Source organism: Pezoporus occidentalis, unplaced genomic scaffold (genome assembly GCF_034315485.1).
Source record: "Pezoporus occidentalis ecotype Australia unplaced genomic scaffold, CSIRO_AGI_Poc_V1 ctg46, whole genome shotgun sequence".
Taxonomy (NCBI): Eukaryota; Metazoa; Chordata; class Aves; order Psittaciformes; family Psittacidae; genus Pezoporus; species Pezoporus occidentalis.
In genome coordinates, this window is record NW_026915791.1 from 4,163,733 (window position 1) to 4,640,369 (window position 476,637).

Here is a 476,637-nt window from a genome sequence, read left to right on the forward strand (position 1 = left end):
CTGAATCACTGGATTTCACCTACTGAAGTAGGTATTTGCAAGGCATTTGTTACTGATATTTGACTTGAAGTGCAATTCCTATACCATCCTGATGTCCAGTCCCATATCAAATCAGTCTTCCAAAGAGATGGATGCATTTCATAGGTTGAAATTAGATGATGTTTTTTATGCAGGGATGAAAACTAGAGTGTTAGATCACAGTAGTCCTCTCTTCCCAACCACACCCATTCCTTTGTTAGCATTAGGATTTCTGTGATCTAGAAATAGAAGGGGAACTTCCTACTTGCACAGTAGCAACTAGTTCTGCCAAGTTTTTCAAGGACAGGAAACTAAAAGCCATTCCTAAGAGAAAATAGTTTTAAAACACATTCAGTTATAAAAGTATGTATTTTTTGTGCACAATATATAGTTTAACAATCAAAAGCAGAAAATGTAAACCTTCATTCGTATTAGCATTCAGAAATACAAAGATGTACAAGCATTGAGTCCATCCCACAGAAATGGAAATTAAGCATCTATTCTACAGATAACAGCAAGACAATCCAAGAAGCAGTCTGTGTTGTTTGCTAACAAAGTTACCAAATCCCGCATGGATTTGGCTCTTGCTGCACCAGAAAATAGTGTTGATACTCCACTAATACTCAGCCTTAGAGCCTCAGAATTTACTTTGTGTGGTATTCATTGCTACATTATCGTTCTGATATATTGAACACAGCATTCTCTCAGCCAACATGCCAATTAGTTGTTATTGCTCAGGGTAGACAAGAACATGGACTTTGAATGGCAAGGGAGAAAAACATTCCAACATTTGGAATCCACATGCTACAGAGCAGGTTTGCACTGTTGTAAGTGGAGTAATGTAATTCCTTTAGTCTCCTGTTCCAGGAGGCAACCATAACTCAATAAAATATACTTTGCTTTCACAACCAGCAGCAAATATCTCTTCAGTTAACCTGAAGTTTGTAAGAAGGGGAAAAAAAGGCATACAAATGTCTTGTGTTTTCCCACACAAACAGTGGTTAGAAATTTACTATGCAATGTTCTTAAAAGTACTTTACTACTTGTATTTTTTAAGTGCATAAATCTTCATTTACTAAGGGGGTAGATAATGAGCTTTTAAAATTGATTAGCATTCCAACAATTACTGGAAGCCAGACAGAAGCCAACACATTCACATAAGGGCTACCACTGGCCTATTTATTATAAGCAGCAGCTCTGTCCTTTTGTAATTTTTTGGGGGGGACTGACGTGTATTTTTTGTTACTTTTGTTTTGTTGGGGTTTTTGTGTTTTTTTTCCCTTTAGTTGAACTGAGAATATACCAGTAATGCTGACTGTATTTCAGCAGATTAGTGTCATCTCAACAGCCCTGGGATTCATTATCAATAGTTACAGGATACTTGTGGGCTGAGCTTCTAAACGAATCACCTAATAATGCTATTAATTATTCCTCCAATCAATTTGAAGACTTTTGCCATCCAACATAAAGTATCACAGGTTAGTTCAAAGCCCCATTTTCACCTTTAACGCAGACATTATTGCAATTATACGCATCACTTGCGATTTATCTGCCAAATTTTTAAAGAAAACCCTAGAAATAAATCTGATTAAATTACAGTAAAATCAAACCATTTTTCTTCATTCCCTACGATAGCTTTACCTCACCTGGTCAGAAACTCCTATATACTGCAACAGGAACATTTTGGTTACAAGCAACTTGAACATGTAATATTTCCAACTGCAAGTCTCATGGTCTGCAATAAATCAGTCAGGAATCTATTTAAAACTAGTTTATTTAGAACTAGCATACAGTTCATAAATAGATACTGCTTCCTCCACACTTGTGACAAAGAAGTTTTATGATAAGCTTCTCTGTTTCCAGTACATTTGAGAAGCTCCCCCAAAGTCACTGCTGAGAGCAAGCTCTGCACCAGATCAAAGTCATTATTTTGCACCTGGAGAAAGGCATAAACTGAACTCCAGTGAAAACTGGCCAAAATGGACTCTGATACAGGATAAGACACACACACTTTTCTGCTCAGTTTCTTCCAGTTAACATGCATCATTCAAACACTTAAAAGTTAACTTTTAGATCAGGGACATAACATTTTCCATCAAATACTTCAGGGAGATCATTTTATTTTGTTCTACTCATATGCACGTGGGGTTTAGAGCAGGTATATATATACTCACAACAAATATCATCAGGACAATGCAGCAGGATTTCTAGGCATAGCCTCCAAACCAATGGCAACCTGTATATTCCTCCCGTTGCCTTTACACTAATGTTCATGTGGTTAGGAGTGTTTTTAAGCCTTCAACCCAGAAGTATTTAGTGGGCCTCTTCAATTCTGTAACTGACAAACTCAACCTCAAACCAATCATGTGGTTTAGACTGTAAAAATATCGGTAGCGTGCTAGAGATACAAGTCAGACAATATTTACCAAGTCCCTATTTTAGTGAAGACACTCAACTTATGAGGTATTTTAAACAGTGCAAAGTGCCCCCTCCAACTTCCCACAACTGTAAATTCAGGTTACTCTGCTTGTTCAAGAACATTTTGGGTGCGGGGGAAAAAGGAAAAAGAAACATGCAAGAAGATTCTCAAAGCCGTAACACTCTTAGCCCTGAGCAGTTTAAAGATAGTGAAGGCAGATGGGTAGGAGGAAGTTATGTTGTTGGCTGCTTTCTTGGAGTCAAGGCCACATTTACATGAAGCAATATAAAAAAATAAGACAATCCCTACAGAAAGGGTTCTGCTTCATTTTACCCAGCCCCTCTTATTTCAGAGGAGGAGAAGCTTCACAGATCCATGAATATGGTGGCTTGCAGCTGGAGACAGTGTCATTAACAATGACAGCAGGCTTCAATTGTCAATTAGTTTCTTGGCTCTGATGTTGGCTTGCTCAATGCGTTCCCTGTTTGTATCAGCCTGAAAGAGAAATTCACACGTCATTTGCAGACTCCTTGCAAAAGCATTTCAAAATTCAAACCCACAAACTTCTGCAATGCAGGGTATTATCACTGTGGCAGGCAGAAGGGGAGCCGCTTCAGTTAACTAGATGATCTAAGAAAAACCCAGTAGCATAACCTCTTATTGGGGGCTTCATTCAAACTAGGAGTCCTGTGTTAACATTGCAGGCTACCAGAAGTCACCCAGTCAAGCCTATGTATTCCCCAGGGGAGCTGGAATTTTACTTTCCTTTTTGTTTTTTTTTTTGATAAAAATAACTTCAGAATAGAACTGATGCTTTTAAGCTTAATACTGCTTTGTTTCTTTGAATGATACTGTCCTTTGAAGATTCACCTTTTAACATTTTGATTTGGTTTCCACATTGTGCAATAGATTTCAAAGCACCTTTCAGCAGGAAAGGATAAATACCCTGAGTCAGGTGCCAGTCTGAAAGCCAGGAATAACATTTCCACTTTTATTGCTGCTTTGTACAGCAATTCTAACTCGTTTCTAAAATTTTACTAGTTAAGTTTGATCAGCAAGATTTATTCAAACCACTGAAATGAAAGTGTCAGGCCAAAACAGGTGCTTGAAACTACCAGAAAAACTATTGCTGCAAACAGTAACTCCCACTTGCAGTTAATCTGACCAAGCCAATTTCAGTCCACATGATAAAATGTAATAATTCACACCTCATTTTAAACTGTTATTAAATTTTCTGGTGTTCTTTAAAATACTTGAATTTTACTTGGTAATCCTATCAGATCAGTGGTTTCAGGGAACAGTGAAAGACAATTAAGGCATCCTTCATAAAATCATGTTGATTGCATTATTAATGCCACAACTCAAATTTACTAGACAAACTGAGATACTGACATTGGTACAACCAGCATTTGTGTCAGACTAACTGTATATTTGAGAAAAGTCTATTCCTCTCACTTTTAACCCTACTGGGCATTTAATGGTATCTTTAACTTCCCATTTTGTCTTAATTACATGGTTTTACAGCAATCGGTGCTCACTTCCGCTTTTTTTAAATCCTTAGTATACACTGTTCTTTAAAGCTTTGATTTCCTTTCTTAAACAAGATGCCTGTATTCATTTCATAATGTGGGGATTTCTAAAATATGCCTAACTTCCTCATAAGATGCACACCCCCCTATATATTTATATAGGATTCATCTGTTCTGGGAAGTTTGTCTTTAAAGCAGTAACATTTGAAAAAAAAAATAAGTTACTGGCTATGACTAACTCCATTTGCTGATGACGGCAGACCATGTCCCTGTGCACCTACAAAACCTATTATTCCAAAGTCTCCCCAGTCCCAATATTAACCTGTCCATGAGAATTAGGGCAACGAATCACCTGGTTTTATTTCATGTTCAGTGATTAAAGCAACTTCTTAGGAATTCCAGAATAATCTTGCTTTTGTCAAAAGTACCTATTCCCTACCATGTACAAGATTCCCTGCGAGCAAAAAATCCTCCAGTGTGTTTGCCCTTTCAATCCTATCAAGCCTAGAAGTTCAGTGTTTTCCAGAGCAGACAGTGACTTGTGCTATATATTTAGGTTTCCTGACACTCTGAAGCACTTAAATTCTCAGCTATGCACCCAAACACCCAGATATCCCTTATCCAAATCACTGCAACCTGAACAATGGCATAATCTTGATGCATACTTACTGCAAATACATGTAGATAGAACAGTAAACCCATTCCTTGTAACTTCTCAGTTACAACCTAACCTCTAAGCAGAAGGCAGAGAACACCTTTGGCACTTACCTTTTCATTTATCCGGTCTATTTGTTTATTCTGGGCATCAATCTCATTGCCCATATCCAAAGCCATGTTTTTCAAATTCCCAAGAATGTTTCCCACTTGAGCAAGATTTTCATCCATTTCATCTTCTCTGGCATCATTTGTTATCCTGTTCAAATAATTAAAGACAATGTTTCTAGGAATCTAAAGCTTGCTTTTCCTTACCTAAAATTTACTTTAATACCAATTATTGCACCATTATACCCTGGCTCAAATACACTGCCTGTCAGATGTTTCCCCCCCCTTTTAGAACCCCACATGTTCCAAACAAGCAGCCCACTAAAAAGGTGTAAGCTAGTTAATTATTACAAAATAGCCTTGGAATTTAAAGTAACAGCTACCAGAGGAAGTTTAAGACATGAGGTTGTCTCAAATATACTTTATGACAGTAAAAGTCCTTGATATTTTTAAGTCTCCTCAATAAATGAGCATGAAGCTCTACAATCCTCACAGCCAGAAACAGACTAATACCACCAAGACGAAAAAAATGGAAGTTTAAGATGAGCACTTCAATACTGAAAGCGCAAGTGTCTGCCATCTCCTGTTCAAGCAGGAACAATTCTTCCAAGCAGCAGTAAAACACCTTACTATTTAGCAACTTACCCTAAAATGCATCTGAAAAGCTGACAACTTAGGATTCCTAGTTTTGAGATGAATATAAAGGAGCAAACCTTGTAATATATCCACCACTTGGTCCTCCAGCAGCCTGAAACTGCTGCTGATTTATTCTTCTTGGTTGCATGGATATCACATGATCTGCCGAGTTCTCATTTCCATCTCCCCAGGTTGCTTTATATACCTTGCTAGCCTCGAAGTTCTTTGTCCTGCTCCACAAAAATAAGAGATCTGAACTGTCACACCAGAAATATGGTTTCCTGACTGAACTTCTGAATTAATCTAGAATTTTCAGAAACATTTGTGCCTGAAAGAGATTAGATTTTGTATACACAAAGCCTTGTCTATGCAATGCGATTTCTTATATCATGACAGTAAAAACATAACTGAGTTACTCTGGGTCTGTAATTTTGTTTTAAGATTTAATATAAGCACAGCGATTTCCTTACATTAACATACTTTACCAGAAGAGGGGAAGCTTATGACAGTCACAGGAAAGCTCACACTGTCATAAGATAAAGTTACATTTATGATAGGAGTTAGTCTAGAGTCAGGATTTTCAGGGAAGAAATGGGGATTAGCAGAAGTAGCTACTCTATGCAAGAAAAACATTAATCTCTACTGTTTTTCTGTTGAACATTGTCTGTTGCTAAATCTTTCCTTTCAAAGTTATTGTTCCTCAGGTTAATTTTAATTATGGAATAACAGTAACCATGTTTAACTGGCTCCTTCATTTTGCAATTTGATTGTACTAACCCTATTAAAGCAACAAACCAGCTTACCATTACACTTTTAGCACATAATTCAGAAAAGAAGTAAAAATAAAGCAGCACACTAACATGAAACAGTGTCAAGAATCAGACTCACAAAAGCAAGAGGGGAAGAAAATCTAGTGAAAAAATAACTGATCTAAATTGGGGTCAGTTTTTATGAACCCAAAAAACATATCTTGAGAGAATATTCTAATGTTCACCTTGTTTGCTGGCATTTTCAGGTTTAAACTTGATAATCCAGACTCCACTGACATTTTTCTGCTTCTTTAAAAAGCCTGTGAGGGGAAATCTGTTGTGTCTTTCAGTGCATCTAAGTTTACAATTATTGGTAATCATTTTCCCTGTAGTGCCTTTCAATAGCCCAGACATTCACATTTGAGGAGGTGTCAATGTCATTAACTGCAGCTGCAATTAAAAAATATTCCCCTCATTCTGTTGGCACTTGTGTAATTGAAAAGGGAAATTGTGTTTCATAGGCCAGATGTTATAAAACGTAATCTAATATGAATACATCAAGGAGAAGAAATGGAATAATTTATCAGTTCATAATGAAGTGTTACATCCAGCAGAACTCTAAAGAAACCTAAACTAGTCAATTCTAGGTCCTTGTGCATACACAGGCTTAAACATCTCTTTAGGTAGGAGATTTTTATAGCAGGAGAGCTTTGTGTGCTTGGCTTCTGGATTAGCAAAGTCTTAGGTGCCAGAGGTAACTGAGGAATTTATTGAACAAAGCAAGTGGCCTGAAAGCTACCTGCACAAAAGTAGACAGCTATAAACAAAACTGCTGCTCAAACTAAGCAGTTAAGAAACAAAGCTTCTCACCACCTGATTTAAGAGCTGTTTTACAAATTACTATATATTCACTTTTCTCGTATTTCCATAAACATAAGGCAATTTATACAGCCTGTCAAGCTAGCAAGGCCGCAAGCAGTTGTTCAACATTTCCACAGGTAATGCACTCTGTAGTACTTGACATTTTCTATTCACATGAGTATTAAAAGACACCACAGTCGCACGGAGACGTACATGCAGGCATCATACACATGCAAGCACAAATCCAATAGAAGCATCACTTCAGACAGCTGGTTAAATTACATCTGCGCTAGTAAGACTGACCTTGTCCTAAAATCCGCTTTCACCAGTTAAGTGAATACAGCTTCTTATCCTAGTCTTCATTTTTAGAAAGCAAGCATCAGTGTTAGGGAAGAATGGAAAAGAAAGAATAGTAAAGACCAGCAAACTGGTAAATAGTTATTAGTACATAGATTATATTAGAGTGCTGCCAGTATTTCGTGTTTTCACACAGCTTTTATGCATAGTCTAAGCCTAGAAGAAATAAGCACTATTTAATTCAGCAAGCTTTCTGATTCAGCTTCATACTTTATGAAAACAAATGAAATTCTTTAGAGATAACTGGTTGACAAACAACTCTAACATTGACAGAAAAAACAATGTCCCAGATATATGAAAGGCATTCAAAGTTTCATCTTCTTCTCTGCCCTCTACTTACCTAGTAGATTTTTCTGCACATTATTGCCTGTTTTGGTACACAACATTATTTTTTATTGTTATCTGTGTACACCAAAGGACTGCCGTAAGAATTAATGAACTCTGAGCTTGCTCAGTGTCAATAAGCTGCTTAGCTTCAGTGAAATAAAACTAAATACAGAAAACAAAGACTGAATGTGCCAAAATGCTCAATTCATCAGACTGATACAACTAATCAGTAAACACACCTATCTAGAGGTCAGGACAGAACCATCTGCATTTTCAAAGTACTAAAGCTCTAAGACTTTCAGCCTTAGAAGCCACACGTATCTATCCTCAAAGCATTATTCTGCTGGATAATGCAGACTCAGCTATTCCACGGAATTCTTACCTAGGTTTCTGCTACCTCTCAGTTGAATGATAGCTGGGTTTTGGATTGTTTTTCCCTCATGCTAAAGAGCTAAAAATGACCAAATACACACACACTATTCACTTCAGTGGTCACACTCTTAAAAAGAGCTTTTATCCTCTTCACTTGGAAGAACTATGATCACATTTAATTCACACAACTCAGTCTGATACTTTGCTGCTTAAAGATGTAGCTAGCACACCTCCAAAAATAAACGTTTTCCTTATATGACTGATTTCTGATAATTGTTTAGGCTGATTTGTACTGCTAAACAACTAAACAAGTGCCATACAAAAGACACTCTTAACTGACTTGGCTATGGTAACCAGAACACTGATGTTCTAGAGGCACCGTGAAGCAGGTCTACAAGAATTTATGTAATCAGTAATGAAACATTAAAGCTTTAACACCAATGTCTGTTCTCCTACTCTTCCTCCCTAAAGCATGAACGTTTTTTTTTTAATGCCTCGAGAATCGGTATTACTTTTCTTATTCAAAACAGAAGTTTTCCTACTTTTAAGTTAGTATAAAAGTACTTTTGTAGAGAAGTATTTTCGGAGTCCAATTTCTAACACAGGTAGGCACTTAAATATATAGCTATCTGCAGTCCAATCTGGTCTCGTCCATATGGAGATTGTTAGTATTTCACCAAATAGAAACTTTAGAGGACCTTAGGGCAGAATTGTGCAGGATGTTACACAGCAGCTATATTTACAGTGACAGGGGCACAATATATGCAAGTTAGATGCAAGTAAGCTCTAGCTACCAATCCACAATTTTAAAGGGATGCATCTCTACAAACCAAAACAGCTGATCTTCCTAGAGAGTCAGCATTTTTTAATAAGCTCTTTTATTAGAGACCATCTCCTAGTACAGTAGCTATTGAGCTAGAACTTCAGACCCAATTACCAACTGAACTGACCTGTTGCAAGGACAGACACAGAGCCCACAACATTTGTTGAGCTCTGTCAGCGTCTTCTCAGCTTCTCTCACATCCTTATTTATCTGGTCCATGCCTTCTTCTATGCGATTTAGCTGTTCTGGAAGAGAAACAAGTAACCAGAATAAACATGGATTGGGGGAAATTAACACTCCCTTCAAGCACGAAGCTTCAGTTCTATCTTCACAGTGAGATTAATGTTTTTTGTCTTTCCTGCCTTTTAGGACTCATTTATTTATTATTTATTACTGGAAGATATTCAGTGAAAAGTTTTGTTTACTACATAAAAAATATTTTCCCTATCCTTAAAAAAAGCACTTCAGTTGCTGCTTTTAGAATAAATGTAGTTTTCTGTGGTGGGAAGAAGAGCATCTCTAATAGAGCTGTATTACATTATAACTAATTCAGTCTCTCAATTACTTTAAAACCTCTTTACTACAAACACATCAGAATAACAAATAAGCAAGTCTCATTCTACATATGTAGTGTTTAATAACAGGTTCAGCAACAACTCTCTTGAATGATAATCCTTTTTCTCACAGTCATAAAATTGGGTGTTTTTTTAATGTTAGAGAGGAAGAAGGAAGAACTCACCTCCCTGTTCATCCAGCATAGTGATAGTTCTGATGCCAGCATCATGAGACTGCAGAAATAAATGTTCAGATATAAAATCAGATTTTAATACAGCAATGTGAAATCAGGTCTCTATAGTAAATTTGGTAAGCCAAGCAAGTTCATAATAAAACACTGCTAGGAATAACTTCCATAGTAAAGCTATGCTAAGTTTCAAATGGATCCTATGGTAGGCTGATAACAATCTTGCTTGGTGTGTCGGGTTTTTTTGTTTGGTTGTGGTGGTTTGTATTTGTTTGGTTGTTTTTTTTTAAATTATTTTAACATTACAGTAAGATCACAAAATGGTTTGGGTTGGAAGGGATCTTAAAGCTCTTATAGTTCCAACCTCCCTGCCACAGGCAGGGACACCTTCCACTAGACCAGGTTGATCCAAGCCCTGTCCAACCTGGCCTTGAATACTGCCAGGGACAGGGCAGCCACAGCTTCTCCGGGCAACCTGTGCCAGCGTCCCACCACCCTCACAGGTAAGAATTTCTCCCTAATCTCAATCTACCTTCTTTCAATATTCAGATTGAACTACAATATCAGTATCAAATAAAAAAGTAAATCTAGCTGTGCCTTATTTTGAAATGTGGCACTTCAGTTGATTCTTTATCCCTACACCCTTCAATAGGGCTAACACAGCCTTTAGTCCTTGGAAGGCAGAATAAAAGAAAGCAAAACAAAGCCTGCAAAACTGTTCATGAAAACTCAGCAGAAGAGATCAGGAAGAGGGTAGCCCATCACTAGTTTCAAAACTAAGCAAAAGAAATCAGCAGTGAGGAATATACCACTGCAGAACTCTTTGCTGGATTAAAGACTTGAATCTAGCATGTAAATTGCACCCATGCTTTACTATAAGCTGGCAGCATAGGACTGTCTATTGTAGGAAATATTTTAGTTTATCAATCTCCAAACCATGACACCAAGAGAAATAATGATGGCTCATTACATGCTCTTAATGTTTGTGTTTAAGAAGTATTCATTATGCTGATTCAAATGCCTCACTGATAACATAGCATCTTCAGTTTCTTAGCAAACTGCTACCGCCTGGACAGTGAGTACAGGCTCTAAAGCAGTAGTGACCAAACACTTCAGGGTCCTTATTCACTGGATTATTTTTTTTGTGTTCTTACACCAACAACAAAGGGTCTCAAGTCTTCAGCACTTGAAGCCTGGGCATTAGCTCCGTCTCTGCTTAGTCTCTGGTTTCCATTTGTCTATGGTTTATCCACATACTAGCAAAATCATCTTGCTGAACCAGTTAAGCTTTGTTAAGTCTACCAGAGCTGACTATCAACCTTATCTTACTCCCTACCAACAGGATGCTCTCTATATTTTGAAATTACAGTATTGAAAATAAAATTTGTTATTTTTACAATGGGTTATGCACAACATAGTGTAAAGGAACAGATTCCTCACACAATGTCACATAAACTCAAAATACAAATTTGTTTCAAGTCATGTATAAAGGTGTTAAGAGTTTAGTATTATACCTAGCTACCTTTAAAGTTAAAATTTATCAACAGATTGTAAGGTGTATGTAGAGAAGCCTGTTTACAACTGAAGGCAGCCCTACCCTCCACTACCCCACCCAACTAAGCCCTGCCCTCTTCCTCAAAGCAAGACATTTTCACACTGTTCACAGGCTAAGTGAGCTAAGAGAGAAACCAAAGGTGCTATGAGAAGCAAATGACACAGCAGCCAAAGGTATTACTGACCACTGAAGAAGCCTTATTATAACTAATCTGTAGCATTTGGAGATTAGGCCATTTTGCTTAAGAGGAAAACAGGTAGAAAGGAATTCTGTGATACGACTATACATAATGTAAAAAAACATTAGGTTTAACTCATTCCAACTCTATTGCTGAATTAAAGCAGCAACTTGTAATAATGAAGTGTGTGTCAAAAAGTTTGAGAAAAACAATAAAAGTGATTAAGATCACTTTGTGATAATTAACATGCTGCTTCTTAAATTAATAAATCCCCAGGGAATTCAAAAATGTTTCCTTACCTCAATGGCCAGGCCAAGAATCCTCCTTGTGCTTTCCAAAGACTAAAAACAGAATTTTAACATGAGTGTGTTAAAAGCGCATCAGTGTCCCAAAATCCTCTTCACCAGTTCATTACAGTAAAGCAATTAATATACAAAGGTTCATCCGCCTGCCTATATGTAATACATTCCACATCACAGTCACAGTGCCAGCATACTGGAGATTTTTTCAGTATGCTAGTAAGCCCTTGGTTTTTAGTACTTGTTTTTTAGTACATTAGTACTTTGCTTATCCCACTGGAAAGCCATTATAAAAGAAAATATATTCAAATGAACTTTAGATCATTTGAATAAGCATGAAATATCAACATGGATTAAGAACACTGTAGGTACCCAGCCTGCATGGTCTCAGTAATCGTGGCTGAGTGATCTGTACTCAGTCAGGGAGGTGGCTTTACAATTCAAAGGCTGAAATTCATTCTTACTGCTTGTAGAGGTCTTTACTCCAGTATTCACCAAGTGAGAGTCTGAAACATACAAGTATACCCTTGCAGGGTCACCACTCTGACTTAATACTTAGAAGATACTGTAATCTTGGCAGATAAGTAGTGTAAACCCAGATGGCTTCCTATAACAATTACCTCATCGGTGACCTGGTTGGCCCTCAGCTGGATTTCTTCAGGCGATAGTTCAGCCATGATGAGGAACTATTCCTTGTAAGTAATCAAGTTAAAGAGAATCTTCCCCCTGTGATAAAGAATAAAGGAATTATCAGTTAAGCATCAGAATCTCCTTCTATCAGTATTTTTGAGTTGAAAGCAGAAGTAGGAAGTTCAAAGAATGAAAGCCTACAGAATTAATTCTGCTTAGAACACCACCTGGTTAGGACTAGAAAGTACTAAAAGAATTATTCAGCTGATAAGAGATAATTTAGGAGCTAAGAGAAATGTAGGAACAATCAGTATGTGAAATAGTTTCCTTTACAAAACCTGGCTTGCAAAACATTTTTTGATTAATTCCTCATTTTTACTTAATCTAACAACAGATAGAAATTAAGTCTTAAAATAAAAAGCTTCTCCATGTTGGAAAAGCACACTGGTTTAGCCAGCAATCCAGAAATAAATTAAGGAAAACATTTAAACTACTAGTATAAACTTCAAGTGTTCTTCCTGTTCCCTCTGGGGAATTTCAGCAGTCAGTCAGAAGGGGAAACACTTTCACTGACCAAACACAACCTAAAATGATTCTGGTAACGCTCGAGAAACAGTATGGTGAATCCCTCAAATGCAAGAGGACCTGCAGAAGTTTCAAATGGTATGCTTGCCACTCTAGCAAAGGTTTTCAAATATATCATCTTTCTCTTATTAAGGATAGGATCAAGATGAAGCCCCAACACACTGTTATCAATATTGTAGCCAATTTCGGTTTAAAGTATAAGTTTTATTAAACTGAGTAAGCGATAGCAGCTAAAACAGCGCTGGGCGCGCCGGGAAGTCCTCTGCTCCGCCCAAGACGCGCACACGCGGTCCCTGGGAGGTGGTCCTTTATCTTTTTCGGTTCAAGGCCCCAGCCAATCCTGTCGCCCCTCCTCACTCGGATGTTGACATGGCTCTTCCCCATTGGTTCCCTTTGTTGCAGGGGTCTCATTACCGAGAAGTTTCGAGAAGCTCCCAGAGGCTTCGAGAAGCGTCCACTGGAGCCTCCTCACCGTCGCAGCCCCCTCCCCTCCCCTCCAGCGTTGCACCAAGACACCACTTTGAGCCACCCAGCCCCCTTTTCTCTCTCACAATCCTGTGCAACAATACAACTGACCTCCCCCCCATTACTTACAGAGTACAACAGTTACAGAGTCAAAAAGGAGTATTGTTTCACATAAGGACAGCCACAGAGAGCCTCCCTTCCCCCAAACTTCTTCATGAACAAACCCCACACATTACACACACCGTTTTAACTTTTGCTATTAACAGCAGATACATTTTTCCCTGAAGAAACAAGGGGAAAAAGCAAGCCCATCAATAAATGTATTCTCATTAGGGCCAGGTTTTTCAGAGCTAAGAATATGCATTTTTGTTGGACGAACAGTAATAAAGCTGGCACTCCTAGCAATGGGAAAACTGAGCTCCCAGGCTATACAATAATTTAATGAGATACTACATAAACTGAGCAATAAGGAGCTTTTAAAATAAAATTTCCCCTTAACTTTTGATTAGTCCTTGCTCTTTCACATGAGTAGCTTTTAATTAAGTTCCCATAATCCACTGGAATCATTCCAAACATCCTGCTTGACTAACAGAAGTATGTGCCATTTTTCCCTATTAGATAGATTTTCTAGAAGACATAACATTAGTAACTGCTCTTAGAAGGGCAAATTTATGCAGACTCAGACAGCTGTTAGCTAGAGAAGGGATGCTATTCACAGAAAGTGCACATCTCAGGGTGACTTGAAATCAAGACACCTAATCCCTTATAGCTGAAGTACTTCAGGATTTAGAGAATACTTCAGCAGGTTTGATCTTACGAAGATAAAATACCTCCTCAGCCTATGGCGACGAGTGTGGCTTCAGGAGTCAAGTAGCTATCAACACAATTTCAGTTTTGCCACCATTAAAAAGTAATAAGATTAGACATTTTCACATAAGGCCTCTATTAGCTCAGTTTGCAGTAGTCCAATTTCACTACACAATCAGTGACTTTTCACTCATAGACTTAAGATCCTTTCATGAGGTTTATTAAAGGCAGCTCAGTCCCAACTTTGAATTTGGGAATGTCTCTTCAGATGGTTTGCCCAGCTAAGGTCCAGTAAAGCAGGGCGAGGGAAGAAAGGACATGTTTTCACCAAGTTAGATTAAGCACCAGAAAATGACATCAGGCTGGTTCTTTGGGAGAAGATCTCACATTTATTTAATATTCAGAAACAGGATTAAGAGTCAATTATATAGGGGGACTGAAAAAGCAGTATCTGGATTACTGTAGCTGTTGCGGGCTTGACCAGCTTTCCCTCCTTCAGGTGCCACACAGTCAGGTACCTCTGCAACTTGGAGCCATAAAACACACATCTCATCTTGGACAGCAAAAAGAGAGAACATAACCCCACCCTGTGAATCATCAGCTTGCCAAGAATCCCATTACAACTGCATAACAGGGCCAGAAATACAGCTATGATTGCAAAGTGACTGGAGATTTCTTTTTCAGCAGCCCTGTTCTGCTTCACTTTGCAGCTGTGGGTTCAGGCTGTCCAGTTCACATACCAGTGCAAGCACAACTGCTGGCTGTATGATGTAACCCTAGCTCAGAGGCTCTGTTCGAGTTACCCAATAACCATACTACAGCCAACACTACACAAATCAGTAACAGTTTCTTTGCTTTTGAGGCAGGGACATAACAGTAATATTCTCAAACATGGTTAAGAAGGATTTATAAATTAAATCTAACAGGTAATAAGACCCTTAAGTTTGAATGCATGTTTGCAAATACATTATAATACTAACTGCATGCCAGGAAAGAACCCAGAATCTGAAGAAAGAATGTATACTTTACCAAGCCAGATACTGAGTTTTGTGTTTTACTCAATACTGGCAGAACACCATCCTGTACTACTAGAACCACAAATTCATGGAGAAGCCATTGAAAAACCAACCAGCAGCGATACTGAAGAAGGAGAAGAAAGGAGACAACAGTCAGCACTTCCAATTCCCAAGCCAGTAGTTCTTGATGGTAAAGTTTGGAAGGTAACATATTAGTAGCAAGTGACAGTTGTAAATTAACTTCAGGGCTGAAGCTCACATACACTTGAACTAAATCCACCCTGGGCTTGACAACCATGATGTTAATAAAGTCCTATGAAAGATAATGCCATGCTGAAATCTGATAGTAATTACACGAAGAGACATAGCAGTTACATGAAAAGCTACCTCATGTATTGTTACCTATCAAACTATTCCCCCCAAGCTTTGTCCTATTTATGTTAGCTCATTAAAGAACTGTCAGTTCATTATTTGACACAAATAAGTTAGTAGTAACACACAAAACTAGGTGTCTGTAACTGTATCTGACACCAGACAACATCTTGAAAACATAAGCACTTGCCACTGAATCTACCAGTTCTAAAGGTGGCAAGCAAGCTTTCTGTTCCCCTAGCTTGCTCACATCTTTCTGAACAAATCTGCTACCAGGCAGCGAGAAGTTCCATGGAAACCCACAGCATTCCTCCAACTTTCTCCCTAAATCAATGGTATTTCATCTTGAAGCTGTTTATGACTTACCTAGCACAAGAAATACATCTGCAAAATAGGAAGGAAAAAAAACCCCAACCTTCTTCTACACAGCTGACACCCATAATAAAGAAGAAAAAAAAAATTACATCCAGGATTCTTCAGAGCTGAGGCACGCATGCGCTTATCTTCTGATGCTCATATCTGGCCACTTGTAGCGTTTTGCCTCTTGTGAGGTGAAAACAATCTGAAGTGATAGCTCATATGCCCAATTTACAATTGCTAGAATAACTGACCTATGTGGGAGGATGTTAAACCATTCAGAACACTTGGTTAAGGGACAAATACTCTGACAATCTTTCATCACAGATAATAGGGTACAGTTACTTACTCGTCTTGCAAGATGTCTGTAAACAATAAGTTAGAACATTCAAGATGTGGTCATTTGTATTGAAATAATAGTTTGGCTATTCCAACAGAACATATACATAGCCAAATGAACACATACATAACGAAAGAACGCTCATCCCCCTATCTTTTGCCTAGGAATCATGAAGCACCCACTAAGGTAGCCAGCTCTTAATGTTATATGACAAAACTATTTTATATCCAAGACATGAAGATTCCTCAGGGGCAGAACACTTGATATAGCTAAAGTGTTCCTGGAATGTATTTTTATTGTAATGTAAGATTTGCTAAGGTAAGCATTTATTTTTACATCCATGGACAATGCCCATTAATCCCAGCCACAAAGTAACCAAAGAAATAAGACAGCCTACAAAGAGACTTCATATTTACAACTTTCTGCCATTTCACTTTATTTTCTAAGTGATAAGTTCTAAACAAGAGACCAATGTGCCTAAACACAAAGCAGAAATCCTTTAAAGAAAGGATGAGTAATAAGGTGATGTCACCTTTATTTACTTTCTGTTATTAAAAAGTACTCTGCACTATTTACTCAAGTTATCAGACTGCAAGGATTAAAGTTAAACACATTTCAGTGCAATTCCCCCTCTATCCCTTGCATGGGAGAACCTGGCACCTACAAACTACGCAGAAGTAACCTTGCTCCAAAAAATACATTTTCTTGAAGTAATGGGCCTCATTAAATTTCTCTACCAGGGAACTAAGAAGACTGCACACAACATCATCTTAACTATCACTGTCTTAAAAAAAAAACAAACCAAGATTCATCAAGAACCAAAAGCATCAAGGAAATAAACACAGGGCCTGCAAATCCTATAAACCTCTTTTCTGCCATTCTTTTTATTTTTGAGATTGTGGGACAGAAAGTTCTCCAGAATTCCAATTCCAACCACAAGCTTTAGATTAAAGGTTCTCTCTCCACAAGACTGCTCATAATGTGCTAAGCCTATAAGCTCACTATTGTAACACATATTGAAATCAGAATATTATGGTCTAAGTCAGTTGAGGATGGATTAGATTTAAGTTATTGCCATCTCTTGAACAAGAAGAAACAAAGAAATTAATGTCTCCACATTTTTTTTCCACTTATTAAGCCTTTATTCATGGCTCCAAAAACCCTGAAAGACCTTCAATGTACTCTCCTATTTGGAGCTGTTAGGTTGGAGAATGCTGAGGAAGAGACACAGCAAAGATGATTCTACAGAACTGCTTAAAAGCTCAAGATATTTCCTGCAAAAGAATAAGGGACATGACAAGCACTTTGGGGATGATCTTCGAATGATACCAGACCCATTTGAAGCATCACTGGCTTACAGATCTTCATTTGGTTAACCAACACACCCATATAGCAGCTGAAGCATTTTAGTAGGTTGTCTAGCCCGAAAAAAACTGTAATGTGACAGATACCAATGTGAGATATGGCTGCGTCTGTATTAGCAGCAGGGTGATACTCAGGGACTATAGTGCATATTTTCATTTGGGGAAAAGTGCTGCTCATACTATCACATTTCAGATGGATCAGTTACAAGTATTTATTTAGAGTCCTACACCAACCCCAACTACTTAATCCCAACATCTGCCAAGCTATCTCCTTCATAAGACTGCGTGCAATAAGAGCAAATTCAGTGCTAGTAATACCTACAGTGACCTACTGCCTGCATGTACAAGTCTCCAAGTGTAAATTACCTGCTTGTGAACAGGAAGCTAAGACAGTGTGGCTTTATCCGAGCTCTCTGTCTGGGAGTGTCTGAGAACAGACATTAAAAACTTTGGAAAAAAACCACCCTAAGGCATTTGAATGGACAGAGCCTCAAGATCAAAGTATGCAGCCAGCAACAACAGAGTCATCTTTGCCACCTGTCTTCTCAGTGAAAAAGACCAATATGGAATCTTTGCTGTCTAAGTCATTGATTTGAGATGCTTCTCTGCACCACTACAGGTTTTCCCTACAAGTGTTTTTTCATTCAAAATTGCTTGTACACTGGATGCCAGCTATTTATCCTAACACTCACTTTCCAATGTAAACAAGTTTCAAAAGCCGTAACAGTGAGGTCGCATGGTCTTTTCAAGTGTTTTTCAACCCTAGATCATCTTCTGAGGCTTCCAAAGTCCTGACAGCTATAGTAGGCAATTTACATGCTGTTTGAATGTGCTTTTCTTCAGCACTAGTTGAAAAGCAATTCTAAGGCTTATTAGTGTCAGGAAAAAAAAAGATAATTTACTTCCTTGGTTTACAACAGTTATACTATATTCTGGCTGTGCTACCCAAGGCACTCAAAACCAGTAAGAATTTATTGTCTTACCAATCTTTGTGAGTTAAGCCAAGTGCAGGACACCACAAGGCCTTGAAAAGTGGTTGCTCAACTGCAATTACATAGCCCACATCTGGAAAAGAAATGTAAGGAGGGAGATGCTGTCAGGAGTGACAAGTTTTCTTAAGCCAGACAGGTCAACATACACCAGACCAATCAATTGTTCTTACTGCTTGCACTTTCACAACCCCACCTTGAATGACTGTAAGATTTTTGTCCTGCATCTCTGGCTGACATAGAACACTTGTATGCCTCTGACAGACTCAGTGCCTTTCAGAAATTTGCCATAAGTCCATCACATTTGCTAAATACCATAAATTAATTCCCTACTTGCCATTTAGGGGTCCTCTGTTAGAACCTAAGCCCTTCTCTCTCAAGTTCTATCATGGCTCTAATCAGTATCACTTAACTTTTCTTCCTCTTCACTGATAACCCTAAACTAGAAGTTAAGCACAAATGTTTCTCTTTTTTGTTTTCCTGTTAAATATATTTGTGTATCATCAAAAATACACAGCAGGCTGTGTCTTAGTGCCTGGTTCCATAAATGGAGAATAAGAGGTTCACAATTTTCTCGTGAGTAGGAAGTGAGATGAAGAAACAAGTGTAATATTTTTGGCCACAAAAAGCAATATATGTGAGACCTAAAAGTTGGGATAAGATTATCTCTTTGATACCAAAACCATAAATTTTATTACATTTGCCTTCTAGAATAATTTGTCTTTTAAAAGAGCTATTTCCAAGTTGAGAGTGAAAATCACGTAACTCCCACAAACTGTTCCAGCAAGACCTCATGCTGACATCTTCATGTTGTTTTCCTTTTCAAAATCTAATGGAAGTTTATGGCAGCCAGGAACTAAATGTAGCAAGGTGGAGTGAAAAACTTTCACATGTATTGTGAAGTCATTTTTATGAAGTCATTATATGAAACAATCCTCCTATATTTCTAAATATATTTGACTACTTCATTTCAGATAAAGCAGAAAGTAATACTTGTACTTTATTCTTTTAACAAGATCTACTGGTAAGAATACCAAAGCATTAAGCCTTAAAATCCTGTTATTCCCAGTTCACTAGTTCCTTCTTTGAATGTTTCATATACATACTGGAGAAGAAACTTTAAATAATAGCTTCTAATACATCTAAAAGCATGATTGAGAAATGCAGCCTATACCTCCTTTTGAGTAATCTTAGCAGAAAGGTAGGAACTAGATGATACAACTCTGCTGTTGCAAAACTTGACTGAAAGCCATTATCTTATGAGCTGTACTTTAGGCATCAATGAATTGGTGCAGCTTCAGGTGAACATGTACGCTCTCTCAGTTCCTTCTCTTATAAAGCAAGATGTTGCCTTGCCCAAAATACAGAAAAATTCATGAAATAATATTCCTAGAAAAAAAGAAATTTCCATGCATTCTTGCAAAAAAGTAAAATTTAAATAGTTTACAAACTGGATGATTTTATGGTGAGGGTTTTTCTTTTAATCTTGCCAATTCTTCATATCACTAACACATAAGGAGTTGTTTTTATTAAACCCTTCCTTAACACAAATAGCTATCCTACTTGTTAGTCAGCTGAAATTCACCCCAGCTAATACAGGGTGGTACAAGGTGTCAACACCAAGATGTACTCCTCCACACGATTAGGCATACAAGATAAATGAATAAAGCATCTGTGACCCTGGGGAAAAGGCCAGAGCCCAGAACAAGACACTACTCTGCATGCTTCCTGCTTTCTCTTATCAGCTTCCTGACCACACTGCACAGAGGCGATAGCGCAAAGAATAGGCGCTAGGAATGCCACCTCCTCTGTGCAGTCCCATACTTGTCTCAACAATTCATTTTTGTCTGGCTGGAAAAGCCTCGTGATACCTTCTTTAAATTAGTCACTCACCAATACCAAGTAACAATTAACCCTAGATCCGTATGCAGACATGGACTGATTCCTTTTCTTCTAATCACACAAACCGTGCTATGTAATATGCTACATCAAAAAATGTAGAGCAGGGGAGGTCAGACGTATAGATTAGTTACTAAAGTGTCAATAAGCAATTAATTGTGCAAGTCACTGAATCAAGCAATTGACATCACAGGATGCTTTCCCTTTATCCCTAAATACCTTCCTACATAGCTGTTTTCTCTGTTTATGGAGAAGCAAAGCAACACCCAGCTGCTTACTTCTGACCACTGGAGACCCAGTGCCCTTATTAAGAGGGTGAAAAAGGGGAAGGTAAATAGCTAGAGAAGTTGCATAAAGAAATTTCCAAAGTTTCTTCAGCTTGTTTACTTAGGTTGTTGAATCATGTGTGGTAATTTGGCAACCTTCATTGCATAAAACAGAAAGAAAAAAATAAAGGAAAAAGTGAAAAATAAAGTTGACTCTACATTAGCTTCCCAGAACTGCCAAGGGCTTCAAGAGGTACAATTAGGAAACGCACAGTTTACTTCTGACGATTATTGTTTACTATGTACCACAACAGCATCTTGCTGGTTAGTCCAAAGCAGTGGGGCACACCAGTTCAAGGGCTCTCGACAAGCAAGAAACAAACACCCGAACATAGCACCTATGCTCCTCGCAGGGAGAGCCGGCCGAGGCCTTCCACCACTCGACAGGGCGAGCGCAGCCCACGGCTCAGCCCGGGTTCGGAGGTCCCTCCCGAGCCGCCCGTACCCCGCCGCGGCCCGGCCGCCCCGTTACCCCGCGCCAGCTCTCAGGCCCGGCAGCCGAGGCAGGGCGGCACTCACAGGGACAGCGAGGCCAAGACCGCCCCGACCCGCGAAGGCCCCCACCACAGCCAAGCCGAGCCTGCCCCGCGCGGGGCGCTACGCGGCAGAGAGGCGGCCACAGACCGGATCCACCGGCAGCCGCCCCGCCCGAGGCGCAGAGAGCCGGCAAGCCCCAGCCGCCAGCCACCTACCGGCACCACCGCCGACCGCAGCTCCCTCACACGCACCGCTCTCAAACGGAGCCGTAGCGAACCGCGCCACCCTTTACACGCCCATGTCCCTCCCGACCGCCCGGCCCCGGTGCCGACCGCCAGAGCGCAGCTCCACGCGCCCGGAAGCGGGAACCGGCACCGCCCACAGGAGGGGCAGCACACGCCACACCCGGCATGGCGGGACGCCCCCGTACGTGGGTGACGTCAGGCTGCGTACACCCAAGATGGCGCCCAGCTCCGCCCCTGAGCTGTGGGTGTGCGGTGTCGGTGCTGTCGCCGCGCCGCTGGCGTCGTGGGGCTGGTGCGGTCCACGTGTATGGGGGTGTTTCTCCGGCCACCGTGCTGCACATGAGGAGGACGTATGTCAGCCCCTCGCCCGTTACCAGAGAGAATGAGGGCGGAGTGAGAACATGGCTGTTTGGAATCACAGATCTCGCTTTGCAGAGCTGAGGCGGGCAGCCCTTCCGAGGTGTGCTCCTTCTCGGGCCTGGGTGACTTCTTCCCTGTTCAGCTGCCCTCAGGACCCCACCGCAGGGCTGCTCCCTCGGAGCGCCGCACGGAGGTCTCACACCATTGAGGCCTGCAGCAGCTTTACGTGGCTCTTGGAGCCAGTGTGGTGTGGGACAACATCAAACACTTTGCACAAGTCCAGGTAGACATCAACTGCTTTGCCCCTGTCCATCAGTTCTGTAGCCCCATCATAGAAGGCCACCAAATTGGTCAGGTGGGACTTGGCCTTGTTGAAACCATGTTGAATGTCACAAACCACCTTGCTGTTTTTCACATGCCCTAGCATGGTTTTCATGAGAATGCGCTCTATCCTGTTTCTCACCCATGTTTTATAATGTCATGCATTAATGTTGCCCAGGTTGGGAGATCTCTGTGCATTAGAACTTTGTCTTGATCATAATCAGCCATACCTCTTATGGCCAATAAAGCATTAGTCTTGAATTTCTCATAATTTCATCCCGCAGTAAGGTAAGGTAAGGTTTGAGAGCAGCAGGAGCTCCCTTAATTAATGGCCTTAACAGGTCATAATCTATAGTTGTTCATATGGGAACATCAGTGGGTTCATACTCTTGCATGGCCTGAATACAGGCAGCTTTTGTAACAGCTGTGGGAAGCTCATTTGGGAATATAATAGGTATTAGTAGAGGTTCTTCTCTTTCCAAAATACCTATTCTGCTAACCCAGTATGCCACTCTGCTAGTTCTCAAGTGGGGATTGTTTGAGGGTTCAGGACCAGCATTTAAAAAGACTCCAGGACCCCAAATTCCATTGGTGTCATTGCCAGCAAGTAAAATTCTGTCTCCCCCAGTTAAACATACTTGCCACAAGTATTCAGTTTCCGTTTCACTCAGCTTACGGCTGTAGTGTACTTGTAAATTAGCCATTTGAATGGGCTCATGTGGGGTCTTTTTTTGAGTCTTCTGCTCCACCCCAAGGCCCAGTAGTTTCTTCTGTTTTTATTAGAGGTCTGACCTGATATATAGGAGGATGTGAATTTAAAAGGGATGAGGAATCATTTACTCTCATGTCATTATCACTGGAGTCACCCCAGATGTTTCCCTCCTAGTCTACAAGGAGTACAATTTCTATTCTGTACAGTATCAGGGGGCTTGAAAGGTTGCATAAGCATCATTTCAACCTTTTCTCCTAATTTTGCCCTTTCTCTCTTTCTGAAGTTGATTTTGTAACTCTTCAATTTTCAAAGATAGTGTATGTTCTGTTTTCTTTCCTTTTCCAGTTTCTTCTGTTAGGTCCTGTATCTTTTTGCTGTCATCTGATCTATGCTGATAAGGAGTTTCTACACAGAAGCCTAATATTTTGCAAATAATTCCTTTTTCATCTTACGGCATCTGTTCACAATTAGTTGCTATTTTACAGCTTCCCAATTATGCCAATTATCACAAGTCCATTCTTCTGGACATGTGAGACTCTGGCTTATTCCATGTTTTTGTAAGTAACCAGTGGTACCATTTGCCATCCTGCCGACTTCACCGCAAGTCCCACTGCTTCCACAACGCCGCGCGCCCGTCACTGCTCAGCCGCCATGCCGGCGGGACTACATTTCCCGGCATGCACCGCGGAGGACCAAGTGTGCCTTCCGGCGTGCAGCGCGGCCACTTTCCTGGCGGCTCATTGGCTGTGTTGGGCAGTGGCTCCGCCCCGCCGTGCGCCGCGGGTCTCTGTGGGGTCGACCCGGCCCGCCCCGGCGCGGAGTGGGTTTGGTGAGGGTGGTGGGTTTGGGGACGTGCGGTGGCTGGGTCTGCTCGGGCCTGGCACGGGGATGGACTTTCGGGCCGCTGCCTTGGTGAAGGGTGTGATGTGTGAGTACCGAGGCCGCGGGGAGCAGAGGCTGCGGGGAGCTCCCTGGGGGACAGCTGGGATGATGGGGGGTTGCACCGCATCTGGTGGAGGTGAGCGGGGCAGGCCTGGCCTAGGTGGGCTGCACCGGACATCTTGCCTTGGGGCGGGCATGCGTTTTGCTTTGTGTTGTGAGCATCCTTTGTTGCTGCAGTAAATCCTGAACGTTGTTGCCCTGTTTTAATACAAGCTTTGCTAGAGCAGGTTCTCTGTTACAGATGTGTAGCTATCATCAGGTCTCTTCATACCAGCCAGAAGCGTTTCCTGGGTTGAAACGTGGCTCTGGGGGCAGAGTTGCTCACTTACCCTTCTTGTAATGCATTGCTAAAGGTGTGTCTTAGTGGAAGCATATATGAATGTGGTGATAAATATCTGCTAATTTAAAAAAGTGGGGCTGATAGTGTGAAATACTAAGGGTACAATGAAGTAAAAGGTATTTAAAAGTGGAGTAGTTTGCATGTAGGCTTAAATTATATTAAGAACTGTTCAGGGGTGCTTATGAGATTCAACTTGGAAAAGTTTATGAGCATTGTATAATAGTGTCATTGGTGACTGAAGTTTATACTTTGTTGTCCTTTATTGATAGCGTTTTGATAACAACGGCCTTCTGCAAGTAACAGATTTCCTTCTCATGTTCCCTGTTGGGCTTTCTGAAGTGCAGCTTTAAAGAGCTTTGTAGATCAGGTGAGTTCTGAGGTGTGACCTGAGCGAGAAAAGGATTGAGGCTTCTTGGACTTTGTTTTCAGCATCAGTTCCTGGGACTGCTTTTCCTATATTTCTGCTGATTTTTTCTGTTCATTTGTTATTTGTTACTTTTTTTCAGTCAAGCCTCAATTACTATATTAAACTAACAGCCTGAACTAATAGATCCTACAAACCCCCTCCCCTCAAAACGAACAAAAAACCCAAAAAACGACCAACAAACAAAAAAAACCCCATCAACCCCCCCAAAAAAACTAACCTGAAAAACACTTAAGCCTCCCAAAAATTTAATAAGTCTTCCTGAAGATTGAAATTATCTCCCTGTTAGCACTGCAATATTTATGATGAATATTGCAGGTTCTAAGAGCCAATGCAGAATGGCTTCATAACTGGTTACCTTGGAAAATAGCTTCCTATTCTGAGGTCTGTTCAGGTGAAGGCAACTGTATTGTCTTTTGTTTCTGTTCTTGCTTGGCTGCAACTGGAGTGGCAGTACAAGCCAACTGTATTTGCATCATAATAGTAGGTGCTATGTTCTGGTGTTTTCAGTGTGAAACAAGTCATTGGTTTTAGGCAAACTATGTAGGTCTGTTATCTGAGCCAGTGTGGTTTCTATGACCGAACTTAGTGTAACTTCTAGCTGAAATGTCCAGAAATGTTTGAAGAAGTGTCAGCTAAATGCATCTTAATTTATGCAGGGCTGTGATATCCAGTACAAAGAATAACAGCAATCACTATTCTATGAATACATGTCCAAATTGCGTACAGAGATACAAAGACGTGTAGATGACTTGATCTAGGTGAAATTAAGGTATTTTTCCATTGATTCCCACCCCCCCCTTTATTGTAGAGAAAAAATTCATACGATATCTGGAATAAAAATTAAATTTGATTGAAATCAGATTTATATTGATAACATTTTTAACACTGGTACTCATCTTCTGTAAACTCTGCCACCAGGTGGTGTCCTAAGATTTGAGATGTTACCTGACTCAAACCAGTGACAGGAAAATAAGCAGGTACTATGCATTACAAAAAAACTAATTTGTTTTTATGAAAATATTATTCATATTTGTAGTGCAAGATTTTTTTTTCCTCATCTAGCCCTAGGCTATCTTGCATTTTGATTGTACATCCTGAGTTGATAGAGCTGCTGATATTCAGTCCTGGGGCAAACTGCATTACAGAGATATAAGAATTCAGACAGACTCCTGTATTTCATCTGCATGGCCATTAATGACTGGTGTCCTAATGTTTGGATCCTTAACTTGAATTTACTTGACACCAGAGCTCCATATACTGAAGAGTGACCTGACTACCTTGGTCTGAGCATCTCATGTCACTCTACAGCTGTTTTTCATACTCCATAGTGACTGTATAAATAGAAGGAGCCCAAGGGAGAGAAGTATCAGCACCGGTGGATCCAACAACATCTTATTGGTCCTCTTCACTCAGGATATTGTTCGTGTTGGGAACTCACCCTGATCTGAGCCCTGCGCTTTTGTGTTCAGTTCTTTGGGCTGTTATCCCTAATTTGCATATGAAGAACAGAGAGGCATTGCTACGATAATGATGGACATAGTTTAGTGAGCACTTGCCCAGTTCCAGAGGGGGGTTCTGAGGGGGTGGGCTGGTCTGTGCCCCATTCTTAGATTTACTTGAAATAAAAATAGACATCAGTGAAAACTCTGTGCTAGGTGTTGCCCTGCCTGTGCTGGTCTTTCGAAGGTATTTCTCTACACTCTCCTGATCTTCAGTTGCCTTCCCAGTATATTGCATAAAGGCAGTCACACTCCTGGGATAGCTTGCAGTTTCTGATCGGTGTGTTCTAGGCTAGATAGTTGAGTTGACTACTGCTTTTAACAGGAACTTAAAGAACTTGGATCTGTGAAATAACTCTTCGCTCCTTGTAGCTCAATGTCAAAACAGTTGAGCACTTGGATGCTCAGTTCTAACATTTGCTGTGCAGTGGTGCTGCTTCAGTGCTGGGAGAGTCTAGAATACCCTCAGTCTGTCATGAGGATGAAATTTAAGTCTTGGAAACCAGGGAGGCATTTACCTTAAAAACTGCTTCTGGTACAAGTAGTTTAATTCTGTACAGTGCATGATAGTGTGATAGAGGAGAATAATGCTGTGAGTCCTGACTTAACTTTAGTAAATCCTTAAGTTTCTCTCTGTTGGTTGGATAAATTGCACAGATTAGCATTTCCAGAAGGAAGGTTAAAATGCCTCCCACATATGCCCAGAAGGAATGTTAACGTAATTGGTAAAAGTTACTGTTGAGGAAGGGGAGAATCACTTCAGGTAGATCTTGAGATAGTGAATTCAGATGCCTCAGGGGAAAGGAAAGTTAGCCTTGGAACCTTGGTGCTTTATTCCGCATAAATCCTGCTCGAGGTGATGAAATTTGAGCATAGGCCTCTGTTATGATGAATTACTTGGTTTTGTACAGCATTCTCGCAGCAGTGCAGGGCTTTGATGTTTGGAGCAGTGTGTAATACAGGGAAGTAGTTTTCTAGTTATATTTTTTATCCTTAAGAAAATCTCTTACTAGGCTGTAGTGAAGCATTACTTAGTTAAATTAGCAATCATTATTGCTTTGGACTGCTTGTATATCGTAATTGCTGGTTGAATACAGCTATCAAAGGCCTATGTGGGGTTCTCCCAGTTTTCCTGTAAAATTCTTGGCAAAGTAAATTGTGCTGATAATCAAACTATATATGGTCTATCCTAGCAGTGGTTGTTTAAGTGCTTTCCAGGGCCTAAATGCATTTCCATTCCTAATTTTTTTCAGCAAGAGGCTTGTCTCAAAGTCAAAATGACTTTGCATCTGCCACTTCTTCCCATCAACTGACTAAAGATTTCCTGAATGCACATTGTGGTGAATTGCTTCTTTCCGCTCTGCTTTCCTCTCCTTTCCCATGTGTGTGGTAGTTGTATTACTGTTCTACAGCTCCAACTAGGACGTATGCAATCTGTTGCTGCAGGAGAGAAGGATCTGAAACAAAAGGAATGAGATTGCTGTGAGGAGCTGAGGAGCATGTCGCTGCAGAGCGTTCTGTCACAGTTGAGCTTCTAGACTTCCATTCTTGTCAAGTGTAGAGTTTCCAGTGCTGTCGGTAGGGACATGCAGCACTTAGGCAGGCCTTTAGACAGGCCAGTACTGCTGATCTCTTTGAGGCCTCCTGAGGATTTCTAGGCAGCTGGAATGCTGGGCTGCCTGCCTCACTGCATGGCACTTGTGGCTTTATATAGTCAGAGTGTTCAGCCACTGATCTGTAGCAGATTTAATCTTGAAGTACATTTTTAATGTATGTTACCCGGTAAGGTTGAATTACTGTGGACAAATGAATGTTGTAGCAGGAAGTAGTCTAATGCCTGATTTTCTTTGTAGACTATTTTTACTTGTGAGAAGTGTGCTCCAACAACTCTCTAGCAGACTTGCTTAAGTTAATTAAATCTGTGTGTGTGCTGTTTCCAAGCTCTGAGCAGGTGCAGGCTCTGGGCAAGTTGCATTTCCATCACATAGCTGTGGAATGCATCTCTTTGAAACAAACAAATAAATATCACTCACTGTTCAGTTACATTCCTGTAAAATAGAAAGTTGTGACATCTCATTTGAAAGCTTTACATTTTGCAGTTTCTCTTTTATATGGTGATGGTATCTTTTTGGCAAAACCTCATGTTTGTTCGCTGTTTACTTATTTTTGAGTAGTTCATTTTCCTGTTAATGTTCCATAAAAAAGTAATTTCCTGTTCTGTGCAGCAAGTTGGTAATTTCAAAAGTACAAAATATTAAATCTAATAAAAGCTTGAACGTTGCTCGGTGTTTCAGGCTTGGGGGTTTTGTTGTTAAGCATTGAAATATGCCTGCATTTTTGTAGGGAAAGTTCGTTTTTAAGTTGTGAGTATTACAGTTTTGTGATAGAAGAGACTAATGTACGATGAGATGAAATGTAATCACTGACTATATGGTTCAAAAGCTGTCTGGTTCTTGTCACTGTTGCATAGTGAGTGAGGGAATACGTTGAATTTATAATGCTTTTCAAAGTACTTAATGAAAGTTCTTTTGCAGTGAAATTGAAGCAGCTCATTAAAGTGAGCCACGGGTTTTCTAGCAGGATTTGGGAGAAAGCTAAGTGTCGCAGGAAGTGGTTTATCTCTATGTAGACAGTAAGTCAAGAGGCATCTGGAAATAGAACATGGGTGTGTCTTCTCCCAGTCTCTGTAGCATCTACTGAATCTCTTTACTTCTGGGTTCTTGCCTCTAAGGGCTTCTCTCTGGAGGCTAAAGCTTTGCTTTTCATAGTGACATCCAATAGCATTTGAATTCCATTAGTATTTTTAGTGCTCTGTCATAAGTAATGAACAGTTGGTTGGGCAGTTATCTTAAAACTCTTCCTGTAATCCTCTATCATTACAATATGTTTTAATTAGCTAAAACAGGTGTAATGTTAGTTCTGCTTACATGCTCACTTGTGTCAGCAAGTCACCACACTCCACTGCCCTGCTTTTCCTGATAAGTCCCATGCTGCTGGTTTGCCCTTGTGCAGAATAAATTCTGTAGATACTTGAGTAATCTTGATGAGATCCTTAACACATGTGTAGGGTATTACTCCACTAAACTAGAAATTAGAGCTAGTGAAGAATGTTGGGGGGAGTACAGACTATTTTAATCCAAAAAGGAAGTATCTGAAATTGATGCAAAGATTAGCACCCTTTCTTTTCAGGGGTAACTACATATTAAAACATCTCTTCTGTATTAGGTAGGTGTTGAAACCTTTGTCATTTGTGTGTGATAATACTTCTCTTAGATCTGTTGTAGCTGTATAGATCTGTGGATAAACAGTGTATTGATGATGTCCTTCTATACTCACCTAATAACCTACTGGATAATCATGAGGCTAAAATATCTCATTTTCTGTCTCTGCTCACATTAGCTTAAACTTTCCTTAACTACTGTCTCAGTTAAAATGTTTCAAAACAAGTAAGACTTTTTGTGTGGGGTGTAACATTTTTTGTTCCAAAACTGCATTTCTGTGTTCTGATCTTCTGTGAAGGGAGGAGCTTCTGCATGCACATCACTGATATCATCTGAATTTATGTGTGCTCTATATGACTTAGGGTGGTGCAAAGTACTGAATTATATTGTACCTTTGTTGGGGGTGATTTGTCAAAAAAAAACCCAGACTGTTACTAACGTTTCAGGTACATCAGGTGCCCATGAGATGAATCTAGAGAATGGACGTTTAAACACTATCAGATATTTTAGTGAGATCAAGAATGACAACCTAGGAATGCTGGTTATGATGGTTGAATCTCCTTGTGTGTTTTAAGTGTGTTTTGTTTTGTATGGTGATGTGGATGTTTGCAGGGAGAAGACTGCTTTATCTGTTGTCTAAAGGTGAAAGGACTACTGCAACTCTTGCCCTTTAAACGGCACAGATGCTGGTGCACATGTTAACTGTAAATGGACATGCATATCTGGAGGAAAAGAGTTACTTGCCAAAGAACCACATTTTGGAATCAGAATGGATGTAGTTTTACTGGCTGATTTTTGTTTGTTTATGGTTGAAGAGGACCACAGAATGCCAGAGCTGCTTTAACTCTGGGTAATCTGGATTCTGTAAAAATTCAGTTCTTGCCCTGTGCTTGCAGCTTCTATTCAGTATCTGATTCAGAGGGTTTTACATCCCTGATATAGAAGGTTCATGGTAAATAGTTAGAATTAACTTTGTAGGGTAAGATGAGGAGGTGAGCCATTAAAGAAGGTTAAGGTTGAAGGTAGTAGCTAAGTTATCTCTGAAGTTGATTAATGTAAGGTAACAAAGCTTGGAAGGATTTATCTTTTTATGTGGAGATGTGAAAATGCCTAGTAGTAAAAAGATACATTTATTTCCACTTTAGGGTGAGAAACTGCCTCTGCCAAGTCAGTTAAAAAATTACCATAATTCTTGATCATTATGCATTTTAGTGTCTTGTAAGAGAGGGAAAAGGCAAAAATTATACCCTGTTTCTTACACAGACTTTGTACTGTCTTTGTATTATAACCTAGACTATTATGTACCTCTTTAATTTAATTGCCATCCTTATGAATTAAACATTATGATAAAATGTGTATACCGTTTAATTTGATCTGCTGCTGCTTTCATTTGCATATATGCAAGTCTTAAGGTGATAAGTATTGAAATGTTTACTATTCTGGTGCAAAGTTTTAAATAATCTCATACTGTTGGGAGTAATTAATGAAAAACAATAGTTTTTATGAATTACTCTAATACATAAGGTGCCCATGTACAGCATGGTGTTAAAGAATGTGTCTTAAAATGCTGTCTAAATTGAATATTGTGTATGTGTAGTTCTTAGGGAGGTTAATGAGGGAAATACTGAATTTAAGTCACTTCAGGTTTTATTTTATGGTGAACAAATTGCCTCATAAATGGTGAAGACTGCTGGTCTTTGATGTCATGAATGCCCTTAGTTTAATTTTGCTGGGGCCTTAAATATCTTGAGCTGTCCTGTGTACCAAAGTAAAGATCTGAATTTGCCCTTCTTGGTTTCCCCAGTTCCTTACCTCTCAATCAGAGTTGAAAAGTGTTTTGCTAATCTGAGTAGATGAGAGGATGCCTACAGACCTCTATTTGCTTTTAGAATGAGTGCCATGTGTTGGAGGACAAGGAGCAAAATGAAAGAATGGGAAGGCTACTTTTTATTATAACTGGTTTAGGTAACTGTTCAAAGCTACCTTATTTTTCTTTACAGAATATTGATTAGAATCACACACTAGTTACGGTTGGAAAGGACCTTAAGATCATCTGGTTCTGACCCCCCTGCCATGGGCAGGGACACCTCCCACTAAACCATGTCACCCAGGGCTCTGTCCAACCTGGCCTTGAACACCACCAGGGATGGAGCATTCACAGCTTCCCTGGGGAACAGTAATGGCAGTGACTGTGTTCACTTGAAAGGTGCCTAATGAAGCCTAAACCAGCTGTGTCAGTTGCTCTAATAGGGGTCTGGATCTTGCTGTATCAAAGGTTTTGTTTCTGTTCTCCCCTTTACCCCACCTTTAAGGTTTTTTTAGTTCATCTAGTTCAAAACATATCTTTCCTAAAAGGAATTGAAAGCAGATTTTTGGTATGACAGTGGTTGTATGCACACAACATCCAGTCTGAAACAGTTCTGAAATCATAGAATCATAGAGTAGTTAGGGTTGGAAAGGACCTCAAAATCATCTAGTTCCAACCCTTCTGCCATGGGCAGGGACACCTCGCACTAAACCATGCCACCCAAGGCTTCGTCCGACCTGGTCTTGAGCACTGCCATGAATGGAGCATTCACAACCTCCCTGGGCAGCCTATTCCAGTGTCTCACCACCCTAACAGGAAAGAATTTCTTCCTTATATCCAATCTAAACTTCCCTGTTTAGGTTTTAACCCATTACCCCTTGTCCTATCACTACCGTCCCTAACGAAGAGTCCCTCCCCAGCATCCCTATAGGCCCTCTTCAGATACTGGAAGGCTGCTATGAGGTCTTCATGCAGCCTTCTCTTCTCCAGGCTGAACAGCCCCAACTTTCTCAGCCTGTCTTCATACGGGAGGTGCTCCAGTCCCTTGATCATCCTCATGGCCCTTCTCTGGACTTGTTCCAACAGTTCCATGGCCTTTTTATGTTGAGGACACCAGAACTGCACACAGTAGTCCAGGTGAGGTCTCACGAGAGCAGAGTAGAGGGGCAGGATCCCCTCCTTTGACCTGCTGGTCACGCTGCTTTTGATGGAGCCCAGGATACAGTTGGCTTTCTGGGCTGCGAGCGCACACTGCTAGCTCATGATCGTTTTCCCATCAACCAGCACACCCAAGTCCTTCTCTGCAGGGCTGCTTTGAATCTCATCTCTGCCCACCTGTAGCTGTGCCTGGGATTGCTACCACCCAGGTATAGGACCTTGTAGGGTGGTTGAAGTGAAATTATGTACAAGAGGTATGAATTCTCTAAAGGAAATTCAGCACAAGTGTTTTCATGAATAGTAGTTTACCTTAACTTACTAAAACAGAATAATGGGGAAAAAAATCCTGAATGTTGGTTCTTTATTTTTAATTGCAGGTATGGGATAAGATCTTTCCAGCGTACTAAGCATGGTTCGAGAACAAAAATGCATATTATGTCACGTTGTGTACAACTCAAGAAAGGTAAGGAATTAATGCCTTACCTCCTCCAGTAGTTACTAATCTTAGGATATGAATATGAACTGTGTGTAAGAAATGCTTCAATTTTAAAATTGTGCTAGGTGTGAGAGTTTTCCCCTTTACCAGGAATATATTGATCAAGATCTATCACAAATTGTATATTTGCATGTGCCTCTAGAGTTTCTTTCTTGAAATGAGCTGTGCAGTATGCTTGCTTCTGAACGCTAAAAATATTGAGGTCTCCGAGTTGCTTATGTTGTTGTGTAAAGCTACTAAAGTGAAAAGCACTCAAGGTTATTTAGCTGTAAATTGTGATGAGAATACTGTAATACACAAATTTTTTGTTCCTTTAGGGATATGTGTGTTTGCATATGGAAGATGTGTATCTGCTGTGTGCTACATATCGTGTAAAGTCTGCTTGGAAACTGAGTGTTTCTTAGTGCACCTTCATATATTGCTTAGAAGTGCACCTTCATATATTGCTCAGTACATGGATATATTGCAAGTTCCAGTGTATTAATTAACACAACTTTTCAAGGTTGAAGATGTTGCTTACCCTTTGTGGGTAGGATTTCAAGGACTAGAGAGAACAGTAATTAGTATGTGTTCTGAAGCTTTCCAAACGCTTTGGCTCAAATGCCAAGAGAAAGTTAAATCTTCTGAGCTGCTTCCTTTTGCTGAATTATGACCGTTCTTTCTCTTCAGCAGCTCTCTTTCAATAGCAGTAAGTTATAACAGCACTGGAGCTCATGGATCAAGGTTGCTGTAGACAACAAATTGACATGTTAGATACATCTCAGTTTCTGAAGTACATCTAGCAGTAAAATTGTATGTGATGATGAAATTTCAGCTGTGTCATAATATAAATACAGAGAGACTGCTTGAATCGCATGGGAAAACAGCGGTTTAAGGACTGTGATTCTGGAGGATGATATTGATGAGACTTGTGGTTTAAGCCCAGCCATGCAGCCTCTCTCTCACTCTCCCCCTTCTTTCCCCCATCCCGGAGGGATGGGGAGGAGAATTGAAAGAATATAACTCCCATGGGCTGAGATAAGAACAGTCCAGTAACTAAGGTATAGCACAAAACCGCTACTGCTACCACCAATAATAATAAGGGAAATAACAAGGGAAGAAAACACAAATGCTCACCACCTGCTGACCGATACCCAGCCCGACAGAGCAGTGATGTAGCCCTTCCCAGTAACTGCCCCCAGTTCTACACCCTGGGCATGACGTGCTGTGGTATGGAATACCTCTTTGGCTAATTTGGGTCAGGTGTCCTGTCTGCTTCGTCCCGGCTTCCCCTCCTCCCTGGCAGAGCATGAGGCTCACAAAGTCCTTGGTCAGACTAAACATTACTTAGCAACAACTAAAAACGTCGGTGTTATCAGCGCAGTTCCCAGGCCGAAAGTCTAAAACACAGCACTGCACCAGCTACTGAGAAGGAGAAAAATGACTGCTACTGCTGAACCCAGGACAGACTTCAGAAAAAATGAACAACAGTAACTTGTCAAAAATCAGTCTTATGAGCTTTGCTTCATGCACTCTTGTTTGTCTTTCTCCTGGAGTTCTGCTCCCCTTCTGCTGAATTCTTATGACTCCACTGTGTCCTTCCTCAGGAGAGGTAACATTATAAAACTTCCTGAGAGTGTGACTACTCATGCATTCACAGTCATAATGGCAATTGCTAGAGCCCTATGGGAGTAGAGTACACCTTCCTGCGAGTCAAGGGGTTCTCAAAAGTGGGCTTTTCAAATATGATACTCTGCTTTGTTTTGACTGATTTTACTTTTTTTCCCTATGTTGAAGGAGATGGAAGAGCACGTAAGAAGCATGCTCCACCACAGAGAACTTGAAAACCTGAAGGGAAGGTATGAGAACAATCTTGAATCCTTCCTCTCAATACATTGTATCCATAACTCTGGAAGAACTCATGTCCTGTTTCCCATACAAGCTGAATTGCACAGTTTATTTTTATGTATCACTTGGTTGCATGCCTTGTGATAAAGCTGCCAATGAGCATGTTCTCTTAAAGTCAAAAACTCGGGGTTGATTCAGAGAAAACTCCAAGAACAAACTTGCCAACAAAGTTTCAAGTTGACAGGTATTCTTTATTGCAGTGCCAGGAGGCACGGGGGATAGCTCCTCCTAAGGGTTATCACTGTATTGCTACACTGGCCATCCTGATATAGTCACTGGGCATACACACATATTTATGAGGCTACACATGAATTACATCATTTTCCAGAAAGTTTCCTGCATGCATACGAAGATGTGGTGGTGGTCTTTGAGAGTCGCTTACTTCTCCCAACAATCTTCATAACTTCTGGCAGCCTTTGAAGCACCAGCTTAATTAACATTACGGACATAGCAATAATCCTGTCCTTCGACTCATCACTTAGTTTAACTACTCCCATCCTGGACTTCTAGTTCCAGATACTCCCCATCCCCAGGTCCTGGGTTTTTATTCTATATTTCTTACACTGTTTGTACTGAGGTCGTTAAGAACCTAGAACTACATCAACTACCTTCAAGCATCTCGGTTATTTTTCATTACAAAGCCATCAAACTTAATGTTACTTAGAACTGAGTACATTTTATGCTTTTGTGCCTCCTTGTCTCAGGGTAAGCAGTGGTGTGGAAGAAGGTTCTCCCGTATTTCTTGGACTGTAGTGACATAAGATTAAAGAATGCGTTTTTAAACCCGCCAGTTTCATGCCTTATTTCTTGGAAGCTCTAGAGCTCTGCCTTTGGCAGAATCATGAACACTGGTGGTTTTATTTTTATTTTTATTTTTTAAGTTTTTAATGATGTAGAAACAATTGTTGATCTTTTAAATGACTTTGAGAAGGCTGGTATCTTGGGTGTAAAGTCTACATCTGCTTGAGTGACTGCCTTGTCCTCTGTTATCTTAGTCTAGTTGTTTAGTTAAGGGACCTTACCACAGTGGATGTTGTTTTCCTTCTGTTTTCCTTCATTTTATTTGCAACCTTTGGAAAGCAGGAGGGAGAGACTTGAGGGGTGTTCGAATATCATCCCGATAGTTTGGAATCAGGGTGTAACCAGAGTGCACTTAAAAGTGCTTTCAGGTGCATGGGTTTTGAGGTAACTAGAGAGATCAGATAGTCTGCACTGCAGTATTTGACCTACAAACTAATTGTTAACCATCTTGCAGCACAAACTTTATGTACAAATAATAATTCTCTTTTAAACAGCTTTTAAAAGACTCAGAAGTGATGCTCTTTCAACTGTTAGGAGTGTGGGAGATCTATTTTTGTTAGGACATCTATCTTACATCCAAGAAGGAAAAATTGTAGACTACTTCTGTTCACATGCTAGCTTTTTGTTCATGTAGCTTTTATTCTGTTTTGTGTAAGGTGAGAGTAGCTGTTAGGACTCCAGGCCCCTGTTTTAAAGAGCCTAAGTATCAAAAAAAGTCTGAGTGAAATTAAGACTCTGATCTATACTATGATAAGTACTAATGCCAATATAGATCAGTTGTGCCAGGTTGAATTCTAGTAAAATTTTTGAACTGTTTTGATCTGTAATTTTTCAAAAGTAGAGGAAGTTAGAAACTTATTTCTCTTCAGTAACTGTGTATATGCAGAGCATATGTATAGCTGCACAAAAGTGCCTGCGTTTGGAGTAGAAGATCCTGTTACAACCATGGCACAGATTAAGACATTTGTTTGAGCCAGCTGTATAATACTGTATACTGCTATTTTGTGTAGTTGCTAAGTGTTGCTGTAGTTTGTCTGAATCAGCACCTTAAAATGTCTTTAGGTTAAGACTTGCAGAAAATCTGTGGCATATGTGTATGCCTGCTTATATCTGCTAATATTCCAAATTCTCTAAAACAAAAAAGTAACTTACTGCAGGGCAATAAATAAAAAGATACTGCTTACCTTGATATGCATGTTAACTGTCAGTAAATATCCTCTGTTGTCCAGTTTCAACTTCTATTTATTATTTGTCTGTGGCTTCACAGCAGGTTAGTAAGCTGGGAAAGAATTTGCATCTTCAGAATCTCCATCATCAGCTTGTCTTTAGGCAGCAGTTATGTGGACTCTCAAAGTGCTGAAATAGAAAGAAAGTTAAATAGAAAGAAAATTAAATACTCTTTCCCCCTTGAAATTAGATTTGGTTTAGTGGGATTCACAAAATCTTCAAGTTGTTTGGATTAACAAAGTTGTTGTGTCACATTGAGAGAATTTATGAAAGCAGCTTTTTGGAAGCCATTTCTTTTTATTTGTTTGTTTGTTTTCCAGGTAAAAATTGCTTTGTAGTGAAGATGGAGGGCATAAAAATTATAATAAATTCCTCACGTTCCCCCCCCCCCCTTTTTTTTTTTTCCCCTCCCTGCTATTGCCATCCCTACATTCTTGATTGGTTGGGGTTTTTTTGTTCTGAATTCAATTAGTTGAAAACAAAACCAAAAAATCCTGAATAATTTTGGTTTTGTCTCTGCTGTGCTCCACACAGCTGGGTATTGGGAGCTAGGAACACTCTGAAATTGCCCTGGGATTGAGTGCATGGGGGTATTCAATATCGTTCTTGTTGAGTGTGAAAAGGATTTGTTCTGTTGCTGAGCAGCTGGGAAGGAGTGGCTCAGAAACCAAAATGTCCTCAGCACTAGAAACTGACTTAGGGCTTCTGGTCAGCTAACTTGTAGAACATTTCTGTTCTGGAATTTCTGATAATGACTCTGAGATCAGCTTAAAATTTCACGTATTTCAGCATCTTTTTTCTGGCCTTCTAAGTTCCTATTTTACTATATTTTATTATTTTTTTAGTTTGTGACTCCTGAAGGTAATAGTGATTTCTAGAAGTTATATACTGTGTCCGCAGTGGCTTACTTGCAAGTGATCTGACAATGCCTGGTTTTCCATTTCTGTAAGACTGAAATTTGTTTCAGCATCATTACCTTTTCTATTAGTAAGGTAACTGTCTTCACTAATTCTTTCAGAAGAATGCATGGAAGATGTTTGTTCCCAAAATGAATAATGATTTTCATTTTTCACTGTGCAGCAGCAGGCTTCTGTGCCTCTTCTCTTTCGTCCCATTTAATTTTAGTCTTACAGTCTTGTAAAGCAAAAGCAATTCCAACTAGCAACAGCTGCCTGAGTGTGGTTGAATTGTGTAACAGAGGATAATGCCATCTTACCACCTTCAAATTTAATACCCAACTAGAAGTCACTTTTTAGACTTCCTGTGAGGAAGAGGTAAAGGAAATGCACATATCAGTTCACACTTTTCTCCTTTTAAAGTTAAGTTAGTAAGAGCTAGAGTAGTTTTCTGAAACATTTTAAGGATCTTCTGTTTTTGCAGTCTTACACCATGTGATTTATAAGGAGAATTGGATGTCAAGTACAAAGCTTTAGCGTTTTTTGTTGTGATTTGGGTATTTTTGAGGATTTGGAGGGGTTTTTTAATTGAAAGCGAAGTAACCCTTTTGTACAAGGGACATTGAGTCTGCCATCAATTACAGTGAATAAAGCTTTTGGATGTTTTTATACTGAGAATACTACTGTCATGTTTATTTCCAACTGCTTTTAGCCTTATTGTTGAACAGATAAGGTTGTGTGGTGTTCCTGTATGGTAGGGAAATAACGAAGACATGATCAGTGTATATCATGGAGTGTGCCCAGTTCTGGTTGCTATTAATGGAGGTAGGGGAAGGAAAGAACTGAAGGAAGTGCAAATTCCTTTAAGTATAACTATCTGAACTCCTACCAGTTGATCTACAATTTCAGCAGTTTTTCACACAGGAAAACAAATAGTGTCAGTTTTTAGGTTCATATAGATTAAAAACAGGACAGACAAGCCTAGTCACTACCCACTTGAGGCTTTTCTGTCCAGACTGTCAGTTGGCACAAGAGCCACAGCTTTGTAATTAGAAACTTGCACATTAGCAGTGATAGAGTTCTTCATCCTTAGGCCAGTTGTTAACTCACTGCCTTTGTCCAAAGCAAGTAAAACTTTACATTTATTTATTTAGTTTATAAATGAGGATGATGAAAATTTCATGACAGAATTGAAATATGGGCCTTGGATTTGGATTGTTCTCTAAAGCCTAATTAGTACCACTGAGATGTTTCTTGTTGAAGAGTCCTTATGACTGAAGTGGAATGTTATGTAAAAAGAGCACCTTTTTCAGCAGGAAGACAAATTTCTGTTGGCGGTTTGCCTTGTGTGGTGACCTAAGTTTAAAACAAGTCCTATTGACAGTGCATAGATGTGCCATCTATGAGCGTGCAGAGGATTCTTCTGATGGCATTAGTAAAATTTATTACTGTATTTGGTTATCTTTATTGGGATTAATGAGATAGCCCAAGTACAATATATATGTAGTATGAGCTTTGGATATTTATTAGTAAGTGTGAAGTGTGCAAAATGAAGTACACCCCTGTCTGGGAAGTACATACTAAATTTGTAAGCTGCTGACTTTGTAAATGAAATTTATCCAAATGTTTAATCTGAAATTAATTAGGCTGCAACATACAAAATAATAAAATGTAAAACGAGTAATTTTTAATAACCAGTCTGTTTAAAATAGAACCCTCTCTAGCTGTGTCTGAATGGCTGCATCGGTTAAATCTTAACTATGTTAGTAGGAAACCCACAGATTTCCAGGATACATGAAACATAGAATCATACAATCGTTAGGGTTGGAAAGAACCTTAAGATCATCTAGTTCCAACCCCCCTGCTGTGGGCAGGGACACCTTACGCTAAATCATATCACCCAAGGCCTAGCTGCTGACACTTCATAAACCACTGCGATAAGGATATTGGCTTAATATCTTGAGTGAAAGTACATCTCTTGATCCTTTTATCATTTAATTTTTAACTTTTCTCTGAAAACCCCCAAGGATTCATGTTGGTCTTTTGCCTTTATGGGTCCTACTTTTTTATTTTGACCCCAGTCATGAACTGTGTGGTGCTATTCTAAAGGTACTGTTATCAGACTTTGGTCACAAGAGCATCATGGGGATATGCATAACTGCTTTTATGATTTAAATGGCAGAATTGAGGAAGATATTCTGGAGGCAGGCAGAGAGTCCTAACTTGATTCAGCTGAGTTGTTTGCAGTGGATTATGCTTTTGTTTTTTCCTTTTTTTAACTGGTGAACACATTTGCCTTGTTTAGCTTTATTATGAGCCACGTATTTCCCTAACAGTGGAGTATTGAAAGGACTTGTCTGGAGAACAGATAAGGTATTTTTAGAACTCTGAATATCTTTTTTAAAATAATAATAATAAAAAAGTTGTAACCATAATCCAATATTCACTGAAACATGAGTAAAGCCATTTGTCTGACACAGCTGTCAACTTCCTACAGCTGAAATAATTTCAGTATTTTTTAAGATAAGTCCTCTAAAGTGGAAAGCAGACCTCATGCACGCTTGAACCAAATAAAGTACAGTGAACTGAAGAAACCCTCTCATCACTCGCTGTGCTGTGGAGTCTTTGGATTCCAGGCAGCAGTCTCAGCTGTCCCAGTTTAGGCTGTGTTGTATCAGGATTGGTTGTATCCATGTACTGCCTCCTCCCTTTTCTAAATTTCACTGGGGGAAGGCTCAAGGCAAGGATTAAATGTAGAAGCTGTCACCAGGCTTCCCCAGTGCAGCTGGCACCATGGATAGGCTTCAGAGCAGCTCCTGCTAGCTCTGTAAGCCTTCCACTCTGCCTCCTCGCTCACTATGTTTCCTCTGAAAAGATTTTGAGTACAACAATTCAAGAAGAATTCCTCTTCCCTGTTAATGCAGCTTTATTACCAAGTCTTTACCTCTTGATTGTTGGAAAAAAATCTTGTAAAAAAACTGACCATCGAAAAACTAGACCTTGAAAGAAAAAGCCAAAGAAGTCAAGTAACTGAAATATACAGAACAAAACCTAGTTGCCTTGAATTCAAGCACATTCAGAGGAAACAAAGTAAGACCAGAGATACCTGCCATGCCTGTTGGCAGTGTTGAAAGTCCACCCTCTGCCTCTCTTCCTAGGGACAGCAATCATGAATGCCGGGTGTGCAGAGTGACACTGGTGGGTTTGTCAGCATATGCCAAGCACATCTCCAGCAAGCTGCACAAAGATAATGTTTATGACCATGACAGAAATCAGGAAGAGAAAGAAGAGGCAGAAGAAGAATATCTTGACAAAGAAGTCATTCAACTAATCAAACAAAGGAAGGAACGGAACCGGTGAGTTTCCTCTTGGGTCATAGAACTGCTATTAACACAGGATATGTTCTTAAGACTTAGGTGCTTGTGAGATCTAAACTGCTTTTAGCTAGTGTACTTGTTATGACAATAGTCCAGGAGCCCCAGGTGGATATTGTACATTCAGCATGTAAATGTGTTTCTGCTGAATGTTCTTGTTCTGTGGATCTACTAGTGAGGAAGTACAGCTATTCTCCATTATGGATAAAACCAGTCCCCAGTGTGGAATCCTGTGTTTGGAGAGCAGTAACGTTTTTATTTTAGTGTTTGATACCCATTTAACTCAAAGGCTTAATAAATGTGACAGTAGTGCTAATATTGTTGGGGTGGGAGGTGGTTTTAGGAACCTGGCCTTTATTGAGAACTGTTGCTGACCATGCTTTGTTATAAAACTTTAATCTGTTTGTTTTTACGAGTTAGATTGTTCTGCTGATGTTGCACTAAAATCCCATAGTTTTTCAATGAAATTTCATACCTGTTTCATCTTAACTAAGCTAAACATAATTCTAGTGGCTCACTATGAAATAGAAGTATTGCCTTTTATCTTCCATGTGATTCCGCAAGTGTGTGTTGCAGTTGAGAATATATTGTTTGAATAGTCTTACGGCATGGTGATGGTATGGAAGGGGCATATAATTTTTGAAGGGAACTCTTGCTTGCTGTGGCTAAAAGTTTCAATTGGCATCTCCCAACTGCAAAATCTGTGGAGTTTATTTGGTTTTGACACCATTCTGTCATATTAGGGTGTCCCTGTACTGCAGGTTGGTAATGTTTTCATGTTGGTAGCAATGTCACCACAGGTTTTGTGGTAAAGGAGTAATGTTGCCAGTACAGTGGTATTCTGAGGCAGCTGAAATCTTAGAAAATCTGTCTCTACTGGATGCCAGTTTGAAAGGGGAAAAAACCAAAAGTACATGGATTAAGTTACTAATAACAGCAAAATTGTTTCCATTAGATCATAATCTAGTTGAGTCAGCTCCTAGAACTAATGGTATCACTTAGACACTGTTTTTTTTTTATTCCTTCTCTTCCAACTCACTTTATCTTATGCAGGAGGCCATTTCCCATTAGAGAGCAATTATTTGTGAATCTTTTAGCAAAACTGGAGCGGTTTAAAAGCTTAGGAGGTGCACAATATGAATATTCAGTTTATTCAAAAGTGACTCAATTGGTTTTGAGTAATAGTGTGAAATTTTCCTGTCATGCTTGTCCAGGGATCTAGGATGAGTATATTTCTATAGTGTCAGAAAGAAGCATTTCTGTAATCAGTTTTTGGAAAAACTTTTTAAAAAACCTCCTAATTGGTTGAATAAATACTTAGAACATTTAGACTGCTGACCCTGGGAATAGCTCTTGGTGTTAAGGTAGCATTTAGCTTTAAATGTACATGTGATAACTTACCACGTGTTCATGGTAAGTTGCCAAGATAAGTACTATCCAAAGGGCAGTAGGTAGTGCTTCTGGGAGGCTCATACAGACTCAGCATTGCATGCTGTAGGCTATTCAAGTCTTTTAGTTAAAACAAGACAAAATATTTTTGTATCTGAGGTGCAACTTGTGTGGATATTTTACATCTTGTGTTTAACCTCAGCTTTATGAACTGAGACATGATCTCAGTTGTTTTTTCCGGTAAGTAGGATAACTGCTTTTCTCAGCCTAACCTTCATTCTATTCTGTATCAGTTCATTCAAGTTACTCCATCTAATACCAATGAAATAGTCTTAAGAAAAATAATTATCTCCCTATGAATGAGTTTTATCAAGATTACTCAAATTACAAAGATTATATGACAGAAAGAAGCTTTCTTTTTGTTTGTTTCTTAGTAGTCCAATAACTGGTAAATAAAAAGGTATACTATCTTCTGAGTTAAACAGAAGTATTTAAGAATTAGTCTGTTGAACTGTCCCTGCACCAAATCAGTTTCTCCTGTAAGAGCAGTTTTGAAATATCATATTTAAGTAAAGGTACAACATCAGTTTTGAAAGTCAGGCACTACAGAAGCCTGAATAGCAAAGCAGCTAAAGAAGTTATCTCTGTTTTCTCTTTATTAAAAGAAATTTTCTTCCCAGTGCAAATAAAAAATAAAATGTGTGGTTTGTGTGCTCTTGGATTTCAGTGAATGGCATCAGAATTTAGGTTTTTCTCAATTGTTTTGTAGGCAAACTGAGCCAAGCTGTGCAAACCAAGAATTAGAATGTGATGATAGGAGATCACAGAGAAGGCGAGAAGAAAGAACTACTTACAAAGGAAGAGATGCTTATGATCAGCCATCATGGCATCATCATAATGCACCACAGAGGGACAGGAAGTGGGAAAATTATGATTATATTAGTCCTAGACAAGGCAATTTTTCACACTCTCAGTGGAACCTTAACAGACATTCAGGTGGCTCAAAGGAACGCTTTGGAAGGCATCAAAATGTTTCGGGAAGCTCTTCAAATTGGCATAAGTATGGGAATTCTGGAAGTGCTTGGCATCCAAGCAGGTGGGGAGGAGGAGCATCAAATTGGCATCACAGTGCTAGGGAGAGAAATTCTGCTTGGCACTTGGAAGGAGCAGGTAATTTTTCTATTTGGAATTCTAAGTGTTACGGAGGAAACTGGAAATCTGGTTCTCGTGGTTCAAATGGCTGGAATTTTGGAGGCTCAGGAGATACGTATTCAGTAGAACCTGTTAAATATAATAAGGAAAGATATGCATGGCAGGAGAAAGACACTGATGTTCCGCCATACAGAGATCGAAAAAATAGGAAGGACTCAGTTGATTTTACTAGTGATAAATTTCCTTTTGAGGGGGCTTTGGATTTTGGTACGTTAAAGCAACCAGAAAGCAAAACTTCAAGAGCCAGTGGAAAAAGTGGCAGTCCTTCCAGAGATAAAATGCATCGCTGGACTCCTTACCCATCCCAGAAAGCTGCAGAGCAGCAACCATGGGCTGAAGATAATGTATCTAAAACTCCAGATAAACTGGAGTCTGTAATTATGCCTCTTACTGATTCACCAATGAAAGGAAAAACTTGTGAAGTCAGTGTTAGCCTTTCAAAACCTAAAAACTGGGAAGCATTTTCCCCTTCTAATGTGACCTTGGATCACATTGAGGCTTGCAAAGTAATGAAAGACTGTTCCAGTGGTGAAAAGCCTGACAAAACTGATGGCACAAGTAATAAGATGCCATCATTGAAGGTTCCTCTTCTGAATATCACAGATACTATGTTATCTTCTCCAAAGCAAGACAAAAACAGTGTCTTGAAAAATTTCAAGGTTTTGTTATCCTCAGCTAGTGGTGAAGAGCAGAATCATTTGAATGCACTGAACTTGGAAACAAACAGTTTCTCCTCTTATTCGTCGAAGCTGCATGGTGCATGTGCGGATAACTTACAAAACAACAAAGATGTCCTTGGTAGCCATCTTGGAGAGACTGTTAATAACTTGTGTGAAACAGAACAAAGCCCCAAAAATATTCAGTCCACCCATTCCTTGCAAAATGTTCCCTTAAGCTCTTGCAAGGATGCAAGTGACCAGAATAGGGGAGAAATTGGGAAAACGCCACCAAAGGACAACTTCAGACTAGATTCATTAGAAGATGTGAGCGATGATGATTTAACAAGAGGTGAAAAGTTAGAATCAAGAGCTGAAAAGTTGTGTTCTTCTGTTAGTTCTTGTTTACCCTGTGACACTTCAGAAGGTAAACCTGCTACCCCTGAAAAGGGTGATGATGAAAAGCTGACTGCTTCAAGTATTGCTCCTGCTGATCTAAAAGATTCTGTGTTTCAGATGGACTCCACAGTTTCTCCATCAAGCGGTCAGAACCATGAGCATGTAGATTTGAAAACCCCCTTGCAGGATCGAGAAGGGGATGAAGAGCAGGTCAAGTCACACGATCACTTTGAAATGGAAGGTTTTGAAAATCCATCAGATCATGAACTGCAAAAAGGAGGAGGCCAGTCAATGGGCCTGCTTCCTGATTTAAGCAAACTTGGCCTCCCTGCATCTCTGCAACGAGACTTGACACGACATATTAGTTTGAAGAGCAAAGTTGGAACACATCTTCCAGAGCCCAATCTCAATAACGCACGGCGCATTCGGAATGTGAGCGGGCATCGAAGAAGTGAGACTGAAAAGGAGTCAGGACTTAAACCCACCCTCAGGCAGATTCTTAGTGCTTCCCGGCGAAATGTAAACTGGGATCAGGTCATCCAGCAGGTAACCAAGAAGAAGCAGGAACTTGGCAAAGGCTTACCAAGGTTGGTAGCTTTTGGAACTAACCATGCCTCTCTGTGAGCATGTTGAGGGGGAGGGTTGTTTCTTTCCAAATCTGAAATGAATTACAGAAACCTAACACTAAGACTTGAGAATGAAGCGTGCTATACCACCATCTTTTGCATATACAGATAATACAGAGTTTTTGTCATTGCTTCCTGCTGTAGATGTCTATCTATAGATAAGTAATAGTAGTCTGCTGCTTAGGAAAGATTCTGATCCAGTTCATAATTGTTGCTTAATATCTGAATATGGACTCCAGCAGTATATTTGCTTTTCAAGTTATAGTAAGTGGAAGAATATAATAATGCAATTGGGATGTGAACATTCCTGTGTCAGTTTCTTATTTCTTCATTTATTCAAGATTACAAAAATGCTTGCATTGCTGCAGGCAGAATAAATGCTTCCTCTTCATTTGTTAATCTTTTCATCTGATGCGCAGCTTGGTTTTGTGCTTAAAGAAAGCTATTTTATAATACTTCACTTCTGAAATTTTCTTTAAACCTGAAGTTTTTGAAGTGTCTTGAGAAGATGTCATATTTGCTTATTCCAAACTTGGTTTGGAATAATTACAACATGATTTCAGACTTGGAAATCATGCTGTCAGTTCATAGCTGCTGGATCTAATTTTGTGACACATGAAACATATTCCATTGCCAGGTGAGACACAAAGGACAGAATACCAATGTAATTGAGTTGCTAGATCTCTTAAATGCAGTAATATGCTCTTGGGGAAGGGGGAGGCTTTTTTCTAGATTTAGCTGCCTTGTTACATGTATATTTATTTTTCTTTCTGTCTTGTTAAAGGTTTGGCATCGAAATGGTGCCTCTTGTTCAAAATGAGCAAGAGGGTCTAGAACCTGGTGAAGAATCTGATCTGTCTTCCCTAGAAGGATTCCAGTGGGAAGAGATTTCCTTAGCAGTGCCTGGCTCAGCCAGAAAACGTAGCTTTTCTGAAAGTAGTGTTGTTGCAGACAGAACTCCTTCTGCTTATAGCTTCTTCAGTGAACAAGCCAAAATAAAAGAAACTGGGCAAATAACTGCAGACAGCCCCTCGCATCATATAACATCTGGGTATGAGGCAAGTGCCGACACTGAGGCTGACTTGAAACAGGAGATATCTTCTCTGCCTTTGTCACCAGTTATGTCTGAAAAAACTGAGACTAGTGGAAGGAGTCAAAGTCTACCAGCCACTTCTGAGGTCGCAGGCCTCACAAAACAAGAGCAGGAGAGCCCAGAGAAGAGAACACCTCTTCTTGAAAAACAAAATGTGCTAGAAATCTCAGAAGAAAACCATCCAGCTTCAAATAATGCTTTACTTCTTACATTGTCTAATAACATAGATGCAGCTACAGACAGCAGCTGCACATCTGGTACTGAGCAGAATGACAGCCAAGGAATTGGGAAGAAAAGAAGAGCAACTGGAGTAAGTGTGCAGCTTTGTCCAGCTTTGGTGCAATAAGAAATGTTTTTTTCCCAGTCAGTGATCATTCAACCTTGGAATGATCTCTGCAAGGAGGAATTTATTTGATTGTCTTGTACACCAGATAGCCTCAAACTAATTTGCGTTTTTGACTGCATTTTTTAAAGATTTTTTTTTCATTTCTGCCTTCCTAGTGCAGGACTTTTGCTTATTCTTTTTTAATTAATAGGAATGGTAAATGCTCTTTAATTTTGATTTGTAATTGACGTGCTATGCTGGTAAATGAGAGCTATTAAAATAGTTCTGTGGAAGAAGTTGCTGTTGTAGGAAGGATTTGGTGTTCCAAAATTTAAATGGAAGATAGGCTGTAGCAGAAATTTGTTTTCCTTAAATGTTTCTGGTTTTATGGTCAAGAAAGGAAGGACAAACATGTCTACAAAATTATATACTTAAAATTATAGCCTTAACTCTGAATTTGTTTCACTGTCCTGTCTTGGACTTACCCAGAGGGGAAGAAAATGTTTCTGGTCAAAATCCTCAGAATGGTTTTGTTAACTGCAGAAAGGGATAATTTTAATTCCTCACTGATTTAATCCTCTAGACTTCCAACTAAAAACATAGAGCAGAAAATCTGACCCAAGTGTGGTCTTAACATCTGAGCAAGTAGAAGGCTGTTAGCTTGGTTAATATTTTTTCCTCGTTGAGATGAAAATGTGGCACTCACTTTGTTGCCCTCCCTTGTATGAGAATATACAATTAATTTTGTGAATTCTTCTCTATGGGTACAAGTAGTAGTTGAAAAGACAGTGGATGTTTAACTTTCTGATTTAGGCAAAATTGCTCCTGTAACTTTTGTTAATAAATTATTTTACTTGCAGGAGGGATCCTCTCCTGAGATCCCTAGTCTAGAAAGAAAGAATAAGAGAAGAAAAATCAAAGGTAAAAAAGGTGAGTGACTGTCATACGTATGTGCATCTGGTATAGAGGTTATAACTAGTAGTTGCGCTATTAATACTGCTGACTAAATACTAGTAGTATTTTGACTTGGTTAATATGTTAGTTCCTTGATGTTACTTTGGTGCTGCTTGGGCTCTTCCTGAAGATCATGGAGTAGACTGCTGTCAAGTCTGCAACACTTTCTTTGAAGCTTCCTATCTTAATTTGTCAGGCGTTATTTCCAACAGAAAACTTTGTGCCTCCTTTCTGCCTGCAGTGGACTTCAGAAAGTAATATAGGAGCATCTTTTACAGAGTACTGTGCTCAAGAGATTGCAGATATGAGTCTTGTGGCTTTAAGTCATCTGGGACTTCAAGAATGATCTTTCATCACTGGGTTTTCTCTTAAGCTGCCCTTCCTCGGCTTCTACATTAACTGAATAATTTAAATCTTGTTTAGCTTAAGTTTGCCTCTGTCTTTTTAATGACATTAATGGAAAGCATGTATTTGTACTTCCTGTACATGTGTGCCTCAAAAAAAGATCCTTGTGGAAGAGAATGACTTTGTTCAACTAAACTAAATCAGTGCTGGCAAAACTATGATGGAAATAGTTATTAGAGTCAAGGTTGAGAATCTGTAGAGAGGAATACTGGACTTTGCTCTTCTTTCATGTATATGTGGCTATTCCTGTGCAGTTATTCCTTTTCAGTCTCTTGTGTGACTAGTGATACTTAACCTAATATATGTGATTTCTACAGTCAGAGGTGATAGTATTTATTGAAAAAACATAGCTAATGTATTTTAATGTATTGTCAAATACAGTTATGCACTGCATTTTGTTTCTTTTTCAGAACGTTCTCAGGTAGACCAGTTGTTGGCTATTTCGCTGAGGGAAGAAGAGTTAAGCAAGTCCTTGCATAGTGTGGACAGCAGTCTCTTGCAGGCCAGGGCTGCCCTGCAGGCTGCGTATGTTGAAGTTCAACGGCTCCTTGTGTTAAAGCAACAGGTAACAGTGGGCTTTTGAGACCATCTGAACTTTTGAGTTAGCAGCCTGAAAAACTGCCTTTAAACCAAAATTGTTTTGCAGATAACCATGGAAATGAGTACACTGAGAAGCCAGCGAATCCAGGTCTTGCAGGGGCTACAAGGTATGAGATACCACAAAACTATACCAGTGGAATTCTAACTTGTGCATTCCTTAAAGTCACAGTCTTGTAAAAATTGTATTTAACTTGAGTTCACTTATTTAAAATATACGACGAAATCTAAGGCTTTCCACTAAAGTCTTTGTGCGATCTGTCATTTTTGGTAGTGCCATCTAGTGGTCTTCACAAATTTTTCTCTTCCTTGGTGGTGTGTTCACAAGAAATGAGCTTCTGGCACCACTAAATTTTATTGTAAAATACGAACACTTTTGGTTTATATTTTTTTCCCCTCTCTCCTTTTGCTATTAGAAACATATGAACCTTCTGAGCTGTCAGAGCAACTTCCCTGCAGTGTCTCAAGTGAAAGAAGAAATAGCAAATCTCACGTGGCAGCTGACTTAGTTCCTACAGGCGCCTTCCTGCCCCTGTTGGACACTTTGTCGTCTTCTGTAGCTCCATTTGGAGCTACTGTTCATGTTCCCGTACCATCACCATTCCAGTCTTCTGGCATTGCACCCGCTGCTCCTGCTGACTCCTCAGTACAAGTTAAACGAGAACCTGTGTCTCCAAAAGGCTCAGAAGAAAATGTGAATTCTGTACTCCAGAGCTCTCCATATGCTTCACGAGCAGAAGAGGGGGAGCAAAAGGATGGTATGTTTGGCTTGCCTTTGTTTTAGAAGAGTTAGTTTTAAGGAAATAAAAAAACATTACTTCCCCAGAAGAACGTAAGATGGTTCTCAAACCTGCAGCCTTTTGTGCAGGGGTGAATCCCATTAATTTGTTGTAGGACCTCTATGTATAATGTACATATAATCCTCTATATAAAGGATTTTCTAACAGGTTGCAGCTGTGTGTGACAGTTACAGAATGGGTGAGACAGCTTTCCATTGATTTATTTTAAATATGTTATACGTTACGCCTTCAGCAAATTCTAGTTTTATCTTGGAACTTTCCATCTGAGGAGGGTGTGGGGGGAGATGTTCACATTTAAGCTGTCTCTAGTTGGATGCATAATTCCAGAGCATCCAGTCTGTACTGTGATGTCTGTAACGGTCGAACAGCTTTGCCTAAGCATTGCTGTAGGTTTGATTTTCTGGTTTCTAAGAGACAGAAGCAGCGAAGTATTTCAAAGGCTGGCAGCTTCCTGTTCACGTTGAGGGGTTCCACCTGCTAAATGCAGTGAACTTGAAACATCCTGTTCTGGACTGTAGTTATTGCAAATGCAACTGGGAAATTTTAGGGTGGGAAACACAGCTGTGAGATGCTGCCTGTGCTCTTAGTCTGTCTCAGTTGAGAGGTTGGATTGGTTTGTTCGTATTGGCTTCAAATTAGAATGACAAGGAGAGCATGTTTGCTCTGTCATTTAGTGCACCATAGATAAACAGGCAAAGCTTACTCTGTCCTACAGTGCTGCCATTTCCTGGATAGAAAGTATGATACTGCAGAGTGGGTTGTGCATGACTCATCTACCTTGAGTTAGGTTCAAGTAAATTGGTAGAAATAACTAATGCAATGAGTTAAGTAGAAGTGTCATGGAGCAGCTGAGGCGTATTAAGCATGCACTGGTTAATATCGGACCTACAGCAGTGGTGAACCGCTGGTAAGGGAGCACACGGTGACGGGTGGTAGCATCTTAAGCTGACTGCGTAGGATTCACTAAAGGTTGTTTGTCAGAAGTCCTATAGTTAGCCAGCAACTTGAATGATGTGCCCTGTTCCTCTGCTTCTGGATACACAGTTTTATTCCCCAGGTATGTTTTTTTAAAAGCCTGGATAGCTGCCTGAAATAGCAGATCTGCATGTGCATGTGTAGCTTTCAACATCTAGAAATACATACTTAACATGCACAATTAAGAATAAACAGAAAAAATCAGGGAAAACAATTTTGCATAAATATTTATTGCTGTACAGATTGACTATAACACTTTTCTGTTTTCTTCAGAAGAGACCAACCAGAAAACTTCAGTGTATCCAGTTATCTCTGCAACCATATCCCTATCAGAGCTGGCAGCTTGTTTCCAACAATCTAATCAAGATGTACACAAGCCTACTGTGGACAGCGGAGAAGCTGGACTTCCTGAAAACCCTTCTTATTCACTGTCTGATTTCAGCAAGAGAGAAGCAAATGATACAGTGACTGAAAGCTTTTTACTGGATCAGTGTAGCACTTCTCTTCCAAAGCATTCGGCCCTTCTAGAAATGCCAGTGGATAAACCCCCCAAATTGTCAGCAGAACCATCCGAACAACAGATGGCAACTGGTGTAGTCTCAGCAGAAAAAGGGAGCAGGAGGCGGAGAAAGTTAAGGAAGAAGAAAACTCTGAGGGCAGCCCATGTGCCAGAGAACAGTGATACAGAGCAGGATATCATTGACTCTAAGCCTGTCCGGAAAGTCAAGGGTGGAAAGGTTCCTAAAGGAGATAAAGTTACTACATCCACTCCTCCAAGACAGGAGGATGGAGTTACTGCTCACACGGCAAGAAACAAAGATGAGAATGACAGTGATGCTTCTTTGGAACTAGTGGAATTTCCAACACCCCAATATGAGGTGGTTGATGTTGTTTCATCAGAGTCTGGAGATGAGAAACCAGACAGTCCCTCAAAGATGCAGTCACGTGGCTCTGTGGATCAAGCAGTCCTACATGTGTCTTGCTCGGGTTATGATGAAGTGACCTCTACCAGTGAGATTGGCACAAATTATAGGGATGATGGGAAAAGGTGAGATTACCGCAGGTCTCTCAAAAGTAAAAGCATTATACAATAGTCACAAGAGGCCCATCTTCTTTTCTTTAGGTTTTTTTTTTTAAAAACTTTCTATTCAGAAACTCTGACAACATCAGTAACTTAATTTGGTAGTGAAATGAGCGAAAATGGAAAATGAGTCTGCTTTTTTGGTCCGACAAATAAATATGTTTTGTTACCTACTAATTAATATAAGAACAAGGCTGCCCTCCCTGGAAAGTTTGGTTTTGAGCTTATCTGTTAGAGCCTGTTTTCTACTAAGTGCAGAGTCTTGTATTCTGGGGTGTCATTTGCACCAAAATTTTGTCTGCAAATGAACATGCAAAGTCTGATCTCTCTGCTCTTTATTTCTGTGTTGCAGTATGTCTGAGATGCAGACTTCCGTAGGATCGCTAAAAGGATCAAAGAACTCATCAGGTATATCTTTTAACCTTTTCTTGTGATACTTTGTGTATAGTATCTTGCAAGACTTTGAGTTAAGTCTTGGTGAAACTGCTTCCAGTGGGAAATTTTGTCCTGAAGATAAAAAACAGTGCTAAAAACTGAAGTGGGAAGTGATGCATACTCACTAGGTCTTATTGAATTGCTTTGTGCCTTGACTCCTCTGCATTGCCCTGTGTCCTCCCACACAAACACTTCTATTCCACAATCTCTGTAGAGCTGTAGGACAAATAATAATATAATCCTTTTGCTATTTTTAAAGAGCTTTCTGCATTTAACATCATGTAAATGGTCCTTCTGGCATTTTATATTGCCTTTTGCCACTTACAGGCTCCACCAGAAACCCACAGGTGCTAAGCCCATGCAATAGTTCTACTGTTTGTTAATACAAACAGCAGCAGTGTGTTTGCATGTGTTCCCATAATCAGAGTACATGTGTGTCTGCCCTACAGAAGTGTCTTCAGAGCCAGGTGAAGATGAAGAGCCCACAGAGGGAAGCTTTGAGGGACACCTGGCTGCAGTGAATGCTATTCAGATTTTTGGGAATTTGTTGTATACTTGCTCAGCAGACAAAACTGTTTGTGCCTACAATCTGGTTGTAAGTAAGGTGGTGGGAATGTTTTGGTGTGGTGAATGTTTTGAATGGTGGATGTTATGTTGATTGCAGTCACAAGGTTGCAGTTCTGTTTTTGTAAAGCCTTACTATGTAGTTAAGGAAGCAGCTGCTTTTTCACGTACCTAATTTTGTTATGCTATTCTTCAAACTTCTCCCCCTCCCCAACCCCCTCTCCCTGTGAGAGGAGTAAGGGGAGATAGATTGCTGCACGTGTCCTGCTTTTGTTAGCTGTCCTACCCCACTCAGTCAGGCGCAGATCCTGAGAGGTATAATGGGCTTTTATGTTGATAGACCCTCTGCTTGCCTTTTCAGAGCAGGAAGTGTGTGGCCATCTTTGAAGGACATACTTCAAAAGTGAACTGCCTCCTAGTCACTCAGACAAATGGAAAGAATGCTGCACTCTACACTGGCTCAAGCGACCACACTATCAACTGTTACAATATCAAGGTAGTCAAACTCTGTGTTGGTTAACATGCAGTGTAATGTGCATTTTTATTTAAGTGTTTCTCTGCAAATATAAATGAAAAAAACCTTTAAAACCCGTATGAGCTGTAGGTGAAAATTATCATTCACTTCAGGCTTTTTTCCCCGAATTGTTTTCAGTTAATAGCTTTAAATACTTCTTTTTATTGTCAGACCAAGAAGTGCATGGAACAGTTTAAGTTGGAAGATCGAGTGCTCTGTTTACACAGTAGATGGCGGATCCTTTTTGCAGGCCTTGCAAATGGCAATGTGGTTACTTTCAGCATAAAGGTTAGTATCTTTAAATATTGGCAGTTAAAAGCCTCTTGCAGTGCTGTTTCTCTTCACTCTGTGTTTCTTTCTGTTCTTTTTCTTGAGTAGCAAATGTATTTGATTAAACTATTTTGGTATAAATGGTCACTGTTGACCCCTTTTGGTCCTTTATTTTGTCAGTGCACAAAGCTGTCCCATCTCCCCTTCAGGTACCTTTCTCTTAACTGCTGTACTGTTGTCATGTTATCCCTTAAGGTGCCACCTGGCCTACCAGTCATGTATCATGACAGTTTTCTGACACAGATTATTTGCGAATCCTCCTTTCTTGACCATCAAAGTTATTTCCTTGATTTGGAAAGTTAGTTGTTCAGTTGCAACTCTTCTGCTGCTGAAATGGTGTGTTACTAAACTGAAGTCAGATGCTATAACAAGTACAACACAGAAAGAACTCGGTGGTCTAGTCAATGCCATAGAAAAGTTTTAATTCTTAAATAACAATCTTTTCCTCACCCAACAGAACAACAAGCAGGTTGATACCTTTGAATGCCATGGCCCTAGAGCAGTGAGCTGCCTAGCCACAGCTCAGGAAGGAGCACGCAAGTTGTTGGTGGTGGGCTCCTATGACTGCACCATCAGTGTGCGAGATGCGCGGAACGGGCTGCTTCTCAGAACCCTGGAAGGTCACAGCAAGACTATCCTCTGTATGAAGGTAAGTGTCTCTGAAAATACATTTTTGATAATGACAGCTTAAAATGTTATGTTTGGTTTTTTTAGTTCCTCATCTAATAGTGAGCAGATTGTGGTAGGAAATAAAGGATTTTAATGGTAAAAGCTAAGTAAATTGGAAGAGAAATTGTCTCTGGCTCCCTGCCTATCTCACATTTCCTACAAAACTGTTGGGGCTGTGTCTGTAGGAAGCATGTTTATTTCAAGTTGTTAAAAGATTCAGGGAATCCTGAAGGTGAATTTGGCAGTAGAAGGAAAGTTGTGGAAAAGGTGAAGCTAGTTTTCAGGTACCCTAAGGCAAACATCAGAGGAAGCTGGAAAAAATGTAACTCTAGAGAAGTATTCTCTTTTAATAGAAGAAGCACTAACAGTTATATACAGGTTTCTGGCTCCTGAGATTATAAGCTGGAACTGAAATGCTTTCCTGACTGCTTTGCTGTGACTGCTATCATGTCACAGATAGGGGATGACTTCCATAAATTGTAGAGATATTACAGTGCAGTGGCACAACCTTTTTACCCTGTGAATTATCCTAGTCCTGCTCACATGGCAGCAGACTGTGGTCCCTTTTTGATCCATGATGGGTCTATTAAACTTCTTTTCTGGATTAGTACTTTCCAGGAGCACTTTCTTATGTGACCAGTGTATAAGCACACAGCACATCCAAAATTACTAGGAAACAATGGGCTTTACTGTGCATGCGCAAAGCAGCATTCTGCATTCAGTTTATTTGGTCGCTGATCTGCTGTTGTGCTGGCACTAAGACTAGCCTATAAGAAGGATGAGTTAGCCTGGTAGGCTGCAAATTTAACAACTTCTGCTGTCAATTGTGAAATGCCACAAATCATCATTAGGATACTACAGTACATTTTCGAGCTCTTATATAAGGAACTCAGTGTGTGCTTTGTTCTGTTTCCATATTCGCCACTGATTTTAAGTTTGTCAAATTTAGGAAATACTGCAGTGCAACTTTAAACTGAACAGCATCTTAATGCTTTACTTGCCCATTTCTGTGTCTGTTACAGAAATAATAATATTTTTTTTGTAAGGTTGTGAATGATCTGGTATTCAGTGGTTCCAGTGATCAGTCGGTACATGCCCACAATATTCATGTAAGTATCTCCTATAAAGCTGGAATGACTTTCTGTTAAGGCAGTGAATTCCTGTGCTATGCAGTCAGTGTTTCCAGAATTTTTGACTGACTGGTGGAGCTTCCAGAAAAGTAAAGACATAAGATTTTGTTAATGTGACTGCATTATAGCTAACTAAAGAGGCATGAAAAGGATACATAAACATGCTGAGTCTTACAGTACGATATGCAGTGCTTTTTTATCTGGGGATATTTGTCTTGCAAATATCACGACATACAGACATGCTGATAATGTAGGAAGGTTTCAGAGCAAAGACATGTGAGATATCCTGGTGGGGGAAGAGTTTTGTTATTACAGGAAAAAACTTGAGCACAGTGTTCCAAACTAGTTGTTTCAAAAGCTGTTATACTATCCTGAATGCTTTGTAGCTCACCTGCTCTCTCTTCCTCAATTGCACTATCTTTCCCCTGTGCTAGCAGAAGCATTCATGTAGCTATACAATAAGTTAGATTAAGAAACTTATCAGAGGTAAATTTTAATTGAAAAATAATAATAAAAAAGTGTATTTCTATGTATTTAGCTAAATTTGCTCACTGATCCTTGTGGCTAAATACTGTTAGTATCACCGCTAGAACAGTACTAGTTGCAGGGTAGGTGGGAACATGTGGCTAATGATGGAAAGAAAAGTAGATAGTTTTCATAGTGGCATGCATTTCTATGGTACTGGAATGGCTCCGAGTTAACATGGGCAAAGAAAAGGTTAAGTCATATTTGATCATAATCCGAAAGTACTGTCACAGCAAATGAAAGTCTAATAGTGTTTCCATTTTTTGAGTAGTGAACACTGAAGCTAGCTACTCTATGTAGGCTAGGTTAAAATGTTTTTAATTGTTAAAAAATCCAACAACAAACCACAAACCAACCCAAACAAAAACCCTCAAAGCAATAAACACCTATTTGCTTTTTGCTTTTCCTTGATGCAGACTGGAGAGCTAGTACGGATCTATAAAGGCCATAACCATGCAGTAACGGTTGTCAACATTCTTGGGAAAGTGATGGTGACAGCATGTCTGGATAAATTCGTTCGTGTTTATGAACTGCAGGTAAGAAAATAGATGCTTACGATGACATATACCTAATATGCATTAATTATTTTGAAGTCACATAGGTTTAATCTTTATGCTTGCTGATCTCGGGCCCATCCCTCTCTTTCCTGTTACTAAGAGTATATAATTGTCTCACCAGCCAAAATACATAGATTTTAAAGATTATAACCTAAACCATTATTTTTGGAACCTGGGTTATCTTCAGACAATGACAAATCAGAACAGTGGGGAAATGTTAGTTTTGTCTGCTGGAAAATCAAGTGCTTAGTTGGACAAAAAGAGTTGAAGCAATGTAAGCAAAAGCGAACTTTCGTGGTGGCCGGAAACTTTGGAATCCACCAGAGGAGTTTACTTGCTACCCAGAAAACTGCTCTCAGAAGCACTGTCATTTTCATGTCTCTGAAAATGCTTAACTGTCAAGTGATTAAAGTATGTTTCTGTTTTTTTTTCAAGTCACACGACCGCTTGCAAGTCTATGGAGGCCACACAGATATGATTATGTGTATGACCATCCATAAGAGCATGGTAACTTCCTTCTTTTCACTGGTCTCAAATAGGAGGTTGTAATTTTCACATGCATATACAGGACAGTGTAATTTTTTCAGATAATGAAATCAATCTGCTGTCTCACTAAGAAGAACTTAAAAATGTCAGGCAAAAATCAGTTTGCTGTTACAGCTCTGTAACTATGTAATATAATTGTCTTGGGGAAAAATTACTTCTAGCTTGATGTAGTCTTAAAACAATAATTCTGTTTATAGTGATGATTGCAGTGAAGAGTTCAGAAACAGTAAAATATTCCCTCTTCTCAAGCATCAGTCCTGTTTGACTTTTGCTCAAGAGAGTCACATACATGTTAGAGAAGAACTTCCCCCACAGTCAAACCTTTGGTAGAACCTAAACAAAGGTATGAGACTGGTTTGGGTGCACAGGTTTCTTCATGCATCTGCCCTGCAAGATAGGTTTCAGAAGCACTTCTGGATAAATAACTTGCTTAAAATAGTCATTAAATACGTTTATTAGTAACATTGTATTTTGAAGTTTTTCTGAACTGTTATGACACTATAAACAACAGAAGTTATGGAAATATTTCTTATTCATTAGTAAGTTTTTGTAAACAATGACTGCAAATCTCCGTTAGATTAGATCCATTTTTAAATTTAGAAGCCTTGCATGTTGAGATTTTATTGTTGTTTACCTCATGTACTCTACACTGAAGCCTCCTTCCAAATTTGACTTTTTTCCCTATTATTCCCAGCTTCCTTATCCATAGATGTTTCTTTTACAGATCTACACTGGATGCTATGATGGCAGTGTCAGAGCTGTGAGGCTTAATCTGATGCAGAATTATCGTTGTTGGGTAATAAGCGATATGTTTTTAGCCTTCTTTTGTTACAGTTTTTAGACTAATTTTCTGGGGAAGGTCACTACTCGGTCCTGCAAAGCTTGACCTTTATTATAGCTCAGTAATATTTTTAAATGCATATATACTTTTAAAATATAAGTATGTATCTCTAGTTCCACTTTTCATGATCTTTAGTATAGGTTTGTGCTTTGGGGCAGACTGATAGTAGCATCTTAAATTATTTTTCTTTCTGGAAACTTTAAAGATAGTGACCTGTAACTGTTTAAAACCAAAAACTTCAGCTGAATGACATAGAAAAGCTGATTTACTCTGTTAAATAAGTTTAATTAAATTCCCAATGTCTCTGTCTCAGGTAAGCTTAAATCTTGTAAAAGTTTAGTTCCTTTGTTCCTCCTGCCGTTCTTGCTGATGATCTGGGCTTGGCTAGAGGCAGGAAGAATCTCTGTAAAGGTGCAATTAAAGCAATAGAGACTATTCATGGAAGTAGAGAATGGAAATGAAATAAGAAGACTAAAAAAGAGGTGGCATGTGTGTGAACAGTTTTGGTAGAATATTGCGAGGCAGCAAGAAGAAAATAATTAGCTAATTTTTTTTTTCCCTGGCTTATTCTGTTGTGTTTTTTTTCTACCAGTGGCATGGATGCTCACTGATCTTTGGAGTTGTGGACCATCTGAAACAACACTTGCTAACTGACCACACCAACCCAAATTTTCAGACCCTAAAATGTCGTTGGAAGAACTGTGATGCTTTCTTTACTTCCAAGAAAAGTTCCAAGCAGGTATGTGGTTGAATTACCGTGGTTGTATTTGGCAGCACAAAGTACTTTACATCACCACAGCCATGGGACTTGATCCTATTTCTCTTAAAAAGAGTTAAGTTTTTCTAGTCTTGATAGGCTTAACTACATATAGCTAGAGTCACACAGATGAATAGGGTTCAATTCAACCTGTGACAGATAAGTGCAACTAAGTACAGTAACTTGAGGTATGGTTAATATAAAACAGCTTGATCATAAAATAGTATATGGAAGGGGTAAAATTCTGAAATATTAAAAGAAATTCTGATAAATGTATGTTTAAATTAAGTTCTTGCAGGAAGATTTTATTTTTAAGTTGAATAAACATTAGTCTTGAAACAGTTTTTTTATTCTCTTAGTTTTTATCCATCACTACCCCCTTTCATTGTTGTGGATACTGATGCTGTTTGTTTATTGGCATGGGATTGGTTTTGCTACTGATCTTTAAGTAGTGCCTAAATTTCTGAGTAAATGCTGGCACAGATGGGAGAAAAATGAAGACTTAAGAGCTGGATGAAGTGATGTGGAAGGATTGGGTGGAAGAAAGGTTGTTACCTATAGTCTGATAGGCAAAATCCTCATTTTAGTCCTTGGCAATATAAACTACCTTCCTCTTAATGTGTTTCAATACATGCAGTGGAAGGAGGGTTTGGAGAACTCAGAAACAGAGTGGAGTCCTTAATTTCTCTTTAAGCACTGGCTTTGGATATGATGTGTTTATTTGATACGCTTTTATAGTCAGAAAAGAAGATGGTTTTTATTTGCCTAAAATCATGTGGTATGTGAGATACTTTATAGATGTAATTTATTAGCTTGGCACCGATATTTTACTTTTTTTTTTTCAGACAAAAGAATTTTTTAGAAGCTTTAAGCCAAAAAATGTATCATCCAGCATGTAACTTTCCCTGACACTTCAAGAATCTTTTGCAAAGCTTTTTTTGATGGTTACTACTTTTAACTGACTTCTGGTTCTTTCCTAGGATGCTGTAGGACACATTGAAAGACATGCTGAGGATGACAGCAGGGTTGACTCGTGAAGTTGTTCACCTCCCACATTGGGAAGTAATTTTATATGCCAGAATTATTCCAAAAAACATCCATTTCTTACTCCAGTCTTTCCTCTTTCTTTTCCCGTTTGGAATGCAAAAATGGAGTGGGGCTGAAATGCCTTGTTATGGAGGCTGCAGGTCATATTGCACTCTGTAGAAATAAGGCTGGTCGATTAAGACTTGGCCCAAATGGAAGATTCTTGCAAGTTTTTAATTCACTGACAGATAAGAATATTCCCTCCTCTTGTCTGCTTTGGGTTTCTGTTGTTTGTTTTTCCTTTTTGTTTTTGTGTTTGCTTTTGTGTTTGGTTTTTTTTAAGCAGCATAGTCTGAGTGTCCTTGGGAAGACCAGAGGGGTGTTGAGAACTTAGATTACAATAGGTTCTCATGTTTGCAAAATCAGCTTGAAGCCTGTTATGTGTCTCAAACATGTCTGGTTTTATGTTGTATCCAATTTTTTTACGTTATTTTAACAAAAACTCTGCAAACCAGAGTATGACAGATTGTAACAGTGTAACTTGAATACCCAGTGTACATTTTTACTTCATAAAAAAGGTATTTTATGGAGAACTGGAATAAGTATTTTTTTTAATGTTAATTGTAACTTATTTTTTATTCCTTGTGTAAAAATTGCTATAACTGGCATAATATATACAGTGACAAACTGCCCAAAATACTGTACCTCCTTTTGTTTATTTGGAGGAAAACACTTTATTTCTGGAGAGGTATGCCAGTAGCAGGAAAACAGCCAGAACGGTGGCTCTGCTCATGTGGTTTGCAGTCTTAGTCTTTTTAAATATAGGTCCTTATGTACAGGAAAGAAGTAAGCGATGTCAGCTTTTGTTTTAGTTAAATACCAGAATAACCACTGCTACCTTGATACAACACCATAATTAGATTCCTGATTTTATTTGATATCTTAGTGACTGAACTTTGCAGTTCCATTTCTTCATGGCATAGCAAACTTCAGAGAAATGCAAAGGCACTGCCTGTCTAAATGCATCCACTTAGGTTGTGTTTTGTTTCTGTTGTGAACTGGCTTAATTGGCTTGGGCCATATCAGGTTCACAAAACCTCAACTGGAAAGAGTGGAACAGGATTTTAAAGGATTTAAAAGTACAGTTCTCAAGCAGAAGCTGAGGATAACAAATGCATACCACATGGTAAAGTCTTGTTTCTACTAATACGGAGAAGCCAGTGCAGAGGTGAAGACTTTCTACTTGTTAGGATTCCTCTGCAGGCATGCCTTGGGATGGAAAACTTTACCCAGTTAGTTCAGTGAAATGTACTTCTTGCATTTGCAACCCTCTCTCTCCTAACGACACTAATTTAGCAGAGGGCTCTTTTAAACAATGAGGCTAAATGTAGCAATAATCTTTGTCTCTGCTTTTGCCTAACTTGCTGCTCAGGATAAAAAAGAAGCAAGGTTGCATTAAACTGTAACAGAAGGTAAAAACATCCCAGTGTCAAAACTGAGCTGCTCACAAATGATGCGTTTCAAACAAATTAAACTTACTATTTTTACTAGGCAACTTTTTGACCACTACTTTGATGCTTGGTATGCTAAAACAGACCGTGTAAGTTTTATAGCCTCATTCTTTGCCTATGAAGAAGCCTTTTTAGGCCAAGAAACTGATTGAGGAAAGCCCATGCACGTTCCACTGGAACTTCAGGGCCTTCTCTGAAGCACACTATTTTTTTCTTTGTAGTGGATAGTGGAGTGTCATTTCTCTTTAATTGCTTGACATTGATGATTTTTTTTTCTGAGAGACAAGAATTAGATAGGAATGAGGTGCAGGAGCATCCTACTTCAAAGACATAGGAGTCTCTGAGGTCCCAATGCTTTTGTAGTGATATGTTTGGGGTTTTTATTAGCTGTTTGTGGCCAGGCAAAATCCCAGATAATGTGGGTCAGACCCCAGGCTGTTTCGAGGGTGGTTTGGTTTTGGGTTTTGGGGTGTGTTTTATTTGTGCTTTGGGTTTATTTTTATTATTTTTCTTTCTGTGGTGTGTGGATGAAGCAGTTCAAGAGAGAATCAGGTTCGGGGAAATCTGAACAGTGTCAGTGTTTTCTGATGCAGGCTTCATTGCTCTAAAGTCTTGAGAGTATTTGTTTTTTTTTTCCATGACCTAAGAGCAGAAGACTGCATAAGACTTAAACCATTTTCAAAATTACTGATACTCAAGAGTAGTTTGGGGAGTTTTTTTGAACCTCACTTAAAGGAGCATGTAAAAGCGTGGCATAAATCAATGTGAACGTCTGAAGCTGTCCTTCACGGACCGTGCTTGAAGTGAAGGTGTGGAGGTGTGTGTCCTGAGGACAAGCATTCTGAAAACTAGTATGTGAGAGTAGGTTTTGTTACTTCTTCCTTGTGATTCTTCACGTTCTTTCATCTGTTTTGAGGAACATGTGAAGATCTTTCTCACTAGGTGTTGCAGTGAACAGTTACTACACTGTATTTGCATTCCTGATTGCTTGTTGGGTTTCTCTTTTCTAATTGGTAGAAGCAGACTTCCTTTTCATGTAGTTTATGATACTTCTTTATCTGCCTTGAAAACAGTCCTTCTGAAAAGTCTGGACTTACGAAATCCAGCTTTAGCAGTGATGCCTTTTGCTGCTTTGTAGGTCATTTCAGATATATGGTAAGAATCTTAAAGTGGGTAAGAGGCAGGAAAATAGCAGAGCTGCATGAGTGTTTATAGAATTTTGTTTCCTGAATTATGAACAATTTTTAAAATGGCCCAGGGGAGCCAGAGGAAAATGCTGTGCTGCTTTCTCCTGAGGATATCATTTGCAGTGAAGTTGTACAGCTGTGGAAATCCACAGCCTTCTCTGGAGTTCTGTGGGGAGGTTTCCTATTTGTTCAGCTGGAATTCAGTGCAGCTTTTTTTATCGGCCATTCACTTCTTCTGGAGGCAGTTGCAGAAGAGAGATGCCAAACTAATATACTGGCTTGGTAGCCATTACTGGCATTCTCTCCAGTCTTGGAACTTAGGGTTTTGACTGCTGATATACCTCTGGTTGAAGAGTTCTGTGTGAAAAGCAGTGCTGCACCTCTGAAGCCTGTTTCAGGACTATTTTTGTTTTCAGTTTGTTTTTTATGCAAGTAAAAAGTTGTGAGTGGAAGAGTGAGTAGAGTGAAGGTTTATTTTGTGGTTAGCTGTGTTTCTCTTATTAGTCAAATGTTAAATAAGGAGCTCTGGACTTGCTATATGGCTGACTCCATAAGGCAGACCCTTCTTGGGGGGAAGGCACCATTTTCCTCTTAGCAGGATTGACATTGTGTCTGTTAAGCTGTGAGCCTCCCCAGCAGACAGAAATTGCTCAGAGGCATTGCATGATTTTATGATACAAAGATTGGGCCAGGCACTACTGAAACCAGTTATATCATTCTCTTCAAAAGCTTGAGAACTTGTGTCATAGCATACCAAGCCTTGCCTGAGCTCCAAAAGGAGGGTGTGAGTAGCATAAAATGATCATTTGGAAGTTCACATGTTCTGCAAAGCTTAACCTTCCCCAGCCCAACAGACTCATGTATTGAATAAGACAATGGTAGGATTGGTCAATAGTTGTTTCTCCTTTATCCTTCAAATGATAGGGGAAAATTTACAGCTAATTGGCAGTGCAAAACACTCTGTGGCCTATTGCTGCTGTTTCTGTATGTGGAAGGGGACAAAAGGAAAACTGCTGCATCCGTTGGTATGAAGATGCATTAAATATCCCAGCTTCTGCTTGCCTTGTGTCACTTACATGTGGATTACAGACTTTAACATACTGGCACATGAGCCGCCTTCTGCAAAATAGCAGGAGTTTGGCTGTGCAGTATGTTTGAAGTAGTGCAGTTCTTAGTGCACATTTCAAACTGTACAACATGGGTAAATGATAACTGAAAACTCACAATAAACTGGAGGTTCCCAGAAACAAAATGTGTTGTTGAGAAAATGTTTTCCCCTTCTTTTGAATTAAAACGGGGTACAGATGAATCTTGGTTTTCAGGCTTGTAGGATACTATCATGCAAGCAGTCTGAGTTGTCCAGAGTTGCAGAGTATGTGAGGGAGGATAAGGAAAAGGTTTCAGCTGCTGTTTGTAATAGTTGTGAAGGAGTGAACTGTGTAGGTATATATTCTGTTATCAACACCTGGCACCTTCTCAAATTTCATTTTGCTGTAATAGTTGAACAGTCTCCTTGGAGAATGGAAGTGGAATAAAGCCACATGATTGTGTATGTAATAGTTTAAGCTGTGTAGAACACGTGCACAGATTGACCATGGGTTTCTTTTCTCACTTTGGTACAGAGCTGTGAGCATAATGATGATATTTTACACAGCAAAAGAAGAAAAAAAGAAGATAAAAAATAAAAAAAAATAAAAGTTCTCTATATTGTTACAGTTTGTCAGTCTGACTCTTCTTTGTTTTGAATAGGATGATTCACAGCATTCAGTAGAGATTTACTTTGTTCTGGGCTTTTTTCCTTTTTTAAGAGGGCTGGATGAAATCGGACAGGCCACTTGGAAGCTCCAGCAGGAGTGTTGCAAGTTTTTGCTCTCAGCGTGCCAGAACCTCACACCTTGTTGTTTGGCAAGTAAATTGGAGGCACCAACGGGTGCCTTGAAGATGATGTACTCACTCTCTTGCTTCACGGCCCTTACGAAGAGAAGTTCTCTAGAGCTGCTGGTAGTTCACTCACCACAACTTTAAGGACCAGTTTTGAGTTGCCAGTAAAAAATACCAATTTTGATCTTTTGACTGGTAGATTTTGGTTTTTCTCTGAGCATCCCAAATAAGCACATCTCTGCCATTTTCTTTTTTGTATGGAAAATAATAGCTTAGTGGAGATAACGCATGGCTTGAAGCCAGGGCTCCCAGAGTTCCAGTCATCTTAGAAATGTGATTTGGGTTAATACAAAACTTAAAGGAGAAGAACTCTTCTTTAGATAACCTATAGGATTTTCTTACTCTTTTAGAGTAAGTTACAGTGCAGGACTTTTTAGTCAAAACGTTTTCTTTTTCTTAGTGACCTTTCAGTTAAATGTACTACTTACCAGAACAACTTCAAATGGATGCTACAATCTGTTTTTACGATTTTGCTTTACAATAGTGGATTGCACTGTTCCTTTTCCCTACTAGCGAGCCAAGTCGAAGGTTCTTTTGACAAAGTCTTGGTCTCTTCACACCTTTTCTTGCCCATTTCATTTTTCCTTCCATTTTCACATTCATCAATGATTGGCCAGTTCTGAAGGCCTGTCTTCCTTAAAGCTGATACCTATGGAGCCTTTCAACTGTTTAATGATTTCCAGTGGTTGAGATATTAAGCAGATTTCACGCTGGACATAAAACTCCAAAAGCTGCTATATATTCAGGAGAATGATGGAAGAGTGCTCAGTGTTTTGTCCTCTTGTCTTCTTTCAAACCAAAACAACCACCCTGAAAATTAGGCCAAAATCCGGCTGATTTTATTTTGGGGTCAATTAAATTGACTGTACTTATAGATTCTAATACTCTTCCCAAAGTGGTCATGCTTACATAGTATCTGATTCCTCTTACCATAAAGAAATACATAATGCTGTTGGGAAATAGGATTTTGAGGGGATACAGAGGATGTGTGTCTGTATAGATGCATAAATTCACATCTATAAGAGTTTGTCTTGGATGTATATCAGCTTCCATAATGTTACAGAGACTGCAGTTACAATAAAAACCGTTTAAAATCTCTACTATGAGATACTAAAAATGAGAGTAAAGTGCTCAGTCCTGGTACTTTCACAAAGGCAATAGACCAAGCTGTACCTGGATAGTGCAGTCCCACGTTTCTGGCACGGCAGAGAACCAACCTGTGCAGCCACATCTGTAACAACCAACATCAGTGCTTGGGATTCATAATATTAATAACGTAATCTTGCGTAATCACATGTGAATTGTTCAGTCACCATTATGAAGATGCTGACATGGTAGTATCAAAAGCAGGACCAAGAGTTAATGACTAATTACAAGGTGGCAGTAAACACTTCTGACTTCCACAATTCATCTGCAGTCCCAGTTTTGCCTGATTTGAGGGAAGACTTCCAGTTGTCAGCATAAGCAGAGTAAGGATGCACGCTGCATGACTTTACCATGCAGCAAAAGCTTGATTGTCATCAATCAGTCAAAAGTCATCAGTTAAACTAATCCTCATTGCCCAAAGGAAAATATTGGGAAGTTCTCAAAGTAGTTACAGAATATGTGCACTGGTCTGCCTACTGGAGTGTGGTTGTCCCTTTTTCCAGGCCTTCTTTCCATACGCTGTTTATGTCAATGAGTGAAGCACATGCTGTAGGAAATGCTGTTGTTCGTACTTGGGGATGAATGGAGCAAGTTACTCAAAATAGAAGTCTTGAGTGTGATCTTGAAGATGGCCTCTGGCTCCAGTGTTACGCGTACATCGTGAGCTGCAGCCACTGAAAAGGAGAATTGGAATTAAAGATAGAAGATGTGCTGGCATCCTCCAGGAGATTCTGGAAGGCAGCTGCTTGCTGACAGTCTGGAGCACAGTAGCAGTGGGGAAGTTTCTCTTAAGCTTCTTTCTCCTGTTTCTCTTTCCCTTGGAAAACTGGAAGGGTTTATGATCTCCCTAGCAGAAGATGTCCTTTTAAGCTTAAACTTCTTAAGTCTTCTTAATTAGGTTTTAGAAGTAAAGAACTACTTTAAACCCCATTATCAGTTAGTGCCATATCAGTATGTTTGATTTAAATTGCCTCGTAAAATAAAAAGATCTGAGAAATTTCTTGAAGCCCTTTAAAGGTGGTTTGAAGAGCCATGCCCTTCAGCACCAACTGGAGTCCTACAGAGCAGCCATTGCTGGCACATCATGGATGTTTTCCATGTAAAATTGGTAGTAAAATTTTGGAGAGGTTTTATAACCTCTTACCAATTGGATGGCAATTTCAGACCAACTCTCATAGGCTGTCTTGAGAACACATGCAATGAATAATAACATTAGAATTCAGTATTGTGACATTGTGTTAGAAATACTGGTGTAAAGTAGTTTACCTCCAGGACATTGAGCTTAATGATGCCATCTCCATCTTTATCAAAGGCGTGGAATGCTCCTAAAGCAAGGAAGCAAAAATATATGGAGTAGGTTAAATAACTGTGTGCATAAAGATGATCCCAGATAGCAAATCAAAGAGCTTGTGTTGTGCAAGCCTGTGCAGGTATTTACTTAGCTAACACAAGGAGAGACACAGTGGTTTCCTTTGTGTGTGAATGAGATGGGTGTCCTATTTAGATTCCCTAAGCACATATCTTTAACTATTAATTCTATATCCTGGCCGCAGTGCTCTGAACAAGCTTTGCCTTGAGTGTGACTGCGTTCTGGGGGTGAGGAGGGGAGGCAGCCACTCACTGAACATGGCGTCCAGGCGCACGAAGCAGCAGATGAAGCTGTCAAAGTCGATGTTCATGTTCTTGTCAGCATAGCGCATGGTGATGATGTCGTAGAGCTGGTTGTTCAGCCGAAACCCTGCAGAGGAACAGGGACGGGGTGCAGCTGGGACAGGGGAAGCACTGGTGCCTGTCAGGCCTCCACAGTGGTTTGGCCATAGGCAGGTCCCAGGCTCAGATGAGGCTCAGGCTGTATCCACTCCATAAAATGAAGTACAGTTAAAAGGAGCTTACTTGGAAATAACAGTCTGGGAGGGCTGATAGGGCAGGAGTTATCTCATGCTATGAATATGAAGAGGAGAGACCTACACCAAAGAGCTTGCAGCTTAGCTGGGCCTGGTAAAAGCAAAGCTACAAAAACTGGTGACAGAAATATAGGAGGAAGCTGCTATGAAAACATAATTACACAATAGTCAAAAAATAGATGAGGAGGTAGCTCTTGTAACTGAGCCATGGCACTGCTGCAGCTTCATAAGGGGCTGTCATGATTTGGGTACTGCTGGTTGTTGGCTATATGCAAGGTCATGCATACCCTACAGGCTGTAAGACTGAGATAATTGCTGTTGTAAAATGTGTTTTAAATCCAGGACAGGAGGCATTTAAATTTCTTTTTTTTTGACATTGGCAACTTTCCTGGAGAGAATGGAAACCTGGAAAATAAAAATGCCCTGAATTTCTACTGTGGCAAGAGGTCAAATCCGTGTGTAGTTCTGTCCTTAACAGAGGGTCAAATCACTCATGTTTTGTAAAGTACAAAATGGCTGTTTGTTTCTGTGCCTTGATGAACTGGTAACTGGTGTGCCAGAATAGTACTGAAGATGAAATGTCACTGAATCATTACATCTAGGTTTATAGTGATACTACAGATTTTACAAACAAAACAAAATACGGTTTCTTCAGCTGTTGGGCACTGGGGGAAGTACCTGCATCATTCACTGCATTGCGCATCTCGTAGCTGTTAATGGTGCCTGAGTGATCCGTGTCGTAACGCTTGAAAATTTTCTGGAAGAAGGAAAAGCAATAAATACACAACAGAAAGAAGCTTGTACTTGAAGTACAACAGGAAAACTTCAACATCCTGTTGAGTGCATCCACTGGCTGGATATGGGATGTGTGCCTTGGGCACTTGCAGCTTTGCCATTTGCCTTACACTGCTGCAGCTGGGCAGCCTCAGTTTATAGCTCAGAGCTCCTCAGTCAGAAAGCAAAATAACTTAGATCCTTGCTGTGGGAAGCAGAAAGCTCTCCCCTAGAGATTCTCCTTGTTTGACTTGAGTTTAGTCTGTTAATACTCTCTCTTGATTGTCCTAATTAAGCTATCTGTGAGGCCTGATTCTAGTTCCCATCATCCTCTTTCTCCAATTTGTATGCCTCCAAGCTAGTCTCGTGAGGGTAGTTCTTAAATAAGTACTGGAGCTTCAAGCTATTTGCTTAGGTTGTGAGTAGCACGAGAAGTGACTTTTCTTTTTATAAGCAATTTTTTCTTTTTATTGCAGCTTTTAAGCTTTTCTTTTTGCTGTAATATATGTAGGGAGTTCTGTTTTTCCTACACAACTTTTTACGCTGTAGAAGCTGTGAAGAACAGCACTGAGGATCCCAACAATACCTGCCAGCTTTTAATCTTGTCCCAGAGATGTCGAAACTCATCGAAGTTTATCCTCCCTGAGCCGTCTGTCTGCGATGCAAACATTCAGGTAAAAAACCCTCACAATATTTTAAAGAGAAAATTACTTAAGTCTGTAACTGCTGGTGAAGGGATGGATGTGAAATTGAGTTCAAGATCTCCTTAGCACTCACAGCTGCCTGAGCTAATATTTGCCTTGGTTATTGTGTGTATTATTTGTTTCAGGGGTGTGAAGTGCTGTTTGAGTAGCAGCAAACATCTGGTACAGGAGCGAGGCTTTCTCCTGGTGCCCTTACGAAGCACATGAGCAGGATGTTCTAGTGGGAGCTTTCCAAATACCTCCAAATCTGAAGCTTACCGGATGTTTTTTGAGACAACTGAGGTTTATCCTAGAGTGAAGCTTTTTCTGCCTTGCTTAAAATGAATTGGAAACTAAGCAAAATGTTGACTAAAGCCACTCGCAAAAATGTGTTTAGGCTCCAACCATTATGGCTCTGGATTGTAGTTACAATTTTGCTCTGGTTATGTTTGAATGCACTTTTGTTCTTTCAAAATTATGCATTATGTCAAATAGGAAAACTGAGTGATGCTGTAGTAGAGGTAACCCCATGTGGCATTTTGTTGTGTGTTTTATTATACTTGCTTTCAGACAATTTCTGTATGCCCTGCATGCTAAGCATGCAGTGGAATGTACAATACATTATAAAATTAAGAGAAATGTAGTGAGTTTGTTGGCAAGAAATATGTTGATTTAGTTTAAAAAAAAATCTTTAAAAATTATGCTTGAGTACCTGGGCTGTCCAGTCCCTGATACCCAAGGAAGGGTATCATATAGACTGACTGATTCTGTAGTTTTCTGGTTTGGGATCGTTTCATCTGCCAGCTACACTCATGTTGAGATGACTGGAGTTGAAATGTGTCAAAGAGGAATGCTGTGTGGTCTCACTACAAGCTATAATGTACTGTTCTGCTTCCCTGGTTTAGTAAGTTTTGTGTGTGTGTGTAGTGGTGGAAAATAGAACCTAACTGGACTAGTGTCGTATCAAGCACTCCTCTTTCACCAGAAAAGGATACATCCATTAAAGCAATCATGCTGCGGCAGGATTCCAGTTCAAATCCTTCTGTCCGTAGGTCCTTATCTGAAATAAATGATCCTAGGTGAAGATCATGCAAGTCATCAAGCGCTTCTTCCTTGTAGGTGTAACTCTACTCAAGGTAGAAGCCAAACTTACTTCCTTTATCCAGTGAGACATGAGTGGTAGAGAAATTTGAAAAGACTTCTAATTAACATTATTCATTGTGAATTACAGATTACTTTTTTGACCTCTTATATACAATAAAAATCTCTGTAAAACTCTACTAACCTCCAGCACACTCAGCAAGCACAGAGTGTGTAGGCTGAAGTTTGCTAAACAGGGAGAAAGTCTGACTAGACATTAAATTTGCTAGAAATGCTGCATTATCCTGTGTTGTGCTTCCAATCAACGTTTGCTCATTTCTGCATTATCAGTATTGGACCACTCATACAGAGGATCTCTACGAAAAGCTCAGCTTGCTAAAGTCTCACATGCAAAGTCCATGGAAGTCTAACTAGGAAATTTGGGAGTTTGAAATCATGAATAGTTTTTAGAGTGCAGCTGCAGGGTGGAGGGTTCCATTATAGCACAGATTTCTTTGTCCGGGGTTACTGAAAACCAGGCTTAAACTCACGTTTTTTTACAACGTTATTGAGAACATTCCTGAGCTCTTCAGCATTGATCTCCATGTCCTGGTGGGAAGTGAGGTGAGAATATCATTAATTATAACATTCCTTGTTAAGCAAATAGTTTTATGAACAGATATGCTAAAAGGATGAAGTCTTCGGTCACTTTTCAGTATGGCATACACATTCTCTAAACTAGAGAGTATTCTAGTTCATATAAACATTAGTCCAAATCTTTCTTGAGGCCGCAGTAAAAGGCAGGTCTGAATTTACCATATAGTGTTTGTTAAACTGCAACTAGAAGAATCACCTTTGATTTCAAGCCACTGTATGAGCCCAAAACCAAAATGCAAAAGTCTCTGTAACCCATTTGCAGCCTCTTGATTTGTACAGTTCTTTGATGTCTCTTTACTTTTAATTTCCCTTGTGAAGCATATACTGAAGGGCACTGCATTTTTAACTTGTTTATGCATCTTAAAGTAGTGATAGAAGTAAAAGCATGAATTTAAATAAGGTTCCCTTGTACACAATGGGAATAGCTTTTATGTACATGTGAGGATAGCTGTATACTTAATTGGATTTGGATTTGATTTTGCTTAGCTCCAGATCTCAAAGGAGATTTGATTTAAGCAGTTGACTTAGGTGCCGTTGTGGCTCAGCTGCCTCGGTGGCAGAGACAAGGATCATTTCCGTACTCACATCCCCTGCAATCTGTCGGAAAATATTCCTGAACTGGTTTTCTTCTTCACTTCCCTCTCGAGTTCTTGTTGAAGGATGCTGAAAAAAGACAAGTGAAGAGAGACATCCTTAGGCCAGCAGGGAATGGAAGGGAAGGGGCCTGTACAGCTCCCTCACCCTCAAGCTAGGGAACCTGTTAGTGAATCTGGAGGCCTTCAGAGGAAAGGGTTGTCCTCATTTTCCTTTTCCTTGTTTTTGGTTTAATGTGTTCTCTGGCAAAACTGCTGAGTATTTAACTTCATCCCATTGCTCTCCTTTCTCTTGAAGGAGCCTAAATAGTTACTTTTACTGACAGATTTTTGTTTCAAAACATTGTGAAGGAGAAGTTTGGGGCAGAAGCAGCGTATCTGCTCCATAGCTGCTCTGTAGGATATGAATTGACCAGAGGGACTTGGGCTTGAGAGCTCTTTTTAATGGGGGGGGAGGAGGGGTCTAGCTGGAGCCAAGCAGTACATAAACAGAGGAAAAAGATGAAAGTGAAGCTTTCTCAGACTCGTGCAAAGAGCAAGCCTGAACTCTGAGGCTGGAAAAGGAAACTGTTCTATTCCTTCTTCCCCCAGTATTATATTACAGGAATTCTGTAATGAAGTAGAGTGAATTTGTTGACTCAGTTCTTATTTTTGTTTGCCTAAGTGCAGAACAAAGTTAATACTGGTTTCCATTTTCCCACCTGTATGCTCTGGCAGCCACACAGCAGAACAGCACGCTCCCTGTAAGCAGGCATCCCTCATGCCTCCAGATGCCACATCTTGCTGTTGCATCTCACATCCCTCACCTATCTGCAGGCAGAAACTCTGAATTTGCTATTCTGTGTTCCTCTTTGGTAGTCAGAGAATGGAGGAGATGCAGGAGTTTCTGGGTTTACTCATCCTTTTCACCTCTGGCCAATGGGGACTGGTTTAGGGATGTGTAATTTGTGATGAGGAGAGGCTGTGATAATTTCCAGGTGCTCTCAAAGCCGCTCAGGTGCAGTTCATGGATATACCCCATGTAAAGAGGGTACCAGTTCAGGAGGCTGAGCAAGTGTGGATTGAATTGTGCTGCCTGTGGGGAAGGGATCTCTCACAGTTGGGATCCTTGTATGAGAGAGCAACCAGGATATGTTTTCAGCTAAACCTTCCAGCACAGCTGGTTAAATAACTGCAGAGATAGTCTCTTGTTTGCTCAGGCTTATTAGATCCACATAAGCCAGATGCAAACTATGCTAAGACTTGAAAAGCTGTTAAGTATTTTAGGACACTTCTTTGCCCCATTCCTGCCCTCTCCCCAGCCATTCTCTTATGCTAGCCAGACCAACCCCTATTTCCCCCTTTGCCAGTTGCTGCAGAAACCTTTTTCTCATCTACGTGGGGTTTTTCACCATCTTTGCCAGCATCTTCATCTGCATTCAGTTCCTTATTGCTGTTGGCTCTGTCAGAAACAAATATGATAGGCTAGAAGAAGAACAAAGAGAGCAAAAGAGAAATGGAAATTACACAAAAAATAGTAGAAGGAAAAATATTTGGCGACAGCCATTTTGTAGTAAAGCACATGCAGCAACAGCTCCTGCCCCTGGCAGTGTGACTGGAGAAGCCAGAGCTGGGAATGAAAGAAAAGAAACCAAAAAAGAAAAAAATATTGAGGAATTTCCAAAGTTACTGCTCTCCTCATGATAAAAATACCCTGTAAAAGTCTTTGCAAACTAGTGCAGTCTCTGGCTTCTAGCTTTCCTTTTCAGAAAGCCAGTCACCATTTAAATGTGGCTGGGTTTTTGTTTGTTTTAAGCAAAATAAGCTTCTCAATTTCTCAGTTAAATGATGAACTTGCACCTCCATATGAAGGACAGTAGCACTGTATGAAGACAAACAGAATCTGAATCCTGCACAGAAAGGTAGTATTTGTGTGGGAGCTTGTTAGTTATGTGAAGCAGATGTTCTTTCTTTGCATTAATTCTTGAAGCATTCAGCTGAAAGCAGCTCATGCAATGGTTTTGGTTTAGTGCATTACAATCAAGGAAAGCGGCTACAAGATGCAAATGTGTTACCCTAAAGTATTAATTGCAATCAGCCTGTCTTGAGATTAAAATGTCTGATTGCATTTTCAAGGTCCTAAATGTGTTGTGTAGAATTGAAAGCAGAATCCTGGACTGCAGGAAAGAGAAGTAGCTGCCCTAGGCAACAGAAAGCATGGGTCTGACAAAGGGATGCTTTGCACTAGGAGGGGGTGTCAGGGTGCCTGTGACGAGCAGTTTGAGCAACCCAGAGAATCAGGCTTATAAAACTGAAACGTGTTACCCTTTTGCCACCCCCTTAAGTGATGGGGTAGGGGGTGTATGATGCTAATGCTATTTCATTAGACTTCAGTGTAGGAAGGCAAAATCTTTGCCACCTACAAATGTCCTCTTATCCAGTGTCTTTCATTAACTACATCAGTTTCCAGATGCAGAGAAATCGTGATAGCAAGGGACTCTGCTCCTGCCACATGCATTGCACATGCTCTTTGCCTTGCTGGCACTCAGCACATTGCACAAATACCCACCTTGCCCTTTTTCTTTTTCTGTACAAAAAGAAACGAAATATGAAATAAAGGTGTTTTAAAACAACAGAATTATACATTTTACCCAGATTATGCAGAGCAGATGGTAAAGTTTTTTTCTTCCTCTTTCTTTCCCCTTCCTGCATTTCTTTTTCTTATTTCCTGTATTCATACAGTTTTGAAATCTTCAAAAAAAATGAGAGAAAATGCACCCACCAAAAATTTGACAGAAATTGCAGAAACCATAGCAAACGGTGTCGTCTTATCTGGGCCGTTGTCTGCTTGAATAAAGTCCCTATTGTACCTTTAGCTATGACTATTCCTTTTCTTTTTCCCAACCTGTCAGAATAGTGGAAATTGGACTTGTGTGCCTGCAAATCAATGATATCTGCAGTGGCAATTAAATCCCACCTGATCTGGACAGACATTTTGTTATCATAACTGCAAATGAAAGATTAACACTTCTGAGCAAGGTTTGATGGAGCTCAATTCTGTGCAAGAGCATTACCTCTGATTTTTTTCCCCAGACTAATTGTATTGCTAGCTCTAGTATATTCCCACAAAGATGTGTAAAACCCCAGGGTGAAGAGGTAGAGCTTGTCATGGATGATAGTATGAATCAGATTATCATTAGGATCTCATTCCAGAAAGCATATACCTCAAAATAAAATACTTCTTTCTTTGTTAGATGAGGTGCCAATCTCACAAACAAAATATCTTGAGGCACAGTTACAGTACAGGCCTCCCTGGTAAATGAATAAGCCTCATTGATGGAGGTAAAAGCAATGCTTAGCATCCAGCTCCTTTGTGCCAGGAGCAGATTCCAAATCTGTCAAAAAGGTTTTGTTCTGACAAAGTCAGAACATAGTGTATATAAAGCAAGTATTAATATAAGTATCTTGATGAAGAAAAAATGTGGGGATTTATGCTAAAGGAGCTGTCATCGGGCTCCAACTAGTTTCCTGCTGTAGGTTTCTCTAGATGTCATACTCCTCTCCCTTCCCTGATTTGTGTACAAAAGAGGCCCAGGACACTACTTACCGATGGACGATCTGCCTCAATCATATTTTCAACCTCCCTAGAAGAAAGCAAAAAGTAAATAAATAGCAAAGTGACTGTTCCCAGTGTTGCTTGTTTCTGTAGCTGGAGTATAAGCAGCCGCTTGAACTTTCCAAACAGCCAGTGGTGAGGGCTGGTTTCCAAGCATTACAACTGCAGGCTGTAGATGGAGCTTTTTCCCAGTTTGAGCTGAGCATCACAAATAGCACTTCCAGGAGGCTGCTGCATGGTTTACTTCTCTAAAGAGCCTTGATAACACTGAATTTGGATTCCTGGGAGTCAAATAGAAGCTGTTTGGCCTAATTAGAGTGGCTGCAATTTGCTGAGCTCTGGGGAACTAGTTGAAGAGCAGCATGGACAAGAAATAGCTACCTACTTCTGTGTTTCATTTGTGACTGAAATTAGATCTGGTTCAATGATCTATCTGGCCAAAAACTTCAGCCAGTGGCATATAGCAAAAAACCAAACAGGTTCACTTCCGTTATTAAAAAATCACTAATGGTATGTTTACAAAGGATATCCTGCAAGTAGTAGGCTTCTCCAAAGACAATTCAAAGCAGGCTCTCTCCTTCTTTCTATAAGGGAAGCTTGGGGAAATTAGTTTGTAGCTTGGAGTTCCTAATGAGGTTAAGAAAATTAAAATCAGGGTATAGCAAATGGGGAACGTGACTATCGCAGACTAGTGAGCTCTCCTCCATCTTTATGAGCAGTTAAATGAATCTGTAACTTACTCTGAAAGACTTCTTTTTTCTGAGAAGACCCTCAGGATGAATTCTCCCTCCTGGTGGGGTTCGTATGTTGATGGGATGATGACGTACTCGCTGGGAGGTAACCGGAAGCGCTCAGAGATTTCTCGCATGTTTATATAGGTCTTACTTCTAGCTTTGGAGGCATTGTAGAGGAAAAAGTCCTTTTGCAAGTGGTGCTTAGTACCGTGCATCTGCAGAACAAATGAGTCCATTTGTCTTCAGGGAAGTCTCATCCATTGCCCAGGTGGTTTGTCATGTGGGCAGTACATGGTTGAGACAGAAAACACCAATGGAGCAGCAGTCTAACAAGCAAGGGGCTGACAAGGGATGCTAGCTGATAACAGATACCAAGTCTGTCACCTTTAAGTTGCTACTGGCTGGGTCTAGTTGGCTTCTCAGGGCTTCTGTGTACCTTTAATACGCTTTCTTCAATGGCTGAAAATGCCATGTTTTTTCCAAACAAATTCTAAGACTATAGAGAAATTTCTGTGGCTGCAGTATATATATAGGTCATTGGCATTATTTGCAGGAGGAAATGGAAATGGTTTAGGGTGGTTTTGCATGGAGTGCGAAGGCCAAGTGCTTGCTGATGCTGCTTCCTGCAGCCCAGGCTCACTGACTGACATGCAAGTCATGGCCAGGTCTAACATGGAATAGATAAAGCAGGACTGAGGAAAAGGTGCAAATGAGAAGGAGCTAAAAATTACTCACAAAATGTTACTAATAAACACTCAAAGCAGAAAGGTTAGCAGTTTCACTTCTGTTACATCCCTGAAAACAGACTTCACTGGACAGTTTCCTGCTGACTTACAGACAGGCACAATAGTAACACTAGCTGTGAGTATACACCAAGATGTCAATCTGCCTCCGTTCTGCTCATACCTCTTTGGGCACCTTAGGGAGAAACAAAGAGAAGAAACAGTCAGAGCTGCTAGTGAGTCCCCTTGTTTATAGATCCTACAGAAGGGTGTTCACATAGATTTTTGTGGATGCAGGCAGTGATTAAAATGCCCCAAATTAGATAAATACGCTAAGCAATTTCTCTCTTCCTTTCTAGATTTCTTGGGATCTACATGAGATCCACTAAGATCTGAACTAAATATGTTTGCGCAAAGGACTGAATAAATTGGCTTCCTCATGAAGTCAGTAGCAGGGACAGAGAGGTTAATCGCTACCCGTGTCTTGGATGTCTGTTTCCTTTTTTACACTATTTTGCCAATGAAGTATTCAGTTTCAGCAAGATGAAAGAGAGATGGAAGAATTTATGGGAAAGAGTATGTTCAGATCTGTCAGCAACTCACTACAGAAGCTTAAAAAGTGTCTTATTTATAGATAGGGTAAAACCTGAGGTTACTATGGTCTGAATGGTTACATAGCCTTTACTGGTCAAGTAAAGATTGCAATTCAGGTTATCAGGCTGAATGATTCGGTGACTCTCTTGGTAAGGGCACAGTGTCAGGATTTGTGACTGTGGTGCAAAGAATAGTCTAGAGCTAGTACCTCATAGATGGCAAAGCCAATGGTATACAAGTTGGCTCCCAGCTTGCGTTCTTTCCTCCTATTTTTCTGCATCAGTGCGACAAGGAAGCTGCAGATCACCTGTTCATCCTCGGGATCATCGTCTTCCTCCAGGAGCTTCAAGCGATACTGGGGATTGGTCCAAAATGTGTCTGTGAAATCCCAGCAACAACCCAAAGCAAACATGTAATCCTTCAGTTTTCTGATGATACTCATGATCAAAGAGAACTTTTAAGTTCCCTGCATGTGGCTCCTGAGGGGAAGGTTAAAAGTCGGCTAACATGTACCTCTTTTTTTTATATGTTATGTGGTTCACATAGTTCTAACAAAACTGCACACCAAAGGAGGATGTAAAATGAAGAACTGAAATCTCACAAACTTCAAAGCACCTAAAACTATAAAAAAAAGTGGCTCCTGGGTGAAATCTGTTAGTGAAATTGATCTCTTTTATCTTACTTGGGGCAGTGTGAAGTATTGGAACAATGATTTCTATTTGCCTGGCCTGCCTTTCGGGCTTACAAGGTGCTGTCACAAACACAGTGACAGAAGTTTTCCAGGTACGAATCATGTGCCTCATCCACTGAGGAAGCAAGGCTTTTGCTTGGCTGAGCACTGACCAGGCTGTGGTATGACTTACCCTGTGGTATCTAATTCAGTCCCCACCAAAGAGGCTGTATCTCCTACCTGTTGCTTACCTGGATAATTGCGGCAGCCTCCAGCTGAGCAGCCTCTCACCCAGCGCCCTTCGTTGACCGACACAGTCCAGGTCTGGAGTTTATCGGCTTCCAGAGTATCAGGTGTGAGGTTACAGATCTCAAGCTTTGTGAAGTGCCTCATGAAATCTTCAAATGATATCCTGGAGGAATTGAGGGGAAACTGAACTCAAATGGATTTACATGGTGGGCAGCTGTCTGAAGGACCTTGGTGAGGTGGAGGAGGGTGACCAATGATACTGCCACTATAAGGTTTGCCATGACAGTGCCATGATTTCCTAATGCATTTGGGCTGCTCTTTGGTCAGTTAGCACAATTACATTTCCAAACTGGGGAGAAAGTGAGCTGAGAGGATGGTACGTAGGAAGAGTGATGGACAGCTTCTGGAAGTGTAGCATAATTAGGACTGTGCTTGTGGCACTCAATAAACCCTGGTGGTAGACTGAGGGGATCACAGAGTAATGCTTACTGGGAATATGAAGGGGAACAGGGGTTACCACAATGGTTATAGCAGATTTAGGTAGTGCAGTGTGATTAATTTTTGCTATGGTTGCAGATCTAGAGAAACACGGGGTTTTGACTGATGTCAAACAGCAGCCCAGAAAGCCTGGGCTGCATCAAAAGCAGCGTGACCAGCAGGTCCAAGGAGGTGATCCTGCCCCTCTACTCTGCTCTCGTGAGACCTCACCTGGAGTATTGTGTGCAGTTCTGGTGTCCTCAACATAAAAAGGACATGGAACTGTTGGAACAAGTCCAGAGAAGGGCCACGAGGATGATCAGGGGACTGGAGCACCTCTCGTATGAAGACAGGCTGAGTAAGTTGGGGCTGTTCAGCCTGGAGAAGAGAAGGCTGTGTGGAGACCTCATAGCAGCCTTCCAGTACCTGAAGGGGGCTTATAGGGATGCTGGGGAGGGGCTCTTCATTAGGGACTGTAGTGACAGGACAAGGGGTAACAGGTTAAAACTTAAACAGGGGAAGTTTAGATTGGATATAAGGAGGAAATTCTTTACTGTAAGGGTGGTGAGACACTGGAATGGGTTGCCCAAAGAAGTTCTGAGTGCTCTATCCCTGGCAGTGTTCAAGGCCAGGCTGGACAGAGCCTTGGGTGACATGGTTTAGTGTGAGGTGTCCCTGCCCATGGCAGGGGTTGGAACTGGATGATCTTAAGGTCCTTTCCAACCCTAACTATTCTATGATTCTATGTTCTCACCAGAACTCCCCATCCTCTGCAATCTTGTGCTGCAGGCGGATTTTCTCTTCTTCATTAATAAAGGTCCATTCCTCTGACCTTCAAAGGAGTAAATACAATATTATAATACAGTTTTCATTAAAATTTCTACTCTTTACTGTAAGCCTTGTAGAGTGGGAAGTCAAGAGTCATCTTGCTGCATCCATTTATTTTTTTCCTTGAGAGCCTTGCAACCATTTGTTTTCAGCGCTACCCTCCTGTCCACATGCCCAAATAAAAAAACAGTTGTCCTACTTCTCCCTGCCTTCCCTTCAGGCTTCCTCTTAACAGCTCTCAAAAATCCAGTGAACTGTGTTCATTTTGTTTAGCTTGAAGAAAAAAGACTCTTATTGCTGAAGCAGCTGTTGAAATTCCTTTTGGTAAAACCTAATGACCAGGTTTATCCAAACCTATTTGTGTACTGACATCTTGCTTCATCCAACTTTGTCATAACTTAAAAGATTTTTCTACTGTCTCATTTCTTTCTGAAAATGGACATTGCTGGACTTGTTAGGTGGTAAAATCAGATTGTGCCATTAGACTGGATTCTCTATTCATTTCCATTGATTAAAGCCTCTCAGCATCTTTTTTAGGTACTTTTCTTTTTCACAGCTTCAGCTAAGCACAAGAATGACCAAATTCAAAGTGCAGGTGTCAAAGTGACCTCAAAGACGGTTCACATACTTCAGTAAATGGTAGGGTCACACACAAGCCACAGTCAGGCAAATAAACCTTCAATTTTTTTCTTTCCAAATCATGTGAAGCTGTTTACTCACTTGTCACTCCAAGGTCCATTCCATTCCACCTGTCCCCAGGGGTTTCTCAGCCGTACCAGACGTATTTTTTCCCCTTTAAATGTTGTCTAATTGAAAAAGAATGCAGCAAGAATAGACTGAGAGTACGGTCAAAAGGAACGTTTTGCCTGTCAAACTGCTCATACCAGCTCCTCCATTACCCAGCCTGACCTGCCTGGGGTGAGTGTGAGGGCTGTAAGACCAGGAGGTGACTGGCTGTGGCCACCTCTGCACAAGTAGTTGAATATCCAGTTCCCCAGAAAGCCAAAACTTGGACAGGTGACATGTCAGTTCTCAGTAGACCATGCCACTGCCTATCAGGAGAGGGCTCTTCTGCATGTGTTCTGCAGTGAAGGGCAGGAAAGGACTTGTACGTACCTCTTCCACAGCCGTGACTGAGTAGGCGTGACCTTTGACGAGCCCACAAGACATCCGTGTCTCATACTGCATTGGCACTATGGTCTGTTGGAAGATAAGAGTCATGAAAAGCTCTGCTGACTGCCCTAAGGCAGGTAGTGCCACCCAGGGCTTTTGGGGTAAGGCACCAGCCAGATGAAAGGGTTTTTTGTCTTGTTCTCTTTGTGTTTGCCAAGGTGGCCAAGGTTAGTGCCCACAGGTTAATGTTAGTGGTTACAAAGAAGTGGAGCAAAAACTGGAAAAGCAAAAAGTTAACATTATGAATTGGAAAGGACATTCTGTGATTTACTTTTTCCCTTTGTGCAGGTTAGTGCTTAGCTAGCATTTAGAATATTTAATCAAAACACTTAGATTTTGTATTAGTAGAACTACTCTGCCTTTCTGGGATAGTATGTTTTTGTATGGCTCAGTAAGTTTATTGCATATTAACTGGAAACATCAGAGCAGATCAACACCTAGAATCAGAATGGTTTGGGTTGCAAAGGACCTTAAGATCATCTAGTTCCAAGCCCCCTGCCATGGGCAGGGACACCTTCAACTACACCAGGAACACTTTCATCTTTACACACAGCTGCTATCTTATCACAATGACATTAAAACATCCTATTTAATAAACTGTTCCTACTAATTTACACTATTTTTTAATTAATTTTCTGTGGAATAAAATGTACATTTTCACAGGAAATTAATCCTCATTATTGAAATTTTTCTTTCTTCAGCAATGTGTTGCTCAGGGGTAAATACATTTTCTGTCTTGGTAATCAAGTGTTAGTGTGTCTCATAGATTACTTCACCTTCTTCATCACGTCTGTCTCTAAGAGATGCCTGTACAGCTCTGCCAGTAACTCTGCTATCCCTTCCTGACATATCTGTGAGCATAAGAAAGGCAGGGCTGGAAATGGAGAATTAGTAAAGTCAAGTCACACAGATACATTTGCAGCTTGCCCAGGGAGGATCTCATGCACATACTTCCTTGCTGTCACAATTATTTTCCATTATTTCCCTTTTCGTCCTGTTTCTTTTTCTTTCTTGCTCCTGTTTCCATACTTTTAATGCCTATAACCTCATATCTGTTTCCTTTTTTCTTCATCTCTACTCATATTGTTGCCATCATTACTTACCAGAACCCTTTTCTCACACTTTTCTTTTTAAGAATACTAACTTCTGCTGGTGCTCTGGCCACTTCTCTGAAGTGCAACTGCAGCCTGCACTGTCTACACACATCATCATCAGGAGTCATGATTTCGTTTCTGGTGATGGCTCAGGAATGTGTAATAACCAGCAGCACAACAGATGCTGAGCAGCAAGTATAGAAAGAGTTTTGCAACCTTCCTTCAGTCACTGGGGAGGAAATTCCCCTCAAAACATGGGTGATTTGGGCAGCCGTGCTTGCAACACAAGGCAGTTATACTGGGCTTTCCTGAAGAATTACACCATTTCAGTCTTCTGGGAAGACTAAATATGGATGTCAAAAGAGGAAAAGTCAGCTATTTCCACTGCAAATACACAACAGAGTTTGCACAACCAAAAGTTTTATGTATTATTATGTAATTGTGGAGGTTTTGTTTGGTTTGGTTTTTCCTTGGTTGTTAGCCTGTTTTCTGGGTTATTTTCTTTTCCTTTTTTATTTCTCTGTAAAGCAAGCAACGTAATTTCATTGTCATGGAAATGCTCCTAAAGTATTACAGCTGCCTGACAGAGAGAAGGAAGAGGCAATGTGCCCCTCCACAGATTTGAAAGCTTTTGAGTTTACCAATATAGGATTTTTCTTCATTTTCTCTTTATTTTGCTAGATACTTGGGAATGTTGGAGTTACTTCGTATTTTATTGCACATGTAAAACTCAACATGTTTTTCTTTCCCTTGTTATGCTTTTTAAATGAGGGAATTAATGGCAGTAATCTAAAAGGAGCATCCTGAGAACAGCCCCCTCCATTTGTGGGCAGAGCCCCATAACACTCTCAAAATAAGTTCACCAAGTGCTTTTGTGTCTCGAGTGAGCCCCGTGCAGAGCTTGCTTTTTCTTCCATTCACATCCCCACACACCCTAGGGGATCTTTTTCTAGCCTAGTATTTTAATTGTCTTGTTCTCACAACCTTTTGCAAGTAAGGGATTTGATAACATCCACTAATCATTTCCTGTTCGGAAAATTATAAGCCTGTGCCGCAAGCCAGCAGTACAAGCAAAGCTCTCTCATATCAGTCACTGTGTTTTAAAGCACTGAAGTCTTTTAACACATATGTCAAATAGCATCCATAAGAACAGGTCTTTAGTGTTGGAATAATTCAGTGCAGCCAAATATGGATTGAAAAGCATAGGTGACATGTTTCTCTAACTGTCTGTAAATGAAAGCACTGTGAAGTCAATCACTTCTGGAGACATACGAACCCAGGCTGGCCTCTCATCCGTCGCCTGGTAGTTTACAGTGGGGTAACTCATCTGTGAGTTTTCCAGATTCTTCACCATTCGAGCAATCAGTTCCCCGATGTCGCTCCGAGGAGCTGATCCATAAGAAAAGCCTAGCTGATCCTGGAACAGAGAATGGGAGAAAAGTAGTGTGCAAAAAGATGAGGCAGGGAGAGAGGGGAGAAATCCTGCAAGAAAGATGAGTGGTAAAAGACAGCCTAGATAATTTCTTCCTCATTATGCCCATACTTATCTGCAGTGGTTGATAGCACCAGCTGTTTTCCTGCCTTTACTGTAACTTCATAATCCATAATGGTTGTTGAAACTATTTTTTTTTAATCTTAAATTTACCACAATAAATTAAGACAATCTGAGGCTACGTTGGCAATTGAAGGGTTAAATTCCTATGTGTTGGCACACTTAGCATCTTTGACATGAAGATTTGTGTCTTACAGAGCTGCAGCACCCCCATACTAACCTCATTTTACTGGGCAAGGCAATGGAGGGTGGAGTGTTGGTTTTGCTGATCGCACCCTTTCTCTCCACCTCCATGTTCTGCTTCTATTCATTCCCCTTTTGATTCTTGTTATTTACCAATGGGTGGTGTTTAGTGGAGATCACTCCATCACCTAAAAATGGCTGTTTGCTATGTGGACTAAACCAAGCAGCTCCAAGAGGGGGCATATATTTGATTATGGATTGAGAGGTTCCTCTGCTCTGCCATTTCTTATGGCTCATTAAAAACTTCAGATGGACTCACATCAATGGAGCTGGCCATAAGGGATCCTCTGTCAATGGCATGTTTCATGATTTTATAGATATCTTTAGGGGCATCCTTTATATCATAGAACTCTGTGACTCCTCCAGTGAAATCCTCCATGGCTTCGGTGGTGTTGCCTCCTTTCAAAGCTTCGTATGACCCATGGAGTCTTGGAAAGAGAAAAGAAAAGGATTCCCTTTTACACAGATAAAAATAACCCACGTATGTATTTTTACCTATCTTGTATATGTATGAATATAGATCTGTAAATACACACACAAAGAAAACCCGCAAACCATCTGCTTGGTAGCCCGCAAGTTAAAAGTTTTAAAACATGCCACCTGCACACATTAAAATAAAAAAAAACAGATATGTTGAGAATTAAATGAAGACCTCTGAAGGAGCAGCAAAACCTATAGAAAATACGCTTTACCCCATCCCCAGTTCTGAGGCATAAGAATCTAAGGGAAAAGGCACGGGTGTGTTCAGAGACTGTCTCCGTGCTCATTGTAAGTCCTGTACTCAGTGGTTTAACCACCTCCCCAGCCAAAGCCTTGGTGGGGATCCCCAGCATAGTCCGGTGGGTCTTTTACTTTGCATAGGCCTTTTCCAGAAGGGCGCTCCAGAACTCGTTGCGCTGGGAGGACTTGGTAAAGACCAGCTGGTTGTTGTACGTGGGTAAGCAGTCATCGATGACGACGTCCACCCAGTCTCCATAGCGCCAGAACTGAGTGAAGACAGAGAAGGCATATGGGTTGGCTTGGTGCAGGGAGCAGGAGCCTGGCTGGAAAGCTGGGCTGAGATAGCAGATATCATAGAGCCATAGAATGGTTTGGGTTGGAAGGGACTTTAAAGCCTATCCAGTTCCAACCCCCTGTCACGGGCAGGGACACCTTCCACTAGAGCAGCTTGCTCCAAGCCCTGTCCAACCTGGCCTTGAACACTGCCAGGGATGGGGCATCCACAGCTTCTCTGGGCAACCTGTGCCAGTGTCTCACAACCCTCATAGTAAAGAGTTTCTGCCTTATATCTAACCTAAATCTCCTCTGTTTAAGTTTGAAGCCATTGCCCCTTGTCCTATCACAGAAGTCTCTGATGAGGAATCCTTCTCGGGGAAAATGTGGAAATTAACTGCTTTGCAATGTGGCTCCTGGGAGGGAGGCAGCCGTACCGAATTCCCCTGGGCAACACGTGCAGGACAGTGAGAAGTCTGTTAGGAGAGCCAAGGGAAATGTGGAAAGCCGTCAATCTTTTCTGAATAAGCAGTTCTTCAGTAACTTGTTTTTGACAGACCACCTGCTAGTGGGCCTAAAAATAGATGCTCTGGCATGTCTGTGCTGGCTGTAGTGCTCCATCTGAGGAGGGAGACAGGACTGGGCACCTGTTCCTATCCCTTATGTACAGGACACAGCAATTTGCAAATGCTTCCTGAGCAGGTTGATGATCCCTAATTGCTTGTATGGGCTGGCTCTTCTGTGACTGCCCTGTTGGAAGAGTTTGGGGTGAGGCAATTCAATGCCTTTTCCTTCCCCTCTGTGGCTCACGCTTCCAAGGGATGGAGAAGTGAGAGGAAAGAGCGTGCCGAGAGCTGAGCTCTCTCTTGGTTTAATCACAGTTACAACCGCTTTCCATTAGATGAAGAGACTCACCTGGAAGTGGAAGATGCCAGCATAGTTTTGTATAAAGGACTGGTCATGAGGTATGACTTTACAGAGTAGTTTCTTATTCAGCGTCAGGCAAGCAATGGCAGCCAGGAACCAGCAGTCACCTGTAAAGGAGCAGAAGCAGAAGACAAACTGAAGGCACAGAGCAGCTAGAAACAAAGGGAGAACCTGAGATATTGCAGTGACATGTTAATTGTCAGTAGGGCATGCTGTCACCTTTCAGGAAAGGGCTCTTCTCCATGTGTTCTGCAGTACTTTAATACTTTACTTATTTGTGCTCTGGAAATGCTCGTTGGCATCATTCATGGCTAGGTACATGCCTATTTAATAGATGATGTTCCTGTAATTTAGAAAAAGCCCCAAACCTGGCGAGTGCTGTAACTGTGCCAAGATTTCCCTGTCCCGTGTGAATGTGTATCTGACCTTCCATGTTAGCCCTTCCAAGCTTAGCACAGAGGCCGGCTGAGAGGTAACTCTCACAGGTGGAGCTCTGCACAGCTGAGGTTCAGTTTCACGTGTTCATTTTCTGCTCAGAGGATAACCCACTGCCCCGCTCACAGTTCTGTGGGGCCTCTTTCCTACTTCATTGCTCTGATGTGTTTTCCTCTTTTTGAATCCATGTCTGCACTCTTGTAAACACTCTCCTCTTTGCAGTTCCTGCTTCAGACTCTTGCATAAGTTTGCTGCCTCTGAGGGAACTCTGAGAAAGTGACTTTCTCCCATAGTACTTCCCATAGTTCTTCTGTGTTCAGCAAAGAATGCCTCAAGCCATAATTAAAACCTTTCAGCTGCTACTGCAAGAGAGGTTATAGGGTAAGCTTGCCTGAGCAGTGTGAATTAGAGGGCTGAGAGAATTACACGAGGTGGTGAAACTAAATCTGATTACAGGGTATTGGAAAAGAAATTTATGAGACTGGTGGAGCAATAAAACATCTAGAAATACATATATGTATTTTTGAAAGCTAACTCTATACATATAGCAGCATGTTTTAAGTTACCTATTTCCCCTTGGGAAGGATGTGGGGTCCCCTATGACCAGAAGTTTTCTAAATTATGCAAAGTTCAGCAGAAGTCAGAAAGTTAAACAATGCTATGTGTAGTTGGGGAAGGAATGGAAGACAAAAAGAGAGAACATATTAGGCATGTGAATTCATTTGTGGCCACAACTTAGCAAATGAGGAGTTCTGGGCACCTCAAAAGGAAAGGCAGATTTAAGTACTAGGAAGGTGATGAGGACAGTCAGGAGCACATAACACTTAATGAAAAGATTAAGACAATTAGGATGTATTAGCTCAGGAGAAAGACCACAGGAGAATGTGGAGAATAACTTCACAAAGCAGTGCAGGTGAGCGTTGCAGGGGCATCACTTGTGCCTAAGTAGTGGCTTTATCTATCAAAGTATCTTTAAGCATCTGAGCTTATGGTCTTCAATATAGTCTTTGAGTAGAAGACACTCTTAGCTGGAGGCCCTCAGAAGCTCCTGTAGGGAAATAACAGACTAAATACCTGAAAAAATGCAGTAGCTGATTAAATCTTTTTCTCAATCAACTCCTCCTCTTTATCTCTTCCTCCTTTTCCCCTCCTCCAAGACTGAAAGAAAGGCTAGATGGTGTTTTGTAACCCACTCATGATAGTAGTTCATGAAAAGCAAAATACCCTGCAAAGCTTCTTTCACTTCAAGTTCTTCCCTACATTGTTACTAGGCAGATACCAATGATTTGCTAAGAGAGAAGGGATCAGTAGATGTGTAGTGATTTCAAATAACACCTTGGAAGCAAAAGAAAATAAAGTGAGAGCTAAACTATGGTGCACACTGCAAAAAGTACAGAGTTTAAGTAACAATCTCGTACCTAATTCTCCTTGGCAGATATCTGTTCTGTTGGCTCCACCAATAATAAACCGTGGATTCTCGCAGATTTCCTGCAAAATAGAACCAGATGAATGAGCAGAAAGCTGTTTCATTATGATGTGTTTGCCACAGAAATAAAGGCTGGGTTAGGACAATGTTTTCCTGTAAGATAGTTTGTGGATATCAAAATCTCTTGCAGAGTTGTCTCCTGCAGAGTTTCACTATGAGAATGTTTTGGAATCTGGATGTTGCAGACTTCAGCCAGAGTTCTATCCATGTATCTACAAGGTCTAATAGCTAGTCTGGGGGAATTCTCAGGAATAATCAGTTGCTGGTTAAGAGATTTTCTTCTTTTCCTCATGTTGCAGTACTATGTTGCCAATGCTGCATTCAGACATGCATATCATCTATCCTCTGAGGAAGGTCATATTTTGTCCTGCACTTAGGACAATGCATTGGGTTTGTCAGTATTTATACTAGTGCAGAATGGACACAAGATGCTATACAGGCATAAATAATTAAGGAATTGCTGTAGGGAGGGAAGGACTATGTAGGAACTACTAGCAAATGAGGTTGGGACTATTGCAGGGTTACACAGCCTTTTTCTATATGGACAGAGAACCATGGGGTGTAGGAAAACCAAGGGAAGAAGTAGGTACAACCTGTCCTATAGAGGAAAAAAAAAAGTCCCTGCTTTGTCCCATCTCTCAGAATACTTGGTATGGGAAAGAAAAAGAAGACACTGGGTAAGGGAACTGCTTCCCTGAGCAGCTGCAAGTGTGGAAGAAGACAAAGTGTAGTCCAAGAACCCCATCTGTTGGAAGATGGCAAGGCTGGAAAGGAGAGGAACAACCAACTGACAGTTGCTTGTGTGGCAGTACAGGCAGCTGATGCTACCTCTGAGGTCTAGAACTTTTTTCCCCACATCATCAGAGTAGCCCTGGATTTCCCAGACACATTTCACATCTTTTAGTTTCATTTGGCTTGCTCCTTCACAATAATCATCAGAGTTGCTTTGATGTAAGTATCTGGATTAGTCATATAGCCAGATAGAGAGACCAGCTGCCCGCAGTCACCTTATTCTCCTTGAGGAAGGAAGTGGAGGGATTGTCCTGTTATTCTGGGCCTTGGTCAGCTGTCCTGGGGTGCAGTGGTGTCAAGGCAGCTGTTTGAGATGCCTTCATGCTTTTCTCCACCCACTTGCTTTGTTGAAAATACTCTTCCTCACATTGCTGTGGTGCTCTCCTGAAAACTAGCTGTCAGATGCCAGGTTTATGGATTGCTTTTTTTCAACTATTACTGTATTTTGGCTTGATCCTGCTCTTACGGAAGTTACAAGCTCTGAAATCCAGCATGCTGTGTTTCAGATGAAGGTAGTTAGATGGTGACTAAGTGTTTCCAAGTATTAAGTGTACAGCAATGATTGTTCCTCAGAGCCATTTATTACATCCTGAGCTTGTTTGCTTTGGAGGATGGTGGTAAAAGAATGCAAAGGAGGGAATACTGGACTTGCCATATGGGCTGATTTAATGATGACAGAATGCTTTTCTTGCATTTCTTTGTGGTGGCCAGGTGTGCTTAGTGCACTATGGGTATGCTTTGAATGTTGTATTACTCTACACCAGCTGTGCTAGTGGTGCTGAGTACAGCTGAAGTTACAGTGAGAAGTTTCAAGGTCTTCCAAGGCTGATGAAAAGTACTCAGCAGCGTGAGACAACCTGTTCTTCAAGATGCAAGTGGCAGGTCTGTCCTTCCGGTCCTCCTGGCTGAGCAAGGGATTGCTCTTCATCTCTTAGGTCAAGTTATCATTGAGGAATCCCAATAGGCTGTGCTTCACTGATGCAATGATTCATCTAGAAATAGCCTCCTTTGATCGGAGTGTCTCAGACTGCCTTGGTGCTATCCAAAGGACCTTTTTGTTCACTGGGTTGATTTGGTTGGGGTTGTGATTTCATTACAAAAGATCAAAGTTATAGTACGGGAGACAGAGAATCGTGGAGAAAAATGCATTGGAAGTGCACGCATTTCTGGGAAGAGAGTATTTATGAGTCAGTTGGAAGGGAGCACTGGAAAATGCAGAGACAGCACACAACTAAAAATGGCATTTGACCTTTGTTATATTTTCATTAGGTTTTCCTCTGTGTCAGGAAAAATCCTTCAGTCAGCTTACACTGTTGCAGCAAAAGGCATTTATTCCTTAAAAACTGCTGTTACTGAACTATGGCATTCTAAGAAAATTCCCCAAACTGATCCTGTCAAGTAGATGAAGCACCTTCTTTGGCCTGCCTGAGACAATCTGTAGCCTCATGCTTCTCCCTTGGCCTCTGATGGTCTAGACCATGCTATTAAATGGCTGTGGTGCACACTTCAAGGCAGAGCTCGACATTGTCAGACATCAAGCTGATTTTAGAGTCTGAGCTGGACGCCCTCATCTGATAGACCTGCCTTGGTGGCACTAAATGCCATTTTTGCTGTGTGATACTGCCTGCAGAGGCACACATTTGTGATTACTACACTCAAACAGCTTCACACCTGTGCAGCAGATGGTGTAAGTAATTTTCCTTCTAAGCAAAATCGGCTAGTCTACTGACTTGATTTTATTTGTGTTTGTTATGCTAAGATAGCCCCTTCTGCTGGTTTTCTTGGCTACATTGAAAATCACCATAGAGAAATCATTGAATCTGGCAGTTAATGCTGTGACCTCCTGGCTGTGATCAAGGAGAATGACTGTGGTGCATTTGAAAGCACAGTGTCACAGCAGAACCTTCCTATTTATGTCCTAGTGTCATTAGATCCAAACAGGACTCAGCAGGACCTCTCCATACTCTGCATTATGTTATAACACAGGCTTTTTCTCAAAGATTGGTGACCCTGTCACTGCTCTCAGCTGAGAGGAGCTCCCACAGGCAGCGTAGGTGCAGGAGGCTGAGCCTGCTGGGAAAACTGAGCACAGCCCATCACTGAGCTGGATATAACCTGGTGCAGGTGAGAATTGCTCTTTGGGGTTGTCTAACCTTCCATAGTTGAATGAATGGTTCGATATTATTTAATATAATATTAATATTTAATATTTAATATTATAATTAATATTATTAACTCCCACCTACTTACCCAAGTCATGCTCATGCATGTTTTTGTTCATAGCCTGAACAGAAATGCTGGAAGGATCCTGCAGTCTTTACCCAGGGCTGTCTCTTGGCTTTTGCCTGACTAGAGCATTAAGAGGTCTGCTCCATGCATTCATGGAATGGCATGGCAGTCACTAGCTGGGTAGAATTACAGGGGCCTTCTCGCTGCCCACATGCCAGGGCTCAGAGCTGCGTTGCATGGCAGCCATCTCTCTGTTGGCAAGGCACAAGAACAGTCCTTGTGCCCTCACAGCAGCAGAGGCCAGTCATTCTGGGAGGTGGCTGAGGAGGACCTGACCTCTGGGTAGCAGAGACTGCAAAGAGAAGAGCATGTAGAGCCAGATGCAAGAGCTCTGGGGCTGGATGCTGGACACGTCTCACCACCTCAGTAATGAATTACAGGAGCCCCAGGGATAAGGTCAGGTCACAGCATGGCCACTGGCAGGGGAAGCGGAGAGAGCCCTGATCCTGTCAGCGCACACGTGGACTGGGAGCTGAGGGGATCTCGGGGGACCATCCATGTGGCTGACGTGCTGTGGAGTCCTTGTAAATCCCAGGTGCATGAGCAGACTCACAGACTTCAGTGTGCCAGCACAGAATGCCGAAAGCTACAGCAAAGAACATCTATTCAGCTGAGCAATGGCACTGTCATCAGTGCTTGGTTATAGTGTTCGTAACCAGCAAACACATGCCTTTTAGACTGACTTTTTGATTCTTCAAATAATACTTGGAGCTTCTGGAAAAACTGGTACTCAACAATGCCATGTGGATTCATGTCATTGCAAATAATGCTCATTTAAGGCCATCATTAATCTTTCATTAATACTATATTCTCATACATTAGTCTCGTGGTAGGGTGGAGCTTGGGTACAAATCGATTAGGTGGCATGACTAAAGTGACTCAGGAGGCCAGAAGCAGTCAGGATCAGGTTGCCTATTTCCCAGCTCCCTTGTTGTAAATGAGATCTCAGAGCACACCGATGACATTTATTTGATATTTCTGGGGGTATGTGGCACATACAATATGTGACAGAAATCAGGGAAAGGATCTAGAGTGAAGCCAGTATTAGGATATTCTCTCAGGACTTCTGCGCTGTCTGATAGTTTGTTTTCTTTTAGAACACATTATCAAGTTTGAGTAAATTCAAGTTTCACCTGAATTTCAAAGTGATTAAAAATTACCACTTTATAAGAGTACAGTTTATGAGCTAGTTGCTTTCCTTACCCAAGAAATGCCATTGCAATTTAGTAACAGAAGTTGTCTGTCTTCACAGACTATTACAAAATGTGGCCATGCAGTTGAATCTTTACATTTGGTTATTGAATGATTGCCTTAATCTCTTAGCAAAATACTTTTTAGCCCAGTATTACTACTTCATATTCATTTGACTTTATGATGTTCTGTTAATGTGTCTATTATTATATTATTGGTGTATATAGTGTTGTCAGACAAGCCCTCCTACCAGTGCTATAGAACATACAGTTTCAAAGTCCAGTGAAGCAAAGTCCTGGGTCAGTCTGACATCAGTGGTATAGATGACAAGGTAGGGGACACCTTATAAAAAGAGAAGGTGTTATTTATGAGTCTCTTCCCTGTAGGGACCTGCTGGGTACAGCAGTGACCCAAATTACAGGGTTTATTTTAAACCAGACACATTTGCAGAAGGCAGAGGCGTCCCTATGGATCAGGTCCGCTGTGTCCCCAGCAGGTCAGCCATCGCTATCAGGGTCTGGGCTGAGTGGATCCATGATCCTATAGCATGCCACTCTTTGGTAGGTACAAATTTCAGTGCTCTGGATGTCCTGCTCTACCTGCAGCCGGCACCACAGATACATCAGGTGACTGAATACTCATATCAAAAGAACATAGATAGCTTTAGGTTTGTTGTTTAGGTGGTGTTTTGAGCCTTACGATCCCCAGCTTGTTGTTGCTACATGAGTAAGTATAGAACTTCCAAACTTGTTTGTTACCAAGTGGCTTCAAGTCTTTGCAATAGGGATCCTGAAGCCTGAACCTTCCCAAAACCAAACTCTTGATCTGTGCATGCTCATTTATAATAGTGTGAGGTTACATGGTGCTTTTTTTAATGTTTTGATGCTTTCTCATATGCATGCCTATAGCGTGTCTCCCCGTCTGGCACTCTTCCACTGTACTGCTACCTCACTTCACTTTGTAGAGAAAGGGGAAGTCTCATCCCTTTGAGATGATTCACTTGTGGCTGCATTTAACTCATTCACACACATTTCCAGGGGTTGATGCAGCAATTGTGATGATGAAGGAGTTACAAAGCACACAGACACAGGACATGGCAGATGGGGGACTCATGTTGCTCCCTCCACATTGCACAGTTTGTGACAGCAGCACGTGGCCTTCCTCTGCATCTGTAACGGGTACCCACGGGAGGTCTGGATATTCAGTTACACTCCTGTGGTTAGTTTTATCTATCAGGTTTACCAGCACTGTCTTTGCCATTGAAGCACAGATTTGGGTGTTGGGAAGCACGGTATAGCTAGAAGAGGTAGCCGAAAATTGCCAGACAGAGGGAGCTGGGGAAGCTCCTCAGAACTATATCCTTGCTGCTGGAAGGAGAGGGCAGTGTACTGGGGGCTGCCGCACTGGAGGGGAGCAGCTGCCCAGCACAAGTGACAGGGATAAGAGGATGCATAGGACAGGGAATCAATTGGGAATTGGGGAGTTATTCCTCTGCCTGTGAGAGTCACTCAGGGTGGGAAAGAAGAGGAAGGCTGGCTGTGAAATACCCATGAGATAGGAAAGAGAGATGGCATTATTTAGGCAGAGTGGCTATTTGTAGTGATTACAACACCCACATCCCTGATAAGTGGATAATACGCAAAACAACCTTTGCAAGTCAGCTAAGCAATGTTGACAGCAAACAACTGAATAAAACCGCTTTTCAGACCATAACCTGTCCTTTTGTTTTCACAGATTAGGAAAAGTACAGTTGCAAGAGAAATAAGGTAGTGTTTAAAAATCAAGCTTCAGCAAACCAAATAACTTGTTGCACAATGATGAGAGCTTTTCTTGGGCAGTTTCAGACAAGAAAATCCCTAGGAAATCATGCAAGAAGAAAATTATATTTCATATTTCCTTTTCTACGTATTTCATTCCATCTCTTACTTCACTTCAGTTTATTGTATTTTAGTCATTGTACACACACTCTTTGAGCCTCCGCAGGCCTAGCTAGTTATCTTCCAGGAAAGCCCCAAGGAAATACATTTCCAGCTTATTGTCCCTGTCCCCCTGACACACACCTTTTTGCCAAAATGTAAGCTCAAGGTGAGCACTGAAATTTAACAAAAGTAAAAGGCAACATGTTACTTACACGTGGTCTTTTCCATTCAAACTTGATGGGGACTTTCTGGCTATAGAAGAGGGAGGATTCATTTGGTGGGAAATCAGGATCTTCGTAGAGAATGTTTTTCTCCAGGCACTTCTTGTGAAGCTCTTCATAGGTCTTCTCCTTTACTCTGATAATGGGCTGGTTGCGACTTATAATTGCAGAATAAATCCCTCCTGTGCCCCCACCCGCACCTTCAGTTGTAGCAGTGCTAATAGCACTGGGAACTGACCCAGTAGCTGTCTGCTGAGCCACCGCTGCATTGATGGCGGACGGCATGGGAACCAGGCTTAAAGCAAGTGTTGAAAGAAAGCAAGATCTTGCAAACTGGAAGGAAATCTGAGAAAGAAGGAAGTTGCTTTTTCTATCTGTTGAAAGTCTCCAAGTCAAATTTGCAAGCAGCGAAATTCCATGTGGTTGAGCATGTTGTGCCTCCTCTTGAAGGGCAGGATTTTGTCATCAGAAATCAGAATTTATTCCTTGATGTGGAATGAGATAATCTGTTGGCTAACTCCTGTGCCTGGGTTGTCGTATCTACAGCATGTGTGTGTGAGTGTCAAGAAGGGACAAGCTTTAACCCGTGCGATCTAAATATAACTAGAGGCAAAGAGTGAGAGGGAGGGCAAGCAAGAGGGAGGGGGTTAGTGAGATGGTGTCACTCTTCTGTGTAGCTTGTGCCAAGCCCAGGCACATCCTGGGACAGGCTCTGTGTGCAGGCTGACTCCTGGTTCAAGCAATTCATCTTCTTCTTATGCAGAGAAAACAGTGAAACTGGAAGCTGAACTGCTGCTTTGGGAGCATGATGATGAAGTACTGCCAGCCAATAAACTAGTCCTGACCCTCCTGAAGGAACTGTTGTATTTGACTTGTTTCTACCCTTCGCTGCAGAAAACAATAACATAGTAATTATATCTTGTCAGATATATAGAAATTTTTACTAGCAGAGAATTTGTGGCTGCCCCATCCCTGGAAGTGTTCATGGCCAGGTTGGATGGGGCTTTGAGCAACCCGGTCTAGTGGGAGGTATCCCTGCCTGTGGCAGGTGTTTTGGAACTGGATGATCTTTATGGTCCCTTCCAACTGAAACCATTCTAGGATTATCTGAAGATAAACACCTAATTGTGAAAAACGTAAATATTCGATGCTACTTAAGGCAGGTCAGTGCCTGGCTTCTCTAGAGAGCAGCTCACCAGCACTAAGATTCACTTAGTGATAGCTACCTCCCATGTAAAAGGCATCTTTTCATACAGGGGCAGAAAAGTTTAGACAGGGCCCAGTGTGGAAACGGGCCATTTTCTGTGTGCTAGGATATCCCAATCTTAGAAGAGATGTCTGACTGCACATTTAATGTCACGCAACAGTGGGATGAGTGACAAATTCAGAGTCTCAGTGAAAGAAAAATTAAACACATGTTGCTGTTCTCTGTAACCCAGTTCTTTAAAAGGTGACGTTGTTTGTGTCAAGAAAAGCCTCCTAACAGCTTGATTTCACTTTGATTGGGAAGTTCTTAAATCATGCGATGACATCAGTATTATTTTTGCCTGATGCCACTAGTCTCTGGCTCATGTACACATTGCTGACATTCTGCCCTAGTACTATGGTGTTTTCAAAACCAGTGATTCTCTTTTCTTTCTCAGCTATTTGCTTGGCTTAGGCATTTAAAATCAAGAGCACAACGGAAAATCTCTACAGCTCATTAAAAAAGCTCCACTAGGGGAACTTCTAACAATGACAATATAGTTGGCAAGCTTGACTAACCTCTAGGAATACTAATCCTCAATCTTCTAACAATGGCCTAAATCCTTTTCTTTTTATCATGAATACAAGCCTTCGTGCACCAACAGGGCTATCAGAAGGGATGAATTCAACTGTTCGTGGAAATAGGAATTCAATCACTTCAGGGTGGGTTGCCCCATGCAGAATTGATGACTTCCTCAGTACATTTAGATGCAAGGATTGAAGGTTTCATATTTGACATTACTTTGCAGGACAGCTTGGCAGAGCCATGTGTCAGACTTTCCAGGATATCTCAGGAGCAATGCAAGAAGTGAGATCCAAGGACCTCTTGCTGCACAGCTTCAGAAAAAATACTCATTTTGGAGCCTGCACATATGTTCTTTCTTTCATATTCTTCCTTCTTGCCCAATAAAAAAGAATCATCTATTACTCCTTGTACACAGAGCTCTGTTTTGGGAAGAACAGCAAAACACACCTTTGCCCTTATGAATTAAACCACCTTTTTCAGCTAAATTTGTTTAAAGCAGAAGTATCCCAATAGCTGACCTGTTCAGACAGAGCAAAAGTGAGCAACATGGATGATAATATTTCTATTACATTTTTTTTAAGTTTTATCTCTAGTTGTTTTCACCAATTGAATTATTATTTTTTTTAAAGATATTCTATACATTTCTTTCTTGATTCACAGTATAAATATGTGGAAAAGGATATGAGTTGCTACAAATATCAATACAAATTGTATTCTTTGGAATTTATTTCCTTGGATCTAAAGACACAACTACTTAAAATTTTCAGAACCAATTCCTATTGAAATCCATAGAAATTAGGCACTTCATACCACTGAAAATTTGACCCACTACTTACTGTACTGCAGTTATCATAGTGAAAGCCAGAGTATAAAAGAAGAGTCATTCACTTCAATCAGATATGCTTAGAAGAATACTTAGTAGTTATTCTCAACAGTAGAGAGACATCGGGAAGGAATAACGCATGTAACTCACTTCATTACTTTATTTCACTTTCCAATTTCAGAAATACCAGTTAAAACATTTCACTAAAATGCTAAACATAAGAAGCAACTGTCAATTAATGCTTAGAAGCAGATGATAGAAAAATAGGATCTGTCACAAAAATAGGGTCTGTCTCTCTTGTTACAGATGTAAAAGATCTATTTGCTACTGTTCTACCTGGATTATCTTGTCTGCATTAAGCACAGCAGCATTTAGGCTGCCAGTTCCTGGAGCGGAGGCTCACATGGTCTGCTAGAAGGGGCTGAAAAATAGAGGAACTCTGCAGCAGAACCTAAGGGTCTGGTGGGGAACAAACTGTGCCTGATAGTCAAAGCAGAGTACTCACAGTTTGCTCTCACGCTTGCTATTCCCAGAAATCTGCCCTGCAGAGGACAAACAGCAGCAGGTGGGAATGACTGACCAAGCACAGGGAGAACTCAGTAAGAAGAGTAGGGAACAATGTACAAATGGACTGTTACAATACCTTTAGTTGGTAAAAATGGTGACAATCCTTTGTTTCCTAAGAGTTCATCTACTGATGTTTCCAGAAAATACTTCCTTACCTTGTTAAAAGAATTTAGGTAAATTTTCCCTTTTATATCCCAAAAACTCAACAGATGCCATGTTCAGGTTTGACTCAAAGCAGAAATGGTTTTAAAATAAAATAGGTGACAAGTGTAGCAAATGGAAAGGGCAAACAACTTGAGCTGTGGAGCAATTGTAGCCTGCAAAAAGAGATGTCTGATATGGAAAGGGCTGTGGCAATAAGCAGGACATAGGGGATGTGGCACGTGGGATGCCTCCTAGTTTTGAAGAGAAGAAAGCATCAGGACACACTGGTTCTGTTTGCAGAGATGGTGTGAAAAGGAGGCAAGGGAACATTAGGGTGAATAGGCATGAGGTCGGATGGCTAAATGCAGAACTAATCCCATTAAAAATTTGCTTTATAAATACCAAGCTCAATTCTCAGCCAGATAATAAAAGCTGACCAAGAAATTACTAAAGTAAGTGCAAAGAAAGCCAAAATTTGGCAAGAGTTGGAAGATGTGGAGAAGAGCTCTCTATAAGCACAGTTGCTTCACTGGACTGTATGTAATCAAAGACATTAAATCATCCAAAAATGCCAATTCTTTCCTAAGAAAAGGCTTTTTTAAAGTAGTACTTGCAGAGAATGGGGAGCAATAACATGGAAAATGTTTCTGCCCGAGTCTAACTGCTACCTTAAGCCAGTATTGCACATACTCGTGCCTTTTCAAACTCCAAATGCCAGTTTCAAAGCCAGCTGTTGGAGAGAACTCCCTGCACTCCCACATCACTGTCTTTTACTATCATCCAACTGACTGGTACAACCTACTCAAACCTTACCTTCAGTGACTAAACTGTTTAACTAGCCTGTTGTTTACTTTCTTGCAGACTACCTAATTTTGCATTGTCATAAGGACTGGAAAGGGGAAGTGTCTGTAATAACAGTGGGTGGCTCCTTCTGTGCTTGTTTTCACAAGGCAGCTTGCAGGCAGAACTCTGCTGGTAAACCTCTGTATCTGGTATATCTACTGATGCTGCCTGTCAAACTGGCCCAGATCTGCTCAAACACTCCACTGAACAGTGGGATGTCTAAATATTTACATTAAACCCCATGCCAATGAGCCACAATCTCACCCCATCTATTTATGAATTTTTTGGTGCAAGTGAAGGCAGAACTCAGTCTTAATGCCTAACCGAAGCTAGCCTGGAGCAGACAGTAGTTAGCTTTTTTCCCCAAAGATACAATCCTAGTGCTGTAACTTTTGCTTGAATAGAAGAGCTATCCAAGTTTAAATCAGTGCTTTAAAGGAAAATTGTAGGAAATGTTAATTTGGGGGTGTTGGTGGGAAATATGCTCCTTGATTCGACTGGATTCAACTTCACATTTTAAGTCGTACTGACTTCCTCTCAACTTCTCAATGAATTCTCTGCAGAAGTTGTGTCCTCTTTCAGTTGATGCAAATCTTCCAGTCAGCAGCAACACTCAGGGCTAAATTTTCCAGTGTCAGCGCACAGGTCTTCGTATCATATGTGAAAACCACTTCTTTTTGTTTCCCATCTGAACAGGACAACAGAATTTACTACATGATTTAAGAAGAACCCTTCTGAAACACAGTTAGGCATGACCCCCTCCAGTTTTTAATTCAGCCTGTCCCTGTCACTGGTGAACTCCCTGCCACTGGTGAAAAGGATTGAGTAAAAAAGAAATACTATCTGCCCAGTATTCACATAAGAATGCAACAGACCTAGGAAAAAAGACTTTTTTTCTCACTGTTCAAACTATGGCACTATTAAGGATTTTTCTGGAAAAAAAATATAGTCCTTGTTTCAGCATAGATTTTCCTCCAAGTATCCTAAAAGTCCTCTCGAGATTGGCAACTGGGGGAATAAAGTCCACGTCCACATAATTCCTAAAGTGAAGGCACATGCTTGGAATGCATCCAGAAATAAGCTGTTTCTGTAGATGCTTGCCTATAGACAGGGGATCCCTCACACCTTCTAGAGATTCCCACATAGTCAGGAACTCCAGGCACTTTTGAATGAGCAAGAGAACAGAAAAGTAATTCTGGTTTTGCCTGCAGTTCCCTTTTCTAGACTAGGCAGGCTTACGCATCAGAGCATCCTTCATTTGAAATGCTATCTCTGCTCATATTCTGTGCAGGATAAATTTATCTGAACTTGTGAATTCTGAACCACTTTTACTGATGTATCTATTGCCTTACAAAGCAACTGTTCTTCAGTTCTGCATGTGTTATTAGTGGTGTGTAGCTGATGGCTCCTGTTACTAAATTCTGTCCTTGATATCAAAAATGTAGCAATCAGAACTAACCAAAAATGCTCCCCATGCTGTAACATGTCAGTTTTGCCACCTCTAGTAAATGGCAGCAGAGCAACAGTATTTGAAAATATTGTAGTAAAACAGAAGTCAGGTCATTACCTTTGGAACAGGCTGTCACAAAAGTGGGTTGCTGTCCAAATCCCAGAACTATGACCCGCTCAACCACACACGTAGTTTGGTATTGTCCACTTTCATCTCTGCAACTGGAAAATTATTTCATACATTATTTCAAACATTAGTTACCATAAATCAGTAGAAGTTCAACATCATATAATCAAAGTACTACTTCAGTCTCACTCTGAAAGTTCCCTTACTAGTTTCCTTTCTTCTATTTACTTTTCTCCTGGAACAAGTAAAACCTGTTTAGCATCTCTTTCCTTACAAGCAGATATGATATTTTTGGCTTTTAGGTTGTTTCACTCAACCTTTGTAGGTTATGTCCTCCTGTGCTTCCTTTCAAGTACTTTTCTTGCATATTTTACCATGCTAACACATATGGTGCATTTGTTGGTGACTTTTGGAGACTACGTGTAATGGTGTCTGTGGTTCCCAGACAGAGTATCTCAAGTTGGAAGAGACCAACGCTTCATGTGTTGCTGCCCTTAGACTTACGCAGAGCATGGTTTACCTCTGCAGTTTTATGACAGATTCTGCATGCGCTGGGACTTTACTAAGCAATTTATGAGACCGGTATATTTGTAAGAAGGTCTCATAGACTTGAAGAGGCATTTCCAATGACAGTGTGTTGGTGGCTTTTGTCCATAATTGCTGTTACCTGGAAGAAAGAATGTTCTTGTGGAAAGTGAATTTTCGATACAGGAACTGCTTCTTGTGGAGATACTGAAATGAATGCCCGTCATCTATGTAGAGCTCACCTATTGCACAAGCCTGTGAAACACACCAGATGGATTACAAATCAACAGCAGCTTCTAGTGCTGGGCAACAAGACTAAAACTGTTTCAGTATGTTATGCTTCATATTGAAGCATGTGTGTTTATTTTTCTTTAGCTACTTGTATTCCCATAAGGCTCAGGGAGTCCAGCTCTGAGAGTGCTTGAAGACTTGGACATCCTGGTTTTGTAAATTGAGGTGGGTGCCAGGTGTCACCTCATTTATTAGAAGAGACAGTTGTGGGAAGTTCTGTCTGTGTCTGAGGGGAAGTCTGTGGCCTGCTCATTCTCTGCTCCTTCCTCCAAGGGACTAGAGGAGGGGTGAGAAAGGTCAGAAATATGCCCTGCTTCTGCTATACTCAGATAGTCTCACTTTGAGGGAATGGTGGTGGGGAGGTGGGACGCCTCCAAGCAGAAGTGGAGGAGAACCATTTGTCATACAGAGGTATATATCACTGTGCTGATGAAACAGGCAGCAAGGACCTAAAAAGGTCACATGGAGTAAAAGAGAACTTTGTAAAAGGAACATCATCTCCAAGTACCTCTGTGTCCAGAGCCACGTGGAGTTTGTAAGAAGTATCTATCATCCATTCAGTAGATTTTCCAGCTGTGGTCTTCAGAGGTATCACAGTACCCCCCCGCTGGAATACAGGAATCTGCAAGAAACAAAGCCAGGGTAGAATGATTCTTATTCTCTGATCATAAAATTTTAGCTTGGAACAAGGGTAACTGAAGCTGGCTCTTATCAAGGCTCAGAAATGAACTTTTACCACAAGTACATAAAGAAAACTATTCAACTAACAATGGGAATAGTAGTAATCTTCCTGTATGTGTGCAAGTAAAATATCTTTGCTTGGAGAAGTCAACCTTGTATCATCTCAATTTTCTATACCACCAGGACACATAAGTGTTCCATCTAACAACAAAGGAGATGGGACTTTTCTTCTCAACAAAAGCTATTTTAGATTACATTCCTACAAGGAAACTGAAAAGGCTTTTCTGATTTTGAATGTTGACAAAACAAAAGCCTATATGTTTGTTTTGGGTTTTTTTCTGCTCAGTGAAAGTAGTATTTTAAAAATACAAACATACATTCTCCAGTGTTACTGGGATCTTCAGAGTGCCTGGATCTTCCATTTGTTTAAATTTCCTGAAATCATACCAAATCTAGGAAAAATGAAAAAAGAATGAGCATGACATACATGGCAAGATCTGTTCCCTCTACAGATGCAGTTACTCATCTGCTTAACCTTACTGTCACTATTCCTAACAACTAGAATAAGCATATGTATATTGAAGAGAAAATTAACAATAAAGTTGCTGATAACAGGTCACAAAAAAGAGCTACATCTGATATTTCCTATGCACCACATCTGCTAGCATGTTCAACTGCTTCAAGTGTGCCAGGCAGTCAATTCCAACAGAGATCTTGATAAAAATACTTGTCTTGGTTTAGAGGGCCTAGGCTGTTCTTCTTACACTGAGAAGAATTCTAAGCATTCTCTGGTGCATCAGTGGAGGCACAAGGCTCTGCACTGCTACCATCTTTCCTCTCATTCCTCCCTAGTGTCAGGCTTTCCCTTAGGAACTATTTTCCCAAATTCTTTCCCTTCCACCTCTCAGCTGCTGCAGCCAAACTGCTCTTTGTAGCAGTGGATCACAGTGCCATCCTGTGGATGATATCTCTATGTGTCAAAGTCTTTGCTGTGCATGTCCCAGGATACTGCGGTTTGTATTTCCTTGTTACAGTTTTCCTTGGTACACCTTTCCTCTGATTTCCTTATGACCTTTTTCCAAAGACCCCTTTTCTTGCACATAAAAGAGAAGTTTAACCCAAGGAAAAACATGTGAAAAAAGGGGAATTGACAGTTTATTGAAGCTGTTTTTTGATGTTCCATGAGAAGTAGCAAGCCTTGAGGGGAGATTTAAATTATAGGAGACATAAGATTTGTGCACCAGCTCTTAGAAAAGCAAGAAAGTAAATTCACTATGAGCCAAGCATGCAAGGTATTGAGATGGAAGGTACTGAAATAGAAAGTACTGAGATGGAAATTGCATTGAGATGCAAGGTATTGAGATGCAAGGAAGGTGCAGAGTGATAAAGAATGCCCGTCTGGCACTTGGCACAGCAGCAGTGCTCAGGAGTTATCTGATGGGGAGCTGGAAGGTTACTATACCCGTATTCATCCTCACCTCCTGTGATCCTGGAAGCAGAACACTCACTGCTTTGGCCTCTTTCTCTGTGACTGGATGCACCAACAAAGCATTTCCTGGAGCAAAACATAAACATGCTGTGATTCTCAAGGCTGCATCTCATCAGAGCAGAAGCTGGGGGCCCTGTGGTTGTCAGCCTCCCATAGCCATTTTAGGATCTTACTTGGGCACACCATATGCTTAGGTTCCCTTTCTACTGGAAAAAAAGTCCTGTAGTGAGCTGATGGCTGCTTGGGTCTTGCTCTGTCATGGCACTACGATGGAGCTGCACTGTATGCCTCCAGTTTGGGGCACTTCTGAGTCCCTCATAGTCTGAGAGATGGCTGCCTGTTTGCTCTTTGGTTGAACAAAAAAAATACACTTTTTTAACCAAAAGAGCAGAACACAGGAATGTCTTTGTAAAAAGCCAAAAATAATTCTGTCTAAGCTTACAGAGCTGGGGATGGTGGTTCTCTACTCCTTAACAAAATACATTAATAGACTGTACAGTTTGATGAACTTCTTCCCTCCTTGCCCACTGGCAATGCAAGTTGAACTCCCAGAGTCCTCTGAAATGCTCTGCTTCACCACACTTAGCTTTGCTGCCTACCTTGGTCAGACTTTTGCTTAAGAAGTGAATGTCCCTTAATTTGAAAGCCATTAGAAGGCACTCTTTAGCCCAGAGGTAACAAAGGAAATTGAAATGCACCATTTTCTGAGAGAAAACTGACTTCAGCAGCCAGCCATATCAGAGTAAAAACCAACCAGCTCTGGGTGGTAGTTGTTTACTACTACTGTCATTTCTGAAGCAGACTGTGGTATAGCTGCTAAAGGGGACTTCCATGTTTTAGGTCAAAAACGACCGTGTTTTTTTAAAGTCACTAGTGACACTGAACTCAGGTTTTGGATCTCATATTTTTCTCACTATTTTCAAAGTGCTGTTAAAACTAGGTCCCTTAAAGAGGTCTCAACTTCTATATTCAGTTACAATATAAAAGCACTGGGTGAAGTTTTCAAGTCTTCTTTTCATCCTGCCACACTCACTCTGCTCAAAACTTAACTCAGATTCCAGAGAATGAGAAGACACCTGCTTACCCAGCATGTACTCATTTTCCACACCAAAAGTTTCTGTGTTCCCTGGAAACTCTACCCAAAGGGGCCTGTAGAAAGAAAGATAGTGGGATTCAGTTAGTTTCTTCTCTCCTGCCAGACTGTTCAAGGCCTTCTGGCATTTTCAGGCTCCATTTTCTCCCTCTCTTTACAAGGTGCAACTATCAAGAACTGAAGATAGGGCAAGATCCTCTTTGGTGCCTTAAAGTATCCCTTTTGGGTCCCTAATGAGAGTTCCCAGTACAACATGGGTTAAGACACTCCAATGTACCTATGGTTTGGTTTCCTGTAGCCTCACTTCCTTCCTTCCTACCTTCTTCGTTCCAAACTTGCACTGCACATACCTTCCCTTCTAGCAAAGGAGAGACTAATGAGCCTTTCTGTCAGTGTATCAGCAAAGCTGACACCTGATGAGCTAGTCTCCGCAGCCCTTCCTCTTCTCAGCAACTCACTGCTGCTTTGATAGCATGTTTCCTCTTGGTCACAACTGAACAACCTGCACCAGAAGTTTGTTTTCAGTCTTTCTCAATAAAAGGTAGCGTAATAACCATCTGCTTACAGAACAGGAGTTGTATATTTAAAGTCTGAGAGATTTAACAATAACAGCTCATTCAGAGACAGGGTCTGGGTTTCTTTACACAAAAAGCCTGGCTTACTTGCTCAGTCATAAGCATCCACATGTTCACTGCAGCTCTGCTGTTCATGTGCTTGCTAATGTGACACATTTTCCATTCTGCTTGTCTCAGTGCTTCCTCTCTAATTCTGTACCTACTGCAGCAAATTTAACATAACTGAAGCTTTATTTAACTTTGTGGGCAGTGCAGATATCATCATATGCTTAATTTCAAGACAGAAACCCACTGTCTTATGTCAGTACATACAGCAGGGGCATCTATGCCTATATAATATGCAGACAGATGCTCACATTATGCCTGTAATGCAAATCATCTTCAAAACTCCAACCACTCAATCCTTATTAAAAGACCTTTATGATTTTAAAAATTAGGAGATGTATTGTATTTGCATAATGACACATAAAGGTAAACGAGTGCAAAAAGACAGTTCTAGGGCAACCTCAAAGACACAGTGACACAAAAGAGATAACTGAAGTTCATTTCTTGCTGAAAAGATTGTTGCATTCAGTTCCACTGAGGCACTACTTTCTTAGAGGTTAGAGAGCAGCAGAACAAAAACTTACTTTCTGATTTAATTTCTGTTCTAAATTATTAGATTCTCTACTAAAAGAAAAATTCTAAGAAATACTGCAAAGATAAACAATCAAATTATCAATATGGAATAAGCTTATGTAACAGCTGTAACAAATATTTTCATAAGGCGTAAAATGGTCTTTATGTTTTTAGGTCAGGAAGTTATGACTCCATTAAACACTTTTTAAAGTGGGGGTTGTAATACTGTATAATGTTCTGTATCATGTCAAGATGTTTGGAGTCCACAGTACTTTAAAATATGTTTAAAGACTGTACAGTGTTTACTGAAGTAATGTATTCCAAGCATCATTTGGAAAAAAACCCAAGCCACATCATTTCCCGAGAACCTACCAGAGCTTGCAGAATGCATGAAAATAGAATTTAGTAATTTTTATGTGTTTCTTCAGTAGTTAATTAAGTAAATACACAAGTAAGAGACAGTCATTTAACTTCCCTCCTCCAAGCAACTTCTCGAAGATAATCACTAAACCTCCTGACTTATGTTCTTACCTCATAACTGGTTCAGCCGCAGTGTGTGCCCGATAGAACAGTGTGTATAAGTATGGCAGAAGGACGTAGCGCTCTCTAATGGCTTCCCTGATGATCTGGGTGTTCTTCTCCCCAAAGAGCCACGGTTCTCGCCGTTTGCTCTCCATGTTAGAATGACCTCTGAAGAAGGGCTGGTAGGCTCCAGCCTGATACCAGCGAACAAGTAATTCTGGTTCTGGATCTCCAATAAACCCTCCCACATCAGCTAGATATTGCGCAGACAAATAGAAATACACAGTTTGGGAAATGATTCTATTAAATTTGAAGTTCTCCTCTAACAAACATTCCAAGTGTATAAATCCATGCATTTCACAGGCTGCTTTGCAGTTCTGCTGTTGGGCAGCTGCTTGTCCACATAAAAGTGAAAAATTGGCATAAGAAGTTATCCTTTAATGAAAATATCAAGAGAGCTTTTGGAGGCTGAGTGCCTTCCCCAGTGACAGAGGACTGTCACAGTGATGCTATGGAACACCACCTGAAGAATGCTGCTCCAGATGGAATGCAAACACTACATAAAAGGTAGTGGAGAAATGTTGGTGAGTGCCAGGTTATTGGCTTCCAAAACCAGACTGATCTGTAAAACTGCTTGAAAATGCACTGGCTTGTTGAACTTTCCACCATCCGTGTTGATGTCTGTCTTGGGATACAAGCTGGGTGGCACCAGTGATTTATGCATAGTGAGCAGCTCCAGCTAAATGCCTTACCTCCACAGAATGAAATCCCTGCCATGCTGATGGTGAGAAGCATTGGAATGGATATTTTTAAGTAACTCCAATCTGCTGTGTTGTCTCCAGTCCAAACTGCCCCTGGAAATATCCAATTTCAGGAAAGTTTGGTGTATGCAGTTAAGGAAAGAAGACAGGAATGGTCACGAACTGCTGGTTAACTGCTGTTGATTGCAACTTTTTTTTCTTTATACATGCATGCTCCTGGAATATGCACTAAAAGCAGGTAGTGGTTTGTCACAGGACACAGGTTGTTATTCTGCCTTTAACTTGTACATAATTTGAGAGCCTGTCCCGATTTTTTTGATTGCTTGAACTTTCATGAGCTCACCATGTCAGTATCTCTTAGACATTTTTTGTCCTCTCTAGACTTAACTACTGCACACCAAAATTCATAGAACAAAGCAGCATGGAAAGGGTCCAACTAATTCTTACTTACCATACTTCTGTGATCCAGCAAAGAAAGATCGTGTGAGGACAAATGGTCTCTCTTTCCCTGAAGACCGTTTGATGAGTCCTTCTGCAGTTGCCATTTGCTGAAAATTATGAATATAAAAGTCAGGAAGACAAAGTCTACAATTAGCATATTTGTTACCCTGCCTTGTTAGCCTTTCCAAGGTGGGAAAATTAAGAAGTCTGTACCCAGAAATTATACCTATTATTAAAGCAACACTTTCATATTAGAATGTACTTGAAAAAGAATAAATCTTGGGCAGTCACAGCCAGTGTAATTTACATTTTTATGGCAGAAAGGCACAGATGTTGTCACATTTTCCTGTGACCAATCACAGAGTTTACTTTAAATATAGCAGTATCCAATATGACTGAGTTTCAGTCCTTTGTGGAGGTTACAGAACACCTACCACTGTGTAAATTACCACATTAGACATACTCCATGAAAATAACTGCTGTTTTTTGTTTCCAGATACTCTACCTGGTAGAATCCATAGAGGTTGTGTACTTCGCGATGCTCCCAGTTGTTGTAGTGCACAGCATCTTTCTGCATGGTTAGTTCTGCCCCTTTGAAGACTGAAGGCTCATTCATGTCATTCCATACAAAGAGAATATTAGTGGATCCCTATGACACAGGGTTACAATTAGTTCATAAAAGAGTCATTGCTGTAACTTAGTATGTTTGTCTTTAGGGGATGTCAGACCAGTCTGGGTTATGAGTAGAAACAGCAGCAGCAAAGCAAGACATGGTATTTATATTCCTGTGGTCACATGAAAGCTGCCAGTCATTCATCTCATCTCTCTTGGTGGCCCTTCTGGTCAGGGTGGCAGCCTATAAGCCCGCTTGATTTCTGCAATTCTGAGAAAACTCAGTAGATGCTTGCTATTCCTGCCTTCTGGCGAGGGAAAAGAGGCAGCAAAAAGAGAAGTATTAAATAGCCATGAGGAAAAAATCAAAAGCCTGAAAAGAAAAACTGAAGAGGAAAAGTAGCAAGGGAAATGTCTACTGTGCATGTCCACTAAGGGAATAGTTTCAACAACCCTACTGCAAAGCAGAACTTCAGGGCAGGACAGGTAGAACTGGAGGTGTTCAGCAGTGTTCACCCAGACACTTTCAGCACTAGGCAGGAGTGCTGGAAGGAAGGTCAGGGTGAAGTGACCATGAGCTATGAAAGAGCACTCCCACATCACTCCTCCTGTGCTATCATGATAGCAAAAGCTGGAAATGCAGCACCTGTATTAGATTATGAGTTGCTAAAATGCCTGCAGTTTGTCCATCCTGCTGCTGCAACTAAGCTAGCAGGTTCACTGGAGGCATATGGGTTCCAACTTTCTTAGGGTAGGCAAGTCCATGGAGAAAATCCTTCTATGGTACTTCAGTGTATCAAGATATTTATATGATATATAGCTATATGGTAATAGAGCTACAAAAGCCATCAACTTGTTTAGCCAGCAGTTTATCTTCTCTCTTTCCCCCATTTTCAGGCGTCTTAGGATATGTAGATCATAGCAAATAAATACAAACCTTGTATGTTTTGAAGGCAAATTGATCTGCGTACCATTTTCGCACTTCAGGATTGGTGAAATCCAGGTAACAAGAGGAACCTGTGGACATGGGAGATCTCAATTATTTACCTGACTTTCAGAGCAAGCATGAATTGTCTTTGCACCTAAATACAGCAGCCCAAGGCTAGTATGCTTTCAGTAGGCAGCGATAATGTTGCTATTGTTTCTGAGACAAAAGCTCAAGAGCAAATTCCAGGCTGATTTGGAACTCAGTACAGCCCTTGCCATGTTCTGCAGACCAACACACAAATTCTGGAGGTCTGAAGCTCAGCACCATGTAAGGGTGACTGACAGCAGTTTGAAATATGTTCAGATATGAACAAGACAGCATCCCTGGTATTTTAACCTCAAACAGGAAAGTGTTGCTGAGAAGCTGAATAACTATATCCTCCCATGCTGCTAGAAGTTGTAATATGTCCTTGATTTTTCCCATATTCATTCCTTTGTCAGGACTGTGGGGTTTCTGACTGTAAAGAAGGACAACCTCCTTTGCCTCCCCACAATGAGATCTCCTCATGAAAATAACACCTCAAATCACTGTATTATGACTGAATCAAAATCTTCAGTATCAGGGTTCACTTAATTTCATCCAGACTGCTTGAGCTGTGCTCACTACAGCAGGCTGTGACTGAATTTCTGTTACCCAAAACAAGTGGGGAAGATAGACGGCTCCTCTGATTGACAAATGCAACTGTTTTAGTGCTAGGCACTAGGACTATCTGCAGATCCAACAGATATAATGAAGTTGTACAGCTGAGGCAATCAAAACACATGACAGTACCAAAGAAACCACAAAGTAGATGAAATTATGAACATTTATAAAAAATGAATGGAATGTATGAATTTAATTCCACTTCCATGGGTTCCAATTACATTACTCCTCAGTATTTTTCAAATAAACAGCTTGAAATGTTGAGACAGTGTTTTTTTACCTGGCCAACAGATGCCCTCAAAATCTTTCCCATTTCTGTCTTTCACAAAATATCCCTTGTCTTTCGCCTGTGAATACAGGGTATACATGGGATCAACTTTAATGTGGGGATCTACAATGACGACAAGCTGCCAGAATAAGAAAATAAAATGCATGATTAGCATCAACTGTACTGAACAAACCAGCAAGAGCTCACTTTTGATAAAAGGCAGATACTGATTTCATTTCAGATAAAGAAGGTAGCTGTATCACTAATTTTAGAAAGCATTTACCAGTTCTTGTATATTCTGTGCTAGACTTATGTACAATAGCTGAATTTACAATGAGGGCATGAACTCCTCTTGCCCTTCTGAAATAAGATCCCAAAATAAAATAGTTTGTATAGCATACAGCAGCATGATTTAAACATCAATCCATTGTATTTTGCAGTTACTTTCTGCTGCCATTAACTGCCTTGCTGTAAAGCTGGGACAGTACTCTAGCTCCAACTGAGGGACTATGAAGCTTGAATGCTATTTCAACAGTACCCTGTTCATTGATTTTGGGCAATCAATTCTACAGTTTTTAGATGTTAGCTGTCTACATTTTAATACCTCTATAATTCCAAGGAAAATATAATTCCAAGGAATAAACTTAAGCTGTAAAAGCAGAAATAAAGACTAACTAAGCTATCAGACTGCACATCAGGACTACACCAGAAGGAAAAATATTTAGTTTATGGTATCAACATAAAGGCCAAATCCCAGTTACTATAAGCAGAAAGTAAAAGTATTATCAATACAAAGAAAAGCTGAAGCAAGGGTAGCAGCTACCAATGGTGAAAGCTCACATTAAGTGGAAAAAATTTCTGCTGTGCCCATTAAGAACAGCAGTAGGCTGCTTCTGTAGATGGAGCTTCATTTAGGTCAGGACTTAGCCTGATGGTCAGGGTAGAGAATAAACTATGAAATAATAAAACAGCATGAGAAGCTGAATTAAACAAGACAAAAGAACTATTTTCTTTCTTCCTGCTATATTATTTACCTTGCGTTTTTTCTTCCTGAGATGTTCCTGCATCTTTCTGGGGTTCTGAAATTTCTTTTTGTCCCAAGTAAAATACCTCTTGCCATCTGTGTGCTCTATGTCCAGCCATATCACATCATAAGGAATGTCATGTTCATCAAAGCCAGCATCTACTGCCTTGACATCCTGCTCATCATCATAATTCCACCGGCACTGATGGTAGCCCAGAGAAAAAAGAGGGGGCAGGGCTTGAGTGCCTGGAAGAGTATGTGAATGAAGATAACACTGTTAACACCCTTCAGGATTTTAACTAGAGACTCTGAAAAAGTTAACATGATTAAAATGTATCTGTCTGGAGTTACAGGACACTGGCCTAGCTGAGTCTAGAGCACGTTCTCCATACCAAAGTGACCGAACCTGTGAAATAACAAACATGATGAACTCAAAAGCCAGAAAGAGCAGAGGGCTGTAATGATAATACAAGAGTGAGACAGAACTTGCTGTTCTAGGACACTGAAGTGTTACCCAACATAGTTCTATTCTTTTTTTTTCCATGCAAAAATGTTCTAGATTAGATTAACTGTCATTAATGCAAATAATTAAATAGATTTTAATCAGTAAGAATGTAACTCCTGTGACTGCTTGGACTTGAGTAGTGTAAACAGGCCTGCAGGTGCTCCAGTACAAGGAAAACCACGGGACTGTAATTGTTGGGATTTTTTTAAATTAGGAAACACGTAGGAATGTACACATACAGCAAAAGGGAGCTGGGAAACTCCCCCGAGCATGCACATCTGCTTAGCTAGATCCTCTTGCCATCTGGCTACCTTCCTACTTCTGTGCAGCTGAACCACGTTCCATAACGTCTGCGCAGCAGACAGTCGTTGCTAATAGACTAAGGAACTACCAGGGATGTTTCTGTGCTTTTAAATCTCTTTAGTTTGTAAAGAATTCTGCTTTCATAAAATGTTAGTCCTCTTGCCTCCATTGTTTAGTCTATTACTGTGCCTTTTGGTTCTTTCCTAGATCTGCATGCCATCTCTGCTCCCCTCCCTAATGGACACACTGGACAGTTACCTGTCTTCTTTGCTCTCCTGGATACACTACTTTTTAACTTCTGCCTTTCCTCATTATAAGCTGGCTGTCTTGATAGTGACTGGCAGTTCTAGCCCCCTGTGTCTCCTCTCTTCATCTAAAGGAACAGTTTCTGATAGCAGTGATTATGCTGACTTCTCCCTTAGGGCCAAGTTTGACCAGCTGCAAATGCTAGGGAAAACAAGGATGAAAGTCTGTCTTCACAAAGCACCAGCCTTTGCTCTACCAACCACAATTTGGGAACAATTTACCTCCTGCACACAATGGGCTAGGTGAATATTAACCCACTCTTGGGTACAGCATGTTCCTCAGAGAATCTCCCAGGTAAGCATGCCTTACGGACTCCAATTATGTGAGTACCTGTCAGTTGTGCAAACTGCTTGAAGATATCAAATGCAGTGGGTCCCATCAGAAGGAAAACATCAATGATCCCGCTTTCTGACATCCAGCGCACATCAGTTAGAGGCACTGCTCTCTGCTTAGCTGTCTCTGCAGCAGATCCAGACAGCCCATGCTTTGAAGGAAACCATGGTAAAAGTGAGTATCTTTGTATCAAAATTTTGTTCAATGAAGGAGTGAAGATGGAAACCCACAAAGTTCATTAACATATCCTTGGCAGATATTAGGAATACACACAGAATGTTTTTTACATATCCTTCACAAATTCTTTACCTTGCATACTGCTTATACAAAATAGAGTAATAGTTAGCCATAGGAGGACGTGAGGAAGATACTGACAATTACTCATTAGGGAGCAGAAGATAAATCTCCAATAACAGTGTTACGTTCCTGTTGGCCCTGCCCTGGAGTGCTTTCTTTCATTATTAAATCCTGAGGAAAGTGAGCAACTCTCACCTCAGCTACTGCCTTTGTACTAATATCCACCAGCGTTTCTGAAGAGTTCAGCCAGAAGATCCCTGTAGTTCTGTTAGGCTTGTGTGCTAAGAGAAGTGGCACAGAACCATAAATGCCTATTTTGTCATGTATCTTGTGGCCGAAGATATCCAAATTATAAAGCCGGTAGGCATCACCATCACTAGGACAAACAAAGATGTGTTTGTTATATGTAAGCATCCTGCACCAGGCCAATTTTAGCTCTATTGCTGTTCCACTAAACTGAGTGAACACACTGTACTAAGGTCCTTAGTTTAGCACACAGAGCTGAAATGTGGACAGCCTAGATTACTGCTTCTTTGCTTTAGCTATCTGAATCAAACATTTTTGCTGCCCGTGAGACTACTGTTCATTTGCTCCAAGTCCTAAAATATGAATACTGAACTCCTCTGTAGAGCTTCTAAGTTATGCTTAAACATGACCAATCCTGCAATTCAGAAAAAAAGAAAAAAAGCATGAAAGATGGAGAGAGAACAGAAAGGGTCATTCATGAAATTGCAGAGTGGGAAGGGAAACCAGAACAACTTACTTCACATGGACAGGGGCTATGATTCAGTTTGCTGTATCATTAAACTAAAATATACACTATATACTATATATATCTCAAGCTGTTGCCTGCATTAAATTATTAAGACAAAGTTACAGCTCTCCTCTATGAAAATGATACTGCTTTCAGTAGCAATCCACTACCTTTACCTGGTGTTTTTGAGAAGAAGTCCTTCTGTGCGTTGTGGTATTCCATAGATGTGGTCATATGCATGTAAAGAGAAGTCCATCCCTACAGAACTAGGACCTGTGGGAATAACATTAAAAGAGAAGACCACAGAGTTCCATTCTCAGGAAGCAACAGAGCAGAACAACCTATCTAAAAAAAAAAAACCATCAAAAAGCAAGTTTTAATAATTAGCTCTTTCATACTTGCTTTCAACTTCACCTTCATTATTACTTCTGTAGTATAGAGGTAAAGTTTTGAACAGATTTTACTGTATTTATTCTGATTTTGATTTGCTTAAGAAGGTAAAATGGATCACTTTAACAGGAAAAAAAAACAACTTGTAATAGGGGGTCACATCTTTATTCTGTAGTGAAACTGCTTGAAATTATCTCCTGTTTCTATCCCAGTACCTACAAGCCAAAATTTGCAGCATGATGGTACAGCAGATTGGGCTTTAGACTCAGAGTTGCCTGTTTTCTACTGCTCTTCTCTTCAGCCCCAGCCAGGGGAGAAGCATGCACAAGAGCCTCTTCCAGTGATAACATCTTGTCACATTAGTGAATCCAGATCAACTTTTGGCAGGTGACCAGAGATCCTGTAGACTGAGAAGCAGTGGCTTCAGGATCCAAACTTGACCATGTAGACTTTATTCCTCCAACACAGAAAAACACGATGCTGGCCTAATATATCAGATACAGTAAGAACAATAAGGGCATCAACTTCCTGCCCCTCTGTGTCTTGACTGTCAACTGAAGAAGCTCTTGTCACCAGAAGGAAGCTCTTTCAGACTTCCCTCTCACTACTACAGCTGCTGGGTAGTGCTGGTTACTATAAAATTCTGCATAATAGTGGTAATGGACAAAGCTAATGAACTTGATTCATGTAGAATACAACTGGACAGACAGCAGATCATCATAAATTTTGGTAATTAATAATTTAAATTGTATTTGAGCTACTGACCTACACATTTCTACAACCTTCTTATTCCTTAAGACTGTTCAGTGTTTCGGTTTTGTAGTCACCACTTACAAAAGATTTTCTCTGTGACAATTACTAATGCTTAGATATCATGATTTCTGATATGTCATGAGAATAAACTACAAGAAAAACCTGATATCACACATTATATACCAGTCAGCCAATGCAGATAGGGTTATCCTGTGTCAAAAATGGTGCACAGTGAGCTGACTAAATGGGTCACATTTAATGTGTTCTTTCCTAAACAAATATCTAATGAATATTTCCAGTATTTTTGTCAGATTTGTTACCCATCACTGATATCTGAGAGGCAAAGCAAAAGGAGTGAGCAAGACGTTTATAAACATTAAGCTGCTAAACAGAAAGCAGACAGAAATACAAATGAACACAGGTATATACAAAGTTGTAAAGCAGTTTTCAGAACTAGACTGATTCTTACCGTGAGCTTTGATATCTAAGAAACTGCCAAATTTCTCTTGCCAGAGACCCAGATCCTCTTGTTTCTCCTGCATAAACAGAAATAGCGAAGCTTTGCAAATGCAAATGCTCACACCATGTACTTCTAAGAAGAATATTTACTCACATGAGATTTGTACACTGTTAACTCTTTTATTTTCCAAACATGTTTAATATAAAGAAATCCAAAACACAATTCAGATCCTGCTGCAGGAATTTACACTGAAAAACTGATATGCTAGTGGAGCACAAATGCACTCTCCTAGAGTATAGGAGTAACACCTGAGGTCTTGGATAGAACCATAGAACCCCAAAAGATCACCTGGTCCAACCTTTCATGGGAAAGGGAGCCCAGATGAGATCGTTTAGCACCCTGTCCAATTGCATCTTGAAAACTGCAAGTGACGGGGACTCTACCACGTCCCTGGGGAGATTGTTCCAGTGAATGATTGTTCTCACTATAAAAAATTTCTTTCTTCTGGATGCTGAACACAATTGTGAAATGCAAAGATTGCATGGATGGAACCAAACAGGAAAACCTATACAAACAGAAACCAACCCAATCCCTAAACAGTAAGGGTCAGATAACAAAAAAAACCTCTCCAGACTCTCCAGAGTCCTGCATGTGTAACCAATACTTCCAATCTCCTTCAAATTTTCAGCTTTTTGCCCTGCCATTCATTGTCCTAGAATTTCCACATTTTGCAGTGTCTTTCCTGGTTTTCTTTTCTACATTCATGCCAGAATAAGCAGACTTGGCCTCTTGCAGCTGTGTGACTTCCCTAGAGCACGCACGCTCCGTGTCAGAACTCAGAGTTCAGACACAAGTATGCTGAAGGCAACATAGCCCCTGCCATTTATAACAGGATAGTGGAGTAAGCAGCCATCTGTTCTACAGGAGGCTAAAATTATATCACGGACATAACTCAGCCTCCTGAGAATACTCATATGTGCCCATATGTACTGCCAGGACCTGGTCTTTTTTTCAGACAGAATATTACTTCTGTATTAAGCATGAATGTATGTGAAGGCATGTCTTTTGGACTGTTGAAAGGACAAAAGAGAAAGACATTCTAAATAAGAAGGCCAGGGAAAAAAACATTTTTGGGCTAGATCTACTTGACTGATGCCTTCTATAGCCCTGGTAAAACACATAAATCTTTACTCAACTGTGAATTTGCAAAATATTTCTATATGAAATACCAGATCCTTTTTTAATTTCACTGGAAAGTGGTTAGACTATATCTGTAAACACAGCAGCAGAAGAAATGAACATATGATCCTCCTTTCTACAAAATGTTCATGCTGGAATTGAAATAAGCATGAGTTACCTTAGAGGAATCACTTGCTGCCTCCTCATTTTCTGCTGTAATTTTTCTAGTGAAAACAATTACAAACAATCAGGTCATTGTTAATGTAAGTAAGGATTTCAATCAGAAAATTCATTTATCATTATGCATTGCCTTAAACATTATATTAGAGTTTTGGTGCTTGACTATTCTGAATATTGATGTCATAGTTGAGAGCTCTAACCCTCAAATCATTTTAATATGCAATGTCTTAAAATAACCTTTACTCCATATTTGAGTTAGATTGACTTCTTAGCCTTTCACATTTATTTCTATCATCTGCATCAGCATTTCATCTACACAGATCTCCACTTCTTTGTCATTCTCTGTTATGGGTTCTCTGTTAATTACAATTTTTGAAATAATGCTCTCTAGGAGAGATGCTTGCTATGCTCTTTTTCTAGTCACGACATGTCCTGCACTGTGTTTTCTCACCTTTCTAGTGCTTTGCAGTGAGACTGACCTGTAAAATCTTCCCGCTTGTATGGCACATTATAAGTTGAACAAAACTTAATTTAAGAGCTTATATGGTGAATAAAACTTACCTGAAGAGTAAGTTTAGTCATAAAAGGAGATGAAACTAATAACTCATCATGCTACCATCACTTATTCCCAAGAAAGACAAGGGGTACCAGGATACTTTAGCATTTTACAGAATTGGCCATTAAATTAGGTTAACATTTTGCACATGGCTGCTGCAAGGGATTAGAACAGTCTGGAGTGAATTGATTTGAAGTGAGGAAGTTAAAACTTCACCATATTACTTAGCAGTATGAAGTAGAAGGAAAGACAGACTTCAGTGCATAAGAGCTTCTATCACAGAAATTGCAGTTCCAAAATTGTCTTAGCTACAGCACAATCAGTATATATTACGATGTGACAGACAGATACTATACCTGTCACTGGGAGGTGGTTGTAGATGCTCAAAGTATAACAACCCATTGGAATTCATGCTCAGAACAGCCTCACCCTTGGACTGTAGCTCAATCTGGAAGGGGTTTGCTGTGACTTGAAGTTTGCAGTCCTCATTAACACTTGACAGCACCAAAATACCTGCCTCATTCTGGGATATGAAGAGTCTGGCAAATGAAAAGCAATGTCAGTTTTATAAGAATTATCAGCATTTGAAATCCAATGTAACTAATAATTACTTGAAACAAAATATGGGCTGAGAATATCTACATGCATTAGAAAAAAAAAACCAAAGCTAATTTTGAGGCAAAGAACTCCAGAAATACATGCTGTGTTCAGGGTTCACTGCACAGTGCAACAGGTGGCTAGAGAAGTGCAGTGAAAACTATCCAGTTTGAATTCCTTTCATATTAACAGGTAATGTTTTAGGTAAAAATGATGCATCATAACAAGTAGGCTATTTTCAAGTAGTTTTGTCACATATGTAAGAAACTTGAGGCTTTCTCCTGTGTATTTAACATGAATTTTTGAAAATTTAACTACATACTCTTCCCATAATAACTTTGTATTATATAGAGACAACTGTAGTGTAGCACAGATGAAGGAGAAGCAAAACAGTCTTGCAAATGAAGCTGTGTAAGTTACTTAGGTGCTAAATCATCTTCCCATCACTTACCTTTGGGTGGTAGGTTCCTTTATAAGAACATCACGAACTTTGTATCTTGCTCTGAGAGGAGATGCCTCATCAATTTTAAGCCTGAAAATATTGCCTTCTATTTCACAAATTTCTACTTGTAGAAGAACCTGGAAGCAAACAAACAGATAAACTGGCAGGGATAAAAATTACTGACTTGCTTTTCAACTCAACATCACCAAACGTTTACTGTCTGGGGAAAAAGAAAAACATGCCAACTTTCTGATTTAGTGTTCTTTAGCACTACTGAGCAACAATCATCCATATGAATTTACACCAGCTAACTCTACTTCTCCCCATTGAAGAAACAATTATTTTTCAACAGACTCTTTATCTTCAGGTCTCTCTTGTCTAGCATTTTGCAGGTCTCTCCACAAGCAGCACGGAAATCAGGGGTAGTATACATGAATCTTGAAGTCCAGACAATTTCACTACTGTGCAGCCAATGGAAGAGTGAGATACTACCGAGACGTGGGCTTTTCGCAAAATGTCAGTGCTGTGTGTTCTCTAGTAATTCACAGTGGTGCTGACACTGATGTACTATGTCAGAATCATAGAATCATAGAATCGTTAGAGTTGGAAAGGACCTTAAGATCATCTAGTTCCAACCCCCCTGCCATGGGCAGGGACACCTTATGGTAAATCATATCACCCAAGGCCTCGTCCAACCTGGTCTTGAACACTACCAGGGATGGAGCATTCACAACCTCCCTGGGCAACCTATTCAAGTGCCTCACCACCCTAACAGGAAAGAATTTCCTTCTTATATCCAACCTAAACTTCCCCTGTTTAAGTTTTAACCTGTTACCCCTTGTTCTATCACTACTGTCCCTAATGAAGAGCCCCTCCCCAGCATCCCTATAGGCCCCCTTCAGATACTGGAAGGCTGCTATGAGGTCTCCACACAGCCTTCTCTTCCCCAGGCTGAACAGCCCCAACTTCCTCCGCCTGTCTTGACATGGGAGGTGCTCCAGTCCCCTGATCATCCTCGTGGCCTCCTCTGGACTTGTTCCAACAGTTCCATGTCCTTTTTATGTTGAGGACACCAGAACTGTACACAATACTCCAGGTGAGGTCTACCTGAAGTACACCTAAAGAAAATGCATTATACTGCCCTACCCACTGTAATTTGCTATTTAGAGTGGGAAGTCACTCTGTTCTAGCTCATACAAAATGACTCATTTTTCTTCCATGGAAGATCCCTATACCACAAATCTATTTTTTTCCGCTGTTTTTTTTCTTTCTTAATCTCTCCTTCTGTGATACACAAATGTCCCTGAGGAATTCTGGCATATGTTTTCCCCACAGAGGCTTCAGCCTTTCATCTACCCTAAAATCTAGAAAAAAAAATAAATAGACTCCTTTTTCTGTGCTGACTGCAGAGAAGGTCAGGATTAACAAGAGAGGCAGAAAATATATTTATGCAGAGTGTCTATATAGTATAGTGCTTCAAGCATGGAAGAGAGCTGTAGTTCCAAACTCCTGCAGTCTGAGCACAGGTTAGGTTGCCTGTTCTCTGAGTGAATGTGCTAGCTGCTACCCTGTTCAATTAGAGAAACAGGAGACATCCCTCTTCCTGGCTGTCTTCTTAAATGCAAAGACTTCTTTTTCCCCAAAAACTGCCTTTGTGCAAACACAAGAATACAAAGGCATGGTTAGGAGGTGCTGGTCTTCTTATTCCTTTACAGAAAAATAATTAATTATTATGGAATAGTGGAGAAAACACTGAATTAAAGACATTTATTTTTGTTTTTCAGATAGAGTTCTATTCAGATTTTTCATTAAGTTGTTAATGATTCCTTAAAATACCTGTTCTCCCTGACCAGTCCCAAGCTGTCAAATAAATACTGACCAGTAAGGTCATCTTTAGACTGATATTTTGCCTCATATCTTAAATACCTATCACTGCAGAACCTCAAAACCCGCAAATATTACCAGAATTGTTGATAATATTCACTGCTCTTTCTGTAAGCACCTTCTTATGCTGGGTGGGATCTCACCTTATTCTCCTCATGAATAATTTGGAATTTGACATTCTCATCACTCAATGTGACTGAATCCAACAATGCTCGATAAGAGGATTTTCCAGGGTGCAGAAGTTTCTGACGCCTGTCAAGACAGAAAATTATTCTGGGTCACCCTAATTGTTGTAGCTTATATAACACAGTGGGACACAATGTTTTTCAAAATGTTTACATAATAATTTTATCTTGAAATTTTTCAAATGCAATTATTATCAGGGCTTCAAGTCAATGGAAAATAGAAGTAACATAGTTCTGAGCACACATACATGTTTATGAATGAGGTGTTAGAGGGGTTTGCTCACTCATCACTGCTTTATATGGGTTTGTTTTAAACAGTAGTAGTCTTAATTCAAGTGTCCAACAAGATTCTCAGCTGTCCAGCTACATTCTTCTTCTTCTCATTACCCCAGAACTTTCAGCTGAATAACTTGCTTTTCATTTTCTGTCATAAAACCCTGCTTCACCTGCAAGCCCCTGGTGAACAGCTTCTACATTCTGTGGTGATGAAGCAGTTTATGTTTGTAATTTGTAACCTCCTGAATACACCCTGAGGAAACTTTTTCAATAAGCTTGCCGATTACTGAGCTTTGACCACAGCTTTTGGCCCTCATGATGTTTTTAGGACAGAGATCCTAAACAGAGGTTCTTTTAACCATTTGTAGAATGCTCCTTGCTAAGCCCAGGTCTTAGGAACTATTTGAAGAAAAGTATCTTGGAGGCTACCTTGAAGGGAGCCTTCTTCATTAGTAAACTGACTTTGTTTCCTTGCAAACATGTTGCACAAATGCAAGCAATTAGACAAAGGATTTCTTTTAAAAGCAGAGCAAAGATCAGACCTGATGCTTGTCAATTCGGAGCAACCTCCTGCTGAGAAATTAGATGTGTTAAGTTAAAATGGTGACAGGCTAGAAAGGGCTAGTATGAAAAGAGGAAGGAGTCCTGCTCCCTATGGCAAAATGTTATTGGGTTTCTGAACCTAATTTCCTGCAGAACAGAAATTAGTATCTGAAACTGTAACCAATTATGTCAACGACTGATTAGCAATCATTCCTTTCACTTACATAGCAATAGTTAAAATATTGCTGGGGCTTTGTCAGATGAGAGGACTGACCTTTGAATTTTAACAGAACATGTCTTATATGTAAGCTTCCACCTTTTAAAATATGCTGATTATTACATGCTGAGAGGTGAGTGGAACACTCACTTTGAAAGATAAATCCTGAAAAGTAGCAGACTTATGTGCAACTACTTCCTGCATCTTTTAATACTACTGGTTTAAAAACCAAAACCAAAACCAAACGAAACCTACACTACAATTCTTCTCCTTACCTGTAAAAAGCAATCTGGTTGCATTTCTTAAAGGTGCTTTTGTCCACAGCCTCATCTTGGACACTGGAAAGAACAGATAAAGAAAATGTTTAAACCTGTTCACTAGATACCTGCTGAATAATCAGATGATGTGGGTCCTCCTCAAGTGGAGTAAGGATTCAAGAGGGTGCAGACAACTCTGGTGACATAAAATGTCTTGGACTTTGAAGTACTGTGTGTAGATACAGGAAGAATGTCTTACACATTTAGTTCTATGTTAAAACATTTCTTTTTAAACTGATAATTTTGGCAAACAATTTTATTTGTTTGCTTGAACTGACTTTCAGCACTAGTGAATTCTTGGGGCTTTGCATTTTCAGGCCAGATCTCACTCTGCAGTCCTTACAGTTAAATATTACATTGCAGTAATGGGAATGGAGAAAGAGGCAGGATTGATAAAACAGGAGAAACCCTGCACCCTTCTCTTCTACCTGCGGTGGTACTTCTACTGTCCCTGCCGACAGCTCTATGTTATTGCTAGGCTTGAAGTAGCTTTTAGATCCATCAGGTAACTGTTTTGGCTTGCCTGAAAAAATGTACTGCCAGTCATGTCTACCATGAGAATACTTCCCAGAACATGCTGAGTTCAGACACGCATTGAAGAGAGTAAGTTGTTAGCACTGGCAAAGAGATGATACTTATTAATTATGTACATTCAACATAAAATGCAGGTGGCAGCCATGAAGACATAGTCTCATGAATTAAATATTAACAGACCTGGATTATTATTAGAAACCCCATAGTAACCATACATTTAGGCAATTAACACTTCCTATTTTTGCCTGAAGATACACATGCACTTTGGGTTTCAGCACCAGGTCTGTGGGACTCTGTTGCCGTATTTGACACCCTGGAACCTGACCACCCTTCAGCGGTGCAGCCTGTGCCCCAGCTATCCTGCGCATTATGAAACCTGCTCCGTGCTCCCCCTCCGCGGCACCAGCACGCCGGCCCCGCACTCCCCCGACTCTGGGACCTTGCGGGGCCCGGGCCCGCCACCCCGGCAACACCGGGAGCGAGGAGAGGGCCGGCCACCAGACAGCGGTACCTGACTTCCAGCGGCGGGACCACCTCCATGGCGTAACTGCCCTGGCGGGGAGAAGGGGTGACCGCCCGCCGGGGACGGCGGCAGGGCCCAGGAGGTCCCAGAGGAAGGGACGGCCGCCGGGATAGCGGCGGCGCTCCTCCTGAGGCGGCCTCTCCTCTCAGGCAAGACGACCTGTCACCGCGGCAGCCGGCGGACCCAGAGCGCGGCCGGGCCGGCGGCTGGCACCCAGGGGCGGTGACAGCCCGTGCTCAGCCGTGGAGCGGCTCCGCCCTCCGAACCGCTTCTGCCGGCCCTCGGCAGCCGCGTACCCCTGCGGGGAGCGGAAGAGGCGCGGCTAGCACGGTGGCGGCCTCCGTGCGGCAGGGATGGCGGCGCCGCGTTCCGGGGGGCGGCGGTGGCGGTGGCGGTCTGAGGCCATCCTGATGCGGCTGCTGGCGGTGCTGCTGTTGGCGGGCGCGGCGGGCGCCGGGCAGCGTTCCAAATGGCGGCTGCCGGTGCTCATGGTGAGTGGCGGTAGAGCCGCCGGGCCAGCGCGCTGTGGCGGCTGTGGGAGCGTGCGTGTGCGTGGCGGGGGTAGGAGGCCGCTGGTTCTCCCCGCAGGGAGAGCAGGCGGAACGGGCCCGTGCCGTCCACTCTGCTGCGGCCCTGCCGGCGGCGTCCCTGCCCGGGCCGCCTCTGTGTAGAGCCTGACCGATCCCGGGGTTGATGCGAGGGCGCCCGGCCGGGGCCCTCTGCCCGGCCTGAGCCCCTTTGGTGGTGCGGTGCTGGTAACAGGCAGGGGAGGCTTCTGGGGGAAACAGGCTCCATGGCCGGCGGAGGGAGCGTGGCGCCTGAGGGTCACTGAGGAGGGAGGTGGCGTCCCCGACTGGGGCCTGTGCAGGGAGAGCCTGGGCTAGCGGCCGCCGCCGTCGGGTTGCGCTGTGGCCTTGCTTCGGGCGAGCTGGGCCCCTGGAGCGCTGAACCGAGGGAGATGCGGGGCTCTGGGGAGGGATTTCCTGCCCTTCTGTTACACCGTCTGTGTTTGAAGTTGCGTGGAGAAAAGTTACTTTACCTCTCGGTAAGCCTGCCTTTACCAGGCTGCGAAGGGGAGTAGTGAACGCTCTTGAGCTTCTGGAACAAAATTAAAGATCGTGGTGAACACTCCTGTTGATTCTTAGAATAAGATTTAGGTTTTGTTGTTGTTGGGTAGTCCAGACCTTTTCATTAGCAAGAAAATGCTAATCGTTTCAGTGTTGACGAAATTGATTCAGTTTTGCAGAACAAAAAGCCCCAGGCCTCTCAAGAGATGGCTTGATTCTATCTTGAGTGTAGATTGAAGGGGTAGTGAAGCATGACTGGGAAGTCTAGTAGGGCTGGCTCCCAATTTGGCATTCATTTTCATTGCTATATTGACTTACAATGTCAGAGTGAAGATGTTTGCTTAAAATCGGTGATGTTAAGCCCACTGATATGTCTTCCTTTTGGTTCCCTTACAGGGGAAGAAGTTTAACTTTGGAAAGATTCTCTTCAGCAATACCACCATCTTCCTGAGATGTAAGTGGCTACAAGAGATTAACCTGCTCTGTCTGCTGTTTGACACCCCCCAGCTTTAACATTTGGGACTCAAAACACTGTGAACGGTTTAACTGCTCTGGTTGCACTGCCAGCTAATCTAGCACTGGATGGAAGCCATAGACCTGGTGTGGTCGGGTGTGTGATCTGTTTAGGCTGTAGCAGGAATGAATGGTTCTGTTCAGGCCCTCTGTGGAGGGGGCAAGATAGGCAATGGGAGCACCACTTCATTTCAGGTAGTGGATAATCCGGAAGGGAATGCAGGAGGGAGCCCTGCTGTGAGATGTGCTTTCACTGTTTTAGATGTGCTCAACTCCTCCAGCTGGGAGATCTGGTGCTGACTGAACAGACTGGGCAGTCTGTATTGAGGGGTGACTAATGCCAGTATGCAGGATGCAGTGCTTTTTGGAGCCCTGATCCTTTTTATCAGGGTGCTTCTGGGAATGGTAAGGGAATGTCATTGCACACTACAGTAGAGCTGTTTTGAGAGCTGTTGTGTTTTCCTGGTCAGTGTGTGTGCTAAAGAGCGAACATGTTTGCAGTCTTCCTGTTTGTGCTTTATCTCTATTGCTCTTTGCTCATCTGGCCAGGGATATAGATTTTAGGTAACTGCCCAAAGGAGAGTTTCTATAAAATACGCTCTTATCTGTAAACATGAGAACAATATTGAGATGGCAGCAAAGTGATCCACGTGATTTGTGGAAGTAAATAGCTGATTTAGAATCTTTTCCATGCACTTTGAGAATTTTAAGGGGTTGTTTGCACCTGTTCTTTCCATGTGGGGGGAAACTATTTTATCTCCAGCTCCTAATTGGGTGGTTATACAGGTACAGTATCTGTGAATGCCCTTCTGCACTTGCATCAAATGCAGAAATAAAAGTCACCTTAGAGACAATTAGTGATACCTGTGTCTTTGTCTCTTCAAGAGGTAGTTGTTGCTGTGATAGCACTTTTTTTAACTGACAAAATTAGTGTATCATGAGGATTAGCTAATGCTTCTTGATGAAACTGCTTATGTTGCTATGCTCTGTTATGTTTAGTAGCTACCTTATTGATTTTCAGGTTTAATTTCAGATACTTGCCCTTCCTGGGACAGTTTGGGGAGTTTGTTAAAGTGCCTCCATTAAGAACACATGAATCTGAAATAGGAGGCTGGTATGACAGCGGTTGTTAGTGAAGGCCCATCATGTCAGGGTTAAGGTTTTCCTGCTTCTCAAGTGTAGTTCAGATGCTGGCTTTCACATCTTGCAGCAAGACAATTGCAAGCATGCAGCTGCAGAATCAAAATGTGAAATCTGATGCTTGGAGAAAAGGAGGGGGGTTTGAAAGGGCTTTTTGAGCTTTGGAAGGTGTTAGGCTATCTTGTCTAAAGTTTAATAGAAATAGTGTACTTGTACTAATGTGGCACCTAAGATGTGAGTCCCCACAGTGAACTGTGGTATATCCGATGAGAAGTACAAATAACCAAGAGAAAATGGGAAATAAGGCATGCTGAAAACAAAATTTATTTGCTACAGGACAGGTTTGTGGCAGATCTGGCACTAAGAATTCAGTCCCCTGGCTCCTGACTACACTGTGCTGTCAGCCTTTGTACAGGCGTTAAGCCTTCAAAATTTTCACTGAAGACACCTGCTTTGCATACCAGTGTGATTAAAAGATTTACATGAATTTAGATAAGGTATTACTGAATGAGGAAGGAACAAAGGCTGGAAACTTAATTTCGGCTTCTCAGCCTAGATGATACTTAAACTGCATATGATACTAGGAAGCTTCAACTTCACATATGGTTTCTTTTCTGCCCGTGTCTGTGGAAACTGGTGTCTCTTGTTTGCTCTCTGTTTCCTCTTCCATCTGCTCTGTGATGTCTGTGTGGATGATATGACCCTTCTGGCCAAACATGATTGCTCATGGGTTTTTTCTGGTTTTGGTGAGCACCTGCACCTCCTCCTCCTTTTTATTTCCCTTTCTTGATTTCTGATTGTGTGTGTGTGTGTGGTGTACTGGTGTCCGATGCTTTTTGTTTCTGACTGGGAAGACTGCCACTGGTATTTAGTGTTGTCAATAATGAATTTATTTTTATCTACAACTGAAGTGCTATTATGGAGGCATCTGGTTTCCTCTGTAGGATCATGGTAGAAATCCTGCTGTGAGTACAGAGACTGCATTTGAGTTGAATGATGCTGGATTTTTGAAGACTAAGGAACTTAGATTCCCATGTAGCTGAGTTCAGTAAGTGCTATGGATCCCTCCTTTTTTTTCGGTAGCACTTTTTTCAGATGTTCTTCATTTGATCAATTTTATCAGAAGAGCCTTTCTCTTCTAAGAATTTGCCATCTACCCATGTCACTGCAGTACTTGTGTTGCCTTTTAGTTTTTGTTGTGCCCCCTGCAACATCTAGGGCTGCATGGAAAATATATGCCTTGTTTTCATCTGTAAGGTGTCATAAGGAAACTAATTTTCAGTGACTGCATTCCACTCCCTTGTGGTTTTTGTTTTTTCTTTTTTATTAATCTTTAGTATTAGAGACTCAGTTGTTGAGTTTTTAGCTCTACAAATATACTTGCTTTAGTAGTCATGTGGTTTCTAATGGGATTACTTAGGTAAGACTCCATGGCAGGGTCTTTCTTCTAATTGTGTTTTTTACCTGCAGTGGTCAATATGGAAGCATTCATTAAAAGTTCTGTACATGTAATACATTTGTGGATATGTGGTCTGAGATAATTGTTGCCTGTAAAAGTGTGGGGGCTTCTTAGCTACTAGAAACATGCTGTCAATTGGAAAGAGTTTTTCCGTATGTTAACTAGCAGAACCTGAACATAATCATTTAAATGTGTCTTCCAAGTCCCTGAATAATCACTGCTCATTTTGTTTACGGATGAAGCTTACCTTCTTTACATCAAATTCTCTTCATCATGCTTTGATGATTTGAAACACAAAAATCGCACAGCCTTTTCTGGGAAGAAGTTTTGTGTTTCACTTTTTGTGCATGTTTTTAATAAAGTGGAAAGTTGTCTTACTGTTATTTTAGGTAACATTGCAGCTTTGACAGTGAGCTAATGCATAGATGGCTTGTTTATCTTTTGGGAGTGAGTTTCGTCTTTTGTGTTGACTTGCAAAATCTTTTTTATTTATTTTCTTGGTGACAGCATTGGTATATTTAAATAATCTGTGCGAATTTCCCTTAGTATTAACCTGTTCTTGCTTTCTCTGCCTGCTGTGTGCCCCACACCTCTTGAAAAGGAAAGTCCTTTTACGTATTGTGATCACTTGGAGTGACTGCTCTTCTCTCTTTGCTATTTCTAGTTGCTGAAAAATCCCTGATTGTCTTTGAGAACAAAAAGTTTCCAAGTGATCTTTATCTCTTTAATACAACTGTGTAACATTATAATGGAAGTTTGTTTTCTACATACTTCCTTCTGTCACTGAACAATAACAGATTACTTGAAGAAAATGTTTTTCTATTGTTTTGCTTTCAGTTTGAAATAAATATAGTTATGGTAGTTTGGCACTGAATGGGAGGAAAAGCAATGGCAGGTAGAGGGTGTTACATGTTCTTATCTATTTTATTTTTGTTTTTTTTTTTAGTTGAAGGGGATGAAAAAGCTTGTGATCCCTCACAGAGTTACAATGTTACTTGGTACTTAAGATATTCTGATTGCTACAATGAAGTCTTCAACTTTGGGGTAAGAATTGTGTGGAAAAACATGGTTTATGTTTTCTTCATCTGTCTTGATGACCTTTATCCTATTAAATTGTGTTCAAGAGTGCTTGTAGAGGGAAGCTACAGTGCTCTCAAGGTCTCGCAGTTGCCTACTGATAGAAACCATTTGATATATTGGACGCTAACCTAAGTTCTATGTTTGGCAGGATGAACAGGCAGAGTACTATTTTGGGGCTACATCTGAAGAGCATCCGGGTTGGTCAGGATACTATGCCACTTCTTCTCTCCTCTTTCCAAATTGCTCTGAGCTGTTCAGACCTCAGGTATGGATAGAAACTGTTTGCTCTGATCTCTACTAGCTGTGTTAGACTCCTATATAAATATCACTGTAGGTTGGGAAGTGCTCGTTTTTATCTATTTATGGCAACCAAACTGCAGTGATGATTTCTTATTTTGCTTTATCCCTGGCTTGCTATTCAACATCTGGCCCACCATTGCAGGGGGAAACAAACCACTGTAAAGTTCAGTGGTTCTTTGTGTTTGTATTTCTGTATTCCAAATTTGTTTCCCTTACAGAAAGCTACTGCTAGTTGAGTAGAAGTGTGGGTGAAGCTCCCACTAAATTTGGGTCGATAAAGGACTAGCATTTTTTGCTTATAATGATGGAAATCAAAGAGTGTTAAGAAATGGGTTACTTAAACATTGACAGCAGGTTAAAAATTGAAAAATAAGTAGTGCAAAGACATGTTTGAAACAAATCAAATGGAAGAGAGAAGACAATACAAAACAGCATAGGGAAGTAATACGCAAACATAAGCTCTACACCAGCTGTACATCACCTGGCCAAGCTATGTGATCATACTAACGACAGTAACAATATAACACGCAGTCTTTCTTTTAATGGTCTACTTACTTAAGAATTCAAGGCAAATTGTGCAGTATTGCATCTGTGTTCAACCATTCCTGATTTAGACAGAATTGTAGATAGAGAATACTGGAAAATGTCTCATAACTATTTACCCTAGTGTGGTTTGCTTGGGGTTTTTTTGAGACATGCCTAAAGGTGACGTGAAAAGGGTTTTTAATATAAAAAAATACTTCTAATCCCATTGATATGTGAAGATGGCTTGAAAAGTTTTTTAAAAAATATCTGTATGCTGCCTGCTTTTTATGTTCAATAATATGAGAAGTTCTACTTGGTTTAAAGAAGAGATCTTGTGGGTTTAGCTGTGTAATGTGAACTTGGGCATCTTAACAGTGTCCAGGTTGGTGAAATGGGAGTTTTCAAAGTCTTCAGGTGACTTTCCCTCCAATTCCTTTAAAAAAAAATCTTAGCTATTAATTTCTGAAGTTTCATAGACATTTTTGCTTTTAGTATTTCAGCTCTTTTCTTGGGGTATAGCAGTTTCACTAGATTTCAAGTCACCATTGTTTGGGAGAGTTGGCAAAATCTGCATCTGTAATAGGCATCCACCCATCTAGGGACTTTTTTCGCATAGACTAAGGCAGAAATCTCCATATCCTGTTTCTCTGTAGACTTCATCTAGTAATAGAGATACACAACAGATTCATATTTGGAAAATAAAATTAGCTTCACTGCTGTGCTGTCTGTGGGTCCAGATCTAAAAATAGGCACCTGTTGTCTGAGGAGAGGAAAAGCAGCTCTCAAATGACAAAATATTAATCTAAGTATTCAAGACTCTCTCCACAAATGGACAGTTGTTGATTGAATAAAATGAAAGCTCTTTAATACAGCTGTTCAGAGAATCCTTCCTTATAATCAGCTTTATTGGAAGCTGTTCTGATAATGTCATGTTAACATGAAGGGGCTGTAAGTGCTGTAACTTCCTTATCTTTTGCAGATTTTCTACAAAGAATTTGTTCATCCAGAGCCTCTCTCACCTGAGAAACAAGAGGTAAGTTTTGGTTTTTCTCCTTCTAATGAGAGAGTGTAGGCATGGAAGAGAGAGTTTTGGCATATTGATTTATCCATTTTTCCATGTTTTTTTTCTTGAAGGGCTTAAAAGATAAGAAGGAGAGTGGAGGAAATCACACAATGGTGGCAGATAAAACTGTATGTATATTGAATACAAACATGGCTCCTAGCTGAGCAGTGTTAATTTGCTGTGTTTTGTGTGGTGTTTTTTTTGTTTGCTTTTTCCTGTGTGTATGTGTTTATTTCTGTGTTTAAGAAATTACTGATGGCATTTGCAGGGATGGGGCAATTCTGTGTTTTTTTTTTTTTTTTGACACCGAATTTTTATAGCTTGAAATTAGGAAGCACTGTGTGGAAAAACAGTAACAGAAACAGTAACTGCTGCTTCTACATGTGAAATATAGAACTCGTACCATTTGAACTGATGGCATAGATTAAAGAATAAATGTATCTTTTTCATAGTAACTTAAAGTAATTATTGGTATGATCTTTTAAATGGTGACTAATACTTAGGGATTACATTTGGTTTCATCTTTAATCAGTCTCTTAAAACATCGTACCTAACCAGTTGAGTGATTACTTTTGAATTTCAAATCTGTTAGTTTTTTTCATTATGTATTCTATTCAAGCCTTAACCAGGAACAATTGTCAGAGTAATCAAATTGAATGTCCTGTATGCCAATAAAGAAAATACATGTAACTCCCTGTGTACTTAACAGGGCCGTTTACCTTAAAGCTAACACATAAATAGCTGTGTGTGCAATTGTGAAATCAGGGGATGGAGATATTTTAAAGGCAAAATTGGTGTATGAAAAATATATCAATTTTCTTTTATGTTTACTGTCTTGTTTTTGGTTGTTTTTTTTTTTTTTTGTAACTAAGTCCTTTAATTTCAGTCAATATTAGCATAAGCTTTTCCTTTAATATATAAAATTCTGTTTGCTTTAGGTCTTGTAGACAGGAGGTTTTTTAAAAGAAATTCATGCTCCTAATACTGAAATTCTCTTGGGGAGGCTGTTATAAAAGGAGGCTTTGTGGTAGTTCTGCAGTAGTCATGTGAGTGGCATACATGTAGACAGTCTTAGTTTTAACCATAAAGCTGTTGGTAAATGTAGCAGTTTCTGAAATGTCTAGAATGTCTTCATTGTGGAATTAAGTTTTGTATGCTGGAGCTCAAGTGAATCTCTGATTTGTTTTATGGTGCAAATATTTATCTGGGCAAGCTTCCTCTGTTTGTTCTTTGGCAGGCTTTGAATCTTAGAGGTGTGAGAACTGCGTCAGGGCCAGTAGTAGTTTCCACACGAAAAGACAACTTTGGCAATTGTTTTACTTCTCATCTACGTTTTCTATCTTACCCTGTAAAATTCAGCTTTCATTGGGGAGCTGACATATATAGTTATGCTGTTGCCAAACAATTCATTCTGGGAGGAAGGAAGTGTCTCTGTGACAGTCCTAATGTTTCTAGATGAAAAGCAAGGAATAGGATGCTTTGCTGTTTTCTTTGGGGCTTTTGCAGTACCTTTGAGATGACTCTTGTAGTAAGCCAGTATTAAATTTGCAAATAAGACCCGATCACCTCCCAGGTCTTTGTGCATTCTTTTGGATTCAAGAAACTAAATTTTTGAGAATTTAGGGTCTAATGTCTAATAAATAAATTTAAAAATTACATACCATATACATATGAAAAAGTTTTAGGCCTGAGAAAGGATGAACTTTATTTTTATGTGGAAGAGACCAAAGATAGTAGGGTGCTATGGAGCTCAGAAGTTTTTTATTGATCCTCCAGGTCAAAGGAGAGGGCCTTGAAATGGCTAGTTGAATCCAGTAGGTTAACAAAACGGGGTGTTGCTGTTCCATGGGACTTCCTTTGGGAAGCCAGGTCTACTGGCGGCTGATGGAGTCTTGCCTGACAAGGGGAGCGGCAGAAGATCAGAGGCTTGCCAGGCTGGTAAAGGTGGCTTTAAACTAGATTTGGGGGAGTGGGACCAATCCATCCCAGCCCTACCAGCTGGATACCAGCACCTGCAGTGAATGCTTGGCGCAATACAAAGCTGCTTCAGCTTGTTCGGAGCTTGGCTCAGATGTCTCTACACAAATGCACGTAATATAGGGAATAAACACGAGGACTTAGAGATGTGCATGCACCTACAGAGGTTGGGTATCATTAGCATCAGGGAAACATGGTGGGATGGTTTCTATGGCTGGAGTGTTGGAACGGAAGGTTCTAGACTTTTTAGGAAATACAGGCCAGGCAGATGGGGAGGGGGTATAGCCCTTTATGTCACTGACCAGCTGGAGTGTATGGAACTCTGCCTGGGGATGGATGATGAATCAACTGAAAGCTTGTGGATCAAGATTAAAGGAAGAGCAGTGATAGAGGATGCTACTCTGGGGGTCTGCTACAGGCCACCCAGTCAGGAAGACTGTGTGGATGAAGCCGTCTATAAGCAGATAGGAGCAGCTGTTTAGTCTGGAGAAGAGGTGGCTGCATGGAGACCTCAGAGCAGCCTTCTAATATCAGAAGGGGACTTATAAGGATCACAGAGAGGAACTATTCATCAGGAACTGTAGCAATAGGACAAAGGTTAATGGCTTGAAACTTAAACAGGGGAGATTTAGGTTGGATATAAGGAAGAAATTCTTTACTGTGAGACTGGTGAGGCACTGGAACAAGCTGCCCAAGGAAGTTATGAATATGCCTTGCCTGGAAGTGTTCAAACCCAGGTTGGACAGGACCTTGAGCAACCTGGTCTAGTGGGAGGTGTCCCTGGCCAGGGCAAGGGTGTTGGAACCAGATGATCTTAAAGTCCTTTCCGACCTTAACCATTCTATGGTATCACACATGTATGGTGAGTCTACTTCTGTCTTTCTCGTGTTTTCTTGATTATGCACTGTCTACATGTAGACATTTTATTTTCAGGCAATGAATGCTGTTATCAAAACTTGGCGAGATGGGCCATATATATTTATTGTGCAAATTGGAATTACAAATGCAAAGTATTCTACTACCAGAAATAATAAAGCAGAGAAGACAACGCCTTCCTCGTATCAAAATAAACCTTTTACAAGTAAGATAGCTATTTATATAGTAAGATAAAAATACAGTGCCTTTTTTAATGTATGCCAGTCTGAGTGTATTCTGAGGTACTGTTAATATCTACTGTATGGTTCAATTTCATAAGACACTATCCTTGATTTTGCATAGGTGATTGTTATTGCCTTAAAGATCCTAAGGCTGTTTGTTTAGTTTAAAAATGGAAGTAAAGAATCCCAAGCAGTTCAATTTTGAGGCTTGGTGGTGTGTTTTCAAAAATGTGCAGACCAACCCAGTGATTCATATGTCATGTAGCATACAAAGATCTTAAGTGTCAACTTGAAATGATAGTATATCTAACAGTGCATTGATAACCTGTCCAGACTTCAAAGAAATTTGGAAATCCCCTTAAAAAGTTAACTTACTTGTGTTTCTGAACTTCCCTGTTACACATGGATCTTCAGCACAAACTACTTTAAGTATTGCTATGAGTTACTTGGTAATGGAGCATGTCACTTTAATTGCATGCTTTTAGCTGAGTGTGTTATGAGTCTTAACTTTCTTTGATTAAAGTGCAAGTTAGATTTAAAAGCTATGTGAAGATTTGTAACTTCTTTGTGCTTGAGTAAAAATCAGTTAAGTACGTTATCCTGGCTTCCTCCTTTTGCATCCTGTAATTTGGTTTTTGAATTGTCTTTTGATAGTGACAGTAGAACTGAAGGGACCATATGAGTACCTCTCACTTGCAGATTATCCTCTGATGATTGTAAGTAAAACAGATTTTCTTTGACCTATTAGGGTGTCAGTTGATTCGAATCTCAGTTAAATACTCTCCTTATACTACTACTTTAGGAAACACAAAGCAAGTGTCTCAGAAAAATAACTTAGTAGTGGCTTATGGTTTGTTTTTTTGTTTGTTTTTTTCTTGTTTTTTTTTCATTTATTTTGTTTGGGCTTTTTTTTGTTCAGGTTTTTTTTTTTTTTGTGGTGGGCTTTTTTTTGGTGTTTTACACTAAATACAGGACAGGAAAAATAGACATAGATTTCAGATGTTTGCATATGCCACTAATGTCTTCCTCTGGATTGTTTGACTTAAAGCCTGTCAATTTGTAGTTCCAGAAGTTACCAGTATCACTAGCTAAACTGAGCAGCTTTACTTACTGTTTTTCTCCTTAGCTCATAGCTTGGAAAATCTGCTATTCTTTATGCTTTTGCTTACAGCTACCTTTTCATTTGTCACTGCTTTCTTTGTTCTTCTACAGCTTAATCTTCCTTCCTCCACCCCCATGAGGTCCTTAATACTGCCTAACAGTGAAAGCATAATTGAGCTACAAAGAACTAATCCCCTTTCTATTCAGAGGACTTTTTGACTTGGTTGCTAGTTGGTTCTGTGGAGGCTTAGAAAAGGAAAGAACTTAAATATTTATGTAGTGCTATTGATCCCCAGCTAAAGCTAAAGTCTGTCTACAAGTAAGGTCTCTAGCCTGACAGTATTGGCAAGAGTGGCCTGTAAACAGGGAGAGCCTGACTGCATTTCTGATGTGTATGTTTTACTTCCTGCAGAAGTAAAAAGCCTCCAGCAGCAATATTGACATGAAATTCATTAATGTGAATATCCTCACATGGCAGGTCCAGAAAAAGGTCTCTTCTAAATGTTTCTGTAGTGGAGCATCTGAATATGAATTAGCATGCCTAGATTCTTACCACGGGAAACTGTGATTATTATTAGCGTTTGTTGTGGTTTAAGTGCAGTCAGTAACTCAGACTCACGCAGCCCGCTCACTCACTCCCCCCCTCCTCCCCCCCTCCCCCTGCTCCTGGAGGGACAGGGAGGAGAATCAAAAGAATGTAACTCCCATGGGTTGAGATGAGAACAGTTCAGTAACTAAGGTATAACACAAGTCACTGCTGCTACCACCAATAATAATAATGATAAAGGAAATAACAAGGGAAGAGAATACAATACCACCAGCCGATACCCAGCCCGATTGAGCAGTGAACTAGCCCTTCTGGGTAACTCTCAGTTTACATCCTCGGCATGACGTGATGTGGTGTGGAATACCCTTTTGTCTAGTTTGGGTCAGGTGTCCTGTCTCTCCTTCCTCCTGGCTTCCCCTCCTCCTTGGCAGAGCCTGAGACTCAGAATGTCCTTGGTCATACTAAACATTACTGAGGTGTTATCAGCGCTGTTCCCCGGCTGAAAGTCAAAAACACAGCGCTGCACCAGCTACTAAGAAAGAGAAAAAAATGACTGCTACTGCTGAACCCAGGACAGTGTCCTATACTTTGGTATATCAAGTACTTCTTGATATTCATTTAATGTCTTCTTATCTCTCTTCTTAATCTCAGTGTCCTTTTTGAAAACTTAACTTGATCTAGTATGGTGCTGTCATTTAGAAAATTCAGTACTGAGTAGTGTTGTTAAGCTTATTATTCGCTGTAGGAGACATACCTTGAAAGTTCTTCTGGAGCAACTAACACTGGACTGGAGAAAAAATAATTGCAAAATTACAATATTTAAACGAATACCTGGGTTTCTTTTTCAATTCCAGATTATGGCTGACCTAAAGCTTGGTAAAAACCTCTCAAAAGTTAATTTCCAGCAAACTCGGAAGTTGTCAAATTATTTGAACAGAGGGTTTACAACCATCATCAGTTGCTTATCTCTGTTCTGTGGAATGTAAAGGTGACTTGCAAGCTTATTTGCAGAGCACCTTAAATGTAGGATGAAGTTTGTAGTAAAAAAATGTGTGAGAAGGAGCAGAGTTCCTGGTACTTGATTTGCCTGAGCTCTTATATGAGTTTTTGAAAGCTAGTAGCACTTGATATCTTCCTGAGAAAAATTGCCTGTGGATAAATAGGCTGCTCTTCAAGAGAGAAATTGCTCAGAAATTCAATTACTTTGATTCTGTTTGTTGGCAGTGAGATATTAGACTGTCCACGTAAAGAATCCAGAGAAGACAAAGGGCAGTGCTTGTTTCTGGTCACTTTTGTATATAGAACCACTATACTCAGGGATAAAATAGACCTGTCTTACAGTTGTGGAATGGAAACAAGGAAATTATTTTTCTGGATCTGAGGCTCCTATTTCTTGTTTATTTTTGTGTAATAGTTTTTCATGGTGATGTGTATTGTGTACGTATTCTTCGGGGTTCTATGGCTTGCATGGTCAGCCTGCTATTGGCGGGATCTCCTGAGGATCCAGTTCTGGATTGGTGCTGTTATATTCCTGGGAATGCTGGAGAAAGCAGTGTTCTATGCAGAGTTCCAGAATATCCGCTACACAGGAGAATCTGGTAGGTAGCAGTTGCAGCTTGCAGTTTAATTGCTGGGGCATAGCACTATTGGCCTATACTAAATTGGGGTGACTGATGATATAATTACTTGAGGAAGGCAATTGGAGTTTCTGCATTTTTAATATACTTGTAGATATGATGATCTGTGTATTTCTAAAGCTAAAATGCTGTTGCTTTCACTGACTCCTGAGTGTCCTGTATTAAGGATGTAAAATGGTAGATTCTGAGGAGTATTCGCTATAATGCTGGCTTGAAGTTTAAAATTGGACTTCCTAAGTGTGGCTTATAATTAACTTCTGACAACTGGTATTGACTTTGGAAAGAGACTTTGAAACTCTTTGCTCAATGTGACAGCATTGCAGGTGACTTTTGGTATTCAGCCTATAGGCTGACAATCCATCTTAAGCACTTCTTTCCACATAAAACTTTGGGACTCTGTTTTTTTAAGTTTTTAGGATGATGCATATAAATGAAACTCTGCAAGTCAAACTTCATTATAACTTTGTTAATTGGCCACACCCATGGCACAGGAGGTTTTGTTGGTTGACTTGTCTGGAAGGTCATCCAAGCTGATCTTATGGATAAACATTTTTACAGATCATTTGCTCTCCACTTTCTATGGGTGTAAAATTTTTCAGCAGCTTTTTTATGCTAAGTGACCTATCTTTTCTGAAAGCTTATACCAGATATAGGTAATGAAAAGATACATGCTTTAGTAGCCTACTTTCTGAAATAATTGTCTGCTCTCGTACTATAATTGCATGCAATAGTTAATAAAACAGAAATTATATTTTAATAACCTAGCTTCCTCCTCTTTGCTTTTGGTAGTACAAGGAGCAGTAATACTGGCAGAACTGCTTTCTGCTGTGAAGCGCTCATTGGCTCGAACTCTGGTCATCATAGTCAGTCTGGGATATGGGATAGTCAAGTGAGTAGTTCTGTTGCAGGTTTGTTGTGTTCTATTAAGAGGCTTTTCACTGTTGGGTTTTAATAACTTAAGGGAGTATTTATCTCCCCGTACTCTGCTACATAAAAGGTAGATCTACAGTGCCTTATTGCAGAGGCTTTTTATTCACATGCTTCATGTCTTATGTTAGACTCAAGTTGATGTGACTTCACTTCCCCCCCCCCTCACTTAATCTAAATTTCACTTTGTTTTCCTACAGGCCTCGCCTTGGAGTTACTCTTCACAAAGTAGTTATGGCTGGAGCCCTTTATCTATTATTTTCTGGAATGGAAGGTGTTCTCAGAGTCACAGGGGTCAGTAATAACTGCTTGAATTTTCTGATATGCAACAGATGCTTACTGAGTTTTACTTACATGATAAGGGAGGATACCAGGGCTGATAGAAGGGAACAGAGACAGTGCAGTGGTTAAACTCAGACTGTGGGTATGGATTGTTGATAATTATTTGATGTTTTCTCTATCAGGATATAATTCTGTGTATTTTGAAATAATTCTAATAGTTTTCTGATTTGTCAGGTTTCAGACACTTTATTCTGCCAGGACCCTTGCGTCTAATGCTTGGGATTAGGTAGGACTAGTTGCAGACACAGCTTGGGTCACCTGGCCATGAGTCTGAAAAAAAAAATACCAGTAACAACCACCACTCCAATTTTGGAGGCCGTACCTGGGGAAGTGCATGGGGGAGGTGCTGCTATTTGCTTCATGAAGAAGTGCATCTCAGGATATGAATTTCTGTTGTTCTGTTGGTTGGTATTTTCGGATAAGGTATTTAACATGTCATATATTTGGTACTTTTTCAGTTTTTCTATGACACTGTGGCTCTGATAGCAAACTTGGCCCTGTCCATGATTGATGCCTGTATTATTTTGTGGATATCCTTTTATAAACTGCAGAATGCTGCAAGCTTATTCACAGCTTATTATTTCTGTTTTACACTTAAAAGGAATAAAAGGCGATTTGCTTGTTTCACTTGGGGCTTCAGTAGCTTTTGATGTACACAAAACGGCAATTTTTGCCACTTTCAGTCAAACTTGTGCATGCTGGTGGAGCATTCGGTTTATCCCTGGATAGTGTAAAAGATTTAATTACTACCTCTCTAACAAGCTGATGGCTATTTTACTGTAATGGAAGTGGCACGTTATTGCAGCAATCGCCGGAGCAGAAGGCTCCTTTTAAGGGTGCTAGATTGACTTAATCTGGAAAACTATTTCTTGCCTTGCTGGTAGAAAACTGAGAACTGACAATGTGGTATTGTCAGTTCCCTCTGTACACTGGGCTGAACTCTTGGTTCAAACCCTCTGCTTCTGTAGTAAAACTCAGAAGCTTTGTGGTGCAGTATTTGTGGTTTCTCATAAAATAGACCTCGCCCCCCCCCCCCCCCCTTCTGTACTTTGTTTCCTTTTCGGTTTGTTCTTACTGGCTCTCTCTTTGTCTCTAGGCCCAGAATGATCTTGCCTCCTTGGCTTTTATTCCCCTGGCTTTCCTAGATACTGCCCTGTGCTGGTGGATATCCTTCACTATTTTACTTGGTGGGGTGTTTTTTCTTTCAGATTTGTTTTTTTCTTTTTTGAATCTTTTTGGCTGCACTTTTTTATTTCTTTTATTATTTTTTCTTTTTTTAATCGGCTTCAGGTATATGTTCTTTCTACTTTGGTAAAGTTAATAGAACCTCTAAATTGAGTGTTCAGTGTTTAGGTAAGCTCTGCTACAGCCAGTGCAAGGAAAACTAGGTAACCGCTAGATATTTGTGTTAGAGCAGCTCCTGAACATAGACTAGTTACATCTGTCAGTTATCTGTCTCTGATTATTGAAGCATGAAATTAATTTGTTCTAGTGTAGCACTGTAATGTAGCCTTTGGAGAACAGGCTCAGTTTGTATTTTGGGGAGAAGGTTACTTGGCAACATCAAACATAAACTTCTTTCTTTAAAATTTGAACTCAAAGTAGGTGATAAAATGGGGCAGTTCTAACTTTTTGTTCTCATGACATATTGCATCCAAACAACCATAATCTTGTGTGACTTTAGCAACAGCTGTCATATGCTGAAGTCAAAGCCATGTGTAGCAAAATCCCTATAAAGTGTTTTTAATCCAAGTCAATCACAAAACTCTATTTAAAATAGAAATAGCTTGCTGCCCAGCCATGACAACCACAGTTCTTTCCTACCAGGGTGTCTCCTGTAAGCGCTTCTCTTGTCACTATGGAAATAAAGTTGTGGGCAAAAGGGTGAAGGCAGTTGTATGCACTAATTGGATTTTAACTCACTTCTAGTTCAGACTTGATTTTCCATTTATCAAAAGTACATCTGACGCTTTCCTGGAGGAATGGGCCATAGTCCAAAACAGATACTTGGATACTATCTTATTGTGACAAGTCCAGGTGTGGATGACTAAATAGCATAAAAGGTATGAATCCTGCTCATTGGCACCTTTGCCATAGGATGAACTTTTCTCTTACGGAGTCTGGTCTACCTCTTCAGAGGGCAAACTGTGTGGGTGGGAGAGCTGTTCATCATAAGATCTGTGTAGTCCTGAGTCTGTGGCTTTTACCTTCAGAGGCTTTCCTTGACTTTCCATACATATTCATCAGCTTAACGCAAACAATGAAACTGCTAAAACTTAGAAGGAATGTGGTGAAACTCTCTTTGTATCGGCACTTCACCAACACACTCATTTTGGCAGTAGCAGGTAAGCATAAAATTATGTTAATCAAATAAGAGCACTTGCCATTTCTGTATGTTATTTGACCACTAAAGCAGATTTTTGTGTTTTGTGATGTTTCTGTAAATGCAGTCAAAATACTTGGTATTTCTAGCACTTGGCATAGACCTACTATTAGACACAGGTCAAGTGCTATGTTGATACTTCATAGGCAGTGGATTACTAGTACTGGTGTTAATAAGATCAGTAGTTCTGTGCAGCTCCTGTAATGGAGCACTGTCATCCCTTTTAAAGCTGCCAGGGGCAAAAGATTATTATCGCATGCTGTTAACTTCACAAAGGTAGTTTTTGCTAAAATCAGAGCATCACTGTGTACTATGGGATTTTTAAGATACTTTAGAGATTGGATAGCTGAAAATTAGAGTGAATCTTGGAAAAACAGTATTCCTACTATTGTGACATAATGCCCTCTGTATTCTGGAAGAATACAGATTCAGATTCTCTTTCCATTTCCAGTAGTGATAAATTCAACTTCAAGATTAAATCTGTTAGTGCTTCCAGGTGCTCAGCTCCACATCTGTTTGGAAACACTATTCATACAATGAGCAGAAAACTTCCAAGGATTGTGCTTTTTTACTTAAACAAAAAAAGCATTTCTTTTGATCAACAGCTCTGATTAAATTCCTTTCAGCATCTGGTTCAATTTGGTGGCCTTCTATGATGGGGCTACAGAACTGATGGACAGGGGTAGTGCAGTTGATGTAATCTACCTGGCCTTGTGCAGAGTGTTTGACACTGTCCCACACGACATCCTTGTCTCTAAATTGGAGAGACATCAATTTGATAGGTGGACCCCTCAGTGGATAAAGAACTGGCTGGATGGACGTACGCAAAGAGTTGTGGTCAAAGGCTCAATGTCCAGCTGGAGATGACTAATGAGTGGTGTCGCTCAGGGATCGGGGTTGGGACCGGTCTTGTTTAACATCTTCATCGCTGACACGGACAGTGGGATTGAGTGCGCCCTCAACAAGTTTGCCGATGACACCAAGCTGTGTGGTTCGGTTGATACCCTGGAGGGAAGGAATGCCATCCAGAGGGACCTTGACACACTTGTGAGGTGGGCTGATGCCAACCTCGTGAAGTTTAACCATGCCAAGGTCGTACAGCTGGGTCGGAGCAATCCCAGGCACAGCTTCAGGTTGGGCAGAGAAGAGATTCAGAGCAGCCCTGTGGAGAAGGACTTGGGGATGTTGGTCGATGAGAAAATGAACATGAGCCAGCAGTGTGTGCTCGCAGCCCAGAAAGCCAACCGTATCCTGGGCTGCATCAAAAGGAGCGTGACCGGCAGGTCCAAGGAGGTGATCCTGCCCCTCTACTCTGCTCTTGTGAGACCTCACTTGGAGTATTGTGTGCAGTTCTGGTGACCTCAACATAAAAAGGACATGGAACTGTTGGAACAAATCCAGAGGAGGGCCACAAGGATGATCAGGGGGCTGGAGCACCTCTCGTATGAAGATAGGCTGAGAAAGTTGGGGCTGTTCAGCCTGGAGAAGGCTGCGTGGAGACCTCATAGCAGCCTTCTAGTGTCTGAAGGAGCCCTGTAAGGATGCTGGGAGGGACTCTTCATTAGAGACTGTAGTGACAGGACAAGGGGTAATGGATTAACACTTAAACAGGGGAAGTTTAGATTGGATATAAGGAGGAAATTATTTACTGTAAGGGTGGCGAGGCACTGGAATGGGTTGCCCAAGGAAGTTGTGAATGCTCCATCCCTGGTGGTGTTCCAGGCCAGGCTGGAGAGAGCCTTGGGTGATATGGTTTAGTGTGAGTTGTCCCTGCCCATAACAGTGGGGTTGGAACTAGATGATCTGATGGTTCATTTACTTCATGCTATGCTTTATTTGTCAGATGATAATGAAACCATGGTTTCGAGGCTAGTTGAAAGTAATTTAAGAATTGTGAATAGGGATGAGGAGTTGGCTAAATACTTCATAGTTAATTTATGCCTTGATTCTCTGAAGAGCCAAGAGCAAAATATATCGGTCTGTGCCTGAATTACCATGTAAGGTCAATGCATTAAATCAATCTGTGGTTTTCCAGAACTAACAGATTGGATTCCAAGAATTCCCTATTTGGGTCTTTGCCCTTTGTTTAGGAAACAGTCCTGTCAGTAGTGTATTTGGATTAGCATATTTTATACTAATAAGCAGCTTGTTTGTTTTAATATTGCAGCATCTATTGTATTTATCATCTGGACCACCATGAAGTTCAGGCTGGTGGACTGTCAGTCGGTGAGTTCATATTGAATGCTTTCTGCAATTGCTGCCTCTTGATACATTTACATTCGGCAGTTTAAGAGGTGAGATTGGGCATTCTGGAACAGATTTTTCTGTGGATTATGTCTGGAGTAATGTATCACGTGGTAAAACTCTCACTGTTGTGGGTAATGAGCCCCTTTGTTCGATACCTATAGTTCACCCTTAGAGCTAAGGACATGGAGCCTCTTTCTTCACAACTTTTTCTGTTTGTGCTGCTGTTTTCCTTGACAGGACTGGCAGGAGCTATGGGTGGATGATGCCATCTGGCGTTTATTGTTTTCAATGATCCTTTTTGTCATCATGATTCTGTGGAGACCATCTGCTAACAACCAAAGGTTCGGCTTTTCTTAACCTCTAAAAATACTACGTTTTCTGGGAATTCTTGTTTATCTGAAGTTTTGCTGATGGGTAATTTTAGCTGCTGTATACTGATCCATAAGTATACCAAGAAGCGTGTGTAGGGGCTTGAGGAAAAGTAAGTGTAGGAAGTCACACACAGATAAAATTCAATCTATTCTGGTGATGAATTTACATAAAGAAGTGACTGAAACTTTTGATTGTGTAGTTTAGCATAGGTCTTAAAAACTACGAATTATACAGAATAATCAAGTCATGTGAATGTTGGGGTGATGCATCTCTTGGGTGGCCAGAGATACTGTTCTAAGATAACTCTCACTCTTTCCCTCATAAAGGTTTGCTTTCTCACCCCTGTCTGAAGAGGAGGAGGATGATGAGCAGAAAGAGCCAATGTTGAAAGAAAGCTTTGGTAAGAGAAATTTTTTTCTTCCCCCACTGAATTTCAATGTTGAAAATGCACTTCTGTGACAGAGGTCTCTGTTCTCTTGCAAAAAGTTCACCACTACTGTGAAAGTGGAGTCAGTGCCTCCCTGTTGCCATTGATGTATTCAGTTGTAGAGCAACTGTTGGCTTTATGTTTACTGTTTATATTGCCTTTATATTGTTTAATTCTGGGGTTTTTAGATGACACTGAGCACACCGCTACTGTTGCGGTTGCTCTACCATGTCCACTGGACTTTGTGTTATTAAATATGTTGAATCATATGTTTGGGTCTGCTCATGATGACAAGGATCTCTTAGATATTGTTGCTAGGCAGTGGTTTAGTTTGCAGTTCTCTTAAAATCCAGTTTAAGGATCTTCATTTATTAACTGTTCTCTGAACTCTGCAATCTTCTTCATAGGGCCTACTACAGGAACATCCAGTGTAAGCATATGAAAGAATATGTTTACATATTTATGAAGTTACATATAAGTGAAAGAGTCCTGCTCTATAACCCTGGATTGCATCTTTCTCTCTACTCACCCTGCTCATACTATAAAACCCTCCTTTCCCTGCCTCCCATCTCCCAACTATGGCTACTGTAACACTACTATTTATAAGTTGTGTAAAACGTAGGGTGATGCTGTCTGTCCGTAGATCAGTTCTGCTGGAGATTGCACAGCCACTCTGGGCAACTGTGTCTTTGAGTTTTGTGCTGCTGCTGTCTGGCTTAAATAAAAGGACTAGAAACTGATTTTTCAAAATTTGGATTTGAAGAAACATTCTGATTCAACACTCAACATTCTCAGTCTATAAACTGTTCTAGGTCACTTAACCCTATTTTTTTTCCTTCTTTTGTCTTTAGAGGGCATGAAAATGAGGAGTACAAAGCAAGAACCAAATGGGAATGTAAAAGCAAATAAAGCTGTGAGTATGCCCTCTACCTCCAAGGATGTATATCAACTTCTGTCTTGTTTGGCTGCCCTCCAGTAGTATCTTACAAATAGGCAAAGTTTTCAGCGTATAAATGTGAGTTTCCTAGTTTGCTTCAGAGTGGGAGTGAGTCAAACTATCATATGTTCACAGTACTTGTGAAAGTAAAGTAAATACAGGTTTTTCATCTAATTTTCTGTGAGTACAATGGCAGCTTTAGAATAATTCAGTTTGTTCTTCTTCAGGAATGCTTGCACAATCCAATATAGATAGAACTGTATACTACTGTGTTCTGATAATAAATAATACAATATTTTAACAAGTTTGTCAGGTGAAGAGGGATGCTAAGCCATATCTTAAATAAATGCCTTTTAATTTTGAGATTTGTGATTAATTATTCAAATTGGGCGATGTGTATATTATGTAGGTACCTAAACAGTTTGGGTGGAACATTTTTAATATATCTGTATTTTTTTCCTGTGTGGCTTCTATGCAGAGGTTTCACATTCAGCTAGGAGATAGAAAGTGGAATTCATGCATAAATTTAAAAGTGGAAAGAACCTGAATTCACAATAATAGCAGTAATATTTGTGTTATTAACAGTGTTTTTTCTTAAATGTTGGTTGCAATGTATACTATTTATAACATGAAAATCAAGCTTGAAACAACTGTGTTGTGAATTAGTGTTCATCAGATCAAGACTATTGACAGGATTTCTCATGTCTAACTTACCTTTTCAAAATCTAACTTGTGCTTTTTATAACAGTTTTTCATCTCTAACACCTTCTACAGATAATGTTCTTTTGTGAGAGACTAAACTGGATTATGTAAATAACCAAAGTATCCTGAGGGCCTGCTTTTTTTAATCACTATTAGAATAGTACAGAGTTGAAAGCAAGTTATCGGAGGTGGGCTTTTTGGTTTGGTTGGTTTTTTTTTTTTTTCCCCATGGAATGTGTTTTCTGTAATCCAGAAATCAAGTTAAAGGTATGCTTGGTTTTTCTGTGTGTGTGGTTATTTTTGTTGTATGTTTCATTTGTTTAACTGACGTTATAAATACGTTAGTTTTCAAGTAGGCTGAGAAGAAAAAGGCTTGCATGTGACAGCTTTTTGGGAAAACTGACTTTTGCTTTCCATTTAATTTCTCCTCTTGTAGCAGGAGGATGACCTGAAGTGGGTAGAGGAGAACGTTCCTTCGTCAGTGACAGATGTGTGAGTATTTTTGTAGTCACAATAAAATCAAGTTCCTTGCACACAGGAACACAAATACAACACATTGTAATGTAACTTGTATGCTGCGCTTACATAAGCAGATACTTAGTTCAGCCTGGAATTTGCCTCTGATTTCTTAGCATGCTTCCACTTGGCTTTATCAGCCTGTCAAAGCTCATGCCACTTTGAACACATGTAGACTTAAGGAACATCATCTCAGATTGTGAAACCACAGACTGGTCTGTTTACGCTTCACTGAAGTTAAAACTAAATAAATAAGTCCAGAAAACAAAGAACAAACCCTCTCTGTTTAGTGCTCTGAAAAGTCCTTTGAGTATTTTGCCGAATGTAAACCACTGAATAATGTTACTTAGTTCTCACCTTTACGTGGAACATCTGTTGGAGTCATTTTTATGCTTCTGGCAATAGGCAGTCCATATCTATTCTGCTTTTAATAACTTTTGCATCTTAAAAATGTCTGTGTCTAAATTTTTCATACCAAAGCATACCAAATTATATTAACAGATCTGAACAGGTAATTCTGGCAGAGGATCTGGATTTAAATATACAACTCTGCTTGAATTTAAGGACCAGAAATGAAATAGAAGCTTCAAGAGGATGAAAAAGTGTATTTTCTCAATTAAATTAGTTTTTCCTAGATCTGTACTTAATAGTAGGATTCCCTAAGAAAAAAAGCACTAGACTGGTATAATCTAGGAAAGGACACTTTGAGATAGTCTGCTGCAGGGTTTTCTGTTCCTGAAAGTATGATCAGGGCTGAGAAGAGATGAGATCCCAACAGGTGGGAGGTCTGTTGTGGTTGAAAAGGCTACGGTACCAGTGTAACTCATTTGATTTCTAGGATGTTTTCACAATATGGTCCCATATTGTAAATATCTTCAGTGTAGTTCAGCAGTGCTCCTGTATGAATGTTGTGACTTATGTCACGGTGACTTGGAAATTGTTCAGTTGGTAATGAGAAGCTTAGGAAAAAAAAAAAACAAACTGTGAAGGTCACTGAGGGTACTTGTTCGACTCTGCCTCTTTTGTGTGTCTTCTATAATTTCTCTCTGTTTAATTGAAAGGTCTATCTTTATTATTGTTCTCCTGTGCTCTAAAAACCTTAAGGTGCAACGTAAGGCTGAAGCCAGTTGTCAGTAATAGGCTCACAGTAGGTGCTCTAATTCACTTGATTATTTATTTCTTTTTATCCCCACTGCAGCGCTCTCCCAGCTCTTCTGGATTCAGATGAGGTCAGTAAACAAATCTTCAGTTCAAATTAGTCTTCTGACATGCCAAAGGAGTCATGAGTCAGCTATTAAGGACTTGGCTTATTAGAACTGGACTCTGATCTTGCCAGTGCAGCAGTAAAATACTGCAAGGGGGGGAGAAGGATAATGGGAACAACAAGGATAGCACTTCTTATAATGCATTCTGAAGGAAGAGATTCATCTGCTATATAAGTCGAACTCCTGACTTAAAACGCATACGAGTGTGCATTTTTTGTGAATGTAAAGCATTCCATCTTATTTCTGAATAATGTAAACCTATTGGGATAAATAACAACATTGTGTATTTTATTTTTCAGGAAAGAATGATTACACACTTTGAAAGGTCCAAGATGGAATGAAGGAGTAGCTTATTGCTACTGGAAGTGGAGATGCCTCTTTTAAAGATGCTTGGTGGAGCAAGTGCATCCTGCTGATTTTGTTTCTTGATCTCAGCCTTGGAAGTTTGATGCTTTATTGTCATGAGGGCATCTTGCTGTGGAAGAAGTTCACAAGGACATTATAAGCCTTTTGGAAATTTGAATTTACAAAGTTGCTGCAAGTTTGGATTTTTAAGCAATTTAAATGTGTACTATTCCAGCACCTTCTGTAACTTTTTTCAAATATTTAATCTGTGAACTAAAATTCCTAATGTCTGCTTGAGGAGTTTATATTTCAGTGTTACTGTTGACACTTAGAGATGAACTGCCTGTACCTTTTCAGGGGGAGGGTGGGGACAGATAGAAATAAGCACTGAAGAAACAACAGACCCATTTTCTGATAGATAATGGCTTCCTGCTGTTGTATGTCATGTGTCCAACACGAATAAGAGGTTTTTAGAAAAAAAGCTCCTGATAATGAAGAAAATTAAGATGCCAGAAAGGAAATATTTGGAAAAGTTACAGTGATACGTGTTTTTAACAAAAGCAAGTGCAATTTTATTCATAACACTGTGTAAGAAAGATTTTTCTATTTTAAATGCCATTGACCTATAGGTAAGAGCTGCATAAAGCTAACACTTGCTGTTGTGGCACATCTCATTGCCGGCAATGTGGTGAATGCCTGGAAAAATGATTTGCCCCTACATTCTGCGTGTTGCATGGTTTAAAAAGAAAAAAAGCAACAACCAACAAAACCATCACCAAACCCACTCCTGCAGTGCTTAACAACTGCTTGACTACTCATGTTAAGCAGGTACCGACTAGGCGTTGTAAGCAGAACTCTTCTGTCTGTGCATGTAACGTCTCCCACCAAGTCAGCACTCTTCTGTGAGAAGATGGTGTTGCTTTCTAGAGGGTGTAAGCAGTGCTCACCTTACTTGAAAGAGGCTTTAATGGGAGTCCACAGTGGTGGGATAGTTCTGTTCCCAGTGTCTGTTTAGAACTGCCTCCCATGTAAGTGATTTAATGATGGGGTTTCCCATCCCAGTTGGTCCCTGTGGCCAAGAGGTACTCTGAGATCACTGTGTTTCAAAGTTGCAGATTTCTATTCTATGTAAGTGCTTTTTTGTTTTTCCTTTTCAAATGAAAAAGAGCTTTTGGACAATGTTCTGTTTTTATTCTATGCTTGGCTGTAGAGGCTTTACTTGCAATGACTTACTCATGGAAACCCATTGTGGACTGTATGACAAAAGCTCTAGTTTGGGTTCATAACTGTTACCACTTATAATTACCAGGGAAGCAGCAGCACAGCTGGGCTTGAGGGGAGCTGATGAGGCTGCTGCTGGAACCGCATAGGGACTCAGTTTTTCTGGTTCTTCACTCATAGCGGTGTCAGCAGAAGTGAACACATGCCTGTACTTCATTCATTCCACTGTAAGGTCTGGTAGCTTAGTTCTAGTTCCATCTTTATCAGCAATTTATGCTGAAACACTACACTTTACAGTAGAGTAGCTGAGGCACAAGTGTATAGTCTCTTCTGCTAGCTGTGCTGTGAGGCAGTAACCCCTCAGCAGATGGGCAGAGAAATAAAGCTGTGGCTATAACACCTCAGTCTTGACAGTTGCTGGAGCTCTTCTGCCATCCCCATTAGGCCACGGGTAGAATCTTGAATTAGAAAACACTTATAATTTGCTATGCTTAATTGATACAGATTAAAAAAAGTTACCTCCATGTCCTTCTGGGGAGAGGAAATTTTGTGAAATAAAGCTACATGAAACTCACTATTTAATGTTTTTTCTATTTTTCTTCAGGTCTTACTGTTTTGGGTTGTTTGGGTTTCTCTGAGACAAATAGGGAAAAATGTTCCCTACTGGAAGCACAAAAGAAGTTTGTATGTACTATTTAATAAAAGCTAGGCAAAGAGTAGAAAGGCTTACATTGTGTCCTTCCACATTCTTACTACGTGTTGTCTCACATGAGAAAGCGTTAACGCCTTCACAAAGCTCCCTGACTTTACCTCTTTACTGCATCATATTTATAATGCAGTTATTCCCAGTAGCTCTCCTTTTTTCTTGTTAAGCTTGACAATTGAGTGGAAGTCTGTCACTTGAAAAGCCAATATAGATGGGGCAAATGATACATTTGTGAACAAAAGTGAAAGATCTAAACAAAGTTCCTAATTGCATTTAAATAGTAGCAGTGTGGTGCTTTAAGCCTACAATGACAGTGGTCTTGAGCAGTTCTGTTTGCCTTCTACCCTTCCATTCCTATAGTAACTTTATCAGTGTTTGAAGTTGTCCTGAACTCCCCAGGGAGCTTGTTGCTCCCTTAGTTAGCTATTCTTGTTCTGCTCATTTGGCAAAGTTTCTATATCCTTGGATGATGCATTTGCTCTTTAGCACGCAGCAGGTGTGTGCTGTGACTTTTGTCTCTGCAGTCTTACAGAGAGCTTGCATCAGAGCCCAGCTGCCACAGCATCATGCAGGCTATAGCACAACTACCACCGCGGAAGAGGTGGCTAAAAGCAGTGGGTGATGAGTGAAGTGTATCTGTGCAAAGGAGTTGCAGCAATGTGGTCTCTCCCCTGATGGCAGCATGGTCAGTCAGATGTGTTGGTTCTGCTAATGAGATCTTTGCCTGTCCTCATGCCTGGTTTTGCTCCTGAAGATGTGTGAGCTCCATGACTTGTCAGGAAAGCATCAGCAAGCTGTCCTGCTAGATGTGTGAAACCATGAATCCTGGAGGGTTGTTACCTTTAATTATGTGGATAGATTAATTTAGATTTATACTCATTCTTTCAAAATAGGTATTGTAATTTTAAAACAAATCATACCAACTACTCTGAAGAGTTGGTGAGCAGGAGGCACAGCCACATTTAAGTCTGAGATCTGCGGTTTTCGGTGACTAGAATGGTGTGTAGAAGCTGAATTTTCTACAAGAAAATTTGGCTGCTGACTTCAGATATTTTCAACAACCTGTTTCTAACTGAGAAAATGCTCTATGTGCAGGGAGAAAAATGCCAGAAATTCAAATACAGAGGGAGCATTGTAGAGTTGCTGTGTCTGATCAGTTCTGTGGATTTGTTTGTTAGTTTGCAAGAAGTAGCTGTGATTTTACTCATGCAATGGTGTGTGCCACGCAGAAACTCAAATTGTGAAGAAGCTGGTGGTGTTGACGGGCTTTTCATTAGGGTGACAAGATGTTCCTGCTGGGAGCTTGGGAGGAGGGACTGAGTAGTAAGAGATCACACGGCATAGTAAAGAAATGCAACAGGCCTGACAGGCACAGTGTGAGTCAGGATCACAAGACCTAGGGTAGAGAAGGGTGTTTGTTTCACTCCACAGATGTAGGAGTCTATGAGTTTGTGGGCTTTTTTTTTTAACCTCCTGTTCACTTTACATGGCATTTTATGTTGTATGCTAAAGTATGCTACCTTTTAAAACCTAAAGAGGCTTCATTAGTACCTGGTGATACTGAAACTTGCATTTCCTTTCGATAAATTGGTGCTATGTCCCTCCTCCTTCCATAGGAGTCCTGTGGCAAGGAGACCAGATACAGGCTGTAACTCCTTTGGCAATTCGCAGCTCCGGTTCTGTGAAGGGGGTGTGACTGCATGGTTTTGTGCTTTGGGAAGGTTTCATTCCTGAGCAGGAAAGAAGCTGGATGGAAGAGTACTGTGCTTGTTCTGCCAGTCTTGTGCTCCATCTCCCAGCACAGCGCGTCCTCACTCCCAGTTCTCTACAACAGTGGTCTCTTTTGGAGATGGAGAGCTTGGCACCACGTTCATTTTTAGTTTGGTTTAGGTAGTTTAGCTTCTAGGCTAGCGGTGGTCAATGTCGCGGGAAGACGAAAGGAGCGTCTTGCACCCTGTCACCTTCTAGGACTGTACCAAGGTGCTTCAGGGCGGGAAGAGGCCCGTCGGGAACAGAGAGCGCACCCCGCGGCCCTCGCCGTTCATCCTTAGTGCTCAAGCCCCCAGGAGCCGGCAGGCTGCTACTGCCGGGGGGGGGCAGCGTGTGATGTGGTGTGGTGTGCTGTGCTGTGCTGTGCTGTGCTGTGCTGTGCTGTGCTGTGCTGCCGAGGGCACTGCGGGGTGAGCTGTGCAGCCACCCCCGCCAGCGACTGCTCCCTCACTGTGCACTGAGGCGCACTGAGAGGACGAGGCGGGGCGGGGCCCAGCGCGGGGGGCGAGGCCTGGGTGCGGAAGCGGCTGCCGGAAGAGGCGGGGAGTTGCGGGGCGGTGGCAGCGGCAGCGTCGCTTCCGCGGGGCCGTCAGCCGCGCAGACCTAGCCGCGCAGACCCAGCCCCGCTGTCGCCGCCGCGGTCAGCGGGCGCTGTGGTAGCCGGGCCTGGAGGAGCCGCCGCCATGCACGACGCCTTTGAGCATGTGCCGATCCTGGAGAAGCTGCCCCTGCAGATCGACTGCCTGGCGGCCTGGGGTGAGCCGGGGCCTCTCTCCGACGCCGAGCTGCCGGGACGCCCTGTCAGCCGTTCGTGGGGTTGCGCCGTGAGGCGGCTGTGGGGACCCTGTGGGTAGCGCCGGAGTGTCTCCCTGTACCTGGGCTCGTTGCGGTGGCGCCGGTGGCGGCAGCAGGTGCCGGGCCGAGACCCGCTGGTGGGGCTCTGCCCGCCCAGCGGCAGCCCTGTGGTGCGAGAGCTGCCGTGATTCCAGCGCTGTAACCGTGGGTCGGAGCCTTTCTCGCTGGAAAGCGTTTCCTATGTTTTGGCTAAGACTTGTCTTGGAAAGCGAGTGGTTGTGTTCAGGTATTGGGTTTAGAATCTGTTTGAGTGTCTTAGTGGTGTATAAACGCGTGTGATGTTTTTGGTCATACTTGACAGTCAGGATTTTAGTCTGGTCAGGTGTGGCTGTGGTAGTGATAAGGCTCGATAAGACTGCCTGAGCAGTTCCCTTCAGATGTGCTATCATGCACAAAATTGGCAATTAAAAAAATCTCCAGACACTGTGAAATTGTGACCTTTCTGTCTTGGAACAACACTGTAACCTGAACAGTAGCGCCATGTTTAAACATGAGTTCTTTATACTATAATTGTAGAGAAGATATGAAGATAGTTATTCCTGTGTTGAGGCTTTTATCCTATATATTTTTGAAAGCATTTATGTTGCTGAAGTAGGAAAAAGTCTAAACTCATAGGTCTGTGGCAGCATGGTTGTGTAAAAAGAGGTGTAATTCTGTCTCTACAACCTTTCTTCCAAATAATGGAAGAAAGGTCTTGCAGGAGACAAGGCTTTATTGAAATACAAGTATCTTTGGTAGTGAGGGAGTAGTAGATGTAGAAAGGAGTATTTGTGTATGTTTATTTCCTTTGTGATTTTCAACAAGGTATAAGAATTTCGGTCATGTTTCATGACCCAGTAAAGATTCCGTGCATTTTTCTATGCTAGAAATGCTGTAAATAGGAAGAGTCTGAAACTCTGCTGCAGAGTTTGTATATAAAAAGGTTCTCTCTTGTAAATCTTGAATGGCTGTTGGTTGTCTATACAATTCAGATGCCACTTAAGCATAGCTGCTACTGCCCTTCCAGGCATAGCTGACTATTTCAGAGAGCTCTTTGAAAGACTTAACTATTGGAAAAAAAACCCAAACCCAAACATTGAACTCTGTTTTTTTTTTCCTAACAGTTTTTCACATTATTGCTGTCTAGTAGATGGTAGTTTGCCTCTTATGATTTCACAAAAGATGCAGTGGTTTGCTGCTTTACCTTTGTATCAACAAGCAGGATGCGATGTCTAGGCTCTAATCTCTGTTTAACTCCTTGATCTTTGGCCATCCTTTCCTGAGAATGAAAGCTATTTCCACCAGAGAGATGAAAGGAGACATGCTTGTAATCACCGCAGGAAGTCTTCTTTGGTATTTGAAATGAGTTTCCAAGTGTTCTGATAAATCTAAGTTGGCTGGGAAGGGCAGTCTTTGTGGAAAATAATTAGGCTCTTTTTCTCCCGTTTTTGTAGAGGAATGGCTCCTTGTTGGTACCAAACAAGGGCATCTTCTGCTTTACAGGATCAAGAAAGACATAGGTAAGTTGATTTTAAGAACGGCACAAAAAGTTGTTATTTTTATTTCCTGCACTTTAAGAGGTTGTAGTGATGTTAACGAAAGTATGTTTATTTGCTGATTTTATTTCCTACATAGTTTAATGAATATTTATGTGGTATCTTTCAAAGTGTACATACCATTTATCAGATGTGCAAGAAGTATCAGCTTTTTTTTTTTTCTGTTTTAATGTATGTTTTATCAGGTCTCCATATGTTTGAATTTATAGTAAGTCAGTGTAATTTTTGTGAATACAGTGCACAAGCATGAGCAAAAGCAGTGCAGTGTGCTAGTTGCCAGATATTTGATGTTTGTCTTATGTTAATGAAGGGCTGGATTAGTGAAAGAGCAACTTTCTTCAGTGGGTCCATAAACATCAAGGCATGGGGAAGAGGGATCCCTCCTTACTGGTCCTGTCATGTGTTTACTCTTCTCCCTGTATCTTTGACAGTCATAAGTGTTCAGTCTATTTTAGAGCTGCCACAAATAGAACTATGCTATTTTTGGTCTAGTTAAAATTGATTTTCACTGAACACATTTATATTTTGCATTATCTGCTATTATGTAGAAACTGATGTTACTTAACACTGTTATGTTGTGTATTGTGGGACAGGAGAGAAAGACCCAAACATCTGTTTCCGAGTTCATTTGCTCTTGGACAGATATTTGTAGCTGCTTAGGTTCTAGACACTGAATTCAGCTTGCTTTTTCTGAAACTTGTAGCCCATCTACTCCAATCAGAACATACTAGTCTTGAGTTGTAGTGTCTTATCTCACATGGTAAATTTCTCCCCCTTTTTTGCATCAATGCCAGGAGAGGTTATGTCATCAGAAAGTGTCTGTAAGTCTTTATCCCTAAAACTCCTTCTAAACCCTTGTGGTATTGCTTATTCCTTGTCTACTTTGCAGTGATGTGCTCCCTAGCAATTTAAATTGTTGGTATTTGATGGGTGTGGATAAAGTCTTTATGGGTATCTTTGTATTTCTGGGCTTCAAAATACTTAAATGTAATTCTTGTAATCTAAAATTCCAGCTGGTCAAAAATGTAAATATTGATGGGGCCCTTGGATGGATACAAGAAATGTAACTTAAGTTTTCACTTGGCTATGTAGAAGATAGCGCAGATATTTTAGAAGAGCCATTCTTCTAGGGTTAAGTGCCCAAGTTTGCTTTCATAGTTTTTTGTAATCTATTTAGTATAAGATATAGTAATGAACTGAAGGACAACTTCAGTTACATACTCTTTCAAATCTTTCTGGTAGGTTGCAATAGATTTGAAGTGACGCTAGAGAAATCCAACAAGAACTTCTCAAAAAAGATTCAGCAGGTAGGAAATACCATCTTCTTGACACGGGGACCATTTTCCAGTGTTTTCAGCCAAGAAATGAAATATCAAATGTACTTCTGGAATCTCTGCTAAGCTTAACAATGAGTTTCCCCAAAACTATAGACTCTTCTGAGGTGGCATGGCCTGTTACTTTTGCCCACTCTTCCCGTAACAGGAATAAACTTGGTTTGGTTCCTAAAGCAGAAAGCATAGAATTGGAGGTTACACTGTTATTTTTGGCTTATGGAAATGCTGTTTGCAGTAAATCTTCAGCTGCTCTGACTGAGACTGTTTTTTAAAATGATGTTAATACACCAACAGACTGTAATATATAATTTGGTTCCTAGATACAATGCTATAGACATGAATGTAATTCCTCTTAACTGGTGTTTAGAAATGAATTAGCTGATTATCTACTGCCAGTGTTCCTACAATATTTTTCTTTTTGAGAATTTCACTTATTGCTTATATTGATACTCAGGAAAGCATCCCAAAGGTTATGCAGCCTCTTTCAGTAATACTCTCCATATCCTTTAGAAGTACTTTTGTACTAGTAACATGCCACATATAATTTTTTACCAGCTTAAGTTGCAAGCTCTAAGTACTAGCTTGTAAAAACTGTGTTTAAGTGAAAGAGGTTGCAATAGCTGGAGGAAGGTTGTGCATAGCTAGCTGTCTTGCTGCTGTCATTATTTTTGAGAGTATCTAAGATGCATTTTTATAGGCTATTACTGAACTTTTTTCAGAAGTTTTGTTTATGAGTGGAGTCACTAATAGCATTCTTTATTTCAGATTCATGTTGTTTCTCAGTTTAAAATTCTGGTCAGTCTATTAGGTGAGTGAAGAAAACATTTGAATATTTAATGAACTCTTCTCAATGCAGTTACTTGGCTGAATGTGGCACTCTTTCCATACACCTGCACAGTAGTCTACTTGTTAAAAAGTCATTGTGTAGGATTTAGGCTTTTTCACTTTGTAGAGGAAGCATTATGCAGCATAGATTGAGAAGCAGCCTTGCTTGTTGTAAGCCAGCTTGGAGAACTAAGAATGAGCACTGAGTTTTGTGATTAAAAATGAAAAAATACATTGCACTACAATGTGTGTGCATGTATGTATGTGTATATATATATATATATAGTTTGTATTGGCATGTGTGTATAAACATATTTACATAGGTGCATGTGTATGTATGTGCGCAGTATGATTGCAGCTAAAATGTATGCCCAGACTTGTTTGATGGATGAAACTTCCTGCTGATGTGTTACACCAAATTCAGTTTATATGCAGATGGTGATCTTGTACCCTCTTGTGGAAGATCTCAGTTTGCTTGTCCCTGCCTGTGTTTGTTTCACCTTATGGTCTTCCTATGTCTTTTTTTTTTTTTTCTTATGTTGCTACTCCCTTCTTTATGATCTCCCATGTCCCAGTTCTTCCACCTCCAGCATGCATAGATCTCTGCTGCCTGCGTCCTTGTGTATACAAAACTTGACCACGGTAGCATCCATTTGCAGTTGCGCACTTTCCACTAATTTCAGGAGCCAGTTCAAAATGGTCTTTGTTCATACAATTTTCCATTATGAACTTGCTCTACTCTGGCCTGCTTGATGTTCATTCCACTCCCACTTCCTCTGCTTGGTTAGCACTTGTTTTCAGTTCCTTCATGTTATTTTACCAAAGCTGCTGTTAGTCATCTTTTCTGTATTTATTGTCTTGTATTTGAATGTACTTTAGCACTTTTCAACTTTTGGGAAAACATTCCTTTTCCTTCTGTGCACCTGTTAGTTTCACAAGTTCTTTTTCTTATGGAACATAAAATATGGTAACTTAACTTGAATTAGCAGTGAGCTCTACATGTATCAAATATTGAATAATAATAATAGGATTTTTGTTTAAACCAGAAAATAACATTTATGTCCATGACCTGTTGACATTTCAACAAATCACCACTGTTTCCAAGGCAAAAGGTGCGTCTCTCTTCACTTGTGATCTTCAGGTAAGGGGAGGAGCACAATAGCACATATACTGTTTGTAATAAAGATAACTTTTTTATGTTTCTTTGTAGATTGTTTATTAATTTTGTGTTACATGCAAGTTGCTTGGGTGCTAGTGTTTTTTAAAATTAGTACCTACTGGATGATGCTTTGCTTAAGGCAACAATTTTTAATGTAATCACCTTAATTTTTTTCCTGTGCTTCATAAGGTATCTTCCTTTTCCTGTTGTGATTATAGCATTTAACCTCCAGATACAAAACTTAAAGATATTTTTACCCTGTAGTAAGTTTAACTGACTAATTTTTTTGAAAGATCCTCTTCAATATAAAAGCCATTCCCTTCTCTTAAACCACCAGTGTACTAACTCTTACCGGTTCCATTGGGCAGGCATCTCCAAACAATGTTTTTATTACATTTCCATTTCTGTTAAACTGTATTGGCCCAAGGAGTCCCAGGGCAGTTGTGTTGGATTCGGGCCATAGAATGATTCCATGAGGTATAGCAATTCTCGGTTCATATGCTGTGGTTTATTAAGTACCTAATTTCTGTCCAAGTGAGTTTCTCGGCCTGTCCATGCTATAATCAGAAGCGATGCCTTATTGCTCTTCATCAGTTTTTATCTCTTTGTCCCATGGGAGCTTAGTTTTTAAGTATTTTCTAATAAGTACTTAAGGTTTTCTAAGTGTTAAAATTAATGATGTCTTTGTGATGTCTAGTCACTAGGACAGGCACCTATCTTTGCCAATATCCCTTGTCAGGAAACTTTTCCAATAGGCTAGACTATTAAACAGTTATTAATATTTTTATTTGTCAGTATAACACATTCTTTGCATTGTTGCAAATCCCTTCTCTTATACTTCATAGAGTTCAAGCTATTTATCCTAGTTTTCAGGGCTGGGCTGATAGGTCTTTTCTTCTGGTTTGTGTGTGTGTGTCTTTGGTGCTCTTTTGTTTTTTGTTACTTGGTGTCATAATCCCTGTCAAAGTTCATTTTTAATTATCCCATCCCCATTCTTACTGTGTGTCCTTGTTTAGGGGATGCCCATCTCATATGGATGAACAAAGCTGCTCTTCAGCTGACAGCTTTACTTCAGGCTGAGGATTCTTTTGGCCTTGTTTTATCTTACTTGCCTCTTAGTTTATGAGTGATTATGACTTAGGCCTGTCTGTTTTCACAGCAGTCAGATACAGGGGAAGAGGTGCTGAGAATGTGTGTGGCAGTGCGGAAGAAACTACAGCTTTATTTTTGGAAGGACAGAGAGTTCCATGAACTACAGGTGAGTTGTGTTGTTTCTGTAGTCATAACATGCCTCAACTGGGAGTGGAGTTGCTCTTTACTGCTTGCTGTGCAGTCCTTTCTACTCAGAGGCACTGCTGACTATCAGAGCATTGACTCCGGGTGGTTCTGCAGTGATTTAGTAGTGAAGCAGCAAATAAAAATGAAAATAATGTGGTTGAAATAACAACAGCATTAATACAGTTTCATAAATTAAATCAAAGGCTGTGCTCTATATTTTCACATTCTGGTTGTAGTACACTTGTAGGTCAGTGAAATGTATTAGTGTGCAGTCTCTATAAATGTATACCTGACAGTAACACTATGGAACTGGGTCTGCTTCTACTCAAAGTCTTATATGTATGTTGTCAAGTCAGAAGGTTGATGACAAGCATAGGGAACTGAAATTCTGAATACCAGAATGGTAAAAATAACCAGTAGAAACAGGTAGAGAATTTTTCAGCTGTGCTGCTTTTCTAGGAAGTTAACAGAGTATGCTTCTTTACTATGCACAAATCTAGCCTTTTAGTTGAATGCTGCTATTTCTTGACCAGCAGAAAGCAGGCATTTGTGATAGGGAATACACTATCAGCAGCAGTACTGCCTGTTACACTCTCTGTTGCCAGATTTGACTTTTGCTTTTCTGTTGTAACAACAATTTTAACCCATTTTCTATGTTTTCCTCAGGGGGACTTCAGTGTACCTGATGTACCCAAGTCCATGGCCTGGTGTGAAAACTCCATCTGTGTAGGCTTTAAGAGGGACTATTACCTAATACGGGTAAGACTGGGATTTGGAATACAATATCTAAGAAGATCTGGAGAGCAGTAGACACTATCACAGCTGCTCTTGTGCTCAGGGTTTTAGCTAACAGGCATTTACGAAAAACAGCATCTGGTACATTTGCTGTATGTAGTTTTGGAAAGGCTGTATTTTTAAACTGATGTTTTGTCAGAAAGTGATATTCTGTTTATTGCTGTTGAAACAAGTGTTTGAAGCTGTTGCAGAAAAACGGCATTTTTGTTTGGCAGTGGTCTGCTTAATGTATTAAGAAAGAAGATCTCTAAAAGGGAAAAAAGATACAATAATATTACCTGGCGAACAGTGGAGCTGAACAGTTTTTTATTTTTTCATTCTCTTTTTGAACTGTAGTTGTTTCAGTTTGAAAGTCTCTAAACTTACTGTCATTAATTTAGTGTTACAGTTTCCACTTATGCTTCGTTTGACAGCTATATTTGATTCTTTTTTTTCTTCCTTTACAATTGGCTTCTGCTGATATTATAGAAAAATGGGATGAAGTGCACCACCCATGTGCAGATGTACGTATATGGGTAGAAACACTGATCTATAGTCAGCAGGAAAACTGCACAGTAATTTCTACAGTCAGTTCAAACTGACACTGCTCACAAAAGTGATGCCTTTCTGCAGTGTGCTCCTAGATGTTGATGCCCACCATTCTAGTGATATGAGTTGTTGTGCAGCTGCTCAAGCAACCACAGTGGAGACTTGCTGTCCAAGTGTTGGCTTTGGTGCTTGACTTGACCCATCTTTGAATGGCTTTGTTTCACTAAATAGGGACACCCTCCCTCCCCATGTTTTTATGGTATTGTTTGCTGCTGCCTAGCTGTTGATTTATAATGATTTAGACACTTTTAACTGATGTTGGTGCTGTGCTATGCATTTTATAACCGTGTATGATATATGTTCTGAACAAGACTGGGTCCATCTCAAGCGACCAGTGTCGCAACAGTGCAACATCAGTAGGGTAAAACGTCTAGGTGGGATTCTGACTTAGAGGCGTTCAGTCATCATAAGCGTGGTTAAAGACCTTCCCATATCTTTGTTCGCGAAGCCAAGCCATCTTCACACTAGCCTTCGGGCAACCATCCTAGGAGAAGGAAAACCCTAACTTCAAACCCAGGCAGATGGAGCTCGTCTAGCCTTGTAAGGCCTTCCATCTAAGAGAAGGGCACTCTAACTAAACCTGCATCCTGAGGACTTTGCTGTCACCGTCCTAGCTAGCTAGGCCCTGGCAGATAAACCTCAGGTGTAAAGGGTGGGACCAGTTTGGTATATGCTGTGCCTCACCTAAAAAATCCACTGTGCAGGCTCGAAGGGTTTACTCACACTTGAAAAGCCCTGTAGCGACAGGCATGGGATGAAATGGCAGGTGACAAGGGGCACTGGAAGCTGCAGACCCAACCCTGCATGCAGGCGGTTCACAGCATTGGTTGCTCAAGATTGACCCAGGAGATGACAGTCTTGTTCAGAAACATCCTGAATGACCAAGCAGCCTTTTTTCCAACTGGATTTGTCTATCCCACATTGCCCTTTTAGTCATCATTGCACTTGTAGTAAGCGTGGGTAAAGCCCTTCCCAAATCTTTGTTTGCAAAGCCAAGCCATCAATCAATCAGTGATACATGTGCTCACCTATGCTTATAGTAAAAGGAATATATCATCTCAGACACAAAAGTAGTAATTCTTTATTTCCAAATGATGTATAAGCCAGGTAAGTGATAATATGCTGAAAATTTTATTGCTACTCTTTAAAATTGCACTTATTCTGTTAGTGAGTTCTCTGGGTTGTAAATTCCTTTTGGGGGTTTTTGGCTTTGGTCTTATACTTCTTTGAAATAAAGGTTATTTTGAAGCACAGCCTTTTTGTTTTCTTTATCATCCTAGGTGGATGGAAAAGGATCCATCAAAGAACTGTTTCCCACAGGGAAGCAGCTGGAACCATTGGTAGCTCCTGTAGCAGATGGAAAAGTTGCGGTTGGCCAAGATGATCTAACAGTTGTGCTCAATGAAGAAGGGGTCTGTACTCAGAAATGTGCCTTGAATTGGACAGATATTCCTATAGCCATGGGTGAGAATTAGCAGAGAATTTTGATATTAGAGAATTTTGCTTCTTTACTCTTTTGTATATGACAAAATTGTTATATCCCCAGTATTTAGGAACTATCTGGTTTTGGAGTCAGAGTTTCTAAAGTATTTCAAGTTGTACTCTACAGAGGGTCTCGTGTTGTTTTTGTTTTTTCCCCTTCTTTGCTTTTAGTCTGTATGCCCATCTCCTCAGAAAACAAGCATATTGCATGTCTTTTATAAAGGGCCAAGATATGAAATGAAAGGTAACGTGTTAAAGCATTGTAGTTCTCCTGGGCACTTGAGTGCCACAGAAATTCCTGATGTTGAAAGATGAGTAAAAAGCATGGTAGTATTCTGTTAGCAAATTGTTGTCAGTGTTGGGCACTGATTTTTTTTTCTTAATAAGCAAAAAGGGATACCTTTCTCTTTAAGGCATGACTTATTTCGAGGAATGGTTGAGAGCACAACTTACATTTTTCATTCTTTTCATTAACAGAGCACCAGCCTCCCTACATCATTGCTGTTTTGCCGAGGTATGTGGAGATCCGTACTTTTGAGCCCCGGCTGCTGGTACAGAGTATTGAGCTGCAGAGACCACGCTTCATCACCTCTGGAGGGTATTGAGTGTAACTGATTATTACTTTTGTTGTGCTGTTTGAGTGTTTCGTAGGACTCTGAAAAACTGAGAGAGGAAGAGCTTTTCTAACTCCCTTAGCTCCTCAAGTGGAGGCCATACTTTGAGGAGTGAAGGACAGAGTTGAGTGTCTTTGGGAATTTCTGATCACTGGAGATACATTCTTCTTTCTGCTTTGCAATATTGCTCAAGTTAACCTTGTAACTTGATTGTGTGTAGCCATGTGTGTATTGACCAGGATTGTTTTTTCCAGATAGGGTATTGCTTCTTTCTTAGTAACCAACCTTTTTGTTTTGTTTACAGCACAAATATTATATATGTGGCAAGTAATCACTTCGTTTGGCGGCTTATTCCAGTGTCCATAGCCACACAGATCCAGCAGCTTCTGCAGGACAAGCAATTTGAGTTGGCTTTGCAGTTAGCAGTGAGTACTTGCACTTGTGCAAAAGCACACAGAAGGATGTTTGCCTTCTGCTTTACTGTAGCTAGTCCAGACAGTTTAATCTTCTTACTGTCCACTTTGCACAAACTGGTAAACTCTAATCTTTTTTTGACTGAAGTTTTGGTTTTGTGCTGCCATTCTCCATGTTCATCTACTATGGTTTAGATTTTGAGATAACCTTCCACATACAAGACTATCTCTCATATCTATTTAGTTGGTTACCTTCTTTTAGACTTTGAAGTGTAGCTGACTTTGGGCTGCTCGTAAGCAGTTTTGCTTGGAGTTGTCTGTTTTGTTTTGTCAAATGATCATTGTTCTGTAATGGCCCTCCATATTACTCCTTGAAAATAACAATTTCTTAGAGATGCTGAAGCAGGTTTAATTATATTGCTCTTGCTATTTTAAGTTTTTCTGGTTTCTGGAAACTTTCCTGGAACTACATAAAATGAAAGAAGATTTGCTAACTTGAAAAACAATTTGAAAAAGCAAATGGGTGAAGAGGTAATTGCTGTGGTAGAGTGAGCGTAGAAGATAACCAGAAGTAGCTTTCAGACCTTCAAGGTTATCATTGTGACGCAGTAAGCATAAGATCTGAGAATCACCATCAGAGGTGTTCACTTTGGAAGTTTATCTTTTTTCTTACTCTGTCCAAAGGATAATACTCATGTTATTTCTACTGAGTTCCTTCTCATTTACGAGGCTCAAGAGTTTTTAATGTTTGTTAATTTGTATGTGTGTAGGAAATGAAGGATGATTCAGATAGTGAGAAGCGACAACAAATTCACCACATAAAGAACCTCTTTGCCTTCAACCTTTTCTGCCAGAAGCGCTTTGATGAATCCATGCAAGTTTTTGCCAAGCTTGGTACAGGTAAATATTTGGGTTGGCATTGAGATACCTAGGTTTGAAAAGAAATGAAGCTTACAGACTATTGCGTTGGTGGGGTTTTTTTATTTGTTTTCTGTTTTGCTTTAAAGCAGTGGTGTCTTGTGCATACCAGTCCCCTGTGAATGGCAAATAGCCTAGGCAACTATTCAGCTTTTGATTTTTGGGAATCTGGTTATAGTACTTAATCAACTTCAGTCAATGAGTTAAATCACGAATTTTCCCTTTGTGTAGAATGTATTTGTATTGTAGGCTATTATTACACTGTGCACAGCATGTACACAGACCCTTGAAGTTGAGAGCTTCAGCAGCTGCCAAAAGCCTGCTTGTAGCTTGGAATGAAAAATAAGGAACATTTGAATATTTGATATTCAAATTGGACTTGACCAAACTGAGGACCCTTAACTCTATTTACTGTTTAATGGACCAATTTCTGAAGCCAAGAAACTTTTCTGTGATTTTGGAAGTCAAAATAGTCTCTGTTGCTATTGCTTTGGTTCAGGCATTCATCTGATAATGAAGTATGAAGGCTGGAATATGCCACAGCATAGTGCTTTAGACTGAGATTCTTTTATTGGTGACAGCACATCCCTTGTGCATTTAAACCTAGAACTTTTAGTTGGTTTGATGACACTTAATTTCATATTTACTTTGGGAAGCTACAGTGAAGGAAAAGGACTGAGAATTCAAAATACTTTGAACTTAAGATAGACGGCAGTAATTTTGAATTGGTTTAAACTATGAAAATGGTTGCTCATTAGTTAAAGATGGTGCTATTCAATTCCTGTTTCAAAAGCACAGTCAATCTTAAACATTACTGGTTCCTAGAAATCCTGTCCTACTGTCAGAGCTGGTAATGTTGAGATTCTGCAAGGTTTTTGCCAGCACACAACTTGGAACTTGTGCTTGGACATTGAATCAGTCCTCTTCCTGGATTTACTTTGTTTTAACTTCTTTTCTGTAATAAGCCAATTTTGTTAGGTGGACAAACAGCACTGTTAAAAAGCTAAGCTTGCGCAAAGGTTACATACATTTAAGGAGTTTGCAAAAATAATGTCATGAATGGTTACTAATGCTAGTTATTTTTTTGCTTAGATCCCACTCATGTGATGGGTCTGTATCCTGACCTCCTGCCCACAGATTACAGGAAACAGCTACAGTATCCCAACCCGCTGCCAGGGCTCTCAGGGGCAGAGCTGGAGAAGGCACATTTAGCTCTGATAGACTACCTAACTCAAGTGAGTACTCCTGTATCTGTTTTAAGAGCAGGGTTATTTAGTTTTAGCAAACTTTGTGCAGGAGGCAGTATGCCTACTCCAGCTCTGTCATGCTAGCCTTAATGGGCTGTCTTCATGGTTGGAGACAATGGCAGAAGCTCCTGGGAAAGCAGGGAAACTGGAAGACATGAGGTACCCCACAGATATGTGGGAGACATCATGACTTATGGACCAGATGTGAACGAGTCCAGTAGTTTATTTCCAGTACTCTTCTGAAGAGGACTTGAGATCTTGATCTTCAGGTTTCCTGGAGACAGGTCAAAAGCATGCATTAAAAGGTGAAACAGGAGGGTAGTGGGTACTGTAATTTCCTATACCCTTTATTTTGTTGAAACTGGAATCTGAGTTGTTCTGTTGTCATTCTTACTAGACTGAAAGGAAGCTTGTGGCTGAAGGAAGATAGTTTTTTGTGCCTAGTAGTTCAAAACCTCAAGTGTTTTCCAAATGTTTTAAATGTCTCTTGACTTCTCTAAAATGTGTCTGTTTAGGTTAAGTTTCCTTCTGACTGTTTTGTCAAGACTCTGAACATCTTGCAGAACTACAGATTTGCAAAACAAATTTATACACTTGAATGTGATTGGAAAGGTGATGTGTTGAATATTCAGTAGCAATAAAAATTCTTTAGGAAACAGTTGATTAAACCAAGTTATTAAATTGGTTTAATTTAGCATTTTTACTTGGTGGGTTGTATTTGCTGAGGTGGGATGGAAAAATCTTGTGGCTTTTTCCTGTTAAAATTTCATTTGATCTCCTGCAGAAGAGAAGTCAGCTGGTAAAGAAGCTAAATGATTCTGACCATCAGTCTAGTACCTCACCCCTTATGGAAGGAACACCCACTATCAAATCCAAAAAGAAGCTGTTACAAATCATTGATACCACCTTGTTAAAGTGTTACCTCCATGTAAGTTTCTGACTGACCTAGAGGCCTTTCCTTTACCGTGCAAAGTCTGATGGAATTTCAGGTCAAAACACTTAAGAATAAGGATAGTGAGCTACTTCAGAAATTCTCACACAACCACCTGTCTTTGGTCTAAAAATGATCTGTGAAACTTTGGTGTCAGGTTGCTTACTGGTCAGGAAGTAGTTTCATGGAATAAAGTACATGTGTCTGTTTCTGGTCACTGCCTCTGTCAAAAGAATATGGCCAGGCCTGAGTATTTTGAAGTTCTCATGAATACTTCTCGTGTTGCCTTGTACTGTTAAATGCAGGAAAGGACAGTCTTTGCTGTTAGCTTTATTTAAGGCTGATCTCTGTTCTTGAAGGGGAATAGCTCTGATATATATATTTTATTTTTTTTTTCTGTCCCAACAAATTATGGAAATGAAGATGGCCTTGCTCTGAGACTCAGGATGGTTGGTGGGGACCTTAAAGATCATCTAGTTCTAACTTCCCTGCTATGGGCAGGGACACCTTCCAGTAGACCAGGTTGATCAAAGCCCCATCCAGCCTGACCCTGAAATATGTTAAACTCATTTCTTATGCTATGAGGCTGCTGCTTTTCTATTTTTCTCTTCACCCCTGCCTGCCACTTACAACTCATGTTTTGTACTTTTAAGCATAGGAAGTGTGTTTACTTTAAAAGTATGTTTAAGCACTCGCTTTTTGCTTGCAGACAAATGTAGCACTGGTGGCACCACTGCTGCGTCTGGAAAACAATCACTGCCATATTGAAGAGAGTGAGCATGTACTAAAGAAGGCACACAAATATAGTGAGCTGATAATACTGTATGAGAAGAAAGGTCTGCATGAGAAAGGTAGGTATGAGGTTGGGGTGGGGAGAAAAAAAGGGATAGGAGCATGTATTCCTAGTGTTGGGTTTTGTCTTCAGTGAGCTGGCAATATTCTGAAGAGACTTTGTTTCTGTGTCTGTCCTGTGATTAAATCACTCTTTGTTCCTATTACCTGTTTGGTATGTGTGATTAAAACAGAAGTTTGTTTTGTCTCTGGTAGCAGAACAGGAAGAATGGTCTTGTTTCATGTTTCAGGTTGGAATAATACTTACAGCTGCAAAGGAATTAATGTGTTGTTTTTTTTTTTTTGTTCTAAAAGCATTACAGGTACTGGTGGATCAATCAAAGAAAGCCAACTCACCTTTGAAGGGTCATGAGAGGACAGTGCAGTATCTGCAGCATTTGGGTGAGTATGAAGGAGAGCATTGTTTTTGTGAAGGTGTTACACTCTTGTTGAGCTCAGCGGTTATGTTACTGTTCAGCAGCTTTCTAGAGGCTGTTAAGCTAAAGGGTATCATTGTCATCTTGTCTGGTTTCTTGCATAATGCAGCTTCAAGAATAAGTTTATGAGCATCTTGTTAAAACTTGATTATCTTATTTGAAAACATTCCGTATTTCTGATAAAAAATTTCCATTTCTAGAAGATGTGCTGCAGTATTTTCAGTTTTCTTCCAGTGTTACCATCACTGACAAAAGGAAAGTCTAACTTCTGGGTCTTAACTCCCAGTTGCTGGGGCTTGTAGTATCTTTCCGGAGATGAAGAATCCCATATGAAGTTTTTGTTTTCTGTGTTTAGATTGATCTAAATAATGATCTAGTATTTCAGACTATAGGGTTTCTTCAGGCTTTTCACTCTCCCCTGTCCTTTAGTGAGGCTTCTGTTGGTATGAACTTCTAATCTAAGTAATAATTGATTTTTAGAAAAATTATCGTTTAAATTTAGTTATGCGAGATGTATTTTGAGTTGCTTTCTCAGTCTGAATGAAGTAGAAAGTCTCCTTTAGTCATGTCTTGCCTTTAGGTTTATAGGCATTTAATGAAATGTTCTTAAATAGTTCCCAGGTGATTAGAAGAAAATTCCTCCAGGCTTGTAGCTGTGGTCTGTTAAGTCATCAAGTATGTATTACTGATTTGGATTTGATACTTGCCATGTGTCAGCAGAGTAAGCACTTACTGTTTATTGCATCAAAGCAAATATTAATTGTTAATTCTGTGATTGGCCATGTCCAACAAAAATACACTTTATCTGGGCACAGCAGAATTATGTATTTGATTGGGTAGTGGATAATTTTGTGTATTATACCATTCTTTATCTGTTAAAATATGCAGAACTTTTGCCTCTTATAACTCAAATTAAGGATTTGTTGCTAGGAATGTTTAGAAATTCAGTGTCGTCTTTAATTCTAGCAGCACAAAACATCTTTGCCTCTGACCTTCAGTGTGGTGCCCGTGCAGCTGAATGTTACGTGCTGAGAGAGCCTGTTTTGTTTTGTGTGGGATGCAGTGTTGGTCTTTTAGTATTCTGATCTCTAAGCTTTGGTAGGTACTTGAGGAGTTCCTCTTCTCCTGCCATCCTGAGTGTTTTAAGTAGGTTGTAACTTCGTGTTTGATTTGGTTATGATTTTAGCAAAGACAATTTGATCAGTGCTTTGGAAAGGAGGTATTCTAATTAATCTCACACTTGTTTATAAGGAGTTAGGCTTTCTGTCTGTTGTTCTACGTAAGAATTTACTCCCATGACTTGTCCTGTCCTGTATTTAAATTTTCTCAGGCTAGCAAATCCCTTACCATATAATTCCTTATTAATTCAAAAAGTTAATTAAAGTTTAGCAAAATTCAGGCCCATGACCTTGGTACCATTTGCGAAGTCACTGTTTTGTTTCTGAAACTTTGCAGTTGGCTTTTCTGGGGGCTAGTTTAGTTGTTTTTACTTCATAGTGCTCATCTTCTGGTTTTTAAAATACTGCTACTATGAAGATGTTGCTTGTTTTAAACATTTAAAAATAACTTACTCCTGATGATATTGTGGGATGAAGGAAGGCAAACAATGGCTGCCTTTTTAGAGGGTTGGTGTAACTTTCCGTTTCTTGCATAGTTGTGTTGCTGCATTGTTCAGGCAGTGTTTCAGTATTTCTGATCAGGAGGGTAAGGAGAAACTCATGTTTTCCTCATATGTTTTATAAACTTTGTGAAGCAAATGGTCCAAATGAAAGTTCTTTTAAAGAAGCAGGTCCTAAGTTTTCTTAAAAGCTGAAGAGTTTTTACCTAACAAGTGCTTTCTGTGCTAGTTACTTCAGAACTAGGATGCTTCTTTACTACTGGTATGAAGTATTTGGCCATTTGCTATAGAAGTCATTAGGCTGGCAGGCTGGAAATGGACTGAAGGAAATTACAGAAGTGAAAAGAACAGTGCTTTTTCTACCCTAATAAAAATATTGTAAGGGAAGACTTTTGAAATGTAATTAAGACAACTGAGCTTGGTTTTGGTCTGAATTGTTTATATTTGGTGGTGCTCAGTATATTAGCTAATTCTTGTTTCTGCTTGAAATCATGTTTGCAAAGTAATGAAATTGTGGCTATAGGCTGGAATGTGTGATTTGCCAGACTTGAGTGGGGATTCTGTAAATTATATTCTGCTGGCTCTGAAAGCATCTGCTTGTGTTGTGAATAGAATCATAGAATAGTTAGGGTTGGAAAGGACCTTAAGATCATCGAGTTCCAACCCCCCTCCCATGGCAGGGACACGTCACCCTAAACCGTGTCACCCAAGGCTCTGTCCAACCTGGCCTTGAACACTGCCAGGGAAGGAGCATTCACAACTTTCTTGGACAACCCATTCCAGTGCATTGCCACCCTATTCCAGTGCCTCACCACCCTTACAGTAAATAACTTCTTCCTTATATCCAATCTAAACTTCCTCTGTTTAAGTTTTAACCTGTTACCTCTTGTCCTGTCACTACAGTCCCTAATGAAGAGTCCCTCCCCAGCATCCTTATAGGCTTCCTTCAGACACTGGAAGGCTGCTCTGAGGTGTCTATGCAGCCTTCTCTTCTCCAGGCTGAACAGCCCCAACTTCCTCAGCCTGTTTTCATATGGGAGGTGCTCCAGTCCCCTGATCATCCTTGTGGCCCTCCTCTGGACTAGGTAGATCTTTAGGATTTTAACATTCAGCACTGCTGCTTTTTATATTCCAGGCACAGAGAATTTGCACTTGGTATTTTCCTACTCTGTCTGGGTGCTAAGAGATTTTCCTGAAGATGGACTGAAAGTAAGTGTGGTTGAAACAGGCACCTTGCCATTAAGATACTTAATCCATTGTATGGAATTGGAGTACCCAGTGTAAGAAGCCATGTATTAATGCTAAATCCAATCATAGAATCACTGAATGGTTTGGGTTGGAGAGGCCCTTAAGGTCATCTAGTTCCAACCCCCCTGCCATGAGCAGGGGTGCCTTGCACTAGGCCGTGTTGCCCAAGGCTCTGTTCACCCTGGCCTTGAGCACTGCCAGGGATGGAGCATTTACCACTTCTTTGGGCAACCTGTTTCAGTGCCTTACCACCCCCAAAGCAAAGAACTTCTTCCTTATATCTAACCTGAACTTCTGTTTAAGTTTAAACCCATTCTCCCATGTCCTATCACTACAGTCACTGATGAAGAGTCTCTCTCTGGCATAAGTATATATGAGTATATAATTTATATTTTCTATGTTCAGTAATGTGGTAGGATTAGCAGTAGATAGAGCTGGACAGCCTTTCAATTTTTCTTAGGCTTTTCTGGTTTTGGAATACTGTTTTGTAGTAAGTGGCTATTTTGCTACAACATTTAATGTTCTTTATGTCATGCTTTTTGCACAAATGCCTGATTGAATGTTTAGAAGTCAAATGTTAATTTCCCTTTCTTATTTTCCTTTTCCTCTTTGGCACAGAATTGACTCCTTGTATTTGGGAGGTATTGGGCACTGTAAAAGGAGTGTTAACTGAGGCAGAAGGGGGGATGTTTGTTAATTCTTTTAGATGTGAGATAGCTTCTGAGTGCCTGAACTTCTTGTACTTCCTGTGCTTGCTCTTTGGACATGGATGATGATATGCTGGGCTTCAGTGCCTCAGAGAAAATACACTGTGGTACTTAATTTAAAACAAACAAACAAAAAATCACCCTTCCATGAATGAAATTTTGTTTAACAGATATTTACAGAAGACCTCCCTGAAGTGGAAGCTTTGCCACGAGACAAAGTGCTCAGTTTCTTGATAGAAAATTTCAAAAGCTTGACTATTCCTTATCTGGTAAGAACTCAATCTCTACTAGTGCACTTCATTCAGTAGAATATGTTACATGTAAGGCTTTAGCTCTCCAGGTGTTGGAGGCTGATGCATTTCTCAGGGAATGCTAGCTTTGCCATAAGTTGTACCAGGAGAAAATACTTAAAGTATATGAAATCCTGAAGTCAAGCTTGGTAGAGGCAAGCATGGAACTGTTACTTGCTTATAATAAGTTACTTCCCATAGGAAGCAACTATAACTGAACCTGAACATGCATTTACAGGAGCACATCATTCATGTCTGGGAAGAAACCGGTGCAGACTTCCATAACTGTCTGATCCAGCTGTACTGTGAAAAAGTGCAGGCCTTGATGAAAGAATATCTAAATTCTTTCCCTCCAGGTATGTTTAGATTTTTCTGGTGGGAAGACCAGGGGCATGGGACAGCACAGGGGAGCCTTCACAGTGTTTTGCTGTAAGCCTTCCCTGTTAACACCCAGAAGATATTTTAAGTGATGAGGGAAATGGAACAACAAAATTTGTGGGTTTATAGGGAAGTCTAATTTACTGCCTCCCTAGAGGGAGCAAGTGACACTTGGTTCATGATTTAGTGGAATGGCAGCTAATGCTCCCTGAATTTTGCATATTAAGGGTAGGGAAGGGTCTTGAATAAGTGAGTCTATTGTTTAACTGGCCATTCGATGTGTTATAAGGAGCCAAAGTAATTTGGCAGGTGCACTGGAATCCCAGCCCATCTAACAGCTTCATCAGCTTTTGGTTGCTTGTAATGATTTGTTTGTCATCTTCTGTGTGCTAGTGTTGTGAAACAGTTGTAATACTGTAGCTTATGTTGCTTTCTTCCATATAGATAAAACGCCGGTGCCTGCTGGGGAGGAAGGAGGAGACTTGGGGGATTACCGGAAAAAGCTTCTACTTTTTCTGGAGAAGTCTAGCTGGTATGAGCCAAGCAGACTAATCAGTGACTTCCCCTTTGATGGTGAGTTCAGTTTCCATAGGTTAAATAAACCCTATTTGCATTGTACAATGAAACCTCCTCACTTACTGTAGAATCATGGTAACTAGAAACAGAGATGGCTGTATCTGTAGTTGTAGGCTGCTAGTATGGATATTAACTCTTTTTGCTGGCAAAGTTGGGTTTGCCAGTCTCTGCAGGGTTCCTGTAACAGTTGGCCTAAGACCTTGTGGCATCTTCCATCACTTAAATATTTAGCTTAACCTTTTGATAAGCGTGAATTACTCAACAAATGTGAAGTCTGATGTTTCTTAAGCTTGCGTGAAAATTCATAAAATGTTACTGAGACTGGTGTGAAATACAAATACAGTCTTGCTGTAACTTTAACCTGTGCTCAGACTACAGTTTTGTAGTTCTTGATGTTAGTCTGGTCACTAGTAGAGTTTATGTTATCACTTCTCCGTGTAGGTATTGACTAATCCTTTGTGTTTATCACTAGGTCTCCTAGAAGAGCGTGCTCTGCTCTTGGGTCGTATGGGGAAGCATGAGCAAGCTCTGTTTATTTATGTTCATATTTTGAAGGACACCAACATGGCTGAAAAGTAAGGGTTTCCTGTTTTGTTTGTTTCTTTGTCCTTAGATTGTGAACTTGTGTGTGGTGTTTTGCTTCCTTTCTGTTTGAAGAGGCATTAAATTTAGATTCTGGATTAAAGCTTTTTAAGCTGATAGGAGTGGGAGACTTGCACAAAACCTCCCTTTTCTCAGCATTGTAATTCAGAGTAAATGGCATCATTTTGTTGTGCAGCCTGATTAATTAGTCAGAATTGCATATACAGTCACCTAAATTGGATGGCTTTAGTAATCAAACCAAATAAATGTTAATTTCTGTGGACTGATTCTCTGGCTTCCAAAACTCCCTGCATTTCATTTGATTCTTCTCTGTTCTAGCTACTGCCATAAACATTATGACAGAAACAAAGATGGCAACAAAGATGTAAGTAGCTGCATCTTTGCAGTCTTCCTTTTTATTAAGAATACATTAGACCATTCCTACCATGTTTAGGGACTTTTAATTTTTTGCTCTGTATTGACTTTTTTCAGGGTTTATGAGGGTGAATGGGAAACTGTGTATAACGTCTTGGAATTCAGGAATTGTTAGATGATTCTGTTTGCTTAGTTTCTTTTGTTCGTTTTTTTTTTTAATTTGTTGAGAATGTTGCTGTATCACTGGAGCGTGCACTAGCTAAAGTTCTGATGGAATTCAGAAGACAAAATGCTGTGTGCATATTCCACATGCATCTACAGAAAAGTTAATGATAAAGAGCAATGAAGTGTCGGTTTCTGAAAGCTGTAAATGAATTGGGCAAGATAAATGAGGAAGGTGTAATTAAAACTGCTTTTGTAGAAAATCTTTACTGAAGAATGCAATTAAAAGGCCTTGAACATCATTGGGACTTTTCAGTTTTTGTTGTTTCAAGAATTTTGAATAGCATGAGTACAACTTACTAGTATCATTGCTGGGTTCCACCAGCACTGTCACTTTTGGTGCAGTGGTCTCAGAACTCTCCTTTCATATTCAACAGGTCTACCTGTCATTGCTCCGGATGTATCTTTCCCCACCTAGTGTTCACTGCCTGGGACCAATCAAGATGGAAGTGCTAGAACCTCAAGCCAATCTGCAGGCTGCTCTGCAGGTTTTGGAACTGCATCACAGCAAACTGGATACCACCAAGGTAAGAAACACTTGTTAGTACTCAGTTTGTCCTGTTAGCAAAAGGTGAAAGTACTTGAGTAAGCAAGTGAACAGAATGTAGCAGTGTGAACCTAAATGTGTCGATTTCTGTTCTATTTTGTTCTCTATTCCTCTTAATTTTTCCTAACTAAGTATATTTTGCTCCAGGCAATAAACCTGCTCCCAGCAAATACACAGATAAGTGAGATTCGAATCTTCTTAGAGAAAGTCCTTGAAGAAAATGCTCAGAAGAAAAGATTTAATCAAGTACTCAAGAATCTTCTCCATTCAGAGTTTCTGAGGGTACGTACCCACCACCTATCATGTTCAGTATGAAGTCTTCCTTATGCAGCGTATCGTCCTGTAGATGGCGCTGTAGTGCACCTGAAATGCATAGATGTGCATCAAGTAGGTTGAATGTCCCTTTCCAACAGTGGAGAGAGCTTTGGTTTTAGTTTGGATGGTGTGTGTGTCTTTGCTGTGAGTTTTTGGGCTCGTTGTGCTCTGGTGTGTGTGTATGTGTATATATACATATATATATATTTTACTTGTTTCAAATAAACTAAAGCAGGTGATGCAGTTCTGTAGTTCATCTGAACACTCCTTAGTGGTTAGAATGCCTTGGTTTGTGAACCAGGCTAGTTGAAAGTAAAATCCTACAATTCATATAGCTTGGGTGTTGGTTAATACCATCTGCTCTTCTCTACAGACCTGCTGCTTTTGTGCTATACAGCTTATTAATGTAGACATAGCCACTGGCATTTAAACCTTATGATAGTTTTCAGTTTAACCAGACTAGAAGGGAGCTGTGGTGTGGCATTGTTTTTTGAGGAATGTCTTTTAATTTGTTAGTTATTTTTCTGTAGGTCCAGGAGGAGAGGATCTTGCATCAGCAAGTGAAGTGCATTATTACCGAGGAGAAGGTGTGCACTGTATGTAAAAAGAAGATAGGTAACAGGTGAGAGAGTGTATACCTTAAAGCTTGGGAAACTGAGTCAGATGTGAATCTGGTACACTTAAACTTGTTGCAGAACTCAGAATGCGTATATACATGGAGAAAACAGCAGTATGAGGGAGACACTTCAGAAGTGTTTGAATTACAAATTACATAGCTCAGCTGAGTCGCTGGGAAAACACCAGAGCTTTAGTCAATGAAGCTTACTGCAAGAGTTTAATACTGTTTTCAGTAAAGGAGAAAAAATTCACTTTAGAAACTCGTAAGACTTCTTACTTCACAACTCTACAAGGTGGAAAATCACTTTTATTCTCCACTGAATTTGGAAAATTTTCTACAAACACTGCCTACTACCTGCTTCTTAACTAGAATTAAAAGGATGATATAAAGAATCTCGAACGAAGAAATATGTGTAACAGTTTTCTATATCTGATGGCTCTGTGGTTGCCTGGCTGATTTACAAATTGTAGCCTAATTGTCTTAGACATCTATTAGTAGAACTAATTCACTTGATACCTACTACTTCTAGTAGGTAATTATGGGTTAGTATAGAAAGCAGATTTTATATGCCCTTTTTCCTGTTTGAACTCCAGTGAAATGCTACACGACTTATTTATTGTTTATCTATTTGGTGTGAACCCTCTGTCATATCAGTAGCATTCACAATGATAGGGAAAGATTCTTTTTCCAGGACATTTTAATGAACATAAGCCTGATTATATTTATTGCTGTGTATATTCATTTTTTTTGCTGTTAGTATATAGCATGTAGCATTGGATTTTAAATTTGCGTATGCAATATGCAATAATAATGAAATTATTAATTTTATATTAATTTATTAATGAAAATATTTATTATTAATGCATATAATTAAATATGCATATATGTCCATATAAATATTTTGTCTGGGTTTCTCAGGAGTGTATTTGGGCTGTAATTCAAACAAGAAAGTGTCACTTCCATGTAAGCATCTCGTTCTGATTCTGTATAACTTGGATGCTTTTGTTTGAACAAGGAAAACTTTGTCTTTATTGACAATTAATTTTTGTGTTCTGTCTCTTTACAGTGCATTTGCTCGATACCCTAATGCAAAAGTTGTGCATTATTTCTGCTCCAAAGAAGTCAACACATTGGATACCTGACTTTGTTATGGTCCCAACATTCATATGAAACTCGGAACTGACGACTTCAGAAGTTGATGCCTCTTGAGATTTTTTTTTTTGTTTTTGAGGCTTGTTGCTAGGCTCTTTTACACTGGGTAGAAGTCATTTGTATCTGTGAACTGACTGTACCAGCTGGCAATATTGATTTACTAGAAAATGACTTTACCCATGTTATTATAGCGCTGACAACTACAGTGAACCTCTCAGTACTCAGATGAAGAATAGAAACTGATTTTTGTAGTGAGTTTTGTATTGCACTCCAACCTTGTGGATGAATTGTTAGACAACTGTTGGGCATTCAGCACAAGTCAAGTTTTACTGCAAAACTTATTTCCTTAGGGTGACAGTGTTTGTGATTTGGCCTTGAATGTAAATAGTTCTTCAAAAAAAGGAAATTCCTTTAAAGTCTTCGCAGCTGTATCAGTGTTGCATGGAGATCACAAGGAGTTTGGCATAGAGGAGACTTCTTTGCCTATATCAAGACCTAGAAAATAAAATTTTACTTTCATCTCAGTAATGGGAATGTTGAATTGCTTGCCAAAGGAATCTTTTTATTGATATTCAGTGTTACCACCTGACCTTCTGATAAGATGTTTCACAGGTACCACTAGTAAGTGTTTTTTTCCTTTTTATTTCAATTTGAGAGCTGTAAATGGAATTAACTTCTGTGTTGTTTGCACTAAATTTGTTTACTCTTAGCATGAGTGAAAGTTCAGAGACTGTTCTAAGTAGGTCATATCTGCACTCACAGCAAAAATCAAAGAACACCCTGTAAAGCAACTTCTGAGGGAGTGAACTATAGTTATTACTTGAGCTTCTAGACTACACGTGAGATGTGTGTATATAAGTTCTTTATTCTCTGGTTCACTTTCCATCCTTGAAGTAAACTCAAAAGACTATTTCAACATCTCTCTATTATAAATGCTCTAGAACTGTGTTCTGCTCAGGCTGGTACTATTCCTAAGTTACTCTTGGGCCAGAAGTCTGAACTACAAGAGCTAGATTGTACCATACTCCTTGTAGGCTGTAATATTTTTGTCGAACTTATTTTTCCACAAACTTTAATCTATAGCAGATTGGTTATGAGGGATATTAAAATGTTTGGTGCAGAAAGAATCTGTATAGTGATAATGAAAAGGCAGCAGTAGCAAATAGTCTAATAGAGTGACTGTTTGACTCCCAACGTCCGTGGTCTAGCAATACTTGTAATTATTAAATAGTATGGAGCATGGCATGTCACTACCAGATACCACTTCTTAATGAATAAGCAGATAAATCCTGTCTGCCTTAAAGTGTAATTGGATCTCAGTTAACATTACAGGTTTACTTATGTGAGTGCTTTCTAGGAACAGATCTGCTGTAGGCTGGCAAGAGTCCTAATTCATTTTCATTTGCCAGTGTTGATAGTTTCCCATGGTAACTGTTGTTTTTTGCCTTTCCAGATGTGTTTGCATTTATTGTACATATGCCATGCATTCTTGTGGATTTCTTGGTCCAGTGTTTTGCTACTTCTGTCCTTGGATGTCTTGGGCGGTATTGCTGCTGCTGTCTTTCTGCAGAGGCTGGGTAGAGGGAATTCGTGCTGTTAATGTTTTTAACCTTGTATTTCTTCTATTTGAAGAAGAGAACCTAAAAATACTTACACTGGATTTGCACATTCTGTATAGATCTTTATATAGTAGTTCAGGTACAGAAGGAAGATGGTTTGGGAGAGTTGTGTTTACAGGTCATTGAGAATGCAAGAAGGGTATTTAAAAACACCCTGTATTCTTTGTATACAGATATAACAATATTGCTCCAATTTTTACCTAGCTTATGTTTAATACTGTGAGTCTGATTTACCTTCATTGTCTGCTATCAGGGGAGCTGTGTTCACATCAGTGGATCTTCATTGTGCTCTTACGTATGCGGTTAAGGTTGTGCCTCTGTTCACTGCTTACCTTTTTCAGACATGTGGTCTGTGCTGTAATTTCTTTTTTGTTGGTTCTCACCACATGGTTGGGGTTTACTAACCATACAGCAGGTTTATCTAAAGCAATAGATTGTAATAAATGTTGTGAACCGGTGTGCGTTTCAGTCATTGCGCAGTTAAGCTTCTCTGGGCTGCTGTAGATTTCTTTTTATCTATTAGTCCTCCATTTCTCCTGGAATTCAGACCCAGTGCAGGGCATACCAGTATCACTCCTGCTTTAATATTTGTCAATCAAATGAGGCCATGTCATATGAAGACTGTCATCACTTCTCAGCTTTGGTTTTAAAATCTGCAAGTTTATAGTATGCTTGTGAATACTCTCAAAATCCTACTAAAACCACTTTTGTATTCTTGCTTTGAATAATGTTTTTGAAAATCTTATGCCATTAAATATGTACTTATTGGAGAACACTGTAATTACTGATAATTTTTTTGAGTGGTGGTGTGCTGTTTTGGGGTGGGAGGGATGCTGAGCTCTGTGATTAAATCGAGAAGTGTTTTGATTCACAGGTCTTTCAGTTGCTTGAATTGTAGGTTGTAGAATAGCGTTGGTAGTATAATATAGATCTTCAGTTTTCCTATTTATAGAAGCATGAGATTCCAGTACTGAAGAAGAATCTTTTGTCTTCATGTTGAACAGTCAAGTATATTGGTATTTATGGAGAAAACCAATCCACCAACTCCCCTCTGCTGCCCAGTTGAAACCTTGATAGCATCCTTCCGAAACTTAATATCATCTAATTTTGCACTGCATCTTGTCTCTCCTCTTAGTGCTGCTAATGGGAGCAAAAGGGGTCCCTTGTGATATCTGTGCCCATTTTAAGTACTGTATAGTATAGTTAGTGATGGTGTCATTTGTTTATGATGCTGACAAAAAAAAAATGAAATACAGATGTACATCTACCTTTACCACTGTGGGGTTGCTAATCCAAGTGGAAGTAAAGTTACCAGGAATGAAGCCATCTTTGTTACCTCACAAACAGGTCATGTTTTGATGCCAATCTGCTTGCTTGTTTTCTTAGTCTGATGGAAAATGACAAAACCAAGTAGCTTCTCTAGTTATTAAGTTGTCTGTTGACAGTGTCTAGGTGGATAACACTGCACACAAACACTGTTTGCTAACAGATGATACGTTGACTATGAAACAATTCTTAAGCATATGTTCTAAAGAGCTTTCAGTTTTTCTTGAGAGAGAAATTCAAGAGCAATTCTGTAAACATGAGATCTCTGTGCTGAGATTTAAGTGGGAGAAAACAGGAAAAGGCAGGTAAGTCTGATTTTAAATGCAATTGGACATACACTGTATAAAATGCAGACTTTCTATGCTGCCTATAATAAACTGTTCAGAATAGGTGTGATTTCTCCATGTTAGCTTGCTGTGTGAAGCTGTCTCAATTTTCCTGTGCTATGTATCAAGCTATATATTAGATTAAATAAATCCAGTTTACGGTTCTGGAAGTTTTCAAGGATAAATAAAACCTAATACGACAGTCCTTCACTTCCAATGCTGGGTATGTAGAAATGCAAAGGACTTGTCTTTTCAGTCCATTGTCTACTATACTGCTTACTCTTACATAAGAGCTTTACAGCAGTTGCTGGCTGTTTTGCAATGGTATTGTGTGCTTTTTGCCTGCGCATTGGCTCTCAAGTCTGTGAATTGACTAACTAGTACTGACTTGTTTGTGTTGCAAATGCAGGTGCCTGTGCTTTTACTAATTTTCTTAAATCCTGATCTAGTGACTGACACTAATGACAGGAAATGATTAATGAATGGGACCTTGCTGAGAATGTGTCACGTTCTAATGCTTGCGTGGGGCTGGTGACGTGCTGCATCACTGGCTTTTGTACATTCTCTGCCACTTTATAATTGTTGAAAAACCTGAGTTTGTTTTTCAGTCTGCTCCCTCAGTTTAAGCTCTTTAATGAAAAGCTTCAGACAAGACAACTGTGAGCAGCTGTTAATAAACTGATCACTTCCAATAAAACAAATTCCTTTACTACTTATTTTTAAGGCCCAGGAAGACTCATAAAGAATCTTCCCTCTCTGTTGTACAGTTTTTCAAGACCTGTGTTGGAAGAATCACGACTGTGCTACATGGAAATGAGAATAAAGGGGGGACTTGTGCAGGCTGCTCACATAGCGAGAAGTTAAACATGGTGGTGAATCAATATTCTCTGAGGCATCCTAATACAGCCCAAATTGTTTTATCTCCCCTCAGGCCTTTCTGAAACTTGTCTGAATAGCTACAGTCGATGAGGAGTTTGGCTTTGCTTCAGGATTGTAAGATGGGAATTTCTTTCTGTTTGAAAGTACTCTTTTTAGGGTATGCTAAAACTCTGAAAGGGTTTAAAATGGCCAAAGTCTAAGATGAGGTTGCTGCTACTCTTAAACTAAATTTGGACTGGGGGTTTTGAGGTTGTGGCTTGATCATGGAGCAGTGCTTCCTCCTGCCGAGGGCTCCCCAGTTGGGTGCTGCTTTGCTGCCCTTATCTTTTACCTGTGTTTGGAAACCCTGGCAGCGAGGTTTTGAAGTGTGTTGTCAAGTGCAGGCCACACCTCTGCTTCCCACAGCTGGAGCACAGCCTAGTCCTGCCCAAGACTTCAGACCGAGCCTGTTGCGGGCAGCCCTTCGCAGCTGCGTGTCGGGGGACTCTTCATTCCCTATCACTTCCCTGTCTCAGGTTTTCTGTGGCGACGACGGGACACATTCCCCATGTTCCATGAGGTGCTGCGGGGCACGATTCCACCCAGAGTCCTGCCTTTTCTGGCAGCTGTGCTTTTCCAAAGGAAGGAGAGGAAGGAGACTGGGTTTTACCACAGGCGGGTAAGACAGCATTCCTCAGCTGATGTGTCCAGCAGTGACTTCTGCTACTGCACGTGTGGAAAACTGATCCTGCATTTCTGCAGGACTTGATCAAAAAGTTTAGGGGAGAATTTTGAGTGAGAATAATGCTAATGGAGATCTCATTTTTGATTAAATTCAGAATCTGTGTGAGGCAGAGCAGGTCTCTGTTTCCTTGACTTTTTGGGGAATAGATTTAAGCTGATGCCAACTATTATTTTTTTTGTGTGGGGGGTGAGTCCAAAATACTGCACTTTTTATCAGCAGAGACAAAACAGTGTTTGTGTTTCCTTGGAAGATATCCTTGATTACCATTCCCCTTCCTTTCTGCTTTCTACCTTATCCCATGGAGCTTAATGATCTAAAATAGGCAAAGATTAATGATGATGTCACCCCCTGTTCATAATGCTGACCAACCACATTAGATAAAGGGGTTTCGCTGTGTTTGCCTTTTAATTGGTAATCATTCCACTGTATAAAATGGTATGGCCAATAACCTTGGGTTTGAATTACACCAAGTGTTTGTGAAGGAGTCTCTGCCTAGGAGATCAGATCTGTTATCTGATGACCTGTTCTCTCCCACCCCCCCCAAAATCTACAACTTCAAATTGGGGTGACCATTAAATGTCACAGATAAATGTCCTCTCTACAGTTCTTGCTGTGTGATAAAGATCGTCTTACTGACTTTCTTTTAAATGTTGTTTAGTAGTTGGGAAATTGGGCTGCAAGAGACTAATGTTAGTCTGATGTGATTTCCATTAACCCGTAAACCACTGAATGTGATATTTCCCCTTAGGTGCTCACTATGGAAATAAATAGAAATTCAATATGGCTTAGCCTAGTTGTGCTGCCTGGTAGGGAGAGATTTTGTATTGAGTGAGGCATGGGGCAGCAGATCACCCTTTCGTCTTTGTAGGTGAATTGAATGTAATCGGATCTCTTTAATTTCTGAAGTTCAGTCTTAGTTTCACACACTAAAGACAAACAACAATAAACCAGGAACAAGCTCAGTGTTTGCCACTGCTGTTGTGATACTGAGCTGTTAGCACTGTGCAGATCACCTGACTGATTCTAAACCTAGCCCTCCCTAAGATCATGGTTCTTAGGGCTGGGTCTGTGGTCTCCTCTCATGTCTATGGGTGCACACTTCTGGGGAAGAAGGGGAATTGCAAGTGGTGCCAAAGAAAGCCAGGAGTTTGCTTTTGGGTTTAAAAGCAAACTTGCAAGACTTTAGCCACAAGGAAGGGAATTATGGGTAGCAGTGTTTACTTGGGAGCAGGAACAAGCTGGGAAGAAAGTGCTCCCTTGGTAAACCGGACATTTCTTTGAGCTACCCGGTTTGCTTGGTAGCTGTGAACATGAAGGAAAATATGGCTTAGAAGTTACATTTTTATTTGCTGTTGACAGCGTTTCTGTAATGAAACAGACATGCTTATGGTGAGTCCTCTGCATCCACTGAGAGATGTGGAGTGGATCCTATAGCACTTGCATCCCACTCTAAGGGCAGGTATTCTGGGCTATCTGAGGGTACAGGGTAGAGACTACTGGGATAGCCTGTTCTGCAGTTGCTTGCTGCTGTGTTAACACCTTCAGTTTAGATGAAAGATACAGTTAGCAGGGTTGAGTATGTGAACATTCACTCTTGTACCCTCATTTAAAGACCTTGAGGTTTTGGGGTTTGTTTTTTTGCCTCAAATGCCCTCTCCTGAGCTCTGGAAAAGGGGCAATTCTGAAAAATCATTAAACGACAAAGTAGGAATTGGTTGCTTGCACTGTTGCATGCATTGGTATGTTGTCATGTGCACTGGTATAGGCAGATCTGTTATTATTTATTGCTTATTTCCCGTACAGATTTGCCTGCCTTTTCCTTGATGGGTTTGTATAGAGCATATCTGATACTTTCTTGCTTCATTAGTCTGCAAGGTTCACCTTGGAACATGTTATGACCTTGCTGTGCCTTGGCTAAAAGAAAATAGGAGAGGCACGTAAGAAGGTTCTGGCATGACTGATTGCACAGACTTGGGAGCACAGTGCAATGTCTGTTGTGTTACATGCCTTTACATTTTCCACACCCTGATCATAATTTGTCCTCAGCTGTGTAATGACTGACTGCAAATCAAAGGTTGTTAGAGACCTTTGGAAAAGACTTTCTTTTGAACATGTGACTATATGTTGACAGATGCTGTATTGTAAAAGGATATGCTATCTTCAGGGTGTTCTGTGTTTCCTCTGCTAATAGTGTCTGAGTTCCAGGTGATAGTCGGGCTCCATGAGTGAAGATTGCTTTGACAGCAGTGGGGGTGTGATGTGGCTCATTTCTCAACGATCTGAAGAGTTGCAGCACCTTTAGGAAGTTGCCAAGATTAATATATGCAATCTTGAATTTCTGTCTGTAGGCCATTGCCCAACTCAATGAGGTAGAAAGGAGGTCAGGCATTGCCTGAGAAACTAGTATCAGTGACTGAACAAAATACGGGTGATTAGGAATGATTAAAAAAAAAGAAAAACTAGAATCTGAAGGATAGAGCTAATGGTGCAACATCTTATTCCTAGAAGCAAGTGGGGGGAAAATGTATGTTCAATATGTTGATGTTGCCCTTTAAGAGTAATAGTAGTATAATTGGAGTTTATTTGCACAAATTTAATTTGGCACCCATGTGTGAGGTATCTGACAATGAATGTAATTTTTACCCTTTGCTTGTTGGTTAGGGTGGGTGGTACTCAGTGCACAGATGTTTAGTGTACTATGTATGTCATGGTTTTATTTTGTTGCTCAAACCCTGTTTTGCAAAAGGTGGCAAGTATGCTTAAGTGATAGGGAAAATTCCACAAGTATATGACTGCTTAACAAACATAGTATGCTTCCGCTTATCAGATAAAGAATACTGAAAAGAGTTTGACAGTCCAGGGTTCATTTGTTTCATTGAGATCCTAGCTAGTGATATGTAGGGCCTGTGTTTTTATGTAATGTTTGGCAGTCTGCCCCATTTTGTTGTAAGTGAAAATCCTGCTGAATTCAGCTGCAGGTGAATATTGACTGTATCTTGAAATCAGACTCTGGTCTCAAGCCAATCATTTAGAAAATAATGAAAGTGAAGTAGCAACCACTTACAAAAAGCATTTTGAAATGGGAGTTAAGAATACAAGAAATTTTTAGCTGGCCAGGATTGTGTCATAGCCGATGGAAATGAGGCAGAATCCCATTCAGGTCATAAGCTTTAGACAATTACTTCTGTGCAGTCTCAGCACTACATCCCTTCAAGCTGTTTTCTCTTGGCTTCCGCTGCCCTCCCCCAGCTTGTCCTTCATGATATTCTAGGATTCTCTCAGACTATTTTTCTTTCCTCTTCACATCTGGGCATCTAGATACTAATATTGCTTTCCAAAAATATCTTCCTGGAAGCTTTCAAGAGCAAGGATTGCATTTTGGTCTCTGCTGGTAAAGTGATGTGCACATTTAGAGTGCTGATACCAGCAACATTCCAGAATGAAAAGCAATTTAAGGTCTGCCTTTTGCTCAAACTGCCAGGAAGTATGTGTTTTTACAAGAAAGTGGGTTTTTCCTCCTTGTAAACAGCATGTGCTTTCTATGTCTTTAGACCATGCTGTTAATATTCTTGCCATGTCTGCTATTACTCAAGCATGCATGTGCCCTTGGCAAGTAGTCTTAAACTAGCCAAGGCATGATTAAAATTATTTGAGCAGCTTCAGTATCTGTTTATACTTCAGCAGGAATGAATTAGTGAAGCCAAATTAATCTATAATTAGAGGAAACCCTAAATAAGGACTTATTTTCTGATGTCTGTGAGGAGTTACCCTAAGACATCACTCATGCTGAAAGGGAGTTGAATTTCCTTCTGGACTCCTTTTAGTCTTCCTCCAGGATGCCAGAATTGCTGCCTATGTTCCCATATTGACTCTGGAGACCAGTAACGAGTGGTGTCCCTCAGAGATCAGTGTTGGGACCGGTCTTGTTTAACACCTTCATCACTGACATGGACAGTGGGATTGAGTGCGCCCGCAGCAAATTTGCCGATGACACCAAGCTGTGTGGTTCGGTTGATACACTGGAGGGAAGGAATGCCATCCAGAGGGACCTTGACATGCTTGTGAGGTGGGCTGATGCCAACCTCATGAAGTTTAACCATGCCAAGTGCAAGGTCCTACACTTGGGTTGGAGCAATCCCAGGCACAGCTACAGGTTGGGCAGAGAAGAGATTCAGAGCAGCCCTGCAGAGAAGGACTTGGGGGTGTTGGTCAATGAGAAAATGAACATGAGCCGGCTTCAGTGTGCGCTTGCAGCCCAGAAAGCCAACCGTATCCTGGGCTGCATCAAAAGTAGCGTGACCAGCAGGTCCAAGGAGGTGATCCTGCCCCTCTACTCTGCTCTTGTGAGACCTCACCTGGAGCATTGTGTGCAGTTCTGGTGTCCCCAACATAAAAAGGACATGGAGCTGTTGGAACAAGTCCAGAGGAGGGCCACAAGGATGATCAGGGGACTGGAGCACCTCCCGTATGAAGACAGGCTGAGGAAGTTGGGGCTGTTGAGCCTGGAGAAGAGAAGGCTGCGTGGAGACCTCATAGCAGCCTTCCAGTATCTGAAGGGGGCCTATAGGGATGCTGGGGAGGGACTCTTCATTAGGGACTGTAGTGATAGGACAAGGGGTAACAGGTTCAAACTTAAACAGGGGAAGTTTAGATTGGATATAAGGAGAAAATTCTTTACTGTGGGGGTGGTGAGGCACTGGAATGGGTTGCCCAGGGAGGTTGTGAATGCTCCATGCCTGGCGGTGTTCAAGGCCAGGTTGGACGAGGCCTTGGGTGATATGGTTTAGTGTGAGGTGTCCCTGCCCATGGCAGTGGGGGCTGGAACTAGATGATCTTAAGGTCCTTTCTAACCCTAACTATTCTGTGATTCTATGAATAGCTTATTTTTGGTTGGCTGATGTGATCTATTTCTCTGCACTGATCCTAGTGTAGTTACAGAGCAGGTATTGCTGAGCTTGTTTTTATTTTTGTTTTTTTTTTCAGTGGGAGAAGCACCCTTACTACAACCTAACGGTAAAAGTTCTCCGAGCCAGAAACATCAGGGGTACAGATCTGTGTAAGTATTTAGTAAAGATATTAAGAAAACAGCTGGTTTGTTCAATGTATACAAGTGACACAGGTAGCATTGTTACAGGAACTTCTTATGTATATATAGTGTACTTCTTTTATGTCTGAATAAAGGCTTCTCTTGTAAAGCATTATATATATATTAATAGTTTGATGTGAGGCCAAGCTACAGATTAACTCTGCTACTTTGCAGAACAGTATCAGGTAAGTCCTGCTGATGTTTTCCTTCCTTCTCCTTTACATGTCCTACTATGGCCTGTTCTATATTCCCTTGTCTGGATTCAGCCCTCCAGTCATGGCACATTTCACCCTTGCTCCCACTGAACAGTCTTCTTGCACCTGGAAGTAGCAGTCTTCAGTTCTAGCTTCCAAATGCTTATTTTCTCAGTTGAATTAGCTCTTTCTTTCATGTGCTTGCTATTCTGTTTATGTCATTGAAGCTTTTCAGGAGGTACATGGTTGATTGATTCAAAGGGAAACTGCTTTTGTTCCTGGTTTTGGTAGCATGGTATATACTCCTTTCCTCTTGGTCATCTGTGTTGAGTAAGCCTCCAGGGCATTTGGATCTTTAAAACTCATTTGAGTTTTAATGCCTTCAGATTTAATATAGTACGGTAGTCTGCCTGCCTAAACTTTATATCTGGATTCCAACACTAAACTACAAGAATACCAAATGACTGTTCAAAGAATGGAAAACCCTCTTGAAAGGTTGAGGGCTAGAATCACACTGTAAAGAGAAATTCTTTTTATGGCCTTTCTCTTCAGCTGAAATAACGGATGGTTCCCATACTTGCATTGTTAAGGAGCCTTAACTGGAAGGACAGACCCTGAGGTGATCTGTTGTTTTCAGGAAATGGAAACAGAAAGCTCAGCTCTTGGCCAGACTGGAGGAGGGTATCGCAGTGGTGGATATTGTGTATTTGGATTTTTGTAAGGTTTTTGACACTGTCTTCAATAAGATTCTCATAGAGAAGCTGATGAAGTATGGACTGGAGGAGCAGACAGGGAGAAAAACTGTCTGAATGACAGAGTTCTGAGAGTGGTGATCAGCTGGAAGCCAATAACTAGTGGCATCATCTAAGGGTCAATTCTGTGTCCCCTATTGTTCAATGTCTTCATTAATGATCTGGATGATGGAGCAAAAAGTGTACCACAGTTTTGCAGAAAAGGACCTGGGCGTCTTGTTGGACAGCAAGCTTACCATAAGCAGCAATGTGCCCTTCCTGGAACGAAGGCTAACAGTATCCTGGGTGCATTAGAAGCAGCATTGCCAACAGGACAAGCAAAGTGATCCTCTTTACTCAGCACCCGTGCAGCACTGGTGAGGTTGCATCTGGAGTAGGGTGTCTACTCCAGTAGTTCAGGGCTTTCCACTAGTGAGAGGTACTGAAGCTACTGAAGAGAGTCTTACGAAGGACCAGTAAGGTTGTAAACAGGCTGGAGCATCTCTCATGAGGAAAGGCTGCAGAACAGAAGGCTCAGGGAATCTTACTGATCAAGTATCTGAAAGGAAAGTGTTAAGAAGATGAAGCCAGACTTTTCAGTGGTGCCTGGTGACAGAGCTTTACAAGTCCAGCCTTAAATTTGTACATTTCTATAATGCAGTGAGATCTAGAAAATGAGGAGCTTATAGGAAAGAGTATGTTTGATTGCAGTTGTTCTGATGTCTGTCTCCACACTCTCTGCTCAAGTGTCCAAAGCAGACTGCTATGTGGAACTAAAGCTGCCCACTGCATGTCCTACAGTCTTCCGAACTCGGGTTGTTGACAACTCTGATAACCCAGTATGGAATGAAACTTTCCAGTATCGAATCCATACAGCTGTCAAGGTAAGAAGTGAGCTTTGTGGAGCTGTTTGGTCTATCTGCTCTTGTGCACTGGCTTATATACTTCATTCAAAACCAAGGGATCTTTATTGACCTCAAACCCAGTGTTGCTTGTAAGGTGTCAATCGTCTTCAGTGGTACAAAAAGCTGCTCTATGCATGTCCAGTGATAACCACAGGAGTTTGTTACTGCCCTCTCATGTAAATTGTAGCTAGAATTTTCACAAATGTCCTTGTGATGCAACTCAGGAAAGGGAGGTTATGACACTACCTGGTAGTTTAAGGAAATACCTTGATAAAGCAAGATTCTATCTCAAGTGTAAGCCAAGCCTCAGAAAATCTTTTAGCTGAACACTGTCAACTAGGAGCTTTTTGCTTAACTATGCTGCAAGCCCTGCTGGAAATAGCAAATACTCTTCAGGAGTGGAAAAGGGGAAAGGTATTGATTAATGCTTGTAGTGACAGGACAAGGGGGAATGAGGTTTAAACTTAAACAGGGGAAGTTTAGGTTAGATATAAGGAAGAAGTTTTTTACTGTGAGGGTGGTGAGGCACTGGAATGGGTTGCCCAAGGAAATTCTGAATGCTCCATCCCTGGTAGTGTTCAAGGCCAAGTTGGATGGAGTCTTGGGTGACATGGTTTAGTGTGAGGTGTCCCTGCCCATGGCAGGGGGTTGGAACCAGTTGATCTTAAGGTCCTTTCCAACCCTGACTATTCTATGATTCCATGATTCTAATGCAGAAAATGTCTTTTTCATGCAGCTGCTCAGGGTTGGAGAAGTGTTTCCGTCTTTTCATCTGAGGCTGTTTGGTTCTCTTTGGTTTTAGAACATTCTGGAATTGACACTTTACGATAAGGATGTCCTTGTCAGCGATGAGCTTACATCTATCGTCTTCGATGTAGCGGGCATGAAGTTGGGTCAGCCCCTGCTGCGCACTTTCAAGTTGAACCCTGAGGTTAGTCCCTGGCTTCTTCCCAGGTCAGCTGTGAATAGCTGCAGCTCATCATTACAGAAATCCTGCAGTACATGCTGATGAATTTATCTGTGTTGTAGAAGCCAGAAGGGGAGAAAGCATCAGGAGGTGATGACTCCTGATGCATTTCTGTTTTGTATGGTTTTACTTTTGCCTGAGATGTTTCTAAAATCCCTGGTGATTTGTGTGTGTGTTCCACAGTCTTTGGGATACCCAGCTAAATGAAACTGCTGTCTTTCAGAAGATATTAAAAAACCTTTAAAGGGAATTGATCTTTCAAGAGACTATGGGGGCATAAACTGGGCTTAAAATGAAAGGCACCTTCAGTCAGCAGTAATTGTGTGGACTGCAGGCTGGCTTATATAGTTGGTCGTCAATTTGCAATGAAGAAGATTGTTGCTGTGAATGTTACCTCAATATTTAACAAGTGCAATGCCTAAGAAAAGCTTATTTTCCCTGAGTTATGTTCAGTTACCTTCAACTTCTGCTTCATGTATGTTACACTGGTGCATGAGCTGCTGTCAGTCCTTGTGCACTTGTTTATGGACTTGAGACAAGACAGCTTGGTTTACATAGCTAAAGCCGCATCACTGGTCTGATCTTTTGTAACTCCCTCAAACACATTGCTGCAATAGGTGTGGGGTAAAGGTGAGCTAATGACGTGTTTTCTTGAGAAACTGGGCTTCAGTGCTGTTGGTGTTGGTCAGAAGCAGACTAACTGGTATGCAGTTAGCAGGAAGGTGTTGATCAGTGCCACAGGCACTGTGATTCGTGTTTATGGAAAGAGGCTTAGTAACTCACCTGTTCCCAGTAACTCTATCTTGATTGCCGAATGCTTAAGCCATCTTGATCAGTAATTAAGGAACTGTAAACTTCAGTAAATAGAATCACCCAAATTGGCTTCTACTTCATTATTTTAAGAGCTGCATCAGGTGTGGTATCAGGAATTTACTGTAAGCTATGGTAGGGGATAAGATGGGTGGATCAGTGTCTGTACAAGACAAAGACAGCAATGAGCTAAGAGCAATCTGCTGAAATAAATGGGAGGCAGCACAAAGCCTCATGTAGAAGCTCTTTGCAGAGTTGCTGCTGCAGTAGTACTTAAGTCAGAGGAGACTAATTTTTTTCTCATTAGCAGAGCAATGGATCTGAGACCCAGCTCTCACTGTGTGCACTTGCGTCCTCAAACATAGATGTTGTCTGGTCATATAGGGTATATCTGGGAGGAGAGGAATCTTTAAAGAACAACAGCAAAAGGCATAAATTTTAACCTTCCAAAATTTAACTGGAGCTTTTGTCAAAGCAATAAAAATAATTACTGTAGTTTATTATGGGAAGAAAGCTTAATCTATTGGAAAAACTTCTTATATTCAAAATCAAGGGTCACCTGTATTCAACTTTTATTTTCAAAGGCTAATGAAGAGCTGGATGTAGAGTTTTACTTGGAGAAATGGTGAGTCTTACCTGAAGGGCTGAATGAACCTGTGCTCTGCAGATTTCTTGTTTTAGTTGCTCTTTCTCTGCAGGGACAGTCTTGCCTATAAAAAGGCAAGACAGTTCTTTGTGGTGCTCAGCCATTGGTGAATCAACTCGATCACAAATATCCTTAAAGATCCAGTTACCCAAATTTTTGGGGTGTCAATAAAGAAATAAAATTTTGCTGGATATCGTGGGAATGACAGCACTGCAAAGGAAATTAAGATTTTGCGGATGGGTTACTTAAGAGCGGAAAGCTTTCACAGTTAACCTTGCAGTGTAAACAAATGAATGCTTCATCTTTCTGATAGTCTGTCTAAGCTCAGCTTCTCTCTAGGTTACCCAGATAACTGAGGTGTGGAGACCTTATAGCACACACTTATAGTTGTGGACAAATTTTCTTCAGTATTTTCCCCCCATTGTTCTGTGTAGGGAAATATTCTTGTTAGTGGTCTCACATGCTGAGGGCCTTTCTTCCCCATGCTTATCCTGAAGTAGGATGAAACAAATTTTAAACAATCCTAATGCACATTAAATCTCTTCCTTTCACAGCTCAGATGCCCCTGCAAAGGTACTGACCAATGGAGTCCTTGTGGTGAGTACATGGAAGTCAATTACGTATGTATTGGGATTGACTCCTTCAGAAAGTTTTCAGTACTGAGAGGACAAGAATTGTTGAAATTTCTACTCCTGCTTCCAAATTGTGCCTTTTCTCTCCAGCTGCTGCCTCTCTGGCAGGTTCTGAAGAGGTACTCAAACATGCATGAGAAAAGGTAAACCGACAGAAAAACCCCAGTTGTTGAGACCTTGTAGCTGTGAAGAGCTGGTTGTAAAATACCACAGTTACTGGAATGGGAATGGTGGTTTTGGTTTTGGAACAAGAGCAAACAGTGAAAGAAAACTTGTTCTTTATTTGAAAGATCAAAATAACCCTTGATGTGTTTTTGGCAGCTGTATGCCTACACCTAGTATGGTAGGTGGATTAAGCTTCAACAAAGAAGTGAACTAAAATGTCATAATTGGAGTTAGTTTCTTTTTTTTGTAGGTTCATCCTTGCTTGTCTCTGCAAGGCACTGTCAAGGAAGAGGAAGAACAGCAAGGTAAAGCTACCTGCAGGGTTTGTCAGATCTACTTTTCAGCGGATTTATTCCTTGGGCGAGAAGGGAGACTTGATTCTTTATTTATACACTGCATTTTTATTTACTGACTACAAAACTTATTTCTTAAGTTAATTTTGCATTTATTTTGGTACTAAATGATGCTGGGTCACTTCCAGTGGGTACCAGTCAGGAGAGTTTTTGCTTGTGTTTTTATAGTCTCAGCTGCACTTAACATGTATCTGATTCTCCACATTTATTTAAATGTCTCTTGGAGTCTAAACTTCTTATTCTAATGCACAGGGAGCTGTGAGGTCAAGGTGTCTGTTCCAGGGGCATATCAGAAGCATTTGCGTATTCCTCTGGGACCAGACAACGAGGATTATGGAACCTCATTTGTCTTTCATGTGGATAAAGAAATTTGTCCAGAACTGCAAGTAGAGCTGGAGCAAACCATATCTGTCCTACAGGTAAGCATCTGTGCTGACTGTACAAAGTTTACAGCCCACTTTTGAATAAATCCAGCCTGAATCCAGTGCCTTTTGTTCCATGAAGATGTTGTTAACCATAAATTGGACAGCCTTAATTGGATTACAAGAAGCCCAGGGGCTTCTTCAGATGTTCAGGGATGTCGGTATATTGTACAGGTACCTGTGGATGTCAAAAGCTTGCATTGGAAGCAAGTTTCCTGTGGAATGCCACATGTATGTGGTGCTACGGACCATCTATTCTGAAGGTTACTAATCACTTCCAGATATGCCTCTTTGTTCCAACTTAACACATTGATGTTGTAACTGCTCAGATCAGAATTTCCTAGGCTGAAGGAATGTGTTGTTTTTCTGGCTATGCGTTAGGAATGTAAGAGCAGAGATATTTTTTTTCACTATCACTGCTTTTTACACATTACTGTTTTCTTATTTAAAAAATGAATAAAAATGTCAGACTTTGCATTGGATGTTTGATGTTGGGTAAAGAAGTAAGCTCTTTTTATAAGCATACCCTCCCCACCACTTAAAAATCTGTTCAAATTTGGGATTTAAAAAAACCCTGAATATGCACATGCTTGCTACATGAACACATCTTTACTTTCACTGTTGAGATACTGTATATCAGGTCTTTTCTATTAGGAACTTGTAAAGGACTTGTCACAAAGATTTCTTTAGCTTTCTGTCACTTCAGTTTCTACCTGTACTCATGCAGTGTGTGTCTCATAGGAGCAATTGAATATTCATTGTGATGACTGCTTCCAGTATGGCCTCTGAGATTTTTTGCTTGTGGCAGACAACTATATTAAAGAAACCAAACCACCACCAACAAAATGAAGCTATCTGAGTGACAGAAATAATCCCAATAAAGATCTGCCAAGAAGGGAGCAGGATGATCTTGAGAAGTCTTAGACTTTTGGGAAAGGTTTAGTTATAATACTTTTAAAGATTGTTTGCTGTTTTAATGTATGAAATACAGGTCTTTGATTTTTATCTGGAGAGCTCAAATAACATTTTGTTTTTTAATAGGATGGTATGAATGATATTGAAAAGCATACTACAGTTCTGGGACTGGGGACGGTACCAGTTAATTCACTTCCTATTGGACAAAAAGTTGATAGAATCGTTTCTCTGGGAGAGGTAATGTCAACATTTCAAAACTGTTTTAACATGCTTGGGATAACTTTTCCCCCCTTTGCCTTCAGGCATTTGAAAAGTTAAGCTTCACAAGATTATTAGGAGTCCTGTTTCCTTGGATATCTAGAATGAAACACTGAGATTACTCCGTGCAATTCTTCTAAAAATGTCTTGCAGAATAAGTGATGAAGAGTTCAGCATTTTCCAAAGCAAAAGTCTGTTAGGGTGTGAAAGAAAAATATTGGAAGAGGAAAAACCCAAGAAGATTGCAGAAGACATAATTTTTTTCACTCTGCTCTTTCACTTTCTGTGAAGACTATTGACTATGTCTGAAATGGGTGCAGCAGGAAGTGTTCTAGAGATGTAGTTTTGTGGGTGAAACTGCTGTTTTGGTTAGTATCAAGTGACCCTGCTCATGTCATAACCTCTAGTTAGTAATTCCACCTATGTAGTTACTGTCAATTACAAGATGTGTTCTCTTTTCACAGGGACAAAGTTTGAATATGAGTTTTAAAGCGGAAGAGAGGTGAGTGGGAACCTCCGACCTCTAAAAACAAGGAAAGGGTTTTATTCTCATAGCAAAGGAGCAGAGTAATTCTCCCACTGTTCTGGGGAGTTCTGTTGCCTGCGCTGTTCTCTTGGGATAGATTCAGGAAAAATACATGGTTATTTTTCTTCTGAAGGCTGTGGCTCTTCACTAGGCAGATGTCAACTGGATTGGTGTCAGCCTTGCTGAAATCTGAACAAATGTTGTGTTCCTAATGTAGAACAGCTGATGTTGTAAATATTGAGTAGCTTTATTAGGTTCAGATTGTTTTGAGAGTATGTGCAGTGCTGTAGGAAAGGACATATCAGTGTGTGAAGAGTTGGACCTGTGAAATAGAGGAAGTTATAAGGAAAGAATAAGGCACAAAACCAAGCAGTTGGCTAGTAAATTGACAGGGTCCTTTGGTACTTAGTCATTAACTGAAGATCCTGCTTCCCTCTTACATACTCATAGCATGTTTATTGGCATTCAGTTGTCCCCTTCTGCCTCTTAAGTTCAGAAACCCTAATCACTTCCTCTCATTTCTCCATTCATGTCAATACAGTGATCTCAGTTGCGCTTCATGCAATTTTCTTCACCCACTAAGAATCTTTTCTTTTTTTGTGAAGTTCTTTGAAGCTTAATTGGAATACTGTTTGACACAAACCTTGCATTTCGACATTAAGGGAGAAATACAACAGGGAGAAGTTTCATTTTGAATTCTAAAATCTGTTGTTACAAAATAGCTGGTCTACACTAACATTTGCATGAAGACTTGGATCCAATGATTCAGATCAGCACCTAGATTGTGTGTTCATGGAAATTGTTTTTCCCTGGTAATTACAAATGCTCCAAAACTTCAGGTTTTTTTGGTCTTTATTTCTATTTCAGCAGTTGGGATCTTGATATACGCCTGGGTTTTGACCTCTGTAAAGAGGAGAGAGAATTTTTGGAAAAAAGGAAGGCAATAGTTTCTGAAGCACTGAGGAAGACTCTTCACTTAAAAGAATCCCCTTCAAAAGATGAGGTATTAGTTGCTTATTTGAGGACACTGTTACATCTGCTTAGCCTGGTACTTTGCTCTGTGATTTTCTTGGATGCTCTTGTAAGGGTGATTGCCTTTTTTGTTCTGATGTGTCTATTGTATGGCATACGAGTAAATGCATAGTAACAGATATGCATAACAGTTTCAGGAGGTGACTGTCCCTGAGATGACACTGTTATGGTTTATATTTTTATATTTTTATTTCAATTACAAGGTAGAGAAAGGAGCTCTGAAATGACTTGAAATGTAAATAGGAATAGATATTTTTATCTCTTATTTTTGTAAGAGTGAGACTTAAATGGGATTATTTCTGTTATTTGTTGGCAATTCAAAAGTCTGTGGTTGTGACTACTGTCTGCAGGTTCCAGTTGTAGCAGTGGTGGGGTCTGGAGGTGGCATGAGAGCACTGACATCGTTCTATGGCAGTCTTGCTGGGCTTCAGCAGCTGGGCCTTTTGGATGCTGCAATATATCTGTGTGGGATTTCTGGCTCTACTTGGTAAGTGTTGATTCCAGAAGATTATAAGTGAATATGGTAGTATTGATATAAAATAAGGCCAAAATTGCATTTGTGCCTTCCATAAACAGAGAACGCAGTCAAGTATTTTATTAGTTCTCACCTGTGAGTTCTAACAGGGATCCTAAAGAGTCTAAGAGATTCATTATCAGTCCTAACCCATACAACTACTGACTGAATTTATGAATCTGCTGCTTTTGTAAGCCTGGAAATTGAGTATTAAAATGTATTGCCTGAATAAAACTGCTGTGTGTTCCTCCAGAGCCCTGGCTTCAAAAATTTCCCCCATTTTCCTGCTCTTGCCAAGAAGACAGCTGAGGTGGTGCAAATCAGTGAAAGCATGTCCACATGGACCACTGTGTCACCACCTTCCAAAATGTTGTATATGGCTGAATAGAGGAATAGTACTGGCTTGCCTTTGGTGGATTGGAGTAATGTGCTGAAGACTTAGACATGGCTAGAATTTTTCAGTAGCTCAGTTTCTGGGTTTTGAGATGAAATCATCCCTCATAATAAGCACACATTGTTTTCATGAAATGATTTAACTGAGGAGTTGTGCAACCTGATAGTGTAATCCTCCCTTCCAGAGCTTTGTGTGTTAAATTAACTCCTGTGCACTTAGCATTCTTCCACTAACTTTGTGATTTGGCCAGCCCCTTTTGATTCAGGCACACTTCCAAACAAACGCAAGCATCTGTTTATGTGGATAGCCAATAGTCCAAACTAGTTTCTCCTTTAATTAGACCTGTGTTCTATTGCTGTATGTAGTAGCACCCTTGCTGCCAGCCAGTCTCTCAGGCTTGCTAGAGCTTGGAGTTAACTCACATTTATGAACTGCTAACATGTGTGCTAGCATATGATGCTTGGAACATCCTATAAAGGTAGGTAAGCAATCGGGATGAAGTTGTTCTAAAGATGTCGGGGTTTTCAGCAGCTTTTAGAGTTCCAAGATCCATTATTATAGTCTTGTCTTTTTTAATGATGTTTTACCTTTTAGCTAGACTTCATCTTTTTGTTCAATCACTTCAGCGCTAATTATAACTAGCTAAAACTGTTGTTTACATTAGGGTCATTATTACTGACAACACGAATATATGCATTTTCAGGTGTTTATCGACACTGTATCAAGACCCTGAATGGTCACAGAAAAACCTTCAAGATGCAATCAGGAGAGCCCAGGCTATGGTGTCCAGCAGCAAAGCAGGGGCATTTTCCCCAGATCGACTGAAATACTATTTCCAGGAGCTGAAAGCAATGGAGATCAGTGGACGGAAAGTTTCCTTTACAGATTTGTGGGGCCTTATTGTGGAGTACTTCCTACAACAGAAGGTAAAAGAGTTCAGGCTTGGATGTGTATTGCTGTTTGTTTTCCAGGTGGCCCAATCATAGAAGGCCACCAAATCTGTCAGGCACAGTTTGCCCTTAGTGAAGCCATGTAAGCAACAGCTTCAAATTAATCAAAGTATGGGTACAAATTTATCTGACTAAAGTCTGCTTCTCCATCCTTGCTTGTGACCAGGAAGATCCATCAAAGCTCTCTGATCAGCAAGAAGCAGTGAAATGGGCCCAGAACCCCTATCCTATCTATGCAGCTGTCAATGTGAGACCCAGTATTAGTAGTGTTGACTTTGCAGGTACGAACATGGTAAATTTACTTCTGTTGGTTAATATCCATAAATTCCTTTCATCTATCCGGTTCCTTGGCCAGTGAGTAGCTGGCAACAGGAAATGTGCCTCAAGCAGAGTTGGTAGTGCAAGAGGCAACAGGATTCTGCTTGGCAGGGAGTTACCATCCTGATCACAAATGGCTTCATCATGGCTTTAACAGAGAAATGAGATTCTGGCTGCTCCAGCAGAGTTTGCCTAGACAGTGCCTGAGATTTTCAGGAGCTGAGAGTGGAGATTCTGAAAATACATAAGTCTGTGTCTGAATCAGTGAATTCAAATAATTAGGTGACCTACTTTCTTTTGTAGTCTCAGTCAGTTTGTGTAGGATTCATGTAAAATGATGGATTTGCCACCTTGTACCACGCATCATTAAAATTGGTGTTTAGCAGCTTTCATTCTTACTGGTTACACAGTTATGGTAAAAAATGAGAGTGAGTTCTGGTCCAGGTCACTTGAAACTTTAAATATGATGCAAGAAGTAAAGATAGATATAGTGAGACAGGAACACAAACACTTGTGTTCATCTGTGTACCATTGTGGGACTTTTTTGTTTTGTTCTGGAGGAGTCCGTGTTTATGATGATGAATTTGATTTGTAAGTATTTGTGGAAAGCTTTCAAGCATGAGGGGACACTTTGATAAGCAGACAATGAAGTTTGACACAGTGGGCCAATCGGGTTTTCAAGGCAGTATTGTAGTAGTTTCTGAGAGATGGAAAGTAGTTTGAAGAAGGGCTAAGGAAAGCGGAGTAGCTTCCATCTGTGGTGGAATAGGGAATGATCAGAATGGTTTGAAGTGGAAGTAAAATAGGTTATTTCTGCAGTAACAAAGCTAAGATGGAGCAAGATGCAACATCCTTCCACTCCCTGAGGCCAGAAAGAAAGGAGGTTGTATTTAGTCAGTGATAGCCTGTACAAGAGTGTTTATTAATCCTGTGTAAGATAGAGTTTCACTGAGAGGAGTGGCAGGGAAATCCACAGTGAAGGTGAAAAGTGGAGGGAAAGTCCTTTCTGTCTGTCTTCTCTGAACAGAAATCAAATGAGTATTTTTACCTACGTTTACTCTGAGATGGGTAAATACCTGGTTGGCTTGTTCTTAGAATGGTGTGAGTTCACTCCCTATGAAGTTGGGTTTCGCAAATATGGAGCTTTTGTCCGAACAGAGGACTTTGACAGTGAGTTCTTCATGGGACGGCTCATCCAGAAACGTCCAGAACCTAGGATTTGCTTTCTACAAGGTATGATCTTACAATAATGAATAAAATGGGGAGATGGAAAGGAGCTACTCTGCTTTTGGGACTCATCAACTTAAACACATGCATTTTCATCCTTTCCTAAAGAATTTGAAGAAGGGAAAAATGTCAGATCTTTCTCCAAAGGTTTAGGTGTAGGTTCATAGTTTTGCAGTCTGATGCCCTGAGTCTGCAAGCTGTGTGGTTCAGTTGATACACTGGAGGGAAGGAATGCCATCCAGAGGGACCTCAACACACTTGTGGGGTGGGCTGATGCCAACCTCATGAAGTTTAACCATGCCAAGGTCCTACAGCTGGGTCAGAGCAATCCCAGGCACAGCTACAGGTTGGGCAGAGAAGAGATTCAGAGCAGCCCTGTGGAGAAGGACTTGGGGGTGTTGGTCAATGAGAAAATGAACATGAGCTGGCTTCAGTGTGTGCTTGCAGCCCAGAAAGCCAACCTTATCCTGGGCTGCATCAAAAGGAGCGTGATCAGCAGGTCGAAGGAGGTGATCCTGCCCCTCTACTCTGCTCTCGTGAGACCTCACCTGGAGTATTGTGTGCAGTTCTGGTGTCCTCAACATAAGAAAGGACATGGAACTGTTGGAACAAGTCCAGAGGAGGCCACGAGGATGATCAGGGGACTGGAGCACCTCCCATATGAAGATAGGCTGAGAAAGTTGGGGCTGTTGAGCCTGGAGAAGAGAAGGCTGCGTGGAGACCTCATAGCAGCCTTCCGGTATCTGAAGGAGCCCTGTAAGAATACTGAGAAGAGACTCTTCATTAGGGACTGTAGTGATAGGACAAGGGGTAACGGGTTAAAACTTAAACAGGGGAAGTTTAGATTGGATATAAGGAGGAAGTTCTTTACTGTAAGGGTGGTGAGGCACTGGAATGGGTTGCCCAGGGAGGTTGTGAATGCTCCATGCCTGGCAGTGTTCAAGGCCAGGTTGGACGAGGCCTTGGGTGATATGGTTTAATGTGAGGTGTCCCTGCCCATGTCAGGGGGGTTGGAACTTGATGATCTTAAGGTCCTTTCCAACCCTAAGTATTCTATGATTCTATGATTCATTGATGAACTGCCTGTCAAGAACTTCTGCTTTAGGTCTTCTGATTTTCTTGCCACTTTTACCCTGCTAGTAGAAGAGCTTTCCTCTTGGAGAAATTTTTGCATTATACTATTACATCAGAATTTGTCACATGATTAACTCAAAGGTTTAAACTCAAACATCGCATCTTAAAATAGCGGGGGTTAAATGAGAAGTCTCTTCTGTACAAATGGCAGGCGAATTACAGGTCTTTAGGTTACACTATGAAAAGTGTTTTGAATATTAAATTCTTCTATATTTTTCCTGCAGGAATGTGGGGCAGTGCCTTTGCTGCAAGCCTAGATGATATCTGCCTGAAGGTGGTTGGTATAGGACTGGGCTTTCTAGATTCTTTCAAAGATGTTATCAAAGTTGTAGGTAAGAACATACATTAAAATAGTAGGGTTTTTCAAATGATTCCTAGTTTTAGAATGATGACTTAAATGGTATGACTCAAAAATGTGCTGTGTGGTTTTCAAGATTAGCGTAAGCATGGTTTTGGGCAAATCTCCTGTGTATCCTTCCTTTTCACATATAGCAAAGAGAGTAGTTCCAGTTTTTCAGTACACTTTCTCTTCCTCCTTTTTTAAATTCTGTATCTGACTTCGACTGTAAGTTTGGGCTAGTTCTGGAAGCTGTCTTAAGCACAGTCATGAGGAGAGGAAGACTAAAGGCTGGACTGCTAAGCAGAAGGTGGAAAATAAGTTTTCAGTGCCCTCCTTGGCCTGATTTTTGTAATCTTGGTTAAGATGGTTGTATGTTTATGCGTTGTTCTCCATTGTTTCTCCATTCTCCTAGCAGTGAAAAAGAAGTTTATTAAAAGCTAAGATGTTCAGGTGCATGTTATAGCCTTATAGTAAGTAGTAGGGGGAGAGTTTTTTTCTTCTCTGCTTTTGCAGCCCTAGTTTTGCCCCCCCCCCCGTTTTTGTTGTTGCTACTGTAAATACTACTGTGGGTATATGGCTGTCATCTTATGAGATGGAAGTGGTTGTCACTTGGTAACAAGGGTTTCTTTGTGGGTGTCTGAAATTAGCATGAGCAATGAGTTGTGAGCAATCCTATTCCCTTTAAAAAGGGAAGGTAAATTATCCATCTATAGGGCATGCAGCTCATTTAAATTTCATTACAATACTTTTATTAGAGGACAAATTCAGCCTTAGGACACCTGGTTAAATATTGTAGAGAAAAGTATAACTGAAATGTTGGAGCTGGGCAAGTATTTTGTATGTCTTCTGCATCCTTCTGTGGCTTCTGCAGATGACTGCCGAAGGTTCCATTTCCGTGATCCAACACGATTGAAGACTCGCTTGGTTATACCTGGGGGCCCCTTGTTACAAATCTTAGAGGATTTCTTCAAGTCCCGGGTCACATGTGGAGAAACCTTCAACTTCATGCAGGGACTGTATCTTCATAAGGATTATGTTAACGTCAAGAAATTTGTGGCTTGGAGAGGTAAACGAGTCTGCATGTATCTGGGGTATAAAATAGTGTGTTATGATTCTGGAACAGTTGATGTTACAGAACAGAAGTGAGCTTTGTTCCACTGAAGTCAGGGAATTTACCTCTTCTTACAGCGTAGCAAAAAAATTGATCCACTATGTATGTTCTCTCATATAAGGCAAGCTCATCAACAGCCTTTACAGGTTGGATTCAAATGAACATGCATGTAGGAATGTCTTTTTTTCTTCTTACAGCCCCAGCATAAGCTTTTTTTGTTGCTTGTACCTAGGGGTGTGTAATGAATCATTATAGTTACTTGTGTTACTTGGAGTGTCTTTCAGGCACTCATCTGGATGCATTTCCGAACCAGCTGACCCCAATGGAAGAGAGCTTGTATTTAGTAGATGGTGGCTTTTCTATCAACTCTCCCTTTCCTTTGGTACTTCAGCCAGAGAGGGATGTGGATGTTATCTTATCATTCAATTATTCCTGGGAAGCTCCATTTGAGGTGAGAGATGAGCATTATTACATGAAAATGAAAGCACAGAATCATATTCACAGTGGCAGCAGATGAGTTGATGCTGAATACAAATAGTAACGAAAGAATGTATTAAAATAAATCTATGTTTTTGACTGTGAATGTCATGAGGAGATGGAAAGCAACAACTGTAGTAAGATTCAAAGCTTTTCAGAAGTCTAAATAAATTGTTACCTAAAATAGAGTAATTATTTAGCTCATATAATCTCTGTTACTTAGATGTATACTTCTAATGGAAAAGTAGCTATCTTTGTTTTTCTTCATGCAAACAATTTCCTGTATGTACAAGTGTTTAAGTGCAGAAAAGTCAAGGTGAGTATATTCAGAGTAATAAAACAGAAAAAGTTTTGTTTGAAAACTGCTGTTTGGTAGCAGTTCTCAGTTCTGTCCATTATTTTATTTATTTATATTTTTACATCAAAAGGCTCTTTTCCTTTGGAAATTGCTGGTATTGCATCAAAATCATTTCAGTTCTTTGACAACAGGTTTTAGAATTGACTCAGAAATACTGTGAGGAGCGGGAAATTCCTTTTCCAAAAATCAAATGGAGTGAGGAAGACGAAAAGCAGCCAAAAGAGTGTTACATGTTTGTGGATGATGATAATCCAAAGGCTCCAATTGTGCTCCATTTCCCACTGGTGAATGACACCTTCCAGAAATACAAAGCTCCAGGTAAGGGAGCTGTACATTAAAGAGTTTTTTTACAGTCCTTCGGGCTTTCTGATGGGGACAATTCAGTGGGCTCAGTGTCTCTCCTTTCTTTCTTGTTAGTATTACCCTGTATTGACTGAATTATTACTTTAAGGCAGGATCACCCAGTGCTGGGCTTGACCATGGCTCAAGACTACTGTTCCTATAATAGCAACAAGCAAAAGTGTTTTTAGCAATTTACTTTCATGTTCATCTTTCAAGACTGGTATTTAAATGTAAGTGGCAGGGTGCTGAAAACAGGAGTTATATTTTGAAGGGTATATACCATCCTCCACAGGTCACTCATAAACTCACAATGTTTAGTGTCTTGTATTTTAGTGTAGAACGGCACTTCCAGGAAGAATTGAGTTTTGTATTTCCTGTTTTGAGCGTGACTTTCATGAATGCACTAAACCATTTATCACAATGAAAATATATTTTAGACCTGTGTTTTGTAGTCTGGTGGAAGTAGAAAGTATCATAATACTTTACCTTCAGCTTCCAAGCATTTTGGGTCCTGAAGGAACAGGAATCTCTGAGGAGGAGCTTTGGGAAAAAGTTAAGGTTCACCAGAGTTATCTGTGCTATTCTCCTTGCAGAATCCAAGTAAAATGAGTCTACCAGTTCTGGCTTTTTGGGGGTTTGTTTTTTTTGTTTGTTTTTGTTTTTTTTGTTTGTTTTTTTTTTGTGTGTGTGGTTTGTTTGTTTGTTTTTAAATTATTATTAGTTTATTTATTTTCTTGCTGCAGGAGTTGAGCGTGAGTCAGAAGAGGAGAAATCCTTTGGTGACTTCGTTATTGAGTCAAAAGATTCTCCTTACCGTACCCTAAATTTCACCTTTGAGCCACATCATTTCAACAGGTTGGTGGAAGTGAATCGCTACAATGTTCTGAACAGTAAGGACACTCTCTTCAAAGCCCTAAACCTGGCTCTGCAAAGGAGAAAGTTGAAGTAAGTCATCAATACATCAAACACGTGAGCAGCTTCCATAGCTGAGGATACAGATGGGCTGCAGTGTATGAAAGCTGTGTGGCTCAAGACAGAATATGGAAAACTAATAGCTGGAAACTGTCTTCTTGTGAATGGAATGGCACATGCGACACTGAAAATTCACTCCAGATAACAGATGCTTCTATGAAAACCTGAAGGGATGTACAATACAATGTGGATGTAGCTTCATTATGTGGTGAAGAGCAGGGAATTGCCTAGTCCAGTACCTCATCTTACAGTGCCTTATGTCAAATGACTGGAGATATCTATTCCGATAGTTCAAGCATAAGGATAATGATCTTCCAAACTCCACTGAGTGGAGCACCTCTTTCTGTCAAAGTTGTGGCAGTGTTTGAGGAAACACTGATTTCTTCTGTATCTTTATCTCACTTGCTCTTTCAACCTTACTCCATGAATGTTTACAATTTACATCATCTGGCAAGGAACTCCACAGATTGTATCTATGTACTGGGAGATGAAATGTGTCCTTTTGCTTCCAACTTGCTACTGGCTGATGCCCATGTACTTTCAAGACTGCGCAGTCATTAACTGCTTTCCGTTTTTGCTGTTCATGCTTTCAAAGAGCTCTGTGGTATTTCCTTTATACCTTTCTCAAGGATTACAATGGTTTTTAGGCTCCCAGAAGTTCAGTATAGAGTACCTTACTTCAGTAACTGTTTTGAGGAATTAATAGTTCCCTTTTATATATTTAACCATTAAAGACACATCATGGGATTGTGTTGCTTCTTCCTACAGTTTGATCATCACATTTAATGAAACTTGCTGTCTCATCTCTTTCTAAGAGGAACTGAGGCTTTTTTGAAGAGTCTGAATTAGATATTTTTTCCTTATACTAGGCATGCAATTCAGCCAGACCTTTCTTCAAGGAATCTCTCTGTGTGTATATATTTTAGAAACATCAATGTTCAAGGTAAACACACCTCGTGAATGTGAATAATGTCAGATGCTGCTGTGCTGTGGGATGGAATTCACCTCACTTGGCATAAAGCACAGAGAAAAATACCGAATTATGCAGTTGAAAAATATCCAGTATCTAAAAGGGAAGCAAACAAACACTTCATTTTTGTGGCTTTTACATTGAGCTGAAAGTATTGATTCTGTATTTGAAAACCGGAGATGGGAAATTTGTCTTTTCTGGAATGATGTAAAGGCTTAAAAATAGGCATGATTCTTGATCTTTTTTATATGTTTCTCTTTCAATAAATAGCAGTTTTGCTAACGTGCTTGTCAAGATTCTTCTTATGGACACTTGTCTTGATGTGTTTTTCCTTCTTATAATAAAAAGTAAGCAGGAAAGTCAGCGTAATACTATATCGCATAGTTTCTTTCATACCATCAGGGTACTTGACAGTGGGACTTTCCAATTACCATCTCAGACTGGTGTTGCACAGCAGTAGATAGTCACCTCTTCATTGAGAAATCTATCTTTGAGAAAGCATGTGTCAAAACTGATTTTTAGATGCATTTCAAACACTGATTTCATCTTGGTGATTAAACTTGGTATCTGGGGAGGATGTAATCTCTATGTCCTTAGCACTTATTTACTTAAGCTGAAATAAGGAATAACAACTTAATGTTATCCATTTTCTTTGTAATTGGTGCCACGCATCTACCTGCTTCATAGGATTTGGCCATCTGTCATATTTACTGAGTGACTTTAGTATATTTTTCCACATGAGACATTCAGGTGTTCTTGTCTCAGCCGCCCTTCACCCTGACACCATGCCAAGCCTTTGACTGTTTGTAACATGATGGGAGTTTCCTTTGTCCCTCCTGAGTGGTTCCTTTTTATTTTCTCTGATGTGAATGAGTTGAATTGCATTCAATTTTGGTTTTATGATTGTTTTACTTATTTCTTGATTTTGAGGTCCTCTCCTAATTGGTGATGCTTGGGCACTGTGGAGATACAGGTATGTGGATACCAGCATATAGGTGGGAGGTTGGAATATTTTTTGCCAAAAACTCTATCTATTCAGATTTGCTAGACATGTACAATAGAATCTTTAAAGGCACAGCTTCTCCCTAAGCTCTTCCATGTTTGTAGGGCTTCTTTATTAGAACAAGACATGGGGCCTTAATACTTAATTTTTATTTCCTAAACTGGTGTGTAAGCAGCTACCTCATTTGAAACTCTTTGTTATGGCAGTAGAGTTGTCCACAAGTCTATACTGTCACTGTATGGCATAGGTCCTTCAGACTTGTTAAATGCTTTTTGACAAGTGGGAGGAATGTGTCTCTTGTCCTGGCATTTAAATTCAAGCCTAGTTATTAAGGAGAAATCAGCCTGACATCCCAAGTCAAAGGAACATTCAGGAGAAGTGGGAAGCAGATAAGGGAGCAGGATCCTGTGAAAAGGGATAGCAGAGAGGGCAGACTGCTGGTGGCCTGCCATTGTGTGTGTTCAAGCTCTGTGAAGCAGAAGTGTTAGTAAAGAGCTCACTGTCCTAGGTAAACTTTACTAGAAAATGCTGAAATGGGGAAGGAAGAGTGTTGTTCTCTGAAGGGTGCTGTGTTTTGTGGTAGTATGGTTGAAGATGTTTTTGTGTTTTCCTGGAGAATATATTTGCAAGCCAAATGATGTTTATGTTGAATTTTACCTCTTTAAAGTGCTGTGCAAAATCTTTGCAGTATTATTAACTCTAGTAGATGAAAAATGTGTCTGGAATCACACCCAATAATCTTAAACTGAGGCAGAAGTGGTACTATCTTTATTGCTTTTGACATGGCAAATATTACATCAGAGCAGACTTCTAATCACTCCTCTGTGCTCAGTTGCAAGGTGAGACACTTTACTCAACATCTCAAAAGGAACAAAGACAAATACAGGAAGTGATGCCTAATCAGAGCGTGATATTGCTGTGACATGGTTTTGAAAAAGGCAATGAGATCAAGAGGTGCTGGAGGTTGAAACATTTCCAGTGGGAAGAGGGAAATACTAGTAATGTTGAGCAAAGTTCTGGTAAAGCCTCATGTAGAACAGTGCGTGCTGACTGGCCACCATTTGAGGAAAATGAACTCATAACAGATGCATGGATGAGGAAGTATGGGAAAGGGAAAACCTGCCATTTGAGAGGACTCCAGATGGCTCTAGGTTAATTTGCTTGTCAAAGCAACAATTGAGAATGGACCTGTGCTGCTTATGAAAGCAATCTAGAGCAGGGAGGTAAAGCTTGAAGGTGAGTGTTGGTGTGAAAACAAGTAAGTGAAGGAACAAGCTTAGGCTGAGCATGAAAAGAATGTTTCAGAGTTTTGTGGCATCTATGAAAGACTTGACAACAGTAGGCTAACTTACTGGTGGGCATCTAAAGCAGAAGTTGATAAAATTATAAATGATTTAAACAAAGGTATGGCAACGTTATTAAGCTGTGTTCTGTTGTTGCACATAGTCTGTATTTGTGATGAGAGCTCAACGGCTGGTGGGAAGAGAAATGCTGTTATCTCCCAAGACTATATGTAAGAAAAGGTAGCCTTTATTTTCTCCCTAAAATAAAAACTTCTACAGGAACTGAAGTAAGAAACAATTGCCCAACAAGAATTTTCAGGGAAAAATTACTTCTATTGCTGTAAAAATGAAATGAAATACCATGTTCAGTAGCTACAGATGTTCAAGCTCTTAACAGGATGAGATATTACCCAGATCAGTAAGGGAGATGTTTAACCACAGCAGTTTCTTTGTAGGCTTCCCTCTCAGCAGTGTATATATTTGGGGTTTTGGCTTCCACTGGGAGAGGTGGGATATGAAATGAAATTAGTGGGAGCCTGAGCATTGACTCAGGCATCTGCAGCTACTAGTGGCCTTTAGACACAAATCCCTCACACTGGGTGTGATAATAATGTTTTACTTTAGGGCAAGTCTCTGCTTACTGCAAGGTTTGATCAGGGATTCAGATAAGCATTTATTTCACTACTTCAGCTGTGCTGTAACAGTTCAGCAACCTTGTTGTTCATCCTTCATTTGGCTGCATGCTGCTATGGCAAGCAGGACACTACAGCCCTTCTGGCAGTATTTGCTCTGCCTTCAGTCTCCTTCAGCTTAGTCCTATTTAAGAATCATAGCCATGATCATTTAGTATGCATACTTGTCCTGCAGCACGGGACTAGTATATATACTTCTCACGGCCCTGAGAGAACCCATGCTGCATGTGAAACATTAGGTGATGGTAACCTCGGGAGTTCTGTCTTTACAGATGGCTGGGTGTGGTTTTTTGGTGAAACCATTATGTTCTAAATGAAGGTGAGGAAACAGACTGCAACTATTTCACCTAGTAATACTCTAGGGCAGCTCCATTTGCCTTCCTACTCCTTCTCTTGGAGATAAGGTACTGTCGATGGCAGCAGGTCGAGACGTGATGGGAGCCAAGACACAAATGTAAGTCAGATGGCATCTGTGTCAGAAGTGTTCACCAACAGATGGCTAGACCCAATATAGAGATGTGTTTGAACACTTACTGTCAGTCCCTGAGGTTATGAACTATGTGTTGAGGTGACCTATGCTTGTCTCTGAAGGGAAGAAGAAATATAAGGGTGGAATGTGGATTTTGTTCTTGGGAGAAAGGTGAGGAGCGTGCCAAGTGCTGTTATTGTAGATTTATTTATCCCCTAATTTTTTGCAATTCATGTTGGTGCTGCTAAGCTTGCTTGCTATCCAAAGGAATGTGATCATGCATATCCCTATGTTGCACCCTCCTGAGCCTAGAGATATAATTAAAGCACTGCTATTAAGAATTCTGGTTTTTGCTGTCTAACGAGCAGGTTAGCACACCTCAAATATCTCTTTACCTATTCCAATATTTATATAGAACGTATTTAGTTATTCTTCCTCCACTTCTGACTCTCCTGGGTTGAAACTGTGGCAGAGCTCAGTGAAGTTACACAAAAGCATGAGATTACTCCTCTCAAAAGAATGAAAACATTCTTTTATTGCATGAAGGAATATTGATCACTCTTTTCTCTGTGAGGCTATAGTTCTTGACTGCAGACTTCCCAAGTATCAAACTGTGAGGATGGGAAAAACTACATCAATGGTATCAAACCTCACTTCTATTGACCCTTCGTTTTCACATTACAGGTGGCCCTTACTCAGGCCATCACCACCGGTGTTTGGGTGGTGATGAGTGATACTGTGCTGAAACTGGATGCACTGTGCTGTCGTGCTTTTTTTGGGAGTTGTTTTGGGTTTTTTTTTTGTATGTGTGTGAGAACTGGCTATTGGGTGGCTGCCCATCACAGTTAAGTTGGCTCAGGTCTGCTAAGAGTTCTATAATGTCCTACAAACCAGGAATTGTGATGGGAATTCCACAGAGACCGTGATTCATGCCAAGGGTGTTGATGTAAATATCTGGCTTGAGTTTACCTTAAGGGTAAACATGTAGAGCTGCAAAGCTTGATTACCTAGGTGTGATAACTTGGAGGAGAATAAAAGCTGCCCAGAAAATTACAGAGTAAAATTCAAATCCTTCTTTTCTCTTTGAGAGAAATGTCCTGCAAAACTGTGGGTAACTCAATTTTACCTGTGACCTACAGCTTTAAAACAAACAGAAAATATATCATTGCTTATATCAAATGGTGGGGAAAAAATACCTTTATAAAAGGCTAATTATGGTTACTGGCGCTCCCAAACCTGACCACCACTGCTTTGTAGCAAGTGGAAATTAAAGTAGGTTTCTGCACCGTTGCTGTTAGCTTAACCAGTCTCTACCTTTGCAATACATCCTTTTCCATCTTCGATGCTAAGTGTTCCTATTGCAAAGTGGCTGTATGCATCTGAGCTTAAATTGCAATCCACCCATTGTACGACCCTAGTATTGTTATGCCCTCATCAGAGTTAGTTTCATTGCAAGCACCCATGATTTAAATGTAGGGTGTGGGGATATTTTTCCTTTAGCATTCCACCACCCGGGCAGTCACTAACACCATGGAGCAATAGAACTCCCCTGCTCTTATTTTCCAGCTCACCAGGGATTTATTTATTTTTTCATTGTTTTGCTGCTGGCAAATCAGGGCAGTTGAAAAGCAGAGCTGGAAATGGCAGAGCTTGGCAGGGGTGTAGCTTCAGAGTGGATGGGACTGTACTTCAAAGTGCTTTGTCTGCAGAAAGTAGTCTGTGTTTTGTAATAAGGTGTTCTAGAAAATGACATCTGGACAGCTGCGTTCATTGCTCCATTGTGAAACACGGCAAGTTTAAGCATGTTTTATCTGTGAATTTCACCTTGGCTTTTACTGTAGATCCATTACTGGAATCTGCATAATGAGGCATATTATGCTTGAAGGAAAATATTGCACCACAGGTTCATTTAAATTTTGTCAATAGCATTAGGGCAGTGTGTTGGGAAGAAATGAGGAAAAACAAATAAAAGAAAATGTACTCTGTTTGAACCGATGCCAGATAGCGCATGCCTGGGGTTACATGCAGAGGTCCCTGTCCTGTACAGCTCACAGCACACATCAGGAAGCAGAAGTCAGCTACACTCGGTTAGCAGCTAATTCAGGTTTTTTCTGCTTGCTGTCCATTTTCTATGTGTCTGTCATTGGCCGTTTATTCTTTGGTTAGGTGTTTGGGGCAAAATCCCCTACCCCTATACTTAGCTGTCAGAGAACCAAGTGTCTGCTGCTGTTTGAAATGTAATTATTCTGGAGGCATAATTGTGTTTTGCTTTCATAGATGTATTGACTTCAAGGGGTGTGTTTTTAATGACAGGAGGACTGCTTTGGTGTTTTGATTTTTGTATCTGCTTGAATCAGTACTCATTTGGCAGTGGGAAGTTCAAGTAACCTTTAAAAGATGCATTCTTTAGCAAGCCATGCAATTTTTAACATATTTTGTATGATGTTGGAGAGACAATGCCAGGGTCAATGACTGTAGAAAAAGCAATAACAGCTGCAGTTTTTGTTTCCTACATTACTGTCTTACTGGAAATATGCACAAGCAGAGTAAGAAGTCAAAAATATGTATGGATGCTGATGTTTTCTGAGTGTACACCTGCCCTCTGCCTTTAACCTTACTATCTCTTTTTTTGCCCCTTGCATTACTGGCTGGGCAGAGAATAGATTGAAAGCAGCCCTGAAGAAAGGACATATGGGGTGCTGGTTGATGGGAGGCTCAACGTGAGCCGGCAGTGTGCACTTGAGCCCAGAAAGCCAAACATGTCCTCACTGCATCAAAAGAAGCGTGACCAGCAGGATGAAGGAGGTGATTCTTCCCCTCTACTCCACTCTCGTGAGACCACCCCGCTGTCCTTCTTTCAGCTCTGGGGTCCCCAACGCAAGGAGGGGTGTGGACCTGTTGGAGCAAGTCCCGAGGAAGCCACAAAGGTGCTCAGAGGGCTGGAGCACCTCTCCTGTGAAGACAAGCTCGGTTTGTTCAGTCTGGAAGAGAAGGCTCAGGGGTGAGCTTAGGGCGGCTTCCAGTACCTAAAGGGGACTTACAAGAAATCTGGAGAGGGACTTCTTACAAGGGCAAACTTGTGATACCAACTGAATTTGACTTATTATTATCAAAGACAAGCCCTTTGAAGTCTGTGGAAATAGATAGCTCTCTAGCATATCTTTGCAGTGCTCTGAAGTACTGGTGAATCCACTGATTTTGATTTTTTTCAGTCCAGTGTTCATGAAATCGCTTCATGAGGTAAGTAATTCTAAGGCCCAAGCAAATGCTTGTTTCTTTTCTTACGGTCACCCCTTAGGTGGCACTATTTCAGAGGAGGTTACAGCATTTGTGCGTCTACACCTGAGCTTCACTCTCAACACCATCCCGGAGATTCTGCTTTCTGTTTGGAGGTCTGACACTTCCCCTTGTCCAGAGCATCCAATTCAGGTGCTCCTCCTGTGAGCACTTGTTCTGCTTCAGTTCGGTAAAGCTGAAGCGTTTGGGGACCAAAAAGTGGAGGTTTACATCTCCCCAGAATTCTTTTAAATGAAAGAATTGGTGAGATCTTGCACTGTGAGTTCATTAAGCAAATTCTGGTTGAGCTGGGGCTGAAGTGTGATGATCCTTTAATAAATGAAGAAAACAGGCACTTTTGAAATTGGAGGAGTTTATCAGTCTAACTTACCGCTCTAAATTACACAGAAAAGGCGAAATGTCGTTATCTGTTATACCTGAGTTCAGCTGCTGTCTGCAGTCAACTCGCCACATGTTATTGCAGCTATGCATCCTTTACTTCATTTATGTTTTGAGGTCTTTGCTGCTCTTGTTTAGGAGCAGGATAAACTCCATTGCCCAGAGGCTATTAACCCACTTGCACAATTGCATGCTTGACTGGTGGTGTAGATCCCATTTTATAGCATCTAGTATGGGACCCCCTTGTGTCCTATGTGTTAGTGATAAATAGGTGATATCTTCTGGTCTGAGCTGAAGGGGCACCTGGATCCTGCCTGCTGTGACTTATCCTTTCTTTAGCATTAAATGGGGTGACTCCAGTAAGTGCTGTTTGAGAGGAAGGTGCTCTTGAGTAATTCAGCCCTTGGGAGCTGTCTACTCAGCAATAACACAAAGCAGCTTGTGCATTGGTTGTCATTGTCACTTGCGTCAACTCACCTCAGGCTGTGTTGAAGTTCTTATGGAAAGAACCTGAGAAAATTAACACAACTAATTTGTAAATAAGACTGAGATTGGCAATGTGAGTATTTTTGTTTCTGGCCATACTGAATAACATATTAGAACAATACTTTAATTCTAACAGGCTGTGAACACAATTGTGCAACTTACATGCAACAAACAATACTAAGTCAAACAGGTTATTTGTTATTGTCTCATAAGCCACATGTTTGCTGTGGTCTTCTGTGTACTATCAAAGCATGAAGTACAGCTTAATGTCTTGTTCTTCATCTTACCCAAATCCTTTGAAGAGATGCTCTGAAACTTGCATGAAGACTTTTAATTTCTTATGGATTTCACCATCACTTCAGATTTTGTCACAATGTTGAGTCAAAAAGGGATTATGAACGATTAAGTTTTGGGATGTTTTGCTGGGTCATGTAAATGAAGTCTGATATTTAGAAGTGATATTAGAAGCTTTTGCTTAGGGGGTTATGAAGAACAAAACCACTAGTAATTTCAGAAATAAAGTTGGACCCTGTGGATGGGCTAGTTGATCAGAGCTCAGATCAAAAGGTGCCTTTGGCTCTTTATCCCAGCACATTAGAAGCTGGCAGTCTTGCCATGCTTTTCAAGCAGATTCTGAGGGCCTTTTCCCCCTTTGCTTTATATTCAATGATTGTAGAAACCCTATGAGAATCTGGAGATATCACTAATTATAAATCTCAGCTTTCTGTAAGATGAAAGTGACCGAGTCTGTTAAAAATTAATCTGGAATTTTGGTGACAAATAGAATTCTCCTGCTGTCAATGGAGAATTCACCTTTCCAAGGGGTTGCAGAACCTGTGCTGATGCTGCTGCAAGCAGTCTGCTCCTCTGCCACCCCAGGAAGCTGTGTTCCAAGTTACATGGATAAATTTCAGTGTCTGTGTGACTCCAGACCTCACATCGCCATGCAGCCAGTACTGCCAAAGGTTTCTGTTGTTATAAGGGTATTGGTGAAATATTATCTTGGCTTCTGGTCTGTGGCTTCCTGACTTCTGACTCACTGCTCATGATGCACAATATCACATTATCAAGTAGCTTCCTACCATTGTTGTGCCATGCCCACTTTTGCATGGGAGAGCTTTTAGCTGGATTTCTTTTGTCTTACGATGCACAGATCCACAAAACCCTCAAATGTGGATGTTGTGGAAAGGGTGGGAGTTAAGTGGGGAGCATGGCATACTGTCTAACTGGATGGGTAACCTGTGGTTTTGAAGAGCTGGAGAGAATCCACTATCATCAAACCAAGCCATAAAATGACTTCAGAGCCTGAGCTAAGTGATGCAATGGCTGTTGTGCTCAGTCTCTTGTAACCACACAAGCTGAACCTCTTCTTTCAAATCGCTTCTTTCAAAAGCGTTAACATATAATCAAGCTGAAGTAGATTTCTATTGTAAAAAGACTGCTCCACACCATAAAAAAGCAAACTAACAAAACCCCATAGCTGGGAACTCATCCCACTTTTCTGCATAAAGGGTAGTACAACCTACAGCAAGAACTTCTATGTATACAATGTCCGGATCTATGGAAGAGCAGACTAATTATGATGATAATTTGAAACTTTATTTAAGGCAATTTTCTTCTACAGGGCAGTTTGAATAGTCAGATATTTTCATTAGGAATGAACACCAGATTTATCAACTTCTTTATTTTCCATAAGAAGTCCTGTTCCTTCAAAAAGGGGTTTTCTGCCTGACACAGAAACTTGGGGAATCTAAACTGTAAAAAAATCAATTTTAAAAGAACTTCAGCTGAAATTTCTTGCTGTTCAATAACAGTTGGGTTTAGTGATTTTTAAAGTGTTTAATGCAATATCTGGCTTCTGTCACATTTTGTTTCTTTTTTTAATGGCACTAGGTACCTTTGTTATTGTGTGTGGAGTGCTATTACAGAAAAATAACGTGAAACTGTTCTAAAATGAAAAAGAAATTGGACTTGATGATTTTAATATGAATTTTAAGGTATTTTGGAAAAAGAAATCATATATTTTAAAGTTTATATGAGTTTCTAATTTAATTGAAAGCAACCCTTTTACTAAAAAGCATTTCAGTACAGATAACTCCTCTTACCCCTTAACATCCCTATGTTACAGAAAGAAGAGAGAAGAAAAACTACAAACTGTTTTCCTTAACTATTTGCCACTGTCCACGAGAGCCAACCTCCACACCGCAGCTGTAATTCATAGTGAACTTGGTGAAAACCCTTGCAGTTGTGCATCTGGCTGGAGGAGCTGGTGGGAGCTGGAAGGCCATTGTTTGGATGTTCAGATCCCTCCCCTTGATGCTGCCAAAATGCAGGAATGGATTTTAGGAGTAGAGAAAGTCATAGTAGATGTCGGTAGTTACAACGTTTTGTTGGGTCTCCTGTAGTTTGTGAGGGATGTAACTTCCCCAGGATATCCCTCTGAGTGTGGTTATTTGAAACTTACTACTAGTGGATAACTGCTTTACTTTGGGAATAGCTTGTGCTAAAATGTTTGACCCATCTCCTGCTTTTGCCTAAATCATTGTGGTGTTAAAAAAACCCACCTTTGTGGTACAGGGTGAGCACATAATTTGTACTTTTGACATCAGTGGGAGGTGGAGCTATGAGTCAAACTATACAACTCTTATTCCCTACCTCAGCTGGTTGGAAAATAGTGTAGTCCAGGAGCAACTGCCAGCTGTAAGACATACAGACTGGACCAGTATAAGTGCTGCCTTTTATGAAACAGAGATACTAATGGGATCACCAGCCTATTCACCTTCGGTAAGAGAAAATCAGTGGTGGGCAGGAGGATCTGTTTGACTTTTTTGGTTGAGATTCATCAAAAAGCAAATGCTTGGGGAATTTTGATCCTTAAATGACAAACAGGTCTGCAGTGTACAGATTATCAGTAAGAGCAGCTGACTGGTAGATGCTCTTGGCGAGATGGACATTTATTCCATCACGAGGAGGAGAAATGGTAGGGCCCCTCACTATTGCCATAGCAAACCTGAGTATAAACTGAAAACTAGGAACTGTCGACTGCTGGATTTCATCACTGGTGTCTCTCTTGGTTCCTTGTCCCCAGGACTGCTTCATCCGAGCAAACCCACACAGGAAAACTGAAATCAAGAGGAGGAATCATCAAAGTCTGCCCAGCACTGAAGATGAGGTACTGTATAGAGAGCAGCTTCTGGATTGCAGGGAGAGGGCTATGGGGTATGAACAATAGCTGTGCTACCTGCGGGCTTCCACCAGCCTTTCCTATCTCTTCCTAAGCTCAACTGTTATTATCAGAGGTGATATGTTTTAACAGTTAAAGAAATATTTGTTTCTTCTGTTAGTGTGCATTTCAGAGCAGAAAACATTCACTATGACTTAGGGGCTGGGAAGGTGAGGAAGGTGATGACACTGTGGTTTAGATGCTAGGCAAGGAAATGGGAGAGCTGGATTTTAATCTTGATTTTACTGTGACATCACTGTATGATGGTAGTTGTACCTTGTAACACCCAAGGCTCAGTCTTCAAAATTTTTTCCTTTGCCTTTTGGATTGTTCAGTTTGTGCCACTTAAAAGGATTCCGAACACTAATTTTTATAAAACTGATCTGGTAAAAGGTGTTGGAAGGAAGAATAATTGGGTTTATGCCTTCGTATTTTCTTAGTACTTCAGCCATCTCATGAATAAGTTTTCTCTAAATTCCTGGATGGGAGATATGGATGAGACTGAAGCTGTATCTGGGATGAAAAATTGAGCTTTCAGCAATTTGAACCATCTACTCCTGTCATTCTCTCTATCACCAGGAACAGTGCGGCCAGAAATTCTGCTGAGGTTGATGGGTTTCTTCCAAACCTGCCGGTTTTGGTCAAATGACACTTTCTAGGAGAAAACTGTTGCGTTGAGAATTTTTCCAGTGGGCTGTAAATACCATCTGGTCTGGTGAAGTACTGCTTTTGAGATGATTAATCTGCTCCTGTCAGGACACCGGTGTAGCAAAATTAGAGGCACACAAGGAGGTCCTAAGGACAAAGTTTTTCAGAAATCATGGTGCTGTGAAGATGTAATTGCTCCTTTCATTTTAATTAATGGAAATACTGCTTCTGTATGTAGTATTTTACTTCTGGTGTTCATCAAGATTGTCTTGTTTTTCCTGTAACCAAGTATAGGGTTGTGTGTAGGTGTGATGGGGAGTGGAAGGAGAAAACAAAAAATGGAGAGGGTTGTGGAGCCTTCAAGCTATTCCCTTACAGAGCCCTACATTATGGAATGTCAATTTATTGCTGTACTTCAGTGCTTCTCCTTAGTAACTCAATCAGGTCAGCCTAGGTTTTTTCCATGTGAACGCACTTTCATTTATTATGCAAAAGTCCTGCATAAGCCAGAGCATTCTGAACCTGATTTTGCATACGTGCATTCATATGCAATTATAACTTTTATTAGTGCTCTTTTGTGTTGCATAATCTAACACACTGGCAATTTCACTCTCATCCTAGCAAATGTTTAATTTGATTTGTGTTTGCAGCTTCTCATCTTATGAGAAATTTTTGAGATTTTTGTGATTTGTGCTGTCTTCAATTCTGTTTTTCCTCCAGCTCTTGTGTTATGTACATCTATCAGTTCTGTATGTTGTGGTAACGTGGTTTCCTTGTGATTCATGTAGACCTTACCTATGGATGAAGAATGCTTACCCCGAGTCTCTGATTTCAGCCTTCTTGCTGGTGAAAAGCTCTGGTGTCCCACAATGGGATGCTCACTTCATGAACCATTATCTCCCTGTCTTAGTTATTTATTTCTTTTTAAGGGTCAGGCGTTTCGGTATAGTGCAAGATGTTATGGCATTACATATCCCACAGCCAGACTGGCCAGTAACAGTGGTATCTTGATTGGGGCACTATAAAATGCTGGGTATCTGCCCTGTTCTGCAGTAATCATCTCCTTCGACCTGTTGGTCATGCTACTTGTGATGCAGCCCAGGGTACGGTTGGCTTTCTGGGCTGTGAGCACACACTGAAGCCAGCTCATGTTCAGCTTCTCATCAACCAACACCCCCAAGTCGTTTTCTTAGGGCCTCTCTCAATCCAATTTCTGCCCAGCCAGTAGTTGTGCTTGGCATTGCTCCTACCCAGATGAAGGAACTTGCCCTTGCCCTTATTGAGCTTTATGAGGTTCACACAGGCCCACTTCTCTCCAGCCTGTCTGGGTCACTCTGGATTCCATCCCTTCCCTCCAGTGTGTCGACTGCACCACACACTTTGGTGTCATTGGCAAACTTGCTGAGGGTGCACTTGATCCCACTGTCCGTGCCACTGACAGATGTTAAACAGTGCTGGTCCCAGTGCCAACCCCTGATAAAACACCACTTGTCGCTGGCCTCCGCTTGGACATTGAGCCGTTGATTGCAACTACCTAGCCATTTCCCTACCCACCCAGTGGTCTGTTGATCACATCCATGCCTCTCCAGTTTAGAGACAAGGATGTCATGTGGGACAGTGTCAAACACCTTGCAGAAGTCCAGGTAGATGATGTCAGTAGCTCTTCCCTTACCCACCAACACTGTACCCCCATTGCAGAAAGCTACCAGATTTGTCAGGCACAATTTGCCCTTAGTGAAGCCATGTTTGCTGTCACTAAACACCTCCTTATTTCCTATGTGCCTTAGCATAGTTTCCACAGGAGGATCTGCTCCATGATCTTGCTGGGCACTGGGGTGTGACTGACTGGCCTGTAGCTCCCTGGGTCTGCCTTTGTTTCCTTTTTAAATATGGGAGCTGGGTTTTTCCCTTTTCCAGTCAGCAGGAACCTCACCAGACTGCCATCAGTTCTCAAATATGATGGAAGCTGACTTAGCAACTTCATCCCCCACTTCCCTCAGGAACTGTAAATACATCTCATTGGGTCCCATGGACTTGTGCACCTGCAGGTACACCAATGTACCTAAAGAAGCTTTTCTATTTGCCCTTGGCATCCCTGACAGATTCTATCAGAGCTTTAGCTTTCCTAACCTGACCCCTGGCTGCTTGGACAATCTCTGTGTATTCCTCCCAGGCCGCCTGTCCTTGCCTCCACCCTCTGTAGGCTTCCTTTTGGGGTCTGAGCTTGTCCAGGAACATCTTGTGTCAAATAACAAGATAGAATTTATCTCCAGAAATTGTCTCGAATAATGGATAGAATGTATTCACTGCATTAAGAAGAGAACTGCCTTTGCTATAGGATACGCTTTGTTAGTTATGTATTTGTTAATAATGAAGGTATTTTTCTCACTGTTCTGCAGCCAGAAGTGCCTCAGTTGTGCTGGCTTACTGTAAAAATTATAGGCATGAGAAACCTCCGCAAAGCAGATGTGTGTAAGTATCATTCATGGCATGTTTCTAGGCTAGCAAGAAAATCGCTGTCACCCTAATTTAATACTGTTGTACACCTGTTGATTGGATGATAGTAATGTCTCAGGTTTTTTGGCAGAAGAAGTTGTGTCTGTATTCATTTTCATTTAGACTCAATTAGAATAATTTAGAAAACATGTAACACTAGAAATTAAATAGAACTGAAATTCTGTGTCAGAAAGGAAGCATTCCTTCCTTCACAGCTGCTCCATGATATTTCTGTTTTCCTTAACTCTGTAGTCACCCTTTACCCAGAGGCTGCCCATTTCCCATCTGAAAGGTGCACCTCAGGAGAAATCAGTAGCTGTGTTGGGTGCTGCTGTGTTTGTCTCTTCATTGCTATATCACTGTGGATGACTTGTGCACCACAACTAAACCCAGGTCACAAAATCCTCAAAACTAAATTCTTCAGTGCTTGAAAAAGTAAAGCTTCAGGAACTGAAGTTGTATGTGAATTTTTCTGGAGCCTGGCAAATACATCAGAATAGAAGTAAATGTCTGAAGAGCTGGAATGTTTCATATCAGTACTGTTGAAATTAAATATTTTGGCTTTTATTTTTTGTTAAATACAGTTAGTGGTTCAAAATTGGCTTTTCTTTGGACTGAATATAAATGTAGATGTAAAAGTTAAATAACTCTAAACCCAGAATGTTTTCCTATGGGTCTAATGAAATATTCAGGACTCCTCAGAGGTTAATCTTTTTCTCTCTGGCTGGGCAAAAGAAACAATAAGTAAATAGTGCTGTACTAATTGTGTATCTTTTTGTTAACACAGTGAGCCAGACTGACTGCTATGTCAAGCTGTGGCTGCCAACAGCTTCGTGCCAGGAAGCCCGAACGAGAACTGTGTGCAACAGCAGAAACCCTGTCTGGAATGAAACTTTCTTCTTCATGATACAGAGTGAAGTAAAGGTAGGACCCGCACTTGTGATAGTGAGCAGATGCTTTCTAAAGGGCGCATCTTCATTTGCTGCATTCAGGGTTTTTAAGAGAGCCTTGAGGCTCACACAGAGGCTTGAACTCAATTATACTGAGGAAATGATAACAGAAAGATACAGAAAGCATCTGAGACAGCATGAGATGCTGTTTCCTATCAGCAAGTAAATATGCAAGCCTTGGTATGGATTCTCAGTTGCCCTGACTGTACTCTGTCATCTTCTGAACATAGAACCCCATGAATTGAATGGGAGGTTTTATAAACTCTTTAGAGGATTAGGTGTATTTTCTTGTATGCACTGTGAAGGCGTTTTTGCTGTGCTTCGCAATTAGTCTGTAGTACTCGCTTTATGCAGTAATAGTGGTGCTGTTTGTAAATTGTAAGAGGTACCATAACTTAATGCTGTGTTTTTCCAAAATTAAAAATATCTTTAAATACTAACTATTCCCACATTAAACAGGCATATTTTCAAAAGCCTGATAAGATATAAGAAATCAAACTGTACATCTGATTTACAAACTTAGAAGAAAACCATGCCTATCCCATGCTTTGAATGACTGTAAACCCAGAGATTATGGATCATTTGGAATAAGGTTGAATGCTTCCTTTTGTCTCAGAGTAGATGTAAAAAACCTGTTAAAATGTTTGTGGAGTTAATAGAAATAGATTGGCAGTCAGAGTGAGATTGAAACAAGCTCTAGACATGGGGCCAGCTTCCTATGGCTTAATAGTGCCGCATCTTCTCGTGCTGCTAGGGGTAATGTAAGCCCTTAGGAATCGCAAGGGGAGTCACTACAATTTAAATCTTGTTAGAAGAGTTTGCTAATGTGTTTTACCTTTTGTTTTAAAGGGCTGAGAGTTTCCTTTCTATTATGGCCTCCTGCTGATCTGCCAGAATTTCTCAAAATACCGATATGAATTCACAAAGGGTCTGATGAACAAAGAGCATGTGTAATCTCTACTCTGTCCAGTGCATCTCACCAGCATGAATGTCATTTATGCTGCCTTTCTTTCGAGCTCTTATTCATTACAAAGTCAGGGCCTAACCTAGAACAGGTAAATCATCAGATTTGGCAGTCTGAGCCAAGGGGCTCTGAAATCCTTGCTGTCACAGCCGCCTGTTTGCATTGAGCAATACTGCATGCTGACTCTCGCTAGATCTTCCTTTTAGGATCAGTAGGCCTGGAATGTGGCATTTACATCCTCCTCTGCCTCTCTCCTCAGAACATCCTGGAGCTGTCAGTCTGTGATGAGGATTCTTTAACACCTGATGACCAGCTTTTGACTGTTTGCTTTGATGTAGCTAAAGTCCAACCTGGAGAAAAAGTCCACCTGAATTTTGAGTTGGATCCAGAGGTGAGAAACAAAAAGATCAGTGAAATTAAGTAGATAGATAAAATAATACTCTTGATAAGAATTTGTCCTAAGTTACTACCTATATTAAACATTAGAGCTGTTCTCACACACAAAGGCTTTGTTAAAAGGATGTTATTAAAACACAAAGTTAAATGCTCAGGGTTTAGGAGGGATCAGAAACAGTCACCCCTCTCTTGTTATTGCAATTAGATGCAAAATGTCTTTTTTTTTCTTTTGAGATTTCAAAAATGTCTTTTGAATAAAACAGAGAGATCAAGATCCAAAAGTGAAGCAGCTGATGGTCAGGGATCTCAATGCTGTTATAGGACACTGACAGAGCAGGGATCTGAGCAAACCTGGCCTCCTTTCCGTGCCGCTGCCCTGACCCTTTGGCTGGTAGCTCCCTAGGGTAGCTCCTCTCAGCTTCACCAGGGCTTTTGTCCAGTGCTTTCAGACAATATGCTTGGTAAATGATTACATATTGTCATGAAAATCTCTCATTTCTTTCCTCCTTCTGACATCCAACAATTTGGTTTTTTTATTTTTAAACTCTCAGCAATTGTGATCTTGCTATAGGGTTGCAGGTTTCTTTTAGGGGGCCTGAGCCAGCACAGAATAGATATGGCTTGGTAAATCAGTATCTCCTCAGTATTTTATTCTTTTCTTCTGAATCAGATGGTGTGACCTAACAGTTTTATTTAGTCCATATGTCTCAAAGGATACTGTGTTTGCTTGTATTAAGGTGAGAAAAAAAGAGTTTCTTATGAAATGCTTGGTGGGTGAAGTTGAGAAGGCAGGTGGAGAAGTCACCCCCATCTTTTAAGGCAGCAGAATATGTACTACGATTACTTTCTGCAAATATAACACCTCCTCTGCTTGGAGGCTGTGTAGTAACAAGACTTTAGGGCTTTTTCAAGCTTCTGCAAGGGCTTGAGTTTACAGTTCTCAGGAATTGTGTGTGCTCTGTTCATTTCTAAACCACTGCATGAGGTAGAGTCAAGGGAACACTCCTGCCTGTTTTTTATGTTACTGTTGCTTTGGAAAGAGTTTATTAACTACTCTTCCAGAAAGCTTAATCTTCCTAAGGATTGCAATATACCTGCCACAGCTGGGCATGGCCTTCCTTAGAAAAAGGCTCATGTGACTTTTGAAATCATTTGGGGTGTGATTCAAGCCGTGAGTTAGCTCTGAGGCTTGTGCAGAGTTGGCTTAACCCATTGGTTTGGCAAGGTGGAAGTTGGGGAGATAAGACAAGGTGAGCTGGGTCTCAGGAATGCCTTGGTCAAGCTGTCCTTACTCAGATCATGACTTCTGCTCAGGCGCCCATGAGGCATCACATATTGTGGTCTGTACATGGATTTTTTAAACCATGTAGGCTTGCCTTTTTTTTTTTAGTGGCTTAGTAATGGACTATGCAGGGCAACCTTAATAATTGGTGTAATTGTAATTGCCACCTCTGCCCAAATGACTTCTTTATTCTGCCAAGGTATCTCAAAAGAAGGGCTGAGGCGGCTGGATGGGTAATGTCAGAGCATCAGGATTGCCTCCTGCTGTGCCTCTTGCTTATTGTGTCATCCAGCAAGTCTTTCTATTGCGATTCTCCAGGATTTTCACCCACAAAAACATGGAAGGGACTTTATAGAAATACAATTTGTGTGTGTGTACAACAGCATAGAAAGGATGGAAACATAAGGCAGGCACAATTAGATGTTAGGAGCCAGGATCTCATGAACATTGTTCATTCTGTTCTTTGGACACAGCTGGAATAGACTGTCAGTGAGTTTGGATAGTACAAACTGGTCACAACCTGATGCTTGATAAAGTTCGTCTTGCATCTCTGTAAGGTGATTGCTTTCTGAAATCCATCCCTTATCCTTCCATTATGAACTGCTGGAACTGCCCTAATTTTTATGAAATGCAGACTTTGAGAGAAATAAGCAAATGGAACCAAGCACTGCTGGGTTACATGCCAGAGATCCAGCTCTCAGAGAAGCCACCTGAGATGTCCCATTTACTGACACAAACTACTAAACACAAAAATACTCGCTTTTCACCTCTAGTGTAGTGATAATTTTACCTTGGCAGCTACATTATCAGACTTGGCACAGTTTTCACAGTCTCTTCACAAAGCTGAAGTATGCTGTGCAACCAGACAAAGGGGATATTTGGCAGTGAAGTTTAGTTTGTATGAATATGAATGAAAAAAATTACCATCTCTTGTCCAAAAGAGATTTGTATTTTCCACCAATCAGTGTTTTCCTCCATGTGGGTGATAAAGACCTTTGATATATGTTTGTGTGGTATGTCCTGGATTGGCTGTCCACCATACAAGCTGACTCAGCAAACGGCTGCAGTAAAGTAACGCAGGTACTCAGTTGCTCTCATGTTGTTGATGTGTTACTCTTCTATTGCTGTTCCCTGCTCTTATACTTCCCGTTTTTCACCTTGATTTGGCCCTGTGAGCTCTTTTCCTCCTTCCCCTTCACAGCTTCAGTCTTCCCTCTTCTCTCTTCTTCCCTTCACCCTGGCAATTTTAATTTTCCAAGCTGGGCTCTTCTTCCACCTTTCTTTGTTTAGTCACTCTACAAATTCTTCTGTTTTAACCCAGACATACTCACCACATATGTCTATTCATCCTCAAGTATGTTCTCTTACACCATTCACCTGTTATACCTCCCTTCCTCAGCATTGACTGAACATGTCTCATCCCACTAATAAATGAATAATGGGATCTTTCAACCCCTATTCCATGATAATCTCCTCTTTTCCTTGGGGGACAGTTGGTTTGTAAGCAGTAGAGCAGTGGAGAGACATGAAATGAAAGGGTGGCTAAAGAAAACTCCATCCAATTACATTATGATATAGAGGGTGTGGAAATAGCAAAACCTTGCAAGGGAAGTTTGTACAAAACCATCAGAGCTCTAGCAAAGGAAAAAGTTTGTTCTTTCATTTTCCTTAAAGGAAAAATCTTATTTTCAGAATCAGGAAGAACTGGAAGTGGAATTTCTACTGGATAACATGTGAGTAAAGCCTAAATGTTACCGAATTTGTCATCAGAAGACTATGCTTTAGAGGGAGTAGCAATGCAGCATTAGGAAATTGGCTCCATGTACCTGTGCTCAGATATTCCATCTCGGCGTCTTTCTCATGGTTGCTTTTATCTCCTGAATGTGGTGAAATCCCTTCTTGAGTGATAGTCTCACTTCACTTACTATTTATAGCTGAGGATGAGTGTTTATTCTGTAATTCAGCCCAAGGAAAGATGATGCTGACTGGGGGAGATAGGGGAGAGCAGTGTCCCTAGGAGCTATGGGACTGACCCAGGAGAGAACATGAGACGGACCTGAAAGACAGAAGTGTTAGAAGGCAGCTAGAAAAACTGAGCTCAAAGAACAACTTGTATTGAAGAGATCATTGCTCATATACCCACTCTTAAATAAAACTTTCCCTTTCTGCTTTTCAGTCCAGGTGTATCTGAAAACATCATCACTAATGGCGTACTAGTGGTAATAGTTTTATTTATTTTTATTCTTACGTTCTTATGATAGGGCAGAACTGAAGGATGTAGTTGGAAGAGCTATGCCTTTAGGCCTGAACTGTTTCTGTGACCAGTGATTTTATTACTTATCTCTTCTAGTCTCGTGAAGTTTCCTGCTTGGGAGTCCATGTGAATGAAATGAAAATTAAGAGCCCTTACACAAGTGAGGTTATTGATTTAAATTGCTTGTCACTACTTTTTGTGCTATGGGAGATGCAGCTGAATCTAGACAAATATTTGACCTGTTTCAGTCTCTGGGCTGCATGGGGATTGAGGTGTTTCCCATATTACCTACTTGCTAACAGTAAGAATCTTCTGGAGATGGTGTGACTGTGTAGCTTAAGGGAAACTGGAGGTGTCTGGGGAACTCAGAAACATCACTGCATTGTGGTGGAACAGAAATATTGTGATGAGAACAAAAAGTAAAAGAGGGGAGAAATAACTGTGAGGAGTGGAAATTCAGGGGTATGAATACTGCAAGTGGCATCCACTGGTCTAACCCATGCTCTCTATTGCTTGTCAGGGGAGAAGTTGCAATGCTGCACTGACCTTTCGCTACTTATTCAATCTGGCCCTTGTTCACACTGATTGTGAAGGAGGAAAAAGTTTGTGGCCCAAATTAATGTTGACCTCATGAAGGCTGAAACTTTACTTGGGACATTTTTATTTGACATTTTTCAGGGCTAGATGCAATTAACATTTCTCTGCTGTTTGCTGCTTGTTTTTAGGGAGAGATTTCACTTTTACGATGAAAGGATCCTATGAAGAAACCCAGGATGTTTCCATTGGTCCTCGCTGCAGGTGGGGAACCAGTGAAACCACCATGTTCCACTACATGAAGCACAGCCAACCCAGACTGCACATGAAGCCGCCAAAGGAGCATTTTTTCTGTGGTGTATGTTTTGCTTGTGGATGGTAATAACAGCTAAAGTAACTTTTGGGAGAAGCATGGTAAATTAGACCTTCTCTGGTAGAATTATACCTACGGGTTATAAACAATTTTCTCTTTATAACAATTCTTTTCCCCAACTTTAATTCAGTGTAGCTCAGCGGGGAAGGAAATCAATGCAAATCATTCCCTGGCTGTGCCTCTCCATTCTCTGGACTTGGGAAAGAAAGTGACAGTGATGAAAGTGAGTAAACTTCAACAGCATTTGGAATTATTTAAATGGGTGTAAGCTATAACTGTGTGATACCTGGTCCATTATTAATTTTGTTATTACAAAAGTACTATCTGAGTTGTACAGTCTCAGCTCTGCATGTACTTGAAAGTGTAATTCAGGGAAAAAGTAGCACGTTCAGAACTGCTGATTGCTTTAGAAGTATTTTAAAAGCAGGATCCAAGTGATGATTGTATGCAGAAGGCCTGAAGAGACTTCAGAAGAGCCTGAAGCCTTACTGTTAGACTATATATTGGAATAAATACTAATACTGTAAAACTTGCTTTTGCAAACTTTCAATTCAATTTAAAATTTATGGTGTTTTCATTCTTTATTCTCAGAGTGAATCTTATGAGGTGTCTGTGAAGGAAGAAGAGAGGTAAGTCATTTCTTTCAAATGATTACCTAGGCCACCTCCTATCCTTTCATAGTATCATCCTTAGATGAAAGGAAGTCACAGCTTAAACTAGCTCATTTAGAAGCAAGGAAAGAAGATTGTAATTAGTTAAAGACTAAAGTATAGGAAAGGGTTAATAAAATGATACATATTTTTAAATTGGTTGGTAGGTAGTCATGGGGTATAACCATTTGCAATGCTTTTCTTAGCGCTGATGCTTCCCAATTTTGATGTTTAAGAATCCTTCTGTCTTGAAACCTTTATCTATAATGTATACACATTTATGCATAACACATTTCTAACATGTTTCTAACACTGTTATGCGTTCACTGGTCCTCTGCAGGTCATTTTTCAGCGGAAAAATAGGGCAGTAATTAATTTATTGACTGATTTGCAGTGATTTTCTGAAGGGCAATATTACCCCCTAGTGACTTGTTTCCTACATTGCAAGCACTCATGGCAGACATGATCAGAGGTTTATACTGCATATTAATTATAAGTAACAGAAGGGAAAAAAAATTGCCTTTTGGCTGAAACCCAAATATGAAATAGCTGAAGACATGATTCTGGTCTAAAATCTCCACACGAAGGAAGAAATACAAGTTCTGTGATATCTATATACCCACTTTCATTTGCAAAGGAGAACCCTTACGTATATGGAAGTAGCCTTTCTTTAAACTGGTTCATTGTTGCTGTTTTTGCTTGATTTCTTGAGCAGTAGCTCTAAAAATGGCTTACAGGTAATGTGTCTTGTTCCGTTCTTATGCTCTAGTTGCAAGAATTTAGATTTGCGGTTGGGGTTTGACCTATGTGCAGAGGAGCAGGATTTCATTTGTAAAAGAAAGAAAGTGGTCGCTGCTGCTCTGAAAAATGTTCTTCATCTAGATGAAGACCTGCAGGAGGACGAGGTATGTGGAGGCAGCATCTTAGGAACTTACAGTCCCACTTTGAATGAATTAGATGTGATGTACCTCCATGACTACTGTCAGGAGGTCAGTTACAGCTCCTTTGATCTCCGCCAACCTCTATCCTCACTCAGGACCACCTAAAGAATGTATTTGTTGAGATTAATGTATATATAAACAGGCTTGGTGAAATGTTATTGCTTGGACTGAGACCATTTCTCCTTAGTTTGGCTCATCCCTCTTTTCCTGCTGTTGCACAGCAGAGAAGCTTACAGGGGAAGCTGCAGCTCTCCCTTAGCACACTGGTAGGAATGGTTTTGGTTTTGGTTTTCTCTGCTGCTCTATTATAGTCAGGATCTTAGAATGTGTTTTGAGGGAAAAACATGAGGAGAAATGAAAAACATCAGAAGAGACTCTACAAATCTGAAAATAGATTGTGCCATACAAAAGCCATGCTTACAGCTTCTGGTTTACCAAGGCATTGCTGATCAGGAAGCTTTCAGTATATGCTATGTCCCACCAAAGTTTGCAGAACTCAAACACACTTAAGGGTCATTGTGAAGAGGGTGAATTGAATCCAAACCTACCTGAATCAGGGAGTTGATATTACTTTTTCTGCATGTCCATCACTGCTCTATTTCATCTGTTGATGAATGACTCTATGACTTTGTGCGTTGAGCAGGTGCCGGTGGTCGCAGTCATGACCACAGCAGGGGGAGTGCGGTCCATGACGGCTATGTTTGGCAGTCTTCTGGCTCTCCAGGACTTGGGTGTTTTGGACTGTGTTTCATACATCAGTGGTTTATCTGCCACCACGTGGTAAGAAGAGTGAGGCTTCTGCTGCTGTTTGTATTAGCAGAGTGATAACACGGCGAAGTGTATTGCCTTGCAGATGAATTTTACTCAGTCATGTTGGGACTTCCATGACATTCATGGCACCGCTCAGTGCTGTAGCTCTTATGCTTCAAGCTACAAGAAGCAAACTGAGTGAGAACTACCGTACTTCTATAATGGTACTGATGAGTGAACAAAAACTAGAAGAAAAGATCTCGAGCCAGGATGGTTTACCTGTATCTCCCTGAAGTTCAGTGTTGGTGACAAACCAGCCCACAGCTGTCCTGTGACTTGGATATGTGCCTTTCTGCCACGTCATACATTATGACTTCTCCTGGGGGCTGGACTTGCTCCTGTCCTAAACTTGGTGGCTGATGCAGAGAATGTGTGGGAAACATGATCATTTTTTGATATCCATTTCTCATTTCCTAGTTACCTGGCAGAAAAGGCTCCTATGCTAAGATGGGGAGTAGAGGTGTCTTGGTGTTCCACTTTAAATGAAAAGTGGTTATTAATGGCCATCAACAATGGACTGAATAGGAACTGGTAGACCAAAGAGCTGGCATTTTCTTGGGAATGAAAGAAATGGTGTCACTTCCTGGGGGAGGAATAAACCTTTTGATTGCCAGTGAAGGCAAATCAGATGTGCATCATGAGCCAGAGAAGATGCTGCAGATGTGCAAGAGAAGCAATGCAGCTGAAATCACAGGGATTTGAATCTCTGAAAGGGCACAAACCCAGTTCCCAAGCATGCTTGAGAGCAATGAGAAAATGAAAGTAGGGAAATGCTGTTTTTCTTCTCTTTGTGTAAGCCTTGGTTTATCTGGTTGCATTTAACACTTCAGGAATCTTGTTATATTTGTCTGGCACAGCACTTACACAGCTCTGAAAAGGAGAAGTTAAAAGAAAAGCCCCGAGAAACTTTGAGTGTCATGCACATGATGTTGACTGCCTTTCACAACTCACAGGGTTCTAGGGCTTTAAAACATTTGCCTCTGGAGAGGTGCTCTAAAAAGATATGTGAGGCAGAACTAGAACAAGTGGGGTGGGGATGAGAAGAGATGGCCAGAATCTGCCCAAACTGGGAGCTGAAACTTCAAGCAGACTGGCCCTGTGTGTGCCAGGAGTCTGAAATGACCTGCTGCTGCATGGCCAAGGAAGGGGAACTCCTGCAATTCTCTAGGGCAATGTTTGCTGCTAAAATCCTGCTTAACATTTCACACGGTGTCTGGGACAGCTGAGGGACTGGCCTCAGACAGAAGTTGCAGCTTGAACCTAGACAATCAAAGGGTAAATCTAGTGAAAGTTTGTGTGAAGTTATGGGTGTTGCTTTATTACTCTTGATTCTGAGAAGAAACAAGCTAGGATGATTTTTAATGCATGCTTGCAGCATAAATATTGTTGTATAGTCTAAATGCTGCCTGAGCTTTGAACTGTTCTTCCAAGGTAAAAGTTGGAGGGTAAGAGCATTTTGTATGTTGTGAAACAAAACACCGTTGTGTGGTATAAACCCATGAATTGTCAGGTACTCCATGATGAATCCCAGCATGTTTCTTTTTACCAGGACCATGGCAAAGTTGTATGAAGATGCAAATTGGTCACAGAAGGATCTCAGAGGGCCAATTGGTGATATCAAGGAACATGTGATCAAGAACAAGATGCACTGTTTCTCACTGGGTCATATGAAATACTATGAAAAGGAGCTTTGTGAAAGAAAGCAAGAGGGGCACAAGCTATCCTTTACAGATTTATGGGGACTCTTCATTGATTGTATGCTGCATCATCAGGTATTATATATCCATCACTTATTCCAGAGGATTTCTAACTTTTCATGTTTAAAGTTCTGTATTCAGTAATAGGAAAAGCTCTCAAAATCTCTGAGGGGTCTTTCTTTGGCTTTTTAGAAGAAAAATAACACAGTAAGCCTAAAGTGTAAGCATCTAGGGTAAACGTCTGAGCATGTAGAAAGCCAAGGTCTTAATGAAACTGATTTTCCATCTTTAATTTCAGATCAAGTGAGCACTCTATTAACATACAGGGGAGAGGTGGCTCTGACAGAGCTAAGTTCAGGCATAACAATATATAGCCATACCAGCAAAAAAAGCTTCATTGAAAGAAATGGGCTCTGGTTGACTTGTCTGCAGCACCTCCAAGGTAGCTAAATAGCTTTACCTTTCCTTAAAGCAAATCAGACAACTTTCTCACGTTTTCATGCTGTCACCTATACCAAAATTTCAGGAAGCATCAGTGATAAAGGCTAATGACGGATAATGCATGAACACATTTGTGTGGTCAAACAACTGAAGTACACAGAACAAAACCTGCTGGGATTTAGGAGACGTTTCATTGGTAGTCCATGCTTAGATACCATCCATATGTCATATTTATCTTTTACAACAACTTCTGTTCTTTATAAACAGGGAAGTACTCAGAAACTCTCTGATCAGCAGCTGGCAGTAAATCAGGGACAGAATCCACTGCCCATATACCTGTCCCTCAATGTCAAGGATGACTATAGCACTTTGGATTTTAAAGGTAATGATTATTATACACACTTCTATAAATCTGAGGAGTTTCCTCTTACTGTAAGTCCAATCTAATAAATCTTTTAAATAATTTCTTTTACCCCTGTCTTCATGTCTGGGTTCTGACTTGGGTGAAAAACATGTCTGCTGATACTGTGGTATGGAGACACCTGTGAGGGGCAGAGATGCCATTTGCTGGGAGCCTTGAGAGCCACCACTGTTGCTCTTTCTCTCTTGTCCCCACCTCACACCATCTTTCAGCTGCTGGTGCTCCTCAAAGGCAGCAGTGTCCAAGAGAGATGTGAGGACCTGGGGGAGGAGGGCAAGGAAGGGATGAGAAAAGATGTGGAAGGGGTGAGAGTGGGAGGCAGCTTCAAGAAGCCAGAGAAGGATCTGAGGAGGGGCAGCACTCTGTGCACTGAGCAGTGATGCTGTTCACTAGCCATTTCCACAGCATTTTCTGGCCCAAACAAAGCAGGTGGTCCTGAAACTGAACCTGATCATTTCCTTCTGTGTGCAGTCTGCAGTCCCGGCATGTTCAGCCAAGGTTTGGGTGGGTTTTAGTCAGTGTTGTTTTAGCTTCACAAGCTGGTGACTACGGGAGTCTAAGGATGGATGGTAGCTTATGTCATTGCTGACTCAATAACACCTTGTGCAAGACCTTAGCAATTGGTTGACTCAGCCCCAATTTTTGCTCCTATTACAAAAATGGACCTGAACCCCCAAGCTGAATGGATTGTCACAGTGTTAGTGGAAGAGGTGAATTTAGCTTTTGCATTCACCAATCTAACATGCAATATATTGAAGGGCACCTGTTTGTTTCAAAACACAGTGGTTTGAACTGTCCATCACCAACACACTGAAGCTACAGGCCTTGTTCCAGCTTTTGATTCTCTATGCTGTTGTTTTTACGTGTGTTCAGTGGCTATAATGAGTCCTTCTTGATGCCTTATTTGCAGAGTGGGTGGAGTTCACACCGTACGAGGTGGGTTTCCTAAAATACGGGGCCTTTGTTCGTTCGGAGGATTTTGGTAGTGAATTCTATATGGGTCACCTCATGAAGAAGATCCCTGAGTCCCGCATCTGCTTCTTGGAAGGTGATTTACTACCTGGGAAAAACATCACCTTTATAAACCACATAGTTGGCTATACAGAGCTGTCATCTCATAACTGCTGGTCTGCAAGTAGCAATAGTAGTACACTAGATAGTGTACCTGATGTGATTTAAATCTTGTATGAACCAGCCAAAAGTGACAAAAGATGAAACAAATTCTTGAGGCAGATACAATTAATATCCTCAACTTAAGCTAGACCAAACCAGAACACATGCATTGGAACTGATCTTTAAAAATATTTTTAATCACAGTGACTTTTATAAACAGCCAAGTCTCTAAAATGGCCTAGCTATAAGCCAGATGTTATGTGCAATGGCATGGCATTTGATAGTGCTGCTAAAATTAATAATCTTTCACAACTAAAACAATGCTAATTTAAACAGCCACAGAGACTGAATCCAAGTAGGTTGTCATAGCTGTGCTCTAAAAATTCAAAGCAGTATTAAGTATGGCTTTTTCCTTTTTTTTATAACTTTCAAGGCACATGGAGTAATATATTTTCCCAGAATTTCATGGATGCTGTCTACCTCTCGGGTCATTCAGAGGACTTCTGGCATAGGTGGACCAGAGATACTGAGTATGACATTGGTTGGTTATTTGGATTACTTTTCACTTGCATCTGCATTGTCTTCATGCCTCTCCAAAAATTTAAACCCTGACATTTGGTAAAGGGTTTGGTTTTGTGTCCTATTTCTGGCATAGCAAACACCACACCTTTAGGAATGAAGGAAAAATAGGAAAGAAACAGTTGCGATGGAAAACAGGAAAAAACATTGCACTGCTCTGTGCAACATCCCTGGGGAGTTTTGTTAGTCATGGGAAGGTTACCAAGAGTCCTTTGGGGCAGGAGAGGCCGTACAGGGAAACAACAAGGTGATGCTGTGACACTGAAACCCATCTCTGCCCCGAACAGTCTGTATGTCGATGCATGCACTTCATCACAGATGGGGCTGTAGTGGTTTGACTGCCCAGTTCCTCTTTCTTTGTTGTTATTAGTATCAGAGAAACACACTAAACAAATGCAAATATATACCCTCTTCTCATTCTTCCTACAGAGGAAGACCCTTCTCTGCCCAAGAAGCCTCATGAACAGGCGACTTGCTTATCTGTTCCCAGAGGTTACCTTTCCGGTACACTTCGAGAAATGATGACTGGACGGCCAGTGGTTTCCACTTACCATAATTTCCTCAAGGGCTTGCAGCTACATAACAAGTATTTAGAGAATGAGAGGTTTTGCATGTGGAAAGGTAATAGTAAATTTTTCAAGATGGATCTTTGAAGATGAATTGAGTGCTGATACTTGCTGAGGACAAATATTTGATGAGTTTTAGCATAAAGGCAAATTTTGATGAATATTATTTCATTAATATGTCTGTGGAATTGTTTTTTGCTGAGCCCCAGATGATTTAGTGCTGGTCTTAGAAAAATCACAGGAGGCTTGCTTGTATGTTGTTCTTCCTAGGGAAAGCTGCAAAAGAATTTACTTCTACTGAAGCTAAATAGCCACAAAACGAGTTGAAAAAGCAGCTTAAATATAACACTCTGGATGAAACCAAGACTCGGGCCTGTTTCCTATCAATGTACTCAGAGTTAAGCTATAGATGCTAAAATTGTGTGAAGAAAAATATTTAGCTGTGGTTGCTTTGCGTGAAAGGGCTGTCTTTTCATTCTTTCATTGTTATGCTGATTTTGGAGGAAAAAAAATGGACTTGGTCTTGCAGTAATTAATTGATAAGTTTTTGACTTTCAGACACAGTGCTGGATTCTTCTCCCAACCAGCTGAACGAAAGGGATGACTACCTCAAGCTGGTAGATACAGCTTTCTTCATCAACACCAGCTGCCCACCCATTCTGAGGCCAGAGAGGAAAGCGGATGTCATTTTACACTTAAATTACAGCGGAGGATCACAGACTCTGGTGAGGTTTTGTAGTAGTGAACCTTTACCTCAATCACTCCAACACCTGAATTTACAATTTTTCAGTTCTCAATTATCTCCCCTTTTTTTTTCTTTTTTCTTCTTTCCAGAAAGTGGTCTGTTTTTTATTAAATTAAACGATCATATCAGTGGTACTACTCAACACTGTAACCATAATGTCTCTGTCGTTATCAGGACTATTTTCAGTAGCTTTCTGGGACTCACTTATGGATACAAACAAGTAGAAAAATACCTATTCTGAGTATCTGTGCAGATTTGTCATTGTGTCACTAAGTTCCTCAATAGTTAGTTAAGTAACTTTAAAAATACAATTAGCTAATACATAATCTTGCTGGTTTTGAATGAAAGGTTGGAATTTTTCTTTTATGTTTGATTCTTGGTGTTCCCGTAAATTTCAGTCAGGTTTTTGATTGGTTTTTTTTTTTTTGGTGTGTCTGAAGAAACACTGAGGGCCATAGATGATGGAATAATGTAATTTATTTGTAGGAGCACATGAAGACACTGATTGTTAGAAGCAGTGAATGCAAGCAGTCAAGAGCCTGTGATCTCAGATACCATGTGTGATCAAAATTTCCTGACCCAAATCCTCTACTAAATCAATAAATCACAAAAATGAATGTCATATGAATTTCAGAAAACAGTAATATTCCTTAAAAAATGTCCGGTGTTAGCAAATCAAACAAATTTCTATTACTGAGGATATATTAAAATCAGGAGTGTATATTTGCTCCAGAGCATAGTTAGTCCTATATGTAATCATATAAATCAATCACAGATGATTGCCTAATGCAGAAATATATCAGTTATGGGGCTTAGTAACCTTACTTCAATCTCTCTTTGTGTTGCAACTCTCTTCCGTTGAACCAGCCACTGGACCTATTCTCAGAGTACTGTTTAGAGCATGAGATCCCATTCCCCAGCACAGAGCTGAGCCAGGAAGACCGGGAACACCTGAAGGAGTGCTATGTGTTTGAGGACAGCTTAGAGGCACCAGTCTTGGCCTATTTCCCACTGGTGTGTGACACCTTCCAAAAATACAAGGCACCGAGTAAGTTAACAGCATTAATCAACCATTTTTTTTAGCTTGTCACATCCATTTTATCCATTGAATTTGTTCCTCTTCCAAGAGGCTGGTAAGCTTCTTACTTGGCTCAGTTATCACATTCCCAGTCCCGTTGTGATGAACTACTAATCCATCACAACAGGCCAGTTAATCAGGGATTGGACTGAAGAGTTCCAGAATCAAAAACCATGAATAGCTGTAGCTTGAGGCAAACCTCCTCATCTGGCATCTGGAACAGTTTGCATTCCCTTAATGATAAAGGGCAGAGACAGCTACTAAGTTACACCCACTGGTAGCTAACACTGTTCCTTGTAAGGAGATGTTATGTTTACTCTGCTAACAAAGCTAGAATCTTCTCCTTTTATTATGTGAAAAGAAATTGATAATACAAAGTGCTGGAAAGAGCCAATGAGGCAAAGGATTTGCCAGGGTAGCAACCACTTTAATATCTGTCATTTTTTAAAAGTTATCAGATTATATTCTTTATTTTAGCAATAAAATAAATGGTGATTTTTTTTGTTTCATCAGAGAAACTACTCAGCAAATTCAGTTTCAGTTTACAGATACTTTTGCATGCATCAACTCAAATTTCCTTGTTGCTAATTTGGTATGATCCAGGAAACTTTCATCAAAAACTGAACAGAAATCCATATACCACTTTATTGGAAAAGAAGTCATGTAATTCGTCATCTTATTTGTCCTGCTGTATGTGCTTAATATGTCAGCTTCCTGAGAGGGAGAACCAGTTGGTAGTCGAGGAGCTGTCATATCACTACTCAATGGAAAAGTTAAAAATACAAAATTCCAAATCTGCAATAGTGAAATATTCTGATGAAAACTTCAATTTAGAGAGGAAAGTATTTCACATGGAAAGGTTGTACTGCCAGTCAATTCTGGATCAGCTGTGTAGTCAAGCTGTGAAGCAGCGGATTTCATGAGTGCAGCAGATGTAGTCTCTATGCAGTAAGTAAATACTGAATAGTTTCCCGAGACAATTCAGTTTCTTGAGGCTGTTACTGTGTATTTTGCATTGCCTGGTAAGAGTCTTCCTCAGTGACACTGCTGTGTTGAGCTTTGCTGTATTCTTGCTTCAGATGTGGAGCGCAGTCCTTCAGAGATGGAGGAAGGAAGAGTAGATGTGTCCAACTGCATTGCTCCCTATGGCACTGGTCTGCTGACATATAGTGAAGAGAATTTCAACAAGTTGCTGAACCTGTGCAGCTACAATATCCTGAATAATAAACATTTAATTCTTCAGGCTTTGCGAACTGCAGTGGAACGAAAGAAACATTTAAAAAACTGTTTGTCACCTCAGTCGTCTAAACTCTCTTAAAGTACATTCTGACTAATTTCATCAGAAAGAGATAGATACACATATTTTGGTAGAAAGAGATATATACAAATATTTTGGTAATGGACTAATAAATATTCAGGAGATATAAATCCATGCAGCATGACCATCCAAGTTAGCTTGCTAAAAGGAATTATCATGTATTTTACTTAGTACTGTGTGTGAGGACTGATGTTGATTCTGCCAAGTCATTGACAAATCATGATTACTTTAAAAAAAAAGTTCTTGACTGTTTTAGGGAATGGAAAGGCAGTTGTAGAGCTATGGGGTCCTATTTGGATATACAGCCATATATGAATGAGGTTTCCACCTCATAAAAATCTGTGCCAGGTTTGGATGCAAATCTTGGTGGTGTGTGGCCTATGAACACATAGCAAAGATCAAGCAAAGCTTGCCTTGCGCACAGATCCCTGCATGTGACGCTAAGGAGTAAACCTGATTCCAGGAAAAGGAAGGCTGAGAACTGAAGAATGGAACTGCACATGATGTTTTCTGTTTTCTCAGTATCCATCTGTCAGGCAGTAGCCTAACCTTCGGTGAATTTACCTGCTTGGCTGTCATTGCAATGACTCTTCATTTCTGAGGGACTACTCTGGAGTGATCAACATGTAACAGCCTGATTTTTCTGCCAACTGCCTGACAAGAATCATCTGACTGCATCCATTTTTGCTGAACTTCTCTCTATTGCCCACCAAGTAGATTTTGAAGCTGAGGGTAGCAGTTCAGCTCAAAACCTACACCCAGTGGGTTTGATAAAAACAGTTTTAACAGACTTTGGCCATAAACATGTCTTCATTTTTAATCTGCTGCTGGCTAGCAGATGTTTTTGATTGCTTGTGATACTCCTTGACTTCTGCAATCTTATGGTGGCCAGTGTTATTCCTACTACTATTTAAAACATCAGGAGAGTGTTCATGAGATTTTTCATACTTATTTTAGATAATTGTTTATTTAAGAAAATATATTTAACTGTCATTCTTAAATCTTATTTTGTCTTGTATATATCAATATACATAGCGTGTAATACTAAGTACCCATGTGTAATCTTATTAAAAATAAGAATCTTTTAGATGCAATCATTGAAGTACATTGTTGTTTTTCTTTTATTAAATTCTATGGACTTGGTTGAGCTAGTAAGTTGACCTGATGAAAAATGCTTCTTGCTTCTGATACCAAGAAATCAATTACTGAAGGAACAAAGGCCTCCATGAGATTTGCTAATGACCTTTGAGGAAGAATGAAAGAAAAGGTCCCACTTTAGCAGTGGAAGATGGAAAATGGAAGGAAACTCTGCTTTTAAGAGTGCAGATGACTGGGATGATAATGAGAGGTTTACAAATCCAAATTCTGTTCTTTGCAAACATTAAGGTATTTATTCAGTAACACAGAGTGCAGCACTTGGCAGTGGGTTGGAACTAGATGATCTTAAGGTCCTTTCCAACCCTAACTATTCTATGATTCTATGTTTCCATGTTTTTATTGGTCTTTTCTGTTCCCCTTTGCAGTCATATCATTCATGACACTGGTGTGACTATAAAAAAAAGGAAGTGCATCAACCTCTATGCTGGCCTGCATCACCTAGCAGCTATCCCATCAGCCTTTCCTGCAATATGAATCAAATCAATAAAGTTTCCCTCCATGAGAGAAACTATTGACAGTAACCTTTGCATCTCCTTTTCACAGATCTAAGGTGGTGAAGTCCAACAAGTCTTTTTCTCAGTTACTGGTAAACCTTTCATTTTCTCTGCCCTCTTAACCAGGAAGCCAGTTTTCCACCTTATTTTCTTGTCCTTGATTAGGTTAATCTGGTGTTATGTCTCACCAGTAAAACAGCAGTAGTCTTCTGTGAGCAAAGAGGAACAGGAAGATGTCATTGTGACAGCTCAGATGTGTTCATAAGTTTATTTTTAAAGAATAATTATAGAACAGTTTCTGTTGGAAGAGACCTTAATGCTCATCCAGTTCCAACCTCCTGCCATGGGCAGGGACCCCTTTCACTAGAGCATGTTGCTCAAAGCCCTGTCCAGCCTGGCCTTGAACACTGCCAGGGATAGGTCATTCACAACTTCTCTGGGCACCCTGTGCTAGGGCCTCACCACCCTCACAATAAAGAACTTCTTCCTAATGTCTAATCTGAATCTAACCTCTTTTAGTTTAAAACATTATCCCCTGCCTTATTGCTACAGACCCTGATTGAAAAGTCTGTCCCCATCTTTCTTACAAGTTCCCTTTAGGTACTTGAAGGCTACAATAAAGTCTCTCTGGAATCTTCTCTTCTCCAGGCTGAACATCCCCAACTCAGCTTGTCTTCATAGCAGAGGTGCTCCAGCCCTCTGATATCTTTGTGGCCTCCACATCTCTCTTTGTACTGGGGGCCCCAGAGCTGAATGCAGGACTGCAAGTGGGGTCTCATGAAGGTGGAGTAGAGGTGGAGAATCACATCCCTCAACCTGCCAGAGATGCTTCTTCTGATACAATGAAATGGGGTTTTAAAAATGTGATTAAATATCTTTATTAAGTATCTTTTAAGTATTTTCAGGATTTTTCAAGATTCATTTTAACAGGTCCAGAAAGATGTAATAGATGTAGAGCACTTCATGCCTCATGTATTCCACTGCCTGTTTTTTGGTGGTTGCAACACTTGTCACTGGGCTTTCAGCTTTACTGGCCCAAGGTGTGGTGCTGATGTGTGTTTTTGGCAGCAGATCCAGAAAATTAAGATGGCTTAGAGTGAACTGAGGAAGGGGAGTCCATTTTAAGAACTCTGGACTTGTTGAGCAAGCCACTAAAACATTTTAGTCTGCCCAAAGTTTCTGGATTAGCACCTTGATATTCTGACTTGAAGGAAAGTCAAGATGTTGAGTGTGATGCTGGAGTTGCCACCTGGCTCCGAGGCTCTAATACTGAATGGGGCTAACACTTTCCCTGTGCTGGCCAAGCTCGGTGGTTATATTTTATTGACTTGTGAGTTTGCTCCACAATGGATTCATTTAGTTTCTTGTCTGGGGGAGAAAAGGCTGCTTCTTCTGCTCTATTTAGATTTGATCATGTTCAGATTGCAGCAATACCTCCGAATCCCGCCTTTGATGTGGCAGTGAAATGCAGTGTGAAAGGACAGGGGAGGAGATGTTTGTTCAAGTGGCTCACCAGCTATTAACCAAAATAACAAAGGACAGATGTTCAGTATTACTGATGCTACTTTTTAAGAAAGCAGCTGAGGCTCAGTGACATATCAGATGGATTTTTCACAGTGATTCAGCGTTGGCATAATTGTTCTATTACATTCTATTATGTTCTAAAATTCAGGTAGGTCAACAATAATTTTTCATCTTGCAAACACCCATCTGTGACCTGTCACACAAGCTCTGCTAAAGGTAATGGAATGATCCTGTAAGCAATTAGCTGTGAAACTTTGTAGTCTCTGCTAGGACTCAAACATCTCCCAGGGTGACTGTAGATGAAGTTGTCTCTTTAATTAGCTGGTGACATAAGGTGACTTCCTGATATTCTGAGAATTGGTTCAGTTTCAAACTGGCTTTAGATTTCCCTGTAAAGCTCCTGGGCTATGTGTCTGCCTACATTTATGCTCAAGGAATTACTGGCTAATTAGCTGACACAGTTTGGTGCTGGTATTCCTCATGTCTGAGGTCTGGTTCAGGTTAGGGAAGAGGAAAAGCTGCTTAAACGGTGTCTGAAGTGCTGAACAAACCTGGAAAGGTGAGGCGACCTCAGACTGTTCCTGCAAAGGTAGAGGGAGATGCTGCTGGATGCTCAGATGCACAGAGCACAGGGAGGGGCAGAGGCAAAGGTTTTGAGCTACTGAATTTTGAGACAGGGATTGGATTTGAAATTCTGTTGCAACAAAACTGAAGGCGGCAGGATTGCGTATATTGGGAACACATGGGCCAGTTCTGTACTGATGATTTTTGGATAGCAAAACTGCCCAACTGCTTCAGGTGAGTGACTGGGAGGAGCAAGATTTTATCTCTCAAAAATGTATGAAAGGCATGTGGAATCATTTTAATCAAGTTTCTCAATAAGCCTTTTGAAGGCAGAAGTCTTCCTTCATGTATGTCTTAACCAGAATAGTACCTTAAGTAAAAATGATCCCCCCTCCCCTGATCAGCCATTGTGATCTCTCTCTTTCTTGACCAATTTGATGTTTTTAATTCTCAGGAATTTAGATTCAGATTCAGATTGAAGGTCTCTGTGGCTTACAAATGGATAATACAAAATTTTCAGACTATGTCAACAAATTAATGTGAACATTTATATATATATATGCATAAATATATATATAATGCCAGAAATTTTCTTTAAATTAATGGTAGGCCAAAAAGTATCTATCAAAGCCGAATTTTTCAGGGACTGAAAGTGATGCCATGGGGAAGGAAATGTCATTTTTCATCCATGGTAAATCCTGTGTGTTGAGTTTACGTTTATCATGTAATTTCATGTAAATGAACTTGGAGCTGGGCTGCTTGCTCTCTTGTTTGACTGGCAGGATGAGGTCTGTGTAGGTTTGGTAACTTATGGAATCATTTGAAAAATAAAGAAAAGAGAAAACACTGTGAAAACTGGAGTCAGGGCAAATCCCCAGCTATAGATCTGACACTATATTTGTTTATTTGTTAATTTACTCTAGTTGTTAATTCTGGGTATTTTTTTTTTCAATGTGACAAATAGCTACCATTTTGTATCACCTTTGGCATGTTCCTGTGTATTTACCTTTGTTGTTACGTTCAACATATTTAAATGATGACCCATTCCTATTGTCATCACAAAGGTGGCATAAGGATACTTTTCTCTTGCAACAATACGAAATTCTCCAGTAGTGATACATTTTTGTAGTCCTGGATTATCAGAAGGTGACAAATTTATGTATAAGGTAATTGTGGGATATTGGATGCAGCTGTCATTGCATCTGCAACCTATTGCAATTAGATACACAATGATCTGAGTATCATGCTGGGGGAACTAGTGCTTACAACAGGGTAGTTTAGGTGAGTTTTGACTGCTTCAGACCAACAAGATATTTATGTTTGCTCCACTTTGCCTTAATTAAGACATGGATACAAGATCATGTGTATATAAATGAGCATTACAAAGTAGATGGAGAGCAAAGGAAAATGATAGCTTCCTTTTTACTTTCTTTGTTATTGCTCAGAGCTTTAAAGAGACTGCTGTGTGTTCCCTGATCAGTGACACAGTCTCTCTAGTCTTTAAAAATCAAGGTAAGAGTTTAAGCAGCATGTATATCAAGATCGCTAGTGATTTTAAATTATTTACTCCGGAAATGTAGTTGCTAAATGAGCCGGTCTATGGCTGTTTAGACTTTGGGCAACTTCACCCATGAATTTCCTTACTGCCTGTTTGATGGTTGTCTTTGAAAGTCTCCTTGAATTGTGAAGGAACTAAGAAAAAATGAAAAAACCCAACATGATACTTAACCTTTGAAATAGTGATCTTCTTGAAATCATAATCCTAGAGATACATTTCTACCTTTAAAATGTCAGTGGGACGAGCAATCAGTAGATTAAGGAGTCCTTACAGGCACCAGCGAATAAGCCATCACCAGTTAAAATTTTCTCAGTGATGACAAGGACCTATTGTTAGGGGCGTTTTGAGCATTCAGCACTTAGGTCTATCATGAACTTATTGCATGAATGAAAAAGTGTTGAGATCATAATTTTTGATTTGCACAAAGCTGTTAAAGATACTGTATTCCAAAGGCTTCCTGTGTGGCTTGGACAAGCAGTGTTTAAGGGAAGACAGCGCCAGCTACAGAACCCGGTGGTGGTCATGAGCAGGAAAGGAACAATTATTTAGGAACATGTTTTGGGTATGGCAACAGTGACATTTTGAGAAAGGGAAAACATAATCTGAACATCAGGAAACCATTCAGCTGGTAAGATGCACTGACTCCAGAATAATTAGATGGTATCTCACTTATGCATCTTAAAAGCAATGTGGGTAAGAGACTGTAATGTCAGGGAGTCAGCTGGGATGGTAGAAATGTGTATAGGTATATATATCTGCTGGGACAACTCAGAGAAGTTGAGTTGGATAATCTACCCTCTTTCCTTTGACTGAGGATATTTTGCAGACATTTTTAATGAAAGTAGATTCCCACTTCAATACTGGAATTCCCTGGAATTTTTCCAGAGAAGCATTCTTCTTTCCAAAGCTGGGAAGACTAGTTTTGCAAGAGTGCAAGTGATCCTCAGCTGTGACTGCTCCGCCTAAGTTTGTTCATCAGTATTTAACAGAGATATGTTGTAATGAAGATAAAAGTTAAGAGAGGTATTTTGTCTTTGGCGTTAGAGATGCTTGTGTCCATGGGAAATATCTTTTGGTCATTCTTTCAAGAGCATTTCAGATGGTAGAAGTTCATATTTATAAGTAATTTTCCTTTCATGCCGTATCTATAGAGAACACTGTGCAAAGTGTGACTATGGAATTATCATCAGGTTATTAAATGCTTTAGATGGAAACCACCAAGATAGTACCGATGCACATTTTGGATAAGACCTTCTGAAAAGTCATCAGGAGTTTATCACACAGGCATCAATATTGAAGGAAGCGACTTGTTGTCCAAGGAACATCACTAGAGTAAAATCCTCTTTTAACACACAACTCCTCTCTTCCTCTGTGCAGAACTGTTTTGCACTGGCCTCTGTGGCACTGGGGAGCACATTTAGGCAGCATCCGCTGCAGTTTGCAAGGTTACTTTCTTTACCAGCATGATGTGACTTATTATGAATGAGATTGATTTCAAAATAATCACTTGGATCTTATGATGCAAGAGTGAGTAGTAGCTGCTGCCTGTCATCAAGCAGAGAGGCGGAAAGAGTGTGGCAGAGCTGGAGTCTGGTCTTGCATGCTCCACAATATACCAGTCTGCACATATATGCTAATTTACTGCTATTATTACAGGCGGTGAGTCACTGCACACCAGAGTGAAGAGGAATCAAGGAGCGTTTTGTGCCTCAGTGTTTCCCACAGGGTGCTTCTGGGGTCACTGTGAGAGCAAGCACATACAAGATCCCTTTGAAATCAGCTCTGAGGACGGGTGAACTGCTGCTGGATCCCTGGGCCCACGCAGGAGAGCACAACCCTCTCTTCTACCTCACCCTTCCACTCCCAAGTTTCACCTACTGTTTATAGCTCCTCCCTTCCTTCCCATTGCATTTAAAATCAAACTGTGAGACTTCTTGATGCAGATTCATCTATTTTCTAGATACACACTAAATATCCAGGCAAAGAATATGGAGAGGTCACTGAGTGTAGCACAGAGGTGTAGATTCAGGGGAGCATGCGTCCTGCAATTACTTAGTTGTGATACTGCGATGGGGTCACTGCATGCTGCTATGGGAAGACTGCTACATGGATTTTTGTTCATAGTTTGGAAAGAAGCTGTTGAGATCTCTCTCTCCACCACCCTGCTGCATGATGGTGGCAGTGTAGTTATTCTGGGAGCTGTGATTTAATTAGTCACAATTGCTTTGCTTGGGGGCTAGAGGCGTTGCATGAGTTGTGTAGACCTTTTTATTAGCTGTAGTATCTTCAGGAAAGAAAGCCCTGGGCAGAAAGGGGCTTCAGTGCTGTCGTGTTCCTCCCCCTCCTCCAAACATATCACAGTAGGTAGAAAAGAAATTTCTCTTTGTTCTGCTGACTCAGTTGAGGTGCTCTAATAGGCTGCAGGAAGCAGGGAGGGGACTGCCTAATGACTGGAACTAATGAAGGGGTGGGGCAGGAGAACCTTGTCATAAAATCCCTATTCCTCCACCCCTAATCTGCATGAGGAGTTCCTGCCTGCTGTACGACTCGGTATCTTTTCACATTGGACTTACATGCAACTGAGGCTGCAATGGGATCAAATTTAAGTTCCAATGAGGTAAGCAAAAGAAGCTGATAACAAGGATAAAGTAGGTAAAATTGTTTGACATTCCAGTGAAGTTGATCACAGAGGAGAGCAAGCTGTTTGAGGTGTACGGGCAATCCAAGGAAAGAGAGTTTGCTGCTCCTCAGATCTCATGGTTGCAAGGATGGTTTTCCTAGTCTAGCCTTTTGCAGAATCTCGTGGCTTGTCTCCATTTTCAAGCTATGTTTTAGGACTAACAATGTTACTTATCGTGCTTCCTTAAAGAAAAGCTGCATGTGAAGGAAGTAAGAAGCTGGCACAGAGTTGTGATGGGTTTGGTGGTCGGTAAAGCACCTAATGAGTGTTGTCAATGAGCATAGCACTAAGTGTGGCTTTGAATGTGAGATGTTGAATGTCAGCCTAGTTTAACATGTAGCTTAGTTTTCTTAACTTTGCCTTGTGTTGTTTTTCCTAGACTATTACGGGCACCTCAGCACCAGCGGTGAGAACGGTAGGTAGTAATTAGCTGGCCCTTCATTAAATGCTGTCCAGTGCTGAATGTAGAGCACCAGAAAAAATGTTAGGAATTCAATGGCTCGGGGGAAAACTGCACTGCAGTGTTTACTGAACACTGAAAAGCCAAGCTGCAACTTCAACTTTGTAGAGGAAATACTGCCTTGGCTTTCAGTAAAGTTTAAATACTCTGGCTCTATTGGTGTCTGATGCTTGTGATGCTGTGAGCAGGTGTTGCACTTTATCTGGTTTGGTTTGTGCTTAGCCTAGGTTACTTTTTAATCCTCCCTTTCTTTGAGTTTTGATTTCTTTTGCCTAAGCACCCACTTATTTTCTATGTTATTCCTTCATAAGAAGACTCCATTTAAATGGGTCTTTCAGTTGTTCTTAGTGTTCTAGTATTCTTTGTAGTCTTTGCGTTGTAACAGCCTGATGTAGAGCTTGCAGTCCTCTGTGTAACGTGGTGTTTAAACTGCAATGTTGGAACAGGTGAAACTATGGGAGAAATGTGTTGTGTTCAGTCTCCTGACAAACCCAATCTCATCAGGCTGGTAGGAGTGGGAGCAGTGCCCAAACGTCTCTGAATGTGAAAAAAGAGCAACCAAGTGTCTCGTAAAGGCTGAACTGAGGATGAATCCTTTGCACAGGCAAATGAAAACTCCCTGTGTGATTAGCACATTTTCACGTTAACAGGTATTAGCATAAAGGAAAATATAGCAGTTAAACTGCTGTGAACCAGTGAATGGGAATAACAGCAGTTGCCACAGGATGGGGCTGTCTTCGGACGTTTGCAGTGGGCTTGGGGCTGCCCATATCAGTTGCAACTCTCTGGACATCAGTATTTGGAAAGATAGGCTATTGTCCCTGCTGCAGTGATGAGGGGTTTCCTAGCCTGGCTTGTTCTGGGCTTCGGTTTCATGTGGAGGGTTGCAGTGATACAGAGATTCTCCCAAATGGTGGCAAATCTGATCTGCTTCAGGGTTGTTTGTTGTTATTGGTAACATCTAATACCTGATTGTGCCTGAGAATCATTTTGTGTTCAAAGTGAAATACTGTGGCAAAGCTAAGCCTTTGCTGCTTTCAAAAGGTAGCTTTTAAAATTATGTTTAGGCCTCTGTCTATAGTTTCACAGTCCTAAGGAAGTATGCTAGTATCATTGAGATTGTTACTTTTTAGACCTATAAATCTAGCCTGTCTTTAGAGGATCAAAAGGGTTCTTTTTATCCTTAGTGCTTTTTACATTCTTAGTAGGTCCCTAGGTGTGAGACATGTATGGTTCAGTGGCTTTAGACTGTGCTTCTTGTCTTTAGGGTGTTTAGAGTGGCAGAACTGACCTGAATATAGTATGTATAATTTAGAGTAGGATCCAGAGCTCCTTCTTTCTGCCCTGGCTTTTCAAAATTCACCGAGGCTAAACCTGGGAAGGACCTGAGGTTTTTTTTTTCCCAACCATGGAAGTTGTTATTTATTACGTTAAATAAATAAGCATAGTATATCTGAGTTGTTTTTTGTTGCTCTGGCTCACTTAAGGAAAACAGCTTTCATTATCAGAGTCAGTTTCAGTGCAACCCTTGGGATGTGTGACTTCAACTTGAGTGGTGATTTAAATTAAAGGGAATATGTAAAATATTTGGGGAGAATATATTGGTAGGGCCCTTAAGATGACAGGCAAAAAAGCAACACTTTTTAGGTGATTCATGTTACTGTATTGTATCAAAATAATATAGATTAGCACGGTCTTGAGAAAAAGCCATGTTGAGCTGTGGAAATGCTTGACTTGATTTCTCTTCTAAGATGTGGATTTATTCTAACATGCAAATCCAGCTGTGGAGCTGAAAACAGGAAGAGAAGAAAAATGACATGAAAATTGCAGTCTGGAGTCACACAAGTTTTACATAGCTCTTGGAAAGAAACAGGCCTTGAGTCACTGCTGCTCCATTTGGTTTTATTCTGGCACAACCCCAGTGACTTCCACTGACCTAACAAGACCCAACTATGGAACATTTTAAAATGGCTGAAATAAATACAAAACATGCAGTACAAGCAAAAAGTGTTTCTTATGCGTTTGACCTTGCCTGAGGTGGCAGACATAGTAACCTAATGAAATACTGCCGGTCCTTGAGGCTCCAAGACTCGTTGAAGTTTAAAGGTGGCACATACCTGACCTAGGTAAGAAGCAACACAATGATCTGTGCTTTAAAGCCCTGCCATGCTTTCTGACAGGGCAAAGCGTTTTATTTGTTGGGTTTCATAGTACTTAAAGTAGTAGTGAGATTTCTATTCCTTTTTGAAGAGAAAGTTAAGGGAAGAGTGAATGGCTCCAAATAGATCCGGCACACTGTTTTACTTTGATAACTGGCTTTTCTCTAGATGTACCTTGGGAATGTTGTATGTATTTCACTCTAGTCTCCTCAAGAAAAAAAAATGAATCTATAAAAGACCTTTAAGCTTGAAACTGAGCAGTTTTAGAACTCAGTTATGTAAGTCTTATTCACAGGGATGAGCACCCATGTATGTGAACACTCCTATTGACTTCCCTGGAACTAGACATGTAAAGATTGCACAAGTTTGCCACAAGACTTAATTGAACTTTTATCTGACGTAGGATAGGGTGACCAAGTCCTGTGTTTGCAATCTGATGTGTTTAGGAGGTTTTGACAGTGATTATTAAAATGCCTGGCTTGTGTTTCCGGCTCATGAGGTAACAATCATGTCTCAGACAAAATAAATACAGAAGCTGAAAGTCAAAGGGCTCATAATAACTGACCTAGGAGGCTGCTGGCCTCAGAACTTACCCAGACTGATATGGTCATCATCACATTAAAGGGAAAGATGTGGAAGTCGCTGTCTGTTACCAGCAGATTATCCAGTTTAAGATACACCCCTCAATAGTTTTTCTGTGTGACTAAGAGGCTGACAGCTAGATTTGACAAAGCATTCTAACACCTAAAAGTTAGGAACTAAAAGGTCTGACTTCCAAGTCTCTGGTAAGGGAACAGACTCTACAACCCTGAGTAAAGCACTGAAGATTGGCTCAATATGCTTGGAGAGTTAGATAACAGGAGAATGGGAATTGTAACAGCTGAGCAGGGAACTGCATAAATAAGTACATCTAACTAACAGAGACAACTGTGCACAGAAACACTCTCCTTAAATCCTATGTCTGTGTGCCACTCAAGAAGGCAGAGAGATACCACTGTCCACTTGAGATGCACAAAATGAAAGTCTAGATGCTTGTTTTCAAAGAGCTGAGCAAAGGTTCTTCCTTTCAAATGGCGTCATGCCTAGTCATTATAGCACTTCTCTGGAATGGAGAACTTAATGTTCAAGTCCATTTCATATTCAAGGGATACAAGCTACATCCTTCCTGGGTAAAGATATGCTCCACTTCTGATGAAACAGCACTGCTAAGGACAAAAGCATTTAGGATTTATTGGGTGGGAAAGCAGGGGCCAAGCATAAATGTAGCAAACATGTCAGTAGATTTGGCAGGTTTAGACAAGCCTTAGCAGTTGGTCCCTATGCCTAGGAGTGCTTCTGTGTTTTACCCAGTTCTGTTTAATGCATAGAGAAAAGTAGCTCTGGCAGTTCAGCTATACAGTCTGGGTGTGATTTCTTTTGGATGCTTTTAATAGAAACTGTGATTTTTAATTTTTGTTCAAAACCACTACTTTTTCTTTCAAGGTGTGCCTGTCCAAGTTTTTGTTTGTGGCCATGTTTGATATAAGGGAGCAGGTAGAGGTGTGATGTACTCTTTAAGACAGCTGAAATGTCCCACAGCTGAGAATTCAAGTGCTTGCAATCTGTGCACCCTAAACTGTGCCCTGTGCTAGAGTCTGGGCAGGTTAAGAACAAATGTGCCTATATCAGTGACTGCTCCAACCCTCCTGCTGCTATCTCAATGACCTTGATCTTCAGGCCCTTTGCCAGCCCGAAAGGCAGTGCAAGAGGATATGCCAGGGATTACCCAGCCTGTTTCTTGGAGGCTGTTCTTCATCTTTGGTGATTTTTTGGACATGTTAAGGTTTTCGTGGGTGAGGACAAGGACTGCTTCATTGTACTGTGTTAGTGTTCAATGTCACGCCATCGCCCCAGTTGCTTAACACTTTGTCAAAGCATTGTGAAACACTTCAGGATACGTGCTACAGCTGGAAAGACAAATGGTTTGGGAAAATGCATAGCATGTATGAGGGTACATTTTAAAGTTATTATCAGTGCATCGTTTTTAACTTTTGCTGCTTATTACTAATATAGGCACTTCAAATGCATAAAGTAATAAAACCAATGTTGTTTTTTTAGGAGACTATTAGATTGGAAAAGTTTTGAGAGGCAAAACACCTGTTTCTGTTCTAAAACAGAATTAGTAGACTGAAAGCTAAATACTGTTCTTAAGCAAGTGTACATACGTTGGTTTTAAAAGGAAAGATGGTACGTATGAAACAGAGGAGGTGTTAGTGTGGGAGAGGAAAGATGTCAACTAGTTACTCCAGGTGAAACGGGGAAAGAGTCAATTTATAGCTTGAGGAATATGAAGGTATATTAGTATGAACCATGGAAGTTATGAAGCTTCATGGAAATAATATCTCTGAGCTCAAGGTGTCTGATACCTTGTCAAGTTGTGAGTTAATTCACAAGATCACCTCTGGAAAGAGTTTTGTAGCTTTCTGCTGGGGATCAGGGCTGAAGATAAGAGATGGATCAGAGTCTTCATGCAAAGCATCTCGTCTCTGTCACCTGCCTTTTATGATGTGTGTGTGAGCTGGTGCTGGTGCAGGAGCTTGAGCTGGTGCTGGTGCAGGAGCCTTTGCTGGTATGTGGTAGTTGCTCAGCTCTATTTGCTTACTCTGAGTTTTTGGTGTCCAGGAGTCTGTTCTGTTGCGGGCAGTGGCGTGTAAGAGATGAGGACACCCATACATGTGCTGTAGGGGTGTTCATTGTGATAATGATGGGGTGGTGTTAGAAATAAGCTATCTTTATCAAATCAAATTCTCAGCACCTACTCTCAACTCATATGTGGTTTTGAAATCTGTTGCTTCTATTTCAGACCTGAACAGAGTTCTGTGCCAAAAATCTGTATATTTTTCCAACTTCTACAGTTGATTTGATAAATGATATTGGCTCAACCTTAAAAACCTTGTTTTATCTCCATCCTTAGAATTTTGAGGTTCCAGTAGTCTGTTACTATAGACCATAATATTAATCTCAATGTTGTATTTTTTTATTTTTGTTTTTATTTCTTTGAATTTTCATGCAGAGACCAGTATCTCCTTTCAACTTGCTCACTGTAAAAATACTAAGAGTGAGGAATGCCCGGAAGGCAGACTTGTGTGAGTATTTCTACTATGGTTGGATGTTTCCTATAATTCTTTCAAGTAAAGAAAATATTGGGTCAATATTATTGTTCTTAAATTGTGTGGGAATAAAAAGGTAAGTTGCTGCTGCAAGTCTGCAAGAATTATTCTATGGTTATACTGTAAAGAGACTAACTCCAGCAAGGTGGTGCATTTGATCTCTTTCATATCACACTCCAAGAGGTATTTCCTACCTTTGTGGCCTCAGACTTGGCTGCTCTTTAAATGATGAACATTCTTGTACTTTTGAGTAGGAAACCTGAGTATTCCCTAAAAAATTTCTGTATAGAAGAAAGGAGAGCACTGGTGATGCAAAGGTAAAATCAGCAGTAATAAGAAATCCTATAAGAGCAGAAGTACAAGGAACACGTTCTATTACTTCCACAAAATTTATAAATGTGTAAGAGGAGATGAGAAAATCCAGTGTGTCGGGGAATTTAACCTAGAGAACAGAGCAATTTAAGTCAGAGAAAATTAAACAGAGCATTACTGTGAGAGTTTTGAAGTACTTTAAGTGAGGGACAGTAAGGGAAAGCAAGAAAAGGATATCCAGAATAGAGGCTACAAGAGAAAAATCTCAAAGCCAGATCACAGAACCAATAGTAAACAGTGAAAGAGCTCAAGACAGAAGACATCTCTGCACTAAGGAAGTCTACAGCATCTGATGATATCCAACTGTGGAAGCTCTGTACCGATCCACTTTGTCTCTGCAAACTAGAGGCATCGGCTTATTGAACGAGAGTATGAACGCAGATTTGAAAGTAAAATCCACGCTGAGAGAATGAGACTTGCAATAGGTTGAAAGAATGGTCTTTTCACTGTCCAGATGTGGCACTGACATGGGGGACTGGTTTAATTCCTCGTACAGGGGAGGCACTGGTTTAATTCTGAATTTTCCAGTTCATTGAGGAGCTTCTGTTTCACACATGCGGATCCTCAATAACCCACCTTCTGGGGGCACTGAGGCTTCTTCAGGTGCCTTACAAAACACAGTTGTGCCACTGAGTCACTCCTATGGGGAAATCTGAATGGTTTAAAGAGGCCGGAAAGGAATGAAAGAAAAGTGTGAAATACAGGCAAAGAGAATAAGAAAACTTAAATCTAAAGACCACTAGAATAAAATGGAAATATGTAAGACAAAGAGGAAAAGTCTACAATATATTGCCCAAAATCTTGCTGAACATTGCTTAAAATATTTTTTTTTAATAATTTTTTTTTGTACACATAAAATTTCATACATCACATCACAGTTTCTAAGGAAACCACCTGTAAATTTTAGTTAATCTGCTACGTATATTGAGTTTTTTTCTTAGTGTGATCGGTTAAGAGTAGAGGGAAAACTTATCTGTGGTTGGATTTGATGGTTTCTGGCAACAGGGATGTGGTTGGAACATGTGGAAGTTGTGATTAACAACAGTATTTATGAATGAATGACTAGTATCAGTGAATAAATCTCTGCTGCACTTACTTGTGGCACTCTGGGTTACTTCTGCATCTTCTGTAATGTAGTACTATGGTGCTTAATTTTTTTTTTCCTTTTATTTTCCAGCTTTAAAAATTCTGCTATGATTTACTGAATGCCTTATTAACTGCTTATGTCTTCATATTTTTTACTCTAGAAATGACAGATGATCAAACTGCTTTGCTTTATGATATGTGTCATTTTGAAAAAGGCATTTGATGCATTAGAGAAAGAGAGCACTTTGTAAGATATAAAGTTGTGGGTTTCTTAGAGATTACAGACTTATTTTTATGTACAGAAGCACACATTTTGTTGCTCATAGTTGCTTGCATGACTTTTTATTTAACAAAATCCAAATGTTCAAATGCCTGAGTGGTGATTTGTACCAACCAAACATGTGATCTGACCAGGCAGTCACTGCAATTGCATCTGCAAACCTGCATGCACAATTGTGTCTACGTTTGTGTATTCCAGCACATTGCCTGTTTATGCTTCAACTCATTATGGCTGCTCTTCTCAGGAATATCTTGCTCTCAGTCATTCCTTAGCAGAGTGAATCATATGGTCTGTCTTCATGAAGCCTCTTGGCACATCGTAGTGCTATATTACCTTGTGTTCTGGTCTCAGGAACAGATAGATATCGTATCTTTAGCCCCTTGAGATACCCCAATTCAGAATCTGGGCATCCCAAGGATTCGTTTAAAGTGTATCTGGCAGAGAGATTTGAAAAGTTTTCAGCAGTAGTGTTTTCTGTCTTGTCAGCAGAAAATTTGTTTTCTGAAGAAACCCAAATTAATGTGGAAAACCTGTTTATTTTTTGTCTGCAGTTGGAAGGATATTTCAGGCAGTCTTTACCTTTTCTGAGTCATTGAAAGGAAAAATGTTTTGGTTAGTTTTCCTTGAAAACTCAGTATTTTTAACTATGCACAAATATCCTTTTTCTACCTGTTTGTAATGTTAACAGTATGCTACTTTTTACAATTCTGAGTTAGCATTTATTTCCCCCACTTTAAGTTTGCTGCTTTTCGGACTAAACCTTGGTGTTTTCTTTGTCAATGTTTGGGTTATTTTTTTTTGTATTTTCTCATTAGTGAAGTGTTTGTGCTTAGTTTATTGAAGTGAATCTTTCCTCTTTGATCTCATGTTCCTATTTACTTCTCTAGTGAAAAATGAGAGATTTTCCCTAAGGTTGTTCCAGAACAAGGTGATTTTAAATAATGTTAATAGATTTGGGTATGGGCTGGAAATCCAGACTGTGTTTTGGACCCTGACTTCATTATGGAATCTTGGGCAAGTCAGTCAAGTTTTCTCAGTGTGTTTAATTGCTTAATCCTTACCTTACCACTGTGAAGTAATTCATCAGTGTGTCTCAAGATCTTTGAAAACGGAAGCTGTAGCATTAATTGCCATTAACCATTTACATTTTCATTTGCCTTCACTTGTGCATCTGCTGAATATCTGATCCATCATGCTCTTCTGATCAGGTTTGGCCAAGGCCACTTTCTGGAAATGCTTTCCTTCCACACCCATTATCAAAGTTTTGCTGACTCTTAACCCCACAATATGGCACAGCTTGGGGAAAATATGGCTGATAGAAAACCCTAAATTTGTAGTTCTTACTGAAAGAGAAAGAGGAAATACATGAAGAAAATTGTATTTAATGTGATGTAATAACATTATTACAGGTTTTTAGCACAATGCAGGGTTGACTATGGCTTGAATTATTTGACCTCTTCTGACTCACAAGGTTGCTGTAAGAACCAGATGACTGGTTGTGCATTGCAAATGTGAAATAGGGAGATTACATTATAGGTAAGAAAGAAAGGACATCGGTGCCTGTATCAAGCTTCTGCAAGTCTCATGCCCTGGTGGTTCTCCCTCCAAACCCAAAATTGGGGGTCAGAATATGGAAGCAGCTTATGTCTTTGGTGGCACTCACAGCTTCCTTATTCAGACAAGAGTCAGGGCAGGATTTTTTCAGTCCACAGATAGAGCAGTAGGAAGGAAAAGGATGAATAGCAATTCCACTGCGGTGCTGAAACTGATTTTGTTTCCCAAAAGGACTGCTGAGAGAGGCAGAACTTCTAAAACTGTCAAATGTATGAATGAATATGAAATTGATGCATTCTGATCTTTAAGCATTTCAGCTTTGATGGGGGAACACTTTGATAAAGGCTTTCTGTAAGTTGAGGTATGAAATCTGTGGTAGAAATGCTGGAAAATAAGTCACTCTACAGCCCCTGCTGTGTTACCTTTGTTTTATTAGGGTTAAACGTGCACAGTGCAATCATTCTTTTTATGGATGTATTATCACTCTGCTCATCTTTTCGTTATACAGTCACCCTTTCAGACTGCTATGTGACACTGTGGCTGCCTACTGCCTCAACTGAGAAGGTTCGGACCAGAACCATCAGGAACAGCAAAAACCCTGTTTGGAATGAAGCTTTCTGCTATAAGATAGATCGCAGAATCAAGGTTGTGAAAGTCAATGGTTTTCATAATTTTCTGTGTGCAGATATTCAATAGATAAAGCAAAACTACAATAAACTAATAAGTATACAGCTAGTTTCCAAACTCTGGAGGTGTTAAAGATTCCTCAGAAAAAAAAATATGTTGCTTACATCTTTCTTGGTATTGTTCTGTTCCAGCTCTTTGTTACTTAAAAATCCATTATACTGAAGCAGTGAGAATCAATTAAATGCCCTGCAGAATACGGCCTTATTGTCCTATTCCCTATCTTGATATATAAAAGTGAAATCCAATTTAAAGGTCACATAAAAATAGCAGTAAGATCAATTAGTTCTAGGTATGGTGGGAAAGAAATCCTTTAAACATTCTTTATGTTCTACAATAGAGGTAGAAACGTGACCTTGAGGTCCTTTCCAACCCTAACCATTTTATGATTCTGTGATTTAGCACACTTATTTATCACAAATTCACGAATGTTCTTCATTTCCTGCTTGTCTTGTTTAATTTCCCCAGGCAGGCAAGCCTGCTTTGTGTATGTACAGTTACCAGTAATGTGAAGTCTAATACTCTCAAACCTCTTTCCCTTTTCTGCTTCTCTTTCTGCTTCTTCCTTCTTCTCCCAAAACTAGAGGATGCAGAAAGACCTAGGCCTGAGATTTTCCTGCTTTATGGAACTCTAGTTATAGAAATAACTCCATGATATTCTTAACCTCTTTGTGCAGAATGTGCTGGAGCTGAAGGTCTGTGATGAAGACACGGTCACCAGGGATGATGAACTCTGCACAATTCTCTTCGATATAGATAAACTCACCGTAGGACGTACGGTTCGAGTGAAGTTTCAGCTGAATCCACAGGTGAGCAATGGAATTGATGAGAACAAAGCAAATTCTTTCCTTTCATCTAAATATATCCTTTTACAGTGATTTGTATTAGGAAAAATCTACTTAAATGGATTTTGCTGAAATTACAAGAAAAAATATAAATCCTTGTATAAGGGCTCCCTCCTGGTTTTTGTTATGAAAAATCTCCACTCTAAAAATCTAGGATGGAAGCAGCTAGAAATAAATACCTGGTGCCTTAATTCTGAGTATTTCTGGCTCATTTGTTGGCTCTTGGTATAAGTTCCTAATTTTCAGTCTCTTTCAACTGTAATAACATTAAAGCAGCTAGTTCTTTTTGTGTTGCGAATTTTAATCTGAATATGGCTGTTTTAGCAGAATAGCTAAAGTTCCTATTTTTCCATGCTCATATGGCATTTAGACCTCAAAAAACTAGTTTTAGCAACTGCTTTTTCAGCATCTTAAAATTCGGTATCTTTGGTTGGCATAGTTGTTTGGGGTTTTATTGATGTTGTGGTTTTGTTGATTATTTTTTTCCCAATTATTCTTATGCTCTGGGAATTCTCTTAAGTGCTATTCTAAATAAATATTTTACAAATTATATGTAATTGGTACAATTAAAGCTATGAAGAAAAATGAGTAATATAAATTTCTTTCATTTTTCCCTCTCTTCAGGCACGTGAGGAGCTGGAGGTGGAGTTCACATTGCAGAACACGTGAGTAGAGTCCTAAATTCTAAATAAACTATTGTATTGAATATAGAAATAGTCTGAGAACCTGGCTGATATGTGACAGTGCTTCTCAAATCTATGGTCTCTGAAAGGAGTATCTAGGTGTTTTTATTTATGTCTAGTAAGCTGGGATTTCAGGATACACATTTTGAAGATTTTGAATATCTGAGAATGTCATCTTTGCCCTCTTTGACTGCTACCTCCTGGCCACCAACTTCATCCTGTTCTCTTTTTGTCATTGAATCAATACACAAGGAAGTATGATGACAATTACAATATTCAAGAGGTTTTGACACATAAAAGAAGGAGTGCCAAGCCTAGATGTCAATAGACAAGACAAAGAGTGCCTATCACAATGAGGTCACAACACCAATAATTTCACTGGGGAAGGCAGCTCCAGTAGACATCCCAAATGGCCTAAGATCTTCATTTGTTTGCAAATTAGAGGATGGCTTATGGAATTGGTACATAGAATCACACTCTTGATAATCTTATCTCTTGATGAGGGAGGTCTAGGTAGGTTGTCTGGCTTGGATGTTGTGCTAGAGTGGGTTTGCATAGGGGGACAGAGGCTGGAATTTGTCTTGGGGCATGTGTGTGCCGGCTCTGTCCAACTCTTCTATCGGACCCTGTAGCCAATTTCTTTTCCTGGAGACACAGATTAAGTCAGAAGTGTTAACAAGAAGTAAAACTAACCATGGAGTACAGTTTCTACAAAACTGATATTGTGATGGGAGCAAAGAAAATATACTTTCTTGGAGGTAAATATGGCCGTTTGTCTCTGAAATTAGTAATCATTCCCATCAGCACATTTTGTCTGACACTATCTGAAGTAGCTTTTCACTCCTTTTCCGTCTTCATTCCAGACTTTATCAACTGCAAAATTTACTGTATTAGCCTGTTCTTTCTTTGCAGCATTTCAGATAAACAATATCACACATGAAGTGTGACCCCAGCCAAGAAAATTTTCTGGGTTGCACCTACAGTAGTGATTTTATGACTCCTATTTTTGTCTGCCCATTGATGTCATTGCAAGAATTGGGTTTTGTGTTACTTTTACCAAAGAACATTGTGAAAATTCCCTCACGATACCCTGGTGGGCTGTATGAAATTGGTTCGTGCATTCATTCCCATTATCTTTTATTTAAAATGGAAGAAAGCCTTCGTTTTGGTAGTTTGGTTTCCACAACTGCAAAAACCCCTCTCATTTTGCCTCAGTCTTGCACCACTCCTGCAGTACCTGCAAATGCTCATCTTTCTGCCACTACACATGGCAGGTATTGAAAGCCAGATGTTTGATCCTAACCACACAGAGAGGAAGGCATGCTCCTTCCTCCAAGTGCTTTTTCACCAGCAACCAAGCCAAGTGATTGCAAACGCCTGCCCAATGTTTTATGGGCCCATAACATGAGCCCAGCTGGCATGAGAGCTGCTGCCCTCGAGCAGCAGTGACAGAAAAGGTAAGGTCGTTGTACACAGGTTGCTGATTTGAGTACTTTAGTGCTTTCTGTGTAATTTTCTGGTGATTATCGATGGTAATGTGGGCTTTCTCTCTTGTGTTTCCATTGGTAGGGTCCAGAACCAGCATGAGCCTCCACGAGTTGCTACAGAGACAGGATCCCGCTTCACCAGATGGCTTCGCTCACTCAACATCCCCCTCCCCTCTGACTTCTACTGAAGCCCACATCTGATGTTGAGGGGCCCCAAAGAGACTTCTACTGAACTGAAAGGTACTTTGAGTTTCCAAGGAGAGGTCTGAGGACCCCAGGGTATTTGCTGGGTCTGCTGATCTTCTTTTTGGCCTCTTTCTATCTTTCAGATGTTCCAAGTTGAGGAATTGCATCTAAAACATCTCTTAGAAGAATGAAGGACTACTCTAACGCAACTTTTCATCTCGCCTCCCCCTCCCTTTTCTTGTATTTCAAATGTGAAAGACGATGCTTAAAACAAAGCCCACTTATTACAAATAAATGTAAATAGGTGTACAAAAAGTTGTATAGAAGTTAAATATTATTAAAATATGCCAAAAGCATAATTTTTAGAAAATAAAAGTCTTTTTTTCTTTCTATAGTTCTGCTGCGTTATTTTGAGAAATTTCCTGACCAGCAGATCACACTAGCCATTTGGTTTAGGCATTGCTGAGTCTCCACCCACTGGGGGCCAAATGTACTCTTCACATTTGTGTTTGTGTCAAGAAGCCACAGGGCCTCAAACAGTACTGAAGGCAAAAGTTTTGTGTTGAGAAAGATGATCCCTCATGCAGAGTAGTCCACTGTAAATGTGACCTGTAATCTAAGAATCCATGTAACTGTAACGTCCCCTACAATATTGCCCATATTGTTGTAAGTGAAGCACGATCAGACAAAAGAGGAGGTAACAGTTTAATGAATACCAGGTGATGAGAAGTGATCCCCTGATTCACAAAGTCTGCTGCAGTCTTAAGCTCCCCTTCAATAGACTTTTAGGGAAGAAAGACGCCCAGGGTCTCTGTTCCTGGCTTCCCTGGCCACAGGCTGTAATATGCTCCCAATTCTCACAGTAAAACTGAGGTCTGCATTAAAAAAGGCCACAAATCACAAACTGTGATGGAAGATAGGACAGGAATGTTAGCATGTGTGATAAGGGCTGTCTAATAACAGGTTGGTTGTTAGGGAAATTACCAGCCAAGTCTTGAGAAGTGGATGTTCTGGGTGCCAGAGATAGGCAAAATACAAAGGTCCTTGCCAACCTGGATAGTGGGGGCTCTTCTGCACCCAGCTTAGTTGGGTTTCTAGCCATAGCTAATCTGATAGCTTCAGAACAAGGTCAGCGCTTTTGCTGTTCTTAAAACATCCTCTTTATGCTGTAACCAGCAGAAGCCTTGAAATTCAAGATATAAATGTTGCAAGTGCCATGTGGAGAGTAACCAAAAAGGGACAGCATCTGGGCTTCCTTACAGCAGTGACCACAGATGGCTAAAAGGAACATCTCAGCCATTGGTTCTTAATGCCTCTCTTGTCCTGGTTCTTCCCAGGAGCCTTCCAAGCCATTGTGTCCAACTGTGTCAGTTCCTCCAGTTTGAAGGTCATGCCCTGGACCTCCTAAGTATCAGAACTTTATATTTTGCGGATGCTAATACATCAAATAATAACGCACTCTACTGGGTATTTACCTCCATCAAGAGACATTTCCTGTCTTTCCATCTTCATTTTACCAGGCTATGCAGGCTGCTATCTTTTAATATCCACCATGCATTTTCTGTGCTTTCCTTAATGAAGTATTTGAGGACAGTGACACCATATGTCTGTATCATTACAACTATTTGACTACAAAATAGCAATGAAGTGCAGTATTTTTTGTCTGAAAAAAACCCTTGAATAGTATTTAAGCACATTTCTTTGCGTGTTTGTTTTGTTTGTTTGCTTTCTTTGCTTGAAAGCTTTTTCTGAGTGTTTTGCACTGTATTTAACCAATCTATATCTTCTTCTTACAGGAAAATATTGATTTGGAAATGAAAATTTAAATTGTTTGTGAGCTTTGTCATTTTTGGAGAATTCTTTGTCATGAGAAATTTTTTAAAGCTATTTTCATTTGTATTTGTACTGAAATCTAACAGAGGTGACAAACCTTCCCTTAAAATGGATAACAGTGTCATTCATCTGATTTTAAAGGAAGGGTATTGCCTCACTTCAGCTGAGATGAAACACATATCTCAACTATATATGTGGCTACAGAGTCTATAATCCATAGCTTGTAAGGTCTGAACAAACAGCTCATACTCTCTGCAGCAGGTTGAGGAGTTGCTGCTCAACCCTTATAATTTTATGTATGTATGTATTGCCTTTGGACTAATCTGTTTTGGTTTTTTTTTGGAGGTACTGAATGAATTTGCACCTGCGTTTCAATAAAATAGTATGGTATAAGATATCCTTAATGAGAGATTGCCTGATTTTTCTGAGGGGAAAAATACTTAAGAATATAAAAATTGGTGTCTGCAGTGTATGAACCCACATCTGTCCCTAGATGGATAAGTGGAAAAACTTTTATGCATACATGTGTAAAACTATGTAATGATCGAAACAATCAAGATGGACGTAACAGCCTCCAGCTCTCCTCAAACTCAGTATGCCACATATCAGAACATACTATATGGTTTACTAAAGCAGAAAAACCCCATTGGAGTTAAAGCCCAGCTGCATATTTTGCCATGGGTGGATGGAAAAACTTTCAGCTTGTCATCAAAACTATGCTTGCTAAAAGTCTTAAAGTATTTTTGAGTGAGAATGTTAGTCAGAAATGTCAAAGTTGATGGGGAAAATGAGTAATATATTAACTCACAGACTTAAATACTTATCTGAATTGTCCAACCCATGACATTATATTTCCCATTTTGTTTTTCAGTCCAGACTATCCTGATTCCATTATTACTAATGGAGTACTAGTGGTAATGTATATTTTTTACAATCTTTTTCTTGCCTGCATAAAAACTGTTCATATTTTTAACTCTGGAAACTGTGCTGTGTCTCAAAGCCAGTACTAGCAGCCACAGACCTACTGAGAAAAAGGATCTGTTGTTAGCATGTTGTAAGGCTGCTGTCAGCATACATGTGCCACCTACTTTCTTCTATAAACTTGAATTTTCCACGCATTATTTTCTCATTAAACCCATAACTATCAGGGATTTAATGAAGAAATGATAACATGCTCACAAGAATAGTCCCATATATCAATACGCCTGTTATTTTGAATAGGTCTCATCTTTTTTAATCTGTATTTCCAACTTCAAGCAGCTCATGAGTTGTTTGTTCCTCTTTACTTTCAGACTTCGCAAAATGTCTTGTCACTATTGCCTTTGTTATCTGAACACACAGTAATAGATAACAATTATGTTGCTCATTGATGAACTAGAGGGTTTGGTTAAGAACAGTATGAATCACTTGCAATCACATTTGCTCTTCTCTCAATCATCATTTATCTTTTGTTCCAGGCACGCGAGGTTTCCTGTTTGGAGGTTAGAGTGGATACAGGGAAGCTGAACCAGCAATCCACAAGTGAGGTTATTGCTTCATTAACCTATTGTTTTTGTTTTGTGATTCAGTTCTTACAACAGATGTTGAAAAATTAATAATCTATTACTTTAGCTGTGTCACATAACACTTAGTTTCACCATGCCCCACCTTGCAGAGAGATTGTATCTGTTGAAATCCATATATGTCAAGTATTTCGTTCCAAGCCAGATCTTAACTTGATGCAAAAATAGAGCCATTTATACTAGAATTGAACACTTGGAAAAAATCCTCATTTCTCTCTGTTAATTGCTCATTCAAAATGAAAATTTTTAGCAAAGTCAGATCTTTAATATTATGTTACAATTAATATGTGGAAATCTTATCCTGTATGTTTAATTTGGGTTTGTATATGTACAAAGTTTCTGCACATTCAGGGTTATGAAAGAGATTTTGTTGCTGCTGTTGCTTGAGCAAAAAATGGTAAACTTAAGTGCTTAAATTGGGTGTAAAAATGTATCAAAGGGGTTTGCCCAAAATAGAAGCCACTATCAAATCAGGACTTTGCTTTAAAATGTATCTCTAAGAAATATATTAGGACTCTTCACTAGTCTTCAAGTTAAGTAATTCAAATAAACAGTAACTTGTGTGAAGCAGCTTATGAAGCAAATCTCAAAAAATCATGGCTGTTTTGAGATAGTTGATGAAACGAAAATTGACCTTTATAGAGAAAATGCAGCAATGGCTGAGTTGCATTAAAGGAAGTTTCAGACTGAAATGTAACATGGGGAGGAAAGGCTAGTGACCTAAAATTATATGCCTCTTGGCCTGATCTTGCAAGAGAACAGCATACAATCTCTCTGTAAATGTAAAGCCTTTTCTGCGCCAGGAACACAGCCTTTGGATTGACAGATGGTTTCAGTTTTAGCAATGAGGGTACATGTCAGGTAGACTGCTTGATTTTGGGGTTTGAATCACTTGACTAGATCCTAAAGTCCTTTCCAACCCTAACGATTCTATGATTCTATGACTACTGTAACTTATAATGAAATGTACATAACGAACCAGAACAGACTGACATCAACTAAATGACTGTCTTGCTCAACATGAATAAACCAAAATGCCTTTAAACTGATGTTCTATTTCTGTTTCGGCCACTGAATTCTACTTAATTACCATGGTGTCAGGAAAATCAGACAGAAAGTGTTCAGAATAGAAGTGGATTTTATTACTTATGTCTGTTTTCTTGGAATAGTAAAAATTCTCTCTCTCCCTCCTTCCCCACCCTCCCCTATTACTGTGTTTAGACCAAGAGCTTACATTTATAGTGAAAGGATCCCATGAAGGAAGCCAAAAGATTTTGCTGGACTCTGAACTCAGCCTTAACTTCATCATATTTCACTGCATCATAAATGACCAGACGAGACTGGAAATTGTATTACCAGAAGAGGTAAATGTTCCCCTCCTGTAAGTTATCATTAACCTTAAAGAAATCAGAAGAAAAAGTTAAGTAGCCCTCTTAATAGAATAAGTTATAGAGGTGACAAACCTTTCATGTGTGCATCCCTACCACTTTTTACACTGTTTCAGCTGGCAGATAAAAATGAAAAGGAGAAATCTGGGGTCCTTTCTTTCCCTCTGAATTCACTCCCTTTGCAGAAAGAAATAACAGTAGAAGAGGTGAGTGCTGTGAACCTTTTGAAATAAATATTTTGTTGTTTCAATATTTTATTATCCTAGAAATAAGTCACCAGATGATTAACAAAATCACTGTGTAAAGTATTAGCAGCTATTTATTGATAGTGTTAAAAATATTAACACTGTCCTATTTACTTTATAGAAAGGAGGTGTTAACAATAATTAGAATAATATGAAAATCATTACAAACCTGCATCCCAAGATTAAAATCAAGTGGTTTCAAGGAACAGAAATGACCATTATTCACATGTATTCAGAAATGTCTTTTGGGATATTGGGGTAATTCCAGAATGGCTAGTAGTAGTAGTATTAGAAGTAGTAACAATAATAATAATATCCAGAATATAAACTTAATTCCAATCATAACTTCAAAATTATTGAGAGTTTTTGTTTGTAACTATACGTATTTCTTTTTTAATACTGTAACTTGTCTCATTCTTGTTGCTGCTTTTAAGTGTGAACATTATAAGCTGGTGTAACACGCAAGCTTGTGGTATGCTAAATGCCCCAGAGGGTCTTGTTAGATAAGAAAGAATTTGATTCCAGAGCAGGGAGTGGGACTTTGGTGAATTGTACCAAAATAACGTCTGCAGCCATATGAATTAGTATTTGAGAACTTCCTCTCTTACTGAATGAACATTGCCTGAATGTAAGGAAAGAAACGTTTTAAAACTTGGTAGTAATTAGCTTTATTTTCTGGACTTCTAGGACCATTCTTTTCACTTGTGCTTGACAGCAAGAAAATGGTAAGATAGCTTCTTTTTTCTTATCATCCAGGATTACTGTAAACTAGTTATCTAGGTTTTTTTCTATGATAGGTGGAGAGGAGAACACATGCCCCGTGAGTGCTTTGCCCTGTGCTCATGTGGTGCCTGAGGTAAGTGCAAGTCTACTGCAGTTACAGGATCATGCAGTTCAATATGAGTTTATGAGAGTTGGTAGGTTTCTTCAGAGTAAATTACTCTATTTTATGACTACTCTTCTCAGACACGAGTAAAACTGTACTACTCACATATTAGTTTTGTTGCCCATTTATGCCAATAGCTAAATCTGTATTATGACTGAAATAAACTCTACCCTAACTTTGCAAAGTCACAAACCAAATGTAGGGCAGCCTGGCTTCTGCCCCTCTCTCCTGCTTCACTGAGCAGAATGGGAGCTCAGACCTGGGTTGGCATTTTTGCCAACTCACTCACAAGGACAGACTTGCAGAAGTGATAGGTAAAATCAAAGACAATGAAGTTTTATAGTGCAGCTAAAAACGGTCCATAGCATCCCTACTACTAGGTGATATACAGAAGGGAAGCAAGGTGGATTTTCAGAGCATGGAAGCAGTTTGTATAGATGAAATTCAGAGCGTAAGAAGAGCTACCTGTTCAATCCCAGCCCATAACAAAATACTCAGATGTAAATCTGATGGACAGATTTGCAGAAGGACAGAGAGAAATTTTGGTCTGTAGCTAAAAAAAGGTGTTTGTTTTTATAAGGTCAATCAGTTGACATTATTCTGTTTTCAAAATTACACTATGATTACCAAATTTGCCGGAAAACAGAGGTTACTAACATTAACCCTTGAAACATTCAGGTTTGTAAAATATTGATGAAAGTAATGTTCAGGATAGAGTCTGCAGCCACCAGAGGGTGATGTGACTCAGACGATTTGGTCAATATTGAGTGCTCTTTTCAGTAACGTGCATTTATGTTGAAGGCACAAAGCATTAGCTGCCATTTTATTGCTTTTGTAGCTTGTTTTTCTGCATATTTTTTGGATTCTGCTTCACATTTCTAAAGGGAAAAAATTCAGTGTGGCTGCTTACGTGGAAAAAATGATGAATATTCTTATATATTTGCAGGATGAAGCTTACAAATGCTTATCTAGAAATCTGTTCAGCACACAGGTGAAAGGCTTTCACAGGACAGAGGCTGAGCAGGGAGTGATGCCTGCTCTGCAGTTCAAGCTCCATCACACAACTCATTATACCTTCACTTTAAATACTGATATTACTTGAGTTTTCCAGAATGTCACAGTGACATGGAATGGATACAGAAAAAGTAATCACTGCAATTACCCATTTTGGTGATCTTTCCATGGCTTGCGTGTCTTGTATTTGTGCATATGTTGGCAAAAATCTAAAGCACCTTGGAAACTCCTCTTCATCCTCACTATTGCTCCCTGCTGGCAATAGAAATGCTTTTTTTTCTTTGTTCATTGATCAATATATAGTATGTTTTACAGATGATTTGTGAAATTCACCTGCCCTACAGGTCTTGAAAGCACCTATAAATGATGTGCATTGACTTGTCCCATTGTCTATTCCAGCTCAGGAGACCTGGATGTGCGCTTGGGGTTTGGCCTGTGCGTGGAAGAGCAGGACTTCCTGCGGAAGAGGAAGAAATATGTTGCTGCTGCTCTGAAAAAGATTCTTCATTTAGAGGAGGACCTGAAGGAGCATGAGGCAAGGCTATACAGTCCCTGGTAGCAACTCCTCTACAGGATGGGGGCCTGGCCTATAAATCAAAACCACAAATAAAACCAGCTTAATTAATCCTGATGTTCTTGGGGCAGGCCTGGCCACCTAGGGCAAGAGATGAACAAGAGAAGCTGGTTCATGCAGCAGAGCTGGGAAGGCAGGATAAATGCCTTTGTAGCCCCAAAACTTCTGAACAGGCCCTTAATTCAATCCATTCCTGAAATTGCCCATGGGTCTCAGGAGGAAAATTTATAGTGAGCAAGTATGGAACAACTAGGATTGTTGCCTGGGAAATAGTGTGCCTAAGCTCAGTGACAAGGTGCTAGTCTTGGCATTTGTAAAGCATTTGCAGGGGAGAAAACAAAAATTTTCACCCAGACATCTGAGTAAAAATACTTTCAGTGGTTTCTGCAGCAGAAAAGGTGTTTTGTTGGGAAAACTGACTAGAATAAAACTGTTAAGATGAGAAAGAAGAGTGAATCTCACAGCATTGTTGAATTGTATAGATGAAATAGCTGACTCAAAGTGTAGCTTTATCACTGTAGCCATTGCTTCTGCCTCCATAATTCAGCCATAAGCTTTGCAAGTGCTTATGCATAGCTGGGTTGTTGAAAATTGTTGAAGTACAGACATCCCAACAGCAAAAAATCTGTAGCTGAAAATGAAAAGAAACAGTGCTGTGGATAGGATACACATTTTAAAATAATCTTATTTTGGATTTCATACCAGAGAATAATATAGGAAATCAGATTTTCAAGAACGCTGGAAATAATATTTTCACATAGCTCTCTGAGTTTTTTGACCCATAGAAAGTGGTTTAGGTGGTGATAGTAAAATGGCAAGACTAAAACTGTTTTTTCAAAAGGTTTGTTTAGTCTGGATCTCTTATTCAAGTGTTTAACTTCAAAATTGTGAAGAAAAAAAAAATGCCCTCTTTCTTTTTGGCTTCTATTTGAACTGAAAAAAAAAAGGATAAACTAACATCAGAATTTCAATTCATAACGAAAAAGGTTAGAAAATATAAAACCAAAATGTAACTTTTTGAAATTATTCTAGTTTATTATTCTAATCGATAAAATTAGAACCTAATACTTGATAGGTATAAATAGCCATTTTCCATAGGGCATGTAAACATCCACACAACTCAAGATGCTAACGGAAGAAAAGATTGTACTAGATTGGGAAAAGATTAAAAGAAGAATTGTCTGTCTCTTCAATCACACTTGGACCTTGGAATGGGGGAAGCCCTGTTGATGGTTGTGCTTCAGGACATAAAGTAATTGGTGGCCTGAGGCCAGGAAGGCTTTGGCTACTGTGGGGTCTGGCTGATTACAGGGTGCTGTGCATTCTTTCGAGACACTGGTCATTGTTAGAGGCAGAATCACGGATCCCTAATCTGCTCGGGCATGGTAAATCCTGTATTTTCTATGACAGCTTCTAATAACACACTTCGAGAAGAATTCCAGGGTGATGAGGTTGATTTCCAATTATATATTAAGCAAACAGCCTCCCACCCACCCGACCTGAGTGGTAAGACACAAGACATCCCTCTCCCATCAGTCAGGTGGTGGCAACAGAACCTTTTGCAACAATCACATCCTTTTTGCATGAAGTAACGTCACTATTTGTACCAATGCCTGTAACTTGTTACCTGATTTCTGCAGTAAGAAGGGTTGCTTGTCACTAATACATGCAACCCTTCGCTTCTTCTGCCTTGCTGTATTGTACAGGTGCCAGTTGTGGCCATCACGACTACTGGTGGAGGGACCAGATCCCTGACGGCAATGTATGGCAGCCTGCTGGGTCTCCAGAAACTCAATCTGTTAGACTGCATTTCGTACATTGGTGGTTTATCAGGTACCACATGGTAAGAATGACCCAAACAAGGTTTATGTTTGTACTTCTGCTCAATACCTTTGGCTATTTGTACAGCATCATCAGCTTATACGGCACTTAGTAAAGCAACAGTATTTCCATGTTCCCTACAATCTCCACTGTTTCCACCTAGAGCAAAGAAACTAAACACACTGAATAAGAGATCAATCATCACATTCATCAGCTGCCTTTTTTACCACATTGACACAGTTTTTGCCTGATATTTTCATGTAAATGCTCTATTCCCTGTTCATATTTTATCAGCTATATCTTAGACTAAACGCAACAAATTCATCTATAGACTGGAAATTGAAGAAAAATGAGAAGAAGAATTTATGCCTGCCATTTGCTGCTTATTCTCATTTCCATTTTGGATTTAGAGTGTAACTCCCTCTGGTAAAGATATATTTGGGGCTAGTGGAATTACTGCTGTCACAGACAGTCCAACAAGTGATGCCAAGTTACTGACCCTGGAGAGACTGCAGCTGTGGTTGGTCAGTATAAAGTGCTCTCTTCTCCCAGTGGGCATACAGCAGATGATATAAAGTATTTAATCAAGTGGGTTCTAGGTAGGTCCACTCCTCTGCACCTGGTTGGAAGTGGGGAGGTTTTTTGCACTGAATTCTGTGCCAGTCCTTTTAAGTAATTCCAAACCTTTATGGCAGGTTTGTCTAAATATTTGCCAAAATTCTTTTAACTTCTCTGTATGCATGTGGAAATCTGAGTGTGCCTGTTTATGTAACGATTTCAAGGAGACACTAAAAATGGCCATACTCAGATGTGTCCAGTTCTCTCGCTGGCAGAAGCCATTAGAAGGTACTTCGGAACAAACATTGGATGAGAGCAAACTGGTAATGACTGCTCCCCAGAATACTTACCCCTTCAAAGATGGGTTTTCTGAGGACTTGTGGAGTCTTTGTATTTAATAGCCTCAGGCGCTATTTTTTTTTAAATCCCTTGAATATCTCAGATCATTTTTGAGTCCATGTAAACTTTTATTATCAAACCCAGGAGTGCTTGGAGGTTTTGTTTGCTCTTGACGTAAGTATTTTAGGTGTGCTTAAATTTTTGTTGCGAACCCCATAAGAACTAAGAAACAGGCAAACAGGTTGCACAAAGGTTCTCTGAAGCCAAACCACAGCATTACTACTCTTTCATTATTTTCTTCTAATGCTTCTTCAGGACAATGGCAAATTTATATGAAGATGCTAATTGGTCACAAAAATATCTGGAGGATGCAATCAAGGAAGCTCGCAAGCAAGTGACCAAATCCAAGATCTGCTGTTTTAGTTTGGATTGTCTGAAGTACTATTATAATGACCTAATGGAAAGGGCTAAAGAAGGACATAACACTTCTTTCATAGACCTTTGGGGGCTTGTCATTGAATCCATGCTACATGACAAGGTATTACTCTTTTTTTTTTTTTCTTCCAGAAACCTGGAGGACTTCTATAGCTATAAAGGAAAATAAATCCTGGGATGCCATTCAGTACCATTAATGCAAATATAGTTTAGTGGCTGATTAAGTTCTGTGTACTCAGATCATTACTAAAATACTTCTCTTGCTGTAAAGTGAGGCTGACTTTGAACTGAAAGAGTTATGGCACTGCAGGCAAAGATGCTCTGTCTTCTTCAAGAAACTAAAATCCTGAGAAAAAATATATTTTGATATGTAAACTAATTACTTTGGACATTAAATATTCTGACTAGAAGAGACACTTAAAAATTTGAAATAACTAACTTCACTAGCATAAGTGAAGATATGCATTTGTAAAGTAACTTACTTATAGATTGCATATGGAAAAGATTCAAACAGCAGAAAAAGCACTCTCTAAATATGTTACCTAATTTTTAGAAAGTGTGATGTAAATTTTAATACTTTAAAAATAGTGTAACTCAAGTAGTTTGTTTCTGGTTTATGTTTATTGAAGGAAATTTGAAATTGTCATGTGCAATAGAGTGTATTTTTGCATCTGCTTGTGAGCATCTTAAAATATGATCTATTCTGTTCACTGAAGTTCAGCCAAGGAAATTCCCTTACCTTTCACTTAGACACGTATTTCTCCTTGGGAATGTTTTTTTTTCCTTGGCTCAATTTACAGTCAACCTCTCTGCATATGTCAAAATCCAAGAATCCATATAGGGTGTAGCTTCCTTTGGGATACTTGCCAAGTTTGGAATATCATGGGGCAGATATTTCTGAACAATCCAGCGAGCTGAGAAGGGGCAGGAAAACCTAGATAAACCTGACAGTTCACACTATATTATTTCAAGTGCAAATTGTTTTTCACCTCATTCCATTAACCATTTTTAATCAAAACCAGAAAGATGAGCATAGACTATCAGACCAACGGCAGGCAGTGGATAATGGCCAGAACCCGTTGCCCGTCTACGTGGCCATCAACCTCAAGTCCAACTATAGTGCTCAGGCATTCAGAGGTAATGGTTGTGATTTAGATTTCTTAACAACTTTATAATTTAAGGAATCTTAACTAAGACTGAATGTAATCTCATGTAATCAACTTTAATAATATAATAGACCTTTCATTCTAACTGAAAAAAAAAACCTTTAAAAATGTCAGATAATAGTGACTAACACTTAAAAATGAAAAGTCCAAACATGTTAAGTCTTTAGAATGTGAGTTCTCTACACTATCAGAAGTGAAAATATAGTTATACTGTGGAAGATGCCAAAGTCACAATTTATCCTCGTCACAAAAAGCTTGTAATGAAACTAATTTGTATGATGGTTCCATGTGGTCTTATTTTGAAAAATTGAATGGGAAAACTTAGAATTTTTGGGTCCACTGTCAGGAAAATTGCTTTTCTATAATATTAATTTTCACAGCATTTGCTTAATATGAGCCACACCAAGCCTGGTGCCCTGGAAAGAACAAGTTATACATGAGCAGGAACTTGATGAAATTCAACAAGGGCAAGTGTAGAGTCTTGCATCTGGGGAAGAACAACCCCATGTACCAGTACAGGTTGGGGGCTGACCTGCTGGAGAGCAGTGAAGGGGAAAGGGACCTGGGGGTCCCGGTGGATAGGAGGATGACCATGAGCCAGCAATGTGCCCTTGTGGCCAAGAAGGCCAATGGCATCCTAGGGTGCATTAGAAAGATGTGGTTAGTAGGTCAAGAGAGGCTCTCCTCCCCCTCTACCCTGCCTTGGTGAGGCCGCATCTGGAATATTGTGTCCAGTTCTGGGCCCCTCAGTTCAAGAAGGACAGGGAATTGCTTGAAAGAGTCCAGCGCAGAGCCACAAAGATAATTAAGGGAATGGAACATCTCTCTTATGAGGAGAGGCTGAGGGAGCTGGGTCTCTTTAGCTTGGAGAAGAGGAGACTGAGGGGTGACCTCATCAATGTTTACAAATATGTAAAGGGTGAATGTCAGGATGATGGAGCTAGGTTTTTTTCAGTGATGTCCAGTGATAGGACAAGGGGCAGTGGGTGTAAACTGGAGCATAGGAGGTTCCATGTGAACATCAGGAAAAATTTCTTTACTGTGAGAGTGACAGAGCACTGGAACAGGTTCACAGCCCAGGGGGGTTGTGGAGTCTCCTACGTTGGAAACATTCAGGGCCCTCCTGGACAAGTTCCTGTGTGATGTACTCTGGGTTACCCGGCTCTTGCAGGAGGGTTGGACTAGATGATCTTTTGAGGTCCCTTCCAACCCTTAGGATTCTGTGATTCTGTGAGCAATACACACTTTTGCATAAGATTAACTGCAGGGAATACTTATGGTTTCATTCAAACCAGGGCTCTTCTGCTGGAGATTGCTGTATCACAGTCTGGGACCACCCTGCCTTGATGTGAAAGGATCTTATGGCATTAGTACTGCAGGCAATATAGATATACCTATAGCTGATAAACTAGCCATGAACTACCCAATGTCTGTCTCATTATTTGTTTCTACTCTCTAATACTCTTCTGTTTAGCAACAGTTAACATATTATTGCCTTTTCATGATCTGGCTGTTTGTTGCCGTAGAGTGGCTGGAGTTCACTCCTTATGAAGTCAGTCTCCTGAAATATGGAGCATCTATTCCTGCAGAACACTTTGGAAGTGAGTTTTTTATGGGAAGGATGGTGAAGAGGCTCCCAGAGACTCGGATCTGCTATATGCAAGGTGACTACTGCCTAGAGGGAAAGGTGGCCTACTTGAGTGGTAGCTGGTGTGAGTGATCACATGGTTTGTGTATTAGCAAGGACATATTTAGGCAATATGCATACAAAGATGTCCAGACGGACAGAAAGGAAGTATCCAAGGGGAAAGACTCAAGGTACATATCAATTTAAATCCATCCAAGACTACTCCACCAATCAGTTTCTATTTTCTCTTTCACATTACAGGCATGTGGAGTAGTATATTTTCCATAGATGTGATGTATGTCTGGAATTTGGCTACTGATTCAGAGGACTTCTGGTCTAGATGGACCAGAGACAGAGTAAAAGATATTGGTGAGATTATGAATGTTTTTTTTTAACTACCAGTATATATTGCATGCTAAATGTATTGCACCTCCTGTGCAGAGGTCTAATGCCTGGAGATATGCTGTTGAAGTCAGAGAAAGAAATGAGGAAAGAAAAGCAGAGATGTCAGCTAAGAAAACTTTCTGCCTGATTTAGAACTAAACTGTGCAACTTTGGCAAAGCTGTGCCTTTTTCTGAAGGACAAACAGGCACAAAAAGAGTCTCCAGAAGACATGTAAAAATCATGTTGTGCTGAGAACACATCTTAAGATTGTTAAGTTAGAATATTGTCCTCCTTGGCCACTAACGCTGCCAGCAGAGAAAATGGCTCTTGTGCAGGGCTTTTTTTCTCCCCTAAACTGCCTTTGGAGAAAGCTTACTCTTGCTGTTAACTGCACAGGGAGCCTGGAGTGGCTGGCCTCCTAACTTAGCTAATATTTGCAGCTGGGTGATACTCACATGCATTCTGAAGGTGTCCTGCTCAACGGCCAGTGTTATCCTGTATGTTTGGGACTTGGCTCTCCCCTCCACCACACACTGCAATAGAGGTGGGCATCATTGGAGGAAGCCTGCAGTGAGAGGTGGTATTTACTTCCTGGCAGCTTGCTGCCTGCAGGTAGCTGTCACTTAATTCACTGCATAATGCTGAGTTTTATTTGGTGGCATAGACCTTGAAGGCTTATAGCAATGTTTGATTAACCTGTGGGGTGGGGGATGGTGAGAACTGTGGTTATTAGTTACTCCATTTTTAAAAATACTGATAATTTCTGAAAACTGTCCTAACTCAGAGCTACTTTTTTCCTTCTTGCAGAGGAGGAACCCTTTCTGTCCATGAATCCCTATGAGGTAGACACATGTCTATTCACTCCCTCAAGCGCCCTCTCCTCGGCTTTGCGAGATGTCTTGACAGGACGCCCAACCATTGCACAGTATCCCAATTTTATCAGAGGCTTACAGATGCATAGCAAGTACCTGGAGAGTGAAGGATTTTCTACATGGAAAGGCACAGTAATACAGTCTGGGTTTTAGTAAAATTTTGGAGAGGTTTAGATTTGGGAATTCCTTTAGGATTTCCAACAAGAAGGAAGAGACAAGACTGGCTTCTGAAATCCTGCTTCTCCCTTCTACAAATGGAAAACATGGAAGCCAGATTTGAACAGCATTTTATTTTTGGGGTTGGGTTTGAGGAGTGAAATTGAATTTGTCTGTCTGGACATTGTGTTCCAGTGGGCAGGGTGAGCTCAGCCAAAGCTGCTTGGAGTGTCCAGGAGAGAATGACAGAAAAAGCTGCAGTGTGTCCCTTCTGTAAATCAGTGCTGCTAGTCAGTCAAAGGAAGGCAGGGAAAATGGGGAGAAGAAATTCTCCATTCTTCCTTCAGTACCTTTCTGCAGAGCAGTCAGTTGTGGTTTTTTATTTGTTATAATGACAAATGTTTGTGTTGCAGACACAGTGATAGACTCCTTCCCAAATAAACTGATGGAAACAGCAGATGATGAGCTCTCCCTTGTTGATACTGGGTTTTTCATCAACACAAGCTACCCACCGCTTTTGAGATCGAAGAGGGAGGTGGATGTCCTCCTGCATTTAAATTACAGTGGAGGGTCCCAGACACTGGTAAGATAAGCCATGGCATCTGGGATGTTTTTCCTTCATGGTCTTTTGGTCTCTAGCACTCATCAGCTAAACCAACTAGCTTTTTGTTCTGCAGTAGGAATTATATGATTATTATCTGCTTTGTTATTTAGATTATTAGGTGACGTATTTCTCAGTAACTAAGGAGATTATTAGAAGACTGTACTGGATACAGACATTTCAAAATCATCAAGATCTTCACTGCAGTGGATCCAAGAGTTTTTAAAGAGCTAACTGAGCTCCGATACTGATTTTGGTTATCCTTTAACTGAGCAAGTTGTAGAGGCAATGCAAAGTCTTCACAGTATTTCAACATAATACATGGGAAAACCTATGTGTCTCTGAGCCTCTTTCTCTCATCAGTTTTAGGGAAATGTACAGGCTGATGCTTGACCTGATTCATAAAGAAAAATAATATTAGTGTTGCATATATAATGAGAATAATATAAAATAAACATAGGCTTAAAGTAAATATAGTTGTTAAAAATGCTTTTCTTTGATGAGTTCATAAGGTACGTTGATAAACATATTTGCTAATAGGGAGTCATTGTCAAACATCACAAACTGCAGAGGACAGAAAGATTGGGAAAGTGGTAAATAAGAACTCAAGACGATACAGAATAATCTGAACTGCTGTCTTCCTTCTCCATTCTTGCAGTTTCTTTGCCTTCTCCCTCTAAACCTGTTTCATTAGAATAATAAGATCAGTCCTGTGGCTTTTGGCTCCACTTGCAAGCTCAAAAAAAGTGATTGTTTTTTTGTTTTGCCTAAATCAATGGAGAAAATGAGATGAATAGCAATGTCTAGTATAACTATGGCTGTTTCCATGTGAAAATTGATACCTTCCTAAAGGAAGATTTAAACCTAGCAATATTCATGTTAGCTGCTGGAGTTTAAAAAATCCAGGTCTCTTGATATTTTTGAGTTTTGATTCTTTGTGCTAAACTTATTTTTTTTTATTCATTCATCCAGCCTCTGGATCAGATTGCAAAGTACATCTCAGGGCAAGGAATTCCATTTCCCAAAATTGAGATAAGTGAAGAAGACAGGGAAAACTTGAAGGAATGCTATGTGTTTGAAGATGCTGACAGTCCACAAGCTCCAACAGTGCTTTTCTTCCCCCTAGTGAATGACACCTTCAAGAAATATAAAGCTCCTGGTGAGTCATCTCTGGCTAGTAGTTTTAATTTAAAGTCACTTGCCTAGTGTATCCATTTCCTAGCTAACATCTCACTGTCATCTCTGACCTTCTTTCTAATGCTGGTATTATGAGTCTCATCGGTGACAAAAACACCTCCGAACTGTGTGAGTGCATCTGAACTGTGAGAATTCCAGAAGCTCTCCTAATACATTTGAGATGAAAGTAGGCATATACTCCACAGGACTTACTAGAGATAGTATGAAAGTAAAACTCCCAAAATAGAAGCGACATGAGTGGTAATTCTTCAGCACAAGCTCTTCTACTCTACAGACATGGACTTGTTATGCACCAGTGCTTGCAAAGAAAGATGAAGGCAAAACCTTCTGGACGTTTTGGTGGTTGTGCATTCATCTGGGTTTTGTTGACATATTTAAAAGTAAACTCCCAAACTGAGGACTGAGTGAACAGCTCTTTGGTTTTAATATGAACTACATCCTCTGAATGCCATAATTTCTCCTGAACTTTCAGTGAGATGGTTGTTATTTCATCCAGTACAAGACTATCTTTCTTTCCTTTTGCTTGTACTTTTCAAGTTTGGGTAACCAAGACTTTATGTTGTCCAAGGAGTGGTCTACAAGCACTGCTGCTGATAATAAATGTTGTTGTCATTCCCAGCTGTTTGGGTTCACATCATTTTCGGACAGAGGCTTGATCCAGAGGCTGGAGAATATGGTGGTACAGATGTCCCTTTGGCAAATTGTCTCTTTCCCTTCAAATCTCCCTTTTCTGTCTGTAATGACTTAAATGACTATTATGAGCCATTTACTGCAATAAAACCTTATGGGTGCGTCTCCTTCTGTTTGTCCCTCAGGTGTGGAAAGGAGTCCTGAAGAGATGGCTGAAGGCAAAGTTGATGTTTCCACCATCCTTTCCCCATTTACTACAAGGGAGGTGTGCTTCAGTGAAGAGAATTTTGACAAACTAGTGAAACTGACTGATTACAATGTCCTGAATAATGAGCAGTTGATTATTGAAGCCTTGCGTTTGGCAGTGGCACGAAGGAAACAACGGAATTATTAGTCACTGCCCACTAGCTTCAAATCTCCATGTGATATTTCTTGGGTTTTCTGTTGTCTGGTAAGATCGAGGTGTTTGATGCTTGCCAGTGATACCTGCAGTAGATATCACATCATCCTGAGGATGTACTGGACTCCATTTTATTTACATGACTGTTCAGATGAGCAGATTGGAATTTACCAGTGCTTTAATCCAAAACAAACTTCAAGGCAACAGATTCATGTTTTGTTTTGCTACCTTGCTACATTACCAGTTGACAAATATGTATTCCTTATAAATTCAAACAGCATTGTGTAAGACAATGAAATATGTAGAACATATAAATGCTGCTTTGATTCACATTTTAATGTTATATTTCTGTCTGGCAGAACAGCAATCCATTGAACTGGAATTTTGCTGGTAGATAGCTAATTCATTGTGCTGGTCTTGCCTGTCCTAATTATTGAAGGTTATTATTGCTGACTACAGTGTCTGTCCACTTACGAGGTTTTTATTTAACTGGCTTTCTTCATGAAACTTCAAAAATACGTTTGTTAAGTTACTATCAGTGTTGTAAAAGTCTATACTGTTTTCACCATCAATAAAAAATACCTCTGAATTTAGTCATGTTTGTTTCAGACGGTCAAATGAGTCCTCTGAGCTGCTACTCACAGAACCACCTATACTCAGCCTAAGTAGTTGCCATGTTGCCATGTTGGAGCTGTTGCTGATTCTCCTTTCCCACTCATCTTCCCCTGCTTTGACTGTCCCTGGAAGATGACCTTGCAATTTCTCCCAGCATTTCATAAGATGTGAAGTAGTACATGATATATGAGGAGACTGGTCACAGCAGCTCAGAAAATGCTTAGGATTATTTTCCTTTTGATAATAAAAAGCTCTGACTGACGCAATGAACTTCAGAATGAGTCACCAGGAAAGAACTGGTGTTAAGATCAGGGGTATCTTGATTATGCACAAAGGTGACAAGTTTGTTTCTATGGAATAAAGTTCTAGGAAATGGATTGGAGTAAAAGAGTCTCTCCTATGGAAAAAACAGCTGGTGGTGCATCTTAGAGCAATTCAGATGGTGGAAGAAGAAGAGTGGGCCATATTTTTCACCTATAAGCATGTTCATTTTGTTCATACACCTGAAACACTTGAAAGGGCACATGTAACCCTTTTTTCAGGTACAGTATTGCATGTTTAAAGCTAGATTGTTAGCCCTCCGTATGTGACGCAGCTGTAACTGTGGTTTAGGACATCTGCTCACGGGATCCCTCCGGGTCTTTTCCAGAGAGATCTCTGTTGTTACACGCATGGCTCCTAAGACTTTTTTGCTGCAAATGAAACAGGGTGGGATGGAAGAAGTTTTGGTCTGTTTTACAGGGGAAACTTACTCAACAACTGGAGAGAAAAAAGCCAGATAGGTACGTGACACAGCCTAAGCCTGATTAACCCTGGTTTTCATCGGGGCTAATTAGCCCATCTTCTACCCATGACTAATTACTCTACTGACATACGTGTGCTGCATCCCAAGTCAGCCTTGGGTTATCTCTGCATTGTGTCCTGTTGGTTGATGCAAAATCTGCCTTTCCCTCTCAGAGGGAGTTCTTCCTATTCTCAAGATGGTTCTGCAGCTGTTTGCTGTAGCATCCCCAATATTTCAATTTCCTTTTTTTTTTTGAATCAGGGCACCAATAGTAGTTTTTAGTTTTTCTTTTTTTTTTTTTTTTTAAGACTTTCAAGATCATTGATAAAACCATGCAATATGCTTATAACTGAGCTGTTTGCAGTCTTTAGTGTGGGGTGTCCCTGCCCATGGCAGGGGGATTGGAACCAAATGATCTTAAGGTCCTTTCCAACCCTAACTAGTCTATGATTCTATATTTTTCTTTGGAGTTATCTTCCTTTGACTACTGCTTTTTGTGATCTTTTATCCATCCTTAATGTGTTTAAAGTTTGTCTGGGTGACTTTTATTGCATCTAGTTCTTACATTAGAGTGTCTTGAAATGCCAGACGTTTTATGCAATTTGAAATATGTCTGTGAAACCTTTACCAATCATGTCATTACTCATTACAAAGTGAAATGAGATTATTTTGAATTTGTTTTTTTCTGTTAAATTTCCTAATAGCAAGGATTTTTTTTTTTTTACCAGAAAAACCCCTCCAATTTTTTCCTTGTGTACTCAGTTCAGGTACTCCCTCACTGAAACACTGACCGCCTCACACGATGTGCAGTCCTCTGCACAGTGAAGCCTTATAAACGTGAGGACATGAAGAATACGTGAGAACATAAAGAATAATTAGTGTGAATTTCAACATAAATTTCACCCTCCCAAATGTATCTTCTTGGAGATCATTCATTGAAGCGCCTTAATTCAGATGCAAAAAGTGACAAATCTGTTTAAGAAGTGAGTGAGCCTTTAAACCTTTGCCTTTACAAGGGAAACTCATAGTTTCAACAGGAGATTTGAGTATTGTTTCATGCATTATATGTCACTGCAATAGCTTCTTGGCTGAAAGCTTACTGCCTGTATTGAGCAAAATGAAGGTGAGATGGGGATTAAGAAACAATCTTTCAGATGTGCCTTTAAACAAAGATCCATCTGTTTCCTGTGGTCAAGAATAGGCTACAGAAAGTCTTTTGTATGCACATCAGTTTGTTTGGATGTCCTTCACCAAAGAAATCCTTGTTGCTCACTCCTGGGCAGCCAGCTGGACCCTGGCTGGCATCAGCCACCTCCATACAGGGAGCTGAAGTTTGACAGCCCTCCACTGTGCAATGGCACTGTGGCCTCCTCCAGAAGTGTTGGGGATGCTAAAAGTATAAAGTATTTTCTCAGTGCCCATAACTGTGAAGGGAAATCCCTTTCAGGTCTTGATGTCCTCCCCACTGCAGCTGCAAAGACCATGCTTCTGCAGCGCTGGAGCCTGGGTGTCTGTGCCTCGGTGCAGGTGCGCAGCACACACTCACCTCCAGGGCAGGAGGAGGGGTTGGGATTGCTCAAGCAGTGGTGTTGGGGTGAGGCGGCACTGAGTCAGGCACTAACACATCTGCCTGCTGCTCCTGGCAGCTTAAAGCACAAGAAGCTGCCTGGCCGAGAGTCCTCTGAACCCATCCACTGCACGTTTCACACCTGGTTCAGACGCGGGAAAGATCACCATGGGGTTGTTCTTCAGTAAAAGCCAGGTAAGGAAAGAAAAAGGAGGTTCTGTGATGAGTTGTGTAGACAGCCCCTTGATGGCAGGGGGTACCTGCTGTAGGATGTGGGGTTCTGCCTCCTGTACTTTCAGCTCTGAGATTTCTTCTTCAGCAGCAAGGCTGAGAGCAAGTGGGGCTTCTGCCTGGGTTTTGTGCCTGCTTTGTGTTTTGGCCTTGAGGAATGAAAGGATTTTAATGCTGCAGTAATCTAACTACTTTGAAAATTCCTAATTAAAAAAAAATATATATATCTTTTTATACGTTACTGTTGTCCTTCACTTCCATCCAACTGAGCTAGGCAAAACAACCTGCTGAGGGAATATAAGGACATGTCAGAAATATCAGTGAGTTCATTGGGAAAGCCAGGAAACTAATATTACGTGATGTATTAAATACAGCTCTTTTAAAATTTGTGGGTGGTTTGGGCCGTAAGGGAACAAATGGTAGCACATTGTTATATACTGACCTATGGGCTTGTTGCAGTGATATTCCCTGCCCTATAGGCAGAGTGCTTGAACTGTTGTATCACTGCGTAGTTTTGCTCTTTTTCTTTTGCTCCTCTTGGCTGTTGGTGGGGTGGTTTGTTCTTCTTTGTAATTTTTTGTTTGGTTGTTGTTTTTGTTGGTTTGGATATTGGTTTAGTTTTGTTTTGTTTTGTTTTTAATTTAAAGCATTAAATGTGCAAATTTCCCTCCTTTTATTCCTTTAAAAAAGACAATTATCTAGGGAACAAAGTACCTCAGCTTCAGACCCCGTACTTTTGATTAAACACCATGTGTGTCTGATCCTTGCATAGGATGGGAGAAAATGACAAAATCGAGCCAGTTTCCTGGCAGGTTTGGTAACCACTTATGGCTAGGTGGTTTCCCAAGATTTCCATTGGTATTTCCCTGTGACTTTTGCGAAAGGGGAGATTGGATGGGCTGAATTACTCAGAGAGAAATAATTACAGAGTTCTTGCTTTCACTTCCCCCTACTGAGAAGTTTGGGATAGGTCTCTGGAAGACACTTTTCAGGTCCTCATTGTCTGGGAACCAGCACGGCTCTACGTCAAACATAACAATGTAGTGATATAGCTGTAAACCAGCTGACAAGCAGCATCATTACACCATGATATCGTTACTAATTCCTGCCCTGCTAGATTGTCTGCTATTTATTGTGAAATACAGTGAATATATTTAACATCCTTTGAATTCACGCAGACGGAGATGTGTGTGTGTCAGCTGTATTAATAGCACTGCAAGGCTCACTATCATACATTTCTTGTTGGGTTGCAAGAGTCAGACACCTCAGGTCAAGGGTTACCACAAGTTTCTTCAGAATGGAAAATGGAGGACATCAGATGTTTGGTTTGTGGTGGAACGTACATTTTGGCTCTCTGGCCACACCTGGCTGAAACCTAGGATGAAGGAGAAGAAAACGCAAAAGAAAGAACTTTAGTTGAGAAATGCCTTGGATTGTTGGAACTGTAACACTTAATTCAATGCTATCTCTGACTGCGCTTCTGTTCTTTCTCTCTTCATGCTCATTCCACAACTTTTGCATGCTGTTCAACAGACAGAGCCCTCTCCATGCAACTTGCTCACTGTAAAAATCATACGGATGAAAAATGCCAGGAAAGCAGATTTGTGTGAGTATCTTTGATATAACCTTGGAGCATCAAGATGCTTGTAAAACTATTTGGAATATAACCAGGTGTCACACCGACAAGTATTTATAAAAGAAGAGAGACAAGATGCATAACTGCAATATGCTGAAGATGAGATAGCATAGATGGAAGTTATTATTTATTCTTTTATCTTTGCCAGTGAAAGTTTTAAGTCTAGCCATGAGTTATAGTTCAGATGTTTGCACAGAATGCATGAAATATTTCACGTATGAATCTTCAAAGAAAGGTATTTTTATCCACAGAGAAGGCTATAACAAGTTTAGATGGGGCACTTCTTTCTATGGTTCCTTCTTACAGTAATGTCCACCCTGTGCATCCCTGGGCCTGTTGCAGAATAGTTTATGTGAGCTCAGGACTGCATACTTGACATCGCTCATGGACTGTCAAATTTGATTCAGCCATGGGAACAGCCATGGTTCAAAACTTGGCTGGGGGCTTACAGTGTCAGCTTTTTCTGTTCTTTATTGCTTTTAGAAAATGTCCAGGAATGAGAGTTACGTACAAGTTTATTAATGCGCTATAAATATCTGAACTGCAAAGCACTAGAAAAAAATCTGTGAATGACAGTCACCTCCACTCTAAGGAGATGTCTGATTGTCTTACATTCATTCATTTATACAAATAAGAAGGTCTGGATCTAGCAATTTTTTCTAGGAACCAGACCAAAATGAATTTCTTCAGTTAAAATGATGTAAAGTGATTTGTTTCGAGTTCTGTTATAGTTTCTTTAGATAACAAAGGTATATAAGGAGTGTCTTACTCCAGTTTTTATTGGAGGGAAGTAAGATGCTTTGTTGTTGCTGAATGTATGGGGAAGAAGGATCTGTATGAACCTTCCTACTGGACTACGTTTAAAGTGCAGAAAGGAGATTTGAAGCGCAGTTATAGGCTGGGGAGAAATCCCTTGCTACAGCTAAGGCCTAATTGAAGGTACAAAAGTGCACTCTGAACTGAAAGAAAAAGGTGTGGCAAACCATATCCTTTAGATACCTCCCCACAAAACTGTGTTTTATTAAACCATTGGCCTGATAATGAGCTTACCAAACTTCCTCTCCAGCTTTTTCTTATCTAGATTAATGCTTTCTATTTATATCATGTCTTGAAACTGCTTATATTCTGAAGGGTGTTTCCTATGTTTTGATGCTGTTCTTCTCTACACTAGAAAGTTTCTATGGCAGGGGACACATATTGAAATGCTCAGGCATTTCTGCTTCGTAGTCCAAGACACATCCCACCAGCCTGTAAAACTGCTTAAAGGAGCAGTTTGCATAACAAAGGTGCTTTCGGAGCATGGCAGAGGGTCCAGAGCAATAGTAAAGCCACAGCACTGGCTTTCAAGACTGAGGCTCTTTTGTCTTACACTGTAAAGCATATTCTGGATGTTGACTTGAAAACAGAAGAGCAGACAGTCACTGCCAATATTGCCAAGCTATCATCTATTTGAAATGGCAGTATCAGTCCCAATATTGAGGGGAAAAAAATTTTCACAAACAAACCAAAACTAACAGTTGCAAAAAGTGAATGCTTTGCTTGTTAGGTACTTTCATCATGGAGGAAAAGAAAATCACAGAATCATAGAATCACACTGCCTTGCTTATGCTTGATTGCTGGATCTGTTTTTGAATGACAGCTTCTTAATTCCAGTAACATTTGATTTTGCTGAGTTGAAAATCTGCCATTACATTTATCAGAAAGATCTGCTTTTACACCATTTCAGGACTTAGTTTTCTTTGCAGCCAGACTTGTAAAAGTTGCGTATTTCAATGAGACACTCTTGATCACAAAAAATCCTATATTTCAAATGGTTTAATAAATAAATTTAACCTCTGGTTAAACTCACCGGCAATATGAAAGTCCAAATTACATGTTGGTAACTGTATGAGACTTTCACTGAGAGGCAGAAAAATGGGAAACTTACAATAAAAAGTGTACCACTTGTACAAAATTTTGCTGGCTTGTGTGTAAAGCTGGGAGAATATTTTTGTTTCAGTCATATTAACAGTTCCCTAGAGGTTAGCTTGACACAGCCTTAGGAAACCCAGGAGCATGTGTACTTCGATCACCAGTGATGTAGACTTCTTTAGAGTACCATTTTCTTAACACTGATAATTTTTTTCTTCATTCTTCCTTTACACAGCTGTTTTTGTCATTTTTTTTCTCCTGCAAACTTTTCTAGATAGAACAAGCTGGGAGTTGTAACATATTTCTCATGCATCTTACAGATGTTTAACCATTTAAATCAGCTCATTCCGTCTGTCGCCAATTGTGCCCATCCTTTTCTTTCAGAAGTCAACCTCATTTTGCCATTTTCTGTCATAATCACTTCTTGCACTAGGTTTCTATTGAGTTTTTGTTTCACTTTGTTTAATATTTACCTACTGTTTAGATTTCTCAACCTGCTGCTGCAAGTTAACTTCATTATTGGTCTACCTGCTTAATTTTTCAGGTAATGGAGATGGGAAAATTGATCCCTAACAATAGACTCTCAAAGCTTCACTAACATCTCCCATGGAACACATAATACAGCACCTTGAATGGAAATTCAGTGCATAAGATAGTATTTTTATCTAAGGAAATTTTCATTCTGCTTTTCAAATCCTGAATCTTTTTAGTTCGCCCTTGCACTGTGCCATCTCTTCTTCCCACCGACCCATCGGTGTGTAAATTATAACACTAATTTCCATTTGTGCACTGATGCATAGCTGATAGCATTGATACCACCTTTGAAACCAGGGCCCTGTTTGTGTTCTTCACATTCCCCCTTCCCACTGAGCACACCTACGTCCCCCTCAGGCTCAGTGGGGCTCTTGATATTCTGGACCTCTGAACACTTGCCAGTTCCCAGATTTGGGCGTGTATCCCATCTGCATCCTGACTCCCTGACGGGGTGAGACTTGGATGTGCACCAATACAATCCACCCTAAAGAACATGGCTTTCTCTGAAGAATATTGCAGATTTCAAGCTCAGCCTCTCACAGTCCTTGAGCAATCACTATAGCTCTAGAACAGAAGGACATGTCTTTTTGCAGCACGTGGTTCAGCTTGGGCTATTCCCATGGCAGGAGACCCCTGATGCCAAAAGTTTGTGAGCTCCAGGCAGAGACTGAACAAGTTCATAGAAGAAAAATCCAGTGAAGTCTGGCTTAGGAAGTGTCTGAATCTTAAACTGTGAAGGCTGAGAGAGCATTATATGTTGCCTGCCCTCTTTTACTCTTCCTTAGACACCCACCACTAAATGTGGGGAGTATTCTCCTCTGGCACTGGTTTTCACCTCTAAGAGGACCAAGGGCCTTTCCCCAAAAAAGATAAAGGAGCTAAAGAACAAGATACTGGAGAAAAATTAAATCATTAAGTGAAGTTAACAAATGGCAAAGAAAGCAAAACAGGCTGTGAAGGTTTAAACAAAAAGGTCAGAACAGGCAACTGCACGAGGGCGCTGAGCTGAGGAATTTTAAGCCATCAGTCACTGCTTCCTGAAAACATCCAAGAGAACCACTGCCTGTGGGTCCTGGGCTAAATAGACCTTTGACTGATGTAGAGTTAAAAATATTTTTCAGCATTTTATTAATAAGAAAATGACATTTTTTAAAGCTTTTTTTTTTAAAAAAAATAGGCTTGTTAATTTTGGAAAATTCCAAGTTTGGTCTTTTTTTAATATAAGGCTTATTTTATTTTGGGTACAATATGCTATAAAATTATTAAGTATGTTTCAAATTTTTATTGAAACCCATATTTTGCAACATTGCATTAACAGTTCATCATTAGGCTTCTGAGATCCTCAAAAGAAGCAGTCAGTGAAATACATTATTGTTTGAGGAACTATGGTCCAATGTGATGCTTACTGCAGGAACCCGCAGGCTTCCCCTGGTGTTCTGTTCTTGCACTGTTGTTATTGTTTCATCATTATTTATTGCTTACTTCACCATTTAAGCAGTGGCAGTTACTCACCAACAACCTATTGTTCTAGGTGCTGCTTGAGATCTCATTACAAAATAAGAGGATGTGGACTGATAAAAGGAGAAAAGGGGGGGGGGGGGGAGGAGGAAGTAAGGATTTAGCTAGATCTCAGCAAACAGAAGTTTTAAGCAGGGATGTAAACGAGACTGCTGATGCTGTTGCAGAGTTACTTGGAGGGTGCTCTACCCAATGTGAAGGGCAGGGTGGGAGAGTGTGAAAGGTTTTTACTGCTGTTTAGCTGTTTTAGGAGGTAAATGTTGAATGTTTCCTGGAAGCAAGAACTGATCTCCCAGGACTGAATGAATTCTGACAGTCTGTGAAGGGCCTTGAGAAGGGAGATGTTTAATTTTAAAGAAATTAAATTATTTGAATAAAAAAATTAAATAGGTTGGGTTTTTTTAATTTTAAAAAAGAACATTAAAAGTTCCAGTGATCAAAATTATCTAATATTCACCACTCTAGAAAAGAGCAATGCCTGGCTGTCCACCCACCCTCAGCCAGATCTCTGCTCAGCTCCAGTGTGGGAGGAAGATGCAAAACGCTTTTCTCAGCTGGTGGTGACAGTTTATGATTTATGACATGGATGGGTCCGAGTGCAGGGAGACATGATGAAGGAAATGATCTGGGGAAACGATGTTTGAGACCATATTCTTGGTTCAGATCCTTTCAGCACCTAGAAATAATCTCAATGTGAGCACTTAAAGGCAGTCCGAGAGGAGACAGACATCCAGCTTTCTGGCCAGGTTACCAGTGGTCTGGTGGTTGCTTCTGTTAGCATCAAAAAGGCGTAGAATTAAAATGAAACCATTTTCATTTAGTCCTGTTTGAATTTGAGCTATCTATGAGGCAGGTGAGATGTTAGCTTGAGCCAAGAACAAGATTTTTAGCTTGTACAAGAACAAGATGTTAACTTGAGCCCTGCATTTTGGGATGCAGCATGGTGTTTTTTTCAGCATGGGTCACATTACTGTAATGCTTTCTAATGGTACAACACAATTACAATCCAGTCCTGCTATTATCCTGGAAGATAATTAGAAACTTAGTGTAATAACTGGACGAAGAGACCGTGCTTTCATAAACACCTGCTGCCACACCTGCTTTTGGCAGGATATTGCCCCACAGTGATACCATGGCTGCCACCCTGAGCATGTTTGACGGCTGCTCACGTGTTGTGGTGGAGGGGAGGGACACGACAGGTCCCTGCTGCGAAGCTCTGCGGTGTGTTTGAGCGTAATTGCTGTAGTTAGGTGGTGGTTAGGCTTACGTACCAGGGTAATGATGATTTGCTTGCATGTGGCTGACAATGGGAACCTTGTATGTGTATGTGAAAAGGCACTTGATACAAGGCAATGGGATACTGTGGTGTGACCAACCTGCTTGGGCACAGGATGTGCTGTGGAGCGCCAGTTCTCACATCTGCTTGTACGTGGAGCTGGTTGGGCAGAGTGTGGTCCTGAGGTACCTGAGATATGTAAAAAAGGTTCCTGGGTGTTCTAAGTGCCTTCCTCACAACACCTGGAAAATACGTCACGAACAAGGGGTAATTAGGTTTCGAAGTACAAAAGGCATCACCAAACACATTTTGCACAAGGGAAGAGGGAACCATGCTTGTTTAGTGGTGGTGTCAGAAGTCTCACAGCGAAAGTCAGAGATCTAAATGAGGTCAGGGCTCTGCTGTCCAAGTGGTTATTTCTTCAAGGCATATGATACAGTGCAAAAGCAGAGAGTGATCACCTACGGAAACAAAATTGATGCAGTTTTGAAATAATACATTGTTCTTTGCAACAGACAAAGTCAGTACATGTATTGATGTATGGGAAAGGTCAGTGACATATAATTTGGATCACTCACAGGCATGCATTTGGCCATTTCTGGCTTTCTTCCTAGTGGGGACAAGAGCTGCCAGCAGTCTGTGCTAATATCAATCTGCACTTCCCAAGAGCCAAAAAAAAAATTTATATATGGATGTTTCCTGTATGCACACAGAAGTTTGGGAGCTATTAGGACTGTTAGAAGCTCAGGTCATTTCCATATGTTTTGATATTTTTTTAGAATTTATTTATCTTTGTATAAACCACAACTACCTTCATCAAAGTTACTCTTTTTTCATTCAGTTACGAAGAAAAATGACTTATGTCTCAGGGGAGTCAGGGGAAAAAATAAAGTCTGGCTTTGTTAATCCTTCAGTTACACAGGAGTGCGATAAAGGGCCAAGTTGATTATTCTGTTTCCCAAAGCTAAGTTTACCAGTAAAACTGAGTGGGACAAGACACAAGTCTATGCAGATGAAGGTGTGTCTGCTATGCAATGGCAAGAATGCTTGAGTAGGTGGCGTTACAAATAGAGGAACTACAATGCTAATGATGGGATTGGCATTTATGAGCAATACTCCCCCATGCTGTCTTTGGCACTAGAGTAGGCTGTCATCTCTAACTAACAGATCTTGTTCTGTAGGGTGATCATCCCTGATCTTTTGAGTGTGGGTCCACAGGATTCTTAATCTCCTGATTCACATTTGTCTTTTATTTCCTAATAATGATGACAGAACATATTTGGAGCAGATTGCTATGACCTCAGAATGAAAGTGCTTGTTGATGATGTAGACCTGCAGACTGCTGCTAACCACAGTTTCACATCACAGCTTTGGCCCTGAACATCCATAACCTATGATGGAGCTCAGCTGGGAAGACAAACTATGCAACTGGTCTCTTCAGCTGAGAAAGGAAAATAAAAACATTAAAGCTGCCCTCCCTACATCTGGAAACATTAAAATTAATAGATGAATGTTATGACCTGCCTCTAATTGAAACAGCAAACCAGTGCTTGTGCAAAGAACTCACTCTGTGCTGGGAAGCATGGGCAAGCTTTCACCTGCACATAAAGTGTTGCAAAAACCTTTACCACTCTGGCTGAGGCACTGAGATGAAGGTGAAAATAGTGACATTAAGCAACATTTTTTTGTACAGCTTTACGGGTGAAAAATTTGCCTCGGGACTTTCTCAAAGTACATGTTGCACCATAAAACTTTTCAGCATTTCGATGCTTTTCTCATATGTGCTTATTTTAACCCATTTCACAGAGGTTTAAGTGCAATTTACCTCCACAGAGAATCAGTTTTTTATTTTCTATTGATTTTCTTTTTCTTGAAAAGCTCTGTTGTTGAGCTTTATGTTGTGCATGTGTTCCCTTATTTAACTTCACAAAATAGAAGAAAGCAGACTGAGATCAGTCTTCTGGAAGACCTGGTTTCTGTGACAGCAATGAAGCTTCATGGGAACCTTCAGTGCAATGAGCTCCTTCCTGCCCTGCACTGGCAGCCAGATGTGCTAGAGAAAGAAAGGGTGCTCCAGAAAGTAGACAAGACAGAAGTTACAGCCAGAGCTACCCCACAAACATTAAGGCATGTTTATGCCTACCTTTGGAAGCCCTTTGAAGTCTGATATAAATAGACAATGCCTATGTATCTTTTTGAAAAGGAATGCAATGTAACTGTGTATTTTGAATGTTTATTGTTTTTTCCAGCAATTAGAAGTAGTTCTCAATCAGAACAAACTGCTGGGCTTATACAAATTAAAAGAATCTGGTTGTTTAGCACTGGCTTTAAGATACCTTAGCTGGCATCTTTGCCTGCGTTCTGCGTATTGTCCTATGTTCTATGCTTCAAAATTCAATGCCTTGTAGGGTACTAGGTATGTTTTACTGGTCCATTGCTTTCACACTTTCCCCCTCCTCAACAGTTACCCAGTCTGATTGCTATGTGAGCCTGAGCCTGCCAACAGCTTCTGTTCAGCATTTCCGCACCAAGACAGTGCAGAACAGCAAGAACCCAACATGGAATGAAACCTTCCACTTCACAATTCAGAGTCAAGTTAAGGTAGGTTCATGGCTATCCATAACAGGTATTCTTACCAGATATCAAACTACCATATAGCCCTTCCACTCTGCAGGTCTTTCTGAGTTCCCTTATGAAGTATTCACACTGTAGATATTTAGCTCTTCATGGTTGGGTAAGTCTGTACCTGTCTGCATAGCCAATAGAGTCTGTAGAGAGCAACTGCAGAAATTCTATTTTTTCATTTTTGAACTTCTTTCCCAAGTTCCTTCAGCTAAAATATCTGTAGCATGTTTATTCAACCTTATAATCTGTTTGCTTGTTTGTTTTCTTGATCCCAGAACATTCTGGAGCTTAAAGTTTGTGATGAGGACAACACAACTGAAGATGACCATCTCCTCACTGTTTTCTTTGATGTCTCCAAAATCCAGCTTGGAGAAAACATTCAGCTATCTTTCCAGCTGAATCCACAGGTATGGATAAAATTCAAGGGCAAAGCTAAGGGGATGTGGTCAGGTGAGAACGTGGCTATCTCAGCTTTTCTTTCATGTGTCCCATATACAAGCTTTTCTTAATATTCATTTACCCACCTGAGTATGTCCGTATGTTTCGGTGTTGATGTCAAGTTACTTCTGTAATTACAGCAGGTTTTGGGCTCTGCTTCTACAGACAGAGTTGGCCAGTGTTATTAGACTTGATGGGTTGCTATCCTTGATACCAAAATATCAAGAGTTTACCCCAATAATTTTGCAGTTGGGGCTGGTGTTTCTGAGCTATGTGCTTTGTTCTGCAGTCGTAAACCCCAAACCCAATGTGACATTGAGCTTATTTGGAAAACGAAGAGAACACAGCTTACATAGCTGAACTATTAAAATAGTTGAACTTTCAGCAGGTCTTGATTTCATATGGTTGAGACAACTTTATAATGAAGTTTTAAGGACAGTGTTTAGGCCTAGAAATATGAGACTGAGTGTTGAATTAATACCTCTTTTAGAAAGGCTGCTCCTTCATGATGTATTTTTGTAGTGTCATAGAGTGGTTAGACTTGGAAAGAAACATAACCTCATCTAGTTCCAATGCTCTCCTATGGGCAGGAATACCTCACACTAGACCAGATTGCTCAAGGCCCTGTCCAGCCTAGCCTTGGAACTTTTCCTTAGTGCTCAAACTAGGAGGACAATAAGATAAGGCACAAAACCTACAAAGGAGGGAGAAAATCTCAAGGGGAGGCAATTACAAAAGATGAAGTCTGAGCATGCAAGGAGTCTATGTGCACAGACCTCATCAAACCAAAGCACACCCTCCAGAACATCCTGGGCTTCATACGGTCAGGTGTGCCACTATGTTCATGTGTTGCCAGGCACACCTGAGCACGCTGTGGTTGAGGGCTGGGAGAGGGGCAGGATGATTTGGATGTATCAGAGAAATCCAGCCTTACTCTTGATGAGGATTAGTGGGGACTGTGAGAGCTTGTGGGAGGAGAAGGGAAAGGGGAATTGTGGCTCTCCTGTGAAACAGTGAGGGGTCAGCCTGTGCCTACAGAAAGGGGAGCAACTCCCAAGAGGCCCTGGATTATGTATTGCATTCGTCCTGCAAGGTCTAAACTAATGGATACGATGTTAGAAGCATGAAACACTAGAAATACAACATATACAATGTGAAGAAAATTAAATCTGCTGCATGTGCAGTAACAAAAGGTGGACAATAGTTTATAGAGAGACCCCTGAAGAGCACAGATTCCCTTGGGGTATCTCTGATCACAAGAGGACTAACCTGCAGTGACAGCCTTCATTTTCTTTTGCAGGGAAAAGAGGAGCTGGAGGTTGAATTCACAATGGAGAGCAGGTACGTAAGGTCAAATAGATGATCTACAGAAATGTAAGCCAGAGAAAATATGTTGCTGACACAAAAGATCAGTTTATACTCGTTGCCCCCTGACACCATCACTGGGTGAATAGAACAGAGGTGGACTTTGTGTGTTCAGGAGATGCTTGTGCAAGGCATTTAATGAAGAAGGGGTGCATGACAGTGCATGATGTGTGTGTGTACACAGCGGGCATCCAGACACATGGAGAATGTAGCACAGATGTTGATGGGAGCGTAGAGTTGTCCCTGATGGCTGCCGCTCACCAGGCTACAAGGGGCATCCTGCAGAGGAGGTTGTTTTGAGTTTCAAACCCATCTTGCTCCTGACTGAGAGATCCCAGGTGCTTGCTTTGTCATAACAATGTGGGGAAAATGATACTTGGAATTTGGATTAGTTGTGGGAATAGACTAAATTTTATTTTTACTGTGTTTCTGTGCTGGCTGCACAGTTAATGGAGAGAATGGGCATGCAAATCAGTCCTTGGGCTGCTGTTGATTTTTAAGGTAATAGTTTTTCTTTTTTTTTTTGTTACGGGGTTGGATGAATTCACCAGCTTTTCAGCTCTGTTTCCCAGGTTTAAATTGAGAAATATGGGGCAATAGTGTAATTATGTCATCCCTGTGCTAACTTGTTTCAGTGTGTCAGAAAATGATCCTGTCTGATAAGTAAGGAGCTCTTCCATTCAGCAGATCTTCATAAACAGTTTAAATTTCAGACCGAAGGCTGTAAAAGGCAAATTGGATTGAACGGCCAGCTACAATTTCTGATGCTGTTTGCCCATGAAGCATGTTCAAAGATGGATTTTTAAAGATAATGAGTTTATGATAGAAGCAGGGTCAAAAAACTCAACCAGACAGGTAAAAGAGAGTGCTGGTTTTGAACTGATTGCTTTCCATTTTGTCTTTTAGTCCGGATCCTCCTGAAAACATCGTTACTAACGGAGTTTTAGTGGTACGTTTTATTTCATAATCCTTTCCCTGCCATATAGCAATGCTTATTGCAAAGCTAGTATTAAAGATTCCAGCTAGTTGCTCCACACAGTGACATGAAGGCATTGGCCAAGAGGCAGACTAAAGCTGGTGTCAGTACTGGCTTTCCCAGATGATCCCTGCAAGTGACTCACGCTGGGAGAGGCTGCAGCTGCCAAAGCTGTGGCTGCCACCAGTGCTCATCTCTGCCCAATCTGAGCTGGGCTCAGACAACCCTCTGGGATCTGCCAGGGAGAGCCTGGCTGAGCACCCTGCCCAGGGAGCCTTCCCCTGCTGCCAGTCCTCCCGCAGGCCCTCTGGGGCTGCTTCTCAAGCTGGGATTGAGCAGATCCCTCCTCTTTCCTCATCTCTACATGAGCTGTGATTTCCCATGTGGAAGCCCAATGCCACTTCCCTAGATCTAGTAGAGGGGTTATAAGGCACCATCTCTCCCCTGAGGTGTACGCCCCAAGCCCTGTGTACTGCACATGACTGAGGGACCAGCCAAGGCAGAGCTCTGCTAACAGCAAGCACCTTTTTCTCTTGCCCTGGTTGTCTTTTACAGTCCCGTGAAGTTTCCTGTTTGGATGTGCAGGTGAATGGTGGGAGGCTGAGGAAGGACAGTACAGGTGAGCCTTTCACTGACTTACAGGGGAAATCTGAACGTCACTTTATAGCAAAATGCTCAGTGTTTCACACTTGAACACCGGGGTTTGAAGTTATTTAGGATGCAAGACAATCTCACTGATGCCAGTGGCCTGTGGAGGAGGCTGTAGTTGGTAAAAAGTAGATTATTATAGAACATGGTGTGATGAGCGTGTGGTCTGTTTTCCCCAAAAAATACTTTGCTCTACAATTGTGTCAGATGCTTGTAATATTGTGAAGTATTTGTGCAGGAATTGATTATTTTATTTTTTGAGCCTTAAACTGGAGCTAACTCTTGTTACTTCTTGATTCAGAGACATAGAAAATAGAATGAGGATTTGTAAACATTTATAATTTTAACTTCTTAAAATTTCTTTCAGTATAACAATGTAAAACATGACACTCAATATATTTCCAAAGACATCAGTTGCACATTTTAAGCAGTGCATTGATACCATGTTGAGTCTGTTCTTGTGGACGTGTGTTATCTCCTATGCAATATTTAAACTCACTCTGACTTTTCCTGATGGCCCCAATCCAGCAAACTGCTTAAGCACATGGATGGTCCAGTTGAACTCAAGTTGAGCTCAGTGAAGAAGTCTGCTAGATGTGGCTGCAAATGCTTGAGTGGGATAAATCTTTTGAAGGATGATTATATACTTTTGAGTGTGTGGATTTGCAGAGTATTTTTCACCTTGAACCTGTGTTGATTTCATTCTATATAAAGACTGTTTTTCAGTTACTTGAAAACACATACCTGAGGTTTATTGTGTGAAAGCCAGTGCAACTATAGCAGTAGGTGCTATATGGCATGTTCTGGACATAAGCTCTAAAGCTGAAACCTAAAGGCTAAGTGTGTATTTATTTAACCAATAATTTGGGTATCAAAATAATTACTTAGGAAAAACATGTATTACATTACTGTGCAGAAAAATTATCCACCTTTTTTTGAAGAACTTGAACTTGAAACTCCTTTGCTTCAGAGAGAAAGTTTGCGTTAACTGTGGATGGGTCATATGAAGGAACCCAGATCCACACGCTGAGCTCCTGCCTCTGCCCGACCTCCCCGGCCAGGTTCCACTACATCAAGTATAATCACTCGGCGCTCACCGTGGCTCTACCACGGCGGAGGAGGCTCAGCCGGGTATGTTATCATCACTAATGTGTAGCTGGCTCTTTGCTGTGTATTTCTTTTGGGGCCTCTGAGACCTGAGTATGTGTGCAGATGTGTATATGTATGGAATTGGTAATTCCATGTATGAAAGATGTGGGAAAGACTGCTTTTACCCTCTTTTCCCCCTTTTTTTGTGTAGTAGTTGACTGTCATTACTTTTTTTTTTACCCTTTTTTCCAGTCTATCTCAAGTCAAAATGAAAGGGATATGAACGAATCTGTGACTCTAGCTCTGAACTCACTTCCTATACAAGAGAAAATAACAGTAGCAGAGGTGAGAACAAGTCTTTCTTACTAAAAACCAGCCCAGCATATGGACTGGCTGATGTTTGACATATTCAGGCTGGTGGGTGACAAGTCTTATAGTTCAGTGATTCAATTCCTGTCAGAAATGACAAATGCTACAGTCTAAGGTGTGAATGACAATCACTTTGCAACTATGCAATATTTATTCTGCATGTAGTTCTAGGCATGCTGCTCAACCCTGTTCTGAGTTTAAACTAATTTCCTCAGGACATATCTAACATGTTCATCGACATAGTATGCAAGCTAACAGTAATGGATATGACAATTAAGACATATTTGTGAAGGGAGAGCCTGAAGCGGAGGATAGAGAACATCCATATGCCTGTGGTTTAGGTGTCCAGATTTCAACAACCTTCCCAGAAAGTGATGGGTGAATTAGGTGTCCAGCTATGAAAACATGAGGGGCTTTAAGCCCACCTGCTTGGGAGAATGGCCCACTTCTATTCAGCCCAGACTGTACTGGAACTTATTATGTCTCTCACAGCCCAGACCATGGCTGGCCAGATTCTGCAGCTGCATTGCTAACTGCAAAGACAGTGAAACTCAGCTCATAGATGAAGTGGGGGAGGAAGGTGCAGGATTAATGACCTGAGCATGCTTACACTGTTTGTATTGCGATTTTCAGGACAGGACAATTGACTTGTACACACAGGCAAGTGAATGGTAAGTGTGTCTCCAGCAAGACCTGATCCTGTAACTGGGAGACATTTGCGCCTACACAGATCTCGTTTGAAATCAGCAGGGGTCCGTGCAAGCTCAGTTGTAAGCAGAGGTGTGTTTGGGTTGCTGGCTTTTGTTTGCCAGGCTCACCTTTATTCAGTGATGGAGAATTAAATCATGGGTACCCTTTCCTCCAAGTTTCCAAGCTGTTAGTGCAGCTCAATAAGTAGATCTCAATTTGTATGCACTTACTATGGCTACAGGTGGAGAGAGCAGCTCCACAAAATCAGATTTCTGTATTATAAAACCAAAATAATACAAAGGCATGGTAGCTGTTGCCCTAAACTGCAGTGCTTGTTGACTGGTTATCTACTTATAAGCATATATGGCAGCAAAAATTAATTACATGAGCAAATAAAACCAGAAATGTGTTGTAGGTACCTTGTTACCATACCAGGACAGTATGTCATGTTCTGCTCTGCCTTCCCTTTTGCATTCTTGTTAGTAGCTGCAGCAATTAGCAGAGGCCTGTCTGTGTTATTTCTCATTTACGCAGGCTGGTCTGTAAACAGACATAAGCATAGATAGAGTTGGCCATGGTGAATAATAATATAACAATATTTGTGCCCTGGTCTCAGGACTCAGGGTCTGTTTTACAGAGCAAGAAACCTAGATGCCCGCCTGGGGTTTGACCTGTGCACTGATGAACAGAATTTCCTGCAAAACCGGAGGAAGGTGGTTGCTGATGCACTGAAAAGTATTCTTCATCTGCAGGAAGATCTACAAGAGCATGAGGTAAGTAGGAAAGGCACTGCTGGAGTACTTTACTCTCTCCTTTCCCTCAAGCCTGGAGATGAGGAGTGATTTCTCACCTCCACTGGATGGCACATGAGAACCTCTGTCAGCAGCTCTAGGGCACTGTTTGCAGCCAGGGTGATCTCAGCTGGAGAGCTCAACAGTCTGTCTGGATGAGCAAAGTCTCTATTTCCACTTGGCTTTCAAGTAGATCATTTGAAGGAACTTCAAACCAAGGGGTTTGGTCCATGTTTCTTAAAAAATCCTTCCTGAGGTGCCAACATCTTCTACTATACCCCACAGGGATATCCAGCAACCTGCATTATTTATAACTTACAGAGCAGTTGTTTGATCTCTAGTTTATGTGTTACCAGAGTTTGAATGTTGCTTTTGCACATCTGTCATCTTTTGACATGGATGTGCTTTAATGCCATTTCTCAGCCTTTTCTTTTTGCCCTTTTCTGTGTTGAACAGGTGCCTATAGTGGCTGTGACCACAGCAGGATGTGGGATAAGAGCACTTACTGGCATGTACGGCAGCATCTTGGGTCTTCAAAAGTTGCGTGTTCTGGATTGTGTTTCATACATCAGTGGCTCCTCTGGCACAACATGGTGAGGAGTCATTTTGATACTGCTATTTGGGTCTTGTGGTGTTAAGCAAAACCCAGGCTTTGTCTAGGGTTTTAAATTTCGACCATGGTAAAAGGGATCTCCTGAGTTATTACTTCCAGCTTTGTCTGTGAATGTCAAGGTTGCCCATGAAAGGCCTATTATGCATCATGCATTTGGTGTAATTGAAGTGACTTATCTCTCACCAGAAGAGGAGACTTTATTGCAAGTGCAACCGTTCTTAATCCTGTGCAAAATGTCCTTTATGGTTACTTACTGTTGGACAGAAACAGCACAGATGGCTGTTTGTGTTGGATTCCAGACATGATTGACTTTAGCTTTCTGTTTCTGCTCAAAGTAAGCTCAAAGAGTAACCTAAAGATAAAACAGTAAGTGGTCAAAGGTCTGTAAAGTGTATCCTCTGAGTTTCAAAAGCTTCTTCTTCATTTCTGTCAACTCTCCATTGTATTTTCTGCCTGCAGGACAATGACAAAACTGTATGAAGATGCTGATTGGTCACGTAAGGATCTTGGAGAAATAATTATTGAAGCTCGGAAGCAAGCAGCCAAGTGTAAGATGGGAGCTTTTTGCTTGAGAAGTCTGAGGAATTATTACAGAGAGCTGAGCCAAAGGACCCAAGCAGGACATAAAACATCTTTTATTGATCTGTGGGGGCTCATGATTGAAGCCATGCTAAATGATGGGGTAATGTCTATACATCTTTCTTCTCATAAAGTTTGTGACTTTATGATCTTTATAAGAAATTAAAACCCTAGGAAAAGACACTTGGTGTATAGGCAGAACACCACTTATTTACATTAATAACTTGGAGACGTAGCATATGTCTACACTGGAGCCTAAAGTGTGGTTGAATGTAACATAGAAATGCTCAGACTAGCTCTAAAATAACCAGCATGCTAATTAACACTGTAGCTGTCCAAGAAGTTTTTTAGGTTCTTGGGTGGTTTTTATGGCCCGATGCTTTAATGTCTCCATTGCTGCAGTACTTACACTAGCTGCAGTCACACCTTGAATGTACTGAAGATGTACCACATATGTAGTTACTGCAATTTGTGTTACAGTGATGAGAAAGTGTACAGATCCAGAGTTCCTGAGACATTTTAGGTATAGAAACTTTGATTTTGCAGGTACCTTTCAGCTACTTTGGATTTGATCTCGTAGGACCTCTGGTTCCTAATTGTTGTAATGGCACAAGCAAAACCTCCCGTATTAGCCAGCAGACTGATGATAGCTGGAGAAATAGCTATTTTATTTTAAAATCCTGTACGTGGTTTCTATTTTGTCCACGTGAAACAGGTGAAATGATATAATGTAATTTCATAGTGTATTTCACATTGTATTTCTGGCCTCAATGTCACATAGCAAAATCTGGTAGAATTTAATTTGTCTGAAGTGCACTTGAAATCTCCATTTCATATAGAAGATAAGTTGTTAGTATTGGACAGCTCACAGATTTTTCCTCTGTGGATCTTAACTTTCAATATGGTTTTAAAAAAACATCTGGACAAAGAAGGGCCATTAACACGATGCCTCGAAGAACTCATAACAGATGAAGTACGTGATAACAGCTGAATTATCCAGACCTGCCATAGTTTTTCATTTATATTTAGCAAAGCAAAGTTAGAATAGCATGAGAAGCAGCCCATTACTGTCATTGTAATCTGAACGTAAAACATGGCTGCTTATCTTAACAGCAATTATTCTCCTTTCCATGATTTTCTTGCCCTCTGTTATTCAAACGTGGAAAAAGATTTAGGAGGAAATTCAGGAAAATTATATCCCATATTCAGATTTACAAGCTGATGTCTTCAAGGAGCTGATTATCAGATAATGTGTTGGGTTTTTTTTTCCAAATCCAGAAATGCCACCACAGACTTTCTGATCAACGTCAGGCAGTGAATCAGGGTCAGAACCCACTGCCCATCTACCTTGCCCTCAATGTCAAGGATAAAGTTGCCACCAAAGATTTTAGAGGTAAGGTTTCCATTCTGGAAAAGAGCTATGTTTTTCCCTGGGCAGATACAGCATGGGGATGCTGTAAATAATGACAAATGGTTTTAAATTCTCACTCCAAGTCCTGTTCAGAGGTATAAAGAGTGACCGATCAGCCACAGGATAGACAGCAGCAGTTCAGTATTTTATAGATTTTCTGGCATGTAAGTGTGCATGTTCAGACATTGACTTCAGACTAATAACACAATACAGATCCATGATAATGTCTCAGAAACATTACGAATTCTTATAGAAAGTGTTTCACTGGAGCTTTAGTTTTGCTTAATGTGTGTTTTTCGTGGTTGGCTAAAGGCAGTAATCAATAGAAGTCAACCTTTGTTTTAGAACACAGATTGCTGTGTAAAGAATTTAAATTTTCCCTTAGCCCTGGCTTTGTTCTTTCATAAACCCATAGACTGTGTGACAGCTGGTTCAGTGGTGGCTTTCAGCAGGATTTGCTCAGGGCACGTGCTAAGCCAGTTTGCCTGCTAGGGCTGGCACCTGAAAGGCTTATTCCATGTCTAGCAGCTGGACTGCTTTTAGTAGCAGAGCTAACGTTGCTGGTGCTTGTGTTGGCAGAGTGGGTAGAGTTCACACCGTATGAGGTGGGCTTCCTGAAGTATGGTGCCTTCATTCGCGCAGAGGATTTCGGCAGCGAGTTCTTCATGGGTCGCCTGATGAAGAAGCTGCCTGAGTCGCGGATCTGCTTCATGCAAGGTGACTCACCAGCCTGGGAGAGTGACAACATTTTCATGCAAACACTAATGATGCTAGAAATTAGTCCCCAGAAACCTGTTGTTCTGCTTGTGGCAGCAGAAGTACTGGGTCAGTCAGCTGAAATTCAGCATGTCTCCTGAAACTCAGTCACCTACAAAGGTGGTTTTATCATTTGGACTAAGATAATATGACACTAAAATGACAAACAAAGTTGTTATATGCCTTTGTGAGTGCTTGTGAAGCACCATCATTTCCTATAGCTTACAAAACCTTTGAAAATTGGAGATCTACACTTTGTGGAAGCTGATGGAAATGGTAAGACAAAATAAATATGGCAAGAAAGAGGGGAATCAGAGAAGGAGATGGCTGAAAATCATGGAATCATAGAATAGTTAGGGTTAGAAAGGACCTTAAGTTCATCAAGTTCCAATGCCCCTGACATGCACAGGGACACCCCACACTAAACCATATCACCCAAGGACTCGTCCAACTTGGTCTTGAACACTGCCAGGGATGGAGCATTCACAACCTCCCTGGGCAACCCATTCCAGTGCCTCACCACCCTACCAGGAAAGAATTTCCACCTTATATCCAATCTAAACTTCCCCTGTTTAAGTTTTAAGCCATTACTCCTTGCCCTGTCACTACAGTCCCTAATGAAGAGTCCCTCCCCAGCACCCTTATAGGCCCCCTTCAGATACTGGAAGGCTGCTATGAGGTCTCCACGCAGCCTTCTCTTCTCCAGGCTGAACAGCCCCAACTTTCTCAGCCTGTCTTCATACGGGAGGTGCTCCAGTTTATGAAATGAAAAGGGAAATAAAAATAGGAAAATGACAATGTAAAATTAATGAAAAAATTTTCAGGTAAAATATGTCAGAAGGAAAATCCTTTGAAATTTCTTCTGAAACAATTCTGCCTTCTGAGTCAGCTCTGCTGCTGAGACTGATCTCTGGGAAAATTGGATAGAAACAGAAAAAAGTGAAAGAGCAGCTGTGGAAGGAGCAGAGGCAATTTTTTTGAAAAGAACTTCCTTGTGTTTACCTCAGCACTACTTATTATACCTCTCCCACTTCCTAGGAATGTGGAGTAGTATCTTCTCCAAAAACCTCTTGGATGCCTGGCACGCAGCTGACAATTCAGAGGACTTCTGGCACAGATGGACCCACGACAAAGTGGCTGAAATAGGTAAATCTCAGGTTTTTGGAAAAAACACCCAAACTCTTATGTTTGGGTTTATATAAGAAATTTTCAGGTTTCTGTTGAATTCAGCTGTCCACAGCCAAATTGAATTGAATAAACTTTTTTTAAAAGTAAAAGTATTTAATCTAAAAATAAAATATTCAACTTTTTCTATTCTTTTCAAAGTAAGCTTTGAGTTTCATATTTAACCTACATGGAATCTAAAGGCAGTAATTCCTTTAAATGTATAAATAAAACGATTTTTCCTGTTTTTTTATTTGCGTGGGAAAGTGAATTACTTTAATGTGTACTGAGAAAAAAACAGAAAAATATGAAGAAAATGAGAAAAATGATCCTTTAGTCAGTACAGAATCGTAGTATAGAATCATAGACTAGTTTGGGTTGGAAGTGACCTTAAAGCTCATCTAGTTCTAATCCCCTTCCATGGGCAGGGACACCTTCCAGTAGATCAGGTAGCTCAAAGCTCCATCCAACCTGGCCTTAGCTTGGACAAGGCTCTGGAGTTTACAAAATGAAAGTAAGTTTGTATTTTCACCAAGAAATTAACCAGGACTCACAGCAGACTGTAGGGAAAAAGAACACAATGCTGAGAGCTGTCCCTTTCTTCTCTTTGCACCTAGACTCCTCTTAACTGTGGTTGTAATTCAATTGCATGTCATTTATACTGTGTGTCTTTAGAGGAACAACCTGACTTGCCTGAGAAGCCATATGAGATGGCTACATGCATGTTCACTCCTACAAGTGGCCTCTCCACGACTCTTCGGGATATCCTGACGGACCGTCCTGCTGTGTCCAAGTACCACAACTTCCTGAAGGGCTTCCAGATGCACAACGAGTACATCCAGCAGGAGCATTTTGCAAAGTGGAAAGGTGTGGACAGCACTCCTGCTTATGTGCCTCGGTGGTCATTGGGGCAGGCGCAGGGCTGTGAATTAGTGAGGGCCATTTAAACATCTTGAGGAGAGCTGAGTGAGTGGTGTCCATGGGTTTGGAAACACCAATGAAGCTTGAGCGGAGAGGCTAAAGGAAGCATTAGGATTGCTGCATTCTACCCCAAAGCAAAGGGAAAATCCTGGATGGGAGGGAGATTTGCCTTCCTTTTGCTTTCCAGATGTATTTTTTGCAAATTTGCTAATAACTCTGAATCTTTTACTCTTTAGACACATTGCTAGACGCTTCTCCTAATGACCTGAGAGGCAACTCAGAGCACCTGGAGCTGGTAGATGCAGCTTTCTTCTTTGAAACCAGCTGCCCACCCCTTTTGAGACCAGAGCGGAAAGTGGACCTCATCATACACTTAAATTACACTGGTGGATCACAGACCTTGGTGAGAAGTCTGAAAACTGTCTTGGTTTAGTAATGGTTTTCCCTCTGCTTTCCACAGCTTTTAGACAGTTGTCCGTAAAACATGGAACTTAGCAAAAATTAGCAACAGGGTGTTTCCAAACCATAGAAGAAGAATGAAAATTCCCAGAGGGGAAAATATCTTTAGTTTTCTCTAACTACTTTTAAAATAGCCCTAAACACTTCACCAATGAAATACAGTGTGGCATAGTAAAGTCATGCTTGTTGAGCTGCAACTTCTACTGCAATTATACTTAAGATTGAATAGATTGTGATTCAGGTGCTGAATTTAATCTGCATTTTCCTTTAATATATATTTTATATGTGATTTTCTAGCTGTTCAAGAACAACCTAATGAGTGAAGAATTTCTTCATCTTTATTTTTATCTTTTTTAATAAATAGAATTTTTCTCCTTAAATAGTGAGCTTGAAGCAAGATATTAAAGGCATTTGTTATGTTCACAGAAATCTGATTTAGTTAAAATGGTTATATAGATTTTGAAAGTGGTATTCACCACATAAAAAGGTGGATTTAGTCTTCCAAACATAGACTTGGAATTGTAAACCTGTCCTTGAACAGCACCACAGAAAACATGGAGTTGTGTCATTTTTTCAAATGGAAGATACTTCAATGCTCTTACATTGTGCTGCCACATGACACATGTTTGTCTCTGTACTGCAGCTGAAAAACTCGCATTACATTTCTTTCTTGTACTCATAAGTCTTCTGGAAATATATAATTCAAACAAATTGAGGTGGTAATTCAGTGTTTTGTTAGATAATTCAACAATGTTGATCATCACAAATAGGCTTTTTGATGAATGCTTTTACTGTTTTGAGAAGTACTATTTTGAGATCTAACATATTTTACTTTGAAATCTCATATTATTTCTAAAATTCTAAGTTATAGGTTGGTCTCAAAACCTTGCTGAAATCTATTGAGGTCAACTCACAAGTTATACCACTATATAGACAGATGTGATTATGAATCTTACTGTCTTGGACTGAAAATTTAGTTTTGTTTATATCTACAATCTTCTGACTTAGTTCTCACTTAATTAATGATGCTCTATAACATGCTTTCAATTAACCTGTTCTGTTCCTAAATCATATTCCCATTTTAGAAATGTGCCTTAATATGTATTTAAACCCTCATTACCATCTTGACATTAGGTGTTTTCCTGTAAGACTATTTCCAAATAGCTCCTCAGGGAAGAGGAAAACATATCTGTAGCTGCTGGTGCTCACACTATTGCTGGCTGTCCAGTACTACCACTCTATTTCGTATAACTTGGCTTGAACTACTGGGCTTCAGCAGCAGCCTGATCTTGGGTATCTATCTTTTCCATTCTTTATGCTGCTGCTGTTGGGCCATGACCAGCCCCTGAAGCAGGCTTGCAGATACTTCTCGGAGCAGGGAATTCCATTTCCCAGCATTGGCCTGAAGGATGATGAGAAGAATCTGAAGGAGTGCTACATGTTCGATGGTGCAGATACCCCAGGAGCTCCTCTGCTGCTTTATTTTCCACTGGTGAATGACACCTTCCAAAAATACGTAGCACCTGGTAAGTTAACAGTGCCCATTTAATTTTATTGACCCAACAAATGTTCTCACTCCCTGGACACTTTTTTCCCCTGCTCGAATACAAAAATCCTTTGTTCACTTGTTCCTACTAGAGAATATATTGCAAAAGGGGTTGACACAAACCATTTTTGTAATCAGGTCAAATCTTGGTCATAACTTTAAGTCTGAGTCTTGATGCAATTCAGTGAAAGAAGAAACAAGTTCTGCAAGTAGAGGGATGGGAACTAATTTCTTCTTGTGATTTGATTTCCAGATTTAGTGGAAAATTACCTGTCCAGTACATGATCACTCTGTGGAGGGCCACTGTGCTTTCTATTTTTGCTGTTTAATGTATCAGTTGTGTATTTTGGAAAATGAAAGCACGAACTAACACAGTCACTGTGCAATTTTGGGGCTAGTATTTGAGGTGCAGGCTTTGTTGTCACAATTTCCAAGGCTATTAACATTCTGCTTCTTCCTGTCCTATATATCTTTATTGCTTTTACCTTTAGTATGTATTTTACTTGACAGCCTGTAGGTTGACTGGAGCATGTGACCATATAAAATGTGGTGCCATGAGCTGGGCAGTAGGAGGTGCTGTTTGCAATAGAATGATATTTAGTGAAACAATTTCGATAGAATTTGTTCAGACATCATAGCACTGCTCTTGTCTTCATGGCAATTGCATTTGTGATCTCTCTAAATTATTCTTGCCATAATCTATCAGAGTACTGTAATTTGCTGAGATAATACAAGCACCCTTTTTGGTTCCCCTTGACAGGCATGACACGTAGCGCTGCTGAAATGGAATTGGGCAAGGTTGATATCTCCAGTTTCTGCTCTCCATACTCAACGAGGGAGGTCTCACTGAAAGCAGAAGATTTCAACAAGCTCCTGAAGCTGACTGATTACAACATCATGAACAACGAGAACATGATTCTTCAGGCCTTGCGCATGGCTGTGGCACGGAAGAAACAAGCTCTGAGCCAGCCAGCATCGCAAGCACAGTCCTCTGCTTGAACAGCATTTTCCTCTCCCTTACTAAGTATTTACCATGACAGCACATATGCAATATCTACTTCATTGTTCTTGGCAGCCACCATCTATTTCTAAGATTAACTAACCTTCTCAAAAAAGAAAACTTGAAGTATCTCTTTCAAATCCACACAGTTCAATTCACTAAGTAGGAGCTGCTTTTTTTGGTCTTGAGTTGTGATACCAAACACAGCTGTCTGTGTCGTTAGCACCATCTCACTGTGATGCTCTAGTGGCAAACATCCAGCTGTATGTGACAGGGACAGCTTTCTATCCCTGCAAACTGTTATTGTCTTGGTGGCTAGTCACTAGTATTTTCTCATCTGTAAAATATTCCAACATTTCATTGAGACCAGTGGTTATAAATCCATAAAGCCCTCTTCACACACAAAAGGTGGTGACCATGCACTATCTATTTACTATTTGATTTTAGTAACTGGAATTAAATGGTGTTCTACCTTTCAAGAGTTTTGTTTCCCAACAGCTTTTTTTTGTCATAAACTGTGGTGAAATATATATATATCTTATGAAGGATATTTGATTTTTCAAAGTTGTATTGGATAATGGATGTATGGATGATGGCCATTTAGGTCTTTGATGACATCTCTTCTTATCAATTAAATCAAACTGTATTTGTCAGAGTAATCCTGTTACTGTAAAGATCTGAGCATTGCATCACTTTGCAAAGTCTGTGGGCTTTCTGAAGTACTCTGGTTCATTTTCACTTTTCAGTTGTTGGATTTGGGAATATTTTGTCAGCATTAGATACCCTGCTTGACTTTACCTATGACCTTTTGATAGTAAATGGTGAGCATCTGTTCCTTCCTGATTTTACCAGCCTCAGACTGCTCAGAAAACACACATTCCTGAGACAAGGGAAATTGTTCTCCAAAGAACCCTCCTGCAGCATGCTCCACCTTCTCTATATCCCTTGTCAGAATTTGTGGTGCACCCTAAAATCTCAGATAATCTGAAACAAACCAGAAATAGTAGTTTCTCAGATACTGGCATGGTGGTTTGGGTTACCGAGTTCTCCATTTGTCATACATTCACACTAGATGTCATGTCCCAGGTCCCTGTCCTAGGACTATTACTAGGTTCCCTTGTGGGAGAGGCACTTGACAGCCAGTGTGTCAAGGCACTGCACCAGCTACTAAGAAGGAGAAAAATTACTGCTACTGCTGAACCCAGCACCCAATGTCAAGTGAGCTCCCTGCAGCTCCATTCCCTGCAGCACTTACTGTGGAGGAAACTCCTGCAGAGTGTACCCCTTGGGAAGGAGAGGTGATAGATGCCTAGAGGTTGGTCCTCCCTTTCTCTTTCATTGAGTTATTCGAGAATTAGTTGGGGGGATGTCTAAAGGAGACTGTGACCCCATGGGAACCTCACACTGGAGCAGGCTTCTGTCAGGACCTGTGGCCCATGCAGAGAGGAGCCCACGCTGGAGCAGTATGTTCCTGAAGAGCTGCACCCATGGAAGGGACCCATGCCGGAGCAGTCTGTTCCTGAAGGATGCACCCCATGGAAGGGACCTATGCTGGAGCAGTTTGTGAAGAACTGCAGCCTGTGGAAAGGACCCATGCAGGAGAAGTTTATGGAGGACTCTCTCACATAGGAGGACCCCTTGCTGGAGCAGGGGAAGAGTGTGAGGAGTCCTTCCCTGAGGAGGAAGGAGCAGCAGAAATATGTGGTGAACTGGCCAAAGCCCCCATTCCTGATACCCCTGTGCTGCTGGAGGGGAGGAGATACAAAATTCAGGAGTAAAGTGAAGACTGAAAAGAAGAGGGGATGGTGGGGAGAAGGTGTTTTTCAGATTTTGGTTTTATTTCTCATTACCGTACTCTGGTAATATATTAAACTGATTTCCCCAAGTTGAGTCTGTTTTGCTTGTGACAGTAACTGGTGAATGATCTCTCCCTGTCCTTATCTCAACCCATGAGCCTTTCACCATGTGTACTATCTGCTGTTCAGCTGAGGAGATGGAGTGATAAGAGGGGCTTTGGTGAGCAACTGGCATCCAGCCAAGGTCAAACAACCCTTACAGTAAAGAACTTCCTCCTTATATCCAATCTAAACTTCCCCTGTTTAAGTTTGAACCCGTTACCCCTTCTCCTGTCACTACAGTCTCTAATGAAGAGTCCCTCCCCAGCATCCCTATAGGCCCCCTTCAGATACTGGAAGGCTGCTATGAGGTCTCCATGCAGCCTTCTCTTCTCCAGGCTCAACAGCCCCACCTTTCTCAGCCTGTCTTCACACAGGAGGTGCCCCAGTCCCCTGATCATCCTCATGGTCCTCCTCTGGACTTGTTCCAACAGTTCCATGTCCTTTTGATGTTGAGGACACCAGAACTGCACACAATACTTCAGGTGAGGTCTCACAAGAACAGAGCAGAGGGGCAGGATCACCTCCTTGGACCTGCTGGTCACGCTCCTTTTGATGCAGCCCAGGATACGGTTGGCTTTCTGGGCTGCAAGCTCACACTGAAGCCGGCTCATGTTCATTTTCTCATCAACCAACACCTCCAAGTCCTTCTCTGCAGGGCTGCTCTGAATCTCTTCTCTGCCCAACCTGTAGCTGTGCCTGGGATTGCTCCGACCCAGCACTTGGCATGGTTAAACTTCATGAGGTTGGCATCAGCCCACCTCACAAGCGTGTCAAGGTCCCTCTGGATGGCATTCCTTCCCTCCAGGGTATCAACCGAACCACACAGCTTGGTGTCATCAGCAAATTTGCTGAGGGCGCACTCAATCCCACTGTCCATGTCACCGACAAAGATGTTGAACAAGACCGGTCCCAACCCTGATCCCTGAGGGACACCACTCGTTACTCATCTCCAGCTGGACATTGAGTCATTGACCACAACTCTTTGTGTGCAGCCATCCAGCCAGTTCTTTATCCACCGAGTGGTCCATCCATCAAATTGATGTCTTTCCAATTTAGAGACAAGGATGCCATGCAGGACAGTGTTGAACGCTTCCATAGTATTAGCACTACCATAGCTCTTCACCCGCAGACTGTTTCCCAGGGACAGAACACAAAAACATCAGTTCAGCTGCTGTAGGATCTAACAAAACTGCCAACAGTTAGCCACTTTCAGATCAGTTTTGGGATAAATGACTAAGTTTTTGGATAAATTGGCCGCTTCTCTGGTTGAAGGTCTTTTTTTGCTGAACTCAATGTTAATGGGAATATTATCTTGTGTCATTTTGCATATCTTTAATCAGAAGTGTAGATACCTCATCTTAAAATGGTTGATGACTAAAGTAATTTTCATTCAGTGATAAGCTGTAGGGTCAGAATTGACTCTCTTTATTTTGTGTTTTCCTGATGTGTGTTTGTAAAAAGGAAGACAGACTGTGGGTACTGTGAGTGTAGAGTATCACCTGCAGTTCTCAAGTGGTCATTCACCTGTGTATCTGCTGCTGCACAATTTTCTCTCAGAAAATGGAGAATTTGGTGTTATTTGTATATAATAGTTTGGTGATACTGCATTGTGTTTAAAATATCTAACTGTTAACATTTAAGATGAATCAATATATGCCCTAATTTGGAGGAGAAACTGTTCGTTTTGATTTAGCTAACTTAGAAGTTTTGTGTGGAAAGGTTTTAAAAGCAAGAACACTTGTATCCACCTCAAAATATATGAATGAATTCGGGGGAACATCCACCAGCAAGCAACTAAACCCCCTCTGCCTCAAAGAAGAGCAAAATAAATGCTTTTTTTTTTTGCTAAAATATAAGTTCTTTTAAAGTTATTTTGTCCACAGAACTTTTCGTTGCTGATTGGGGTGCTGTAGAGCTCTGTTTTCCTCCAGCCTACACATTGCTGCTGTTATCTTTTCTGATTTGTGGATTGCTTTGGCTGCTACGTCATAGGTATACATGCATAAGTGCTGTGCATTATCACTCTCTTATCTTGAATTGCTAATAACTCTTGGCACCCTGGTGTGTACGGCCTTCCCCTAACACACACCTTTATCAAATAAACTCAGCAAATGCCCTCCCCTTCTCTCTTTGTACTTTCCCTTTCAGGCAACAAGGAAGGTGGGGCATGTCTAAGCCACTTGCTCCTCAGTAGGTGCCTCCTTAAAGTTTGCAGAGGTACCTCGTGAGTCACTTCCAGCTGTTGCCTCTAACACTGAAGTGTCACCTATATCCAACTTGTATGCAGCTGGGAGAACAATGGGCTCATACTGGAGTGCTCGTGAGGTAAGAGCGCATAAATTCAGACCATAATGCATTAGAAGCTGAGGATCTCTGACATGGGTTTGTAATTGGGATTCTGGTGCCTACAAGGGGACTTGGGAGCTGTTAGTCCAAATTTATGTATGTATTTACTCATTTATGTCAGAATGACTTACAGCTTTGCTGGGATTCCCTGCCCTGTGGAGATACTTTTGGTCGTGGAGGGAAGCTCAGCTGCAGTGGGTTATTCACATGGAGGCTGGGAAGCAGTCTGAGGTACTTCGCAGCAGCTTGCTATGGATTTGAGCTGAATCTGTGGTTTGATGCAAGCATTATGCAAGTTGGGCTATTCCATAGCACAGCATCTCCTAGCTATGAGTACAGTCACATGCTGTGCTCAGGTAGCTGTGCTAGCAGCCACCTGCTAGTGGTGTATACAGGAGCGTCACTGACTAAAGCCAGTGTCTAACCATGGACACAAAGATGGTCCTAGTTTGCTATCTGTGCATGACTGACACCCAAGAAAATTTTGATCTGCCTTTGTCCATAATCTCTCTGAATATTGGTTTTTATTATTTCTTTTTTGTGGAATATAACTAGGAAGGAAAGACCTAAATCTGCCTGTTGGGCCCCAGGGAGTCAGCATAGTCTGTCCACTTCTCAGCTTAGACATTAGTCTGCTGTTTGACTGTGAGCAAGTTATTTAATCATTCTGTGCCCTGCTTTCCATGTTGTAAAATGGAGATTATAGAGCGTCTCTCCATAACACAGGTGTGTGTTAGCTTAAGTGTGCATTGATGCTTGGAGACCTCAAATGTGGGATCCCCATGGCTTAAGAAAGTGTGAATGCCTAACCATACTGGTTAAAGAAACACTCAGGACCTATAGGGTCATCCTTTTTAAAGGAGGGGAGAGTAATGAACAGTCTGGCAATGGTCTTTGTGTGGAAAGTACACGTACAAAGCAAGGAATGGGACTGTCCTCCCAGCTCTTCCCCTTGCTCTTAACCACTGAAGCAGCCTCATGAGAAAGAGCAAAAGTAGAGGCTTCCATCCAGAACCTGAATTCAGACAGAAGACATTAAAACATACCCTTCTGTTTTGGAAAGAGACATAAAATACAGACCAAGGTCAGTTTATCGCAATTCAAGAGTGGCAGGGGAGCTTATATCCAACTCAACTGGATCAATTCCTAACTGGAAAAAGCAGAGGAGTGACATAATCCCCTTAAAGAGATTTAATTGAGTCATTTTGCTAGCAGGGAGTGAGAGAGGCATTAGGTAATGACTTCCAGTGAAGCAATGGCTAAAGTTTCAGGTACTAAAATGTGCAAGGATTAATAATTTGTTTGTGTTGTGTCTAGTTATTTCTTTCCTCCTGTGCATGACATTTCAGCGAATGATCTTTTTGCAAATGTCCAGCATCTAGTTTGGGTAGGGAGGTTTCATTAACATCTCTTCCTAAGCTGTTTTCTTTCATGTAGGTTTTGTTGCATTTGTGCTGATGGTGCCTCACTTGCTGAACAGTTTAATTTTCCTCTTGGGACATGATGCTGTTGAACAATGCTAAGATACTGAAAACTACAGTGTTGTGATTAAACATTTTACTATGGATTGCTTCTGTTTCCTAGCAGTCCTTTGTATTCTCTCATTCTCCTCTTCCTGACCGCAATAGCTGAACACCTCACTACTTTTCATGTATTTGCTCTTCACTGTTTCTGGGAAAAGTTTCTGCTATAGATTTTAAATGGAAAGTTGGAATTTTTTACTAAATAAGATTATTTGAAGAAAATATATGCTTCCGTGTGGAATTTCAACAGTTCAAGATAATTAAACTTATCTTTGTCTGCAGACGTTTAGCAGAGGTGCTTCTCATGCACACTCACTTTTTCTAGCTTATATTTACTGCTTAATTGTTGATAAAGATTTACTTTATATTAAAAGGTCCTGTCATGCAATTCCAACATTAATTTTATTTACTACATTATCAGTTTTACTGTTATTTCTTCTATTAATGACATATATAAACAGAGGAATATCTCCTTTTTTTCAAACTCTTTTTTTTTTTTTTTAATAGACATGGTTTTAACTTCCAAAGCAGGGCAAGTTCATCTTCCAATTTTGCTGCACGGCTTCAAAAATTGCAACACGCAGTGGGAAGGAATGTTTTATGAGGCATAAAAGATTTAATATTAATGCAGATAATAACTTTGCCATTTTTCTGCAGATTGAAGAATGCCCTTGCTGCTCACTCTCAGTGAAAATCATAAGAATGAGAAATCTGAGAAAGGTAGACCTGCGTGAGTATGACACCCTTTCCTTGTGTTTCTCAGTAGTTCAGTTCTGAAAGCAGAGAATATAAGCAAGCACTGTAACTTGTATCTGTGTATGAAGTGTTGCCATGGTTTCAAATATTGATACATATTTGAATTTGAACTATTGTTAGAATGCAGTTTTGTATGAACAGTGTCTTTCAGTTTTTAGAGTGTTATTATTAGCGGAAATATCAAAGGTCTACTGTGGTGTACTGTAAAGTGTCTTAGCTGCTGACAAGCTTTAGAGCCATTTTTGCTAAATAAATTCAGCTGTTAATTCTCAGTTGCAGTTTTTGATGCACTGAGATGCAGGCTGCACCTTTGTTTCTCGACAAAAATGCCAGCACTGATGTCGAGGGGCCTCCAGAGCCTGTGGGGTAACATGGGAGCTTTGGTACCATCTTCTGTACCTGCCTGTTTTTTTTACAGACAGCAGAAATATGTACAGACACTTCTGAATTCCTTTTTGCTTTAAATCCTAAGCTATGCATTTCATGGCACATGAATAGAGTCACTTGAATGTAGTATGTAGAATGATTTAAGAAAGTAAAGATAACTAGTTAGGCCTACATATATGTATTTCTGTAGATATTTGCTTTCTCATGATTAGACTTTGCTCAAAAGTGTTTTTTTAATGCTATTTTTTTGTGGGAATGTATTAGTTACACAATTAATGTGTTTAACTATTTGTAAATATTTGAAATATATTTGTCTCAAAGTATATTTTAGGAAAAGATTATACTTCCTACTCCCATTTCTGTGCAGTTTGAAGTTGTTAAGTGAGTCAGAGGTGAGGACACAGATTTGAAAGATGGCACAGAAATAATTCAAACTGAAAAAAGCCATCAGTGCTTTGTTGGGGCTGGAGCTCAATTAGACCAAGCTGTGGTTTCTGGACGCCTGCCTGTCAAAAATAAGTATGCTTTGCTCTTCTTCAGCTGTGGCACTGCACAGCTAAAATGTTGTGCTTGTGCAGAGGGGCTGCGACTGACAACCCGCAGTGTCCATGCCTCCTTAGGTCTTGCACATGTCATATAATATAGAACTTGTTATTTCATTATAGGATGACTGTGGCAATCACCTATAATCACGATTTCCTGACCCTTACCCTTTGTGTCAGACAAAAGGTTGTATTTATACATGGTGTGAACATCATAACAAGAATTAGACTACTAATGTGTGTTGAAATCTCATAGGAATAAGGCTTACTCACGAGTAAGGAGAATTTGCTCCTATGTTATTTAGGTTATAAGGCAACTATAATCTGAGTAGTACACATCATTCCCAAGACACAGTTGCAATTTCTGGGCATGTTTGAATTTGGCTAAATCTTCCAGGTCAGAAATTGCAAGAACAGTGATGGCAGACCAGTCCAAAGTTTCATTAGGACCAACAGTATGCCCTCAGAACAGGCCTTCAATAAAAACTTTTGGGCAAGACAAACACCAAAGCATGCTTTTCTCTGCCCCACTCTCCCAAGAGATCTGTGGTTCATGAAGTCTGTGGCTCAGAGACCTGGCTCCTGAGTCAAAAGCAGTGTTTGTATTTAATTACCATGGCCAAAATACTTGGTACTCGGAGGCCACCAAGGGATTTTACTTTGGTATCTTCCAGCTCACTTTGCACTGGACCCAGATGCTCAGTGTCATAGAAAAACATCAGGCCCAGTTCATATATACTGATCTATATACTGATGTTGTTAATGAAATAGTTACAATTTTCTCTTCTTTTCCTTGCATGGGCAGCAGAAATGTCTAATTGACAAAAGCTTGTCCTCTTCAGGGCAGCCTTAAAAGGCCTTTTTTGCTATTAGTTAGGGTTAGTACTTACACAAAGACAACTGCCCCTTGTATTTCTTCCAAAGAACAGAAAACCTATCATTATCAGCTGCTTAACTGCAGCAGTCTCATGCTTTAAAAAAGCTTTGTGGCTATCACAAACCTTCATAAACCCATTCACCGTTTCTGCAAAATCTGGATTCACTGCCTGGATGGTGTTGTTTCTCTGCAACTGTATAGGATGGTATGTGGAGATTTTGGAGAGAAATGTTTAATTGCCCATAGTCTGAAGATTGATTACCCAACAGTGCCAGCTTGAGGCACTGACAAAATAGTGAGTGAGCCATTGACAGCATCAGAAGGAAGAGTCATATCTTGGGCTAGGGATCTCCACGTTCCTGCACCCCATTACAGTGCACAGTGACACACAAACGAGTGTGGTGGGTGAGACCAAAGGTTTCTCCTGTCCCATGTTTGAGAGTGGTCAAAGACAGGTGTCTGGAGGGGAGTATGGAACAACATCCCCAGTCTGTTCTTGAACCTACATGAACTGTACACAGCAACAACAGTCTTTGTGCCATCTATGGTTTCCAGGTCAGAAAAACCTTTGCTGCAACCTCAACGCCTCACACTTGTAGTGGCAAAACTCAGTTTTGCCTTCACTGCTGAAAGGCCTTGATCTTTTTCTGCCATCCAGTGACTTCCCGTGATCTTCCCTTACTTTCCCTGCCAGCTGACATAGTGGAGACTGAGTTTCAGAAGGCTTCCCACATGTGGGAAGGGATTGGTTGTTGCAAAACCCTAGTTTTCCAAGGGTTGGCTGACCAGCCCAGATGGCTGGAAGAGGGCATAGCTTTCATCCTCAAGTTCCCCTGCCTGTTTCTTCATAGAAGCCTTTGAAGGCCCTTTGAAGCCACTTTTATGCAGGGATCTGCATTTCTACCTTTTAAACATGGGAGAGTTTCTTTCCGGAGACACTTCTCTGCTGGCCAGGTACCAGTGCATTTCATCTCATGTGCTGACGATAACAAGAACCAGATCTACGTTGTGTGAATTCCTCAGCACAGATCTTGTTTTCAGCATCACTGCCCAGGCCTTCCTTGCTGTCCATTTACCTACCAGAGCACACCCGGCGCTCACTGTTCCCAGAGGCTGCCACTGCAGTCAGCAGGGCACAAGCTGCCTTGTGCAGCTGGTGGATCTGGGTTAACACGGCCCTTTACTAGGTGACAAGGTTCCCTGACCTTCTGGGTGGGAAATAAGATCTACAGAAAGAGAAACTTGTTTGTTTCATGGACTACATATGAAATATAAAGTAACATCTTCTACAGACATTTATTTCACAGAAATATTCCTTTCAGGAGACAAAAAATGTCTTTAAAAGTACTGGGCTGCCCTACTTTTTATTAGCAAGATCCAAGGCTCCAGAAAGCTTTTCCTGTAATGGCCTACAGCTACTTTCTTTCTTTTTTCCTTTAATACGACAGGGTGATCTCAATCAGTATTATCATCAAGCCTTAGGCCTGTCTTTAACTACAGTATTAAATCTTGGTCTTGTTAAATCTGAGCTTTGTTGTTATGAAGTTTCATAGAAAACTCCCAATACTACACTGCCCATTGATTTTAAAAGCTGGAAGGCGCTATTACTAATGTTTTTCCTTATGTCACCTAAATCCTGTGTAACACCATTCTAATAACAAAATCCCTTTCATTGCCATGTTCTCCAAAGGAAACTGTTGTGTGCAGAAAGAAATGACTGAAGATGTGCACACAACATGCTGTGTATACCTCTTACCTTTATCTCCGACTGTATCACAACTGTGAGGGGGCAGCAGCAGTCTGTTTGCTTTAAGGTGAAATCTCTTCCCTGTCAAAACAAGTGTGGTTGCTGACTTTTTCCATGGCTGAGCGAAATCCTGGGACATGGTCCTCTGAATAAGAGCTTTCATGTCTTCTCAGGCTGTCTCAGCTAAGCTTCTGATGCCACTGGATGCTTGAACAGGCTGCCTTTACACTAATGGAGAGAAACCCTAAAAGCAGCCCAGGGTAAATGCTTGACAATAGGAATCTGCACAAGGACAGAGAAGTAGATACATGAATAGTTGCCAAGTTGCAATGTGGCCTGTAAACAAGGATTTCCTAACTGGTTAAGAAACTGAAACAAACAGCTATAAAAGCAACAGTTAATCACTAGAAGCTCCTCCCTGTGATGTCATATCCTGAAGCAGAGCTTTTCTTACTGTAATTGTAAGCTGTTTTGATCAAGATCTAATTGCATAACTACCAAGATACCTGTCAAAATGGAGCCCTGGTTCTGATTGGTGTTTATAATAACAAAGTCATAACCACAGTTAATAATAGGAGTAATAAATAAATGGATAATCTCAGTGAATATTATGTGAATCAAGTTCACAGCTGCAGCTCTTAACCTCTGTTCCTTTCTATTCAATCTTCTTTTTGGCTTCATCTACACGTTACCCTAGTCTGCTCCCACACTTTCTCAGTTGATTGCTACCATCTAAACACATGCAAAAACCTGGTTTCCCCCAGGTTACCCATCGTGTGTTTGGTAGTCTAAGATATTTTTTCTATTTTTTTCTCTTTCTCAAATCTTTGATGGTCATGAGGGAATGTAGTGTATAGAACATACTGTGTATTGTATTGTATTGTATTGTATGCAGTTCTATTGATTGTACACATGGCAAGAAGTGTGGAGACAAAAAACCTGCTCTGTGCCTTGATAGCATAATAAGCTGCCACTGAAAAGGACAATGTTATGTATAACAAGGAGTTCATCAATATGTTATTTTTTGGGGTGTTCTTGCTCAGGGCACTTCCTTACAGCTATGGAAATAACTACATTTCTACTGCTAGGAATCAGTGGATTTTATGTAGGTACATATGCATTTTTTGCAGCCATGCTGGCTTCTGTGCATGCAGGACAGAAAGCTGTTCTGGTAGTTAAAAGTATTATGTGCAATTTCCCCCCATGACTTCCTTCAGATTCTTGGTGTAACCTTGGGGAAGATGAGTTTCCTGAAAACCTTAGTTCCTCATCTCTAAAGCAAGAGCATTAGGAGTCTCACAGGAGCATTAGGAGGATGAACTGATTAACATGTAAAGGACTGGTAAAAGGAGTAAAGAACCTTAGGTAAATGTTAGGCTCATCTCTGCCTCAAAGGCAAAGGTGAGAGCAACTACCATGTTCTAATACTGTACCAGCACAGGTGGTATTGCAGCTGTTGTCTTTCATGGAACAGGGCTGATCTTTAAACACTTTTGTGATGGTAATACACGTTCCTTTTAGACTTCATTATCCTCTTGTTTAGTGGAAGCTTCTAGTTGAAAAAGCTTCTGAAATGTTTTATATTTTTTAAAAAATGCCAAAACCTGTTTTAAAACAGGTTTGAAAAGGGTGGAGACAATGGAAATAAGCAAGGGAGAAGCTTGGGTGGAGAAGAGAGGCCGGAATGACTAGGTGACGATGGCAGCAATGTAGAACAACACAGTGCTTTGAGAGGATGCAGATCCAGGCAATGTATCATGATGCTTCACTCTTCCTCTTCTTGCAGTTAAAGGCAGTGGCAGACTGCTCAGGATGTGATTTTCTAGTTTGCACTTTGAAAGTTCCAGAAAACCTGGATGGTTGTTTCTGCTGTGTTAATATATTACACAGATATCACAAGTCTAGGATGATTCCAAATGTACAGAAGCAACTTCCGCTGTTGTCAACCGATAAGTATGTGCTTTGATTTCTGAATAGGATTTCTGTATTTACAAATTTGCTTGGGCTGATCTGTGTAACAGCTTCTCACCACTTAGGAAAGTAGCCTGAGCATTGCCTTTTCCCATTCTTACAGCCTCCCACATCTTCTTAAAAGTTATTGTGCCTTGGTGGTTTTGATCATCCTTGATAAGAACCATACTTTACTCTATATCCTCCTTACAGTTGCACAATGATGTCCTGAGTTTAGGACCAAAGTATAATTTGCTTGACCCTGAACAGTAACCACAAATTGAATGTCAGCAGATCTTTGTTTACAGTACTGGACACAAAAAGGAATTCTTAAATAATATGAAGATTGATAACACATTTACTTATTGCAAGAATTTCTTCATTGTTTATTTTTGAGGTATTACTTTGATTGGGCAAAAAAGACATAACTTGTCATCTTCAGTATTTTATCATGGAAAAACATAATTTTAAACACATTTTTGTTGATTATTTCCCAATAGATTTTTCTTATACACTGTTAAAGAACCTGCAGTATCTGTTCTAGTTCTGTCCTGGTTGTTCCGGTTTCATCAAGCCAGCAGTATCTGCAACTCATCCAGTTATGCATTAAGCAATGGGACTGATATTGTAAGCAGTGATTCATTCTTTCCTGTACTCTCTGAGGATAGACCTGTTTTGTTTTATGTATTTGTGCTCTCTTAGTGTTCTCTCACAAGCATCTAGATGAGTACTGCTGAGGTGAGCTGCATGCTAAAAGAACAATGTAATAAGGCCTGTGGTATGTCTTAGTCCCAACAGAGGTTTATTCAGAAGACTCAGAGCAGTGCCAGGGACAGCCATGCCCACTGGCGAGATTCACAGAGCTTGAGGACCTTTATCAGTGGTCGTCTCCGGAGAGGAGCTTCAGGCAACCTTTTTGCTGAACCAAAGACATTTATTACCTTGTAGATAAGGACCAAGAACTCAGATGTGATTTGCTATTACGTGGGAGGCCAATGTAAAGTAGAGAAGCTAAATTAACATGGCTGCAATATTCCACATTGCTGAGAAGACACATGAGAGTGTCCATGTGAGACTATGGCTTCTCTCTTGGGCACTTGGTATGACTGTGTCCTCAGCAGGAGCTGATAACGTAGTGCTGCAGTAGCAGCCAGTGAAGGTTAACTAAGATTCACTCAAAAATGTTGGTGCTGCTGCTTGCATTGTGTTCTGCCATTAAATTGGCAATCTTTCTGAATGTCTGCCTGGCAAAGGTATTCACCTTTCCTACTTGTTCAGCTCCAATCTTGACTACCCTCTTTAGAGTGCACTTTCTGTTCAAGAACAAAAAATAGACAAAAGGGATCTTGCATATAAATGTTCCCTGACAGTCAGATGTACCTATTCTTAATACTTTGATTCTTTCTTAATTGCAAGAAAGATGCTGTGAATTGTTATATCAGTTGGGAGTCCTGAAGGACTCCAGCCAGAATATGAGTTTATTTAATTTCACTGTGAAAATAGGATTAGTTGTAGTCTTGTGACAAAAGGCAGTCTGGAGGCTGTGTTTATCTGTGACATACTTTGATGGGAAGGAAACTTACAGTAGAAAAGACATATAAAATGTAAAGGCTTCACTGCCAAATGTTGGCAAAGCATCCAAATCATAGTATTTATGTCAGGATGAACCATTGCTGCGATGTAAGCTTTTAATCCAGGCTGAATGAGTAATGACCTTAACAAATAAGCCAAATAATCAAACTGTAATCTTCACCCGTGTGTTATGCCCCGTAGGTCCAAAATTTAATTCATAGGGATATTTCTATGGAAATAACCTGATTTCTAGTTCCACTTTGCCAAAAGAACTCATCTGTAAGGATGATCCAATGACACCTGCACCTCTGTTAGCATGTACAAATCTTGCAAGAACATCTACATATACCCAAACTGCCACTTAGGTGATATAATTTACCCTTGTTGCCCCTGTTGCCTTACGGAGGAGTTGGGGTGGATGGGAGAAGTTGTAGCATAGCTGTTGTGGGCTTCCCTGCATTACATTGTGTTGCTTTATGTACTGTTTCTTTTGACAGTTATATTGGATAGCACACAGAGGCTCTAGGTATGGGTTGTTGCCTTATTACTTGGACACTGTATGTGTTTGGGAAGGAAAGGTAGCAAAATGTTCAATGAACATACATTCTTACTTTATGTGTCCAAGAAGGAGGTTTGGAGACAGTGCCCAGGTATCTCGGAATTGGTGTCTTGGGCTGATGTACAATATGAAGATGATCGGTTAATTGGTTTCCCTGCAATATAATTGACATGACATGTTTATCTTGTTTATTGCCTTCCAGCATAAACATGAGCATCGCATGACAGCAATTCCATATGACACCATGTAGGTTCATCTGGGCTGGTCCTTTTCTGAAGCAGGATCAAGTTTACCTTGTCAGTCACTCTTTGATATGTATCTGGGGATCAATACCATCTGAAATGAGTTGCCTAGAAAAGTTATAGAATCTCTTGCTAGAACTAACTCTCTTTGAGCTGGGGCAGTTTTCCTAATGTTTATATTTATTTCCCTCTAGCCACGGACAGACACAGATCTTTGTCCTCTTTGTATCAATCATTTGGACATTACAGATGACTATTATGTTACTTGATAATCTTTGTTGTTGTTGAATTAGCAAACTCAATTCTTTCAGCTCTTTCTCATGTGTCAGCCTTAGTCAATCCTCTTCAACCTGGATATATTTGATTTTAGTAGCTGGTAACAATTAAAGCCTTTTATTGTGAAGGAAGGAAAAAAGAGAAAGAGAACTGCAACACAGAACACTGAGCATGTGCTTGTTCCTGCCCAGTGCTGGGAGTTTATGCAAAGCAATCTCCTCCCTAAATCTCAACATCTGTACCATGTTTAACATTCTGTATTTGGGATCTAGTCCAAAGTTTATCTAAATCTGTGTTATCAGATAAGTTCTTCAACATTATGGTTCTGGGACATAATTTGTTATTCTTCATGCAATGACTTGGCTGTAATTGTCTGGTTTTAGATTCAAATATCTTTGTCTATCTGCATTCTTGTGTTGGGCTATGTTGAAACTGAAGCTTCACTACCTGCTAACTGAGCTGGTGTTACACGTGGATTATCAGGTTGTGGGACTTTGTTTTTGCTCTTATTAAGGGTGAACAGCTTTGCTAAAAATTAGACTAACTTCTGAAGTCAGCTGTAGTTCTGTTGTGTTCAGAGAGGGTAAAAGACTCAACAGAGATCCCACCATGTCTTTATCTAGATACAAGATTGTAAGTCACAAGTTTAGGGTTTCTTTGATACTCTGAAAATATCAAATGCCAGTCTTTTAAATCGGTATTCAAAGCTAGTATGTACAACAAAACAGACGATAAATTAACAGATTCTCCAAAACACACATATCAGTAGTCCGCAATTTACTGACACAGCTGCTGAAGAAACAGATATGCTTACTTCTATGTGCTTCTCTGACACCATCTGGGGAAGTAACTACGCAAAGTTGATACTAATTTTTGCAAATGTTAAAAACCAATGGAAGAGAGAGGTAAATAATTATTTTACCACCTTCTTTAATAATAAATTGTTATCTAAAGGTACATTGCACATATTCTGCATTTTAAAATTGTAATACTAAGTCTAAAAGTATCCTACTGTTACTTATAAGAACTATAGACATCTGCATTTGCAATGTTAATTTCTTCCCTGCTATGGACAATAAGGGGGAAACTATCAGATGCGTGCTGAAAAACTGTAAGATGTTTCATGTTCAGATGGTATCAGAAGACTGACAGATAGATCATACATAATAACCTGATTTCACAGATTGCTTTAAGCAACTCCTATTCATTACCACATGGGTTATACCACAAGTTTAAAGAAAGTGTGGAATGCCAAGCAAGAGACTGGTAGAGAAAAAACAATATAATTACTAGTAAGGCACACTCTTCTTGTGGGTCATGTGGAAATACTAATAACTAGTTATTTTTTGCATAGTGCTTTTAGTCATGGGATGTCAAAGCAGAATGCAAAAGAGTAAAGGACAGTTATCGCTGTTTTATTGATGAGGAAATGCAGACAGATAAGCAGGCTATATTTTAATGGAAGCAATTGCCCAAAGTGACTTAGCCTGGAGCAGAGCTGGGAGTGGAGCCAACATGTCATGATAGATTTTCCAGCAGGATACCCACTTGTTCATAAGGCTTCTCAGCATGTTTCACACAGTACCAAACTGCCTGCTATTATATATGAATCTAACCTGTTACTGTGATTGGAAAGCAAGTTCTTAGAACTGGAGACATTAGAGACAGTTGTAGTTGCCCAGCAGACAAAAGAAATGCCTGCTAAAAATGAGTGCAAACAGTGTACAGAGCCAAAGGACAGCAGATTTGCTCCAAATGGGAGGGTTGGAAGGGGTGAATGACAGTGTAGAGAGAGTCGCATCACTCTTCACTGTTCAGGGTCTCAGTTTGTTATCACAGGTTCACAAGACATCAACTCCTTTATGCACTTAGGAGAAATTGCCCAGCAGTGCTCCCTGCTAAAAACCCATTACCATCTTAGCAGTATTGGAGAGAATCCTAAACACCAAATACTCTACATACATGAGGTTATACACACAAAAGGAAAGTTAATTGCACAGTCATAGATGTACCAAGCCTGCCTCTCACCCAAGACCTCCGACAATCCCCAACAGACATGTTAGCACCCTGAGGCAGTGTCCAGCAAGGCTGTGCCTTCCTGGCTGAGGGGCTGTTTGCCCCAGCTTGAGGTGGGGGACTGCTCTTGGGAGCCCACCCCAAAGCAGCCCCATGTATTATGAAGATTTAATGGCATACTTGTAGCTAATTGTGCAGCCCTGTGCTACATGCACACCTTTCTCAGAAGTTAGAAGTTTCTTCAGTATCAGTGCTCGGAGCTTAAATCAGTAAGATAAAAGTGCATTGCTACTTTTGCATATCTGTTGATGGTGAAGGGATGTGATCACATGTTGGGTGGGACAATTGACTTATTGCATGGAATGGACTACAAATACATGAGTGCAGCAGACCAGAGGAGGAAAATTCTTTATATCCAGACCCTCTTTAGCTCTTCTGTTCCCCTCTCAAGAGAGCAGGACAATGTTAAACCCCTGTCTAAATGCTCAATTAGTTAAATAAGTATTTTATCCTTTAAAAAGCTTCTCTTAAAATGTAAACCTTTTTCTTCCCTGTCACAGAAATCTGTTGATTTGCAACAAACAGGGGACATCCCAATGCTGGATTTTGTTCAGTAGAACTAGCTCTGCATATTTTTTTCTTACCAGTTGTCTTTATTTCAGTAACTTCTTTGAATCTTCACTAATGACCAAAGATCCCATAACAAACAGCAGTGAATGTTTTTGAATAAGGACCTGTCAGAAAAGCAGTAGAAACAATACCTCCTTCTTGCAGCTTGCTGTCTATATGGTGTTATAAGGCTATGCTCTAAGATATTTATAGCAATTTGTAAGTTACAATGTGCCTTTCCAAATGCAGTTAGTCAAACTGATTGCTACGTAAGCCTGTCCTTGCCCACTGCTTCCCCTGAGACCGTCCGGACCAAAACTGTCAAGAACTGCAAAAATCCAGTGTGGAATGAAACATTTTGCTTCAGGATCCAGAGCCAAGTAAAAGTAAGATGCACAGTGCCTTTGTTTTTCTTTTGGGTCAGAGATCTCATTGTGTGATTAATACATATAGCACCCTAAAAATAAGTATGTGTGAGGGACTACAAGGACATGGGTAAGAGGATGTGGAGTAGCATGCAGCAGCAAAATTATTTTCTACTATAGAAAAGGAAAACAACTGTTCATGTAATCTCCTGTCACTTTTCACTTTTTCCTTTTTTCTTTTTGAAGTTCCTGCTTTTCAACAGTAAAGGTGAGAATTTCGGAGTAAATCGAACAGCATAAAAGACATTCATGGGCTTAGTAGTGGAAGCATCACAGTGATGTTCAACTCTTCCTTTAGAACAACAAGCTTGTAATACAACTATCACATAATAAAGTTTGCAAAAGACCAGCTGAGTTTTTACCGTGATGATGAATGTAGAGCTTCAGAAGATTTGCTAGTCCCACTGTCCACTTCCGCCAAAAGACAACATCAGCATCAGAGCCTAGAAATCCACAAAGATCAGTGATTCTAGGAATCCAAAAAGATCAGCGATCCTAGGAATCCACAAAGATCAGCTTACTTCACACCTGGGGAATCAAATACTGCTTTACAGCTTGCGCCCTTCATTTCCTAGCACTGGTGGCAGAGCAGGACAAGAACTTTTCTGCCAAGCGCCAAATCAGTAGGCCAGTCCCCTGGCTCTCTTGAGTGTCAATAAACTCCTCCAAAAGGGTATTCAGAACAGCTCAAAGTGTTGCTACACCACAGGGTCTCCAATGGACGATCACTCTTGCCTTTGTCTGCAGGAGTTGCCCATGATACTTCTCAGGCTTCCTTCCACAGTTAGGTGGTACTGGTCCTGTTTAGTACAGCTTTCAGCTTTAACACACCTGCCCATCTACAGCCTACATCCAATGCTTCCCCTGCAACCTAAAAAATTCTGATGTCTTTCAAAATAGCAGTGAGACACAATTCCACTGAGCCCTGCAGGTTTGTCATGGAGGTGAAAGGCAAGGGACAAGTGTTGCAGCATGGGAACAAACACCCACTGCTCAAGAGCTGTTGCGCCAGAACACCCCTTCCTTGCAATGGTTTGTGGCTGACAGGTCTTTCAAAACTGCAATAACACATGTTAACAGCTGGAAAAAATATCTTGGCTACAGGAAGCTGCTGGAACTAGTCCCTCACAGAGTAGTATTTGGGAGGACCTTGCATTTACTTTGCAGTAACTTTGCAGCAGGAGACAAGACATGTGGCATTAGACCCTATAATTTTCGGTGTGTAGTGACAGCAGCATGGCAGCTGTTGCTGTGGGCTGCACAAAATGTGTTCTGGGGATCTGGGACAACCAAAGCTCTCTGGCGTGTCTGTCACTGTTGCCTTGCTCCTGTCTGGACTCAGCAGACTTAAGTTAAAGCTCTCACAGGTTTCTTTCCAAATACTTCAATTGCTCTGTTCATTACCCACTGACCAGAGCCAGTGTGCTGGTTATTTTCTCCTTGCCTGTCTGGTGCATCATTGAGGTATTGATTTTCCTAAATCCTAGGAGCCAGAGCTCAGTAAATTCGTATAGTACACTGTCACTGTGGGAGAGAAAAACTTGTTTGGGTATGTCAGGCTGGTTCCCATCAGGAGCAGGAGTGTTTACCGAAAATCATCGGTTTAGATGAATGCCTGACAAAGCGCAGATGGTGAGGAAGCGCTTCCCGGCTGGTGCTGTGGGCAGCACTCCCCTGGCTCCAGGAGGGCCACCCTACCTGGAGCTGGTAGCATGCAGCCACACCGAGAGCTGGCTCTGCCCACTGCTCTCCCAGTGATGCTGCCCTCATATCCTCCCTCAGGAGTGGATAGAAACAGTGAGCTGCACAGATAACCCCAGCTGCTTCCCGCACAGCATCCCAGCAGTGCAGCTGAGGTCTCCCTTAGCCAGCCAGCATGCTGTGTGTGCCCCTTCTGGCTAGCTGGGAGTAACCAAGGGACTTCAAATCAGTTGGTCAGTAAGAAAATAAGTCAGCTTTTCCAGCCAGAAGTGGACAGTCTGTTGCAGAACCACAGCTGGGAAAACCTATCTTCTCTTCAATGTACACCTGCCTTCTACAGACTTCAGACTGCTCCTTTTAAGCACACCACCTCCATCACCTTCCATAATCTTTACAGGCTATTTAGAGTTGGCCTGTAAACCAAGTTGCTGTGGCTGCTTCTCTCTGCCTTTAGTCTCTTTGTTTCCCTTAGCAAGCATGATGGGCAGGAGCCCAGTGCTGTCCTGTCAGACACAAGCAGAATTGTTTTGCTGTCTGAAGCACAGTGTGATGCATTTACATATATGTCCATGAAGGGCAGCAACCTTTCTGCCTTCTGATAGCAAACTGCAAACCCAGATTCACTACAGCTTGCCATCTCTCACTTGCTAGTTTCTTACAGAAATGATAGATGTCAGCATCGAGTGTTTGGATTCTGGATCATCTTCCTTTCCGTACATTTCAGTTAAATCAGTTCCTCTCAGTTAAATCTGATGGATAAGTAAGAATCTCTGAGATAAGAGATTCCTGCGGTTCACATGAAAATGAGCTCCTGAATATATGGAGAGGCCTGAATTATTTCCCCACTGAGAAAACAGGCATTTATGGTAATTTGCTCAGTGCTCTGGAAGGTGTCTCTGAGCCAGCCCATATGCAGCTACCAACCAGGCACAGCAGGGGCCTTTACCACTGCTGTCCATCCAAACAGGCAGGTGACACAGGAGGGAGAGGAGATTGGTGCAATGGGAGGAAGGAAGAGGAGACTGAGAGGTGTAGCCTATAATCCCATGAAAACAGGCTTTTGTTCTGCTGCTTTCTGTGCGTCTTGTCACCAATTTAACAAAATTGTAGCATTTTCTGTAGATTCTGTGGTAACTATCTGGATGTGATCTGTTTAATAATAATTTACAGGATATAATTATGCAACATGCAGCAGTTATATGGTGCTTCCTTAATGTATTTTAATCCCTGCTTAAATCCAAGGATTTATGTAGCTAGCTATTTATTTATTTACTTATCACCAATAGCAGTAAAATCCTGGCCACCAGATGGTTTCCTACAATTCAGGGGAAAGTGGTGACCTCAAATCAAATTAGAGGTCAAATGTGGTTTTCAATATGGGAGCTATGTGTTCAACAATTCTGCTAGCCTTTGTCGTTTAAATTAGGGGAACGTCTACAACAAATCCAACTAGGTTAGGTGGAGAATATGTATCTTCAGTTCTGGGTGGATGAAAGGTTGTGCATGCTCTCTCATTTCTCCCCATCCTTTCTCTGTCTTAGCATCCTGAGAATATCATCTTGTGCCTCCATAAGGTCTCAAAATAGAGATGTTCCTAATCCTGTAGTTCTGTTCACAGAATATTCTTGAGCTGAAAATCTATGATGAAAATGCAATCACTAAAGATGACCTTCTCTTCACTGTCCTCTTTGATGTTGCTAAAATCCAGCTTGGAGAAACTGTTCACTTGACTTTTCAGCTAAATCCAAAGGTAAGGAATAAAACTGCCTTGGCCACAGGAAGGAAATTTTGGTATTATCTCCTAAATAACTTACTGTAAAGCGATTGTAGGTGGGAGGGTTTACGTGGTCAGCACTTCATGTATCTTGTAAATTGCCCTCCAAGCCTTATTCAGCAAGGTGGACAAGGTTTACTTCCCTACCTCAGACATAATACTGAAAGTTTTTACTACCTCCTCAAACCTCTTAGCAGAGTTTTCTCATTTTTCTTGTTCTTGGCTGTGTTGCTCAAATAGGTTTTGTTGGAGATGAAAGACTTCATCACCATTGCACAAAGTTTCTCTGTTAGAATTTCCATTCCTGTGACCAGCATTTGTGAGTTTGGGCATACTCTGGTACAGATGTTGGAGTATTCACTTAAAACCAGATACCCTGCCCTGTAAGTCCTTTGTGTATACCTGAATATAGTGCAAAGATGAATGCAGAAGTGCTAAAATGAATTGTCAATTACCATAACTGTCTCATTACTTTAGTGCATCTGAACCCATACATGATGATTTAAGCATGGGATTTACACTTTTATAGATTTGCTGATTCACTGACTTTTCGTGTAGGGTATGTACTGGTATTCAGCTCTATGCTGATATTGGCAAGCAGCTGTCTATCATAACTTGTCTGGTGACTGGTCAATGTATTGTCTGTGCTATAGGAGTTCTTTCGATCAGAAGAATGAGAATGCCCTCTGCTATTCAACAGTACCAGTCTTCTGATAATATTACCCAGAAAAAGCAAGGCTTTAGACAGTTTTAAGCCAACAGTTATTGCAGGCAGAGGATTGCCTGTGTGGCCATTTTACTCTGCCTTACCACTGTATGGACAAGTGCAGTCAGTCTGGGAACTGATGGTTAATGAAGGAGGGAGAATAGTTTCCAAATCACTCTAACTGGATTGCTTTAATTCACCTGCGCATAACCTAGAGCAGGAATAAAATTTGATTTTAAGAGCTGTTTCAGAAGCCAGAATAATCACTGGCAACCATAGCTAGTGAGAAAGAAAATGAATTCTGAATGTTCATAATGAAATGACCTTTTACAGACACAAGAGACGCTGGAGGTTGAATTTGCGTCAGAGAGCATGTAAGTGAAACCCATATGGGAACAAAGAACTGTCCTTTGCAAAAGCAAGCAGTCAAGCATATGCTAGCATTTAGTATAATACAGTTCAAGATGCTCAGCACGACAGCAACAGCTGGTGTTCATCAAATTAGTTGCATATTGGCTAAAACTTCATGTTTCTTACCTACCAAAAATTGTTCTGGTCACAAATTCATCCCATTATTTCCTGGAAGAGGGAGAAGGATAGTAAGAACTGCAGCCCCTGTGCTTATTACTACAATTATTTACCATTATCATTAAAAAAAAAAAAGGAAGAAACTTTCAGATGTCTGTCAAAATTAAAAATCAGTGACATTATTTGAGATGATGCTGGACAAGGCAACCTTTAAGGAAAGTATTCTATGATTCTACTCTATAATCATAGAATCATAGAATAGTTAGGGTTGGAAAGGACCTAAAGATCATCTAATTCGAAGCCCCCTGCCATGGGCAGGGACACCTCACACTAAACCATGTCACCCAAGGCTCTCTCCAACTAGGCCTTGAACACCACCAGGGATGGAGCATTCACAAATTCCTTGGGCAACCCATTCCAGTGCCTCATCGCCTTTACAGTAAAGAATTTCCTCCTTATATCCAATCTAAACTTCCCCTGTTTAAGTTTTAACCCGTTACCCCTTGTCCTATCTACAGTCCCTACAGTCCCTAATGAAGAGTCCCTATGCAGCATCCCTATAGGCCCCCTTCAGATACTGGAAGGCTGCTATGAGGTCTCCACGCAGCCTTCTCTTCTCCAGGCTGAACAGCCCCAACTTTCTCAGCCTGTATTCCTAAGGGAGGTGCTCCAGTCCCCTGATCATCCTCGTGGCCTCCTCTGGACTTGTTCCAACAGTTCCATGTCCTTTTATGTTGAGGACACCAGAACTGTACACAATACTCCAGGTGAGGTCTCACGAGAGCAGAGTATTATTCCTTGATGTTTGTTTAAGAATGTATTTATATAATATTAGTTCTGACTGTGTATTTTTTTCCTCTCTTTCAGTCCAGTTCCTCCTGAAAAGCTTATCACTAATGGTGTATTAGTGGTAATTTTAAACTATTTCTCTTGTATGTTTGTTTTAATGCTAATGATGGGAGTGGTGAATCTTGCAGGTGACCCAACACCTCACTACAAGCATGGCTGAATGGGAGGGAAAAGGAGGGTCAGGCACTCCAGCCATCCTCTTGTGTTGCTCTCAGTGGGAAGATGCATTAGGAAAGAGAGAACACAATCACTGGGGATACCCAGAGAACTGTCCACCACCACCAGCTGATAACAAGCCTTTTGATGAAGCCTGAAGTGCTCTTTCACTGACTTAATGCCTCTGTGTCATTCCCTCTTGGGATTTCCCTTGGACAGCACTCATGGCCATCCAGTTTTCCACACCTCCATGGGATAATATGGAAGTTGCTTTCTCCACTGCCCCTAACTCACTACTTAGAGGAGGTAGCCCTTGGCTGTCCAACTTTGCCAAAGCAGGCTGCAGGGATAGACCTGTGGCTTGGTTGACCCATCAGTCTAGCTTTGGGAAGCCTCAGCACACCCACATTCCTCCCCCTGTTATTTCCTCTCCCTTTCCAGGCCCATCACCATGGATGGGCCGCCACAGCCATTTTAATTTCAGCTGAAACCTGGCATATCTTCCAGAGTGCCAAGGTATTTCTCTTATCAGCCTAATAAACTCAGGGTAGACAGGTGACCAGAGACAGATAGCAGTGAAGTAACTCAGATGTGGAATGTTTTGTACACTTAATTCTCTCATTCATCCATGCTACAGTCTCGTGAAATTTCCTGCTTGGAAGTCCTAGTGGACAATAGACAGATGAAGAAAGATCCTTCAGGTTAGACTTTAAACTTAGAAACTAAAAAAATCTTATTTTATGGTAAATTGTAGATTTCTAATTTTTTTATAGTTTTCTTATTTGGCAATTTTCCTATTTGGTTCTTACAATTAGAGCAAAGGAACTGTATGTTTATGAGTATTTACAGGATCATAGATTCAACAATTGTAGTGTATCTATGCTAAATATAAAACCTAGATTTTGCCATTCAAATGAATTACTAGAGTGATGAAAAAAATCTTACTAGTGCTGTAGAACTAAGCATATATTCCTCTATTAATAATCTATATTTTCCCCAAATTCCCAGTATGTCTGAGTTTTTCAAACAGCTACTGCTGTTTTATGAGCTCTTTGGGATTTTTTTAATTTTCTTTTTCTTTTTTCTTGTTAACTTCTTCTTCTTGTGATGTTCCCTAGTTCAATAAATAGTCTTGCAGCTTTTAAGCATTGTTGAATGTTTTATATGTAAAAATGACAACTTCTGAATGACTATTTCATGTTCTGTTTCTGAGATCATTGTAGTTAGCTTCTCTCTGTGTTTTTAATCTCTTTTCTTCTTAGAAAAAGACTTCTTGTTCTCAGTGAAGGGATCCTATGAAGAGAGCCAGGCCCTGTCACTGGGCTCTTCCCGGCAACTTGTGAAGCCCCTGGACTTCCATTACATCAAGTACAGCCTGTCAGAGCTGTGCGTAGCTCTAGCACAGAAGAAACCTCATTTCCCTTTGGTATGTGATTGTTAGCTTCAGTAAGCACAGTAAACTCACAGTTTTCCATACTTAACTGAGGTAAAAGGAAAGAATTCAATTAAATCCTATCAATTATTTTCAATTAAATCACATCTTTCATTATCTTTTGCTCTGGAGGAATATTGTACCCCCTAAGACACCTAAATATTAGATGCCAACCTGGAAACTGCTAAATGGTGACCCCATTTGGTAGGGTAAGTTGGACACAGTACTTTTTTGTGGTGTATACATTGAATAGTTTTCTACATTGTAATTTCTTTCTCAGTGTACTTCAGATGAAAAGAAAAAAGACTGCCATGCATCCCTCACTATTCCTCTGGATTCACTTCCCTTCAAGGAGAAAGTAGCAGTAGCAAAGGTGATTGATAAATCTCTCTTTAGAATAAATGTGAAGATCAATGGGCATGACTTAATTAAATCAGTGTGAAGTAGAGGGTTAGATATGTAACTGCTGGTGCCCTTACATTCCTAACATAATGGGTTATGGACCTGTCTGTTTTCATATGAACAAAGTAGAACCAAAACCTAGAGCCAAATGTTTGACAGAGGGATTTCTGTGACCTGCTGGGTGACTAATTCACACCAGAGCCAATGCAAACCATGCAGCAAGATAGGGCACACAGGCAGAGATGGTTTTGTTTTTTTATTCTGTAATGCTGTTTCTATTTTTAGTAAGAAAGAATTTAAAGAAAATAAAGAGGACTTGGAGAAGTTTTAAAAATTGGATGGATTTTCTGATTGTTATGGCTTTGTGATTCCTACATGGCTCCCAGAAAAAGTGTAGGGCTTCATAGCTGCCTGAATGGAAAGAAAAGGACAATAAAATCATCTCCAGTTATTACAGTGTGTTTTTTTTTCCCTAGGATGAAACAATCAATTTAGATGTGAAGTCAAAGGACTGGTAAGTAATTCCACCTTTGGGTTCTGTGGTTGTGGGAAAAAAAAAGATGCTGCCCAGCCTTTTTGCCTTCTTACTTTTCTTCTGTAACTAAGGGAGAATGTATTATATTCACCCCTATTTATCCCATGTTAATTACCCATATCCAGAAAGTGAACATTGTCAGCTGAGCTGGGTAAAATTTCCTGTTATGCCACTATGCAGGAGTTCAATTTGGATAGAGGGAATAATCTTTTTCAGCTGCAAAGTCCATGGAGCTGCAAGTTTAGAAAGAGACGTGATTGTACCTCACTTCCTTTACTTGTAAAGAATCCACAGTATTTGTATTTATAAAATCTGGAGGGGTTTAGGCAACAAATCTTAAATATTCCACTGTTTGTAGTATCTGTAGATGGATTGCAGTATTTACGTTAGACACTTCTTGAAAATCAGTGTAGCAATAAACAATATTTCTGGTTTTGTTTTTATAAGATTTTACAACTTTTTGACTTTACCTTTTCTCCACCACGTCTATACCGTCTGTGATGTGCTTTTTGTGGTGTCACAATAGCAGCTTTTCTAAGCCTAACAGTAGAGCTTGTGACTCATACGGATGAGTCCAGACATTAATTGTAAGTGATCATGCCCATCCTATTTAACTCTGAGCTTTCTTTGAGGTCACAAAACTTAGATGTTCGCTTGGAGTTTGATCTGTGTACGGAGGAGAAAAATTTCATGCAGAAACGGAGGAAGCTTGTGGCTTCTGCTCTGAAAAAAGCTCTTCATTTAGAGCGAGACCTACAAGACCATGAGGTATGGGGAAAACCATAGAGAATAGACTGTGCTGTGGAACAGCAATATGTTATGCTTGCAGCTGTTTGCATATTGTTCCTTAACCAGCCCCAATGTATTTAGTGTCCCATGCAAAGCACTGAGGAATGTTTAGATGAAACAATGCGAGAGCATGGGTAGTATCAAACCCACTTGCTACGTGCTTGCTCAGAAAACAAAACACCATAAATCAACATTTTTTTCCCTGTCTTTTTTCTTTTTCATCTGTGATTGCCTTACTCTCTTAAGCTGAGCATTCAGTCACCAAGGCCCCATAAAGTACTCTTTATTATCAGATTTCGGAGCGGACAAACAATTAAACAGTTAAAGTGACACACAGCACTGACTGATGAGAATGTTTCATATCACAGACTCCTCTGTTGTTCAACATCTTACTTGTATCATCACTCTTAACAGCACAATGACATTCAACATTTTTCTCTTGTCTATCTGACTGAGTTAGGGTTGTATTTGTTCATGTCCATGGTGTTATGGGGAGAGCTGGTGCTTTAGGGAGGGGACACAGTCTGTGATCAGGCACTTTGGAAATGAAGCTTTCATTTGAAGAGTTCTTGTCACCTTTGATTTTCCCTTTGTTCAGGACAGCTGCACCAAAGGCCTATTAAACATTGATTTTGGATGCTATAAACAATGTTCCCGTTCACAAACTGATCACATCAATATATTGTTTCTCATTAGAACACTAGTTTTTGTGGAAAAAAAGTAGTTTCTTAAGTATAAGTATTTTTTAATACTAATTTCAGATTTTCCAACAAAGAATGTTTTTTTCACAGTCAAGTAAACTCAAATCAGAAAATTTTGCTCTAACCTGAAGTTCTTGATTTGAATCAGGTCATTACTGAGTATTTCCTTGGTGCAATTGCCTGGAAATTTGTATGAGAAATGTCATTTGGCTCCGCTCAGTGGGTTTCTTGGAGGAATTTGCTTTCCTGTAAAACAATTTAGGTTTCCATGCAGTTAGCCTTTGTGGTTCGTCACTGCAATTATACACTCTAGGTACTTTATAGGAAATGTAATATAGTCATTATACTTGACTTACAAGAGAGGATGCGCTCTGATTGTTCTCAAAATAGAGCTCTCATGAGGTGATGTTCCATTAGGGAAAATGCACTGTAATACAGAAATGCCTTGAAACAACAACTTTTGAGCTGTTTTGGTAAACCAACATGTAGCAACTTAGAATCAAAAATGATTGATCAAAAAAGGTAAAAATTAGCTAATTACCAAATTCCATTTTTTTTTTTTCCTTCTCTGCAAAATACCAGATTTTCATTTTTTTTCTCTCCTGCTTGGGAAATGGTGAAATGTTGGAATTTCTTGTGAGATAGAAATGATGCAATTAACTCAGCTCTGATCATATGTGCTGGTAAACTAAGTTATTTAACACTGCCATGTCAATGTTTAAACAGGTACCAGTTGTAGCAGTCATGACAACAGGAGGTGGCACCCGGGCACTGACATCTTTGTTAGGCAACCTGTTGGGTCTTCAGAAGCTGGGTCTCTTAGATGCTATTTCATACATCACTGGGTCATCTGGTTCAACATGGTAAGGAGAATGAAGAACGTCCTTCGTCACCTCAATAGTCTGCTGTGTGAGAGAATTTTCTTCTTTATTTTAGCAAAGGAAGGTGTACTACTTTAGTCTCTGGTGTTTTTCTTCCTGCATTAGGAACACATTGCTTGAGACAGCATATGAACTAAGCACTGGCTGGTGGGGAGCAACGTTCTCCTTGACCCATTGTTTCACCTCTAGGATCTTTCCTAGTGAGTGATCCTGGTGCAAGTCATAGAACCATAGAATAATTAGAGTTGGAAAAGACCTTAAGATCATCCAGTTCCAACCCCCCTGCCACGGGCAGGGACACCTCACACTAAACCATGTCACCCAAGGCTCTGTTCAACCTGGCCTTGAACACCACCAGGGATGGAGCATTCACAACTTCCTTGGGAAACCCATTCCAGTGCACCACCACCCTTACAGTAAAGAACTTCCTCCTTATACCAATCTAAACTTCCCCTGTTTTGTACAAGATTGTCACAGACTTGTACATAAATCAACATAACACAGAGGGGCTTTTTGCAAGTCCTTAGGTTTCACTAGTGGGGCGGGTGTGAGTGTGTCCCTAAATCAAAAGATCTTTTCTCTTCAATAATAGAGCCCAGAAAATGTGTTTAATGAACCTCAGATAGTTCATTTGATGTGGTCCTTAAATCCAAGCCTAACAAGCGGAAGTGTCTTAGGCATATGATAACATATATTTCCTTTCTTTTCTCCAGGACCTTGTCACACTTGTATCAGAGCACTGACTGGTCACACAAGGATCTGTCCAGGCAGATTGGTGAAGTCCGCAGACATATGACCAAGTGCAAACTAAGCTGCTTTTCCGTGGAGAGCTTGAAGTACTATGACAAGGAGCTAAAACTGAGGAAGCAAGAGGGATACCAGATCTCTAGCATTGATTTATGGGGGCTTCTGCTGGAAAAAGCATTAAGTGATGGGGTAGTGTGTCCATGCTTTCTGTAATAGCTACTGAGTTCTCTTGTATGGAAAATTAAGTTCAAGGGGCAGATGCTAGTCTGAGAGTGTGCCAGCATTACCCAGCAGATGATTTCTGCTGACTAACAAAGGGGTTTTGTCCCCACGTATCTCTCAGCATGTAATTAGCAGCCCAAAGGGTAATACGTAGAGAAAACATCTGTCTTCTACCAGTATGAGTATCTGATCACCTAACAGCAAAGTCCTGCTTTTGGTTTCTTGTGCTCTGTTCCTCTCTGTAAGAACTTGTAAAGTGGATGCATTTACTGGAAAGAATGAGAGACCATTGTACCACAAAGTGTACCACCTGTAATTAAATAAGCTTATGTGGATGTGTAAACATTTAGATCACTCCTTGGTTTAAAAAATGTGTGGACACAAAATGAGTGGAGATACCAAGAAAAAGAAGATGGGAACAGGTATTTATTTTGCTGCAGTCTTGCAAGCCCATGCACCATGCCAAGAAGGTCCCTTGGTTTTGCTCTTTCTCTGTTTCTGGTCAATTCACAGAAAAACAACCACAAACTCTCAGATGAGCGACAGGCATTGAGTCAGGGTCAGAATCCCTTACCTATCTACATGATCCTCAACATCAAAGAAGATTACAGCCTTCCCGAGTTCAAAGGTGATGGCAAACCTGAGCTGTATCTGGACTTGGTTGGTGTTCAAATAACCTGCATTATCAGTTACTGCATGTCCTACAACTCTATGCACTGCTGAACCATAACATTGATATACAGTTCCTTTTCCTTCTTAAATTCCTCTTCCATTTCTAGATATTATGCCTAGGGTCTGGTAAGAACCCCTCATCTATGGGGCAGGAGAAATCTGGGGGAGGTACTTAAGGAGAGCTGAGATACTCACAAGTCAAAGGCTTAGCCCTGTATGTGGGCTAACTTAGGCTGATGGCTTTGCTATAAACTTCACTCATGTCCTGTCGGGAGAGGCCTGTTTGGAAGTTCTGAATGAATGAGTTTGGGAAACATTACTGAGTGAGCAGGTGAAACCAGCTGAATGATAGCCTCTTATCCTGAGGAAGATCAGCCTGTGATCACCCTGCTGAAATGGTTTGTGCTGCAGCTGCTTCTTTGTCATTTCAGAGCCCTTCCTGCAGGGAAGTAGGGACTGAGATTTAAAAGTTAATTTTTTGAACTGAAAAAGTTCTTTTTGTGCCTTTGCAGAATGGGTAGAGTTCACCCCTTATGAAGTCGGGTTCTTAAAATATGGTGCCTTCATTCGGGCAGAGGATTTTGGCAGTGAGTTCTTCATGGGTCGCCTGATGAAGAAGCTCCCCGAAAGCCGCATCTGTTTCATGAAAGGTGATGTGCTCCACTGTGAATATTTGAATTGCATATGTATGTACTGTGTTTTTAATATAATACAGACCCTACATTGTACAACTGGTGCTCTGCAACATGCAGGACTGAAGCAAAGTGTGCAACATGCTGCTCTCACATCTAGGTGAATTTTATAGACACTGGAAATGAGCTAAAAAATAACTAGAGGAAATTTCAAATGGCACTATTTGCTGCTGCTTTTGCCTTGAATGGTGGCTCTCATGTCTGAAGTATCAGGGCTGCTTAAAGAGGTTAGACTTGTTTTGAAATGAGCAGCAGAGCTCCACATGGAAAACATTTATATTTTGAAACTGGAAACTTAAAACCAAATGTATCAATGAATGGTATAATTTTACAGCAAAAAAAAAAAACAATGTTGTGACTGGGTTTGTTTTGAAAGATGGAAATTTTAAGTAATTTTCTGAACTGTTACTTGTATTTTTGCAAGTTTAATAGTATTATATTTGTGATTTTGTTAGCATGATTAATTCAGTGATTTTTGTCATCCTTATTTCAGTAGAGTAGCTCTCAGTAACGCCTGAAAGACAGCTTAGCAGTTTTTATGCAATTCTTTTTTCATTTTGTGTAATGCTAGAACTCTCTACCACCCCACTTTGTACTTTAGTTCTCTGGATTCATATTGTCTGCAGGAGAGTCCATCTGCTTTTAAACCCCAAATAATAGATGTATTGCATGTAAAGCACAACACACAACGGGACAGCAAGGTTATCACAGAATCATAGAATCAGTAAGAAAAGGTTTACTTACGAGCTAAAAAAATCCATAAAACCAGCAACACCATTCTTTATCTGGTACTATTCTTTATCTGGTGTGCAGAGAAGTTGTGCACCTCTCTGTATGATGCAGGAGGAGGCCAGAGTCATATTGGTACAATCATGAGAAAATAGTTGGGCATAAGGAGAAGAAGACAGTGCTTACCCACACGGACACTAAATCTCAGAGCTTTAATGACTATGCTTAGAGCTTTTACTGATGTAATGAGTTAAGAAAAGAGGTGGCTGAGGGAAAAGACTCAGAAGATAACACAGGAACCAAGAATAGAAATAGGTCTGTAAAGCAGAGGACAAATTCATGGTGGCTGGTGGCTCTGAAATGCAGTAGTTCAGATGCAGCTACAAGCACTAGAAGTGCCAAATCCAGAAACTTTAGATGCTGAAGAGTACACTGGAGAAGAGATCTTGTCTTCTTTCATTAAACACTCCGTGCTGACTGCCAGAGGTAGGAGGTAGATTATAGAACTAGGTAGGACTACAGAGCCTTATGAGAACATCGTGCCCCTGTTGCTGTTTCCCAGTGTCAGTGGTGTAGTGTGTTCATACCCGAGGTGGCCAGGTAGGAAGCATACCCAACACACCCAGATTAGGCTGAGCTCTGTGTTCTCAGCCTCAGCACCTGAATTCAGCTGGCGACCACACAGCCATGGATGTGTATTTAGGAAGGATAGAGCGGAGAGTTAAAGCAATGTTGCCATCTAGTGATACAACATGTAATGCCCTCTTAGGTTGTGATTAAATTGTACAATTAGTTACAATGTGATAGTTCAAGGATAAAAGCAAGGTGTAATTTTCAGGGAGAGGCAAGTCTTTTTATAATAGCAACGGCTAGAGCTGGAAAGGTTGGATGAGCTCATGGAGATACCAGATCCTCAGGTTTCCAGAAGAAAGACTAGGGTGCATGAAAGCTTGTCTGCTATTTTCAACTCTGTCAGCCCAGTAAAAGATACTGTCTCTCTTCATAGTTCTCACTTCAGCAAATATAGGTACCATGAAAATCGAGTGCAAGATGTTAGGAAAACATGCCTATGCAATTGCGACCAAATGTCATGCGGACAACAGTGTCTGGAAGATATTAAAATGCACAATATGTAACTCCCAAGGTTCGGGGAGGTGAAAGAGTTATGGGTATAGAAGGCACAAAGTAAAGACAAGAGAAATGAGAGGAGTTGCCTTCTCACTGTGGACCTGGACAGAAGCTTCTCAAGCTGCAGGAAGATGGGGTTGTGTTGATGAAACTGCTCAATAATTATCTGCAAATGAAGTCTGTTTCCTGGCTAAGTGTAGAACCAGTAAACACCTATCTGATTTCTTAATTACATATTTCTAATGTTTCTCAAGAAAGTGCTATTCTTATTGGGACCTCCTGGAAGCAGAAGACACTTGGCTTCTTGTTCCACTCCACAAACAAGCCAGGCGTACAAGAGAATTGTATTTCTGTCACCAATTAATGGAAGGCGTAACTATTGTATTGTGCAATTCAAATCACTGCATCCTTTGCAACGTATGGCTTTTGCAAAGCTTTCACTGGTAGAGATTTTCAAGGCAAAGCTCAGCACTTCTCTGGCAGAGCTCCTCTCAGGGCCCTTGGCAGAGCTGTGGAGGAAGAAGTGCTTTCCAAGATCCAAGGGGCTTTGGAGATTTCTGCACCACTGAGACATTTTTAGATCTTCTTTTAAGTGTGAGAACAAAAGTAGAAGAAGGACTACAGGGATGAGAATAACAGGGATCAGAATAACCACTTGAGTCTTGGCTGTTCAGGAGCAGCCCCTCAAACCTTTAACTGTGTGTATGGTTGTATATGACATACCTTGTAGACCAAACATTTTATAGGAAATGTTGTGGTTTTATTCTCTGATGGCTGTTGCTTATAGGACAGAAAAAGCTGGTTTGCAGTGTGTGCAATGTACATGACAACGAACTACAGTGTCTGGCACAATGTTTAAAACTATTCAGGCTCCTCTTTGAGGACAGAGTGTGAGTTGCCACAAAAGAACTTCCTGCAGTTTCTCATGAGAGTTTGAAAATCTTTCAGCTTTCTGATACCCCTCACAAAGCTGAAAAATTATTTTTTAAAAGGGGTGTTTTTCCATTAACACGTTTTCAAAACATGTTTTCCCTGTTCTTTACCATTGCACAGGCCTGTGGAGCAATGTTTTTTCCTACAACCTCTTGGATGCCTGGCATTCATCAGATCCTACAGAAAGGTGCTCACTGAGATGTGCACAACACAGGACTATTGATGTTGGTTGGTTACAGTTATGTTTCTAATTTACCTGTTGTCTTATGAATCTTTAACTGAACGTTACATTCAGATGCATGTAGTGTGAAATATATGTGAAGGCTTTTTAAATCTTAAAACTGAGGCCAATGCTGCACTACTCTTTCCCCGCTCCCCAAGGGAGAGCCAGCAATATCTAATTAGATTTCCTTTCTGAATTTCCTCATAACAACATTATTTCTATTAGCCTCCCTTGGACTGAATTTATGCAAGTGAGGATTTGTCACTGAATATAAAACTACTGAAGTTCTTTAATGAATCATCTGCCTGGGGCCTTTCAGTGACCCTACATGTTGTAACAAACATCTCAGTGCTGTGTTCTCTGTTTGCCTTGGCAGATGGTACCTTTCATATGTTGTTGTTGAAGACTTGGATGTGTCAATTATGTGGAACTCCATTTCCACTTTCTTTGATCCTGTTGTAAACCTGTGTTTTCCTTAGAGGTGTTGGCTGTCCCTCCTGTGTTAAAATGTGGTTAGCAGGTTTGGTTTATGGGCTTTTCATCACTTTCTCTATGGAAATGTTGCAGAACCCTGAGCTCAATAAATACTTGTGCTAGAAAGTCAATGGCCCTCTTTCCCAATCTCATGAGGTGCCATTTAGTGCAAATCATTTTCTCTGCTCTTTTCTGGGTGTCCAAGTCTCCTGACAGCATTTTTTCTTATTTTTCCCTCTTTTCTTTTTTCTTTTCTTTTCTTTTCTTTTCTTTTCTTTTCTTTTCTTTTCTTTTCTTTTCTTTTCTTTTCTTTTCTTTTCTTTTCTCTTTTCTTTTCTCTTTTCTTTTCTTTTTCTCTTCTCTTCTCTTCTCTTCTCTTCTCTTCTCTTCTCTTCTCTTCTCTTCTCTTCTCTTCTCTTCTTTTTTCCAAATCTGATTTTATCTAATTTTGAAAGAAATTGGTGCAGATTCTCAGCCTACCCTGACCTGCACACAGGGTGTCCACCTAAGACTTCAATCAAGCAGTAGATAATCTTTACAGCTTTAAGAGGTTTGTTGCCACTCTGACTGTTGTTCATTTCCTCTACCCTTCAGAAGGAGATGAGCCTTCCTCATCAGCATGTGGCCATGAGCTGGAGACTTACTTAGTCGACCCTGAATGTGGCATTATGGGCATCATTCGGCAGGTCCTGTCTGAGCGGGTGATGGTTTCAAAGTTCTACAACTTCCTGAAGGGGTTCCAGGTGCACAATGAATACCTTCAGAGCAAAAGCTTCTGTGTATGGAAAGGTAAATGTTGCTGAATACTTATTTTATCTGCTATATGGTTGGTGTTTTCATCAGCAAAGAAAAGGCAGATGATGAACAGGCTTTATTTTTCACTTTGGCAACAAAAATTTCAAGATAATTAGTTAAATTTCATCCAGTCAAATCAGCTCCAAGATGCTCCTTGATTGCAGGGAAAGGCAACTACTGCTCACTGGGGACAGAAGAAAAGCAACATGAGAAGTGAGTGACTGCTGTCTATTTACCTAGGACAGGTCTTTCTTTTCTCTGTCAAGGCTGAGCTTCCACAGTGCAGCAGGGTCTTGGAAAGCAAAAGTAATGGGGAGACAAGAGGCATTTTTCCAGCCTTACAAGCCAAAGAGTGTAGAAATTGCTTCTTCAGTGAATCACTCATCATAACAAGTATTTCTTTTTAGATACTATACTAGAGAATTTCCCCAACCAGCTGACAGAAACAGCGAAGTTCATATGCCTGGCAGACACAGCAGGATACATTGATATCAGCTACCCACCACTCATGAGGCCAGAGAGGAAAGTGGATGTTGTCCTGCACCTAAACTATTCTTCTGGATCACAGACATCGGTGCGATAGCTGCTGTATTTTCTTCGATAACGACCACTGTCTTTTAGCTCTTTTAGCCCTCTTTAACTGTGGTTATCAAGGCTACTCTCTGTACAGAGTGTTTCTCTGGAACTAGTACCGCCACTGAAGAACTTGTTTCTTTTGTCTTGTGATATCCATTTAAAGGTACCCACATGCAGTTAAATTAGAAGTAATTTATCCAGGTGTCTTTAGAACAGCAGCTGGATTTTTTTGTTGTTGTTACTCTAAATTGTGGAGAAAAGTTGTCTTTTGACACCATATGTGCTGTTTCAAATGCCAGCTGATAACCTGGTCTATAATTCCTGTTATTAGATATGGACAGGGCAGAAGCTCTTGAAGACTTCCTGTCCATTCTGCTCATTTCAGGATCTTCTCCAGTAAAAGGGGCATGTTTCTGTGTCCTAAGCAGCCAGGTCACCCTTGCTTTCAGCCATGAACATCTTATTTGTCTTGCAGATAAAAGCTGATGAAGAGGAGGAGGTAGAACAACAATTAGTAGTGCAAGTTGGAGGCTGGGTCTGGAACTATTGTTCTGTTAATAATTGAGTACTTAATATCTCATGCAAAAGACAAAGGCCAGAAGGAATACTGACAGCGACTGCTGCTCATGGATCTTTGTGAAAGGCTTTTGGTGGATATGTTGTACATTAGGAAGTATAGAGGGGGTGGCAGAATTTCTGATCTTCTCTTCCTTTTTCTCTCTGAATGCAGCCTTTGGAAGAAGCCTCCAAGTACTTCCTAAAGCAGGGAATCCCATTTCCCAAAATCCACATGAGTGAAGAAGAAAAGAAAAATCTAAAGGAGTGCTACATCTTTGAAGACACAGAGAACCCAGAAGCACCGATAGTGGTGTTCTTCCCGCTGGTGAATGACACCTTCAGAAAATACAAAGAACCTGGTAAGCCATGGGGCAGAGATAGTCCTCCCACCCTTTAGCTGTGTCAGGATGGGAAACATGGTCTAGCATGGTTCCCTCCTTCCCCTGGTGTGGCTACCATGGCTGAGAAATGCAGGTGTCTGGATAGCAAGCAAGATGTACCATTGTGCTCACATGGGAAGCAGAACTTGGGACCACATCTATACCCCATCAATGCTCTTTCTTTATTTGCCAGGTGTGGAGCGCAGCCTTGCTGAGATGGCACAGGGCAAGGTGGATGTTTCCAGCATTTTTTCCCCGTACTGCATAAGCAGTTTTACATACACAGAGGACGAGTTCGACAAACTGGTAGAACTGACCAGCTACAACATTCAGAACAACAAAAATCTGATCCTTCAGGCTCTGAATTCAGCCGTAGAGCAGAAACGACAGCACAAAAGATAAATGCCAATCTGAGTCTCGGAAAGATGCCTGTATAACTTTGTTTTTTCCCTGCAGAAGAATCAAGCACTGCTTGTGAATGAGCACAACAGACTTGTGAAACTACAAAGACTTGTCTCAGCCTGTGGCTCTTCTCCACCACGTGGCAATGATAGATAAACTGATTGAACAAAATAATGATTAGTCTCTTGCTTTATTTATGTTGGATTTAACTGTTGGTGACTGTTTTTTTTTTTCACGTACATGCATGTATATGCAGTAAACCAACCATTAGAGAATAAGTGGCTTATTGATGAGTTTTTTAAATGCATGAATGTGAGGCAGCAATATGAATTCTTTCAAAATTCACAGCATTAATAGAAGTGATACGTGAAGACAAATGAGCTACAGATATTTAATTTAGTCCAAATCTAGTGCAACAGAAAAATACATAATAAATGTGGGCAACTTCAAAGAAAAAGAGAAAACTGTATTTTCCTATGGTATCAGCAAGAAATTTTGTTTAAAAGAACATGAAAACCTGAATGTAAAAGACACAGAAAAGCTGAGATTTCACATGGAAAACACAAATGGTTTATACTTCAGGGTTTCCAAGTTCTATTAACCCAGAAATATTTATATTTGGAAAATGCCTTGAAAGTGACTGTTTCAAACTCTGTTGTGAGTCAGAATCAGCTCATCTGGTGCATGTGTAAGTACTTAACCTGAGGTTGTGCTTTTTACTGAATGCTCATGGTATTTAGAGGATCCAGCTCAGCATCCACATCCCATTAATCTCAATAGGATTAATAGCATTTCTTGTTATTATAGGATGGGATGCTGTGAGAATAAAAACATCAAAAACTGAAAGACATTCAGATTCTGTGGTAAGAAGGCAAGCTGAGTGCTTTACACTGATACCCATGGGTAATTCATGGGTAATTGCATAACTTTGTCAGTCGCTGACTGTATACAAACAACACAGGCTCTATGCAGCTACTATAAATAGCACAAGGCAACTTGTCGACACTGCTTATTTTTGAAATGAAGACCAAAATAATGATTTGCTTTATGAAGGATTTGAATAATGCAAATACTCCGTAAACCTGTTTTATTCCAACAAAGATACTAATATATATATATAAAAGATACAATGCTTCAGTCAGTTTCAGCTGATTACTTCAAATTTAAATGAAACACAGTAACTTGTCTGTGCTGAAGTAACGTGTTGGCAAACCCAGAGCTATAAATAATGAATCAGAGCCAAAATATGAAATAAATCCTTAATTAAAAATGAAATTTGAACCTCTAAAAGGCTGAAAATTTCTCTTCCCTTTTGCTATCATCATCTGTCTCTCCCAGTGCCTTCAAGCATTCCTTTATGTCTTCTCTTCCTCTAGTCTTTGTTGTCTTTAATCTCCCACACTCACCTCCCATGACCTCAGCACCCTTAGGGCTGGTGTGTCCTTGCCCCAGCTGCTTTTCCAGGCTCTCACACCTCCATCCAATTTGCAGCCCTGGTTCAAACCTTCAGTGCACTGAAATGGCTGTTTACTTGCTGGGTCTCATCAAGGGATCCTCTCTTTGTAATCTCTGCTGCTGAGTCATGCAGTCCCTTTTGGCATTGCCTCTCTTCTGTCCCAGCTCTGCATCCCTCTTAGGCTTCCCTGTTTATCATTATGACAAACCTACTTGGGGTGACACATGCATTTGCTACTTCTCCCACCCGCCCATCTTCCAGCTGGGGGTTTTGGGCATCTTCAAGAGCTGCAAATAGATTTCCCACCGTGGTCCTTTGGTGACATCAAGTTTCTCTGTCCTCCCATCCCTGTCTTTAACTATACCCCTTGGTTTCCATGGCTGTCTTTCTGTTTGTTGGTTTAATAGAGGAAAGCCCCATTTATCCTCAGTGTGCCACTAAGGCATGCTCTGATGTACCTGTCAGGGGCTGATCCCACCCCACCTCCTGGCATTCTGGCCAGTCCTACACAAGTGGTGGGTTCGGCATGGCTAAAGCTTTTGGACAACAACTGGATCTCCTTGTCAATTCTCTGCTTTCAGTCCTCAAACATCAATGACTTTCTTCTTTCCGATACACCCACAACCACCTGAGTCCCATAGCAAGGTCCTTGCTGTTACCATGAAAATACTTAAAGATCCTGCATTGCTGTAGACCCTGAAAAAGGTCTGGCTTAATCCTCCATCCAGCCATCCTTTGCCTGGGACAATGGGTGCCTTCACCTAGAGATATGTAGCAACCCCTAAGTAATGCTCTTAAGCAGAGGGGAAGGATACCAGTGCCATCATGCCATCTGCAGTTGGTTTATTCCTCTCTGAGATAAAGTTTTCTCCAGGTGACTGCTCTGCAGCAGTGGCCTGTTCTCCAGAATCTCATCTAGTCAGCTCTCCTGATCCATGTTTAGCAGAGGTGCTTTGTCTGTTAATTAGGGAGTTGGTTAATTTGTTGGGTTCAGCTTGCTTTTTATCATTAAATTTATTAATTAATTGCAGAAGGTCTTGGTTGCCAGTCCTTCTAGGCCAGTGTGGAGGCTTTCCCTTCTGGCATCTTTTGCTCTGGTTCAGTTGCTAAGGGGATATGTTTCCCATTCTTAGCCTCTGGGCTGTACTGAGGTATGGAAAGAATGCAGGTAACAGCTTCAGATGCAGGTTTTTAAAATCTTTTTTAGCTTTGCAGGTTGGGAGTGTCCTTTTTTACAGGAAATAGGAGTAATTTAATCAAATTATCACTCCAAGGAAGGAAATAAACAGGAGGGGTTGGAGTGGGGAAAGCACTGCAAAAATCCAGGCCTACTCTGTATCACAGTGTTAGCACCAACAAGAGTTAGCATGATATTTCTTGTTTTAAAAGGCAGAACTCTTGGTGGCTGTAATAACAGGAACTACAAACACTATTACGCTGACCTCCTTAATTGTAAATAATATGTTCTGCATCTTTTCTGTGTCTGGCTTTTCCTTCTTACCTATTCATTATCTGTAGGTAAGTGAAGGATTAGCATGCAATTGCACCTTTGCCCCAGCCCTTCTGATTATCACAAAGGTGCATGGAGAGCTGGGCAGCTCAGTGAGGTGAATCAGCCCATAGGAACCTAAGGAAAGCAGCAGTGGGGTTTTTTAACCACTCACGAGGCATGTGTGTACTCAGACAGTTGTTCTGACAGTCCTGTCAGGTAAGTGCTGCTGAGGAAACAAGCTAATGGGGATGGCTGACAGCCCCATTTTACGTTGTTCTGGAGCACAAAGAATAATCAGACAAAAGATTATTGCAAACAATCTGAGTTATTCATTTGTGAGGCTACAGGTTGCACCATGTGTCTGCCCAGAAGGTACAGGAGAACATGGGTGGTAGAGCAGGACTCCCTTCTGAGAAACCCTGTGCCAAACCCCTGTTCAAATGTAAAGCTCTGCTCTGTGCGTGCAATATCCCACCACCTTACAAGGGTGATAATGCTGCAGAGGAAGCCATCAGGGCCTCATTTCCAGCAAGGCAGGTTTCCTCATGCCTTGATCGTAGTGTGCTGGCCAACAGGTAGCAGTGGGTGAAAGCTGTGTCTTTCATGCCACTGAACTTCTGTGCCTTTGAGCTCCTCCTGAAGACCTATCCATTGCAGGGTTCCCACTGAAGCCTAGCACACCTGCAGCATCCAAAAAGCACTTCCAAGTGCAAAGTAAGGAAATGGATATTTTGGAAACTCATTGTCAAGTCATTGGGAAAGAAAAGATGGCAGGGAAAGGAAAAAAGAAAGGAAATCAGGAACAAAAAGGCAGTGGTGACAAACACTGAGAATGGAAATAAAGGTATATCTCTCCTCCAGTTTCTTCAAAGCATTCTTGATAGGCTGGTCCATTAAAATGAACAGCAACTAACCTGGAAAATGTGATGGCATTAAATCCTACTGCTGAGATTCTGACTGCTCAGGGCTTGCAGATGTCTGAAACGCATACTGCAAGTGCTTTCTAGATTCTGTCTTCTCTGCTCTTAAATACCGATGGTCCCCCAGTCTCCAGAAGTATGACTTTTCCTGCCACCTACTTATTGCACCCTTCCCTCTCTCAGCCAATAATCTGTAAATTACTTGTAAATATATGAAATGTTTGCTCCACTCCTATTTCCTTTCTTCCACCAAGATAATGGAGTGTGCTTGGGGGCTGATAACTATCAGGTAAGGAGCTGCAAGTTACTACATATATTAATATGCACTTTTAAATCTTGAGCAATTGATAGTTGTTTCCTTTATTTAACGTAGGGTGTCCCTGCCCACGGCAGGATGTTGGAACTAGATGATCTTAAGGTCCTTTCCAACCCTAACAGTTCTATGATTCTATGATTTTGCAATTTCTGCTACTCAGATGGCTGACATCCAAAACTGTTCCAACCAAGCTTGAAAGCAACCTGTGCTCCAAATTCCTCGAGTTGGATCTGTAAACATATGCAGTAATTTATCTTTGAGATTTAATAAATTATATGATATCCTAGAATTTGTTGCAGATTAAATGTTTCTGTCTCATGTGCAGAAGATTATTCAGAAAATCCTTTGTAGACCCTTAATACATAACTTTTCACTCTTAAGCTGTGGTCCAGGATCTTTGCTTACGTGGGAGCTGATGGCCTATAACCCGCAGCTGGTTTGGGGCACAGAAGAGAGCACTGCAATGGTCACACTGCCCTCATACTGGTTTCTGGATCATGAGGAGATGATAAACTTACATGTAATCTGGAAATGTGGAGAGTGAACAGTGATTCAGAAAACTTTGGCAACTGCTCTTCTAGTTTACTGCACTCCTGGGAAACCTCCTCCGAGTACAGAGAACATCCCATAGCAGAGGGCCTTTTCTCACTGTGCAGGTAACCACTGGGAACTGCACATTTGCAACATACACAGAATCTCATAGAGATAAAATGGAGCATGAATTTCAATTTTAATAGGCTATACAGAGACTGTTACAGTGAGTGCTGGAACTTATCCAATGCCTTAGTAACTGTAACATGACAGAAACATAGACAAACATCTAACTGTGAGTGCAGTGGTATAAAAAGTTACAGTGATGCCAGTCTCTCTACCGGGAAAGTAATACTTTCCATTTTCAGAGCCATATACCAGTTATGTGCTAAATGCATACCCAGAGAGGTGGTAGATGCGCTATTCTGGAGATACTCAAGGCAAGGCTGGATGGGGTTCTGAGCAACCTGGTACAGTTGAAGATGTCCCTGCTCATTGCAGGGTGGTTAGACTAGGTCCAGCTAGGACCTCTGAAGGTCCCTTCCAACCCCAATTATTCTATAACTTGATGATTCTATGAAACGCTGGTGTATATATGCAATGGATATAAAGTGCTGTACTTTCCTCAGTTCCTAACAGGAATATATTCTAGTAGTTTAAAACTCTCTAGTTAAAGACTTGCTTTAAAATTAATTTCCCAGAAGATTCCTTCTTACCTGTGACAGGAGTAAAGCAACAGACAACAGAAGCACTCCTGCCTCCCATGAGTTTCCTCTCCTGCTCCACATCTTCTTCCTTCAGTAACTGTACAATTGATGGTCTAAGACACTTCCTGTGGGAAGAGGATGTATCTGAGTCATAAAGTCCATTCGGCTCTGCTCTCCAATGTGTTTTTTTTGTACAGAAGTAGCATCTATACGTCCTAAAGGTGGTCACAGCCAGTCCTAGTTGTGTTTCCAGCTTGCCAGAATAAACCCAGGCTCATTTTGCCTGGCCTGTTTGAATGCTAGGCAAGCGTACGCTGTTGTAAGGTGTTTGGAGGACACTGGCTATCAGCAGATTCATTCTTACCAGATATTGTGATAAAAGAAATCACTAATGTATTTGAACACATTTAATAGCATTTCTTGTTATTATAGGATGGGACAAACTTTAAGTTTGTCATGGAGCTCCATTCCTCCACAGCGTGTCTCTACAGTCAGAAGTAACGGAGGTAACTTTGTCAGATGATTGATGCTTTTACAAACTGGGTTGTAGTGTGAATAAGAAATGTAAAGATTAAAGAGACGATGAGATTTCGCAAGCACTGAAAGATGAGAGTAGTGTGCTCTTTGCTGCCAGGACAACTACGGTTAGATCTTTGAAGCAGATATTTTGCTTCATCTATACTTATATTACTGAAACATAAAATGTAAAGAAATAAAATCATTCCACTTGGAGCATCTGATTTTTATTCTACAGTGACCATCTGGATTTGTACATACAGATTTTAAATTAGGCAACATTAGTTCAGATTTTAATGACAGCCTCAGAGCTTTCTTAATGGAGTTCCGTGTGGAGTCACTCAGGTGGCATCGGAATACCCTGATTTAACTGAAGGCCACACAGATCATCCCAGATGGTGAAGTATGCATATAATGAAGAATTAACTCTGCAGATGTGAAAATCTGTACATAGAACCCATCTGCTGTTCTCCATGGGTTTCTTTGAGGACAGGGAATCTCAGCTTTCTTAAGATTTGTCACTTTTAGAGGGGTTTCTAAATGGCTATCACCATTTATGCCAATGGTTCTCTGAACTAATCAGCCCTGGGAAAACTGGCCTACTCCAACAACAAGTATGCTGCTATTTTTAGTGTCCCATGGCAGGTCTTCCAAGGTCAATCAGGTCTTCTTTTCTAATGAGGCTAAAAAAAAAAAAAAGATGAATGATTGTTCTCTAAATAAAGCTGCAAGAGGAGTTCTCCAGGATGCAGCTCTGTGTGACCATGACCTAAGGCCAAAAGATGCTCTTGTACTTGAAGAGTGTGCAGAACTACTTTTCATGCTGGAAATGCAGATGCTATGACACAGCCTACTGTTACTAGGTCTGCTAGTTTGTTATTCATTTGTTTTTATGTGTTTGAAGATGGTAATTTCCTCCGGGTATGCCTGGAGATGTTCATGTGCTCTTTTGTTCAGGCTCTTTGGTTGAACAAAATCTCTGTAAAATAAAACGAACAAAACTAAACTATTGGATACCATATTGCATTCATCTTGACATGAATTTCCTGCAGTTGCCTTGTAAAGTTCAATTGCCTTGCTTTGGAAAATGCTGAAAGCGTAATTCTTATCTTCTTTGCACAGATATTCTATATTTCTTTGCTTTTTTGTTGAATTTAAGCCCACTCCTTGCCCTTTCTTCCCTGGGAAGAAGAAATGGGAGCAGTCCAGAAGGAGCTGGGAGCTGCAGGTCCATGTAGTAACCTGTCAGGTGGTGGAGGTAGCCCTTTCCGAGGGGGTTACTGTGCGGCCCAGGGCAGTGCCTCTTTGCAAGTAGTGAGTTTGAGTCCCCTCACCTATGTGGAGGCTTTGATCAAAGTGGACATGGACACAGAGGCTTTTTCCAGGGCCCAATCTATCCTACGTAGGAGCTGCTGTTACTCTCTGCTCAGGCCATTCCCCACACAGCAGGATGGCATATCCAGCCAGAGGAAGGTACTGCATCGCTTTCAGATACTGTGCTTGTGCTGTAAGATCCTTCCCTGGAGCAGTCATTCTTGGTGCTCCATCGTCTTCAGCAATGGGAGGGGAGTCCTTTACCTATAGAGATGAGATGGGTGGAGCCTCAGCTCATTTTATAAAATAACTTGTCATTGACTCCTACACGAGTCAATCCTGCCTCAACCATGTCTCAGGAACTGCTTCCCGTGGAGGTGCCGGAATCACTGTACTACATGGATCCAGGGAAGGCCAGGATGTTATATAATGCAAAAGGTCTACAGGTAAGAAAATGGCTTTGAAAGTTTACTTAAGGTCCACTGCATTTGGTGGAAAACAAAATCCCGCTTTGTGAGAGTGTTTCTATACAAGCTACTGTACAAACCTACTGTCTGATGGGACTGAGCAGCAATATTTCTGCCTGAAGGAGTTTAAAGTGACATGTTCTCTTTGTTGCTATCAGTGGCAAAAGTCCTCCTGACTCCACCAGAGCCAAAGTTCTTAGCTTCACAGGCAAAATAAGAGAAGTTAGCATAGCAAGGAGACAGAAAAAGAAGAGAAAGTGATAAAGATCAACAGGGAAGAAAATAATGTTTAAGGGACTGAATTGTCAGCCTGAATCCACATGTACAGTTAAAAAAAAAGAGATCTGTTTCTTTCCATAATTAAATGTTACTTTTATTAAAAACTTAATGCTTTTGTATCAATAGCAAAATGACATGTATTAATGTGGCAACCCTATTTTTGTTATTGAAAAAGGGATAAGGACAGGGTAAAGAATAGGGACAGAAAACTTAGTTTTATTTACATATTCCCATTTTTGTTCTGAATTTTACATTTGGCTTTGTGTTCCCTGTGTTATTTCCAGATTTACATGTAATTTTAATTGCAGTATGTTATACGTTGTTCTGTGTGCTTTTTCACTGGACAAAGGCGCATTGCTTTAGGAAGTACTCTAGAAACAGAACACTTTCAACATGTCTTTTAGGAACCGTTCTTTAATGGTGTTTTCCTATGAAGTGTTTCGAAAGGGGGCACCCTACATTGTAGAAGTATTTTGGAACTTCAGTTTCCTGAAAAAATTGAAAAGTTAGATTTAAAATTTCGCAATTGCAATGCGTTTCATGCTCTGGGTTCAACCGCGGATAAGAGATTCTGGGACTTTTTCTATTGAGATTTAATATTCCTGAGAGCAGGAGCAAGTTGCCAAAAGATCCCATTCAAAACAAAAAGCAAACTTTTATTCACAGAATAAATGCAGGGGCACCTTTTGGTTATCTCACAGCTGACATGGCTCTTCCTTCACTGCATCATTGAAAGGGTACCCGTGATATGGGTTGTGAACCTGCATGTGCCAAACCACGCAGTGGTTTGTTCATCATGCCGAGCACAGTAACAGAGCTGGGTGTAACCATCAGCTGTTCTATTTAGGGTTTCAGCATAATTTACTGCAAGTAGGAATTAATTATCTACCCTGATAATGATGCTGTTGTTGTTTTAATGTTAGCATTTATTATTTCTTTCTTTCTTCAGGATGAAGACTCAGACATCAATTCTTTGAGAGATGGTGGACAGCAAGGAGATGAAGGAAGTACTGCACAGGACAATGGAGATTTCAAGGTATTATGAACAAGAGAATTTTGAACTTGATGTAGTTTAACCCTAGTCAGAAACCAAGCACCATGCAGCTGCTCACTTTCTCCCCCCAGTGAGGTAGTAAAGTAAAAGTGCAAAAACTCATGAGTTGAGACAAAGACAGTGTAATAGGTAAAGCAAAAGCCACCCATGCAAGCAAATGGTCATTTGGGGTCAGCTGTCCAGGCTATCGCCTCCCAGCTCTCATGCACCCCCAGCCTACTTGCTGCAGGGTGGTGTGAGAGGCAGAAAAGGCCTTGACTCTGTGTGGTCACTGCTCAACAGTAAAACATCCCTGTGTTAACAACACTGTTTTCAGCACAAATCAAAAACTTTGCCCCATCCTACCTACTATGAAGAAAATTAACTCTATCCCAGCCAAAATCAGCACACATTCAAAGAGGGAGTGATGGTTTTGCTTTGCTCAAGAGAGGAGAAGGCTCAGGTAGATAAGTAATGATGGCAGCAGTTAAAGTGCTACACCCTTAAGTTTATTTTTAGGATCATTTTATTCCACCTTTATGAATTTCAGAATTGTTTGTTGTATTTCTCTGTTACCTTTTATTTGGAGCATGCAGAATACCTACTGGTTTAATCCCTTACTTACTTGTAAGAGAAATTCCTTGGTGAGCTTTCTGTTCCACAGTATTTTTTTTGACTGAAAGGCCGAAAGTAATAGCAATGCTTGTCCTGCTGTAATGGCTTTGGCAGTACAACATCTATTCTAACAATTTAGGGTGTGCGTGTGTCCTGGATTACTAAACCCTGATTTTTCACCACTTTCGTGTTCCATCAGAAAGTACACCTGTAATGATGTATTTTGTGAACAGAGTGATGCTCGAATATTCTAAAGCTATTTCTTGTGTTTGAAGATCAGTCATGGGCTTATTTTTGTTAGAAATTACTGATTTTGGTAGGGGTTGTCAGTTGGCTGTTTTGCTATCTGTGCAGTAAGTACAGGCATTGCTTCCTACCTGTCATGATTAGAGAAGTTTAAATGTGACTCATATAACAGTGTTGTCCCAGGAAGTATCTGCTGCTGAGGCAGATAATTGTATGAATATTTCCATTATTTGCATTATCTACACAGACATATTGAACAAAATGAAAAGGAGCTTTGTCTGCAAGTTCAAGTAATACTATAAACAGGGAGACAGGTGAGCTTTGTGATAACCTAGTTACCAGGTATTCCTGGTACAATTTAGGCACTGAGTAATTGAAAGAAATTTTCATTCACATTTACAGTATTTTTACTTTTTCACATACACTTTTTGAAGTTTATCTTTTGTGTTTGCACAGTATTAGAATTTTTATATTGAAAAAATATCATTGGCATTATAAGATTATGTTGTATTTTCTCAGGATATATTCTATCAGGCTTTGGTCTTTGTGACATTTCCTCTTGCAAATATTTAGCTTAACATGTCTGGTATCTCCAGCCTGTGGTGGTACAAAAATTCTGGACTGTGTATAGGATGAAAGATTTTGTGAAAATTTTGGTAAAAACAGGCCAAAACCCAGTGAACTGATCAGTCTTTGGTATCCTGTCTGCTCCTTACAAGGGGTAAGGAACACCAAATCATGACGAGAGAAAGTAAAAAGATTCAAACCCCTGAGTTTTTCTTGCATCTGGTTGCATAGGCACTGTTCTAATTTCTGTGATCAGAACAGCATTCTAGCCCATGCACTTGCATGATTATGACTTGATTACTGCAGCATATCATGTGTTTATGTGAAGGATGCATAGATGCTTTCATCTTCTGCTCAGTTTTTCTCAAGCGTAAATATTTCACCACTGAAACTACCAGAAGCCTTAAATATGGGGGTCTTTGTCTGCTAAGAGGGATCATCTCTTAGAAAGATACCACAGTATATCCCAGGTACTACCTGTGCCTTTACACCAACATGCTGATTTTTATCTGCATTAAGAAATCTGTGTTATTCAGGACTTGGCTGGTATTTTTCCCCATGTTAAAGTATTAGGCAGAGCCAGCTCTGGTATTTCAGACCTCAGTGCTTATATTAAAATATTTAAGGACTGCAGCAAGTCTCATACAATAATTACTGTGAGGGAAGGGGAGGGGAAAAATGGATGCATAGTTCTGAATTCAGCATTAGCCATTTCTTAACAAGCATAAGATACCTCATACCTCAGGTCAAGTGGTTTCTCATTTCCCTGCCTGGCAAGGGCTCCTTGTTCTTGCAGGGCTTGTGCAGCTAGGAAAACAGCGGCCCTTTAACAGAAGAGGCGCAGGCAAGTTAAATTCTCACCCTTGTGTAAATCAGGAGTCCTGGGTTCTGCTGGGTTTTGGGAGCTGGAAGCAGCTCCTGAGATCATGGGAAGAGTGGGGTGCTGCCACACTGCATGGAGAGATTAGGAAGAGGTTGCAGCTGCTGCCTCTGGCTCAGATTGGACTCCATCACGTGGACCAAGAGCAGAGACAAGCAGGAGGGCTGGGTCCGCACTGGTGCCAGTTATGGGGTCCCTGTATCTCATAAGGGCCCGATGCGGGAGCAGCTCCAGCCCAGGCTGCAACAGCAGCAACTGGAAAGGCAGGAGGAAACCACTCCTGAGCTACATCCAGCCTCATGGTGTTTGCAGGAGCATGGCACCAGAAGCAGCTCTGCTCGCTGCAGAAGCTGTTCTGAGCCCAGGTCTTCCCCTGTCACCCTGTGAGTGGTGGTACGGGGATGCCCAAAAAGCAGACTGCTGAAATAACACACTCCAGCGTGCCTCCCACTTCAAAATGAAACTTGCTGTCCTCTGTTCAAAAGACGCTGCTTCCCATAAGCTCAAAGCTTTGAAACATGGTTTGTCTTATCCATATTTGGCATCAAAATGTAAAACTGAGGTAGACCTTTAGATTTCCTTGAGAATCAGTATCTGGACATAGGGATTTTTCAGAGGATGATGCATGTCCTGCGGTAATGTCTAGCTTAGGATGAGACTCCAGAAAGGCCTAGCAGCTGTCAGATGAAAACACCTATTTTACAGCTATCTGAAATTAGGTATGATGGATCTCAACCCTCAGATGGTTAATGATCAGCTTCTTTCTCTCAGATCTGCTCTGTTGTTTTAGGGCAAAGCAGTATAAAAGGGCTCTGTCTTCTCATGCATAGACTATCCAATTCCCCTAGCTGCAGTTCTGCATATGCAAATTATTTTGAACATGAAATTGGATGTTTTGTGTTTTCAAATGGACTTACTTTTCAAAATCAGAAAAATTCCCGTTGTTAAACATCTGGAAACATTAAAAGATGGAGTACAGTGTTAACAGTACCAAAAAGGCCATGCAATTAGCCTGAGTTATCAGTCAGATAATACACCTCTGCAAAAGCCGGGATCCTTGTGTACTGAGAGTATCTATGTTGTGTTGATTAATGCTTGAAATTCTGCTTTTTGTAAACATGTTTCAAGCACAGTGTCATGTACAGCCTTATTCCTCAAAAGTGTTCAGAGTGCCAAAATGGACATATGTATGACAAGGTAATGATCTGAAGGACACAACTCTTGTGGCCTTTGCACATAGCTGTCAGGCTCCTGTGGACACAGTTATATTTTCCCTGCTGAAACCAGGGTTACTGTGGCCATATGCTTGAAAGGAATGTTTCCATCCAGCTGTGGAGTTTTGAATTTACTGATACTCAACCAAGACTTCTGCTAATTCTGGTGAAAAAGCGGTCTGATTAGAAGTTATGTTGCTAATAAAACCTGTGAAACACATGGCTTGTGAAAAGCAGCCCATGGCAGCAGTGGTCCTCAGCACCCACCATGCCCCGTGTAGCTCCTCAGCCCTTGATGGAGGTGCCACAGCCCCAAGGGCCTGGAGAAGAGAGAGGAAGAAAGCAATTAGAGTGGCTGCTTTTCCAGTGTGGAAAAGCATCTGTCAAGAATGAGGAAGAGCTTCAGGAACATGGGTAAATGCCGCAGCCAACTGTGCTCAGCCCAAGCAGTGTGCCACAGTGGGGTTCACTGGCCCATCCCACAGCAGTGGGAGATAGGCTTTACTAGGCTGGGACAGGACTTGGCTGAGTGATGTTCACAGCCTGAAGCATCTCAATTACAAGTGTAGAAATCCCGCGGATGCATTCTGCGAGGAATCCTGACTCTCAGACAGCTCAAGAAGGGCACGTCTTCAGACACCACTAGTTCTGGATACACTGTCAGCAGCAAAGCATTTTAGTTTGATTTGGTCCCTGGCTACCATCTAGTTAAATTGGCACCTGGAGATGAAGGAAGGAGTGCCCTGGTAATATCCTGTGAGTGATTTCATCACAGCAGAATGCTTCTCCAGGCCAGGAATGCTGGGAGACCTTAGTCAAGGCAGAGAAGCTGTCTTTGCCAGGAAAGGCTGCTGTGCCAGTAGATGACATAGAAATGGATAGAGGCATTATTGTTGGGTGACTGCAGAAAAAATGTGCAGGTGGAGAGGAAGCTCTTTTCGTGGTTTTCAGAGATACCACAAATATTTTCAGGTTGGTCTGCAGAAATGGCCTTTTTCAACAGCTGAAAAAGCAAATTGGTTGTACTCAAGGTGTTTTTAAACCTCTACTGGTCTTTGCAGGATGGCTTGTGGGATAGCATGCAGTGTGGTTGCCCTGAAATAGGTGATAGTACCAGCACACTGTGGCACAACATTTTCTCTGCTTCCAAATCAAACTTTTTCATGCAGCATGACAAAGGCCACCTCCTCACAAGACCACACGGAAGGCATTCTGCATTTCAGGTAGAGAAGCAACAGCCAAGCATGTGCTTGGATGACAACTGGGTTTTGGTGGTGATACAGTTTTCGTCACATACACTGAAGATGAATTTCAGGATCTCTGAATTACTTGTCTATTAGTTTATGATTTCTTTGAATAAATAGCAATCTAAAAAGAGCAGCAATTGGGACCTGGAATGTATTGGCTGCCCTTGGAGATTCAAGTGTAAATTCTCTCTGAATCAGTGCTGTTGGATGACTGCTCTCTGTTTTGGGAAGGCAGCTACAACATTCTGCTACCTGATTGAAAATCTATGGTAAAACAAAGAGCTTTCACTGAAAAACAAAATATGCATTGACCCAGCACTCGTTTGACTGTACTGTTGTGGAATTACAAAACTGGATTGGTCTTCAGTAGACATGGTGGAGTGGTGAATGTCCGTACCATTGATATCACAGTCTGGGAAGATGATGCTAGCAGTAGCTCATAGTGGAAGAGTCTGTTAGATAAAGAAGCCTAGAGACTGAAGAGAGGTATTGAGAGAAAGGCAAGTAAAAAAAGGTTATGAAGAATATCCATCTTCTGGTCTCATGGGTTTTTGTCTCATTAAGGAGAACTGTCGTTCTGGAGCTCCACAGCCACTTGTTATGTGACAGGATGTATTATACAGCTAAACTAGTGAAGTAATTTACAGCAGTGCTTCTCAATGTAGATGCATTCCATGCATACCTACATCTGAATACAAGTGTGACTTTAAAAAGAGTTGGGATAGACCTATGGAGGCACAAATCTGCCAGGAATGCAGCCAGCCTGCATCACCAGAGTGCTCACAACAGAGAAATTTCTTGTTTTGAATTCTTACTCATCCAGCTGGGAGAAAGTTGGAATCATTCACGTGACAGAGGAATCCTTTACTTCCACCAACACAGGAACTTGGTGCCAAGTATCATACCATGTTATTCTTTTTTATGGAATTGGTGCAAACATGGAATAAGAGAATATGACGTCTGCTCTGTGTTTTATGGAGCTCTTTGGAAAATCTCAGTAAAGCTTCATCTCCCTGGGAGTACGGAGACACTAGCAGAATACACCCTTTTCATGCTCTGGCATCACAGTGTGCTATGTTGCATGCAGCTGTCCTACACGCATGTGTGCAGGAAGCACACATCAATACAATTTGGGAAACACCGAGCTGAAGGCAAGCTGACAGATTGACAATCAGTGAAACAGTCACAGAGTGACTACATCAGACTTGATTTCATCAGAAGCAAAGCTACGATGTGACGGTGCTGAACGGTTGTAGTATGTCCTTGTTAGCCCCAGGGCACAATACTGCTTGGGGTCTTCCACCACTCAAGGTTATGATGGGAATCCCTCCATATATGGAATATCATGACATAACAGCAGCCCTTTTTCTGTTAAAGACATCATAGCAGTTTTTAAGTAATCAGAGTAACAGAACTTCTACCCTTTGTTTTATGCATGAATAGCTGCCAGTTTCTTTGTATAACTAGACCCTAGTACATCACGTTACGGTTGTCACAGTTGCTATTTAAATACATTTCTTTTGTTTAACATGTTACTGGAGATAACTAAAATAGCAAATCCTCCTGGGAGCAGTAGAACTAGCAAGGCCTGATTACCGGGTGATTTCTGCTTTCTCTATTGTCTTTTCTACTCCCACCAGCAGGTACCAGGGCTGCCAGGACAAGTAATGCCTGAATGCTGCCTCTTTCTCAGGTAACTGGCTGGTGGCATCTGCCTCTCCCCCATTGCAAGCACTGGTCCTGATATCTGTAGCTTCTGTGAAGCTACTGATATATTTTTTATTGTGACACTTCAGTAAGGCTTTTCATGAAACCTGCATCTCTGAGAATTGATTTCCCTATGCCAGATGGAGAAATTTGGCTAACATTAGAAAGTCATTACATGGCAACCAGGAGACAGGGGATCAGATGCCAGAAACTGTGTAATAATCATTAAAAAATCCCAACCTGCTCTATTTCCTTAATGTCTCCTATTTAAGAACCTCAAACTGCTTTGCAAATACAGAATCCTTCGTTCTAACTCAAGCAATGCCATTTGCCTGAGGAAGCTTAGCTGGAGCTGATCCAGGAGCTGGCAGTGCCTTGCACAATCTCTAGAGATAAATGGCGGCAAGGATTGCCCCATGTTTATGGAGATCCTATTGAACAATGAGTTTCTGCCTTCTAGGGCATATGCTGAGGTGCCCAAGCTCATTCCTAACATGTGAATGTGGTGACCCACCTTTGTTAATTACCTGACAAGAAGGGTTAATTAACTGGGTGGAGAACTTCATTAATATGGCTATACTGTTTCTGAAATGTGAACCAGTGTCCTTGTGCGGGGTAGCTCTGAGGGCATACCCTCCATCACTTGCTGTTTGCAAATTTTGCAGCTTCTCTTAGGCTTTTTCTCCTTTAAGAATACTTGAAATAAAAGGTGGGTGGATTGCTGAGGATTAATTTCATGAAGAAATACTAAATCAATGAAGAAACCAAGGGATTCTTGATGCACGCACAGGAGGGGTGAAAGCACTAACCCTGTTTAAGATCTCAGCAAAAACATTTTAACATAACACTATGTCCTAGCAGAGAGAAAAGGGGATTTTAAATGTACATTGAAAAAGTAATTTGTTGTGACAAAGGAGGCCTAATTGGCTTCCCATCTGAAAGTAAGATCTTTTTGCTCTGTTATCTTAAAATAATTGGCAGCATTGCACATATTGTTTTAAGTGATGTTCCTCCAGCTTCTTTTTATCTGCCTTAACATCTATTTTGTCTACTTGTTTATAGACGTTCTAGGAAGTCTCTGAAGTACTATAGAAATAGAAGGATGCTCCTAAATGAGAGGAAATCAGTTGATAAAAATAGCAGTTGTCAAAAAACAATGATTTGGAGGGCTCTGCTCTAACCACTTATGCAGGTGGAAATGTTTCTAGGAGTGTGAGGAAATGACCGTGTGTCACAGCCACAGGAAATGCTGATTTGTTTATTGGCTTTGGCAGAGCAGTTTTTTGCAGTTAGGTCTGAGCTGGAGACAGCTTTATGGAACGTGCCAGCAGGAAATCACCTTCCTTAGAAGAAGGAAATCACCTTATCCTCTAATGAAAACCAAGAAGAGGTCCTCATAGTCATGAAGCCTGGGGAGACTTGTTTCACAGAAGTTTATGGCTGAGGTATTCAAAGGGACCAAAAGAAGTTAAGCACTTTCAATCTTAAGGGGGTTTTGGAGGAGGTTATTGAACTTCATTTTTCCCCAGAGGCAATCCATACCTAATTCTTTACCCCTTAAACCCTCTGGAAACAGTTTTCAGCCATTGGTTTATCTCATCATTGTGATTTACAAAACCTCAGATTATTGCTACTGTTTTTCCTGTGCAACTGTAAAGAGAAAACCAGAGAAATCTATGGTTTTGAAGCAGAAGGCAAAACCACCTCTCAGAGAGCAGTACTTCAGGTTTATCCCATGAGAGTCAGTGACAACAGGTATTCTCCATAGCGCTCTTCTCAATGTGATGGGACCTCATGGTTGGTTGCTGAGGTGATTAACTGTAACTTTTAGTAAGACTGCTGGTATTTTGACAACTCCATCATGGAGTTCACCAGTGCATTTACTTTATCCAAGGGACTTACTGTAGCTATACTGTAGAGTAGAGCTGAACTCTGCAATTCCAGAGCAAAGGGTTTTGCAAGGGTCTCACAGGCAGCGTCAGCTGACAAGGATTTATCCCTTTCTTTTCTCCTATGATGAGCAATCTCAGAGTGGCACTGCAATTAGAGAGTGAAATTTGTGAAATGTTAAAACAAAACTTCCTTGATTGCAGAAGCTCATGTTGCAGGTTTTCATTGCAGAAATAGTGTGAGATGCCTGACACAATTTTTACCAACTGTATTATTGGTTTGTAGCACTCTGTTAATTTGCACATTTGATACTTTTACCCACTGAAGGTTTATCCATACTCTGTTTTGTACCATTCTCCAGATAGAATCCTCTCCCTGCTACCTGCTGACTGTAAGGATCATACGGATGAGAAATGTCCAGCGAGTGGACACCTGTAAGTATCTCCATTCTTAGTGGTATCTCAGGGTACAGACAACAAGTTTTCTTCTATAATTGTATAGCAAACTTTTCCAGGTGTTTCTGAATTAACCCAGTGTTTATGTAAACTAACTGATACAAACCAGGTCAGTCCTTGCTGCTTGCTGGGAGGAGCAAACTTTCATCTCCCCCCAAAATTTTATCCTGACATGGTTGAAATGGACAAGAAAAAGCTTTCTAAAATCATTGTGATTGGTAATGTCATTCTTAACTACCCTGAAAATACTGTCAAAAATGTGCTGACTGAGAGCTGGATGTCTTCTCCCTTCTAATGGTCATGCAGCAGCCTTGCAGTTGTGCAGAAATGTGAGTCACACAGCAGGGAAGTGGTGGGAAGTGAGTGAGCAGGAAAGGAAAATGCCACTGTTTTGTTAAAGGACATGGACTTTCCACATGTGCAAAAAGCTGACACATGTCACACAAGATAGACAAGTTAACTGTTTAGTTTGAATCAATATAGCTCTGTGACCATCTGTGAAAAGATGCTGAAAGTAGCTCTAGGATGAATGTGGAATGGAAATGGTGTAACCCTGCTGACTCTCTTGATTCTCTGTCACTGTGAGTGGCAGCAATAGTCAGTATGGTCTCTTGCACAGGAACAGCCAGGGAATATGTTCTGAAAGGGGACAGTTCTGGATTTACCATGCAGTACCATTCCCATCTTACCCTGTGGTTGTCTCACGTTTTCCTGGAAGGTGTATCAGAGGACTTTGCAGCGTCACAGCTCTGAGTGGAGGATATACTGACCATATCTTGGGTACTATCATTGTGTTGCACTCTCTGCATCCACACTTCCCTCCCGGACCATGGCTGTGGCATGCATGTGATGATGCAATCACACAGAAAGGTTTCATCAAGGACTCATCACAGATCTCTGTGTCAGGCAGCAAGGCAAAATCACAAATAACTAGGTTGTAGAAAGAGATTGTGCAAGCAGAACTGAGGCAATATTTTGCATTAAATACACAGCTGACTAGTTTTCCTACATCTATTCATATAATTAAGGATTGGTTGATATGTTTTGTATCTCAAAGTACAGTCAAGATACAAGATTGGTGAATCACATCAGTACAATAGAGTACTTTGCCAGCCAAAGAGCCAACATTCATTGATCTCCAATGATAAACCTGAAGTCATGCAGTCTCCATAATTTCGTACAGTTACATTTGAAACATTTTAAAATGAGTATCATTAGTTCTAAGATCACCAAACATGTTTGAATACCTATTTTTGCAGCTTCAAAATACTTCAAAGTGTTCTTATCTGCATAGAATTTCCCAGACTAAGAAAAAAATAAACAAAAACAAAAACCCCCAAACCAAAAAGATCCCCACAACAAACAATAAACAAAACAAATGTCACACAAAATCAAATGGATGCTTGTACAGTTCTCTGAGGGGGAGATATTCATTAGATCCTCTGCAAAAGTCTCTGACACTTGAAAGAGTAACAAAATAAGCTGTAGAAAGGCACAAACTATGATGACAGATCTGGAACAGAGACCTCAGCCAGTTTGCATAGAACATGCTCTCCAGCCCTTTCACCAGCTTTGTTCCCCTCCTCTGGATGAATCCAAGGACCTTCACATCCTTCTTAAACTGTGGAGTTTTGATGCTGCTTATTGTTGATATGTACCCACGAGAATGTTAAAGACCCAGGTATGTCTTCCAAACCTTAATGCAAAGTGGGCATGGGTGTCAAGAGGGCGGGAGGCAAAGGGCTGTAGTATAGATACAGCAGCTCAAATGCCTGAAGTGAAGAGACATCCCTGAGAATCATGATTCTCAGAGTCCTGTCATGCCCTCTATTTGGGAGAAATGGATGGTACTGGGGTAATTTCTGTTGTTGCCACCTGTGAGCTTGAAGACAGAACAGCTCTTTTCCTTCCCTTTGGGGAAAGGAAAGCAAAGGAGAAAGAAAAGGAAAGAGGAAAGAAAAGAGGAAAGTGAAAAGAAAATGGAGAAAGAAAGGAAAGGAGAAAGGAAAAGGAAAGGTACGGGAAAAGGAAAAGAAAAAGGAAAAGGGTGAAATATCCTCTCAACTAACACAGCAAGAAAGTTTGGGGAAGGAAGATAAGAAATAAAAAGATAAGAGTGGTGAGAAGGTAGAAGTGAATTAAAACAGAAGATATGTTTCCAGACAAGGACAGTTAAATGTGGGCTAATGGGGCCTGCTGAATATTTTCCAGACAAATTTTTTCCATCAGAGGAATATGGGATTTTGACTCTGCAGGAATGTGTTGATTTCTCCACATTTAGTTTTAGGATAAATTTGACAGAATTAAAAATGTTTTTCTGTTCTGTATTGTAATGTTGAAAGTTATAAACCCAATAATTAGGGTGTCAGTTGATGTATTTCAATGCCCTGTGCAATTTCTCAAGCAGTTCTTCATTCTGACTTGGACAGAAAAGCAGCAAGCATTTTTTGAGCAAATACAGTTTCAACATCATAAAATACAGCCTCCACCCAGTTTGAGACAGAGCCAGTGGCTGTAGGGAGACACCTGGCAAAGCCAGGTGGAGAAGGAGAGAAAAGGAGAAGACAAAAACAAGCTCCTGTTACAGGCAGGCGAGTTTTTGCCTTTCCCCACAAGTCAATGTGCAAGCTCTTCTTCCCCCGACCTAACTGCAGAGTCCTTACCTGCTGCTGAAGGGCCCTTTGCATTTACTGCTGCCATCTCTTGTCTCTCTTAAAAGTCTCATAACATCATTCTCAAAGTTAGTTACCTTTAGCACTGTGTGACAGTGGATCATTTTATTGTTAAGAACTAAGAGAGAGTTTCAAGTTGATGAAGCATATTGCATAACCTGCATGAAGAAATACTGCATTCCCCTGGCACAAAGTTCATCCCATTTTCAGCCATAGCCAGTTGAGATACACTTTAATTTCAGTGCCTTTGAGAAATGGGATGGAATATCCTTCACTAACCTTCTCCTGGTGGACTTACAGAGAAAGACTCGGTCCCTCTCTTTCTGGAGGTGGCAATCAGTTAAGATACAATATCTGATTCAAAGAGGTCCTTCTGGAGGAAGCCTCTGTTGTCTCCTACAACAGGGGGAGTTCTGCAGCTGCTGTCACAAACCCTCACTTTCACAATCCTCACTAAGAAAATCACTGAAAGCAAGAAGATGAAGGGAAGAGCTAGGCACCTTTTGCAGGTGTTCTCAGAAGGTGGAGGAGGCTCTCAGGTTCTTATCATACTGCTGAGGGTTAATATGTGTGTGTGCATGCACACATGAGAGCAGGAAAGTGTGTTTCTTGGGGAAACTGCAGAAATTGGCTCATTAGAAGAGGAAATTCTTATCCTCTTCTTTTACGTGCAACATCACAGTTGTCTGTAACGCATGCAAGGAAGAACAGAACCACCTCGTTTTCCAAGTCATCTTGTGGTCTTTTTCCTTCTTGGAAGGCTATCTTGAAAAAAGGTACACCACCTCAGGCATTTCTGTCTTTAAATGACTATACTTGCTGTTGGTATCATGCAGTAACCTTTCCAGTGTCACGCAGCACCACTGATTTTGCCACATAAACAACTGTTTGGCTTCTTTCCCTACCCAGTAACCCAGGCTGATTGCTACGTATCGCTGTGGCTGCCAACTGCAACATGTGAAAAGTCTCGTACTAAAACTGTGAGAAACTCCAACAACCCAGTGTGGAACGAAACCTTCTACTTCAGGATCCAGAGTCAGGTCAAGGTAAGGAGCCGAAGTTGTCTGCTTGAAGCAGCCTGAAGATTTTGTGTATGGTGGGTCCTATCTATGACCTGAACTGTGCCCAGGAGCTGTTTCAGAGATGGCCTGTGATAAGGGACTGTTCAAACTGTTTAACAGTAGAGACAACTGGGCTCCCATGCCTGTTCAATTGAGCTCTTTAGAAGGGCCAGAAACTGAGCTCAGTATTGGAGTTTTAGGGTAGCTAGAGACTCATATAAGTCAGTGTAAGATGGATACAGAATTTGGGAGTTAACTAAGCTATCATGAAGTATAGCCAATGTACTACTCACATTGCAGCAATTAAAATGAACTAGGGAAGAATGAATATTCAATTTACAATATGTTTGTCCAAAGGGGGATGATTCTTAATTTCTCCACTTTTCTTATCAAGCACATCCCCAATACCCCGTCTTCCCTAGACTTACTGATATCCAGAATGTAAGCACTATAAAAAGCACTTCTCTCTCTTTTCCCAGAACGTGCTGGAGCTGACAGTGTATGATGAGGATTTTGTTACTCCAGATGACCATCTCCTCTGTGCCCTCTTTGATACTGCTAAACTTCCAATAGAAAGAACAGTGCTCCTGTATTTTAAGGCCAGCCCACAGGTGAGAGCAAAAAATAAAGCAACTAAGAAGCTAGTGGAGAGTTATACAACATATTCAAAATCTTGGGGTTAGCTTTCTGAATCTGCCATGGATGACTTATCCCAGTAAGGAATTTCTGTTCAAAATATAAACACAAAAAATGTGGTAAAAATCTGCATTTGACAGCCTAAGTGCCTCCTCCTAGTTTTTTTATAAATTATTATAATAAAGCATATGACTGAAACAGTGCAGGAGGTAGGGGAGGGATCTGACTGTGAGCTACCTCTGTGCAACACCAAGGCTGCATAGCTGCTGCAGGGTGAATAATCTGTAAATATTTTTTCCATGTGAATTACATTCCACGTGATTACATCTACTTTCATTTCATTATATCTGCTTTCATCCCAGAGGCAAAGCTGTATGTATCCCAGGGCTGTCCTCTGCATTGACACCTCAGCTAGGACTGAGCCTGCTGACTTGTCTATGGGAATTAGTGCGGTTTTGGAGCTCTGGATGACTGATTTACTCTGTTTCTCAGTTTCCTATCTATAAAATAAGAAGAAGAGTTTTGACTCCCTTTGAGATCTGCCTATGAGATCAGTGAAATATCTTCCATGTACCTTCTTGATACCATAGGTCGATTGTTTTTGATACCCAAACTAGTTCACTCACTAGCTCATATATATCAGCACTGGCTTACAGGTTGCAAAACTATAACTGAGTCACTAAATAATGCCAATCTCTGTTTATTATGTTACAGTTATGGCTGGAAAGTACCTTTAGCTTCCAAACTAATAGCAATGACAGTAAGCTAAAGCAAGATACTGTCAGGAATAGTTGGGAGAAGAAGGTAGGATTCAGAAGACAAAGCAAGTTCCAGCAAGTTCAGCAGCACCTTCACACTAAGAGATAAAAATACAGGTTGTTTTGATGATATCTTAGAGAAATGAACTGCTGAGGAAGGAATCATTAAACTATTTGGTTTGAGATGTTGTTTCAGACCTTCCAGTCTAAAATATTTATCACAGCCTGAGCGCTGCAATTACTTCAGTATTGTGTATCAGGGTTAAGAGAAGGGAGAAAGCATCATGTAGCTACTTCATCTAATTTCTTGGTTTTGCTTTCAGGCTACGGAGGAGCTAGAGGTTGAATTCAAATTGGAGGCTGCGTAAGTGATACACACATTATTTTTAAAAATGCAAAAAAATCATTAAGTGCTAAACCAAAGAAACAGCATTAGAAGTCACGCTTTGTGGGGTTTCTGTAAAAAAGTGTCAGGCTTCTCTTACACCACTACTGCATTCAAAGACACCCAGCTGATCTCTCCAGTCAGCTTGTTCTGCAGTTTAGTTGTTTCCGAAGGTGCACCTCCCAGCATTGTCTCTTCTATCCACAATGTCAAGTTTGTCAACTTGTAGACATTTCAGAAGAATTCCTGCGTGTGAGTGCATGCATGTCTATCAATTTTTCCATGCCTCTTTCAGCTTACGCACTGGACAGACTCCTGATGTTGAGCCATCTTGGTTAGGTTTGCAGTGTATCTGTGACTCTTCAATTTTCCCTTACAGCACTGTTTTGGTTCTAGTAATTCTGTTTTCTTTATGCCCAACACACTGACAATGTGCAGAACTTTTTGTCCAGCATTGTCATCTTGCCATCCACATGAATTAGTATTTTTGTCTCTGCTGCCATATGGTAACCAAAGCATGGCAGAAATAAAGTGACCAGCCCAAGGTCAGCCCTAATTCTAGCCAAGAGCCAAGACCAAAATTCAGGTCACTCCACATCACCTCCTGGCTTCACCTGAAAGATCTGGAAAGCTTTCCTTTTTCCCCTATGATTGGTACCCACTGTCCTGTGCCGCCTTAATTGTATTTGCATACCAACATATAAATAGAACTGGGCTTCCCAACATGGTCATGCTGGCCTATGGCACGTTACAGCTAAATTACAGGTACTTACATGTTCTAGTAAGGAGAAGAACTTGACTGCCTAACCACAGATTCCAGTTTAGATGATCATGAGATTGTGCTGCAGAAAGTAGCTATGATGCACATAGCTCAGCTTTGTAACAGAGGGAAGTCCCGTCAGAGCAGTGTTCAGTTCAAGCAAGCATGGAAAGGAGCTTGTTGCATACTTGCTGGGGTCTCTCTGGCTGTCATTCTTCTAATAGGGGACAAAGGGAAACACCCTGGGCAAGGACGTGTGGGCATTTGTTTCATCTAAAAAACCCCATGTTTTTCATTTTGTTTCCCAGTTCTGGTCCTCATGAAACCATTGCTACCAACGGAGTGCTGGTGGTATGTGTCTTTTTCCCAAGAAATTCTCTCTAAGCATCCCCTTAATATAAAGGGGAAGGAAGGTGGGGGTTACAGAAGCCAGTAGATCAGTTCTTTATCTTTTGTCCCTCTTTCGTCCCTCTTTCCTCTGTATATGCTTTGAAAATGGGATATTTTATTGCCCTATTTGTTGATGACATCCTGTTATTTCCCATTTGTCCAAATTGTGTATCATTGTAGCTGGAGGGTGCTCTACAACTTCCAAAGCTTTTCCTTTTTATTAGTCAGTGGTTACTGGGCAAAAGCCCAAAAGTGCCAGGGGATTACGCACTTTGGGTAATTAGACATGTCCAAAAGCTGAGTTATTGACAGTTCTCAGTAACGAAGTTGGGCTGTGATGATCTTTCTCACAGATTCCTGCTCTCTGCCTTTTACAGTGTCGTGAACTTTGTTGCTTGGAAGTTGAAGTGGCAGAGAAGATGCAGCAAAAATCAAGTAAGGTTATTGCTTTGTTATCTATTTACCAATAACTGCATGATTACAGATGAGGTGATGCCTTTTTTATATAATGTATTAGTGGAATAAAAAGTGTTTACAGCATTAAGTGCAGTTAACACCAGGTAAATAAATAAGATTATTACAGACTTCAATGACTGCATCTCATACTCCCTTAGGTGTATGTAAATATACATGCATTAAAGATGAAATCCTAGATCTATATAACAGCGAGAATACTGAGTCCCCATTTTATGAAAATAGCATCTCCTTTGCTCTTTTCCCTTTGCTGCCAGTGCTCCCTTCAGAGCCTTTTCCACTAGACAAAGCTGTGACCCAAAATCTACAGCTCTGCTACCTGCACCCCACTTTTAATCAAGCCAACACACATTTCTCACTACTTTTTTTTCTGCCTTTTTAGAGAAAGAGCTTTCTCTCACTGTGAAGGGCTCCTTTGAGGGAACGCAGGATATCACACTGGGCCCTGATGGAGCAGCCAGCCCGTCGGGTCCCACCAAGTTCCACTATATCAAGTATTCAGAGCCAACACTAGATGTCATGTTGCCAAAGAAGAGGCGCTACCACCCTGTATGTTGGCCTTAATAATGAACTGACCATGAGTACCAGTCTAGAATGTGGGAGGAGGGGGAGAGGGTAAAGCCATTACTGTTTTTCTCCTAAAGCATGTTGTTTTCCCAGTGGACCTGTCAGTATACTACAGAGACGGGCTCCCCAGCCCTGATGCTGAATTCATTGCCCATGGGAAGGCAAACAACCATTGCAGAGGTGAGCATCACTTCTAGATGTTAGGAATAAAAGGTCACTCAAGTGGTAAGCATTCCCCATAATATTGTCCCAGATAGATGCTAAGAGAGTCAGAAATGTTAGAATTTTTTTCTTCAGACCTTTAACAAATAGGAGCTTTGTTTATCCACCTGTTTTATCCCAGAAGCAGGTTGTCCTTCCATTAGTCTTGCCCTGGGTTCAGCCAGGACAAGACTAATGTGCCAGTAGTGAATACAGAGACCAACTAGCATGTCAGAACATATGACAATTCCTTCACTCCACCTCTCCCTGTTTACCCAAAGACTCACTGACCTTTTCTTAGGGTCCAAATGGAAAGTTGCTCCTTGGACAGAAGATAGGAAAAAGCCAGTAAACCTTCCCTTAGCAAACCATGTGCTTAAAAGGACAATAAAGTACATTGAAAATACTAGGCATAGCATGTGGATTTTAGAGAATGTAATAAGAATATTGCTTGAAATACATGTATGTACTTTACAATTTTGAATGAAATTAATAGAAGAAAAAGATCCTTACTATATAAAAAAATATTTCTGTTACAGATATCCAGATTATTAGGGCTGATCTTGTCCAAATATTAGTTAGGAGTAGGAGAACACTGGATTTCAGGGTCAGTAAAACATACCTCAGACCAGAGAGCTTTTTGTCAGTTAATATGAAGGTTGCAATAAAAATATTAAGACAGGATGAAGTCTTGGCAGAAGCAAATGCAGACTTGCAGTCTCTTCACTGTGAGACTGTGTCCAGGATGTCAAAGATCTGCTCTGTATTAGAACATAAAGAACGGGAAATGTATAAAAAATGTTATTTCAGGATGCTGCAGAAAGCTTGTGAATAACACGGGAAATGGGACTTACTGCATGAATCTCAGGAACCTCCTTTACCAAGATTGTGAATGGTTTCTACAGCCTGGAAGCATTTTGAGGTCTGTTAGTAGGGATGTTCCACTGAGGATAAGTGAGTGCTTTTGGAAATACAGGTCATGATCTCAGACATTTAAGTCTGGGGTTGCCAGACTTTGCTGGGATCTAAATCAAGCTCTGACCCCGAGACAGAAAGGGAAGAAAGATATTTTAAAATTAAAACTAAAAAACCCAACAAAACCACAACTAAAAAAAAATTAAAAAACTGTGGTACATGTTCTTGTTTTCCAGGAGAAAAGATTTGACTTGAATGTGACAGCACAAAGCTGGTAAGAGATTTTCTAGTCCTAAAGACTTGGGTTACAGATTTTGATACTGTTTTAGCCACATGGAAATGACACGAGTAGACTGTATCAGAGAACTAGAACCTACTTTTAATAAAACATCAAATGCATGCATAGTATATTACAGATTTCACTTTAATCAATAAATGTTGACAAACATACATTTACTTTAGCATTATTGCTTCCCTTCTGACCACAGAATATTATTTTTGATAAATGTCAGTCTCTGAAATTCACAAGAAGACAGAAGCTAACTAAAAAAGAGGAGACAGTAGTAAACATTAATCTTGATCAGAAATTGTGAACATGTATTTTTTCTTAACTGTCAATATTCAGTAGTGACACACCTTGTATTCTGTTAAGTCCAGTTATACTGTACATTGCGTAGTAACCAAGGTAGACAATGCGGCTAGTGATTCGATATCTGTAGACATGCTGATTGACACACATCAATGAATATCAGATTACCCGTAGCCATACGTAACACACAGAACTGAGCAAGATTTTCTTTTTTCTTTTTTTTTTAAATGCCCCCCAAAATAAAAGGGGGAAATAGCTTCATTTTGAATTCAATGTTTTCTATTATCCATTTCAGAAAGGCAAGGGATCTACGACAACGGGAAAAACAGTATTTTTCCAGGACAGGAAAAATGCTTCCCGCTTATTTATTTTACTTCCAGAGAACTTTAAAAGCAGTTTGTTTGTGTCTTTATTTACAGTGGAAACTGGCATTTCCTGCTCCACCTAACTTAATTCTCCTTGCATGTCTTCATTTACAAGTATCTTGTAACCATTTGGCTGATTTTATCCAAATCTCATGGTGGAGAAATCTCATAACAATGTTTTCTGGTTTCAATGAAATTATGACCTCAGTAGTAGACAGAAGTTCTGTTGCTGAAAGAAAAGGCAACCCGCTGCCATTTACAATGCCTGTTCAGGGCTAGCTGGCCAGCCAGGATGTCCATGGGTAGCTCTGGCCTGAAGACATCAATGGCAGACCTCTTGCCCGTTGTCACATGCGCACAAGGGAGGAAGAGGAGAGAGGTTAGTGAGTGGAAGAGCACAAATGCTACAGGAATAAGCTACAACAGTGAAGTTTTAAGGAATGATGTTAAATTATGAAATTGATATAAATGAACTATTTTTCTGATGATTATTATGCTTTACAATTTTTGAGTCGGGGGTGATGTGCAGTGCAACTTCTAGTGTGGACCCATGAGACAACTTGTGCAAGTGCAGACAGACCAGAGCAGTGGAGGTGAAATCCTGCCTCACTAACCTCAGTGACCCATTTCCATCCATCCATCCAGGGGCTGGATCCACCCAGGTTATCCCTCCAGCGAGTAGGATTATGGGGCCCCCCGCGCCTGGCTGGCGGGTGGATGGGTTTCCTCCGCAGGGACGATCACCGCTAGAGGGGGATGTGTTCCCACTGGAGCAGCTCAAAACGAGACCACGTTGGAAATGCCAACATTTGAAAACTGGGTTTTGGTTTAGATTTAGAACGCGAATATACCCCTGAAATGGGAATCAATGCACTCAGTTCTGACTATTTGCACAGATTTTCTAGATTTGTAATTCTTTAGCTTTTAGAATATTAATTTCAATTTTTTTTTTTTTTTTTCATTTGTGAATACATTGTTTCTTCATCCATGAGTAATAACAGGGTATAACACCCCTGGCTAAGCTTACTAACTGAAATAACTTTTCTTACTCTTAAAAATAGCTACAATATTTTCTCTTGCTCTTATCGCATTGCATCACCCTGTTTGAAGGGAAGGGCGCTGTAGATTACCTTTGATCAAAGTTGTAAAATTGATATGGGTGTGTTAATACGTAAAACACGTGCCTGTTTTTATCTTAGTAATTGTTCATGCCACCGAGACCTGGACATGCGCTTTGGGTTTGACTTATGTTCAGAGGAGATGACTTTCCTGAGAAAAAGGAAGAGATATGTAGCAAGTGCTCTGAAAAATGTCTTCCACCTACAACAGGATCTGGAGGATTGTGAAGTAAGTGTGAAGTGGAAGGACTTTGTAGATCTTGAATTTCTAGTGCCTTCATGTATTCTTCTAGATGAGCCATCAGCAAAATGGACCACGTGTCTGTTGTGCGGGTACAAGCTTGTCCATTTGTCTTAAGTACATTTGCTTCAGCTGACAAGATTTGTTATTGCAAGAAACGCTAGCTGCAGAAATTGCATTCTTCATGACTGTCAAATTGGAATATGTCAGATTTGAGGTGTGTTCATCCCTGCCACCCTATTCTATAGCTAGCTTAGTTTAGAAATACCTTGTATTAAATACATTGCGTGACAAAGATTTCTTTCCTTGTTCGAATTTCATCATTTTGTGAGAGTTTAGGATAAATGTCAGTGCTTAGAGTATCTTCCTTTTCTTGCAATTTCAAAATTCCTTCAAATCAATATAATTTATTTTAAAGTAACTTCATTATACTGAAGAATAACAGCATTGATGAAGGTGGCTTAACAACAATGGCTGTGGACTGAAGGTGTTTCGTTGTGGAGTTGATGTAGATTTTCATACAGTAGTAGTAGATGTGTGAAATAAGGAAAAAGTGGCAAAGGAGTGGGAAATGTAGAGAAAATGTATTGTTGCCTCCACAGAAGGGTTTCTTCTCATACATCTGTACCCCTATTTGTCATAGAGATAGGCAAAAACCCAGGTTTGGGTTAATCTCGGAAATCATGTTTATCCAAAGGGAAGCAGCAGTAGCAGTCACTGCTTGGTTTTGGAGCCTTTCTTTCTGAAAAGGGACCCATGCTCTGAGTCAGGACCTGGGCTGGGTGTGGTGGTCAGTCTCCGTTGCAGTCCAGGATGCAATGTTGAACACTGTGTGAATGTCCTATCCTCCTATGCCCATCAGGTCCCCGTTGTGGCTATCATCACGACAGGTGGAGGACTGAAGTCGATGACAGGACTATATGGCGGCCTCATGGGACTCAAGAAATTAAATCTCCTTGACTGCATAACATACATCAGCGGGCTGTCTGGCACCACATGGTAAGACAGCTTGTGCAGGGGGCTTGACCAGGTCTTTTGAGAGTGACACTGCTGCAGAGAGGAGCTTCTGAAAACAGACAAGATCAGATTTTCTTCAAACATTGTAGAAACAGGCTGTTGAATATTAACTTGATCTGAAGCACCAACCTTTTCTTAGCAATTCTTAACAGTGCTTTTCAACTCCACATTTGCAGCAGTTAAGTATGTATATGACAATTACACTTGTCAAATAGGTAGGTACTGTGGATGTATCTGTGGATGCCCATAGCATCATGCATCTTCCTCTCTCCACCAATGTCCTAGTTGTTCCCAGTAACTTCTGAGGCTGGGTCTGCTTTCTGACTAGTTACACAGAGAAAACTGCAGGACAATGAACATTTACCCCTGTAACCAGTCAGTTTGGGAAAAGATTGCATTCCCCTGAGCAGAATTATTCCCTGCTTACAGGACCTACAATGGCCCATCTGACGGTCCTATGTAAGAAAGGTTGGTAAAATAGAGGATGGTATTAAAATAAAGCATAGTGATACCATAAGATTAACACTAAATGACAAAAAGCCAAGAGGCAGCAGCTGGTCTGAACTGATTTATGGTTCTAGAAAATAAACAAATTAAAAATTAATAATAATTTTCTGCCTAGTTTGTGCTTCAGAAATGTACCTATGTTCACACCGGGCAATTTTATCCCTTATGCTGCTGCCAGTTCTCTTTAGAAAAAAGAATTCAAGCACATAAAAAAAAATATCCTTCTGGGCCATGTGTAAAACACTCATAGAAACTCTGGAGTGTTCATTCTGCTGGATGGAACAGCAAAAGCAGGGGATGTAAGAGCAGAAGTGAATCCCTAAATGTAAATCTCTGTCCCAAAAGGCACAAAATATCAAGTCACTTTTTGCTCGTTTTGACCTTTGCTGTCTGTATTATCTTTCTCCAGGACCATGGCCAACTTATACAGAGATGCTTACTGGTCACAGAAGGATCTAGACTCACATATTGGTGAAGCCCAGAAACAAGCAACCAAATGCAAGATGGGCTGTTTCTCTATGGATCGTATGAAATACTACAACAAGCAGCTTTGTCAGCGTAGAGAAGAGGGATACAGGACATCATTTATAGATCTTTGGGGGCTCATGATTGAGTACTTGCTGAATGATGGGGTATGATGTATATTTCATTTCTTAGAGAACCATGGATTTTTCTCTTGGTTAGTGGAGAGGAGACCAGCCTATCATTTCAGAGAACATACCTCAAAACGGAGTGGAGTTGTTCATGACAACAAACTCAGATTTTTTGATTGGTGTTAATAGTCTGCCTAGGGAGAAATGCATCCTGTATGCTAACACGTTTGATTGTGGATGCAGCTGTTTGAACTCTGGCTGGTATTTAACTAGCAGTGGAGGCAATCTTGGGCCATCTGCCCAAGATGCAGATTACACATTCAAAAAGAGCTCATGATGAACTGCAGGGTAAACTCAACAATGTGAAAACCACCTGAAGCAAGCATAAAACAGCTAGAATGCTTGGTGATTTGCATCTACTGCCAGGTAACTTGATCTGCAGGTACACTGGAAGCAAGAGCATATTTTACTTGTGCTGGCAAGGACTGTGGCTGGTTTGAGTGACTTAATTTTATAAGCAATTACAAATTTGCTTTTTCTGTTATTTGAAGTGGTTTCTGCCCTTGCAGTACAGCAGTCCTCTCCCTCTTCTCTCCAGATGGAGCACAGTTCAAGGATGTGTGCTTTGGCTGTTGGGAAGTGGGAAGGGACAAGCTGTTGAGGATTGAAGAGAAGTGTCCTTCAGTGGGGGCAGAAATGCTGCAGTCATTCAGCCATTCATTTGGGGATTTATTTAATTATTTTTATGTAATCACTTATATAGTATAATATATATATAAACAGAAAATAAATACATACAGAGAATACTATATATTAAAAAAAGGTCGAAGCTGAATAGAGGAGAAGCCTCTCTTAATATCAGCTAGATGAGGTCTCCCTCCCAATCTAGCCAAACATCTTTCCCTTTGAGCAGTGCTATTGTTATATAACCATTAACCTCTCCCTAAGCTGTCAGAACAAGCTGCTTTTAAATGTATCAGTAGTTCATGAGATTTTATGTTTTTTACAACCCTCTTCAGTAAGAATATGTTTTTCCGGAAAAGCTGGGTGGGATGCAAATAATTTGCTGGCCAATTCCAGTCCCTTTGCAAGGCAGGACTGTGATAGCTGTTGTGTGCTATCAAAGGAAACTCATTGCCGACATACTCGAGGGCTTCCTTCAGGCCCTGGAGAGCAAGGACTGCTCACTACATCCCTCATTCTATTGGACATCTTGCCCCTTCTCCTGCTTTCCAAGGCAGTTCATTGTAGTACATATAGTCATGTACACAGAAGTAGTTTTTCCTCCCCTTGTCTCTTTGTGAACCCTTACCCAGCCAGGACAGACCCTGGGAAACTGGTCTCCCACAGGCTGATAGGTGGCTGCAGTGCTCTGTGCAATGCAGCTGCTATGGCATGCCCTGTGTGCTGGGGGCAGAGACCCACTTGGCTCCCCCAGCACCATCGAATTCACCATGTAGTTTCCATCTCTTCTCACATAACTGTTTTTCGTCAAAACCAGAAAGACCCCCACAAACTTTCAGAACAGCAAGAAGCACTGTGTGATGGCCAGAACCCACTGCCCATCTATGTGTCAGTCAATGTCAGGAACAGCTACAGCACCAATGATTTCAAAGGTAAGAATGATGTTTCAGATCCTGTGGGGTTAAAACTGGCAAATGGATTCCTGTGATTCACTGTTCTCTGCTTGGCAGCACCTGGAGAAAACAGTCCTGGTGTGTTAGTTGCCTTTTTGAGAGAGAACCACCATTTCTATGCCTTATAATTTTAACAAGAGCTTTTTGAGATCAGCATTTCACTGTCTAGACATACACAGTAGAAATCCTGCCAGAAAGGCCATTTTTGAAATATTATCTGATGCATCTAAAATAAAAAGTATTGGAATTGTCTGAGAATCAAATACCACTTTTGTCAATGTCCAGTTATATTTTCAATATGAAGAAAGACCACAGTTATGGTAAAGTTTGGGAAAGCATCCAGCCTTCCAACTGAATCCTTTTCTTTTCTCATTGTTCTGGTAATTTCTTTTTTTTGCATGAGGAGAAGTAACTGGAGGAGGAGAAGAGGCAAAGAAGAAATTCAGTTCAGATTTTTTCTGATTGAGGAGAAAAAATGAACCACTTCCGAACAAAAAGGATATTATGCCCCATGACCTTTCTGTCCCAGTCTTTGCTCACACTGCAGTTATATCATAGAATCATAGAGGGTTGGAAAGGACCTTAAGATTAGACAACTGCACTTCACTTGAGGAGGGTATCCAAGGAAGACAAGAACAAGTTCTGTCTTCCTTAGTACTACACATTAAGAGTATAATTGGCCTCCTTACAAACTGATTTCTGAATAGCTGAGTTTTTGTCTGCACATAACCAAATTATTCAAGGGAAGTTGAATTAACTGTACTGATAACAGTGGCATAACCTTGTGCATGCTGGTGAACCTTGGACTGGTGCATACACAAAAAGTGTGTAAGAACTGGAGCCTTTCTGTGCTCCTGGCACAGAGCATGAGCAGCATAACTTATCATGAGCAGCATAACTTACCATGAGCAGCATAACTTACCATGAGCAGCATAACTGTTCCTGCCCCCCCCTTTGTCACAGTGTCTCAGCTCAGCTGCCTGGCCCCGCAGGCTGCTGTTTATAAGCAAGGCTTGGCAAATGCAGCAGAGAGAACAGAAATCAGACCAATGTATGCCTTAGCTGCCCCTCTTTCCACACCCACCTGAGAGCCTTCTAAGTGTTCCGTTGTGGCTGTATTGCAGAGTGGGTGGAATTCACTCCCTACGAGGTGGGACTTCCCAAGTATGGCGCATTCGTCCGCACAGAGCATTTCGGAAGTGAGTTCTTCATGGGACGCTTGTTGAAAAAGCTCCCTGAGTCCCGGATATGCTACTTGCAAGGTGATGTATTGCACTGTCCTGGTACAGAGGTGCTTTGGAGGGGTGTAACAATGTCAACGAGAGGGTGGATATTTCTGGTCTAAGGTACTGAACGCTGCAATGATAGCACCTGCCAGCAAATGGGGGTGTGCTGCAGTTTGTCCAAAATAATACAGTAAAAAACCCTACATCTTTTGTTTTTTTTTTCAGTTTCTTGTCACTGTTTTGGTATATACATTTGTTGGGGTTTTTTTAATGTTAGAGATGGAATATTCCACTGTTTCCTCTCTGAATTCTTTCCAACATATTTTGAGAAAGCAGGAAACCTGCAGCTATGCCTTCACTATGAGGTTTAACTTCAACTCCACACACAGAACCCCATCCACTAAAGATGTAGGCTGCCCAGGACAAAAGATGAGGCCAGAAGCGAAGGGTCTCTGAACCTCTCGGGTCAGTCCCTGACTTGTACTTATGGGTTGTGTATGAAAGTAATAATATCCCTTTACCAAGGAGTCAATCACTGGGAAGTGAACACAGAGCAGTGTGAGTTTGGTTTCAGTCATCTCATCTTACACTTGTGCTGCTTAGAAGCTCCTTGGTTTCAGCTGTGCTGAATAGTCCATAATTCCAAGGAGTATCTTTAAGATACTACCTCTTAGGATGGCCTTTCTTACCTGGCCCATTAGTGGGAAATTCATTTTTTATATACTTTGTATGCTGTACTAGCTTCTGTGCCCTTGAAAATTAAGAAGTCTAATTGTGTTGGACTGATCAGAACAGATATTTATATTTACAATGGTAAATGAAATGGTGGCATTATGTTTTATGAACAAAGGCACCAGTTCCCCTTGTGAGGAGGCAGAGAGGGGCAATCCTGAAAGTAGAAAAGAGTGCACAGTGGAGCATCTGTACATCTGTGAGCACCACTCGTTGTGGTGTGAGATCTTCTCTTACAACCCAAATGGTTCAAGAGCCAGTTCATTCTGCTGTGGAAGAGTTCAGGGTGCGTGAAAGCTGACCAGAGATGTGCAGATAAAGAAGCTGGAGTAAGGAAGACAGGGATAGAGGCGATATTTTTGTGATGTCTGCATTATCTGAGCTCTTACTTTGCTTCTCAAAGGAGTGTTTTTTTTCTCATTTACTTCTCTCCCATTCTTCTCTCTCTACTATGCAGCAGAGCCATGCAGTAGGTTAGGTGCAGAACTTACAGCAGCATGACCTGAACCAATGCCATAGAAAGTTAAGAGGAATTTCATAGCTCAAAAGTTTAGAAATGTTTCAATTAGGCTCATTCAAAAATTCATCCAGGAGGTGAGAATAGAAGGGAGAAAAACAGCTTCTTGTTAGAACGTGTCCTTGTGTTCACTAATCCTTTTACAGGTATGTGGAGCAGTATATTTTCTGTGAACCTATTACAAATATGGGGATTGTCCCACAGTTCGGAGGACTTCTGGAAGAGATGGACACAAGACAGAATAGAAGAAGTTGGTGAGATATTATTAAGCCTTTCATTTGTGGTCACTTATTCTGATGCCTTTTGGTATCACCCTGTTAACTACGATGAAGCCAGCATCATAGGATCCTCCTAAGAGATAGTGACTTCCCCTCCCACTGTAAAGACTAAGAGGAAGAGGGTAATCAGGGAAATGCTGGTCTAATTACTAGACTTATTAAAACCCTACTGATTAAAAAGCTCTGTCCTTAAGAGGACACTTTAGTGGGGTCACACATTTCTCAGGAAGTGTTTTGGCATTGCACATTCTCACTCAGCCATACAGAAACTAGAAGCAGTGGCAGAGAATAAAGCTATTTTTACTGCCTGTGCAGAGAAGAAACCAGAATATCAATCAGTTAATCGATATTTCCTGGGTTTTTATTTTATTACTGAATACATGAATTAGTTATTTGGATTCATCTTGGTGAAAAGATAAAGGAGGCCCAGAGGGTATTTTCTGAAGCAATACAGAAACCATGGGTTTATTGCTAAATCATTTAATATGATAGTAACTGCAATTACAGACATCCTGAAAATAAAGACATACATCTGCGTAATCACAGAAACCACCAACTCTTTCCTGCTGCATTGTCAGCCAGCCACTTGTTCTGGCAAAGCAGGTTGTGATTTCAAGAAACCACACCTTGGGCCATTTCTACTTTTCACCCACATATGCTGTCATGTAGCCACCCTGTAGTTTTTAAATATGAATGCATGCCCCAGGTTTTCCTGGGATGCTGACATTCTACTGATTAAACATACACTCATGTAGCCATGGGTGATTATCAGATAGAAGCTGTCACTCTTGAAATAAACCCTGTGGTGCCCTCTTGTTGCCCATCTGACTAAGTGGGAGCATGTGCTTCACCCCCCATTTTCTCCATGCTTTCCTCTGTTTCCTAATATCTTCTTGTGAGGATGTGTAACTTTCTGACAGGACACTCTCTGAATCCCTTAATTTCCTTAGAGGTGTCCCTTTAAAGACTGCTTCTGATGAACTGTTTTGAGGCCAAAACTTAAGACCATCAGCAGACCTCTGTCCAGCAGCCACACATCTCCTTCAGAGCAGTTTTTGTGTATTAAATTCATCATCCCAGAACAACCTCTGAGATCTCCTATGCACCAGGACAACCAGAAATGCACATCAGTTAACAACAGGTTCACCAGTTTTTCTCCCCTCCTCTAGATGAAGACCCAGTGTTGCCTACAAGACCCCACGAGCTGAGGACTCGCATGTACACTCCTCCTGGCCCCCTGTCCAGCGCCCTTCGGGGAGCATTGACCGACCGCTTCTCCGTGGCCCAGCACCACAACTTCCTGAAGGGCTACCAGCTGCATAACAACTACATGGAGAATGAGCACTTCTGTCGATGGAAAGGTGATGGGGACTTACATTTAACGGGCATCATTTTCAGGTGATTTTGGGGAGGGGAATTTAGGAAGGAACCTCGTCAGGCTTTGCAGGGAAATAAAAGTCTCTGAAAGAACATTTATTTTCTGAATGGAAAGATGAGATTAAGACTTCATTCTTACTAGGTATTTAAGACTTTTTAGGTATAAGCATGTGTTTATGTGCTTTAGCTGAGATCTCTGTGGTCCAGACTGAGAGGGTAGGCTTGCAGCTGGCAGAGCCAAGTTTAAAGTAACAAACAGTAGAGTGAACATGGAAGAAAGCTTTATTTGGAAAGACTATGCCTCTAACTTCAGTTGCAACTGGGATATCCCAGAAAATATGACCTAAGAGAGAAAGCTGGAAAGGGATGGGGCTTTGTAGTCCAAAAAAGAGGGGGAGGCATAAATCCAAACATAAAAAGGGATGGGATATTGTGTTCTACAAATCAGTAATGGATAAAAGGTGAAACAATGATTGAAATGAAGAAAGGCAGGTTTAAGTTATGTATTAGTAGTAGTTTACTGGCCCTAATGAATATGACATATTACTGGAATTTCTTGCCTGGAAACTCAACATAGAGGATTTTTCAGAACAGGAATTTAGGTGGCATTTTGCAGTCCCTCCCATGTCTATTTCACAACGCAATAGTATGGCAATTAACAGGCCACTGGGACAGTCAGTTCCACCTTGCATTTCTTTTTCCAGTCAAAATGCCTCCAGATCATTTCTTATTCCAAGAAATATTTTCCTTTTAGACACTGTGTTAGACTCACGTCCCAACCAGCTGATGGAAAACTCTGATCTCCTGGGCATGATAGATGCTGGATTTTTCATCAATACCAGCAGTCCACCACTTTTAAGGCCACAGAGGGAAGTGGATGTCATCATATATTTAAGTTATACTACTGGATCACATACATCGGTGAGGAGGATTTTGTTATTACCCTGTCTTGTTTCTCCTTGTCTAGCCTGTAGTGCCTAGAACTGCTAGTTATTTTGACTGTTCAGTTTTTAACTGCTGCATTCCCCTACATTTTTCTACTGCAGTGATTAACACTGTTCCTAGTTCTTCCTGCCATTCCTGCAGTCTCTCTTGCTGGTTTATGAACATGTTGAATGTTCATTATTCAAGAGGATATCAGGGTGGTCATTTCCAGATTGATGGGAAGAGCCTTTCCTGTTTTATGCTGAATTAAACAGGTTTTCAGACCATGCATAGGAGTATGAATAAGGATGAGGAAATAATTTATCCTGACTTTTCATTTCAGCCTCATACATTGTCTAGATTAATCTTATGAAGGAAAGCTGCTGCAATTTTAAGAGCTTTAGTAGATATTGTTTCCTATTTGATAGTGTCCACTATGACATAATTGAGAGTGAATAATAACACAGTACATAGTAGGGCATGATATTGTATTAAACATTGCAGGGAGAAGGTACAGTATAGCCCAGCATTTCAGACTTTCTCAATAAAATATCAATCTCAATTAACACTGTTAATGCCTGCACAGGCAGTGACATGATTGCACATTCAAGCTTACCTTTCTTATCTCCTGGCTTCCAAGCACATAATAAGGTACCTTGAACATTTTCTTACTGTAGTTTTCTTTTCTAATAAATTCTATACCATATATTTAAGCACAGGTTCATTCCTTTACTAAAAGTACATGGTAAACTTCTGCAAATTGTTCCCATTTTTTTTTAAATGGCAGTGTCTTGGATGAATTCTGTAACTGAAATCATGTTTACAGCTTGTGATTAGCATTCTGGTTACTATCTGTGGTAATTATGTGTAGAGTAACCCTTGATAAGAAAGAACTCATCCTATGGATCTGAGTCACTAAGCCTTAATATTAGATAACAAGTTGGGGGCTTTAACACAACGAAATTGAATTCCAGTGCTGACCATTTCTGTGATCCTCCAGTCTCTAGATAAGGCGTACAAATACTACTCAGAGCAGAAAATCCCATTCCCCAAAATTTCTTTGACTGATGAAGATAAGAAAAATCTGAAAGAGTGCTACATCTTCCAAGATTCAGATTTGCCAGGATGTCCGATTGTGATTTTTCTTCCCCTTGTGAATGATACCTTCCGAGAGTACAAAGCACCTGGTAAGTTACAAGTAGTGGCAAAGTACTGAACAAAAGACACCTCTTCCTGCTTTCCTGACTCAGAGCCTTTTTATCTGCCGCTGGCTGTCTTTGATGGCTGGGTTCATGGGGCAGCACCTTAAGTAAACTTCTTTTCCCTATCCCTGCCAAAGCTACTGTTTTCACTAATGTCAGTCTTGTGGTCCTATAAGGACAGACACAGCCCTTCTGGATGGCGTTTACCTTCACCTCTTTCTCATTTGTAGCATAAAGTGTTACCAGCTAATTGTAAAAGTTTCCTGGGAAAAAGTATAGCTATCTCAGATTATTTTCCCCTGCATATATTGTCTGCTGTTCAGGGATTTTCATTCTACACTTGAGGAGGCATAGTGTCACGTATGAATGGTGGGGGAGCAAGAACCTGGCTTTCAGGCTGAAGTCCTGTGGTGTCAAGATCAGTGTGTCTCCTTTCTGTACAGCATTGGTGCAGGGGTCATTTTCCTCACTGTGCCGTGCTCAGGGCTTGTCATTCTTTTTCTGCCAGGCCACTTGCTTTGTATTCCTCTCCTTTACTATAAGTTACTAGGATGTATTTGCTTTTCTCCTTGGCAGCAGGGAGGTAAAGGCTAAAATTCTGCTTTTGATGAATTTGGGAGACAAAGGAAATAGAAATGGATCTGGTGGCAGCCCCCTGGGACTGCATTCAGGATGGAAGGAACTTTAAGTTTCTGTATGTTTCTTCCTTCTTTCTCATAAATTCTATTCTGTTACTAGCAACTCACCTCCCTCAGCCAGAAAACATAGAGGTCACAGCTGCTCAGGAAAAAGCCTGCAGTACACTGGCTATTGGAGTACGCTTTCAGGTTGATATCCTTTACTGATCCACGGGTTAATGAGGCAGGTGTTTGAGTAAGCTGTAGATGACCATTACAATGCCATCCCTCACTTCCTTCTTCCCTCATCACGTCAGACACAGAGTGTTCTCTTGACCAGGGGTGGGAATATGTGACCTGTGTTATTTGTGCATTTAAACCCTATAAACTTCCTTCCAGAGAAAAGTGCCCCTCTTTGGGCTGCTCTGGACAGTTTGTCACTGACTGAGGTAAACACCAGCAGCAAATTCTCTTTCCCTGCAGGTGTCAAGCGCTGTTGCTCAGAGATGGAGGAAGGACAACTTGATTTGGACAGTCGTTTTTCCCCTTACTGCATGTTCTCGGTCAGGTACACGGATGAGAATTACCGCAGGCTGCTGAACCTCAGTGAATACAACATCCTGAACAACTCACAGATGATTAAGCAGGCCTTGCAGATAGCAATGGAAAGGAGAAGACAAAATACGTGCTAATCACCCCTCCAACTGCCCCTATCTTCTCAGAGGAGCTTTTCATGCTCTAGGACACAGATGGGACAGACAGTTTTGAACACTGGCCATTCTGCACTACAGAAAGAAACTACCCCAGGTGGCTCCGTGGTTTGTTGGGGTTTTTTTTTCCATTCCCAAGAAGTGGCCTCTATAGGCAAAGACATTGCCTGGGACATTCTTACATATGCTTTGTTCGCTAAATTAAGGTTGTCTGTAGAACACTCTTTAACCTAAAATCCTTGTTAGATTTTTTAAATAGTGTTACTTTAAGACTAACTTATATTGTATGATATATAGGAAAATAATTTTTTAGCACCATAGTGCCACAGTGGTACAACTCAATCAACACACCTAGAAGCCGTAAGTAGAGAGTATAAACTTCTGCTCCCTACAATTCTTCTTTGTGGAACACAAGGTGCATCCAACCCTGGAAAAGGAAGAAAACCTGAGACACAACTAGAAGATGGCATTGGATCCCTGGGTCAACTCTGTTTCGCAAGTGTCCTAAAGAGCAGCTGCAGAGGCTGGAAGTGTAAGAGGGACAGTGTGTGCACACAGCCAGCCCCATGAATCATGTCCACCTCCTGGCCTCTCTTAGGCTATACATAGATGGGAAGGAGCTACTTAGGAGGAAGTGGTGTAAGTTTTTTTAAAGCGAAAGGTGTAATTTGGGCACATCAAAATTTCCTGTGAATTTATATCACAGGTTTGATTGTTTTGTGTTGAGCCAGTATATAAAAGAGTCAACAGTTTATTTTGCAGCTTTCAAAATAAAACACCCTGGATTTTTCTTCCCCAGTTGAGTTACTTCTCATATTAAATTTCCTTTCTTAAATGAAAAAGAAAAAGTGCTTGAAATGAAAATATTTTACTGCCAGTAGACAATGAAAACTTTGCTGATTTACTCAATACAATTTGTTTAAATAGTTTAGGATGCATACTTGCCAACAAAAATGCTTATTTGTTTCGTCCTGCCTGTTTAAAGTGTAGATAAACAGGAGTGAGTAGTCTGCAACAACTAAGACCATCTTAAAACAGTCTGGACAGATGCTCCATGAGATCTAGCACAAACCCACCATTAACATTTGTTGTGGGTTTGCATTTTTAAACTTTCTTCATTTTCCCTTTTATGGAAAATGTCTTTTTTGAATTGTTGAAAGTGTTGCAGGTGACCTGTAAAAATTATGAGTCCATAACAACCTTTGCATTGCAGGATCAAGTCAAATTGCAAACACACTTTTTTTGTGAATGAGTTGTGTGTCCTAATGACAGCTGGTAAAATTCTGCACAGAGAGTCTATTCAGTGAAAAAGGAAAATCTATCAACTAGATGTCATAGTCCAGGATTAAAATAAAGCAGGGAAAATGCCTGGGTAAGTTGAAACATTTCATGCTAATGTTCTATGAGACACCATTTTTTTTTTTTTTGAAACATAGCTTCTTTTTAATAGATTGCCTACCTCGTCAGCCCAGGGAAGCCAACCTGAAAATAACAGGTTTCATTTACAGTCAAATAACATGTTTGGCTTGGCGCAAAATGGCATTGTGAGGATCTTCATTTTGTCAAGAAGCAATGACAAATTATCTCTGCAAATTGGTTCACAATGACTTTTGCCAGCACTTTTGTCATTTATGATGTCAGACCAAACCTTACTTTTTTGTGCAACTCCAGCCTAATGTCGCAAGCTTAAAGATCAGGGCATAAATATTAACATTTGAAACTCTTTAGGTTTTGAATAAATACACACTTTTGGTGGGATTTTTTTGTTTGGTAGTTTCACTAGTCATAATCAGAAATATGATGCTGTGTGCTCTGCATATAACCCTGGGAATTGCCTCCATTTGAACCTGAAATCCCTGGTGTGAAAAAATAAACAGAGTTCGTAGCCATAAACTTGTACCACCTCCAGCTCTGAAGAAATGTTATTTACATGCAAATATTTTGTGTATACAATACTGGACAATAAAGGCTTGTTTGCGAAATGGTAATTCTGCCTTGCTCCACATATTCAGGCATTTCATAATACGCTCCAGGTCCACAGTCTGTTCCTTGTTCCAGGAAAACAAAACTGTTGTTATCTCTGCAAAGAGCATAGAAAATATTTGCTGTGAGCGTCATGGGTAAAGGAATGTCTCAGAAACAGATTCAAGGGTACAAAGTGAGCCACAGTGCCTTCCTGCCATAAGGGCTCTCTCTGGTGTGGATTGCCAATGTTATTCATGAAAACGAGAGCTTTCTGGCCACTGGTGCTGTGTGAGCAGCAGTCTCAGAGCTCCAGTCCTGGTGGACAGTCTGGTTTATAGCTTAGCCCTCCAAGGAGTTGTCGTAATAAAGCATTGCCTTTAACTATGACTGAAAGATGCCAAAGTTGCCAAGAGTTCTCTGTGACCTAATGAAAAATGCATTTCATTAAGCTACATAATTGCAGCTGGCACATGGGGGAACCATGCCATATATGTAGACACAATTCCTCATGGTGTTGTGAAGTAACATACCCTATGGCAAAAACTTATTCTACCAAGTTGACTGTGATGACTGTTGATGCTATTTTGCATGGGAATGAGCGAAGGGGGGCTGTGCTGTCTGGTAGCAACATTTAACCAGTAAATTCCAGAATGCTTAGGGATTAGGTAACTTTTTGCTCATAGACAACCTACCAGGAGAGCAGGGAAGCCAAAGTTTTCCATTCCCTCAGAGATTTTGGTCTGTTATGACCTGCTAAAGATACAACAGTCTTTGGCTGTCCTTTTTAACCCTACTCCAGTGAGTTGGGAGCTGTGCTGGCTTCAGTGGTATAGGAGGCATTTTGGTGCTCACAGGGCAGGCACAAGTGTCCTGTAGCAGCTTCACAGGGGTGCTGAGGATGGTTCAGAGGATGGAGTGCATTCGGTGCTTAGTTTTGTCTCTGGCTGGCAGAGTTCATTGGGTCAGACATAGGCTCTTAAATGCATCTAGATAACAGCCAGAGTCTGAGCTGGAAAGTGGTGCAGTGGAGCTAAGCTAAGGAAAATCATTGCTTTAGGACTCTTCATCTAAACAAAAATAATTGTAAGTCATAGGAAAGAAGGGCGAAAGAATACTACTCGAGGAGAGACCCCGCCCTGCTGGACCAAGGGTGAGACATATAAACCATAACATGTGTGTGTCTGCTCTGCACATGTAGACTTGGGATTGGAGAGACATGTGGTACAGAAAGCCTTAAACTGGCTTTTGCAAGAACCAGTTTAGTCTGAGAGCAATAGTGTTGCCTCCTTTTGTTTTTTCTTTAGTTGTTTTATCCTACCAGCTTACTGTCATGGATAATCTACACCCAATTAATATACTGTTGCCGTATTTTATTGCAGAGTATTTCTGTAGGTTTTGAGGTCTCACGAAGTGGAAATTTCGGTGCTCAGATAAAAGGGCATCCTTCTCTTACCATTAGTTATAAACTTGCTATTGGCCAGCATTGGGCAAATGACTCAAACTGCATACTTCCTCCTGCTCTATACGTAAAGGTATTCCTACTTACTTGACCACAGAGTTCAGCTTCCTAGAATAAGAAAATGGGAGGGGAATAAGTGGGTTTAAGAAATCAGGCAGAGGTGGGGCTCTGAGTCAGTTTATAAAATAGTTGCTCACCTGCATATGAGACGCTTAAACTATTGGCGTCTGTGGAAGCTGGGAGATGTGAAATTGCAGTGTCAGAGATAACACTGGACGTGTACATGACAATGACCACAATGGAGCAAGATGGCATTTTGTCCCAGGTAAGAAGGGTGCAGAGCAAAGAAAAGCAGCTGATATCTCAGCTGTTTATGCTGCACATAGTGCAAAGTTGGGACTACAGTTTTGACTTACCATTGACTACAAATAACTGCACAGGATGGAGAAAGTGCTTCAGGAACTCATTATCAAAATTTTAAAAATCATAGTAAATCATAGGAAGGAAGTGAAAACTACTTGAGCAGTACGAGTTTCTTTACTAAGGGAACATTTTGTTTATTAGAGGTTTTCTTAATTTTAGAGATGTGATGTATGCAGCCTTAGAGTAAGTATTAAATAGAAATGTGCTTCAAGGTAAAAGATTAACAATAGGGTGTGTGTATGGGAGACGGTTCCTTTAACAGTCAGGGCCAGGAGCCTTCCCTCCCCATGTGTCATGCAAAGGGTGGACCTTACCTGGCTGCTACGCCTCTGCCCAGGCTTACTGGGGCAAGCACGGAGCAAGCAGTGGCACCGGGCACAGCAGGAATCATTTGTACAGGCTTTACAGCCAGCACTGCCTATAGGCTCCTCTTCACTGCTGTTCTGCAGTTCTTGGTTCCTGATGAAGATTGCTTTTAAGAAACAAGATGTTTTTTCCAGGGGTAATGTTGTCCCTTCTTGTTGCAGGAGGTGATCACTCAAACCTCTCAGCTAGAAGAAGGAACTATGTGGATGAATCCTGCTGGGGAACAGCAAACTCCTGTTACAAAGGTACCACAAAGGAGAATTTAAAATCAAAACTTGTAGAAGAGACTTTCCTGCTGGGTGGAGCCTGGATGAGAACAGACAGGGTTCAGAATCTGCCAGTCTGATTAGCTCAGTAACCCACAGCTCCCTCTGTGAAGCACTATCTCGCTTATCGTTTTAATCACTTCACTTACACAGTCTTGCTTCATGTTAAAGTCCTAGTGTTGTTTTCCTTGTTACATGGGAAATGAACCACATTTTAACAGGACTTTTCTTCAAAAGGATGGGTTTGAATAGGCTTTCTGCTACATATGTCTTGCTAAATTTACTGCCAGCCTAAGTAATAAGAGGTGTGAAACTGTGGCACTTAAACCCACAAGGTATGTGGGACAATCTAGAAGTGGATTTTCAACACCTGGTTTCCTGGGTTAATCCTTCTTCTGGCCTTTACAAAAACCTAATTGTTTTCCAGGAGATTTCAGACAAATTATGTGAAATATGTCCTCTAAGAAATGAGAAGACCACATCTGCTGAAAAAGGCTTTTTGACCTTGTTCTCTCTAGTTTGAGGCCATTTAGTAACAATTAGGAACTCTCCCTTGTTCTGTTTCTAGCTGACTTAAGCTGCTGAGAAACAGGTTTTGTGCTTACAGTTTAGGGAATAGCCAGCCCTTTCTGCTGATTAGTTGAATGGAAAACCCAAAGATGAGAAAATAGGCCCTAAAACTCAACACTCTACACTCCACAATCGTGGCAGGTTCAGAAGAACAAACCAAACCTCTCAAATTTTTTTAGGCAAAACTCTCCACTGACAGAATTTTGGCCAGCTGTAATTTACACCTCTGCGATGTCTAAGCCAAGGCTCCCTGGTTATGACAGAGCACATTCGCATGCCTGAGTACTTTGTTCAATCTGTACTCCTTCCCTGGCACTGTGAGATCACCACAGTCCACAAAGGTAGCTCCGAGAGACCTCATCCATGAAACTGCCTTAAGACCTTCCAGGAAAGTGTCTTCTCTGCAGCCAGCCACTGGCAGTTACTGGCTCTGTAATTACTGAACACTTTCCATCTGTACCTGCCTCCAAACTCCAAGACATATATTTATTGCTGTGTGCATTAATACACTCAATAAACAATATGAGAGACATCACACAGACATATTCCATTGAGCCTATGAACACTGATGTACCTTTTTACGGATGGTAAGCACAGCACATTATTAACTCAGTACATACCAAATTGCTTTACTCAGACAGGCCAAGTAGAGCAAAAGTCCTGCTCTCCTTTCCCACAGTACCTGTGTCACACATGCTTCTCAGTGGGATTAATGAATCAGTGTCATGCTAATGCCACTTCAGGACTGGAAATGGTCTTTTTGTAGTCATTTTGCAGTATATGTAGAGTGAGCAGGTTGTGTCCTACCTGCCCATGGCCCTGTAGTTGCACTAAATGCCTTTTGCACTTCAGAACTCTTGGAGTAACATTTTTCTGTTGATTTATATTCCATCATATTGTGTCTTTTCCCCATTTCCATGACTGGAGATTAATGGTACTTATTTGTTTATTTTATGGTAAAAGGACAAGGAATATGGGCTTATGTTTGGGCTCCAATATGAGAGGCTAAGAAGCCAAGCATGAAGCCTTAATGTCAGAGACATGAGCTAATTAGCAAAGAGAAGCCAAAGGGAACAAACAAGTTTCTTATCAGTTGTAAAACACTGTGTTTACACTTCCTATGCAAAACAGTGCAAAGAAACTTCAGACATGAAGAGTTTACATGGTTCAGAACTAGAGAAATAGTTCTCACAAGACAAAATCATAGGTGAGCTCACTTCAAGAGGGGCAGTTATGTCCCTGTCAACTAAAAATGTATACATAGTGAATAGCATGGTGGAAGTGCAAAGCAGTGATGTCTTCCTCTGACATTGACAGCAGCACGGATATCAGAGGTCACGTTTACCTGTGGGGACTCCTGTACGTTTAAAAGGGCAGGAATATGAGAAAACCATATTCTGTAGCCCAAGACACTGAACGTGTGCAATCACTGGGTGACAGGTGATTTCCACAACAATAATTTTATCACTTGCAAAAAGCCTAAGGCAGCTTTTCATTTTCTGCCTTGGAAATTTAACAAGTAAATCTTCTCCCAGTCTGAGTCTTAATCTTACCACTTTGTGCAGCTAGATTTTCACCAGAAAGCAAATAAATTGTCCGTAATAATAGAAGTCCACATTTCATGCTATAAAGGTAGAGAAGACTTTCAGTCTAGTACTTGATATAGATATCGGTAGAAAAATAAATATATTGGCTATTTCATAGTCACATAGCAAAATTAGACTAAGTTTTTCACAATTTGGGTATTTCTCTCTCTTGACCATTTCTAAATGTGCTGCGTGCAAGTGGGATTTGCTCTTGTCTTTTGTATGTTGTTCGTTTTGGTTTTTTCCCTGCAGACAGAATTATCTCTGTGTTACTTACTGACTGTAAGAGTCATAAGAGCAAGAAATATCCTCCAGGCAGATGTCTGTAAGTATCTGTAGTTCTCTGTTTAGTTCCCTTAACCTTCATGAGGTACTAGCTTATCCTGGTCCAAGAAAAAGTGCTTTCTAGATATTTTCCATGCTGGAGAAAGTCCTTTCACTGGCATGCTGCTTCCAGCAATTAGCATAGTGAGTTACTTTTCTTTGCATCAGCCCTATTCTGTGCAGACGTAACTTTGTACAGTCAGGTCACTTATGCACCTATTGCACATATTTCTCTGCATCCCTAAAGCAAGCAGGGAAAGCTCTGCAGTCTGTTGAAAGCAAGAGGTGTGGAAAGATCTCTTGTGGTTTCTTCTGGAATATTTTTATGTGAAAAAAGAACTCAAACTGATTGGGATAATGGAGCAAATACTGAAAAGGGAGCAGCCTTATCTCAAAAGTAGCTGGCAGTCAAGCTCAAGGCTAAGTAATCCAAATTAACATACCCCAATTCCCTATGATCAGCTTTCACAGATAAAATCCTGTTAGGTTTTGTTACATTTTGTACGTTCATTTCTGATGGCCTGCAACTGAAATATAATAGAAAATGATAGCTTTACTTATGCAGAAAACAAGAAGCATCTTTTTTTCCTCTGTTCTGGACTTTTTTTTAAGGTTCTGTCTGACTAAAATAGAAGCTGTCACTCTATTTCCTTAATCCTTCCAGATAGAGGGTGCTATGGCTGTCCTGTATTAGTCTATCCTGAGACATATTGATTACTTGATGACACAGAAGGAAAAGAAAATCCTTTGTTTTTAATGCATGTATTATACATCTAATTACATTTATTCAGAGAAAAATCATGTCTCTCTTCTTTTTTCTCTATTCCTATTACCTAAACTGTAATGTTTATGTTGGAGAAATATATCATCATGTATCACAGTGTCTCTCTTTGAAGAAAAGCTTCATGCTGTTCAATTCATGCTTTCTTCCAGAACAAATCCTTATTTTAGATGTGTTTGTGTTTTTAACATGCAGTAAGCCAGACTGATTGCTATGTGAGTTTGTGGCTGCCAACTGCTTCAACTGACAAATTTAAGACTAAGACCATCACGAACTGTAAAGATCCAGCCTGGAATGAAACCTTCTACTTCAGGATCCAAAGTCAGGTCAAGGTACTGAACTGGAACTTCCCTGTTAACCATGACCTACGGAGGAACTGCCAGGTTTTATCCTTTGCTAAGGGGACATAAGTAATTTTGACAGGAGGCAAGGAAAGACGCAGAAAGATGTGAGAATAACGCATATCCTTATGATGGTTTTCCATGCTATGAAAGACAGGCATCTCTCAGCCATGGGTGGAATATGACCCTTGAGATGTCTGTGATTTCCTCACATTCCTTTTCATCGGTTTTGCCTCTTTATGTCCTGTTGCTCCTGACTAAACCAGCTGTATCCAGGGTCTCCTGCTTTGAATGAGACATGAGACATAATAAAGTCCTTTTCTTTCCAGAATGTGCTGGAGCTGGCACTCTATGATAAGGATGTGATTACTCAAGATGACCACCTCTTCACGGTGTACTTTGATATAGCCAAACTTTCCCTGGGAGAGGAAGTCTTCATGCACTTCAAGTGCGATTCACAGGTGAGGTCTGAAATAAGGAATGGTATTGGTTGGCAAGAGCATGTTTGCTTTTCTGTCTAAAATGTTATTTGCAAAATACTTCTTCTTTTTTCCTTCTTGTGTGTGGACTGCCCAGGCACATAAAAGGGAGTTCTTTTCATTCTGATGTGGGAAAGCCTCTTCACACCTGGATCTGAAAGTGCACTGATGGGTTTGGTGCTGGCCACAGTGGCTCACAAACCAGGTGTCTTTGTAAAATTGTCACTTTGCTGAATCTGCTCCCGTAGAGGATCAAGGAGTGTGTCCATGCTAATACATTATGCTTTTGTCATAACTTGTTACTTAACCTATTAATTAGGAAGTAATAACTGTGATCAGAAGAAGGTGTCAAACCAGACTAGTTTCTAATTATGGACTGTGGCATGGGTGTTTAAATAAGGTGTCTAAGTCAGCTTGGCAACAAGATATATTCTTAATTTGAATGTCCAGGGAGGCTCTGAAAGTCACCCATCCCACCCCTGGTATGTTTTGTCTGTCCCTTTCCTTTTCCACTTCTCTCACAGTGTCTTGTGCATTTGTCATGTACCATTCAGCTGATCAATTACCCACTCAAACTCCACTCTGCAGTTCATTATCTTGAAACGTCTTATTTGACCGTTTATTTTTCTCCAAAATACGAGAGGAGCAATGTGTGGAATTCTACTAGCCCTTGGTAAAATAGAAACTTCTGGCTAGCTGTAACCCAGCTCATTACTGTCTGGGTGGTTACAGGTGCTATATCCAAGCCTCTCATTATTGCATTTGCACAGCTACAGTAGTTAGAGCTCATACTCTTCAGGCCTTTATAACATTTTTTTCCTATATTAATAACTTTTTCATTTCTTTAATGCAATAGGTAATTTCAGCAACTAAGTAACCTACAGCCTGGTCTCACTTCTCTGTTCATCATCCCTTCTGTCCCCACCTTTGTTTTCCTCTCTCCTGCGTTTTCTTCCTCCCTCCTAGGGATTACACTCTTCTTCACCACCCACAGACCAGGCCTTAATGTCAGATTTACCTCTGCACCAATGTTCTCAACACATTTCTGAGTAAAGTGGTTGTCATTTTCCACAGCTGCTTTGCATGTCAACATTTCCCCTCCTTACACTAGAAGGCTTCAGCTGTGCCCCCCAGCCCACCCTTTCTCTCTGCTGGCAGATAGCATCTCTGCCTTTGTCTGTCCCTTTTGTCGCAGCAGAAGCAGGTAGCCAACTACTTTGTTTGTTAAAAATGGCTATCACAGCCATCCAGACACTTCCAATCAATAAAGAATTGTGTGGCTCAAGACACACAAATGTGAGGTGGAAGATGCCTCTATTTTAAATCTCTGCCAATCACAAATGATGCATGTGTAACTATATTGTGAGAGTGAGAACTTGCATTATGAGAACTGCCAGTAGACCAGTGCCTTCTTTTATTTTCCAGAAACAACAGGAGCTAGAAGTGGGATTTGCATTGGATAATATGTGAGTAAACATTGAATAAAATATAATCTGCAGCAAAAAGAAACAGCAATTCAAATGCATGAAATAATCTAGTCTAATTGTCCAGAGTGCATCATTCCTTGATGATGCTGATGATGAATACGGTTTCCTGAGGAATGTGTGCTATGAGCTGTGTGACGACTTGGTGTATGCCAGGATAATCTTAGACAGACAGGGAGAACACCCTAAACCCTTTTCTTTGCATAATGCAATAAATACTATTTAGGACCAGAAAACTGGGACTGCTGTTTTGTTATGTATTTGTCTTTGAATCAACAAGAGGCTTCACCTCTGTTCAAAGCACAACATGAAATAATACACTGAATTTCTGGTCTAGAGCCTTTTCTGTCCCATCCTCCAACAAACTAAAATTTGTAAAAAAACTAGAATCTGTGAAAATATCTGCAGCCTCAGTGTAAAGTCACTACATGGTTTGGTCCTGTTGTACCTTTTTTCTTCCTGAGCTCCAGGAGTGGATGAGCTGGAAGGATGACTATTGTGCCTTGACAGTAGGGTGAAGAAAATTGTACTGCAAGACTCCTGGGACTTTTCTTCCAAATCCAATATGCAGCTAAAAATAAGCAAAAGGAAAATCAGAAGGGTGTGAACATGAATTATACTGTAATTACACTGAGTTATTAAAAATGTGTTTTTCTTTCTGTTTCCTAGTTCAGGCCCTCCTGAAACCATCATTACTAATGGAGTACTAGTGGTGAGTGTTATATTTTGTCATCTTTCTTGTCCTGTTGCCACACTTGCATCATTTGACTCACAGTCATGAGGCCAACATACCCTCTGACTGAGCAAAGCCAGCACTGAAACACTGTGATTTTCCAGTTCATCTGCCTCAGGACACATCCTCATGGATGGCACTTGTGAAGAGGCTGAAGGCAGAACAGTGGGCAGATCCCCCATGCTAGCATTCCTCTCATATTGCGAAGGCAACACATGGAAGTGGTTTAGGTCTGAGACATTGGTGCAGCAGTGAACTCTCCCTTGAACAGAACTCCCCCTGAGTTCCCATATTGCCCAAAAGACAGGGTTTGTTCCATCCCAGGCACATGTCATTTCCTGCATGCCTAACTGCTCTTTTTACACATGGAATTTCTGACCACATCGTTTGTTCATGTTATTAGCTTTGTTTCCTCATTATTTTTGTTTAAATCATTCCTCTGTATCTTTGTTGGGATCCCAGGAGGGCTGTTTTTCCCTTTGCCTTTACTTTCTCCCATCTTCATCCATGCTGCACCCCCACCCTCGCTCTGGCTGCATCCAGTTTCTCAGAGACTCTTCCTGTTCCATCCAGCATCTGATATTGAGATTGTGGTTGAGAGAAAATGTTTTCCTCCAGACAAAATGCACTGACTCTATGGCATTTGTATCATCGTCAGTATGAGCTTAGGCTAGTAAACAACCTTAGATGGAAAATTCCCTCCCATGGGGTATTTTATTGTTCATATCTCTTACAGTCTCGCAAAATCTGCCGCTTGGAAGTTCAGGTGATTGAGAAGAAGAAGAAAAAGGGGAAGAAATCTGTATCAAGTGAGCTATCCATCAGCTATTTTTAAATCATGATGTGCTCATATAATGAACGCAATTGTTTTAATGTAAGAATCCAAAAACAAGCCAACAACAAATCTGAAACATGGGAACAGCCTATGATCTGTAAGAATCTTTGTTTCCAATTCTGATGAGAAAATGTCTTTCTGCATATTTCTTTGTGTCTCTTTCTTAGAGAAAGAATTCTCCTTTAAAGTGCAAGGTTCTTATGAGGGCACCCAAGACATTACACTGGGATCTGACCTGCTCTTCAGCTGCTCCTCTCCTGCCAAATTCCACTATGCCAGATACAAGCAGCCAACACTGGATGTTACACTACCAGGGAAGAAACCACCTCCCGCCATCGTATGTTATAAGTGGACTTTATAATAAACACAGTCATGTCACGTAAAGTGACATGCACCATAAATAGTAACAATAATTTGCATTGTGTAAAGGGAGTGACATTCCTTACAATATGACCGTGGATATATTTGTATTTTTTCAGTGCTCTTGTGCACATGATACCGGCTCTCCAAATGTGGAACTTCATTCCATTCCAAGTGGAAAAAACATGATCTTAGCAGAGGTGAGTGCCTGCTCTTTTGTGGGGTGGTTGTTTTTCCCCTTCTCACCCACCAGTGGGGCACCTGAACTAATTGGTGCAGCACTAATTTCTTGCTGATGCTGACCATGCTTTGCAAAGCACTTTTAGATTCATGGTTAAAAAAAAAAATCTATATAGGATGAAAGGATCATGGATGTTATGGGATATAAGGCAGAAAGTGAGGAGCAAATGCTGCTGTGTAGAATAGTAGTGTGGCTGCAGCCTGGCTGGCTAATGTTGGTAGCTATGGGTAAAGTGTACATTATTACTTTCCTCTGTACACAGCAGTTGTCTTCAGACATTGCATTCACCAGAAAACACTGGGAACTACTGAACAACTTCCCTGACAAAAAAACAACAAACCACTACATCTGTTCACATGTGCTCTTGGATTTTTCGGAGCTCCCAATATGTAATTGCAATGCTAGAACAGCACAAGTTAAATTCCTCGTGGGGCTGCAAGGGAGGAATACTCATGCTTATCCTGTTTTCATTCTTGCTTTTCAGGATAAAGGATTTGATTTATATGCAAAGGCAGAAGACTGGTGAGAGACTTGGTCAATCTTGGAGACTAACTTGTCCTTAACTGAACTCATTTCCCCCTGGCTTTTTACTGGGAGGAGGCACTCACAGTAGAACAGTAGGTTGTGTGACTAGGTGATGTGGATTCACATGCGCTGAAAGCTAACTATAGGTACAAAATTCACAATAAGTGTATATAATCCATACTGAGATATGAGTAATGAAGAAGATGCATAAAATAGAAGAAATAATATTACAAGCCAATTATGCTAGTCAGTGTTATGCTCAGCACAGTTTTTAACCTTTTCTTTAACACTGTGCAAGAGTGCAACTGATAGCCTGTTACTGTTCATCAGAAATAGATAAACTTTGCTATCTAATTGAAGACAAATATGAGTTTTTTCCTACAGTTCTCAGTGCAGGCTAAAATATGACAGAATCCAGACAGCAGACATCTCAGAAATTATCTGCAGGAATGTCCTTCCTTAAGTTTCCTTTAGATAGCTGCTTAGACATTTAGCAGTCCCTTTTTCTACCATTCTTTCATGCAGTATGTTATACCTGCTTGCGAGTATTGGAAAGGCTCCTTCTGTAAATGTAGTACTTTGTGCATCTGATTTATTTTCTTCTACTGGAAACTCTTGAGCTTGTCTATGAATAATAACCCAGGATATTCTTATTTCCTGATCTCTGCTCCAGCCCAGACAACCTTGATGTGCGTTTGGGGTTCGACCTCTGCACGCAGGAACAAGACTTTCTACGCAAAAGGCAGCATTATGTTGCTCCTGCTCTGAAGAAAGTCCTGCAGCTGGAGCATGATTTGCTGGACCATGAGGTCTGTAGGGCAAACATTAAAAACATCTAAGAGATCCTTAGCAGTGGGAGCATAATCGCAGGATTTTTCTTCCCAGTTAATTTTTTTTTCTGATGTTTCCTCATCTTTTAAATTATGTACACTCGCAGTACTGCTCCATACCTCTCATTTCACCCTGCTATTTTTAGTTTAAAAGACAGTTTAAAAGACAGTTTAAAAACTGTCTTTTGCAGTTGCTATCTGGAGTTCAACTCCTGATACACCTTCATTGCAATCTTGGGTAGATATTCCTTATAGAGAAATAGCTTCTTCCAGTCTTTACCCTATGATTGTCATCCTTTTATGTGTAATCTTTCCTTCTGTCATTGACTTGTGAGATTTCTTTTTAATTCTTGCCTTTACGACTTTTGTTACCACCCGTTTCGTTTGTGCTAATGCATTTTCATTTGGGTTTTACCAAATACCTGTATTGAGCACTTTGGAGACAAGCTACCTAAACAGAAATTGTCATTACTTTCATCTTTATTCTCCTTTATAAAATAAGTTGTAGCTTATTTTTCAGTAGAAATCATTTGAAAAAAGGGTCTGTGTCTGGGCATGTGTGGTGGTGTCAGGCTGTGTATCTCTGCTGAGAGCCCCAGTCAGCTGCAGTCCACTGTGTGATGCCAGCCCTTTCTGCTCTTGTGTTGCACAGACCCCGGTGGTGGCCATCATGACTACGGGAGGAGGGATGAGATCTTTGACTGCACTGTATGGCAGTCTGCGGGGGCTCAAGAAACTCAATATCTTGGACTGTGCCACATACCTGACTGGCTTGTCTGGTACTACGTGGTAAGTAGGTCTGGGCAGCTCTTGGCTGGCATCTTCCTGGTAAAACCAATGCACTGAAGTAATCTGGGACTGACATGCAATAGTCTACCAATAATACCATCAGCAGCCCTGTTTTTTTTATCTTCTTCCAAAATTGACAGATTACATTTTTTTCATGGGGGAAAGTGACAGAGTTTGCAACAACATGAAAGCAAGTGTTTTTTTGAGAATGGCTTATGGAAAATGGCTCAAGGCATTTTGACAGCTATCTTGACTATGACTTTAAAGGGAACATGATAGTTTCTTAGGGAACCAAAGGCAGGAAATCTTTATTTAATTTCAAACCAAAAACTTAAATTCAAAATCTAAAATACAGCCATTGCCTACTTCAAAAAGTGGTGTTTTTTTCCCCTCTTCAATATATATTTCCTCTTCTAGGACCATGTCAAACTTGTACAGAGATGCCGACTGGTCACAAAAGGATCTCGACAAGCAAATCAGTGAGGCTCGAAAACATATGACAAAATGCAAAATAAATTCCCTTTCCTTGGAGTACTTGAAGTATTACAAAAAGCAGCTGTCTCAAAGGAAAAAAGAGGGCCACAAAACATCTTTTATAGATCTCTGGAGCCTTGTCCTGGAATCTTTTTTGCATGATGGGGTACAGTATGTCATAAAGCAACGTTTACAGTGGCTTACTATTTTCTGAAAACTAATTTCTGGAGAAGATCTTTTCCTTTTAGTTCTGACAGAAGTAGTTTGTTACAAAACCGTGTGATTGTGCGTGTGCAAATGCACAGCCATTTCCAAAACATTTGGTGGCCGTCGTTTAGATGTCCAACCATGGTGGAAATCAACATCCTTGCTCGTGAGATTTTGGATATGTTTTTCTAAGAAAACTCCGAGATTAACATTTAAAAAAAAAAATTATATTTTAATATTTTTGTCTTTTTCTGCAAGTATTTTATTTCAAAATAACAAATTTACAGACATTATCTTAATGCCCATGAGAATTATTAACAAACAGACCTTCAGACTTTTGAAAGAGCTGAGAGGCCTTACATAAACTTGCAGCATAATGCATTAAACTGGTTTAGTCCAAATGTATTGCTTTCTGCTCTTCATCATTTCCTTCTATTTTCATTCTAATGAGTCATCAAATAATCTGGCATCAGATTAAATGCCTGCAGATATTTTAATAACAGAATACTTACAAGAATTTTGAAAAATATGGAACATGTCATAATTTAATCTCAGCACACACTATACTTTAGAAGCAGAATTTTTTCTGCCCTTCAAGCTTAGGCACAGAAAATACATTGTTGTGCTAATTTTCATCTCAGTGTAACCATATTTCTGGAATCACAGAAAGACAACCATAGACTCTCCGATCAGCAACGGGCCATTGATCGTGGCCAGAACCCATTGCCCATCTATACTGCAGTCAATGTCAAGAGCAACTATAGTACTCTGGATTTCAAAGGTAATTACAAGACTTTTGAGAGTCATTTGTCTTTATATTTAAGGTGGTAAATTCCTGGACAGTCTTTTTAGATAGTGTAAAAAAAAGCCCTCTCATTTAAAGACGAGATCTTCAGCTGATCTGTATTCATACAATGTCCTTGCTGTCAAGTAAAAGTTTGCCTATGCAACAGACTGAAATATATTCCAACGCCTTTTCATGTTCATGAGTTTTCATCTGTACTTCGACTTAACTGCAGAAATTATTTGAATTTTTAACTCTTTTCCTTCCCATAACAACGCCAGCATTTTTATCTACAAGGGTAGTAAAACACTGTTCTCTTCTTCACATTCCTTGTCACAGAATGGGTGGAGTTCACCCCTTATGAGGTTGGATTGCAAAAATATGGAGCTTTTGTTCGCACTGAGGATTTTGGCAGTGAGTTCTTCATGGGTCGGTTGATGAAGAAGATCCCTGAATCCCGGATCTGCTTCTTAGAAGGTAAGATCTTAAAACCATCCAAATGATTTATTTTCATATTTATATGTGAGCTATATAAACTAAGAACTAATAAAGCCCTGGCGTACGCCTGATAGGGCATTTTCACCAGAGAGGATAAACATTTCATTGATGAATTAATAACTGCTATAATGGGTTCAGTTTACTGTAAGAAAAAGAAAATTCAAAGTGGCAAATAGTTATTTTCCTTTTTAAAGCTAATTTTGAATAAAAATATAGTATCACTTCCAGTGCAACAATAAAATTCAGGTCCCTGAGAATCCATGGCTCTGCTCATGCTACTCCAAAAGGGTGAACTCCAGATCCCCTTGCCTGTCTCACAGGTAGTCAGTAATTTGTGTGCTTCCTATAGACAGTTTACATGAGCCTTCTTGCTGATTCATCCATGTATCAGGATACATTTGAACACGCCAGGTCCCCGTGCTCCAGAGAGTCACACATCGCTGCCTCCAGTTTCCACATTGCCTGAGCAAGCCTGGGGGGAAAATGGTGCAGTCGTACCTAGAAACATTTTTATTATTGGCCGAAGTGGAGCATGGATACATGTTTTCCAGACGAAGACCGAAGTTGTCAACTTGTGACTGATTGCAAACTTCTGTTTGTTCAGCTGACCACTGCACTTTAGAGAGGGAGACGCTGCTCTATTTTAGCCTAAGCCTATGTTGGATGTACATACATTTGCACTTCCTGAGCCAGAAAACTGTGAGAAGTTTTGCCCTAAGGGATAACCAAAGAAACTGTTTCTCAAGGTCAAAAATGCATGGTGAAAACTGATCTCTGTGTGTTAACAGGCTTGTTCTCAAAAAGGGAAGCCTACAAATGCAGAGGCTGTAAGATCACTTTGAAGTTAGGTCCTTTCAATATAATTTCCCATCAAATCTCTCGGATTGCAAACTTTCATCCCTAAGAACCATTAGCCGAATAAGAATGAAATATCATCCATTTAAAACAAACTAAGGAAAAGAACAAGACTCACAAATTTCTTCTCATGATAACAGTTTTTCAATTCATGATGTGTGAATGTTATGAGTGAACAAGTTAGAAATCTCTTTCCTTTTTACAGGCATGTGGAGTAGTTTATTCTCATTTAATGTATTATATATCTGGAATTTGTCCCATTCATCAGAAGATTTCTGGCATAGATGGACCCAGGACAAAATTGACAATATAGGTAAATTATCCTACTTCTTCCTTACTATTTGTTGCTAGGTGGAGTTAATGTTAGATAAACTATTATACCCATCTGCTACATGAGATGTGCACAGTAGATTGGGCATTTTTTGGAGGGTTTCTTCAAAGGCCATGTTGCCTTTCTGGAAGGAATTGGATTCAAAATCTCATACTGCAAAGCATAACTGGATAGTTTAAAAATCTCCAGTCCTGTGAACTGTGTGCTCACTGGGGGCACAACACTGATGTTGGCAGATGGGTAATATGTTCAAGAATAATAAGATTTATCTGTAATTATTAATAAAGCAGATTTTTACTACAGCAAGTAAGAGCTACTGTAATACAAAGAAGTACAACAGTTATCCTTTTCCAAAGCCTCCATTCACTCTGTTCCACAAGTTTGCATATGTCCAGAGTAGATTTTTATTCCTGCCTGATATTGTGTCTTGTTTTTTATCCAAGCCTGGACTGCATAAGGAATGGTATTTGGCTAGTAATAGTAGTACTGTATTTTCTTTTGACTTTTGTCACTTGTGCTCATTGAGTTTTTTCAACCTAGGCCTTTTAAATAAAAAATCCACTGATTTTTACTACTTACGCTGACACCTTTGGGATGACCTTGTTCTAGGCAGGTAGGATTTAACACGTTTTCCCTGTGCAGAGGAGGAGCCCCTCCTACCTCTGAAGCCACACGAGCTGAGGACTCGCTTGTTCACCCCTCCTGGCCCTCTCGGCAGCACTCTCCGCAGTGCTCTCACTGACCGCGTCTGCATCGCCCAGGACCACAACTTCCTAAAGGGCTTCCAGATGCATAATGACTACCTGGAGAACAAGCACTTCTGCCGATGGAAAGGTAACAGAAGACCTGTGTGCCTGGGGAGAGAAAACCCAAATCTGATCTTAAACCCATTCTCCAAGGTTAGAGGCAATGTTTGGGTGGAAACACTATTAGATATATCAGTTGTAGCACACTGGGATGTAGCATAGTGTAGTGTTGAGCTCTATGCCAATGGTTTGGTGGTGGCACACACCTCCTGAGGCAGGGGCACCAGCTCCTGGTGATGGTTCTCCCTTTCTCTGTTTGAAGACACACTCAGTGGGGAGGCACAAGAAACTCCCTTCATGAATGTTGCCACTACAACATACAATTGCATGTGGCTGGAGCTGGGAGAGCAGAAGACAAGGGATGTGGAGAATCTTCCTTTCCCAAAGATGGTAACCAGTTAGGACTCTGTGGTCATGGTGTAAAAGGGAAAAAGAGGCTAACCAGTTTTACTCTATTGCACTTACAGCAAGAGAAATCTTTCTTTTTAGGTACTGTGTTAGATACATTTCCCAACCAGCTGACACAATCTGAGGAATTCCTGTCTCTGGTAGATACGGGATTTTTCATCAATACAAGCATCATGCCACTTTTAAAACCAGAAAGAAAGGTGGACATCATCCTGCATTTAAATTACAGTGCGGGATCCCAGACACAGGTGAGAGGAATTGAAGCAGTCTCTATTTCTTCTTCAACAGCTGAATACCTGGAAGTTTGTAACACTTAGGTATTTTCTATACTGTTCCTACTAAAAAACTTGATCACTAGCATTTGTAGCTTAATTCTGCAGATACTTCATTTATAGGCAGTGCATATTCTCATTTGTTTTTCTTGCATGATACAATTGTTTTGTGCTAAAACTCACAGAAAAGAAAAAATGTTCTCTCCAATGATGCAGTGTTTTCCAATAGGGGTTTCAGAGTTTTCAAGCAGCTAGCTTGGAAAATGGCCCTCTTGTTACTGGACTTCAAGAAATCCTGATCCTCAAAATCCTCTTTAAGTCTTCGTACTGTTCTGTTAATTGAATCAGGCTCTGGACCAGACCTGCAAGTACTGCTCAGAGCAGGGGATCCCTTTTCCCAAGGTGGACTTGAGTGAAGAAGACAACAAAAACCTGAAGGAGTGTTACCTCTTTGATGGTGCTGAGACACCAGGAGCTCCAGTACTGCTGTTTTTCCCACTAATTAATGATACCTTCCAAAAATACAAAGCACCAGGTAAGTAACCAAATATGTGAAAAAAAGGTTTACATCATGGGCAGCCTTAAAAGGATGCTCCTTATTAAAGGAGTGTATCTAATACTCTACTCCCTGAGGTTCCTGTTGGCTCATTTCAATACATCAAGCCTTGCTGCTGCATAAAGTTACTTTTTTTTCCCATGTCAGATTTGATGCTGTGGCTGTGCTGTTTTGATCCCTAAGATAGGCAGTTTGCAGATAACTTTGATGTATCTTCCTGAGCCACAGGTAGAGCTCAAAATTGCAATGCAGACCGGTGTAAGAGGACTAATCACCATTTTTCTCTTCTCATCATGTAAAGCATCTGATATCCACTTGAAGCAGGGACTGAGCTGTCAGTTTGAAAACAGAATTATTTGTTTAATAAAAAAATTTAAACCACAAGAGTAGTTTAGACCATGAACTCTCTCTGTGAAGACACATCTCTTTTCCCTGCCCTGTTAAGAATTTGCTTGCTCATGACCAGAGTAGCTTGCATTGCTCAGCAGTGATTTGTCACCCCTTTCTCCTAGGTCAGAAGCGCTCAGAGTCAGAGATGGATGATGGCAAAGTTGATCTCTATAGCTCCTGTTCCCCTTATTCAACATACTCAGTTCAATACACTGAGAAGGTATATGACCGTCTGGTTCAGCTGGGTGAATACAATGTCCTGAATAACAAAGACCTCATTATGAAGGCCTTGGACACAGCAGTGGCACGGAAGAGGCAGAAAAAGAAATAATGTCAAAGAAAGATATTATTTGGTCTCAACCTACTGAGAGACTGAAGCTTCCTTACAGGGAACCAGCAGGCTTCCAAGGAATCCTGCTCAACCTCACTAAATGGCAATCTCAGACAAACAAAAGACTGAAAAGAAACTTTTTCTCCAAAGAATTTCACTGCAGCAATTCACTGCAATTCAGCTGCAACAGTGGAGTCCAAGTCACTGTACGGTGCAGAAAATGGGCAGCCATGAAGAAGAAGGTGCTAGCCTTGAGAAAGTGTTTGAAATGTTTGTCTAACATGTTCAAGGCAGACCACATTAAAAGCATATTTTATTATCTCTGCTGGTGTTTTGCATTTGTGAAGTGGCAATGAGGCAAGCGGCAGCCTGTGGAATGGATTTGTGACTGGGACCATGACATATCATAGGCAAGTGTTTAGAGAAAGAAGGGCATACATCATATGGAATCCTGTGGGCACAGATCACCTCCAAGGGAGGCTTTGGACAGAGGCAAAAGAGACACAGGCCATGGGTACCAGATAACCGAGAAAGCAAAAGTGTTGATGAAGTCCTACACTGCTTGACTGCCAAGCTCCTCTGTGCACTTCCTTACTGCTTCTTGGCTATCCATCCCTCCTCCCGCTCCCGGTGTGAGTGGTAGTAATATAGTAACTAGAAATACAAGCTAAACAAAGCAACACTGATGGCTTTAAAACCCACCCCCAAAACAAGAGCAAGGATATGCAGGCCCTAGATCTCACCAGCTCTCCCTGCCTTTGCTGTTGGCTGGGTCTTGCATGAGCTCGACACTGGCAGAATTAGGAGGCAACCACATGGGGGATAAAGGGTTTTACACGATCTTGGTGCAAGAAGGATGATTTTGTGTTTTGCGGTAGGGTATCTAAAGAGGATCTTCTGCTCTAAAAATCTTATTCTTCCCTCTTGAGATAAGAAAAATTTATTTTAACTATGGTGCTCCCTTTAGCTATCTGTGCAGAAGACAAGAAAGGTGCAGACCTACAGAGATCCCTGAAAGCTCCAGGAATGCTTGCTATAGCAAGTATATCCTTTTGCATGAGCAGCTTCTGCAGGAGGATCTGTGCCTCCTGAGCAGTGATTTCTCCTAGTCTGGCCCTGCATCAAACCCAGCACCCACATGCACATACATGGCATAATTTGCCCATTTGGGCCGAATGTGCCATGGTGAGAGGTTGTCTAACCTAGGCTTCTGTCATTGCTCCCAGGAGGGAGGAGACAGGAGAGCTTTGTTTGCACTCAGCTCCTCTTGCATGCCTCTCACTGCCTGATTTGTTCCCTAGGGTTAAGATACCGGCTCATCGAAAAAAACCAACTAATTCCAAACCCAACCAGCAATAATCCCCTCTCCCCCCAAAACAGTAGAGAAATAACCTCGTGAGATTAAACCCCGTGCGAACCTGGATCACACATTCATAGCAATATGCAAAAATATTTCTTTCCAAACACACAGATAAGCTTATTTTGATTAAGTTCATTGCAGATAACCCATGGTCACAGCATTGACCACCTCTCTAGGAAGCCTGTTCCAGTGTTTGACTAAAGAAGTGTTCCTAATGCCCAGTCTAAGCCTCCTCTGTTGCAGCTTTGAACCATTCCCATGTGTCCTATCCCAGGATACCAGGAAGAAGAGCTCAGCACCTCCCTCTCCATTTCTCCTCCTCAGGAAGCTGCAGATAACAACAAGGTTGTCCCTCAGCCTCCTTTTCTCCAAAGTAGACAAACCCAAAGTCCTCAGCTACTCCTCCATAGGACATCATTTCCAGCCTATTCACCAGATTTGCTGCCTTCCTCTGGACACGTTCAAGGACCCTCACGTCCTTTTTATATTGCACACAGCACTCCAGGTGAGGCTGCACCAACACTGAATACAGCAGATAATCCCCTCTCTTGACCAGCTGGTTGTGCTGTGTTTGATGCACAAGGGTGCAGTTTGCCCTCTGGGCTGCCAGGGCAGACTGCTGACTCCTATTGAGCCTGATGCTGACCAGCACCCCCAGGTCCCTGTCTGCAGGGCTGATCCCCAGCCACTCCTCTCCCAGTTTATACTTGTGCCTGGTGTACAGGATTCTGTATTGGGTTTACATGGTGAGGTTTTGGTAGCAGGGAAGGGTGCTGCTGGGGTGGCCTCTCTGGCTTTCAGCCATATTTCAAGGCTCAAGTAGAGATTTTCTCTCTATTTTCCAAATGAGTAGCTAAAGGTATTCAGTGTGCTTAGCTGAGTCATGTCACTCTGAAGCTTTAAATAGCATCATCAGAGCCTGGTAGAGGGATCAGAACACAGTGTTTCTGTAATGACATGCCAGCCAAGGGCAAAAGTGCTTTGCGCAGCTCCCTATTTCAAAATGCTGTGAAGAAAGAGTGTCAGCGGCTGGAAGGGGTGTCTGTGAAATGCCTGCCTTGTTCCTGTAAAGGAGCTCTCCTGATATAGTCAACCTTTATTTCTGTGCTGCTGAGAAGTTGTAGCTTTAACAGTGTGGTTTGTCCAGGTTAGTTTTGGTTTTGGTTTTTTTTTTGTGTGGATTATGGACAGCTTCTGGCTCTCAGCTCTCCTTCACTTGGAATTAATCCTTCCAGAATGAAAATCTGAGAGTTAGTCTTCTTGTAGTCAGCCTGGATGGGTTTTCTCAGTTCACTTTGAACCAGTTCACTTTGAACAGTCAGCATGAACCTCTAAAAGGATGGTTCTTACAGCTAGAACAGGTCAGATTTCCTTACAGTGTATCACTAGTTCTTCCAGCCTCAGTTGTTGGAGCTGCGTATCTCCCATGTGGTTTTGTGTTTGCCTTTTCTTCTAGGATGCCACCAAATGGGTCTTTTAAATGACTGTGATAATCTGCATAGCATCTCATTTTTAACATTTTCTAGTGCATGGTTTTGCTCAGTCAGGCTTAAGTCAAGATTCAGTAAGCCTGAAGGAGGCTTTTTATACCTTTCAGATGCAAAACCAAACCAAGAAGTGTAGCAAGGAGCAGCAGTAGGATGCAGTAAATAAGACTGGAAGCTCTTGGGAGAGGTGAGAAAGGCAACTGAATACATTGAATAAGGGGAACAGGAGCTATAGAGATCAACTTTGTATTGGAGCCTGGAGCTAAGCCTGGAGGAATATTTAGGTGTTTGCATCTTTTGCCTTTGCAGTCCTTATTTGCAAGTACATAATGATAAGCCTTTAGGAAAACACTGAGGGACAGTTTTCTGGGGCATTGTTTTTCCACTGCTGCTTGCTGGTCCTACCAGCTTGAATTTGTTTAACAAGTCAACCCTATAAGACTGTACACAGCTCTTGAACTGGTTAGCTCTGTTTAGCTCCTATTAGGCTGTGAAAGAACAAAACAGTGAATGCAGCTTTGTATTTGTACTAGATTATTCTTCTTATTTCTTTACATAGACTTAGAAAAAAAAAATGGAAGTACCATCAGGATCTTGTTAGACTTCTTAGATGTCAGACCTGTTCTTTAAGGACATCAGGAATGGTGAAATCACCACATTTCATGGAAGAATGTTCTAGTGGGTGATCGTCTTCCAGCAATAAGTATGCAGTTTGTTTCCAGCCTCAGTTTGGCCAGAGCCCAGGCGTTAGTTCTTGTTAAATCTTTTCCCAGTACCTTAAAAGCCATTGCATAATCACTGTTTCTTCACTAGGGTCGTTTTTAGAAAATGTACCAAGGTTACATCACAGTCTTCTTTTTGTCAAACCAGTATATTCAGTCCTCTAAGTTCTCATTATAAACGAAAGAAAACCAAACCCAACCTTTATTTGCTATATGGAGCTATATCTCTGTTCTTGCACTGTCTCCAACTCTTTATTGTTCCTTCATCAAATGCAGACTCCAGTACACTTCCTACTATAGCTATACACTGAAATGAGCATTGATTTGTTATTCTTCTGTTCTTACATATAAATGACATCCCGGTTTCTATATACGGAATCCATTGTCCTCATTTGCCATTACTGACTTCTGCTGAGTTGTTTGTCCTCCATGAGCTCATGACTTAGTGTTTTCGACACTAGTCTTCCCTTTTGTAAGGGGTAGTAATTCGTAACGTACATTTGTCATTCCTTTAATCATAACTTCATGCCTCAGCACGTTAGAATTATCTGTAGTTAATCAGACCAGTCTATCAAGCAGGTCAGATCATTCTGCAATATGATTGCCCTATCCTCAGTATTACTCAGCATTCCATCAATCTTTGTTCTACTGCAGATCTAGCCAGTCAGGATGCTGTGTTTATTTCCAAATCACTCATGAAAATGTTCAATAGGGTTTCAGACTGGTAAAGTCTTAGATATTCCTCATAAGAAAACTTTTTTCAGTGATGTTTTCCACTGAGGACTAATTCTGAACTTAGTTAGCTAACAAGTTCTTAGCCTTAGTAACATACACTTTTACTCAATCCTTGCATTACAAAATCTTACTATCTTTGCACAACAGACTACAAGTAAAAAAAATCTTCAGCTGTAGGATAGAACAAAATCAGTTTCTTATTAAAAAACCCACTATTCATTTCACACTTGGCTTCCAGAAGGTAGCTTAGGGCTTACCAAAACTGCTCATCACCTTAAAGGGAACTTTTGGCTAATGCTAACCCCAGAAAGACTTTCTTTCCATTCAGTCATCTTGCATTGCCAGTTTACTATCCCATGCACCTTACTTGTGGAACACCCTATAATTGCTTTGGGATCCCTTAAAGCTTTACTGCACTCTGGTCTCTGAAAGGCAGCTCCAGTACCCTGGTTTGCAAGATCAATGCATCCATAGGAAGAGCACACTTCAGTTTTGGCAGTACCCCAGTATTACCTCCAGGGCATGCTGAAGATGAGGAAATTAAAGAAGAATTTCTGTGTATAATCCAAATATAAGTATGAGTTTTGCAAAGCTTAATAGAAAACTAAAAAAAAAAAAGAAAGGAAAAAAAATCAGAACCATATCTACCTTTATTAAGATCAGCTTCCATAAGTTTTCCTGTCCCTTTTTCCTGCCCTGTTTTTTTCCTGGCTATAGGGTTCTTAAGCTGTTTACCAAACCATATGGCTGAACATTCAGCTCATAAGCAAGTCATGTAGGCCCCTCACTTCTGCCTCCATGGAAAGGGTTTCAGCCACCATTTTTACGCCAAATCTCCCTGGAGTTTTTACACACACACTTATATGCACACACAATTTGGCTAGGTGGAATTATCTGCTGTCCAGACAGAAAATTGTATTAGTTAATGACTGTTCTAAGCCTAACTAATTAGACAACATCAATCATTTTCAGGGAAAACACTCCCTTGTGTGGTAGAGTGCAATTTTCAGTGCATAATTGCTTCATATGCTGAAACTTGTATTTAATATAAACAGATGTATGCTAACAAATGCTGTACAAAGTATATGAAATATTAATGAGAAGAATGTATGTAACTTGAAACTAACTCTTGACTTAAAATAGGTATTGCAATCAACCACTTAAGGGATGATGGAGCATTTAGTGTGTATGACTACCAGCCCACATTTTGAGGAATATCAAGAGAACCAAGAGTGGTAATATATGATAATGGATTTTTAATTAATTATGCCCACTATTGCAATGACAGCTAAGGTAAACAATCTACTGGCACCTTGTCACATCACTCTTGCTACTTCTGAAAATTGGCACAATATTCACTCTCCTTTTCTGCAGTTCAATAGTATCCCAAGAATTAAATAGCTGAACCATAGACAGTCAAGAATCTTCCTAGACTATGCTTTTTGAAACTAATTGGTAAGAATGATCTTGATTCTGTCTTAATATGTGTTGTAAAGCAATTCACAAAATGCAACCATGAAACATCTTTCTTCTTTCCCAACACTGAACACAAGTGTTTTATTAGCATTCTCACTTTCACTGCATCATTAGTAATTATTTTGCTATCTCTGTGAAGTAGTAAGTATAGACCTTTTGCAGGATTTTGCTTTCTCTTCACACACATTTCCTTCATATTTGCACATATTTATATGTATGTATATATATGTTTCCTGTTGTCACCCTTGGACATAGTATGTTTCTTCTATATTTTGTAAGTAAAAGAGTTGATATCTTTGGTTTTCAGCCAAAATTATGCAATTGGGATAGCTGATATACCGCTGAGATTTCCTCAGCTGCAGCAGAATAAGCAGTTACGTGTCCAGAGACATCTTTTAGCCCACCCTGACATTTCCCACTGTTTTTTAGCATGAAGCTGCAATGCTAAGCCTCCAAAGCAATAGGAATTTCTCTTTGTCTATCACAGCATTTTTTTTACCAATGGCTAGACTGACCTTATCATTGTCTTAGATTTGTGGAAATACAGGGAATAGCTAATTTTCCTTTCACGTCATATTTGTATTATGTGATCTAATGAAGTAGATTTCAGTTGTTACACCACATAGGGTCAAAATATTGAAACCATGTGAAGGTAGCATGCAATAGGTGTTTCGACAGGTTTCCACATGCTGTAGTAACATGTGGCTGCCTTACATTTATTATAATGGATATTCAGCAACGTTTGCCACTACAAATCTGCCTTTCTTTAATCTGTGTTTTCTTGACCTGACCTAACAGTCACGCTTGTCTTTGATGTCTGAAGGTTTTAACACAGGATCATGTTGAAATGAGTATGTAATAGGATGTACTTGCATAGTTGCCCATCTCGATCTCCTGGAGAATGTCTTTCCTTACGCATTTCTGAAACACTTCCTTCAGATGTTTTGCAATTGCTTCTTTAAAGTCCTTCCACATGGAGCTGTTAGCATGGTTTAATCTTTGTGATCAGCCATTTGTGAGTAAGTGGCCACACTAGATTCCTGCACAGGTTTGTATTTTGTTCAGCAGGAACATGTGGAAAGATAGTTGGACTCTTTTGCCTACCAGCCCCAAATCCTCCTACACTTGGCTTCCCAGACAACTGTGAAGCCTTTTGGGATTCCCTGAGAAACGCTTTGATTTGTTAGCGGCCATGTGGAGTCACTCATATAGCATCACTGACAGCACATCCCATGAGCAGCTGATATGAGGCATGGATGATAGTTCAGCCTCAGATAGCACAAAATGCAGGTTAGTGGGGTGTCTGTGTGGCTCCCAACAGAGTCTGTCAAGCACTGCTTACCTGACCTAACAGATGCCCTGTAAAGGCTGTCACTCCGTCCTTCCAGTGACAACACTCTGTATGTAGGTCAGGATACACTGCCATGCACACCTCTTCAGATTGCACAATGTGTCACAAAGATTTATGTCAACATGGCAATGGGAACATGGCTTCTGCACACGTGGAGAGATACTGGATGCAAGAGCTCCTGCAACAGCCAGGCCTTCCTCACACAAGAAAGAGGCACCAGGAATTTCAGCACTGCAAGATTAGCTGGAGTGAGTGCATCACCTAACCCTATGCTTCCTTTTCAGCCTAAAAGTAGGACGGGAAATGCCCACAGTGCCTGGCAGCCTTTCCTTGGTTGGGTAAGCCTTCCCTAAGGATGTTCCTTTCCCATAGCTTGTGTTTTATCACCAGGGCTCTCACAGTGGAGGCAACCACCTGCGCTGGGCTGTGGATGAGAAGAGAGCTGCATCTTTTAGGGCAAATCTCTTGGCTGTTTCTGTCCTTCCCAGTTAATTAGGAGGGAGAGCCTTTATTCTGTTACAGTGCTTATCAGATGTGGGCTCTGGTCTCACAGTGGACTGTCCTGTCCTCTTCTGTAACACAGAAAATGTCAGATAAGTCAGGAATTTTGCTGTACCAAAACCTGAGCCGTGTTGAGAAAACCCGTCTGTTGATGTCTGCTGAAACACTGGCTGTGGCACTCTTAGCTGAAAGGATAATGAGTGCAGAAAGGTGACTTGCTCGCCTTTGCACTGAGGAAGTAAAAGGGATCCTGCTTAGCAATGGAGAAGGCTTTGAGGAACTGCCAGAATCGATAGCAAACCTGTCACCTACATTGGGGTCCCCTGATCCTGCCTGGGACTCTCAGTAAGACATGTTTCTCTCTCTAATAGTCAGCAAATGCACTTTGGTGACCAACAGTTTCATGCATGGATGAGATTCTTGTAAGGTACTTTATCCCTTGGAGCTAACTGCAATGAACACTGGGAATTTAAACTTGACAATAACATATCACGTCCCATATGTCAAAGAAGAAAAGGAAACTCAAAGGCATATCCCACCAGCCCTTGCTGTTTTTATTCAGATTCCAAGATACCGTTAACTTTCTACAGATGGAAATAGTTATTACAGGATAAGTTGGTGTAGTAATCCCAGTGTTTTTGAGTGTTTGATGGAAGACTACAGTGATGCTGGTAATAACTAGGATCCTATGCAGGGCATGCCTTTCACAAAGAAAGACTAATTTAAGAACTTTATATATGCTCAGTATTGCACTTACGCTCAAGCACAGGTCTCCAATGAGGCAGAGCTATCAGAAGCAAGATTATGTTTTATGTAAGAATAACCAGACCAAATAACCTTGCAAACTTGAGCTACTGTCAGTATTTGTCTGGGATGTTGATTACTTCTTGAACTGCTTCTGAAATATTTTCTTAATATAAGTTTACTGTGAGTTTGGGTAGTGTTAGTATGTATGCAACGACAAGTTTCTATACTCCATATTTGTCATGGGGAAGAGCATACAGAGCCTTCCTAAAGCAATATAATATTCCTGGGGGACAGAAACGTCTCCTTTTCTGCTTATCTAACTTCAATGTCCAAATTTTCTCAAGCCATTTCACTTTTTATGTCCTAATGTGTTTATATTTGAATTACAGATAAATACATAGATACATTTCTTACGAAAGTCAATGTATTTATCTTATTAAAATAAAGGGCATATGGGTCACCAGCAGCAATGATGTGGATCAGGCAAAGTTGCACAGCCATTGCAATGCTAAAGCTTGATTCTTGTTAATGATATTTGGCATTGCTGCAATGGAGGTTGCTATGATCTCTCAATTTCTGACATCAACTTGAACATTTTTGCTTTTATTCAGATAGGCCACCATGTATTATTATTTGTAAGGTTCCTGAAGCATCATTCTGCCATGGGTCACATTAGCTGCATCTTCTTTTATCCCTGGGGAGTAGAGATGGCTGTTTCTAGTAAAGGTACTGACCAGGAGTAAATCAGAAAGGCTTTGGTGGAATCTGTACCCTCCATTTCTCCAATGTTCAGAAAGGTGGTCTGGGAAATCTGAGGGCTAGAAGTGCTGAAGCATTGCTAGGGCATGATATGAAAAAGCCTGCGTTACAGGGATGAGACACAAATGAGAGTCTGTAGGCTTCAGAAGAGCTAGAAAGGATGGGAAAGAGGCTGAAGGGGCTTATCATCAAGAATGATTGAGAAAAGTCAAAAGAAAACGCACAGTCTAGCTGATCTTTCATTTGTCCTTATCTGCCTTTTTAAGAAATCTTTGAATAATCAACTATGATGTAACCCATGTCTTTGAGCATCAATGTTAAGATTGGCCTAGTTCAATCACTGGTTGTGCTTTCAGATCACGTTAATCGTAGTCTTACACACCATCAGATTAGTCAGGAAAACCAAAACAATCCCAGAAAAATGCCTCAAATGATGAACAGTTCAAGGCAGAGCAACCTTGGGTGATCTGCCTCTCTCCAGTAACTCCCCAGTTTACAGACAGACCCCAACATTTCCGTAAGTGTGGGTATCTAAAAGTGTTCCAGCACAGTTTTTCTGTTCCTTGAGCTGCGCTGAATGTATCATTTCCTGGGTCTCTGCCCCACAGGTCAGGAGTGCATTGCCTTCAGGTAGCTGTAGAAGTCCTCTCCTCTCTGTTCTTCCCTCTGACATTCCCCATTTGTCCCAGACATATCTTGGATGCTTATGAAGCAGCTGCTGAACTTCCACAGATTGCAGCCTGGAATTTCACAGAAAACCCAACTCCATATTTCTCCTTTAATATGCCTGGGCATGAGCTATTACTGCACAGCCTGTACTGCTGTTCGTTAGAGCAGCAGTCCCAAGTCAAGTGGTCCCATTCATGATCACAAACTGAAATGTGGTAGGAAGTTTGTACTCATTCTGGTACTTGCAGCATTGCATTTTGCATTCTTTTCCACCTTGGTTATCCCCAAACCTCTTCTTTGTTGTTTCATTTGAATGAATCCATGAGAGGATTTTTCATTTATATGCTAATAGAGCTTTTGCCCAAGGGTGTTTTTCAGCTTCACATTCCAACAGGGTGAATCACCTGTTAACAACAAAACCAAGTTCCTCAATATCAGGTTCCCTCAGCATAAGGAACTTTGGAAACAAGTGATTAAAGAGGGTATACTGATCACTCAGGGTGGGATTCACCTCACCTACCTTCAGCCATTCAGAACTTAGGTGTCAAGTATGACCTGGACATTTAGGCTTCTCCAGAAGAATCCAATATAGAGGGGCTTAGTCACTACCTGCAGTTGCCACCCTTACTTTTTCCTCCATTCAGTAACAGGGGATGCAGGCAACTGGCTTCGACTAGAAGTCCAACTTTTAGATGGCTTAATTTAGGTGAGGTTAAGCCTATCCAAGTGCATGCCTTGTGAAAATGCCATGTTTGCCTCAAAAGGAATAATGCTTCATTGCAAAAAGCAATTTGAACTATTTAGGAAATTCAGTGCTAGTGTCAGCTTTGAATCAAAGTTTACCTTTGGCTGCCTCTGACTTGAGATTAAAGAACAGGTATTTCATATCAGGAAGGCTTGAGTCAGGAAAGAAGAGTTAGTTGTTAGGCAACAAGCACCTCTTAGTCACTGTCCTAAGGGATCTGGAGACTTCTTCCCCCACTTCATTTCCATTTGTTTTAAAACCAAAGGTGCATTATAACATGGGTAAATGAAAATCGGCTTGCATGCAAAAACCTCACTCCCATTAGCTTCCATACACCACAGAAACAAGACCTGGAGCTGATACTCTTTGTGGGGCTCAATTACAAAGAAATTGTAGCTAGCGTTCTCATTCTCCTGTTGTGGTATTACACCTCTTCTAGGCGCTTCAATCAAGGATACCAATAGGCTGTAGCAGAAGAAATAGAAAATGTCTGTGGTTTTGTCTTTACAGTTACGTTTTCCTAAACTGTTTCTGGTCACCATTTTTACAGAAGTGCGAGGGCTCATATCAAGCAAAGCATTGCCCAAAGTGTGGGAGAGGTTTGTGACTATCCTTTTCCTATTGCTATAGTTTATCGAATTCTGGTTTCAGTCAAAACAGTTCCTGTTCCATCAAAAAGTTTTGATAAGATCAAGGTGGGAAAGGAAGTTCATAACAACGTTCAAATCAAATGTTTTCAGAGATGGAAAAGTGTATGTAAAGACCTGTTTTCCTTGTAACACCAGCTTTTCATATTGATTCTTTTGTGTATATAAGAAAAGTATGTAATGAGACTGCTAGAAGTGATCAGATTTGTGCCTAGTTTCTGTCAGTCAAGGTCCTCATACAACACTTATTGCCACAGGTGAGTGGCTGTGATTTCATACTTATGCAGGTCTCTAATAGGAAGCATCATGCTTTGTCATCCTATTAATCAGAAGTCCTTTCATAAGCACCACTTTTAATCATTTGGGAGGACTTTCAAGACAAATGTGTGTGTGCCTAACACTGCTTGCATAATGTATTAGAAAATTTAATCACTGAGCTTCCTAGAGGTGTGCTGAATATATGCAGATCCTCATTAGATGAAAAAGTCATAAAATGTACAGGATCAGTCCATTAAATTCCATTAATCTATTAGTAATGCCCAGATGGCTGGTGATATGAATAAGATTGCTCAGAAATCTGAATGTTTTTTGCATCAGAAAATGTCAGTTTTGAGTTGGGGAGGAATGAAGAATTAAAATCCTTAAAATGTGAAATCAGTTTGTTTAAATATTTCATAATTTTTCAAAGTGAAATGTTTGAACATCATTTGAATTTGTTAAGATGCATAATGTATTAAATGTAAATCCCAGAAATAAGTAAAACATTTCAAATGGAAAAGTGATACATTGTGTTCTAAGGAGCACAGAAACGTTGCTTATCAAATTTCTCCTTTCCTTCATTTCTTTTGAAGCAGAACACTACAATAAAAACAAACACATATGCACAAATCATGATGAACAGCACTTTTCAGAGAAGAATATTCCTTCACAAAGAATTCTTAGTATCTTCATACATAAATGTCTTCCTTCTAATGATCATCCCCATGATTTTATTTTATTTTTTAGTCTGGAGGCAATAGCATGTGGAATTCAAGGTCTTTGTATGGAGACAACAGGTAGCTGTTAGGCTATTGTTATCATCATTTTTAGACTATCTCTGTCAGGTTACCTCTCACAGGCAATCTCTATCAGATCATCAGTCAGGTTATGGCTGTTACCACATTTTCATGAACCCCCAGGTGGGAATGATTTGGTCTCTCTCTCAGCACTCTCTGCTCAGCCACAAGACCTGCAGATAGGAAGGTTCACACCTTACAACAGACGTGCTCTTTGAACAAGTAATGTGGGTGGGAAATTTTCCTGCTTCAGAAATCATGGAGGGGTGGAGCTCTGACTCAATGCAATAAAGCACCTGCTCAGCAGCTTCTGACACTCTTCAAGGCTGTAAATTTCTTTTAGGAGGCACTGGCTGCTGTGGAGCCTGATACTCAGGTGCCATTCGCAGCACCTGCTTTTAATGCAGACACGACCACGATGGCATCAAACTCTGTCTTTCCTCAGGTAAGTGGAAAACAGAACAAGCCTGGCAGCAGTCTCTTGGTATTTGACTCAGATTTGTCCCTGGCCTATAAATAGGTCAAATCCACTGTTACCTGTTTAACATAACTATCAAGAAAAATTGTCATTCTGTTTTCCCTGCTATTTACATCTACAAGAACCTGGAGTCGATATCTTTCCATGTAGCACACAAACAGCTGCCACTTTCCTGGCACATTTGTTTTATCCACCACAAACAACGAGGAGGTGTGGATTGCCCATTCCACATTGCAATTCTACACTGAGGAATTGAAATAAGTAGAAAAATTGGTCTTTGCTCTCTTTTTCATCCCTTGTTCTCCTTTCCCCTACAGCATTCAAGCAGCAAATCGAGCCTCTTGGGAAAGGAAGAAAGAAAATGGATGATGCACTACATAGCTCCAAGCAACGTTGATGCTAAGGTACCAACTTCATCAAACTAAATATAGGTGGGACTAAACCAATATTTCATTGAGAAGGGTAGGAACTCATTTTATTTCCCTCCCAAGTATGGTTATTAAAGATTCACATGCATATTTAGAAATAGGAGCATTTAATGAAAGAAAATTTTCTTTAGGTGAAACATCAGCATTCCATAATTTTTTTTTATGCCATTCCTTCATCTATTTAAATAAATTGTGTTATTTTTATGGTTTTATTCCTTAGAGAAATTCCTTAGTGAAAATGTTTTCAATTTATTGTTAAAATGGGACTGACTTTGGCTTTCTTCTAATGCTATCTGCCTTACTAACTTACATGGAGTTTTAGCCCAGCATGAATGGAGAATGTTGCCAGTGCTGGAAAGTCAGAGCATGGCACTCAGCAATCATAGAATAGTTAGGGTTGGAAAGGACCTTAAGATCATCTGGTTCCAGCCCTCCTGCCATGGCCAGGGACACCTCACACTAAACCATGTCACCCAAGGCTCAGTCCAACCTGGCCTTGAACACTGCCAGGGATGGAGCATTCACAACCTCCCTGGGCAACCCATTCCAGTGCCTCACCACCCTCACAGGAAAGAATTTCCTCCTTATGTCCAATTTAATCCTTTGGGATTGGATTATTAATGCCAGTTTCCAGAACAAATGCTTACTTTGATCACTGTGTTCCTGGTTTTGAGCATGTCCTCTCTCCTCTTTAATCATGCTTGGCAGAAAATTGGCATTGAAGGCACAGACTTGTGCAAGCTGGCCAATTTCTGCCTCTTATTGGCATTGGGTTTCCTGGGCAGCTCTCATTAATTTCCTTGAGTTTTGCATGCTGTAGCTTGCCATCTGCAGCAGGAGGATAATCATTAGTAGAAAGGTGTTGTAAAGGATAACATGCTTATAGCAGATCTTTGAGTCCTAGAACAAGTAAAGTGCAAAGCTTTCTGTAATGCTAATGCTCAAATACTTGCTCAAGTACTTGCTTCAGTTTGAGAGGACTTTGTGCAGCTGTGTGATAAACTGAATAGTCACTGGACTGGGTTTAGAGAAACATGCCCAGGTCTGCACATAGGATTTAGTTGTGTTGCCTACCTACAGTGCAAAGCCAAATTTGCTTCACAGCTGTATTTTCAGGTATATGCAACAAACTTGTGAAACCTCCTTCATATTTTAAAATGGAGAGGAGAATCAAGAGAGCCTCTCTTTATCTGTTTCAGGGAGTCTAGAGTTCACAGTTTGCCTTCTAGCACCTTACACGTAAATACAAGAAAGATGAAGCATACTAAAGGAAGATCGTAAACAGCTGTAAGGTAGCCCATAATTACAGTAAATCTAGAAAATTTATCACCAGATATTATTTATTAGTCTGTCCTATACAGAATAATGAATTATTTACAAAAATGGGGGAAAAAATGTTATTTTCCTTGGCAAATTATCAGTTTAAAAATAGTTGTTGTCTCACCATCTGTGAATGTGCTGAAAATATCTATACAGTACTGCAAAGAGCAAGAAACTAGAAGCATAATCTCAGCTCAAGATTAGTAGTATTAACATAGCTGGGAAGGCTCACCAAAATATTGTGGTATGCATGAAATCAGAAACCAGAGAGTTTCACTTAGTTTTTGATTTACGTAAGAGATACACATGAAGTGATGCACATTCCTTAATGGTTTGCTGCAAAACTAGAAAAAAGCCATGACTTTACCGGGGCCCTGCCCCTCTTAAAAGAAGTATCTGTGATTGAATTGTGTCATGTAAGGTCACCTTTGATAGGGGTAACAATAAGACTTTTTAAAGGATGCTGCTCAGTCTGACTATCGCTATCATTACAGGGATAAGTTCAGAAGTTTTGCATACACAGGTATCTCTTTGCTAGAGAGGACTGCAAGAGGAGTCACTCATGGATAGCTGATTACATTGTCAACTCCCTGAACTAAAATTTTTTTAATGTAACACAAATTATAATCAGCAGCAGCAAGCTTTCTAGTTTATTAGCTGTTGTTCAATGTATTAATACAATGAAATTATGACTGCAGGGAAAAGACAATTAGTTGCATGACTTTCCTTGATGGCACCAGGAATGTGAGCTTCAGTTACGTTATTTTGCTCCTTGAATTTTCATATCTGGTATTTGGCCACCAGAAAAGTACTATATGAGGTAGTTTTTCATTAACCATCTCCTCCAAGGAGAAGTCTTCATTATCTCAAAAATCTGCTTTATAGTCCATGATTTGCTTTATAGTTAGCAGTTCTTTTCCAAAGCATTGGTGTCTCAAATTATGATGATGGTACTCACTAAATTTTGTTCCTCCTTTGATGCCTTAAAGAGGGGATGAAAATATTTTCTATATTGGGATTGGGATTTTTCTGAAGGGCTTTGATTTTGGTGACATGACCATTTGAGTGTTATACTGAGAGAAAGTGAGAGGAGGTTTAAAGTGCAGACTGGTTTGAGTGCTGTGGAAACCCTTTTCTAACTGGTAAAAATGTCAAGAATATGAAGATAAAACTAGCATTTTCATTATTCCTTCAAATTTGGAGTAATCGTGGTTCTTGGCGGCAGGCTAATACCAGAAGAGGTTTTGCTAATAAACCATGCTGACCCAATGAATAGACACAGGGAACAAGGCTCAGGCTGAGGGAAGCTCAGCCTGGCTGCATGTTCTCTGCCACCAAATAACACCTACTGAATGCCTCTCTGAGGTACACATCACCAGCTCTTTCCTTTGTTAATTCCTTGAGTTTCTTTTTCCATTCTCTCTCTTCTGGTCTTTGTTCTATATCTGAATGCTGGATATGCCCTGGCTGACATAGCCAGCATCTTGCTGTCTCACAGGATTCAGATTTCTCGGGCAATAGGGGGATATTTTTCTCCTTGTATGCAGAGTTTCCATGCACAGCTCACTGGCTTTTCCCTTACACAGCCCCTACTTCAGAGCTCTCCTCCTCAAAGTGAAAGTTACTTCTTGCTTCTCATTCAATCAAATTTCTAATCTGTATATTATGGCTGTTCAAGTACTCTGCCCTATTGTTACCTTGCCAAGCTCTTCAAATTTAAATTTAAATTGTATTCCTGTGACACCAAATATCCCCATGCACTTCCTCACCGTGATTCCACATGAGATTAGTTGTTTGATCCTTTGCATGATCTTTGACACTATCTAATCCAGGTAGAATCTTACTGTTGTTCATGGTAACATATTCTATTGTTTTGTTGGTTGATTGTTGGTTTTTTTTTCCTTCCTGATACAGCCTTCCCATACTCTCTTATCAGTTTGTCTTAATTTGCATGCAAAGTATGAGGTTCTTGTGTTGCATTCTTCACATAGCCTCTGCTCTAGCCTGTTGCAATGGCACTCCGGAACAAGCACACAGCCAGTGCTTGGTGTAAATGTGTCTTCGCAGAACCCACGCTTCTTTCTGTTTCTGTCACTGTATTTAAAAAGTACATACACACCTCTGACAGTCTTTAAAAGCACATGTTCCAAAATGCTGTCTGAAGGACCTGTGATGTCATTGAAGAGGGCTAAGAAAGCACCAATGCCATTCCTTTAACTCTTTCCTTTATTTCTCCTGAAATATGTCTGCTGAAGTTTTTCTGTAGTTCTATAATTTGAGTACTATTTTTGCAAAAGGTATGGAAAGAAATGGCCAAACCCAGTGAGTGTTTGTTCTTTAAGAACAAAACTGGTTGAGGTTATTCTTTGCTGGTGAAAAAGGAATGGCCTAGCAGTAATGCTTGAAACACTAATGTGGAGCTGGCTCAGCCCAGATTCTGATGATGCTGAGATCTCCCCTCCCCTGTTCAGAACAAACAGCCCTGTAAAATATCCTGTGCCCTACATATGACTTCAAGCAACTGTGATTAAATTCCTATTTAGTTTTGAAATACACCCACCCAGAAGTCACCATCATCTACTTCCTGTAGACTGATAGGAAGAATGAATTTGTTCAGCCCTCTTGTTAAAAAAGGCCTTAAAAGCCCTCTTGTTTTGGGTGTGGTGTTTCTATATCTTATAGCAAAAACTATTAGCATTTTAACTAGTCAACTTATTGAAAACATTCTGACATCACATTTCCTGGTTATAAGCCTGAGCTTGTGGGCAAAGCCTTATGTTTATTTTAGGCACTGGTTAACTTATATTTAATTTAACTTTAATTTTAACTTTTTTTATTTTCCCCAAAATTCATTCTTGCCATTTCATTGGGCAAGTTCATAGCTTGAGAACTACAGCAATTTTTTGCAAATTCCTTTTATGACCTTCATGTATTTCATCTTCATAGGGATCAGAATTATTTAGAAGTTAAGCTATATTTTGTCATGATAAATTCCCCATGGTCCAATGCTTTATGCCCTTCAGCTGATGTACTGTGCTCTCTCACTGATTTCTTATACTTTGACCTTTTTAGCAGTCTTTGACTTTGGTCGCAGTAGCAGCACCTGTGAATGTGCTTTCTCTTGTTTCACTTGATAGTTTCTCCTGTTATTTTAATTAAAGTTTCTCAGGAAATAGATAACATTTCCTAACTATTTAATCATCTACCAGTGTTCCTTCATTTTTACTTCAGATAATCTTTTCAGACTGCTTTTCATTGGCTTTCATAACAGCTTCTTACTTTGGCTGCCTTTTGTTATTGTTTCATGAGATGATTTTACTCTATTTTTTAGATTTACTCTGATTACTAATCTGTTTGCCTTCTGCCATTATCCTAACTCCTCCACAAGTTCTTCCTGGATATCCACGACTACCATACGTACTGTGCCTTCAGTATTGGCTGAGTATCTTTCTGCAAATCTGCAACTGTCATCATAGTTAGTTTGGACATTTTATAACTTCCATAGACCCATGTTATTAGAACTGCAAACAATTCCTATTCCCAAATCTACCTCATTTTAGTGCCATAAGAGCCTTGGGTGGCATGGTTTAGTGGGAGGTGTCCCTGTCCATGGCAGGGCAGTTGGAAATAGATGCTCTTCAGGTCCTTTCCAACCCTAACTATTCTATGATTCTATGCTTTGATCAGAAGTCCTTAAAAAAAAAAAAAACCTTATTCCATTACCTGACTATTTCAAAGTAACTTTGTATTATATGCTACGCCATCTTCCCCTCTTACAGGAGATACCCAATTCAGAATCTGCTGGTAGCATATTTGTATGCAGATTAATGCTCTTTATGTAGAAGTAACAGTCAAGCCTCAAGATTCGATAGAGTTTGCAGGAGTATTTTCTTTCCAGTGTAAAGCCTTGACATTTACTGCAGTCTTATTGTGTTACCCTATCTAATGAGACCTATTCCCATTATGATCATACATCAACTTGGAAATTTATTACTTGGCACAGTCTGAAATTTCTCATTTTCTTCTGCTTCTGTTCATTTGACTATGACAAGTGTAGCATCCCCAGTGCTCATTCACCCTTTTCGCTCAGTATCTTGTGTACAACCATGGTGCAACTCTTTCCTTTCTATAAGCTTCAGATATTTGGTAAGTTTTCCAGAACTGTTCCTGCAGTCAGGGAATTAAAGTAGCCATTTGTGCTGTAGCCACAGTAAGTATTGCCTGTTTCCTGCATCTTTTGCTGATATCCTAGTTGCTCTATCTGCTGCTAATGGACATGCTGGACATGTTCTCTGAAGATGTGAAATCCCTAAAACACATGTGATTGGCCCAACTTTTACAGACCCAGCTGTTCAGGCCTGACATCTTCAACAAGGAATTGGGGATAGCCTTCTTTGAGATGGAATGTAATCAAAACCACGTACTTGGTTGTCTGACTGATAGGCATGGAGTAGTATAACTATATTTGTTAAGGAAAAGTTCTGTTTCCACAAAGCAAGGTAGGAGCGTTTGTCTAAAGCTGTGTATCACCTTGGTGGCCTGAGACATCCCCTAAGGTGCTAACACATCCTTAGACACATCTGCATTATGAAAATGAATCCTTTAAAGACTAGCGAAAAAATATTAAAAGATTTTTCTTCTTTCTTAATCCCTTTCTCTTCACTTATTCAAAAATTGTTAAAAGTAGAAACTTTAGTATAGGTTTTAATTCTACCTATAGCAAAACACAGGCTCTTGGACAATAGTCAACCAAAATTGGAGCATCTCCGATTTGTGGATTCATTGAATTTTGTGTTGACATATTGGATGCTGGTGACCACATGTATGATTTAAGGTAGCTGGCTAACTGAACTTCCTCTGCTTATTTACACCACCTCCACTTTCTTATTCACCCTCTTACTCCACGCCTTCTGTTTGTATGCTCAGATAACGGCAGACTTTAGAGGTTGATGAAGTCTGTGGAAAAGTTACTTTGCATTTTGCTGTGAGGCCAACTGGAAGAGAAGACTGCAGTAAAACCGGGTGTTTTTCAGTGTTCAGTTGTCATTAACACTAAATACATGTATCCCAAACTTTAAAGCACATCTCCTTTGTTATTTTTTTCAGCAGGAAGAAATGTCACCTTACTCCCTGCTCACTGTAAGAATCATAAAGTTGACAAATGCTCATCAGGCAGATTTTTGTAAGTACCAGATTTTCTTACTGATGTTACACAGTTCTCAGATTACTGTATCAGCCCCTGCTTTTGCTAGCCACTGCACAAATGCAAAACTTCAATGTCACACTAGCTAAGAAATCACTATCAAAGCCAATTTCTGCCATGGTGTGTGTGTATATATATATATATATATTTACAATTTCAGAGATTTCTTGGTTGGTTGGTTTATTTGTTTTTAAGCATTCAGCAACAGGTCAATGCCAGATAGGGTACTGACTAAATCTTCAAGACTTTGATCAGCCAGCAATGTACAGAATTATACATTACTTATCTGACAAGTTGGCTTAGACCTGTAAAAGTATCTTAACACCAATCTTAATACCCAAGTGTTTATATCCCATATCTATAACAAATACATAGAATATAGATCTGAAATCCTTACACATCAGTTGGTCTTAATTCTTTGCTCTAAAGAGCCCTACCACAACTCAGAAATTTGGTGAGGTGTATAGTGTACCTGTTCTGAGCATCAAGACATCAGCTGCATTGTTATGTTTGTCACTTTTGCTTTATAACAAATCTTTTGGGGACTGGAGTATGGAGCACAGCTTACATGCAATGCGTTCTGAGAATGTGTGATATGTTAGCCAACCCTTACCTGGTGCTCCACTTTCACAGAGATTTTTCTATGGACCGTTTTCTCATGCTCTTCCTAGATGTGCCTCTTGAACCTGGCATGTCACTAGTAACTAGAGTTTTACTTATTTTTACAATACTCTTCTTCTTTCTCTTGCTGCGCATTTTCTTACCTCTTTGGGAGATCATGCTGAAGTTTGTTAGTTTTCACAAACACCACAGCCTCTCCACTGCCCAACATCTCACATAATGTGTTACCTCACTCCTCTGTCTTCCCACTGGTTAATATTTTTAGAGCAGCCAAAGGATCCCTCAAACTGAAAAGTCATCTGCAGTTGCTGTTTGCACAGTGCAAGCATCAATTCTTTACCTGTGGTACTCCAAAATGTGTCAGTTTTACCAAAGCTGTCAGGAAATGGCTGCACATCACATGCCAAGGACTCTCTTGAATTGTCTTGATACACTCCTTGAAATTAGAAAATCGGACAATATCTATGAGACAACATGTCCAAAGAAATAAGATGAGGCACCCCATGCTGCTGGTACACTGACAGCTCTGCTCAGGGTTACTTTGGCCTGGAAACCTTTCACTTCAGAGGACTGGTTTGGACTGGACTCCTCACTAGGGGACCGGCAGAATGGATCCTGATTACATCCCATCTCTAAAGGTCCATCTTTCCATGAAGAAGAAATTCACCAGACAGACTTCAAGGAAGGCTAAGGACATGGCAGGGTACCCTCTTGTTTTCTCAAGTGAGCACTACTTGACTTCTACAGGGTAATTTGGAGATGGCAACATTTTCACCCCAACCACTGACATTTGGTTTTGTCTTCATCTTCTAATTGAACAATATTCTAGTAATGAATTTTCTCACCATCTCTTTGTATTCTGCTCACTTTGGTGTTTCAAGAACATAGACACCACCGTTGTCAGTTTTCCAACCAAATGGAGAGAAATGTTCAGTTCACATGGTCCGTAATACTGGGTTGCAGAGAGTAGAAGTATCATAGGATAGCGAAGGAAGTCAAATAAATTTCTATTTATTTTGACAGCTGTGAAACACTGCATATATGTGCAAGGCCTCACCTTCCTTTGAAGTGCTTATTTAATTGATTTTAGTATCACCTTTGATCTAGAATGGAAATGGAATGACAAGATAAGAGCCATGATTCATTGGCTTATGCAAAGGGATTGCACAAAGTAAAATTACACTGCATTCTCAGAAAACAGTGTTACTGTTGTGACCTTGTCCTCCATCCTGAGGGCAGTGGGGTTTCAGAGAAGTTTGCACAATGAGATGCAGACATTGAGAAAATTCCCATTATCACCAAAATGTACATCACTGGAGTAGGGATCAAGATGTGTGGGCTCTGTCAACAGGCTTAAGTTTAGGCAAGTCAACCAAGCACTCTGTACCTCTGTTGCCCTGTCTATAAAACATGGGTAGCAGAATATCTCATGCACATTTTTCATCTTTTGTCTATTTAGATGTTATGCTTGTTTTGAAAAGGGTTTTCTCTTATTATATGTAGAGGGATCCTAATATAAGATGTGAGGCAAGTCCTATAAAGAGTGAGAAGATCTTCAGATTCCTTTATTAGTTACCAGTAAACAAGATTTGGGGTCCAGCAGGTGAAGAGAAGGAGCTTGGCAATGATTGCATCTGTTTTCACACAAAGAAAAACATTAAACCAAAAAGAAGCCACCCCACTTCTCCTCAATAGATCAGTTAATCCTTTTCATGCACCTACTGTTGCTCCACCACTTTTGTGGGCTCCTCTTCACTTACGTAATGCTCAATTCTGACATTTGCTTTGCACTTCATATAACTGGTTTCTACATTGCCTTAGCATGCAAATGCTCTTGATAGACCTGAGCTAATTAGTTTCCACTGTATTCCTAACTGACCTTTATGCCAGTTTGCAATCACAGGTCAGACTCAAACATACACTTCTGTCACTCTCTGATCTCACTGTGGTCATTAGAGAAAAGGACACCCCGATAAGATCACTTATCCTGCTGCCTTGCAGATGCTGAGTGTCATCACCAGACTCCAACACTCATACAAATTTAAGCTGGGGACATAGTGAGCATTTAGAAAGGAAGTAATTCCATTGAAGTGTATGGGACTCTTACAGTCTAGCTTCTGCTTCGCAGTGGTATTCCTCTCCTCAATCCCAGATCACAGACAGCCTTGGGCAAAAGAGTGACTCCACTGGTGTGTTCACATTTCCTGACTCTATTAATGGCATCACTTCTAGAGAATTCCCCTTGTGTAGGAGGAATATCTGGCCAGGAGGAGGTGGTGGAAGAAACGATGTATTAGTTCCTTAATGCATTGCTAATATCCCTTCCAGTGACTCTTGTTTTCCAAAAGGATGAGAAGGGAGCCAGGCAATGGGAGAGGACTGTGGTGGCACAGGCTCTCCAACACCTTCCAGCTGCTCTCATTAAACAAGTGAGTTATTGGGTGGCCATACAGAGCTGCACCAAGCTCCCAGCCCACCTTCACCATCATCAGCATTTGCTTCCTGTTTTATGGCAGCCCCTAAAGCCTACAGCTGGACCTGACATTCTTACCCTGATCCCATGGACAAATGGACAACTAGTGAGGAGGGCTGCCTCATGGCAAGCTTGAAGCCCAAGCACCAAGAGAGGGAAATTGCCCTGAGTCACCGTGATTGGAAGTAGACCTCTCCCAGGTCCTCAAGCAATGCTGGTGACACAGACCTACAGTGATGTGGCCCTCCCTGATGCAGTTCAGTATAATGTGACAGAATAAAACTCTCTTGGATTCTGCTGGCTCTCGCATAAGCCTGAAAACCTGAGTATAGAGGTCTCTGTGACAGACTGCTCTTTGAAACCATGGCAGCCCATGTGTGTACTAGCTGATACCATATACCAAGAGCTGGCCTTCGCTGTGGACATCATGTTTGGGCTCATTAACACAGCAGGAGTGAAGAGGGTGGATGTCACATCTGGCTTGATACTCAGCCTCAGTAGTGCTGGGTGTTTGCAACACTGCCTGGGCTGCAGAAGTGAATTTGAGCTGTGTGTCCAGTGAGAAATTACTTGGAGTGAGTTTTAGGCTGACAGCTGCTTTTCTTCCCAGAGATAACTTCTCTGATAGGTGTTGTCCTGCCAGTTCAAGAGGTTGTGGGTAGGGAGATCCCTGTGATGCAGCTGTCAGAGCTCAGGCAGGACAAGGTAAAACTTGGGATAGGTTGAAATGTGACTATGCTTATCAGGTGTATTTTCTAACTATAGAGATCAGGTGCATATGGAAGCTGTCTCAGGATACCTGTTGTTTTTTAGCTGGGAGGGTCAGAACACTCACAATGTTCCATTTGGTTTTGGATCTTCCTTTTGTTTTTAAGCTTTGCACGAGGAAAGACCTTGCATATTCATAAAAGAGGATCTCAAAGCCTTTCTTCTCTCCCAGCTTCTGAAATTATCTTGTGGAAACTCTTATTTTGTTCATTTGGAAGAAATGAGTCAGTTCTAGCGTGATACACTTGGAGTTGTTGCAAATCAAAGTAGTTCTCCAGAGACAACATGTGTTATTTTTGCTATGGAAAGTAAATGCAAGCAGATTAGGAAGAATAGATGTAGTGCAGATGTCCCTATCTCAAGAATGCAAGCATTGCCATAGTGCACGAGGTAGACGGGACCCAGGGTGTAAAAATATGTCTCTAACTGCAGTAGCAGGTACTGCACCCACTGAATCTGTGCTCTAGGGAGTAAATCCTACTTTGCCACTTGACTTAAATGGCTTGACAGGGTGGTTAGGCATGGTAGGTCTATGAGCTTTTGTTTCCACGAGCAAGCTACAGAGCTTATTATGAAGCTTACAGATGATGCTGCATCTGAATGTTCCTAGAGAACCGAGTTCAGTTCACATCAGCTCTTGGATAGGCAGCAGTTGGAGGTAACTTAGTATTGTTTGCATCATACTATGCAAAGAATATGATGAGGGAAAAACGTCCCTTAAGACCATGTCTGATGATTGAGAAATGGGAGTGGCGCTCCTCCTCCTCCTTTTAGGTGAACTTTAGTAAACTGGGATTCAAAGGGAACCTGTCTGTGCAGGTGGAGAGGAATTCACTAGGAGAAAATTCTTCTGTTTTTGGTATTATGAAATGCAGTAACAGGACAGGTGGGATTTTATGGTTCACATTCATTGTTCTTATGAGACTAGTTTTGCTTATATGCTTTGGTTTTCAGCACTGTAATTCTCTTTGTATTGTGGTGGAGATGAATGATTTTAGCACGGGATGGCTCACTTCAGGAACATGTCACAGGTCTGTACTCTCAAAGAACACCAAACAGCTGGCTGCAGATCTGAACTCCTTGGTTCCATTCTGAATTTTTAGCCTATAGTTAGCTTGAAGATAGAGACAAGAAACAGCCCCATCAACACACAAATGAAATTGAATCAAAAGAAAAACTGGGAACGAATGTCAGGGTCACTCAGTGCTGACTTCCAAATAGATTGTGAGTTCAGATGTCTCAGCATCCACATGGGGCGACACTATGTCATCAGGACACGAAGTTGCAACACATGCAATTGAAGTAAGGGCATGGCATGGCATGGCATGAAATTGTTAATAATGCTCAGCAACTGCATTAAAATTAAAGCATGAAGAAAATGCAAATATAATTTTTTGTATTAGCTCCCAGGTAGCAATAAATAAACTGGGAAATTTTCAGTAGCCCTCTTGTATGATTTTTTTCAGGGATAAGAGGGAGTAAAAATAAAGAGGATACCATAGCCTTCATAGTACTCATCTGACATCCAGCTAAATTGTTATTTTTCATTTGTCCCGTTGTTCATCTCATGGCTTAGTCTGGCGGAAATGCATAAGCTCAGTTAGACTCACAACATGGGGAATAGCTGATACTGCCTGTAAAATTCTAGGAAATCATAAAAAAAGTCACATTAATTTCATGGGAAGCAATAACCTCTCCCTACCAGCAGGGACTTTAGATGGATTGTGGCAAAAATAAGTATGGCATAGTCCCCTTTCTCCATGGGAAGAGGACATGCTTTGCCCTAGTGTTTTCAGCTCGCCTCATCTTCAAGGTCAAATTTGCACTCAGCAGTTACTGACAATTATATGTAATCTGTCTGTGACCAACTAGCCTTGATATTGCAATCACATGGAGTGGCTGATGACGTGAAGGCACCTCTGGAGAACACCTAGGACAGCCCCTTGCTTAAAGCAGTCAGCTTCAACAGGTTGCTAGAGCTATGTCCAGCTGGATTTTGAACATCTCCAAGGATAGAGGCTTCATAACCTTTCTGGGAAACCTCTATCAGCATTTGACCACCCTCACAGAGAAAAAGTTTTTCCTTATGTTTAAATGGGTTTTCCATATATTTTGGATTTTGTCAATTGCCTCTTACCTTTTGAGAAGAGTGATTTCTTTATTTCCCTCTCCTATGCTACCAATGAGGTATTTACATACACTAATAACTTACCCCTGAGCCTTCTCTGCTTCAGGCTGAAGAGTCACAGCTCTCTCAGATTCTCCCCATATGGCAGATGCTTCACTCCCCATATCTTCTTTGTGGACTTCTGTTAGACTCGCTCCAGTACATCCTTACCTCTTTTGTACTGGGCAACCATTGGCCTTGCCAGTGCTGAGTAGAGGGAAAGAATCGCCTCCACTTGCTGGCACCACTCTTTCCTGTGCAGCCCATGTTGGCTTCCCTATGTTGTCCTTGTTTGCCACGAGGGCACATTGGTGGCTCATGTTCAGCCTGCTGTCCACCAGACTGTACAGGTCTTTCTCTGTGGGGCTGTTTTCCAGCCTGTCTTGGTGCATGGGGTTATCCACTCAAAGATGTCCAGATCTTTGCATTTCACCTGCTGAATTGCATAAAGCTTATGTTGGCCCAGTTCTCCAGTCTGTCCAGGTCCCTCTGAATGGCAGCAGAGCCATCTGGTGTGTCAACCACTTCTCCCAGTTCTGTTCTGCACCACCCGCACTTAGGATGCTGAAGGTACACGCTGTCCCATCACCCACATTGCTAATAAAGATGTTAAACAGCATTGGCCTCAGTATCAGCACCCAGGGTACACCACTAGTAACTGGTCTCCAGCTGGGCTTAGTGCTGCTGCTCACAGTGCTTTGAGCCTGGCAGTTCTGCCAGTTTTTAACCCACCTCACTGTCTGTTTAGCCTGTGCTTCATCAGTTTGACAAAGAATTGTCAATGCCTTATTTTAAGTAAATATTTATGAAAGCAATACATGTGGAAAATATTTTTAGGAAGTAGACTCATGAAAATGTGTTATCAAAAAAAGCATTCCAGCATATCAGCAAATTCCAGATAAAGCAGTAACAAAAGACATTCATAAATGCTCCCGCACTTCATTCATTTCTGGCTCTGAGTTTTAGCAGTGCCAGGTTCGTCAGGTCTAGCACAAGTCTTGTTTTCCACACTGTGGTTCAAAGCTGGAATTTAAAAAAGGATAGAGCATTTCAGTTTTCATTCAGAAGAATAAAGGGAAATAACTGGCTTTTGCAACTACAGCAAAAATATAGAAATGTGTCCTTCCTGCACCTTACAACGGCCAGATATCAAATAGAAGAGAAATTATGTCTCAAATCAGTTTAACATTTCTGAAGTATACCCCGTATCAGCCACTTTGGCAATTTTGGGAGCATTGTACTCATGTTTTTGGAACACTCGAGATCAGCAGTGATAAGTTCTTTAATGAGAGGAGGGATGGTCTAGATGGCCTGAAGTCATGTTTGGTTCTTGGCTTTTGTACAGGCTTCCTATGTGCTCTCGAGAAACTCTGTAGATCAGAGCCAGTGATACCACTTATCAGGATGTCACAGCTCGGCAGGCCATCAGCACAGTGAGGAGAGGTATTTCAGTTATGTATGTGGTAATCAGCACTCCAGCGCATTGTAAATTGCATATTCCTCTGGTAATTGCCAAAGTCAATATATTATCCTGTCACTTTGACTATGTAAAAATCTGTGGAACTAATTTCAAAGACAGAAACTCAACCTGCATCCTTCGTGAGAGAAAACTCTGAGCAGTGTCAAGACCCAAATTCTTTCTGCCATTTCATTTTTCCTGGGAAGAGATGTGGAGTGGGAAATAGCTTCCAGGTCTTTCAAGCATCAGCGAACACCAGGAAAAGGCTCCAGCTACCTAATGACCTTCTGCAGAAGCAATTGTACTGCTACTAGGCTTCTCCCTTCCTGCCCCACCTAAGGAGACAATGCTCTAGGTAGCTGAAATGATTAATTTTTCCTTGTGAAGGATTAATAACCAGGTATGCCAGGCATCTATTATCTAAATCAGACTTAAGCTCAGTTCTTTAAATATTTCTCACAAATCTAAATTGCCACAGATACAATTTACACCCAGTCCTCAGGGTCTGAGGTTCACTCTCTCCCTGCACTGGTCACAGTTTCTCCTCCTCCCAAACTTACAGAGAGTTGAAATGGTGTTGAGAAAGAGCAATTTAAGACTCCTGGCTAAACATGCTGTTCTATCCACTGGCTAAGACTCTAATTAAAAAAAAAAGTATAGTATTTTGCATAGTTACTTGAATACACTCCTTATTAAAAATAGCATTGTGATAAACAATACATTAATTTTATCCAGCTCTGTGATTTCCATCTTCCTGGTTTGGCCAATGCAGATCAGAAAAAACTGGCCATCCTTCATCCATTTTCAGGCTACAGAGCATTTCAATGCCTTCACTTCTTGTGTTTTCCACTGCCTATGTTTCCTGTAGTAAGCCAGCCTGATTGCTACGTGAGCCTCTGGTTGCCAACTGCTTCAGATGAAAAATTCCACACCAAACCCATCAAAGACTGCAGAAATCCTGTGTGGAATGAAACTTTCTGCTTCCGGATACAGAGACAGGTCAAGGTACACAAACATAAAACTCTTTTCTTTATATCATCTCTACGCAGCTTCTTTCAGTTTAGCCCAAAACAGGATGTCATGTATTTTAATGCCTTTCTGAGTTCTCTTAAAATTCCCCTAGCAAGATGGAGGAAAAAAATTAAAGAATTCTGGCTTTTTCTGGAATCCACTTCTCTCCTAACAGAGTTATTATTTATATATCAGTAATGTGACTGACCTCCTTGGAGAAGGCCGACGGGGCCAATGACAGAGTGACAACACAGAGAAACTATGATATGAAAATATAAAGAAGTATGACAAGAGAAAAACACCTATTTCCCTGAAAAGGACATGAAATAACGGTATATTAATGCCAGGAAGCTGCTACATTCCAGTATGATTAAGATCTTTACTCAGTTTGCTACTGATAATTACTCTACACTCAAATGCCTATGAACTGAAAGCAGAAAGCCCAAGGACATAGAAAAGTGGTTATTGACATGCAGTGACCTTTATTGCCCCTGTTGATAAGGGGTGATATAGGACTTGCAGCTATCCATATCCCTTCCTCAAAGACTGTATTTTTGGTGAGAGCTACTTAAAAGTGTAAGGACAAGTCTCAGTCTGGACTTCATTGATGGGTCTAGAAGCTGTTTCTTATAAGGCAGACTAAACCCATTTTCATACTCTTTCTTGTGATATTTGGTCATCATTACTTTCTATTTCCTCTCTGTAAAGCAGGCACTGAACCTTGAGGAGCTACAGAATGTCATACTCTTGAGTACATGTTAACGAATTGGACATTTCTGATTTCTTTCCCCAGAATATTCTGGAAATTACTGTTTCTGATGATGACGCTGTTCATGATGATGATGAGGCAATTGTGCTTTTTGATGTAGCTAAAATCCCTCTTGGGGGAAGAGAGTTTATGACATTCCCACTAAATCCACAGGTGAGAGCTCAGTCAGACATGTAGTTAATCTTGACATCTATTTTCTTCTTTCTTGTTAAAGAGGTGTGCTGCCTCTTCTGTCTTTTACCCCTGGGTGGTAAAAATATAACAAAATTTATTACAATATTGGAAATCGCACACCAGTGACAGAATAGATGACCTTCTCAAATTCCTGCCATTTTCCTCTGGCACAGACCCCTGCCAAATTCCCAAGCCCTAGGACAGATGCAATTTTAGGGAAGCTTTGCGCTTTTAATACCGTGGCAGAAAATGACAGAGTTTATCTAATCCTCACAAAGATTATTCAAAGAAAAGCAATACAAGGACAGGAAAATGGCCTGTTTCCACACTGTTTTAAACATAAGTCTTAGCATATAAGTTTAGCACATAGAAGCTGGCAGGGAAGAAAGTGTGAAAAATAAAGGCTCACTCTGGGGATTTGTAAGCACCAGACACCCTTAGTTCTGCTGGTACTGAAACTCAAATCTTTTTTTTTTTCTGTGGGGAAGAAAAAGCTGCCTCTGTCTTCTGATGCTGACAATAGCAAGCATGGAACAGAATATTGTTACTTACTACAGCATAAAGGAAATTGTGCTTGCAAAAAATGAAGATCACTTTGCAAACCTCTGCACACGCTAACTGAGACTGTTTCTTATTTTTTTTCCTTCATTTTCAGAGGAGGGAGGAGCTGGAAGTTGAGTTTGCATTGGAGAGCATGTGAGTAAAACCCCATTATTATGAGAGCAGCAGCTTGGAGTGGTGCGTCAGTGCAGGGAAACTTTCTGTACATCCAGCATCATCTTAATAGCCAGATTCACCCTTTTCCCAAACTTAATGTGTGCGTCAGCAAATCATTGTAACAAAGGAAAATTCCCTGATGTGGAGAATGAGTTCAGAATTTCTAATTCTGCGACTTTTTCCTTAAAATTTATATATTGCTTAACTAGTTCAGAGTTGTTTGTCTGGGGCTGGTAAATCCCACTGCAGTAAGAATACGAATAGCATCCCTGTGTTGTTAAGGCTGTTACAAGCACTTTCCCGGTACCTTATTGCATTGAATCATTTATTCTGGGTAGTTATGTGGTATCTAGTGAAAAAGAAGCATATATCTACAAACAGTAGAAAGAAGCAAATAAATAAAAACAAAATTAGGAGAGAAAAATGTGTCCTGTTCAGAACAGTTTCCAGAGTAATATTGTTTATAAAATACATAATATTTGCTCTTGTTTTCTAGATGCGATCCTCCTGAAGCCATCATCACAAATGGAGCAATAGTGGTAAAATATTATTTGCTTTGTTCTCTTCTTCTCTTTCCCACATGATTTCTTACCTTCAGCTGATTATGATGCCAGTAAAGGGAGCATTGCAAGCCTTCATTCTTTAGTGATAGTTTTTCTTTTAGTAGCTTTATCTCTGTGGAGGCCAGCATGATCTTAAAGGAGCCCTCAAACTGCTAATATTTTCCCTTGTTTTGTCTGCATCCATTGACAATTACAAAGGGTTTAGCATAGCACTCTCTTCCCACATAATGATGAAATCAATTCTCCCTTTCACTGGGTCTGGCAGAAGTCTCCAGCACAGCTGGCCCCCACATTCAAGCAATGACCCTCTCTACAATGACCCTTCAGTGTCTGCCAGCACTGGTGGTGACATGGCTGGATGAATAATCTCTCTCCTGATCACGTCTATCCTAGTGTCGTGAAGTAGCCTGTTTGGAAGTTCACTTGGACTGCAGGATGAAAAATAAGCATATTTCAGGTAAATTTATAAATCCTTTAAATGAATATTAGTGATTTTACCCTATCTAACAATGCCTAGAAATTGTACCATCCAAATATTAAGGCTTTAATCGACCATATCTATGGCGATCTGTAAAAAATTTGCAATAAGGGAATGCCACCAGTTCTGCAGTTGTTGTAGGTTCAGGATTCTTCAAAACAAACCTTGTTCAAGACTAGAAACACCATCATATGCTTATACATAAATCCAGGCTAAGATCCTGAAAACCTATACTGTAGTACTGCCAAACCCTAAAGGAGCATGCTTCCTTATGCACGATAGTCCATGGTTTTAAAGTTCCTCAGGATCTCTGACAATTTGACTTCTGCATATGCACAGAAACCCCTCATTTTTTGCAGGGGTTAGCCGCTCAGCAGCTGGGTCCCGCCTGACCCTGGTCAAGATCCAGAATCTAGAAGTTCCTCTGCCCACATTCCCTCAAAGGCTGGATCTGGTAGGCAATCTCAGAGCATGCCTAACACACACTGGCAAGATTAGCTGATTTCTTCATACAACTAGGGTATCTGCTGCTGAGTCAGATCTTATTTTGAGGGACTAAGAACTTCTCTTGCTTATTATTTAGCCTGGGGTGAGGATGATTTGCAATGCAAAGTTCCTGATTTCATTCACTGTGTCACAATGCAACTGCAATAGACATGCAGCAGTCTAAAATTCAGTGCCATTCACATCACACTCCTCCGGTTTTTTGCTCAGCCCATTATAGGTGCAATCATCTATTATGTTTGGGTCTTCGATCACTTTCCAAATACAAAGGAAGAGGAGAAGGGGTTTGTTCAAAGCTACCTTTTGCTTCTTTTTATTTCCCTTTCTCTCTTTTTTGCCATTAGAAGTAACTTTTTGTATGTATTTTATCTCATTGTTCAGGGAATGAGCTAACGTTCACAGTGAGAGGATCCTTTGAAGAAACCCAGAGAATTTCAGCAAGCTGTGACTCCTGCTCTCCTCTCCCAGATCCAGCTTTCTTCCACTATGCCAAATACAAGCAACCCTCTCTGGAAGTTGCACTCACAAAGAAGAGGAGCCTTTCCACCTTTGTACGTGACTGCAGAACATGGTAGAAAACACAGACAGTCTTATGATCCGACCTTTACATTTGTATAGGCAGAAAGAGGAGGAGATTTCTGTCTTAACCAAAAAGCATTCTGTGCTCCTTTCCAGTGTGCTTGCATGTCATGCGGATCAACAAGGAGAAGCATCCCACTCACTCTCCCGCTGAAGTCAGTCCCCTCCGAGCAGGAAGTAGTTGGCGAGGTAAGTGTGCTGGCCATGGGGAATCCTTTGCAAGCTTTTGAAATTGTTACTTGTTCCCAAGAAGCAGAAACCAAAGGCCACCTCTCTTTACAGAGAGATGGTGTTTTCTAACCTACCTCAAATCTGGGGTGATGCATAACAAATTTGGAGGAAAATAAAATGGGAAATTCAGGAGAGAAGTAGGAAGAAAAGAAATATCTAAGCTGCTGCTCATGCTCTTTCTACTGTCCACGTCCTTAGCCAGGCTGGAAGTCACTGTATGCTTGGGGGGACAGGGGTGAGGCTGCAGCCCAGCGTATTGCCACAGGACGTAAAGCCGTGCCACTCTTTTGGGGTGCTCAGTCTCTTTGGCTTCCCCTTGTATCACACATTGTGTGCGAGGCTTTAGTTTCAAGAGCCATGTCTAATGCTGGGCCATTCCAGGGAGGTGAGGTGTAGCATTGCAGCTATCTATTTTTGTACTGAGTAGTCTCCGTGCAAGGTAGATACACCACAGTGGCACAGCAAAGAGAAGATGCAGACTATAGGTGCAAATACCAAAGTCTTAATTTATTAAATCAATGCACGTATCTGGGGACTAATGAAACATTATAGGAGAGTCTCTCTCTCAGTCTCAGTTGACTGGAGTTCAGAGCTTTGTAGAGGTAATGATGACCCAAAACAGCTATGCCTCATTCTGAGTGGGGGAAAAGAGCTATTTTTAACAAAATATCAGTATTCCTAATTTTATCTTTCTGATTTTCAGCACAGAAAATTTGATTTGCATTTCAAGGTGAAAAAATGGTGAGATATTCATCTTCCTCTGTGTTTTTCCCCTTGGTTCTTTGAATTCGGATAATTGTCAGTCGAGTTCTTACTGCCTGAATCGTGCGTGCTGGCTCATCCTTGTTTCAGACAAAAATAAAATGATCTCAGTACAGAGATTTTCAGCATCTGTGAGTTTACACCATGGGACTATACAGTGAGTTAAGGAAAAGTTTCATAAAGTACACACCAATTTTATTTTGGTATTTTTTCTGCAGTCAAAATTATATGCTAAGGGCCACTGTAGACATTCTTTGGTACCTCTGAAACCAACTGTCAAATGCAGACTTTCAATAAAAGCAGCATTTCAAAAGTATTTGAAAGAAACCTTTCTGTTTCCTGAGGTCAGAGAAAAAAGAAAACAACCAAAAAAAACCCAGAAAGACCAAAGACAGAGGCCTGGCCACTCTAAGATATATAAAAAATGACATAATAAAAATACCTGCATTTATTTTTTAATGTCTACTCAAAGAGGTAAATACAAATTAATCAAGTGGTTGCTTATTTCTAAACCAAGGAAGCACATTTTGTACTTTGCCATATGGTTCAGGTCTTAATAAAATCTAGAATAGGAATAAGTTGCATGATGTAGCAGGTGCATCTTCTATCATGCCATGTATTTTCAGTAAATACAGTATGAGATATACATACAGTTTACAGCTGTCATTGAAAAACTTCTTTACCACCTAAGAAGGATTTTCACAGCAGCTTCTAAACTGCAACAACTTTATAGTGCTTATAAATATCCATAAGCTCCTATACATATCCACACATGAAAAACATCCAACACAGAATTCCACAACTTCAGTTCATGATTCACAGGTATCAATGAAGTTTGCACTACCTTTAAAAGCCACCTTTAAAACACTGCCCTCTGCAGGCTTTTGCCTTTATGTCTGAAATGGAACAATTCTGTTAATTCAGTTTCAGGCATCTTCAGAAGGACTAAATAAAAGAAACCTTCTCAGTCCAAAGGAAGAGTACTGCTCCTCTCCAGGAACAAACTGAAACATTTCACCTCTTCCTGATTTGCTTTATATACACCTGATGGTGAAGTTATGTCTATTTGTGAAGTAGAAGCAATTAAAAAGCTGAATTAGACCGTAAGTGTGATGATCAGAGATCCCTGATCCTCTCTTCCAGCCAGGAAGACTTAGACGTACGCCTGGGATTTGGCTTGTGTGCCCAGGAACAGGATTTCATTCGCAAGAGGAAGAAGGTGGTTGCAGCAGCTCTGAAGGATGTTCTTCAGCTGAAGGAGGACTTGCAGGATGATGAGGTATCTAAGACATAACTATTCTCTTCTTTCTCTACATCTGAGTGTCAAAATGCAGCATTGGTGGTCGGTTCCTGTTTTCCTGGAAGCGGTGTGAAGTTTCATGAGCAAACTACAGCTGACTATTCTAGGGAAGAAAAAAGTACTAATAGGAAAGATTAACAAATACTTGTAGCCCTGTTGCTACAGGATATGGCTTTGTATTAAGTAGCACTCCACACAATAATGCAGAGAAGGGCTAGGTGCTCTCAGGACCAAAGCTTCTTTTAGTCCTTGCAATCATGTCATCCAGATCTAAACCATTGATTCAGCCCTTCTTTGTCTCACAGTTCAAACTGGACTTTATTTTCTTCTGCCTTTTGTGCCAGCATTTAAGCTCCCGTTGTGCAAACACAGCAAGCTGCCAATCTGACTTCATCATCTGCTGCAGCTAGAGCATGTACTTGTTTGGCAAATGGGAACAATACCCAAGGGTCCAAGGCAGGGGAAAAAACAGACTTCTCTTTTTTAATTATACTCCCATGACTGTAGTGTGAAGCCTAAATTTGGATGCAGAGATAAGAATTTTTCCTCCTTTTGCCCTGAACTGAGTTTATCAGTTTTTCTGCATAGCTGGACCTTCCCTTTAAATGCCAGCACTAAACCATGGGCCATTTCCTTCCCCTCAGAAGAGGTACCCTATTTCCCTGCAGAACAACCTACATAGAGTCTCCTGATGACTTGCATAACAGGTGAATTCACCCCAAAGCATGGTAGCTGTCTTTACTGTTAATGGAGCAAATTCATGTGTATAGATTAATCCTTCTAAGGATTAATCCTTAATTAATCCTAGGAGACTCTGGATTACTGTCATCACAGAAAGAAATAATTGCAGAGCTCACTTGCATATCTAGTATTGTATGTCCATACATGGTAGGTGGAATGAGTATGGTTTTGCTTTCCCTGCAGCATCTGTGAAAACAGATGGTGTTACCAGCCTCTGTTCTCAAGAGATCTGAACCGGTCTGTGCTCTTAGATCTATCAGTCATGATACATCTAGCATGGCCTGTGAAAAAGCTATACAATAATAGAAATTAGCTTTATCAAACTTCAGTAACAGAGAGGTTCTTACTACTCACATGGAAATGTTGAGACAGCAGCCTGTGTTTGCTGGTTTTTGCATCTGACAAATATCTGGATCAGATGGCAGGAGACACTACTCCCTCTATTTATTTTTTTTTTGCTGGTCTGTGTTACTGTTTTTTCAACAGAGCCCTGAAAATGTCATGTTTGAGATGATGGAGGAAATATGAAGTATTTCTTACTCCTTCTATGCTGCAGAATGAATTCATTTTTTTTCTTCTCCTTGCTGACTGGTGGGATACAGCATCTTTATTACTTTATCAGTGCTGCAGCTTCCTCTTTCCTTATCAGAGGTCTCTCTCTCTTCTCAGACCACGTCACTAAATGCATGCGTTTTGGGATTGAACAGGTACCTGTGGTGGCAATCATGACAACGGGTGGTGGAACCAGAGCTCTGACGGCCATGTATGCTCACCTTCTCAGTGTGCAGGAACTGAACATCTTGGACTGTGTCTCATACATCACTGGTTTATCTGGCACAACATGGTAAGACCAAGACAAGCAAAGTCTTCACAGGAATTTTCTGTGTGTGACAAGCAGTGATCTGAATAGATGCATCATCCTTACAATCAAGGAAGGTCTTTCTTTTTCTGCTGCAGCTTTTTGTTGTTTCCTTCAGAGGGTATTTGCCTGCACATAAAATTAACTTAGTGCTGTTTAAATAATGTGGATGGTGCCACACACACATGCTTTTTCATGTAAATCAAGGTATGATAGGCAAACCTCCGTAACTTCCCAAAGCTCTGCTTCAGAACTCATGTTTTTCCTTGTGGCTTTTTTGTTTGTTTTGTTTTATTTTGATTTATAGGACCATGTCAAACTTGTATGAAGACCCTGACTGGTCCCAAAAGGATCTTAAGGAAACATTGAATGATGTCCGAAAGCATGTGCTCAAAAATAAGTTCCTTGCTTGTTTTGCCCCCGATCGTCTGAAATACTATTTGAAAGAGTTGTGCCAGAGAGGAAAGGAAGGACATCGGATATGTTTCACAGATCTGTGGGGACTCATCATTGAAACCATGTTACATGAAAAGGTACAATAGCAGCACCTTTCTCTTCAGATTTGAATATTCAGTGACTATAGCAGTGAGGACAGACAGATTGGAAGGGGCATGTGGAGGTTGTCTTGTCCAACAGCCCGCTCAAGCAGGGCTAGGGCCAGCTGCCCCAAACCATGGGCTTCTGAATATCTTTGCAGGTGAAGACTTCACAACTTCCCTGCACAACATATGCAGTGCTTGACCACTCTTACAGAAAACGAGTTCTTTTGCTTGTTTGCTTGTTTTTCAGATAGACACCTAAAGCATGTGCCTTGACAGTATAATTCTTTGGTTGTTGGCTGTATTATGCAGATCTTAACATCACACCTCACACAGAAAAGGTGGGAATAAAGAGAAATAACAGGAAATTTATAGTATAAACAACTTCAAAATTAATTCACATGTAAATATTTCAGTGAAATTCCTGTTCTTCTTAAAAAGCAGTGTGACAAAGCAAAAAAAAAAAAAAAAAATCACAAGCCCAAAACCAGTATATCTGAGCTGTTAATGGGTTACCTCACCCTGTAAAAGCTTCCACCAAAAGGCAACGTTGTGGCTCTATTTGAGTGTGAATATTTCCTCCCTAATAGGTAATTTATACTTAAGAGAAAACACTTCCCATGTAATCTGATCAACCCTACATGCATACAAATTTCTACTGCCTTAGCACAGCACAGTGGTAGAGACTCCCTGTCCTGCCTCTTCCACATTACCCGAGTATGCAAGATGCTCTGCAGCAGAAGCAGTAAGGGTCAAAGCTCACAGAACATTAACTCTGTCTGAGCTTTGGCTTTGTTACAGGTCTGAGGAAAATACCATTTTCTGGGCAGTTGGCGAGGGAGTTACTCTTTCTGAATGAAATATTTCCCAAGAAGAGTGCTTTTCAGATATTTCCAGATATTTTTATGAAATAAATAATGTCAATAACAGCATTTTCTTCCTACCATAGAAATACTAGAATTTATGGGGCCTTTTAGCATACGAACTCATCTTAGGACTATTTGTGTGCTGAAGTGCTGGGGCAGGGGAGGGTTGGAGATAGGGATGACAGCACCTCCCTGAACTAAACCAGTGGGGAACATCCTAGTTGGAGTCTGGTACGCCCTGTGTTATCAGAGCCCAGGCTTAAGTGAAGTGGGAGGCTCTTTGTGTCATCTAACTGTCCTCAGCTACTGTCCTTCTTCGAAACAGGAGGACTCCCATAAGCTCACAGATCAGCAGCAGGCACTAAATCAGGGTCAGAACCCCCTGCCCATCTACCTCTCTCTCAATGTGAAGGATAAAATCAGCGACCAGGATTTTAGAGGTAATAATACTCCAGAACTGCATTTAACATTAATCCAAACAGGGTTCAATTTACGATTAGATAGAGAAATTAATTCAATGCACACGTACTCTAAAGGGTTAATCCAGTATAGAAATTTAATAGTTAAAATTTTTGAAGGCCTTAGTGTATTCAGTTGTATTCAGGATCAAAAGCAGGATGATGCAGGACATTATTATAAAATTACCTGATATGCATTTTTGTAGAAAGTTTCAGAAATCTAAATTTTGTAAAGAAATTTACATGTAAGAGGACAATTCACTGTTTAATGTACCCTGAATAAATGTCTACTTGCAAAGTGCTAGGTGAAAAACAGTCTCCCTTAACGCAGCCAACATCGTCTGTTTTATTCAACTAGTTTGTGCTTCTCCTGCTGTAATCAATCTGTGCTTTTTCTTACAGAATGGGTGGAATTCACCCCTTATGAGGTAGGATTCCCAAAATATGGCGCCTTCATTCGTGCTGAAGATTTTGGGAGTGAATTCTTCATGGGTCGCCTGATGAAGAAAATGCCAGAATCCAGGATCTGCTTTTTGGAAGGTAATTTGTTGCTCCGGGGAAATGTAAAGTAATGTAATATAATATAACCTGCTCCTGCACAAAGCCCTCTTCTGAAATGAAGCAGTTAGTACACTTTTTTATATGCCAGGAGCAGTACATGGTAAAATACTGGAACTGGTAACAGGTCACTATCTGCAGGAATTTTTATTTTCTCTGCAATTTTATTCAGCTGAACAGATTTATTTGATTCCGTATGTTGTTATGCCTACTGGCATGAGGCTTTCTCAACACAAATATGTCTTTTTTGGTAACCAAAGTTGTGTAACACTGCTCCTAAGTTAAATCACAGTCTTTTCTTCCATCTAAGTCTCTAAAATTCAGACTTTTATCTACAACGTACCTGCCAAACCTAACCCTGATTAATTCTTATGGATAACACTTCCATTTCAGAGTGCAAATAGGTCATAATATTTACCTTTTTTCTCTCTTGCACAAGAACAGTAAGAGCAGTAAGGAAATGTTTTTTCCCTTTGCAAAAACAGTCTCTTGCCTCATTGTTCTCCCTACTTCCACCAGTTGCAGAAAAGAAGTTTCAGGGAGGGTGAGTTGAGAAGTTAAGACTTTTTGCATGTGTGGAGATTTCACTACAGCTAGTGGTGAAGTGTAAGGAAGCAAATCAGAATCTCTCTGTCTCTGGGTTTATATATATTTATATATTAAAACTGGGACCCGGGTCATCCCTTCTGTGGTCAGAAGTGCAAGCAGGTCACCAGGCCCCTTCTTACACTTCCCACCTTGGCATTTTCTTCCTCCCTTTTCTAGATCAATGCTGGGACATTTCTGCCCCTGTTCCCTGCCAATGACCAACAGGCCCCTTATTCAGGCAGTGTTGTTACTCCAGTGACGCAGTTACTCAAAAGGCTTTCCGTAAATTCCTTTGCACCCCAGCCTCCAAAGTGGGGACTGACTACAAAGGTCTTGCATCTCTTTCCTGCATGGCCAGACCTGTCCCTCTGACTGCAGGCTGGCATTGCTGGGTCAGACGATAGCCAGGCTGCTCAGGTGCAGTCTCTTCTATCTGCCACTCTGTTCTCCCGAGGAGCTCCAGGTTTAGTTCTGCAGCTTGGGGGATTCAGGAAGGCACTGTGGCACAGCTGGCACCATACCAGGTAGTGGTGCTCTATCAGCCTGAAAGACTGATACAGTCAGGACTGCCACCAACTTTGCTACACCTGTTGGCAAAGGAACTTGAAAATATAACCCAGGTATGTCCTAAACCCTAAAAAACAGAAGACAAATCAAAGACTCCCACATTTCCACTTTCTGTTTTCAAAACTATCAAGTCAGCTTCCTCATTCTAAGGGATACTAGTGTTATCAGTCTTGAATGTTTTGCGGTTGACAGTCCTGCGTGATAACTGCGTATCTGTAACAAGATGATGCTAGAAATAAATAAAAGCTTTAGACTTACAAATGCTGTGAAACTGCAGGATAACAATTGTTGGGGACAAGTAGAAAACATTAAGATGAACATGACAAAATATTATTTGCCACATAACAAAAAGGATGTGTTAGCAGATACACTGGAAACACTACCAGCCCTCTTAATATATGTCAATAAATAAGATTCACTATACATTATGGATTCACATACGAATTTATGAAGACAGTCCCTTTAGTTTTGCACTAAGATAACGTAATGAAGTTTGTTAGGGAATGTAGAAGGTACTGGAGGTCACTGTGAACGAAAACACTTCCAGGTCTTTACCGGTTTTCTTTCTGTTAAATATATCCTCTGCCACAGGGATCTGGAGCAGTGTATTTTCCTTGAACCTTATGGATGCTTGGTATATATCTGTTCATTCAGAAGACTTCTGGCACAAATGGACCCGAGACAAAATTACTGACATAGGTGCGTTATTCTTATGCCATTATGTTATTGTCTCTTTTCTTTTTTTTTTCTAATTTCATCCCTTCCATCCCCCTCTGTGTTGATTTTCTCTCACTGATCTTTTTCAAAGCCATTTTGGATTTCCTTCTTCAGCGATTTCTGTAATTGACATGGAAACCAGGAGGAAATTCATTCCATGTATTTCAGTATGGCAATTATTTCAGTTGTGTGAGAAAATAATCCATGAGATCTGCCACAAGAGATAAAGAGAACAGCCCTCATAAGAGCCTGTTTTCAGAGCACAGATGCAAAACTGGAGAAAAACTTCCTGGTAGAGTAGGAGAGGCTGGAAGTTTTCTGTAGCAATTCAGTTTCCAGTTCTCTTGGAAGTTTGAGTATGGCATAAGGAGTCACAGAAACAAGGGCAAACACCATCCTTGTGTCCCAGTGCAGGATATTGCAGTGGATAAAATCAAAGATGAGCAAAGAAGTTTATAGTAGGTGAAACAGACTCTCACAGTACAAACAAGGTCTTTACCACTGTGGAGTGAGGAGAAGAAGAAATGGATTTTCGGAGCTTAGCTGAAACAATGTGAGACTTCTGGAGATCCTGGAAACAAAGAAGTACAAGTGTTGGCAAACATGTTAGTACAAATGATAGTTGCATAGATGACATGAACATGTCACGTGTATGAAACCACATACAAGAACTGTTATTCTTTCTCCTGCAGATGACGAAACCCTATTCCCTAGAAGACCAAACGAGCTGGATACTCGAGTGGTTTGTCCCACTGACAGCTTTTCAGATGTTTTCAGAGATGTTGTCATGTTACGTCCAGCAGCTTCAGAAATCCCAAACTTCCTGAAGGGCCTCCAGATGAACAACAACTACCTAGAGAGCGAGTTTTCCAAATGGAAAGGTATGGTAATAGAACCCTGCTTTTAGTTCTATTTTAAACTGTCCTTGTGAATAAGAAACAATGCTTAAGAGGTAATCAAGCCAACCACCTTTTTGTTGTGCTTCCATCTGATAGTATTGGAAACTGTCACTGAAAGTTAAATTAGGTGGTAGGAGAGGCTTCAAAAATAAGTTCTTAAACATTTCATGAAGTCCAGTGGCTGACAGATGGGAAAGATCTTAATTAGTCATACAGTGTATGTCTGCGGATGTGCCGGCCCGCCAGCCTGCATGCTTGCGGCACTGATGCCATCATATGGTGTCTCTTGCCCGTCCAGTATTCAAGAGATGTGGGAAAGAGCCCTGTTTCATGTTATCTTTCTACTTGTAAGATACAAGTAAAGATACAATAGTATTCCTTATTACCCAGTTTGGGAGTTTGTGTTCAGTCTGGTACCAGATCTGCCAATTAGCTTAGTAACTGCGTGCCTGTTGCATAGCGTGCAAGGTACCAAACATCTTTAGTCCTTAGTGTGTTGAGATAGTGAAGTGCCTTTTTACTTTTCTTTTTCCATATTAAAATCAAAACCACAACCAACGAACAAAAAAAACCCAAAAGCACCCCAACCCAACAAAAAAAAACACCGCCACAGAAAAAAAAAACCTGATCAGTGTCACACACAAAAACAGGGATGGAATTAACTCTGTTCTCCTGAGTCATTAATTAATCCCTCTTAATTAGAAGAAAAGCAAAGAAATTGAAGAGTAAATAGTGAAAAGAGGAAGATAGATGAGGAACTGAGAAATGACTGAACTGCAGCTATTAGCTATATAGGTAGGTCTAAGCCCTGAGAAAAGCTGAATTCTCTTTCTGTTACTGACTTTCCTGAGCACCTCTCTTGCATTGAGCACCTCATCTAAATAAATAAATAAATTAGAAATGCTTCTTTTCTAGACTGTGAGCTTGACTCTCAGCCCAACCACCTGACAGCAGCAACAGACTACCTCATCCTGATTGATACTGCATTTGCCTTTGCTACCAGTTACCCACCCCTCATGAGACCAGAAAGGAAAGTGGATGTCATTCTGCATTTCAACTACAGTTCAGGTTCCCAGACAGGGGTGAGCATTGTACATTCTTCTTGAACTGATTTCTCTGCTTCGTCACTGAGTTCCCAGAATGGCTGATCCTCTCCTCACAGAAACTTTTTTCCCAGTATCTGAGAAGTGTAAATAAGTGAACAGTTTACCAGGGTCACACATCTTTATGGAACAGTACAAATGTTACCAGGAAGCAAGAATTCAGCAAGCTGAACATGCCCATTTTTATGTCTAAATGGGTTTCAGCTGATTTGAAGTCAGTCAGATGTAGAATGAATGAAGCTAAGTGCATTTAAAAATTGACTAAGAAGTTCTCAATGCAATCATACATATTCTCATGCGTGGGAAAACGTACATTCAGGACAATAGAACTGTAATAATAGAAGTGTTTCAATAGAAGTGTTTATCTGCAGAAGACCAGATATGCAAATAAATGCAGGTACAGTTTGTATTTAGGAATTTTAAATTCCTTAGGAATAAAAAGCTACCTAAAGGCAGCATTTTTAATACCCAAATGTGGGGTGTAGATTTTCAAAGGCAGGCATGTGCACCCAGATCCTAACTCTGGCCTTACAGGTCATGGCACCATAGTAAGTCTAGAGCCAAGCTGGGTATGTACCATAACCTGTCAGAACGTGGCCCTTACTCCACAGTCATTCCCAGTGAAATTCAGTTTTGGTCAAATTCAGAGTGATTCGTCTGTGTTCTGATGACCTGTTTTGTTTTCATATTGTGCCAACCAGCCCCTGAAGGAAGCTTCTGAATACTTTGCAAAGCAGGGAATTCCTTTCCCTACAAAGGTGCCAGATGACCAGGAAACCCCACATGTGAAAGAATGCTACATTGTTGGTGACAAGGAGAGCCCAGAAACACCTATTGTGATATTCTTCCCACTAGTAAATGACACCTTCAGGGAGTACAAAGCACCTGGTAAGTTTACAGTTACCCATTACATTAACAGAGGCAGCAGCTGCCTTTGTTTTACTGTGCAGTATCTGTTCATTGGATCATGCTGTAAACACACTCAGACTCTCTTTGCTTAGACCTGAACTGTTTAAAGAAGCTTAAAATGTGCATTTTTCCCTGGATAGTACAGTAGCAGCTGGGATCAGCTTCTGGCCCCCTTCAGATTCTTCTTGACTTTTCATGGGTAGATTGTAAAGTTTACTGATGAAAAGTATATTCTGTGTATCTGCAGTGGCAGAAATGAGCAGGGTTATTTCCTTTCATACTTGTCATCCTTTCCTGTTAGAGAATGCTTCGGGGAATCTAAGGAGTTCATTATTTAAATTAATTTCCAGGCTCACAGTTAGGCAGATAACCTTGAAAACAAAAGTGTGAACTAGCAAAGTGATGAAAATACAACTCTGAGCCATACTGAAGTGATGAAAACACAACCCTGAGCCATGCTGACAGCTTCTGTTCGCTTCAGTGACTCCTCCTTTGAAATTTAAAAAGAGTTTTAATAGCAATTCAAAATAGATGAATTCTGAGTCAGGGTACCATATCCCACAACACCACATTACCCCTGTGGTGCCAAAGGTTTCAGTTACTCCTTCTGCAAATGATAAAATTCCTAGCTCATGCTGCAAGAACACTTATTTTGCAATCAGTTCAAAGCTCCCCAGTATACTGAAACCCAACATTTCTAGGCTGGTATATGGTACATTAAATTACAAATAATTTCTAGGCTGGTATATGGTACATTAAATTAAATTAAATAACAAAACAAATGCAGAAACTATTGTCTCAGTTTTATTAATCATTTTCCTTGGAGGGCACGTGTTGAAGCAAGTCATAAAAAATCATGCAGTACTTTTGCTTTGTAGATATTATGGATTGAATTCATTGCACATTTGAGATAAACAACTGGCATTTTGAACAGGATTCACATAGTTCAATGGTATTTACACAGGTGCAGGTATCTGTGACTGTGGAGGCTGATAGTTCATTATGGTAACATCCTCTTGCCAATGTGGTGGTGGCACTGGAGGCTGATAGAAAAATTCTCTTGTATCTGATGCTCTCTCATCTGCAACTAGGAGTGATTGAGCATTATATTTCTTGCCTTTCTATACCTGATTTCTATACGTCTACATTTCTGGGTTGTTACTGCTCTCTTTCCCTCATACCAGTTGTTAGAAAACTGAGGGGTCTCTGGAAACGATGGGGAAGGAAAAAACATGCGTAATCCCTCGTGTCCGGCTCTCCTGGTTTTGGCTGGGATAGAGTTCATCTTCTTCCTAGTACCTGGTACAGTGCTGTGTTTTGGATTTAGTCTCAGAATAATGTTGATAACATACTGACGCTTTTAGTTGTTGCTATATAGTGTTTATACTAAGTCAAGGGCTTTTCAGATTCTTATGCCCTGCCAGCAAAGCTGGGAGGGGACAAAGCCAAGACAACTGATCCAAGCTGACCAAAGGAATATTCCATCCCATATGGCATTATACTCAGTACGTAAACTAGGGGGCAAGCTGGCCAGGGGCTGCTGTTTGGGAACTGGCTGGGCATTGGTCAGTGAGTGTTGAGCAGTTGCACTGTGCATCACTTGTTTTGCCTATTCTAATTCTTTTACTATTATTATCAGTATTATTATTACCACCATTATTATTATTATTGTCTTTCTGTCTCATGAACCTGTCTTTGCCTCAACCCATGGGTTTTCTCACTTTCACTCTTCTGATTCTCTTCTCCATCCTTTGGGGGAGGACCTTGTGGGACTACCTGTCTAATTATTTTACCTGGGTCCGTGATATATCTGTTAATTATCCTGGGATGATGAAATAGGCACAAAAAGTTCTTTCAGTGTTCTTGCCAAAACTTAGTGATTCAGGGAACATCAGGTTCGCTCTCACTGCTGAGGTTGCATAAAGCCTGTAGTTTTTTATAGTAGGAGGTAGTCTGGGGAAATTATTGTAAATGTTTGTGCCATCTGCTTCCAGGATATGTCCAAATAACGACTCTGTGAAGTCTCTCAGTTTAGATAATAGAATCTAGTTGTTCAGATCTTTTTTCTGTGTTTTTTGGTAATTCTTCCCAGTAGGAACCAAGACTTGATGTAGCTGATTGAGCTAGAGGCAAGTGCTAGGTTGTGCTGGGTGAAAGAGTACCTGTCAGGTTGTTAAGAAGGTCAGTGTGCTTCTGGAAAGCTTGCATCGCTGAAATACATGGATTTTCAGCAGCCTGTTTCTGGAGGCATGAAAGGATAGTAGTGAGGGAAATAACATGATGTAGAGTCGAAGCTGGAAGGCATAGAAAGTGGCAGTGGCTTCCTGACCCTCACCTGGAGAGAAGCCACACTGTCATGAGTTCTTGCTGCTGTTATGTGCCTGGGAGAAGGGAAGGAAAGAGAAAAAGAGTCATTGCCATTTACTTAAACCTTATGTAGAAATGGAGGGTGCTGCAATGGCTGGAAGACAGCAGCAAGGAGAGAGGCTGGGGCTGGGAAGGTGTTAGTACTGAGGGAGACCCGGGGACCATGCTGAGCTCACTCCACACCTAGAGCGGGATGTAAGGATTCTCACCCTCCTGTGCTCAAAAGAAGACCTACTCTGCCTGTTTTGGCATTTCCAAGTGTACCCAGGACAACCCTTACCCGCAATACCACTACCTCCCACTCCTGCCAACCAAATATACCAGCAATAAAATGCCTGTGAAGGGAAAAATTTGATTTGTGATCCATTCCATGGACATGCTCGAGAAATACCCCAATCCTAACTGCTTTTTGCTAATTAACCGAGCAATTGTTTTGCCCTTTAGGTGTGAAACGTAGTCCCTCGGAGATGGCAGAGGGTGATGTTGATGTTGCTGATTCCTGTGGTCCATATTACATAAACAATTTGAGTTATTCAGAGGAAAATTTTGACAAACTAGTAAACCTAAGTTATTACAACATCCAGAACAATAAAGATTTGATACTTCAGGCCTTGCGTACTGCCGTAGAGAGGAAAAAGCAGCATAAGGAAGAGCAACCACTGCAAAAAATACCCGATGGGGATGGTGTGTATGGGCCTGACAAAGAGGGAACCCAGCATTTGGCTGACTGCCCAGCACTGGGGAATATGAAATAAAATATCTATGAGTCCTGTTAATGAAGACAAAAAAGAATTTGATTAGGAAGTGAAGAAAAGCCAAAGAATGCTAAGAATAGCATTTTGTTTGCCATGCCTGTCCGTCAGTGAAGGAAATAAACACAAAAACCAGAGCTCTTCCTTAACGAGTTAATGTGCTTCCCTCATTGACAACGACAGGAGCACGGCTAGGTGAGGCCATGCTCCACACATTCTTGAAGATGTGACCTTTCAGGCCAAGGCCAAGATGTGTGAACAAGGAAGCATGAGGAAGTTTACATTGACTGTGTTTGTGCGCTATAAAAAGAGAGGATTGCCAGGCCAGAAATGCAGCAGAGAATAAAATCCATTGTTTCTAGAACAAAACCAAGAAGCCCATTTTGTGAACTACGGAGTCTTTATGTGATTGTAAATAAATATTAAAGTTTATAAATACCACAGTTTTTTGAGTTACAGCAAATAAACATTTTTCACAGCAAATACATGTTAAAGCCATTTCTTTTAGGTACTTCTTCCTCTATTACTGAGATAACAAACAAATTTATCTCACAGCTGCTGAAAAACTATCGAAGATGAAATTATACCTGCTCCAGACCTAGATGTGAACTGCCCCAGATTCCTGGGACTCCTTGAGTTTAGGATTACATTTAAGACCCACCTCTACAAGAACCAACTCAGGCTAATGTATTTTATTATATGGATTTAAATGTTATTGATAGGTACCAAAGGTTTAAAGCTTTAAGATTGCATCCTTGGCAGTGCACAGAAACACAGTCCTTCTGTTTGCCACCTAGGTCAGTGAACGCTTACTTGTGGTGCACACTACAGGAGCACATACAGCTCCTGTATGGGCTCCATGCCCAGTGTTTACCTCCCATGAAAGAAACGAGAGCAAAGAGAGCAGGCAGTCATGCTGATGCATGCTGGATCTCATTGCAATATGGGATGGGATGTAGCCAGAGGCCGTAGCCAGAGACCATAACCAGACCTGGGAATTTGGAAACACTCCCAGGTTCCTATATACAGTTAGAGCTTTATTGTCTGAAGGGCAAAAATTCTCTCACTGACAGCAGGAAGCATCTAGGCAGGAAGTCTGAAGACAAGCAGAACGAGGTGCATGAGTGCAAACACTTCCCTGCCCTTCCTGCAGCTTTCAAGCAGCCATGAAGGGGTCACAGAGAACAATGAACACTTTACCCCATCGCAAAAACCTTTACATGAAATAATGATTCAGTACCTCTCAGTTCTCTGCATTCAGAAGAAAATGTCAGGGCTGATCAAAGAGGTGGAACAGCTTCCACTTGAGGGGCAAATAGATAAGGAATCTGCAACCTAGGAGAAGGATAACAGGACTGAAAGGCAGAGAAAAGATGTTATCTATGAAACCTGGAGTGACCTGCAGGAGAATAACCAGGAGTGACTGTGCACGTCTCTTCTTTAAGGACTAAAGCATACAAAGGCTCTGCATCTGACTCAGCCCTGCACTGAATCATCAATCCCCAGAGGCTGGGAGGACAGTCTGAGACAGTGTTGTACCTGCCCTCTTTCTGTGATGTTCTCCAGTCACCAAATAGTGGATGCACCAAAGACAGTGGGAAAGCACTCACCCCAGACTGCAGTACTTAGGTTTTCCACAGCTCAGATATTTTTGCATATGAGAAATCATCAAGAGTAGTCAGAACTCCTAAAGGACTCACTTAAAACAATTTATTGAAGCAACATGCAGAAGATGTAAGTAACTGCAATGATAACTTAATTACTACAGATTAACCTATGGGGAAAAGTAATTAAAATGAGAAGAATACAAAAGCAAACTGTGAAAAGAGGGTTTTAAAAGAATCATGGAATGGTTTGGGTTGGAAGGGACCTTAAAGCTCATCCCATCCAACCTGGCCTTGAGCACTGCCAGGGACGGGGTAGACACAAGTTCTCTGGGCAACCAGTGCCAGTGCCTCCCAGGAAATAATTGCTTCCTAATGTCCAATCTACATCTCCCCTCTTTCAGTTTAAGACCATTCCCCTTGTCCTGTCACTACATGCACTTGTAAAATGAGGAAGCTGGTCAGCAAGACCCTACATGAAATACTATAAAATCTTTAGACTCAGCATGGAAATTGCAACAAAAGAGTTGCAAAACATGTGCACAGCCCTAAATAAAACGTGAAGCAAGGAACCAAGAAAAGGCAGAGTGGTTAAATTCTTAGGACTGAGCATTATTAGAGCCTAACATCTGTTCTTTGAGGAACAGCATGGGAAGGAGGGAAATGGAAAGGGCATATCTAAACTTGCTGATGTATTTGGAAAAGAGCTAGAGCATATAGAGAAAATGTAGTATTCCAGATGGAAATTAAGGGGAAGAAAGGTACATAGCTAAAAATGTGACTTGGCAGATGTGCTGGACCAGCAAAAGGGGATTTTCATGATAAGGGTGTTGCAAAGAAGCCAAGACCATAAATCTGATGCAAAAGAGACATGCATAATGTGTAAGCACAGATTCAACAAAAAATTCCCCTCCTCCTTTTAAGGTTTATTTTATTTTATTTTATTTTATTTTATTTTATTTTATTTTATTTTATTTTATTTTATTTTATTTTATTTTATTTTATTTTATTCTTTTTAACTGGGAGCCTTTTGTTTTCCAAGCAAGGAGTGAGCACAGAAAAACTTTTATCTCAGAGAAATAAAATATTATTTTTACTTCAATGCTTTAGTGATTATGGCATCGTACCCCATTAAAATCTCTTGTAAAAATCAACGGAAAAGGTGATCCTCCCCCGTCCCTTAACACAATAGGAAGGTGTAAGGTTAAAACTAATGACTGTGCCTGCTATACACAGCGAAAATTCAGTGTTATACTAAGAATTTTCCTTAGTCGCCTAACGTCGAGGCTAACCACCACGGCGCTTAGTCACACACTTCTTAGGCGTCCGAAGCGAGCAGCCATCACCAGTAAAACATGAAAAGCATTTGGGCGATTCCGTGTTCAGATCGGAGCTGTTGAAGGGCTTTTCCGGATTTCATTCCAGGGGCTGGCACTCTAACAGCGGGTACAGTTAACTTCCAGAGGCGAGTCTGTGACTAAAGAGATAACAGCAAACAAAACCCAAAGCACACGCACACCCCAGCCCCGATACCGAGGCGAGGGGCGCTGCCCGCCCCGCCGCTGAGCCGGCCGTGTCGCTGGCACTAGCACCGCCCCTCCCGGGGCCGGGCGTGGGCTGGGCTTGCCCCCCCCGCCGGCGGTTGTGTGCGGCGCGGTGCGGAGCGGAGCGCTGGTTGTCGGCGGAGCGGCGGGACGCGGTCGGGATGTTCAGCTGGCTGGGGAAGCAGGGCGGCGGGCGGGAGCGCGGCGGCACCGACGTGGTGCAGACGGTGACTGGTGGGCTGCGGGATCTCTACCTCCGTAAGCTGCTGCCGCTGGAGGAGCACTACCGCTTCCATGACTTCCACTCGCCCGCCCTGGAGGAGGCCGACTTCGAGAACAAGCCCATGGTGCTGCTGGTGGGGCAGTACAGCACCGGCAAGACCACCTTCATACGGTAGGCGACTCCCCCGGTGCGCGGTTCCTTCCCCGAGGCCCCGCTCGGGGGTGCCTGCCCGTGCCCTGTCAGCCTCTCCCCGCCGCAGTGCTCGCTCCGCTCCTGCCCAGGGCGTTCCTGCTGCGCGATAAATGCCTCCTGCGTGCCAGCAGCGAGCCGTCCCGGGGAACGCAGCACAGCGCCGGGGCTGATGGCCGGTCCGAGAGTCCCCCGTGCCGTGTAGAAGATGCGTGCTGCTCTCCGCTCTGTTACATGTCAGCTTCCTGCTTAAGAACAGGGTCTCGATTTCGTGCTCTGCTGAGAAGTGTAACCTCGTTGTCTACTTCCTCATAGCTTCAGTTCTTAATCTCTAAATTATTTTGAAGGAAGCATAGGCACTTCGCGTTAAAACGGCGTGATTACACCGGCTATTGCAGACCATTTAACCGTATCTCCTTCCTCCCCCTCCGTTCCCAAAAGTAGTTTAATGCATAGATTGGATGTGAAGATAACAGAGAAACAAAATGACAATTCTGGGCAAAACCCGCATGGTATCTGGAAAGTCCTCTCCCCCCCCCCCCCCAGCTTTTGATCAGTCGCATTGAACAAGCACTATTACTAATAAGGCAGCTTAACTATATTGCTGCTGTTTTAGTATTTGTTGTCTTTCCTATCTCCATTAACGCTAAGTTTGTTGGTGACTGGTGTTAGGAAGCTGAAGGCATTGCGTGTGAATATTTTGCATAATTTGAGTGTGCTTTTCATATGCCTCTTACAAATCAGTCTGAGGTTATACAGAACTGCAAAAGATGCTGATCGGTCACTTGGATCAAATTTTGACATACTTACATCCAAAGTTCATTATAGCCCTTCTGTACATTTTACAGATGTTTCCCTTTTGGTTCCAAAGGTTACAGCCAGCCTTGCTGTAACACTGTTGTCACAGTGCAGATCTACCTCCCTTCTCCGCTGAAGAGCTATGCTTACTTTTACTCACCTGAGAGCTTTTCAGACGTTTGCAGAGCTAATCATGTTTCTTTTCTTGTTTTACAATGAGCTAATTGGAAGCATAAAGTTGAACATGGTTCTTTAGCGATTAGTACCAAGTTCCTGCAAACGCTGCAAGTGGTTTTGTTCAGAGGAATATTGTAAAAATAGAAATAGGGCTGTAATTAAAAGAAGATAAACTTAGTTTCAGGATCCCAAAAGGCAGAAGGTAGTCACAAGAAGGTGTGTGTTTGCAGGGAGGTGATCTGGGGCTTACCAGCATTTCTCTATTCATGCAGATTGATTCTTTTCTTTGAAATGACAGTTGCCCTTTCGGTCTGTATATCTTTCCAGATACACATTGTTACCAGGCTCATGGACAGGGGGTGGTGAGAGCATGGCTAATACAGAGACAGAATGGTCCCAAATGCGTATGTACCAGAACCTGTTCTGCCTGTCAGCTGAGTTGCTGTGTCATTTACAATTAAGAGGAAACTTTTGCCCCCTCCTTCCCCCCAAGAGTTTGCCTTGGATGAGAGCACACTTTGTTGACTTATGTACGGTCAACTTTTCTGTCCTTTATAGCTGTCCGTATTTTACTAGAGTGCAAGCCAATATGGCACTTAGAAACGCTGATACTCCTTACATTGCCTTAGATGTATTTTTGGTACTTTTGCTTTGTGAGTAACTTGTTATCACTGCAACCGTAAAATACTGAGCAATAGGGCTGGCTGATACAAACATACGGTCTGAATGAAGTGTCATTTATTACAGCTATTTTCAGCTCTTTTTAGTATTGGTCACTGCTGGATGAAGATGCCCAGACAAATTTGACGAAGTTTCAAAGATGTTTTCTTACACATTTTATTAAAATATCTCACTCAATGGAGGAGATGAGTTTACTGTGATATGCCCTTCTCTTCACCCACTTGCCCCTTTCTCCTGTCCCCTTTTTAGGTAGATTGCAGAATGTTTTAACCCTTTACTAGGTATTGGAGAAGACAGGCATTGTCTGTACAGCCCCAGCCAGTAACAGCAGCTGTTACTGCTTCTAAAGGACCACAGTCTGACCTCACCATGATGAACATGCATTACATCAGTGTTTGCTATAGAATAGATAATAATTGTCTGAATAAGCATGAGAAAATGCTCCATTCAAGATGGGCAGCAGCTTAGACAATAGTGTCACAGTGGCTGTTACTCAAAATCCATTTCAGAGGAGAAAAAGAAAAGCAAAAAAGAGAAGTGCTTGTATGCTAAAGGCTCAGAACTACATGGGAAAATATTAGTGTCCAGGTCAGTCACAAATAAATTTCCCCTCTGATAGGCTGAATTTCCCATGGGAAAATGTCATATACGCTCAAGATGGTTATAATTCCAGGCTTATTATAGGTAGTTTTTCTTAGAATGAAGTTCATCTATAGTGTTTTTCACCCACTAGCATTTTAGCAAGCAAGCATTATGTTAGATCTTAATTAAAACTGATTTTTTGTTCTACATTTTTCCTTTTCATAGTCAGCAGGACATGCTAGATCTGTTTGAGTGTTTACTGTTTTCTAAGTGTGAAAATAACAGTTCTGTTTAACTGACATATATTCATTTGGGGTTTACTTTGATTTAGACCTTATTATGAGAACTCAACCTTTTCATACCTCTGACACATCCACATCCACCCAGTTCCTTCCATTAAGTCTTCATGGAAAACACTAATCTAGCAAGGACTGAATGTCCTTGGGGATTAAGAGATGCAAACAAACACTTCCAGGTTTCCAACAGCTCTTACGGTTTTTCACTTGATGCTGTTTATATCTTTGCGCTTGGAACAATGCAGTGAAACAGGCCAGTTTCACTGTCAAAGATGTAACATGGTGATAGAGCTTTAGTCAAGCATCTGACAAAGCTGACAATTCGAATAAATATATCCAGGCCCAAATGTTAATACAAAAGTTTTTAACGGGTGAGAGCCAAATGCCTATCTTACATGAGCTTCTTGTCCTTGCAGCTTCTGTAATTCTCTCAATTTCTCCTTTCTGCTTTAGAGAAAGAAGCAGGGAAAGAAGGGACAGGAGAGTTGTAGTATATGAAAAAAAGATAGGAGCTGCAAGTTTACAGTTGCTGACCTTTTTCTTCTAGTCTAGTAATGTTTATCTTGTTTATAAGTTTTCTGATTTAGAAGTGTAAGAGACTGACTTTTTTTTTTTTAAAGAACTTGTCAAGATGAGGAAAACCAGAAGTAAATTCCTTCCCTTGCCAGGCCGTGCTTTTACTTTGCTCGCAGGTATTACTCAGAGGCTAAAATGGTAAACTTCCTTCTATTTAACTCAGCAGAGCTGGGTTTTGTGAAAGCACCCTTTTGCATGCATAATATCTGGAGTCTGCAAGTAGCATGCAATCACTTGAATTGCAGGAATGGGCAGCATCTATTTCTTCACGGGGGAGAAGGTCTATCTTAATTTTTTTCTGGTGAAACCTGGCACTTCTGTGTCACTAGCTCTACATGAAAGTTTTAGTTGAAGTATTTGGAGCAGAGCCCTTAACTAAAGCAGTCATCTGCTGGTTTTGTTGTGGTTTTGTTTGAAAGTATGGAAGACTTGGTGCAGGATGTAGTGTGGAGGTGAGCAGCCTTATGAAAGGAGACTTGAGTTTGTATCCCAGTGCATCACAGGGTATCCATGCTCAATGCTGCTCTGTCCAGTTCATCTCTGTTCATGTCAAGGCATTTATGGTTCAGATGATTATCAGTATCCACAATTGTGAATAATCTTTGCTGTCTCTGGAACTTTGTAAACCATTTTCCCGTAGCCTGGCTATACATCTTGCAAAGGAACATAGATGAATGTTTATTGGCAAAGCAGAAAGGTTATAGCCCAGGTAAAAACAAAGGGAGAAGAGTCAACAGGATGTCTGTTGTTTGATCTAGACTGTCTTTGGGAGTTTGCTATTTTTAAGCATTCTTCCTGTGAACCTTTTTGAACTCCCTCTCTGCTGTAGATTCCTGAGAAGGGCATGCAGTTGTGGATGCTAAAAATCCAGGTATTTTCCTGTGTTAATGTAGCATACTGTACAACAATATTTGCAGCTTTTCAGTTTACAGAAGGCTGCTTATCCCTTTTGTGTAGCTAAGTGAAACAGATGTTTTCATGCAGAGAGGAAGTATGATATAGCTTGTTGTCATGGCTTAATTTTCATGTAAGTGACCAAGCGAAAAGGTTAGATTTTGTTTAGTTGTATGTGAGATAGTGTTGTGGCTTAACCCCAGCCAGCAACTAAGTACTGCACAGCTGGTTGCTTGCTTCCCCTGCCTGGGTGGGATGGGGAGAGAATTGGAAAAGTAAAAGGAAACTTATGAGTTGGGATAAAGGCAGTTTAATAAGTAAAGCAGAAGCTGCATGCACAAGCAAAGCAAAACAAGGAATTCACCATTTCCCATTGGTTCAGCTACTTCCAGAAAAGCAAGGTTCCATCACACATACTGGTTACTTGGGAAGGCAAACGCCATCACTCTGAACATACCTCCCTTTCCTTCTTCCCCTAGCTTTATCTGCTGAGCATGACACCATTTGGTATGGAAAATCTCTTGTAGTCAGCTGCCCCCCCTGTGTCTCAGCTTTCTGTGCACCCCTGGCCTACTCACTGGTGGGGTGAGATGAAGCAGAAACGGCCTTCACTCTGTGTTGGTGATGCTTAGCAATAACAAAAACATCTCTATTATCAACACTGTTTCCAGCACAAATCCAAAACATAGCTGCATACTAACTAATGTGATGAAAATTAATTCTGTCCCAGCCAAAACTAGCACACTCGTACAGCCAGTGCTCAAGTACTAGTTTATTTTAGTATGATTCTTGGTGTGCAACTATGAATCAGTCTTGATGGAAAATACCTGCCTTGCAAAGTGTTTCCTATGTCTGTTGAATGGCTGTACCAGGCTCAGCACTGTGACATGGTTGGGTGGGACTTGGTATTTGGAAGGAGATCTTGCCTTCCTGGATCATTATCACTACAAAAGCCTGATTTTTTACAGCTGGCTTTGACATTAACTCGCAAGTATCACTGCAGTTCAGTAGCACCTTATTCTTCTTTAGTCATTTCAATAAGGAGTTAATCTGAATTTTCATTACTGAGTTCCAAGCTGAAAATACGGATGTTGCAAATCATGAGAGATGCTCCATAGTTCCAACTCCTTGTAAATTCTGCAAGTGTTGCATGTGCAGCAACTTCATGAGGAGGCCATGAGATTATTTTCTTAGCTATCTAAAAGACCACCACCACTGAATGTCTGTAACCGTACCTGCCAGGTTCATGAACTTACAATGGATAGCAGTTATCCTATTACCCTGGAGGTGTCTTATCGTGTATTCAGATCCCATCATGTAGTTTTCTCTGACCTGGGATATGGCACTTTGGCCATGTGCATTTGGTGGAGTACGATGGTCTTTACTGCTGCTCTGGGAGCTTCTTGCCATATGCGTTGCCACTCTACAGATTGCTGCCTCTGTCAGCAGAAGTCTGGGAATGACAACTGTATCAAGAGAAGAACTTAATTATGAGTCACATAGAGATCCTTTCTCTTTTAAAAGAGGGGCAATGAGGAAAAACATATTTGAGAGACTTTGAGGTAGAACCTTTTATTACGGCACATTAAAAAACTTGCTTTAGAAGAGAAAAATGCAATTGATCTTTCAAAATCAATTCTGTGGATAAGTCCAGTCTGGAAAATTGTAGTGGCTCTTGTGTGTTAGCCTTTGCATCCTGTTCTAGAGGGCTCTAGTCTGCAGTGGTCTTCTGCGAGGAGGCAGGAACATGCTTTTGTGTTTCAGATGTTCAGCTGTTCTCTGTGACACTTGAAAGTCTGGGGTTTCCATGTGTGAAGGGCTCAAATGCTATCAGAGGAGTTTTATCTTCATTTTGTTACATGATCAACTTCATAAGATGAGGGATCTGCTGCATTGTACACTCCTCCTGTGCAGAGAGGTTTGAGTGTTGTATTGGAGTGTTTTTGCTTTTGGAGAGAGGCTAGTTTTATTTTCCTGTTCATGTGCGTTAGGTATAGCTTATTCTAGGAGTAAACCAAATTGACTTTGGCATGTTCTGGCAGGAGTGTTCTTCTGTTCCTTCTTTCCCACAGATTTTAGCATTGGCATTTATTTATTATTTTTTCTTGGTTTGTTTGGAAGCAAAAAGCTGCTGGGAATACCATGTAAATAACTCGTCTGTGCTTTGAGCCTCCCATATCATAGACTGAGCTGATTTGAGCCAGTTTGGTAAGGGTGGTGGAAAACGATCTTTGAAATGCATAGTGTACCTTTAGTTCCTTAAATTCAGCTTCTGTGCACTCATCTGTAAAGTCTGTGAATGTTTGGTATTAAATTTAAAGACAAGCAGATTGTTCAGCAAGTACAGACACCTTGTAAAGTGTTTTGGTTTGGCTTTGTTTTCTCAGCAAAAGCAGCCTGCAAGTCCTCTCAAATCAATATTGAGTTATGAAATGATAGCAGAACAGGCATAGGGCTGTTGGATTAAGAGTCAGAACAAACCTGTTATTCAAAGACTGTTGTTAATATAGGTGTGCTCAAACCTAACGAGTGCTGTCGGTGGATGTAGGACCATCACCTGTGCCTATAGAAAAATTCTGCTTTAAATGCAGCTTTGATTATGTAAAGTTATATTGTTGTTGGTTAGAACTGTGGGTTTATTTTAAGAACTCCAGAGTAACTTGGAACCCATGGAATTAATAAGTGCAAGATGACTTGATTGGAGAATTCTAATGTTCCTGTAATGTCACGTTACAGCACTCTTGAAAACACTTTGGTTTTAGCATGTGTCTTTCTGTGAATACATGCTCCAGTTCCATTAAGTTTTAGCATTTAAACGTGCCCATGCCTTGTTTGAGACCTTGTTGCCCAGGAAGTCCAGACTTGGTGTATCAGACTTGGTCCTTTGAGTGCGTGTTGTCTACATCGCTGAGAGGACTATTCAAACTGAGATGCAAGATGTTTTCTGTTGGTACAGCGCTGCCTGGTGCCTCTCAGAAGTATGTTACAGTGATGCCTCAAGTTCTACAAGTCTGACTTAGTTAACAATTCCTTTTCGATATGTGAGTCAAAAGGAAAAAAATCCTTTCCTGACTCCCAAACATATTTTACTATTGCCTCATAACTGTGATACTGCTGCTGGTGATTAGGTGAGTTAAAGTTGTTAAGAAGGGTTAGACCTGTCAGCACGCTAATGCTGCTTATGTGTTGTTTCAAACTACTCCCTTTTAGTACCAGCAGCACTTGTGTAGGCTTGAAAGCACACACAAAAGCAGCAATGTCTTGTAGTGTAATGTACAGCACTGGGATTATTGGTAGAATCATCCACGTGAATAGTTCAGGTCCTGCAGTTGAGGGAATACTTTTCACCCTTTTTTTTGTAAAGGGATTTACTTTATCATTTTACCTAGTAATTGTGGAAAACCTGGAACTCAGTTGGTTTTGTTTGGTTTTGGTTTTCCTTTGTTTTGTTTTTTCTCTCTCCCTAGTTAGTAGGAATAATGTAATGCAGGAAAAAATGTACACGATTATTATAGTGTATATGATTGAGAATTTTAAAGTGAATTATAGATATTTGCTTTTGCCATAGTTTCCAGTCATTCGTTCTGTTATTTCATGTGTTCTCCATCTCTAGATACCTGCTTGAACAAGACTTTCCAGGCATGCGGATTGGTCCAGAGCCTACCACAGATTCTTTTATTGCTGTGATGTATGGAGATGCAGAAGGAAATGTTCCTGGAAATGCCCTGGTTGTTGATCCTAAGAAGCCATTCCGTAAACTCAGCCGCTTTGGAAATGCTTTCCTGAACAGGTGAGATCTGTTTGCTTGCCGTCTTCTAATTTGTACATGTCTTCTGGATAAGTACATATTCAGGCTCTCAAATGTTTAATTTTGACTAGCTGGTCTTCAAGCAGTCCCATAGACCAGCATGATAGCATTAGTATCTGGGTGGCTACTGTGTATTTGCAAAACAGGGAAGAGTTGTTTAGGGGCTGTGGATATTGCCATAGGTAACTTAAGAGGCAGACTAAACATTTCCAGTTTAAAGTTATTAATAACTTTGCTCATATTGTGTGAGCAATCACCTTGTTTTCTTCCTGTATTTGATGGTAATTTGACATGGAGGCCTGGCTTTTTAAGCCAACTAATCTAAATTGGTTCTCTTTTAACAATAAACTTTCCTGTTTGGCTGATAAATGCTGGCATACATGTTAAAAGTTTGTCATGTACGGCCTTATCTCTTGCTGTGCTTACTCACAAAAGAAAGTTTATAGCTGCTTATTGTTGGCTTGGCTATCACTTTGAAGAGTGATAAGAATATGTGCTGTGGGAAGCTACAGCCAACTCCCATTTTAAATAATATCTTTGTGGTCCAAGGCCCCCTTCTGTAAGATTATCAGCTAAGTCCTGTCCTCCAGATCACTGTTCTGTTTCTTCCTTTCCCCACCATTATGCTCTATATGAAAAATTAATATACTGTACATAGTATTTTGCACAATAGTCAAATATTTGCACAGAACATCTGATAATGCTATGTGTTTGTTTGGATGAATGGTAGACACGTAATTTTTTTGGCTAAATCATCTGTCCAGCTCGTTGTGTCAGGTTCTGACTCTTGTGCAACATAGATTATCTATTTGTTCGCTAAAAAGATGTACATTCAAAGTAACTGACTAAATTGTTCCAGTTCTTCTGGTGACTGTGATACTGTTATACCACAGTGCTGTGGGCAACCGTTATCTTCTCCAATAGTCCTACTTGCTCCTTAGCTTTGCAGTGGAGATCTATGTGCTTACGTGCCTTTAGTATCACCCTCAGTATGCCACTCTGATCATATTGCTGATTTTTCAAGACTTGTCAACTCTTTTGTCTTTCCTTCTTCACCTACGTGAAAATGTCTTATGCTTCAGTTCAGTATCTTTGAATAACATCTCCCTGTTCTTACCTGCAATTGTAATTTTACTTTTCCTTCTCTCGCTTGCCACGCTGACAATCATTTATACTCAATATTAACATTTTTCACTACAGTCTTTAGTAGATTTTTCTCTACACACACACACACACCATCCCCCACACCCTCCACCCCCTTTACCCCTACTTTTGTTTTTAAAACTATTTCCCAATCCTAGTGTTTTGCCTTCTGGAAGAACTTAAGGATATGGACACTTAGGCTGTGAAGTTAAATGCCCTTCTTATCTAAATGTAACACAAAAGGAAACAGCGGCTGAGGTAATGGAGAAACTAAAACCAAACAGGAACACAGTAGCACAATCAAAGCTGGTACTTACTAATGAGCTGCATTAATTCATTTATGTTACCTCTTTTTTCCATGACCCCTTCTGACTTCCCCCTGTGTCTCACTGCTTGTGATAGGCTGTAAGGCTCCTGAATGGAGAAATTTGTCTCTTTATTTCTCCTATGTGCTTTTAAGTAAAGCTGTGGGGGAAGGGGATGGAGACAGGACTTAGTGTGCCCTTACACGCAGGTTAAAGTAAGGGAGGAAAGAATACTGCAGCATACCAGATGATCAGGAGGTAAATTGACACTGCTGAGAGGAAATGTGTGGTCCTCTGCTATTCTAACAGATACCTGAATGGACACAAAAAGGAGTATAAGTTCTTACTGGATTCTTCAAGGCATCCAAAGTTAATGCAAAGGACCCAAAAAATAAAAAATCATCAGGTGATTACAAACCTGTTAATTTCATTTTTGCAAACAATGTAACTCATTTTGGCAAGGATAATCTAATAATGCTGGTTTTCTTTAGCAATAGTTTTATGATACGACAGTGTCAAAGATCTGATGTGTCATAAGCAGTTACAGTCATCTCATTCACACAACTATATTTGTAATGCTTTTTTTTTATTAATATCTGTTTTCATTAGGTAGAGAGTATTCAGTTTGCTTTTTATGATGCAGCACTTACCATACAGGTCATGTACGAAGTAATGGTTCAGAGCCAAGTCTTGATGTTGAAAAGACATATTCAAATGCAGCTAGCATCACAATTTTGTCTGGAATATTAATAATTATTAATTAAAATAATTTGATGTAAGATTTTTAACCCATCTGTTTTCTTTGGATTATGGTTATGTTCTAAAAATTAATTCAGAGTTTATCTTTCTATTTCATAACCTTTTCCTATATACTTTATTTCTCCCTTTGCCACTAATGACTGCTGCAAAGACTGCAGTGTCCTTACATTTCTGAGGCCTGTTGTCCCCTGTTTTGTTGCACAGCCTTTTCCAGCTGCTCCATTCTGGGTAATGCCTAAATCAAAATACTACTGTATTGTTCACCTGAAATAATGGTGCCCATCTTCCTGTAAGATAGTTCTAGAAACATCTCTGTGATACTAATCAAGTGCTGGGCTTCTAGGGTAAAATTAAGTGATTAAATATATGTATATTTATATATGAAAATTCAGTCTTGACACTTCCAAATTTATGAAAGCTACTTCATGTTGTACATACTAGTGATGTGTTTTTCTGTAATGGTTGACACAGTCAAATGTATTTTCTTTGTGGCTCCATAAAATGTGTTTGCTTTAACATAGTGTCTCCTTTAGGTTTAGGAAAGTTAAAAAAGAAGTTCTTTTATTCAATAATACCTCACTGCTCTTTCAAAAGCATCTCTTAAGCTTGTAGAAAATTAGCCTTAATGGAGAGTTTGCTTAAGATATATAGTACTTTCTATACCTGGTGGTTCACTAAAATTAAACAAAATAAAAACCTAAAAATTACTTTTTAATTTTGTTCACTAAAAAAAATAAACAAACCAAACCCAAAACAGAAATAAAAACCATAAAGGCTAGTGCTGTTTACACACGCTAAGGTTTTCTTAGGCCAAGATGGCTGTTTCTTTATTCCCTCTTGATGTAGCTGATGCTGCTGTTTCTGTTGTACCCAAGAAGGGATGCTGTGTGCTTTTGTTACAGACTCATGACTACAAGGTCACCCAAAAAAGAAGGTGAAGCGAGGTGTAAGGATTTTTTTTCTTCCTGATTTCCTTTGAATCATCTGGACTGTGACCTGTCCAACAATAGCTTCCAAACTGATGTCTCTTACATTTTGTACCTCATATTTGCCTGAATTCTGCCTAACTCAGGTTATCTTTGGTCTTAAAGTTCTTGCTTGACTTTGGCACAGTTAAGGTTTGCTGTCTGTGATAACCCTTGAGGCAGTGTGCTTTCTAAAGAGACAGGTTAACCAGGGCTTCTTACAGCCTGCACCTGCAACTTGATCCTGTGCTGGGCTGCCTATGGGCAGCTCCACAGGAGGCGGGTGGGTTGCGTTGTGTGCTTGTTAGTACAGTCTTCAGCTGCTGCCCGGTAAGAAGATTAAACTCTTATGCAAATCTCTTAAAGGCAGTTTATGGTGAAGGGAGGTGAAGTCCTTCAATCAACCGCCCCAGAAGCATCAGAGTAGCCTGTATTTAATGCACACGGTGTTCTGCCTGACTCTTGGAGGCCTCATGAATTATTTATTTTTCATAATAGCACCATTGAATTTGTCTTCACAGAGGCAGGAGGTTATTGTTTAGAGCATGCTGTATGTAATCTGAACTCTTGGTTCTGGCAGTGTGAAATCTTTGGCTAGGTTAGTGGGAGAAACTGTGTTGTTTTCAGTCCTCCACAAGTTCCACCTTAGGAAGGGTGATGGAAGATGGACCATTCAAATACTGCCAGAGGAGGTGACAGGGTGACTTGCCAGTGACTGAAATATAAACATATTTGTAGAATCACAGAATGGTTTGGGTTGGAAAGGACCTTAAAGATCATCTGGTTTCAATCCCCCTGCCCGTATTGTTAGTATGACTTTCTGCCTCCTTCCTTTTTCTTTGGAATCTCTTTGAATTTGGGCAGAAGTTGGAGTACATGAAGAATTCTTTTTTGCCAGTAGTAATTTTGGTCATACAAACATTTTGGTCATGTTTGTTTTGTGGAGTCTTCTTTTAATGTTGCATATATGGCCAATGTTATCAGCTCTTGCAAAATTTGGAATTCTGTCAGCAGCAGCCATAGTTTTTGCAAGGTTTTCCTGTGTTTCCTCTTATGAAAAGCTCTCTATTTACATTTTTTCTTACACATGCACGGTTGCCAAACATAGGGGTTCATTGGGACTTCAGAAATTATTTCTTTTTTTTAATGTCACTTGAGTCTTTCTAAAAGCAGATTCATAAAGGGGAGCTCTCAAGGGACAATCTATACATGGGCTCCAACTGTTCTTAATATATTTTTCTTTTTCCCTCCTCATTTCCTGCAGGTTCATGTGTTCTCAGTTACCCAACCAGGTACTGAAGAGCATCAGTATCATTGACAGCCCTGGTATTCTCTCTGGAGAGAAGCAGCGCATCAGCAGAGGTGAGTTGCAGGGACTGGAAATAACATCCTCATCTGCCGAGGACCTGTTTTAGTGGTATTGAGGTGTGCTATGCCCCAGACTTTCTTATACAAAGCCTATTAAACCAAATTTAAGGCTGGATGTAGGATTTGGATTTTTTTCTCTTTAAAACGGAAGGGGTTGGGATTTCTGTCATCCTGCTTCTGTGGCTGCAAATGGCTATGTCCGCATGTTCTGTTGACTGATTAATGCTTTGAAACGCTGAGAAAAAGCCTTATTTCCATCATTTTAATTGCTTTCCATAAAGTAGTAATAGACTCCTGTACTACTGAAGTTCATGAATGTAGAATTCATGAATTATGAAAGTTTCATAATACCTATAGCTCTTCAAGCTGGTTATGTTTAATAACTGGGGGGTTGGGTTATAAATAAGGTGCTTTTATTGCAGGCACAGTTGCTAGCTTGCTTCTTAAGGTTGCTCAGTCATACTGTAATACAATTTTCGTTTGAAAGTGTTAAGGTAGCAGCAAGAAGAGGGAATGAGCATGTTTTTAATAAGAACTCTGCAAAGAACTGAACCCCGTTTTTAACATGCTGTGTGAACTATCAGCCTCTTCTGAGAAACTACTAAAACAAAAAGACATAATGTAAATAACTTTCTTCCTTGTTTCCCTCAGCTGCATTTAAGTGCATGTCAGATTTCTGTGGAGTCGTAAATGGCAGTGATCCAGCGTGTGGCTTATGCTGCCCTCTGTTTTCAGACCTTGGCTTAAGAAATGGAAACTTGTGTGTTTGATGTCTGTGAGAAGGGAAAATAATCAGTTCTTTGACATATCACACCTGGGATTTTTTTTTTAGGAACTCCTGGAATAAGTACAATATATCTCAACTATGCAACCATAGTCTTGTCTTTCTATTGCACTCAGAGAATAAGAGACTAAATTCTTAGGACTGCAATCTAAACTGTGCTTGCTTAGTAAATTGGTCTACTAGATGTTTCTGGATTCTTTGTTCAGTGATAGAATGTAAGGGGTTTGTCCTTTTTATCATTCATAAAGCATTCATCTTGGGGAGAGAGCTGTTTTCCTATGTGTGATATATCAGTAAATTAGCAAAAACGAACAGCATGAGTGGCCTACATCTGAGCAAGCAAAGGCTTAAATACAATGAAATCAGATAAATAAAACAAATACTGCATGCTGTCACTTTTATTTCTAGGTGGAAATAACCAAGTGTATAACTAATGATCTTTAATCCTGAAAAATCTTCTCATGAGATGTCCACAAAATGTCCAAGTCTCTGTTTACACAGAAAGTCTGGTAGAATCAAAGATGGTTTCAAGTTTCCTACTTGAGCTTGCCTGTTGTGGATTCTAGCTCCCTTTTTGACTCCAACAAGAAAAATTAGGCACATCTTTCTCCCTCTCTGTTAAATCAAGGGAAAATGATGCTTGGCAGCATTCAGGTATCTGTTGCCACTTTCATAGCAGCATGGAAGTGGACAAGAAATAAGCAGAAAACTAGAGCATCATATTAATATGCCACTGAAAAAGTGACCAGTTGTGTGACAAAATTGAACACTATTAGGGATTGCTTTGGAAGTCCCAGACTGCATGTGTGGAACAGAGTTGTGTTTCACTCCGGATTGTTTCACTGGTAATTGCTTAAAGGACCGTGGCTCTTCACTGCCATCTAGAATTGCTTTTTAAGCGTTACAAAACATATGACTGTTGTTCCTTTATTGTTCAGAAACTCTGTTTCTTGACTGTGTGTGCCTTATCAATTGTTTGTGTGGCCTAGCTGGCCTGCCCTTTGGTTATGTTAGACTTTCACCTAAGTTGACAGTCATCAGCAATAACCTCAAACTCTTACCTGTTTCACAGGCATTAACTTGACTAGATTTCATGATTATTTAAGTATGCTAAGGGTTGTCTTAAATATGTAACTTGGCACAGTTCTTTTATTACAAATGTGGTTTAGCTTTAACCAGTGTGGTTGTACCATACATAAGGTTTTGGCGGGTTAGCTTTAGGGCACGGTTCTCTGTGCCCCACTTTTGCAGGGCAACTGCTACCAAGGTTTAAAGCATCATATACTTAGACATCAGCATACCTAGAGTACCTACAAGTTTCTGTGTGGACCTATTGCATGCACATATTGCATGCTTTTATGATTAGGCAATACTGTGCTCACCCATGTTTGAACTACTGCATAGTCAGGTGCATTTCCTGTATATGACTTTTGGGTTACTTACGCAGTTTCCACACAGTTGGTTTTGTGGAGTACAAACTCAACTCGTTCTGTGATGTTGCATGTAGCAAGGCCTGTTTGACCTGCTTCCTGAAGGAGTCAGGCTGACTTCAGTGTATTTATGGTACAAGTCTAATTTAGCATGTTTTGAATTTTGAGTTGCTTAGATTACTCTTTAAATCACTGTGTTCAAATGTCAGCAGGATTCTACAAGATGTTTTCTGCTGCCCCTAAATGTGTCTCTGTCAGAGAAGGTTCTGTTTGTACACCTTAGGGCCAGCAAAGCTTTTTTCCTACACACATGGTACAGAATGTGTGTTCTTGCCCCTTAAATTCTCTGGCTGCTTCTCACTGGAAAAGGCTGCAGCTGAGCTGCTTCATTATGGGAACTGCCATTTCCTTTCACTGTGAAGGGGATTACAGATTTACACATAAGGGTGCTTTTCTGTGCTCACCAGGAAAGCTCTAAGTTGGAAGAGAGATTCTTCAGAATATTTTTCAGAATTGTAACAATTTCACAGTTTTATGCTTCAGAATCTTAGAGTTCAATTTTTTAACCTTTTAATTTCTATTTCTCTCTTGTGGTTTTGTTTGGGTTTTGGTTGATTTTGGGTTTTTTGTTTGTTTTTGTTTTTTTTCCTTATTAATCTTTCTGCTGTTTTCTAAATAATATATACAGGAATACAAAATGAGATTTTTTTTTTTTTGTAATTCAGTCATGGAATATGGCATTTAATAACACCCTAGAGTAAGTGTTTCTGTTCTGCATGTTACTGGTGTCTGTTCATATCTGAGCTTTTAATTACCTTTCTAGAAGTTTAGTTTATTTCTAACATTACTGACCAGCAACTTTTCTTACTGGTGATGTTTTAATATGGAATAACATTACAGAACCTCAGTGTAAAACCTTCACTCTTTGCTGTTGGTGTCTTTTTCATCATCTTGTAATTGCTTAGCTAATTACATATGAATGGATGTAACATTTGCATAATCATAGAATTTGTCAGGTGTCACTAGGAGTAATGTGAAGTCTCCTGAAACCAAGAAAGGAATCAAATGTTAACTTTCCATTTTAAAAAGCAGGAAAACAGCAAAGGGATGATGTAAAAATGCAGGATAGGCCCGGTTTCCCAGCATGTTTTATTTATAACTCTGGAAAGCATCCAGGCCATGGATAAAGGAACCGATCACTTTCTGAAGGGTCAAAAATATACACAGGGTGCAACATTCAACACTGTGTCTCTTGGCACACCTTTCCAGCTTCTTTTGTTGGCAGGAGGATGTGCCAGAAGCTTCCTGCCTGTCAGTTCAGGGGCTGCGTAAGTGGCTGGAGGAGAATGTGCAGACCTGTGCCAGCATTGTCCGAAGTCAGGCAAAGCTTGTCCCAGTGAACGTCACCCCTGATGCTACAGAAGCATCATGGGTGATGTTCACAAAGCCATGTCAGGCAGAAATGTTCATATTATCTGCAAGATTTGGAAGGAACAATGAGTGTAAAGAGAGGAGGAAGGAGAATTAATGTCTAGCAGGGTGTGGGGAGGAACTGATTTTAGAAAGGGAGGTGGGGTTTGGTTCATGATTGAGTGGCACGAAGGCAAGGTCTTCAAGAAGGATGGGGAAAGAGCTCAGAGGAACATGAAAGAATTTGGTTAGCTCGCATTTTTAGAACTGGAATTACTTAAACACAAGTAATCTTCTCAGTTCAAGCTGGCTTGTGGAAATGTAGTCATGGATGAAGGTGATGGATATATTTGCAGCACTGTGTCAGACTTTCCCTTGCAGTGAGAGACTTCTCTTGCACTGTACATTCTCCTTAGGATTAGTCCACCAACAGGAGTGCAGTTAACAGTGTTACCCAAGAGCACTGGATTGAGACAGGCTTTCATTAACATATCTGGAATTTTCCACCCTGGACAGCAAAAAGTGCATCTTCCTATGTAGGACTGAGCTTATTTGAAAGACTGGGAAATTTAGATGCTCACCTGTGGTAAAGCTTTAGAAGAACAGCAACTTGGGCATGGGGGAAAGACTGCATTTGTCCACATCTAAATTGTAATCTTGGTTGTGTGATATTTAGGCAGAAGTGGCAGATGGGATCACTCCATCGCTCTGCCCACCCGTGGTTCATTTGGTAACTGGTCACTGTTCTGAGGTTGGAGGCTCCTCATGGCTGCCTTCATCTGAGAGCCGCCTCTCTTCTGCTGTGCCAGTACTGCTGGCCCCAGGGGTGGAAGAACTGGACACTGCTCAGACTGTCTGTGCTCAGACAGGATGGGTGGAGCCCATCAAGCTTCCCTAATTGCTTACTGCATTGCAACAGCTTTGGGAGATGGTATTAGGGCAAGGCAGGAATCGTTTACCTTGGGCCCCCAAGGGAAACCTACCGTTTGTTTAAATCTTTATTGCTAACTGGCACAGAAAATTGACCCACACTCATCCTGTGTGGTTGTACAGCTCTTGTCTCTGAGTAAGGCTGTCATGCATGGGGCTGGTACTTTGCCCTGTGCTGGTGACACGTGAGAGCTCATGATCATTCCTGCTATCCGTGTTTCCAGGGCTGGTAACCATGTGCAGTTTCTCTCAAACTTTGTCATCTCTTCTGCATTGTTTCATTTTATTCTTCTCTGTGGTTTCTGCTCAGCCTGGTACTGATGCCCAACAGTTATGCCTCTGTCAGAGGCACCAGCTCAACTCCCCCTGTGCAGCCTGGGACGAGCTCAATAGCTCTGCAGTGCTGCTGGTGGATCACTGCTTTCCTCTGTCCCTTAGCTGGGTACAGCGGTGACTTGTGACTTTCTAATGTGCTTTTGCCAGTTAATATTGTACCTGGTGAGACACAGATCCTCAGGCTGGATATAATTGCTGTGACATCAGTCACTGGGAGCAAACCTTTGAAGAAACAGCAGTGTTAGAACATCAAGAGGCTGAAAAACATCAACATCAGTTTATTTTGGTCAAGTTTTCCAAACTGATCAGTGTTAACCTAGTACTGCTCAACTTTGAAAGCCCTAATCCACACACTGGTACTGTATGTGACAGGATCCTAAATAACATTATGTCTCAGTGTGAAATACTTAATGATATCCCTGGCAGTGTTCAAGGCCAGGTTGGATGAAGCCTTGGGTAGAATGGTTTAGTGTGGGGTTTCCCTGCCCATGGCAGGGGAGTTGGAACCAGATGATCTTAAGGTCCTTTCCAACCCTAACTATTCTATGATTCTATGATATATCACTTCTCTGTAGTTCAGGTATACTTTAATGTGTAACTACTGAATTTGTATATAAACCAGGTTCACTTCTAATGACATTTTCATTAAAATGAATAGATTTTTTTCAGGGTTTTTTGTGTTTAATGAGCTCTGTTTCTTACCCATTTTCAACAAGTGAACTTTTCTTTCTCAAAACAAATGCTTCATTAATATTTAATTCATATTTAAAATAAATTTATTGCTAGTTAACATGCACTTGTTGACTGTAAAATTGTTTTTTTACAGTTCAAAATCCATCAAACGTGTGGTGGGAATTAATATTTATTTAACCAGCCTTATAAATCACGTTCTCACCTATCAATTTGTGGAAGACTTCACGGGATTAAACTTACTTCATTTTGCAACTTTATGTATTTTATTTCAAGCATATTTTCTTCTACGTGAGTGAAATCAGAACAGGTTATTGCACAGCTCAGATTTATGCACTGCTGCAAATATATTGTGACATGCAAGTGACATACAAGATGTGTCACTTCTCTATTTCCCGCTGAATTTTCATGAAGATAAATTATTCACACTGGTTTTGATTAGATTGTTAGTGTTAAGTGAGTTCTCTTCCAGCTGTGTTTTGTGCAGCTTTCCTCCATGCCCCTACCTTTCATCTTGCCTTCACCCCTTCAGGAACTGGTCATAGGAAAGAACGTACCAAAGCATCAGAGCTGCATTATCTGGAAAGGGGCCACGTTTTGCATTCCTTACAAAGTAATCCTTTTAATGGAAAAGATGATGTTGGCTTTTCTTTTTTTGTACAGACAGTTAATGAGTCTGACCTGCATCCTTTTGGATTATAATAATACCTTTTTAACATAGCCTTCTCCTTTTGGTTTGACATATTTGTGCTGGATTTTTAGTGAGGCTTTATGCTATCTTTTTTTCTTTTTTTTGGAGGAGAGTCAGGGAAGACAGGTAACTGGGGACATTTTCTTTTAACCAAAATGTTTGGGTTTCATTTCATATTCTATTTCTGTTTTTTAAACATAAAATTTAAGTCTGAGTTCTTTCCTGTGTTGCTAAACATATGCAAGTATGCTCCATGACAAAGCTGGAGTTCACCATTTTTTCCTACTGCTTTCCTGTATGTCTGCTTTTCTTGCTGTTGGCCCTAGCCAGGTTCTACTGGAAAGCAAAAGAAGTGCTGAGATGCTTCTGGGTTCCCTGTTAAAGGCTAACAGCTTGAAGGTATAATGACTGAATTGTTTTAAGAAAAGTTAAGCAACTTTACAGTGTGCCTGGATGTATACTTTACATATACTGTTTAAAAGATGCTAGGGAGAATGAGGAGTGAGGAAGTCTTCTGTATCTGGGCCAGGTGTATACGTGTTGAATAATTGGCTCATGTATGAGTAGTCTAAGAGGGTTTTCTTGGCTGGGGGATTGGAGGTTTAAAAGCTTATCTTGCACAGCTGGGAAATGACCCAAGACACCCTGGAGGGCTCACTGGTGATAACTGAGCTTCCTTTACTCTTAGCATTTGAACATATTCTGCCAGGAACACCACCATTTATTCTGTTTGGGTTACTTTACACCAGTCCTTGCATTTTGACTACTCCCTCTTTTAGCTCTGGTTTGTTTCTAAGAGGAGGAGGAGGGGTGGGATGTTGGCTCCCAGTTCATACTGTGCTGTTCCTTACGCAAACAAGCTGAGTCACATCCACGCCAAGCCCCATGCCATGTCACTAGTGGTGACTCTCTGCAGATTAGATGTGTCACTTCTGAATAAGCAGCTCCTGAATACTGTGTGTGGTGTGGATTAGGCACCAGCTGCACTTATAAAAGCATTCAGACAGGTGCTAAGAATAGGCTTTCCTTCAGAACATCAAAAAGTTTCGGGTGATCAGAATGGTCATTGCTCAGGCTCTGTAATCTGTCACGTCCCCAGAGCCATCAGCAACACAGGCACATTACTTGTAAATTTTATCTCTGAGTCTGCTGTGGCAGAAATAACAGCAAGTGTTGCAATGCAAAATGAGGTGAGTTTGGAAATGGTTTGAAAATCCAAGTATTTTCAGTTGCTGACTTACTCTGTAGTGCTGCACCTGCCCTGTTTCCCTTGTCAGTATGATAGGCAATGCTACCAAAGTGGTCAGTATTAACACTGACAAAGAGAGCTTCTGATAAGAGCCCCCCAGACCTGCATGGCTTGTGTGCTGTGCTGGAGCCAGAACTCCTGGGAAGAAGCAAACATGGATGTGAGATGGTAACTCACAGCAGCACAGAAGATAGTGACATAAGAGATGGCTGGCAATGTTAAGGGAATGGCAATGATAAAAATAAAAGGCTGTAGCAGTGAGACTGGTCTAAGGAAATGTAGCATACAACTGGCCTGACCTCATTGTCCACAGATGCTCTCCTCCAGGTGGACCATCTCCTTTTTTTTCCCTCCTTTGTGATGCTGTGAGTCCCTTGTTCTCTATCCCCAGCCCTACATTCTCTGAGACCTCCTTTTCTGAGTGTCAGGACTGTAATAGTATATTCTTCCTTCAGGCTATGACTTCTGCCAAGTCCTCCAGTGGTTTGCCGAGAGGGTTGATCGCATCATTCTCCTTTTTGATGCCCATAAGCTGGATATATCCGATGAGTTTTCGGAGGCTATTAAGTCATTCCGGGGCCAGGATGACAAGATTCGAGTGGTGCTTAATAAGGCTGACCAAGTGGACACGCAGCAGCTGATGAGGGTCTACGGTGCACTCATGTGGTCCCTGGGAAAGGTGATCAACACTCCAGAGGTGCTGCGAGTCTACATTGGCTCCTTCTGGTCTAATCCTCTCCGAAACACAGAGAATCGAAGACTCTTTGAAGCCGAGGCACAGGATCTTTTCAAGGATATCCAGGGGCTCCCGCAGAAGGCTGCTGTGCGCAAACTCAATGACCTCATTAAGAGGGCAAGACTCGCAAAGGTAAGAAAAGATAATAAGCCCTAAATTAATTGAATGAGCAGTGTGGACTTCTGAGCAAAAATGAAGAGGATTTGCATTTACACTGATGTAAGAATAGTCATCTGAGGGTGTATACCACCTCTTATGTTGGCTTAATTAACTCTCTGAATGTCATGATATTAAAGGTTGTTTTGCTTTGGGTTTGGGGTTTTTTTTTGTGGCCTGAGCTTTAGCACACACTCCTAAAGGCAGTTGCTTCTTTGAAAATTCCATTTAAATTGTGTTCCTGATGATATTTTGTTACACGTTGCTATGATCTCAGTCAGTTTTGTGGATGCGGTTGGCAGCTTTTTGCCTTCAATTTTTACAGTCATTTTTGAAGTGGAAAAGTGTCAGATGGATCCTCTTTAGGTGTTTCTTTGTAATGTAAAATAAAAATGGATAAAGGTGAATACAAAATACACTGTTCATAGGACGCACTAATTAGACAGCTATGGAAGGGGAATACACTGTTTATCTGCAGGAAAGCAGCAATGAAGTCTTCCTGGTGTTGTCTTTCTGTCTTCCAGCTGAACTTGAAATACAGGCACTCAAAAATCATTTCTTGCAGCATTGTATCAGGGTTTTTTTTCACCTATTTCTAGCCACTCGGTTCTTAATCTCTTATAAAACATATTCAGTAACCAGAAAACCAAAAGCAAACTCTTAACTTGCTGTCAAATTCGGGCATTTTTTTTTAAGTCCTGTGACTCACTATCCCACTTTGAAGAGGGGAACTGTTCTTATCTACAAGAACATATGTGCCTTCTGGCAGACATTAGACCACTTAGCATACACATGAGAAGCTCTTGGTTCTTGTGAACTATATACATATATATACTTTACTGTTTTTTCTAGAAGTATTTTTTTAAACATAAGATCCATAAAATTACTTAGTTATTTATAAACTCTCTTAGACAGATATTTGCTGAATCAGTTCTTTCTGAATGAATACTCATATCTACCCTATCAGAAAATTTCATGGGTTTATGCAGAAACCTTGCTTCTTCATGCTGTTTATTTTTTCTCCTCTGTAGAAATATAAATGTATGTGTGATTAAAATGCATACACTCTTTTTAGATACAAGGAAGTGATGTTGTGTTAAAGTTGTGTGACTAAAAACTGGTTACATCATTTTTCTTTAAAAACAGAGATTTCTTTTTTGCCTCCATTTTCAAGTAAGTCTCCTAAATAAGTAAGGAAAGGAATGGGAGAGCATTACCTCTGTACAGATTGTGTAAAATTTGTGCAGAATATTTTAAGGCACATTCTGCCTTATTTCCACAGGTATTAAGTATTACACTTCCACCACATCTACGTAATCCCTTTTCTTCAGCTCTTTTTCTGTGGTAGTCTGTCTTCCCCTGGGCTTCAAAATTTCAGCCTTTTTACTGTTTAGCAGTTCAACAGACTTGTTTTCTAATTTTCTAATTTTTTCTGTGTGAAAATTCAAGTAACTTCTGTTTTGGAAACAGCTGCATCCTTTTTTTAATGAAGAAGGACCCAAGTTTTGTAAAGATTTGTCCTGTTGTGAAGATCATTTCACTTCAGTGGTCCTGTCCAGGTCAGAGCTTAGGAAAGCAGTTTGATGACATTAGGTTGTGATAGTTGTGCATTGCTGATAAAAGCAGGCTGCCCTGGCACTTCCCTTTCATGCATAGAACATCAATGTCCATACAACAAACTGAATAAATGAACTCACCTCGGTTAAGAAGTGCAACCACTCTCTGTATTGGACCAGATCACTTGCTGTGTGGCCAAGCAGATCTTTTTGGTGGTGAAAGGTAGTGGGAGGGCGGTAAAGGGGAAGAGATGAATGGTTTAGGGCAAGGGTAGAAAAAGTGTGCAAGGGCAGGATGGATTTTTTGATAGCAGTGCTGGATTAACTGGATCACAGCAGATAGGAAACTTTTAAGAGCTCTGCAAGTGTCAATGTGTTTTAGAGCTTGTCATCTTAAATTAGTGTCTTTCTATGCTGGAAAGGCTCTGCTTTTCTCACTAATGCTTCACAAGGCAGCCATGGCATGCTGTTCTTATAGTATACTGACTGCTTTATCATCCTCTGGTGGATGCATATATATATAGACTATAGGTACTTCTCTGGAATAAATAGATAGGAATGCAGTGTCACTTCAGTTAGATAGCCCTTGACTTAGCATGCTTGGATTACTTGAAGCATTATTCCATTTCTTCCCACAATAACTGGTGAGGCAGATGGAGTTACAAGTCATCAGCACTGAGGCAGATGGACCAGTATGGCTAGTGTTGTGTATGATCCACACATGTCACATAAGAATGTGGTTTTGGGGCTTTGTTATTTCTTTCACACTTGGTACTGGTGGAATGCTGTACCTTGCTTCTCCTTACACTGTAAGTGTGCATTTATTTATTTCAAATATGTTTGCTTTCTCTCTGCCCTCAAAGGAACTCTGAAAGTGGCAAAAGGCAGTTGGTAACTGTTCATGTAAATGTGAAGTTCCAGACACAGTCGTTAATATTATCTTATCCTTGAGCTGTCTTATGGAAACTTTCTTTTTATAACCAGGGTGAAGAACATTAAGTGTAGATGAACAGCAGTCTTGATTTCAGTTTTGCTTCTTCTTAGGTTCATGCTTATATCATCAGCTATCTGAAAAAAGAAATGCCTTCTGTATTTGGAAAAGAGAACAAGAAGAAGGAACTGATCAGCAGATTACCAGAGATCTACATCCAGCTGCAAAGGGAATACCATATCTCAGCAGGAGACTTCCCTGAAGTCAAGAAAATGCAGGTAAGATTATAGATTACAGTTTCACTGAAACAGTACTAAATTTCTGCCAGGACTGTCAAATTAGAAAAGGTAGGACAGGGTATCTCAGCTTTATAGTTTAGGATCTTCACAACAGAGCAGCTGAAGTGACAATCGATCATGTGTCTGTTATGGGGTTAGCATGACTTGAAAGCAGTATACAAACAGGAAAACCTGGTCACTTGCTTAGTGTGCATTCACTGATACAGGACTTTAGCAATTGCCATAAGAATAAAGCCCTCTGTCCTCTTAGTAAATACTTGATCTCTCATGGCAAGTAGTACTAAAGGTTTTGTGCAAATGCAATGGCAGTGGACAGTTATGTGTTAAGCTGGTTCTTATTTTTCTTTCATTGCTTCTGTAATGCTATCATGTACTTGTGTAGGTGAGAATATCCTTAGTCACATATTACTCATTTTTACCCTACTCTGTTCTTGTTCATACTGATGCTAATTGCTAGTAACAAAGGCAATGCGTTACCTGAAAAACACAACTTGCAACCTATCTCTTCTGAAAATGGTGCCTTTCAGTTTTATCCTGTCCTTTTGAGCTTGTATTCTGTGAAGTGGGAGGAATATTCTCAATTATACTGTCACTTTTGCCTCTTGTTTCTCTTTTGAACTGTATGCAATCTTACTACCAACTTCCGGTCACTTTCTCACCTTTTTATTTCTGTCCTCTGATTTGAGGCGAGTTGTTTATAGAGAGCATTCTAGGGAAGTACAGCTAATGTTGTGTTAGCAATGGTTTTCAATTTGTTTCACAAACCTCTGTTTGCAACTTTTGGATAGCAGATCATAAACTTCTTAAATGTCCTTTGAATTAGAAGATAATTCAGCTGGAAGCCCGAATGACTGTGATGGAGGATGTTTTCCAGATTGACACTTGCATATCATTCTGACAACTTACATGATACGCTCACACTGCTAATCATAGAGAGTGATGACTGGCTGATAACCCAATCTATAGTGATGCATGAGTGGGGTTTTTTAGGAACTAAAGTAATTTGTGAATTGGGTATTAACATGAGACAGTAAATTATGGGTGAAACACAATATCTATTTCATCTGTGTTTTCACAGGCATGAATGTTCAAGGGTTTAATGAGTTCAGCTTTTAAAGGGGGTTCTATGAAAAAAAGTTGACTCTTTCTTCCCTTGCCCCTTTTGTTGGTGATGCAAAATGAGAAAATGAGAGGTGGTCACTTGTCAGTTTCAATACTGAAACAAAATTTGAATGGAACTTGATCAAACTGACAGTGCATGTCACTAAGTCTCAGCAGCAGATGGCAGCAAATATATACACGAGAGATCAGTCACTTCTGTAATGAAGAGCAGAATTACCAAAAACAAAATTGTGCCAAGACAGATAGCAGGTTTGACCTTTGCTTTCTAAGATGTATTGCATATCGTAATTTTGTACTGATCAGTTGCCATAAATCACATGATTTTGTATAAATGTCACCTGAACAGAGTGATGGTTGTTGATAGAAGTTCTGTGTGCATGCGCAAAGCCACTTGCCTGTGCTTCAGGTTTCTTTGGTTCGTACCATTACAGTTCTGATATGTATGGGAGCAGCTCATAGATGGGATCCGTTAAAGCAGGTTAACACCATTTTGAGAGGGGTTTGGGTAGGTGTGCACGTGTTTGGGGTTTTTGTTTCCACTGTAACTGTCACTTCCTGATCAGCATTTTGCACATAGAAATCATATAATAATTGCCTAAAGCATTTTTAATTTTCCAGTGCTCTGGTGTAAAACATGCTTGGGCTCGTGTTGGCATAGCACATATCACCTGGTTAAACATCTCACTGAGGTTACTAGAGTTATGTACAAGGTGAAAACTTGGCAGGGACCATAGGGCTTCATGAGTTCTGGCAACACTTCTACGAAAACACTGCTGCTGTTATCCCAACTCAGTTTTTCTTTATTGGTAGAGGACACTTCTTCATGGCCTAACCACAAGCAAGAAGATTAATCTATAAAATCAGATCAGGCCTCTAAACTCTTGCATTTATTTTGAACTTCAAACATTACATAAGTGCTAGCAGGACTGAGGACCTCTTTGCATGTTTCCTTTGATATTTGGAAGAAAATCACCAAATGGAAAGTTGTTCAGTAACATTCCTCAACTGCCATGATTTTATGTGTTACCACTTTGAAAATTGTTTTGTAAATGTTATTTAATAGACAAGCTCATACACTGTTGCAAAATTGTCTTAATGTGTTTGAATATATGGTGTGTATGGTACATATGTGTCAGCTTCGCTTTGAGAACTTCAAGAGCAGTTTCAGTTATGGAAGCTGCTTCAAAAGATAACAGACTATTTTAATCTGAAGCCCATTCTTTAGTGTTTTCAGTGTATTGGAAATGTTTCTAACTAGTGTCACTGAAACCTTTGTCATTTACAGGAGTTGCTGGAGAATTATGACTTCACTAAATTTCATTCTTTGAAACCAAAGCTAATTGAAGCTGTGGATAACATGCTAGCCAACAAAATTGCCTCCCTGATGAACCTGATCAGACAAGAAGAGAGCAATATGCCCACAGAGATTGTACATGGTGGAGCATTTGATGGCACCATGGCAGGACCTTTTGGCCATGGATATGGAGAAGGTGCTAAGGAAGGAGCTGATGAAGAGGAATGGGTTGTTGCCAAAGATAAACCTGCTTATGATGAGATTTTCTACACTCTGTCACCTATCAATGGCAAAATATCGGGGATTAGTGCAAAGAAGGAGATGGTGACTTCAAAACTGCCCAACAGTGTCTTGGGGAAGATCTGGAAACTTGCAGACTGTGATGGTGATGGCATGTTGGATGATGAGGAGTTTGCATTAGCAAAACATCTCATCAAGATTAAACTGGATGGATATGAACTGCCTGGCACACTACCTTCCCACTTGGTGCCACCATCTCACAGGAAACCTTTCCAGACAGCAGAGTGACAAATAAAGGGAGAAGAATGAGGGGTTTGGAAATCGTTCAACAAATATGTTGAAACCACCAAAATTTGAAATTAGACTTAGATCATTAAACCTCACAGCACATTTCACACAAGTTACTGAAATTAGAAGCGCGGTAGCAGGAAAAACATTCATGTAGCTGTTCCTGCTGACCTTCACTCAGACATGCTTATCACAAGTGCCTTGTATAGATCTGTCCTAAGGTGAAAATGTTTTCTGTAGTCCTGCTTCCATGTCTTGCTGGCTCTAGAAACATAAAGCAGAAAAGACCATGTATAAAAATCACTGATCGTCACCCAATCTAAATACTTACCAACCACAAGTTTCTCCAAATAATTTTTAATAGTGCAAGGAAGCTCTAAATATTAAATTCACCTGCCTATGCAAGGAAAATTTTCTGTGCTAAAAGAGACTTCAGGCATGGAGTGAATGTCAGCATCTCTATAGTTTAAGAAAAGGCTGATATAAAAGGAAATGTTATTTTTGTTCTTTTTCGTATTTAATAAGGGGTTAGAAAAAGAGAAGAGTCTTTTAAGTGGTCAAAATAAAAGCAAATGTTCTAAACTTTATTGATTATAGCTGGAACTGTAAAATGTTAAAATTATTCTTTCAAGCTGTCATCATTGTGTCTTGTTATCTGAAGAACTTCTGCTTCGATTTAAAGAGCACTATATGCGCAGTATTACGATTAGAAGAACTGAAAAGCCTTTGTTCCTTGGGCTTGGAGTTTCTGTTGAAGTTTCAGTTTAGCTGCTCTGCAGACAATAAATTCCTGAATTGTTCAAAGTGACAACAGAAGGTGCATTGCTCAAAGTCACCCTCATCAAAACACATCACATCGTCTTGGGAAATTTTCACTGGTATTTAATTTCTATTTACATGTAATTTGACAGTTATCTCTATATTTTTTTAATATATTATATTTTTAAGAAAAGTTTTTAACGCTTTCTTTTGCTAACGTGTAGCTGACAACCAGAGAAAGGAGAGTTGATTCCTATGGTGGCAGATGTGAGACAGGGAAGCTAACAGGAATCCTTACATTGACTGTAATAAATGATAGACTGGTCCCTCCCGATGTTACTCCTTTATCAAAAACAATCTGTGAAAGGAATGGATGCTTAGTAAATTAATTAGTTTTTCTAACAACACAATCCATGATGAACATAATGGCTTCCTACTGATTTTTATCAGTACCTTAAAAGAACACAAATATTTGGCCCTGTGAACTTGGGCCTTTCAGGGAGGGCCAGTTCTTCTCTAAAATCAAACTTGGCAGCTAGTTTGCTCTATGCATGTGAGCAGGAATTGGCTTGTATTCCATGTGTTGTGTGAAATACCCTTCACATCAAAGGTACTGTAATTTTGAGCACTTTTTGTCTGAGTCTCAGCAAGTGGTAGCAGTAGTGCCTTCTGAGACAGAGCAAGCCAAAAAGTATGTTAGCATCCTTGCAGTAGGAAAGGGGAGGGATGTAATTTAGGTATTGTCTCCCAGTTGAGATTTTAGTCACACCTACATGTTCAGATTTGTAGGTGATTTCAAAATGTACGTTTGTAGGTTGTCAGTCAGGTTTAATACTTTCTGGACCTCTTATCTTTTTGCATCTGTTCTGTTCTGATGTGAAATTACTATGAACTTTGCCAGGGCTCTATTATGGGAAAACAATGGAGCTATTTTAAGTAATGACAGAAGAACACCTTTACCTTGCCAGACTTCCAGGCCCGTATCAAGGATATCCTGGCATGTTTAAACTGTTCTTGAGGGTTTGCTTCCTTTTTTTAATTCTTCGGTTTTTCTCTCATCATTCAAGCATACCAGCTTTATTTATGTTAGACCAAAATTAGAAGCCATATTAGCCTTAGTGCATGTCCGTGCACTTCAGTAGAGCTGTGAAACTTGACCATGAGTCTACCTGTGTGACTGTACATCTGCAGAGTAACTGATTTTTCTATGTAATTTATTTTTCATTGAACAAAAAGTAGTCTGTAAACACTCCAGGAATTGTAAAACAGGCTGCAGAAGTAGTAATGTATGCTTGTTTGTGATTAGTGTCTGCAGTCAGTAATAAATTCATATACTGAAGACCAGTCTGACTAGCTTAGTAAGTAAAGCCACTGGGAGAAAGAAAGCAAAGCTTCTGTGTTGTGGCTATTGTAGTGTGGGCAGAGCTGAGAGGATCTGGGAGGTTGCTGATCTTCCAACTCTGTCTGCCTTACCTGGCTCTTCAGCAGCACCGGGTTCCAGGGGTGGACCCATGCTACACATGGTGGGAACTGGAATTTCCAGGGGTGATGCTCCAAATGCACTGGAGCCATGTGATCCCATGCTGGTAGGAATATCCTCCTTCAGTGAGAGGAGCAGGATAGTTTCTTAGTGATTTTATTTTTCTGGCTTTATTGGTAGTAAAACGGAGAACACAACTTTTTTCAGTCTTCATGACAGTAAGCTAGCTTGGGCTTCAGGGGGACAAATTGAAATGCATCATTTTGATAAGTTAACATTTTTTGTCCACTGGGGTTGAAATACTTTGCTTTGCTTCCTGTGGGATTTGGAAGGGGAATGCATGAAGCTTAAATAGGAGTAGAGGTGGATTTTTTTCTGTTTATCTGGAGGAAAGGAAGTGTTTCAGGATTGGCATGCAGAGCGACATGCATAAATGCATTTCTAGATATGTGCACTAGCATTGTACTTTATTGATAGGAATAAAGTATGTTTCATTGTGTACTTTCAAACAGCAGTTCCTTGCACAGCTAAACCGATACAGTAGGTTGCTGTTGCTCAGGGAAGGCATCTCTTTTTCTCACTACCTCCTCACAGACCCACAGGCCTACTCTGTTTCCCCTGCTGGTGTGCTGGCTTGTCAGATCCTACAAGCCCATTCAGTTAGTTAAACCAGCCACGTGCAACTGTTTGGGTAATGCTCTGTGGAGTCAGTGAGTCCGTGTGTTAGGAGCGTGAGAAGTCAGTGGGATTACCTTCTGTCATGAAACTGTGCTGCATTGTTTTTGGGAGCAGCAGTTACACAAAGTAACCTTGGTGTTAGTTTGATACTAAGATCTGCTGAAGAAAGACGAAGGTATTGGGTTTGTTGGCCATTTTATGCCTAAGATTTTGATTACATTTGCTGCAAGACCATTCAAAACTGTCAGTAATTCATGCTGTGAAATCAGTGTCCACTGATGCAGTCCGCTGCCATGAACCAAAGTATAAACTGCTGCTTTTACCTCTTTTCCAACTATTCCAAAACAGTTTTAACACCCAACCCTAGTTCTATTCCCACAGGAATGAATTAGAATTTTATCGTAGATTGGAACAGCACATGTGGGCCTACCACTCATAACTGCACTCCAAGACAGCGACAGCCTTTACAGCTGTAATGCTTGAGAATGGTGAGTTTACAGAGGTTTTTAAGGCAGGGTGAGGTCCCAGTTGTTAGTTGGAGGTGTTATGGGTTTGTGTGGAACATGGTCTCACAGCAGCAGTATCTGGTCCCTGACTTTCAACACCGTTTGTCCCCAGTACTTGAAATGTTCCCTCTTTTTCTTCTTGTTTCCTTCCCTTTACAACGTGAACTCACTTCAGTGGATCTTTACTGTTGCAATTCAAGCGGAGTTTGAAGTGTATGGTTTAATGGGTATGTGTAACTTAGCACTGACAGAATGAACGTTAACTTTGTTTTCTACTTCGCGTGCTCACCTTTTTTAATATTTTCTGTTAAATAATGTATTTTTCACTTCAAAGGCACTCTTAATTTTTGAGGGGAGGCTTGATCTGTGCAGTGTGCGTCAGTTTGTCCAGCTAGGCAAACAAAGTTGTAAGTTCATTATCGTTGCACTTTTATTACACAATAAATTCTTTGCAGATACTGTAATATATTTTAATATGCTTTGTAATCATTTTTAGAAAGTGGTGATAAACATTGCTGATTTAATAAACTAATATTGAATTACCTGAGAATTTCTTTTTTAAGCTTCTTTCTGGAAGGTAATCTGTCAGTGACTAGGATTTTGTAATCCTGCTACTTAAGGTTTGTAAGCATAGTAGCTATTTGGCAAGCTGCTTATTTTCCCACGTCCGTTTCTGTATCCACGGTAGGTTATGGCTCTTTCTCTTCTGTGTCCTTGAACTTGTTGCTGAAATTACTGCCCACACCAAGGCTGGACTCCAGAATTATATTTTTAAAGGAAAAATGAAACAACTCCACACCTCGAGCACCTCTCAGCAATCAGCTTTTTATAGCAGAATGTAATTCTGGAGTTTCTTAATGTCTATGCGTAAAAATATCTTACATTCTAAGTATGGAAGATAAATGAAAAACTTCCTGTGTGGATTGAAAGCTTGAGACTTGAGCTAAGAGGCACTTCTTTTATCTTCACTGGTGGTGCTAACCTTGAAAATAAGAGTGGATTCAATAACAGTTTAACAGAAAGTACTTTGTTAATATTTTTGTCCCCCAAAATCCAAGCACATCTTCTACACTGTGCTACCTACTGCTTAAAATTAACCAATTACATCAAAAGAGCATTAATTTTAATGCTGTGCTTAAATTAATTCCTCCTGCCTCTCTCCCCCTATAGACACGCAACTTACTTGAAGCATCTCCAAATACACATCTGTGCTATCAGGATGCCATAGTTCAGCTGTTTCTCCTACTACTGTCAGATCTAAGTTGCTGTGGCATTAAAGGGATTTGTATGAGGCAGTGTTAGCAAGCTAGGCTGTTTTGCTGGTGGTGGTCACCGTATGTCACATGAAAGCAACTGTTTCATGTACAAACAATGTTGTGGGTTCCCAGAGGCTACATTGCTGTTGAATTGCAGTGTCTTGTTTGAACTGTTTCTTATAAAAGTCAGAAATAGTTTGGAGAAAAGGAGGTTTTAATGAGACTTGGAGTTTGGGGTTTTATTAGCAGAGTGGTGTTTTACATACTCCCCTTACAAGACATTTCAGACTTCGAAAAATACACAGCACGCTTCATAGTTAGATGTTCTACTCTAATCCACAATTTCTGTTTGCACAAGGGGGAAAGCAAACCAATGTCCACACAAGCAGTTCAACTGTAAGTTTTGCAGTAATTTTTACTTCGAATATTTGGCATCCTTAAACTGTGAAACCTTTCTATTTATGCATACCATACTGTTTGTTTTCTCAAAACCATTTTATTGGCTCCCATGTTTGGTGTATTTGTAAGGACTTTGGAGCAGATGCTATCCGGAGCTGTGATCCAAGGCTTTATCATGCTACAAGAACTAACTGTGAGCACAGAGGACCTTATAGAAAGCTTGCCCTTTGGGCTAGCTTGGCTGTCTTGGGTTGGAAGCACCAAGGAGAAAGCTGTCTGCCTTGCCCTACTTAGATGGATGAACATTTGCTGAAGGTGCTTTCCTTCTCTTGGGATTCATGGCAATGAGCTATCTTCTTGAAATAAATGCCCAGACTCAGCAAACACCAGTGGTGATCCAAACACAGGAAGAGGTGTACATGTTTATCACAAATATATTCAGAAGTCCTGTATCTATATGGCTTTTCTGACCACTGAGAGTAAAAATACCTTCTCATGTGAAAACCATGGTATTGAAATAGGTTCTTCTCCCTTTCCCCAAAGGACTTCATACTAGAACAGATTTGAGGTGCTAGCATGAAGGTGCTTTCAACCCCACAGGAGAGAGACTGTGGTCTCAGTGGCTTTCTGGTCCAGTGAATACTGGAAACTCAGTGCTAGGTCTACCTTGTTCTCCCACCTATTATTTTCTCTGAGATGGAGCTTGTCCATGTTCTTTCCAAGATGATGCTAGTTTGGCCACCCATATTCAGCTTCAGTCTGGAGTGCTGAAGATTTCATCATAGTGAAAGTAGCTCATTTTACATGGAAGCTACATACCTCTCACTAGAT

General features: G+C 40.5%; 15 protein-coding genes across 28 annotated transcripts; 12 read left to right on the forward strand and 3 right to left on the reverse strand.

Moving 5' to 3' along the window:
* Positions 1 to 1,774: 1,774 nt before the first annotated feature.
* SNAP23 (synaptosome associated protein 23) lies at positions 1,775 to 21,589 on the reverse strand. Its single transcript, XM_062635690.1, has 8 exons — positions 21,470 to 21,589; positions 12,248 to 12,353; positions 11,628 to 11,669; positions 9,593 to 9,641; positions 8,981 to 9,098; positions 5,442 to 5,594; positions 4,735 to 4,879; positions 1,775 to 2,932 (listed from the first exon to the last, which is right to left on the reverse strand). The coding sequence occupies exons 2-8, from the start codon at positions 12,302 to 12,304 to the stop codon at positions 2,867 to 2,869; spliced, it is 630 nt and encodes a 209-aa protein (XP_062491674.1). The 5' UTR covers positions 12,305 to 12,353; positions 21,470 to 21,589; the 3' UTR covers positions 1,775 to 2,866.
* A 2,087-nt stretch (positions 21,590 to 23,676) lies between these two features.
* Positions 23,677 to 59,459, forward strand: ZNF106 (zinc finger protein 106). Of its 2 annotated transcripts, XM_062635691.1 has the most exons (24): positions 23,677 to 23,820; positions 24,076 to 24,187; positions 24,444 to 24,541; positions 32,664 to 32,749; positions 34,559 to 34,620; positions 40,752 to 40,949; positions 43,126 to 45,210; positions 46,034 to 46,652; positions 47,528 to 47,597; positions 48,437 to 48,591; positions 48,673 to 48,733; positions 49,040 to 49,381; positions 50,672 to 51,447; positions 51,830 to 51,887; positions 52,364 to 52,509; positions 52,840 to 52,974; positions 53,164 to 53,280; positions 53,780 to 53,971; positions 55,038 to 55,100; positions 56,063 to 56,182; positions 56,639 to 56,710; positions 57,474 to 57,545; positions 58,183 to 58,329; positions 59,328 to 59,459. In XM_062635691.1, exons 4-24 carry the CDS (start codon positions 32,696 to 32,698, stop codon positions 59,382 to 59,384), a joined length of 5,601 nt encoding a protein of 1,866 aa, XP_062491675.1. In that variant the 5' UTR covers positions 23,677 to 23,820; positions 24,076 to 24,187; positions 24,444 to 24,541; positions 32,664 to 32,695; the 3' UTR covers positions 59,385 to 59,459. The 2 variants fall into 2 exon arrangements, with proteins under 2 accessions (XP_062491675.1, XP_062491676.1); XM_062635692.1 differs by lacking the exon at positions 24,076 to 24,187.
* Positions 59,460 to 64,829: 5,370 nt separating this feature from the next.
* Positions 64,830 to 93,492, reverse strand: CAPN3 (calpain 3). 5 transcript variants are annotated; one of them, XM_062635701.1, is made up of 24 exons: positions 93,025 to 93,492; positions 86,554 to 86,623; positions 84,689 to 84,807; positions 83,633 to 83,766; positions 83,040 to 83,208; positions 82,262 to 82,402; positions 79,835 to 79,918; positions 79,439 to 79,524; positions 78,645 to 78,722; positions 77,416 to 77,576; positions 76,703 to 76,872; positions 76,085 to 76,096; positions 75,185 to 75,393; positions 74,436 to 74,472; positions 73,398 to 73,415; positions 72,212 to 72,313; positions 70,842 to 70,919; positions 70,151 to 70,208; positions 69,515 to 69,579; positions 68,423 to 68,491; positions 67,741 to 67,819; positions 66,780 to 66,896; positions 66,425 to 66,483; positions 64,830 to 65,832 (listed from the first exon to the last, which is right to left on the reverse strand). In XM_062635701.1, exons 1-24 carry the CDS (start codon positions 93,316 to 93,318, stop codon positions 65,806 to 65,808), a joined length of 2,436 nt encoding a protein of 811 aa, XP_062491685.1. In that variant the 5' UTR covers positions 93,319 to 93,492; the 3' UTR covers positions 64,830 to 65,805. The 5 variants fall into 5 exon arrangements, with proteins under 5 accessions (XP_062491685.1, XP_062491681.1, XP_062491682.1 ...); XM_062635697.1 differs by lacking the exons at positions 76,703 to 76,872; positions 77,416 to 77,576; positions 78,645 to 78,722; ... (6 more) ...; positions 86,554 to 86,623; positions 93,025 to 93,492 and having other exon boundaries at positions 76,014 to 76,096; XM_062635698.1 differs by lacking the exons at positions 73,398 to 73,415; positions 76,703 to 76,872; positions 77,416 to 77,576; ... (7 more) ...; positions 86,554 to 86,623; positions 93,025 to 93,492 and having other exon boundaries at positions 76,014 to 76,096.
* A 2,276-nt stretch (positions 93,493 to 95,768) lies between these two features.
* On the reverse strand, positions 95,769 to 121,053 carry GANC (glucosidase alpha, neutral C). Of its 3 annotated transcripts, none has more exons than XM_062635694.1 (24): positions 120,810 to 121,051; positions 119,723 to 119,785; positions 118,370 to 118,478; positions 116,352 to 116,479; positions 115,660 to 115,842; positions 114,746 to 114,791; positions 113,398 to 113,464; positions 111,962 to 112,058; positions 111,227 to 111,407; positions 110,732 to 110,885; positions 109,298 to 109,533; positions 108,276 to 108,342; positions 107,303 to 107,382; positions 106,259 to 106,402; positions 105,764 to 105,860; positions 105,304 to 105,405; positions 104,561 to 104,804; positions 102,828 to 102,892; positions 101,733 to 101,809; positions 100,632 to 100,706; positions 100,082 to 100,195; positions 99,425 to 99,537; positions 98,749 to 98,852; positions 95,769 to 97,869 (listed from the first exon to the last, which is right to left on the reverse strand). In XM_062635694.1, the coding sequence occupies exons 1-24, from the start codon at positions 120,836 to 120,838 to the stop codon at positions 97,760 to 97,762; spliced, it is 2,685 nt and encodes an 894-aa protein (XP_062491678.1). In that variant the 5' UTR covers positions 120,839 to 121,051; the 3' UTR covers positions 95,769 to 97,759. The 3 variants fall into 3 exon arrangements, 2 of the variants coding, with proteins under 2 accessions (XP_062491678.1, XP_062491677.1); XM_062635693.1 differs by having other exon boundaries at positions 108,276 to 108,402; positions 120,810 to 121,047; XR_009967957.1 differs by lacking the exon at positions 99,425 to 99,537 and having other exon boundaries at positions 97,826 to 97,869; positions 108,276 to 108,402; positions 120,810 to 121,053.
* On the forward strand, positions 121,036 to 146,588 carry TMEM87A (transmembrane protein 87A). Of its 2 annotated transcripts, none has more exons than XM_062635695.1 (20): positions 121,036 to 121,312; positions 122,285 to 122,342; positions 125,947 to 126,044; positions 126,229 to 126,345; positions 127,885 to 127,938; positions 128,040 to 128,096; positions 130,879 to 131,026; positions 131,697 to 131,758; positions 134,105 to 134,288; positions 135,117 to 135,216; positions 135,455 to 135,548; positions 136,055 to 136,126; positions 137,833 to 137,941; positions 140,147 to 140,205; positions 140,464 to 140,567; positions 140,925 to 140,998; positions 141,877 to 141,938; positions 143,101 to 143,156; positions 144,379 to 144,409; positions 144,745 to 146,588. In XM_062635695.1, exons 1-20 carry the CDS (start codon positions 121,175 to 121,177, stop codon positions 144,784 to 144,786), a joined length of 1,719 nt encoding a protein of 572 aa, XP_062491679.1. In that variant the 5' UTR covers positions 121,036 to 121,174; the 3' UTR covers positions 144,787 to 146,588. The 2 variants fall into 2 exon arrangements, with proteins under 2 accessions (XP_062491679.1, XP_062491680.1); XM_062635696.1 differs by lacking the exon at positions 136,055 to 136,126 and adding an exon at positions 136,693 to 136,761 and having other exon boundaries at positions 121,039 to 121,312.
* Positions 146,589 to 149,105: 2,517 nt separating this feature from the next.
* On the forward strand, positions 149,106 to 172,882 carry VPS39 (VPS39 subunit of HOPS complex). Of its 2 annotated transcripts, XM_062635703.1 has the most exons (26): positions 149,106 to 149,243; positions 150,776 to 150,841; positions 151,672 to 151,698; positions 152,120 to 152,184; positions 152,977 to 153,019; positions 154,083 to 154,177; positions 155,355 to 155,453; positions 156,140 to 156,232; positions 158,137 to 158,320; positions 158,816 to 158,936; positions 159,257 to 159,377; positions 160,136 to 160,265; positions 161,376 to 161,518; positions 162,315 to 162,458; positions 163,171 to 163,312; positions 163,608 to 163,694; positions 166,483 to 166,556; positions 167,473 to 167,571; positions 167,831 to 167,948; positions 168,415 to 168,543; positions 169,019 to 169,121; positions 169,468 to 169,513; positions 170,103 to 170,252; positions 170,420 to 170,554; positions 171,118 to 171,209; positions 172,273 to 172,882. In XM_062635703.1, exons 1-26 carry the CDS (start codon positions 149,171 to 149,173, stop codon positions 172,346 to 172,348), a joined length of 2,655 nt encoding a protein of 884 aa, XP_062491687.1. In that variant the 5' UTR covers positions 149,106 to 149,170; the 3' UTR covers positions 172,349 to 172,882. The 2 variants fall into 2 exon arrangements, with proteins under 2 accessions (XP_062491687.1, XP_062491688.1); XM_062635704.1 differs by lacking the exon at positions 151,672 to 151,698.
* A 92-nt stretch (positions 172,883 to 172,974) lies between these two features.
* PLA2G4F (phospholipase A2 group IVF) lies at positions 172,975 to 200,285 on the forward strand. 5 transcript variants are annotated; one of them, XM_062635705.1, is made up of 20 exons: positions 172,975 to 177,166; positions 182,216 to 182,288; positions 183,991 to 184,127; positions 184,951 to 185,079; positions 186,510 to 186,550; positions 187,126 to 187,168; positions 187,619 to 187,673; positions 187,974 to 188,140; positions 189,185 to 189,295; positions 189,781 to 189,818; positions 190,710 to 190,845; positions 191,225 to 191,361; positions 192,486 to 192,708; positions 192,899 to 193,013; positions 194,146 to 194,283; positions 195,636 to 195,743; positions 196,623 to 196,817; positions 197,147 to 197,313; positions 197,829 to 198,015; positions 198,783 to 200,285. In XM_062635705.1, exons 1-20 carry the CDS (start codon positions 177,056 to 177,058, stop codon positions 198,986 to 198,988), a joined length of 2,517 nt encoding a protein of 838 aa, XP_062491689.1. In that variant the 5' UTR covers positions 172,975 to 177,055; the 3' UTR covers positions 198,989 to 200,285. The 5 variants fall into 5 exon arrangements, with proteins under 5 accessions (XP_062491689.1, XP_062491690.1, XP_062491691.1 ...); XM_062635706.1 differs by having other exon boundaries at positions 190,713 to 190,845; XM_062635707.1 differs by lacking the exon at positions 198,783 to 200,285 and having other exon boundaries at positions 197,815 to 197,971.
* Positions 200,286 to 206,663: 6,378 nt separating this feature from the next.
* Positions 206,664 to 232,114, forward strand: LOC134172471 (cytosolic phospholipase A2 epsilon-like). Its single transcript, XM_062635565.1, has 22 exons — positions 206,664 to 206,668; positions 209,718 to 209,962; positions 210,622 to 210,761; positions 213,860 to 213,932; positions 214,744 to 214,880; positions 216,130 to 216,261; positions 219,241 to 219,281; positions 219,725 to 219,767; positions 219,899 to 219,962; positions 220,528 to 220,694; positions 220,840 to 220,932; positions 221,301 to 221,338; positions 222,129 to 222,264; positions 222,944 to 223,080; positions 224,660 to 224,882; positions 225,516 to 225,630; positions 226,580 to 226,717; positions 227,216 to 227,323; positions 227,791 to 227,982; positions 228,486 to 228,652; positions 229,540 to 229,720; positions 230,830 to 232,114. Exons 1-22 carry the CDS (start codon positions 206,664 to 206,666, stop codon positions 231,066 to 231,068), a joined length of 2,814 nt encoding a protein of 937 aa, XP_062491549.1. The 3' UTR covers positions 231,069 to 232,114.
* Positions 232,115 to 238,874: 6,760 nt separating this feature from the next.
* Positions 238,875 to 270,273, forward strand: LOC134172544 (cytosolic phospholipase A2 epsilon-like). Its single transcript, XM_062635713.1, has 21 exons — positions 238,875 to 238,983; positions 239,426 to 239,461; positions 244,718 to 244,790; positions 248,615 to 248,751; positions 249,468 to 249,599; positions 250,260 to 250,300; positions 254,696 to 254,738; positions 255,282 to 255,345; positions 256,608 to 256,750; positions 256,891 to 256,980; positions 257,707 to 257,744; positions 259,319 to 259,454; positions 261,200 to 261,336; positions 262,527 to 262,749; positions 263,669 to 263,783; positions 265,339 to 265,476; positions 265,701 to 265,808; positions 266,632 to 266,823; positions 267,266 to 267,435; positions 268,426 to 268,612; positions 269,466 to 270,273. Exons 1-21 carry the CDS (start codon positions 238,957 to 238,959, stop codon positions 269,672 to 269,674), a joined length of 2,439 nt encoding a protein of 812 aa, XP_062491697.1. The 5' UTR covers positions 238,875 to 238,956; the 3' UTR covers positions 269,675 to 270,273.
* A 2,541-nt stretch (positions 270,274 to 272,814) lies between these two features.
* On the forward strand, positions 272,815 to 297,331 carry LOC134172543 (cytosolic phospholipase A2 epsilon-like). The gene is made up of 20 exons (XM_062635712.1): positions 272,815 to 272,841; positions 274,411 to 274,483; positions 282,217 to 282,353; positions 282,653 to 282,784; positions 284,116 to 284,156; positions 285,087 to 285,129; positions 285,712 to 285,775; positions 286,775 to 286,935; positions 287,146 to 287,238; positions 287,896 to 287,933; positions 288,569 to 288,725; positions 289,200 to 289,336; positions 289,816 to 290,038; positions 291,214 to 291,328; positions 291,926 to 292,063; positions 293,141 to 293,248; positions 293,942 to 294,133; positions 294,424 to 294,590; positions 295,989 to 296,172; positions 296,953 to 297,331. The coding sequence occupies exons 1-20, from the start codon at positions 272,815 to 272,817 to the stop codon at positions 297,189 to 297,191; spliced, it is 2,469 nt and encodes an 822-aa protein (XP_062491696.1). The 3' UTR covers positions 297,192 to 297,331.
* Positions 297,332 to 301,388: 4,057 nt separating this feature from the next.
* LOC134172541 (cytosolic phospholipase A2 epsilon-like) lies at positions 301,389 to 334,902 on the forward strand. Its single transcript, XM_062635711.1, has 20 exons — positions 301,389 to 301,415; positions 303,617 to 303,689; positions 314,742 to 314,878; positions 318,237 to 318,368; positions 319,432 to 319,472; positions 320,494 to 320,536; positions 321,269 to 321,332; positions 321,894 to 322,057; positions 322,344 to 322,436; positions 322,942 to 322,979; positions 323,633 to 323,768; positions 325,217 to 325,353; positions 326,085 to 326,307; positions 326,854 to 326,968; positions 327,525 to 327,662; positions 330,615 to 330,722; positions 331,786 to 331,980; positions 332,394 to 332,560; positions 333,293 to 333,479; positions 333,694 to 334,902. The coding sequence occupies exons 1-20, from the start codon at positions 301,389 to 301,391 to the stop codon at positions 333,900 to 333,902; spliced, it is 2,427 nt and encodes an 808-aa protein (XP_062491695.1). The 3' UTR covers positions 333,903 to 334,902.
* A 6,602-nt stretch (positions 334,903 to 341,504) lies between these two features.
* LOC134172472 (cytosolic phospholipase A2 epsilon-like) lies at positions 341,505 to 375,033 on the forward strand. Its single transcript, XM_062635566.1, has 21 exons — positions 341,505 to 341,600; positions 342,850 to 342,936; positions 351,661 to 351,733; positions 355,336 to 355,472; positions 355,967 to 356,098; positions 357,205 to 357,245; positions 358,335 to 358,377; positions 358,794 to 358,851; positions 359,273 to 359,439; positions 359,551 to 359,637; positions 360,810 to 360,847; positions 362,727 to 362,874; positions 363,749 to 363,885; positions 364,820 to 365,042; positions 366,505 to 366,619; positions 367,765 to 367,902; positions 369,262 to 369,369; positions 370,563 to 370,754; positions 371,525 to 371,691; positions 372,695 to 372,881; positions 373,997 to 375,033. Exons 1-21 carry the CDS (start codon positions 341,505 to 341,507, stop codon positions 374,203 to 374,205), a joined length of 2,583 nt encoding a protein of 860 aa, XP_062491550.1. The 3' UTR covers positions 374,206 to 375,033.
* A 3,387-nt stretch (positions 375,034 to 378,420) lies between these two features.
* Positions 378,421 to 394,734, forward strand: LOC134172540 (cytosolic phospholipase A2 epsilon-like). The gene is made up of 20 exons (XM_062635710.1): positions 378,421 to 378,681; positions 381,111 to 381,183; positions 382,159 to 382,295; positions 382,634 to 382,765; positions 384,209 to 384,249; positions 384,937 to 384,979; positions 385,737 to 385,809; positions 386,003 to 386,172; positions 386,315 to 386,395; positions 386,921 to 386,958; positions 387,635 to 387,770; positions 388,444 to 388,580; positions 388,998 to 389,220; positions 389,928 to 390,042; positions 390,385 to 390,522; positions 391,604 to 391,711; positions 392,372 to 392,563; positions 393,025 to 393,191; positions 393,564 to 393,750; positions 394,284 to 394,734. The coding sequence occupies exons 1-20, from the start codon at positions 378,637 to 378,639 to the stop codon at positions 394,490 to 394,492; spliced, it is 2,445 nt and encodes an 814-aa protein (XP_062491694.1). The 5' UTR covers positions 378,421 to 378,636; the 3' UTR covers positions 394,493 to 394,734.
* Positions 394,735 to 401,745: 7,011 nt separating this feature from the next.
* LOC134172474 (cytosolic phospholipase A2 epsilon-like) lies at positions 401,746 to 441,217 on the forward strand. Its single transcript, XM_062635567.1, has 22 exons — positions 401,746 to 401,961; positions 407,090 to 407,191; positions 407,542 to 407,628; positions 414,079 to 414,154; positions 422,532 to 422,668; positions 423,468 to 423,596; positions 424,273 to 424,313; positions 424,831 to 424,873; positions 425,291 to 425,354; positions 426,261 to 426,430; positions 426,555 to 426,647; positions 427,393 to 427,430; positions 428,595 to 428,730; positions 430,200 to 430,336; positions 430,659 to 430,884; positions 432,082 to 432,196; positions 432,617 to 432,754; positions 434,519 to 434,626; positions 435,337 to 435,525; positions 436,459 to 436,625; positions 437,348 to 437,534; positions 440,367 to 441,217. Exons 1-22 carry the CDS (start codon positions 401,746 to 401,748, stop codon positions 440,675 to 440,677), a joined length of 2,910 nt encoding a protein of 969 aa, XP_062491551.1. The 3' UTR covers positions 440,678 to 441,217.
* A 2,691-nt stretch (positions 441,218 to 443,908) lies between these two features.
* EHD4 (EH domain containing 4) lies at positions 443,909 to 471,257 on the forward strand. The gene is made up of 6 exons (XM_062635714.1): positions 443,909 to 444,216; positions 451,852 to 452,028; positions 456,483 to 456,580; positions 464,562 to 464,974; positions 467,599 to 467,763; positions 470,192 to 471,257. The coding sequence occupies exons 1-6, from the start codon at positions 443,984 to 443,986 to the stop codon at positions 470,726 to 470,728; spliced, it is 1,623 nt and encodes a 540-aa protein (XP_062491698.1). The 5' UTR covers positions 443,909 to 443,983; the 3' UTR covers positions 470,729 to 471,257.
* Positions 471,258 to 476,637: the final 5,380 nt, after the last annotated feature.

What these genes read in the sequence shown, in the direction of transcription:
- SNAP23 (XM_062635690.1), bottom strand. Translation starts at nt 12,304, where the DNA reads ATGGCTGAACTATCGCCTGAAGAAATCCAGCTGAGGGCCAACCAGGTC. An exon ending in TATGCTGGATGAACAGGGAG is followed by an intron (nt 9,099 to 9,592) that starts GTGAGTTCTTCC and finishes TTTCTCTTCCAG; the next exon opens with AACAGCTAAATCGCATAGAA. An exon ending in TGTGTCTGTCCTTGCAACAG is followed by an intron (nt 5,595 to 8,980) that starts GTCAGTTCAGTT and finishes TTTGTGGAGCAG; the next exon opens with GACAAAGAACTTCGAGGCTA.
- ZNF106 (XM_062635691.1), top strand. Translation starts at nt 32,696, where the DNA reads ATGGTTCGAGAACAAAAATGCATATTATGTCACGTTGTGTACAACTCA. An exon ending in TTGTGTACAACTCAAGAAAG is followed by an intron (nt 32,750 to 34,558) that starts GTAAGGAATTAA and finishes CCTATGTTGAAG; the next exon opens with GAGATGGAAGAGCACGTAAG. An exon ending in AGAGGGGGAGCAAAAGGATG is followed by an intron (nt 49,382 to 50,671) that starts GTATGTTTGGCT and finishes TGTTTTCTTCAG; the next exon opens with AAGAGACCAACCAGAAAACT.
- CAPN3 (XM_062635701.1), bottom strand. Translation starts at nt 93,318, where the DNA reads ATGCCGTCCGCCATCAATGCAGCGGTGGCTCAGCAGACAGCTACTGGG. An exon ending in TCCGACAGATTGCAGGGGAT is followed by an intron (nt 70,209 to 70,841) that starts GTGAGTACGGAA and finishes ACTTCCCACCAG; the next exon opens with GACATGGAGATCAATGCTGA. An exon ending in CAATAACGTTGTAAAAAAAC is followed by an intron (nt 69,580 to 70,150) that starts GTGAGTTTAAGC and finishes CATTTATTTCAG; the next exon opens with ATAAGGACCTACGGACAGAA.
- GANC (XM_062635693.1), bottom strand. Translation starts at nt 120,838, where the DNA reads ATGGAGGTGGTCCCGCCGCTGGAAGTCAG. An exon ending in CAGCAAGTGATTCCTCTAAG is followed by an intron (nt 113,465 to 114,745) that starts GTAACTCATGCT and finishes CTGTTTATGCAG; the next exon opens with GAGAAACAAGAGGATCTGGG. An exon ending in GCAGTTTGCACAACTGACAG is followed by an intron (nt 109,534 to 110,731) that starts GTACTCACATAA and finishes ATACTCTTCCAG; the next exon opens with GCACTCAAGCCCTGCCCCCT.
- TMEM87A (XM_062635695.1), top strand. Translation starts at nt 121,175, where the DNA reads ATGGCGGCGCCGCGTTCCGGGGGGCGGCGGTGGCGGTGGCGGTCTGAG. An exon ending in TACCACCATCTTCCTGAGAT is followed by an intron (nt 122,343 to 125,946) that starts GTAAGTGGCTAC and finishes TTTTTTTTTTAG; the next exon opens with TTGAAGGGGATGAAAAAGCT. An exon ending in ATGCCTGTATTATTTTGTGG is followed by an intron (nt 136,127 to 137,832) that starts ATATCCTTTTAT and finishes GACTTTCCATAC; the next exon opens with ATATTCATCAGCTTAACGCA.
- VPS39 (XM_062635703.1), top strand. Translation starts at nt 149,171, where the DNA reads ATGCACGACGCCTTTGAGCATGTGCCGATCCTGGAGAAGCTGCCCCTG. An exon ending in CGACTGCCTGGCGGCCTGGG is followed by an intron (nt 149,244 to 150,775) that starts GTGAGCCGGGGC and finishes CCGTTTTTGTAG; the next exon opens with AGGAATGGCTCCTTGTTGGT. An exon ending in TATGTCATCAGAAAGTGTCT is followed by an intron (nt 151,699 to 152,119) that starts GTAAGTCTTTAT and finishes TCTTTCTGGTAG; the next exon opens with GTTGCAATAGATTTGAAGTG.
- PLA2G4F (XM_062635705.1), top strand. Translation starts at nt 177,056, where the DNA reads ATGTTCCATGAGGTGCTGCGGGGCACGATTCCACCCAGAGTCCTGCCT. An exon ending in GAATCCATACAGCTGTCAAG is followed by an intron (nt 184,128 to 184,950) that starts GTAAGAAGTGAG and finishes CTTTGGTTTTAG; the next exon opens with AACATTCTGGAATTGACACT. An exon ending in GGAAGAGGAAGAACAGCAAG is followed by an intron (nt 187,674 to 187,973) that starts GTAAAGCTACCT and finishes TCTAATGCACAG; the next exon opens with GGAGCTGTGAGGTCAAGGTG.
- LOC134172471 (XM_062635565.1), top strand. An exon ending in TAGCACTTTGGATTTTAAAG is followed by an intron (nt 225,631 to 226,579) that starts GTAATGATTATT and finishes CCTTATTTGCAG; the next exon opens with AGTGGGTGGAGTTCACACCG. An exon ending in GAGGTTTTGCATGTGGAAAG is followed by an intron (nt 227,983 to 228,485) that starts GTAATAGTAAAT and finishes TTTGACTTTCAG; the next exon opens with ACACAGTGCTGGATTCTTCT.
- LOC134172544 (XM_062635713.1), top strand. Translation starts at nt 238,957, where the DNA reads ATGGGATCAAATTTAAGTTCCAATGAG. An exon ending in AGTTTCAGCTGAATCCACAG is followed by an intron (nt 249,600 to 250,259) that starts GTGAGCAATGGA and finishes CCCTCTCTTCAG; the next exon opens with GCACGTGAGGAGCTGGAGGT. An exon ending in TAGTGCTCAGGCATTCAGAG is followed by an intron (nt 263,784 to 265,338) that starts GTAATGGTTGTG and finishes TTGTTGCCGTAG; the next exon opens with AGTGGCTGGAGTTCACTCCT.
- LOC134172543 (XM_062635712.1), top strand. Translation starts at nt 272,815, where the DNA reads ATGGGGTTGTTCTTCAGTAAAAGCCAG. An exon ending in CTTTCCAGCTGAATCCACAG is followed by an intron (nt 282,785 to 284,115) that starts GTATGGATAAAA and finishes TTTCTTTTGCAG; the next exon opens with GGAAAAGAGGAGCTGGAGGT. An exon ending in GCTGAGGAAGGACAGTACAG is followed by an intron (nt 285,776 to 286,774) that starts GTGAGCCTTTCA and finishes CCTTTGCTTCAG; the next exon opens with AGAGAAAGTTTGCGTTAACT.
- LOC134172541 (XM_062635711.1), top strand. Translation starts at nt 301,389, where the DNA reads ATGGGCTCATACTGGAGTGCTCGTGAG. An exon ending in CATACTGGAGTGCTCGTGAG is followed by an intron (nt 301,416 to 303,616) that starts GTAAGAGCGCAT and finishes ATTTTTCTGCAG; the next exon opens with ATTGAAGAATGCCCTTGCTG. An exon ending in GATGAAGAAAGATCCTTCAG is followed by an intron (nt 321,333 to 321,893) that starts GTTAGACTTTAA and finishes TTTTCTTCTTAG; the next exon opens with AAAAAGACTTCTTGTTCTCA.
- LOC134172472 (XM_062635566.1), top strand. Translation starts at nt 341,505, where the DNA reads ATGTCTCAGGAACTGCTTCCCGTGGAGGTGCCGGAATCACTGTACTAC. An exon ending in AGAAGAGGCGCTACCACCCT is followed by an intron (nt 359,440 to 359,550) that starts GTATGTTGGCCT and finishes TTGTTTTCCCAG; the next exon opens with TGGACCTGTCAGTATACTAC. An exon ending in CCGGATATGCTACTTGCAAG is followed by an intron (nt 367,903 to 369,261) that starts GTGATGTATTGC and finishes ATCCTTTTACAG; the next exon opens with GTATGTGGAGCAGTATATTT.
- LOC134172540 (XM_062635710.1), top strand. Translation starts at nt 378,637, where the DNA reads ATGTGGATGAATCCTGCTGGGGAACAGCAAACTCCTGTTACAAAG. An exon ending in ACTTCAAGTGCGATTCACAG is followed by an intron (nt 382,766 to 384,208) that starts GTGAGGTCTGAA and finishes TTTATTTTCCAG; the next exon opens with AAACAACAGGAGCTAGAAGT. An exon ending in CCAAAAATACAAAGCACCAG is followed by an intron (nt 393,751 to 394,283) that starts GTAAGTAACCAA and finishes CCTTTCTCCTAG; the next exon opens with GTCAGAAGCGCTCAGAGTCA.
- LOC134172474 (XM_062635567.1), top strand. Translation starts at nt 401,746, where the DNA reads ATGGCAATGGGAACATGGCTTCTGCACACGTGGAGAGATACTGGATGC. An exon ending in GAAAAATAAGCATATTTCAG is followed by an intron (nt 425,355 to 426,260) that starts GTAAATTTATAA and finishes CTCATTGTTCAG; the next exon opens with GGAATGAGCTAACGTTCACA. An exon ending in CATTTCAAGGTGAAAAAATG is followed by an intron (nt 427,431 to 428,594) that starts GTGAGATATTCA and finishes CCTCTCTTCCAG; the next exon opens with CCAGGAAGACTTAGACGTAC.
- EHD4 (XM_062635714.1), top strand. Translation starts at nt 443,984, where the DNA reads ATGTTCAGCTGGCTGGGGAAGCAGGGCGGCGGGCGGGAGCGCGGCGGC. An exon ending in GAAGCAGCGCATCAGCAGAG is followed by an intron (nt 456,581 to 464,561) that starts GTGAGTTGCAGG and finishes TTCTTCCTTCAG; the next exon opens with GCTATGACTTCTGCCAAGTC. An exon ending in CTGAAGTCAAGAAAATGCAG is followed by an intron (nt 467,764 to 470,191) that starts GTAAGATTATAG and finishes TGTCATTTACAG; the next exon opens with GAGTTGCTGGAGAATTATGA.